This window comes from Lacerta agilis, chromosome 8 (genome assembly GCF_009819535.1).
Source record: "Lacerta agilis isolate rLacAgi1 chromosome 8, rLacAgi1.pri, whole genome shotgun sequence".
Taxonomy (NCBI): Eukaryota; Metazoa; Chordata; class Lepidosauria; order Squamata; family Lacertidae; genus Lacerta; species Lacerta agilis.
The window spans coordinates 64,244,749-64,821,464 of NC_046319.1; the positions used below are offsets into that span (position 1 = coordinate 64,244,749).

At 44.6% G+C, this 576,716-nt stretch overlaps 1 protein-coding gene across 4 annotated transcripts; it reads left to right on the forward strand.

The window, feature by feature from the left end:
* The first annotated feature begins 43,661 nt into the window (after nucleotides 1–43,661).
* Nucleotides 43,662–384,182, forward strand: PTPRU (protein tyrosine phosphatase receptor type U). Of its 4 annotated transcripts, none has more exons than XM_033157989.1 (31): nucleotides 43,662–43,842; nucleotides 177,676–177,804; nucleotides 208,053–208,324; nucleotides 209,985–210,066; nucleotides 211,368–211,483; nucleotides 213,067–213,241; nucleotides 214,498–214,791; nucleotides 239,432–239,740; nucleotides 261,555–261,664; nucleotides 265,292–265,493; nucleotides 277,582–277,684; nucleotides 280,085–280,358; nucleotides 287,230–287,266; nucleotides 297,359–297,497; nucleotides 308,074–308,103; nucleotides 312,960–313,117; nucleotides 321,049–321,239; nucleotides 324,739–324,811; nucleotides 328,816–328,892; nucleotides 333,264–333,300; nucleotides 334,351–334,448; nucleotides 334,580–334,696; nucleotides 341,774–341,928; nucleotides 348,382–348,517; nucleotides 349,775–349,924; nucleotides 350,948–351,124; nucleotides 359,395–359,535; nucleotides 366,094–366,219; nucleotides 372,777–372,934; nucleotides 376,462–376,597; nucleotides 383,473–384,182. In XM_033157989.1, the coding sequence occupies exons 1-31, from the start codon at nucleotides 43,770–43,772 to the stop codon at nucleotides 383,533–383,535; spliced, it is 4,338 nt and encodes a 1,445-aa protein (XP_033013880.1). In that variant the 5' UTR covers nucleotides 43,662–43,769; the 3' UTR covers nucleotides 383,536–384,182. The 4 variants fall into 4 exon arrangements, with proteins under 4 accessions (XP_033013880.1, XP_033013881.1, XP_033013882.1 ...); XM_033157990.1 differs by having other exon boundaries at nucleotides 350,951–351,124; XM_033157991.1 differs by lacking the exon at nucleotides 308,074–308,103.
* The last annotated feature ends 192,534 nt before the right edge of the window (nucleotides 384,183–576,716 follow it).

Consider the following 576,716-nt stretch of genomic DNA (forward strand, 5'->3'; position numbering starts at 1 on the left):
TAAAGAACAGAACGCTCATCTAGCAGTTAATAGAAGCACCAGTTGTTATGTAAGGAGGATCCTGATTGATTGGCAGCTGTGCCAGGTGAATGGTTATCTACTGCCTATTCTGGGCAGACCCTGTTAATCACCATGGTGTCAAAGGAACCTCTCAGACGTTAATGAATTTATCTCTGCAGAACTATAGGAGTAAAGAAAGCATTGCCCCATGCAATGAAGTGGGATGCCAAGGCACACAAAAGGAAGGTGAGCAAACTCTTGAGGACAGTTGTAGCAGACCCAGAACTCTTCTCATGGATTCTTATCTCATTATACACGACAAAGCTATTTTTAACCTTGTCACCCCTTGCTTTTTCCTGTAAGACCAATTGCAGTCGTTAACAGTCATCAACAGGTCTACCACAGCTATCAGCCTATCACCCATTCCCACCACCCTTCTGAGTCATACCCCTCCCCACCCTCTATATATAAGGGTCTGGTGACTTCTGTTTCAGTGTATCTGAAGAAGTGTGCATGCACATGAAAGCTCATACCAGGAACAAACTTAGTTGGTCTCTAAGGTGCTGCTGGAAGGATTTTTATTTTTTATTTTTTATCTTCTTATCTTCTTATGGAGGAATGTGTCCATTGTGAATGGCATCACAGGGTGAGCAGTGGATTTGCTCATAGGTCAAAAACCAGGAATGGGATATACCTCAGAGTATACAGATGGCCATAGCTAAGCAGTAAAGAACTTGCTTTGCACCCAGAAGCTCCCAGGTTCAATCCCTTGCGTCTCAGACACTGCCCTACCAACCTCAGTCTACCCACAGTCAGTGCCTACCTTCCTGATTTCTTACAACCAGGCCAGGGGGAGGTAATGCCTGCCAGCTCCCTCTTTCTTCGTCTGTGTTGCTCTTATAGAGCTCAGCACTTTGCTTGTCATTGGTTCTGCCTATCGGTAGGTCTGGCACCACCTAGTGTTGGCCTCCCTTCTTTCTGCCCTATCAGTCCCATGGGCACTAGCCACATGCAGAGGCCAGCTGGGCAACTTAAGGGCTTGGGTTCCTTACCTTACATTGCACACACACTGGAGAATAGCACTGCATAGCATAGAATCCCAACCAGGCAATTATTGGATTGTTATAACCAGATCCAGCGGTCATTTGTGCAGATTTTATATTGTAAGCACTTTTGGGAGCCAATCTTGGCCAAGAAAACAAGTCAATAAATATATTTAATTGCACAAACACACACTTCTTGCATTGCAACATTCCACAAGGCATCCTGATGCAAAAGCAAAACAAAACAAAACACACCTCACCTTTCCTGTTTTCCCTTTCCTGGAAGGAATTATGTATACTGAGTGGAGACTGGTCTGTTCGGGTGAATGGGGCCCTGCCCCACCAACTGCGATCTTAGCCAGTCCCCTCTACCTGCTGTCAGGAGCCCCACAGTACTGTCAGGATTGTGTTTGGATTGGCAGGATCTGACACAGGAGGAGGAAGTAATGGGAGGCAGGGATAGGCTTGACAGCCATCTGTTAGGAATGCTTTGATGGTGTTTCCTGCTTGGCAGGGGGTTGGACTGGATGACCCTTGTGGTCTCTTCCAACTCTATGATTCTATGATTCTATGAATGCTGAGAACATCTGGGTTGCAGGATGGGAGATTTCCCCCTTTCTTCCCTGACTTCAACCACTTTGGAAGTGGCAGCAGGGATATTGGCTGTCACCCCATGACTTACCTGTGGAGTGAAGAGCCTCAGCAGAGGCTCGGGAGGGCTTGGATCAGCCAATAGGGGAAGGCAAAACTGGAGGCTGTAACTACTGAACAGGAATCTGGGTGCCGCCTTGTCACCCAGAACCAAGCACTTCCTTTGCTGATGGGAGCAGGCCCACCCACCCCATAGGAGCACACATTTGCAATTCCGACATTCCAGCAAGGCAAGCAAGTCTCATCTTTCAAAGCTTGGTGGGCAGGGTGTGGAACCTTGTTGCGACACTTGCATTGTCTCTGTCCAGTTCTGAACATCTTGCCCTGTTCTTGAGCTGCTGAACCATGACTTCTGAGTCCTATGTTTGCAGCACAGCCCGCACCATTACTTATCTGAAGAAATATGATTTTTCTTACTTACCAGTAAGAGACTAGGCTTGTGTGTTTTGGGGCAAGAACTGGGATACCTGCCTCCTTATAGCTAGTCCGGGGGCAGCCCTGGCTGCCCACTCCATCCTCTTTAGCAGGGGTTGGCAAGGTTTACCTCACCTGGGCCGGTTCACTCCAGTGGAGATCCCTCCGTGGGCCAGATCATGTGCCCGCCTGCGATTTCCGGCGTCTGCGCAGACACGATTTCAAGGCGACGCGGAAGCGAGTCCCCGCGCCACGCTGGTTTAGCGTAGCATGCAGGGACTCACCAAGCGGGCGTCTCAGTTCGGGGGCAGATTGTGGGCCAGTTAAACGACCCCCCGTGGACCACTTGTGGCCCATGGGCCTTAGGTTGCCGACCCCTGCTCTTTAGTCTCAGGTGCTTAGTCTCAATGCTGTTGTAGAACCTAGCAGAGAGGAAGATGGAGACAAAACTAGAAGTGGTTGGTTCTACCTGCCATTGGCTCTGGCTCCACATAACCTCGGCCTTTAGCCCTACCAGCTCCCGTGGGCACCAGCCATTGCTGCCTGTATTTGCTTTCACTAATTTACTCACTACGCTGCTTCTTGAAGTCTTCGGGCACTTCCAGAAAATATATGGCTTGCCTTAGCAATATTCTAGAATGTTATGTTACGTCGCTCTTTAATTTGAAATATTATGCTGCTTGCCTGGGAGAATTTTCTTGTCAATTTCAGAGCCTTGACTGGTATTGAAATTGATGAGACACACGGCAGGCATCATGGAATTGCGATTTCAATCTTGGATGGCACCTTGGCTAAAGGCTTCCGATGCATCATGTCATGAAGTCGGAGGATGAACCCTTTGGACTCCTTGCAGGCTTACTTTTTTAATGATTATTTTTTGGCTTCAACCTATTTTTTAAAAAGCCTGTTATTGCATAGGGAGTGGTAGGACAGGAATCCATTCATTCCCCTCTTTACTTGAGAAACTCTATTCAGCTTGTCACAGGCATTGCAATTTCTTCATGAGCTTTTCGGGTTTGAAATCTGCAGTCTCGGTGAACCTAAGACCCCTGCTGGATCAGGCCAAATGCCCACAAAGTCCCGCATCCTATTTGACTATTTATTTATTTACTTATTTAATATGATTTATACAACCACTTAATCATCACAAGACAATCAGTTGTAAAAATAAGTTGACCCAAACACTTCCAAAATGTAAGTAAAAGCAGCAGGTGGTGTTTTTTTTTAATAAAATAAAAATTGCATAATAAAAAAGATTGCATGTTAATATATATATATCAAAATCATGTTCTTGGGTAGGCTCGCCTAAACAAAGAATTTTTTAGCAGGCACAAGAAATGATACAGCGAAGATCCCTGCATAATATCAATGGGCATAAAGATGCAGAGTGTAGATGCTACCATCATCACCATCACCATTTTTTTATTTGTATGCCGCCTTTCCACAGTTAAAAACAACGCTCAAGGCGGCTTACAACATGACAAGATTTACATAATTACAAAAGTCATAAATAAATAAACCACATCAAAAATAAAATACACAACGAAATGAAATTTTTTCCCACATAAATCTAAATCTAAAACTAAGAATACAGCATTAATATCAGAGTTTAAAATTACATAGGTAAAAAATAACAGCAATTTAAACAAAAAACAAAACAAAACGGAGCCATCTCTGCCCAACAGCAGCAGCAGCAGCAGCAGCAGCAGTCCTTTATAGAGCCCATCATGGGCCAGGTGGTGAGTGGCAGGACTGGGGCCTTCAGGCGCTGAGCAGGGGAGTCCTCTGAAGGGTTGATTCCTTGCAAGAGCAAAATTAACACTATGTGGCATTCGTAGAAATACCAGCTCCATAGACTGAAGTGGTCAAATTGGCATAGATCCTTGGTCCCAAGCTCTTGGGCAGTCCATGATCATGGCTGGAAGGCAATTGCCTCCCTCTGCTGTTTCCACCTAGCAGCCGATATGTGCCAGAGATAACGTGCCACTCAACCTGGAGATTCTATCCAGCTATCATCACTAATAAGTCTTAGATAGAGCAAAACGGGGATGCCTGGCAGGCTAAATCAGACCTGCGGGCCAGGGTTTCCCCACCCCTGCCCTAGCATATACCCAGGGGCATAGCAAGGTAAATTGGTACCCGGGGGCAAAAAAAAAATAAATGCCCCCCCAGGCATGGGAAGGTCAGGTGGTACCCAGTGCGGAAAATTTCGTGTCAACCCCCCCACTGATTCCCCCCCTGCAAAAATTGTTTTACGTTATTTCATATTTTCTTACAGAGGAATAATAACAAGTAATAATAATAATAAAACTTTTATTTATATCCCACCCTCCCTGGCCAAAGTCGGGCTCAGGGTGGCTAACATCAGATACATAACATTGGTAGAAAATCAAACAATAATTAAATTACCTCCTAAAAACATCTCAAAATCAAATTAAAGTCCAATTATATGGCTTTCCACAGGGTTAGGGTTGGGAACAGTAAGTGTTCTCTGAACTGAAATTTCAGCCTTCATGACATTGGAAAACAGCGAAGTGAACAGCTATTTTGGTGGAGGAGGGTCAAGATATTAACTGATATGCATGAAATTTCATATATAGCTATATAATCCCTAGTATAGTAGGATAAGACCTTCGGAGCAGACATTTTTTTTAAAAAAAAAATAAATTCAATTTTTTTTCAAAAAAAAATTGTTCCTTGATAATTTGTCACCCCCTCCATTATGGAACACTGGGCGGCCCGCCCCCCGCCCCCCTTGCTATGCCCCTGCATATACCTTGTCCTGAAGACCTGGTATGTGTGGCTCCTAGGCTTCAAACAGAAACACACTGATTACGCATCCTGTCCTCATCAAAATAAAAGATCCCATATGGAATCAGCTTCAGCGTTTATTTGCTTGTATAAAATATTGTTATCCCACCTCTCCTCCATTCTTCCGAAGCAGCCCACAACAGCATAAACACAACACAAACTGTCACATTAGAGCAGATCAACATCTGTTAATAACATGACAGCTCGTGACAAATCCATGGCAGCAATAGGAATTGGCGTATCTTAGCGACTGAGAGATGGAGCAGGGAAATCCCTTGCTCAGATTTCACCTCAGCCAAGGCTGGCCCAAGACTTTTTGCTGCGTGCGGCAAAGGACAAGATGGCACCTCCTGCCCTCGCAGTGCCTGGTCCGCTTACAGAAGCTGACTGGACTGGCAGATGAACCTAGAACCTTACTTCAACAGCACAACGTGCCTGAGAGGAGAAAGTGGCCTTAGAGGACACAGGAGAGCTCTCTCCTCCAACACCTTTCTGCTGCTCTTCACCTGCGAGCATCTGTTACATGAGGCAGCTGTCTCATTCAGCCTGATGGTCAGACTGATCCTGGTCCATCGTCACCATAAAACACTCCAGGGCAGCCGCCAGGGCCCCAACATCCTGCCTGGTCCCCCATTTAATTGGTTCTGTGTTCGGTATTATGTTGCTTATCCTGATTATAATGCCTCATTTTCTATCTTCCCTTTCACACTGCAATACCTGTTGCATTAAGGAACTGTGGCCTTTTGACCAATATACTGCCATGTTCTGCTAAATTCCATTCACATCAGTGGGCGTGGCATGGCACAACAGACATCACTGGATCATTTCCACACCTGTGCCTCTGTTCTCCCACAATTCCCTCATGAAAACAGCAGGAAAAAACTGTAGGCCAGTATATTACCCAAAGTCCATCACTTTACTCTGTCAGTTTCTGGGTTAAGGGGGCTGCAAATGGATTCCCCCCCCCCAGAATCAAAATATGGAAATCAATGCTAAAGATGCAATATATTCCTTTAGTTTCCTGGAAGTGGTTGTTGCATTGTGTGGAAGCTCAAATACCGTGTGGAAATTTTCAGTTAAGGCAACACTGGAGAAATGGAACAAACTGTTGTGTGAATGCAGTCTGAAGACTAATCTACACTGGTGAGTTATAATGTTATAAATGTGCTATAAAATGTGACACTGGGGGGTGCTGTCAATTGAAAATTGCATTGCGACATTTTTCTTTTCTTAGCATTTTTTTAGATCAGTGTAGATCCAGCCTAAGTAATCCCAATCGCTGATGTACAAGAGGTCTTTCCAGAATGTACTTTGTCAAGGATTCCCCTGAACTCTAGAGCCAACCCTGGCCAAGAGGATCTCAATAAGGGGAAGATGAGATGTGATGGTGGCCAAAAGGGATAAATTTGGTTTCCTTCAATGCAAACCTACCCAATTTTCTATGCAATAATAAACAACATTAAAGACAGCAGCAAGCAGCATCAGCAAAAATATTCGAGAAACTGAAGGTCTCTGAAGTCTTCTATTGGGTTGGTACATCATTTAGAGGAGAGATATAGAAGAAGTGCAGTTACCAAATAGAAATGCTCTATCGCACTGAGTCTTTCCAAAGGTTTGCTTGCATTTCTGTGAAGCTTGGCCTTCTCCCAGGCATGCTTGATACCTCCCCTCTTATGTGTGTGGGTGGTGCAATTTTGTCTCATAAATGCCAGCACTCACCTTCTCAGAACCAGACGGGACACTGATTGCAGTGGCGGTGACAGACTGGAATAGGTGGCAGCCAGCATCTCGGTGGACAGACAGGTGAATCGAACGGCCGGATATGGAGATCTCTGCTGTCAGTTATAAAGAAAGACAGGGGCTTTTTGGCTTGATCAAGAGGCAGGTGGTTTGGAGAAAAGAGCAGAGCCTGATTATAGATAAAGATCTGGACGGCGCTATCGCAGAGTATAAAAATATACAGTGAGGAAGATAAGGAGCCCAGAATAAAAAGGTCTCTTCAGAAGATAAAGATTATGGAGCTAAAATTGCTTAAATTCCTCTAAAGCAATGGAAGCAATGCTCAGTGGGGTAATTTTTGCATGGCTTTGTCAAGATCTCATTGAGATTAGATAAAGCAACCAAATAGCTGCGAGAAGAGCAATATATATTGGCTCTGGAGAGGAAGTATAAACAAAGTAGAAGAGATTCTGTCTTTTACCAGGATTGAAGGGACACCCTAGAAAGTCTGTCCTTTTGCTATGGTGGCATAATTCACTCAGAGCCTCTCCAGACTAGAGGTGCAGGAGAATTCTGTTGGAAACAGAAACAGGGCTGGAAGTTGTCAATGTTCACTTACTCATTTCATGTCCAAAACAGAAATCAATCAAGATACAGTGGTACCTCTGGTTACGAACTTAATTCGTTCCTGAGGTCCGTTCTTAACCTGAAACCATTCTTAATCTGAGGTACCACTTTAGCTAATGGGGCCACCCGCTGCTGCCACTCCGCCACCATGCAATTTCTGTTCTCATCCTGAGGTAAAGTTCTTAACCTGAGGTACTACTTCTGGGTTAGCAGAGTCTGTAACCCGAAGTGTTTGTAACCCAAGGTGTTTGTAACCCGAGGTACCACTGTACAGTGGTACCCTGTGTTACAAACGCCTCAGGTTACAAACTCCGCTAACCTGGAAGAGTTACCTCGAGTTGAGAACTTTGCCCCAGGATGAGAATGGAAATCATGTGCCGGCGGCGCAGCGGCAGCAAGAGGCCCCATTAGCGAAAGCACGCCCCTAGTTAAGAACAGTTTCAGGTTAAGAATGGACCTCCCGAATGAATCAAGTTTGTAACTAGAGGTACCACTGTAATATGATCAGTATTCACTGTTGTTGTTTGCAGTCCACAAACAATGCAAAATTGATGGCTCCCTGCACATTTGCACAGCATTTCCTTTGCACTGAAAAGAAGGATATGAAATAATGCAATTATTACGTAATTAATTATGTAAAATTCTGCCACAGTAGACCGTGAAATGTATAACATGGGTTGGAACCCAATCTGCAGCCGAACGGAAACAGCACTGCGTGTGATAAACATGGGGGCAAACAGAAATCAATGCCTTTTTAAATTCCTACTCCAAACACCCCTTTTATTGCTCATTTGTGATGATTTGTACTCATAACACCATTGGGGCAGTCATATGTGACCCCACTTTCAATGTACCTGCCAAAGTTGTGGGGCAGTCATACTGCTGCATTTCCAACCAGCGCATAACTTCCTGCTGAAACCACGTGATTTTTCAACCCACAAATGTTCTGGATGTCGCGCTTCTGCCCCAAAGCACGCTGATAGCAACTCTTACTTTGAGAGTAAGGAAGAGAGCTTTATTCAGGCTGACAACAGCACTGGCTCAGCAGCAAGCACTGGGTGCAGATGTCAAGATTCCAAGGCACACAAGCAAGGCAAGAGACGCAGAAGAGATCAGAAGCAATAAAGATGTCCCAATTGTTGTACCGCAGCTGCCAAGCTTTTAGAGAAGAGGTGGGCCGAGTTCACTCGCAAAACTCCCTCGTTGTCATGGGACTGCCACGTGCAAACGCACATTCTGCCTGCGTGGATTTGTCTGATTGCACCTATGAAAGTGGTTCCTGGTTCTTGGTGAAAAGATGGTGTCCGATTCCAGTTCCTCTATGTGGCGTTTGCCTTTCTAGGGAATACATATAGGAGAAGGAGTAAGTAAGGGGTTAAATGGCTGGCCCTAGGCTGTCCAATAAACAGAGGGGGGGAGGAGCTAGGGGCAGCTGAGGGAGTCAGTTAGAGTTAGAGAGCGGGGAGTTAAGGAGTTGTTGAAGAGCAGTTGATCGAGGGAGTTGGTTGGTGGGTGGTGGTTGATTGTGAGGGTTGGTGGTGAGGTATAGTGGTGAGCGTAGGCAGGGTTGTAACCAATATCTTAAGTTGTTGAAGTTTTTAAATAAACACTTATTATTTTGTTTAAAATTGCACCCTGACTGTGAAAGTTATTACCAGGGAGGGGATCCTGGTTGGTGGCAGCGAAGCGCGTGGTGGCACAGGGATCAATAGTCCGTCAAACGACCGGGGACCCTGTGTGATCGCCACAAAACTGGTGGCAGCGGCGGGATAAGATCAATACGCCGGCAGGAGACATCAATAAGCCCATGGAGGGATATTGAGATCGTTGTGCCTGTTCACCACAAAATTGGCAGAAGCAGCTGGGGTTAAACAATACACCTGGAAGGGGAAGGGTAAATCTGTGAAGTGATAACCTAGCCCGGGGGTGTAGTTGTGGGTACCCAAGGACGCTGCAAGGCTAAGATAACAAAAGGAGAAAAGAGAGCTCACAAATCTGTTCTGGCAGAGGGTTTTGACTTGGGGTCCGAGGAAGTAAGCTTAACGGGTAGAGAGAAGACCCATAGCAGAACTTTGAGACCCGAGTCTGGAGAAACCTAGCCAGGGGGAACAGTGCTGAGAGGAGATTTCTCTTATTTTGTTAATATAACTGTCAATCCTCAATCACACAATATGCCACCTAAAAAGACAAAGAACCCTGTGAGGGAACCAGCTCAAGATAGCTCTGAAGGGGAGGAAAATGGGAATCCTCTGAGGGAAGAGCAGAGCTTAGAAGATGCCACTAATATTGTACCTGAGGCGAGAGAGCCACAAGTTTCTATAGAATTAGAAAAGTGGAAACTAGAACAACAATATAAATTTGAATTAGAAAAAGTTAAGGCTGAACAAGAATTAGAAAAAGAAAGAATTCGAGCTGAGAGGGAAAGTGAGAGCGAAAGAATGCAATTTCAGTTGGAAATGAAGAAACTAGAATTAGCAGCCATGGAGAATCAAAATAACAGTAATAACACCAGTAGTCAAACAACAGGGAAGGTAGATTTAAAGCGATTCCCTGAGTTCAAGGGGAAAGATAGCCCAGAGGCTTTTCTGATATCATTTGAGAGAGCCTGTAAAGATTTCCAAGTGAAGGATGAGGAGAAAATGGTGATCTTAAGGGCTAGAATTAGTGGGGTACTGGCAGAAATATACGCCCAAATGACAGAAGAACAGTCAACAGATTTTGAGATGTTTAAACAATTAATTTATACGAGGTTTGGAATTACCTCAGAACAACTAAGAAAAAAATTCAGGAGTGTGACAAAGTTGAGAGAAGAAACGTATGCTCAGTTGGGGGCAAAAATTACAAATTACCTCAAAAAATGGTTAGAGCAGGAGGGTGCGGATTCAATTCAAAAAATCAGAGAGGTTATTGCGTTGGAGCAATTTTATGCCACCATAACTGGGGAGCTGAAATATCTTGTAAAGGAAAGAAGTCCTAAAACCATTCAGGAGGCAGCAACCATAGCTGACCAAATTAATGAAATTAGGGACCATGGATTTGATAGTCCAAAATTTGGCGGGAAATTGTGGGGGAACCCCAGAAACCAATTTCAATATGCTAAAGGAAGCTCTTCTCCGATAATAAAAAAGGGAAACATACCACAGTCAAAAAGCCCAAGTGACGTGGGCCAAACTAACACCCATACCTCTGAGGTAAAAGAAAATAAATCTAATTATACTGGGGGAAGAGATATGAGGTGCTGGTCGTGCAATAAACTGGGCCACAGAAGCTTTGAATGTAAGACTGGTGAACAAGTTAAATCTGGGAGCACAAACACTCAAAAACACTCTTATTGTATCCACTCAGTAGGGCAGGGTGAGGCTAAGCAGGTTGCCACGGAAACCGAAGCTCTAGCTAGGCCTGAGACAGAGGAGATTCCTGAGGCCTCAGTAATACACTGTTACTTGATTAAACAGAATGATGTGCTCTTGAGAAAGTCAGGAGAAAATATTTGGATTGAAAACAAAAAATATCTAGGGTTAAAAGATACCGGATCCCAAATCACAATTGTTCATCCTGAGATAATCAATCCCGAGAGAATAATTCCAGGAAAAACTATAGAATTAAAAGGAATCGCCAAGGAGCCAGTTAGACTCCAAATGGCTGAGGTAAACATTAAGTTACATGACTGGAGTGGCAAGTGGCAAGTGGCCATTTCAGAGGAAATCCCCACTGCGGTGCTTATCGGTTGGGATCTCCTGGAGCATGTGCAGAGTGCGTTTGTTATTACCCGCTCCAAGGGGGGCCAACTGTCAACTGATACTGAGGGAAGCGAAACAGTTGCCAATGAGGGCAGGACTCAGAGTCCTCAAGTTGAAACTTTGAGTGAGCCAGGCTTCCTAATACCTTTTAAAAATACTCAAAAGACTAGTTTCTCTCAGGAACAAAAGAATGACATGGGACTAAACGGCTGTTTTGAGGCAGCAAAATCTACTGTTCCATTAACCCCTGATTGCCCAGAGAGGTTCTGCCTAGAGGAGGGGCTGTTATATCGTGAAGCCCTTAGCACACCTTATAAAGGGGGAGGAGGAAACTGCAGGCAACTAGTGGTTCCTCACATGTACCGAGAAACTATCATAAAGCAAGCCCATAATAGTATTTTTGGGGCACATATGGGGATAACTCGGACCAAACGAAGAGTGGCACAAAATTTCTATTGGCCAGGAATGGGGAAGCAAATTAGAATGTATTGCCAAGCCTGTGACATTTGCCAAAGGCAGGGATCAGGTCAGGACAAAACCAAGGCAAAACTGTGTCCTTTACCTGTAATCTCCACACCATTCCAGAGGTTAGGACCCTTGCCTAGAGCGACCAAAAAGGGGAATGAAATGCAACTAGCCTGGGAGGAACCATCCCAAATCGTGTCCAAAATAAATAATGTAAACTACCTTATCCAGCAGGGGGATGAGGGGCGCAAGGTAGTTCACGTAAACATGATTAAGCCTTACCAGAGAACTGAAAGCTGGGCTCCCTATGCTATCCGGGATGACCCAGAGGAAGCAGAAATACCATGCTGGGAAGGGAGAGGGGAGCAAGAATGTAATATACAAGAAGTTAAGCTAGCCCCTACCTTAACCCATTCACAGCAGGAAGAAATAAGAAACATCCTACAAAAATTTAAAACGATTTTCAGTAATACTCCAAGACTAGCAAAAGGGGTAGTCCAACACATTGACACCGGGATTGCAGAGTCTTGTGATTTCATATTTGTTATGACGTACGATGAACAGAGTCATGTGTGGTTGCAATGCAAAGCCAGAGCCAATGCTCCATATAACCACACCATAATGGAATATGAAAAATACATTCACATGGGCATTAATCCAAAGAAGATTGTGATAGGTGTTCCATGGTACGGCTATGATTATACCTGTCTAGGTTCAATTAAGGCCCGTGTTTGTTCAATTGCAAAAGTTCCTTTCCAAGGGGCTCCATGCAGTGATATGGCAGGACGTCAGCGCCCATATAAAGTAAACATTGATCTAGTAAACAGTTTTATTTCCGGGATCCTGTGGGATGAGGAACAGAAAGCCCCATATTTAGAATACAAGGTCTTTATATTTGACATTGGGGGGCAGGCCTGGAAAGCTTATGACTGGTCACATATTACCACAGTGGCGATTTGTGAAAAATATGACCCTGAGCTTATGGGTTACGCCCATTCAAGAGGAGTCAGAGTTGTTTTAAAAAGTGACCTATCTGTGAGATCAGTTAGAACAACTATTCAAAGTTATGATAAAACATTCATCAGTTGGAAATATAGAAAGAAAAACATACTGAAAGTTATAGTTGCCAGGGTGTCCCATCAACTTTCTATGAAAGTGAAAGTGTTTCCTACACTAGAGATTGTGTGGTGGGAAGATGGGTACTCTGCTGCTCATGCAACACAAATAAACGCCCAAGATGAACGTGGTTACACAGCATTAACGTGGCCACCACATCAAAGACATAAAAAAGTCGTCTTCAAATTGCTTGAAGTGGGAACTGATAATTCAATACAGATCAAAGATGGACTGACAGCAAGGGAGATTGCTAACAGCAATAGGCAATCAGAGCTTTTTAGTCTACTTTCATTAAGTAAACCTGATTGTCCAAAAAGCTTCAGCAAGCTGACTAAAAAAACAGCTATCCACGAACTTCTGAAAGCAGTTCCCAATGAATTAAAAAGCCAGACAACTAGTTCTAATGCAGTTTTGGATGACTTGGAGACGTTTGTACAAGGCATCGAGCTTCAACACTTAACAGAGATCCTGAAGGAGAGAAAGGGTGATCCAAGAGAGCTTTTGACCCTGAGAAACAAAGACTCTACACAGCTTGGAATCCACAATCGTTACAGACGCATCGACTGCAGGGATCGGTGTGGGACTGTGTCATATGGCGGAGGAAGACAACTCGCATCCCATCACGTGTGGCAGAGAAAAGACTGGTGCCCAGAGAAAGACACTTCTTGTGGCGGTTAAGGACAATAAGGAGCGTGAAAGGATCCTGGACATCGTTGCAGATGCCTTATCACGAAGACCCGAAGGCAAAGATTAAAATGGACAGTTACAAATTTTCTTGCAGTTAACTAAAGGTTTAATATTGCATGATCTATTGTATATAATGTGAAAAAAAACAATTATTAAGCCAGTATAAGATGAAGAGTTAAGGTTAGTAAACATAGAAAATGTTTGTTTGAATTAAGGTGTCACGCAGTTTGATCAGGAGTATAACTCTGTCCAGTTATCCCTCCTGAATCAAACTTATTTAAGGGGGGAGGTATGTGGCGTTTGCCTTTCTAGGGAATACATATAGGAGAAGGAGTAAGTAAGGGGTTAAATGGCTGGCCCTAGGCTGTCCAATAAACAGAGGGGGGGAGGAGCTAGGGGCAGCTGAGGGAGTCAGTTAGAGTTAGAGAGCGGGGAGTTAAGGAGTTGTTGAAGAGCAGTTGATCGAGGGAGTTGGTTGGTGGGTGGTGGTTGATTGTGAGGGTTGGTGGTGAGGTATAGTGGTGAGCGTAGGCAGGGTTGTAACCAATATCTTAAGTTGTTGAAGTTTTTAAATAAACACTTATTATTTTGTTTAAAATTGCACCCTGACTGTGAAAGTTATTACCAGGGAGGGGATCCTGGTTGGTGACAGCAAAGCGCGTGGTGGCACAGGGATCAATAGTCCGTCAAACGACCGGGGACCCTGTGTGATCGCCACACTCCTTCTCCTCCTGCTGCTGCTCAGCCCCTCTCACTGGCTGGTCAAAGCCCTCCCTGCTCCCCAATGAAGCTCTGTGCTCCACAGGAGCAGCACTGGTGACAACCAGCGTTATCTGTTTCCCTTTCTTTCTCTCACGGTTCCCAGGGTGGTTTCACAATCAATCCCTCCTCCCAGAGAACCCTGGGAACTATAGTTCTGTGAGGGGAACAGGGGTCTCCTAAGGCTACTTAGCACCCTTAGCAAACTGCAGTCCCCATGATCCTTTGGGGGGAAGTCAGACTGTTTAAAGTGGTATGATGCTGCTTTGAATATATAGTGCAGATGGGACCTGAAATTGACATGGTTGCCTACCCCCTATTCCTGAGAGATATGGATTGCCATTCCTTGACCAGAAGAGTGAACCAAGAACAGTCAGTTGCCGGGCTGAGCTGGCTGCCCTTTGAATTCTGCGGTTTGCATGACAGAAAGGGACCGCTCTCAAAACGACAGCCTGGGGACATGAGCGACACACACTGACCTGTCCAAACTGGGGCAGCATATTCACCCAAGCAGAATTGCTGTCATCACAACAAGGTCAGCTATTAAGATACAATTGGGCTCCTTGCCAGGCAGCCTGTAATCACACACTTTGCTTTTGAAAACATTTATCCTTGGAATGGAAGTGACAGTCTTGGGAGTCCGGAGCGTTTGCAATCACCGAGAAGCCTATATTTTCCTTCCAAATGACTGTACTTGTAGAAAGATTACTTCATTTCAACCTGAGTGTTTTTTCCCTTGTGTCAAGTGTCCAGAGTGTTGATCCTGGTTGGGGGAATAGCCAGGTGTGTGGGAGAAGAGGCACTGGGGGAACCGGATTCTCCACGCTCAATCAAAGGGAACCTCAGAAGTCATTTAGTCCACCCGCTGGGCAATGTAGGAAATCCCCTACTACAGCGACCCTGATAGGGGTCAATCAGCCTCTGCTTAAAGAACCCTATGAAGGAGAGCCTCCAAGGCAGTCCCTTCCACTGTCAAACACCTCATACCACCAGGATGTTCTTCCTAATGTTTTGTTGAAATCCCCTTTGTTGCATTTGGGAACCCTCTGGTTTTGGTCCTGCCTGACCTACCCCAGCCAGCGTAATCCTCATCAGAGGAGGCCCAGGAGGCCCCAGCCTTACCCCAAGCCCTGGGACAGGCTCCATTTTGGGGTGAAGAGCTGGGATCCTGTGACGGGACTAAGGAGGGGCCATCTGCATCCGGGATGAGTTTGGCCTCTGCAATCAAAGCCAAATGGGTCCCAAGCCTGAGGGAAAAGTGGGACCTTAAATGCTAGAGGGAAACCAGGTCCATCCATTGTGAGTCAATATCTCCTCGGGAGTTAAGACCCTCCTCTCATAGAGGCCTCTGGAGAAAGGGAAGTTGATAAGAGAAGGAGAAGTTGGTGTATGGTTCCAGCAGCTGTAGCTCAAGCCCCCCAGTATGGGACTGGAAGAGCTGTGGGAACAATGCTTTCATACTAGATCTGGGCCCTGCATGCAAGTGGATCTCCTGCCTATGGCAATTCTGACTATGGACGGCTCTGACTTCACCTGACCTTTCATTGCGACTTGCTTTAATTATTTAATTTCTATCCAGCTTAATATATTAACATATTTCCAAGCAGCGCACACAAAAAACTATGAAGCAACAGCAGACAACTTAAACAAAATACTACAAAAACACACACAGTTACACATAAGAAAGTTACGTTAATGCAAAGTTACAGTACAAATATATAAGAATCAACATCAATTCATTTTCCTTGTGACACAACCTCCCTCCCTCTGGGTTCCCACACTGTTTGGTGGATTCGAGTAGCCCATTAGCACTCTCTCCCTTCTCTCCCCTCAGCAGTCGCCTCCTGCCCCACCAACATATGGGCAAAGGTGTTTGCTGAATAAGTTGGAGCAGTTGCTGGTGGATGGCCTGTGGGGCAGTGAGAGTGTCCTAAGCATGGAGGTGCCGTTGGACCTCCTGGTCAACCTCTACACCAAATGTGGCCAAGACTCACTGCTCCAGAGGGACAGGATCATCTTGGAGTTCCTTGAGTGGCAATGGTTCCCCCCGATTATTGAGAGTGATGTGGACGAGTTCCTCATGAACAGTGCCTGGGTAGGTTACCTGGAGTCAACACCCACCTTGCCATTGGTGGTAGGCCCAAGAGCTCCACTGTCTCCACCATGGCCCCACAACTCAAGGGCCCCAAGCCAGCACAGATTCTGGTTGAGTTGGCTTAACAATGGGTGTCATCTGTATTTTACAGAAGGTTTATGAGTCACGGGGGCATGAAGAGTGTAGTATGAACTTAAAAAGCGCTTAGCTTGTTTTTTTAATTGTTATTTTGTTAATGCTGTTAACATTGTTTTATAGATTATAAATGCCATATTCATTTGCTAATCATAATTACATTTGCTGTAATTGTGATGTTTAGCTTATTTTTTAGTTGCTGCTTTGTAAAGAGTGTTTTATAGATCACAATTGCTTACTGATAATTTGTTAATTATTCTATTTTATTTATTTTGTATTTATGATGTTCTGTTACATTTTATTATGTTATTGTTGTTTATTGTTTGCAAGCCACTTTGGGATTCATTTGAATGGAAAGCAGCAGAGAAGTACAATCAATCAATCAAAACTGGGGCTCCAGTTTGAAGGGGTTTCAGGCAACATTTGGCACTGGGCAATAAATGTTGCAGAGCGGGTTACTTGTAATGCTCAGCCGTGTGTGTGTGTGTGTGTGTGTGTGTGTGTGTAGCCAGCAGGGCACTCTCCAGCATTTCCAAGCGATCACACAGAGGCTCAACAGGCCTTCAGCTTCCCACCCTGCTTCATTACAGTTCGGGTTAATAAAAATGTTCATCTCGACAGGCCCACCGAGGGGGAAAAAATACAATTAAAAAAGCCCAGCACTTCATTAAATTGCATCCCAGCAGGAATTGCAGGAGAAATATGACACGTCGCTACTGTTCCCGCTGCCTTCTCCAGAATCGTTATAAATGGGCCAGAGACCTGTTATGTAGGCCTTTCCTCCCCACCCACTAAACTCACAAGCTGCATGCAAAGTTGAAGTCAGGACGTGAGCCCTGCTTGCTTCTGTATGAACTTTGGAAGCGTCACTTGTCAATGTGATTGCTGTTCATGGTCTGGAATGAATGGGAGGCGCCCAAGGCAGCCGTGCTGTCCAACGTGTAACTTGAGAAAAATCAAGATGTGCTGGTAGCTCCCCTTTCCCCAAAGCAAGGAGCACTCTTTGTGTTCCCTGTTCCCTATGTCATCAGGGGTGGAGAACATGCCTTTCCAAGGACCATATGTCACTGGTGGGCGGAGCCAGAGGCAAAAGTAGGTGGAGCAACAAACACAAATGTTACCTTTGTACAGTAGGCTGGTTTCTATGCATGGTGCTGCTTCAGAGGAAGGAAGGGGGCGAGGCCTGGTGGGAAAGGCACACATCCATCTCATCTTCTCCCACAAAGGTCCACCTGCCCAGTAGTTCCCTCTTTTTTGCAGTTTCTTTACCCTTCCCCTTGCTGCTTCCTGCCACACCCTCTGGCCACACCCTCTGCAGTGATTGGCAGCTGTTTCAACCTAACTTAAATGACCCCCAGATCCTGCCAAACAGGCTTGATACAGTCGAATACAGTGCATAGCCCTGTGTATATGCTAAACATTCTTGTGGGAGATTGCGGTCAAATATAGCCATAGCATGTGTAATGCTAGTTAATACATGAAGGGGTTAAGACCATAGATTTGTACCGCTAGACTCAGCTAGGTCATGGTCACACTCCCCACCTGGAAGGAAGTTGGTTAAATTTCTTCCCTTTGTTTACCTCTCTTTCGCATCATGTAACCAGTGAGGAAGGGCATCTGCAGAGATTGCTCCCAGCCCAGATGGCCACATGGCTCCTAACAAAGCCATCTTAGTGTTTCTACACAATTAATTTAGAAACGCTCTCTCTCTCTCTTAGCCTACCATGTGAACTCTGTAAGGAATAGAGGTCTGACTCTAGGCTCAGACCATGTGATTAACTCACTAATAACTTTTGTGTTTCTAGACCAACTATTTTGAATTACTTTGTCACATTGTGAAACCAAGATTTTTGTACCTGTGTTTTACCTACTGCTACTGGTTTTCCCAGTAGTAATGGATGGAAGTGAGAGCTGGACCATAAAGAAGACTGATCGCTGAAGAATTGATGCTTTTGAATTATGGTGCTGGAGGAGAGTCTTGAGAGTCACATGGACTGCAAAAAGATCAAACTTATCCATCCTTAAAGAAATGAGCCCTGAGTACTCACTGGAAGGACAGATCCTGAAGTTGAGGCTCCAGTACTTTGGCCACCTCATGAGAAGAGAATCATAGAATCATAGAATAGAATCATAGAATCATAGAGTTGGAAGAGACCACAAGGGCCATCCAGTCCAACCCCCTGCCAAGCAGGAAACACCATCAAAGCATTCCTAACAGATGGCTGTCAAGCCTCTGCTTAAAGACCTCCAAAGAAGGAGACTCCACCACACTCCTTGGTAGCAAATTCTACTGCCGAACAGCTCTCACTGTCAGGAAGTTCTTCCTAATGTTTAGGTGGAATCTTCTTTCTTGTAGTTTGAATCCATTGCTCTGTGTCCGCTTCTCTGGAACAGCAGAAAACAACCTTTCACCCTCCTCTATATGACATCCTTTTATATATTTGAACATGGCTATCATATCACCCCTTAACCTTCTCTTCTCCAGGCTAAACATACCCAGCTCCCTAAGCCATTCCTCATAAGGCATTGTTTCCAGGCCTTTGACCATTTTAGTTGCCCTCTTCTGGACATGTTCCAGCTTGTCAGTATCCTTCTTGAACTGTGGTGCCCAGAACTGGACACAGTATTCCAGGTGAGGTCTGACCAGAGCAGAATATAGTGGTACTATTACTTCCCTTGATCTAGACGCTATACTCCTATTGATGCAGCCCAGAATTGCATTGGCTTTTTTAGCTGCTGCATCACACTGTTGACTCATGTCAAGTTTGTGGTCTACCAAGACTCCTAGATCCTTTTCACATGCACTGCTCTGAAGCCAGGTGTCACCCATCCTGTATTTGTGCCTTTCATTTTTTTTGCCCAAGTGTAGTACTTTACATTTCTCCCTGTTAAAATTCATCTTGTTTGCTTTGGCCCAGTTGTCTAATCTGTTAAGGCCATTTTGAAGTGTGATCCTGTCCTCTGGGGTATTAGCCACCCCTCCCAATTTGGTGTCATCTGCAAACTTGATCAGGATGCCCTCAAGCCCATCATCCAAGTCATTGATGAAGATGTTGAATAAGACTGGGCCCAAGACAGAACCCTGTGGCACCCCATTAGTCACTTCTCTCCAGGATGAAGAGGAGCCATTGATGAGCACCCTTTGGGTTTGGTCAGTCAGCTAGTTACAAATCCACTGAATGGTAGCATTGTCTAGCCCACATTTTACCAGCTTCTTTACAAGAATATCATGGGGCACCTTGTCGAAGGCCTTGCTGAAATCAAGATAGGCTATATCCACAGCATTCCCTTCATCTACCAGGCTTGTAATTCTGTCAAAAAATGAGATCAGGTTAGTCTGACATGACTTATTTTTCAGAAACCCATGGTGACTTTTAGTTATCACAGCGTTCCTTTCTAGGTGCTCACAGACCGTTTGCTTAATGATCTGCTCTAGAATCTTTCCTGGTATTGATGTCAAGCTGACTGGGCGGTAATTGTTTGGGTCCTCTCTTTCCCCCTTTTTGAAAATAGGGACAACATTTGCCCTCCTCCAGTCTGCTGGCACTTCGCCTGTTCTCCAGGAATTCTCAAAGATTACTGCCAGTGGTTCGGAAATCACCTCTGCCAGTTCTTTTAATACTCTTGGATGTAGTTCATCTGGCCCCGGAGACTTGAATACATCTAAATTAGCCAAGTATTCCTGTACTACCTCCTTACTTATTCTGGGCTGTGTTTCCCCTGCTGAATCATCTGCTCCATATTCTTCAGGTCGGGCATTGTTTTCTTTCTTGGAGAAGACTGAGGCAACAAAGGCATTGAGGAGTTCTGCCCTTTCTCTGTCCCCTGTTCGCATTTCACCATCTTCTCCTCTAAGTGACCCCACTGTTTCCTTGTTCTTCCTTTTGCTACGGACATAAAAGCCCTTTTTGTTGCTTTTAACCTCTCTAGCAAGCCTGAGTTCATTCTGTGCTTTAGCTTTTCTGACTTTGTCTCTACACGTGCTGGCTATTTGTTTGAATTCCTCTCTGGTGGTTTCCCCCTTTTTCCATTTTTTGTACATATCCCTTTTAAACCTTAACTCAGTTAAAAGTTCTTTAGATAGCCACCCTGGCTTCTTTAGGCACCTTCCATGTTTCCGTCTCACTGGTATTGCCTGAAGTTGTGCTTTTAATATTTCCCTTTTAACAAACACCCAACTTTAAGAAGACTCCCTGGAAAAGACCCTGATGTTGGGAAAGATGGAGGGCACAAGGAGAAGGGGACGACAGAGGATGAGATGGTTGGACAGTGTTCATGAAGCGACTAGCATGAGTTTAGCCAAACTGCGGGAGGCAGTGGAAGACAGGAGTGCCTGGCGTGCTCTGGTCCATGGGGTCACAAAGAGTCGGACACGACTGAACGACAACAACAACAACATGGATAAATGCAAGGATACAACCTGCGAAGTTTTGTAAGTAAAAGCCATTTAAATTATGGGTCTGTTCACTGCTAGAGGGGTAGAGCAAGGGAGAGTGCTGGAAGCATTTTTAAATAGGATATTTAAAAGAGTCTAACAACCGATATTTCCCATGCTTCACTGTGCTGCTAGCTCTTGTTCATTTTAAAAACTCTGCTGAGATTCTCTTACTCAGAAGAACCTATTCAGTCCTGTTTTTCTGGATATAGGTATCCAGAGCTTTCTTTTCAAACCAACAAATGGGGGTTAATTGAAACTAAGAACTATACTATCTCATCCCTCCCAGTTCTTTCCTGACACAGAACACAATCTGAGTCAGTGTACCTCCTTCCCTCTATTGCACTTTGAATAATACAACAGTAACACCTGAAGTGCCAGGGACCCTGAAAAATGTAATTTTCCCAGGGCACCTGCATCCTATTTATTTATTTAGAAAACCTTATTTACTGCCTTACATCCAGGAATTCCAAAGCAGGGTACAAATGGAGTAAATTCAAAGAATAACAATAAATGGTATAAAACAATACAGTTGAACGCATTTCCTACAGTTTCCACAGTGACCAACAATGTACACCCGCCAGTACCAAAAGTATGGAATAGATGGCACATGCCATTTCACATACTGTCTGTCCTTGGCATGGATCAAGCACTCTGAACATCATGTGTCTCAGGCTCCCGTGACACTGTTCATACCTTGAATTGGGCTTTCATTGTCCTCTGCAGCTCAAAGGACACCGAAATCAGCTTTTAATAAGCGCTGGAACCGATTCTAACAGTATTTTTTTTGTGTGTGTTCAATTATTTATTGAGCATCTGTAGTGATCTAGACATTTAGAAGAGAGGAATCAAGAGTTGGGCCCTGCCCATGGGCTGCCAACAGCCTATAATAAGCCACTCTTGCGATGGAAATAGCTGTCCTCAGTTGTGTCATTCATCGATGCAGGGCATGCCCCTTGCTTCTGTTAGATCAGCTGTTGTTGAAGGGAGCTCTGACAGGTCTCTGGGCTCAACCTTGCAGTCAGCTTGTGTCACCATTCTTCTCTACCCAGACCTCCCTGTTTACTTCCCCAATTGCGGCAGGCAGCAGATACAACCATAGCTGTCAACTTTCCCCTTTTTTAAAGGGAAATTCCCTTATTCCGAATAGGATTCCTTGCAAGAAAAGGGAAAACTTGACAGCTATGGATACAACGCTTCTTGCCTGCAATGAACAGAGACTGAAAATTGCAGCCTTTGTCAATTGGGGTGATTTTCTCATGAAAGGAAGCCATTTTCTTTCCTTGTGGTGGAATTGCTTGGTGACATTTTTTGGTGTCTCGTGGATGGTCCTTGGCTTCCTTTCTCTATGGCTGCGTACACACCACACATTAAAAGCACATCACCCCCCCAACAAACCCGGGAACTGTAGTTTGTTAAGGGTGCTGGGAATTATAGATCTCCAAGGGAATTAAATACAGTACTCAGAATTCTTGGGGGGGGGGATAATGTATGTTCAATGTGCTTTCAGTGTATGGTGTGTACATGGCTCATATAAGTGGAGGCAACCTCTTGTTTGGCTTGGCATCCTTTTGCAAAGAAGTGAGGAACCTCGGCTCTCCAGGCCAATCTACCTGACCCTTATAACTCTCCCCAGGTGACGCCCTTCTTCCCAGGACACACCCATCACAGACCCTGAGCGCAAGAGCACTTTTCCATCCCGTGGTCTCCAGCAACTTTTATTCAAAAGCATATTGCCTCTGACAGTACAGGTAGACTGTAGCCATTGATAGCCTTTGTCTGCATGAATCTGTCCAATCCACTTTTAAATCCATCCATGTTTGGGGTCACCACCGATTACTGTGGGAGGAAACTGAAGAAGTCATTTCTTACGTCTGTCTCAAATCTTCCAACATTTGACTTCACTGCATGTCCACGAGTTCTAGGCTTATGAGAGAGGGAGGAAAACTTTTCTCTGCTCACTTCCTCCACACCATGCATAATCTTACAGGCTTATGTCATGTCAGCTCTTCCTCACTTTTTCTCTAAACTAAAACAAAACAAAGCCAAATATTCTAGCCTTTCCTCATTGGGGAGTTATATAGACGCAGTAGATTTATAGACAGGTTTATAGAGAAACATAGTCCAGGATGGTCAACCTGCAGCCCTCCAAATGTTGCTGAACTCCAATTTGCTCACAGTCCCCAGGATTCATAACAAGGAGACATGTAGCAGGGCCTTTTTTTGGGTGGGTCCTTGGATCTGGAAGAATCTCCCCCAGAAGCTGGTCTCTGTCCCCTTTGTTGCTGGAATTCCAATCTCAGCTAAGGACACTGGGTTGTAGCCTACCTACTTTTACTCAGAATGCACCCAAGTTACTTACTCATGCCCATTATTTTAATGGGTCTACTCTGAGGAGGACTACCATTTCTGTTCACCCTAACCCAGGCATAGGTAAACTCGGCCCTCCAGATGTTTTGGGACTACAACTCCCACCATCCCTAGCTAACAGGACCAGTGGTCAGGGATGATGGGAGTTGTAGTCCCACAACATCTGGAGGGCCGAGTTTGCCTATGCCTGCCCTAACCCTTCTCCATTTGACATGGTGCTGTTTTCCTGAATGGTAGTAAGTGCCAATTTCTATTTTTCTAATGACTGTTACTTTAGGAATATATCTATCTATCTATCTATCTATCTATCTATCTATCTATCTTAGTTTTGTTTTTTCATCACGGACGTCGCTTCGCTGCAATCCTTTCTTGTGCATTGACCTGGGCTCCGTTGGAGGAAAGGGAACACAACATTCAGCTTCACTGGATTTCCACCATTTCCAGTATCATGAGAGACAGAGAAAACCTTTTCTCTAGTCACTTTCTCCATGCTACGCATAATTTTACAAACTTCCCTCATGTCTCCTCTCACTTACCGGTACCTTCTGTCAACTAAAAAGCTACCTTTACTCCTAGGGGAATCGCTCCAACCACTTGATCATCTCGGTTGCCCTTTCCTGAACCCCATTCCAGCTCTACAATATTATTTTTGAGTCGAGGTGACCAGAACCGCAGCTGCTATTACAAACGGAACAGCTGAGGGGTACACATAAGAGTCTGGTTTCAGCTACGAAACCCTGTGAGACTTGTCTCCGAGGCAGCAGCTGAATCTCCCACAAGGAAATATCCTTATTAAATAGCACCAGGCCATTTTTGCAGTCCTTAAAAGCAGCGACCGCAGCCCCCCTAAACAATTGTGGTTCTGCTGTCAGGATTATAGCCTGAAGCGACGCTGCTGTTATCTGTGATCTCGTCAGGTTTGACAACCTGTAGAGGGCAGCGTGTGTCACTGCTTGGCTCCAGATACCTCAAAGGGGAATCAAGGAAAGAAAACTGTGACACATTGTTCAATCCACAACTCAGTTAAGGCAAAGCAGTTGGGCTTTTAGCCTGTGGGGATCCCGCTGAAGCCAACGTAACCTGACAGATTTAAACTCCAAATAGTTCTGACTTCACAGGGTTGTGTCATGGCATTTTCTTGGCGGTGGAGGTTGGTCCATTGGGGCAAATGGGGCACTGCCCTGCCAGCTGCACTCTGCCCACATCCAGCTCCCACTTGCATGCCTTCTTACATCCAGTACATGGGGAGGCCCTAGTCAGGGCCTGCGCATCCATTTAGGCGAACTAGGCAATTGCCTAGGGTGCCAAAATGGAGGGGGCGCTGGCCAGGCTTGGGCGGGACAGGCTAGCAGCAGCTTCTCCGCTGTAGCCACCTTCCTCCTCCTTAGTCTTAGGCCACATTCACACCATACCTTTAAAGCACCATGATACCACTTTAAACAGTCATGGCCTCCCACAAAGAATTCTTGGAGCTGTTGCTTGTTAAGGGTGCTGAGAGTTGTAAGGAGGCTCCCAATTTGCTCACAGAGCCTTAGCGATTAAACCAATCCCTCTTCCTAGGGAACTCTGGGCACTGTAGCTCCGGAAGTCATCACTGCTAGATATATTGTGTATAATTTAACCTTCCAGATGTTGCAGAACTGCAGCTTCCATCAGCATCAGCAAGCGTAGCCAATGGCTAGGGGTTATGAGAAACATCTGGCGGGCCAAAGTTCCCCCACATCTGATTTATATGGCTCATGGGCTCACGACATTAACACCCCAGGAGATCTTGCCTCCCCATTAGGTTCCCTCCATGCCATAGCTTTGGGTCCATCGCAGAGCAAGAAAAGATTCTGAGCTTCCAGCATCAGCCAAAACTCACTCACAAACTCCAGCTGTTGTCTTTCTATCTTACAAGGTGATGCTGCTTCAAACTTGGTGAGGGTGTGAAGGAAGGTTCCCTCCCCCACTGTTTGTCTCTATGGCAACATAGCAACCTCTTTGGACATGTAAATGGATTCCATTCTTACAAATAAGCCAATCTGGCCAGTTCAGCAGGTTTGCTCTTATGGATCCTAACCCCGCAGATAACAAACAAACAAACAAACAAACAAACAAACAAACTATGGCAAACAGTTCCAGAAATAAGTTTAGAGATTCTGTGAGTTAAACAAGGAGCAATCCAAGTGGATTGCAGGGCGGAATGTGTAAGAGAAGCAGAATGCAAGGCAGAATGAACCTAAGAGTAGCCAGGAGATGGAGTGGGGAAGCAAGAGATGGAGTGCGGTGTATCCTCTCATCCCCAAGATGGAGTGTCTGCAATATCTTATCTTGATGGTTGGGCTTTCTTATTATTGGAGCCTGTCCTGCTGCGGCAAATGCCTCCACTTTCTCCTGCCTGCTCTTCAACTTCTCTTTCCTTAAAGGGAATAACTCAGCACAGGAGCAAGATTGCTGCAGCCAGGACCATCTTTCAGTTTTTGTCAAGCCTGCCTGGAAATACACTCTTATGGATCGCATCTCTCTATTAATAGCCCCAGCTTTTAGACAGCCTTGGGGAGAGAAAGGCATGAAACTTATGGAATGTGTCAGAAAATGCTGCATGGGGGTAAGAACTGAAGAAGAAGCAAAAAATCTCATCTGGCCCTGGGAAGAGCAGCTACTCTCTCAATTCTCCCATCCTTTAGCAGCCAGTGTTATTAATACCTTTAACGAAAATGTGATTGTACCTGGCTGGAGAAAGATGGAAGAAGGGAGCAGCCTGCCATCTAGCCAAAATATTTTTTTAAAAAGAGGAAAGTTTACATTATAGTTTCCCCCTGTGACTTCGATTCCGCTGCAAGAACTTTGCTTGCTCTGAGAAATTCTTTCACTCTTACAGATAGATGTTTTCCACCGAAAAAGATAGCAAGAGGTTCCATTCATGCATAGAGCCTCCCACAGAGTAGGCAAATTGCAATGAATTCGTGTTGGTGTAGGTTGGAGATCCACACAGGGCAAGTTGCTTTGCTCTGTCCTATGTGGCTTAGGTACCAACTGCATTCGTACTACTGAAAATCTTATTTTGGGGAAATGGGAACGCGTATATATATATATATATATATATATATATATATATATATATATAATCTATTAAGCAATTGTAATGCTGGTAGGGCTAGTATGACAAAGCAATGCATCAGACTCATTCATGATCTATGGGGTGGGAAGCAAAGCTTCATGCTGGTTTCTGTGCGACAATAGCGTTGTACCTTGGATCCCAAACACCTTGGTACTCGGATGTTTTGGCTCCCAAATGCCCCAAACCCGAAAGTGGGTGTCCCGGTTTGTGAACTTTCTTTATAACCTGAACATCCAACGGGGCTTCTGCAGCTTCCGATTGGCTGCAGGAGCTTCCTGCAGCCAATCAGAAGCCGTACTTTGGTTTCCAAACTTTTTGGAAGTCAAATGGACTTCCGGAACGGATTCCATTCAACTTCCAAGTTACACTACACCAAACTGCCCTACAAAGAACTTCACTCCCCTTTCCCCAGTGAACACCCTGCTTCTCCCTCTCATAGAATCATAGTGTTAGAAGGGATCTCAGGTTCATCTATTCCAACCTCCTGCAATGGAGGAATCACAGCTAAAGAATCCCTGACAGATGTACACCCAACCTCTGTTTTAGAACCTCAAACAAAGAACACAGTCCACCACCTTCTCAGCTAGTCCATTCCCGTCTCTCCCTCTCCTCACCTCTCATTCTGATAGTAGTTTCAGAATTTTTCAGGCTTCATCTCAGCTCAGACTGGACCCAAAGCATAAGACAAGGTTTCTGGATCTTGCCAAGGGCCCATCTATTGCAGCATCCTGTTCTCACAGTGTCCAACCTGTGAGACTCCTGTAAGCTGGATATGAGAGCAGAGCACTATGCCTACCTTTGATTCCCCGAAACTGGTATTCAGAGGCATAATGCCTCTGAGAGTGGAGGTAGATCATTGTCATCAGTGGCTGTTGACAGGGCCTTTGTAGACAGAGTCATGATCAGCCAAATGGCAAGGCACAGAATTAGCTTGGAGATGGCGACTGTAGCAGTAGCTTAGGGGCAAATCATTTGCCTTGCATGCAGAATGTTTCAGGTTCTGGTTCAGTCCCTGGCACCTCTAGGTAGGGCTGAACATTTCCCTTCCCTCACCTGCTGGAGAGTTGCTGCTGGCCAGTGTCGGTGATACTGAGTTAGATGGACCAATGGTCCAACTCAGTAGAAGGCAGTTTCCTGTGTCCCCGGGTTGCTATTGTTCTCCTGAAAGGACACGTTGACGTCACTGCTAGAAACTGAGCCATATAGCTGCTGGCTTTGCATTCCCCCACCTTCCCAAAGGGAAAACAGCCCTTGTTTCTTTAACCCAACATGCCTTAATGCAACTTGAGATCTTGTGTGTGTGTGTGTGTGTGTGTGTGTACACGAAGCACAGTCAAATTGAGTTATGTCTGCCAAGCGCTTCCTCCATCTCATTTCAAGAACCAAACTAGACAGCACGTGAAATGTGTGAATGCATTTTTCATGTATCTGGTTTTTTTTTAAGTGCATGATGGGGAGGAGCAATGAATCAAGACTGGGATAGCACTGAACAAAAAGGGGAGATTAAATTGATGTACGTGAATGGGAACCTCCAAACCCTTTCCTCCCATGCCCCTGATGGAAATTGGCCCTCCCCAAAGCTGTATTTTTACACTCCAGACGTACCCACTCATGATCACTTCTCCAAGCCTTCACGGTTGCTAATTCATAGAATCAGAGTTGTAGGCAGCCGTTGAAGGCCATTTGTTCCAACTGCTTGGTTGATGGAGGAAATCCAGAGCAAGAACATCCACAACACATAGCTGTGCAACCTTGGTGGGGTGGGGAAGAGCTGACCACCCCACTTAGTGAATTGGTTCCACTGCTGAACTGCTTTTACTCTCAATAAGTTAAGAACATAAGAAAGGCCCTGGTGGAAGTTGGAGCCCAACATCTGGAGGGCCTCAGGTTCCCTATCCTTAAGACAGACAGAGAAAAAAACCCAAGTTTTTATTGAATTCAGTGGGACTAATTTTTGAGCAGGGAGAAGGCTAGACAGCAGCTTGAGCAGGAGGATACTATCTTGTCACGTGGAGCCAGGCACCACAGAACACGCACTTGCAACCCCGATAGTCTCACAAGATGAGTCTTGCAAGTGCAAACACCATGCTTCACAATTAAAAGCTTGGGGTGAAGGGTGGAGAAACTTGTTGGGACATCGTTGTCCCTTCAGTCCACTTCTGAACTTCTCCTCCTCCTTCTGAATTGTGACATTTAGGCTGTTGCTGCACCTGTACTATTGTTTGAGAAAGGCTCTCTTTCTTACTTCCAACTAAGAGCCTCTGTCTGCTTGCGTTGAGTGGAAGCCAGGACAGAGCCCTATGTGTAATGCCTTGGCTTGAACCTGGGACCATCTGCATGCAAAGCAGAACACTCCTTCACTGCATGCTCTCCCACTGAGCTATGGTCCATCCATTGATGCGATGACCTACATAACTACAACTCCCATTATCCCTGACCATAGGCCACACTGCCTGCTGTTGTGTGTTGTAATCTACAATACCTGGAGGGTGCCACATTGACTATCCCTGCTCTACTCAAATAAACAGCATTTTTCTACTTTTGCTTCATCCTCTTGCCTTCCTTTGGTCAGAGCCATCTGAAAGCCACAAGTTTTTCCTTTCCCTCTTCTTTTTTCTCATTTCAAAAGGAATAAAGAAAAAAACTAGTTAATAATTAAAACACAGAGAGAGTATGGCAAAAAGCACCAAATGTACCATAGTGATGTCAAAACTTAAAGCAGACATCAATGCTTTGATTCTCCGAGATGTGTGCTTATTGTATAAGCATGTGCGGATATGTGGGGGGAAGAGTTAGTGGGGAGTTGTTTGCAGACTGGAAATATTTCCTTCTGTGTTTTGACGGATTCCCACTCCTCCCACTGCTTGAGACAGCTGAAGTTGAAACGGAAAGAAGAAAAATATCGTGCTATGAGAGATGCATCTACAGGTGTAATAAACCAAGACTGAAAAGCACAAAAGTACCCTTATTCGGTGCTGTCCCACCAAGAAAAATAGAAACTCACCATGAAGTTGTTACAGTAAGTTGCTGGGTGACCCGGGACAGCCCTGAACAAGATGGTGGTTTGACAACAGCCTTGTTCAGCACTTGCAGAGGTGCTTAAAAATACGGCAAGCTGTCTTCCTAGCTGGTTTTGGGGTTGCCCCTGGTTCTGGTGCAGGTCAGATAAATGCACCCCCATCTCCCTCATTCTCTTATATTCAGGTGGATGGCTGAGACCGCTCTGAAGGGCCTTTGTGCAAACATATGCATAGACAGTGGTAGAGGCCTGGCTGGGAAAGCTTAAAGCCTTCTACTGCTACATGGGAGACAGATTGAAGAAAAGGAAATACAAATTCTGGCCGGTCCTACGTTTTCTCTTGCCCCATTCATGGCTCACCTCAGACTTCTCTCTACTGCCCAGCCCTGATAATGTGTACACAGTGACCTGTGAGTAGGCCCCATTGAGCATAGTGGGAGTTATGTTTGAGTAAACATGCATTGGTTCACGCCACTGAAACATGCAACCCCTGTAGTTTTTCACAGGCATGGCACATCTCCCCTCTAATGAAGAGAAGGTTGGCTGAGCGTAAACCCATCTTTTTCAGCATGGCCTATTTAGACTGGCAGCTATCTTGGCCCTGGACATGCAGAGTTCTCTGACAGCAGGAATAAGCTGTAGCAGAGCGACAGAGCATCTGCATTGCATGCAGAAAATCCCTGGTTCAATCCTGGGTATCTCCAGGTATGTCTGGAAGAGAACCAGAAACCTTTGCCTCCTCTTCTCCCTGAACTGCATCTACCTGAGCTAGTCATTAGAAGCAGTATTTTCCCACTTTAAGCAGTCATGGTTTCCTCCAAAGAATCCTGGGAACTGTAGCTTGTTATGAGTGCCAAGAATTGCTAGGAGACTCCTGTTCCCCTCATGGGGCTACAATTTTCAGAGCTCTCTTTCAAGAGGGATTTATTGTTAATTCACTCTGGAAATTGTAGCTCTCTGAGGGGAGTGGGGTGTCCTAGCAGCTCTCAGCATCTTAAACAAACTACAGTTCCCAGAATTCTTTGGGGAAGCCATGGCGGGTTAAGGTGGTGTGATACTGCTTTAAATGTGTAATTCAGATGGACCCTAAGAACTAGTGCCTGAGTGCCCTTCCTCCCGTCCAATCCCCTTTCCTTTTGTGCTGTGTCTTTTACATTGTGAGGCTGAGGGCAGAGAATTGACTATCTTATTTATTGCTGTAAGCAACTCTGGGAACCTTTCTGAACTGAAGAGCTGGATAAAAATGCTTTAAATAGAATAAGATTTTTTTTTTTTGGTTAAATGTCTAATCCCTTTCAAAAAGTCCATCACTGAATCTTGTATTAGTAGATTCCCTAAACCTTTTCCCTTTTCTTTTAGCTGGTCCTGTCTATGCCAACCAGTTTCCTTGGATGACCCTTGAGTTATGGTATAATGGGATAGGGGCTGGATCTCTCTACCACATTCACTTTCTCCTTTCAATGCTTTAAAAGCAAATCAAAACACCGTTTTCCTCACACGGGCCTCTTTCTCTGCCCCCCTCCCCACATATGGAAAATGGCATAGCCCTTTCTTTTCTAGGGAAGATGCTCCAAAACCCTTGATCATCTGGGTTGCCCTGCCTTTTACTCCACCTTTCCGAGCTCTATGAACGGCAAGCAAGGCTGCCACAGACCTCCCTTTGCTATCAGACGACAGGCAGAGCAATCAAGAGGGAGGGATAGCCTGCCACTTACATAAGAGCATATTTGACTTCATGGAACATTTGACAATATTTGGCCGCCATCTAATAATAGGCAGTCAATTGACAATGTCTCACCGGTCAATTGACTGGCGTGCTCAGCACAATTTAAATCCGCCTGCAGCCATGTACTTGCTGAGGGGGCCTTTCCAAACCATTTCCCCCCCTCCTCCCCCATGCAGGGAACTGCGTCATGCTTCATCAGCTGCTGTGTGCAATCTGGATAACCTTCTCCCAACTATAATGATCGCGATTGGGAAAGAAATCACATTTCCCTGGCCCCTCGCCAACCAATCCCCACCTGCCCACCCCTAAGATCATGAAACCATTGTGATTGCAAATGGGGGAACTGTCAGGAAACGGCCTACTCACAAGTAGGACCCTGGCAGAGACACATGCCCGACTGGCATGTTCCCTTCCTCCTGGAAGATGGTTCGGGAGCATCATAAGCATTCTTCAGCCCGAACACAACTGCGACTGATGTTAGAAGACATCAGCACGCTCTTAGGGATCCGCAGAGTGTGCACAGCTGTGTAACAGACCACAGCAACTCAGCATGTGGGCTAATCTACTTTATTTACATATAAAACACACACGGAGGACTCCATCATGGGTCCCTCTCTCTCTAGCATCAGACAGCAAAGAGAAAGAACAAAGAACAACAGTCCCACTTCAGGGAACACAGTAAGACAAACATCCTGTCTTCCGGCACTTCCCACTCCTGCTCTGTGGAATGAAAACACTGTCATGTGAAAGACAACAATCCCATGACTGCACACGGGGAATGAATCTCCAACAGGAACATGGTCACGTTTGCATGGTGTGGGCCATTGAGATGTCTGCATCGTCCAGCATCTGTTGTGTCCATACCTGAATAGGGGGACCACTGATGATCTCAGTAGCCACTGGGCCCTGTCTTTTTTCTTCTGCTTCTCCTCCTTGTTCATCTGTCCTCTCCAAGTGAGTGAGCAGTGAGGGGAGCAAGGAGATTGGGCAGGAAGCCAAGGCTGTTTCTAAGGGAGTAGAGCTGCTGTCCATCCTCTGCAGGAATGGGGGAAACTTTCTCAGCCTTAAAAATGAACCAAGGAATTCCCTCTCCAAACAATGAGTTTAGAAGCTAGCCTACTACACAAAGCTAAACACACACCCTTCTTTATCCTCCAGTTAGACAAACCAGAGGCATGGGAGAGTATGGAGTACCACAGGAGTCACCAACCTTTTGGTGCCAGTTTTGAAATTTTGGGGGAGTTCCCTGGGCACCAGTCACAACATGGCTACCGCAGTGGTCGTAGCATAACACAACATGGCAGCCACATCTGAAAGAGTGAGGAAAGAGACACAAGAGCACAAAACGATGCTGTCTCCACCTAAATGGGAAGAAAATTTGAGGAACTGTGGGCATGTGTTTAATGTAGGTGGGGTCACTCCAGTTTAAAGGGGAACTGAATAGGAAGAGCAAACAGCCTCATTGTAGATCTTCGGTGGGCTATTTAGTGAGACCTTTAATGGCTGCCCCAGGTGGTACTGGGAGACATGCTGGCGCTTGTGGGGGCCATATCGATGATGACTCAGGTAGCATTAAGACGGACCACAATATGGCCACAGGTTGGTTTCCAAAGACGTTCTTAGTTGTCTTAATTAAAATGGACATTTCTGTTCAGACTGAATATTGACGTGCTCGGTGACGGCAAGAGCCAGTAACAGAGTTTGGCACCAGTGTGTATATCTATTTTTTCCCCTATTACACGTTGTTAAATATACCCTTCATTCAACCCAGTCTATTGATTTCAAAGCAACGAGAGTTAATAAAACAGGCGGCAGGAGGTAAAAGGAGGGGAGGGTTATGCAGTCACAGACAGCTAGAATGAACTGCTTTCATTCACCCAGCTAGACATCTGCCTTGTTAGTTAAATGTTTAAAGTTTCCTTCTCCCCTCTCACTCTTCCTTTTTCTTTTTCACAAAAAGAGCCCCATCAGCAAAGAACGAGTGGAAGTTAGGACGATCACGTATGGTGTTGCTGTGTGTGCTGTTTCTTTGGCTGAATACTCGTATTTGTTGATTACCTTCCCTGCTTGAGATGAGAGGTCTGCTTCGTACATCAACTTTATATATGTTAGGGGTAATATAAGCTGAGAGGTTAATGTGTACAAACTGCTGTTGAAATATGCACCTTCCCCAAGGGCTGTTTGAGATCGCACAAATTGACAGGGAAGCGTGCACGGTTCCCTCCCCATGGATTGATTATGTGCATATCCTCCATGAGGCCTGGTGAATGTGCACAATCGCCAGCTACTCTGCACATGAACTAGTCAACTTACATGTCAGGTAACAGGGTAGCTTTCACCAACCTGGTGCCCCCCCAGATGTTTGAGATGACAACTCCCACCAGTCCCAGCCAGCACGGCTGGTGGGAGTTGTTGTCCAAAACATCTGGAGAGCATCAGGTTGGTGAAGGTTGTTCTTTCAAGTCCTTATCTCAGCTCTCCTGGTACCTCTCTTGCCCCTGCCCAGAATCCCAGGAGGAATTAAACTCCAAGAAGAATTCCAGGAGTCTTTGTGAATGGAGTGATGTGTCTGTTCTATGTTGGCCAACAACCTCAATCCTAGTAGTAGTAGTAGTAGTAGTGTAGTAGTAATAATAATAATAATAATAATAATAATAATAATAATATCACATGGGACAGAAGGTGAGGCTCAGTGAGAGGGTGGGCTATGAAGATAATGATCCCACAGAGTAAAAGAGAGGGAAGCCAACCTGCCCTTGAAACAAGAGCCTTCAAGGTAGCTTGATATACCTGCTCTCAATATTAATCTATGGTTGGGCTTGCCAAATGGTGGGAGCTCCAGACTAGACAAAAGGAAGCTCTTCTGCACATAGCCCATAGTTAAACTATGGGATTTGCTGCTACAATGTATTATTATTATTATTATTACTTCTCACCCTTCACCTTAAAATTGGAGGGCGGGTTGCAATGTTAAAACAAATTAAAAACAGTTGAAAACAACAAAAGTATCAAAAGCCAGAGTAAAGAGGTGCATCTTGAGCATCCTTCGGAACCTGTATAATGAAGGTGCCACAGATACACCTCTGTGGGGAGGGACTTCCACAGCTTAGGGGCCGCTGCAGAGAAGGCCCTCTCCTGGGCCGCCACCCCCGAAGCTTCTGAGGACAGAGGGACTTCCAAGATGACCCCCTCTGCTGATCTCAGCACCTGAGAGGTTTTGTAGGGAAGGAGGTAGTCTTTCAGATATTTGGGGCCTGGGTCATTTAGGGCTTTAAACCCTAACACGAGCAGCGTAACCCGGAGATGAATTGGCAACCAGTGCAGCCATTTTAAAACGGGGGTTATACGAGTTCTAAATGGACCCCAGACAGCATTTTGGACCAACTGAAGTGTCAGGCTTCAGGGAATCCGATCACTCCCACAGTGGCAGTCAAGAAGCAGATAACAAAAAGAGTTCTTACCAAGTCTTTATTATTCAATATTCACAGAGAGAGGACATAGAGATGCCGCCCCTCTCCTATTATATCCCTGTATCGGCTGATCTGAGCTTTCTGCCTCTGAGCTTTCTGTTCTCCTACTCACATGGACCTGGAAGGGGCGGGTCAGAAATGCTTTCTAAAGACACTGAGTCTGTCACCTGTCTCTCCCCTGGTGCTTCCTCTTCCTGCTGCTCTTCTCCAAATATCTCCCAGCTTCTCCCCTCTGCAGCCTCTGAACTATGCCCTTCTGCGAACCACTGTTGTAAATCTATACTGTCCTCCTCTTCTCGGTAAGGTTCAGGAGGAGAGGGGGGTGGTCCTCACCATTCCTCCCCAGCCCAGTCCCTGACATGAAGTTTCTGATTCAGCTTCAAGGGCAGCCCCACATAGAGCGCGTTGAAATCCAGCCTGGAAGTCGCCAGAGCATGGAGTACAGTGGACGTGCCATCTTCGTCCAAAAAGCGGCTGTAGCTGGCAAATCAGACGGAGCTGAATAAAGGCACTGCTATAGCATGTCATGATGGCTATCCAACTTGGATGGCTTTAAAATGAGATTAGGCAAATTCTTGGCAGACAAGGCTATCAATGGCTACTAGTCACAATGGAGATATGTTACCTCTAGGATTGGATGAAACATGGACTTTGGGAATCACAAGCAGGAGAGGGCTATTTTGCTCGTGTCTTGCTTGGCAGCAATTCCACAGAGGCATCTGGCTGGCTACTGCAGAAACAGAAGGCTGGATTGGAAAGGCCTTTGGTCTAACCCAGCAGGGTTGTTGTAATGCCTTGTTCCTGGGATCTCCCCGTGGCTTTTTCTTTTTTGGGGTGTGTGAAATGGACTGTTATTTTTTAGAGCCGATTCAGCTGGTTTTTACGACTTGGATTTCCCCCATGAATAAGTGAAGATTGCTTAGTGCTCCAAGTATCATTTGATTTAGTTAGGGGAGTTCCTTCACTTCCCAAGTGGAAAAAGAAAAGAAAGGACTTTGTTTTTGAAAGGAAGTCTGGAAAGATAAAGAGAGTGGCAAGAATAGACACTACATTGGAGACCGTTGCAGGCTGGTAAGGATGGGCAAATCTGTTAATTGTGGTTTCTCATGGTTTCTCATTTTTCAAATCTTCATTTCTCCACATCAGAGATAGTTTTTTTAAGTCCTCATGAAAATTCAGCCTCACTTTGGTGCAAACATCTCCTAATATTCACATATATGTATGTCATTTTGCCTAAAACACCTTTTTGCATAGTGGTCCCCCCCCCTGAATATAAGGCCTGCTTGCATGTCATTCTTATCAGTATATCGCCTAGCAGATGCATTTTTGCTCCCATTACTTGGCTGGAGAACTTAATTGCAAAATTCAAAGAAGTGTGAAGGATGATGGTGTTTCGGTTCACTTATTGTTTCAGAAAGTGCAAATTAGGTAGGTTTGCCTTTAAATGCAATATGAATTTCTCCTACATTTCTATGGGATGGTGAGGTTAACCCTCAAGCCAACAACTGTGTCTGAGCAGGGCCAGTGCAAGACATTTTGCTGCCTGAGGCAGAGCAGCAAATTCCAGCCCCTGCTCAAGTCCTGGTGCATAGTGGATGGTCAAATAATTTTTGCACCCAAATCTTACATGCATCCCTCCCTCTCCCTGTCATGACAAATACAATGGTAATATGTTAAACATCAAACAATTTGCTGCCCTTTCATGGCATCCAAATTCAGCTGCATGAAATGGTCATCTCACTCTGCCTAATGATAGGGCCGGCCCCACCAGAGACACTTTCGCCTTCCTTGACATCTCAGTAAATGCACAGAGTGGGCATAAGTCCTGCTTCCCATAAGCGGCAAATAAGAAGTAACAGAAGAACCCCCGAAGGCTCAGAAAGGTGGAACTTATTAAGACCAGCTCTGTGGTTAGAGCCACACATCACATGCGTAGTTCAGGTGAGAGGTGAAGCCGAGTGCAGGATTCCCTTCCTGGACATGCCAGTGGTGGTGGGGGGGGGGCAGAGACAAAAATGGGAGGAGCAAGAAGGTAGTCTTTGCCTTGGTACAATTCCACACACTCCCACACACTTGCATTCAGGCAAGCAGGAAGCATGATCAGAGTTCAAGGATACTTTCCAGCTGGGCAAAAGCACCCAAGGAGGGAGCAAAGCAAGGGCAGGGAGGGGGGGATGGCGGCCTGGGGAGAGTCCCAAGGGCACAGCAGAGAGTCACGGAGGGCCACATCTGGGCAGGTGGTCCCCGATCACTGGTGTAGTGATTCAATCCTTTTGCTGGCCTTTCTCTACAATGCAGCTACCGAGACTATAATCCAAAATGGAAGATGGGCAGGGAGAAAGGCTTATTCACTCCTTTCCCCTTCTCGGCTGAAAATCCTCACTTTTATCCCTTGCGGGGAAAGGTCCCTGCAGCATATTTTATACAGCCTCCACCCCCCCCCCCCACATACATCTGAGCCAGGATCTTTCACCAGCTCCACTTCTCCCCCAAGCACCCCTGCTTGAGTCTGAGGTGTCTGTTTTCTACCTGCTTTCCTGGGTTTATCTGTATAATTTAGATAATTCTCTGCACAATTTCTCATCGGAGCCATTGACGAGGAGATCGAGCTGGCAGGGTGGGGTGCGGTGGGGGTGGGAAAAGAAGAAGAGGTAGCTGTGGTTGTGTGTGTGTGCGCGTGTGTGTGTATGAGTGTGTATGATAGCATCTTTTGCACAAGAGATGAGAGAACCTCCCCGGCCACCCCAGCCCATAAATGGACTGATCCTGCCTTTGAAAGTGGCTCTCTGCATCCAGGACTCTCTGCCAGGCTGGATAAGATACTGCCTGTCGTCTGGGTGTGCAGGGTGCCTCTGTAGAGCTGGCTGGTTGCCTTTTTCTTTTGCTCGCTCCCTTTCTCTCCCTCCCTCCCTCCCTCTCTCTTTCATTTCAAGGCGACGGGGAGCTCCCTGTTTTATCACTCCTTCCTTTCCCTTTGCCAGCTCCTAGTTATCTTGGCTCCCCTGCATCTGTATCTAATGAACACCACTCACATATCTGCGCCACAGCTGGTTTGATTTCATGTGCCGGCTTGTCACACTGTTGGTTTGCGCATTACACAATTGCCGCGCGCCTTCCTTGAAGACTTGCCCACTCGGCTCGCCCTCCTCCGCCTCCTCTCTGTTTTCTTCTCCTTCCAGCTATTTCTTTCTTCGGTATGTGTAAATAGACTGTGTCCTCTACCTTCTTAACACCACATTGAAAGTCTGGACAAGCATCATTACTTGGAGAGAGAGAGGAGGGGAAAAAAAGAAACATTAACAATAATGGGCTGTTCTGTTTCTTCCCCTTATCCTTGTCTATAAGGAAGAAAAGCTTGGAAAACTAGCCTTGCACAGCCAAATGTACTCCTGCCTATCAATCACAGTATCGGGGCCTTTCTGTCTCCAGTAACCGTCTGGTAGCTTTCCCCAACCTGGTGCTCTCTGGTAGTTATTGGATTCCAACTCCCATCATCCATGACCTTTGGTCATGCTGGCTGGGGCTGATGGGAGCTGGAATCCAACAACATCTGGAGGTCATCAGGATATTGAAAGCTGGTGTATACTGTCTGATGGGGCCTCGCCAAGCTTTCCGGCAGGGCTTAGCAACTTTCCTGCCCTACTGGGAGATGAAGAGGAAGCCTATAGCTTGTGCATGTCAGATGTGGACTGACTGGGGAATGTGCCGGGACAGGGGCTAGCAAATAGAAGACAAGCCTGACCAGCCCTCTTGCACCTCAGCAACAGCATGGCCATAAAGCATGAGGATGGTCATTTTAGGGTCCAGGTGTAGAAAGCAAGAACCCAAACAGATCATACTAAGCTGCCTTATACTGGGCATATAATTTGTTCATCTAGCCCAGGGCTGGGGAACCTGTGACCTTCCCGATGCTGTAGGACTAAAACTCCCATCATCCCTAAGTATTGGCCATGATGGGAATTGGAGTCCAACAGCATTTGGATGGGCCACAACTCTGATCTAGCTCAAGATTGTCTACTCCATCTGGTAGGGCCTCAGGCAGAGCTATTTCCCCATCACCTGCTGCTACCTGGCCCCTTTAACTCAGGGGTAGGGAACCTGTGGCCCGCCAGGTATTGTTGAACTCCATCTCCCACCAGACCCAGTCAGCATGGCCAGTGGCCAAGGATGTTGGGTGTCCTAGTCTGCTAACACAGGTTCCCCAGCCCTGTTTGAACTGCACATGCTCAGGGATTGAACCTGGGGCCTTGGCATGCAAAGCAGGTGTTCTACCACTGAGCTGCGGCCCTTCCCAAATCATGAGAACTCATGGATGTCCCATGAAGCTGAATGTTGGCAGATAAAAGAAAGGACTTCTTCACACAGTGCATACTTATATGGAACTTGTTTGCACAGGAGGCAGTGATAACCAGCGACTTACCGGGTATATGGCTGTCAAAGAGGACTGGACAAATTCACGAAGAGGGTTGTCAAGCCATGACAGCTCTGCCCTGCCTTCACAGTTGGAGGCAGGAATGCTTCTGAAAACCAGTTGCTGAAACCACACACAGGGAGAGTACTATTGCGCTCGGTTCCTGCTTATGGTTTTTCCACAGGCATCTGGTGGGCCAGTGTGAGAACAGGATGCTGGACTAGATGGGCCTGATCCTGCAGGGTCATATTATGTTCATAAATCATAAGACACCAGGTGAGATTTTTGCTTCCAGATTACGTTAAGAACCTCTTTAAGTCTCCGAGGGCTCACAACTGACTTCCATAGCATGAATGCTAAAATCAGCCAGTTTCCAAGTGACCATACATTATGGCTAGGGACATAGTCCCCAAGTGTCTCTATTTTCCAGGGACTGTCCTGGAGTTAAGAAAGGCATCCTGGCTTCCAATTTGATTGTGGAATGCCCCTACTTCCCCCACCAGTGCTGGCGCTGCCAAACTCGGGGAGAAGGATGGCAGTGGTGGCTGCGAGGCAGCATCCCGTTGCCTCTTCATGGCCCCTCCATGGCTGCCACTGCCGACCTCCTCTCTTGGGTGGCTCGTAGCAGCTTCTGGAGAGCGGGTGAGGAAGAGAAGAGGCTGCCTCTGTCAAGGCCCAGACTCACATGACACACGAGCTGTCACGGTCCGGGCTGGCAGCAAAGAACATCAGGACCAGAGGCAAGTGGATAGGGCAGAGGGTCCGGGGAGCTGGGGGCCGGGGAGCACACGGTACAAGTCTCAGTCCGAGGGTCGAGGCACGAAGTTGCAGTCCAAGAGGCAAGGTACGTAGTCATGGTCCAAGGGTCAAGGAGGCATGCAGTGAGGCAGTGAATGCGTTGCTGTGGCAAAGAGCTGAGGGGAAAAGCTGACCTTATATCCCTGCTGGCTCCTGCCACCAGCCACAGTGAGTTATCAAGCAGCCTCACCTAGAGGAGGTGCTGAATAGGCCCTAGTCCTGCCAAGCCCTGCGAGTCCCAGGGCCTGGCTCCAGCACGCACTCCTGACACCGGCTCTGGGGGGCAGGCAGAAGGCAGAGCCACCCTGGGCAGCAAGAAAGGGGGAGCAGAGGGCAATGAGTCTCAATTTATTTATTTATTTGAAATGCTTTGTGCATCTGCATCTAATCTTGCCCCTTTCTAAAATTTATTTACTGGTGCATGTTTTTCTTTTTGTACATCGACCAAAGAATAAATTTAAATAAAATAGGAATTAAGGGTGTGTGTTTTTCAGGACAGTGGAGCTTGTGTGTTTTGCGTCCCTTGGTATAGTGATGGTGGCACTTGCCCTTCTTCTGATAGGAGGAAGCACTCTTTTTTGGGGGGTGGGAGAACAAAAAATGGGGGGGGGGTTCAAGGAGGCTCCGTTGCAGGGGGAATGAGAAGGGGAATGATAAATGTTCCAATTTTAATTTGCGGAATGTTGGATGGTATGTAGGAATGCTTTACGTTTTTAAGCGAACTGATCAGTCAGAGCACCAGGAGATTTTTGGGTGTGGGGGCACAGGAGGGGCAAAGTGTGTTTCTAGGTGGGAGAGTTGTTTCCCACATGTCAAGATCTTTGAAAGAAAAAAAAATAACAGTATATTTTAATGGCAGGAGTCCAGAAACTGGAGTGGGGGGGGGGGAGGGAAGGCTCCTTGTTTGGGAGGCCACTTGCCTCCTTGCCCCTCCTCTGGTGCCAGCCACAGAACTGAGCTCATTTTCACCTTCCAGACAGATACACAGATCAGAATGCAATTAGACTTCAGATATAGCACTTCTCTATTTTTTGCAATACATTCCTCTACTCAAACAACATATCAAAATGTGTAAAAGAAATGTATTTTAGGATAACATATGTTTGAGAAATGCACCATTTGGGACATATAAAAACCTGTATTTTGTGAATTATAGATTATCTCAGTGGTTCCCAACCTCTCCTCCCATGGACCACTGGAAAATTGCCGAGGGTCTCAGCAGACCACTTAATGATTTTCCTGCCTGTTGTAGCAACTGTAATTCCAAAGAATTCAGATTACAGTGGTACTTCGGGTTAAGAACTTAATTCGTTCCGGAGGTCTGTTCTTAACCTGAAACTGTTCTTAACCTGAAGCACCACTTTAGCTAATGGGGCCTCCCGCTGCCGCTGCACCGCCAGAGCACAATTTCTGTTCTTATCCTGAAGTGAAGTTCTTAACCTGAAGCGTTATTTCTGGGTTAGCGGAGCATGTAACCTGAAGCGTATGTAACCTGAGGTACGACTGTATTACAATAAAACACAACATATGAAACAAAAGAAGTAATAAAGATACCATGAAAAATTAATAGGAATAATCAATGTGCTGTCTCCAATCTTCAATCACACCACCGAACAGAGCTTGTGGATCACTGATGGTCCAAGGATCGCTAAAAAAACAAACAAACCAGAATAGTCTATAATTTTTAATAGATTTAAATATATGTTTAAAATGGTGGTGTTTGAAGCTGTATCTGTACTAAGAACCCCACCCTGTGTTCCATTTCCTTCTTGCTCTAATGCAGATTTCTAATTCTGTAGGAATTTACGTGCAGATCCATCACCACCACACAGTTTAACTATGTGCTGTTGGAAGAAATTCCTTTGTTTCCTGGATTAGATGGACTTTTAATGTGACCAAACAGAGCCCTGTTTGTACTTAGCTATACTGTAATATCATTTCTCTACAGCCACCCTTGTCACCCAAGGAGACATCAAGGCAACACTTGCGGGGGTTTTCAGCAGTCTCCCATCCAACAGCTGGCCAGACCTGCACCCGCTCAGCTTCAGCAAGATCACCGCATCCGGGACCTTCAGACCATGCCCCAAGACAACACCTATAGCTCTGCGCTGAAAACCCTGTTTCTCCTCTGCTCCTCTAGCAATGCATCTCCACAGCCTTTTTCATGCTGCAGGGTTTTCCGGTGGTGGCAGAGCAGAAGTGGAACCTGTTGCGCGGCGAGAGCAAAGTCAGACGTCCGCTCTCTTCGCGTGGGGGGAAGTGGTCTAGACGTGTGCAGAGACATTCTTTGTCCTGAAAAAGCCAGTGTTATCAAACGCCGTGGATGTGTGTTGAAACCACCTTCCCCACACTTTTGAATCGATCTCTGACTTCAGCCTAAAATGACTCCAGGATGCATTTTATCCTAGGCGTGACAGAGCAGAGCAGCTATGAGGGAAAGCACTGCTGCATTCAGGCCCTGCTTGCAAGCTTCCCATAGCACTGTGATGGCCAAACTTGGCCCTTCAGCTGTTTTGGGACTAAAATTCCCACCACCCCTAGCTAACAGGACCAGTGGTCAGGGATGATGGGAATTGTAGTCCCAAAGCAGCTGGAGGGCTAAGTTTGGCCATCACTGCAATAACGGGATCTGACAGGCCGCTGTGAGAACAGGATGCTAGATTTTGGCTCAATACATCAGGGCTCATCTTATGTCTGCTCAGAGGTTTGCCCCACTGAATTAAAAACAACAACAACAACAACAACAACTTGTTTCCCCCCCTCTCTCTTAGATAGGGAGGATCTGTGGCCCACCTGATTTTTTTTTTTACTCCAGTGCCCACTGTTTTCGACACAGGCTGGGATTAATCTAAGTCATTTCTCCCCCTTTTATCTAATTATTAAATTTATTGTGCCGCCCTTCACCCAAAGATCTCAGGCTGGTTCTTCCTCTTCTTCCCCGCTTCCGATGTGCTTATGCAATTCCCTCCCTCAAACAGAGCCCAGGGCCATGTACAGAGCAAAGGATAATGGCAAAACGACATTAGCAATGAAAATAAATACATAACTAATCGATTGATAAATTAACAGTCATCGATTGATAAATTAACAGTCATTTAAAAACAACAACCCAAACCCAGAAATCTGCATTCCCATGCCAAATGCAAAGGGGTTAGGGCAGTGGTTCCCAACCTTTTTTTGGCCATGCCCCACCTAAGCATCTCCAAAATCCTGATGCTCCCCCCCCCCGCGTGACATATAATTCTTATTATTCAAAAAGCGAACTCCTATTCACGTGGAGGAAGCCTAAAAGGCCATTCACAGTTCTCGAATTCACTCACTCATTCACTCATTCTCGAATTCCCCCCGCCCCCTTAAAAATCAAATTGCGTGTGCGCCACGTTGGGAAGCACAGGGTGAACAGAGATGAATAAGTGCTGCTGGAAACCATAGTTGGAGGGGGGCGCCCATGTGCTCCAATCCTGCTTATGGGTTTCCTACAGGCAGCTGGTTGGCCACTGTGAGAACAGGATGCTGGACTCGATGGGCTTCTTTTCTTCTGTTCTTAATATAAATTGCTGCCTTCTTCTCTCTCTCTCTCTCTCTCTCTCTCTTACACACGCGGGCGCGCATTATAGATACGTAGATAACAGCGGCTCCGAATGGCATTCCTGCTTTGCGCCCCCCGCCCGTCCTTCCCCACTTCGACCAGCAGGCGGCATCCTCTGCCTTTTCAATCTTGGCTTTCGCCTCCCGTTCGGAGCCGTGGATTCTCTCCTCCTCTCTCTCTCTCTCTCTCTCCCCCCCCTGCACTTTTTTTTTCTTCCCTTCCCTTCCCTGGAAGCCTGACGTCAGTTCGGTGCTGCTCACCCCCCCTTCCTTCTCTCTCTCTCTCTCTCTCTCTCTCTCTTTTGGGGGACGAAGGTTTTCGGTTCCAATCAGGCTCCGCTCCTGCTATTTCAGCTGGAACTGGGGGAATCAATGGCTTCTCTCGGCAACTTTCCGGCGCGCCTCTGAGAAAAAGCTTCTGCTGAGCTTTGGCAGAAGAATTCTTTTCTTTTTCTTTTTTAATTATTTAAAGAGAGGAAGAGGAGCAGGAGAAGAAAAGAGAGAGGGAGTGAGGGACGCCAAGAAGCTTGGAAGAGAGAGGGGAAAAAAGAACTTTTTTGGAGGGTGTCTTTCTGCTCTCGTACAACATGCAGAACACCCGGGCTTTGATCTTCATGTTAACCTTCCAGATCTGCTCTTTGGAGACCGAGACGCCTACAGGTCAGCACCCCGAGACCCACGAATCCTTCCTCCCCGCAGCCCCCTTCTCCGCCCCGCTCGGTCCCTCCGGCCGCCGCTGCATTTCGTAGCTTGTTTTCTTGGAGAGTTTGGCTAGGCGCTTCGCGGGAGCTTTGCGCGCATTACTTGCGTTGCTCAACTTGTGCTTTCGCTCTCTCGCTCTCCTCCCTCGCTGCTTTGCCTGCCTGCCTGCCTGCCTTCCTTCCTTCCTTCTCCCGCTAACTTCGGACGCGTCTCGCAAGGAACGAGCCGCTTGGGAGGCGGCGGCAAACCGGAGTTTGAAACGGACCTGTTTGCCTGGTGGCGCATTTCCTCGTCGGCGTTCGTGGTCCAGGGAAGAGGGTGGCGGGCTGCTGTTGTTTTTGGAGAGCTCGGGAGGGCGGGCGTTGTGTGTGTTTAAATTCCTGCTCGGGAAGAGGCTGTAAAACGAGCCACCGGGAAAACTTCCTCCCCTTTCCCTGCTCTCGCTTTCGGTCCTGCCTAAAGTGATTTAAGGTCCCAGAGAGCTCCGGATTGGGCTGACTAGAGAAGGCACCGGGGCTAAGGGGAGTTCAGTGCAACCCTCAATCTCAGCCCCCTCCTCAAATATCCCGGGCATCTCCCCCAATTCTTTTTTTAAACTGCGGCAGATCTGACGCTTTTCAGATATCCCAGATGATATATTTTGGAGACCTTTGGGGTTTGGCTTGAATCTGCGTTTCCTCGGTCCCCTTTTTCCATTTTTTTGGTCCACTTTCTCGTCGGCGGCGGTGGTTGACCGTGCAACCCTAAGTGCGTCTACTCGGAAGTAAGCCCCATTGAATTCAGCGGGGCTTACTCCCACGGAGGAGCGTGTAGAATCGCAGCCTAAGACTTGTGTGTTGCCGAAGGCTTGCAAACGTGTTTCTGGGGAAATGAGGCGTAAGGACTAGTTAGCTGTCTCCCTCATTTCGCTTCCAAATACATATGTTTGTATGTGCATGATTTGAAAAGAGGATACAAGCCAGAGGACCTTACTCTTTCTCCTGTCCAGTGATGATCTTGAAGATGATGAAGTAGTTTTCGGTTGAAACTGTCTGAAAAGGGTTTTCAGGAGATATTGCCTCTCTCAGTGCCTTGGCTCACAGTTCAAGAGGGGCGCCCATTTACCCATCTCCTTGCAATAAGTCCCGGGATGCCCCCTTTAGAGGACTGTGTGGCACGGTTTCACCGGGACCCCTTTAAAGTATCGCCACCTTAAGGGATCTCCTGGGGTGTCCAACATACCCCGGGGGTCTTGTGCCTTTTGGGGGTGGTGCTCTCTCCCCCTGACCCTGCATGTTGCCCTGACTGTACTTTCCAAGGAGAGAGGTTCCAGGGGCGAGAGGAAGGTAGCCGGATAATATGCTTGCTCGATTTGCCTTTATCCCGAAGGGAGAACGGTTTCCTTAGAATAAAACACCAGCAAATGGGCCAACTTTTGACTTTCCCCAACCACTGCTTTTACTGCAAAGCTTGTAAAAGGCAGTAGAAAGTGTGACTCTCTCTCTGTGTGTTGGGTTGAGAAAGCAAAGGCTGGCTTTGATTTGGCATTTTTTAAAAAAAAGTAGCTGGAGAAATGCCTTTGACACATCAGACTTACCTAGCATGGACTAGGAGTAGATCTGGGTTCAGCACAGATGACTTCCTGTGCTGTTGACCTGTGAGCAACCACTTCAAACTTGCCTTTATTTGCTAGGAATAGATCTGTGTTCTGCATAGACGACTTGCTGTGTTATTGACCTGTGAGCATCCACAATGTCTCCCCCCCCCCCATGAGAGTCACAGAAGGGAACAAAAGAGGCCACTAAGCATTTTTCCTAAAATGTCGAACAGTTAATATTTTTAATGGCACCTCTACTTTTTTTTTTTAATTCCCACCCCAATATTGCCATCTCAACACCTGACTTGCATACCGCCTTTGAAAATATATTGCTTGCAATGAAACCTTTATGAGACCAAGAGCTGTAGGTTGTGAAGAGTTGTTTTTCCTTTCCCCAAAGTGCTACATTCTAAGCCTAGTGTTGTGGTTTCTTTTTAATTTCACTTTGCAGTTTTGGCGACGGTTCACCGACTGAGGTTTCTGTTTTGCTTGACGATCCAGTGCATTTGTGAACCATTTCTGGAAACCTTACAAACGTCAGTTGACCTGATCGTGGGTGTCACTGGGGGAGCAACCTGCCCCCCACCCCCATAGCAACAACCCCCTGCTTGCTGTGTTCTGGAAACGCTTCCTAAGTCGTATCTGGTTTGGCTGTTCGTCGACCCCCCCTCTGCGCCAACTGCTTGTATAAATGCACAATGCTCAGCATCTGCTTTCAAGCATTCTTAAAGTTTAAAAAGCTGCCCCTGCAATTTGAAACCAACACTGGTTCTAGTGACAGATGACTGAAGGGTTGATAGGCTACGTGCAAAAGTCTTCAATGGGTTTAATGTGCAACCGGTCCTTCGGGCATCAAGGGACGTTGAGAAGGTGGGACGCCGGGTGGAGGTTTCTCCAGGGTCCTTTCTGCTTCTCATTACCGGCAGTAGCAGGGAGGAGAGTTCCTCCAGAGGGAATGAATGGCTCTGGAATGCTCTTGGGGGTTGGGGATGGGGGGCACACATGCCTTATTATTATTGCCTAGCCTTTTCCCAGCTGTGGCATGTGGGGTACAAGAGAAGTGAGCTTTTTGCCATCAAGGTGGGAGTTGGTGCATGCATGGAAGACCTCAGGATCCTCCAGATCTTAGCCCCTCACCCACTGCTTAGAGTGGAAGTGCCCTGGCCGTGTGGATTTCTCTTCGCAGAGCACTACTTACACCAACGTAACATAATAAGCACGGTGTTCCTTCTAGCACAGTTGCTAAAGTGGGGTGGTGGGTGGGATGGTTGACACTGCAAGTTTGAAATCAGTTCTCTTGGGGCAGTGCTGTTGGGAACTTGCCTCTCTAAGTTAAGGCACAGCTATGGGGCTGGGGCATGCCTTGTGTAGGGAACACCCCCGCCGCTCCCCCCAGCAGTATCTAAAGCAAGGGCTTGGAACCTGTGTGCTGCCCCCTCCCCTCGATTTCTTGGAATCCCATCGGCATGGCCAGTAGTCAGAGATGTGATGGGAGTCGTAAACCCTCCCCCCCCCAAATATTGTTACGGGATGATATGTCTTGACATGGGAGATGGCTCCTGCTGTCCGAGAGGAAGAGAAAGCAATGTTTTCGCAGATCTCCATGCTGAAAAACCTGTCTCCCAGTTCTTGCATCACCGGGCAACTCAGCATTCTACTTTATTTTCCTGCTGATAGTCTGCAGTCCTTGAGCAGTTTGCCTGGATCTTCTTGGGGCTTTAAACTAAGTTGTTAAAGGGCCATAATAGCTCAGTGGTGGAGCCACTTCTAAGGTCCCAGGTTCAGTCTCCAGCATCTCCAGGTAGGGCTAGTGGAGACTCCCTGTCTGTAACCCCAGAGAGCTGCTGCAAGTCAGTGTAGACAGTAACAGGGTAGATGGACCAATGGTCTGACTTGACACAAAGCAGCAGCCTCCTATGTCCCTGCATTGTATAGTATAAGCATATTTTTTATCTGTCATTTCCTTGCGTGCGTGTGCCTATGAATTTTCGGGTTTTCTCAGTGGTGATTTTTTTCCTTCAACTGCAATGTCCTTTCTCAAACAGAGGAAAGCTTCTCCCTGCATAAACCGAAGCATTCATTACACCGGTAATGTTAGGAGTATCGAAAGCTGCCTTCCACAGACAATTGTCCCATCTAACTCAGTACTGTCTGCACTGACTGGCAGCAGCTCTCCAGGGCTTCAGGCAGGTCATGGCTTCTCTCCCAGCCCGACCTAGAGATGTCAGGGATTGAACCCGGGACCTTCTGCATGCAAATCTGATGCTGACCCCTGAGCTACATTGGAGAGCCACATTCCTCTTACATGAGCCTTGATCATTGGAAATGCCTGATACTCCAGGTGATACAAATTTGTAGCGAGTCCCCCCCCCCCCCACCTGCCACTCACACCAGCAGAAACTCTACCAGTACTGTTGCTCTGAATGCCCTGCAGGCTGTCTGGCTGAAACAGATGCGGTTATATGGCAACAGTCTTTCCTTGTGCGATTTAGATAAGTTGCATGAAATAAGCCACCCATACTCATTAGCAGATTCTGCAAACTTGTTACTGATTAAAAGCTTGTTCCATCAAGCCCTGAACATCACAGGCAAGGGGAGTTTGTCCTTTTTTTGGAGGCTGTTCTTGATATATATATATATATTCCATATATATATGGAATGAGCAGAGTTCCCTCCTTGAATCTCACGCAGGTCACTGCTTGTGCATTGGTCACTTGATGGCTGCAGTGTCAAGTGACGACTTCTGTGCACCAATCCATGCACCAATCATGGATTAAATCTGCCTGCCCCAATTTGGTGCCCTCCATATGTTTTGGATTATGAAACCCTCTTAGGGCGTTTCCCTCAAATATTTCTCTCATAACTTCTTCTAGCCTCGGGGTGGCCTGACACCTCGCCTGTGGATGGCTGGTGCTGTTTTGGCCCCATCAGCAATGGGGATCCCAGCCTGAACATTGGAAACAGAGGGAATGATTTGTTGTCAAGTCCTGGTAGTCGAAGAGTGGCTACGTCCGCCGGTTGTGCCTTCTGCTTGTTGACGTGCATATGCAGATCAATTTCCAGTCACACGCTGCAGACAACGTTTAGGTGCTGACCTTTGGATTGGTCTGCAGAGGCTGCAGTGGTAGAACATGCATTTATTTCAGCTGCACATATTTAGGCTGCAAACACCTCTTAGCCAGTGCCATTGGACTCAGTTGATCTTCCCTGGGGCTGCCAGCCAGATCCCCAGAGCTGATATGAAGTCTCCAGGTGTGCCTGGCCACTCACTCCAAGTCACAGGGTGTTATGTATTGGGTTTATCACGTTATGATTCTAACCAATTGCAGAGCGTAGGTGGATGAAAGTTCTAATGGCAAGCTCTGTCAACTGTCAACTGCCAACTGGCAGTTCTTCTTGTTGGGCTTTCAGAGTGTGTTCTTGTTTTAATATGGAAGTGAGCTGTTGAATAAACGAAGTTATATTGGGCTTCTGACTGTTCCTGAATATTTAATACTGGCGACGAGGATGGGATGCTGGCCCTCCCGGTTTTGAGGCCTGCCACTCACAGTGAGCTTGAGTTGGAGGCCTGGATTTGAGGCCTGAGTTGGCACTGCAGCACCGCCCTGCCACTCATAGTGAGTGCGACATCAAGTCACGCTGGACTCTGCGGAGAACTCCGGTAGTGAGGAAGGGCCAGCAGCGCCTTCACAATCAACCAGCACAACACAAGCGACAGCTGAAGGTACGAAAATGGCCACTGGGCAGACTAGGCCACCACCAGACTTCGACTTGAGCCACCCCGAGCAATGGCCACAATGGCTCCGCCGAATAAAGAGCTATGTTCGGCTTCAAGGGTTTACTAGGGAAATTGATAAAGTAGATGTACTTCTCACTGTGCTGGGAAGTTCCGCCATCACTCTACTGGAAGGTCTGATGGCACCCAGGGACATAGAGGCCTGCACTTTCGATGAGCTGACACAGGCTATGACAAGACACCTCGCGCCTCAGCCAACTAAGAACCACTGCCGCTACGACTTGGCGCACAGAGTGCAACAAGCGCAAGAGTCAGCGAGTGAATACATCACCGCGCTCCGGGCAATTGCGATGTATTGCCAATTCACGGACATCGAGGAACGACTTCTCGAAAGATTCATCACTGGCGTGCGAGACAGCCGTCTCCGCCGCAAGCTGCTGGCAAAAGATGACATCACAATGATGGAAGCAATTAATATGGCCACAGCCTTTGAGAAGGATAACGCCCATGAGGCGGCCTACAGCCTACATGCCGAAGTGAGAACTCACCGCATACAGCGAGACCGGTCACCTTCAGTAGATTCCCACAATGGGGATGTCCACCGAGCTTCGGACAGATCCGACCGACACCACAGCTCTCAAGCTACGAGCACATTGTCGAACCAGCGATCATCTGACGCACCTCAAGGGACCTGCGCCAGCTGCGGAGAAAACCACGAGCGGCGGACATGCAGGTTTCGGAATGCCACATGTCGCCGCTGTGGGAAAACTGGGCACATTGGTCGAGTCTGCCGCTCCAAGACCTTCGGAGCACGACCCAAGCAACGTGTCCATGAGGCCTACATAGAGGAGGAGTTACAGTCCACCTCTTCAGCCAGGGTACTGCAACTTCCGTCCCCGGGGCCCAATAAGCTTAGGGTGCGACTCAAGATAGAGGGATCCCCGTGTACTATGGAGTTGGATACCGGCTCATCCTACTCCATAATATCTGCTAAGACTCTGAAAGAGCTTTGTCCTGACGGCGGTCCTCCTCTCCGCCCGGCCCCCATAGTTCTGCGGGACTTCCAGAGGAAAAGAATACAGCTAAAGGGTATGGGCACCTTCAAGGTCCAGTTTAAGAAGTACACCAAGAATTTGAACCTCATCATAACTAAAGGCCCATTCACTAGCCTTCTAGGCCTAGCATGGTTCGGGCCATTAGGCTTAAGCATTTCAGGGCTTAATCAGATTTCCCCAGGGGCAGAATTCGAATCAATCTGCCAGGAGTTTCCATCAGTCTTTGATGGAACCCTGGGCCTGTACAACGGACCCCCGATTTCCCTACGGCTGAACCCCACAGTGCAACCCATCCGGGTCAAGGCCCGTAGAGTCCCATTTGCGCTGAAACCCAGGATCGATGAGGAGCTTGATCGCTTAGTCGCACAAGGGGTCTTAGAGCCGGTAGATTCGGGAACCTGGGAAACCCCAATTGTCACACCGGTTAAGCCAGATGGCTCAGTCCGTATTTGTGGTGATTACAAATGCACCCTGAACCGGGCCTTACAGGACCACGCATACCCGGTTCCAGTAGTGAACCACGTGTTAGCGACCCTGGCTGAGGCCAAGATTTTCGGGAAGTTAGATTTAGCGCAAGCTTATCAGCAGCTGCCCGTTGATGAGGCTACCGCAGACGCCCAGACAATCGTGACTCACAGGGGTGCTTTCAGGGTCAAACGCCTACAGTTTGGAGTTTGCGTGGCCCCAGGGTTATTTCAGAGCCTAATGGATCGTCTCCTTAAAGGCATTCCCGGAGTCACACCGTTTTTCGATGATGTGCTGATTGCCGCATCATCAAAAGAGGACTTTACCGCCAGATTACGGACAGTGCTCCAACGCTTCCAGGCAGCAGGACTTAAAGTAAAGCAGAAAAAGTGCCTGTTGGGAGTTAGCAGTGTGGATTTCCTGGGGTTCCGGGTTGACGCGGATGGCCTGCATCCAGCAGAGGACAAAGTGCGCGCCATTTGCGATGCCCCAGACCCAAAGAACAAGGCAGAGTTACAAGCTTTCTTGGGACTTCTTAATTTTTATCATGCATTCCTGCCACACAAGGCAGCCGTAGCTGAGCCTTTGCACAGGCTCCTGGACAAAAAAGCACCATGGATCTGGGGCCCTCGACAGGCCAAGGCTTTCCGAGGGGTCAAAGACTTGCTTGTGTCCAACTCAGTGTTGGCACACTTCGACGAAAAGCTTCCGGTGGTGTTGGCTTGCGATGCTTCCCCTTATGGAGTGGGCGCAGTACTGGGCCACCAGCTCCCAGATGGGAGGGAAGTTCCAGTGGCTTACTTCTCCCAAACTCTCACGTCGGCAGAGCGCAACTACTCCCAGATCGACAAGGAGGGTTTGGCAATAGTTAAAGGAGTCAAAAAGTTTAATGACTTCCTTTATGGTCGGCCTTTCACAATCATTACAGACCACAAGCCACTCCTGGGACTCTTTGCGCCCGACCGCCAGACACCCCAGATGCTTTCGCCACGAGTATTGCGCTGGTCCATTTTCCTGGCCGGGTACCAATACTCACTACAGCACCGACCTGGGAAAGCCATGGGTCACGCAGACGCGCTCAGCCGCTTGCCACTGCCGGAGAGCGGCCCTGACCCTGCTCCTGCCCACCAGATCCTGCGCTTGGAAGACTTACCTGACCAGCCCCTGCATGTGAAGGACATTGCTGCCGCAACCGCGAAGGACAGACTATTGGCCCGTGTTTCGGACTGGGTGGGGAGGGGGTGGCCCGGGAAGCCGGGTCCAGAATTTTCATGTTACACAGCCCGCAAAGACGAGCTGTCTACTCACCGAGGATGCGTGTTATGGGGTAGCCGTGTTATAGTCCCCACCCCGTTAAGAAAAAAAGTCTTAGAAGGGCTGCATGTGTCTCACCCGGGAATTGTCCGGATGAAGGCATTGGCCCGTAGCTATGTGTGGTGGCCAGGCATAGATGCGGAGATAGAGGGTTGGGTGAAACGTTGCGAGCCCTGCCAGGTCTCCCGGCCGGATCCACCCAAGGCTCCAGTACAGTCCTGGGAGTCCACACAGTCCCCATGGTCCCGGGTGCACGTGGACTTCGCGGGGCCTTTTCAGGGCCAACTCTTCCTAATAGTGGTCGACTCTCAGTCCAAGTGGCTAGAGGTGGTGCCTACCTCAACCGTGTCCACGAGAGCAACTATAAACGCACTTAGGAAGCTATTTGCAACACATGGCTTGCCAGACACACTGGTGAGTGATAATGGGACTGCTTTTACTTCGGCGGAATTCAAAGAATTTGTAACAAAGAATGGAATCCGCCACATTCGTTCCGCTCCTTTTCACCCAGCCACTAATGGCCAAGCTGAACGCATGGTCCGTACTACCAAAGACGCACTGAGGCGCATAGTGCATGGTGACTGGACTCTCCGGTTAGCGGAGTTCTTATTGGCCCAACACACCACTCCAAGCGCAGTGACTGGCCGGAGCCCAGCGGAGTTGCTTATGGGAAGGAGGCTCACTACCCTCCTTGATCGTATGCACCCCGACCGGGCTCTTGAGCAACGGCCATCGACTGTGGTGCGGGGGGCTCCTAGAGGGTTCTTCCCTGGGGACACTGTGTACGTCCGGAACTATGGGCCCGGACAGGGTTGGGTCCCAGGTACCATTGACCGCTGTACAGGTCCGGTCTCCTACGAGGTAGGGCTGGAGGGGGGTCTGGTTTGGAAGAGACACCTTGACCAGATCAGAACCAGGACACCTCCGAACAGGGAACTTCAAGCGGAACCAGAGTACAGAGAAATGGGTACTTTGGGAGAATCTGTGCCCAGGCCAGGGTGGGAACCAGATGGGTTGCCGGTGACCGAGTTACCCCAGCAAGGTGACTTCAGGCCGGAGTCCTCAATGGTGCCATTGGCCATTACCCCTTCAGAGCTGGCCTCCCCACTTAGACCGCAGGTACCGGAGGAACCTCCTGGGTCACCCATTCGGGCACAGGAACCACGACGGTCCCAGCGGGAGCGGAAAAGGCCAGCACACTTTGATGACTATGTTTGTTCCTTTTGTTAGGAAGTTGGGGGGAGGAGTGTTATGTATTGGGTTTATCACGTTATGATTCTAACCAATTGCAGAGCGTAGGTGGATGAAAGTTCTAATGGCAAGCTCTGTCAACTGTCAACTGCCAACTGGCAGTTCTTCTTGTTGGGCTTTCAGAGTGTGTTCTTGTTTTAATATGGAAGTGAGCTGTTGAATAAACGAAGTTATATTGGGCTTCTGACTGTTCCTGAATATTTAATACAGGGAGAGGGACTGAATCTCCAGGTGGATGAGAGAGCCTTTAATTTTTATTATTAAGAAGACTAGAATATCCTTGGGGTCCCTTACAATTCTATGGCTGTGTGTGCAGCTTGCAAGCTTCAGCTTGGCAGGAGCCAGCTACAAATTATTGCACAGGCCCGTGTGTGTGTGTGTGTGTGTGTGTGTGTGTCTGCCTGTCTTTCTCCATTCCCTCCCCCCTCTCCCAATTAACTTCTGTCTCCAGGGCTCAGTGATGGGAGGGAGCATAAAGAGAGAATGACCATGGCCCTATGCTCATGACATCACCAGGGGTCGCCCCAGTGGCTCAGGTTTGGAGCCTGAAGTCTCAGTGGCTGGGATGTTGCAGACCTGGTAACCCTCAACCCCCCCCAATAAACCTGAGTGTATAGGATTGTTCTGCACATCACCGTGAGGTATGGGGACTAAGAGGTCACAGTTAGGTCTACCAAAATGATGGTACTTTCATAGGCGCCTGCAGGTTCCCAGCCACTGGGCAGTGGTGAAGGAAAAAATGAATTCCATTGAAAAAATGGAGGAAGCTTTGGGTTCAAAGGGTGAACAACCACAAAGGAAGAGCATAAGCAAATTCTGTATGGAGGTGGCCATCCTTTGGGATGCCCCCTCCCTGCTTCTATTATGGGACAAATCCAATGAAAGCACTGAATGAGTACCATGTCTCCCATACTTGTGCAGCAGAAATTCCTCCTGGCTGTGTGCCCTTGCACCCTTCCAGATCAGCTATAGATAGTTGGAAGAGCCCCCCTGGAGCAGATTCCATGGAGTAAAACATAATGACTGCTGAATGCGACCTGATGTGACCCTTTGCCAAATGGTCCTAGGGTGAATTGTAAGAAATAAATAAATAAAACTAACAGTTAAGGCAAGGGCAGTGTGCAATTTAAAATAAAAGCCAAGAAAATAGTGAATATCAGACTAATAGTGTTCAGAGAGAGAACATTGGTGTTGCATGCGGAAGGTCCCAGATTCCATCTCCGACATCTTCAGATAGGGCTGAGAATGGCTTCTGCCTGAAACCCTGGAGTTCTGGTCAGAGTAAACAAAAAGAACACAAGAGGAGCTTGCTGGATCAGGCCATCTAGTCCAGCATCCTGTTCTCACAGTGGCCGGCCAGATGCAAGAGCGCTGTCCCCTCCTGTGGTTTCCAGCAACTGCTATTCAGAAGCACTGCTCCCCCTCCAGCGGTGGAGGCAGAGCATAGCTATCATGGCCAGCTGCCTTCAGTAGCCGCCATCTCCTCCAGGAATTGGTCCACTCCTCTAAGTCAGTGTCTTTCACTGCCCCTGGTGCCAGATTACCAAACAGGCAGAGTAGGCACCAGCCTATGGGACCCATGTCACTTAGGGGCCATGCGACAATGGGTCAAAATAACATTGATTTGATCTTGAAAGAAAATTACAATCAAGCTTTCTTAGTTCAATGTTATCCCACTAGAGCAGGGGTGGGGGGTGGGGGGCTGCCTAGGGGCCTCCACAGGGTTTAATCCGGCACTGACTGCCTCCTGTGGGGGTGAGGTCCACAGCTTAACTATGTGGTGTGTAAAGAAGTGCTTTGTCTTATCCCAAACCTCCCAACATTCACAAGTTCTAGTGTTATGAGGGAGGGAGCAAAATATTTCGCTATCTACCTTATCCATACTGAGCTAGATGGAGCAATGGTCTGACATGGGGTAAGGCAGCTCCCAATGTTTTGCTACCTGCAGTCCTCAGCAATGGGTTTTGTGTGTGTGTGTGTGTGTGTGTGTGTGTAAGGAACTCCTGCCATTGCACGCAGCAACATTACCGTGGCAGCGCAACAAATATGCACTGTACTCAGGGCGCATGTGTGCCACTGTAGCTCCGAGCAACTGTGTGGTATTGCTGAGCACCTCTGCAACAGAAACAGGAAATGAAATACTGTTCTGTGCATGGATGTGTTCCTTGCCTACAAGGAGGGGGCAGTGTGGAAAGCCAGCCAAGTTCCAAATGCTCCCGGATATGATGGATGCGCTAGAATAAACAATCCCATATTTCTGCAGTGACGTTCCTTGGGCTCCTGCTGTGTGTGTGTTGGGGGGGGGGGCGTTGGCCAGGTCTTCTCTGGCTAATGTTACTTGGATGCGAGTTATAAATTCAGTGGGTGGGGGGGGGGTTGACTTTGGACCGGATTCAGGATTCAGAGGAAATGTCTGTTGGAGGCGATGAGGTTTGCTGTAATTATTCTTTGCCAAGTTGTCGTCCAGGATCTGGCAGTTGCCTCTACATTTCCACATGGGGACTCCAAGATACCCACCCCCCCCCAATGGGAAATGGCTGTAGCTCAGTGGTAGGGCATCTGCCTTGCATACAGAATGTCCCGGGTTCAATCCCCAGCATCTTCAAGCAGGGCTTGGAGAGGCCCCCACTCCCTTCCTGGAAGAGCCACTGTCTATCAGTGTTGTGACAGGAGCAGCTGACTATGGATATTTGTTGCTAGTTCAGACGGAAATCCCTGAATACAGTGCTAGGAGAGGAAAGGAGTGCGTGCTTTTGAGTTGCTTTGTGTTGCCTGTTAATAAAATGCTTCTAGTCCTCATGCACTTCACAATGTCATTTGTGTCTGCTGAGGTTTTGGAAACAAGAATGCATGTTTTAAAAATAGACTCGATTTACTATATTGCTCAGAATTTATGGGGCCTAAACTGTTACCCTTCAACTTTTCACAGATGAAATAAGGGGTTTGCTTGTAACAGTAGTCCGCTCTAAAACAGGGGTGATACAGGGTTTTCACGTACCACAGAGCAGTGTCCAGAAAATTGGAGCAGCTGGCATGTAATTTCTGTAGTATTGATTCAGTTTTTGGTTGCAAAGCAAGCATGTACCAGAATATGCCTGCTTACCGTTAATCCTTCATGTTTGCACAAAAGACTGTCTTGCTTTTGGCCTGGAGTAAGCCTGCATATACCCCCCACCCCATAAATCCTCACAACTGTAAGTTGTTAAGGGCGCTGGGAATTGTAGCTCTCTGAGGGAGTAAACTACAGTTCCCAGAATTCTTTGTGTGCGAGCTTTCAGTGTTTGACATCTACACAGCCAATTTAATTATTAGTTTCACACTTCTGTGTAAAACAGGAATAGCAGAGCCCTACATGGCAGGGTTGTTGTGAGGAACCAACAAGGTGCAGATTGCAAAGCACTCTGCAGATGCATTTTTTTTTAAAAAAACACCATGTATTTTAAAGATAACAGGGCATTTTTTATGTGAACGACGTTCAACTAAACCTTAAGATCAGCAGGTGGCCCTTGCTCCCTCTTGGCTGCGTTTCCAAGGTTGTCTCCAACTGTTGCATCCCTGGTGATGGAAGCCGTGTTGTTCCTGTTTGAATGAACTTCCCTTGATCCTTTGGTCCTAATTGGACCATCACTGGAGAATACAAGGAGGCTTCTTCTTTGTTCCTTAAATAATGTGGGTGAGGAGAGAGAATCTGCCACCCCCTCTGCTAGGAAGGCATTCTCAGACAGAGAGCCTCATGCAAAGAGCCAAGCGACCTCACCGGAGAGACGGAATGGAAGGAGAAAGCTCCGGGATGGAGGGAGGGAGGGTTAAGTGTCAGGGTCTCCTCAAGCATCCTAAGGCAACCTGAGTGGGCTGTGGAGCATTGGCAGCAGCTTGAATATTAATCGGGTCAGCCACCTTTCCAGATGTAGCCAGAATGGTGGGTGCTGTAATTAGGAAGCCTGCTGAGATTTCATTCATGTATTAATTATGATCGTCTCTGTGAATAGAATAACGGCTTCTTCGCCTTTCTTCTTCTTCTTCTTCTGGTCTGTTGCTTTTAAAATGCACTTAGTCAAGTGAGCAGGGAATGCAGAAGTCTTGTTTCGAACCCATGCAAACGAAGTCCGCAGGGGGTCGGTGTGGAGAAGGGAGCGCCCCGATCAACTCTCTACTCCTCTGCCAAGCCTAACAGCCTGAAGTTGTTTTCGCTCCCTACTGCTCCTCAAAATGACCCGCCGGAGTCTTCCAGAGAGTGAATAAATTCCAGCAGAATAAGCAGCCGCCGCGTTGTTGTGGGCGAGTTTTCTACTCACCTTCCTCTTTTTCGGATCCAGGAATCTGGATGGGTACCAGCACTTGGTATACTGCTCTGCTGAGACCTGTCCTGGATTAACTGTGTCAGCTGGCTGGGAAATGCCTTTTGAATTTCCCACAATGCCCCAGGACAATGGTGTGCTGCAGGCATTGTGGCCGTCCCAATCTGACTTGCACTGATTGCTGGGCTGCCAGCCACCCCTGCTTCCTGAAGCCCTTCGAGACAGAAGAGGATGCTTCTGCAGAGGAGTCCAGAACTTGCCCTTCAATGGAAAATCCTCCATATGAGACCCTCTTCAAATTATTATTGAATCCATAGGCTTCAGTTTTTCACAGATGGATGTAAGCAGTGCTTTTTTCGTGTGTGTGTGTGTGTGTGTGTGTGTGTGTGCGTGCGTGCGTGCAGGCAGGGGTACGCATACCCCAAAACATTTTGCAAATCTAAGTTTCGCCTCATTGAGGGGCAGTATTTCAATATGGGTAGGAAAATAAGAGTACCCCTAAACTTTTTTTAATAGAAAAAAGCACTGGATGTAAGGACCTGCTTGTAACATCAGTGGTGGCTATTGCCCATTGGGACAGGTGGGGCAAAAACAGAGAGCACAGCAGTAGGGGCAGCCAGCTAGTTTTGTCCTGCTCCTCCTCCATACTACATTCTACAAAGGCAACAATGGGACTAAGGAGAAAGAAGCTGATAGGTTGTCCCACCCCTCTGGACTGGTTGTAAGTCAGAAGGCAGGCAGGCAGACAGGCAGATGTTGGTTGCTTAGTGGGGCAGTGTCCCACTTAGCCTAATAGAGGTGTCTCCACTGTGGACTAATCTATACAGATCAGTTAAAACATTATAAATACATTATAAACATGTGACACCAGAGGGCACTGTAGAGCAGTATAAAATCATCAATGTAAAATTGCATTGAGAACTATATAACAGGTTTTTCTTTTTAGTGTTTTTACAGTCAGTATAGATCCAGCCTATGCAACACCCACATCATCACATCAAGGGCAGGATAGAAAAATGCTTTGCTGGATCAAACTTGGGGCACATCCAATCCAGCAAATTGTCTCCAGCTAGCCAGGCACTTTTGGAAGCTCACAAGCAGCGTTTGAAATTTAGGACCTGGCTATCGGCCACCTGTGGCGAAGTGAAGATGCTGGGGCACCAGGATGGTGCCTGACATCTCCATCATCTGGAGGTGCCTTGGATCTTGACTGTTTTCAAACACTAGCAACACACCCTGCATAATTCTATCTGTTGAATTTTATCTGCACAATCAGAATGAATTTCAGGAACCAAAAAGTCGTATTGAAAAATGCGTCTTCAGAGCCGCCTAGCCCCAAAATGTCAACTAGACATTCTGCTTTTGGCGACTGTAAGCCTGGTTTAAGGAGCCATTTGGCACCTAGCTTATATGGGTGTCTAACACTGCTCACAAGTAGTCAAGCTAGAGCACTGTAATGCTAAGCTTTGCTTGGCTTCATCATATCTCCATTCCACCCCCAAACTCACCTGGTGTTAGGAAAGCTTAGGGATGGACCGTAATTCAGTGGGAGAGCACCTGCTTTGTACGCAGAAGTCTCTGGCATCTCTGGGTAGGGCTGGGAATGTCCCCTGCTTGAAACCCTGGAGAGCTGCTGCAAGTCTGTGCAGACAGTACTGAGCTTGATGGACCAGTGGGTCTGACTCAGTATAGGGGAGCTTCGCATGTTTCTAGTCCTTTGGAGAGGGACAGGAGCTTATTTTGCTTTTAGGGCAAAGCAGCTTCTGCCCCTGATCTCAGCCCACCTTCTTGCTGCAACTTGTAGCTTTAATTGGTTTCAACAGCAGGCTAACCGTGACCTGTTAAAATTTATGAATGGGGACCTGGTAGCAATCTAAATAAATAAATAACCCATAATACCAAAGTGTGCTGCTGGGGAATGATGGATTGGTGTAAAATGAAATAGCCAGGCCTTCCAGCAATAGACAACCTGATATTCAACTAGAGAGGAGGGAGACAGAGATAGATGATAGATAGATAGATAGATAGATAGATAGATAGATAGATAGATAGATGGATAGATAAGAGTTAGTGTTAGTGAGGGAGACAGAGATGACCAATGTAACAGAGTTAAAAGTTGGACACTTCCCACCAGAAAGTTGTAATATGGCAGCTGGAGGGTTGGTTGGATAATTATGGGATGGGGAATGGTGCTTGCAGTCAGGTTCATTGGCTTTATGTGGGTCTCTTAATTTTACTTGTTCATCTCTTACTGTTTATTTTATTTTATTTTTGTATATAAACCACCCGTGGGGATAGGGCTGGATTAGCTATTAAGCAACACCAGCACATGCTTAGGGCATCAAGGGAAGGGGGCCACCACAGGAATTTTCCATTGCCAGGTTTTTAACATTAATGGTCACAAATTGCTCAGCTGAGCATTCATTTTCTCAGCTGAAGTGTATTAAAAAATCCCAATAGAACAACTATGCAACAAGGCAGGCTGGATGCCTCATCTCTGCTAAGTATAGAAGCAGACATGTTACATAATATTATTTTCGAGGATCTGATCAAAGACTTTTTAATTAGAAAAAAGTAGGAGAATTTCCCCCAAATATAAATCAAGTTGAATTACAGTACACAAAAAGAAACATTGTTTTCCATCATACAGTAAGTTTTGTTTCATTTAAAAATTTATTTTATTTTATTTTATGGCTTATTATTATTTATATTTTGAATTAGATACATATGGGGGCACTAAAATCTTTTAAGTGCTTAGGTATGCCTAAGCCCTAAGCAGCCTTCCTATTTGGCCTGCCAGGCCTTTTCAGTCTAGCCATGCCCACTTGACATTGTGTACAGTGTGAGGCACCTCTGTGGGGAGGGAGTTCCATAACTGAGGGGGCCACAACCGAGAAGGATCTGTCCCGGGCCAGCCCCTCCCCACTACCTCTGAGGGCCAAGGAACTACCATGAGGGCCCTGCCTGCTTCTATTTGTACCTGAGAGGGTCTGTAGGGCAGTCATTTAGACATTTGGGGACTTAAAAACACTAATGTGAGCACATTGAATTAGGCCCACAAATGACTACAATTCCATTCCATTCCTGCCCATCAGCCGTGCTACCTAAGGCTCCAAAGTCCTTCATATAGAAAGGACATAGGAAGGATATAAGAAGTTGCCTCATAGCAGGTCAGACCATTGTTCAATGTTTAGGGTTGCCACATTTCAAAAAGTGAAAATCCAGACACAAAAGATGTTGAGCATTTAGGACATTTAGGTGGTTTCTGCCCGGATACTGTTTCCGGCGGCTGAATCCCAGCTATGTCCAGGAAATTCTGGACGTATGGCAACCCTAATGTAGCTCAGTATTGTCTACACTGGCCAGCAACTGATTTCAAGCAGGAGTCTCTCCCAGCCCCACCTGGAGATGCTTGGGATTGAACCTGGGGCCTTCTGCTTGCAAAGCAGATGCTCTGCCACTGAGCCATGGTCCTTCCCCATATGAGCACCTCATGGTGGTCACGTTGAGGACCCCAGCTCCAGTGCTTACACTGACCGACTCAACAAGGCTACACAGCAGCCCGAGCAGTTCCAGGAGCAGGAGTAGTTCTGCATGCTGCAAGGGCTTTGAGAATAAACTAGCACGGGCAATCACAACAGCTCAAAGTTGGCTTCATTAATCCTAGATTCAAAAAACAAAAATCCCAAGCTACTGCTTTGTGTTCAAAGTTCAAGGAATGAAGATGGTCTGTCAAGGGCACGTATGTCACCTTCCAGCCAAAGAAACCAGACAAGATCAGCTGCATTACTTGCTCCTTTTCTTTGCACCAGAGAGGGGAAGTGCAGCTCAGCAGAGGCCAACAGCACCCAACACCCACCCACCCACCCACCCAAGGATTCAGGCCAGCCTCCACATCTGTTTTCCCTTACATGGATGGAACAGGGCAGGTGGGTCAGTGTTGGGTTTGCAATTCAGCAGCTTATGGAGCTAGAGTTGAGCATGGTAGAGGGACTGCTTATTTCTCTCTCTCTCACAGCTTCTGCCATGGTAGCCGGGGGGAAGAGGGGCTCTCCACTGGATCTAGATCCAGGCATGATTGAAAAATATTCATGAGCAGCCCTGAGGATGGAGCTGCAGTTGACATTCCTCCGCTCGGTGTCTGTGCCTCTCCCCGCCTCAACGCTTTCCTGAGTTAGTGACTTGGAGTTCATTTCTCTGAATGTATATTTCTATTTTCCCAGGTTACTAAACTCTGATAATCACGTCTATAATCCACAATAGTCTGTTTATAATGGGCTCATAAAAAGACGAGGATGAAAAGGATTTGCATCCTTGCCGTTGTTCGGAGGGTGGCCAAGGCAGCAGCACGAGGCAGGTATATCCCACCCTTCCTGAAAGAGCTCAAGGGCACGTACACAGCTATTTCATCTCCCATCCCCATAGCAGCCCTTTTGAGGTAGGTTAGGCTATGAGGCCGTGACTGGGACCACCCAGTGAGATGTGTTGACCAATGGGGATCTGACCCTGGTCTTCTAGGTCCTAGTTCAACACTCTAATCACTCTTTGTGAATTCCTTCAGGTTTTGGTGGCCCACGTCAGGACTGCAAGCTGCCAGCCTTGGTGGAAAATGCCATGTTTGGTGCAACAAGTCAGAAGCCTCTCAACTGTCTGGTTTACCTGCATTAAGCTGGAGCATTTAAGGGGATACCCTCCATGTCATTTTATTTGCAAATGGACCCCCCCCATCCTCCTCTCCTGCTTCTTCTGATTATTGTGTTCCTTGAATGATGCTTGTTACCTCTTGGAACGAGCCGGAGCTGTTTCCCACCTGAGGGGAGAACCTTTTTACGCAGTGAGTGGGAAGATTCATGTAGGGCAAAACTGCTTCCGTTCCACAGTATGTTGCAAGGGCTGAACAGATCAAGAATCCATGGCCAGCTCTGCCCTGTGCAAACATTGCCTTTTCTGGGCACCCATGGCAGGGAAACAGCAAGCAGTGAGCTATGGGGCACAAGCCCGGGACCACACAGTCAAGGTGGGGGTCTCTAAATGTCTGCGACTTACTTTAAGCCCCATATCTTTACAGAACAGGAACACTGCTGCTGTTAGAGTGAAGCTCTAGACCAGTTCCGGGAGACCTCAGACCTGAGTGCGAAAGGTGCCCACCCAAGCTTTCTATCAGGCACTTCCATGGGCCAGCCCCCCCTACTTGCCCTGCTTTACACGATCATTGATGCCTTTGCTTGGCTGAAATGCGTCCCTTGAAGCCTCTTGCTTCCCTGGTTAGAGAGCAGTGCGTGTAGCTAGACTACTGTACAAAGATAACATGCATGCATTGCTCCGCCCACCACCAGCATGTGGCCCCTGGAAGGTTGCTCAGAAGGCAGTGTGCCCCTTGAGCTGGAAAAGGTTCATTGGTCCTGCTCCAGACAGTGACAAAAGCCTTCTTTGCTATGCCCCAGAGAGGGATAGCTTGGTGCAGGGATGAGGAACCTGTGGCCTTCCAGCTGCTGCTGGACTTCAACTCCCATCACCCCTGATCACTGGCTGTAATGGCTGGGGCTGATGGGAGCTGGAGTCAGTGACATCTGGAGGGCACCTGTTCCCCCACCCCTAGTGTTAGTACACTGAGTGGCACCAGTTCCCCATCTTCAGATATCTGAAGGGCTGTCACATGGAAGATGGAGCAAGCTTGTTTTCTGCTGCTCCAGAGAGTAGGACCCAAACCAGTGGATTCAAATCACAGGAAAGGGGATTACAACTAAACATTAGAAATAACTTTCTGTGGGTAAGAGCTGTTTGACAGTGGAACAGACACCCTCGGAAGGTGGGGGACTATCCTTTCTTGGAGGTTTGTAAACAGAGGATGGACGGCCTTCTGTCAAGGATTATTGATTACGGCATTGTGGGGGCAAGGGGTTGGACTAGAGGACTCTTGGGTTCTCTTCCAACTCTACAGTGTTATGATTTTAGGACTTTGGACAGGGGATGTTTCCAGCTTGACCTGGAGAAGTTGAGGATGGGACCGGGGTCCTTCTGCATGCAAAGGAGGTTCTGCGCCACACTGAGCCACAGCCCTTCCCCGTTTGGCAGCCATTGATCAATAAGTGATGTGTAAACGTAGGTTGGAAGATCAAAGCTGGGCTGCAGCCGGCTGAGAGCAAAAGATGCCATGGGGTGTGTGTTGTGGGGAGGGGGAAATGCTGATAGCTTGAGCCACCACCCTTTCTCAAAGTTCCAGCCTGTTTGTGGTAATGTATTCTGGAGAGCCATGGTTAATTCATCCTCTTCCCTGGCCTCCACGTTAGCTCTGCCTCTCTCCTGCTGAGAGCGCTATTGTCTGGAATACTGAGCAGGCATGTTCTCTCTTTGAACGCTTGTTTGGGATTGGGGTCAGGGATTGGAACGAATCGGCTTGGCTTCCGTCCGCCAGATGCGTCTTCCCCAACTGTTGCCCTGTGCGTCTTCATCAGGGCAATGGAGTGTGAGGGATGGAAGAGGTTTTTTTTTTTTTAAGGGGGGGAGACAGAAGAAGAAGAAGGGTGTGCTGCCATGAGGGGACTTGCTCATTGCTCAGGAAAATAAACCTGTGTGTGTAGGACACAATGTTTCAGCATTACAGACTACCTTCTCTGATTTTTTTTTTAAAGAAAATTTTCAACTGTGGCCCTGGCCTGGTGGAAGGCTCTGTCACAAGAGATCAGGGCTCTGCAGGATTTGACATCTTTCCGCAGGGCCTGCAAGACGGAGCTGTTCCTCCAGGCCTTTGGTTGGAGTTCAGTCTGACTCCCCCTTCCCTTTCATAAGAACTTCCATGAAAGTGGCCTCCCAATTTTTCTCACAGGCCCATATAAGTTCAGCACAAACAGTTGGGCCTGGTGAGCATTCAAGGTCCCCAACCCTAATCTGCGGGTTGCCATCCGATTGGATTTTACTCTGACCATGATCTGATTTTATGAAGTATTTTAATTGATTGTCTGATTTTATGTTAATGTGTTATACATTTGATGTTAGCCGCTCTGGGCCCAGTTTTGGCTGGGGAGGGCGGGGTATAAATAAAAGTTATTAAAATAAAATAAAAAAATATTATTGCTGGTGTCCACAGGAGGGGAGAGTGCTCTTCTGCTTGAATCCTGCTCTCAGGTTTCCCCACAGGCATATGATTGGCAGGGCTGGCCTGCCCATAAGGTGGGTTGAGGCAGCTGCCTCTGGTGGTGGGTTCCTGGGAGGCAGCTCCTCTGTGGGTCTCCTGCTTGCCCCTGCTGCTGCTGCCAGAGAAGCAAGGAGAAGCGGCGGCAGCAGCAGCTTCCAGTAAAATCTCACGAGAGTTCCATGAGATCTCACCAGAAGCTGCCGCCGGGAGACCCCAGTAAGTGAGGCTTTGGTGGGCAGGCAGGTGGGGCTGCAATGGAAGAGGAAGTGGCACCTTCCTGTTTTGCCTCAGGCGGCGAAATCAGACGGGTTCCTTCTGCTGGCTGGCAACTTCAAGAACAGGACGCAGGATTATATGGACCATTGGCCTGATCCAACAGGCTCTTCTTACGAGAGAACATTGGGAGAACTCCCTCTCAAGCAATATTTTCTCTTTCAGAATGAAGAAGTATTTTCTCTTTCACAACGAGGGATATTTTCTTCTTCAAAGCAGTGCTTAAAGAAAAAAAAAACCCTCTGAAAAATGGCTGGAACCAAGGTTCAAAGGTGGTCATTTGAGACTTGCCCTGAGATATTTATTTACCCTTGAGGGGCACTGAAGCGTTGAGAATTGGGGGGGGGGGCATAACCCAAGTCTTGGTGCTGAACCCTGGGGCCTGCCAACCCTATCCAAGCTTCTGAAGACAGAATAAGGGAAGGAAGGAGGAATGTGAGGAAAACACTGGCCAAAATCATCTTTGAGAGAGAGAAAAAAATCAATGCCCCGTTCACTTCTTTCTCTCCTACTCCTCTGGAAAGATTTGGCCCTTGGGGCAATGGCAGCCTTGGGGGTGGTTTCAGGCAAGGGCAGGGAGTGCCGGTTCCCTTGGGAGCTATTGCAATGCAGAGGCCACCACCTCTGCTGCTTTCCAGGTCACTAAAGCATCACTAATGCCCATTGATTGGGGATCATGTCGTGTTTTCCCCTTGACTGCCTCCTGGGCCAGTGGGAGAGAGTTCAGTTGCAAACTGTTATTCCCTCCCTGCGGGCTGAGCCCCCAAGCGCTTAAAAGCTAGCATGGCAAATTGAATGAGCAAAGGGCAGGCCCTGAAACGTAAGGGAGGTCCCTGTTTGCAAAGGATTTGGGATGAGGGGAGAGGTTGAGTTTTGGGGGTGGTCCGGAGCAGGGATAGGAGATTTATCTATCTATCTATCTATCTATCTATCTATCTATCTATCTATCTATCTATCATCTATCTATCTATTAGCTTTTTAAGGCGAACCTGCCTTATTCACAACCAAAATGGCCTTTGGAAGAGCCAACTTTCCAAATTCGTACCCCCCTGAATTTTGCATTGCACTTCTGCAACCAAGTAACATAAGCAGAAATACACATGCTAGGGTAAAGCAGGCATTTTAATACAAACGTGAGTGAAAATGACATACAAAATGCATCCTATTGCTTTGCAAAAATGTGCATGTCAGGCAAAATTGCACCAACAAATGTGTATATTAGGAGAGATTTGCTGATGAGTTTTCAGGTCCTTAAATTTTTTTAATTGCAAACTGATGTGGAAATGAGAAGAACTGACAAATGGAAAAAATGAGAAACTGAAATTGGCAGATCTGCTCATCCTCTAGGCCAGAGATCAGTAGTAGAGACCATGCTTTGCTCCAGGTCTGCAGAATAGATCTGGTTAGCCTATAAAGCACCACAAGACTCTTTTGTAGTGCAGAAGGAGCACAGTTAGCTTGGTTGGTTGGAGCCTGGTGCTGATAATGCCAAGGTCATGGGTTTGATCCCCACATGAGCCACCTGCATATTCCTCCATTGCCAGGGGGTTGGACTACAATTCTATGATGCCAAAAGTTGGTGTCTCTGTCAAATCTGAGTTTGAAACCACACCCAGTGAGGAAAGCAGAACAAGCAGCAAGAGCCAGAGACTCAACATTGGGACAGTTTATAGAGACGTGATGCTCAAGAGGGAACCAGCGGACAAATAAATAATGGGACCACATAATAAAACAAAAGAGGGGACCTAATGTGACCAAAAGGGATAATAATACCACTATTAAAAACAAATAGACTATAAGAACAGAAACCTCCATGTTAAGTTCTCTAGCAATTGTGCATTAGAAAGCATTGTATGTTTTCAAAAGAATAAGGAACCCATAAAAATAGGACAAGAAAAATGAACATAATGATCCTCAGTACAAGAACAGAAATAATAAAGCAATAAAGCCACAATCATCATAATGCAATGTGGGAAATAAAAGCCAAGCTCTTTTGCGTGTTAAACTCCCTCCAGATCAGCTACTGTATTATTATTATTTCACTTGTGTTTATATCCCACCTTTTCCTCCAAGAAGCTCAAGGTAGAGTGCATAGGTTTCCCCCCTTCCTCATTTAATTCCTGCAACAACCCTGTGAAGTAGGCTAGGCTGAGAGGCAATGATGGGCCCAAGGCCACCCACTTCTCAGCCAAGCGAAGCAATAAATTAACAAGATAAACCACTTAGAAGCTTTTTTTAAAAAAATCAATAAAATTTGCTAATAAAAAATGGTATGGGGTAGGATCCAAGCTCTAACCATTCTGTTTGCTTCATATCTTTTAGGGGAACTTGTAGGTTTCTCACCATTTCCCACTTGTCTTGTAAGTGCATTCTGTTTAGTTTTTTTTTAAAAAAAGATGAAGCAAACCTTTTACAAGCAAGTGTCCTTGCTGCATGTTGCTGCCAGCTTATCAGTATGGCTTCACCTGCTAAAATTTCTAGTTAAAGTTTCCTTTATTGGCAAACGAGATCTCATCATCATCCAGGGATGCCTTTCTCCTTTACTAGCAACCATGTGCCAAGATCGCTCACAGAAGCATTTTTTTAAAAATCCCTTCTAAAGTCACTCTGACCCCGTAGTCAGCTTCTTTGTTGACAGAGGTTAGCGCAAGAGCCAAACTTCTCTGTGGCTGTCGTCCAGTTTGGTTCCTCGTCATTGCACTTGGTTTGCTGAGTCTAGTGGTTCTTTGGACCTGGAAGGGTTGGATTAACAGCGTGCAGGGTTCTCTTGTCTGTGTGACCAATGTTGACTTTAGGTACCAGGTACCCAAACGCTTTCCTTAAGGGACACAACTGATGCCAGGTCCCTCTCCGCAACCCATGCAACTTTGCAAAACAGGGGAGAGAATTGAAGTTGGGGAAAACTTTGCAAGAAGGAGTTAATTCCCTTCCCCCAGTCCCATCAGTCGTGGCCCAGATCTCTCCCCCACCCCCACCCTGCCTCACTGCATGGCTGCTTTTGGCTGGCATTGCAATCCTATGCATCTGATTAGAGTTGCAGTCCAATAACATTTGATCTAAGCAAACCTTGTGCCCTCCTGTTGCTGTGGACTACGAGTACCATCAGCCCAGAGGGGCCAACTTGAATAAAATATGGGGGGGGGGGTTAAGTCATGCCCCACATTATCAATTACAAGACACAGTGGATGCACACCATTTGACGGGCAATGCCCATCACCTTTGTCCCCACCCCCGTCCCCATCAAATATTTTATTGGCAGGACCTTGGCCCTTAGGAGTTGGCTCCTATGTACCTACCCCAACCAGAACGGTGTGCACTAGCTTGATCTAAGCAACTCACAAACTGAAACAAACTCTGCTGACTTGGGCTGATGGAGGTTATAGTCGGAAACATCGAGGAAGGCTCATCTGAGTGAGCCGCAGACTGGAGAAGAGTTCAAGGACTGTCACTCAAATATAACACATTTCCTGATCAGGAAGCTTAGGCTTTTGGTTTGATCATGCTGTTCCTTGTTTGACCAGGAGCCACCTCAGAAGACCAGCTTCCTTCCTGAGGTTCTTTGATGACACTAATCTCCCTTCTTCCATGCTATAAGCGCTTTATTATTTTTACATCTCATTACAGCAGACATTGCTAATGGCTTCAATTAGTCTAATCCTTAGGACTTGCCAGTGCTTAGACTCCTGTAACTTCAAAATATGGATGCTTACGCTGCATACGGAATGTGGCTTCCTGAGAAATATCAGCCGTCCTTAAAAACAAAGCAAAGCCATGCTAGGGGAGGAGTGGGTGGGTGGGGGATTTGGATCAGCACCATGGCATTGGGGGAGAAGATTTAATTCTCCCCCTCCCTGCAGTTTTCATGACTCAAAGTATCCAATCTAGCTACCATTACCTCTCTCTCTCTGTGTGTGTCTGGAATGACTCCTACCTGCCTTCCTGCCCCTAACAGTAGTGTTCGAGAGGGAAAGGGTTAACCCCCACTTCTCCCACTGTGACTCCTTGATCTAGGCCACACCCACACTGTACATTTAGAGCACTATGACAAAAGTTTAAACTGTCATGGCTTCCACCAAAGAATTCTGGGAGCTGTAATTTCCAGAGTTCCCTGTGAAGAGGGACTGGTTGTTAAACCACTTTGGGAACTCTCAGCACCCTTAGTAAACTACAGCTCCCAGAAATATTTGGGGAAAGGCATAAAGTGATAGCATGGTGCTTTAAATGTATGGTGTGAATGTATGGGGGGGCACTGGGGAGGGGGAGTAGAATAGGGCAGCTTCCATCCTGAACACTTTCATGCTGCAACATTTTGTTGCACGTATCACTTGTTACTTAGCTAGTGTGATGGGCTGGCTGGATGCAGAGGAGGCACCAAGGGAACCCCCGAAGGGGATTGGTGGTGGTGGGATGATGATGGAGAAGAGGGAGGAGGAGGTGTTTGAAGCTGAAGAGGCAACAGGCTTAAGTGAGCAGGAAGAGTCTGTGGCACAGAGAAGTCCAGAATCAGAGGCAAAAGCAGAGGCTGGAGAAGGGGGGGGGCAAGAGGAAAGATGAGTTAGGCTGATGAAGAAGCCAGGGAGACTCCCTCTCCTGTTATGACCAGCTCCCTTCCTGCTTGGTCTCCCAGAACCAGAAGAGGTATGAAGAGGGAGGAGCAAAGACAGGCATGGCAACAGAGTCTCAGATTGCTTGAGAAGTACCCAGGAGAGGAGGAGACCTAGGCAACTGTGGGAAGGTGTGGACCTTCATCCCCCACAACTGCCTCATATGGGCAAGTTTTACCTGCTCTTTATCATAGGTACTCGAAGCTCCCGTTGGCCTTTCTGGAGGCAGGTGGGCAGGAGGTGAAGGCTGTTAAATTGGTAGCAAGCTGACCGCCGTGTTACACACTTAATACCATGTAGCACATTTGCTTGAGCCGTGGCTGCTTAAGCCCCTGTAAACACACTTTCTAATAATCCTTTATTAACACACACTGCATAATGGTCTTGTTAGATGTGTCTGGCAACCTTTCATTTGATTAAATGTCAGGTTCCAAATTTAACATCTGCTATGAGAGCTTTGCTGTTTGCTTTTGCCTTTTTGCCTGGTCACTGCTTTTAATTTTTATCTAATCGGCACGGCAGTTTCTCGCTCTGTTGACTTGGGTGTGAAAGAATCCCTCACGCTCTTTGGCTTTCTGGTCTGGAACAAATTCCCTCAGGTTGTGTTAGGATCTGAGCACCTGTCTGGCGTGGTTGTAGGAGTGGGCAGACAAAGCCCCACTCTTTTCCTTAGGGGTTCTCCAGAGAAGTCATCTTGAGTTTCTTGCCCAAAGCTTGCATGGATCTTAAACAATGCTTGGCTTTTATTGAGCATTTGTTTGTGAGGCAGTTATGCAACAGCAAGCATTCATCCTGATTTGCTTGTGGGGTGTTAAATGCTGTACATCTTCCCCGTTAAGTCTTCCTTCATTCCACACTTTTCGATGCATTTCCCTGTCTTGTGCAAAAACTCAAATTTCTTTTAAAAAGTGGATTTGTTCCACTTGTGTGAGAGAGCACTCTAGTCCATTTTAATTGTTTACCTAAACTGGTATGCACTGGAATCCCTCCTCCAAAGTACCATATATTCTGGCATATAAGACTACTTTTTAATCCAGGAAAATCTTCTCAAAAGTCGGGGGTCGTCTTATACGCCGGGTGGAGAATCTGCGGTCGAGTATATCTCAAACTCTATATTTTAACTGGAAAAGTTGGGGGTCGTATTATACGCCCAGTCGTCTTATACGCCGGAATATACGGTACTAATAGTCTGGAGCAGTGTTAGAAACTCAGATATATAAGCTAGGCTCCAAATGGCAACTTAAACTAGGTTATGGTCATGACAATGGAATGTCTATCTGCCATGGGGGTTCCCTTCAATGCTACGATTCTCTGATCTCAACTACATTGCTTGACTGAGCTTGCTCTTACAAAATAATAATAATAATAAATTGTCTAGTAGCACCTTAGAGACCAACTAAGTTTGTTCTTGGCATAAGCTTTTGTGTGCATGCACATTTCTTCAGATACATGAAAGCTTATACCAAGAACAAACTTAGTTGGCCTCTAAGGTGCTACTGGACATTTTTATTTTATATATATATATATATATATATATATATAGAGAGAGAGAGAGAGAGAGAGACTGCATCAGACCAACACGGCTACCTACCTGAATCTTGCTCTTAGAACAGTTCATTTGTCCCCGTATGCAAAAATTAGAAACACACACAGTGAAAATGGTTCCAGACCAGTTACAGGTAGGTAGCCATGTTGGTCTGCCATAGTAAAAAAATAATAATAATAAAAAATAAAAAATAATAAATCCTTCCAGTAGCACCTTAGAGACCAACTAAGTTTGTTCTTGGTATGAGCTTTCATGTTGCACGCACACTAAGGCAGAAGATTTTAAGCTATGGTCACCAAACTGGCAGTCAGAAATCTCCATGTGGTCGCAATTGGACCTGTGCCAGTAGTAAAATATTCCTGGCACCTGGCTAATTTCAAACACTGGTCTGTAGGCATCTGAAATGCCCTGAGTGCTTTGGGGGTGTGTGTGTAACAAATCTGGGGACAGCTGAATTCAGGAGTGATCAGGATCATTGAGTAGTATATCAGTTTTGGAGACTGAGTAAATTCAGGATTACTTTATCGAGAGAGGATTGGGGTAACTGAATAGTTTTGGAGCAGGATCTCTTGGGAAATTAATAGGGGTTAAATGAATTGGAAGAGGAACAGATCTGAGGTGAACTGGGTTGCATAATAATTCAATAACTTATCTGGAGTGCATTGGGTGGGAAATGAGTTGACTTGTGACATTTTAAATTCTAAATTTACACCTATACATGTAAATTAGTATATGCAAATGCTATGCAGATGTGTGCTGATGATCCCACACCTCTAATAAGTACACAGCAGTGCTCCTGCATTGTTGTATTTAAGATCTGAATGTCTTCCTCAACTGTGACATTGGAGAACGTTGCCCTCCTTCCGGAAACTCTTCGCTTAGGTCGCCAAGCTAATTTAGCCAGAAGTGTGTGGCAACTTGGATCAACGTGGTACTTAATCAATAAACTTGCCCTTCCAGTTGCAATCAGAAATTCTGTCCTCCATTTCAGTGATTGCAGCATTGATTTGCCAGTAGCAGATTTCTCTGTGTTGTGCAGAATTTGCTTATAAAAATTATTACTATTTTTTAAAAAGAGTCTTAGGCTGCTTACGAAGGATTGAGCGAGGCGGTCTGGAAGATAAAAGTGTTGGATTGGGTTCAAGTTCTAGCTGGGTCATTCCCAGGATTCTCTGGGGAAAGCCATGTGCTTAAATTTAGTGTTACATGCCATCCCCCCCCCCCAATCTGTGCAAGATTCCAGGGCGTCCCAGGCACTCACCCAAGGCTGTGTTTACATTGGGAAATCAAGGCAGAGCGGAGACTAGTGTAATCCAAGTTGGTGACTGGTGACCATTATTACTTCTTGTGGGAGCAAATCCCATAATTTCACTATGTGAAGAAGCATTTCCTTTCGTCTTATCCTGTGACAGTCTGCTTCACTGGATCCCCCTCACCCCCCGTTCTTCTGAGATGGAGAGAAAAAAACTTTTCTGTCCGTTTCCTTCACACCATGTATCATTTTGCCCACCTGTGTCATGTCCCTTTCTTCGTCACCTTTTCTCTAAACTAAGGAAACCCCTGGAAAGGAAGGGTGCCCTTGCAGGGGCCTGTCCTCAAGCCACATCTCGTGACTGTTCTGACCCATCCCCAAAGCAGAATCAACATTCAAAGGAGTTCATTCGCTTTGCCGAGCCAGTGTTTCTGGGAATCGGCTTTTGATGTGAGCCAAAGGTTGGGGTGAGGGAGGAGCGGGGAATCATTTCTTCCTGTCGCTGTTATTTCCTCCCGTACTGTCTTGTTTAGGAGGTGAGGATATTCTCATGCTTCTCTTGAACATAAGAGAGGTGTGTGACTGGTTTTCTTTCTTTTTCTTTTTAAATAACATCACCAACAGATGGGTGATTAGATAGGGAGCTGGTCAATTTTGCAGCGACGCGGAAACAGTACAGCTGGGAGCTGATGATCAAAGGCAGCCGGTTTATGCCTGAGAGCTGTACACACCAAAGGCCTGTTTCTCATGACCCAAAGATAGCCCAAAGACACGTTCTCTGTACAGGTAAATGCCGCCGGGAGGAGCCGAAGTTGATTGAGAGATGTCTTGCACAGGTTCCTATGTCAAATCAAGTGCTTTAGGGTAGACTTTTTATATTATACGTGTGTGTTTAAATCATACCCTCCAACATTCCTCCGATAAAAATAGGAATGTTCTATTCAACAGTAATAATAACAATAATGATTTTATTATATACTAGGGCAGGCATAGGCAACCTTCGGCTCTCCAGATGTTTTGGCCTACAACTCCCATGATCCCTAGCTAACAGGACCAGTGGTCAGGGATGATGGGAATTGTAGTCCGAAACATCTGGAGAGCCGAAGGTTGCTGACCCCTGTACTAGGGCGTTTAAACCCGTTAAATTGACGGGCGCTAGAACATATGTGGTGAAACATTTTTAAAAACAGACTGCTCGCCCACCGCCACTTGTAACGGCCGCTGCCGCTTAGAAGTATGTCCACGCGAGCGCGCACCCGCCGCTTCAACAGTTTCGCCCGGCCGCCCGAAGTCTCTGCGCTCCAAGTCCCAACGGCTGTCCGTGGGGCACATGCGCAGTAGCGCAATCCCATGGACACAGGGACTGGACGCAGAGACACTTGCACTTTATTATTGTAGATACCCCACCCATCTGACTAGGTTGCCCCAAGGTTGGACATCTGCTACAGAAGGATACCATGAATTAACACAGACACATTTCTCCTGTCTCTCTCCTGACAAAGGTCATCATACAGGGTGACCAGAGCAGTTTCTGTGCCAAAACTGGGCCTGAACACCAATGGAAATGGATCCAAAAATATCAGTTTCCTCCAAGAGCAATGGAGGCAGCAAAGTAAGCCTTCTCTGCTGCCTTCACTGCCATTAGGTAGGCTCCTTCCAGTAGCACCTTAGAGACCAAGTTTGTTTCTTGCATGCACACGAAAGCTCATACCAAGAACAAACTTCGTTGGTCTCTAAGGTGCTACTGGAAGGATTTATTTTTTTTAAATTTTGTTTCAGCTACAGCAGACCAATTTGGCTACCTACCTGTAACTGGAACTAGGTAGGCTCATTGATGAGCCCTCTCCAGTGTTTGGTTGCATTCAACTTGAGTTTTTCTCCACTTGTGTTTGAGCTATCTCCCAGTTTGTTTCCTTGCTCTAAGCTTTGGAATATACCAGGGAGTCAAATAGGCTCCGTGGTGGTAGAGGGCACTCAATGTTTCTTGTAAGAGGCAATCTCAATGACCCATTGAGTCCAGAATCCTGTCCTCAAAGTGGCCTGAGAGGACCTGAGAGCAACAACACCTCTCCCCGCTTGGGATTCCCAGCAACTGGCCTTCAGATTGCCTCTGACAGCGGAGGTGGATAAAGTATAAATGGGTTTATGCAAGACCCAAGGCAGTGATTCAGCTTACAGCGTTTATTGAGGCCTCAGGAACAGATTTGGGGAACAGGGGAAAGGGTCTGATTTATATACGCTTCAGCCAGCCCCTGGCAACACCCACCTAATGCCTGATTGGCTGCTTTGCACCAGGCAGCGAATCACAATGCAGGCTTCAGAAGCCTGGCCTGCGTTGCGATGTGGACTCAAGCTCAGAGCAGGAGACACTAAGGAACATACACAACAGTAGAACATAGCCATTGTGGCTAGTAGCCATTGAAAGCTCCATCTACCATTCTAATCATCTTTTAAAGCTATCAAGTGGCAATAATATTTTTATTCTGTTTATTGATTTCATAAAATTTATATGCCACTTGATTGAAAAAAGAAATCCCTCAAAGCGGTTTACGAAAAAGAATAAAACAATGGCATTATCAAGAATAAATAATAATAATAATAATGCAATGATAGCCAGTCTGGACTGGCCATCTGTTCAAAATGCTTTGAAGAGAATTTTCACCCTGCAGAGGTGGCCCGTCCCGTTTTGCGGCCTGAAGCGAAATGGGAGTTTGCTGCCCCCATGCCTTGCTCACTTGCGGTTGTGCAGCAGCAACAGCAGTGGTGGCAGTGGCAGCTTCTGGGGAGATCTAGTGAGACCTCGTTGGAAGCCTCTGCCGCTTCTCCTTGCTTCCCTGGTGGCAGCGGGCAAGGCACCCACGGGGACACTGCCCTGTGGGATTCTGCCACCTGAGGCAGCTTCCTCAATCTGCCTCATGGATGGACCGGCCCATGTCCTCTGTAAAGCAGGACGTGTGGCCTCTTCAGAAAGTGCTGTTGCCGATGCCTTAAAGAGCTCAGCCATTGATTTCCTTTGCACAGCTGCTGTTCTTCAGCGCCAGCACCAGGTGATGCAATAAAAGCAGGAGATCAACGCAGAGCCTGTGCATGTCTCCAGGGAGGGCCGGCCTTAGTAATTAAGGACATTTGAGGAGCTGCAGTGGGCCTGACTTCCATGCCAAATTAACAGCCAACAGCAAGGCCTTCTCTGATTAATATTTAAACAGTGTTTTTAATGTTTATAAAGTGACTTCTCTTCTTGACACTTGAAATGGGCCCCTTTCAGGCTCGGCTGCAGAAGGAGATTTTTTTTTATTATTATTTTATTTACTATCAACGCCTTCTTGCTGGGACAGCAGCACAGAACTGCAAATCTATACCAAATGACCCAGCCTGAAAACAATTCTTTATCCGAAAACAGGTTTCAAGAGACACTGCGAAAGCAGACGTCACGAAAAGGGCGACTGCCTGCCAGACTCCTTATTTTATCATAGCTGAATTTGGAGCTGGTGCTTAGCCAATTGGCACCACAGAACAGCAGTATCTCCGACCCTGTCTCTGCTCCTTATGTGTCCTCAGTTACCAGGACCATCCATCCCTTGAGATATACATCGGCTCTGGGTCCATCAGCAGTAGGGTAGACAGGTCAGGCACACCCCAGACCTTGAGATTTTGGGGCCCAAACCTGATGCCTGGGGGACGCCCCTGGTGATGTCACTGGGTTAGCCCCTGGAGATGGAGGTTAATTGGGAGATTGGAGTGGAGGAGGGTAGATCCCCTCCTCAGTGTATATGCTATAATTTGCAGCCCACGCTTGCTGGGCTGAAGCTTCTTACCTGCATGCACAGTTTTCTCGTTTTATTAAAGGCGCTGTTGTCCAACTGGAAATTCAAGCCCTCTACCTGCCACCTGCAGAAAGCCAGGCAAACCTGGAGACATCAGGTCAGACTCTGGAGGTCTGGCATCGCTAATCCCCTTCTTTTATTGCACTGTGTGGTGGTGGCACTGGAAGAAAGCAGCAGCTCAAAGGAAATCAATGACTGAGCTTTAAGACATCGGCAACTGTGCTATGCCTTCATTCTCTTCTTTGGGTTTGGCTGCCTTAACTCACTGAAAGGAACTGCGAAAACAGGAGCTTAAATCTGGCACTAGAAGATTGATTTTTGGAATACCCTTTGAAAAATATTTTTGAATTTGCATTTGTGGCCCTTTTCATGACTCTGACGCGTGATTTGCATGCACAATTTATCTGTGTCGTGTCAGATGATAAATTCTGCACACAAGGATCTGATTGCGTTTGTTCAGAGGCATACCATTTTTGCAACCGATGCCCCTGACTTTCCAGTATGCTGAGGGAGGGAGAGGGAGAGAGAGAGAGAAAGAGAGAGAGAGAGAGAGAGAGAGAGAGAGAGAGAGAGATAGAGATAGAGAGAGAAACAAACACCTCTACCCAATTTCTCAACACCATGCATAATCTTGGACGCCTCTTCCATGTCCTTCTTTACTCTTTCTATGTTGCGAACCACCCTGAGATCTAAGGATGAAGGGCAGTATACAAATTTAATAAATAAAATAAACAGCCTTTTAAACGAAAGATCCCAGACTAATATCTAGGGTAGATACTAGTCTGGGCGCCCCACAATCCTGTTGTGGTAAGCAGTCTCTGGGGTTGCCTGCCCATAAATCAAGGCCTGGCTGAACTTGCCTGGGGTTGGAGGCAATTGTTCTTTGCTTGTTCGACTCCTGTAATCTCAGCGGCTCTGGCAACTGCTTAGCAAATGGGGCAGCTTCTCCCTTAACAGCTGAGGATCATCTTTCGCCCGGAGGCCCATGGAATTGATGGCCTCCATAATTTTTATCTCTGCTGTTCGAACTACAGGTGTTTCTCTCCACCGCAGAAGTGTCTGATCCTCCTCCTGATATTTACAAGCTGTTTGCTCCCCTTTGCACCCCGAGGTCTTGGGTTCCACAGGTGGCTAAGCTTTGGTTTTCAGCCTTTTCTATTTCTAAAGTTGTGCCGCCTGCAGGACTGACGACTTGGCTCCTCCGTGCTTTCCAGCGTGATTCCAGATCTGGTTAGGGTCGTAAATTGGGTTGGGGAGAGCGATGCTGCCACCTCGGCACAGCTGCTTGAGGGCAGTGCTGTGCAGAAATTCCAGGGAGAATGGAGCTCATGTTGTGGGCCGCTGAAAAAAAACACAGGCTTGCATTTGTTTACATAGGGTTGGGAATGTGTTAGGTATTTGGCACAGGTGCAATAAGACCAGCAATGGAGAAATGTGACTCTCATCTGTTGTGTGGGTTAGAGAGCTTTTAATCAGTACCCGTGATTCTGGATTACAGTTCTCTGCACTTCATCTGTTGAATGCAAGCTGATTCCATGGGGTAGTGGAAAAAACTGGGTGGGGTGACTGGCAGTAACGGGTTGCATCCAGCTAAATTTTACCCAGAGTAAGCCCACTGAAATTAATGGACCCAAATTAGTTACGTCCATAAATCCAAACGGATCTACTCTTGTCATACTCGTACTCTCCAACATTTCTCTGATGAAAATAGAGACGTCCCATTCCATAATGATAATTTTACTATTTTTACCTCACACATCTTACTGGACTGTCCCAGCCACTCTGAGTGGCTTCCAACATAATAATAATAATAATAATAATAATAATAATAATAATAATAATAATAATTTATTTATACCCCGCCCATCTGGCTGGGTTTCCCCAGCCACTATGGGTGGCTTCCAACAAAATATTAAAATACAATAGTCTGTTAAACATTAAAAGCTTCCCTAAACAGGGCTGCCTTCAGATGTCTTCTAAAAGTCTAGTAGTTGTTCTCTCTTTGACATCTGGTGGGAGGGTGTTCCATAGGGCGGGTGCCACTACCGAGAAGGCCCTCTGCCTGGTTCCCTGTAACTTGGCTTCTCGCAGCAAGGGAACCGCCAGAAGGCCCTCAGTGTCCGGGCTGAACGATGGGGGTGGAGCTGCTCCTTCAGGTATACTGGACCGAGGCCATTTAGGGCATTAAACATAAAAAAACCTTCCCTATACAGGATTGCCTTCAGGGGTCAGATAACTCCATACCCACCAACATTTCTCCAATGAAAATAGGACATCTTAAAGAAAAGTGGGACATTCCGGGATCAAATCAGAAACCAGGATGGCTTCTCTAAACCAGGGACACCCCTGGAAGATAGGAACACTTGGAGGGTCTGCATACTCAGTCATGGTACCTCCCACCACTCTTCTTTGTCCAGCCAGTCCCTGACAGTGTTTCACAGAACCCCCCCCCCCCCGCCCCTCTTTGGAATGCAGTGCAAAAACTGAGCCCTCTGCTCTTCCCTGCTAGGACTTTGAGGGTGTTTCATTAAACCGTTGATTCTCTTTCGGTGTGCAGACAATTTCTGATGGAAGTGTTCCCCTTCTGATCCCCCCCCCCTTGTGCGGAGGAGAGCCTCGTTCAGCGACCTTTCAGAGAGCTCTCAGAATGAGAAAACAAACAAGGCTTTAGCCTTGACTGGCAGTTCCAATTAGGGAAGAGGCAGGAGGGTGGCGGTTCTGCGCAGAGGAGGCCTCACCTGACGCATCTGCTGTGATGACTGGCAGGTGCCCCTAGCCTGGAAACGGGACTGGATCGGCCCACCTGCCATGCTAGCAGCTGGTAGGATTTTGCCCTTATTAGATCCTATGTTTGTGTGGGGGGTGGGAGGGAGGAAACAGCTGCTGCTTCTGGGCGTGGGGTGTGTGTGAGGATCACGGGTGACGTTCCCCCCCTTCTTTGCTTTCCCCTTGGAGATTCTGTGATCTACTTCTGTTTGTGCAACGGACAGAAAAGCTTTTGATCTTTGTGAGTTCAGAAGCTGATGATAATGATTCCAATCGATGGCAGGAGAGTGCAGGGGAAAATGTGCCTTTAAAGGCATCAAGGGGGTGGAGGAGGGTTATACTGGAAACGGAGAGCTGCTCTAATGTAGCAGTGGTCTTGCGGATGTGATAGTATGCGTTGGTCCTAGGATGAGGATGGCTGAATCCTTGCCTTTCTCTAGTATAGGGATGTGGGAGATTTGATGTGTCTTTGTCTTCGGCCAGACTGAATGGAAATCAGGCCAGCAAATACGATCAGTATTTGTTGATACAATGGCTGTTTTTGAGTCTGCAGACAACACATAATTACTTTTTAAAGGTTGTTTTGATGTTTCCTTCACATTGAAATGAATGTAAGTTCCTTATGTTATGTAAATAGATGTGCAAGTTATGTAGTTTACATAAAATAGCAGGCAGTGAGATAAGTAATATACTGTAGTATTTGGGAGAAACTGAACTGTAGGGGAATGGAAACAGTTCTATTTCTGAGAAATGGAGGTTGGAACAAAAACCACTGCTTTCTTACATCCCTACTTTTGTTCCTCAAATTCATGGCCTACTCTGAGTAAGATACAGCCCCTGGAAAAGTGGCTAAAGGGTAGCCCCCCGACCTTGTTCACCCACTTGCCCATGGGCTGATCTGGTGGCTTTCTATGAAACCATTGAATAGGCTATGAGTAAGAAATAAGTTAATTTTCATAATTCCACCCATAGCTATTTTCCACCGTTTTATTTTCCCAGAATGCCTCAGGCACTGTGTCGTTCCAGGGCATTCTGGGGGGGGGGGAAACCTGGTGGCTGCCAGTGGAGGCCGTCATTTTTCCCAATCAGAATGAAGTCACATTTGGGGCATTCTGGGAAAATAAAATGGTGGCTGCCTGGAAGTGGTTGCAGCAAGAAGAGAAGAGAGAAAAGGCCATGAAAATGAATCTGACAAAAACAAAACAAAACACCAATCTAAACTAAATGAATAATGAAACGTGTGTATGTTGAAAAAATAATTTGGAATACAGTGGTACCTCGGGTTACAGACGCTTCAGGTTACAGACTCCGCTAACTCAGAAACTTGATTCATGAACAAAGGGGGCATCCCCAGTAGCCCAAATAGCTTCTTTGCAACCATGGCTGCCATTTCCATAGCTTCTAAACTGAGAGGGCTGAACGTCCCCCTTTGCTCTGGCCTGAACCACAGAAGTCTTTTTTCCTCCTTAGGAACTCCCATTCATATCTGACTCCACTTTTGTGTATATTTCTATCTGTGGTGAAGTGGTTGTGGGTTTGTTTGATTGTTTGTTTGGAGTGAGGAGGGGTAACTGCTCATGATAGCCGGTAGTGCCTTTGGCCCCACAGGCACCCAAGAGCGTATGTTCACTATCAGCACACCCATACTCTTGAGATGGGGGGAGAATACCTGTGAATGGGGAAGGATTTCCCCTCTTTCTCTTTCTCTTCAAAGTGACTTGCTACTGAAAGGAGAGGTCTGGTGGGCTCCATACAGTCCTGGTGTTTTGTCTGTGGAATGTGGTTTGTGGTTTTTATCTCCGCATAGCCAGCGGTATCGGATAGTGCATCTTCGCCGAGCACAGCACATGCCCTTGTGTTTATGTGCAACTCAATCCAAACCAAGATCAGTGAAGCCATATCCAGCAATTTGTGGCTTGCTTGGCGAGCGCGACAGGGCGGAGGTTTTTTCTGTTTCCTTGTCAGTATTATCTGTTTCTTCTTCACTGATTTCTTCACAGGAGAAGCCTGTCTGTGTGGCATTTGCGGGGAGAAGTATTTGTCTGTCTGTGTGTTCCCCAGTGGAAAAACTTCTGCTTGCCTTGGGAGATGGTCACGTGGTGCTCTCTGTTAGCCAGAAATCGCAGCCTGCTACACAACAACTTCACCCGCTCTCCGTGATAGGCATGGGGGAGAAATCTGATTCAGTTAACACTTAAAGGTGACTTACTTTGCTTAATCTGGATTTTCTGAAACAATCTGTGAAGCAAAACACAGCCATCCTCCAATAGTTGAAATGCTACAGATTTTGCAGTACAGTTCTCTGGCCAGGTAATGTGCACACAAAAAAATGCACATGCTCAGTTAAAGTGTACATAAAAATGCAGAAGTTGGCAAAAATGTATGTTAAGGGAAATTGCTTTGCAAAAATGGGCATATCGGGTGAAATTGCATACAAACTTGTGCCTATTAGGAGAAATTCACACTAAAACAGAGTAATTTTCATGAGGACTTAAAATTCCCCTCTTGCAAATGGATGTGGAAATATGAAGCACTGGAAGACTGGAAAAATGAGAAAGTTAGAGAAGCCAAAGCTGACACATTCACCCATCCTTATCTGTGCATATCTTTAACTATGGAATAGGCTCTTTGGGGAAGGGTAGTTTTTTCAACATCAAAAAAACTAAGATCATGGCCACTGGTCCCATCACCTCCTGGCAAATAGAAGGGGAAGAAATGGAGGCAGTGAGAGATTTCACTTTCTTGGGTTCCATGATCACTGCAGATGGTGACAGCAGTCACGAAATCAGAAGACGCCTGCTTCTTGGGAGAAAAGCAATGACAAACCTAGACAGCATCTTAAAAAGCAAAGACATCACCTTGCCGACAAAGGTCCGTATAGTTAAAGCTATGGTTTTCCCAGTAGTAATGTACGGAAGTGAGAGCTGGACCATCAAGAAGGCTGATCGCCGTAGAATTGATGCTTTTGAATTATGGTGCTGGAGGAGACTCTTGAGAGTCCCGTGGACTGCAAGAAGATCAAACCTATCCATTCTCAAAGAAATCAGCCCTGAGTACTCACTAGAAGGACACATCCTGAAGTTGAGGCTCCAGTACTTTGGCCACCTCATGAGAAGAGAAGACTCCCTAGAAAAGACCCTGATGTTGGGAAAGATGGAGGGCACAAGGAGAAGGGGACGACAGAGGATGAGATGGTTGGACAGTGTTCTTGAAGCTACTAACATGAGTTTGGCCAAACTGCGAGAGGCAGTGAAGGATAGGCGTGCCTGGCGTACTCTGGTCCATGGGGTCACGAAGAGTCGGACACGACTGAACGACTGAACAACAACAACAACACCCGGGTGAGGTGAGCTTTCGCTGTGGGGGGCTTACAGATGAAATGTTCATTGAGCATCCATTCTGATCTGTTTGCAGGAACGTTAAACAACATTGGCTATTGAATGGCTATTCATCCCAATTTGTTTTGCACGGAAGTTAGATAGCATTGGCTACTTAATGGGCATTCATTGCGATTTGTTTTGCAGGGAGATGAGCCAATGCTGGCTGTTTAATGAGCATTCATTCCGATTTGCTTGCGGGGAGACTCAAATATGTTGGCTATTTAATGGCCATTAATTCCGATTTTGCTTGCAGGGTGGCTCAACAATGCTGGCTATTTAATGAGCATTCATTCTGATTTGCTTGCAAGGAGACTAGACTATGTTGGCTATTAAATGAGCATTGATTCCAAATTGCTCGCGGGGAGGTTAGATTACATCAAAGTGCATGACATCCCAAACTTTCCAGTGCCTTTCTCCATCACAGCCTTATCACCAGAAGTCTGATCTTTTGAAGGAAGTGGGTTTGTAGCTCAGTACACTGACTGGCAGTAACTATCCAGGATTTTTCTTCCCCAGCCTTACTTGGAGATGATGGCGATTCGACCTACTAGCATCTTCTGCCACTGGGCTAAGGCCCTTCCCCATTTTCCTAATATAAATGTTCATGCATTTATACGAGCCTTTCCCCCCATCCTGGAATCCCTGGTGGCATTGTGTGACTCCCAGGCAGTCTCCCATCCAGGCAGTGACCCAGACCCATGCCTGCTTAGCTTCAGCAAAGTGGTGGCCACGCCTGCCTTCAGATCTCACCCTGGACTTGAAAAGCCAAGTGCTGCAGCTGGAATGGTTTTTGGCATTTATATACCACCCAATTAACCATGCCCTCTGGGCATTGCTCAAGTCCAATCAATAACATACAGATACAATTAAGAACAATGAGAAGTCGATAAAATACAGATGTAGCGAAACAATAATGAAAAGCGATCGATAGGAAAGTGGCACCAGCAGAAAATTAGTGCAAAACTGTATGGAGTGGCATAAGATCAATAAAGCAGCACGAAGACTCAACAAGAAGGATGATAGGTTGCTTTTTTCTTTTTTATGGTTTGTCTAGGAAAGAGGCTGCAAAAAAAATGTGTTTGTAGCACCCTTGCTTCTTAGCTTTGCTGGGGCAAAGCTTGGACTTAGGTTGCCTTTGTGTATTAGATGTTTTGCATGCTGTCCCTAACATTAGCTTTAATCTGTATATGGGCAGAGCAGCATTATTATACTTACCAGTGTGATGAGACCATTGAAGCCTACAGGCATGAGCTTTGAGCAATACAAACAACTACCAGCTTGTGGCGGGTGAGGGGAAATGTCATCTCGGGGGCTTAGTGATTAGCAGGGCTGTGTGTGTCCTGCGAGTCTACAGTTAGAGGAATTGGGCAGATCATGCAGCACCTTGAGGCACCTGGCACTTATCTGAAATTCATTTTGACTGTGCAGATAAAGTATCACAGATAGAATTCTACAGGATGTGGGATTAGTGTGTGAAAACAGTCCCAACCAATGATCATGCACCTCCAGATGGGGAAGATGTCAAGTGGTATCCTGGCACTCAGGCATCTTCACTTGGTTGCAAGATAGTCAGCTGCAAAATGCACCTGGCTAATTTCGAACTCTGCAGGTGACCCTGTCATGGTTGATGGGTGGGTGAGTGGCACCTGCAGGGTTGGGCAATCATTGGCCATTTTCAGTCGACGCCAGCCTGAAAGGTGGCCAGGCTTGACTTGGAATGGGTCCACACGTTGTGTGTGTGTTGGGAGCAAAGTTCATGCATGAGTGCCGCCCTCTTTGCCCCCCCCCCCGATGACGTTCACTAGCAGGGAAGGGTCATGTTGCATTAGCCCGAGAGCAAGCAACTTGGGGCCTCGCAACATGCTTCTATTTCAGAGAGCTGTGCCTGCTTTCAGGGATGGGGGCGGGTGGGATGGATGGAGGATCAGCTGCATCTCTGTTCCCAAAAGAGGCTGCAACTTCCTGCGTAATTACCTGAATAAATGCTCTTGACATAATAAGTAGGTACTGCTTGCAAAGCCGAGTGCTGCGGTTGGGATAATTGAATTAGTCGATGTGGGTGGCTTTCAAAAGAGAGTGTGGACACGAATATACGTGTGTATGTGTGTGTGTATGTGAAATATATATATATATATAAGGAAGAAAGGAAGGAAGGAAGGAAGGAAGGAAGGAAGGAAGGAAGGAAGGAAGGAAGGAAGGAATAATTTATTGGCCAAATGTTGCAGACCTAAAATGGCCTATCTTCTGAGTTACATCAATAAAATTCAGAGACTAGAGGAGCTAGGAGTCCATTGTTAATTATTGCAAAGCAATAAGGTTGCAGTCAAATCTTTTCGCAAGCCTGCAACCCCACCCAAAGGTCCAGGCAGGGGTATTTATAACATTTCAAACAAAGGATTTCAATTTACCCAATCAAGTTTGATCTTCCTGCCATAGGCACATAAACACTTGCCTTATAGCAGTGCAGGTTGCTTTGGTCACCAGACGGAGGATTGTCTACTCTGACAGGAAGCGGCTCTGCAGGACCTCAGTGTGAGAAAGGTCTTCCCCATCGCCTGCTCTGCTTCTTTAACTGGAGGACCTGGGACCTCTCCACTTGCAAAAGCAGGTGCTCTGCCCCAGAACAACACCCCCTCCCAAAACATGCCGGCTTCTCTGCCCTCCTTCAGGGCCCCTGTCACAGAACTGTGCCACAGGCCTTGAGGTCAAATGCATCCATCTGCCTGCTGCCAACAGACATGGCCTCCCCTCTCCCGTCCGTCTGTGAGCATCAGTCGGGGGGGCACTGTGGGTGGAAATCTAAACACTTAGCTCCATCCCTATTCTCACACCACCACCCCAGGCGTTCCTTCCACAGGATTAGGCTTTGCCAGAGGCGTTTTCCACTGGCTGCACACAGCATTGATTTACACTGCAATATCCCCCTAACTTGAGTAAATGAAAGCATGGTACAGCCTGTTGAGAAAAGTCACTGATGTGAAACAGGAATAGCCAACATGATGCCCTCCGACTACCGCACGAGATTATTGGCCATACTGGTTGGGGCTGATGGGAGTTGGAGCCCAACAACATTGAGTAGGGGGCACCATGTTGACTGGTTTAATAGCCAGCCATAACCTTCTACCTGCCCCTGTTTTCTGGGCTTTGTTTATGGTAAATATGAAGCCCCCTTTGGGTTTTTGTAGTTATGAAGGGGGCACATTGAGGAGGAAATATTTCTGGGGCCCTTGTAGGCTTAACCTCATCCCCCTCATTATTCAGCCCAGTCATGTGGAATGTTCTTCATAGAGTCACAGAATTATAGAGCTGGAAGAGACCCTTAGGGGCATCTATTCCAACCCTATTTCAACGCAGGAATCTTAATTAAAGAATCCATGACAGATGACCACCCAATCCCTTCTTTAAAAGCTCCAAGGAAGGAGAGTCCACAACCTCCCAAGGGAATCTGTTCCACTGCTTAACAGCTCTTACCACCAGAAAATTCTTCCTGATGTTTAGTCAAAATCTCCTTTCTTGTAACTTGAATCCATTGGTTTGGGTCCTAGCCTCCAAGGCAGGAGAAAACAAGCTTGCTCCCCCTCCATGTGATAGCCCTTTAGATATTTGAATATTTAGATATTTAAATATTCTTCCAAAAGAGATTCAGCAAGCATCTTTCAACCTTTTAACACCTGCTGAAAACTTTCCTAGTCTTCCAGGTTTATGCATGGCAATTAAGAGCACGTCTTTCCAACAATAGTTAGTTGACTGACTTTCATTTTAAATTGTTTAATGTGTTGTTATTATATATAGATGTTATTGTAAACTGTCTTGATATTAAAATATATGGGGAAATAGCTTGCAAAAATATAAGGCAAAACTGGCATCCAAACATGTGGAGACTGGGAGAAACGTACCCTAAAAAAATGATGACAAATTATTCATGATGACTCTATTTCTAAAATCACATGGAAATGGGGCAAACTCAATTTAAGACTAGGGAAAGGGGGAAACTGAAACTGACAGGTCTGTCCATTACTAGTTTTAGGCACCAGTGAGGGAAAAAAAGGCTCTGGGAAGTTGTCTCATATATATATGAAGACGAGAGAAAGAATATGTTGTAAAGAAAAGAGGGAACATCTGTTTACAAAAGCCCAGGAGAGAAAGACAAGAAGCAATGTGTTTGGAGCTGTGGCAGAGCAGAATTTGGCTGGATACCAGGAGATGCTACCTAAGCATAAGGATGCACATTGTTCAAAGGAATGGTGGGATCTTCTTCCCTGGAGGCTTAAAGAAACAGTTGGACCTCTCATTGAATGGGTCTAGGAATTTGTGCTCCCCTAGAGGCCAGCCTAGGACACCCAAGATGGGTTTGTCATTCCTGCCATTCTCAGGGCTTGCTGAGACAGCTCAGGTCTGCACCATGCTGGGCTTTGTGGGACAAATCCTAAGAAGATGCTCCTGGCCACGATGGCTATTTATCCCTCCACTGTCAGAGGCAGTAGATGCCTCTGAAAACTGGTCGCTGGGAATCTGTGGACTTCCCAGAGGCATCTGGTTGGCCATGGTGAGAACAGGACGGTCTTTGGCTGGATCCAGCCTGGCTGTGCTATTGAAAAAAACAATAGCATAGTATCCAGTCCACAGAGAATGGGAATAGGGATTGTTGGAGGGATGATTGCTGTGCTGCTGTTCTGTCCCAGATGTTTGCTCCAGCAGAAGAAGAAGAGGGAGCTGATGGTCATGGCATGACACCATGTCTCTTAATGGTTTGGGGGAAGGGCCATAACTCAGTAGTAGGCAGCTGCCTTGCATGCAGAAGTTCCCTGGTTCAATCCTGGGCATCTCCAGGTAGGGCTAGAAAAAGACTCCTTTCTGAAACCCTGGAGAGCCACTGCCAGTCAGTGCAGGCAATAGTGAGTTTAGATGGACCAGTTGGTCTGACTCAGTATAAGCCAGCATCCTATGCCCTTACAATTACAGCTTTGGTAACCCCTGAAGAAGACTATCATCTGACCTGTCCTAAGGCAGCTCCCCCTGTTCCTGATTTTCCAAGCGGCCTTGTAAGGCAGTCTTCATATGAAATACATTGCAATAACCTTACCTAGATCTTGCCAGCATATGGATAAACTGTGGCACCATCAGGGAAGTGTCAATATCGACAACTTGTTCCTGGTGCAAGAAATGAGCTACTGCTGCACGACGTGTTGTGCTAGAAAGATGCAAATTCTGTCCTTGCGGAAATCTGTTCTGAGGAGGAAGAGGCTGGTTGTGGCTTCCACTCACTGGTGCTTAGACTCTGGCAGTGTGTGTGTGTGTGGGGGGGGGGCCTCCTGGGGACTCGCTTGGGTCCAATTATGTTAGATGAGCACATTACCAGCACTCGTTTTGCTTTTGGCTTGCTTGAAGTTGCTTCACTGACACACGTCAGCGTTGCATGGTGTTCCTGTGACAGAATATGGCAGCTTACCTTGTTTTTGCACTTTCCCCCTGCAGCCTAGCCTCAGGGTTGCAGCAGGTATAGCGGGAAGCTGGAGATACTGATGATGCTGGAACGGCAGGAGCATCTGCTAGTGCAGCTATAGGAATAGGAAGGAGATGTTGCCCAGGGCTGTCTCTCCCCCGTCTTGTAAATATGGTGTCTAAGGAAGGAGTGATTCACCCTCCCAGGAAAGGAGAGCCCCCCCCCCCAAAAAAAACCATGATCCCTCGTGCTTGAAAGAAGCCTTGCAAGCCAATTTCAGGCTGTGTTCACACTCCTCTTTACTGTGTGCTCACTGACTTCCCAGCGCTGGATTTTTAATCGGTGTTCATGTGATGATATCAAAATGCATACTCTACCTATCTTGCATGGTATGAAAAATGTTTGATGCTGCCATTTCTCAAACTAGCTCCAGCTATTCCTAACTGGTCTCTATCCAAGGTATGAACACCTTTGCATAGGGTAACGAATGGCAATTCCTATGTAGAAAAAAAAAGATGTTATTTTTGCCTCTTTCTCTTGCACATCCTCCAATTCAGTGGTGGCCTGTGGTCACTGGTGCAGGTGGCACAGAAGGCAGGGAGGCCAACTGTAGGTGGCGCTGGAGCCAATGACAGGCCGAGCCAATTCTAGCTTTGCCCTCATTCTCCTCCCAGACGAATTCTGCAAGGGAAAAACTGGGACAAAGCAGGAGGAAGCTGACAGCCCGTGCCATGGCGCCACCCCAGGGGCTGGTTTTAAGTAAGAAGACAGGCAGGTGGGCCTAATGGACCAGCCTCCTCTGCTCAGATTGTACTTATTCCTGACCTCTCATTTTACCTTGGTGCAAACGGTGATTTAATAAGCTAGTCTGATTGGTTGATGGAGCAACCTTTAAGTCCCGGGTGGGGTGCAGGAGGTCAGAAATGCTTCTTGCTTTTCTCCTCACAAAGTTATTCAGAATCTTTTGGCATCACACATTTTATCCTATTGCAAAAAGCCGCTGGGAGTCTAGCAGCAGCTTCCATTTATTTGTGCTGGCTGCTGTTCAGCTGCTGTTTTGCACTAACAATGATGTAGTGGCATGTTGCCCATTAAAGGAGGTGAGGTGAGGGAGATCACAGAACTAATAAAGTCCCTACCCTACCACGGCCCAAGGCTTATTCTATTCTCTAGCCCCTGCAAAAGAATTGCTGGATAGTAGCCCGGCTGGGGGCAGTGATTGTGTTCAAGCAACTAACCGATCTGTGGCTGTGCATCTCCAATCCAAAGGCGCCACTCTGTGTTTCAAAGAAACTAGCAGGTTGAAGGGTTGTGCTTTCAATAGCCTTTTGTGCACAAGGCAAACCTTGATTTGTACCCATGTCAGACTATAAATATGAGCGAGCACAGATGAGAGAGTTGACTTAGCATAAAAATATTAACTCCATCAGGCTCTGCATGACATTCTTGAGGACTGGAAGCATAGGTTGTCTTAATACAAGTGTGGGGAACCTTTGGCTCTCCAGACATTGCTGAACTACAACTCTAATCTCTAACCAGCCCCAGAAAGCATGGCCAATGGGCAGGGATGATGGGAGTTGTAGTTCATCTAGAGGGCTGAAGGTTCCCCATACCTGCCTTAATAGTTGTTGTTTTTTGCCATTTTTAAAAGGCAGGTTTTGAGTCTATTTGCTGTATAAAAAGAGCTGTTTAAAAAAAAAGATATATCCAGAATTTCAGTCCAACAAAAGGATCACTCAAATGATCTTCAATGTATCTTATGACTGTAATAGCACATGCATATGCAAACCCCAAACCCACATAACTCAGCAGCCTTCAGTCTTCCTTGGCCAATGTATGGGGTCAGAGTGAGCCTTCCTTCTGCTCTGCAATCCCAGGGTAGCTGGCAGTCAGAGTTGCATATTCTTTCTGGCAGGGAGGAAGAGGAGAAAGCAAGCTCACTGCCCCTGCTCCTTCTCTAGCTGATGGATGAGGCCAGGCTGCTTCCTCCCTCCCCCTCCCTCTCTCTTTCTCTCTTTCTTTCCTTCTCTCCCTTCCACCTACAACCCACTTACAATAATTTTCTTCCTGGGGTGCAATTTGGGATGTTGGAGAATTCCGACAAAAGCAGAAATGGGAGGAGAAATTGTTGCTGTTTGTTTATTCACCCCATGTCCAGAAAGGAAATCAATCTGTTGGATAAGATCAGCATTCGCTGATGCTGTTGCTTTTAGACCACAAACGATATGCAATGGATTACATTCCCTGGGTGCCCATTTGCATTGTGTTTACTTTGCATTGAAATGATCGGGGTTGAATAACAGAAGGACCATGTTATTTGCCATAGCAGACAGTGGTGGAAGATGAACTGCAGCAGAATGGAAACAGTTCCGTATGCGATGAATATGAGTGGGTGGGTGTGCAATGGAAAATAATGCCTTCCTACAACCCTAGGTGCAACCTCCCAATAGTCTTGAATCCTCTGGCTTGTAGCAGAGACCAAGGTGTGGTTCCCTGCAAACTAATGCCCAAGGCCAAAACAACCCAATCAAATAATGATAATGATAAACAACCCTAGCTAATACATGGTTCTTCATCAATCACAACAATTACAGAGTTAGTTTAATCATGAGACACTTATCACAAGCAAACAATTCTAATGGTAATCAAAGCCCCCATTACTCATTGTCCATAAGGCATGAGCTATTTAATAATCCATTCTAATTCTACTTGAATTAACTGGCAAATGATTAAAACTCAAGGACCAGGAGAGCAGCCATATTTCTGGCCCATTCCAGCATCTTACAACATGTGACCATCTTTGAGCACATCTCTCTCTCTTTCACTCTCCCTATATATCAGTTGCTGTCGAGCTTATATAGAAATTGTTGAACATTTATTTTTTAAAACCCACAAAATAAATCCCAATTAATGGACCTTTTTATGCCATTCTTCTCTAAAATTCTCAGGATGACTCACAACCATCATAAAAAAAACCAGAAACAAGACTAAAAGCTCAGTTGCAAGAAATAGATAAATTCTCTAGGCAGAAGCAGTGAAACACCATCTTCTGCAAACATTAAGCTCTGGGCGGTTTAAACAGATAGGGCAAGTGCATGTGACAGAGGTTCCTTGAAGGGGCCCAGCAAGCTTGGCTTGCTCAAGCTGTGCCCCCCATATCAGAGCTGGCACTGATTGCTGCCCCAGACCTCCCCATAGCACCTGTATACATTGTTCAAAGCTGTATCTCTACCTTGAGGATTCTGTGGCCTTCTAGACATGACTTCCCATCATCAGCTATATATAGGGGAGAAACCCTATTCATTGTGCACTTAAAGTCAAGTTCACACATCACGAAACAATATGGGGACCAAAACAGGGCCATCCTTTGAAATTTGTCTTGAACTGAATTTTGCGATGCAATTCTCCAATTAAGCAGTGTTTGAAAAAAATGCATATTTTAGGGGGGAGTGTGCAGGAACATGAATGTATTATGGAAATAATTTAGAAATATGCATTACATTACAGAAGATTGCTTGAAAAAACGTGCATTAGTCAAAGTTGCATTATAGAAATGTGTTAAGAAAAATTCACTCTGAAATGCTGATGAATTTTCAGTATTATTATTATTATTATTTAAAGCAAATTGCTACTAAATGTGGGGACCAGAACTTATGATTTGAAAAATGTGAAGTGGAGAGAACTGAAATTAGCAGATCCTTCCATCCCTAAATGCCCTGCCCTCTTCTACTGATGTAAAATCCAGTACATAGAATTGTATTTTGGATTACAGGTACATACAAGGAAATGCCACAACATAGAATTTATCCTGGTATGGCACTATGGCAAGATATTAGCTTTGCCCTGGGGGGCATTCTGGCAGTGGAGGGGTGTGAAATGACCCCTGTCCACCTATTGAGTCACAGTGACCCTCCTGTTCTCTTGACAGGTGAATAGGGCTTCAAAAATGGGGTGAGGATAGTTTTGGTTCCGCATTCGTTTGCAGTGTATGCATGGCTTTGTTTATGTCTTCTGGCTGTTCCTGAAAGTGAGTTTTTGCTTTGGTCTTTTGTCTTTGTTTTATAGCAAATTATTATCTGGATCATCTAGACTCCTTGCTTAGGTGTGTGTTTCTGAATTTTTTGTTTTGGCAGCAGATGTTCTTGTAGCAAGAACTGAATTGGGAGACCCTCAAATCTCCTACATATTTGGGGAACTGTAGACCTGGGGTGCACACTGCATGTGGCCCTTGAAGCATCTCTATTTGGCCCTCAAGACCCTCCGCAGGCCACACCCCTTGCTGGCCTTGCATTACACCTTTCTTGAGCATTGCTGCCTAGCTGGAAAGTATTTTTTGAACTTCCTCGGATAGAAAGGTGTGTGTGTGGGGGGGGAAGTAGCTGTACAAAGGTAAAATTTACATTTTTGGCCCTGCCCACTTTTTCCTCTGGCCCCACCCATCACTTGCACGAGGCCCTAGGAAGGTTGCCTAGAGCGGAATATGGCCCTCAGACTGAAAAATGTTCTCCCCACTCCTGTACTGCAGCCTTTCCAATGCTGTGATTTTTTTTTAAAAAAGGAATAAAATCCTGCTCCAATATTTGATGGAGAGGAAAAAATCTCTGAAATTAGCAAAAGGGAGGGAGAATGATCAAGTGCTCCCCCAGTTCAGTATATTAAATCAGAAACCCCCTCGTGTTCGCTGGAAAACAGGTCCCAGCAAGGCCTCTATTCTTGCTTTAACTCTCCTTCCTCCTACTGGCATTTAACTTCCCCTATAATTTCCCTGCTCTCACTTGTCAGCAATATTTACCAAACACGGCGCTCACAGGGTCGTTCAGTGGATTAATGCTCAAAGCCGAATTCCACCTCTTGGTCCAATGCAGCAGGAAAAGTGTTTCCTTTCTAGGGGGGAAAAAAGGCTTAAAAGCTCAGAGGCTTGGAGTTTGCACTCAAGGGTTTCTCAATGAGATTATTTAAAGATGCTGCCGCAGGATTCTGAGGGCTGTGCAGCGTGCTTTTATGGCTGTTGATGCTGCCGCGCATAATTGCCAGGTGCGGGCGCTTCCTTGGGTCCTTATATGAGCAACCACAGTTGTTTGGATTAATGGACCAGCAAACTGCCTGTTGTTATCGTGGGTGGGGTGTGTGCAGGTGGAGGATTTCCACAGTTCAGGGTGTTCTAGAGTGGGATAGCCAACATGGTGCCCTCCAGATGTTGTTAGACTCCCAACTTCCAGCACCGGTTAGCAGAGGCAACAGTGAGGAACCCTGCAGGGTTGTAGTTTGGCAACAGCTGGAACAGAAGCGCAAAGCCTCCAGACCGTCTGCTGAATTAGATCCTTGTTCTATCTGGCTCAGCATGACTGACTGGCATCGGCCCTCCAGAGTTTCAGGAAAGGGTCTCACCAGGGATTGAACCTGAGACTTTCTGTATGCAAAGCAGATGTGCTTCCACTGAGCTGTGGCCCTCTTAGTTGTTGCTGGACTCCAACTCCCATCTGCCTCAGTCAGCTTGGCCAGTGTTCAGCTATGATGGGAGAAGTGCTAGAAATTCCCCAGGCGCAAGGCACGTTTTGAGACTGGAGCAGGGCCGGTTGCAACCATGTGGATGCCAGGTTGGTGAGTGAGTGACATCTCCATCTGGCTGGCCCCTCCAGCTTTCTTAAGCAGGTAAGCAGAAGAGCTTATTTACTGCATTTATATCACACCTTTTTCTCCACCATGTTTCTCGTACCATGGTTCTCGAACAGAATGCTCCCGGAACCATTCGAAAACCAAGGTGCGGCTTCCGATTGGCTGCAGCCAGCCGGAAGCCATGGAAGCTGCACCGGAAGTTCGGCTTCTGAAAATGGTTCGAAAACCAGAGCACTCACTTCCGGGTTTCCATCGTTTGGGAGCCAATTGGTTTGGGAGCCAAGGCGTTTGAGATCCAAGGTACGACTGTATATGGTTCACTCCCATCTCAGTGAATCCCTAAAATGACCTTGCGAGGCAGTTACAGGTGGGTAGCAGTGTTGGTCTGCCATAGTCAAAACAAAACAAAACAAAAAATTCTTTCCAGTAGCACCTTAGAGACCAACTAAGTTTGTTCTTGGTATGAGCTTTCGTGTGCATGCACACTTCTTCAGATACACTGAAACGGATACCCTGGAAATAATTTTTTATTTTATTTTGTTTTGACTTGTGAGGCAGGTTAAGAGACTGTGACTAGTCCCAGGTCAATCAGTAAGCTTCTTGACTGAGTGAGGAATTGAACCCTGATCTTCTAGGCACTCTAGGCACTCTAACCACTACACCACACTGGCTTCCTAGCGTACTTCTGCTATAGGACAGCTATATAACAATTAGAATTTTTTTTTTATTTGTACGCCACCCATCTGACTGGGTTGCCCCAGCCAACTCTTTAAATTAAGTAGGTAAATAAATATGGGTAAAACAAAATGTCACTTAGAGAAGGATCTGAAATATTTTCCTGGAAGCTTGATTTTGTTTCATTCTGGATTGTTTTATTCAATGTTTTAATGTGTTGTAAACCACTTTGAAATATATTATTTTAAATATAAGGTGGTATAGAATCAAATTATTACTATTATTATTATTATTATTATTAATCTCACTGTAAAAAGAAAAGCGTCTAGACATTCTGTTGTGGAGACCTAGGTTTAAGGTGCCATTTGGCGATTAGCTTATAGATCTGAATTTCTAACAATGGGCTTGGGAGTTGTAGTAGGGTTACCATATGTATGGAATTTCCCAGACGTACCTGGAATACTATAGTCGTAAGCAGTGTCCGGGTGGAAATTGGCAAAAATGTCTGGGGAAATAGCAACCCATGTTGGCAGTGTCATTTTTTCTTCTGATTTTCCTTAAAGATAGCTAAAAAAAGTCTGAGGTTTTTTTTGGCGATTTTGCCAAAACAGCTCAACAACTTTGCTCCCCCCTCCCCAGAAAGCTCAACAACTTTGCCAAAACTTGTCTCCAGATTTTCACTTTTTGAAATATGGCAACCCTAATTGTAGTAAAATGAGACCTGGGAATCCAAAGGCTCCCCATTTATCATCTAGAAGCTGCTACTATGGCTGAGCCAACGTAATGATCCAGGTTGCTTTGTCGTCTCAAGACCAGCTGAAGGAAAATAAAACAGCATTTGCTGTGGAAGATTTGCTAAAGACATAGGTGAGAGGTTGATCAGACAGGGTGTCAGAGAAGCATGTTGCTAAATCTGCATCTTACCCATCATCTTGCCTCCTTGATTCTAGAGCTGGGGTGGGAACCTGTGGTCCTCAATGTGTTTTTAAACTGTGGCTCCCGTCGACCCTGACCATTGGCAGTGCTGGTTGTGGCTGGTGCAGTCCAGCAACATATGCAGGACTGCAGAACAATTTTTTGCTTGACTGTCTGTTTGGTTGTGAATGTAGGGAAGGATAAGAGCATCGCTGGCTGCGGTGGCTGCTCTGGCAGCTAGCAAAAAGAGCTCAGGCTAAGAAGCCTAGCGATAGCAGTTTTTTTGCCTTTCCTATTGGAAAGCGCAAAATGAGACACAAACACAAAATGCTTGTTAAATATTGAGAGCTTGTAACTTGAGCTGCGGTGCCCCAGGAGAACATTGCTAATAGGCAAAGCATAATTGCTGAGTCGGAGTGTAGGTGCAAGGAAGGGGGGGGGGAGGAATCAATTTATTCTTATTCAATTTATAAATCCCCATTGAAAGCAGCTCTAAGAACTCACGATGGCAAAAAATGCAGTCACACACAAAAAATATGGTGGGTCCTGAAAATAGTGTCAAGTAAAGGGGTACACCTTTAGCGTTCACTGCAAGCTGTATAATGACATCTCCAGACATACCCCTGTGGTGAGGGGGTGTTTTTTCCACAACTTTGGGGCTGTCGCAAAGAATGGCCTCTCCCAAGCCGCCACCCACCCCGAGCTTCTGAGGAAGAAGGAACCACCAAGAGGTAGAGCTGGCCCACTCATGGGGCAAAGTGAGGCGACTTCTTCAGCCGGCAGAATCCACAGAGGCAGCAGATGGTTGCCTCCAAGGAATGCATTGGCCCAGGGCCGTCTTTACCTGGGGGTGCAAGGGGTGTGGTGCACCCAGACGCCGAATTCTGGGGGGGGGGGCACCAGGCATCCGCCGCTGAAGCTGCCTAAGCTCTTAACTATCTACCTCTGGGATGTCCAACCGGTTGACCGCGATCGCTGGGTCATTTCCGTACTCTTTTGTGGAAGAGCTGCAGAATCAATGTATCCGGTTCCGCTCCCTAGTGGTGTCTTTCAATTTCGCATGATCTCAAAAATGGAAGACTGTGAGCTGTGCCTCCTCAAAAAACTCAACAACTTTGACCTACCCCCCCCCCCCGGTGGTGTGCTGGGTGGATCTCTGCACCCCAGCAGTGCATATGCTAAAGACAGCCCTGAATTGCCCGCTGCTGATGCTGTGGCCGCACACTCCTTAGAGGGCCGATTTGCCACCACTTCAGCAGCCCCCCTCTCATGCCACCCCTACACTGGCCTCCTAGAGCTGCTGGTCTCCTTCCACTATTGTTCCTAATGTAGATCTTCACTCCCTCGCTCTTCCCTGGCAGGGAGAGGCACCATTTTGTGGTTCACCCCAGGTGCCAAAATGTATTGTGCCGGCCTTGCCAAGAGATACCATATTTGTCCATCACAGTGTCTGGAAGGGCAGCAGGCAGCATTTCAGATAGTACAGGCATGAGTCTTTAGGGCTTTAAACACTGATGTGAACACCTTATATTGGGCCTGGAAACAAACTGGCAACTTATTGGGAGCCCCGTTGACTCCCAAAGTCCCCATGTCCCTATTTTATTTGCATGGAAGGCATGTGCTCCCTGCCCTTGAACTCTGGTTCAGTCCAATCCTCCTGCAGCCATTCTTTATTACTCCTGCTGCCATACCAGCTTCCCTCTCTTTTATTTTTATTTTTTTCATCCCATCTGTTTTCTTCCAGCCTGCCCTTGCTCCTGCCTCCCTGCCTTAGCGGCTCAATCTCAAATACCTGGTGGCCGTATTTGAGAAAACAATAGCATATGGTGTTTTGCTGATCAACCGCACGCCATTGCCCCACTGTGAGCCTCGCAGCTTCAGGTTTGCTCCCCGCGAATGCTTGCCCTTCAAAGGTTATTTCCTCTTCCTGAGGGCAGGCAGGTGTCTGTTCATGCATCTACGCAGAGCAAGAGGATGGCATGGCTTTCCAGACTCTGTGTGCGTGTGTGTCCTGCCCCGCTCTCTGGTGCCCAGATTTCTGAGCTCCGGGGTAGCACTGTTAGCTCCAGCTGAGAGATTTTGGGAGCAGGGTGTGTGTGGAAGCCTCTGGGATTAGCATCAGCATTTTTTTTTGAGCCTTAAAACAATAGTGGCATTAATGAATGCTAATTAGCATGCCTGGCAGCCTCGTCTGAGTGGCACAATCATTTCCTCTGTGATGCTCTTGCTTGATGGCATGTGCTGTGCCACAGAGCGAAGGGTGGATGACTGACGCTCAGGAGGCTTGAGACGGGCATGCTTGTTTCAGCAAGACAGAGTTGGTGAACTTTTGCTGCCAGTTCTCGCAGCAGTAGCTGCTCATCCGGAGTGCCAGAGTCCTGTTGGGCAATGCTTGGAGAGTTTTTAGGTGCTGTGGACAGCATTGGAAACAGCACTAAACACCCGACCAGGGCCCACAGCTGATGCCACCTATTCCCCACCCCAGTCTGATAGAGAGGATGGTGCTAAACTACATCTCCCATCACCCCTGGCTATTGGCTGCACTTGCTGGTGGGTCAAAGATACCCCACACCTAAGAACTACTAATAGTGGTCTCAGTTCTCCAAACACTGGTCCTCGTGTAGCCAGAACGGCACCAACCACATTTAAGAGGGAGATATCAGCAGGCTTGGGGTGTACATACCAAAATTTGCAGAACTACAAAAACAAAAAAACAAGCAAAACTAAATGATGGGACCCCCCAAAACACCTCAGTGAGAACTGAGCATGCCCAGTGACTCTGTAATAATGACTGACTGATTGGGAGATGAATGAACAGGAAATGGAATGGAAGAGGCAGAGGGTGATTTAGGGGAGCACGCCTGGTTCAGTCATGCTGGGCTTGGAACCTTGGGGGTGATGCTGCGGACCCCACAGCTATTATTTGCAGTGGAGCACGAGAGGTGGAGGGGCATCGAATTTGTGTGCTGCACAGGGCACCGCTGAAATTAAAGACCCCAAGATCTGCCACTGGAAGAGGGAATGGCATGTTCCATCAGGAGGCGACTGTTTACATCTAAGGATAGTGTTCTGTTTACTAGATGGGGTTTCACAGTGCGATGTGCAGTTATTACCATGGGTGGGTAGGAAACGAGACAGTGCTAATTACTCATCCAAGGTGTGACAGAATTGTGCATCCACCTCCTAGCTTTCAAATGAGAATAACAGTGACCAGTCCCTTTTGAGACTCAAAGTGGCTGTTGACTTTGCAGTCTGCTCTCTTCCAGATTTTTTTTTTTTTTTTTTGTGTGTGTGTGTGTGTGTCCCTCCAGGTTTTCCTCTCTCTGTATTTACAACTCTTTGTAGCAGACAGTTTTCTGGCACTGTTTGGTTGAGCGATAATGTCCTATTGATTTTTACACCGGGTGATAATCCTAGTTGACTTTCCTTTGTTATGACAATATCAAGCAAGGATGGTCTGAGCTGGGGTGGACTTGATGTGTCAGGAAAGGTTTTTTATTTTTTATTTTTATTAAAGTCAATTTTTTAAATAACATATTGTGAGTGCAAAATTACTCCTTTCTGTTGATGGTGGCCATTTCTCCTGCCAAGTTATGATGGGCTGAACCCAGAGAATAAATGGCAAAATCCATGGCCTCCAGTTGCAAATTATTCCCAGGGCATCTTTAAGCTTTGGAGAGTAACTGATCAAGTTGATGGTTTGCGCAAATCATATAGCCTTTAAAAAGTGAAAAAGTAGAAAGAAACATGGAAAAATGGAAGCCCTTTTTGGAATATCAGAAAAAATACCATAATCGCATGAAATCATGAGCAGGATTTGAAATATGAGCAGCAGTAGAAGATTGATAACCTATGAAATAGAAGAATATGTCTTAGTTGAAATGTTTATTGGAATGCAGTATGTAAATGGGATGGGATTAAGTACAGCATGGAGGTAAAGGCAGGAAGTCAAAGAGAAATGCACAACAAATTTGGAATCTGGAATATATATGTAAAGATTTCAAAGTTTAATAAAAAAAATTGACCCCAAAAAGTGAAAAGGTGAGATTACACAGAAATGAGCAGGAAATGGTAGGGTGGAAAGCAGGGACACTGGTCCACCTATTTTTAGGATTATCTGCACTGACCGTCAGCAGCTTCAGGCAGGGTTAGACATTCCCAACCATGGCTGGAGACTGAACCTGGGATTTTTCTGCATGCAAAGGAAGTAGCCCCTCTCTCTTCTCACTCTGTCTCTCATAGCAAGCTGTCTTTTATCAAGTCAGATCATTAGTTTGTCTAGCTCAGTTATGTCTACTCTGACCTGCAGCAGCTCTCCAGGGTATTAGACGGGGGGCTCTCTCCCAGCCCTGCTTGGAGATGGTGGGGATCGAACCGGGGACCTTCTACATTCAAAGCAGATGCTCTGCCGCTGAGCTACAGCCCTTTCCTTCCTCCCTGTCTGTTATGTATGTATGTGTTTAGCTGGCTGTCTCTTCTCCCTCACTCCCACAGGTATCTTTCATTAAATATCAAGGGAAAGGGCACCAGGCAAGCAGTTATTGTTCCGGTATTATTCAGTTGAAAGTTTGCTAGGTTCAATTTCCTGCTCTTGGCTTGATGTGGACCATTTCGGCGTGAAGTGGCAATAAAAGGGAAGCATTTAGGATTGCGGCAGACGGACCGCACTTGAATTACAAAATCGAGGGGCTTGAACACAAGTGGGGTGCCTTGTCTGAGTAACCACTTGGCATGAATTGGTGCTTGCGGCCGTGCAGACAGTTGTCCTTGAACAGGGATTGTGGAACGCCTCAGCGCCACAAGCGGAAAATGGGTTTGGCTTGGTGTGTCATAGGATAGCGAATGGTTCTTCTCATGCGAGCCCACCCACACTTTTTGATCGGCGCTGCTTAAAAACCCTTTCCTTTGCAAGGCATAACGAAAAGGGAGAGACCAGGAGGACCCCCCCCCGCCAGTTCTCTAAAATTCTCCTTAATGATTCACATGCATGCGTGTTTATCCTTAAGCCCTACACAGCTTAGGCTTCGGGTATCTGAGGGACTGTGTTCTTTCGTAGGATAGCTCAGCTGGATAGCCCCGTTGGTTACAGCGTGGTGCTGATAATGCCAAGGTTGATCTCCGCATAGCTGTATATTCCTGCATTGCAGGAGATTGGACTAGAATCAGTGCTGTCCAAATTTTTTTCAAAGAGGGCCAGATTTGATGAAGTGAATGGCCATGGGGGCCGACCAAAGTTGTTGACCTTTTCTAAGGATTGAAGTTGTTGAGGTGTTTTTTTTTTAGGATTTTACCCTAGGAGATAAACACTGCCACGGGAGGCAGATTAAACCAATTGGCGTGCCATATTAGGCCCCTGAAATGGACTTCGGACATGCCTGGACTACATGATTCTGTCAGTTTGCATTCTTAGCGGGGCGGAAGAACAGGGTGTGGTGGGGGCTGGCCACCCCAGGTGTCACCACTGAGGGGGGTGGCAAAATGCCGGGCGGCACTCATTGCGGGGACTGCAGCGCGCCTAAGCCATGCGTCTCTCCTGGGAGTGACGCGGTGGCTTGGGTGTCCGCAGGCTCTGCACTGCCTTAAACAGTCCTCCCACCACCTCCCTCCCCAGCTGTAGGGTGGCTGAGTGGGAGGAGGCAGGCAGACTCTTTGGAGGACCCATGGAGCATCCTGCCCTGGCTGGCCCTGCCCCACGGGTGGCTGGCCCCGCCCCTGGGCTCAGGGCATGTGCACCGCCGCAGGCGTCCGATTGGCTTGCTCCATCACTGTTTCTTAGTGCAGAAAGTATTGATCTGATGTGTAGAGATATTTGCTATTCTAATTAATTCAAGAAGGCTCTGGAAGCTTCTCTGTGTGAAAGAAACAAACAGAAGGTTCATGATGTTTGGGTTATTCCTTCAGAGAAGCTGAGTACAGCGGGCTTAAACTGATTCTGTTATCTTTTCTGTCAAGGTCATGCTGACTATAAAAGTAAAGCCAGAAGGAACCTGGGATTCACTTTCTCTTTCTCTTTTCCTCCTGGTGTGGTATTCTGTACATAGTATGCTTAGTGTTAAGATTTAGTCTTATTATAAGTTATTGTAAGTTTAAGTTAAGTCTGCTGCAACCGGATTTCTTATGGACAGTGCCAATCCTGAATGTATTGGATTTGTGACCATTATGCTCAGTTGCCTTCAGCAGCAGTAAAGCTCTGCTGGATGAAATATTAATTGCCACTGGTCTATTTTTGGGAATCCCGCAACGTGTTTAAGTTTTTACTCTGCTTACTATACGTTGGAATCTGCTCTGGAACAATATTGAGTAGAATTTCATGACAGATCCTCAGGGTCCCTTCCAACTCTACAATTCTGTGATTCTAGGAGCTACACAGGCTCTGAGTTCTTTTGGAGAGGCCCTTTTCTCGGTCACACCAGCACGTTTGGAGGCGACACAAGAGAGGACCTTCTTGGCGGTTGCACCCAGGCAATGGAGCTCACTTCCTTGTGAAGCCAGATGGGCTCCCTCCTTGTTGCCCTTCTGCCAGCAAGTGAAGGCTGTCCTATTCTTGCCAGGTTTTGGGGGAACTGACTGCTTTTAAGGAAAGGACTTCTAATAGTGCTGTGCTATTTTTACTCTGTGCGGTTTAACAAAATAAAAAAATCCTTCCAGTAGCACCTTAGAGACCAACTAAGTTTGTTCTTGGTATGAGCTTTCGTGTGCATGCACACTAGTGTATCTGAAGAAGTGTGCATGCACACGAAAGCTCATATCAAGAACAAACTTAGTTGGTCTCTAAGGTGCTACTGGAAGGATTTATTTTATTTTATTTTTTGCTTTGACTATGGCAGACCAACACGGCTACCTACCTATAACTGCAGTTTAACAGATTTGTTTTTTTAATTGTTTTTCTAAAACCCTATTGCAATTTAATTACCCTTTAACTGTTGATCTTTTATATGCTTTTATCTATCTTTGTTTTATCCATGTTTGTTTCAATTTTTGTGAGCTTTTGAGTCCAAGTTGGCTCCTGCTGCAATGCTGCCGCTGTATGAATTGGTCCTACATTGTGTGTCATCAGGGGCTGAATTGGACCATGTGAATGAGCCTTAGATTAGAGAGACTTGCCTGCCGGTATTCAGGATCAGGGCACGTGGCTAGGTTTTCTTGTTTGAAGAATTTTTAAACAGGAAGGCCTGTTTTTAAAATCTCAGCCTCGATCCCCTCCAAGGGTAACTCGTCACCTCATGTGGATGGAGAGAAGCCAGTCCAGGAAGAGTGGATATTAAAACCATGAACTGAGAAGCCAAGTGGGGAAGGTGGGAAAACAAAGAGAGAATATTATATTCCTCTGGGATCTCTGTGGTTGTGACCTGTCCCATCTCAGCTGCTGTGTGTCCTCTTATGTCTGGCAGAGGGCTGCTTGTTTTGAGCATGCTCCACCAGCCGGTTTGTAGCGAGAATTTCCAAAATCGGATTGAAAGCATTGTTTTGTTTTTGCACCTGGAGAAGAGTGAACTTTTGATGGCCGCAGTGCACATCACTCTCCCCAATTAATAAGATGTTCGGGATCTCCAAATTCAGCACACGTCGACAGCATGGAGATGGACCATTTCACAAGTACGACTGGCATTCGTTTGTCAGGAAAACCAAGTACAGCTGACAAGCAGCAGCAGGACTATGGGAGGAAAACTGTGGCCATTATTTTCACTCCAGATGTCACATGTGAACTGCGCGATTGAGTTATTCATGTGTTAACTGCAGCGTATTTTCACTACAGACTTGATTGCGCTGCGCCAATGTTATTGTTGTGTCTTCTCCTAATGTGTCCTGGGAATTGTAGTTAGCGAGGGGCTGTTGGAGAACTACACTTCCTAAGGTGCCTCCGAAAGCATGAGTATTAAACTAGTTTAAGGCTGTAGTGTAGATGCAGACTTCGAGAATCACAACTGGCACAGAATGCATTGAGGCAGGCACGTCCAGGAGATATAAAGTCCGACAAATCCCAATTACTAGACTGCCTTAGCCAGTTCTTATGCTCATACTGCTTTTTTGTCTTTTTTGTGAGAAAAATGTTCCTCCCTGCTACAAATTACTTGGGAAATATTTTCCTTTCTGGTGTTTCAGTTTGTGACTTCTAAATGTGCCCAATACTGGCTTCCAGCTGCTTTCTTGCCCATAATAGATTGCAATGGTATATTGCTAATATGCAGCAAGGCTGGCTTATCACATACCTTTCCCCCCCAGAAATGAAGACATCCTTCCATCCTTGCTATTTTGTATTGCCCCTTGGATGCTCAGCATTACAGGGGTAGCAAGTGTGTGTCTATGAGTGTGTAGTTTTTATTATTATTTACTGCCTTCATATTTGTTCCCTTTTTGCTCAGTTTTCTTCATGGAAGAAATACAAGGTGCTGAGACTTAGAAGAATGGGGGGGGGGGAGCTGGCAGAAATACCCCATAGCTCCTTAAGAATCTACCAAACACTGGGCCACGAGCGCCCCCTGGCGGTTGCACTCGAACAATTAATTTCAGCCTCTTCAAGAATTGTGATGGTTTCAGTGCGAAGCAGGGCGTGAACAAAAGAGTCTCGTTAATATTCAGAGTGGGAAGGAAAATCAATTGTTGACAAATGGCAAAAGCAATCAAAGCATATGCAAGCAAAACCTAATTTCTCTGTTATTGCTGGGAGCAAGGGAGCTCTTTTTTTTTTTTTAAACACACACCAAATTTTACCATTACATGTTCCCTCCAATTTGGGGAATAACAAAATTAGTTTCTCAAATGGTCTTTTAAAACGTATGACATCTGGATGTGAGAATCAGTGCCTTGGGGGGGGGGGTTGGGGACTCTGAGAAATGATCTGCCTATTTTGGAAAGAAATGTGCAACAAAAAGAGACACACATTCCCATTCGGGTCTCTCTCTCTCTCTCTCTCTCTCTCTCCTCTCTAACTGCAACCTTTCCCTTCCTATATTTATTTAAACCATTTTAAAACCACCTTATATTAACAATTCCAAGACAGTTTCCAATACATAACTATGAAAAAAGCAAGAGAAGTCACATAATACGTTTTATTGGACAATTACCAGTGGCTTAGCAGTCCCATCGGCACCATACATTTAGAGCGCTGTCACACCACTTTAAACAATCAAGGCTCCCCCAATAGAATTCCGGGAGCTGAAGTTTGTTAAAGGTGCTGGGAGTGGTTAGGAATCTCCTGTCCACCCCCCCCTACAGAGCTACAATTCCCAGAGTTACCTGGGAAGAAGGCTTGACTGTTAAACCACTCTGGGTTCTTTAGGGGGAGCCACAACTGGTAGTTTATAAATGTATGGCTCAGACGGGGTCTCTATCATAAGAAGAGCCTGTTGGATCAGGGCAATGGCCCATCTAGTCCAAATATCCTGTTCTCACAGTGACCCACCAGATGCCTGTGGGAAACCAGCAAGCACTCTCCCCTCCTGTGGTTTCCAGAAACTTGTATTCGGAAGCATTGCTGCCTCCAACTGTGGAGGTTGTGCAGAGGCATCATGGCTAGTAGCCATTGTTAGCCCTCTCCTCCATGATTCCTCCATGATTTGTTCCTCTGCTCCTTTGAGCTCCTAGGAGGAAAGGCAGAACAGGCTCAGGCTGTGCAGAAAAGCACCCTGTCTCCAGAGCTATCACCAAGCCAGTGATCTAGAATTTAGGAGGCAGAGCATAGCCACAATGTCTAATAGCCACCAATAGCCTTCTCCTCCGTGCATTTGTTTAATCCACTTTTAAAGCCATCTAACTTAGTGGCCATCACTGCCTCCTGTCAATAGTCCAGTTTAAAGATAACCCTAAGAAGAAAGAGCAGAGACCTTGAAGTTGTCCATCAGCAGAGCAACACCTGGATAGCAGATTGAATAGGTTCATGGCCCGCCTAGTCACAGCCGTCCCCAGTATGTTTTCTATTTAAACCGCAGTATTAATTTCTAGGCGGCATCTGGCCGTGCAAATTAGCATATGGAAATTTAATGCAAATCTCTGCCCTCTTCCCCCCTCTTTCTCTCTGTGTGTGATGCATAAGTAGCCATGTTGGACCCTTCTCTGAACTGTGGCTAGCTTGGGGATTGCAACAGATATTAGGCATGCACCTTCTGCTGCGAAAATTAAAACACACCAACGGCTCGGAATGCCAGATGTCACCCCCTGGAAGACAACTCTTTAGACCTGGTTATTTAGCTTTATGGTTTGTTTATTTGCAAATAAAGTGCTAAAGTTTTCTCGGCGCTGCATAAAGATGACAAAGAATGCATATTCCCTGCCTGCAAGCTTGCAGTTGTTAAAGATGGGATCTTATGGGAAAAGAGGAGGGGATGCCATTTGGAGAGGACCAGGTGGGGACCCATATGTAGAGGGAGATGGGGGGTGTGGCGTGTAGACGCCAGTTGCATCAGCGCACGGGGGTGGTTCTGACTATGGGATCTAAGCCAGCTCTGACGTTTGTCTGCAGGCAGTTTTTCCGGGTCATGTGGCCAGCATGACTAACCCGCTTCTGGCGAAACCAGAGCAGCACACGGAAATGCCGTTTACCTTCCCGCCGGAGTGGTACCTATTTATCTACTTGCACTTTGGGGTGTGCTTTCGAACTGCTAGGTTGGCAGGAGCTGGGACCGAGCAATGGGAGCTCACCCCATCGTGGGGATTTGAACTGCTGACCTTCTGATCGGCAAGCCCAGGAGGCTCAGTGGTTTAGACCACAGTGCCACCCACGTCCCTATGCTATACTATACTATACTATACTATACTATACTATACTATACTATACTATACTATACTATACTATACTATACTATAGAATACTGGCTGTTATTTCTGAGCGGTGCTGTGATGGCTTCCATTTGGGAGGTCAAGTTCTCTGTTTCCTGACCAATGTACTTGCTATGAGCTGATAGTTATGATCATGGTCTGGATAGCAGAACTGGACTTCTGGGCTGCACTCCTTAGATCCCCGAGAAGCCCAGTACTGTTTTTCATAGCTAGCGGCTAGTTCTCATGATTCTGGCAAACTTTTCCAAAGCTGCATGCTTTTGTTTCTGCTAGAGGCAAACAGGACTGCAGGCTTCATGGCTCACAGCTCCCCAGGCCCTGGTTGCTACTTGGCGAACCTTTGCACCCAAACGGTTCAAAAGTTATTTGCTAAAACGCAACTCAGATGTCATGTCATCAAGGGCCACCATTGGCAGGTAGAGCAGGTTCCTTGTGTGCAGAAGACATCGTTTGTTCCACAACATCTGTACGTAGAGCTGGGAAACATTCCTGACTGCAAGTTTGGGGAGATGCTTCTAGTCACTGAGCTTGATGGACCAATGGCCTGATATCAGTATAAGTCAGCTTCCAATGTCCCTTCTCCTTTCGAGAAGGCCCATCACTTAGTGGTAGAGCATTTCTGTTGGCTGCGGAAGGTGCCAGTCAGTTTAGGGACAATACTGAGTTAGATGGACCAACGGTTTGACAGCGTAAGTCAGCTTCTTGCGATAATTCCAAAGAAACAATTTATTTGAGGAAGAATCTGACAAGTACATATCAGACAAATATGTTCCTTCCCCATGGCTACATAATTTCTTTAAGCCTGACGAACTGGAGTGCCTTGCAGCTTTCTAGAGCAAATGTTCAAGCTGTGCATTCGTCTTCTCCCCCTCCCACTCAAGGCTGAATTATTTCTTTGGCTATTGGAAATTGACTAAGGCTGGTCCCTTCCTGTCAAGTTTCATTGTGTGGACCCTTCATTTCCAGTGACAGGCCTGCCCTCTGATTTGATCAAGAAATTGACAGGCAGCCCCCTTAAAAGCTTGATTTTTTTTTTTTAAAAAAAACCCGAATTTATTTCCTCCCCCTTCTCTAGGCAGCTTAGTTTTGCTTTCCTGCAGAAAACTAATAAATGACGCTCTATGGTCCTTGCACAAAAGTTCAATTATTAACTATTGGGACTTTGCCGGGAAGCTTTCGCAGGGTGTTTTGAGAGAGGAAGATGAGACGAGAGTTAAGAGAAAGAGGACAAATGCTCAGTGCTTGATTTATTCTTCATGCTTGGCTGTTAAATTCAGCACTGACAACCTACACTAATGGGCGACACGGGGAATTCTTCCTTGTAAAGCCAGACATGCCCATGACTTTGCTGAAACGAGATGTTGTAGGATTCTCTCTGTTCCCCACACTTGTTTGTTTGCTTCACATGCGTATAAATGGATGCAACCCCCTGCCCTCTCTCTGTGACCTGGAATTACTTCTGGTGTATGACAAAAACCCTTCACTTCTTTTCTTGGTTCTTCAACTTACCATGTTTTTCCGTGTATAACACGCCTCCGTGTATAAGACACCCCCTATTTTGGGGGACTCAAAATTAAGAAAATGGGGGGGGGAGATCCCCCAAAATTCTTGAGCTTTTTTGGGGGGGAGGATTGCCCATAGTTGTTGAGCTTTTTTAAAGAGGGAATTGCCGAAAATCGCTCATCCACCAGACCGACAATGCCACTCACGCTCATCGCAAAAGCCAACTATCCTCTGTCCCCTCGCTGAAAGAAGCAGCAAATCGCCCCCCCCCCCAATTGCCACAGTGGCAGCCAATCAACACCAGCCCTTGCCGCAGCCACCAATAACAATCTCCGGCTCGTGGCAGCAACCAATCCCATGTCCCCACAATGCATTATCCATGTGTATAAGACGAACCCCCAATTTTTAACATGATTTCTGAATAAAAAAAACCCTAGTCTTATACATGGAAAAGTATGGTACTTGCAAGGAATCCCAGGGCTGTGATGCTTCAGTTAGTGTTGTACATATCCTGCTATTGTGGTTCAAAGGGTTTTGACCATGTTTGGACATGAAGATCTTCCAAGATTTCCCCCTCCCTGTTTTGATATTGAAGCGAACAATCACAATATGTCCAGAACACTACAGGGGAGAGGCTCTTAAAAAGTCTAGTGTGAATTTCAGTGTCAATAGGCTGGGAGTTCCAAAGTTCTGCTACACTTAAAGATCATTTTCTCACAAGTGCAGGCCAGGTATTATGTCGCAGCTGTAACTGTGCCAGTTCTTCAGATCAAAGCAGTCAAGTGAACATACACAGCATAGAGTGATCTTGCCAATAAACCGGCTCTTGCCTGTAGTGGCAACTGGGAAGGCATTGGCTTTTAAGTCCCCTGTACTTCATAGGGCTTCGGTTTCTAGGATCTGTCCCTGGATGCAAAAAATAATAATCTATGTACCAGCCTTTGAAGATGCCAGAGAGCCATAAACGGATGGCTTTGCGTTCAGCTGGAAACCAGCACAGGAGCCTGTCATAGCGAAACAAAGAGAGCAAGTGTTCTCTTTCTCTATTAACCTCCAAATGAAATGCCTCTGTGAAATCTCTTTGAACCTGACCAGGAAGCAGGCCTGGCCTTTGCCCAGCCTTCCCATTGTGGTCTCTTATTTCACCCAAACTGGTTTGACCGGCCCTGAGAGTTAACAAGGCATTCCGTTCTGAAATTCTCCTTCCCTGTCCAATGGTGGAGGGGTATCACTTTCCCCAGATGGCTGCCCCCCAACAACTCAGCCGTAGTTTTCATCAGAAGGGGCAGTGTCCCTTGTGGTAATGGAGCATGGAGAGCTGTCTACTTTGATTAGGAAGGGACAAATCTGTCGGATTCAGTTTCTGTCAGGTCACTTTCACACCAGACAGTATGATACCTCTTTAAACATCCACTTAAAGCATTATTAATACTGTTTAAACAGTCCTGGCTGCCACAACCCCCACCTGCAAAAAACGAATCCTGAGAGCTGTGGTTTGTCAAGGGTGCTGAGAGTTGTTAGGAGACTCCCACTTCCCCTCACAGAGCTACATTTCCCGGAGTGGTTTAACAACTCTCAGCACCCTTAAACAAACTACTGTTCCCAGAACTCTTTGGGTGAAGCAGCGGCTGTTTGAAGTGGCATCATCATGGTTTAAATGCATGGTGTGAACGTGGCTTTAGTTCCTTATTTTTCCAATATTATGTTCATTTCCTCATGTTTTGACATCAGCTTGCGGATTTCCTCATGATGAATCACCAGCATTTAAGTGTGAATTTCTGTTTGTATGCAATTTTGCCTAATATGCACATTTTTTTGCAAAGCAATTTATTTCATAAAATGTATACACCGCTTGATTTTTTTTAAAAAGCCTCAAAGCTCTTTACAAGAAAGTTAAAACAAGAAAATCAAGAAAAGATTATGACCCTACTTTAAAACATACCAAAGTTTAGAATACTAAAACAGAATAAAATTTCCTGAACTTTCTAAGTTCCAGGGTCTGAACTGGCAATGTTCTATGTGCAAAGCAATATACTCTCCTAATGAGTGTTGCTTCCACGGGTGGAGTCCTGCAATGAAGTTTGCATCCAACTAAGTTGCACTCAGAGGAGGACCATGAACCTAAGTTAGTTGCGTTGATGAACTTTAATGCATCTGCTCTGCGTCAGAATAGCATGGGATGCAGTCCTGAGTTTTGCAACCCTGAACGCTCAAGTCAGGAGGTGAGCTCAAGAAGATCCCTGCTTTTGTATGGGGAAAGAAAGGGTAGGTTGACAATTACTATTTTGGTTTGAAACATCGATATCCCTGTCCTTTGCATGCTAGCTCCGGTAAGAAGCAGTTAGAATAAGCTTAGCCTAATTAGCTAACAATAAGAAACATTAAAATCCAATAAAATATGCAGCCCAAACAATGGGATGAGATAAACACACACGATAAATAAAGCAGCAGATAAAAGCTACAGTAGATTTTTTAAAAAGGGAAAGACAGTTGCAAGAGGAAGCCCAAAGAAAAAAAGCAGAAGGCAATTAAAAGGGGGCAAATACTATGCACAGGCACTATGGCACAAGGAAAGGGCAGGGGGCACCTCCTTTCTGGTTGTAAGTGAGAAATCATGCAAGTGGGTGCTGGCTGAGGCTGTTGGGGCAGTGCCCCATTTCCCCTAATGGACCAGATTCCAGAGCCTTGGTACCTAACAGAAGCACAGGAGGCTCCAGCTATGTGTGTCTAAGGAGAGGGTTGCATAATTTAGGCGCCACTGCAGAAAAGTTCCTCTCTCCGGTAGCCACCTAGGAACATAGGAAGCTCTTATACTGAGTCAGACGAGTGGTCTGTCTAGCTCAATATTGTCTACACGAGCCTTTCTCAACCTTGGGTCCCCACTTGTTGTTGGACTACAACTCCCATCATCCCTGACCACTGGTCCTGCCAACCAGGGATGAATGGAATTGTAGCCCAACAACAACTGGGGACCAAGGGTTGAGAAAGGCTGGTCTACACCAACTGGCAGCTGTTCTCCATGGTTTCAGATGGATGTATTTCCCAGTCCTGTGGCTTGAACCCGGGAACTCCTGAATGGAAAAACAGGTGCTCGATCCCTGAATTGCAGCCCTTCCCATAAACCTTATGGGGTTGATATTCTTTTTATATGTATATAATATTTTAAATTAAATTTTCAATTTTACATTTCCCTTTCCATGGTTCATTTTGCATATCACACATCCCTGCATATTTTACTATAACCATTTGAAGCAGTTTCCCACTTTTACACCCATCAAAAATTATTTACTCTGTTGAATTTACCTTAATGCTGCCAGCGTGTTTTCAGCTGTATACTGTTATTTTCCATATACTTAACAAATGTTTTCCAGTCTTCTTTAAATGTATGTTCTTCTTGCTCTCTTATTTTGTATGTTAAATCAGCAAGTTCTGCATATTCTGTCAACTTAAGTTGCCAATCCTTTTTAGCTGGGATTTCCATTTTGGGGCTAACAAAACATGGTTCGCAGTTGTTACAAACATAAATAACCTTTTCTGATACCTAGGAATTTCATTCTGGGTTATCCTCAACAAAAAGGACTTTTTTGGGGGGGGGATTAGTTTTAAACATTTTTTTTTAAAATTCATTATAAATCATTTCCCAATATACCTTTACCTTTTTACATGTCTGCCACATGTGAAAAAACGTGGTTGATATTCTTGACCTGTTACTTTAATAAATTGTAAGCCTTTTATGTAGCATAGCTGTACTTAACCTCCATTTTGTGGAGGCATCTGTGTATGTGTAGAATTATTATTTTTTAATATTGAGATTTACAAGTCCAACTTGGATGAAAGCCGGCCTACATTCTGAGCTTTCAAATTGTACCTGTGGGTCACTGAAGTGCATCTTGGGATCACAGCCTATTTAGTGCAATGCTCTGTATTCACACCTGTGAATCGTGACATCCTGTGTCACAATGGGCCATTCTCTGACTGGCCATTGTTGGGGGACACAGCTCAGTGGCAAAGCCACTGCTTTGCATGCCAAAGGTCATGGGTTTAATCCCCAGCATCTCTGGGTAGCACTGGGAATTCTCCCCTGTCTGAAATCCCAGAGAGCTGCTGCCAGTCAGTGTAGACCAGGGGTCCCCAAACTAAGGCCCGGGGGCTGGATGCGGCTCAATCACCTTCTAAATCTGGCCCATGGACGGTCCGGGAATCAGCTTGTTTTTACATGAGTAGAATGTGTCCTTTTATTTAATATGCATCTCTGTGTTATTTGTGGGGCATAGGAATTCGTTCATTTTTTCCCCCCTTCAAAATATAGTCCGCCCCCTCACAAGGTCTGAGGGACAGTGGACCGGCCCCCTGCTGAAAAAGTTTGCTCACCACTGGTGTAGACAATACTGAAATAGATGGCTCAATGGTCTGACGCTGCAGCAGCTTCCTATTATCACATTTGTGAGTTCTGACACAGTGTAACTGAAGGGTCAAAAATAAGCAACATCAGAATGGTACATAGAATTATTTCCTGTTACAAATAAGCAAATAACAGATTCAGTGCCCACATTTCTCCTTTCTGGTCAAAGGCCTTGGAAGATGATACTTTTGCTTTAATTGCAATTTGCATCCCAGGTTTTTGTCTTTTGCAGTATATGGTATTTTAAATACCCCCCTTGCATTAACAGTAGCTTGCATTTTAAACAAGCATAGGTTTTAAATGCTTATGTTTTATTCCGTTATTACTTTGTTTCAGTGGGCGTGTGATGGTATCATAAATGACTGATTGATTGGTGGAGGTGAGCAACATCTGAGCAGGCTTCACCATGCCAACCACACACACTGAACAGGTGCAAAGAAAAGAGATTAGCTCTTAATAAGCCCTGGTTTTAATTATGAACGTATTACGGTGCGGGCATATCAGAGTCAGAGCTCATTATACATATGGGAATTATGAACAGGCAAGATTCGTAATGTGGATCAACTAATTAGAGGTTTCAGCAGCATCTCTTAGATTCCCCCAACCATGAGACACTGGGGGAATATAGCACCCCACAATCAGTCCAGTGTTAGCAGGTGGTAAAAGGAGAACAGTGAAGGCGCCAGCCAATCCGGGATCCTGTTGCAAGCATGTTGTTGCCCTGATGCTACACAGCCAAGCAGAGCCAAAAGCAGCCAGGTATGATGGGGGTTGAAGTCCAGCAACATTGGTGTGTGTGTGTGTGTGTGCGTGCATGCGCTCATCCATGTAGCTAAGCACACTTTCAGTCTAAATCCCCTTCCTTCTTGGTACTGCTAGACCTCTAGAAGTACAGGCCTGTTCTCTAATGGAAGAAAAACGTCTCAAACTGAAAAATGCTGTAATGCTATTGCGACTGCCTTTGCCAGCCTCAAAGGACTGGGAGATGTAGTATGCACATCTGTGAGATGCTTTCCTGCCTGGGGCTCTGTAGATCAAATTTTAAAGAACTGGAAGAAGCAGATACAATAGCAAAGCAGCCTCCTTTGCAATCCTAGAAAAGAGAATTGCTGCAGTCAGGTGGCTGCTCCATTTATCCTGCTTGCTCCTTCCTTCCTTCCTTCCTTCCTTCCTTCCTTCCTTCCTTCCTTCCTTCCTGAAAGGCAGAGCATTTCCTATCAGAAGAAGGGCAAGATTTGCCACTACTACACCAAAAGGACTTGGCACACACGCCATCCTGAGAAAACCCCTTGATCCCGATTTGATTTGATTATTTGATAGATTTACAAAAAGAAAAGCACACACCAATAAATAAATTTTAGAAAGGGGCAAAATGAGACATGGATGCACAAAGCATTTTTTTTTTTTAAAATCAAGACTCCTTGCGCCCCCCCCCCCCGCTCTCCCTTCCTTCCTGTCCAGGGTGGCCCTGCCCCTAACTGCACCTCAGAGCCAGCACTCCATGCAGGGTTGGGCCTCGTCAGCAGTAGTCTCATTGCCTCCTTCTCTCCAGCAGCTGCTATGAGCTGCCCAAGGGAGGAGGCCAGCAGCAGTGGTCATGGAGAACCCTGGAGAGGCAATGGGATGCTCCCTCGAGGCCATCATTGCCAACTCCCCTCCTACTCAGGACAAGCACTGGCTCATCCTGCTCCCTGAGCTCGGCACTGGTGGGGGGGGGGAGAGAGACATTCCAGGATCAAATAAGAAACTGGGATGCTATTCATAATTCTGGAACTGTCAATGAAACATCAGGACACTTGGAGGGTATGCAGTATCAGGAGGGCCACTAGTTTTCCAACCTCGCTATGAAGCCACATAATTGTGGGAGAATCTCAAACTTTTTTTGTCTTAAAAAGTTTGGATCATGTGTTGCAGCATAATGTGTGTGAGAGAGAGGCAGAGAGACACAAAGACAGACAGAGAGCGCATGCGCATTTAAAGAACATTTATTGAAGCTTCCCGGTATTGTTTTTATTTTTGTTAATAATTGTCGCACCTTTTAGCAGACCTTGTCAGTCATTACTTTGAAAGCCCAAAGCCTTTCCGTTCTATAATTAGTAACTGCCACAATGCCTTCCGTTTACTTAGAGCTCCTTATCCAAGAAATGTTAAAAAATATATCACAAGTGTTAATTAAAGTCTTACAATATCCAGGTCTGGGTGATAAAGATAATTGCTTCGTATTCAGAGTGAAAAGCCTTAGGCTCAGAGGGTGTGGAACACAGGGACTGGGAGATGGGTTTGTGTGTGTGTCTGACTGACTGTACATCGGAGTGAAGGCCAAGTTGGTCCAAACCTCAGAGAGCAAAACTCAGAAGTTTGATCTTCAGTGCCCTTGCTTCATTTTCTTTTGACTTTCTTGTACAGTGGTACCTCGGGTTACATATGCTTCGGGTTACATACGCTTCAGTTACATACTCCGCTAACCCAGAAATAACGCTTCAGGTTTAGAACTTTGCTTCAGGATAAGAACAGAAATTGTGCTCTGGCGGTGCATTGGCAGCGGGAGGCCCCATTAGCTAAAGTGGTGCTTCAGGTTAAGAACAGTTTGAGGTTAAGAATTTTTGTTCTCCCATTGGGGATGCAAGACCTCTAAATAGGAAGAGCACAGGAAGCTGCCGTTGGTCCATCTATCTCAGTATTGTCCACACTGACTGGCAGTAGCTCTCCAGGATTTCAGACAGTTTTTCCAGCTCTGTGTGGAGATGCCAGGGATCGAACCTGGAACCTCCTGCTTGCAAAGCAGTGGCTCTAACCACTGGGGTACAGCCCTTCCCTAAATGACCGCTTTGTGGGTCCTTATTGCATGCCCCTTCTAGCTATTACTCCCTCTCTCTTGGAATAAGAACAGACCCAAAATCTACTCCTATGTCTGTAGGGCTGGGAGAACAGAAAGGTTGCATTGCTGGAGTAGTGTGTACATTTTTCCCCATCGGGAAAACGAAAAGGGCATCTCAGTGGAGTTGCCCTTAGGCCTGGTTCAGAAGTTCCGTCAGTTACAGAATGTGGCGGCCAGATTGAAGATAGGAGCATCTGCCCAACAACATGTGACACCATTGCTCAAGCATCTGTTCTAGGTGCCCATCTACTACTGAGCTAGGTTCAAGGTCCTTGTATTTATTCACAAAGCCTTGACCAACTTAGGTCCAGGGTACCTCAGGGACCTCTTGAACCATTACATCCCAGCTTCATCACTGAGATCATCTGTTGGAGCATCACTGGTCATTCCCTAAGTTGGCGAGACTCATTTGATGGCAGCAAGAAAAAGAGACTGGAGTGTCACTGGCCTAGTCCTGTGGAACAATTTGCCAATAGAGCTTTTTTCCTGTGCGGGGTTTTGAGCGTCCACTGAAAACTTCTCTATTTCCTTGGGATTGTGCAGGCAAATAAGGATACATCTTTGCAAAATAGTTGCCTGCTTTCTGATTTCAACTTTTTGTTGCACGTTCTCTCTTCCTGTGGTCTCCAGCAACTGGTACAGGCAGCTCCCCATGTTTGTGCATTTCAGGAACGCACAACTGCACACAGCTATGGAGGCAGTGCTTAGCCATCATAGCGAGTAGACATTGATAGCCTTCTCATCCATGCAAATGTTTTCTTTCCAATGTAGAATATTTTGAAAACATGATCCTCAATCCCTATTGTCCTTACGACTTACTTCTACTGTAAGGATGGGCAAATCTGTCAGTTTCAGGTTATTTGTTTCCCATTTTTCTCATCTCAAGTTCTGTTCTCCACACTTCCACATTTGACGTGAATTTATTTGTGTTTCTCAAAAATACTCAGTAGTATTCAGTAGCATTTTGGTGCAAGTTTCTCACATTTTGGTATTTAATTTTGCCCACTATGTGCATTTCTGCATAGTACATCCCCCCAAAAGCGTGCATTTTTCTATGTGACTTTCCACCAATGTATGCAATTATATGCTATGCACATTTTACCCCTGTATATGCATTTTTTGACACTGCTCGGCAGGAGAACTGAATTGCAAAATTCAGTGAAGTGCAAATTTCAAAGGATGGCTGCCTTTCGGTTTCCATCTTGTTTTTGGAAAGGGCAAATTTGGTAGGTTCGCTTTTAAATGCAAACAAAATTAAATGTCTCCCCCATCCCTAGTGGACAGGTGCCGGTTTTGAAATAATTCCTTCAACTTAAATAGAAACAGTCATTCAATTTAAATAGATATTTCAAAGGATAACTGCATTTCAGTTCTCATACGTGATCTGAGAAGTGTGAATGAGGGATGGTGCAAATGATTTTTGAAAGATGCATTTTGCTACACCTATTGTTTCAGAAAGTATGACTTAGGTGGGTTTGCCTTCAACCATGACCTGAGTCAACCCCCCCCCCCCCGTTCTAACATTACCCTTTTTTAACCAGCTCAACCTCCTCATTGTAGCTTCATTCAACTGGAGCAGGCTTCAACCTGTTCAGACCCCAAACCCAGGACCCACCTCTAACCCAGACATGCATTTGGGCAACCCATTTCTCAACCGTTCACCTTATATTTGTCTGACTCCTCTTACAACCCACCTTGAATCAGGCAGTGGCCTAATAGTGGTCCTGATCCACCAGTTGAAGAACAGTGTTCTACTGTACATATAGACCAGGCTTCGGAGAAGTACATATTGGGAAGCACCTTCAAGTGAAACACCTTTTCCTAGGAAATTTCTGCACTGGGAACATAACTTCTCCGCTTTTTGTAATGAGTTTTGCTGATAAAAGGAAGAATCCCCCCCTCTCTCCCCACCCCCATCTCTCTCTGTTCCATGCCCGTCTTTTTGGCCCCCCTCTCTGGCCCCCTCCCCAGCCCCTTTGTTCCAGGGATATGTTACTTTTCTCTTTGCTGCCGCTGGGTGCGACTGAGTTTCCCCCGCTGCGCCGTCTGAAGCGACTGCATCAAACGAGCGCTCTTCTTTTAATTGCCTCGACAACCTGCAAACCAATAAAGCGTCCTGTGTTCTCGGGCCTTGTGAAAAACACAAAGACGTCAATACAATGTCACTTCACTCCAGCGTGGTTTTGTCTTGTAATTTATTGACACAAGCTCAGCGTGGAGCCACAGGGACACAGAAAGAGTCTGTGCGGCATGCTCTCACCTCTCCTCCGCCCCCTCCTTTGTATTTCTTTCTTAAAAAACAGGGACCCTGGATCCAAGACTCAGGCGAGGTGAACCTGGGGATCAAAGGTCAGGGAAAACCCTGCTGGTTTGTCTTTGCCCTAAACCTCCAGGGCCGGAAAAGGGAGATGACAAATTATAAATGAGGCAACCCTTCCCCTTCATCCTATTCCACCCTGTTGCGCATCTGTGCAGGAGAAGGAGCTGCAGGAGAAGGGTGTGAAAATAACTATGGAAAGGGCTGGGAAAGCTTCCTAGGAATGTGCATTTGACATTTGTAGGTTTTCTGATTTACGGTCATGGGGGCTGGCCCATTAGGGCAAAGGGGGTGCTGCCCCACCAACTTCTGTCTGCCCTCATCCAGAGCCCAACTGCCCTGCCTTCTGACTTCCAGTTTGTCTAGGGCAGTGTCGCTCAACCTTGGGTCCCCAGATGTTGTTGGACTACAACTCCCATCATCCCTGACCACTGGTCCTGCTACCTAGGGATGATGGGTGTTGTAGTCCAACAACATCTGGGGACCCAAGGTTGAGAAAGGCTGGTCTAAGGGGTCGCAGTGACTGTCAGCTTCCTCTCCTCCTCCTTAGTCTCAATGTTGCCTTTGTAGGACTTGGCAGGTTAGAGTAGGGTAGGGGCTTGAATGAGTTGTCAACTGCCTAATATTGGCCTCCATGCCTTCCAACCTACCAGTCCAAACAGGCATCATTCTGGGAAGCCAGGATGAGTTCTGTAGCCTTTTTGAGATGTGCCCACACTGGGTTAGTTCATGCAACGCCCAGCCCATAGTTCTGCACTACATGAATGACTGCTGTGGTTATGATTGCCTTGCTTTTCTTTCTGCAGGTTGATTTCCACCCTCACTGCCTATTTAGTGGCAAACCACACTTTGCTACCACGTTTGGGCAAACTGTGCTTGCACAAACCATACCCCACCCTTCAAAAGTGGACTTCAGCTGGGTTCCACATTGGTCAAAAGGCAATACGGTATGTTTTGTACAAATCATAGTTTGCCAGGTTTGTCACAACAAACCATGGTTTGGCTCTAAATAGGAAAGAAATTGGATGTGCTCTGTGTGCGCTAAAGCCCATGCATTTCCAAGTGAGAGGATTAGAGTGCATCAGACAGAAAAGGCATTTGCTTGAGACTTTGGAGAGCTGCTGCTGGTTAGAGTAACAGTTCTGAGCCAGAATTGATTCAGCGTGGTATAAGGCAGCTTCCTATATGGCTGACAGTGGTTGGAATTAATGCAGCCCATGGTTTGAAGACTCTCAGGTGGTAGTAGCAAACGGTCCTAGTGGTTAATAGCCCTAAGCCAAAATGGGTAGCCCCTCCCCTGTACCAAAGACACCCCCTATGTCTTGAGGGACAATCAATCTGTGCCAAAAACAACAACAACCTACATTAACCTTATCTATAGAGTTATGTGAAGCTAAATTATTGTCCAGAAGATAGTGATAGAAGACAGCTTCTATTTCCTTAAATAGTACAATTTGCTGTAGGAAATAAATTGCATGAATTTTCAGCTCAGTGCAATATAGATTGATGTTTTGGAAATGGCACCATTTCAGCAACTGTATCGTGACCGATCGTTATTATTATCATTAATTGATTCCATTGAATTTTATCCAAACACCTATTAGTCTCATAAACTCTGTATGGCTGAGATGTGTTTACAATAGTGCAAAAACCATCACACACATGTATATTATAAGAAAACAAGAAGAGCCTGTTGAGTCAGGCCAGTGGCCCATCTCGTCTAACATCCTGTTCTCGCAGTGGCCAACCAGATGCCTGTGGGAAGATCCCAAGCAGGGCCTGAGTGAAACAGCCCTCTCCTCTCCTCTCCTGCAGCTTCCAGCAACTGGAATTCAGAACCTTTCATGCCTCTGGCCATGGAGAACATAGCATTGCCTTCGTGGCTAGCAGCCCTTGATAGCCTTAACCTTCATGAATTTCTCTAATCTTCTATTAAAGCCACCCAAGTTGGATTTTTATCATTCCAGAACATAATGAAAAGTGACTGTCATTGAAAACCTTTATTTGATTGCCCATTAGATGCTCTTTTAACTACGTCATATTACTATAATAGACCAGATTATATCAAACTGTTCTGTTACTGTTAGAGGGTTACTTTTCCTCCAGTTCTTAGCTAGGGAGTTTTATTTATTTTTTATTTTTTATTTTTTTGCAGCTAACTATTATTTCCAAGCCTATTTCTAATGCTAAAAGCAAAGTCTTGGAGTCCAGGGATAATGAGTAACCTCTTATCTCATTGTGTTGCAAATTAAATTCCACAATGTCTGTATTTATTTATTTTTAGCATTTCCAGAATATGTGCAAAAAAACCCCTCTGTCCTTGGAGTGGGACAGGCCTTTTTATCGGCAGCAAGACTCACTTGCTTTCCACACCATTTAGATAAGGGACTGGGAAGCTTCGGCCTTCCAGATGTTTTGGGGGCTACAACATCCACCATCCTTAATTGTTGGCCATGCTGACTGGGGGAGCTGCAGCTTCCCTGCCTCTGATTTAGAGCAGGGAGCTACCTCAATAGGTTTGGCAGCAAGCTTGGAGCAAACATGAGAGAGCCATTCTTCAAGGTTCAGTTGAGGGACTTGGGTACCATTTTCATCCCATCTTCTCTATAAGGGGACAATTTGGGGGTCAATTTCCCAGTAGTAATGTACGGAAGTGAGAGCTGGACCATCAAGAAGGCTGATCGCCGAAGAATTGATGCTTTTGAATTATGGTGCTGGAGGAGACTCTTGAGAGTCCCATGGACTGCAAGAAGATCAAACCTATCCATTCTCAAAGAAATCAGCCCTGAGTGCTCACTAGAAGGACAGATCCTGAAGTTGAGGCTCCAGTACTTTGGCCACCTCATGAGAAGAGAAGACTCCCTAGAAAAGACCCTGATGTTGGGAAAGATGGAGGGCACAAGGAGAAGGGGACGACAGAGGATGAGATGGTTGGACAGTGTTCTCGAAGCTACTAACATGAGTTTGGCCAAACTGCGAGAGGCAGTGAAGGATAGGCGTGCCTGGCGTGCTCTGGTCCATGGGGTCACGAAGAGTCGGACACGACTGAACGACTGAACAACAACAACAACAATCCTTAAGAGGGAAATTGTAGAGTTGGAAAAGTTTCAGAAATGGGCAACCAAATTGATCAAGAGGATCGAGTGACACCCTCATGAGGAAATGTTGCAGCCCTGGGGATTTTCAAGTTTAGAGAAAAGTTGAGTAAGGGGCAACATGATGGATGCTTTTAAAATTATGCAAGGCATGGAGAAAGTGGACAAAGGAGTTTTCTTTTTTCTCCCTTAACAAATAGAACTCACTTTGACAGGGTTCTGTGGTCTATTCGGAGATGACTCTCTGATTGTATGTAGTTGTTTTATCTTTGTTAAATAAAATAAAATTTAAAAAAAAACACTCCCAAGTAGCTGAGTGTTGGAAGATTCAGGACAGATTTTTTTTAAAGTATTTTTTCATGCAGTCCATGGTTGAACTATGACCACCAACGTGGATGGCTTTAAAAGACAAGTGGACAACTTCGTGGAGAAGGCTTCTGAGGACACAGTAATGCCTCCAGTTGCTGGAAGCTACAGGAAGGGATAGTTCTCTTGTGCTTGGGTCTTATAAGGGTTTCCATAGATGGCCACTTTGAAAACAGGATGTTGGACAAGATGGGCCATTGGCCTGATCCAAAAAGCTCTTCTTGCATTTCTTATCAGGCTTGTGGATGGCTATGGCAATAGGCAGAGCTGTTTGCATTCTGCTTTCCTTTTCTTCAAGACTCTCTGGATCTAGTTATTAGGGAATCAATAGCTTACTCCCCACCTGGCAGCTGGTGCGCCAGTGTGATTGATTTGCTGGCTTCAGCTAAATTGCCACCTTGTACCTCCTTGTCAATCTTCTAATGTTTTTTAGTTTGTTTGTTTGCACAGCTCTTCCCCCTCCCTCCCCCCATGCTATTCGCCAGACCCCCCCCATCACAATGAAGATGTTTAATTTTAGGATGCGTTAGACTCACGCGCCGTTCCGTACCAACCGCCTTCAACCTTCTTAAGGGGGGGGGGGAGGGAGAGTTACAGAGAATAAATATTGAAGTCTTCATTGTTCGTTGTGCATAATGAGAGCACATGCAATACCAATCTCAACAGGATCAGACGTGCTTCTGAACGCCCACCACCTTTGTCTGCAGGCACAGCTTTAAGAAAGGAGGGGGACGATGGGGAAATACTGGAATTTAATAACTGAGACACGTGGTGGCTGGGCGGTTTCAGTACATGCTGCAAAACAGAGGATGAACCTTAGTACCCAGAACCCCTGCTAGAAAACCGTAGAGGTTCTCTGCGCATTTGGGGAGGAAGAAAATATTACGTGGTGCTGGGACAGTGTTACTTCAGTGCATAGGATGGGGTCGGACAAGGTTTTCAAGACTGGCAATTTCACCTCCCTTTTTCTAGAGAGCTCAAGTGTAGTCTTCTCCCTGACCTGCCAGCTTCATATTTTTAAAAACATAAAACAACCCCCTCAGCAACCCCCAAGAACTGGTGCTTCATCATTATTATTATTCTAAAAAGTAAAGTAGATAAGAATGGATCAGGCCCATCTAGTCCAACATCCTGTTCTCACTATGGCCAACCAGATGCCTGTGGGAAGCTCGCAAGCAGGATTCAAGTGCAGGAGCACTCTGCCTACCTGTGGGGTGCAGGTGGCCCTGTGGTCTAAACCACTGAGTCTCTTGAGCTTGCCAATCTTAAGGTCGGCAGTTTGAATCCGTGCGATGGGGTGAGTTCCTGTTGCTCTGTCCCAGCTCCTGCCAACCTGGCAGCTCGAAAGCAAAACAGAGTGAGCAGATAAATAGGTACCTCTGCGGCGGGAAGGTAAACAGCATTTCCGTGCGCTCTGGCTTCTGTCATGGTGTCCATTTGCGCCGGAAGTGGTTTAGTCATGCTGGCCACATGACCTGGAAAGCTGTCTGTGGACAAACGCTGGCTCCCTCCGCCTGAAAGTGGGGGTGAGTGCCGCACCCCATGGGGTCATGAAGAGTCAGACACGACTAAATGACTAAACAACAAAACAACAACAAAACTGTCCAGGGGTCCTTTACCTTACTTTTCCCTTTACCTACCCATGGCTCAGTGGTGGAGGAATTGCTGCTTTCCAATCCTTGCAGGGTTCAATGGTTTTTTGCTTGCTAACACACCCACCCACCCACACCACACCCCTCATTGGTTCAGTGGGTGAGAGGAAATCAGCATGCCAATTTTGGAGCTGGTAAAATTCCTTACTCTCATTCCAGAGGTGAATATTTGGGGGATGGGTGTGGGGAAGAGGCTGGATTTGGTGGATCCAAATTCTTCTGCCCCCATCAGCCCCTCACATGCCTCCATAATGTCTGCTTCGTGGCCTCAAAGATCTCCAAACGCTGAGGGGGAATTTAGCTGTGGAGGTAGAGCTTTTCATTGCTGCACCAGGTTGGCTTCCAACCTTCTAACCTCCGTCTTTGAGCCCAGAAAGAGGGAGAGAGACCCACTGTATCCAATGGTTTCTACCACTCTTCCTGGAAGTTTAGGATTGCTCCCTAAAGACCATCACATCTTGAATTGCTGTGGTCAGCATACAAAGTGGGCTACTGTATTGTAAGTTAAGGAATGCCTGATCATGGGTATGCAGGAGCTGCTTCTTGGTGCCTTGGTTCACCAGGGAAGACATTACCCAAATACTCTTGGATAGTGCTGTGTTGTGGGTGTGGAGGAGAGAAAGCTACTTCTAGTAACAATTCCCTCCCCCCTGTGATTTTTAACCTAGAATGTCTGGTGATAAATTCAGCTGCTTTTCTTTTCAGGGATGGGATGGGATGGCAATCCAGAGCGGGGAGGGGAACTGTCAAGGCTGCTATGGCAACAGCCCCAAATTATGATGCTTGATCAGAATTGCGGTTCAAACTGTTACGAGAGGTGGCACCGCAGATGGGCTAGGTCTTGTAAGGAAAACTTGTTGTGAATAAGAGCTTTGTGATTTTCAGATGGTGGGTGCATGGGAGACAGGCACCGCACACTCAGAAGTGGTCACAGCAGGTTCTTCACCCACCAGGTGAACCCAGCTTCGCGGCTTGCCTCGTGCAAATGCATGTATGCGAGCTGAACTCAGGGAGGGTCGGCTTTCGAAGAAACGCCCCCTCCTCTTCTGCCTTAGGCAGGCTAGCTGCATTTTTTTTAAAAAAGTATATTTTAAAGTGCCATGTATGCTATCATCTGGACTGTAAAAACTATTCACAGGATTGCTGATGGGAGAGCCCTTCTGACCGGCGATGGCTTTTCCATGTTTGCACTTAGCAGGTATTTCCCAGCCCTACTCGGAGATGCTGACCCTGGGACCTTCTGTAAGCAACAAGGAGCTATAACCATTTAGCTCTTCCTGAGAACCAGGGCTGGATTTGGGGCAGTGCGGGTGGTTCCCCTGCACAGGGCTCTCAGGGACAAAATTGAGAAGAGCTGTCACTGAGAAGATTCATTTGGGGGTGCCAAATTCTGGCCTCACTCAGGGGTCTATACAGGGCCATCTTAAGCATATCCGTGGAGCACAGCTCCTTCCGGCACACCCCCCCCCCCGTTTCCCAGAGTTGTCAACCTTTTTTTTAGGGAGGATGGCATTGCTGGTGGGGCTGTGGAGGCAGGCAGCGGCTGGAGGGCGATTCCTCTGGCGGGGAAGAGACGGAGGTTGGACGCGGCACCTCCCAGCTCAGCTGGCCACTTCGTGCTGCAGTGGCCACGGCAGATGGAGGCTCCGGGCGCGGCGCTGCTTCGCTCTGGGCGGCATGGTGGGCGCATGCGGCAAGCTGATGCCGGGAGGTGCCACGTCCAGCCTCCACCTCTTCCCTGGCGCCCTCCAGAACTTGGCGCCCTGGCACCCCACGCCACTAGCCTCTATGGGTAAGACGCCCCTGGGTCTATACTGGCAAGGATTACCAAAGGCCACCCCTGCTGAGAACAGACCTCCCAGCTGTTGACTCAAGGACCATGCCTAGGGGCAAAACATGGGAGAGAGGGTTGCAGAGAGTCAGTATCTGTCATCTACACACCACCCACAGACAGCAAACACGGTTTTGGTTTTGCCTTGCAGCTGGTAGGGATGAAGTGGGTTTTTTGTTTTGTTTTTTAAAGAGAAGTAGGAATCATCTCTTCCATGTTGATGATTGGCAGTCCAAGGGTTGCTCAATGGAAGAGTTAGAATGGAGCAGAAGAGGGCTGACTCACCCCCCACCCCCTTTGGAGATCTGCCACCCAAGTACAATGCTCTACTTTTAATATTAAACATGGCACAAAACTCCATTATTTCCTACATCTCCGAAGCACACATAAATATCCAGCCAATCCATTTTATATGGGCTTGAACTTATGCACTGCTGTCCTCTAGTGGATGGAGTTGGAACATCTCAACAGTGCCTTCAGCCCCTGAGTCAGACTTGCCCTGGAATTTCTCCCAGAGTCGATCTTGGCTGTGGATTTGGGATCTCTCCCATGAACATGGGGTGGGATTTCAGTGAAGGCTCTCTGGGACATGCAAAGTTGCAATAGAAATTTGGACGCAGAGGACCCGTGAAGTTAGGCAAGTCTCTGGACCAGCCTGAGACTTTAGGAAACCTTGCGAGTTGGTGTTTGGAAATATTCTGTGGATATCATTGTTATTATGATGATCATTTTATTTTTTCATTATTGAAAACATGTGTTTATGATTCTGAACAACAATACAAGGGAAACACACCAAAGGTTGGTGAAGGATACAGGAAGGCAGGGAAGAAAGGAAATGAAGGGAAAAAATAGAGAGAGAAAGCAAGCTTTAAATTAGCAGTACATGTTATGTATTTAGAAAACTGGAAAGGCAGTGTGGTGTAGTGGTAAGAGCTATCTCTTTCTGGCTCATGGGTCATATTTTAATTTGGGGCTCCATGTTATTGTTGGATCTGGTCAAAGGTGGGTATTGCCACTCCACTCTCTGCCCAGCCCTTTCTGCTTGCACATTTTCGATAGCTATACCTACCTACCTACCTACCTGGGAGGGCCACAGTTTCTCCATCACTGACTTGGAGCCTCTCGTGTCCTCAGTGGCCCTTTCCCCAAGATAGGGACCTTTTGTTCTCCTCAGGAAAGTGGCAAGAAAGGTCCGTAAGTGGTATGCAAGCCCCAGGTTGAATTCAGCTTAATACAAATGTGGCTGAACTGGAAATGGGACAGTTATGTTCAGATGGAGGTGCATTTTCATGCATTTCATTCTGAATCTTTATTCCATTCTGAGAAATAAGATAGTTGACAGAAGATGAAGGAAGAAGAGACCCATCTGCATGGAGGATGAATTTGGCTGCAATCCAGTTTGGCATGTTGGGCTGTGTTCAGGAATGGGAATCAGTCAAGTGAATAGGATGGTATTAATTCACATAGTTGCTGCTGTTTTGTTTTTAAGTCCGCAAATGATATGCAATTAATGAAATGTAATTACATCTCCCCCACATTGTTTTGACATTTCCTTTGCATTGCAATGAATGTCAACATACATACTTTGCCTTAAATTTGTCGGCAGCAAGACAAATAAAGGAGCATTTTGAGGAAGCCAAACTGCGGTTTGGGTTTTGCATGTCGTTTACGTAAGCTATGTTAAATAAAACACAGAGAGACGAGTAACATAGTATTTGGAAGAAACGGAACGGCAGTGGAACAGAAACAGTGGATTGTGAGGAATACAGGTTAGAACAGAATTGGTGCCTTTTAATGTCCCTAGCTTCACGACTGAGTGGGGATTTGAACCCTGGTCTCACAGGTCCTAGTCCAGCACTCTTAACCGCAACACCACACTGGCGCTCATTCTGCACTGGCTGCCAATCAGGGCAGGAGAATGAGGCACACAGATCACAAGCACCTGTGGTTCAGCTGATCAGTGAAAGCCCATTTCTGCCAAAGCAGCAGCATCTGGATTTAATTCCCATGGCGGTCCTGCAGCAGGTGCGAGGCTGCATCCTCTCACTGGCTTGCTAGAGGCGCTCAGCCCGTTGTTCCCTGGGGTCACCTGTTAGAATCTGATCTGTTTCGGAGGATCTAGGAAGCCCAGAATTTGCGCTTCTAGCTGGCCTTCCTGCAGATCATCTTTCCCACAGCAGCAGGTGCACTCCTATGATGCCAGAGATTTTCATAACTGCAGGATGCCTGGGGAGCCGGAAGAGAAATGGGCATCGTTTGGAAATGCAAACGGCGCTGCTTTACATATTAGAGGAGCATAAATATGCCCTGCCAGCTTGGCTTTTATAAGCTCAGAGAGGGCCCCGGCAGATCTAGCACATGTTCGATCATGGGGAATTTAGGCCTGCCACGCGGGGTGTGTTTTCTTTTTAATGGCTTCTTTGAGCACACCCCATCACTCACACACCCTGGGCCCAAATTAGCCGAGCCGCTTACTTCTTCCTTGGCTGCTTTTGTCACTGTTGCAAATGCAGCAGCAGCAGCAGCCGCCTCAATTATTTAGAAAAGCTCTGCTCTCAGCCTTCACCACTCTCCAATTAAGTTCAGGTTCTTAATTCTTTAAGCCAGGCTCCCTGCTGGATGTAGGGTAAATTATGGAGGGAGGGGGGATGTTTATGATATTCAGAATGAACTCCCCTTTCAAAGGGAAACATTTAAAATTTTTCTTCTTCTCCTGTACAGTGGGAGCAATACTCTTGCCCTGATTTTTTTTAAGCACACAAACCAGGTCTGGGGAAACTTTGGGCCTCCAGGCATTGTTGGACTCCAACTCCCATTAGCTCTCAACTGACTAGGGCTAATAGGAGCTGGAGTACAGAATTACCTAGAGCGCCATCCCTGTTTTTGGTTGCCTCCAGCTTGCCAGTCTTTATAGGGAAGAAATACCAGCAATTTATCAGTTGAAGTGGATTAAAGAACTCTCTCACAACAAATCCGCCTTAAAAACAAAACAAGGACTTTGCAGGGTTTAGAAGGTGTGTGTGTGTGTGTGTGTGTGTGTGTGTATTGAATAGTATGGGAGAAATGATTGATTAATAGGAAGATGTGCAAATGACCTGCAATTCATGTTGTAAGAAGGAGTCAATGTCTCTTTCACCTTTCACACACAGTGCTGTTTCTGTTCCACTGCAGTTCAGCTTCTGACAAAAACTAATGACGCTAGCATTATGCTGGCTCACAACGTTCATTTCAGTGCAAAGGAAACATAGTGCAAATAGTAACTCTGTGTCTGTGCATGTGAGTAATCAATTACATATTGTTAACGTATCATTTGTGGATTGAAAACAATCACATTCACAGGATTGATTTCTGTTCCAGGCATGGGACAAATAAGCAATTAGTGGCAACACCAGTTCCCATTTCTGTTTTTGCCCAAATCCATCGACATCCCTACGCTGCAAACAAACCCAGAAGATTGCTCCTTGTTGTATAACTGCCCTGTAAACAAATTAGAGTGAATGCCCCCAAAAGACCAGACATAGTTTAACCCCTGTGTAAGCTTTGTGCCGGCAGATGAATCCCGAAAGATGAATTCAGGATGAATCCCGAAAGAACAATCCATCTGGAGGAGCCTTTAGAGAGTGTATCCAATTAGGGCCAATCTCAGTGTCTCAGAGCAGCCAAGTTCAAGTTTCTCATGATTGCCCATCCACATGTAAGGCAGAAGTTGAGCATTACCATTGTAACTACAGTGGTACCTCGGGTTAAGTACTCTTCAGGTTACATACACTTCAGTTTACAGACTCCGCTAACCCAGAAATAACACTTCAGGTTAAGAACTTTGCTTCAGGATAAGAACAGAAATCGTGCTCTGGCGGTGCAGCAGCAGCGGGAGGCCCCATTAGCTAAAGCAGTGCTTCAGGTTAAGAACAGTTTCAGGTTAAGAACGGACCTCCGGAACGAATTAAGTACTTAACCTGAGGTACCACTGTACATTAATTGTCACTCCATTTGTTTCTGTTTGTGGATCAGCTGAAGAAAAAAAGTTCCGGATCATTAATATTTATTTTACCTTAAACTGGGCTTGCGAGCGAGAGGGACTAAATGTACCCCCACCTTCCAAGCCCTGCTGTGGCACCCTCTAGAGGTTGTTGGGCAGCAACTCTCCTCTTCCATAATAATTGGGTGGGGCTGAGGGAAGATGGGAATCCAGAAACACCTTCGTGGTCCCTTCCAACTCTACAATTCTATGAACACCTGGAGGGCACTGTGTTGGCTTTCCCTGCCCTAAGTGAAAAAGTGAGGCAGGCTGGGGAGCTAGAGGTCACAGAGCTCTGGGAATCAGGCGCAGGGGGAAGTTCATCTCCCCTTACCAATTTGATCTCCCCATCAAGGGGTTCAGGGCCCTCTCCATGTTCCACTTTATACACCAGAAGGGCATATGCATGAAAGACGAACACGGCTCGCCCTCCCCCATCACACCTTGCTTGACCTTTAGAAAAGTGGGAGCTGTCTCTCTTGGCAGGCATGAAAGTATATATTGTATATGCGCATGCATGCTTCTGGGAAACTTGCCCAGGTTTTCCAGAGGTAGGTACACAGGTGTTTAAAATTTCATGCACATGCATATTTGCTGTCATGTTTTATGCACGGCATCTAGGAAAAGAAACCTATAGTGCTGCTTCCTGGAGCAATTCCATCATCATCATCATCATCATCATCATTAACTTGGATTTATTAATTTCCTTCTAAACCATTGCCTCAAGGCAATTTACAGATAAGATAATTAAAAACAGCTGAGAACATCATGCTGTGTTCACCTTAGTTGCCCAGCACCCCCACCTGTGTATTGCATTTGTATTGTGAAGGACTGCACCTCAGTGTTCCTCTTCAAACCTGCCCTTTATTTAGATTTTTTTTTAAATTTAAATTTAAAAATAACCTTTATTATACAACAATTTACATATGACATATACAATACATAGACAATACACATAACCGCATCAACAACAACATGGACACTAACCTTTGTTTAGAATTATGAAGTCTGGAACTTTGGTTTATTTTGAGAAGAAAGATCATAGCTCAGCAGCTGAGTCTGTGCCAAGTTATTTATTTTATTTATCTCTTTCATATGAATGTATGAAAAACACTTGACTGTAAACACACACGCCCCGACTTCAAAACTTCCCTGTACATGGCTGCCTTCAGATGTCTTCCAAAGGTTGTCTCCTTGGCTTGGGGGGGGGGGCTGCATCACTCCATACCCTCCAATATTTCTCTGATGAAAATAGGGGTGTCCTAGGGAAAAGCGGGACATTCTGGGATCAAATCTGGAACCAGGGTGGCTTCTGTAAATCTGGGACTGTCCCTGGAAAATAGGGGCGCTTGGAGGGTCTCCCAAAGGGGCCTTTGGGAGGTCTTCTTATGTTCTGCTAGTTCTTCTCATTACAGGAAGGTAGCTGTGTTGGTCTGCCATAGTCAAAACAAAACAAAATAAAATAATAAAAAATTCCTTCCAGTAGCAGCTTAGAGACCAACTAAGTTTGTTCTTGGTATGAGCTTTCGTGTGCATGCACACTTCTTCAGATCTGCTCATACCAAGAACAAACTTAGTTGGTCTCTAAGGTGCTACTGGAAGGATTTTGTTTTAGTTCTTCTCATGTTATTCCTAATTATTTTTGGGAATCAATGTAAGGTCTTTCATACGCGGAGTGGACTAGGAAGGGGAGCTTTTGTCCTTTACCTTGTGGAAGAATACTGATTAGCATTTCAAACCGATTAGCACGTGGCCTGGTTTGAAACGCAAACCTTCCGCCTCCTCCCTCAAGTGCTTTCAAAATTGCAACGAGTATTTCAACACTTGCATGGTAAATAATCAGAGCCTATGTATGCTTGAGGTAGTAAAGAACTGTGGGAAGCTAGGCAGTTATTGCATGCTAATGAATTGGAAGTTAATTATTAATGCAGCTTTATTGCCAGTTAGTAGCTGGGTAACAGCTCAGTGCATGGAGTAGCATGGCTGGCGATTGCTGAACAAACAGCACATTCCCCCCCCCCCAGCATGAGTGCAGTGACCAACAAGCATTGCACAGAGGGGAAAATCACTCTTGCAGCTGGGTATGGCGCCCAGAGCAGGAGCCAGAGGGACAGTGACAGTGGTGTAGGGCTGGGCGATACAGGTATCTGGTTTTCAACATCGTGATATATTACCAGCTAAACATCGCAATATACTGATATGTCACAATGTCTGAAATAAGGATGGAGCTATGTAGAGGTGAACAGTACGGCTGCACAATATATGGTTTTCAACATTGTGATATATCACCAGCTAAGTATCTTGATACAGTGGTACCTCGGGTTACAAACACATCGGGTTACAGACTCCACTAACCCAGAAGTAGTACCTCGGGTTAAGAACTTTACCTCAGGATGAGAACAGAAATCGCACGGCGGCAGCAGGAGGCCCCATTAGCTAAAGTGGTACCTCAGGTTAAGAACGGTTTCAGGTTAAGAATGGACCTCTGGGAGGAATTAAGTACGTAACCAGAGGTACCACTGTATACTGATGCATCATGATGTCAGAAATAAGGATGGAGCTATGTAGAGGCATTGGCTGGCTTTACAGTTTTCCCAACATTGTGATTTTTGCATAGCACACACACCACCACCACCACCACCACCACCTATTATTTATACCCCACCCCAGCCACTCTGGGCAGCCCCCAACACAATATTAAAAACATGATAAAACATCAAACATTAAAAACTTCCCTAAACAGGGCTGCCTTCAGATGTCTTCTAAGTCAGATAGTTGTTTATTTCCTTGACATCTGATGGGAGGGCGTTCCACAGGGTGGGTGCCACTACTGAGAAGGCCCTCTGCCTGGTTCCCCGTAACCTCACTTCTTGCAGTGAGGGAACCGCCAGGCCTTCCGCGCTGGACTTCAGTGTCCAGGCTGAACGATGGGGGTGGAGATGATCCTTCAGGTATACTGAGCCGAGGCCGTTTAGGGCTTTAAAGGTCAGCACCAACACACACATCATGATTCACGAGTCAAAAATTATGAAACCGATATCATGACATGGACTTCAAACTGGATTTGGACAATATATACGGTGGAGTGGGAGGGAGTTTTGAACCCCAGACCACACCCCATATTGGATGTCCCATTTTCCCCAGGTTACTTGTGGTGTAAGCGTTAGCTGTGGCAATGTACTTCCTGCTTCTGAACGATGCCAGAATGAGGAACGGGGGTTCCTGTCCCCCTGTAGTAATATAGAAAGAGCTGCAGTCTTTTTCCAGGTCTCCCCAACCTGTTGGCAGTCCAGTAACAAGGAATTAAGAGTTGAGGAAGCCACTGAACTGCATTTGATCCATTAAGACGGTTGTTGGCCTAGCAGAATCCAAGGTGAAACAAGTTGCCCTTTATCCCACTTCCTGTCCAGGAGGGCCCAATGGCGGGATCGGTACACCTTCAGAATCAACAGTTCTATGACTTCTTGACCAGCCAGGAAGATGGACCAAACTGCAGTTCTGGTGCCTCACCACACGGGGCAGCTGCACGCAATGCTGGCATACCTGTTGGATCATGGCGGCAGGTCTCAGTGGTGTGAGAGGCAAACAAAAGTGTGGTAACTCCATTGTATTTATTTTTTTCAACTGGTGGGCTTCTATTGACCCTCTTGTGTTTGCATCTTCAAATGGCAAGTTTATCCAGGATAAGTGACATATTATGTAAATCCTTTTGTCTTTAATATCTGGCTGTTTCTCGAGACTGGAATCAAATTGGCATAACCCCCTGCATTTACTGGAACTGCTAATGTTTACACATTAGCTTCTTTTGGTTTAATATACGAGCCTTCAAGTTGCAAATTGATGTTTCTTAGAGCTGAGCAAATTATTTTTCTATTAAATGCAATATTTAAAATGGCTTAGAAAAAGGAAAACAAATGACTGGCAAGAATTTTAATATAGCCACTTCCCACGGACCCCTAATCAGCTTATATCAGCTGCTGAAAACCGGTAATGGCTTTTTAAACATTTTTATTTTACCAGGAAGGGGGGTGGGGAGGTAGGAAGGGAGCACTTATTGCAACTGGCGCCGCGCATAAATGTCAGGTTTCGTGTTTGAAATAATTTTCATTAACCTGGCACCTTTTCAATCCGGCAGTGTGTGTTACAAATACTAAGTTAATTAAAACTAGCTAAAGACCTGCAGCCAAAGATTTTGCTGGTTAGCTCAGAGCAAAGGAATACGTGGAATTCAACCAGTGGCCCCTGCCCAACCGTCCCCTTGGGTAAATCAGATTATTTATTTAATTAGTTGACCCTCTGTCTCTTCCTTCCAAAGGAGCCCAGGGTGGCTAACACATAAGCGATAGATCAAAGCATAACTAAAACACTTCCAAAAGAGATGCAAACCAGGAAAGATCTCTACTTGAAAAGACTTGAAAGGATTTCAGTCGGTGCCAAAAAGACATAAGAGGTGGCACCTATATGGTATTCAATGGGAGGAGATTCCAAAGGGTAGGTGCCAGAGGTGCCAGCTTGCGAGGGCGATGTGTGTGTGTGTGTGTGTGTGTGTGTGTGTGTGAAGGCAGTGTTGCTTGTATGATGTCCCAACAACCTGATATCCTGTGCACGACGTCAGGACATTGGGAGGAGCCAGGGCTGGAGCCAAATGCAGCAGCCACATGGCTTCAATGGCGATCTGCTCCTTCTCCGCCTCCACTTGGCGCCGCCACTGGTGGGAGGCTGCTTCAACCCTCCTTCTGCACAGGAGGAAGAGCTGGCCACTGGAGCTGTGCTGTGGTTGGCTTCATGCTTTGCCTCCGCAATTTCTGGACATGGGTGTGTGTGTGCGCGTGCCAAAAATAAAGCCCCCCCCCAAAAGGGCTCAGCCCCCTGGAGCTTGTAGGTGCCATGACACTGAAGGCCTGATTCCTATATTGTTTGGAGTAGACTTCCTGATGTGATGCATTTGCACATCAGTGTCCCACCACCAACCTCCGGGCTCTAAGCCTCCATCCTCTGGGATTTCCCTTGAGGATTCCCTCTGGCACCTCCCACCACTCTTCATTGTCCAGCCAGTCCCTGACATCTGAGCAACTTTGGATTCTTACTCACTCACTCCAGCCTTTCTCTAGAGTCTGAGCCATCGGATTTCCATGACCTGAGGACAGGGGCGGTGCTTCTCAGTCCAAAGGGTCCCGAGGCAGGGCCATCATCCAAGGCTCTGCTTTTCAGAGTTGGCGACAAGGATCAGATGGGGCTATAGGTTGGTGCCGAGTCAAAGTCAGGCAGAGGTCTAGATCCAAGCATGAAAGAGGAGCATTTGCTCAGAGTGGAAATTATAAAATGCAAAACCATAAAGTACAACCCATAATAAAAGAAAAGAAAATGGAGAGGGGTATAAAACAACAGAGATCAAATTAGGAGAATGCTTGCTGGAATAATATCTCGAAGGTGCCATAAAGCCATCTCTGTTGTCCTTGCTATATTGGGCTAAAAATGTGACTAACCCATGGGGATTTGTTAGTTCTAATGCTGTAGGCATCCATTTTTGTCCTACCCCAGAGATCGAGGACAATCTTGTTGTTCTAACCCAGGATCTTCTTGGATGTGGCCCCAAGAGACTGGCCAAGTTGACACTTAAGAGGACACAGCAGTGAGTTGCAGCTAGATCTAAAGCCAAGAGTTTGAAGGAAAAGATGTTATGAAATTTGTATTGGGGGTGTGGAGGGAATGGAGAAAGCTCACTCATTATTGAGGCAGGATAGGGCAAGGACACATAGGATAGTGGCTAAAGCAAAAAGCTGGCAAGAGAGGGTGTATTGGGGGGTCTGGTGATGACTAACCAGGTAATGTCTGCTTCTACCAACAGTACCCTGGTTTGCATGTAGTGCTAAGCCAAACCATCGTTTAGCACAAATGAGCAAACAGTGTGGATTGCTGGAGAAAAGATCATAGCTGTCTTCAGGGCTGCCCCAAGACATTTCGGCACCTGAGAAGAACCACAGAATGACACCCTTATTCCAATTTACTGAGGTCATGGCATGGAAGAAATCTTGCTTTCTCTGAAAAAAAAAAGTACAAAACCAGACTTATAAGCACAACTCCAATACACACCACTGTAGCCCTCACGCAACGAAGCACAGAAAAATTGAGTTGTAGTGCTTTGTGGCCTCTGGAACTTTCAAGAGGTTACCTGCTTGTAGCATTCCAGCTCTGATACCAAAGATTATTGTGTGAGCTCTGCTTTGCCCCCACCTGCCCAACGCACATAGTAACACACTCAGATACCAGGTTCAAATCCCAGCTTCCCTGTAAAGCTCACAGGGTCACCTTGAGCCAATTATAACCTCTCAGCCTAACCCACCTCACAGGGTTGTTGTGAGGGAAAAATGTGTAGGGGAAGGGATCATGCATCACACTTTTATCTCCGTTAGATAAATGGAATGAAATAGAAATTACAATAGATATAGTTGGGGGGGAAATCATTGTCATACAATGCATAATTCAAAACAAGCTATTCTACCCTAGCCTGCAAAATGACATCCTTTGCATTGCATGGTGCCTTGCAGTGTCCACACATCAACTTACACAAAGAGAGAGATAAGTTACATGCAATATCTAATATTGAGATTAATTCTAGAGACCCCAGGAGGCAGCTAAATCTGCAGTCCTATGCATACTCACCTGTGAGTGAGCCCAATTGAACAGCGAGACTGACTTCTGTGTTGGTTTCTGCTGTGAATACTAAAGACTGAGTGACATAAGTAAGTATTCAAAGGATACTAATAATTTAACAGTTGAACAAGACATTGTTTTGCTCCTTATTTGCTACACCCACATGCCTGCATGTTCTGCACGATTATCAAGAACTGAAATAAAATTGGCTGCTCCCCTCCCCCTGCAAGCTAGCTCTGGCCGTGTAATACTGTCTGGGGGATTGTCAATTATAAGTTGAGAAAGCAGAGGGTTTAAGGGTTATCCAGTAATAAGAGGTTACAGGTAGGTAGCCGTGTTGGTCTGCCGTAGTCAAAACAAAATAAAAAATAAAAAAAATCCTTCCAGTAGCACCTTAGAGACCAACTAAGTTACATACCTGCTAAGCAGAACAGACACGGAAAGGGAAAATTAAAAATTAACTGCAAACAATCAAAATCAAGTTTTAAAAATGAAGCCAAAATGCTTTTGCCATGGTCACTCCACCATGATTTCTCCTCTTTAAATTAAATTAAATTACATTTGCAGCCCAACCCACAACTAATACATGGGGTAATCCCCCCCTTTTTTGTAAAATCTTTTTTAAATTCAATTTTACACTATACATTTGAATTCAAACATTAATCATCATCATCATCATCATCATCATCATCATCATCATCATTTAGGATTCCCTGAATCCTTAGACTTCCCTCCGCCCCTCCATGGTTTTCATTACCAAACTTTTTCTGCTGCATCATATATTTTCTCTATTTTTCTTAAAACAGTCCATTTTCACCTTAGTTTTTAGTACATTACAAATTCTGCCAATGTTTTTACTTGTTTACAGTGTTCTCTTAAATAAATTATATCCCCCCCATTATTAAAGTTTCTATCTTCTTGGTTTCTGACTTTCCCGGTCACTTTCGCCATTTTGACGTAGTCCATCATCTTCATCAACCATTTGTCAGGACTTTATCTTCTTCCCAACTCTGGGCCAGTAGTGTCCGCACTGCTGTCGTCACATACGTAAATAATCGTTTCTGCTCCTTTGGTATCTCTGCATCTAAAATTCTTAATAAGAAAGCTTCTGGTAATACTTGGGGCAATCCTGCTCGGAAGTAGAGAACCAGTATGGCATAGCAGTTAGAATGTCTGACTAGGAGCTTTGAGCCCATGGTTAGAATCCCTACTCTGCCATGAAGCTCACTGGGTGCTTTTCAGCCTAACCTACCTTACCCTCGGACCACGGCACAAAGATGATTTTCTTCAAAACAAAATAAAAAATTAAAAAATCCTTCCAGTAGCACCTTAGAGACCAACTAAGTTTTTTCTTGGTTTTTCTTCAGTGTGTTTATGCCAATAACAGCTGCTTGCCAAGGGCACAAGGGACCCTGAGTATGGGTATGATTCCAGCACCATCCCCTTCCTGCAGGCACTAGGACAGGGGTAGGCAACCAAAGGCCCGGGGGCCCGGATGTGGCCCAATTGCCTTCTCAATCTGACCCGCGGACGGTCCAGGAATCAGCATGTTTTTACATGAGTAGAATGTGTCCTTTAATTTAAAATGCACCTCTGGGTTATTTGTGGTGCATAGGAATTCATTCATACAGTGGTACCTTGGGTTACAGATGCTTCAGGTTACATATGCTTCAGGTTACAGACTCCGTTAACCTGGAATTAGTACCTTGGGTTAAGAACTTTGCTTCAGGATGAGAACAGAAATCATGCGGCGGTAGCGGGAGACCCCATTAGCTAAAGTGGTACCTCAGGTTAAGAACAGTTTCAAGTTATGAACTGACCTCCAGAACGAATTAAGTTCGTAACCAGAGGTACCACTGTATTTCCCCCCAAAATATAGTCCGGCCCACCACATGGTCTGAGGGACGGTGGACTGGCCCACTGCTGAAAAAGGTTGCTGACCCCTGCACTAGGAAGACAAACTGCTTTATCTTCCTTCTGCTCTTCCCCCTTATTGGTTTATCTGCTACAATTTCCCTGTCTTCTGAGGCTAGAGGTCTTGATGTTATATATGATAATTTCACTTTTGTTCATAGCTCGGTTATTTTCCATTGCCAAAACATCGCTGACCTTGTTGTTTCTGCCGATACTCCCCACACTGTGGTTCATTGTTCTTTTAAAAATTCTGTCTCTTTGAGATTATCACAACACTCTTCTACTCAGCCTTCCATGTTTCCGTTTCAAGCCTCTTGTGGCTTATCTTGCATTCTCATGCCCATCTTATTTTTGTTGTTATTTAAATGTGCAAATGAGATTGTGGCCTCCGCTTTTTCATTTCTTTGCACTAGTTACCTTTCCTGGTTACCATTACATTGAATATTCCTATTTGCGGGCCCTGTTTGTGGGTGGGGCCAGACACGAAAGTGGGTGGAGCAATTGCTGGGGCACTTACCTTTGATCCTATTCTTTGCGTTCCTTTGAAAGAGGATTAGACAAATGAGACTATCAACGGCTTCTAGCCACAATGGCTGTGTTCTACCTCCACTAGGGTTGCCATATTTTAAAAAGTGAAAATCTGGACACAAAACTTGTACAGCTTATTTTTGGACCCAAGTCTTGCCTTTATGCACAGTTTATTGGGGAAATCCAGTCACATGGGTGGCATATTAATTAATTTACATGTATCTTGGGTATTAAGCTCCCTTACGATCTGGAGAAGTGCCTATTTCAAAGGATGACTGTGTTTTGCATGTTGTTTCAGAAATGTGAGTTAGGTAGATTTGCCTTTAAATGAACGGAGTTTCTCCCACTCCCCTAGTCCAAACTGTGGATTCTTGAATAAGAGATTGGTGAAGAGGCTCCCCAATGGAGCGTGGATGGTCCCAGAAGCTGAGAGAGAAAAGCCATATCTGGCTAATAAGGCAGCTAATGATGTCTTACTGAATGGTGAATATCCGTGGGACGCCAAATGTGCTTTCGTCTACACAATACATTGGACTTTGCCTGCAATTTGCCTAATTAGGTCCTGTACTATTCAAAATGGACCAATTTTCCCTCCCAGGCTCCCCAAATCCCACTTAATTATTGGAGGGGAAGACTTGATAAAAGCTTTTAGAGATGAGAAAATTGCAGCGCCCTGTCATTGCTAGATCACGAAGGGTACAGCCATGCATTGTGAGCTGATGTAGCTCATCTTGTGTGGGGGCTTTGTACACTAGAGAATCCAATTTCCATGCTCACATCAATGCTTCAGAAAAAATGAATGCGACGTTTGTATGAACAGGCCATGGGAGGGGAGCTGGGGTGCTGCTCACCATCCATGTTTGTGAATATTGTGATAGTGGTCAGTGCCTGGAATGGGTGGGCTTTAGGTGTTTGCCAGAGCCCTGACACTTTATAGAGGCTCTCACACCCTCCAACATTTCTCTGGTGAAAATAGGGATGTTCTGTTCCATAACAACAACAACAATTTTATTATTTATAACCCACCCACCTGACTGGGTTCCCCCAGCCACTCTGGGCAGCTCCCAACAAATATAAAAACATAATAAAACAATACAGGGCTGCCTTCAGATGTCTTCTAAAGGTTGAATAGTTACTTATCTTCTTGACTCAGGTTGTCACATAACTCCACACTCTCCAACATTTCTCTGGTGAAATAGGGATGTCCTAACATACTGCTTAGAACTGCATTCTATTAAGGGAAATTGCTTTGCTGAAATGTGTACAGGCAACTCACTTGCATGAATTCAAGGCATGCCTGACCGCATGCATTGCCACAAACCTGGAAGTGTCACAAAAAGGGGCAAAAATGGCCCTGTAAGAATGTGAATATGGCAAAATGGCATGAAAATAGTGCCGCACAACCCCCATGAGCCTTTGCAATTGCAATCCCAGGATCTTTTGCACTGACCTTTGAGGCCTGTGGAGAGTTGGAGTTTGAACAAGGAGCTTTGAAGCGAGTGATTGAGGTGGAGATTGGTGATTTTTTTTGTTTTATTTAAGGGGTTTCCAAGGGTTTCCAGAGGTTTAAATTTCACTTAAACACACAGTCCATTGGAACGTAACCCCCGCGTAAATGGGTAGTTGCCTGTATATTAGGCAAAACTGCATACAAGAATGTCTGTTTGGGAAGAATTTGCATGAAAACACGTATGGATTTTGATGGGGACAATTTTTAATTAAAAGAAAGAAAAGAAAAATTATGTGGAAATGTGGAGAACCAAAACATGTGGAGAACTGGAAAATTGAGAAACCAGAAAAAAAAAACTGGAAATGACAGATGCCTCTGTTCCTAGGCACAGTTGATCTGCCCAGACTAAAACTTGGAAGCTTGGCAAGCCCAAACTCTTTTCAGAGATCAAAAGCAGGTGAGGAATGTGTTGCCTGTGATCTGCGGTGTCTCCAGATTGCCTCAAGGTTTTCTTCTGCTCTTCTTTTTGTGGGCCTCAACCTTTGGAATTGCATTCTGTCTGGCTGAGAACATCTCCAAGCAATGCTGCTAAATATGAGATCAACAGATGCAATTGCTTTTTCTGGCTTTCTGTCACCTGAGAACAGACCGCTGACTGTACCCTCTCCATCACGTTCATGCTGCACACCAACTATTTGGGGCCCCGTCACAACCAGCAATGATGTCTGGGTAACCACTGTTATCTTCTTTAGTGGGGTTGTTCCATTAAAGATCGCCACTTTTTTTTTTTAATAGCTACTACATTTCAGATTTTGGTTAAAATTGCTGTACAGGCAACTCCTGTTTTAGGTGTGACCGATATGTGCACAATTGCACACGCAGTGCTGAACCCAAAAGTGACCCAGAAATGTAATAAAAGATGCAGTGCTTTTTTATATAAAAAATGTTTAGGGGTACTCTCATTTTGACTCAAGAAAATTACCATTTTATATTTCAAATGGGGAAAAATAAATACAGTACAGTAAATGCACAAAAGTACACAGATTCACAAAACGTTTAGGGGTATGAATACCCCTGCGTACCCCCAGAAAAATGCCCTAAAAAGATGTCACTAAAAGGTTGGAATGGGGGCAGAGCAGGGGTGGGATGGGACAGGGCAGGGTGGGGGCAGAATGGAGTGCTTCAAATTAGGGAAATGTTATATGCAGTTTTTAAGGCAATTGTTTTATGCAATGTGGACTTAAGTCACTTCTGGGGGCCCTCCAGGATTAGGGGCCCTGAAACTTAAGCTTCATTAGTTTCATAGTAGATCTGCCCCTGGGCAGGAGAGATGTGGAAGTGAGGAACAGGTGGTAGAGATATGGGAGTTATTGGTCCGTGAGGTTTTCGCATGTCTTGGTGTCGCACTCAGGGGCTTTCCTAATTGCAGACACGATAAACTTGTTTCGTCTCTGCACGGAAACAATTAGAGAGCTGGTGTCGGCTGCACTTGGCTTCCCTTGTGAGCAGGAAGCCTTGTCTCTTATTAAGCTGGAAATGTCCATGGGGAATGTCGGAAGAGCTGCTGGCAGCAAGACTCGTGTGCTAAGAGGAGGCAGTCCCATATTTTGTTGCCCGCCTGTGTTTTCCCTCCCGGAGCCATCTGATATGTAATGAACAGTTGCAGGGTTAAACAAGGTGGAAATTGGCAATGGATGCTGCTAGCTTGGCTGCCCGAGGCTGTGACAAAGCGGAGACATTTGGTGCCCCGTTCTTAGTTTACCAGCAGTCTCTGGCGGCACTGAATTCCTCTGCAGCTTGGATACCCTGTGGTTTTGGCTGAGAGGTCTGTAACTATAGAGCAGGGGTCAGCAACCTTCTTTAGCCATGGGCCGGTCCACTGTCCCTCAGACCATGTGGTGGGCTGGACTATATTTTTTTTTTTTTGGGGGGGGAAATGAACGAATTCCTATGTCCCACAAATAACCCAGAGATGCATTTTAAATAAAAGGACACATTCTACTCATGTAAAAACACGCTGATTCCCAGACCGTCCGTGGGCCAGATTGAGAAGGCGATTGGGCTGCATCTGGCCCCTGGGCCTTAGGTTTCCTACCCCTGCTATAGAGCGTGGGCTGAGAGCTCAGACCTGCAAAGTGTGACTTGTCTGGCCAAAGCAGATTGGACCAAATGATGGCACAATACAAGTCAGAGTTATAGGCAGTGGTGGGAAACCTCTTTAAGTCTCTTTGGGGCAACTTTCCAGGGGCGACATCCTCATAGTGGGCAGGGCCAAGAGCGAAACTGTGAAGAGCATCAAATATAAATGGTAGGCTAGTTTCTTTCTGTACTCCCCTCATCTCTATCGCCCATCTATGCAAAGTTCACATTTCAGCCAGGCAAAAACTCTTGATGGAAATCATATTCTTCATTCTAACTGCAAGAGAACAGATGTATCATTTATGTTTGTGTGCAGGTGTATGAACATCTGTATGAACCTGCTCAGGCTCTAAGATTGGCACACATCCATCCTCTTCTCTTTTGCTCTATCTCTAACCTTCACCAGGGCTGGGCCATATATTGATATATTGTCCATAAACGATTTGAAGCCCATATTATGATATTGGTTTCATAATTTTTGACCGGGCAATATATCGTGAATCATGATGTGTGTGTGCGTGTGTGTGTGTGCGCGTGCTCTGCAAAAATCACAGTGTGGGGAAAACTCTGGAGCCAGCCAGTGCCTCTACATAGCTCCACCCTTATTTCAGACATCATAATATATCAGTATAGTGTGATGTTTAGCTCGTGATATATCACAATGTTGAAAACCAGATATCGCTCAGCCATAATCCTCACCCAGCCTTGATGGGTGCTAATGTTCCCTTAAGTATGTGATGGATTTTCTGCTGGGTTTCTTCTGGGTATGGAGCTTACTGGGTGCATCCGGGGGGGGGGGGGTTCAAAAAATATTTTTTTGCCCCCGGGTACCGATTTACCTTGCTACGCCCCTGCATCCAGATGACTTGATTGCATTAGGGAACAGGTGGGAAGGAAGCCCCACTCTTCTAAGGTTTCATGCATCTTGCACAGCGGGCGAGAACCACTCAGCGGTTCCCAACCTTTTTGATACAGCAACCCAGAAGTCCAAATTTACTCGTATGGCAACCCATCAATTTGCTGTCCCATGAACTTTGGACCTTAGGCCTTCGGCAGCTGTCAGTTTAACTGAAAAAGTGCCTATTTTATCACCGTCACTTGAGGCATCTGAGCAAAAATTTACATAATGCCCCTATTCATTGTGAGATTTGTTGGTACTTAAACATTCTTCACGGTTTTGTTTATGGGGACGCAAGAACACCAATCATCTGATTGCAGGGTATTCAGAGGGAAGCTGTAATAGTCATTCAGATCAGCTCCCTATATGAACAACTTATGGTGGACCATCAGTCAGCAGCATGAGAGCTGATCCCAAGTGTTAAAACCTAAGACCTTAGCCTTTCCGATGTTTGGTGTGCAAATTGTAAGAGGTTTGCATACAAGCTGTAAGTGGTATTCATATTACTTGTTAAGGATGAAAAGCAATTATTTTGGGTTTACTTATAAAGCCTGTGACTCACTTGCACAGCTGTTGTAGCCTACCTAGAATCATAGAATCATGTTGGAAGAGTTGGAAGAGACCACAAGGGCCATCCAGTCCAACCCCCTTGCCAAGCAGGAAACACCATCAAAGCATTCCTGACAGATGGCTGTCAAGCCTCCGCTTAAAGACCTCCAAAGACCTGTAGATCATGACCCAGAGATTGGGAAATGCCCAAGTGTACTCACTGCTTTTTTGCCCCGAGTTTCTAAGAATGATTTTTAATATACCTCTGCTAACAGCATAGAGATTCTGGAATCAAGATGTTAGAGAAATACTCAAAATGGCCATGAGGCCAAGCCTTTTGTTAATAATTTAACTTCCATAGGAGGGATATGAGTTGGCTCTCAAAATTAGAACCACCTACCTCAATTCAATAAAAGATGCATGCAACAATAAAATAAAAATCCAAACAAATGAGCAAAATCAAATAGCAACAGGGGAATAGTTAAAAAGTCCATATAAACTCTTCCCCCATGTTTGGAATGTTGGATTAATTTATTCTGCAGTCCCTGTTCTCCACCGATTTAAAAGTTAAGAGGATGTTTGTGCTTTGGGCTAAAGATAGACTAGAAAATCATCATTGTCCTACCGTGTTATTAATAGTGCAAGATATACCTCAGCAGCTGCTGTGTGTGAAGTGGCGTGTGCACCGCGTGGTGTCTTGGTGTTCAAATGCATGTGTTGACACCAGAGAAGATACATCCGCTCCCCACTTGGAAATTTAATTGCTAGAGAAGGGGAGGGGAGCTTTGAATGCTATGAAATGGCAACACAAGCAGCTCATGCTAACAATGTTTGAACAGAACCTCCCTAGAGATGGGTGAGGTCTGTGATGATTACTCTGCTTTATACGGAGTCAGGCCATTGGTCTGCATTAGCTCAGGGCTTTCTACCCTGACCGGCACATCCTCTCCAGGTCTCAGGCAGGAATATTTCCCTGGAAACAACTGGGATTAAAACTGGGACATTTTGCATGCAAGGCATGCAGTCTACCACTGAGCTGTGGTCCTTCTCCAGTAGGAAACTGCCTTAAACTGAGTCCATCTTGCTCAGTATAATCTACACCAGCCTTCCCCAACCTGTTGCTATCGGGATGTTGTTGCACTTCAAGTCCTGTAACCCTCAACCACTGGGCATACTCTCTGGGGCTGATGGGAGTTGGAGTCCAATAACAACTGGAGGGGCACAGATTAGGGAAGCCTGGTCTACATATACTGGCAGCGGCTCAGATGTGAGTTTTCCCTTCAGCTCTAACTGAAGAAGCCATGGATTGAACTTGGCATCTTCTGCAGGCAAATCATGTGCTCTGTTGATGAGCTGTGGCACATTCTTCCAAACGAAATCAGAACTTGAGTAAGTTTTCTGAGCCCGTCTGAGGGCTTAGAAAACTTTTCGCCTGCCCATCTCTTCCAGCACTCACCTACCCCCTAAATTCATCCTGCCGCCCCACTATCACATTCCCATTCCATTTTGTAGGGATAAAAGAAGAGGGAAGTTTCCCCCCTCTTCCTCTTTTTCTCACCCCAGTGTACTGGATAACAGCAGACCAAGGCACAGGAAGAGACTGTGGAATATGTAGTTCTCCCAACTGTTACTACAGTTGGTTTTGATCCCAGCTGGAGAAGAATCTGGGGGCTTTAAAAGCCCACCTATTATCTCAGGGAACCTGTGGCCCTGCAGATGTTCCTGAACCACACCTCCCATCAGCCCCAGCAAGCATGGCCAATGTGTGAGGATGATGGGAGATGTAGCAACATCTGGAAGGCCTAATGTTCCACACAGATGGCTCATTTAAAGTCGGCTTTTAAAAAACAACACAACCATGATAAGTGCGTTTACAAGCCTGGCTCCAGAGGACTTTGGCGGCAACTGCAGTGATCCCCCAAAGGTAAAATTAGAGATTGAAGTGAAGGAGTGATTCACCATGAAAAAGGAAGTGTTCCCATTAATAAGGGACAGTTGGAGCACTTCTGCTTCTTATTGAAAGGTGGATCCTCCTGTCTTTTAAACACGAGAGCTACAGTTGCACAGCTTCACTTCCTTCTGTCTAATGTTAGCCAAGTGTGGGAGGGAAGGAGCATGGCCTTGCATGGAGCAAAAATCTAATCTACTCACAGATTACTGTATCTCTTCTTGGCTCTGCCAAAGGTGTATGTTAGCCAGGCTCATTAATGGATGTTTTACACTGCAAATAGCCCATATGTGCTTCCTTGGCCCACACCTTAGTCTCCCTCCCTCCCTCCCTCCCCTCTCTCACGAGCTAAACAACTGAAATTGGATGCGGTGGGCTAACCAGCCAAGGCCTGCTGGAGCAGTAGCAATACAACACCGATCTGTTCTCTGTTCCAGATGTACAAGGATGCTATTCATCAGGGGTGGGGAAGAAATGAAAGCAGAAGCAAGAGTTCCATCCCCAGCTGGGGCCCTTGATTAGGGTGGCTCTGTTTCCTCCTTTACAGTTAGAGTTGCCAGACCTCCAGGTCTGACCTAAAGTCTCCAAGTGGCAGGTGTCAAGCTTAAATCTCCAGGTGACCAAGAGTACCTTAAAAAATATGAAGAAGTATGGGCATGCAGCTTGAATTGGCTGCAAATTATAGCATAGACACTTGACGGGGGAGGTATGCCTTCCTCTGCTTCCTTCTCCCAATTAACCTCCGTCTCCTGGGCCCACCTGGTGATTTCCCCTCACAACATCACGAAAGGCAGTCCCCAGGGCTCATGTTTGGGTCTTGAAATATCAGGGTCTGGGATGTTCCTGACTTAGCAACCTTAAGGACAGTCCTCTATTTGAAGGGCTGTCCAGTCCATGGCTACATATGAGGTACAAATTAAAAACATTATTATATTCCTTTAAACTGTCACGGGTTCCCCCAAAGAATCCTGGAAACGTAATTTGTTAAGGCTGCTGAGAGTTGTTAGGAGATCCCCTATTCCCCTCACAGAGCTCACTATCAGAGGAAGACAATTTCATCCTCAGTGCAGTTAGCAGCTGGAGGTTAGGCAAGAGGGATGCCAGGCTACCTCCTTTCTGTATATCCCCGAACCCCTAAAAGCAGGTCTTTCCTTTTCCTCTGCAGAGCTGTTGGCAGCCATTTTGAGAAGCCTGTTTTGGTACTGTTGCAAGTGGAACAAAAGGAACTTTTCCACACTGTGGCCAGCAAGACCAAACTGCAAAAGGGAATTTTTGGAATTGGGAGTGAACCCGCTAGAAGAGATTCTGTTGCAAGAGAGATAACGTTTAAGAGGACAGTAACATTTGAGTGTGGCATTTGTGTAGAATCTATCTATAATCATATGATCAAGACAGGATATTGCTTGGCGCGTGTGTGCTACATGCCATTTGCTTTCGCATCAGTCCTTTGCTGTGAGTCCCTCCAGGGACCCTGAATAAAGAACCTTGATTTGAAAATATATAGAAGCAGAGCAATGTTTTGTAAAGGGTTACACAAGCTGCTTGGGACTTTTACTGGAGAGAAGTGACAGCCAAGCGAGGCCTTGGCTCCTGGACTGATGATAAGGATGTGAAAAGCATTACTGATAAGAAGCAGAGAAGATCATCTTCAGCTGTCAGAGCAGATGGTGAATCCATAACATACGTGGGTGCTTTTGCAAAGATGCTGATATGAAATGTGTCTGAATGTGCTGTGTAGACAGACGTGTTGGTCACAGGCGATGGCAAATTGTAGGGACACCACCTGGGCTGGATTAAGACCTTTAGAGCCCTATGCACTGATGAGATTATGGTGTGCAACCCCCATGTATTTTAAAACAAAAACTAAACTGTTTTTTTTAATTAAAAAAAATCATTATTTGTTAATCTATGTTAGTAGGATGCCCCCTAGATCAGGTCAGGATGTAGGAGCCAACTCCTAGGGGCCAAGGTCCCCCTGGTGGGGGGGATAATAAAAAGAACAGAAAAATGGGGGAAAGAGTGTGTAGTGGAACGTAAGGAACTGTAACAAAGTTCTAATTTTTTTCAATGGTGACTACATTGATTGCTTTTAAAAATACCTCTGGACTGGATGTGAGTAAGACAGCAAGCAGATGGGGGGGGCATGACTGAGGGCAGACCAAGGTTGGTAGGGCAGTGACTCATTTCCCCTAATGCACCAGCTTCTGATTATTATTATTATTATTATTATTATTATTATTATTATTCCCCTCCCATCTGACTAGGTTCCCCCAGCCACTCTGGGCAGCTTCCAGCAAACATGAATGCATAATAGAACATCAAACATGAAAAACTTCTAGAATGTTGAGTGTCTACATATGGGACAACCAGAATAACTCTTAAGTGGTGGTCATATATGCTGTGCATAAATGTGTTGACAACAGAACACACAGGAATCCCATGTATGTGTATGCCATTGGCCTGGTTCGCACATTATGGTAAGCCAAGCTATGTCTTATCGGGATAGTGTGAACATGCTTGCTCCTAAAGAGGAGCTGTCACCCACTTTGCAGTACAGCAGTTAAACCAAGGTTTGGCTTAATGTTTTGTCCAAAACTGAGGATTGTGGTTAAGCTCTTTTCTCCTTAACCACAGCCTGTAGCCAGTAACAATCTTGGCTACAGCTCATGCTTTATTTTATTTTCTTTAATGGCGCAAGCTCTGAGACAATCATTTTTGAAAAAACAACAACAGACTGCTTTAGAAAACATGAGGCATGAGGCTTTCTGAGTAGCAATCAAAGGAGAGAAGCCACAAAAATAGATGCTCTGCGTAACAATAGAAAAATGCAATAAGAAGGGACTACAAATCAAAGCAGAATCAATAATCAAGTACACATCTGACATACATCACAGCACTGAAAACAAATGGGGTGCAGAAGAAATAACTGAAGTTCCTCAAGAATATGTCCATGAAATACTGAAGGAGGTGTGCTTTGCTTTACCATTTGAGGCCTTAAATTGAAGATTCCCATGCATTTCCTTCTGACAGCAAGGTAGCAAATTCATTAAACTGGAGAACTGAGTCCTTAAATGGGAGATTTCCATGCATTTTCTTCTGACAGTAGGCAAAGTAGTCTTCTGCTCGAATGGAGCAGGGTCACACTCTGGTCTCACTGAGGCTTCTGTGGTGGAGTCCATACCCTCCAACATTTCTCCAAGGAAAATAGAGCCATCCCTTCCAATATTTCTCCAATGAAAATGGGGGTGTCCCCTAAAATAGGGGCGTCCTAAGGAAAAGTGGAACATTCTGGAATCAAATCAGAAATAGTGATGGCTTCTGTAAATCCAGGACTGTCCCTGGGGAAAGGGGGCTTTTGGAGGGTCTGGGAGTCCTCTGAGTCAGAGGAAAGCAGTGAGACATCATCAGGCTGAGTGACACCCGGTCCCAGAGGCTTGTTTTGTGAAGTGTTCTGGAGCTGGACATGTGCCCCTCATGATTCAGAGTCCTTGACTCCATGGTCACAACTAAGGAGAATTCCAATGAAAACAGAAGTGGAAATTGCCAATGTTCACTTATTTGTCCCACATCCATCAAATATGACTGGCATTCGCTTCTGCTTCTGCTTTTGCTTTCAGTTTGCACACGATACATAATTGTTATATCCCTCCATTTGCAATGAAATGAATGGGGTAGTATAATATAGAGACATTGTAATTTGTCATTTATGGAATTAATTCAGTAAGTTACATACGTTATATAATTTTTGCCACAGCAGACATTGAGCCGAATAGTATAGTTTTTGACGGAAGATGGAACTGCAGCAGAGTAGAAACATTTCTGCATGCGACGGATACAGGAAGAAATGTGTAACAATGCCTTCTTATACCTGCAGCTCTGTAGAATCCCTGGGTCCCACACCTTTTACAATAGCAGTCTTGGGGAGTCTGACTTGGTACATTGCATCCGCTTGGACCCAGCATTTACTGGGTGACCCACAGTGGGGCACAGGCTACTCCTATGTGTGTGCTTATGTATTTTTCTGTATATATTAGGACTGCTATATTCCATTGCTTTAGTAGGCCAGAGTGATCTATTTAAAAAAACTCTTTGAATCACCTTTAAATGTGCCCCAATGAATCATGCAGCTGATATTTTCTAAACAATATATTTTTTAATTAAAGTGTTTATAAAAACTGCAGCTGGGAAGCACCACTTTAAAAGAATTGCTGACGCAAAGGAAGGAAAGCCTCTTCTAAGCTGATGCCTGCGATGGCATATTTGTATGTCATCTGAAAACAAAGAAATGCTTCTTGCTTTGGAAATACTTTTCCCCATCTGCAAACTTAAATCAACAATTGAATGGATTAAGTGGCAAGCAGAACAATCCTATATATGTCTGCTCGGAAATAAATCCCATTGATTATAATGGTGCTTACTCGTGGGTAAATTAATACAAGATTACAGCCTTAAATTTGTATGATCAATTTGCACCGTTTTAAAAAGTTACGTTGCAGATTCTCTTTCTCAGGGCAGAAAGAGAGAGAAAGAGATTCTGCAACTTACAAAATAACCATACAAGTTACGCTCATCTGTTTTTTATTTTTATTTATTAAATTTGAATACCGCCCTATACCTGTAGATCTCAGGGTGGTTCACAGCATAAAATCACAATATAAAAAAACCCAGAAAATACATAATAAAAATAAAGCAAACTCAACATTCCCCACTTCCACAACACATTTTAAAAGGGCATTGGATGTCAATCAGCCAAAGGCCTGGTTAAAGTGGAACATTTTCACCTGGCGCCTAAAGGTGTATGATGAAGGCACCAGGTGGGGAGAGCATCCCACAAACAGGGAGCCACCACAGAAAAGGCCTGTTCTCATGTTACTGCCCTGAGAACTTGTCGTGGAGGAGGCACGCAAAGAAGTTTTCAATGCTGCAAAGCATATCATGTATGTATTTGGTTAATGAATTGGCTTTGATTCATTCTTCTATTTCAGACATGTGGTACAAACTGTCAATCGAGGTCGACAGGTAGACTGGCGTGGTGTTCCTGGTAGATTGTGGGATTAAATAAAGTGTTCATTGAATGTTGCTGCCCCACCGCCCCCGTCGTTATTTTCCTGAAACCACAAGCAGTGTCGCCATTTACTGCGTTCCAGTGTGGTGTAGTGGTTAAGAGTGGTGGACTCGTTATCTGGTGAACCGGGTTCGCGTCTCCGCTCCTCCACATGCAGCTGCTGGGTGACCTTGGGCTAGTCACACTTCTCTGAAGTCTCTCAGCCCCACTCACCTCACAGAGTGTTTGTTGTGGGGGAGGAAGGGAAAGGAGGATGTTAGCCGCTTTGAGATTCCTTTGGGTAGTGATAAAGCGGGATATCAAATCCAAACTCTTCTTCTTCTTCTTCTTCTTCTTCTTCTTCTTCTTCTTCTTCTTCTTCTTCTTCTTCTTCTTCCCTTCTGCGGTGTTATTTAGTGCCCCCCCCACAATCCTCCTGAAAAAAAGCTCAACAACTCTTGCACTGCCCCCCGAAAAGAATCTGAACAACTCTGGTAAACGCCGCCCTAAAAAAACCTCAACAACTTTGGGCAATTCTCCTCTCGCTTCCAGCTAGCCTCCACCTTCCACCCATCCACTCCACGCATGCTCCTCTTCCCATTTCTTACTGGGTAGATCACTGCCAGTTTTTTTTTAATATACAGTGGTACCTCGGGTTGCAGACATGTTCCGTTCTGGGGTGCCGTTTGCACCCCGAAAAGTCTGCATCCCGAGCGGCGATATCGCACATGCACAAAATCGCACATGCGTTCGCGACCCGCAAAAATGCAACCCGCAGCAGACGTAACCAGAGGTATGACTGTACTGGGAGTAAATCGCAGTCTCTTGGGAGTTGGACGTGTCTGTTCTATTTCATTTTGTCCTTTCCTGGATACTGAATTGTAAAATCAACTGTAGCTTTCCTTGTTGTTGTTGTTTAGTCATTTAGTCATGTCTGACTCTTCGTGACCCCATGGACCAGAGCATGCCAGGCACTCCTGTCTTCCACTGCCTCCTGCAGTTTGGTCAAACTCATGTTAGTAGCTTCGAGAACTGTCCAACCATCTCGTCCTCTGTCGTCCCCTTCTCCTTCTGCCCTCAATCTTTCCCAACATCAGGGTCTTTTCCAGGGAGTCTTCTCTTCTCATGAGGTGGCCAAAGTACTGGAGCCTCAGCTTCAGGATCTGTCCTTCCAGTGAACACTCAGGGCTGATTTCCTTCAGAATGGATAGGTTTGATCTTCTTGCAGTCCATGGGACTCTCAAGAGTCTCCTCCAGCACCATAATTCAAAAGCATCAATTCTTCGGTGATCAGCCTTCTTGATGGTCCAGTTCTCACTTCAATACATCACTACTGGGAAAACCATAGCTTTAACTATATGGATTTTTGCTGGCTAGGTGATGTCTCTGCTTTTTAAGATGCTGTCTAGGTTTGTCGTTGCTTTTTCTCTCAAGAAGCAGGCGTCTTTTAATTTTGTGACTGCTGTCACAATCTGCAGTGATCATGGAACCCAAGAAAGTAAAATCTCTCACTGTCTCAATTTCTTCCCCTTCTATTTGCCAGGAGGTGATGGGACCTGTGGCTATGATCTTAGTTTTTTTTATGTTGAGCTTCCTTTAGTAATATACAAAACCCTTCATCCAGAGTTTCAGGCAGCCCTACCTGGCAATGCAGGGCATTGAGTAGCTTTTTCCTTTGGCTGTTTTATGCACAAGCCTCTCTGGCATCATTTTAAAGAAATTATCTGCACGCTAGAGCTCTATCTACACACATGGAGACTGAATTACTTTGTTGTTATTACTGCTGTTGTTATTCTTGCCCCCTCCCTTTAAATCAGACATCATCACTGCTTCCTTTGTTAAAAGTCTTAACGATTTCTGCTGACCATCCCTTCCCATCTTTCCCAAGCTATGGGCCTCCAAGTGGTTACTGCCTTGTATAAGTACCCCAAAGTGATACTGTGACTGTGATACAAGGGACACAACTACACTCCCTGAGGAATGTCAAGGGGCCGGGCGCTGCTGTCAGATACGCCACTGCAATGTCTCCTTCAATTGTATTCAAATTTATAGAAGTTAATGGAGCCGAGCTTTGAGAGGCCATGGCTACACTCAAAATGAAGCTGGAATAGCCAGAGCAATTTGTTCAAAATCAATATCTCGGATTGAAAAAGGGCACAAGGCTGAATTTCCTCATTCATAAGAGGAAGCAAATACAGTACTGTATATGAAGCTGAATCTCAAATGGGGGAAAATCATTCTGCATCTCAAACGCTTTTGTGCTTTTGGGGGGGGGGAAGAAACACTTTTACTTGAAGAAGACATGTCTATACTAGAGCTTCCTGTCTTTCTGGAAACAAAGATCTCTTAAAATTGCTTCCCCCATATTTAGTTTGCACAACTTGTTCCATCCAAGCAAAGGAGCAGATGATTCGGGGATAGAGGGACCAATGGTCTGGACGTGGTATATGGCAGCTTCCCGTGTTCCTATATAACTGCTCCATAAACAACTCTAATAGGGAGGAAAGGCATTTAGCTTGGTGGGGGTCCTATCTAGGTGTTGCCCAGCACTGATGGGCAACTTCAAGGTCCCCAATTTCCCTTCTTAGGGGTCTTTGTTTTTAAACTGGATTTGGACCAGATAACCCTTCAAACAGAGCACTTGTCTTCAGCTGGTGGGTTGGGACCCACTTCTGGGTTCTAGCCTGATCCAGGGTGGGTTGCAACAGGAGCACTACCAATAAGTGGTAAAAGATTAATGAATTATTCTTATATATTTATTTATAAGATTCAAGGCGGCTTATGAGATTAAAAAACAACAACACAGCCTGTTGTTCTTAGCTGCTGCTGGAAGGACAGCAAGGAGGGAGCCAGTTGACCTTCTTTGGAGAGGGAGTTACCTGATGGGTCCCCCAATGCATTTTTGATTTAAGGGTGTGTTCTAGGTCTGAAAAAGTCAAAGACTACTGAAATAGAGGTTGTCCTCTAAAGCAAGACACAGCGGCACCCTAAAAATAGCAGGAGGGCAGAGGAAACTGCTGTGGAAAGGTGGTGAACTGAATTTAAGATTGGAAAAATGAGAAGCTGAGGCGGACCAATTTGTCCATCCCCAATAGTGGACCTGACTTGGCCACATTATTCATCTCTAATTGTGCAGTCTGTGCGGGCCTCTCCATTTTCTCTGTACAGTATGTGCTTGCATTCAACTTTCATTCTCCTAATCAGAGAGGATACAGCAGAGATTTTATGATCACTTTTTGTTACTTTTATTGTCTCATTTCCTGTGTGTTTTTTAAAATACACATGGCTTAGAAATGTGAATAATTAAGTGGCATATAAATGTCCTAAATAAAATAAACACATCAATGTGGGGAAGGAGATGGCGCAGAGCAGCGTGGAACGTTCCAGTAAAGACAAGGGAAGTTTCAGGTGGCAAAGAGGCATTACAGTTTGTTGACTCTGTGGTTGTCTTGCTCTGTTATTAAGATACTTCTTTGTTGCAGTTATCTTCTCTGGAACATGATCTGAGCAAGCAGAAGGAGCCCCAAACAAACAAACAAGCAAACAATGCACTTCCTACGTTTGCAGAATGAATATATGATCACTTTTCAGAGTTCTGTGTTAGCATTTTTAGGAAAGTGGGGAAAAGAATATAGATGAAAAACCTGGAACATAATGAAAGTTGTGTTTGTAAGGTGATTTAGCAAGTAACGCCACCTCCAAATATACCAGTACTTTCTGTCTTAGTTCATTAGTTCGTTTGCTATTTGTGCCTCAGGCACATAAAGAGGGTGATTCTTACCTTTCATAATATAATGGCTTCCAGTATTATTAACTGTCATTACACAGCTGCGATCATGTCATATAAATTGGGACAATGGCTTATTGTATCGAGGGTTGCCAAGTCAGGAGCATCCGAGACTCTCAGAAACCTGAGACATAGGGGCAGCCCTTGCCTGTGTCACAGGGGAGGCCCCTAGTAATGTTAATGGGGCATTGAGTATTGATTGACTGATCACTTAATTTCTATACCACTTAATATATTTAGGTGCTGTATACAAAAGAAGCAACAACAGACAACTTAAAACAAAATATTATAAAACCACACAGTTACAGATAAGGTCACATTAATACAAATTTACTAATCTATATAAATCAACATCAGTTTCTTTTCCTTCTGACACACCTTCCCCGGTCTTCACCCACGTTCCAAACAAACTCTCAGCTCACCTACAAAAATCTCACACCAAATAGTGGGTATCACCCTAGTCTCTCAATCTAAGCTTGGTTTGTATGGGTAGGCTCAAGGTGGCTGGTACTTCCACACCTGTGTCCCATTTAGCTGCAGTCTCTGCACCCAGTTCCAGGTGCAGCATGTTTGTTGGGAATGTCCAGGAGATGGAGGTTAATTGGGAGAGGAGAAGATAGCATGGCACAACCCCTGCACCCCCACCAAGAGTGTTTATGCTATAATTTGCAACCAACTCCTGCTGGGCTAAAGGTTGTCTTATTATTTTTAATATTATTAAAGGCACTCTCAAACACTTGGAAATTCAAGCCTTCCACCTGACACCTAGAGGGAGTCAGGAAAACCTGGAGAGTTCAGGTCAGACTTGGAGGTATGGCAACCCTAACTGCACTAGCTCGGACAGCCATATGTGACTATGCTGGTGTGGATGCCAGTGGCTGTGTGACTTGCTTACAAGATTGAACAAGAAAGAAAATACAGAGTAGGCAGTGCCAAAAGTAGCCAAGAGGAGTTCTTTCCCCCCAACATTAATTGTACTTTAGAGGTTTATTTGCATCAAGATCACAGCTGCAAAGGGAAGGGCTAAACGTCGCCTCCCATACTGTGGTCCCAGTAAAAAATCTGCATTCCCCCCCCATGCCTATTTAAAAACCCAGATGTGGCTACTCATTGCAGTATTAAGGTAACATCTGCCTTGGCCCTGGGAAAGAGCTGAACCCTAGAACAAGGATTGTCCTCAAAGAGCTGTTCTGTGTGGTGGCTTTAAATTAACACGATAAGTTTCTTTCTCTCACTCACTGTGTACACATCAAGACTCCTGGGAACTATAGTTTACCCCCATGGGGCTACAGTTTACAGCACCCTTAATGAACTACAGTGGTACCTCGGGTTACATACGCTTCAGGTTACATACTTCACTAACCCAGAAATAACGCTTCAGGTTAAGAACTTTGCTTCAGGATAAGAACAGAAATCGTGCTCTGGCGGCACAGCGGCAGCGGGAGGCCCCATTAGCTAAAGTGGTGCTTCAGGTTAAGAACAGTTTCAGGTTAAGAACGGACCTCCGGAATGAATTAAGTACGTAACCAGAGGTACCACTGTACAGTTTGCAGGATTCTTTGGGGAAAGTTATATGCTTTATATGTCTAGTGCATATGCAGCTTCTTTCTCTTTGCGTTGATAGTTGGCTTTGTTTTGTTTTGTTGTTGTAATATACAGTGAAGGGCAGGTAAGATACCTAACAGCAGATGCTGTGGTCCAGTTACGGATCACATGGCCAGATCCTGCAGCATACAGGTGGGAGATGCATACAGGTGTGAAATCATGTGTTTGAATACTGACCATACTTTAAAAAGTCGCTGCATATAGCATGCCAGGAAGAGGGTGAGGTTAGAACCACATTGTTTCACGCTGTTCCATCTGCAAGGTGTTTTAGGATACTGAGGTATGCTCAGTTGGAATTTCCCTTACCTTCATATGGAAACGGTACAGTTCCAAGAGGGCTATATAAGGTCATTCATCTGTAATTCTCTTTTGGCTCAAAGTGATGCAGCTACAAGCTCTGCAATTCCTGGCAACACCTTTTAGCAGCTTGGTTAGTTCAGTGTTTGGTTCGCTGGGCCAAATACCCCCTCCACCGCCGAGGTGCATTAGGAGTAGGCCAAAGCCTTCTTTTATTGGTAGAGGATGATTGTCTGAGCTTTTGTGAAAGGCCAGGAATGAAAATTTAATCACTGTTGTGAAAGGTTACCTGGATTTGCTTTAGTGGGTTGTCATTTATGTGGAGCTGTTCAGTCTATCAGCTGGGGGGGGGGAGAGACACACAGCAAAGAGAGGGGAAGTGATGACAGGACGTCTAGGATGCTTATGAAGCTGGCAGCCATCTTGGAGACCTAGTGGGGCTGAATGTGTTTAAAAGGGGTAGAAATCAAATAGAGTTGCTCCTCCTCCTCCTCCTCCTTCAAAAACTAGCCCTGTTTCCACGACAAACAAAAATCAAACTCAGAGGCACAGAATTTTTGTAACCGCCAACCATTTCACAAAAAAGTAGGGATCTATTTGCAATAGCTTCGAACATTCGTATTATGTTACTAGCACGGAGACCACTTATGCATCCATCCCACCAATACACAGATTTGTGTAAGATTTACAGGTGCTAATTTGTATGTCTTGCTGCAAATTCATAAGTAATTACTATAAATTAGATAATTACCATAACTTAATTGCTCAAGAGTACTCTCTGACAGATAGGGTGACCACTTACAGATCGCCAAAATAAAAAGGAGCAAATGTGGCCACGTATGCATATGCTAATACACACAGAGAACTGCCAATTAGAAACAGCTCACCGTAGCAGGGAAGTCTGACACCAGGTGACTTGTGTGTTTGAATGCTAACTTTTGATGGGCCCCTTGTGATATCCCTTCTTAGGATTATTTATCTTAAACTGGGCTTCGTCTCATCTGCACTATACATTTGAAGCAGTCTCATAATACTAGAGTTGCCATATTTGAAAAAGTGAAAAAAGTTGAGGTTTTTATTTGGCAAAGTTGTTGAACTTTGTTGAACTTTTTTTTTTTTGCAAGATCTAAAAAAAGAAATTTTTGAGCTGTTTTTAAGGATATTTGCCAAAAGCTACACTTCCATCATGGGTTGCCATACACCCGGATTTTCCTGGGCATTTAAGCAATTTCTTCTCGGACACTGTTTCCGATGGCTGAATCTTGGCAATGTCTGGGAAATTCCAGATGTATGGCAACCCTACATAACACTTTAAACATTCATGGCACCCCCCAAAGAATCCTGGGAATGGTAGCTTGTTAATGGGTCCTCACACAGCTACAATGCCCAGTGTGGTTTAACAATCTTTCCCTTTCTGCAGGGGACCCTCGGAATTGCTAGTTTACACAAACCACAGTTTTCAGTTCTGGTTTGCGGACAAAACATTCGCCTGGTTCTTATGTAACAGCAAACCACAGTTTGCTGTAAAAAATGGAGCCAAGGAGGGAATTGGAGCGCAAGAGGAAGGGGAGGGGGGATGCCATTGCAATGTTTGCTTGTGTTGTGTCAAAGTCCAGGGGTCAGCAGACTTTTTCAGCAGGGGGCCAGTCCACTGTCCCTCAGACCTTGTGGGGGGCCGGACTATATTTTGGAAAAAAAAATGAATTCCTATGCCCCACAAATAACCCAGAGATGCATTTTAACTAAAAGCACATACAGTATTCTACTCATATAAAAACACCAGGCAGGCCCCACAAGTAACCCAGAGATGCATTTTAAATAAAAGACACATTCTACTCATGTAAAAACACGCTGATTCCTGGACAGCCCGCGGGCCGGATTTAGAAGGCGATTGGGCCGCATCCGGCCCCTGGGCCTTAGTTTGGGGACCCCCGTGCCAAACCATGCCAGTTAGTTCATTCACATTGGTTTTTCCTATTGTTAAGTGTTGTTAGAGATCTTTGAGTTGTATCCAGCTAACTGCAATCCTTACCATGTCCTATTGAATTCAGTGGGGCTTACTCCCAAGTAAGTGTGTGTGGGAGGGTAGGAGTGGAGCCTAAGCCATACTTAGACTCATCGATATTAATGAAAATGACTAACTTAAATTCATTCATTTCATTGGGTCTTTGCTGAGGATGATTCAGTTGAATCTTACACATTTGCAGCTGTTTTTCTGGAAATGCCAATATTCAGCAGTGGTCAAGAAAACCAATTATGTCAGGGGAGGTAGTACACAAAATGTTGCCAACACCCCTGTGTAGTGAAAATGGTTGTTTATAATTGTACCTTCTGTATTGGTGGCTTGGAACATTTTCTATACATGAAGCTTAAATTGGCTGTGAGCCTCTCTGCTATCATTTGTTAACTTCCAAACAATGTAGAAGAAGAGAAAGCAAAAATGATATTTCTGGTCACTGTAGGTGTTAAATTCATGTTGCAAAGCAGATGAAAACAAGAGCGCCTCTTTGTAAAAATGCCTTTTGATTTGTTTCTTCTCCTTTAACCTTTGTACTACCCTGATCTGGGGAGGAGTCAGTGGCAGAGAATCTGCTTTGAATGCAGACCAGCCCAGATCTAATCCCAGGCATCTCCAGTTAGGATAATTAGATAGCAGGTGACGGAGAAAGCCCCGGGGAATTGCTACCAGCCAGAATAGAATAGGCTAAATGGAGAAATATTTTGATCTAGCACAGGACAGCTGCCTGTGTTCTTATGACCACCAGTGGTGTCATGGCTGGGCAGTGGGCAACAGACTAAGGTGAGCCAGAAACCAGGAACTGTGGGACAATCAGAGGCAAAGAGCAAGTCCAAAACTAAGTACAAGCCAGGAGGCAGGCTTCAGGAAGAAGCCTAAAGGTCAGGGCCAAAGAATAACAGTAGCTCTCTGCTTTGCATGCAGAAGGTCCCAGGTTCAGTCCCTGGCATCTACAGGAAGGGATGGGAATGCCCCCTGTCTGAAACCCTGACAGACCATTGTTGGTACTGCAATGCTGGACTACTGCAGTGTGCTTTGTTTGGGTCTGCCCTTAAAGCTGGTTTGGAAACTGCAGCTTGAGCAGAATGTGGTGGTTAGGCTGCTGAGTGTGGCAGCCTATCCTGAATATATTTCACCAGTCCTGAAGGAACTTGGTTGACGAATTGGTGCAACATTGAGGACTAATTTTTTACAGGGTCTAATTGCCCAGGTTATCTTATTGGAAACTGCCCCATTATCTGCCTCCCTGCTGCCCCACTGCCTCACGCTATCATTTATCCTGGCCGGCTCCTGCTGCATCCCAACATTTGCAATTTTTTACACTTTCCAAGAAAGCACGAGAAGGCTTGCACGGAGAGACTTGCTTGCTCAAGGCCATTTTGGAAGGCGCTCTTGCCTGCGAGGCAGTGCGGCCTGCCGCATCCCAGCAAACAAAGCCCTTTTCAGAGTAAAGAGGTTCACGTGGTCCAATTAACGAGGGCATTGAGCTTCCCTCAAGCATGGGAGCACTTTAAAAGGATGCTCAATACAAAGAGAAGGAGAAGAAAACTAAAAAAGCCCATGGAACATTTCCCATGGTGCATTAGCTTAAACAGAAAGGGTTTAAGTGTGTAATTAACTCTGAAGCAAGAGGCCCACAGACTAAACAGATCAAAAAGCACCAGGCAGACTCCTGGGCAGCCATCCATATTCCCGAGTTACTGTGGAGTATTTAATTAGGCCTCTCTGGCACCACTGGGTCATTTTGTGTGTGTTCCTTTCTCCTCCTATTTCTCCTTCTTTTTCCATCCTGCACCATCCCAGAGGGCTTAGCAAGAGTCTCCTTTCTTCTGCGCTAAGCGTGCAACATTTTGGACTGGATTGGAAAATGAATATACCCAGAACGCTCCATTATGCGTGTTGGAGGGGGAGCACACCTCCACCTGTCAAAACAAGCAGCTGCCCACGCTCTACCAGGCAGATTCAAGTTTCTTGTATTTGTTTACAAGGCCTTTAACAATATGGGTCCAGGATACTGCCTGATCCCTTCTATCTCTGCCTGATCACTGAGGTCTTATGGCCTTTTGGGTGGAAGGTTCCCAGGTCTGGGAACTAGGCAGGGTAGCCCATTCGGGTTGAGTTGCCTTCCCTCTGAAGGTGCAGGTATGCAATCTGGAGGTCACTGTGAGTGGTCCTCCATAGATGGGCAGCTTATATCTACTGGGAGCCATGCATCTGGAATTGTGGGCCAAATTTGATGGAACTTCCTTCCAGTTGAGGTCATCCCTGCTGAACTTCTGTTGCTCACTGAATCCTTTGTTGTTGTTGTTGTTGTTGTTGTTGTTGTTGTTGTTGTTGTTCCTCCTCCTTCCTTCCTTCCTTCCTTCCTTCCTTCCTTCCTTCCTTCCTTCCTTCCTTCTCTTCCAGCAGGCATTATAATGGAATTCTGATTTTATAGATTTAACTCATTTAAATTTTCATTGCATCGAGTTTCTTGTGCACTGCTTACAGGCGATTATAATTACCGGTAAGCAGTGTATAAAATTGTTGCAACAAACAAACAAACAAACAAACAAACAAACAAATACATATCTGAGAGCACCTCTAGACTGTCAGAGTTTTATAGAAGGGATTCAAATGCATGCTGGCTAATGTAGGTTTGTGCAATTAAAGAAAGGGACTTTTGTGGTTAAGAAAGTGATGGAAAAATGCATTGAAAAATGTCTGATGATTAATGGGAAGATTAATGGGAGCACACTACAATAAATCAGAATGAATGCTGCTTAGATGGCTTTAAAAGAGGACTGGATAAACTTGAGAAGAAGGCTGTTGATGGCTACAGGCCACGAGGGCTATGTTCTGCCTCCACAACTGGAGGCAGCAGTTTTTTCAAATAGCAGTTGCTACCCATAGGCATCTGGTTGACCCTTGTGAGAATAGGATGCTGGAACTAGATAGGCAGTTGGCCTGATTCAGCAGGCTCGTCTTACGTTCTCAATGTCATATAATAATGTACCACATAATTCAGAGACATCTGACTTTTGAAGGATTGCTGCCTTTCGGTTCGCGAATTGTTTCAGGAAGTTTGAATTTGAGAGTTTGGAACTTAAAGGGCTTCTATGATGCAACGTGGGACCCAAAAGACAATGGCAAGCGTAGCATAGGCCATGTGAGAGCACTTTGGACAGGAATGGAATTGAATTGCCTATTGCTTTCCTAACTCAGCAGTTCAGTTCCATGCTTCCCTCGCTCAGGTTGATCACACAGAAGCCATTAGCACCCCTGCTTGCCTAACTGCTTGCCAAAGGTAGCTGCTGGTTGACAGTGTCATTTTTTCAGCCTCCTCCCCACTCTATTTAAAGCACAGTTTAGTCCTTGGAGTGTCCTAGAGCGGATTAGCACTCCTATAGCAGTTCCTAACTATGTATGTAGCAGCAACCCACAGTGCATTGCAAAACTGCCTTCTGTGCAGGGCCTGCTTAGAGACTGGCATTAGCAGCCTGCCATGCTAGGCTGAGACGTGGGCCATTAGTCTTTGCTTCTGAAAATACGCTCGTCCTTGTACACTAGCCTGGTTCCTTTTGATCAAGAGGATGTTTCTGGCTTGGAAAAGAGATGTGGTGGGCAGCTGTGGGGACAGTCTTCTGGTACTCACCCAAGGTGGCACTCAAGACAGAAAAGTTCATTTCTACTTGCTACTCATGTGACCTCTGGCATGTTGCTTTTTCCTGTTCCATGCTGGGTCTTGCCAGGGGCAGCCTGGAAATGGACAAGATCAAGGTAGCTGGTCAGGATGTGAGCTGGATGCACGATGAGGCTGGAAACCAGACTCACTGATAGGCAAGGAATGTTGCTTTGGCACTGGTCTAGGAAATGACTGATGGTTTAAGTCAGGGATGGGAAACCTATTTGCCTTTCAAAGCCTTGGTTGTGTGTGTTGATCACCATGGATGGCTTCAGAAGATGATTAAACAAATTCATGGAGGATAAGGCTATGATTGCCAGCTTACCATGGTGGCTATTCTCTGCTTTCATGGCTGGAGGCAGTCATACTTTCGAATAACAGTTGCTGTAAAACCACAGGAGGGGGGAGTGCTCTTGTGCTCAGATCCTGCTTGTGGGCTTCCCACAGGCATCTGGTTGGCCGCTGTGAGATCAGGATGCTGCACTAGATGAGCCACAGGCCTGATTCAGTGAGCACAAATTTCTGGCCATGCCCTCCATGCGCTTTGTGCAATAGTACTCTGCATATTCGCTACACCCATCTGACAAAGGAGCGGTTTTCAAAGCTGTTTTTATTGGGGGGGGGCAGGGACGGGGTATACAGATGACGGTCAAATTTGTCATTAAGATGAAGCAGCCTACGCAGAGCTTGGATCCTCTTTCGGAAACCGACGGCAGAGCGAGAAAAGACCAAAGGCCTTGTGCATAAAAAGCAATAACACTAAACCTGTCCAGAGGGAGGAGATGGATTGGCTCAGACAGCTGTGTCTGTGGGGCGATGAAATAACCCCTTCCACGTAATTGCATTTTAAGCTTCTGCTGGTCACCAGTCAAAATTGTTTTATTATGGCAGAATATTAGGACAAATGGCAGGCTTTGGTAAATTTTTGAAATGGGGGTGGTAGACTTTCCCTCTTCTCCTTCTTCACTGAAGGTGGCTTGGGAGGCAAGGAAGAGAGATGATTACCTTCCTGGAAAAACTTTTTTAGACAATGAGGTGCTTGTGCCCCTATCTCAGAAAGACTGCACTTTAGACTTAAGGGTATTTGTGGATGTGTGTGTGTGTGTGTGTGTGTGAGAGAGAGAGAGAGAGAGAGAGAGAGAGAGAGAGAGAGAGAGAATTAGCTCTTATTTCAGCTGAGCATAGGTGTAAAGCACAGGGGATTAACCTGTGGCCCCAGGGATGCATGCATCCCTCAGTCAAATTTCATTTAGCCCTTGGCTAGGGGTGTAAGAGAGCATCATTTTCCATTCCACTTTGTATTCATCACTTGCAGGGCTGTTTCTGTTCCACTGCACTTCATCTTCCTGCCATGGTGAAGTTAATTTGTTACATAAATTGCATGAGTTACATTGTCATTACATTATCCCAGCCCATTCATTTTGGTGCAAAGGAAACAAAATACAGATGGGAGCAAAGCAATTCGGTTGGGTATCTTTTGTGCGCAGAAAGCTGCAACAACCATGAATACGGATAACATCTGCTGCATTGATTTCCGTTCCAGACATGGGATGAAGAAATGAACACCAGAAATTTCAGCTCTCGTGTCTGTTTTTGCCAGAATTCTCCAATACTACTGGTGTAGTGGTTAAGAGCAGTAGACTCGTAATCTGGTGAACCGGGTTCGCGTTTCTGCTCCTCCACATGCAGCTGCTGGGTGACCTTGGGCTAGTCACACTTCTCTGAAGTCTCTCAGCCCCACTCACCTCACAGAGTGTTTGTTGTTGGGGAGGAAGGGAAAGGAGAATGTTAGCTACTTTGAGACTCCTTTGGGTAGTGATAAAGCGGCATATCAAATCCAGAAGGACACAAGGGTGGAGGGGCTAGCATAAAAAAGTGAGGAGAGGACACTAAGAAAAAAGGGGTTGCCCACCCACCCTTGCCTCTAACTCTACCACCACCTTCAACTGGTATGTACCCCCTGACATATACATTCCCCGAGGGGATGGTGCTCTCAACAGAAAACAGGTTGATATAAATAGTTCTCGGGACAGCTGTCTTTGCATTTTGTTCTCCTGTTAGAAATGTCAGGAGCTTTAAGAACATAAGAACTATACTACATCATTTTACTGATCCATGTAGCCCAGAATTGTCTACTAGTACTGGCAGTGGGTCTCCAGGGTATTAAACAGGTTCCCCCCACCCACCCAACAACACCTGTATACCTTCCAAGTGCCCCAGAAGTTTTTGGGTGTTGCGTGAGATCTCCCCACCCCAAGTGCTTTTGGGGGGCAAAAGTGAGGCACGGGTCACATGACTCACCTGGGAGCAGGTCCTGGAAGATGCACATCCTGGTTTTGCATCAGAAAAAGTTGGAAAGGGATACACATGATCAGGGGTGTACAAAGTGGGGGGCTGAGGGGGCGGACCGACCCGGGTGCCACTCTGGGGTGTGTGTGACAATATGGCCCCTGCCTCCCCCAGCTGTAGAACGGCCAAGGGCATGCACAGTCAGTATGGGCACCGCACGTGCACCACTGGGCGGTTTGCCCCACCCCTCGGCTTCCCACCCCGCGTGCCGGAGAGGGTTCCTCCACCACTGCACATGATGCCTCATCCTTTTAACCTGAGACATCTGGGATTAATTCCTGTTGACCTTCTCCAGGCAAGACATCTGCTCAGCTGAGCCAGTCACCCATGGAACTTGCTCTTCGATGTGTTAGAAAAGAGAGGCTAAGTATGAGGATCTGATGGAGAGAGGTCCAGAAGAGAGACCAAAGTGGGTCTTTGTGGGAATCAAAGCTTTGCAGGCCCATGCAGCCTCCTTCCCTCCCAAGCTTCAGAAACACTGTTAACATTGTTTTGTTCAATGTGAAGCTGACCTTGTCTGTAGTTGGGAAGGGCTGTAGCTCAATGGTAGAAGGACCCACATTCAATCCCTGGAATCTCCAAGTAAGGCTGGGGGAAAACCCCTGTCCAGAACCCCAGACTAGATTAACCAAAGGACCAACTCTCTATAAATCAGCTCTGTGTTTTCCTATGGGTGGGCTGAATTATGGGTGTCCAATGGAACATGGGAGCTGGATGCAATTTAGCAATGGGCTCAGTCTAGCCTGCAGCCCAGGGGTTACTAATCTCTGTGGCAAAATAATTGCTTAAGATCTGCCACAGGGCAACAAAGGCTTAACCACCTTATTATGCTGTCAGCAGAATGTGAGCTTGCTTGGCAGATCTTTTTTTGACAATTTAAAGAACAGCATCACCAGAATGAAAGCAAGGAAGAAGTAGTTCAAGTCGGCTCTCTGTTTAAGTATCTGATGATTCATTAATTACTTTAATAAAAGACATTTTGTTGAGAGTATGTGAATGATAATTTCTGTTCTTCATTTTTAATAACCATAAATAATGTTTATAGATACTATGATGGTTTGCAATTTCCTGAGATTGTAGGTGATTCTTCTTGCATGCCAGTAAAGTAGGTTAGATAAAGTAGATAAATCCATTAAAAGCCATAGACAAACCATTTGCTTATCTAGTGAATTGGTATTCATGGTTATGAATGAATTTATCATCATTAAATACTACATGTTAAACTATGACATACATTTATTATAATGATGGTTCCTAGACTTGCTTCCTGCTGACCACACTGATGGGGGGGTGGTCTAAGGGGAAGACCCCATGCTTTGCCCCTGGTGCCAGGTTATCTCTCTGTCATCCTGAGCAGATTCAGAAATTCCAGAAATTCTGGGACACATGGATTTCACTGCCTAAATTCTGGGTCACATGTAATTTACTGTAAGGGGAAAACCATAACTCAGGTTGTCCAGATTACTCCATGTGCAGACATAAAACAGAACCACACATAGGAACAAAGAAAGCTGTCTTTTCACCAGTCAGACCATTGGCTCATCTGCAATGGTACTCTCTCCCAAAGTGCACTGTCTGCCATCAGCCTTTGGTCCAATTCCCATCAAACCTTGGGACTCCCCCCCCCATGGGGTCTCATTTTAAACCTCTACAACTGCATATTCATCCATACTCTAGTTTTTCTATCAAACCATATTATCCATAGTGATTTGACTCGGCATAGTCCACCAGCTTGGTTTGCCATTCCTCTCTGGTAGGGACTTCGTTTTCTTTCCATCTCTGGGCTAGTAGCATTTGGGTGGCTGTTGTTCCATACATGAAGAGTTTGGTATGATGGTACCTGTAATTCCTAATAAAAATGCTTCTGGGTTCTTAACAAAAGTTATTTTAAGCATTTTTTCCCATTTCATTATATATCATATCCCAGAAAGCTTTTATTACCTTACAAGTTTATTACAAGTTTTTATTACCTTACAAAAGGTACCTTCCTTTTATTTACTTTCCCAGCAGATATTTAAACTTGTCTTATACATTTTTGCTAACCTAGTAGGAGTCAAATACCACCGGTACGTCATTTTCATATAATTTTGTTTCAGTGTACAACATGCTGTAAATTTCAAATCCGATTTCCATAACCTTTCCCAATCTTCCATCTGAATACTATGTCCCAGTTTATCCAGTGGTCATTGGTGATCTCATCATCTGGGGATCCCACCACAGTTGAAGAACCCTGATTTACACAGACTCGCAGTGGCTCTCCAGGGTTCCAAACTGGGTTCTCTTCAAAGCTAAGGATGGACAAATCAGTCATTTTTGGTTCCCTACATTTCTCACCTTTCCAGTCTTAAATTCAGGGTTCCATGCTTCTATTGCGATTTGTCATGAAAATTCACCAACGTTTTAGTGTGGATTTCTCCTAATAAACAGATTTCTGATTTGGTATAAATGTCATTGTGAAATAAATGAGAGTATGAATTTTGAAAGATGGCTGCATTTTGGCTTGTATCTATGAACCACCCTGAGATCTTATGATGAAGGGCGGTAAATAAATCATATATAGTTTTTGAGAGGGCAAATTAGATGAGTTCACCTTTAAATGCAAACTGAGTTTAATTTTTCTTACATCTCTACTCTGGGAGTAATTCGGCACTCCTGTCTGACTTGAGAATGCAGTTTTCTGCTCAGAGCTCCTACAGTACTGGTGGAAGAGTGCTGTGTTTCTGTAGACTCAGCTTCAAAGCAAATGAGTGGATAGTCCTGTTGGCTCTCTGTAAAATTACTCACAGCGTTTTAAACTTTCTTCCGTTAATATCGGCAAGAATTTCCCGACAGCTGCAATCTATTGAAATCTGCCTTTTGCCACTCAGTTGGAATAAAGTCTTGTGTCACACAAGCTCAGCATCTTCTGCTTCTTACAGTGGCCAATATTTTAAAATAATAATAATGGTCTTCAGCATTGACAGAATGAGGTTGTGTCCCTTGATAATCTTGTCCAGTAGCTACAGGCAGAGCTGAACAACGTGCATTGTTAAAACTAGGGAAGCATTTATTTTTGTATTTTTTGCTTTTAATGGTGACTCTACTTCAAGGCGAGCAAGGTGCCAGAATGTTGTGGAGCATTCACGATGTAGCAGAAGTAGATCCAGTACCTAGTAGAGGACAGAGCTTGCAAAGGGGCTGTGTTAGTGGAGGTTGGTCCATTAGGACTAATGGACCACCAAATTCAGTCTGCCCCCCTCAGACAGCCTTCTCCTGCTTGCCTTCTTACATATTAACCAGTCAAGGGGGTGGCTCCATCTGTCATTGGTTCTGGCTCCACCTGCTCTTGGTCACCTTGCTTGTTGCCCTACCAGTTCCAATGGGCACCAGTCACCACTGGGCTGTGAATGTGGGCTGCTGACCACAGGTTGAACTTAGTCCTCAGATGAAAGCTCTCAAACCCTTGACTCGAAAGTCCCTGTGTATATGTTTGTGCATGAGAGATAATGTACCCCTTGAAACTGTCCTTGGCTTGAAGAAGCCTCCCAATTCTCCTAATAGTTGAGTGGTGAGTCGGCATCAGTGCCTGGCATCCTGGGGCAGCTGCATTCCACCATGTATGTTTCCTCAAATGCCTTGCAGTGGTTTTTTTTTTTTGCGCGTGCGTGCGTGCGTGCACACACACACGCACATTCCCTGCAAGTCTGCTTAGACAATCAGTTTTAGCACATTATTTTAGCAAGTACAGTACAAGTGTTTTAAAATTTGTGATCTTATATTTTATTTTTTCATGTAACTTGTTGAAATATTTTTTTATTTGTGGTTTTAATGAATATGTTGGACTATCTACTATAACCTGCGGATAAGTCTTTTCTTCTAGTGAGCAGTATATACATGGTGTTACTAAATAAATGTGCTTTGCTGTCTGGGGAATTGCAAGACATTAAAATACCCCCCCCCAGCCAAATCACTGCCTTTTTACATCCTACACTCAAGTATACCTAGCAGTGATTTCTGTCCCAGCCTATATTAATCACAGTCAGTGCTGTTTCCCTTCTGCTGCAGTTCAGTCACATACTACGTTATTCATCTTGTTGTCTGCTATTTTACGTAACTATTTACATAACTGACACAACTATTTATGCAACTTTGTAACTCAGGTTCATTCATTTCAATGTAAAGGAAACATCAACAATGTAAGAAAACCAAAGAAACCAAAATCGAAAATTCTTTCTAGTAGCACCTTAGAGACCAACTGGGTTTGTTCCTGGTATGAACAAACCCAGTTGGTCTCTAAGGTGCTACTAGAAAGAATTTTCGATTTTGTTTTGACTATGGCAGACCAACACGGCTACCCACCTGTAACTGAAACAAAGAAACCAAATCATGTGTCATTTGTGGTCTTAGCTACAACCATGTGATTGAATACTGATCATATTTGCTTGACTAATTTCTGTTCCTGAGCACAGATGAATGCGGCCTGCAGCATTCATCCGTTGCTTCGTTTACCTGAAGGAGCTGTTGGACTTTTTTGTTGTTGCCTAGAACCCTGTTGAACCAGGACCTAATTCTGCTTCGGTGAGTGTGAATTCACCTAATCTAAACGGCAGTGGGATTATTTAGCCCCTGTTGTTTTGCCTCTATCTGGGGAATAGGCATTGTGACACCCCACAAAGACATTCTAATACCTTTCACACATGTGGAATGTTAACAGCAGATTCCGAAGGCTTTCTCTTCCTTCTTTTTCTGTTCTTTTTTTTCTTGGTAAAAGCCTTGCTAGCACTTCATGGGGCATGTAGCAGTCTGGCAGCATTCATATACAGAATACTCCACTTGGGAATGGCAACAATACATCATAAATTGCCCTGTGAATTGGGAGGTTATTCAGCCCAACATTAGTTAAAACCGTACTGTCTTTCTGGTTCCCTTCTGGACCCTCAAAGGACTGATAAATGGGAAGGATTTGATGGCAATGAATCTGTTTTGCTTGTACATGGTACCAAGTTGAATCCTTGGCATCTCCTGGGAATGTCCCTCACCTAAAACCCTGGAGAGCCATTGCCACTCAGCATAGACCAGTGTTCTTCATCTGGTTTCCCAGATGTGGGTGGACTATAACTCCCATCATCCTTGACCATCGAGCTAAGCTGGCTGTGGATGATGGGAGTTGCTGTTCACCCACATCTGGACAACCAAGGTTGAAGAATGCTGGTGTAGACAATATTGAGGTAGATTGACCAATGGTTTGACTTGGTTTAAGGCAGTTTCCTATGTTTCTAACCACAATAAACCACCTATTTCCCTCAAACAGCAGCAGTTTCTGCCATGTTTCACTTGAGGTGGCAGGTGGGCCTCACACAACCATAAGTATGTATGTTTTTATTTTGAAAATAACTAACTCTGCCTTTCAAACAAATTCCCAAGACAGCCTAACAGGGAACAACACCTATGATAAAAGCAGGTTAAAAGCACTTAAAACATACAAACATACTAAAAGCAGTAGAACTCTTCAAAGCCATTTAGGGATAATGGAGGAAATGAGGGGAGAATGAGGGGAGAATTTCATTTGGTCCTCATTTTTAAGTGAAACTGACAATTATCCTCTGGATTTTGCACAGCCCTTTCTTCCTCCAAAGGGGGGAAAGTGCCAAAATGTATAAATACATATAAATAATACACACTTCAGTATAAAGTGCATTTCTAAATGCATTTGATGAGGTAATAATAATAATAATTTATTATTTATACCCCGCTCATCTGGCTGGGTTTCCCCAGCTACTCTGGGCAGCTTCCAACAGAATATTAAAATACAATAATCTATTAAACATTAAAAGCTTCGCTAAACAGGGCTGCTTTCAGATGTCTTCTAAAAGTCTGGCAGTTGTTTTTCTCTTTGACATCTGGTGGGAGGGCGTTCCACAGGGTGGGTGCCATTACCGAGAAGGCCCTCTGCCTGGTTCCCTGTAACTTGGCTTCTCGCAGCGAGGGAACCGCCAGAAGGCCCTCGGCACTGGCCCTCAGTGTCCAGGCAGAACGATGGGGGTGGAGACGCTCCTTCAGGTATCCTGGACTGAGGCCATTTAGAGCTTTAAAGGTCAGCACCAACACTTTGAATTGTGCTCGGAAACATACTGGGAGCCAATGTAGGTCTTTCAAGACTGGTGTTATGTGGTCTCGGCAGCCGCTCCCAGTAACCTGTCTAGCTAGCTGCCGCATTCTGGATTACTTGTAGTTTCCGGGACACCTTCAAAGGTAGCCCCACACAGAGTGCATTGCAGTAATCCAAGCAAGAGGTAAAATACTTTATCACAGACTACATATTTACACATGTATTTTAGCTCAACAAATGCATTTAGAAATGCACTTTATCCTAAAGTGTGTGGTATACAGGTACATATTTCCATCCATTTGTAAATATGAATTTTTGTACCATTTCACTGATGAATGTGGAGGCAATGGAGGGTGAGGATGGCAGATCAAAAGTGCATGGGACCACAACCAATGCCAGGCAGAACCAATTAATTCCAGTTTTGTCCACATCCCCCTCTCTGCTGAGTTTTACAGGAGCAAGGGGGAGGAAGTTGATTGCTGCCATGATACTCTTTGGCCTGGCTGAAGGAAATAAGACAGGCTGTTCAGGAGTTGGCTGAGAACAGACTGAGCTTGGTGGGGTAGCGACGCATAGCCTCCTTAACAAATGGGTACCGGCTGCAGGGGACAGTTCCAATTGGTGTGGCCCTTTCCCCCTTCTACTACATCCCAACCATCTGTGGTATAGTGGTTAAGAGCAGTGGACTCATAATCTGGTGAACCGGGTTCGCGTCTCCGCTCCTCCACATGCAGCTGCTGGGTGACCTTGGGCTAGTCACACTTCTCTGAAGTCTCTCAGCCCCACTCACCTCACAGAGTGTTTGTTGTGGGGGAGGAAGGGAAAGGAGAATGTTAGCCGCTTTGAGACTCCTTTGGGTAGTGATAAAGTGGGATATCAAATCCAAACTCTTCTTCTTCTTCATATGGAATTCAATGGGGCTTGCTCCCCGATTTAAGCCGAGGACAAAAATGCAACCAAAGTCATAGAGGCAACATTGTCAGTTGGACTTATCACCCGGGCATGGTGCTTCTTTCCAGGTAACCTGGACGGGCTTGCGTGCTACAGCTTAAGGTTATTCATTTTTCATTCCTGAAGCCTAAAAACGAGTACTTTCTAAGTCACGGTGCTTCACAAATTTCACCAAAGGTGGCGTCCAGCTGGCAGGGGGCCTTGTTTAGGAAGATTGAGGCCTGAGTAGCTTTGCTCAGCATGTGGCTGTTAGTCATGTTAATATTCCTGACAGACGTTCCCGCCTCTAATCCTATCCGGAACGCTGAAAGAGGGAGGAGGAAGGCTTTACGCTTAGCTAGACAAAGTCCTTTCAAAGACTGTGCCTTGCATTGTGCTACCGTGCATTTAACAATTCCGATTTCCGCTTTCATGCTTCTTCTTGCAAGCTAGCTGGGCTCCGTGGGTAAGAGGCGAACTTCTTGCTGATGGCGAGACTACTGTTAGAGTGCAATGGTTTGTTATGCAAAAGGTCCCATGTTCGATGGGAGTTGTAGTCCAACAACAGCTGGAGACCCAAGTTTCAGAAACCCTGCACTACATAAAGAATTACGTTGTTTTCTGCATACTGCCTAACAAAATGTTCCAGTGTGGAGTGCTCCTGTTTAGGCTTTCAGCCAGCCAGTCCCTTTTCCCAGCATACAACAGGAGGTTAGAAATAAAGAGGAAAGGGGCGACACACCCATTTTTGGCTCTGGCGCCACCCATTGCTGGTTTAAACTCCACCCATTTTTTGCCTGAGCCTCACTCCCCCCAACAGATTATCCCTGAGGGAATGTGGCCCTTATTTTAGCATGGGAGCAGGAATCCAATTCAGTTTGTAGTTAAAGGTGCATGTACCTAATTTGTACTATCTGAAACAATATGCAAACAAACACAGCTGGAATTTATGCTTCTCTTATTTTTTAAATGCAGCTCTTCAGCCATCAAGCAGTGTCTTAGGAAATGCATCTACTAGGCTAAAGTGCACACATAAATACATGCATTAGTGAGAATGACATACAAAACGCATTATGTTACGAAAATTTGCTTTGAGAAAATGCCTGCATTAGGCAAAAATGCATGCAAAAATGTGCCTATCAGGAGAAATCCATACTAAAAAAGCTGACCAATTTTCATGAGGACATTTTTCTAAATAAATATAAATATAAAATAACTGACCTGGAAATGTAGAGAACTGAATTTAAGACTGGAGTAACAAAAAAATTAAAAACAAACCAAAATTGCCAGAATTATCCATCCCTATACTCAACCGACAAGATGTTGGTCACCCTTGATGCAGAATTTATTTGGTTGTGTGTGCATTCTTTGTGCGTGTGTGTATTAAATGAGGTCTGCCTTCATGAGTCTATGGCTTCGCTTGTGGAACAGAATAATTCTAATTTTAGGGGGATGGAAACCTGAACTGCTCGCTCTGCTGTGTCAAATATTCAGTCCTCTGTTTCACTTCCCATAGTCAGCCACCCCCCCCACCCCCAAAAGTGCTTTTACTGGGTTTGAAATAAATTGTGGCTGCTTCCCCCAACACACACACAACCCCAGCCATTGTATTAATAGCCCTAGCTCTATTAGAATAAGTTGTGAAATGACAAATGGCCTGGCATTTGAGATGACTGCATCGTACTGTTTGCCTGAACTTGCTTGGCTCCTTTATCCCAAATCACTTGAGAGGTGGAAATAAATATTCTCGGTTTTGCATCAAGCAAGCAAATGACTTGCAACATAGGGGTGAGAAGGAGGAAGAGAGGGAGCTGCTTCCTAGGGGAATGAGCGGTTATCCATTCCAAGAATGTGAAATATTTTGCCAAGCTGCATGGAGAGAGAGAGATGGCTTTTGCATGCCATTCTCTTCAGCAGGTGTGGAAGAAATAAAATTTGAGTTCCTGCTTGCTAAAGTTGGTATTTATGTATGTGTGGAATGGAATAGAATGAAGGAGCAGGGGCTCAGAGACACTATTCCTGTTGCAGCAATTCCATACCTTGCCCTGGTGTTAAGCTTTGTTCCTCTACTGACTGTAGCAAGATCTCTTCACTGCCATTGGGGATGGAAACTAAGCCTCATGAGGAATGGTTGAGGTAATTTGGTATGATTGGCCTGGAGAAGAGAAGACTGAGTGGTGATAGGACAGCCATCATCAAATATCTGAAGGGCTGTCCCGTGGAAGATGGAGCAAGCTTGTTTTCCCTTTCTCCGGAGGGCAGGATCTGAACCAATGGATTCAAATTATAAGCAAGGAGATTCTAACTAAACATTAGGAAGAGCTTTCTGATGGTAAGAGCTGTTTGACAGCTGAACGAACTACCTCAGAAGGTGGTGGACTCTCTCCTTCATTGAAGGTTTTTTAACAGAAGGTGGATGGCCGATTCTTTAGCTGTGTTCCCTGCATTGCAGGGGGTGGGACTAGATGACCCTTGGGATCCCATCCTTCTATGATTCGAAGCACTGCCTACTCCTCCCATGAGTGAATGTGCTTATGCACTTCCATTCTGCCTTACTTCAAGCTGTCCCTTCTTGCAAGCCGTTTAGGGCATAAGGGTACTTTGCATGGATATGTGTGTTTTCAAAATAGCTGCCTGACGCACAGAGCAACAGAAGCCAATAAGTAATTAATAGACTGTTGGCTGGAACATACCCAGTTGCCTGCGCCATCCTCTCCGCAGGGCTAGGTCGCTTTGATTGGGGCCGTCTGGAGCAAAGTCGCAGCTCCCAGCTCTGCAGACTTGGCAGATGGACAGAACTGAACGTTGAATACATTGCTGGGTCAGCTGTTCTTGCGGTGTGTATGTGAAGAGTCTAGTAAAGAAGAATAGCACCAGCTGGCCTCACCTTTGTGTTACCTTTGCTCAAGAAAGCAGCTCCCAGTACATTTCTAAGCCCTAAACAGCCTCGGCCCAGTATACTTGAAGGAGCGTCTCCACCCCCATTGTTCAGCCCGGACACTGAGGTCTAGCACCGAAGGCCTTCTGGCAGTTCCCTCACTGTGAGAAGTGAGGTGACAGGGAACCAGGCAGAGGGCCTCTTCAGTAGTGGCACCCACCCTGTGGAACGCCCTCCCACCAGATGTCAAGGAAATAAACAACTATCTGACTTTTAGAAGACATCTGAAGGCAACCCTGTTTAGGGAGGTTTTTAAAGTTTGATGTTTTGTTGTGTTTTTAATATTCTGTTGGGAGCCGCCCAGAGTGATTGGGGAAACCCAGCCACATGGGTGAGGTATAAATAAATATAATAATAATAATAGCATTCAGAAGGTGACCTCTAGATCAGGGGTGGGCCCAGTGCTTCTAGAGAACAGACCCTAGAGAGAGATGGTATCTTAGATCAGAATTTGACCTTGGAAACGCACCTTGAAGCTCTTCCTTCTTCAGAATTTTGATCACCAGAAAGAACAGACCATCCAAACCCAGCACACTCTACAGTTGCTTCCCCATGGCTGCAGACAAAAGTTTCTAGAGCAAGTGGCTCCCCTTTTAGAGTGAAAGCCTAATTCATTGTGAGGGTGGAGCCAACAGGTTGAAGGAAGCACAAACCCTATTTAAGGCTTTGTGTATGCAGTTTGCTGGAGCAACATGAGAGTTCTCTTTGCATGTGGGTGGGGCATCATGAGGGATGGCTCCCTTTCCTGACCCATCCTGTTGTACCTTGGAATTTGCCTCTTTGCTGGCCTGCCTTTGAGGAATTTGATTCTGGGCTGACCTAACTCTGCTCAGCAGATCCTGCATATTGACTTGATCAGTATTTTGCTCCAGGGATCCAGCTGGGACAGGCCTGGGCCTAGACCCCTTTCCCCAGCAGGGACCGCTGTCCGAAACAGAACAGCTGGCCAGGGCTGATGGGAGTTGCACAACATATTGCGAGCGACTAATTCCCCACTGCTGCTCTTAATTGTCTCTGAAAATAACACAGAAATAAGCGCTAAGCACGCAGTATTGTAGCTTTACTTGGCTTTTCTGTTAGGTGAAAGCTTGAATATAGGGCATAAACTAACAGGTAGGGCAACATTGGGGAGATGGAATAACCTGCCATGTGAATGCAGCTTAGGACCAAACAACTCAGATTGAGAACTACCCTCTTTTAAGGTTGGGACACTTGGCCACCCAATTCTTGATTTCTTGCTGCTTCTTTTTAGCTGCAAAGCTGCATCGGGGCTGGAGAGCAGCCTGCTAATTGCCTTGTGGAGATATGGAACTGGTGTTGCGTCTTTTAAAAACTCCAGCGGAGGACCTTGGGGGGAGCAGAGCTGACCGGTGTGACTTGGGGATGGGAAGGGGGAAAGATATTGTTAAACAAGTAACGAAATAATAAATAGGTTCAGGGGCCATTTGCCTTTGCTCATTCTGCTTGCTCAGAGCTTTCTTAATATGCCTGCTCCCATTGGCTCAGGGGGCCAGCATTAATTATTGCTGAAGCACTGCCCTGCTTGTAATCTGTGGCTTTAATGGAACAATAGGTCAGCACTCAACAAGCTGGGCTGTGCCAGTTAACAGGCTGTGTACACACACACACACACACACACACACACACACACTGAACCCCAGAGCCTTCAAGGCTTGGCATCCTGAGGTCTCAGGCAATAGAAGATTGTGTGTGTGTGTGTGTGTGTGTGTGTGTGTGTGTACACACAATATGATCACTGCATGGAACAGCATAGCCCGGCTGCTGAACTCCGACAGCTTGTGGGAAGAGGGCTTTGATGGATTTGGGAATGACTTTATTCTGCAAGGCTGAGGCTGAGCCATAAAGCCTTCCACCTTGCAGATTGCTACAGGCATTATCCCCCTCCTTAAAAAAATGTTGCAGACATTTCTTTATTGGTGATGTTCTTAAATGCATTTTTTAAAAATCCCCTTGCAAGGAAGCTTCCCGTTGCAGTGAGCAGCACTCAGCAGCATCTCATGGTATGGGGGATCTTTTCTGATTTTATGTTTTACATTTTCTATGAAAAGCCCAAACAGCAATTACCTATGCCAGAGTTCATTGAGAGTCATAGCTAATTAGAGTAGATCAGTCTTCCCCAACTTGCTACCCTCCAGTTGTCTTAGACTACAGCTGCCACCTTACCTGATGGTTGACCACAGTGGGAGGGTCTGATGTGAGTTGTAGCCCAACAATAAAATATAATAATAATAATAAATTTTTATTTATACCCCGCCCTTCCCTGCGAAACCGGGCTCAGTGCGGCTAACACCAATAAAATCACAACAAAAACATAAAACAGTTCATTAAATCTGCAGGGTGCATGGAGTAGATAGACCAAAGGCAGCTTCCTAGGTCTAGTAGCCATTGATAGACAGCCTCCATGAAGTTGTATGCTCTATTTGAAAACTGGTGGCCATCGCCACGCCTTTTGGCACCTCCTTCCTCCAATTTGAATTTGAGAGCTCCCAGATATGCAGCGTGCACCCTCTCAAAACATGCTCTGATTTACTGAAATGCATTAGAAAATGACCACCATCACCTCTGGGAGGGGTGGGGAGATAACACTAGGCTTCCATGCAGAGAGATAAGCACACATTCTCAAACACTGTAAAGCTCATTGCAAATTTAAAGCTCTGCATCGATGCTTAGTAGTGCCCCCCTAGCCTCATTTCACCAAAGTGCTAGAATGCAGCAACATTGTCTTCTCTTAGCTCGTTTTCTTTTGGGTTTGGTCCAGCTCTCTAGGTGAGTCAGATCAAAAAGATGCTCTCAAATAAGTCACCTCGTCTGTGTTGCCTGAGCAGCCTGGGGGCAGGGGATGGGGAGGTGAGAATCAGGAAGGCAGTCTGTAATGTTCTGTAGAGATGAAACTTTCTGGAATAAAATTCAGTCCCCTAAAATATGAGACATCTGTCAGCCCTACCTTCATCCATTAAAGGCTCTGTATCCCATTTAACAAGACCTTTGGGTGGATGGTGCTTTCAGCCCATTAAATGTCGTCCTGTCCTGTAAAATTCTCCAGATGGAGCACCATTGAAATGATCCTAGTAGAAGTGAGACCAGTCAATATGCATGGATTTCAGTGGCTGGCTAGCATGTTGATTGTTGTTGTTGTTGAGTCGTTTATAGGTGTGGGCTATCAGTTGGGGCAGGGAAGGGAAATGTGCTTAAAAACAACAATGCCTGCCTGCTAATATCAGGTGCTGCTTTGCATGGTGCAAAACCATATAATTACAGAATGGCTGAGGCAGCATTGCTGCATAGTGATGTAGCAACAAGTGGACCAGGCTGGCAGAAGTGGAGAACTGCACAGTTCTCTGTGCAAACTTATGTCTTGCTAGTTCCATTTGCGTGCAGTGCTTAGCTAAAGCATGGCTAAGCATGCATGAAATAACAGGCAGGTATTTACAGCAAAAAAATAAATAAAAATAAAAATAAATCACCACTTCTTTGCTCTTCCCTGGTCAGCCTGCTGCTGTGCTGTCTGGATCTAAGCTGTGTTTTGAGCTAGCTTTATGTCTGAACCTGGCCTTGTGATTTCTCACCCCTGGACATGCTACAAGAGGTAACCCAAGGCCACATCCATACTATAAAGCAGTGCCATTTCCCTTTAAGCAGACATAGCTTGCCCCAAAGAATCCATGGATCTGTTGTAGTGTGTTAAAGTGCTCAGAGTTGTTAGGAGACCACTTTTTCTCTCACAGAGCTCTGTGAGGGGAATAGGAATCTCCTAAAGCAGGCATAGGCAAACTCAGCCCTCCAGACGTTTTGGGACTACAACTCCCATCATTCCTGACCACTGGTCCTGTTAGCTAGGGATGATGGGAGTTGTAGTCCCCAAACATCTGGAGGGCCAAGTTTGCCTATGCCTGTCCTAAAGACGCCCCACAGCCTTACAACAACGGCAGTTCCCAGGACTCTTTGGGGGAAGCCATGACTGTTAAAATTGCACCATAGTGCTTTAAATATACTATGCAGGTAAGGCCCAAGAACAAACATTTTCTGTAGCTTGTGGTTTATACCTAACCATGCTTTGGCTTAGTGTTATGGGGGAGCCGGGCCACTATGTTCAGTGGGACTTATTCCATATCAAGTGTCCTTTGCATAGCAGTCCAAACAATTCGGATTATATATGTGCCAGATGTAGACTATTTTACTCTCCCCTGCTTCCCCCACCCCACATCTTTGTGGCCCTACAATACCTACCCCTTTAATCAGTGTTTAGCCGTGCTGAATCCTGATTTGATTTTAAATAACTTGATGCGTCTAGAACCTGATGGGGAAACAGGGTGGGAGAGCATTTGCAAATTCCCTTTTGTCCAAGTTGTTATTTTCTGTTCTGTCAGTGGTGACAGGTGAGGTGGCTTTGCTAATTGAAGTGATAGAAGAAGTTGGGATGAGCCATGCAAGGAAATAATTATGAAGTGCTGGCATCACACTGAGATGCCCTTAACTTGCATGCTGATGGCGCTGACACTCTCCACTGCCACTGCCACCTCCCTGTGTCCCCGTGTAAAGGCAACAGTTCTCCACATCGGCACGTAAGGGGTTTGCTGGATCAGGCCAAAGGCCCATTTAGTCCAGCATCCTGCTTTCACAGTGGCAACCCAGATGCCTTTGGGAAGCCCACAAGCCGGGAGTGTGTACAACAGCACTCTTCCCATTTGTAGTTCCTTACAACCGGTATTCAGAGCCACACAGCTTCCGGCTGTAGATCTCAGGTGGAGAATGGGCAGCCATCTGTTGGCAGTGCTCTAAATCTGGATTCCCTGCATTGAGCTAGGTGACCTACAAGTTCTCCTTCAGCTCTTTGAAACGAGAGCTGTAAAGCAGGATGGATTTCAATGGTGGAAATACCTATCGATTGTGTCCTTTGTGTGCTTTCTCTGATGTTTTCTGTGTCCTCTTAAGATTTGTTTTGTGTCTCTCTTTCTGGGGAAAATACGCTGTCTTTCATCCCGATGTTTCTTTTTGTCTCTATCCCACAGCTGGCTGTACTTTTGAAGAAGACGGGGACTTAAACCAGTGTGAATATAGCCAAGGGGTTGAGGATGACTTTGACTGGGAGCTGACCCGGAGCTACCTCATGCCCCACCTGACATCTGATCTTCCTCATGGTGAGTTGGAACAAGGAAGAGTCTTGTGGCATTTTATAGACTAAGAAATGCATTTGGCACCAGCTTTCATGAACCATAGTCCATTTCTTCAGTTACATGAGATGGTCAACTAAATGTGTATGTGTTAACATCAACATTATTCTTATTTATACCCTGCCTATCTGACTGGGTTGCTCTAGCTACTCTGGGCGGCTTTCAACAGAAAATAAAATTTAAAAAAAACAATGAAATGTATATATACATTCACCTGAATACAAAGGGAAGAAGAGGGAAAGTATTATTGTACAAAGTGAGGTCAAGGGATTCTCCAATAAGTATGACTAGGTCTATCACAGCAAACAAACACACACGAAGATGCCTTATTCTGAGTCGGACTCTGTTGGCAGTTGTTTTCCAAAATATCTGAAGGGCACCGGGGTGGGGAAGACTGAATCATAACCTGGTTAGAAGGAACAGGTCTTATGCTCTATTCTAATATACATATATAGTTTTTGACAAGCATCTGGAGCAATTTGCTGCTGCATTAAAGTTTGCAGATGATGTAAAGATATGAGAGATTGGTGATGAATAATGAAGAGGACTTGGCAGTCATGTGCAAAACTCCATGGATTGCTTGGTAAGCTTAGATCGTTCCAACAATACATGCATTAAGGTTTGAAAAACACCAAGGTCATACATCTAGGAATGACAATGCAGGTAATTTCTGGGGGTGGATGGAAACTGTGTCTTAAAAAGCAGAGCTGCTCTGGAAGCGACTTAATGGTCATCAGGATTTGACCTTTACACAGTTGGGTATTTTAACATCACACCAAGCAATTATTCTCCCCAGCTAGCAATTAGTTTCTTCTCTACATGAAATGCCTTGTTCTATTCCATAATGGCTGTATTTGGAGAATAACCTTTGTAGTCTTCTGCATAAGGAGCAAAGGATGTTGTCATATACTGTGGCTGGGCCAGATTATTTGTCCATCTAGCCTAGCATGGTCTACTTTTCTTGTCTACATTTTCAGAAGTTCTACAGGGACTTAGGCAGAAGTGGGATCTTTAAGTGAATCTGTTCAGCCAGACTTAAGGGATGAACAGGCTTATTTTGGGTGGTGATGCTCCTTTGGTCATATAAGTCTTGACCATTAATTGCAGCATGGACATTTGTAGCTAGTTTTTAAAATGATTTACAAGGCATCTCTTTATTGAAATTGTACAGTAAAATATGGGAAATGGTCTTCACAGAGAATCTAATCCAACAACCTCATATGAGTAAAGGCCAAAATAAGAAATATGTATTCACAGCAGACTTAATGCAGCACATGGTTAGACTATGGAACTCACACCCACAAGAGGCAGTGAACACCACCAACCTAGTTGTCTTTAAGAGAGGATTAGGCAAGTTCATGGAGGTGAGGGCTATTGATGGTGAGTAGCCATGATGGTTATGATCCAAACTCTTCTTCTTATGATCTGCCTCCGCAGCTAGAGGTAGTAATGATTCTGAAAACCAGTTGCTGGAAACCATAGAAGGGGAGAAAGTGCTATTGTGCCCAAGTCCTGTTTGCAGGTTTCCCATGTGTATCTGGTTGGCCATTGTGAGAATGGGATGCTGGACTGGATGGATCGTTGGGCTGATCTAGCAGGCTCTCCTTATGTTCTTAGGTCCTTACAACTGATGAAGTTTTGTAACGTATACAGACAAAACAGAAATTTCGAAACCTGTGCTGAAAGTCTTGAAGAACTTATGGATTGTGTAATACTGTGTTAAATTTGAATAGTATGTGTGAACTTAACTCTCTTCTCTAATATTGAATAATTTCGTTTCTCAGTGAGAAACAATCTGCAGTTTATTGTTGCAATGGTTTGTCTTCATTGTTATTTTATTTTCTGACCCTGGCACTGTTGCTTGAATGTTACCTTATTTATTAATAGTCTTTATATGCTGCTCTCATCCCTAAATCCACCCACTTGAAAGCTTACCTGACAGCCCAGAACAGCTGACATAAGCCAGACTTTATTGTATTGAGTTGAGGGTTGGACTGGATGACCTATAAGGGACTTTCCTACTCTAAAATCCTGTGCTTCTTATGTGTGTGTTCCCATCTCCCAAGATCTATAAGGAGATGGTGAGCTGCTTTCTGCATCAATTTATCTTCAGGAGTGGTCCCATGTAGAGAGTGTGCTAGCCATCAGTCTTGAGGGTTAACGAAAGCATATATCAGCATAGTAGAATAGCACACTAAATAACACAACGGAAATGTTGAGTACACCGTGCTCACTGCCATTGTCATGTGGATTTGGCACTCACGAGCTATTGTAGGGGAAAGCAAAATGACAGTCCAAAGTAAGCAAATGAGTAATTTTCAGCAAAGGGGCTCCAGTCATTGTGCGATGGATGGTTTCCCTAGCTGTAAATCCTGCAGCCTTATACTTTCTCCATTATTTTCATGAGATAAGACATCTGACCCAAGAAATGGAACCAAGGACAGCCGAGAATGATAAATTGCATCTCCAGTGATATACCTTTATCACTATAGAAGGCTTTTAACCTGCCTTTTATCTGGGGGGTTCAGACCATGCTAAATGTGCCATTTACAGAAACTTCTGCTCATCCATAGCTGCTAAGTGCCTGTCTAGATACAAAGGTTTTGCTTTCACCGAAGAAGTGATATTAGGCGATACATAAATGACAACAAATGGGTGATGTCACCAATCTGCATTTTACGGAAAGTCCGCATTGCAGAATTTTCTTGCTTGTGATTAGCCACGGGTGGCTTCCCTCCCAAGCTTAATTTGGAGTTGGCTCGACCATTAACAGCATCACTGGAAAACTCTTGCATGGGGGCAGGACACACACACACCACTTTTCTACCATTCTCTAAATGGACTTGCAGTGTTGGCATCCAAGTTGGCATTGTTGGGCAACTGCTGAGGCCTATACCCCTGCAGGGAGCCAAGTGCCAGCCCTCCGGCTCTGCTGCTTGTGAACCTGCCCCTCTTTAGGTGAGTGAGCAGGAACAGGGGCAAATAGAAGGAAGAGCAGCAGCAGCCTCTGCTCATCTTGCCCTCTCCTTTTGGGTGGTGTCATGTCCTTTGCCTCAGGGTCCCTGTGTTGGCCTGTGGAGGACTCTTGATTCAGATGGTGCCTCAGCCACACCAGTCGAGAGGGAGTCCCTGGCTGCACCTTCTACACTGCTTTGGCCTAAGGTTGTGACTTTCCTGTCTGTTTGAAGAGGACTTTCCTGTGGGCTTTCTTGTTCCACAACCACACGGAAGCATGAAACTGCACAATAGCCTACAAGCCCTTTAAAGAAGGACTGCAGCTCTCCCAAAGGCGTGGAACAACTTGAACTGAGCCTCCCTGCCAGCATTCTTAAGCCCTCATATGAGTCTAGTCCCTGATCTAGACAGTCAGAAATACTGCTTTTGGAAACCGGTTGCTTGAAACTGCCAGAGGGGTCCCGTGCTTGGGTCCTGCTTGTGGGCTTCCCACAGGCATCTAATTCAGTGTTTTTCAACCTTTTTTGGGCAAAGGCACACTTGTTTCATGAAAAAAATCACGAGGCACACCACCATTAGAAAATGTTTAAAAAAATTAACTCTGCGCCTATATTGATTATATATAAAGTAATTCTCTTGAATAGGAATCAAATAAACACAAAGAAAGTATTTTATAATTACTTTATTATGAAATAGTAAGTAAACAGAAATATGAAAAATTATAAAATACTTTATTCAGTGCGCAACCAGGGCCTGTTTGGCTGAACACAAAGCTGATATTCTGGCTGGAATTTTTCCCACGGCACACCAGGCAACATCTGCGGCACACTAGTGTGCCGCGGAACAGTGGTTGAAAAACACTGATCTAATTGGCCCTGTGAGAATAGAATGCTGGACCAGAGGGGCCACTGGCTTCTTATGTCCCTTTCCTCCCTATTTCAGCCAGCAGGGTTCACTGGGAGCTGTCCAAGGTGCTGATTTGCCTCATCTTGCCTCTGACCCAGAAGAAGCTCTAGTAATGATGACTGCTTCCCATGATGACGAAAGCCCCAGTCTAATAAGATAGGTGGCAGTGTGGCTAGGGTACAGATAGACAGGGTAAGTGAATGGGTGTCAGCTGCAGCGATGAGGAGGCGATGAGGCTATTCAGGGAGGCCTCCTCCAGGCAATCTTGCCCAACACCCCTTTAAAACATAACACTGGCACTGACAAGGCTGCTTGAACATTACTTTATTTAATAACAGCCTTGATATGCCACTCAGTATCACTGCTCTCTGGGCAGCTTACATTAAAACAGCAATATTCAGAAAACAACCAAAAAGGGAATATTAATTGCTGGATTAAAGTAAGAATCAGCCTAGTATTTTTTTATATTTTTTTTAGTGACAGTGTAAAACATCACAGAAAAAGCACCCAGCACCAGTAAAAATATACAGTCCATCTAACATTCAGTGAATTGAGAAGTTCTCACTTTAAAGGTCTTAAAGCAGATCTTAACCTGTTGCGGAAACAAAGAAGGTGATAAGCGAGTCTTTCTAGAGAGGGAATTCTATAACAGAGGTCCCATCTGAGCCATACATTTAAAGTTACATACTATTTCAAACAGCCATGGCAGAATTTGGGCAGCTGTAGTCCAGCAACATCATTATATTCCCATGATATTCTCGCGAGGAAGCTGGTAAAATGTGGGTTGAACGAGGTAACTGTTAGGTGAGTTTGTAGATGATTGACTGATCAAACCCAAAGAGTACTCATTAATGGTTCCTCGTCATCCTGTTAAAAAGTGACAAGGGTTCTGTTCTGGGCCTGTTTTTGTTTAACATCTTTATAAATGACTTGTATGAAAGAATTGAGGGGATGCTCATCAAATTTGCAGATAACACCAAACTGGGAGGGTAGCTAATGCTGCAGAAGACAGAATCAGAATTCAAAATAACCTTAACAGATTGGAGAACTGGGCACAAGCTAACAAAATGAATTTCAATAGGGACAAATGTAAGGTTCTGCACTTAGGCAGGAAGAACCAGATACACAAATATAGGATGGGGGACAATGGGCTTACTAGCAGTACATGTGAACAGGATCTAGGGGTCTTGGTGGACCACAAGCTTAACATGAGTTAACAGTGTGTTGCAGCAGCAAAAAAAAGTAATGCTATTCTAGGCTGCATCAACGGAAGTATAGTGTCCAGATCAAAGGTAGAATAGTACCATTCTATTCTGCCTTAGCCAGACCACACTTGGAATACTGTGTCCAGTTCTGGGAACCACAATTTAAGAAGGTTGTTGACAAGCTGGAAGGTGTGCAGAGGAGGGCAACCAAGATGATCAAGGGCCTGGAAACTAAACCTTATGGGGAGAGCTTGAAGGAGCTGGGTATGTTTTGCCTCTGGAAAAGAGGAGACTGAGAGGAGATATGATAGCCATCTTCAGATATCTTAAGGGCTGTCACATGGAGGAGGGAGCATGCTTGTTTTCTCCTGCTCTGGAGGGTAGGACTCAAACCAATGGCTTCAAGTTGCAAGAAAGGAGATTCCGACTAAACTTTCTCACAGTAAGAGCTGTTTGGCAGTGGAACAGACTTTCACAAGAGGTGGTGGACTCTCCTTCCTTGGAGGTTTTTAAACAGAGGTTGGATGGCCATGTGTCATGGATGCTTTAGCTCAGATTCCTGCATTGCAAGGGCTTGGACTAGATAACCCTTGGGGTCCCTTCCAACTCTTAAGATTCTATGATTACCCTCCCAGAGCCACAATTTTTGGAGCAGTTTAATAATTATCCCTTTTTCCCAAGCAACTCTAGGAATTGTAGCTTTGTAGCTGATGGGAGCTGTAGTCCAGCAACGTCATTCAAATAAAGATATTCTAAGAGACAAGGCAATATCCTCCCCACCACAAAACACGCCAAATCCCTTGCAGTGAAAAGGATGCTTGATTTGTAATGCATCCAAGCATTACCAGTGGGGCAGATTTCACATTCAAAGCTGGGTAATTGTCAACCTTGGGCAACATAAGTGCTTGAATATGTTGAGATGAACTGGTTACAACACCTGCTTCCTAGCTCAGCCCAGCAGCAGAGCAGTGCTTTCTCTGCTTCTCCCTGAGGCTGCCCACCTGATGCTTCTGCAAGTCAGCTGACTTGTGCTACATGAAAGGATGCTTTGGCAAAGCAGCCGCCCATGTGGCTGTGTTTACTCAAGAACAGGGGAACAGAAAGCAACTCCCCAAGCATTCAATAGGTTCAGATTCATTCGTTTCTAGCATTCGACCATTACAAAACAGAATTTATGAAAGTGTAAGGCAACAGCAGATACAGACATCCTCCTGGACATAAACTGCAACACAAACAAATTTATAATGCTGAGTTTCCCTTGCAGATCGTAACTTGCCCCTTAAAAAAAATAGGAGATTATTACCCGTAACAAATATGAAAATGATTAAAATGAAATAAAATATGTTATGCAAGTTTAAAAATAAATTATGTAAAACCAGAATAAACTAAAAATTCAGACTCTCCCTGGCAAAACACAGCATTTTATCACTGAGCATTAAATATGAATTCATATCTATTATCCAGCTGGGTCCCAAATGAATATAAAATGAACCTCAATACACATGTCAGATTGCAGATATTCAGAAGTGTCACATCAGAGACCCAGTGTTAATGTAACTTCACTTGTGAACACCTCCTCAGAAACTCCATGTCTAGGTTTCTGTCTAGGCTGGGACTTTGCCTTAGAAACAATGTTTTTTGCTGGCTCTGGGTATCAGTTTGTTCTCTGCCCCCGAGCTTGTCTTCCTAGTTTCAACTCTCAGCTCTGACTCCTGTTTGGTTGCTGTGTACCACTCAGTGATCTCTCAGCAAGCAACCACAGTACTCCAAAGCACAGAATCCAAGTGGACTTATTTTTTTAAATAAGGTCGACCTTTCATTTTGGTCCCTGAAATAAAAATATACACGGAGCAAAAGCTTGTAGTAAAATAGCTGTTTATCCCCATCTGAATTGTTGACAAGATAATTGTTTTTGGTTCTTCTCTCCCCCCCCTCGTGTTTTAAAGTAATTATGGAGCACCATGGGAATTTGAATTTCACATGCAAAAAATGGCCAATCTTTCTTAAAGAGATGCTGGCAGGATCTAAATATTGGCTTCTAGATGATATCTAGCACTGTTTATAATGCAAGGCGTGAGTGCCTTGAGATAGTGCCAACTGGAATCATTGCCACAAAATACCTTAAACATATTTTCTCCGTGTTAACATCTTAATAACTTTGTAAGCAGGTGGAAAGGGCACTTTGGCTCAAAAACCAGTAAATAAATACTCCTCCTCCTAATAATTTTAAAAGACAGGTCTTGATTGAAATGACTACAGATTTTGGCTTTTGGAGTTCCAGACAAAAGGCCACACAACCTAGTTGTGTTAATATGCTTAGAAATTGAAAAGAGAATGGGAATTCTATCGTTAGCACATTTCTGGCTCTGGGCTGGAGCCCATAGAAGTAAATATTCTGTCTAGGTGTAACAAGCTTCTGGTTCAGCACCAGTTAGTCAGGACCACGGAGAGCTCCTTCCAAAGCAAGCTTCAGATTGCAGGTAGGTAGCCGTGTTGGTCTGCCATAGTCAAAACGAAACAAAATAAAAAATTCCTTCCAGTAGCACCTTGGTCACTAAGGTGCTACTGGAAGAATTTTTTTATTTTATTTGGTTTAAACTTCAGATTGTTTTTATTGATTTTATTGTCTTATCGTTTTGGAAACCACTTTGAGGTTCTTAAAATATATATACAATCAAGTGGTGTATAATTTTTACTAAACAAACAAACAAACAAACAAACAGCTCCCTGGCCAGAAATATCACCAGTCTGAAACTTCAGAGATCTGTTGTTAGTCAGTATGGATGATAGTCAGCTGCACAGACCAATGCTTTGATTTAGTATAGAGCAGCTTTCTGTGCTTCTGCCTTAAGATTAATTGCCTGTGGATGTTTACACAAATAACTGTGGCACACCTGGACTTCACCTGTGCTTTATGTATCCTGTACAAAGACAATGAAATAAAGGTTTTTGGAAAGTAACCAGATGCCCATTGTAGCCAGTGCACATTTTGTGTTCCATTTTGGAGACCATTTCAGATAAAGCTGATCCGGACCTCATGGGTGAAACCTCCTTCCATCTCTTCCTTCTGTGAGTGTTTTTGGCTTGCCATAATATCCCTCTCCTTATGACTCTCCCCTCCTTGGTGGTCATGCTCAGCTGCAATGTCTGCATTTTACAAGCATTTCATTCCAGGCAACGGAAGTCACCCTCATTTCCCCTCTCAAACTTTGAGAACTAGGGAAGAAAAACAAAACATAAAACCTGGGGTGTTGTGTCATTGAAGATCCTTGGGGTTTTGTTGGTGTTTGTGCAAAATGCTCCATCGGTATCATGCAGTCAGCTTTTCCATCGCTTGGAGAGACCATGGATTTCTGTGGTTTGTTTTTGGGGTTTATCCTCATTTCCCACCTCTTGGCTTGTTTGCTGAGAGTGGACAAGGAAGGTTGGAGGCCACTGCTGCAGCTTTATCAGTTCTCTCCAGTCTATCTCAGTCATTAGGTAGATGAATAATATTTCACATTGCTGTGGCCTCTCTCGGGAGCGCTTTGCATCGGAGACTCGTGGTCTTAGATTAAAATGAGTTTTTATTGGATATCTGCCAATTCCAGAGAGCACTGAATTTATTTGAACAGAGATTGGCTGCTAGCCATCACTCCTACAGCTTCCTTTCACATATTGTTTTATTTTTTCACAGGGTAGTGTGGTGGGGTGTGTGTGAGAGGGAGGTTCTGTTCAGTTTGTGTTACCTTCTCTCCCTTCACTTCATAGAGATAATTTCTCTTTCTGGCTTTAACTCTTGCTCATTCACTTTACTTTAAAGGGGTGATTTATAAGAGGCTACATTTTCATATGCAGAACATAAAGCAGGCCTTTGTATCGAGAGAAACCCCTCAGCCCTCAACCCATGTGTGTTGTAAGCCAAAAGTTCTTACAGGGAACAGAGAAGGGAAGGGAAAAGTGAGCAGACCAGTTCAGGTCTGATGTAAATGAGATGTTGGACATGTGTGAAGCACATTCCAGTACTTCCACACTGCCAATAATTCCAATTAAAGAGCTCCCAATCCATGGGCTGGCTTTGGGATTTCTGGCATGAGCACAACATAGCCTGGATGGCAGCCAGGTTGGCATGCAAAAGATGCACATAAAGAGGATGACAAGAATGGCGCCAGCCCCCTGGCAGCCCCCTAGTAAGCTTACCAGGTGGTGGTAGGGAGCTATTTTATTTTATCCTGGCAGACACACTCTGAACCACACCTTAAAGCCCTGTAAGAACACAGGAAGCTACTGCATACTGAGCCATCTCAGTATCCCCGAGGCTGGCCACAAGCAGCTCCCTTAGATGGGATCTCACATCACTGCCCTACCTGAAGGACCTGAACCTGGGACCTTTTCTTACTTACATACATTATTTTATTTGCATGCCGCCATTCTCCATAGTCAAAACCATGCTCAAGGTGGCTCATAACATGAACAAATTGCATAATGGCAAACATAACCAAAGTAGTCATAAGCAGTAAATAAAATTGGCATGACCCCTCCTGGGGCCTGTGGAAACCCAACAATTCCCAATTATGCTGGGAGGTGATGTACGGCTTAAGAAACCACCGTGTAGGTTATGTGTTGTCATGGATTATGTGTTCTTACATATCATCTGAACTGCACCCCAGGTCCAACTTGTCCCATGTCTTTATATTTATTTCCAACCTTCCCGCCAGAATCGGGATTCAAAGCAGCTCACAAAAATTAAAACCAATACATATAAAATGTTATTGTTAAATAGTAATTAAACTATCTATGGCATCACAACTGCATGCATACCTATACCTATACCTATACCTATACCTATACCTATACCTATACCTATATCTATATGCATGGAGATAGTAAAAAGAAAACCCCCAGTGTGGCACACTATTCAGGGCCCTTTCCTTAAAAACAGCAAGTTCCCAAAAGCCTGTTGAAATAAAATGGTCTTCACCTGCTGGCAGTAGGGGACAGCAAGGAGGGAGCCAGTCTAGACTTTCTGGAAAGTTCTGGGAGCATCCGCTGAGAAGGTCCTCCCTTGCATCTCTGCCAAATGTACCTGTGAGGGTGGTGGGCCCTTGGAGAAGGACCTCCCCAGAAGAACTCGGAGCCTGGATAGGATCACATGGGAGAATATTAAAACCAAACACTCTTGCTCTGTTGCAGAGAACCAGGATACAGGTATGGAAAAACGAGGCATTATTTAGTTAGAAGTGTTCATTATGGCAAACTGATCAAAATCACAGCCACAATAACACCAATTATTGTTATTTTTTAAAATGGGAAGCTGACAGCTAACATTCATAGCAGCTCTAAGTGATATCAACAACATTCAGATATCTTACCACCTATTAAAAACCAAGTTTTTAATGTGTGACATTTTAATGAACTTTAATCTTTGTTGGAAGCCACCCAGAGTGGCTGGGGAAACCCAGCCGGATGGGCGGGGTACAAATTATTATTATTATTATTATTATTATTATTATTATTATTATTATTATTATTTTAATAAATGTATTCCCCCCCCCCAAGGAAGATGCTCAGGAGGGTCTCTAAAGATTGACAAAGAAGCCACCTCATAATAGGGTGAATTATGTCTTCTTTAGGACCCCTAATAAAAACTACACTAAAATAACTCATGAGAGCCTGTTTCAATCTCTGAGTAGTTACACAGGGGGATCAGTCTTGACAGGGTGTTTCAAGACTAGAAAATGGAGAGTGGAAATACGAAGAATGGAGAAGTCCTATTATTCCTCATTACTGCTCCACTCTCCATTGGTAGTCCAGGGATGGGAAACCTAAAGGTGATGCTGTTCTACTGCTCCCATCATCCAACATCCCAGAGGTCCATGTGTTTCCCTTTCCCTACTTTTGGCATTTGATTGTGGCCTCTGTTGGGTACAGTGTACTGGATCCAGGCATTAGGAAAGCACATCACTAGTAGCGAATCCAAATGTGCTTTGTGCAGCTTAGAAATTGCTGAGTAATTATTTCTATTTAATGGCACTTCCTTTGCACACATAAGGTTGTTTCTTGGATCGCTTCAACATATCTCGATAGCAAGAATGAGATTGAATATGAAGAGTCTGACAACCCCCCAAACTGCAGTGCTTTCAGCAAGCTGTGCACATTCATCTGGGGGTTTCAACAGTCCCCACCACCACCCCATCCTGCTGCAATTCTAATTCTTTAGTGTTACAATATTTGTCATTTGGCACCACTTTGTTTAAAGGATTGTTTCCACTGAACCTCTAAGCTTCATTTCCAAATCCTGCAACTTGTCCACATTTAGCCCTCTGTTGGGTGAGGAACGTCAATGCTGCAAACCTGGTTAGCAAATGGCCTACCTTTCATTGCCACGGCGGTGGAGCATCCATCTCCAAGCTCATTTTGCAAGGGCAAGACAATCTGGATTCAGGGCAGCATGTGGAATGAAAACAGCATTACTAGCACTTGATGGATGGCTCGCAGGCTCCATGATTTATGCTGCTTGACCCCTTTACATTATGAAGCAGAATCAATGACATGATTCCAGTGTTTCGAGAGAGAAATGTCAGAGCTTTATTGATTCAATACTTTTAATTTTCTGAAGTGACTCGAACCCGAGGGCCACATCTCTCTTCTTTAAAATAAAATAAAAACACCTAACGAAGATCGGTCCTCTCTATCTTCTTCAGTGGTTAGATGCAATTATAGCTTAGATGCCATCACTCCCTATAAACAAGAACTGGCACAGTCAGTGCAGACAGAAATGGATCCAAAATGAGACCGCTGAGAAACAAGAGAGAGATACAGAATGCTGGTAGAACCATCAACATTTGCAGTAGTACGAATATAAATACAGTACACCTACCCCTCAAAAAAAAAATATGCAGCCCAATAAGGGTTGAACATGCTTGGTATGAAATATTGAATGTTACTGGAAAAGATGAAATGGAAAACAGTTTGGGTGGAGCAGATGGAATGGAATATCCCGAAGGAGGGCATGGCTGGCTGAGGCCCTGAGGAGGAGCACTCCTGTTAGAATGTGCAACATTTTGTTGCAGGTCTCACTTGCTCCAAGGACCTGATTGACCAGACAGATCCATGAATTGACAGCTTCTTTGAGTTCAAATAACAATATGAAATGTTTGTGAGGCAGGAAAGAGTGTGTGACTTTGAGACCCTGGGAGATTTTTATTATTATTATTGCTTGATATTCTCTGTGTGTTGACTGTGCCCTAGTAGTCCTGGGGGACACGCCCTTTATGCCTAGCTGTGCTTTGAAGTCATGATAGCCAAGTGCCCACCCGCCTGTTAAATTTGACCCTCTGGGGTTGGGAGATAGGTTTCTGACCCACCCATTGGTTCCCAGCCATTGAGGTTGGCAAATGGAGCTTGGCAAGGAAAGATCAGACATCCCAGTTTGCTTAATTAGAAACCCTTGAATGAACACGGTCATCTTACTATTTGCTACTGAGCCTTGGATCTCATAGGATCAAAATGTTATCCAGCTTTTTGCAATGACATTATTGTAGCGTATTGGATATAGAATGAGCAAATCTTTCTCTCCCTCCCCCCTAATCCATGTCACCTTCTCATTCCTGCTCTCCACATAATCTCATTTCATTCAGTTTCCACATTAATGTGTGAATTTAGAGCCCCCTAAAAATTCATTTCAAAATTCATTTCAAAATACACACTGGTATTTTCTGAGAAGTATAAACTGCTTAGAGCTGTGTCTCAACATCTAGAGACAGAGGGAGGCCAGTAGTTAGCAAAATTCTTATCTGCACATGAATCTGGAAGGTGTGGATCAGGTCATTTGGAACAGAAATTCTTGATGGTCAAATTCCTCAAGCATTCTAAAATCCTCGGGGCTGTGAATCTATGGAGGACTGTGAAGAGGTTTCCCACTAACCCATATTTTCTTTATTGTAAAATGTTTCTTAAGCACAGCTTTGTAGAGTCTGCAGGAGCTTCCTTGTATGTTTGCTCATCCATCTGTGAATTTTCTTCTTCAGTTGGCAGCTGCAAGACTAGATTCCTAGATAGATAAATGGCCATGGGGGAAAAATGACTTGTCTCTGGAGAGAAAGGCATTAGCTAATTGAGTGACAAGGTGCAGGTGCTGGGCTGTAGGGGGGCAGGCAAAGTTCCTCCCAAGGGCAGAGGGAGAGAGAGAACGAAAGAATAAAAGAGTTAGAGAAAGAAAGAGAGATGTCTGAACATGGGGAACTCCATGTTGTACAACCCACCCATTGGGGCATTATATTCTCTGTGGGGCCTTCTACCACAATGCAATTATTTTATCCCCCTCAACATCGTAACAGAATTCTGATGCCACCGGAGAGGCTCAGTTTTCTCAATTATATCTTTGCATGTGTTTTAAGTGGCCAGTAGTTAAATCTAGAAACTCGTGGAACTTTAAGTTTAGGGAAATAATCAACTGAGGTTACAGTCACACTATGCATTTTAAACACCATTATACCACTTTAAACAGTTGTGACTACCCCTAAAGAAATGTGGCTCTGAAAGACCACTTCCTGCCCTACAGACCCACTTGGGTGCTGAGATTGGCAGAGGGGCCCCTTTTGGTAGTTTCTCCACCCTCAGACACATTTAGGGGTGGCCTATGAGAGGCAGTGGCATAGGAAGGTGGGGGCGATGGGGACGGGGTGCCCTGGATTCCAGGGGAGGGGGGGTGACACTTGGTGGCCCCTCCCGCCACTCCCCAAGCCAAGCCCCGCCGCCCGACACTCCATCCGTGCGTCGGTGGCTCGTAAGGTTGCTGCGGGAGCAGCAGCGCAGGCCCGGAGTGCGCCTGTGCGGAATGTCGTACATGTGCACTCCATCTGGGCTGGCGCTGCTGCTCCCACGGTGACCTTGCGAGCCGCCAATTGCGAAAAGCAGCACAGACAGGGCAGCCCCACGAGCCACCGATTCAAGGTTGCTGCGGGAGCAGCAGCGCCAGCCTGGACAGAGTGCGCATGTGCGGAATGTCGCACATGCACACTCCATCCGGACCAGTGCTGCTGCAAGGTCACTGCGGGAGCAGCAGTGCCAGCATGGAGGACTGTGCATGCACAGTCCGTCCTGACATGCGTCGTGATGTCACGACACAAGCGTCAGGACACCCTGCCCCCAGGGGGTGCCTTCGTTTGCCCCCCTGGGTGGCCAAGCGGCTTCCTCTGCCACTGATGAGAGGGCAAATACATGCATACATACATGCACACATATATCTCTATGGGGGAGGCTGGGTTAAAGGATTATCTGATATCTTGGCAGGCCACACTGTTTTGAGTTTTCTCATAAATCAGAGCTGTAGAATGACATCATCATCTCTGATTGGCTGCTACAAGCCTGCGAGTTGTGGTTGACAGAGATTGGCCTATGCCCAAGAGTAATTTGTTCTTCCTTCTTGTGTGGAACATTTTTGTGTATTAAAGCCGGGGCTGAGAGGGTTGTTTTCTTTTTTTAAATGAAAACTTTTCTTCATTTTTCCTTTGCCAAAGTGAGAACATCCTCTTAAGTTGTTGTGAAAATATCATGTTGTGCCTCTGGAGAAACATCATCGTCATTGATTGACTTCCACCCCCACCCCCCTGCACTGTGGACTTGTTTCTTCTCCAGTAGCTCTTCCCTGGCTTGCCACAAGGAGCAGCATCACCAGGATCATTCATGCATCTGCCCAGGACTAGTTTTCATTTGGACTATGGTCTGCAACACATCCTTGCAACTACAGTCTAGGAGTTGGTTGTTGCCTAAGAAACTGCAGTTTGTGCTAACCATAGTTTAGCCATGCTTTTTTTTGTTCTGCACTATACAAGCAAACCGTGGTTTGCCTCTTTTCCGTGTCTTCGCTCAGAAAAACCACAGGATGCTGTACCCAAACAGGCAGAGCAACAAAGGGCATTTGCTTCTCGAGGTGAAGGATAGGATAGTCACCATCCCATTCCACATACAGGTGCCTTCCAGGCTGGCATTGAACCTTGCTTCAAAAGTGTTGGTGGGACCATATGCTGCTCATTTGGGGGCACCAGGCTACAGTAGGGGGTTCAAGGCCAGCGACGCAACACATGGGGCTCTGCCATCTAGTACCTTGGTGCCACTTTGCCCCTTGACCTGAGACAGTAACCTCATGGATATTAGAGGAAGATGGGTTCATTTCTTCCCCAGAAGCACCTTTTGCTTTCCTGAACTTTGCAAAATTATTGTAGGGTAAATTGCTTGCCTCATAATTATTGCCCATTTATTTGCAGCAGAATGTTGAAGCATGCAAAGATCAACTTATTCTCATCTTAAGCTGCATTGATTCAGATTATTATTATTATTATTATTATTATTATTATTATTATTATTATTAAATTGCTGGGAAATATTACATCCAGATCACAGCTGTGCATTTTGGTAAAATAAAAAGCTAAAGAATGCTGAACTTCATTCCATCCTTTGTGAACTGTTATTCACTGTATAAGCTCTTTAGAAATCTGCATCTTCCCAACAAAACCTCCCTAACTCTGGTGTCAGGAAAGCTCCTTACTAGGCTTCTTGGCTTGCATATGCGCCATACATTCATGAGTGGCATTGGGGGAGGCAAGCACCCCCTCAAGGAGCTCACCCCCACCCCTGTTAACATTTATTTTTCTTTCAGAGACCTTAAGAAGGGGGACACAGGTCACCCACTTAGAAATATACTTTGCTCCATTTGTGCTCCCCCACTTTTTTTTCCTGCTGCTGCTGCCACTGAATACATTTAAAGCACACTTAAAACACTAAGCATATGCCCCCCCCCAAATAAAAGAATATCGGGAACTGTAGTTTACCCTCCAGAAAGCTACAAATTCTAAGCACCCTTCACAAACTATAGTTCCCAGGGGCAAGTCATACACTTTTAATGCGTGATGGCATGCATACAACTCTTTTCTTTTCCACTTGGGCAGCTATGAAGAATCCTTTTGGGTGAAATCTTTTAAAGCAAGGCAAGCTCTTTAAGACTCTTAAGCAAGTTTTCAAAATTTGTTTTTGGTACATCTGTATCTGTATATTTTTTAAAGTGCATCCACACCGTATCTTGTTATTATGTAAATACTGTTTGATAGCTTGAAGCATGTTACTTTTTATGATGACAATTTCTCAAGTCCTTTTTGACTGAAGTATTCTATGTCAGGGAAAATCCCATCAGAACGAAGCACAGACAGGCACACTCTCTTCATGGGAAAGTTTTGCTAGTTAGCTACTTCAGCTTATCTAAAGGCTAGGGGCGTGGGACTCTCCTAGGGTGGGCAGACACTGTATGTGACAGCTCTGCCTAACGGTAGGGCCAGCCCTGCAGAGCAACATCCCAAGCCATTGCAGAGAGTTGAACTTAGATGACCCTTGGGGTGCCTTCCAGCTCTAAATTCTATGGTTTGTTGGCTGAGGCAGAATTTTTTTTAAAAAATATTTTTTATTAATTTGCTTTCTCATAACAAATATTCAATAGCATAATTTAACATCCATTTTCTAAATTCCCCCCTCCCTGTTGACTTCCTCCAACTTCCATTTCTGGTTTGTTACACCAAATGTTACATTCTGCTGTATGTTATCCCAGTTATATTTCTTGTTCTCTGTAAATAAACTTGTAAATGTTTATTTAAATCCTGCCAACAAGTCCATGATTTTTTTTGTTCTTTCTGCAAATAAGTTGTAAAAGTTTCCTATTCTTTTTCGAAACCACTATTGTCCTTTTCACGCAGTTTGTCCGTTAACTTTGCCAGTTCTGCGGTTCATCAATTTTTCTTGCCATTGTTCTTTAGATGGTATTTCTCCAGTCTTCCAATTTTGTGCTATTAGGGTTCTCTTGCTGCTGTAGTAGCATACATAAATAATGTCCAATTTTTCTTTGGCATTTCTTGTCCTAAAATACGTAACGAAAAGGCTTCTGGTGGCTGAGGCAGAATTTTAAATCCATCTCCAATCATAGTTTCGGATCCTAATTTGGTAACTACTTGCAGACCATGATTTGGCAGGTAGCGATAATTTACCCATTGCACAACCAAATATAGATTTGCTTTAGGTTAGAACAATCCACCAATCCATGCCTGAGTGCTTTGTTTTTAAAGGGACCTTGCAATGAGATATGACACTACACATGCGATGGGAGGGGGCAGCCTTTCCCCTTTCGTAATTCAAGTGGCGAGCTTTGCATGAAAGAGCGATGGAGCACGCTTGGCTCCCTTTCTGCAAAGCTTGTCAGCCAGCTCCAAACCCTTGTTCTCCATGCCTGCTGTGTGCCCTCACCCCCATTGTCCACTGGCCTCGTCATTGGAACCTGCTGCTCCTCTGGCCCACTTGCTCTCGAGCTTTGGTGACATCGCCAGTAGCGCTTGCAAACTCCCCGTTGCCAGAAACCCGACCCTTTTCAAGCTGCTTGCTGTGGGAGCGGAGACCTTGCTAATGGGCTCAGTAGAGGATTTTCACAGCAGCACATTCTGTGGCATTGAAAGAGATTTGCTACGCAGCAGATTTCTGGCAATGTGCATGTGGGGGGGGGGAAGAAGCACGTATTCCTTACACAGGGCGTGACTCACACTGGCATTACAATTTGACTGAAGTCTGAGCTTCCTTCACCCCTTCTGTTTTTGTGTCTAAGTGGCTTTGGCTGTGGTGAAATGTCCTAGTTAATTTCCTTTCGTTCGGAGCCCTCTTCTTTTGCCCCCCCCCAACAAAAATACTAGAGATGAGATCCTCTGCACACATTTCTCCTCTGTTATGAATGACACTTTTGATATTGCTTTTTGCTGTAGCGTTTTCATGGGAAACACTCTCCTGATAGAAGTGGCAATATCTGAAGGTAAGAGCTGTTTGACAGTGGAAGGACTACCTCAGAAGGTGGTGGGTTCTCCTTCATTGGAGGTTTTTAATCAGAAGTTAGATGGCCATTAGTCAGGGATTTTTATTTTTTTTAGCTGTGGTTCCTGCATTACAGTGGGATTGACTAGATGACCCTTGGGATACCAACTCTACACAGATGCAAGTCGTAAAACTCTGGGATGTTGATGACAAATTCTGTACTGCTTAATGTGAACTTAATGGATAATGTGCAGAGGACGGTGAACAAGATGATAAAGGGTCTGGAAACCAAGCCTTATTAGGAATGGTTGAGGGAGTTGGTTGCATGTGTGTGCCGGGCAGGTGTGTGTGTGTGTGTGTGTGTGTGTGTGTGTGTGTGTGTGTGTGTGCATGCACGCACACACGCACGCACGCACGCCAGCCCAGCCCCTACTCCCACCAGAGCAAAGCAGGGATGCACTGAGCTGCCTGCCTGCCCACACAGGGAGGAGCCCAGACAGTCAACATGGCCATTGGCAGGTGGAGAGGAACACTGGGCTGCGGGTGCCTGTGGGGTGTGTGTGCCTGGTTCATGCTCCCTCCAAAATTAAGTGCCTGGCCCCCTGGCCCCCTGGCATGCTTGATTCTACACCCCTGTTCTGACTTACTCTGTACCAGGTATGGGGAACCTTTGGCTATCTTGTCTGAAGTAGAACACCCATCATCCTTCAGGCACAGTGGGGCTGGTGGGAGTTGTAGTTTGGCAACATTGGGAGAGCCAATGATTCTCTGTACCTGCTCTCTACTACCTTGCTTCAAACAAAACCAAAAGCCTCCTTATCACCTCTTTCACTTTCCAGAGGGTCAGTCAGTCCCCATGGTGCTCCAGTAGAGGACACCAACCCTCCTGATCTGAAAAAAGACCTCAATCTGTGTTTAAGTGGCAGGATACTGGTGCTCAGTGAGTGGCACTGGTAAACACATGCACGGCACCCCTCCCCTCACCCCGAGCAAATGGAGCACAGGGAACAGAGAGTGACTGATCCCTGTTGTTGAGTGTCAATTAAAACTGCCCTCAAATTGTATTGAGCTGGGTGAACACTCTGGAACAAAGGAAGCAGTGTATTGATTTGGCTATTAATGAACTCTCTTCACAGCCAGAGATGGCAGAAGTGCCACTGCTTCTTTCCAACACCGTTCTCCCAGTGTGGAGTTAGAGGGAAGAACTAGTTATCTGCAAGATCAGTCCCTTTTCCCATTTGTGGGATGTGCAGGACCAGGGGAACGCCTTTGTCAGATAAGAAGCGAACTAGATGTGATGTGAAAGGCCGGCGATTAGATCTACTGACATATTTTTCTTTGATTTGAGCTGGGGATGTGGAACTGAAATTTTGTGTGTGTGTGTGTGTGTGTGTGTGTGTGTGTAAGGTATTAACTCTCTCCCTGTGCCATGTTCCCAATTTAAGCCACCTCCCTGAAGCTGCTAACAGCCCTAACTGGGAGAAGGAGAAGGAGAAGAAAAAGAAAAGAGGAATGCAATGCAGGCACCTGCCATTTCGCCCCTAGCAGCTTGGGAATGGGCTTGCTTTAAATCAATTAAACCCTTCCTCCGTCATAGCCATGGCCCCAATCCGATCGCCCACCCCCTGTAGCTGCTGATCCAATCATGGGAGATCATCGTGGATTTCCCATGTCAGATCTTGTTTAGCCCTGACTGCGACAATGAAGGACAATTCAAATGCACACAAAGGGCACAGGATGCAGTGCTTTTTGGGTTGCAAGTGGAATGTTGCAATATGTTTGGATGCTCCTCCCTTTTAAATGCACATGTGCGCATGCGTGCACACTGCAAGTGAGAGCTAGTGTGGCAGGAGAAGGACTGTCACCTTGCCTTCTCTTTGATGTGCTAGATATGGGACTTCAAACAACCCCAGAAAGTCCCAGGTTCAATCCTCAGTATCTCTGGGTAGGGCTGAGAGAGCCTTCCTGACCCAAAGCCCTGGAGAGCCATTCAGTGCAGACAATTCTGAGCTAGATGGACCAATGGTCTGACTCAGAATAAGGCAGCTTGCTAGGTTTCTGTGAGTGTTTGATGCAAGATTGCATCAAGGTCACAGTGATGGTAGGAATCCACCGAGGAGCTGCATGGCCTTCCAGCATCTCCTGCTGGGGAAATAGGCCTCTAGGCCCTGATTGGCCAAAGGAAAATTGCCCTTCTGTATCCAGGCCTTTATGTATAAAAACTAGTCTCTGACCTGGGTCTAATGGCCTCCGTTTGGATGAAGGATCATGAATTGCAGGCAGCATGTGTGTCTTGATGCAGTTCCTGGTGGGTTCCACGACTCTAATGGTTGGTTGCCGCACCCTAATTGCTGGGTGAGGCAAGCTAGCTTTGTTATTTTGTTCTGCACTTGAAGCTCCAAAGGTGTTTTTACTCTGTTAGCCTTTCTTAACTGCCTTTTATTGGTAAAAGGTTCTTATTCTATGTTTATCGCCTCCTTCATATAGTGTTGCGTTTATTCCTTATGTGGCTTTTTGTAGCGAGCTTGGCTCTGAATCTGATACCTGGCTGCTTGGCCATACACTACTAAGTAATTTAGAATCACTGAATCATAGCATTGTAGAGTTGGAAGGGACCCTCGCGGTCATCTAGCCCAAATTTGTGGGTTTGGAGCTCCAAAAACAGCGAGTGGACTTTCTGACTCTTGCCTTTGTAGTTCCCAAGGACATCTAGAAACAACCTGAGTTTTCCCTGGCTCGGGACTGGGGGACTACAGGGGTGGTGGCAGTATGACTGGGCAGGGTTGGACTTTTTCCTGGTCTATCTCACATGGTCTGCAGCCTTGGAAGATAGCACAAAGTTCTTTACATGCTGGCAGTGGTGAGGCAAAAAACAACAACTTCAAACTTCTCTACATAGTGGCATCTGTGGGATGTAGAACCTGTACATGGTTGCTGCAGAGGGTACAATTTACTTATAATGAGTGTGTTCACATTACCCCCTTAGAGCTCAGTGAAAGAGTGTTTTCCCTGTGCATTTATTTCTGTTTGTGTTCGCTCCAGGTGGCATTGAGAGGGCAGGGATGCCTTTGCTCTGTGCGAAGGTGTTCATAGCTAGAACTGAGTTAGGGAGAGCTTACAGACTCTTGTGGAGATGGATGGAGAAATAACACATCAAAACCAAAGCATTATGTAACAAAGTGCAAGATGCATATGCATTTTGGATAGGGCTACCGGACTTACAGGGCTGACCTGCAACCTCCAGGTTTGCCTGGACCCCTCCAGGTGGCCAGTGGTGGGCTTAAATCTCCAGGTGATTATTACTATTACTACCTTTAATAGTAATAATCATACAATTATTAAGATGACTGTGCATGTGGCTTGTAAATTCCAGCCTAGCGGGAGCTGTCTGCAAATTATAGCAATGACACTATGAGGGGCTGCTCCCCAATTATCCTCCATCTCCAGCCTGTTCCCATTGATGAATGGAGCCTGCCCCCGTGATGTAATGGGGGGCTGTCCCTAGGTCTGAGTCCTGAAATCTCAGGGTCTGGAATGCTCCTGATGTGGGAACCCTAATTCCAGATAATGTTGTATGTGAACACAGATTAAAATCCCACCACTGGAAATCCAGTTTACAGTAAACAGCCCATACCACAGGTTGCTCATTTTTCAATGGCTGCTGAGTTCAGCGAGACTTATCCATAGCACAAATGCCTAGGATTGCAAACATAATGAAGAATTCAGTGGCACAGATTGAGAGCTTCACTTCAATGTTTTGGACCCCCAACATTGTTTTTTGTTTTTGGCGGGGGGTGGGACAGTCCCAGACTGTCCTTTCTGATGCTTTTGGCCGCTACTTTCTTGTCTTCAGACAGAAAAAAAGCGGAGAAATGCCTCCTGTTTGGAATCTCTTCATTAAAATGGCGAAGAAGTCAGTAGCGGAATAAGTGAGGTATCGGTGAGCACAGCGTGTGTGCAGCTCCTGAAATGAATGCAATGTGACTGTCTGGCACACTGGAAGTCCTTGAAGGGATGTTGAAGGCAAGACACACAATTCTGAATGTTGCTTGCTTTGAACATGCCTCAGTCTCCTGTATTGTTCTGATTTTGCACAGCAGGCCAATGGGCCAGCTTGATTGGAAGCAGCAGCAAAGATTCCCCCCCCAGGGAAGTTTGGGAGGGTTTTTATTTTATTTTATTTTATTTTATTTTATTTATTTTGGCCTGTGCTGGACTGCTAAAAAGCATTAGCACTTCCTTGTGATGCTTCACAGCCAAGCTAGAAGTCTTTTCAGTTTTTCTCACCAGGGAGCTGCAGTATAACAGCAATTGCTTTGGAGTGACACTCATTTGCCCCTTCTGGGCCTCCATCCCTCAGCCTATGAAGTCTGTTAACACTCTGAAGTTGGATTTCATCCTGACGCAGCTCAGCCACCACTTTCTACTTTTTTATTAGGTTTTCCCTCCTGTTGCTGTATTGATTGCTGTCATGGATAGAGATAGATAGGTGCACATCCTTTATGCCTTGGAATGTCTTTCTTCCTTTCGGTTTGGTGGTCCCTTAAGAACTAAATTAGTGATGGGGCAAACAAACCAGTGCTACCCTCAGAACTGGACTTGGAAAACTGAACTACTTCCATCCAAAACTAAAACTGAAGTACTCTACCCCCCCTGGTGACTCTGCAACCCTCCCTTCCCTTCTTTTTGGCATGCCCCTGAATTCATCATGTGAAAGGCTGAACTGGGTGAATCCCAAAACGGAATTAAGATTGCCGGAAGAAATATCAACAACCCCAGATATGCAGATAACACAGCTTTGATGGCAGAAAGTGAGGAGGAATTAAAGAACCTCTTAATGAGGGTGAAAGAGGAGAGCGCAAAATATGGCCTGAAACTCCACGTCAAAATGGGGCCAGGGGTCAATGTGAAGTAGAGGGTCCATTTTCTATATCCTCCTCATGACACTTTTATTGCACACTTTGCCACTAAGAAAAGGCTGGTTCATAGTCTTGGCACATGGAGGTGGTCAAAATTCTCTTCCACTGTGCTGCAGGAGGTCATATTTTCATTGGGCTTTCTGTGCGAGGTGGCCAAATATTGTGAGGCATGTCATTTTCTGCCAGGTGCATTTATTTATTATGGCAAAACATAAAATACCTCTTGACTGTAGTAAAACCTCTAAGCGGATTGCAAGAAATATTAAAGCTGCTAATGAAAAGAGCTAAAAACACTTTAAAACAATTGAAACTGACAGTAAAAGTGATGCAAACATGCCTGCGTCGATGTGTCTGGGCAGGCTTGTCTAATGAAAATGTTTTAAGCAGGGCCAAAAAGAGCACAGTGATGTCAATAGTTATGCTGTTAGCTTTTGAGATAGCCTACTGGCATTGAGCCCCTGACTGCCCACTTCTGGCTAAATATGACAAAAAAGGCTGACCAACCCTATCCTATATTGCCGGATTATGTCACACAACAAGCCCAGTGGAAATGTCTGATGACCTCCGCATGGGGTGAATAATTGTGTGTGAAACCACTTTGCTGTGATCTCTTAACAACCCAATTGGGCAGGTGGAATTTGATAATTAAGGCCCCGAGGTCTTTTTTTCTTTTTTCTTTTTTCCAGGCCACCCCTTTGAGAAATATCCTGATGAAGACTTTATGCCTTTAATTAGATTCCTGACAAGTAGAAACCCAACGGGTGCCACATTCCCCATTAGGATAACCGAAGAAGTATAGGGGTTCTGTACCCTTAATAGGTGTGCACTAGCTGAAATTGCTTGTAGAAGCCGAAAGAGGACAAGTGAGGGAAAAAACCTGTATCAACTGAAATTCCAGCTACAAGATAATTAGGCTACACCGCATGCGGCTTCATCATTACACCTCCATGATGGGGAAGGGAACACTCTCTTGGCAAAATCTGGAGTGCTTTGAAACACTTAAAGTTGCAGCGTGCGTCACTGACTGCAGCTTTCCCGCTCTTTTCTGGCTGTTTTTATACTTTTCACCCCTGTTTGCAATTTAAATCTATCTATTTATTTCCCAGCCCCTTGTTGTGCGTGAGTCTAAGATGCATAAGTGGGGAGACGCCTATATTTACCAGCAACAACAATTTATTACCTACCCTTAACCCTCAGGTCTCAGGGCGGGTTGCAGCAGTTAAAATGCAATATTAACACAATATGGAAACAGTTTAAAACAATTTAAAATGGCAGAAATAAGGTGGGTTCTAGGAATATGCAGCTCAAGCATTAAAAGCAAGGGTTATGTCTTCAGCATTCGCTGAAAGCTGTCTAATGAAGGAGCCAGATGAAGTTCCACAAGATGACGATGAATTAAATTTATATCCTAACTTTCCTCCCAAAGGAGCCCAGGGAGGCAAACAACAAGTGGTTAAACAATAAAAAACAACGAAGACACCTTAAAAACTATTCAAACAGAGATGCAGATGCCACTGAACTCCCACCATCCCTGGCCATTGGCCATGCTTGTTGGGGCTGATGGGAGTTGTAGTTTAGCAACACCTGAGGGGTCAAAGGTTCCCCACCCTTAAGGTATTTCTTTTAAAAAGCCCTGTGGATTTGAGAGAACTGAAAGGTACCTGCCATCCAGAGAATTTCATTCTCCCCGCTCCACTGGCTGAGGCAGGATATCATCACTGTGAGGTCCCCTGCAGCAGTTTAATTTTTGTCTCATCCTTGGCTGGCACTGCGAGGAGGAAATATTCGTCATTAATAAATGAGGCCCTAGGAGATTGGACTGTGCAAAGGATGGCTTTCTAAAGACAGCTCTTGGCTGCAGTTCAGATGAAGGAGCAAACTCAAAGTGGTGTGTGTTGGGAACGGCGTTTCCTGGGCCAAGTGGACCCAACCTCATTAGCACATTAATAATTTCACACAAGGGGAGAAGAATTGGAGGCGAAAAGGGAATCGACATGTCAGTCAGCATGTGGCTGGGTTCCACTGAATGAGTGCCTTTTCTCTTTAAAATATTAGAAGGATGTCGGCTCTGAGGCAGCGATGCTTGGTGGGGAGTGAGAATGCGGAAGATGGCAATGAATAAATAGACAAGAGCCTTTCCTCAGCAGTGGGAACCACTGTATGGTCCAATGGATATAGGGTTGAAGTTGGAGCTGGACCATCCAGAATCAGACTCCCATAAATGTGTAAGACCAGAGGCCTATATAGTCCAGCATCCTATTATTCACAGCAGCCAACCAGATGCCAGTGGGGAGCCCCAAAGCAGGACGTGAGGGCAATCATCAGGGCTGCCCAGTCTATGGGCTGAAGCAGGGTGGTGGAATATTGCAGAGTGGTGCCCTGCCCAGCCCTGCTGCCACCAGAGTTGTGCTGTTGCACAACCTCAGTAACCAAGGCTTACAGCAGGGTCAGGTGAGTGGCAGCCCCTTCTCATTTCTCCTCAGGTGGCAAATGGGGTGCCCATTTCACCACCATCTGAAGTTCACCTGGTGAATACATGGGAAAGGGCCTGCTTGGTGGTGGTGCATAGGATCTGGAAACTCCCTCTCTTGGGAAACTCCTTTTGCTTCCTCTCTCCCAGCCTTCAGAAAAGGAAAGTTGTTTCCACATGTGCTTTGGATAGTCTCTGATCCTGACAAGTCTCTGCTAATGTTGCTGCTGCTTTTAGTCCCCAATATGAGGTGTAAATAAATTAAAGGATATGCAAGAAGAAAGATGGGAGCAGGGCTGCAGCAGCTCCAGCTAGGGCTCAGAATGTCCTGTGCACAAAACCTGGAGAATTTCTGCCTCTCAATTAAGACACTACTGAGCTAGATAGACTAATGATATGACTCAGTATAATGCAGCTTCCGAAGCATCTAGCATGAGTTTGGCCAAACTGTGGGAGACAGTGAAAGATAGGGATGCCTGGTGTGCTCTGGTCCATGGGGTCATGAAGAGTCGGACACGACTGAACAACTGAACAACAACAACAACACCTCCCTATGTTTTTACCAAAATCCATCAGGAACTTCCTTGGCTGTTTTCTCCTCATCTGCCCCCCTCTCTGCCATGAATTAAAGGACATCTTCCCTTGGGCTTTGGATTTAATGCATTGAGTTGAGAAACGGGCAAAAATAATAATATCTAGCCTCTTCCTCTCATCTCTGTTCCCGCTATTTCTCTCGCCTTCTGGGCTTTTCTGTGCTGGCTTCTGCTACCCTCCCCACCTCCATCAGCCCTTGGAAGAGAGAGAAGCTGATGAAATTGCCAGGATGAGTGGCACAGCATGAACCTGGCCCAACAGCAAATAAGTATGAAAGCAGATGCTGGTTCAGGAATGATGCAAGGTTTTCTTCCCAGCTGTTATTCTATCCTAGGACTACATTTGGACTCTGAATGTGGAGCCTCTGAACAGAAGTTCAAGACATGTCACTTCTTGTGCCACCAGCTTAGAACGGGAACGTCTTGGAAGGACGGGGGCCTGGCTGGCAGAATTTGTGCCACAATAGCCAGCAATTCTTCCCTCATCCAGTAGAAGGCAGGGATGGAGCATGTCTTCGTTGGCCTGCATTTGATCACACTGGTTTAATTGCTCTGTTTTCATTCAGCCAAAACTGGAATTTGTCCAGTGAATGACTCTTTAAAAAACAAAACAAAAACCTGCGTCCGTGTGGCTTCATGGAAATTAAACGAATCAAATGAGTAAATGCGATTAAGATTTAAAAGGGTACTGTCAAGAAAGCAATTCTAGATTTGTATAAATCGGATCATTTTACTTAACTTAAAGAATCCAGGGCTTACATTGGTTGGTTGGTTGGCTGGTTGATTGATTGTCTATTGCATTTTCAGGTTATTCCTGCCATGTGTGTCTGAGTAAGGTGCCTTTAAAGGCCCCATCTGCATTAAACACTCAAAGCAGTATCATACTTCTTTAAACAGTCATGGCTTCCCCTGTGCTGGGAAGCGTAGTTTGTGAAGAGTTATGAGAGGAGACCTCTAGTCTCCTCACAGAGCTACAATTCCCAGGAGTTTGACTGTTATGCTACTCTGGGAAGTGGTGCTTTGTGGGGGGAATAGGGGGTCTCCTAAAATCTCCCAGCACCCTTAACAAACTGCATCCCAGGCTTCTTTCAGGGAAGCCATGACTGATATGATACCATGTACTGCAGATGGGGCCTAAGATGGCTTCCATTTCTGAGAAAGTCACATGTGATTTTTTAATCCACAGGACACATTTGGTGTGTTGTGTTCAAGTTACAATTAGATACAAATACTTTCCTTTTCCTTTTTCCTTTTCTTGCAATTTATTCCCCATCCAGTGATGGGGGGATGATTTAGAGCAGTGGTTCCCCATCAGCTAAGTACTGCAGACCCCCCTTACTTCTGAAAAGGTCGATATCTCTGCGGTCATTTTCATTATGAGAATGGTGCCACCAAACCCTCCAATGTGTCCCAGTGCAAAAATGGGATGCACGTCTTCCAGGCCATGCTCTTGTGTGAGTCATGTGACCTAAATGAGAGCACAACCCCCCTCCCATTGGGAATGTCCTGGACTGTTGAGGGGTATGTGCCACAGACCCTCTGATAGGCAAGGCATACCCCGCAACTGTCCTTTATTTATATATTTATTTATTGTGAAATACATTTTTATTTGATTTTCCAAAATATAAATATACAACAAAAACAATTCCAAATCTAATTATCGAGATTACTCTGAATCTCCTGACTTCCCCCCATCCCTTCCATGGGTTCCATTGATTCTATTTTCAACTGCATATTAATACTTCTCCAATTTTTCATCTTCCCAGATTATCTATACATTCTGTTAAATTACAAGTGTGTTTAAAATCCTGCTAATGTTTTGACCTGCTTACAATGATATTGTATATACATTATAAACATTTCCCATTTTTTTTCTTTTTCTTTTTGAATTTCTTGTCTTATTGATTCCTAGTTAGTTTTGCCATTTTGGCATAGTGCATCAACTTGATTTGCCATTCTTCTCTAGTCGGGGTTGTTTCTTCCTTCCATCTCGACAACTGTCCTGTTTTAAGTAGGACATCCTCAAATCACAGAAGCCCATCCTGGCTTCAGTTTGCATCATGGAATGTCCCTTTTTTGGCCTGGCGCTCTGGCATGAGTCCTTGCACCAGAGAGCCAGACCAAAAGATGCTCACTCTGGTGCGAGTCAGCAGGGTTGCGCCAGAGCACCTTCTTATCCCTTTTGACTCACGCCAGAGCGACAGACTGGAATGCGCTTTGGCGCAACCCTTCTGATGTCCCAGTTTTGGGGACGAAAACATTGGAGGGTATGCCGTGGAGGTCCCAAAGTGAATGGAAGAGTGGAATGGGGGGAAACCCTCTGCAGATACTTAAATGGTGTGATGGGAGAAGCCGAATCCCTGTCCTCGGCTATCCCCCAAGCTGAGCATCAGAGATGAGATGGAATTTGTTATGCTAATGGCCTCTGAACTGCATAACAGCCTGCTGAGCACTGCTTAAAGTCAGAAACAGCTATGTGTTAAATGAGTCGAAGAGGCGGAACTCAAAATTAAATGGCTTAAATCCAGGTGGAGATAGGAGTGTCAAGGCAATAAAAGCTGAAGGGAAGCAGCTAGCGAGTTTCCAGGCAAGTTGTAAATAGTTATCATGGTCTATTTGGCTACAATTCAAGTGGCAATAATATTGATAAGGTGGGACTCTCTCTCTCTCTCTCTCTCTCTCTCTCTCTCTCTCTCTCTCTCTCTCTCTCTCTCTGTGTGTGTGTGTGAGAGAGAGAGAGAGATCTACATGGAGGCCTCCAAAAATCCAGATGGCCTAGATGTTTGAGCCCTTTATGCAAAAGATACAAATTAAATTATAGCTGCCATCAAAGACATTGCTATAATTTCATAAACACCTAATCTTCCAATTTTGGGCTGTAAGGGAGAGACTGATATTAATAGGATGCATTTATAAGAGATTATACTCAAAATCATTTTCAGAACATAAAAAGGAGACCCAATTTGTTCATATGATAGCATCTATCACCAACTTGCTTTGCTTTACATCTGTTTTATTGGTTGTTTTTATACTAGGTTTTTTTCCTTGTATGGTGATTTTGCATGACAATTTCTGGCCCCATTGTGATTGATAATACAGATTTAGGATTATGGTGTTGTTAATAATGGCTTTGCCACAAAGTGGGGGGGGGGGGAAGCCATCTGTTCTGGATTCCAAAATTACCTTCTTCCATTGCCCTCATCTTCCTGTAAGCCATCCCTTCCTGTCAGCCAGGATTCAACTGCTGTGCAGTTGCAGATTTCTAAGGACTCAATAGACTGACTAAAGTCACATTCACACTGTACATTTAAACCACTATTATACTACTTCAAACAGTATTGGTTTCCCCCACAGAATCCTGGGAACTATAGTTTAATAAGAGTGCTGAGAGTTGTTCGGAGCCCCTTATTCCCCTTGCACAGCTGCAATTTAATGTGGTTTTAAAAGCCCTCTTTACAGGGAACTCTGGGAGTTGTTCTCTGGTTGTAATTTACTTGCAACAGAAGTGGGACTAGTGCTACATTTCCAAAAAGAGAGAAGAGCTGTTAAGGCTCTGATCTGTGCTGTCCATGCTCTCTCTCTCTCTCTCTCTCTCTCTCTCTCTCTCTCCTCTCTCTCTCTCTCTCTCTCTCTCTCTCTCTCTCTCTGAACTCCGTGGTAGCTTAGTGGTTGGAGAAAAATCCTCTGTATATGCTCCAAGGTGCTGTCTTTGTGATTGTTATTTCTGCTTAAGTATTCTGTTCCCTGGCTTCACTAACTGATCTCAGGCTAGACATTTATTGCTGTCATCTTCGTGTTCCTCAGGTAAAAAAAATGGACCAATGTCTTCTACGTTCTATAAATGAGGGGTGGGGAACCTCTGGCCCTCCAGATGTTGTTTTGACAAATATAGACATTTTTGCAAGCAATTTCCCCTAATATGATGCATTTTTGTATGTTATTTTCACAAATATAAAGCATTTTGATGCACATTTCCCACTTAATATATGCATTTTTGTACATATTGTTTGGCTGCATCCCAAAATTTGGAGGAACATGCATTTCTTGGGATAGCGTTTTGGTTTGTGAATCGGTTCGAAAAGTGAGAATTAAGTAGTTTCTCATTGAAACTTAAACAGATTCAAATTTCTCCTCCAACCCTAATCCTGTAAAAAAAACTAGCCTTGATTCATGAGACAAGGCAAAGGTGTTTATCAAATGGGCAACGTACCTGGTGGTGTTTGAAGTGGAACGAGCAGGCAAAAGTGATGGGGAACCCACATGAACCACTTGTTATCACAAACCTAGTCTCTGATGCATGCGCTGCTGAAGGAACGCTCAATATTCTCCTTCTCTCTTTTTGTTGCAGGGTCCTACCTGATGGTCAACTCCTCTCAACATGCTCAGGGCCAGAAAGCTCACATCCTCTTCCAGACACTCAGTGAGAACGACACCCACTGCCTCCAGTTCAGCTACTTCATGTACAGCCGGGACGGCCACAGCCCAGGGACCCTGAACGTCTACGTGAAGGTGAACGGGGGTCCGCTGGGCAGTGTGGTGTGGAATGTCTCTGGCTCCCATGGGCGGCAGTGGCACCAAGTGGAACTATCCGTCAGCATGTTTTGGCCCAATGAGTACCAGGTGAGTGGAGAAATACTTTTCAGGAGAAAGCTTGGGTTCGGATTTCTCTGCTACGCAGGCACAAGGAGGCTAAGAACAAAACAAATCATGCACTCTGTAATTATTTTTTTTTAAATTGTACTTGATCACCACCACCACCATTTATTTATTTATTTAATGTATGAATCTCTTCCATTGAGACACCCTGAAGTGATTTACAGTGGTTTAACATATGTAAAATAGATTTCTGCTTTTCTTTCTGGGGAGAACAGGACTGCACAGAATATCCTTCCCCAAAAGGATCCTCATAGGGCCCCAACATTTTATTCCTTTAGACCGGGAATTGAGAGCCAGTGTGGTGTAGTGGTTAAGAGCGGTAGACTCGTAATCTGGGGAACCGGGTTCGCGTCCCCGCTCCACCACATGCAGCTGCTGGGTGACCTTGGGCTAGTCACACTTCTTTGAAGTCTCTCAGCCCCACTCACCTCACAGAGTGTTTGTTGTGGGGGAGGAAGGGAAAGGAGAATGTTAGCCGCTTTGAGACTCCTTCGAGAAGTGATAAAGCGGGATATCAAATCCAAACTCTTCTTCTTCTTCTTCTTCTTCTTCTTCTTCTTCTTCTTCTTCTTCTTCTTCTTCTTCTTCTTCTTCTTCTTCTTCCTTCAGATGTTGCAGAATGCCACCTCCCATCATCCCAAGTCAGCATAGTCATTGGTCAGGGATGATGAGCATTGGCGTTCAGCAATATCTGGAGGGTCACAGGTTTCCTGTCCCTCCTTCAGGCGATTGGCCACAGACTTTCTTTCAGAAAGCGTTTGGTTGGCTTTTGCTCTGCTTTTAGATTTTTAAGCTGATATTTTGCTGCTGGATATAGTAATCTGCTGCAGGTTTTTGCTGCTATGATAAGGCATTTTCTATTCCAATTGTTCTATTCCAATTGTTATTCCTGTTTTTTTTTTCCTGGTGTGTATTAATTCTATGGTGATCTTTAATTGGATTTTAACTTGTGGACTTTAGGTATGGACTAAGTAGGTTATAGATAGGCAAATCAACCAATCAATTAAATAATGGGTGATAGCTCAAGTTCCTTAAAGGAAGCATGGGATAAAATGGTATTCTTACTGTAATATTATTATTATTATTTGCTTGATACAAACCCAGAGATGATGCTTGTGGAGTTTTGAAATGTTCTGTTTAACTTAAAAATAAATAAATCAACCCTACTTCCACCTCCACGGAAGTAAGCCATGTTGATTTCAGTAGAAGCGGAAATGTATTGGATTTTGCTGTCCCAGGGCTATAGCATTTCCATGAAGAGTGCAGAATGTATGGTCCACCAGTTGTTTCTGGATTCCATCTCCCATCATTCCTGACCATTGGTCATGCTGAGCTGGAGCCAATGGAAATTGGAGTCCAACACCCTCCGGAGGGCCCTAGGTTTCCCAGTCCAACTCTATTAGAATTCTCTGGGAGGGACTGTGGCTCAGAGGTAGAGCATCTACTTTGCAGGTTCGATTCCTGGCATCTTCAGGTAGTGCTGGAAGAGAACCTTGTCTTCAGCACTGGAGAACCATTGCCAGTCAGTGTAGACAGTACTGATGGACTAATGGACTGGCTCAGAATAAAGCAGCTTCCAATATTCCTGACAGGGTTTATCTATATGTATCTGATTCCTTCTCAGGTCCTGTTTGAGGCAGTAGTCTCCAGTGAGCACAGAGGGTACCTAGGTTTGGATGACATCCTGCTCTTGAACTATCCCTGCTGTAAGTATTGCTATAACCTAGGCCTGGAGATAGGATTCATCTGCTTAATTTCTACATCCAAACTCTCTGGTTGGTTTGCGAGCTACTCCCTTATTTCCTTTCTTTCTCACATTGAGTCCTTATGAATTCTTATGTGTTGTTCCTCCTTTTTCTCTCCTCTTGCCTGAATTTCAATTTCAAAACCAAATAGAATTCCATGTGATAGTAATGCTCGCTGTTTCTTCGGTAATGCCTTTCATAAGTGCTTGAAGCGCTTTATATTATATTATCTCGGGGCTAAACAGTTGGAACAAAATTACAACACTCATGGTTTTCTCGGCTAAGTGCTTCTCAGAATAGACCCGCTGACATTAAGTTAGTCATGTCCATCAATTTCAGTGGTCTACACTGAGTAGAACTAATGCTGGGTACAACTCTGAATAATTACGTCATGCTTTGTTGTAAGTGCTTTATGTTTTCTGTCTTAGGGATAAACATGTGAACTTTGGCTCAAAATTGGGACTAGGGCTGGGCGATATATCAATATATTGTCCAAAACTGGTTTGAAGTCCATATAGTGATATCAGTTTCAGATTTTTTGACCTGGCAATATATTTACAAATCATGATGTGTGTTAGGACTCAGTGATATATCATCCAAAACTGGTTTGAAGTCCATATCATGATGTTGATTTCATAACTTCTGACCTGGCAATATAATGTGTGTGTGTGTGTGTGTGTGTGTGTGTGTGTGTGATGCAAAAATCACAACATGGGAAAATCTGTGAAACCAGGCAATGCCTCTAACAGAGCCCCATCCTTATTTGCGACATCATGATATGTCATTTGGTGAGGCAATATTATCTCATCTCTGCCAGTGCTCTCCACATTCCTCACCACAGCCCTGTAAATTTGGCCAAGATAGCTATGTCCATATTACAGAGGAAGACTGAGAAGGCCCAGCTCAAGACATTTTGCTGCCTGAGCTGAAGGGCAAGATAGGATCCTCTCCAAATTCCATGCACTGTAAGCTGAATGGACTGCGGCTGGATCTAAGGAACATAGGAAGGCGGCTTCTACTGAGTCACATTATTGGTCCATTTAGCTCAGTACTGTCCACACCGACTGGCAGCAACTCCCTAGGATTCCAGGCAGGAGTCTCCCCCAAGTGCTACTTTGTAATTCTGTGGGTTCAACTTGGGACCTTCTACATAGCATTCAGCTATATAATGTGCGTATGAGAGGAGGGGAGGGGAAGAAGAGAGAAGGATATTCAGTTCTAGGGATTTCTATGGGTTTATTTCTCTCTGCATATTTTGGCAGCTAAAGCACCTCATTTTTCCCGCCTGGGTGATGTGGAGGTGAATGCCGGTCAGAACGCCACCTTCCAGTGTGTTGCTTCCGGCAAGGCTTCTGAAGCAGAGAGGTTCCTTATGCAGGTAAGTGGGGTTGGAGGTTACCAAGATTACTGCCCAAAGAACAATCTGTAATTTTTCTGTCTTGTTAGTTCCTGATGCTATTTGGTTGATATAACTACAGAAGTACAGCATGTGCCCATTAATCCTGGGAGAGAATCGGAGTTAGGTAAGAATTTGGCTTGCTATCCAGTTAGTTGTACTTCAATGGCAAACTTCTTCCTATCATCTGTGAGCTGACCATCTTTCAGCTTGGACAGAAGGGTGGCTGTTAGGTAAACAATTTCCTGAAGCCCAAACAACCCGTTTTAGGCATGCGGAAAAATGTTATTTGCTTGAGAGGAAGAGAGATGCTTCTTTTTATCTTGCCCAGACACCCTTTGCCTCCATGTTTAGCTTGTACCATTCCACAAAGAAATAAGCATTGTAGTGCAATGAACAATATGTCATAAAGTGAGGGACCATGAAAGACTAGGATTGCGATAGGACTGAAAGTGAAAGGAGTGTGTGTGTCTTGAGTGTGTGAAATTCACTCCACTTCCGGGTGGGGAGGAGTTGATGGCATGCATCTTTCTGACTGGGGAAATGATGTTTGGTTGGCTGATATTACAGAGGGCATAAAAGGTTGGTTGCAGGTGTGAGGGTATTGGCGGTGAGCCTTTGGCGTGAGTGGCAGTTAGACATTAGTAGAACTTAGTTTGGGGGAGGGGAGCTGTGGCCACCACCTGCCCCTCCAATCTTAAGGGTGTTGCGATAAAGGAATCCGGGGGTGTGGATCTTACCTGAAGCCTGGGGAGGGGCTAGGGCCATGCCACGACCCCATCAGAAACCCTGGGGGAGCTCGAATTGGTTTGCATCAATGGGACTCCCCCTATTAGTGGTTGAGCCTTACAGGACTCCCTGCATGGCGGGCAGGAGTCAGATATAGTCGGGTCAATTCCAGTGCCTAAGCCAATACCGCTCACATTCTGTAACCAATAAAGTTTTGGCCCAATAACCATTAACCTAATATACGGTGTCCTTGTGGCTTATTCATCAAGGAAGGTGGCCTCGGGGTCTTGACACGCAAATATATCCCTCTGTTTGGGTGATAGTTTGGTGGAGTTTGAGAATGAAGAGCCTATTCGGAGTGAGAGGAGAAAGCATTGCCCCCATTCTGGTTTGGCTTTGTGACAAATTTGATTGGCAGTGTTCAGATCAGTATATTCCCTGCATGATCCCCAACTGGTTATCATGCATCCACCAAGAATAACTCACTTTTAAAGGGTGGGGAAATGAGAGAAATTGCACAAACAGGAGGGGGGGGAGGAAAAAGCTTGAGGAGGAGATTGGAGAAGACTTTGATACCACCCTCCAAAACTCCCCTATTCATGCTGAAAGTGATCACCCATGAAAATGTTGTAGATTAAGATGTACTTCTCATGTGCGACGTTTTAGGCAAGTAGAGAAATCACAGCATTGGGCACATAATAGGAAGGCATGGGATGCACATGGAGTAAAAGGAACTGTGTGTGAGAGCCAATGAGATCTTAGCTCCACAAGAAACATAAGAGAATCCAATGACTTCTTCCTGATGAAGCCATTTATTCTTGTTTTTTGGATGGCAGAGGCAGAATGGAGCAATTGTCCCGGCAGCTTCCGTGAAACACATCAGCCACCGGAGATTCCTGGCTTCCTTTCAACTGGATAAAGTTTCCAACGGAGACCAGGACTTTTACCGTTGCGTTACCCAGTCTGGCAGGGGCTCTGGCGTCTCCAACTTTGCAGAACTGATTGTGAAAGGTATGCAGCAATGAGTGTCAGGAGGGTTGACTTTGGCTTAGGGCTATACCGGTAGAAGACAGACCTGGAAAGCAAAGAACTAGGGGAGGATTTAACTGCAATTCAGCAGCGGATGCTGGTTTTGCCAAGCCCTGCAACTCATGTCTTGTGTCACTGAACCAAAGCTCTGAGGAAAGTGCTTTGAAGCTGGGAACAGACAGGCGTGACACTGCAGAGTCTTGGCTGCTGTGCACACATAGCAAAGAAACCCTCCCAAACTCTCAGTGATGGGTGGATTTTGCAAGCCAGTGAACACAAACTATTAGAGGAGGGGGAGGGAAAGCAAATAATCTACCTTTGCCGCATGTCCTTTGTTCATTTATTTTGACAGGTGCAGCTGAGTGTCAATTATTTTAGATGGAACACTGCAGCACCTTTAATGTACCCACTTGCTCTGACGTTGCTGAACTTTTTTGGGAGGGTGGGGGGTGGGGCGCAGAGGGCAGCAGAAGAGGTATACAATGAATTCCATGCCACCTTGATTCTGCTTAGACTGAGCCATTATGGGGAGCATAGAATCTTCTATTTGGAAGAGACCTCAAAAGCCATCTTGTCCAACCACTGGTACATTATTGAATATGGAATCATAGAAGGCCAGGGGTCAATGGCTCAAGTGTAGAACCACACAAACGTTGAGATTTCACCACCATTGCTGCTTTTAAGAAGATAAGGAACACTGGGAACCTCTTTCCAACCACCAGGGGAGACTCCTGCTGTTTCTTACCACATGCAAAGTTGTGGTCCGTTGTCTTTATTGTTATTTATTAATTAATTTTTTTATACTGCCCTTTACCTGAGGATCACGAGGCAGTTTAGAATATCAAAACACAAACACACATGCCATAGTAGCAAACAGAAAGAATACCCCATCTCCCCGGTTCCAAAAGGCCATAGATTATTTAATTATCCAAAGGCCTGGGAGAAGAGGAATGTTTTTGTCTGCCTGAATATATGTAACAAAGGCACCAGGCGAACCTCCCAGGGGACAGCATTCCACAATTGAGGACCCACCGCAGAAAAGGCCCTGTTCTCCTTTTGCCGCCCTCCAAGCCCTTCATGGAGGAGGCACACAAAGAAGTGTCTCAGATGATGATTGTAGTGTCCGGGACAGTTCATATGGGGACAGGCAGTCCTAGCAAGCCACTTTCTTATTGATAACCATCTGAAGCTGGTGTGATGATCTCTTCTAGTAACAACTTGTCTCTCCTTTTGGACAGAGCCCCCTACACCCATTGCACCCCCACAGCTGCTGAGAGCAGGCTCGACGTACCTAATCATCCAGCTCAACACCAATTCCATTATTGGAGATGGCCCCATTGTAAGGAAGGAAATTGAGTACCGAATGACCTCTGGGCCATGGTCGGAGGTTCATGCTGTGAACATGCAGACCTACAAGTTGTGGCACTTGGACCCAGACACGGAATATGAGATCAGTGTGCTGCTTACCCGGCCAGGGGATGGAGGGACCGGCAAACCTGGGCCTCCCCTCATCAGCAGGACAAAGTGTGCAGGTAGGAGCTTTCATTATCATGGTTTTCAGTGAGCTTCTTTGTACCATGAAAACCAGTTGCCATGCCACCCCAAATGCATCTTCTGCAACAGAGCAGTGATGAGTTGCCTACAGGGTAGTAGTATTCATTCTTGCCCACAGGATCAGAACATAGGAAGCTACTACATACAGAGTTAGGCTGTTGTTCTGTGTCACTTGCTATAGTCTACCTGGAAATGCTGTGGGTTGAAACCTGGACCTTCCTCAGGGACTTCCGGTTGGCCGCGGCGCCATTAGGATGAGGGAATCTTCATCTGAAGAGCCCCATGTGTTTTGAAGCAAGGGCAAGCCACAGAAGCGCTGTGGACCCCCATAAAAACCCCAGATCAAGCGTTCTGGGGGCTTGGAGATCCGGTGTGTGCTTGAATGACTCCCTCCTCCCCAGCAAAGCTCTTTTAAGAGCCTCATGCAAATCAGATGCCTTGTCACTGAACTATGGCCCTTCCCTCAAAACACAGACACATTAGAAGCTGTCTTATACTGAGTCAGACAACTGGTTCATCTATCTACCTGAGTAGTGCCGATCTGACCGGCAGCATCTCTCCAGGGTTTCAGATAGAGGAGATTCTCCATCCTTCCTGAAGATGCTGTGGGTTGAACCTGAGACCTCCAGAATACAAGGCAGATGCTCTACTGCTGAACTAGAGTCCTTCACCTGCACAAAATATTGTAATTCCAAACCTCATGCCTACTAGTTGATTTCTATTTTCTGTGTGGCTCTGCTTTCTGTGCTCTTAGCAGCATTTAGGTGCTAAAATCAGCAACTTGCAAAGCTGCCAGCCTGATGCAGCCTGAAGAAAAGGAGGAGCAGGTCTGCAGCTTTGTTTTAGGTGTTTGTGGCTGAGACCATAGCAAAAGCAAAAGGCTTGAGGCAATAGCAGTTTGTACATTGATCTAGCAATGCTAAGCATAAGCATCAAACATTATCCACCCAAAAGCCCGTGTCCATGGAAAATTTCCAAAATGGCTTTGGTGATGTGCACTTAACAAGTGATCACTGGAAAGCCCAAGGCATGTCACCAACACCTGCGCAGTTTAGTTTAATGAAGATAATAATAATAATAATTAATAATAATAATAATAATAATAATGATTTATTTATACCCCGCTCATCTGGCTGGGTTTTCCCAGCCACTCTGGGCGGCTTCCAACAGAATGTTTAAATACAATAATCTATTAAACATTAAAAGCTTCCCTAAATAGGGCTGCTTTCAGATGTCTCCTAAAAGTCTGGTAGTTGGTTTCCTCTTTGACATCTGGTAGGAGGGTGTTCCACAGGGCGGGTGCCACTACCGAGAAGGCCCTCTGCCTGGTTCCCTGTAACTTGGCTTCTCGTAGTGAGGGAACTGCCAGAAGGCCCTCGGCACTGGACCTTCAAACTGAGGGGAGTGGGGACAGTAATTCAGTGGTAATGCACCTGAGTTTGATCCCCCACATCTCTAGTTAAACAGGTCAGGTAATAGGTAAAGATACTTGCTGTGCTCTGCTCTTGGCAAGCTGCTGCCAGTCAGAGTAGACATTAATATGCTAGATGAACAAATAGCTTTACCTGTTAGGAGGCAGCTGCCTTTGTACCTAAATTGGAATTCTAAGATCTTTAAACTTAGCATAGCTACCTGAATTTGGATTGCTCCAAATAATGGCTACGAGGGTCTACCAGAGCATGGCATCAAGAGAGGTGGGACAGGCAGAGAGAAGACTGGAAGAGTAAAGGGGTCAGGATGAGAAAGGGAGTTTGTACAGTCCATCATATCTTATGGCTCATTCACAGATAATATCATAGAATTGTAGAGTTGGAAGGGATCCTGATGGGCATCTAGTCCAACCCCTTGCAATGCAGAAATCTCAATACATGGTCCCCCATCCAATTTGCAACCATACCGGACGCTGCTTAGCTTTTCAAATGTGCTAGCAGGTTTTTGTTGTTGTTGTTATTGCTGCAGTCCCCTATGTTGCACTGAATAGGCATGTCTGTGGCTAGCTACTATTCAGTCTGCTGGCCTAGTCAAGAGACGGCTCAGACAGCAGCTTGTGTGTTCTTCCTCCTTGGCACTTTGAGAATCAATAGCTGAGTCACTTTGCATTTTACAAGAGTTGTGGTTCACAAAAGTGGCTTAGTCTGGAAGCTGACAGTAGGGATGTTCTTTGTTTGAGGCTCAAGGAAGCTATTTAAGTACCTGTCCGTCTGTCTACCTGGGATGGTATTATGAAGTTCCTTAAGTCCTTGGCTGTCTCCAAGGTGGATGTGTTTACTGTCACTGATGCCTGCAATTAGACAAGTGTTAATGACTAACCTGAGACAGCAAAGGGAAAGAGAGAGAATCTTTCCGACAGAAGCCGGCTCTTGTGATCCAGATTTACGGTTGTGTTCACCAACAGGGGCCACGTTAAACTGATAAATGATCATTGCTTCAGAAACCGAGTAAAGGAACAGTCACAGCTTGTTGGCAGCAGGTTGGATTAATAAAAGGCTGGGGATGAAGTGGTTTAGCAGCCACTGGTGCCCATGGTCTATAATTCATGGCCCAGGTTATTCATGTTTAAATCTGAATGGGTTTTGAGAAGATGGGTAAGGCTGCCCCAGGCAGAAAGGGCAAGGGAGGGAGCTTCAGAAATAATACACTTTCCTCCCAAGAACTAGTACCTGCTAAAGGGTTGCTCCATTTAGTGGGGAGACCCTCATCATCCCTGTCTTGCTCTAAGGACATAGGTCCCCCAATTTCTTCCGAGTAGGAGGATGAACCTCTGATAATATTCCCATCTCTTTCACAGCATAGAAGTCAGTGCCTACAGAACTATACAGAACTGAGCTGTCTTTTATACTGGCATTTCCACCTCCTCAAGTAGATGGAGCCAAGTGCAGTTTAGGCTTTGCCAGGCTGCATTAGGCCTCAGATGCCTCCAGCTTTTGGCTCCTAAAACTCAGTCTGTAAGGCATGCCGAGAGCTATCCAGGGTCCTGATCTGTTTAGAGATACCTGCCTGGACTTGTTGATCTTTGCCTGACCTAATTTTTCCCCTGCCTTTTGCTCTGATCTGCTTATCTGCACTGACTTGGCCTGTTTATTACTACCACCGCCCTGTGAGTCCCAGGGCCACAGCATAATAGGATAGTACTTCGTTCTATATGCTGAGAGTACAAGGACGTGAAGAATCTTCTAATAGGCTTGAATCAAAAGAGCAGCATTGGTTGCTTAAACACAGGCATTACATCAATGGAAAGACAAAACTCAACCAGACATTAGATTACCTGGATCTTAGATTTAGTGGACCTGGAAGACAAGGAGAGAGTAGCATATAAAAAGCTAGGTGTGGAAGAGAGGTGTAAAGAAATATGGGCACATTTTGTGCAAATATATGCAGCATTAAAAGAAAGCATTATTACAGACCATCTGGTATGTTTTCTTTGTCCTTCCCTCTCCCTCTCCTGTGCTTTCTTCATCTCTATTTTCCCCTCCCTTTCTCTACCCTCTTCCCTTATTATTCCTTATTTAATTATCTGTCTTTGGGGAAATAAGGTGGCATGTAGGGATGTTTAAAAGGCTTTTAAACTACTAATAATACTCTAGGATTGTAGGAGCATGTGGGGCTGCCCTGAGGAAGCTACCTTATACCAAAATGGACCATTGATCCATCCAGCTCAGTATTGTCTGTGGCGCTTGGCTACAACTCTCCAGAGTTTTAGACAACCTGGAGAGGCCAGGGGTTGAACCTGGGACCTTCTATTTGCAAAGAAGATGCCCTACCACTGCACTACTACTTTCCCTGCATCCTTTGTTTGTCAGTTGGTCCTGAACTTTGTTTGAGCTTGTTCCTCAAGCCTGGCTCCTGGCTTGTCCTTTGCTTTGGACTTGCTCTTTGCCCCTGACTACTTTGTTGTCCCATGGCTCCTGGTTTCTGGCTCACCTTAGACTGTTGCCCACTGCCCAGCCTTGACACCAATGAAGGACATAAGAACACAGAAAGCTGCCTTATGCTGGATCATACTTCTCCATTTAACCCAGAATTATCTATTCTTGCTGGTAGCAATTCCCCGGGGGGCTTTGTCCATCATCTGCTATCTAATTATCCTAACAGGAGATACCAAGGATTGGATCTGGGCTGTTTTGCATTCAAAGCAGGTTTTCTGCTACTGAGTTATGGCCCTTCCTGAAATTGCTGCTGGATGGTATCAATTCCTCCTCCTCCTCCTCCTCCTCCTCCTCTGTGCTGCTACTACTACTTGTTCCCTTACCTGCTCTCTCCATTATTTGGGAACTGCTGGATTTTTATGCAGCGCCTCCATCTGGGTAACCTCCAAACTGCAGGTTGCAGCTTTTCAGTGTTCTCAGACCCTGGTCTGACTCTATCCACTAGGCTGGCCATTGTATCCTTCTGGACAGGAAGGGGTATAGATGGGCTTCCTTACTTCTTTACTTGCACAACAATGTCTTCTTAAACTCTGGTGTTTTCGTGTGTGTGTGTGTGTGTGTGTGTGTGTGTATGTGTGTTATATTCTATGAATCTGACTTCTGATTTCCTTCTCTGCTTCCTGATTTTCTCTATGGTTCTGACTTATTCCTCAATCCTGACTACTGGTTTTGCCTCAGAGCTCATGGCACTTCACCCAGGTGCCTATGGTCCACCTCTGACATCATCTTCTCCCTCTGATCCCAGTCGAGTGATGCCTGTTGCTTGCCATACAGCAGGTGTGGGGAACCTTTGGCCCTTTGCATGTTGCTGAACTAAAACTGCCGTCAGCCCCAGCAAGCATGCCCAACGTGGTGGAACAAAGGATCCCCATATCTGCCATGCTGAAAACCTGCAGAACTGTTTCCCTCTTCCCCAAGTTCTCATCGGAACAGGAAAAAAGAGAAGAAAGTCTGTGCTTGGAAGGCAGCAACAGTGCAAGGTGTCTGACCTCCTTTACCTCTCTTAAAATGCTACACCAATCTTCAGCCTTGGGTGAGAAACTTGTCAGTGACAAAGATGGGAAATGGAACTAATTTCCACCATTGGAAAAAAAAGAAAGGAAAGGAAACCTTTGCGCTCTTCTAACCTAGACACTGAATTTGCAACTCGCAGATGTCTGAGTCTCTGCAGCTACAGGAAGTGTGTGCTCTGGTGGTTAATAAAAGTGTCTCTTGAGTTGATTATGATAGGCACGCTCTCTTGTCTCCCTGGGCTGTGCATTATGATTCCTTTTAAGAGAAAAGTGCCCTCAGTAGGGGAAGCCATGTCAGCGGGAACTTGGGGAAACTGTTTGCTGCACGCAATGGGAAAAAATGGGCAAAGGGGGCTCTGGAACATTAACTGCCGCAAACAGTGCCAGTTGAAGTGCACAGCTCTGCCTCTGATTGACTTTTCCCTTTTCTTTTTCGGCAACGGCCTCCTGCAGCATTTGCTCTGCTGTATTGTTCCCTAAGCCTTTCAAGCAGGCTGCTGGCTCTGTTGATGCAAATCCTCTCTCTCTCTCTCTCTCTCCCTCTCTCTCTCTCTCTCTCTCTCTCTCTCTGACTCGAGGCACCGCTAACTGGATTGCCATAGTGAAGGCATGACCCGAATTGTTCCCGGTGTCTCAGCTGGGAATTCCCAAGTGGAGCTTGTTAGTGATTCAGGCTTCATTAGCAAGTGCTTTCTGCTCTTGATCTCTGTCCCTTTGTTCCAAATTCAGATCCAGGCCACTGCCTCCCCTCAACGCTCCCTAGTTAGCAAACATGACCCAGACCTAGTAAAGTTTCTCTAGCAAAGCTTGTGCCCCAATGGCTGGGGATGTAGCTCAAGTGTAGAACATCTGTGTTGCATGCACAAAGTCCCATGTTCAATCTCTTGCATCTCCATGTAGGACAGGGCTTGCCTGAAACCCTGTAGATCTGCTGCCAGCCAGTGTAGACAGGACTGAACTAGATGAACCAGTGGTCTGATTTAGTATTGGGCAGGTTCCTAAGGTTCTTCAACTTGGTCTCCCTACCCAGTGCTTTGGACTACAACTCCCATCAGCCACTTCAGCATGGCCAATGGTCAGGGATGGTGGGAATTTGGAATCCACAACATCTGGAAGGCACCAGCTTCAGGAAGTCTGCATTGAGAGAACAAATGTTCTGCCTGCCTGCTTAGTTTAGACTCTTGGGTCATATTTGGAGCAGTCAATAATAATAATAATTTTATTATTTATACCCCGCCCATCTGGCTGGGTTTTCCCAGCTACTCTGGGCGGCTTCCAGCACATAAAAACATAATAAAACATCAAACATTAAAAACCTCATGATACAGGGCTGCCTTCAGATGTCTTCTAAAAGTTGTTTAGTGCTTTATCTCCTTGAGATCTGATGGGAGGGCGCCCCACAGGGAGGGCGCCACTGCCAAGAATGCCAATTGATGAGAATGATGGCCAAATGTCATGGCTTGGGATTCCCTGCTCTCTTCTATAGGAGGAGAGGGGCTAGGTAGAGCTGGCTTCATTTCCAGAGTGGCTTAACAACAGGGGCACCAAGTAGAGGGTTTCATTCGGATGAAAGGGCCAACCCCCCCCCCCAGTGTGAAGTAACTGTATAGCTCTTTACTAAGTCAGAGTATTGGTCCACCTTGTGCTGTATTGCCTACACTGACTGGCAGCAGCTCTCCAGCTTTAAGACAGGTGGCACTTTCAGCCCTACCTGGAGATGCCAAGGGATTGCAGCAGGGACCTTCTGCATGGAAAGTAGCTGTTCTGCAACTGAGATACCCCCCCCCCCATGGGAATATAAAATGCTGCCTTATTCTGAATCAGACCACACATCCATCTAGCACAGTACTGTATGCACTGGCTGGCAGACTTTCAGACAAGGGACATTCTCAGTCCTACCTGAATCTTCCAGGGGATTGAATCTGCTTGCAAAGAAGATGCTCTACCTCTGAGCTATGCCCCTTCCACTTTAAGGATCTAGGCACACACCTGTCTTTCCTTTTTCTGTATTCTTGTCTGGGCCTTTGTCTGTGCTCATGGAAGTCCCCTCCCACCATTGCCTGTCTCTCCGCACCTCCTTTCTTCATCTCCCCTTTGCTCTCCCTGTCTGTCTCTTTCATTTCATTTCTGGTCAGTCCCCTGTCACATGTTCACTGATCCCAACATAGTTCATGGAGTGCCGGCACCTTGCTGTCTCTCTCTCTCTCTCTCCCCCCCCCCACTCCCACCTTCAGTGGAAGTGCAGATTTGCATTTGGATCAGCAAAGGAAGAGATGATTGCTGTGGGATTATTTTCTGCACTCCCCTCATGACAACTGCTGGGCTGCTGCTGCTGCAGGGACAGAACGAGAGGCACCCAGGAATTGAATCATTCTACCGAGGGTGCCTGGCATTGTCCCCTTGCCTTGCAGGGACATCTCATTCTCTTTGGGTATCCCAAAGGGAGGCCGAAGATGCAAAGGCTTGTGAGAGGAGGATGCTGGGAGCAGAGTTGGCTTGCCCTGTTCCTGTCACTTTGCTCTTCTTCTCTTGGGGCACTGTGTGTGCGAGAGAGGAGGAGGCTGGGGAAATCTCTCTGAGGTTCCTGACTGAACTGCCATGACCTTGTGGACAGCGCAGGGCATCACTTGACATGACATGTTGCCTTGCAGCTCCGGTGCTGCATAAAGGAAGCAAGCTCTACACTGACAGCATCCAGCATCCCAAGGTCGCCCTAATTGGCTCTTTGGAGGTCAAGGATACTGCCTTTTTATCTATTTGTTTTCTTGTGCTGGGAGTGGGGTGGTTCGAGGCGGTTAAGAATGCTGTCTCATCCATCTGCAAAGTCACGGGGTGTGTTGTGTCCCACCCACGCTCTGTCGGGACCATCCTGCAGTCAGAAGTGTCTGAGATCCTGTAGAGGGGAGATCCCACTGCTGGACCCAGTGCATTCCAGGTTCATGGCAAGGCAGTGGACTCAGACAGAACACCCATCCCCAGATCCAACACCCTGGTACAGTAGTTCCCAAACTTTTTCAGGGCACCACTCATTTGTTCCATAATTTCATCTCTAATGCCCCCTACCCTATAGAAAGCATTCAGAATAGCAGTTTGCAAGACCTACTAAGGAAGATTAAAGGTATAGGGACCCCTGACCGTTAAGTCCAGTCACGGACGACTCTGGGGTTGCTCGCTCATCTCGCTTTGTAGGCCGAGGAAGCCAGCATTTGTCTGCAGACAGCTTCTGGGTCATGTGGCCAGCATGACTAAGCCGCTTCTGATGAACCAGAGCAGTGGATGGAAACACCGTTTACCTTCTCGCCAGAGAGATACCTATTTATGCACTTGATGTGCTTTCGAACTGCTAGGTTGGCAGGAGCAGGGACCGAGCAATGGGAGCTCACCCCGTCATGGGGATTTGAACTGCCGACCTTCTGATCAGCAAGCTCTAGGCTCTGTGGTTTAAACCACAGCGCCACCCTTATTTATTTATTTATTTATTTATTTATTTATTTATTTATTATCTTTATTAGAACACAATAAAATTCAAAACAGTAAGAATTAATTCCATGTTTATTCAAAATTCAATTAAAATTATTTAGGTTTATTAATTCAGCAAAACCAATGACCTTGATCCAGTGACACCAGCTTTTCAAAGTCTGATAGCTATTTACCCCTCCAGTGTCCCCATGCCTATTAGTGCTCTCTTGGGTAATACACCCCCTAAGGGGGTGGTAGAGCACACTGCGCTGGAAGGTGTCCCACCTGTGATGTTACTGTCATCACATCACCTGTAGTGTTTGCAGACTTAGGGGACCAGATTTCCTCTTGAGTTCTTATGCCTACTGGTTGCTGAGCTTCACACATGCCTGTGGGATGCAGTGGATTATAGTTCAAGAGAAGAGCACATGCTGTGCATGCAGAAGTTCCCTTCTTCAGTTCTTGGCATCTCCAGCTAAAAAGTGGACCAGGTTAGCAAGTGACTGGAAAGTCAGAGGTCTTTGAGAGCTGCTGAGAGTCATGAGTAGGCAACACTGATCCCGGGAGACAAATCATTTGACTGCATGAAGCATTTTTCTGTGTTCCAATGGCAATGAGTCAGGTCCAAGGCTACCATCAGAAGGTGCAGTGCATACCTGCCAACACAAGACCTTCCTTTTCTGAGCCCTCCATGGGATGATAAATCATGAAGTGAGATGGTAAGGAACACCAGGTGTCTCCCACTGATGTGCCAGAAAGAGGTGGGGGCAGCAAGGTCAGCTATAAAACCCTTCAGCTGCTCCCAGGCTGTTGAGGGGTGCAATGCCTCATTCAACACATCTCCTAGTCCCACATGCTAGTTCTGGGTCTTTGGTTGGATAGCTCCCATGCTAGAACAGCTCCTGCCCTGCTGGACAGCTCCCCAGCCTTACAAAGAGCATGAGGAAGCTGAGCACCACAGCAGTATGGCTCTTGTGTCTCTGGTTACTAACCTCTCTATGTCTCAGAAAAGTAGTACAGCTGCTGGAAGAATCATTGGGCATTGACAAGTGGTGCATGATATGAAAAGTTCCTCCATCATATGATTTGTTGACACTACATAGTAGCCTCATGTGCTCTCTTGTGGGATTCATGAAAACATCTGGCTGGCCACAGTAGGAAACAGAATGGATTGCATTGCATTGCACTGAGAGGGAAACCTAAAATTTCCCAGTTTGAGTCATTTCCAAGTTTTAACAGTCATGGCTCCCCACAAAGAATTGTGGGAACTGTCATTTGTTAAGGGTGCTAAGAGTTGTTAGGTGACCCTATTCTCCTCTCAGAACTATAATTTCCAGAATAGTTTAACAATCAATTCCTCTTCCCAGGGAACTCTGGGATTTCAGGGAAGGACTGTAGCTCAGTAGTAGAGCATCTGCTTTGCATGCAGAAGGTACCTGATTCAATCCCCGGCATCTCCAGGTATGGTTGTGAATGCCACCTGTCTGAAACTCTGGAGTGCTGCCGATGGTCAGTGCTGACACCACTGGACCAATGGTCTAACTCGGTGCAAAGCAGTTTCTTATTATGTTAATTGTAGTTCTCAAATCGGGGGACTCCTAACAACAACTCAGTCAGCACCCTTCAATGAATACAGTTTCCTGGATTTTTGGTGGAAGCCATGACTGGTTAAAGTGGTGTGATGCTGCTTTAAATGTATAGTGCAGATGGGCCTTAATTGGAGGGGAGCTAGGGTAGAGTTTGGCCATCTCTACAGGTAGCCATTCATAACTCTTGATTTTCAGGAGCTGAACATATTCAGATTAAAAAAAAATCAGAATGTAACCCTACTTTCTTGTCTTCTAGTGGAGAGCAGTACCCCTCAAAAAACTTTCCATAGTGGCAGAAATTCCTTCTGTACAGTAATAGCACCATTGCCTGTGCCAGCCTTTTTCAGATGTGAACAGTTGCCAGCCTTTACTGGAAGCAGCCCTTGAGCACAGGGAGATTCCCCCTGCGCAGTGCCATGTTGCCGGCAGTGATTGACACGGATTGAGTTGCTGCACCAGGGTGTACTACAGCTGTATCGGCTGCTATAAGCACAGGCAACTTTTGTAGTGGCGCTAATTGTATGGATATATTCAGCAATATTAATGCTTTCAGACATCCTTGTTAGCTGATCTTTGACTGAAGTACTTGCGAGGCTGCTTGCATTGGCCCAGGGGTGCCAGGCTGTCTGTTTGCCACTGATCATTTAAATAACACTGAACTTTAGAAAGGAGATTGAAGCTTCAAGACTGGCACTCTCTCAGCTCTGACTTGTGCTGTTCCTGAGAAACCATCCAAGTGCATTGGCCACGAGTTGAGGATTTGGGGTGGGGTCCTTCTACCCATGTCAGATGTGGACCAGAAATTCCTCTTATGTGGTATTGATCTCCTTCCATCAATTTAATTTAGGCCCATAATCTCTTCCCACGACATCCAGAGGCAGGGAAATCTGTAGTTGGGCTGACTCTTCTTTGTGCCCAATATAAGATCCTAAGAAAAGGCATGCTGGATCAGGCCCAACACCCATCTAGTCCAGCATCTTGATCTCTCCCAGCAAACATGGAAATTATTCTGAGACACCTGCTGCCATCACATGATGGCAATAGGCCCAGTCTCAGTTGCTGCAGAGCTAGGATAGTGAAAATGTGGACCCTGGACAACACAAGCAACAAGGCTGGGGATGCTGCATCTTTCTATTAATCCTTGCATCTTCTAGTCAGGGGTTTGGATTGCTCTAATAGTCCCACCTCTTAATCTAACTGGCTCTGGATGTAGCTACTACTTGGTTAGGAGACTGTGTGCCCCATATATACCACCCTGAACATTATGCAGGATGAGCGGGACACCCATGTAATGCTCAGCACCACAGATGAGATATGTCCCTCATTAGATTGGTATGTAAATTGCAGAGCCAGCAGTTGTATCATCTCACGTAGGTCTGCCAATTATGGAGCAAACTTCTTGCGATGTTTTTTTGAGTCGAAAAGTGCCCTGGGATTGATATGTATGTGTTTTATTAGTTTATAGGACAATCCATTGATAAATACTCCCTGGGTGGCTTACAAACAAGACGGTATTAAAAATACAATGTGCTGTAATTAAAATGGACAATATGCAATTATAGTCGGGATGAGCAAGGTGGATTAATTTGCTTCCACAATTGTTCTGGGATTCTTGTAATTCAGATGCAAGAAAAGCTGCTGGATCAGGCCAAAGATCCACGCAGTCCAGCATCCTGTTCCCACAGTGGCTAATTAGATGCTCATGAGAAGTCAGTCCTGAGTGCAACAGTGACCTTCCCACTTGTGATAGGCATACTGCCTCTGGCTGACAGTGGGAGTGGTCCATTGCCAGTGTTGATGGTAGCCATTGCTAGTCTGATTCTCCAATGAATTTTTCTAATCCTCTCTTTAAAGTATCCATGGAGGTGATCATCATGGTTAATTCTATCCCAGTCTTAATCTGGTCAGTAATTCTATTTCTAGAATGTAGCTAGCAGAATTCTTCATAATGTACCATTTAAGTGTTAGTAAGTTTTTAATTTCAGTTTAAAAATGCAATTGTGCAGTCATGTCCCTCTGTCATTTTGGCTTTCGTCATAGTTTTAGTTTGGTGGTGGTGGTGGTGAAAGCTTTGCATGGAGGGGCATAGCTTTCCATGAAATCGGAAATAAATAAAAGTTTTGAAAGAACAGCATCTTCTATTACTTCAATTTTAATTTGAAAATCCCCGCTGTCACCGTTGCACTCCTTTGCAAATTAAAACAACAACAAGAAACAGATGTGGAAAATACTTGTGGTGAGAATGAACTGCTAGGTTTAAAACACAGACCAAAAAAAAACACCTCTTCTTTCAAAATTTAGCTGTTCAGTTTTCCTCCAGAATAATGCTTCTCCAGAATCCCAGCTGTATCCCACCTCACCAAGATCTAATCATGCACATAAACACTAAACTGTGGTTTGGTGCAGGGGAAGCTAGCGTGGGGCTAGATGCGGTTGGACCCCAACTGATCTAGACAGCATTTTTGAAGCAGGAAACTGAAAACAAACAAACAAACAAACATCCCCCCCTCTCATAACACTAGAACTTGTGGACATACACTGATGTTGAATGTTGGAAGGTTCAGGACAAATGAAAGAAAAGTACTTCTGCATTCAATGCATAGTTAAACTATGGAACTTGCTTGCACAGTGACGGCCAACACCCTAGATGGAGTTTAAAAGAGAATTCAACTAACTCATGGAGGAGAGGGCTACCAATGGCTACTAGCTGTGAAGGCTGTGTTCTGTCTCCACAGCTAGAGGTAGCAATACTTCCAGATACCAGTTGATGAGAACCACAGTAGAGGGAGCTTTTGTGCTCACCTCCTGCTTGTGGATTTTCCACAGGCATCTGGTTGGCCACGTTGAGAACAAAATGCTGGACCTTTGGCCTGAACCAGCAGGGTCTTCCTATGTTCTTAATCTCAGGTAGAATCCAGTTACTTCTTTGTAGTCACAGCTGCTGCAATAACGGAGGGACGATGCCTTCTTGGGAGCTTCTGCACCTCCCCCCAAATCCTCCTATCACAAGAAAACTTCTAGAAACAAAATAAAAAATAAAAATATCCCTTCTAGTAGCACCTTAGAGACCAACTAAGTTTGTTCTTGGTATGAACATTCGTGTGCATGCACACTTCTTCAGATACATATACAGATACAGTTCTGATGCATATAGGGCAGTTAAACAGATGGTCAGAGGTGGTGGTGGTGGGTCATGGTTGGAATTGAGCAAGCAAGATGGAAGGACAAGCATATTATTACCATTGATGTTTATAGTCGGCCAGAGATGCAGAGAACACTCAATAACTTGTATTGATGAGGTCATAGACTCAGGTCCTCTGTGCTCATGTCCTGCAGCACTTCCATACCTCAGCCTTGTTCCTGTGTGGTGCTTTGACCTTGCTTTTGACCTTTGGTATTTTCTAAACATTTGCTATAATACCTTTAGCTTATCCCAGAGCAGAACAGGCATTGATCCTGTCCTGCTATCTCACCTGCTTTGGGCAACTGCTCACCTCTGCTCCACCGACCATGACCTCAGCTGGCTGTCAGCAGCTTCCTTGATCAGGCGCCCTGGAATAAAAACCCCATGCTTGATATTCATCTCACTATTCAGTTTTGAGAACAGTTTAGGGTCATGTTGCCCTCCTCATGCTGGATCCTGCCCAAAGGGCCTTAGCACAGCTTTCTGATCACCATATGCAAATCAATATGGGCTCCCTTCTGAAATGTGATAGTCGGAATGCCTTCGGATACATCTTGAGAGTTCGAACCAAGTTCAGTTCCCAGTTTCCGCATGTGCCACTCTGATTAGTTAATGCTTGTTAGGCTGTGTCTCCATTTCCCACACTTCAGCGTTTGTGCAAGTGTTTGCGGAGGCGTGCTTCCAAAGTATCTGTGATTCACAACAATTGAAAGTGATCACGTTGATAACATCTTCCAAAGTGATAGTATTCATTATTCCCATTAATATTCTCATTAACGATTCTTGTGAATAATAACAGGGAGTTGACTCAGCAAGCTCATCCCCCCCCCATGCGGGTTTTTGTATGCATATTTTTCATTATCTTTCTTTCCCTCATTCCCCATGTTTTACCCTATTTCTTTCACCCATTCCCAATTAAAGCAGAATGCTTGAGGAAGTCAATCTTTGTGATGCAGTCTTTGAGATGCAGGCTAACCTTCTGGGCTAGAGAGTGGTTGAGAATTTAGTTATCCACCGGCTTTCACACTTCTTGAGTATCTCACTACAGTTCTTGGCTAACCCCTCCCTCCCACACAACTAAAGTTTCTTTTATAACAACAACAACAACAACAACAACAACAACAACAACAACAACAACAACTTTCCTGCCCTTCAGTTTAAGGTCCTGGGACAGGTTACAACAATTAAAACAGGAAATCTGTTGTGCTAGTGGAGCAACAGTGTTGCATGTAGCTCTAGGACTTGCTTTCACCAATTCCTGGTTTGTCATTATGTGTAAAACAGGAGTTATGGTTCAAAATAAACTCTGGTCCAAGGGTGGGGAACCTCTGGCCCGCAGGCCAATCTTCACCCCACAGGGGGTCCACTTTGCCTTTCAAAGCCATTTCCCTCAAACCACACCCAGCTGTCAATCAGCAGACATCACTTAGAATGTCTAGGCAAAAAAAGACAATCACGGGAATATCCAAATAACAAGAAAAAAATCCACACCGTGAAAGATCCCTGTAATGAGATGAGCGTATATTTATATAGTAATACTTAAATAACCAATGTATACGAGAGCAGAATAGCTCAAAAAAACACTTCAAAAAGTTATAAACTAATCCAAAGGAAAATAATAACTTAACAAACTTAACAAATAACTCTGAATGCCAAAAATAACTACTAAACCACCTTGACGAGTTGCCAGATAAAAAATCTCGTTTTACTGTTATGATCTATCCATTTCCTCAGAAGGGGAAAAAAAGAAATTATATTTATTATAACTCAAGATAGCTCAGTTGCTGTTGAATATAGGGGGAGGATAAGAAACTTCAAACAAAAAGAACACTTCCAGATAGTGAGTGGTAATATTCCAACTCGTGATTCTAATTAAGCTTCATTCCAAAGGTAGAAACCTAAATTTAAGTTCAAAAACAAGCTCCATAGCTTGTGAAATACATCGACAGGGGGCTGATGGGCTGGGAGGGTGGGACTCAATTCCCTAATATTGTTGGTTCTCAGCAGGATTTAACCCCTGCATAACAGCTGACAGTGGCTGGTTAGATCTTGTTTTTTTTTTTAAGATTTTATTATTTTCTACATTAAACAACAAATACACAATACATCATACAAATACAATTGACAAAAAACAAAAAAGCACAACAAACACATTAAAACAACAAAAAATAACAAAAGAAAACTTATACATACCTACACAGGAACACTAAATAGATAAATAATAATTGTTTAATTTCTAATTTCAAATCTTATCTGGGGACTTCCCCCGTTCTCTCGACTGCGTTCAGTACTAATATACTTTAGTAACTTTGTAACTATTTTCTTATCATTCACCATTATTCTTAATAAACTTTCAAAATACTAACTAATCATATATATCTCATTACTTAAACAACATAACCTTAACCATTTCTAAACCATTCATAACATTACTTCTAGTAGACTATTTTTGTCTAACATCATCTAGCTAAAGCCACTTAAACAAACTGATTCTGCTTCAAATATCTAATTTTTCACGATTTTTTAAATAGTCCTTAAATTTCTTCCATTCATCTTGCACCTTCTCTGTGGCTGGTTAGATCTTGATCTGTTTAGCTGAGCATGCCTGTTCCCTCTTTGGAACAGAGATGCAGAGAAAAAAGTAAGCTGCAGAAAAACAGGGGGTCTTCTTGCTTTCGCTGCATGCTTCTCCTCCATTGGAATAGGTGCCTGCAACAAAAACAATCAGATCCAGTTTTTTTCCTGCATCGGTGCATAAAGAAGGCATACCTCCCAGAGGGAGGGAGAAAAGACCCGGGGAAGGTGCTCTTTTAGATACTCAGGTTCCAAGCCATTTATGGCTTTATAGGCTAAGATCTTGGATTGGATCTAGTAACTCGCTGCCAGCCAAGGTGGTGCTTTCAGGACTGGTGGCACACGGTCCCATTGGGCTTTCTTGCTTGCCAGCCTAGTAGTCACTTTCTGCACTAGCATCAAGGGCAGCTGATCTACTGAAGGGCTTGGATGCAGAGCATCACTGTCTCACCGTCTCTTTATCTGCTTCTCTGTATCCACCCGCCTGCCTACAAGTGCTTCTCTTTATATCTCAGGATGTTAGCTTCTTGGAACTTGGATGGCGCCTTTGATTCCTAGGAACATTATTCAGCTCCAGGCTGCCTTGGTCTGTTGCGCACCAGCAGGCATAGCAACGTGCCCCTCTAAATCTTACTTTATTTGCTAATTTATGCCTTTCCAGAGCACCTACATTAACTAGGTGCAGTACACAAACAAAAACAAGACAACAGGCCCTGCCCGCCAGGCTTGCACTCTAAACGGCAAGACCGGGAAGTGAGAGGAGCGAGCATAAAGCAGTGAATTGTTCACAAACATCACAGCTGGTGCAATACATTCTGCTGCCTGAGGCAGGACATCAAAAGAGTGTTCCCACCCACAGACACATTCCAAGTTGAAGTGCATAATACATAAGACCAAGCAAGTTATTTTAGCACCTGAGGGGGAAAACCCCACAAGAGCCTCTACCTAGGAGTGAAAATCCCACAAGTGACAGGCACTAGGAGTCAGATTCCTCTTCCGCAGGTGATGGAGGCAACGACTGCAATTCTGAATGGATGGGTATGCAAAAGCATGGCTACAAGATGAACTTGTGTGGTCGGTGCCCCCCCCCAATCCCCACAACTCAAGGGTGTGACACCGCCATCCCATGGCTTAAAGGACTCTGCTGTTCAAGATCCTGGAAGATCTTAGGCTGCACTGTTCTGTTGCAGTAGGAGATTGCTACAGACTGCTGGGCCCCTTCAAGGACAGCAGCATTTTGCAGCATGGGTGGTGTTAAGAATTAGGCTGCACCTGGTAATGCTACTATAAAAGGGCTTTATTGCAGCTTACTTGTTCCTGGAACAACTTCAGATCTTAGTGTTTTTCAGAGCACAGCTTGTATCCAGCCTGGTGTTGTGTTCAGTCTGAACCTCATCTTACATTCCAGTTGAGCCTCCCCAAACCTCATAGCAGGACAACAAATGGCAATTGTAACATAATACAGTTGCAAGGGACCCTAAGAGTCATCTAGCACAACTCCTGCAACACAGGAATAACAGCCATATTAACGAACGAATGAATGAATGAACGAACGAACGAATGAACTAACTAACTCCTGAGTAGCCAAACTAAGGCCTGGGGGCCAGATCCGGCCCAATTGCCTTCTAAATCCGGCCCATGGATGGTTCAGGAATCAGTGTGTTTACATGAGTAGAATGTGTCCTTTTATTTAAAATGCATCTCTGGGTTATTTGTGTGGCATTGGAATTCATTCTCTCTCCCCCCCCCCCCAAAAAAAAGTCTGGCTACCCACAAGGTCTGAGGGACAGTGGACCGGCCCCCTGCTGAAAACGTTTGCTGACCCCTGAAATTTGTATAAGGAATCCCTGTGAGATGGCCATTCAACCTCTGTTGAAAGAAGAGTCCACCACCTTCTGAGGCAGTCCATTCCACCATTGAACAGCTCTTGCAGTCAAAAAGTGTTCCCCCCCTCCTAACACTTAGTTGGAATTTCCTTTCTTGCCATTTGAATCCACTGTTTGGGTCCTATCTTCTGAAGCAGCAGAAGGCAAGCTTGTTCCATCTTCCATGTGACAGTACTTCAGATATTTGGGTGGAGAAGAATCAGCTTTAGTTGTATGTATACATGGAATTTAGTGGTTCCAACCCAACTGAGCTTCATTTGCCAGTTCAGTTGCTGCTGCTGATACTCTTTGCAATAATGGGGGGGGCGGCATTAGAAAAAGAAAGAAAGAAGCTGTGTGCCTGTCATGGCTAAAGGTGAGCCCCACCCTCTCAGAAATTGTTGAGGTGTTAATCTTCACTGCCATTTGTGCACAATTCTGCCAAAAACAGCTCGGTCAGAACTAGGCATGCTCAGTGAGACACAGGACTTGCTTAGGAAAGAGGAAGAGACAAAGGGAATGGAATGGAGCAGCCTGAAAAGGGGCATGGCTGGCTGGCTGGAATGCTAAACAGGAGCATTAGGAGAGAAATTACATTTAGTTTGCATTGGGAGGCTAAGTTTTCTAATTTGCACTTTCAGAGACACTATATGAGCTGAAACACAGCCATCCTTCAAATTTCAGTTCTCTGAATTTTGCAGTGCAGTTTCCCAGCCAAGTAATTTGTGTAAAACTGCTTCTGCTAGGGTAAAGTGTTCATATAAATGCCCATTTTAGTGCAGATAGCACACAGAAATGCATTGTGTTCGGCAACATTGCTTTACAAAACTGCATACAATAGGCACAATTGCAGACAGAACTATGTATATCAGGGGAAATTTGCATTATAATTTTGATTATTTTCACGAAGACATTTTTAAAAAATTCTTAAACTGATATGGAAATTTGGAGAATGGAACTTAAGAATAGAAAAATTAAAAATCGAGAGAAACTGAAGTTGACTGATTCACCCATCTCTGAGTACAATGTTTGTTCTGGGTTCCACTTGGGTTCCCTGCTTTGATGCCAGGAATCTGAACTTATCCTTCGTTATTGAGATAAACAATCTTTGTATTTGACAGTGGCAGTGAAGCCAGACTCCTTATGAAAGCAGACAACTGCTATTGATGTCAGTTATGATAACTAATTGAGCCTCTCCTCAATGACTCTGTCAAGTGTGCGTCCCTTTCAAGAGCCTGATGCTGAACTCGTTGAAAAGGCAAGGGCTTCTGTCCTTATTACGTTTGTTATTTGGAGCTTGCTGGAAAGCCCCCTTCTCCTTGCAGAGCAGAGCTAATCAATTTTCACTCCGTGCCGTTGCCTAATGAGTCCACATCAAAGGCAAAAGTCTGATGAGGAATGAGAAAAACAGAAGACTGCTGAGAGGATTTATGGATCCCAGGGAGAACATGATTCATGCCCCTTCTGCTAATTCTGAATCAATCAGTGTTGTTCCTAGTCATCTATCCTAGCTCTAGGAACCTAGAAACACAAGCGGCTGCTTTTTACTGAGTTATGTCATTGGTCCATCTAGCTGAACATTGTCTACTCCAAGAATGGGGAACCTGTGGCCCTCCAGATGTTGACAGACTACAACTGCCATCATTCCTGACCATTGGCTGTGCTGGCTGGGACTGATGGGAGTTGGAGTTCAACAGCATCTGGAGAGGTACGGGTTCCCCATCCCTCATCTTCAATAACTGGTAACGAGTAATTTCTACTGGAGAACAAATGGGCAAATTTCCCTCTGGACCTCAATCTCTGCAGTCCTAGGTGCATTGGCAGGTCTTGTAATGTGTTGTTGCTATGATCTGTCTAATCTGTCTAATCAGTGGTGACTGGTGTCCATTGTGACTTGTAGGGTGGAAGACTGGGAGCCCAACAGTAGGGGGAGCCAGAGCCAATGAGTGACAGAGACAACAATGCCTACTTTTGTCCCCATTTTCCTCTCTTCTGTTGTGGTCGGCATTTGGCACTGAGGTCTGGTCAGGGGGATGGGGTGCGCTCAGCTGAATGTTTCCCCAATAGCATTCACAGTTCAAAAACCCCAGCCCCTGGTTTGACCTGGCTGCTTGCAGCCTTTCCCTTCCCTCCTCTTGACTCAGTGCTACTCCCACTCCTGACCCCTCCCTGCCCTTGACTCGGCATCACTCCTACACTTGACTTTGACGTCTACTGATCCTCCCTCCAACATGGCTCCACCGCCCTCCTCCTCTGACAAGGCTCCACCACCTCCTGTCGCTCCTCAGTCCTTACACAACCCCTCTGTGAAACACCCACCCAAGGAAGTTGGGTTGACAAGGGTGCCCAGCTTTTCTACACCTTAAGTTGCCCTCCCAATATTGGGCACATATTGTGCTTAATGGATTACAGTTGTGGGGGTAACGCGTCTGTTGCTTGTCTGCCCACCTGTGGGCGGCTGTAAAGAGCGGAGTCAGGATTTCCCCACCTGCATTCAGCTGTCAGTGGAGTTGCGCTGTTGCCCACATGCTGCCAGACCCTCAACTGGCGTTGCTCCTCTCTCCTTGCCTGCTGATGTGCTTGAGGTCACAGTGGTGGTGGGGAAGGAGGCACTGGGGGCTCTCCTCTGATCTGATCAGCTTCTGCTGGTGGCCACTCTTTCTGCTCAGGGTTAGCTCTCCAGCCTCCACTAACCTTCTCCAATCATCGTGAGACACTGTGATTCCAGTGCTGAGTGCTCCTCCTTGTTCCTCTTGCTCACCTCTGTGTCCATCCTTCCCTTATTGATCAGGGGGCCACCCCATAGTCCCCCAGCTCCTGCTGAGGACCTCCCAACATCCTCCTCCTTGGACCAGGCATGGGGCATGGGGTGCCCCCTGACACCTGCTGAAATCTAACAGGCAGGGTCACCCCTTGAAAAAGCAAGAAGATAGGCAGGTGGGAGCTGGCTGAGGGCTGAGTAAGGTTGCTGTGGGCAGTGTCCCACCTGCCCTAATAAATCAGACTCCACTGTTTCTAACATATTGGCAGACTTGTATTGCGTGTGATTTCCTTATTCAAAATATTTTAATTCCATATTTTGTCATAAGGTCCTTGATGTTCAGGGACAGATTAAAGGACGCCGAAGCCCTAAGCTGTCATGTTAAAATGCTGCACAGCGTTACCCCCAACCCCCCAAAAAAACAAAACGTGTAGTATTCCAACAGAAAGGACAACAAAAAATAGAAATGATTGTATTTCATATTTGCATATATACTGGCACATAGGCAATGATGCAATTAAAAACTAACAATCCAACTAAAAAAGAGAATGCTTGTCTCAGAGTCTCCCTGTTTCCTTTTTTAAAAAAAACCAATTATGTAAAACTTGCAATTTATTTTTCTTTAACATGCATTTAGAGGCCCCACAAAATTTGAGGCCCTAAGCTGTAACATACTTAGCTTGTGCATAAATCAGGCAGTGCTGAGGAGGTTTATGAAGTAATGGTTACTGGCTGGAATCCCAGTTAGAACTCACATCGCGTATGTTGCTAAACACCTGCACTGCTTGCCAGCAGGGTTGCCAAGTCAAGAGTATCCCAGACCCTGAGATTTCAGGGCCCAAGCCAGAGACCGAGAGGCAGCCCCTGGTGGTGACATGGGATGCCCCCCCCCTGTAGTGTAGTGCTGGAGCTTTCAATGCCGCCACACTCTTCTGTTTTGCCAATCTGCATGTGGACTCTGCTGGCAAAATACACTCTTGGTACTTGTATTGAGAATGTTGTTTACCGAAGCTCTGGTGTGCTTGTGTGCAATGATTGAAACAGCCACTCGAAAGCAAACCTGATGTATATGACTGCACCAAGATTCATTTGTGGTTTTTTACCAGCATGCAGGGTATCTTAGTGGCTGGACATACACTTTTCACGGAGAAGACTTCTAGTTAAAAAGCAAATGTCAGGGCTCAGTTGCTAGAAAAGGATGCAGTGTGGGGTGGTTGTTGTTAGTGTTGAACTAGGACTTGGGAAGGCCAGGTTGAAATCCTCACTTGGGCCATGTCAGTACATTTACAGCAGCACTGTAGCACTATGAACAGTCATGGCTGCCACCAAACAATCCTGGGAATTGTAGTTAAGTGTGCTGAGAGTTGTTAGGAGACCCTTATTCCCCCACAGAGAGCTACAATTTCCAGAGTGGTTTAATAGTGAATCCCTCCTCACAGGGAACATTAAAGTACATTAAAAATTAAAAAGCTCAACAACTTTGGGCAATTTTTGTTGAGGTCCCAAAAAATAGGGGTTGTCTTATACATGGGGGTGTTTCATACACGGAAAAATGTGGTACGTACCAAAGCCTGAAAGAGAATAGCTTGGGGGACCACCAGATATCCACGGGGAGGGAATTCTGCAACTGGGTTGCTGCCACCGAGAAGACCCTGCTTTGTGCCATCACCTTGTAGGCCATGCTCATTTGACGGGACCATGGACAGGGCCTCTCCTGCTGATCTCAAAGCCTGATCCAGTAGATATTAGGGAAGGCACTCCTTTTAGTACTTGGGTCCCAAGCCATTCAGGGCTTGCCGATCAGAAGGTTGGCGGTTCGAATCCCCGTGATGGGGTGAGCTCCCATTGCTCGGTCCCAGCTCCTGCCCACCTAGCAGTTCAAAAGCACGTCAAAGTGCAAGTAGGTAAATAGGTACTGCTCCGGCGGGAAGGTAAAGGGCGTTTCCATGTGCTGCTCTGGTTCGCCAGAAGCGGCTTAGTCATGCTGGCCACATGACCCGGAAGCTGTACGCCAGCTCCCTTGGCCATTAACACGAGATGAGCGCCGCAACCCCAGAGTCGGACACGACTGGACCTAATGGTCAGGGGTCCCTTTACCTTTACCTTACTATCACCTTGAAATGGACCCAGTAACTTTCAGGCGAACAGTGCAGTACTTTATGGATTGGTGGCGCATCTCATCGCTGCACATAAGAACCTGGCAGCGGCATTCTGCAGCAGCTGTGGCTTCTGGACCATCTCCAAGGGAAGCCCCATGCAGAACACTTTGCAGTAGTCCATTTGGGAGGTTATCAGAGAATGGATCACTGAAGTCAGGCTGTCTCAGTGTATCTGTAGCTGGCAAATCAATTCTCACCACTGAGGTCTTTTAGGCCTCAAGTGATAGTTTGGGAATGAGAGGTAACTTCAGAGTACATACCTGTTTCTTCAAGGGGAGTACTACCATATTCAGAACAGGCCATCTACCAAATGTACAGACCTCGGAGCTACCTGCCCAGTTTCTCCGTCTCTTTTTAAAGTCTTGCTGGGCAGCAAGTCATTATCTTTAAAGTCCCTGTCAAAAACCTTTATTTCCCCCAGGTCATTTAGACTTCTGTTCTTAGCTTGGATTTTAGCTGGGCATGTTATTGTTGTTGTGTTTGGTTTATAAGCCTTGTGAATTCAAAGGTGTGGGGTTTTTTGTTTTTTTAATCTGCCTTGGAAGCTGCTCTTTAGAATGGCTTTAAACAAAAACCAAAAGCGGGCCATCAAATCCTTAAACCAACAAACAAAACATCATACGCACCACAAAGATGGCATTTAAATCAACAAGAGAGGCTTGTAAATCACCATCTAAAGAGCTCAAGAGGTTCTCTTGGATTTTCAGAGCACATTCAGACACATTCCGATTCCAACAAAACAACTTCGGAATGCAGAGATAAAATCCAGTGGGACACCATTTCCATTTTAACAACTGCTACAACAACCCAAAATCATGATAGAAATGGTAATTTTATTGAAATGTATCCCCACTTATATGTTGCCACCGCAGTGTAAATTCAGGCTCTATGTGGACAACTAAAATACCTTTAAAATAACAGCTATAGAAAAACAACCCTCATAAAATTGATAGATTTTTATCATTATAGGAGAGAAAAGAGACAGAGCGGTTAGATTGATTGGTCCGGGTAAGCTGCCAAAGACCTGAGAGGGATGCTATTGCTGCATTTTGCTTCGTCTGGTATTTTACCTCGTGCTGTCTCTTCCAATGATGTTTATGAAAAATTCCAAATATTTAACCAGAAGGAAGTGCCCTGCAGACACAGGGGAGCTGTCGTTGCCTGAAATACTGGGAGAGTTTGCTCGCCCGGTGTTGCTTTCATTCTGTCCCAGACACTGCTGAAAGCCAACAGCTTGAAATGGCTATGAAATAGCAGAGGTGATTTAGGGGACACTGGGTGCAAAGCCTTGGGGACACTGCAGGGGGCGCCACAACAATGATGTAGAATGGAATGGTGAGAGGCGGGGGCACAGCTGAATTTTGCCATCACACAGGGCACTGCTGAAATTGGAGGCCCCAAGGTCGGCCACTGGGAATAGAGATGGTCACAGGCATTGAAACGATATGTGCTTCCGCAGTTGGTGTGGGTTGTGTTCTTACTGGAGCCACGTTTGCTTTCTCATTCACAGAGTCCTGTGCATACAGGCCAGGCCCAACCGTGAGGCAAGGTGAAGCAGCTGCCTCAGGAAGCAGGCCCCTGAGGAGGTACACAAGTAGGCACCCTGCCTGCGCTGCCTCCTATACCGCTGGCAGAGAATTGGCGCTAGTGACACCTCACCCAAAATCAGCACGGATGCTGGTGCTAATTCTCAGCTAGTGATGGGGGCAGTGGGGCAGGCAGACGGGCTGGCTGCCACTCTGTGGATAAGACACCTCCCTAGATTGAAGGGTCTCTCCAAAGCACTCTGGCTATTTCACAGGAGCAGCCTTTGCCACAGAAAATCCTGTCAGGAGGCTCTATGCCAACAATTAAAAACCATCAGAAAACAATGCCTATAGAGATGGGGAAAGATGTCTACTAAAAAGAGAAGGTTTTGGAATTAGAAATGTGAGGGATTGAGCCTGAGACTCCATTCATGCAAAGCAGACATTCTGTTCCTGGGCTTCGGCCCTGCCTCTGTTGTCCACCAGTGACTGGCTTTCCAGCATCTGTGGTGTTTTCTCGTGCCATTGATTCATTCACTTCTCTCTCTGTTTTCTCCGGCAGAACCCATGAGGGCTCCCAAGGGCCTCGCGTTTGCCGAGATCCAGTCCAGGCAGCTGACCCTTCAGTGGGAACCTCTGGGCTACAACCTGACGCGATGTCACACTTACACTGTCACGCTCTGCTATCGCTATGCCGTGGGCACTGGCCACAACCAGACGTTCCGGGAGTGCGTGAAGATGGAGCGCAACGCCAACCGCTACACCATCAAGAACCTCCTCCCCTACAAAAATGTCCATGTCAAGCTCATCCTCTCCAACCCCGAGGGGCGGAAAGAAGGGAAAGAGATGATATTTCAGACGGATGAAGATGGTGAGTCTTTTGTCTTCTGTGGGTGGGCAGGAGAGAGAGATTTGCCCTCCGGGATCCAGAAACTGTTGTCAGTAAGGGACACAAAGGAGAACAGCTTATCAGAACCCCATCCAAGCAGAGTTATGTCCCCCTAGATTAAAGATGCTGATTTATTGGGAATAATGCATCACGGTGCAAACATGGGTGCAGCGGATGGGATCTTTTAGCCACGCAGACTTAAGGAGTGTTCAGGTATTCGGATAAACGTGCAAAGGGTTAAACTGGAATGGGGCTCTCTATCTTTGGCTCTCTAGATGTTGTTTCCGATTCCCATCAGCCAGTGATCAAGGATGGAACGAGCTGTGGTCCTAGAATATCTGAATGACTACAGTTCCCCTCCATCCTTTAGTTAAAGCATGGGAAGGGGAATTAGCATAAGACCCACCCAACAACACCTACAGGCACATCAGCTTTGCCTACTCAGTTCCTGACCTTCCCATGTTGAGCAGAGAAGACCCACGGGGTGGGGTGGGACTTTTACCCAAGTTTCCTCAAATGCATGCAGAACTCACCCTTTAAATCTCCTCTGAGAGACATGGGAAGGTTGGGGACTGAGTGGGTGTGACCATGGATGTTGGGGGCAGGGCTATATTGGAGGAGATTTCCTGTTCAGGAATGATGCCCAAGTAGAGCTTTAATGAAGAGAGAGCTGGACAGAAGCATTCCTGGAGGTGTTTACAGCTCCTGAAGCAACCTCAATGCCATCAGATGGATAAACATGAGTTTATTGCTCAGTAGGAGGCTCATCCCTCTCAAACTTTCTTATGGCAAGAGCAACTTCTCCATCATCTTGGGAAAGTAATGTTTCAGCACCAGTCTCCTAACTGATGGATGGCATTAAGATGTGTGGAGATGTTTGTGTGAACATGTGAACGCTGTAGCAAAGGATGGGAGATGGAGGTGTGCACACAAGCTCTTTCACAGCCCTCTGTTGAGCTGGGATGGCCTGTATAGGACTTTATCTGAGTCCTCATTTATGCAGAGGGTTATTCTCATGAGTAAAGCCCACCCTTCCCACCCACCCACAAATAATAAAGAGTGTGTGTTTAGACAAGCACCTGGACATGCTTATAGTCTTTATGTGATGGTGAGATGCATGATTCATTTGCAGGATTGTGGCATGTGTGATAGAACCTTTGTCCTAGCAATATTGTCCTACAACCTCTCATGGATAACTGGCACATATGTGTTTGTGTACACACACACATACACACACACGATGGTGTTGTGAGCCACCTCTAACATAGTAGATGGAGCATGGTATAAATATTTTGAAGGAAGGGAAAATGGCTGGGAGAGAGGAAGGGAGGAAAGGAAGAAAGGAAAAGGTATGCAAGAGGTAATGCAAAGCAAATGGGAATTTTGGTATGTTCAGTTTTCAGAGTTGGGTGGTTTTTGTCCAAGTCTCAGACCTGTATGTGAAGTTTAAACTAGGGATGAAGAACCTGAGGCCCTCCCAGATGTTCCTGGACCCCAACTCCCATCAGCTCCAGTCAGCATGGCCTGGGATGATGGGAGTTGTAGTCAACCTCCGGAGAGCCACAGAGCCTTCATCCCTAGTTTAAAACATCAGCTCTGTATTGCATGTGTCTGCATTTAGCAAATTCAAGGAGAGCTCATTGATAAGAAACTGTACAAATATGGGATGCTGCTGTGGTGCAGGACAGCAATTCTGTACTGTTACCATGGTTACCAATGGGACTTATTTATACATGCATGAGACCAGCCAATCGGTGTTCTTTTCTCCTTCCTGTCCTGCTTTTCTTTCATATCTTAGGTTTATTGTAGCGTCTAAAGGGAAGAATGGGGCTGGGATGCAAGAATGCTTGTGGGGATTTCATTAATTTAAAGCATTTTCACCCTGCATGTTAGCCAAAATGGCTCCCAGAGCAGCTTACAAGATCAGTAGCTAGTCAGTTCCTGCTCCCATGTTTACTGTTGAAAATCCATGGCATGCAAGGAAAAGGGGATGTGGAGGGCAGAGGGTAAAAGCAAGCTCAAGGCCCAGTACTTAAAGTTGCAGTTTTGGTAATGACCATCTGGGACAGTTCAGTTAAAACGATTAAATGCCTGTCTCAATGTGACAGCTGGTCTGAGGGAGAGGAGAGAAAGGAAAGGATAGGAATGGTGTGGAATGCTTGGAGGAAATGGCATCCCCTTGGTTGTCTTCTGATAATTCACATCCTGACTTAAATTCAGTAGTGCGGCATGGTATTTTTAGACTTTGGGCTTATGCCTGTTACTTTGCTTTGCTCAAAATGTGGTAAGTCAGGTGTGTTGTATTTGGGAGCCCATTTGCTCATTCTTCCAAGTGGGTCTGTGGACCTCTGCTCCCAGACATGGAAATAAAGAAAGTAGAAGAGGTAGCAAATGCTGGAAAGCGGCAGATAGGCCCAGTTTGTCTTCTTTTCCAAAGCTCACTGAGGCCTGATCCATACAGGCAGCAGAATGAGGAGGGAATGAGGTGCTGGAATCCCAGCAAAGGAAGAACAGACTGCACCACGTTGAATTATGGAACAAGTGGAGCTGCAGTGTTATTGATTTACTTTATTTTATTCATTTATATACTGTTTAACTACAATCATCTCTGGTGTACAAGAAATAAAATACCAAAAAAGAAAAAGAAGAAGGTAAAAATATGTTAAAACTTTAAAATCGGAGTTCGTTTAAAGTGTCTGCTGGAATTTTTAAAAGAAGTGTTCTTTAGGTGCTGGAAGCTCAACAAAGAAGAAGCCTATCTGACCTCCGCTGGAAGGGAGTTAGGTTAAATACTGAATCTGGTGGAGAAGAGCCACGCATTTTAGAGAATAATAATAAATGAGACAGATGGAGGGAGGGGAGAACCACCCTCTTTGCAAGTTGAAAGCCAGTATAGTAGGGTATAGTTAATTTCCTCAATAGGAGCTAGATTTTTTAAAATTCTACTTAACAATTAGTTTTGTCATGAGTAGTGTTGAGGAAAGGGCACTCTTCACCTGCAGACTGAAGTGATACAGTCCACTCTTCAAGAGACTGCCATTTCCTCTTGCTCCTGTGTGCAGATCAGGCTTGAGAATAAAAATGTAAGGCAGTAGTGGGTGTTAAATTCCCCCCTTCAGCTTTTCTATTTTTGGAGAATTTCATTACTGGGGCTTCCTTTCAGAACAGACCATTTTCCTTTCATCTTTTTTTGTGTAAGCATATCAAAGCTTAATAACAATAACAACAATTACCCTAATTACTACCTTGTTCTCAGTCAGCACCTTTCATCTGTGGATCTCAAACACCAATTAATTAAGGCTCACAACACCTCCGTGAGGTAGATATTAATGGTGACAAAGGGCCGAGGGGGCAGTCTGCCTCTGATGTCTGCTCTCTGTAGTTGTCTCAGTAAGTATCTGACCTGAATAAATGCTGTTTCGTATCAGGAAGAATAATTTCTCAGTTCTTCTGATGCTAAATGGGTCGTGGCACTTGATTGGCAGGCATTTTTTTAAAAAATAAGTTTTTATGAGTTACTTGTGTGCACACATGCAGATCAGTACGTGTCAAGGGTCATCAAGGCATCAGATTTAGATGATACTTGTCTACCAGGAGGTTAGGCCACATGTAGCGATAGCCAAAATCTGTCCCTTTCAGCTTCTCATTTTTCCAATCTGAGGTTCAGTTCTTCAGCTTCCCACGCCTTCCCATTCCTGCATCATTTTGCTATTTCCCTCCAAGTAAATTCATCAGTCAATTTATCCTAATATAAACGACTACTTGAAAGGTATTAATTTAACTGTTGTTTCTTCATCACTGCTGCTGTTGTTAAAAATATTAAAATCCTGGGCATTATGCCAGGCCAGGCCACTGTGAAAGGTCCATTTAACTTATAATGTTTTCCGGAAGAATTACTTGTAAAGGGTGATTCAGAGACACTTATAGGGACAGCACCCCTAGAAACCTTACTATGCCGATAGCTGAGAGCTGGATAGGAATGCGAGGTTAACCCATTCTATAAAAATGTTAGCTATTAAACATTGTACTCTTTGTACAAGGACTGAAAAAGCCACTTCCATCAAAGATTAGGCCTGGAGAACAAAGCTTTTCATCACATTCATGCCACATCTTATCACCTGATAGCAGAATTTGGGCCTTTTAATACAGTGCATCATTTCTAGAACCTGAAATGTAAGTCTCCTCGGTACTAACATGTCATTGTATTTGAGTACATGACTGAAGTGAGAATGAATTTGGTCTCTATGGAGCATTTAACTCTAAGCCGGGGATGGGGAACCTGTGGCTCTCCAGATGTTTCAAAGTACAACATCCATCATCGCTGACTGTTGGCTGCGCTTGCTGCGACTGATGGGAGTTGGAGTCCAACAACATCTGGAGGCTCACAGTTTCCTCATCCTTGCTTTAAGCCTTTTGTGTGTGTGTGTGTTTGTGTGTGCGCGCACTTTTGTGTAAGAAGGATGTGTGTGAAATACTTGTGTCAAGGCCATAACCACATGAGTGTGAAGCTCTTCCTTAACCCCATTTAGCCATTCTGCCTTTTCATAATTATAATCTCACAAAGGAGAGAGGAAGAACACATTCACTGGCCCTATTCTTACGGTCATTTAACAACCAATTTCTTCTCACTGGGAACTCTGGGAATTGTATCTCTAGGAGAGGAATAGAGGCCTCTTAACAGCTTTCAGCACCCTTAACAAACTGCAGCTTCCAGAATTCTTTGGGGAAGCCCATAACTGTTTCAAGTAGTGTCCTGGTGCTTTTAATGTATAGTGTACATGTGGTCTCTGGTTACTGGAACTCTGGTGTTGGAAATTCACTGTTGACGCTGGGAAGTCTTTGGGGCTTAAGGAGTGTGGGAGAAGCAACTTCTCCCTGTCACCTCTCCCCACCTCTGTCATGGTTTTGGGGGAAAGAGAAGCAGATGCCTTGCAAAAGGAGAGGAAGAGGAAACCAGCTATACTTAGAAAAGTCTGCAGAAAATGGAGGCCAGTGGAAAGTGGAGAAACATTTGGAACGGGCACTTCTACTGAGTCAGACCCATTGGCCCATCCAGCTCAGTATTGTCTATACCAATGTTTTCCAAACTTGGGCCTCCAGCTGTTTTAGGACTACAGTTCCCATCATCCATGACCACTGGTCCTGATAGATAGGGATGGTGGGAGTTGTAGTCCAAAAACAGCTGGAGGCCCATGTTTGGAAAACACTGATCTACACTGACTGTCAATGGCTGTCTAGGATTTCAGGCGGGTCCTTTTTCTAGCCCTACCTGAAGATACCAGGGATTGAAACTGGGACCATCTCTGCAATGCAATGCAAGGCAGATGTTCTACAACTGATGAACATCTCCACAAAGCTAGAGAACTCTTTGGAAACACCTTGAGTTTTCCCTGAGAATTATCTGAAAAAGCTGGAAAAGAACAAGTCTATTCTGAATCAAGATGATGGGGGATTTAACTGATCTCTAACTCATGCCCTCCTGTCAGCTCTCTTTCGTTCTCTCCCTCTATATGTGACAAAAAGGGGATTTATCCCTGACCACATAAAAAAGATATACGCATTAGTAAAACAATGTGAAGAAGGACATGCATCAGATAAATTCATTGAAAAGAATGAACGCATTTATAAACCATTTATGACTTACTGGAATACAAAATATCAAGATGGTGTACAACTTTATGTATGATCTTCACCCATATAATTACGTAGTTGAAAATGAAATTTGCTTTCTATTATTTGTGTTTCCCCCCCATTTTTATTTGAAATACTGACATCAGAGAAGCATTAAATCTGCCTAGCATCATGCTCCTAACTGGCCACAGAGCTAGGAAACATACCAACCAACAAAGACCTGGTGATGACAGTGACATCAACAAGAAAGATGCTAGCAATAAAATGAGCTGTATTCTGGATAAAGCCGGCCACATTATGCCTCTCCACTTTCAAATAAGCCAGGAGATGGGAGATGGATGCACAGAAGCCTGACAGGAAGAGTCAATTGGAGGTTACACAAATTTAGTGCCAGAACACAAAGGTTCAGTTTACTTGGAAAGAGGACTGTGAGAAAATAGAGTGGGCTAGAGGGAAGAGAGAAAAGTCAGGCACAAGATCTACAAGCAAGCTTTTCCTGGGATATATTGGGGATTGAAATGTAGAGAAAAAGAAGTGAAACTGAACGACAACGCAGAACAAAGGTGGAATTCTTGCTGCTATTTTGTCCCATTCTCTGGAAAGGAGGAGAAAAACCTGGTTAGAAGACCAGAGACTTGCTACCGAACGTGGCTTGACCAAGCCAGCTGATTGAATCAAAGTTTAGTAAGATTTGAAGGGCCAGAGGTTCACCCCTTCACCACGCCAATGGTGTCTCTGGAAAATATCCTGCTTGGGTGCTGTAGGAATTCAGAATAATGCTAAGCATATTGCTCTATTTGTGTAAGCATTTTTGCTTGACTGATGCAACCGTCTGTCCCCCCACCTCCCCTTGTGTACTGTTCCACGGGTTCTCAGAATCTCACAAGCCAGTTTGTGGGGCTCAAGGTGTGGGGAGAGGAGGAAAAAAACCCCATTGTGCTAGCAGAAGTCCTTGTGTGGGCTTCTTCTGGTAGGACTTACTAGTTGAATCTGGCACTTCTTCTGGGTCCTTGGCAGAACATACCTATCGATCTTTCCCACACCGGCAACCTGATCCTTTGCAGACTGGATATTGAAGGGATTTAATCAGGAAAGTTCTGCATGCAGAGTGTGTATTCTGTCCCCAGTGTGATGCGTTCCCTCCTCCAATGCTGTACTTTGGTGATATCACTGCAACAGGGGAGGCTTCTTCTTTCCACTGTTGAGGTTGGGAAGGTTCTGGCTTACAGCCAAAACAACATAAGAAGAGCCCTGCTGGATCAGACCAATGACCCATCTTTTTATAATCTTTTTTATTGAGTTTTACATTGCACATTTAAATTCAAACAATAAACATCATCATCATTTAGGATTCCCCGAATCCTCAGACTCCCCTCCACCCTTCCATGGTTACCATTTTCAATCTTTTTCAACTGCTTCACATATTTTCTCTATTTTCCCCTTAGTTTTTAGTACATTACAAGCATTACTCAAATCTTGCCAAAGCTGATTCCCCTTGCAGGGAGTCAACGTTATGGCCAGATCATGAGCCCGACCCGTGCACGCAGGGCTTAGGTAGCTCCATGTCACAGGGCATATGTCTTTCCATATCGGCCAGTCCGATCAGCCAAATGGGGCATGGCTTAGCCCATTTAAACAAGTCCTGGCCAGGCTCGCACCCTCTTTTACCTCGCTCCCACCATCCCTCCCTAAGGTTAGGTCCTTATCCTTTGACCTTGCTATGGATTTTGATTGGTCACCTTGGTTGTCCAGGGGGCCTGGTAGGATTTTTTTCCACGTGGCAAATTGGCACCAGCCACTTGTTTTTTCACCTACCTCATAGCAAATCGTCACAACTTTGTAAGGTTTGGCGGTTAGGCATTGGAGTATTTGGTTGGAGGTGAGGGGAGGTGGTGGCCATCACCTACCCCTCCTATTTCAAGGGTATTCCGTTAAAGGAATCCAGGGGGCGTGTCCTCTGTCCGAAGCCCAGACGGGGGCCAGGGCCATAGCACGACCCCTATCAGTGACCCTCGGGGAATTCCTAGTTGATGTGCATCAACAGGGCTCCCGCTGTCGGCGGTTAACCCTTACTAGACTCCCGGCAGCTGGCAGGAGTCAGATATAGTCATTGGTTCCAATGCCTAAGCCAGTGATGGCGAACCCGTGGCACGCGTGCCACAGCTGGCACGCAGAGCTCTCTCTGCTGGCACGCCAGGGGCGGGGAAATGGCGCCGCCGCGCTGCTCTGCTCATGCGTCCTGCCAGCGCAGGCGCAGCAGCAGACAGCAGCAATTTCCCTCCTTGGCGCCTGTGGTGTTTGGCTGCTGCTGCGGAGGAGGATTCGACGCGAGGCAACGACGACGGCGAGGTAACAGCAGCGGGGGCTGGGCCAGGGGCGGCGGGTGAGGGGGAAGCCCTCCTTTTGAGCGCTGCGAGCGGGGGGGGGGAGCCGTGCGGCCCCGCCGGCGATGCCATCCCTAAGTAAAACGGCAGTGCTATGTATGTTCGGGTGGAAGGAAGGATGGAAGGAGGCAAATGTGGAGCTCTTTACTTAAACATGTGCACACAGGGTTGGTGCATTGGAGGAGTAGGCGGCCACCTCCCCTTCCATCCGAGCGGTGTTTGGGATGGCGCGAAGAAAAGTCTCGCTAAGACCCAAGCCGCCAAGGGGCGCGCGCCCCCGCGCAGGGGTAGGCGGAGCTGTGCAGGAGCTGAGCGGCGTTTGCTTCCCGCCTCGCACTGCCGGGTGGGCTTTTCTTCCCAACCGCCTTCACAGTCCGGGAGGCGCCGTTGCTGTGGTGGCGGCTCTCACATGTCTTTAGCTACCTCCTCTGACTGCCCGAGCGCTCTCCGGTAAGGAGGAAGTCAAACCTCGTAGAAAGGGCAGGAGCTGCATTTGGGAAGGTTTGGGATGCAACCTCTATGGTTCCTCCCTTTGCCCAGTTTTTGCAAAACAAAAACAAAACCCCCACACATAATAAATAAAAAACCCACTGGCCCTTTCCTGCGTTCCGTTTTCTGGGAACGGTCTGTCTCCTCCCTCTGCAAAGTTGTATGCAGATGCGGAGAGGAGGGCTGCGAATAACACTGGAGTTCATGCAGGGAGAACTAACTCTCAAAAGTCTTTCTCTCTCTTCTCTTCCCTTCCTCCCCCCCCTCTACTTCCTTAAAGGTAAATTACATGCATCAAGGCAGCTTCGCCTGTATCACATTCCGCGGATTGATTGCTTATGTATTTACACACACCCGCACAGTCGTGGGCGAAATTTTATTCAGTGTACCCAAAATAAAATAACTCTTTGAACCTGCTGCCCATAACCTTCTATCGATCTGGCTATGAATAATAGGTTGAGAAAGATTCAAAGAACAAATGAAGGGTTGTACTGGAATGTATATTATTTCCTCAGAGCAACCCCAGTGAAATAAGTGAACTTAAGGCCATTTAATTGCAGTGTTGGCACTTTGAAATAAAAAAGTTGGTTTTCCACTGCAGTTTGGGCACTCGGGCTCAAAAAGGTTCGCCATCACTGGCCTAAGCCAATGCCACTCACCTTCTGTAATCAATAAAGTTGTGGCCCTTTTCAGCCCATTAACCTAAATCCTGGTGTCAAGTGTCTTTATTCTACAATGGGGGGGGGGTTTCAGGACCTTGCCACGCAAATTGTTTAGTTGTTTACAGTGTTCTCTTAAGTACATTGTGAATTTTTTCCATTCCTTCTTAAAGTTCCTGTCTTCCTGGTTTCTGATTTTCCTGGTCATTTTTGCCATTTCAGAGTTGTCCATCATCTCCATCAGCCATTCGTCTCTGGTCAGGAATTTATCTTCTTTCCATCTCGGGGCCAGTAATATCTGTGCTGCTGTTGTCGCATTCATAAATAATAGTTTCTGCTCCTTTGGTATCTCTGCACCTAAAATTCCTAATTAAAAAGCCCCTGTTTCCCCCCATAAATGTTATTTCAAACATTTTTTTCAATTAATTATATATCATCTCCCAGAATGCTTTTGTTATCTTGCACATCCACCAGACCAATGACCCATCTTGTCCAGCATCCTGAACTTACAGTGGCCAGCCAAGTGCCCATGGGAGACCTGCAAACAAGACCTGACCACAAGAGCACTCTCCCCTCCTGCTGTGTCCACAACCAGTATCCAACAACTGATAGAACATAGCCCTCATGCCCAGTAGCTGTTGATAGAGAACCCAAGCACAGCGCCTCTCTCTCTCTCTCTCTCTCTCTCTCTCTCTCTCTCTCTCTCTCTCTCCCACTGCTCATCATAATGATGTGCATTTTGCTAGGACTGAATATTCAAGCACTGCTCTGAATAGGAAGACCAAATGCTCACTATGTAAAGACGCTTCCGCAGGGAAGTACATGGACCTTGTGTGTTCCACCCATAATTTGCAATTAACTCCACTTTACAAGTTCAGAGTAAATACCAACATTAATCAAGAGGAAATTGTTTAGTTTCTCATCCAGAGTTTTATCATAAGACTTTACAGCTCCGGGTTACATTGTAATTAATCTCCCCAATTTTGTCGTCATTTTTTTCCTTCTCTTAAGCTTTAAGTATTTGCAATTAACCTGAAGGAGCTTGTTCCTGTTGAAGACTCAATTGGGTGGAGGATATTAGTGGGCTTAATTTCAGTGCCACCAAATCCCTGTGTAACAGCCCTGGCTCTGTGGATAGCTCATGCACCAGCAGAGTGTACAGGCAGCCTTGAAAGTTAGCCGTGAACATTGTCAAAGATTGTTCTAGAACAACGGTGGGGGAGGGAATAAAGGTTGCATAGGAGACTTTAATAGTTGTATAAATGAAGGCAAGATTCAACAGACAATTTAAGAACAGTTGTTTTCTTTACAGGCAAACTTTTCAAATTTAACCCATTACTTTTACAATTAATTGACTGGGGAAAAAACCAATTAATTAGCTAAAATTAGGGTGGATATTTAGTCTTCATGCATGTACAGCAAACCATTGCAACATCATTAAGGAAAACCTGATTTATATATTAGTTATAATATTCTGTTTAGTTGAAATTGTTTTTTTCTATTTTTGTTTGTTAAAATATTTATCTCCTGTTATGTGAGCACCTCCAGGTGAATTGCAATGTTAATATATATAAAAATGCAAACAAACACCAAATATTCATAGAATCAGAGTTGGAAGGGGCCCAAGCATCATCTAGTCCAACCCTCTGCAGTACAGGAATCTGAGCTAAAGCATCCATGACAGCTGGCCATCCAACCCCTGCTTGAAAAGCTCCAAGGATGGAAAGTCCACAACCTCTCATGGGAGTCTGTTCTACTGCTGAACAGCTCTTACTGTCAGAAAGTTTTTCCAAATGTTTAGTTGGAATCTCCTTTCTTGTAACTTGAAGCCATTGTCTTGAGTCCTCCCTTCAAGAGCAGGAGAAAACAAGCATGCTCCCTCCTCCATGCAACAACACTTAAGCTATTTGAAGATGGCTATCATATCTCCTCCCAGTCTCCTCTTTTCCAGGCTAAACACACCCAGTTCCTTCAAGCGTTCATTGTAAGACTTGGTTTCCAGACCCTTGATCATCTTGGTTGCCCTCCTCTGCACACGCTCCAGCTTGTCAACATCCTTCTTAAAATTGTGGCACCCAGAATTGGACACTGTATTCCAGGTGTGGTCTGACCAGGGCAGAACAGAGTGGTACTATTAGTTCTCTTAGTCGGGACACTATACTCCTGTTGATGATTCACTGTAATTCAAATCAGAATATGACCAGGTAGTCCAAATATGCTTAAAAGCTACAATGGGGCTTTGTTCAGAAACAAAAAAAAGTTAAGGTAAATGAAAAGGTTTTCGGCATACTTGAGAATTGTGAGGATGTTAGTGTATGAAGTGCATTATTTTGGAAGGAGGCTATTCCAAAGTGTGGGTCACCACCACAGAAAAGGCCCTCTTATTGGTTGTTGCCAGTCGGACATTGCCAAGTGATAGTATAACCAAGATGTTCTCTGAAGATGATCACAGTGACTAGATGGTTCAATATGGAAGAAGGTGGTCTTTCAGGTGGCCTTCTCCCAAACCACTTACAAAATAATGATAAATCCTCAAACCTGGCAAATTGGCAGCCAGTGGAGGTCCTTCTTCAAAGGTGCTGCACATCCAGGGCTAGGTGTACCACTCAACAACAACCTAGTTGCAGCATTGTGCACTGGCTCCTGGACCAACAATAACAGCAGCTCCATCTAGAGTATGTTACAGTAACCAATGTGTGAGGTTACCAATGCATAGGTAACCATGGCTAGGCTATCCCTGTCCAGGAATGACTGTAGAGAGAACCAATTGTTCACCTGATAGTCCTAACTAATATCAAAGTAGGTGTTAACAATTAGCCTTTCTTCATTTCCAAAGGAAAGAGAACAACCCCTCCTTCAAAGGCAAAGGCTGAGTCTCTCCAATTTCCCTGTGTCCAGCTCTGCATTCCTAACCTATTTTTCTCAACTTGCAATTTCCCCTGCTGCTTTTAACCACACGATAATTGCTCCAGCTGTTTTCTTCTTGTACCCGCATACAGTTGCTCCAGCTGTGCTTTTTGCTGTACTGTGAGCGCTCCAGCTGCTTTTCTGATTAGCAAGACTTTCTTCTTATCCTTTGAGTTGAATATGATGTCTAATATAGTGTGCTGTCTATGCTTCTCGGGGGATCGATACATCTTTGTCTGAGCAGGGTGATACTGAAAATTGTACATGTCTGTTTCAATTATTTGCCTATCCAATTTATCTAATGTGGCTATCTGAATCTGCCCAGGACTGCTTTATGAAGCTCTTTCTCTGATATATTGCTTTTGTTCTGGAGTGTTCATTAGAAATTCATGTTTTTGTAGGTTGGTTAAATCTTTTTCATGTTAAAAACAATCAGATGGAAAAGTAGTTTTGATCTGAAGGTGTGTGTGTGTGGGGGGGGAGACTATTAAAACACCCCTGTTTTGTTGATATATATATATAATTAGGACTGCTAAAGTGCAGGCAAAGTGATGTACTCTGTTGTCATTTTTTTCAGTCTTTAGATTCTGTGATTATGACTCCAGCAACCAAATTAGGCTGGTTGCTATTTCTCTTCCTTCTGCACAATTGTGCCTACACAGAAGGCTCTTTGACACCTTACAGCAGAATATGCATTTGCATCGTTCTGCCATAAGTTGACCTCATCTGTTCTGTAACATTTGAAGGACATTTGCTTGTCTGAATATGTGGCAATCAAGTGCTCAGGAACCTCAGCCACTTTCAGCTCCCAGGAGTGTCCTTACTGCAGGCGGTTGGACATACAAATGGTTTCAAATGTTTCAGAAGCAGCACCGTCTACTCAGAGTATGCCAATACGGTGTGAGCTTCTGTAGAAAAACATCAACAACTATATCAGATGAACTGGAACGGTGGAGCTGGTGTTTATTGCATACACAGAAATGTGACCTGCAAAAACATATTGCACTGTGAAGTGCTCCTGTTCAGGAATTTGTCCTTTCCCAGAATATTCCATTCCCCTCTCAGGTTTTTGTCCCAACCCCCAACATTCAGTTAGCATTCCATGGGCAGTGAGGAAGCTTAGTCGTTATTGGGCTACCCTGGGGTTTTGTGTTGGAGTTGAATTTTTGCCCCCCTTTCTCCCTCTCACAAATAGTTTTTGTTCCTTTTCAAAGACCTCCGTCTTAATTCCAAATTTTGGTCAAAATTCTTCTGGTACCACCTGTGGTCACTTTTAGATGGAATAATAGGCGATGGCAATGGTGGTGTCGAGGCTGGTGACACAATCTTCTCTTGTAGATTATACCCTATTGGCAGTGATATGTATTGAAAGAAAACCACCTCATTCCTTAGCTTCTAAGGATCAAATTGGGCATTATTTTCAATCCATGGGTGTATTTCACTTTAAAATATATATATATATATATTAAAGGTGGGTGTGTTCAGGGGGAGAGTATCAGAAACAGGACAGCGGCATGCAAGGAAGGGTTTTTAACCTACCCAACATTGCTCCCCTCCAAGGTGGCAATGACAGGTTTTATCCATAGACAGCAGTTTGGGAAACATTTTAGTTTTCTGAGGGGGTGGGGAGAAAAACTCTCCTCTATCCATTTTCTCCATACCATGCATAATTAATTATTATTGTTATTATTATTTATAAAATTTCTATACCAAGCTTCACCTGAAGATCACAGAGTGGTTCACAATACAAAAACACAAAAAACCCACATAAACCACCTGATCCTCAAGTGACAGCAATGGATCCAGAAGTAGCATCAAGCTGTGTACTCCTTTCATGCCCCCTCTTGCTTGCCTTGTCTCTCAACTAAAAAGTCCCAAATTCTGTAACTTTTCTTCATAGGGGATCCATATAACCCCAATGGGGTGTTGGGGAGTGGAAGATGTCAGTTGTGTAGGGTCTCCTCCTTCTCTGGGGGCTGTGTATGTATTGGCAAAGGAGCATTCCTCCATCATCATCATCATCATCATCATCATCATTTTTTATTCCACTGTCAGTCAGAAAACAGTCCTCCATCAGTAATTGCAAAGCAAAACCAGAGACAAAGAGGAAGCTCCCCCCCCAAGAGTCTGTGGGGTGCCCTCTGGGTAAGGCTCTTCTGAGCTTCCTTCCCTGTAAGATTGACCCTTTCATCATCAAACTGGCTGCCAGCTGTGGGAAACTTTGTAAAGTTTTTTTGTGTGTGCCAGCAGGGCAGCTCAAAAGCTTGAGCTGCTCTCAGCCCAGCCCCTTTCCAAGTTATTCGCTTCCTACAGAGATCAATGATACGGATAAAAAAAGAGGCAGCGCTGCTGTCATTTGAGCCCTCAAAGGTTGTTCCAAAACATTAAATAATGGAAGCATTTCCCATTAGGAGATGGAGCGGTTCATTAACAGGCAGGCCTCTGCTGCCCAGACCGATCCTTACATGCAGATGGGAGCTTTCTAGGGGCGAGTGGCTCTTCTTCAATTGAGTTTACCATTCTGACACTGCAGACGGTCCCAGCCTACATCCGTTTGCAGGCCCTGCATCTTTCTTAGTGTTTACAGTTGGAAGGTGGCGGGTTGGGGGTGTGTGTGGATTTTCCAGGCACCTTTAAGGAAGACAACAGAGATCTGCATGCAGTGATGAGAGGTGGAATTGCTTTTTGTTGGCATTCTGTGACCAAGGGTGGAGGAAGGGGGTGCGGTAGGGGTGGTCTGCCTCAAGTGTCACCACTGAGGGGGGTGACAAAATGCCAGACAGCACTCACCACGGGGCCTGCAGCGCATCCAAGCCATGCGTCTCTCCCGGGAGTGACGTGGTGGCTTGGGTGCCTGCAGGCTCCGCGCTGCCCCAAACGTTCCACCCACCATCTCCCCCTCAGCTGTAGGGCGGCTGAGTGGGAGGAGGCAGGCAGACTCCTCAGAGACCCCGCAGAGTGTCCTGCCCCATCTTGCCCCATCCCATGGGCGGCGGGCGCTGCCCCTGGTTCCCAATCGGCTTGCTCCGCCACAGTCTGTGACATCACAGCAGCTCAGCTGATTAGAGACTTCACTGCCGCAAGCAGAGTACAATGTCGATTACTCATTTAGTCCAAACTCAGCACATGCTAAAACTGTTTTCTCCTCCCTACCTTGCACCTTCCAGGTCCCAAGTACAGGGGTCAAATACAGAAGCGAATGAAGAATGGCAATGGAATCTTATTTCACTGCTCCTGAGGACAGCAGGCTAGTTAGGGGTGTGGGGGGCAGGCTGCATGGCACACACAAATCTGTTTTCCAGCTGAAGGATACAACCAGGGGGATGCTGCCATAACAGCCCCCCCCCCCCAGTATCTGCTGCATGAGTCAAGGCCAGCTCTGATTACAGGTCATACCCACAGCATACATTTGAAGCACATTCCATCTCCCGAAGAATCCTGGGTAATGTAGTTTACCCCTCACAGAGCGACAATCCCCAGCATTTTAACAAACTACAGTTCCCAGGATTCTTGGGTGTGAACATAATCTTATGTTGTGTAATTGGAAGCAATTCTCATGGAGATGTTCAGTTATATTTGCATTTGTTGAAAGTCTCATTGACCCCAAAATAAGCACCGATGAATCAACAAACTGAATTAGTGTAATAAAGTCTGTTTTGGGGGGTGGGGTGGGGTGAGGATTTCATGAAAGTGTTTATCTGGATCAATTGCATGAATTTTTGGTTGAATCACTGTTTTGCACAAACTCTAGAATCCAGACATAGTTGCCAAGTATTATTTTTATTAATATTTCTCAGATGCCTTTTACAAGCCAGTCTCAGGGTGACCTACAAACAATACTAAAGATACAAAAGGCTTTAAGCATAAGAGCAGCAAACAATGGTTTATCTGTACAATACTAAAACCACCCCAACGAAGTGCCTAAATCATCACCCACACAGTAGCAGATGCCACTCAAAAATTAGTGAGCATCCTATCACATACCATGGCATTGCTTTCCTAGAATGCAAGGTGATTGGGAACTCCCTTTTTGTTTAAAGGGGGGAAGTCTTCTATTTCCACTTACCGGTAAAAGATGCCAAAGTGCAGCAGTATTTGTAGTGCATCATGCCAACCTCTACAGGTAATGCAAACAAGGTGGAATATCCTGAAAATTGGTTCCTTTGTGCCTTCTTGTTTTTGATTCCTCAGGTGCATCCCAAACACTTGTAATAAAATGGAGCATTTGCATAGTGCTGAGCACAGATGAAGACTGCACATCTGTTTACATGCGCAAATACATATATCTGCCCCAAAGGTTTCCATAATTTAATAAGTGCTTTGTGTAGGGCACCTCACCTCGGATTAAATTAGCTTGTAAATCAGGTGGAAATGCTTTATTTGCATGGTGGGCTTTTGGTTTTTATTCCCCCCCCCTACTTGTTTTGCAGTGAATCAGCTTGTCCTCCTTACCTTGCCAAATAATACAATCTTTGAGACCACTGCAGAAATTAGCAATTGATATTTAGAGTGCCGTTATCAAGTGGAAAGTAGGCGGTGCCTATCTGTAGTACCTAAGGCAGGGCAGATTAAAGAAACAAAGCTAAAGAATATATAAAAGGTTATAGTTAAAAATCCATTAAACTATCTATAGAATTAAAATGTATCAATTAGAATGCAGATAGTGAACAACAACACCAACAACACACACACACACACACACACACACACACACAATTAAGAGCCCTTTCTTTAAAAACCCGCCAGTGGAAGAAGGAGGGAGCCGGTCTAGCCTCTCTAGGAAGGGAGTAACAAAGCCTGGGAGCAGCCACCGAGAAGGTCCAATCCTGCATCCCCAACATATGTGCCTGTAAGAGTGGCAGGACTAAGAGAAGAGCCTCCCCAAAAGATCTCAGAGCCCAGGAAGTCCATGCGAGAGAATACAGTCCTTCTGAATGCCTGGGTTCTACACAAAGTTCTTCATCCCAGCTTGCTACTGTCTCAACAGTTTCAATGAACTGTTCCAAACCATTGGATTGTTTCTGACTTCATCTTTTTTTAATGTAGGGAAACATTTACAACTTCCCAATTCTCACATCAAATATCACTTTCAGAGTCCCACCCTGTGTTTATGCCTTGTTAAAGGTGTGATTCTACCTTCTCCATATTTGCATTCATTAATTTTGCAACCAGCTGACATCCATTGATGAAAAACCAATTTAATTAGAGATAGCCTAGAAAAGTGTCATTGTACTGTAGGTATCAACAGTTCAAAATGCACCTCAGCAGGTGCATTGTGTGCCAGTGCACTGCATGATGCTTTAGGGAAAGGCTCATTGGTGGAGCATCGTCCCAGGTTCAATCCCTGGCATCTCCAGGTAGGACTAAGAAAGACCTCTACTCTGACACCTAGGAGAACTGCCAGTCAGTGCAGACAATACAGAGCTACTGTATATAGTCCAATGGCCTATATATTTCCCACTTGGTAGAAAGCAACTTCCTAATGTTTCTATATTTAGGAATATTCTATATTTAGTATTCAGGCACATGCATTTAGGTGCTTCAGTGATCCATTGTGTTCAGATGCACGCATGCCCTAGAGGCAAAATGAATTACTCACTCATTTGAGACACCCAGGTTCTGGGGATCCTACTGCAAGCAGGGACCTTGTATAATGATGTTGCTGTCCAAGCTGTCTGCACATTGCAGACAAGATCCATCCACACCCTGTTCACAAGATTTCAGATCCAGAGGAGATAGCAGGACCTGCCATCCCATTGATTGCCAGGTTTGATTCTGATGATCTGATTGGCTCCCTCACTGTTCCATGTGATTCCCTCCCAAAGTTGCGTGCTTGGTGGAAGAGAATGGTACTGTTCTTTGGACTAGAAATGTAACAATGAATTCAAAATAACAAATAAATAAATGGGGATGGTTGGCCAGCCTCTTTCACTAGCCTGTCTGTGCAAATTCACCTATTCCTTTGACTTGTTCTTATGCATGGCTTTCAAAGTGGATTATACAAACTTGTGGAAGACATTGCTCTTGACAGCTACTAGCCACAATGGCTACATTTTGCCTCCACTGTCAGAGGTGTTATACTTTTGAACACCTATTGCTGGGAATCCATCTCAGGAGGGCAGAGACCTGTTGACACTCAGGCCCAGTTTGCATTCCTCTGCTGGGCATCTGGTTGGCTACTGTGAGAACAGGGTGCTGGACTAGATGGGCAACTGAACCGATCCAGCAGAGCTCTTGTTATGCTCTTATGCTTTAAACTGGAATATTTAAGACTGGACCAAAGAACACACAACCCTAACATTTTTTTTAAATATAAAATTAAGAATAATATTTCATTTCCAGGGACTGTTCAGCTTGCCTCTGGCAGACAGATTACAGACCTCCAGCCTTTGCAATCCAACCGCAGAGTCTGACAAAGCCCCGATGATCACAATAAAGTGAATTATAGCTTTAATGCAAGCAGTATGATTCACATAACCCCTAAAGCCTGTTTCTGCCGAGGAGGTTTTGGAAAGGTGCTGCTAATGGTTTTGAACAATGCCTTTGGACTTCCGCATCCTGCTGTTTGTACCTTGCCCCTGCCCTTGTCTGTGGAGTCAAAGGGCCTTGCTTCTCTCTCCCCCCTTCTGCTTTTTTTTCTTCTAAAGAGAATATAATCGCTCGATTCTGCCTAAAATTAGAGGGTGCTGTAAAGCTTGTGTGGCAGATGATACTGTTTGTGAATAGTGATCTTTGCAAAGCAATTGCCTGGTCTGTTCCTCCTTAATGACATCCTTGAGAAAGGGGAATGAAAGGCGGGCAGGGGGAATCTGTGCTAAATCAGTGAATATTGATCCTAGTTATGGCTCTTTTTCTTGTTGTTTGTCATTGTTATTATTGTGGGTTGTTGATAATTAGAGGGAATGACAGGGCTCCACTAATTCAGCCAAATTGCCTGGAGATTAGAGATTTACACAAGGCCCCCATCAGTGGGCGTTGGAGCAGCTGGTTACAAAAGCTCCAGGCCTGTGTAAATGGCAGACACTTCTTCCTGGCAGAGTATGGTGTGTTTGCAGAAGCCTAATGCCAGGTGCTAGTGTGAGCCATCAGGACTGGGTTCACAAGGGGGAATAACAAATTGATTAATATGGATTGAGGCCCATGTCAAAAAACATCTGAGAGAAGGTACAGTGAGCGCTAGCTCCATGTGAAGCCCCCTTCCCACCATCTTTCACCATCGCTGACCCCTGAAGGATTGCTAGCTGCGGATAGAAACACTACAAATGACAGAGGGCGATAGCAATCTGCTTGCCATTTTACATTTCCCACAATGCATTTGTGGGAAAGGCCATAGCTCAGTGCTAGAACACCCATCTTGCATGTAGAAGGTCCCAGGTTCAATTCCTGGCATCTCCAGGTAGCACTGGGAACATCTCGCTGCCTGAAAACCTGGAGAGCCATCTTGGTCAGTGTAGACAATACTGAACTTGATGAGCTCAGTGTAAGGCAGTTTCCTCTCTGTTTGCATGTTGGTGTTGTGTCCCTCCAGATCACTGTCAGAAATTCACAGTGGCAGCTTGTCTTCTGAGGCTCAGTCACCACTCTTAGTTGTCTCTAGCAGGGCCAGAGAAATGGGTGATGGACAATATCCATGTAATTGGCATTGCCCAGAGCACATGGACTTTCAAAGCTGTTCAAGGGTGCTGGGTTTTGGTGGTGGCCCTGGCTACAGGACCTGGGGGCCCTTGGGCAAGAGACACACTGCAGGAACCCTTCTAGAGATCACCCAGCTTTTCCTTGTTGCTGGCACTGCTGCCTGTTCCATCACCTTCTTCCTTTAGGTCAAGGTTGTGGAGACTTTTTCAGCCTGAGGGCTACATTCTCTCTTAGGCATCCTTCTGTGGGGGGCGGTGCCAGGGACTGATAGAAACTGGAGTCCCGAAACATCTGGGTGGCAGCACAGGTCCCTCATTCCCAGTCTAGATCATGCTAGGAAGCTACCTCCTGCCAAACCAGAAAATGGGTCCATCTAGCTCAGTATTGTCTACACTGACTGGCAGGGGACACTCTCAGCCCTATCCAAAGATGCCAGGAACTGAACATTCAAGGCAGATGCTCTCGCACAGAGCTATGCAGCTCACTGTCTGACCTAATTGGTGTAGCAGGACAAAACTGAGCGCTGGGATCCAACTGGGGGTTGCGTGCATCAGACTCTTCCTGACACTGCTCAGATATGCAGCCTCCTCCTTCTCATCTCTCCTCATCCTCTCCTGTCTTGCCTTTAGTTAGTGGGTTGACTGCCTTGGCTCAGCAAAAGGCAATTAAGCCGTCCCCATAAAATAAACATGAGTGAGAGTCGCCTGCCGATTCACCAGGCATGTATTTGCCTGAGTGCTAATTTGTGGAGGATTGAGGGCTCAGTCTGCAGTGATCAACTCAGAGTGCTCTGGATTATGCAAACGCAGTCTGGTAATGGTGTGATTTCTCCCTCCTCTGGCTGTTGAAATTTATGTTCGCAACCTGTTCTTTCTAAGTTTACAGGGAAGCTTCATTTTTTGGATCAAGATGACTTTCCCACAGCCTGTGTGATGTAATGGGTAGAGCAGTACTAGTCAATGTGGTTACCTTCAAATGTTGGACTACAACTCCAATCATCCCTGGCCACTGGGTGTGATTGCTGGTGTTGATGGGGCTTGTAGTCCTACAATGTATGGAGGACACCGTGTTGGGTTATCCTGGGTTAGTGTCTGACTAGGAGTGGTGAGACTTGGGTTCAAATGCCTGCTCAACTCCACAGCTCACTGGGTGACTTTGAGGTGACCATCTCTCAGCCTAATCTACTTGCCAAGGTTGTTGAGTCAATAAATTCCAGGGGCAAAGGGAGAACCTGTCTGTTGCACTTGGAAGATGGTGTGTGTGTGTGTGTTGGAAACATGGTCAATTGCTTATGGATAGTAGAATCTCAAGTGTCTCTGTAGAGTCTTCTCTCCTGCTCTCATGAGGTTTCAGAGTCATGTTGCTTCTGGGTCCTATCTTTGCCACAGGATGTTGCAACAACCCTTTCAAAGAATGTCAAGCTCTGCATGCCAAGACAAGTTATTGGAGGATATGCCTATCATTTCCCAGTAGCCACAATGGTTATGTTCTACCTTCACTGTCAAGGACAGTATGCCATCGAATACCAGTTGACCACTGTGAGAACAGGATGCTGGACTAGATGAGTCTTTGATGTGATCAAGCAGGGCTCTTCTTAGGTCCTGAAGCAACTTTGTGCATGTGGAATCTTGCCATCATTCCATGACTCCCTTTGGTGTTCTGACTGCTGGATTCCAATGCTGGGGAAGATCCATGGTAAATTCCTCCCAGGAACATACAGACTCAGCAAACAGATGGTGTGCATGTATGCTTGGGTGGACTGGGGGGGGGGGCTGTGTATTTAAATACTGCCTCATTAATATATAATGCCCAACATATGGAAAGCTTAACAGAGCGCTGGGATGGAACTCGGAATGGAACATTGCCCATTTGGGGGGTGCAGTTATGCCCCATGATATTCCTTGATGTAGTTGTTAGGCTGTGAAAACAGTACATCTGTGGGGAGCAATGTTAAACATTGCCAGTTTGGGGAAATGTTTGTGTTCATGATATTCCCTTGTTGTAGTTAAGGAGCTGTAAGAAAAGCTGTCTTAACAAGACTGTATTTTGACACCCACCCACTTTTCTTCCTGAAACCCTTCCTTGTTCCAGTCCCTGGAGGCATTGCTTCGGAGTCCCTCACATTCACCCCCTTGGAGGACATGATTTTTCTGAAATGGGAGGAACCAGTGGAGCCCAATGGCCTCATCACACAGTACGAGGTATGTTGTAAAGCCCTTTTGGGGATTCCTTGACTTTTTACCAGTATTAAAGAGATCTCATTTATTTTATGTATTTGCCATTGCATTCTGCTTTATCTTTCTGAATAAACACAAAAGTCACTGCTAAAAAAAGCACAGAAACAGGAACACGTCAAATGCAGGAAACAGTACAGTTAAAAAACAACAACAAAAAATGAAAAAAACAAACCAAGGCTGAGCTGGCAACGGATCCACCGAATCCACAGCAGCTGGAGATAAGCACCAGCTAAAAAAAAAATCAAATGGAAACAGATATGCTTGCTGAAGCAAAATTAAACAGCAAAAAAGAATTTCAGTAGAATCTGAATGCTTATTGCAGAGTCAACACTTTATTTGGTGTCTGAAGGTGCACAGCATCATGGATAGGTGGTCCCTCTGGAGGAGGGGCTAGTCTGTGCACTGAGAAATTCCTCCACCTGATAGATATCCTCCAATCTTCAGCCAGAGTGAGCACCCAAACAGGACCTCAGCTGTCGATCAGAATGCAAGAAGTTCTATGCATGGTGGAGTGTGATCTTTCAATATATGTCATGGCCCTTTGAAAGCAACAGCTCTCCCCTGTCACTTCTGTCCAGCAACTATCAATCAACAGTAGGGTTGCCAGACCTCCAGGTCAGACCTGAAGTCTCCAGGTTTGCCTGACCTCCTCCAGGTGGCAGGTGAAGAGCTTGAAGGAGAAGAGCTTGGATTTGATATCCCGCTTTATAACTACCTGAAGGAGTCTCAGAGCGGCTAACATTCTCCTTTCCCTTCCTCCCCCACAACAAACACTCTGTGAGGTGAGTGGGGCTGAGAGACTTCAGAGAAGTGTGACTAGCCCAAGGTCACCCAGCAGCTGCATGTGGAGGAGCAGGGAATCGAACCCGGTTCACCAGATTAGAAGTCCACCGCTCTTAACCAGTATACCATGCTGGCTCATGCTGGTTTAGTCGTATGACCCAGAAAGCTGTCTGTGGACAAACATTAGCTCCCTGGGCCTGAAAAGCAGAGATGAGCACCCCACCCCATGGTCAGATTCAACTGGACTTAACCATCCAGGGGTCTTTTACCTTTACCTTTTACCTATTAACTGCATGATATTTACTCCATTAACTTATCAATGAAACATCCATATGAAGAAAAACAATATTTTTTGAAGCAATAGGCAAACTTTAGATGATGTGCTTGTGTGTCGCAGCAGGCATCATCTTGTGGAAGAAGGATTCTCTCCTGTGTGAGACAGAAGGGAGGCTTCCTCTTTTAAGATGGTGCTTTTCTGCAGGTTTTTAAAGAAGTGCCTGTTTGTTTGTTTGTTACATTTCCACATCACCCCAAAGCCAACATTCTCAGGGTGGTTTGCAATAAAGCTTAAAATACATAAAATAGAATGAGACCTTAAATCTAGGGCAGAAGAAAACCAGAACTATCCAAAACCACGATAAAACCAGCAAGATAGGGATCATGGCAGCTTAAGAGATCTATCGAACTCTAAAACACTTCCTGAAAAGCCAGGGACAGGAGGGGGGGTGGGATTAGTAACCAATGTTAGTCCTACTCAGAGTAGACCCCTTGAAATTCATGGGCATTGCTAACATGGGTGACTTAATTTTAATGGCTCTGCTCTGCACAGAACTTAGTTGGAAACAACTCAGTGTTTTTACCTGGTGCCAGAAAGATCCCAAAGTGGATGGTAGGAGAGCTGGGAAGGCATTCCGTAACCAAGGTGCCACCACTGAAAAGGCCCTCTCTTTGGGATCCACTTGCCACCTGCCAGGTGTCATTGGGTGGGTGGGTGGTAGTCTCAAAGTATCACCATGTAGGTATTTGTGTGAGATTAGGCAATCCGCCAGGTAACCTAATGCTAAGCTGTTTAAGTCTGTCTAGTTTATTACCAGTAGTTAGAACTGAGTCTGGAAATAGACTGGAAACCAGTGCAGTAGAGTATAGCAAGGTCACACCTACCACATCCATTATTAGTTTGTTGTTGTTCTTGTTTTATTATTAGGCATTGTGTGGTTTTTATATTGTAATTGTATGTTGTGAACCTTCTTGAGATCTATGAATGAAGGGCGATATACAAATTTAAATACATTGTCATAGTCATCACTCTTATACCTCCTTAACTGCCATGGCTTCCCAAAATAATTATGGGAGCTGTAGTTTGTTGAGATTCCCTTAACAGCTCTCAGCACACTTAACAAACTACAGTCCCCAGAATTCCTTGGGGGAAGCAGGCTCCCCAACCACCTCAACTGTGTATAGGGTTGGGTGTTGGTGTGGAGCCAGTTGACAATAAGCTTGAACTGCAGAGCATGACATGGATGCTGAGCTCCAGAAGTTCTGCAAGCTGTCATGCCAGGGCAGACATCTTGGGCAACAGCACACCTGGTGATGGGCCTTTGCATGTCAGGCTAGGCTTAAGCAATGGATAGAGGTTGCTTTTTTTTTTCTCAGGAAGGCATTGTCGTCTCCATTCAAAGTGGAGAGAAAAGGGATACATTGTCTTTTGATAGTTTCTTGAATGAGGCTAGCTGTGTGGTGGGCTTTTTTGGGGTGTGTGAGTGAATTCTTCCACATTCCCTCCCAAATGCAGCCAGGCAAAAAAAAAAAACAAACCCTCTCTTATCTCTTTTTTTCCTGCTTTTCTGCCCTCTCTGGCATCAACAAAAATTATTAGAGCGCAGAAACAGCGGCGTGAAGAAAGCTGATTCTTATCTCTGTGCTGCTCTGACTGCCCTGCCTTGGGCTGAATGCTGCCTCCCGGAGAATTGACACAGGCTCCATTGTAATTCCAGAGACATGTTTTACAGTCTCTGAGATTAAGGACAACTTTATAGTTCCTTCCAAACCCCATTGTTTAGAATGCAGAATTCAAGCAGCTTTTCATTCCCCTTTCTAAAAGTTTTCAGGCTGGCCCCATTCTCACCGTGGTGATAAATTTTGTTTCTGGGCATACCACTTGAGATTCCAGGCAGGGGATCACAATTGATTGAGTGCTCCTCTATACCAAAAGCATATAGAGATGGAGTCAGGGTGGGGGGAGAGGGCAGGAGAGGAAAAAGGAATCTGACTGACTGCCCTCCTGATCATCCTCACTGGATGTGCTGATTAACACCAGGTGAAAGGGTCAGAGTAATATCACAGCTACCCACTTTGGCCTCTGGCCACACAAATTTCTGTCTCTGGCCAAATAAACTTTTGCCTCTGTCCTTGCTGGCAGCTGGCATGTGACCCTTGGAAAGTGGCTCATGCAGGAATGTGGCCCAAGGTTCCCTACCACTGGTACATTGGTCATCTGAAAGGGATTCCCACAAGGCAGGGTTAATGTTGCCAGCCTTCACGTCATGTTTGCAGACATCTTTAAAATGCAGAGTTGGCCTGCCAACAGGCCTGGCGCCTGAAGCACCAAATTACATGCAAATAGAACCAGCTGTGTGTGTGTGTGTGTGTGTGTGTGTGTGTGTGTGTTTGATTGTTGTAACCCGCCTTGGGACCCTGTGATGAAGGGCAGGTAATAATTGCAACAACAACAACAATTCTCCACCAGATTTGTTTCTGTATTCTGATACTGACATTGTCTTAAAGTACCGGTATATCCATTTCTCCTAGATCAGCTACCAGAGCATTGAATCCTCTGACCCAGCGGTCAATGTCCCTGGCCCACGACGTACCGTCTCCAAGCTCCGAAATGAAACTTACCATGTTTTCTCCAACCTGCATCCCGGGACAACCTACCTCTTCTCAGTGCGGGCACGGACTGGCAAGGGATTTGGCCAAACGGCTCTGACCGAGATCACTACTAACATCTCAGGTTGGTGGCAGGAAGAGGGAAAAGGCTGTTCTTTTTTTTTTTTTTTCATCTAGGCTTTGCTCAAAGTTACAACTTGTCCTGGAGTTCTTTGGGTGTCTGCCATTGCAAATTGATGGGACATGGTTTGGATGTAGTGACATCTGGCAAGCCAGTGGAAGTCATTCTTTTCCCCCCTTTTCTTTCTTTCTTTCTTTTCTTTTTTTAGAAAAAATGATGCGTGTGATGAGCTGGCTTTCTGCTGACAAGCATGCCCATATGTGATCATGGCACTGTTGTAAGGCTTCACGCCAGCTGCTAATGCAAAGGGATTGTATTAACAATTCTAGCTTTCTAGTTCACTCTCTCCCCCCACCCTACCCCTGCTTCTTTTCCAGATTTTCCCTATCTTTTCTGCACACTTCTATTCCTTCTTCTTTTGTAGTTGACATGGCCTTATTTTAATTGTTCCCTTTGCAGCAATTCCAGCAGGATATTCCCTGCCCTCACCCCCCACCTCACAGCTTTGGCATTGCAGTCCTAAATAGTGATCCTGCTGAAGCTTGTAATTACTTAGTTAGCAACAGAAACTTCCTTTGTGGACTAAGGCACCCCAGGAACATTACATTTCCCAAGTTCCCTGGTAACTGGTATGCTGCTGTTGGAGTTACAAGTGGGAGTGAGGAAAGTCATATGTAAAGGTCTGCAGTGAGATTGGTGGTGGTGGTGGTGGTTTGCTGCCACTGTCAAATATATATGAAGAGTTTCCTATGGTGAGCATATGCAGGGTTACAGGAGGAGTGCGAAGGCTTATGTTCTCTGTCTTGATCCCAGTAATGGGATCAGAAGTCCAGCGTGTTCTAAATTTAGAACTGGGCTCATGGAATAAGAAAAGAAAGCAGTAGTCCTACAGCCTACCACAGATTCAGGCCAAGCAAACCTTATATAGTCCTTGTTCGAGTCTTGTAAGAAGTGGCCAAGTCTTGCCAAACGTCACAACAGGCTTGGCATTCTCATGGGATTTGGGGGAAGTATTGTGGGAATTGGGTGCTTCTGGGGCCAATCTGTCCAGCTAGATGCAGCCATGGAGTGTGGCTGGGTGGTAGCTGCCTCAGCCTTTTCTCCTTGGTGCAGTGGCACCTGGCCAGCTGAGAGCCAACAGCAGTGTGGTGGAAGAATGGCATTGTGGTGTATATGTACCACTTGCTCCTCCACCTCAGGCAAAAATTGTTTTGTTTTAAAAAATTCTCTCTTTCTCACTAAATCAGTCATGCAGAACCAAGCCCTTAGTCATTAATGGTGTGATCAGAAGATCCTGTTCACACCAGTCTCCAGGGCAAACAGGTGGAGGTTTGAGCAACGATGTGGCATGGAAAACTTTCTGAGTAAAACGCTTCCAGCGCTTAATTTTTCTGCAGAAAATTTCTCTCGTTTCTTCAGTTCATTAGGCACCACAATTGCAAGCGAATTGCAAATACAGTTTGAGGCCAGCTTAACAGTTTCTAAGTTCTGAGCTTTATTTATTAACTGCAAGCAATGCTAAATTAAACATGCTAATTTAGAACATTCTCCAGGGCATCAGAAAATTTCCCAGTGCTAAGTGAAAATTTCTCAATGCAAATTAGGTTAATTTCCATAGGGTTATTTTCTGGAAAATTTTCTGATCCAACATTTTCTGGGAAACCCCGGTCAATGGTTCCAAGCAGGTTTTCAAACAAAATCAGTCAGTGCCAAAGTGGGAGTACAAAATTATGCTATGTGGATTTTCTTTGGTTTTCGTCATTTGTTTTTGGCCCGAGGAGATTGCAGACATTGGTAGAACGTGGACATCTTGGTGGTGATGCTGAGTCAGGTTCTGGCATCAGTGATGGGACTGACGCCACAGCTGTGCAACCAAAGAGCATTTTCATCACACCAAAGAAAAGGCGTGTGAAGTTGCTGTACATATTTTGTTACTTGGAAATGCACACACACACAGAGAGTATAACTCAGTCTTCAAAGCCTCTTTGCTTATTGGCCCATCCAAGAAATGTCCAGAGAAGTACAGCTAGTTAGTTGCCGAGGGGCATCGGTCTGATACCTGGCAGCCTACTGAGAACTGTGCTGAGAGCCAGGATTTTCTCACCATAGCCTGTATCACACATAGATTGCTTGGTATGCAACAAGCAGGAGGCAGTAGACTTGGTATGCAAAAGCATTCTGCAATCCGAGTCCTAGAAATCCTCCTTTTGCAGGGGATTGGGGTCCCTTGTGGTCTCATCCAGCTCCACCATTCTGTGATTACTGCCTCTCCAACAGCCACTGAATGCTAACATTTTGTGCTCCAACACTGACTGCTGCTGAATTTAAACCAGCGAAATGCCTCCAAGTAGTGCTCTCAGAAAGCTTTCCAGGCCCAAAGCTGGCTTCTTGTTATAGTGCAGCTTAAAACATTCACAAGTAATGAAAGCAAACCCAGTTTCCCCTTCCCATTTTATATGATGGTCACACACTTACTCTGACCAGGGACCTGCAGTTAAATAATTGTATCCCTGCATTGCAGAGCAGGGGTGGAGGTGATGAACTTTTGAACCTTTGGATTATTGTAGTCATGTTTGCTGTTTTTTCCCAGTTGCTGCAGCAGGAGCTTCTTGGCTGGGAGCCCAGGGTTCCTGCTAGGAACCTTTGACTCCATCTGTGAGTCTCCAGAACTGTAGTTTGGAACATATCTATGGGAAGAAAAATATTCTTAGGCTGTGGACTGTCTCTACTAAAACCTATTGACCGTTGAATCCTTCTAGGCTGGGGACAGTCTGTTTGGGCTGGGACTTTGCCTAGATAAGAATGGCTTTCCTAGGTGTGGTGTGTTTCAGTATGCCCTTTGGATTGGACTCCTGGCTTTGTTCATTGGCATTGACTCTTGTCTCTCAGCTTTGGTTCTTTGCTAAACTTTCCCTCTGGCACAACGTGTGATTTCTGGTTCCTGGAGCTTCACTATGATAACTGCCTACAACTCAGCCCTTACACAACTGCATCCCTCACAACTGCTAGGGCGTGTAGTGGAGGTCCTCCTGAACAGCTAAGAAGGCAGGGTCCACAGGCCTTTGCGACTCAGCCAGGCCAGGCTCTGGTTGGTGGGTCATGACCTTTAATGGATGCAGCCCATGTTGAGGACTGTATTTCCCCAGCAACAAACCATTGTGATTTGGAGAGGTGCTGCTTTGTTCTGTGGGTGCTTGAGGCTCTCCTGGGAAGCAGACAGTGCTCAGTCATGAGCTGAGAGCATATAGGACCTTGGACAGCTCCATGTGCCCCTGCTAAGACAATGGCAAGAGAAGTTGCCTCTGCAGGAAGCTATAGCCACTGAAACCTCAAGTAGACTGACAAGATCTGAAGTGTAATTGGAGAAGCTGATCTTCTGTGAGGCTGGGGAGACACACATACAGCTTGTGACCCGTCATCTTAGAGAGGATGGTGGAAGGGTTGTGTCTTTCAGCCAGTAGGACCCTGAATATAGTACTAGTGGTATTCCCCCTGAGGAAGTAGCCTCTACCTTATCTTCAGCCAAGTCTTCTGTACACAGCAAGGTCATTGGGTCATGGGTAATGCAGTGGGGAAAATAGAGTGCATCTGCTGCACAAGTGCTTTCTGAAGGGAAGACGTTGGGTTTCTCTGGAGCAACGAATACCAACTGAGCAATTGTTGCACAAATGCACCAGTCGTCTAGAAAGGCTCTTGCTCTTTCCAGATGATGTTTCCTTTGTACCTCACAGCTGTGACATGTGTTAGGACAGGATAGTCTGGTATAGGATGTGTTGCAAGAGAGAGATGTCACAGCTCCAGCCGTTCTTTGGCAATCGGGATGAGTGGCAACTCAGTGCAGCTGAACCATCAGGGTAACCACACATCCCACTGCTCTGATTCCTTTAAATATGCTTCCCCTTGAAATGGATTCTTCATGCTCCAGAGGCCCCCTCCTCCTTTCCCAGCTACCCTGCAGTCAGAATTCAAATGGGGGGGGGAAACAGTATGCATTACATTTTACAACCCTGCTGGATAATTTACTTGCATGACAACCCAAAAGCTGCCTTGTTTACATTACGGGGGCTTTTGCGCTGGAACACATTTCCTAACTCAGTGGAGCGGCTTTGATGGGATCTATTAGTGGAGGTGGTCTGGGAAAGGAGAAATTGAATGCTGCCAGCCCTGTGTCTTGCTAGAAACAGTCTCAGAGAAATGATATTATCTGCATGAGTGGGAAATGTTGTCTGAGGTAGAATAGATAAGGTGGCATCGCTGAGCGAGGAGGGTTTGTGTTTTTTATTAAACAGCACAGGACCTTGAGTGTGCTTTTTCTGCACTGAAGTTGACGATTTAGGGAGATAGATCTTGTGTAGGTCAGATGGATGCTGATGCCACAGACACCAAGATTTGATTTTGTTTGCTTTTAACGTGATAAGCATGTGGGTGTGAGTGTGTGCATGCAGATTATAGGAAGCTTAGATGGATAATTGGTCTATATGATCCAGTGTTGTATACTCTGATTGACAGTGGCTCTCCAGGGCCTCTTGCTGAGTTCTTTCCTCAGTTTGGCTCAGTTACTAAGCCACTTGCATCAAGGCTCCCCACACTTCACAAGGAGACAATTATAAAACCTAGTATTAGGTGAATATGGTTATAATAATGTTGTTCTCAGTTAAGAAAACCACACAAATGTGTAAAACAGGTAAACATACAATGGAAAAAATGGTTAATAGTCTGTTTTGATTTTTTAAGCTCAGATTTGTCCAAGGTATTCTAATTCCTTGTGAATATAGTTTTCAGGTTGATCTTTAAAGGACAATGTTGGCCGGATATTCCTCCCACTTATTGGTGAATGGTAAACCACCTTTCACCCTCCTTGTAAGAGTCTCTGGTGTGCACATTGCTGCTTACACAAGTACCAGCCTATACATTAATCATTTCTATTTGTGACCTTACTTGATACTATTTCCCCCCAAAGTGAAATGCACTTTTTAGGTAGGTTTGGTTAGTTCACTTTTTGCTTTTTCATAGTATCAGGAGTATCCCCCACCCAAATACAGTGGTACCTTGGTTTGCAACCACTTTGGATTACAACCGTTTTGGATTACAACCACGCCAAACCCGGAAGTGTGTGTCACTTTTTTCGGATTACAACCATTTTTTTTGGGGGGGGGGGAGACCCCATTGGCCAAAGTGCGCCTTGGGTTACAACCTGTTTTGGTTTACCACCAGACCTTCGGAACGGATTATGATTGTAAACCAAGGTACCACTGTATATGATTCTGGTTTCACTGGTCATTTGATCACACACCTCTGATCAGTAGGCCACTCTGCCACTGATATGGTCTGGTCCAGAGCCTACTGTACATCAAGAATTTGTGGAGCAGTACCACCATATAGAACTTTTCTAATTCTGTGTAATGACAGCTCTTTTGGTCCCATATGAGTTTTGTCTTCTTCAAACAGAGAACACAACATTAGTTTTTGAGTTTTCATTTGCCCTGTAATTTTAGACATTTCGTATAGTACTCTGTTTTGGAGCCTCTCTACCCTTGGACACAAGAACAAAAACAGAGCCTTCTGGATCAGGCCAGTGGGCCATCTAGTCCGACATCCTGTTCTCACAGTGGCCACCCAGATGCCTGTGGGAAACCTGCAAGCAGGACTAGAGCCCAGGAACACTCTCCCTTCCTGTGGTTTCCAGCAACTGGTACTCAAATTCCTGGTTGCCTCTGACCTTGGAGGTGCAGTGCATAGCTATTGTGACTAGCAGCCGTCATTGGCACCATTCCACGTGAATTTATCCAACCCACTTTCAAAGCCTTCCAAGTTGGTGGCCATCACTGCCCCCTGTGGGAGGGAGTTCTAGATTTTATGCGCTGCATGAAGAAGGACTTTCTTTTATCTGTTACGTGTCTTCCAATACTCAGCTTCGTCGGATGTCCAAAGGTTCTAGTGTCTGTACCCGCTTTCTCCATGTCATGCATAATTGTGTAAGCCTCATTCATGTCATCTTTTACTCACCTTTTCTCAAAGCTAAAAAGTCCCAAGTGCTCACAGAGCAGTCACTCCATCCTCATCATTCCGGCTGCACTTTGCCGAACCCTTTCCAGCTCTGCAGTATCCTCTCTGAAGTGAGGTGACCAGAACTGTACACAGTATTCCAAATGTAGTTGTGCCATAGATTCGTACAACAGCATCAGAACATTTGCAGTTTTATTTCCAGTTCCTTTCCTAATGACCTCTAGTCTAACATAGAGTTCGCCTTTTCACAGCTGTCATACATGGGCTCAATATCTCCACTGAGCTGTTCTCTGATAGAATAGAGAATTCTAGAGTTGAAAGGGACCCCAAGGATCCTCTCGTACAACTTTCTGCAATGCAGGAATTCTGCCCAAAGCCATCCGTAGGGGCACTCGAAACACCAGCCTTCTAGTTAACAGCCAGACACACTGTCCCATTCCTAAGGTCTTATTCCTGGTCAGTCGCCATCAGTTCATTGGACATTCCCATCAAAGGTATGTCCCCTTTCCCTCACATCTTTCACAAATTTTGGAGAGTAATTTCTTGCTGTTGTTTCTTACCTACTCAAAAGCTGCAGTGAAAATGACCTTTCACGGGAATGGATCTGTGGAGTGCTGGGTGCCCTGCTCACTGGAGGACCGGATGCACTCACCTCTGACAAGCTGACAAGTGGATTTGTGGCTTCCTGCCCTTTCCTATCAGCTGCTCCACAACATCTTTTTTTAAGTAGAAATGCCAGAGATTAAATTTGGGGCTTTCTGCATGCAAAAGATGTTCTCTAGTCACTGAGCCGTGGAAGAGCAATTGTTTTTGCTGGCACAAACTTGTCAGAGGAAAGTCACCTGCCCCACAAATAAATAGATGTTCCATCTCTGGGACATAGGATTAACATTGCCTGAAGATGGAGAGATTAGCTTTCAGTTTTGATCATTTTTTTAAAAAAAGGAAGCAGCAATACCATAGTTCTTAAAATCTTGGATCTCTTTGCACTGATAGAACCAGTGAAGTCATTGAAATCACTGAAATTCTACAGCGATGCATTTTGCGTTACTATCCTATTCCATGGTATCCAACACAGTTTACTCCCTAGTTTAGGAGTGCAGCCTGAAAGTGTTGAGAGTGACTACAGCACAACATAAAGCGATGATCACCAACTTGGATGGTTTTAAAAGAGGATAAGGCAAATTCATGGAGGATAAGGTAATCAATGGCTGCTAGCTATGATGGCCATGTTCTCTCTCTCTCTCTCTCTCCGCCCCCCCCCCCCCTCGTCAGAGGCAGTTGTTGGGAATGGCAAGAGCTGCTGAGCTCAGGTCCTGGATTTCCCACTGAGGCATCTGGTTGGCCACTGTGATAACAGACTGCTGGGCTAGATGGACTTCTGGCCTGATTGATCAGGCCTCTTCTTTCGTTTGCATTTCTTGTATCAGAAGAGCACCAAGTCTCCCATTTCTTTGTGTATTAGGGATTTGAGTTACACACGAGTGTGCACATGTTACAAAATGCATGCTTTTGCCATTACGACAATGAACCTTTGTTTCTGGAAAAGAAATAAATCTTATATCCCAGGCACAGGACATTTTTTTTTCTGGATGGTGCCCACATTAGGGTATGCGAATCATCTTTGAAGAGAAAAACAACCACCGCAACAACATGAAAACGTGCATTTGAATACATATTTAAGGATTTTCTCCTAAAATACATACTTCTAAATGCTTCCCAAACCTCAAAATATGAACTTTAAGCCTATTTTAGGGCTGCAGTATTTTGAAGAGTAAAAAAGAGAACACACAACTAAGAGCAAGCGTTTAAAAGGCCATGGATACAACACACAAATGCTATTCATCACAGGCACCCATGCTCTTCCCCATATTGCACAAAGGAAGAAGAGGAAGAAGAGTTTGGATTTGATATCCCACTTTTCACTACCCGAAGGAGTCTCAAAGCGGCTAACATTCTCCTTTCCCTTCCTCCCCCACAACAAACACTCTGTGAGGTGAGTGGGGCTGAGAGACTTCAGAGAAGTGTGACTAGCCCAAGGTCACCCAGCAGCTGCATGTGGAGGAGCGGGGACGCGAAGACGGTTCCCCAGATTATGGGTCTACCGCTCTTAACCACTACACCACACTGGCGTAGTGGTGAATCATTTCCAGACCCCACCAAACCCTACCAACATGGGGAGGTAGGGGCAGGTAACAGCAGTAACAGCAGCTGGTCCGCTTCACCCCATGGAGAACGGGGTTGCCCGTGGCAGCGATTTCCAAGCCCAATCTTCTGCAAACATGGGAGTGAGAGGGGGGAGTAGGAGAGAAACATGTTTGTGCTCCCCTCTCCTTCCCTACGTGGGAAGTAGGTGGCACTAATGGAAGAATTGGAGGAGGGAGAGACTGAGCAAAGGAGCTTTGAGGGAGCTGGTGGGCAAGGAATGCCAATAGCTGACTGACTGGAAGGGACCAACGCAGGAAGCAAACAAGCAGGAAGAGCTTGTGTGTTTGCAACGTCACCCCCACCCTCCCCCTCCTGCACCAGTGGAACTGGGAGTTTCTCCTAATGGTTGCAGAGGGTGGCGTGAGGCTTGTTTTCCTTTTCTCCAGAGGAAGGATGCATATGATATGTGTGCAAGGAAAAGAAGCCTCTGCCTCCGCTTCCACTTCCTGACCTCTCAGAGACAGTTGAGCAGGCATGCAGGGAGAGGGGTACCTGTCCAGGGGTGGCTGCATTCCGCGTTGCCATGAGTCACCTGTCCTCAGGCGATCAACCAACAGCCTGTCCTCCTTCACCGCCTCCAAAACTCCATTCAAATGTGCCACCTCTGCCTACTGTTGATTGAGATGGATGGTGAGGACACACGCAGTCCCAGGAGAGAAGCTGGAGCAGCGAGGCTGCTTGCAACATCTGTGGCTCCCAACTGAGCCATGGCTATGTGAGGGGTAACCGCTGCACAGGAGAAGGCAGGGTGCCGTTGTCATTTGGTGAAAACCCCAGACATTTTACCCAATTTTAAAAATCTGCCCAGACAGAAATTTTGCCTGTGAAAAAGAGGACATGTCCAGGAAAAAGACAATGTATGGCAACCCTAGTGCCCTATTTTGATGCTTTTTTGATATTGAGTGCTGCATCAGAGCATGAAGGAAGCATGGAAATCAGTGAATGGACAAATTCTAATCCATGCATTTGTCCAGGAGATATAGAGCAGGTTCATATGTGTTGGAAATAGCAAAGATTGCACCCAAAAGCATGTCATTCCAATTAGAAGGTGCAGTGGGATCCCAGAACTTGAAATAGTGACAGATATCAGAGTCTTTTTTTTTTTTTTTTGCCTAATGAGTAGACTATTCCTGATCCCATCAATTGTCCTTTCTTTTTCTCTCTGTTTCAAGTTTTGGCAGTGTAGCTAGTCACATCAATGCCCCCAGTTTGCCATATGAGCTTCTAGTTGTGCCAAGGCTGGAGAGCTGGGAGGGAAGTTTGGGTCTGTAGTCATACAGCCAGGCATTCTGGGAGACAGAGAGGAGGCCAGGCTGGCTCTCAGGAGGAGGCAAAGCTGGCATTCTTTAGAAGATTGTCTACTGCAGAGATAACAGAACCCCCTGCCGCCGCCACCCCATAATATATGCCAAGGGGAAGATTACAGAGAGGAAACAAAATACCCTGCCTTTCAGAGGCACAAACAAGGGATTAATTGGGCTTCATTAACAAGCCATACAGTACTTAGGGCTGTTTGCTAATGTCTGTGGTGTAGCTATTAACAGTGCTGAATTGGCTGAGATGTTTTTTAATAGGGACACAGGAATTAAGAGGCAGCAGGAGGTGGACCTGAGTGACTGCTGATTAATCAGGATCTGCAGGCTGTAAGCAAAGGGAGAGTGAGGGGCAGGGGGTTTCTGCAAGGGAATTGTGGTAAGGTTTTGCTGCATTGGCTGAAGGGACGGCATTGGACCAAGCAAGGTCTGCAGAGGTACATTTTCACTTTCCGGCAAACTAATGATTCAGTTAGCTCCTTTTCCAGTGACACTCCAGGGTTTCAGGCAGGGAACATTCCCAGCTGTACCTGGAGATGCCGGCAATTGAACCTGCGTCTTTCTACATGCAAAGCAGCTGCTCAACCCTTCACCATTCTTTCATATTTCTGCAAAGAACTTCATCCAAATTTTTGCTTTCAGTCAGCATGTTGGCCCTCCCCTTGTTTTTCACTCATCTGGCTCTGTCAGAAGCAGAGCCAATTAATATGTCCTTCCCCTTCCTTTCTTCCCTTTCTATTGTCAGAGCAAAAAGAATTGTGGGATAACCACGGCTTTCCGAATAATCAGTGTGCAATGTGGATGGAAATGAGGTGCAGCGTTTTATGTTGGCATAAGCTGGGGACATTATTCAAAAGGAGAGAACTAGTCAAGGAAAAGAGAGCCGAGGTTTCTCAGTTCCAAACAGCTAAGGCTGTCAGACCTCTAGGTCTGATCTGAAGTCCCCAGGCTTGCCTGGTCCCCTCCAGGTGGCAAGTGGAGGGCTTGAATCTTTAGGTGGGCAAGAGTGACTTTAATAATAATAATAATAATTAAGAAAATTGTGCATACAGCTTGCAGGCTTCAGTCTGGCAGTACCTGGCTGAAAATGATAACATAGACACTTGAGGGAGGGCTGCCTTCCTCCCCTCCCCTCTCTCAATTAACTCCCATCTCCAGGGCCCACACAGGACAACATTGTGGCATCACCAGAAGCCTTCCCTCCATGACACTACCAGATTTGGGCCCTGAAATCTCAGGGTCTGGGATGCTCCTGACTTGGCAGCCCTATACACAACACACATTCCCCCCTCCAAAGAGCAACCTCTAGTCCCCCAAACATTCATGACTTTGCCTCCCTCTGAAATGCTGTCACATCTTGAATCCAAGAACTGATTCAGATGCACATCAAAGAATGCTAACAGGCTCAGTTTACCACGTGGGAAGTAGGCAGTTGCTGGCGCTCGTAGTTCATCCCCCCAAAAAGTGCCATGGGAGTTTTGGTGAAGGCCGGTTATTTAAAATGAACCAATTGGATTTGTCTTTCTGATTCATTGTGCTCATGACTTGGAGAGGAGGCTGCCTAACTGCTCTGTCAAGATGCTGTTCTAGGCAGCGGCAAACAGCTACACCTAGGCTTCTTGAGGAATATGATCTTTGCAAATTCCCATTCAGCCTAATCTGATCTGCACCTTCCAGTTTAGTGTGCAGATTGGAATCAAGTTTATCTGTGGGCTTTCACATTTCTCAAACGTTGAGAAGCAGTTCTCAGCTCAAGAACCCAGGAGCAGAAGAAAATGTGCCTTGCAATGATGGTGGTGGGGATAAAGATGTGCCCCCCCATCCCCATTCTACTGGTATTTCCTGTTCATGGCAGTACCATCTGGAGAGGGCTTAACTGATGTACCCAGGGACTGGGGGTGGGAGGACCAGATGGAATGGCATCTGATGGAGGCAGTTTTGAGAAGGGAAGAGCCAAATGACATGCGGTCTTTGCCATGGTTGATGGGGGACGGACCTCACTGTCTTATACCATTCTCTGATATACATCTGGATGGCTTGAAGGAGTGTCTCCATCCCCATCGTTCAGCCCAGACACTGGTGGTCTCCTCCATGCAAGAAGTGAGGTTATAGGGAACCAGGCAGAGGGCCTTCTCAGTAGTGGCACCCGCCCTGTGGAACGCCCTCCCATCAGATGTCAAAGAAGGCAGCTCTGATTAGGGAAGTTTTTAATGTTTGATGTTTTATCTTGTTTTTAATATTCTGTTGGGAGCCACCCAGAGTGACTGGGGAAATCCAGCCAGATGGACGGGGTATAAATAATAAATGATGATGATGATGATGATGATGATGTCTGGTGATGGAGACAATTCTGGTAAAGAAGGAACCAAATGGCTGTTGCTCCCAACCAGAGCATCTATGGGAGGACTTGCACTGTCTTAAATAAGTTTAAACCAATGTAAATGCACAACCTCTCTGGGTTCAATACATGGCTTGCAATTTCCGATGAAACATCACTATGCTTGGAAGTCACAACAGCCCCAGGATTGTCCTTTCTGATCACTGTCTTTTGGTTTCCTTTTTAGCTCCTAGCTTCGATTATGGGGACATGCCCTCCCCTCTGGGAGAGTCGGAGAGCACCATCACCATTCTGCTGAGGCCGGCACAGGGCAGAGGTGCCCCTATCAGGTACAGGAAAGCCCATCTACTCAAGGGACGCATGCATACCACCTTTCAGTTTTGAGACAACAAAACTTCATTTATGAAATGGAAGGGGGGTTGTCCTTTTCCTGCTGCTGCTTTCTCTCTCCCCTCCTCCTTGCTTTTAAAAAATATTAATTGCAGTTCCAGAGGTGGGTTGGATTTGGATCATGACTGTGGTACTAGCAAAGGTCTTAATCCTTCCCATCCCCCCATGTCATTTCCACAATTTGGAGTGCTCTCGTATCTTCTTTCAAGGTGACTCAACTTCTGTTTTCCTTGAAGTTCTATTGTATGTAACAGAAAAGGAGCTTTTTAGCCTCTAGGGAGGAATCTCCTCACACTTATTGGCTTATAGGAGCCAATCATAGTGAAGGGAGGTGAGTCAGTAACTGAGGATTGGCTCCCAGAGTTACTCTGAAGAAGGCAGCTGAGAGGAACACCAAGGAGGAGATGTTCTGTATGCTCCATTTAGGAATACTGAAACCACAAGGTTCTTCACTTTCCAGGGACCATGCAGCAGAAATAGTAAAAAGTCTTTGACCCCCTGCAACCCCAGACTACTACACATCTGACTGAGAGCCATCCACTACCAGAGCAAGAACGGAAATGTGAGGGATATGGCTGACAGCATTCCTCTTTGCCATCTTTGTAATTCGATTTTAATGCTAATAATTGGTGAGCAAGACTTGATTCACCCACTGAATGAACACACACACACACACACACACACACACACACACACAGGTGAAACTCAAAAAATTAGAATATTGTGGAAAAGTCCATTTATGTAAGCAATTATTTTCATTAGCTACTGGAGTTTAATATATGAGATAGACTCAGGACATGCAAAGCGAGATATGTCAAGCCTTTGTTCGTTATAATTGTGATGATTATGGCGTACGGCTGATGAAAACCCCAAAGTTGAAATTGTTAATTTGGGGTTCTCATCAGCTGTACACCATAATCATCACAATTATAACAAATAAAGGCTTGGCATATCTCGCTTTGCATGTCATGAGTCTATCTCATATATTAGTTTCACCTTTTAAGTTGAATTACTGAAAGAAATGAACCTTTCCACAATATTCTAATTTTTTGAGTTTCACCTGTACATACACACATCCCTCCCTAACCCTAAGCACCTGTCTTTTCCAGAGATGGTGAAGGTTTGCTTGTTAATATAATGCATCCCTTTTTAAAAGAGCTGGTTTTAACACGGTCTGTGCCACAGTACGAAACCTGCCTGTGAATGCTTTGGGGCATTTAAACAGTCCCTTCTGACACACTGCTATTTGCCTTTCTGCTCTTGGCTGAAGGGTAGAGAAAGTTACAAATAGTGCCTCTGACTTGGCATCTTTAATTATAGATAACCTACAGACAGCCAGGCCTGATGTGTGTGTGTGAGATCAGCCGCGCTTGGCCTGCAGGTCACAGCCATCGAGTCTGGAGAAAGGCAGAGAGAGAGAGAGAGAGAGAGAGAGAGAGAGAGAGAGAGAGAGAGAGAGAGAGAGAGAGAGAAACCCTTCCCTCTGTGGATTTCCTGGGGCTCTTGCTTGAATGTCTTGAGCAGGTGTCTTTGCATCCCATGTGCACCTGCTGGACGGAATCCTCTTTCCTTGACTTTGGCAGCAAGGAAATGCAAGAGTATCATCCTCAAAGCTCTGTGCCTTAAGTCTGGCAGCCTCCTCTTCTAAGACTCCTTAGCCAAGCCATGCATCTTCTCCCTTTGCTAGCTATTCCTGTTTCTTACAAAATCGGGCAGCATAGAAATGTTGTTAAATAAATGATCATCATGCGGGGGAAAGGGATGGCAGCACCTCTGCTTCCACGAGTTATTGAAACCCGCTGGATCTTCTGCCAGTAAGGCTGAACATTTGTGATCCAGTGTCTGCAGGACGATGGTATGACCAGTAGACTCCAGCGTAGACAGGCATTGGCAAGCCACAAACCCCCAGGACGGTACATTTGAAGCACATGGCTCCCCCCAAGGAATCCTGGGAATTGTGGTTTACCCCTCACAGAGCTATGACTCCCAGCCCCCTCAACAAGACTACAGTTCCTGGAATTCTTTGGTTGGATTATTCTCCAAGGGTTTGAAAAGGCAGCTGTAGTGCAAGTGGCCCCTCCCCTTAATCTCAAAGCATTCTGATTTTTTTTCAGCCTGGATGCCTCAGTTGGTTAGAGCCTTCGTGCTGATAATGCCAAGGTTCCAAGTTCGATCCCCGTATGGGACAGCTGCATATTCCTGCATTGCAGGGGGTTGGGCTAGATGATCCTCAGGGTCCCTTCCAACTGTACAGTTCTATGATTCTGTGAGACCATCTGATTTCACCCCTTTCTGTTCTCTTTCTCTCTCCATCCCGCTTCCTCGGACTGTGTCCCCAGCACATACCAAGTCGTTGTGGAAGAAGACAGGCCTAGGAAGGTCAAGCGGGAGGTGGGGGGCCAGGAATGCTTTCCGGTGCCCCTAACCTTTGACGACGCCATGTCCCGTGGCTCAGTTCACTACTTTGGAGCAGAGCTGCCCCCCAGCAGCCTCACAGAAGCCAAGCCCTTCACGGTAGGGGACAACCAAACCTACAGCGGCTACTGGAATCCACCGCTGGAGCCCAAGAAGGCCTATCTCATCTACTTCCAGGCCATGAGCCATCTCAAAGGGGTGAGTAGCAATGTGTTGGATTAAAATGTGATCAGCTGATAGCGTTCCATAACCTCTGGAAGTTTTGGAGCTCTGGGACTACCACCAAGAAGGCACTGCTGCTTCCAGATCAGCTGGAACTTAAAGTGGGGAGCTTACACTGACTGATCTTAACCCGATTTGCAGCCATAGTCCGGGGCCAGCTCAGCCCCCTGGGATTTTTTTTTAAAAAACCCCCAATGATGCTTAGGATTGGACCTTGCATTTCACAAGGGCAAAGCTAGTGCATCATCACTGCAATGGTGGCTGGTGGTGTAGTGTCCCATTCGCCTAATAGACTAGCCTGCACTGCACCACTGAGCTACACCCCCCTTTCCTTAGTCTGTGTGTCATTAATGTCCGTTCTCAGCTACTTCTGCCTCTTCCTGCCTTCCTTGCCTTTTCTAGCAAGGAAATGAGCAGCAGTGCCATCAGAGCAGGACTTGGGGGCAGCAGAATCAGCAGGAGACCTTCTGATGCTCAGCTGTGGTCCTTCCCCCTTTGCCATCTTTGGAACGGTGGTGGTGATGGGGTAGAGAGTATGTAAGACCGTTAAGTCCAAAGTCTAAAAATGATCAGCGCCATTGGAAATGAGATCACATGGATTTTCTTCAGCCTGTCAACAGAGAGAGAAGGGTGGGGATCTTGCTCAGGCATCTCAGCAAGAGACAATTCATTTGACACCCTTTCTTGCAGCGACTCATTGCATCTGCTAACATTAGGAGATGTCCTCTAAGTACTCCAGGCCTGTCCCCTGCAGCTGCCCCAGCGGGCTGTTCTGTCCTAATGTGCAAGATGATCAGGCTTGGCCTGGCTTCAACAGCCCAGCTTTCATTGCAGAGACAAATCTGATCTGACTAACCCGAGGTTCTGTTCCACGTCTGGGCAAATCTCTTTCAAGGTGACTGCTGGAACAACAGGGGGCATCCTCCAGAGGATCCTCGATGCCTTGACTTGACACATTTCTGCGGCTTCCATCTGACCCACTGGGGATGCAGAAGTGGGCAGGCAATGTATTGCCGCACCCATAGAAGTAGAAGGCTGCAGAGCCACACAAAGGAGTGTGTGCTGCCAGAGAGAGCTGGCAAAGAAGCGGGGAGGGTTGCCATTACATGTAGATCCATTGAGTCAAATAAGGAACACAGGAAGCTGCCTTTGACCAGGTCAGATTATTTGTCCATGGAGCCCAGGGTTGTCTGCTTTGATGAACAGCAGCTCTCAAGGGTCTCAGCCTGAGACTGTTTCCCACTACCTGCTTGCTAACTGATCATTTCAATGAGAGGTGCCATGGATTGAACCCAGGACATTCTGCAGGTGTCATGTTCTGGAAGCAAGGATATTCAAATGTTACAGGACCACAGACAGCTCCAAAAGAGCTACTTGCTACAACCAATGTTGGGAGCAGATTGAGGACTTTTATGCCTCCTCCAGGCTACACCCACTTGAGAAAACGTCAGTGTCTTAAAGGGCCAGTCTCCTGGCCTGAAGAAGGGCACTCCTCTTTCCTTCCATAGCTTCCCTCCTGGTGCGCTCCTGGTGCTACCAGACTGGTTATGTGCAGTGGAAGGTATCTGGCTATTCAGGCTCAGATGAATCATAGAATCTTTGAATCTTTGAGTTGGAAGGGTCCCAAGGATCATCTAGTCCAACCCCTTGCAATGCAGGAATCTCAGCTAAAGCATCCATGACAGATGACTATCCAACCTCTGCTTAAAAACCTCCAAGGAAGGAGAGTCCATAACCTCTCATGGAAGTAATAGTACCACTGTATTCTGCTCTGGTCAGACCTCACCTGGAATACTGTGCCCAGTTCTGGGCACCACAGTTCAAGAAGGATACTGACAAGCTGGAACGTGTCCAGAGGAGGGCAACCAAAATGGTCAAAGGCCTGGAAACAATGCCTTATGAGGAACGGCTTAGGGAGTTGGGTATGATTAGCCTGGAGAAGAGAAGGTTAAGGGGTGATATGAGAGCCATGTTCAAATATATAAAAGGATGTCATATAGAGGAGGGAGAAAGGTTGTTTTCTGCTGCTCCAGAGAAGTGGACACGGGGCAATGGATTCAAACTACAAGAAAGAAGATTCCACCTTCATTAGGAAGAACATTAGGAAGAACTTCCTGACAGTAAGAGCTGTTCGACAGTGGAATTTGCTGCCAAGGAGTGTGGTGGAGTCTCCTTCTTTGGAGGTCTTTAAGCAGAGGCTTGACAGCCATCTGTCAGGAATGCTTTGATGGTGTCTCCTGCTTGGCAGGGGGTTGGACTGGATGGCCCTTGTGGTCTCTTCCAACTCTATATTCTAAGTCTGTTTCCACTGCCAAACAGCTCTTACTGTCAGAAAGTTTTTCCAAATGTTTAGTCAGAATCTCCTTTATTGTAACTTGAAGTCATTGGTTCAAGTCCTACCCTCCAGAGCAGGAGAAAACAAGGATGCTCCCTCTTCCATGTGACAGCCCTTAAGATATTTGAAGGTGGCTATCATATCTCCTCTCAGTCTCCTCTTTTCCAGGCTAAACATACCCAGCTCCTTCAAGCGTTCCTCATAAGGCTTAGTTTCCAGACGCTTCATCATCTTGGTTGCCCTCCTCTGCACATGTTCCAGTTTGTTAACATCCTTCTTAAATTGTGGTGCTCAGAATTGGACACAGTATTCCAGGTGTGGTCTGACCAAGGCAGAATAGAGTGGTACTATTACTTTCCTTAATGGGATGCAGGTAGCACTGTGGTCTAAACCACTGAGCCTCTTGGATTTGCCGATCGGAAGGTTGGCGGTTCGAATCCCCGCGACAGGGTGAGCTCCCATTGCTCGGTCCCAGCTCCTGCCCACCTAGCAGTTTGAAAGCACATCAAAGTGCAAGTAGATAAATAGGTACCACTCCAGCGGGAAGCTGAACGGCGTTTCCGTGCACTGCTCTGGTTTTGCCACAAGCGGCTTAGTCATGCTGGCCACATGACCTGGAAAAACTCTGTGGACAAACGTCGGCTCCCTCGTCCTGTAAAGCAAGATGAGCGCCTCAACCCCAGAGTCGTTCGTGACTGGACTTAACCATCAGGTGTCCTTTACCTTTACCTTTTTACATGTGTGACATCAGGTGTGGAGGAAGTGACCATGCTTTGGGATAAAGGTAAGGGACCCTTGGATGGTTAAGTCCAGTCAAAGGCAACTATGGGGTTGCGGCACTCATTTCGCTTCAGGCCAAGGGAGCCGCCGTTTGTCCACAGACAGCTTTCCGGGTCATGTGGCCAACATGACTAAACCGCTTCTGCCACAATGGGACACCGTGACAGAAACCAGGGCTCATGGAAATGCCGTTTACTTTACTACCGCAGCGGTACCTATTTATCTAATTGCACTGGTGTGCTTCCAAACTGCTAGGTTGGCAGAAGCTGGGACATAGCAATGGGAGCTCACCCCATCGCGGATTCAATCTGCCAACCTTCTGTTTGGCAAGCTCAAGAGGCTCAGTGGTTTAGACCACAGCTCCACCCACATCTCTGGTTTGGGATAAACAGCCTTGTGACTCCTGTGCTGGGCTAAATTAGGCTGGAGGGTCTGTGATTCCTGGTGTACACAGTACTGAGCTAGATGGACCAATGGTTTGACTCAGTGTAAATGCAGCTTCCTGGGTCCCTATACCCCCTGGTGCAGCCTAAAGCAAGTCTTCAGCCTCTTCTATGGGACAGCCCTTATTTCTAAGCCGCTACTGCCAGACTGATGATGTCGTCTTTTAAAGCTGTGCTGTGACCATCGGTTGGCTGTGAATACCAAGTACAGTTTGGATTCCCCTAGCCCATTCCATAAATAGTATACCCTAGAGCTGGGAAAGGGGAAGGAAATGGCAAAGCCAAGTGATCATGTAATGGAAGCATTTTCTCTTTGAGGAAAAATCTAAAAGCATTTGAGTGTTGTTGTTTTTTAGTTTTGGGAAGGGAAAGATCACTGGGGGCATACATGATAGAGGTTTCTAAAATTATGCACTGTGGACGAGAAAGTGGACGAGAAAAAAGTCTCTCTCCCGTCCCTCCACCTTATCCATAATACAAGAACTCAGGGTCGTCCAATTAAATTGATGAGAGCAGTTTTCAGAGCAGACCAGAGAAAGTGCTTCTATGAACAATGCATAATTATCAGTGCTACAGATGTGATGGTGTAAAAACAGGGTTAGACAAATTCATGGAGAATGAAGCAGCATACACACCATAAATTTAAAATACCTCTCCCCTATTTTTTTTAAAAAATCTGGGAATTGTAGTTTGTTGAGGGTGCTGGGAATTATAGCTCTTTGAGGGGTAAATACAGCTCCCAGGATTCTTTCAAGGTGTCTCTCTGTGTTTTAAATGTATGCTACCTAAGTCCATTGGAGGCTGTTAGCTAGGTAAATGAAACCTCCAGGTTGAGAACCAGGTTTCAGTTCCTCTAACTGCAAACTTGGGTAGTAAGTGCCAATAAGAATGGAGCCAAATGGGGCCACTGAGAATCATAAGAACAAAGGGATCTGTCTCATACCAAGTCAGACTATCTATCTAGCTCAGTACTGTCTACACTGATTGGCAGCAGCTCTCCGGGATTTCAGGTAGGAGTTTTTTCTGAACTCTACCTGGAGATGCTGGGAATTGAACCTGGGGCCTTCTGCTTGCAAGGCAGATGATTCAGCACTGAGCTATAACCCTTACCCAGAAACTAGACGGACATATTGACATGCCCCAAAATGTCTTGAAATATATATATTTTTTTTAAAAAATGCTCTCTGAACAAAGAAACAAAGATGGGGGGGGGCAGGGAGATAATATGGATCGAGTGTGCTCAGTAGCCACTAAAACCTTGGAATGGCCTCCATGAACTCCTTAGTCCTAGAGAAGGGTGTGGTTAGCTGCCTGCACTTCTGAACAGGAACACTGTTGTGCTACTGAGCACTACAGTGGAACCTCAAGTTACGTACCGTCCTTCTTGCGAACACTAACCCGGAAGTAGATACTCCTGGTTGCGAACTTTGCCCCGGGATGCGAGTGGATGTCGCGCGACGGCATGGTGGCAGCGGGAGGCCCCATTAGTGAAAGCACACCTCATGTTAAGAAGGGTTTCGGGTTAAGAAAGGACCCCCGGGACCAATTAAGTTCGTAACCGGAGGTACCACTGCAATTGCTTGGGAGCATCCCATAGGCATCTGACTAGTCACTGTGGGAAGCATGATACTGGTATATGTGGAGCGCCGGTCGAAATCTTAGAACTGTAATGACCCAGCTGAGGTTGGTAATGATTGGCAAAAGCTGTTAATTTCACAGTCCAGCTGCAGGGAGAATAGAATAGCTGCCTGTGTGGGCAGGCAGGGGAGGGTGTCTTGGAAAGCTTTATGCCCCAGCCGAGGTTCTTTCCAGCCTCCTCCTTATTGCTGCAGTCTGGTTCTCATGCACCCGGCATCCAAATATCCCAAATGGCACAACAAGGAATCCTAACATAATGAGTAGATATAGATTATGCACATTAAGGAAAATGATGCCCATTTGTTTCATTTTCATTCTTCCATCTGCAGTGATTGTGTTATTAGCATGGCGTTTTGGCAGGCGGGCGGACAATGCAGGGGGGTGCTTGAGGAATCCCACCGGGCAGGCGAGATAGAGAGGGAGGAGACAGGCAGTTCAGGAAAGAAAAGAAAAGAAAAGAAAAGAAAAGAAAAGAAAAGTGAGGAACAAAATGGTTTCTCAGCTGGGCAAGTGAGATGGCTCTCTATCAGCCTGAGAGGTTGCCATATTTTTTAGTGTATAACATGCCCCCTTGTATAAGACACCCCCTATTTGGGGAGACTCCAAATTAAGAAAATGGGGGGAGCTTGCCCAGAGTTGTTGAGCTTTTTTGGGGGAGGAGTAGCCCAGAGTAGCAACAGCCAATCAACACCAGCCCTGGCCACAGCAACAAATAACACACCAAAAAGCCACTGACTATCTCCAGCTCATGACCCCTAATTTTTAATATAATTTTTAAGGAAAAAAAGGTCGCCTTATACATGGAAAAGTACAGTATATTCATTTCTATCCACAGGCCTTAAATCTAAAGGAATTCACTGCCATGGAGCAAATTCCTCGGCAATCTTTGCCAGTCACTACAAATGGCATCATTACAATTTAAGAACCAGCTTTTAAATCAGGGATGGGGAACCTTTTGCCCTACAGATATTGTAGGGCTTCAGCCCCCCCTTAAGCCATAACCAGCATCATTGGGCCCATTGGGGATGCGGGTGGGCAGGGACCCAGGGGCCCCCCAGATTTTCAATGAGGGGGCTGGGGGGGCATGACGACCTTGCACACGCCATGTCGTGTGGTGTGTGTGAGTATGTTAGTTGTAAATTGGGGTTTTTCATGTTCATGTTGCTATTTATTTAAAAGAATGCATATACAGTGGTACCTTGGTTCGCAACCGCTTTGGATTGCAACCACGTCAAACCCAGAAGTGTGTGTTCCTTTTTTTGGATTATGACCCATTTTTGGGGGGGGGGCGAGGCCCCATTGGTGAAAGCGCACCTTGGGTTACAACCTGTTTTGGTTTACAACCGGACCTCCGGAACGGATTATGGTTGTAAACCAAGGTACCACTGTATTGCTTTATATTTCAAAAATATCAAAGTGGTATGAAGCCTTGATGTCTGGATATACCTATTTCTGGTGTGTCCTGGAATAACTGATGGGATGCAAGCAGGCAGAACAATATTCATTGTAAAAATACAGAGTAAGTTCACATAAAGCTTTGACTGAGTGTTGTTTTCCTTTCCCTCTTTTGAAGTGGAGTTGTTAAAAGAAAATAGAAAAAAAACAGGCTTCATGGACCAGTAAAACCTGACTCTCTTTTCTTCCCTGTTAGGAAACAAGGCTGAATTGCATCCGAATAGCCCGGAAAGGTAATAATTCTTCTTAGTGTGTTTTCTTAGTGTGTCTATTGTCAAATGGGCTTTCTGATTTGCGCTCTCTTGCTGAGTGACATGCACTAGTTTTACTTCCATAGGTTAGTGGTTTCCAACAAAGTGGCTGCCGGTGAGCCAGACAAGAGTTGCAGATCCAGCCCATGATATTTTGCTGCCTGAAATGTCCACCCCATCCTCCCTTAAGGCAGATGCAGTTATGTTGTCATCTGAGCCAGGAAATACCCAGGGATGTTGTTAGGGGATGGCTCAGGTAGGGATGGACAAATCTGTAAACTTTGGTTTATCTCACTTTCTCATTTCTACAATCTTAAGTTCAGTTCTGCACATTTGACATTCAGGGCTGGATTTAGGTTTGACAAGGCCCTAAACTACTGAAGGTAATGGGGCCCTTTATATGTCCAGCTGAGCTTTGTCAACAACAAATTGCCGCTGTTTTGTGTTGAATATATGCTATATGGTAATTTATGGACCTAATAGGTATCATAGGAGCCTACAGAACACAAAATACGGTTACTGTATGTAGCTTTAATTTTTTTAATCTTATATTTTGGAAATGTACATCCAGTTTTTTTTCTTTCATTTTTTTTGGGGGGGGGGGCTCCCAAGAGAGTAGGACCGTAAGCTATAGCTTGTTTAGCTTATACATTAATCCAGCACTGTCTACATCAATTTTCCATAACACCAAAGGCACGATTCCTACATTGTGCAGAAAGGACCACCTGTGGGCTTGTCCTCTCAAGCGATGGGTTGTAGCATAAATAATTTCCCCTTAAGCAAAATTTGGGATATAATTTTCAGAAATGGAGTGGAGGCGGAGCTTGTGCCATCATGCTTTGCATCTGTAATTTTATTAAGCATGCACGCATAGTTTATAGGCTGCAGTCCTTAATACACATACTTGGGAGCAAGTCTCATTGAACTCAATAGTACTTACTTCTGAGTAGACATTGGTTGTCGTATGTTTTCTTTTTTTCCAGGACACATCCTCTTTTTCATGAGTATGTAAAATGAGAGTCATCATAGCGATCCATAGCTAAAACCAGAAGTCGGCTGATGTGCCCTCTTTTTTGCTCTTCAAAATATGGCAGCCCATAGGAATGTGGCGTAAATCAAAGTTTCACTGCACCATGGCATTTGTAGTCTTTAACTGCTGCATACACAGCCAGTGTAGGTCATGCACACCTGCAGCATGAAACATAAACAGTGAGAATCCATTTGGATTCTCTGCCAAAGTTCATGGCAAAACATTCAGATAACAGATTTCACTGCAAAGTTCCTCCACAGGAATTCTAAAGAATCACTCTGTGGATTTTCTCACACATCCCCCATCTAAGCCTAAATCACGTTTTCTCTAAAACAAATAGAGATGTAGATGCGCAGCAAATTGAGTCATTTGTGTAGATGGTTTTTTCCCCTCCTCCCATAGCAACATGTTCAGGTTCTAAATAGGAAATGAATTTTCTCCCAGACATCTGGATAATCCATTGTCCTCAGCTGCTGCACAACTGAAACATTTGTTTTGGGTTAAAAACAACAAGACTGAGTAAAGAATAACGGATCTTGCAGGAGAGCAAATTTGTTGTGCCCTGGGTTGGGGGCCTTTTCAATGTTGCTGACATATTTTCAAAGCTAGGAACATGAACAATTGATTTGGTCTGCTGCCATGTGTTCTGGACACGTTTGGTATTTTATACTGGTGGCTGGCAATATTATCCAGAAAAAAAATTGTGTAGCTGGTGGTCACTGTGAGTGACTCTTCTGAAATTGATCAAGGAGATATTTCTGGGTTGTTCTCTTTCTATCTCTCTCTGGGTCCTGGAATTTCAGTAAATAGCCAAATGCTCAGCCTTTCACTGAGATTGAACTTCATGGCCTCCCATGTGTTTAATAAAATTCCTTGTGCTTGGCTAATATATTTTGCTCCCTTTTGGATTCAGGGGCAGAGAGGGGATGGGAGGACTAAGCCCTTAATAAAGCAGGTTAAAAATTGCGGTACAGTAAGAAATGAAAAACGGACATAGCTATATGTGCACAAATGCAACAACCATGTATTGGTGAAAAGAAGTTACAACAAAATAGGCAGCGTATTATCACAATTGCAAAATGTGCATTTCTGCAAGGCTTACAAAGAACCACATAGCACAAGAATCATATTAAAGAACGCTCTAAGCAACTGACAAGTATCATTACACTTGCAAAGAGTATGTTTCAGCAAGGCTTACAAAAAGCAAATTATTATTATCGTATTGAAGGGTGCTCTAAGCAGCTGACAATAGGCTTCTGGATAAGGTCATGGATTGCCAAATCTTCTTTGGATGATAACACCTCAAAAGGGTTTCAGGGCCCTGATTGCAGTTTTCCAAATGGATAATACCACTGCAAAGGTCCAAAATCATAGGCAGGAATAAATCCACAATAAAGCAAGTTAAAAATTGTGTCTCAGTGGGAAGTGAAAAATGGCCACAACTATGTGTGTACAACTGTCTGGTGCAGAATATTGAAGGACAACAGGGATGATTCTCTAGGACCGGGGTCCCCAAACTGTGGTCCATCAACCTCCAGGGGTAGGCAAGCTTTATTCAAGTGGGTTCGCTGCACAGCCCACATTAGATACCCATATCGATATTTTTCAGTTGTATTTCATTGCTGATTTTATTTCTTGTGTTTTACTGCATTGCAAGTTGTGTTCTATGGAGTGCAAGTTGTAATGCAATGCAATGCAGTGTGAGGAATAAAAGAAGCAATAAAAATACAATTAAAAATCATACAGCATCTAGCACAGCAAGGGGCGATGGCTACGACAGGCAGAAAAATCATTAAGTGGTCTGCCAAGAGCACCAACAATTTTGAAGTCTTGTGGGTGGGAGTTTGGGAACCATTGGTTCAGGGAAAGGGTGGAGGCTCTGTTTGGGATCAAGGGCCCCATTCCCATCTGGGGGCCAGTTGCCAACAACAAAAGGTTCCCCCCCCTTATAAATTATGATGCTGAGATGAAAATAGCTGCTGCTGGTGGTGGAGGAGGAGGAGGAACAGGAGTGGACTGTGCCTATAGTTCTGTAAAGAGGTATTGACTATTAAACCACTCTGAGAATTGTAGCTTTGTAAAAGGAACAGGGGCTTCTTAACAACTCCCAGCACTCTTAACAAACTACAGCTCCCAGGATTATTATTTTTTTTTTTGGGGGGGGGGAGCCATGACTGTTTGTAGTGGTCTAATGCTGCTTTAATACATGGTGTGAATGTGGCCAGTGTTTGAGTGCTTCTCCTTGATTAGCTGAGAGTGCTTCTCCAAGCCTCCTTTGTTATTATGATTAATGAAAAGTGGTCCAGGAAATCTTTCTTATAGTCATTTGTAATAATACAAAAATTGTTTTATTCAATATAGCTTCCTTCGAAAATTTTAAAAGAAGCTCCTTCTCAACCCCCACCCGCAAATGCAGAATAAATTTCCAGCAGCGTACAATTTGGGATTGTTAAGATTGCTGGATGAGGATAATGGGAATAATTTTCTTGGGGGAATTGTAACTTTGGGTTGCATGCAGTGTTAGCCCTACTCAGAATAGACCCACTGAAATGAATAGACACGACTATCTTACATCCATTGATTTAAATGGGTTTACTCTGAGTAGAATTTAGCTGGCCATGGCCCTTAGTCTTGGGACATTTCCCTGCTTCTGTTGCAGGTGTTTTATTGCATTTGGCAACTTTTTATCCTGCATTTTAAATCAATCTGTTGTCAATGACAGTTCACATTGGTACTTAGAAGTGTGCACAGGGTGGTGCTTCAAGGCTGGAGCCCTCTTGTTAATTTCTCTTTATGGTTCACAACACAGCAATGGGGCAGATGGAAGTTCCTCTGCAGGATTGGAGGAGAGGGAGGCCTTCCACGCCTCTTTCTGTGTTTGTCTGTAATCATGGCATGTCCTGTCCATTGATCTGTTAAACTGAGATAGCAGAGCATCTTTTTTTTAAACCAAGTAAATGATATGTGTGTGGAGCACAGAATGGCATTTTCTGGAATGCAGAACCAGAGCTATCTGGAGTTATGCACATGAATCAAACTGGCAGAGGCTTGCTGGGAGCAAATGTTCTGTGGAAGTCACACGAGCATACACACAGTATTAGTTTCAGCTTAGTTTATTGGTCAACCAAGAAAGCTTTACTCCTTCCTTCATCTACAAGCATGGGAAAAACAATACCAGGATACAAAATACAATATAAAGCAACGGTAAATCCAGAGACCGATCATTATCAGCCTGTCTGTTGAAGGCTTGAATCTCTATGAAAAATCCCTCTTGTAAATTTCTGGGCCTGGACAACATATCACCATGGGATCACCCAGACTGGTTTCCATTGATTCCACAGAGTCAAAGAAGGGACTTGTGCCAAGGGTCAACACTGATGCAGCTGAACTTGCTTCAAGGGCGCTTTGGACATTATGAAGCGTGCTTCATAATGTTCGCCACAATGCATGAGCAGTACCATGACCTCCAAATGTTTGCCCCTTCTTTAGATTGCAATTCCCTTTCATCTTGCCTCTGGACCACCCACTTCTGACCTTCAGGCCCCTTTTTATCACCTTTCATGCTAGTCCAAAGAACGGAGGAATGTCGTCCCCCCACTCTCATCTCTGATGCTTGGCATGCTGCCATGGCTGCGTGTCGGGTGCAAGGAGCAGGGGCATTTCCAGGCACATAAAGTAGGGGAGACATAGAGCACTCACACATATTTGAATATACTAATTCAGGCTGCTTTGGGGGGGGGGGCAAATTCCAGCTACCAGGATTTACTCCACCCCACCCACAATCAACTGTTGGTTATGTGCATATTAAAACTCAAAGAAGTGCTTCTGGGCACTTGAAGATTGTGGGCGGTTAGTTTTTCACCAGCACTGTGCCAATGGCCCACCAAGTCCAGCATGCTGTTCTCACAGTGGCTGAATTCAAGCACAAGAGCAATCTCCACGTCCTGTGGTTTTCAGATTTGGGAACATATTTCTTCCTATTATTGCTGCTTCTCCTTCCTACTACTAACATAAGGGGAAGGGACAAAACACTTTGCACTCCAACCCTCATGGCTATCCCTGTACAATGACCCTAGCCAGGAGCCAGGTGCGCCATGTGGTGGGGACCGAGGGGTCTTCAGCCTCCCCCAATTTTTCAAGGAGGGGCATGGGCTCCCCACAAATCATGTGGCCCTGCCCAATGTCGCGCAGGGAGGAGGTCAAGTGCTGGCCTTGCGGCAGCAGCATACCTGCGTGTCCTGGCTCAGTGGTGTGTGTGTGGGGAACGTGACATGTGACATGTAACATGATGCGTCATGTGATGTGCCCCTGCAATATGAGGGGCAAGTCAGCGCCCTTGCCAGGAGGAACTGGGAACTGTAACCTTCCCAGTGCTACTGTCGTTTGTTAATAGAAAGCCACAACACTTAGTGTTCCTTGGACACAGCATGCCAGCATAACAAAAGCAGCAAGAGAGGCATGTGTGGCTCTTTGGGAGGAGGCAAGTGAGTGGGTGAAAGTGAGGGCTGTTGGGACTTTCAAAGACAGGTTATAGGAGGGATTGGACGACACCATGCTCTCAATGAAATCTTAGGGGGAACAGCAGTATCTAAAACAGCTTTGAATTGGCTTTCAGGTTGTGGGGGAGAATGAGCTACTTTCTGATTTCAGGGTGAATATTCTTGTGCTCCTCTCCCCTCAAGCCTGACTAGGGGAAGGTCACCCATCGCTGAAGTTAAAGCCATAGCACTGGAGGAGGGTAAGCAGGAGTGACAGGGTTTTAATGAAGAGCTGAAAACTGCCAAGGTCCACAAATGCAACAGCACAGACAGATCACCAGGGAATGGAATGAGCCCTGTCAGGACCCAAAGCATGTTCTGCAGTGCTTTTTGCATGCCATTATTGCTTGACTCTTAAAAATGCAGGGGAGCTTCAAGCCAAGGGGCCTAACACATCTCTCTGGACCTCTCTATCCAGCTGTTGGGCCTTCTTCTCTTGAGACTTCACCTCTCACCAGCCTTGTTCTGCATAAGGAATGCCAGGAGGCAGCGAATTCCGTCCTGTCAACGCTGCTTCCATTCAGCTGCAGTTCAGTTTCTTTCCACTGAAACTTAGATAACTCATTGTCCTATCTGCTATGGTTGAAACAAACACAAATTAATTACGTAATTAGTTACAATGCATTTCAATGGGGGAGGAAATGTTAAAAGACAGTTCAGAAAACAACGTAATTATTTATGTGAAGTTTGAGGATTAAAAAACCAACAATAGTGAATACTGCTCATATTTGCTTGTGTGATTTGCATAGCTGAAAGATAGACTTTTGTGCAAAACTAAGAATCACATATGTGACCCCACCCACTTTATTCCTCTGTCCCCAGCCTCTACTGGCCCCCAGAGGTTTACACATAAAGGAATGTGGCCCTCAGGCTGAAAAATGCCCCCCCCCTGTTTTAAAACAACTTTTGCTTTCTTCATTTGATGTCTCACCCATGTGAATGTGCTTTGGGGCAGCTGGATTCCTATTTGATCATGAAAGAATCTCTAAAAATTTGTGTGACAGAGCTAACAGGGGAAATTTGTCCCAACTACAGCTTGGTCCATTATTTGGGTAGGCGGGATTGATTGATTGATTGATTGATTGATGGAGGAAGGGAGTACATGGCATGGTATGTCTTGTATATGTTTGATTGGATTATCTTTCTTTAAATCAAGTCACTAAGCAAAATCATTTTGGTGTTGTTTTTAAAAAACCCACACGAAACAAAACACCATGTGGGATTAGATTGGATTGTTTGCTAGAACATTAAACAGGCATTGTGCATGCTTCGCTGAAGATGTGCCTTGAGCGGCCATGAAACTCTGCCCAGAGCCATAGGAAGGACACCCACGCCTCTTTGTGGCTTGGTCTCGGTCATGTTCCACTCAGTTGGGTAACCAGCATACTGCAGGGCGTGGCTGGCCTCACATGTGCCCAGGGGGGCGGAATAGTTCTCACTTTTAATTGTAGAGGCCACAAAGACAGACGGGACTCTCAGCTTTCCACAAGGGCAGCTCAAGGTGCCAAGGATCTGTTCCCGACTATTGAGCCATGATGTCAGCCTCTTTGTTATAAAGCAGCTTTCTGGTGGTCTCAAGGAGATCATTGCTTATCAGTGCATTTGCAGATTCTTATCAGGGCAATACTTATTTACTTATTTTTTTCACCAATTTTCTCTCCTGCCCAAAGGGGCGCAGGATGACAAACAGCCAAAACCAAAGGCATTGCATTGAAAACCATTTTAAAACCAACTAAAACATTTCAAAACAGTTTAAGGACATATCAAAACATTTAAGACATTTAAAATAGTGAGCAATATTGGGGGGGGGGTTGAAGAATAATAAAATCATAGAATCACAGAATCATAGATTTGGAAGGCATCTGAAGGTCTAGTCCAACCCCCCTGGAATGCATGAAACTCAATTAAAGCATCCCCTCTGCTTAATGAAGGAGAGTCTACAAGCTTTGTGGAGATGAGAAAAGCTCCTGCCTGAAACCCTGGAGTGATGCTGCCAGTCATTGTTGACAGTACTAATCTAGATGGACCAATGGTCTGATTCAGTACAGTATAAGACAGTTCCCTCTGTTCCTTATGCACCATATGTACCAGAATGTACCAGAACTATCCCTCTGCACCATATGTACCAGAACTATCAGTCAATGAATTGTCAAAGTGTTTCAAGTACCTTGGCCTTCATGGTACATGGAAACCTGCTGGATCAAACCAAAAGCCCCCAATCCTCTTTCCTGCACCATCTGCCCACATGTTTCCAGGAAATCCACAAATCTGATGGCTTATCCATCTAGCTCATTGCTGCCTACTTTGACAGGCAGCAGCTCTCCAAAATTTTAGGAAGGAGGTTTTTCTCATCACATACTAGGATGACAGGAATGGGGGAGAGGGCCTTTTCTATAATGACTCCATGCCTCTGGAATTCATTGGCGGTGGGGATCATTACAGGGCTTTAAGAGTGCCTTAAATACTCTTTTGCTTCGCTGTTTTTCCATGAGTTTGGTTTTCTGTTGTTGCTTTGCAGTATAGCTGATGGCTCCATATTGTATTTTGTACTGGGCTTTCTGTAGTCTTGGTACTGGAGGGACATTTTAAAACTGCACGCCTTTAGAATTCCCTGTTCCACGTAATACCAAGTATTTATACTATATAAGAATACTAAATAACTGACTGGACAATTATTTAGAAGTTATTTAGAAGTGTGCATGCACTTCTAGTTGGTCTCTAAGGTGCTACTGGAAGTTTTTTTTGTTTGTTTTGACTGGACAGAATATTTAGCAGCCCTTTCCAAATACTGAAACATATGTACAACCACTTTCCATTTGAGATCTTCCAATTCTATAAATATATGCAGCCTATTCCTTAACCTGAGCTTTTTTTGTTCCTTCTTCACAAACTCTGTCTGTCAATCTCTTCCCTGGCCCGTTCTTTCTTCTTAAATAAAGCTGTTCTTTTGACAGTATTGAATTGCTCTCATAATTTCCTTAAAAATCCATTCTCTTTGGCCTTTGGGTACCCCCCCCCCCAAGCTCTCATGTACATTATCCTGGAGATTGTTATAATATAAAATACTTGAGTTGGATTCATTGGTTTCATATGACCTTTTATACATCTCAATAAAAAGAACAAAAGATCCAGTGGAAACTGATACACAGAAATATCTTTCAGTAGGGGTACCACCATCCATCCTCCTGCCCACCTAGCAGTTCGAAAGCACGTCAAAGTGCAAGTAGATAAATAGGGACCGCTCCAGCGGGAAGGTAAACGGCGTTTCCGTGCGCTGCTCTGGTTCACCAGAAGCAGCTTAGTCATGCTGGCCACATGACCCGGAAGCTGTCTGCGGACAAACGCCGGCTCCCTCGGCCTATAGAGCGAGATGAGCGCCACAACCCCAGAGTCGGACACGACTGGACCTGATGGTCAGGGGTCCCTTTACCCTTTACCTTACCACCATCCATCAGGAGTTTTAATTATTGCAGGAGTTTACTGTGTATTTTGAGATTGTGACTGCATTGTATTTTGTCTTGTAAGTTTTCTTGGGAGGGCATAAAATGCTGAAAAAGAATTTTAAATAAATAAATAAAACCATCTCAGATGCCTGTCCTGGGCCATCCACAGGCAGACCCTCCAAGTGCCCCTATTTTACAGGGATGGCTCTGATTTAGAGATGCCGTCCCGGTTTCTGATTTGATCCTAGAATGCCCCTCTTTTCCTTAGCACGTCCCTATTTTCACTGGAGAAATGTTGGAGGGCATGGGGTTATCCAACCCCTGAGCTGTCTGAAGGCAGCCCTGCATAGTGAAGTTTTTATTGTTTGATGTTTTATCACTTATTATTATTATTATTATTAATCTGTTGGGAGCCACCCAGAGTGGCTGGAGAAACTGAGCCAGATGGGTGGGATAATAATAATAATAATAATAATAATAATAATAATAATAATAATAATGTTTTTTATATGTTGGAAACTACCAAGAGTGGCTGGGGCAACCCAGTAAGATATGTGAGGTATAAACAGTAAAATTATCATTATGGAATGGGATTTCCCTATTTTCATTGGAGAAATGTTGGAGGGTATGCACTAGTGCCATGAATTCTATAAGTAAATTGCACGTAGCGTGGAACATTTCCCTTTTGTCAGTCTCAAATCTCCCTCTAGTCAGCTTCTTTGGGCGATTGGCTCCTGGTTTTAGTGCTGTGGCAGGAGTGGAGAACCTTTGACCTTCCAGGTGATGCTAAACTACAACTCCCATCAGCCCTCGCAAGTATGGTCAGTGGTCATGAATGAATGAGAGCCAAAGGTTCCCCATACCTGTGTTTGGAATTCTCTTTTGCAATTCAATGCCATTTTGTTCAGCCACTTTAAAAAATATTTTGTGGGAAGGGGTTGAGCAGAAACCTCATCAGCTAAAGAATGGAGCTTCCACACACATTTCATATTCAGGAGAAAGGAGATGGTTCTAAATATACCACTACAACAGGCCAGAGCTATTTTCTTTTTATCCCCTCCAGCTGCCTGCAAAGAGAGCAAGCGTCCCCTGGAAGTGTCCCAGCACTCGGAGGAAATGGGCCTCATCCTGGGCATTTGCGCCGGAGGACTGGTGGTGTTGATCATCCTCCTGGGGGCCATCATTGTCGTCATACGGAAAGGGTAAGGAAACGTTTCCCCCTTCTGCCTTCAGCCATCGCTGCTCGCTGTGTTGTGAACCCTGCCACAGGCTCCCTTCTCTGGTCACAAAGCTCAATTCACCTGGTTCGGAGCCCAGCAGCCTTGCTCCGGCGGATGAAGAGAAAAGTCTTGGAGGAAGGAGAGGCAGGGAGGGCACCAGCAGTAGCCAGCCAGAGTCTCAGGCCACTCACCTGTTCCCCTCCCTCCCTTATCTTAGTGAGCCTTTGTTCTAACCTAGAAGAATCTTCCTCCTTCCTCTAGGTCCCATAACCAGGGATCTTTTGGTGAGCGGGCACAAAACAAGCAGGGGATCATGGCAGATCAGACAGGACAGACATACAAGAAGCCTAATAGCAGGTGTGGACAGTCACACCTCAGATTAATTTCAAAGGCCCCCTGCAAACGATCACTTCTGAAAAGGGCAAATTATCTTTCCCCAACAGCCCACCCACTGCCAGCATTCTGCACCCATCAGAATTGCACTAAGGAAATGCAGCCCTGGAAAGAAAAAAGAGGTCCCCCCACCCACCATAAGTCTTTTAGGGTGTCATGGGTCCTATGTTCATTTTGCTAGGCAGGACTCAGTCAGTAGAGCATGAGACTCTTGATCTCGGGGTCATGGGTTCGAGCCCCACATTGGGCAAAAGATTTCTGCATTGCAGGGGACATGATGACTCTTGGGGTCCCCTCCAATTCTATGTTTCTAAACTGGTTTCAGCAGGGACTGCATGCAATAACCAAAAGACAAACATTAAACATCCAATGGCTAGAAGCTGGGCATTAATGTTTAACAACAACAACAACAACAACAACAACAACAACAACAACAGGCAACTATTTATATTAAAAGCATTTCAAACTGCTTTATATTTTTTTAAAAATGTCTCAGCAGTGCACAGTCTAAAACGATCTATTTTATTTAAAGTTGCACATCGCCCTGGTATATGATATGGCAGTATAGAAATACCGTTACGAATGAGCTGAAACAAAAACACAAGCTATAAACAGTAAAGCAGCGGGATGGAACATAAAAGCATCTAAAAGTGAATAAAACAGAAAACCAAAGGATTCAAAAACATAAAGCAGGATCCAGTCTGATGGGTCGGGAAATCTGGGTGGAAAGACAAGGACTGAAGCAACCAATGGTTACTGCTTCATGTATGGCAGAGGAGGGTGTGGCAAGGATCACCAGCCTTAATATTCTGTAGGGTGCAGAGGTGCAAGTAAAATTTCCCCTTGTCACACACCTGATATTTTTCACCTTCATTGTTATCATTATATATTTTATTTGTTATTCATATTTTATTTTGGGGGCGGGATAAAGAGGAAAGGTGAACACAAATAGAATCTCCCCATACATTCTTTGCAATTTTAGAGGTGTGTAGAGGGACAGGTAATCTTTCAGGTAACCTAGTCCATAATGGTTCATTGTGTATTATGTTAACAAGGCCAAGGTCTGAATCCCAACTTGCCTATTCAGAGGAATCTAGGTCTTTTTCAAGCTGGGTTCAGGTAGCCCCAGATCACTACAGGTTGGGTTGAGGGCCCAGAGCTATCTGAGGTTGTCAAGGGTGGATCTTTGGGCAGTGAGGAGAGGCTGGTGCGAGGGAGTTGCTGAGAAACTGGGTGGCTGCATCTTTGTGGGAGAAGGTGGGGGTGGCTTTCCCACCTGGCTTTTCATTCTCCCCACTGCCAGGCCTCGGCTCTTTCCAGTTCCTTCCTGGTCCATGCAGGTTCTCATCCTGCGTGATTCTGTTCCTTCCTGAGTGCCTTCCCTTGCATGTAGGGAAGCTGTTCTCTCTCTCTCAAAAATATTTTATTGGTTTTTTCACATTTTTATACATTTTAACTTAACCATTGGTTCCTAAAGTGGCATACTGGCAATAACCACAATATGGTATGCTTATCTTATGATGTTCCACGTATTGCTGCTTTGAGGATTTTAACGTTCCTTGTATGTAGATATTGGATCAGATGGAAAACTTGAAGCTAAGGCACGACAAGGATTCCGGGATAATATCTTGTCTTGCCCATCCGGGCTTCGTCAGCATTGCATACTCTAAATTAAACAAACACGATGTAACACGATCCTTATACAAACTAAGTAACATAACATACAAATTTAACAACAACTGGGCAAGGAGGTTGGCTCCTTGTTTGGCACAGGGTGACTAGGCCACAGTGTGGGATCTCGTGGTGGAGGCTGGGCGCCAAATGCCAGTCAATCAATCGCTTAACCCAGAAGTTTAGAACTGTGTGCAGCCGAGAGAGAGACCCGTGTGAGCTCTTCTTGCCTGGACCCAGCAGAGCGGCCCTCGGCATGGCTTCCAGTGGCAACACCATGCCGCTGTCATTGCTACAACCCAGGTTGCTAATGGGCTGGACAGCTCCTCAGCACAGATCCCGCAGAGTCCTCTGAGCTTCAGAGCTAAGGCTGGCAGGGGGCAAGGAAGCAGGTCAGCAATGCCTGCTTTGTGTTCCGTCTATATTTCATGAGTACCCATTCTGCCTGGATAGGCACGATCCCTCTGCCCTTTCAGGAACATTAAGTCCCCGACAAAGGAGCTGGTTTCCCCCCCCCCCCCCAAGCAGCCCACTGGGGAATGACAGGAGTCAGCAAGGCGCAACAGGTCAGGCCAGCAGGAATCGCAGAGGTTGGACAAAGTCACACGCTCATGAGTCTCTGGTGTATTGGCCGCATGCTACCCACCTCACGCAACTTCTGCCTTTGCACTACATGCTGCCCACTGCCTGACAGTCCGTGGCTTAGAAGCCGATCGAATTGGGGGCCACCGTGAAACTTTCTGCCTTCAAAACAAAATGGGCATCTTCCAGGGAGAGAAAGAAAAAGTGGTGGTGGTGCTGGGAATGGGAATCCGGATTGGAGTCCAGAGCTAAAGATCATATGAATGCCCAAAGGCAGGATTTGTGATATTCTCACAACCTTCATCCTTCTGTATAAACATACATGCTGGCTTGAATCAACCCATAGCTGCTTCTTTATGTTACACTTTCCCCATCCAGACTGGTGTTTTATCGCAGGTATATTCTGCAACATGTTATTGATGCAATAATAGTGCATTATTAGTGCAATAGTGGAATAGTGTTAGATCTATTCTGCTCTAGTTTTTAGTTTTTGTTTTTTAAAAATACAAATTTTCCAAATTAATAATAATAATAATAATAATAATATTTTTGTGCCCCACCCTCCCCGGCTGGAGCTGGGCTCATTGCAGCTAACATCATATAAATAATGCAATATGCATAAAAACAAGCAATCAATTTATTAAATGCATCCCAAAATTAAGTCAAACAAATTAAAGTTAAAACTGGACAAATGACAATCCTCAGGTTAAAATATTATACACATCTTACAGTTCTTTTTTTAATCACCTCATTTAGTCCCCCCCCCCCTCCGTGATGCTTCCCCAATGATACCACATTATTGCTGTCCAACAGCAACAACCACAAAATAAATAAACCAGAACATTTGTGGTATAAGATATAACAGCATGTGCACTGACTGGAAAGAATTCTGGGAACTCTAGTGTGCTGAGGCCCATATTCCCCGCACAGAGCTACAATTCCCAAAGTTTCCTGTCAAGAGGGATTGATTGTTCAACCACATTAGAATTTGTAGCTCTGGCAGGGGAATGGGGTCTCCTAACAACTCCCAGCATCCTTAACAAACTACACTTCCCAGGGTGCTTTGGGAGAAGCCATGATTGTTTTAAGTGGTATTCTAGTGCTTTCAATGTATGATGTGAATGTAGCCTAGGTCTTTGGCATAGGAATGTCTTGAGAAAAATGGGGGTGGAGACAGAGTTACATGTTGGTAGTTGGTGTTGAAGGTGGCTTCTGACTAATGCTGCCATCAGATTATAGTCTTACAGGAGGGCACAAACCTGGATGTCCTTTAATTTGTCCTGGCCAAGAACAAGCAAGTACTGTTAATGTGCTGGGATGTTCTGCCAACTTGTTGTTAAACATTTTTCTGCGCCCATCTTTCAGATTCCAGAACCGTGCTGCTATTTGACTGTAACATAAATGGCTCCGCAAAGGATGACATGCCAAGCAGCTTTGAGCTTAAAGAATCCAGTGTCTGAAGTGGATTTGTTTAACCTTGTGCGGCAGGGAGGGGGAAGAGGAGGGAGGTCTCTCTTCTTTCACCTGGGCTCTGTGCCGTGCCAGCTCATGCAGCGTCTTGGCAGACATGAAATGCCAGCTCCATAGGGGTCCTCGTATCCATTGAGGGGCCCTCATATCAACCGAGAAGAGCTTCAGTTCATTTTAGGATTTCTTTTTAATATTAGTTATGTAAGGCTGTGCACACATTAGCGGCTTAAAGCACAGTTTCCCTGCTGCTGCTGCTGCTATTCAAGTTGCATTTGCACATTGCAGTACACGCCAGAGAGTGAGTCTTCATCAAATGTGCATCATGTCTTGGGTCTCCCTGCACCTGTAACTCCCCACACAACTACTATTCATAAAGTTGTTGTCTGTGCGTATACACAATGGCTGTCTCAAATGTACATACCTCAGCTTAATGGCGAAGTGAACGTGCCTTACGTTTTCAATTCAGGTAGATGCTGGCTTGGGGAAAAACTTATCAAATGGCAGTCTTTCTAAAAACAACAACAAACAAACTACAGGGTATGGATTGTGGCTAACCTCCCGTGCCCATGGATTCAAACAACGGCAGTGGGTATGCACTGGCGCCAGAGTAAATGGTAGTGCGTACACAGCTGAATACAGTGTTCTCCAACTTTGGTTTCCCAAATGCTCTTGGTCTACAGCTCCCATCACCCCTCATCTTTGGCTAAGCTGGCTGAGGATGATGGGAGTTGTAATCCAGCAACGCCTGAGGAACCAAGGTTGAAAGACACAGATCAAATAGTGACAAGCTAGGTATCAGTGCTCAGTGCCTTTAGGCAGCTACTGAGACCACAATTAATTGGCAGAGCTTACTGGTGCTGGTGTCTGCCCAGTCATAGGTCTATCTAATGGCAGCAGAGGTGGGCAGCCACTTAAATTTCCCACAGCGCCCAGGAACAGCACTCATCAGACATTATGGATGATGGTTTGAAATGAAAAGTCAGCCAATGCTGCCCTTGTTGGGTGAACCCATGGCTACAGTCCACCAATGGAGAAGGGGACCTAACAGAGGGCATTTGTCAGGGCCCATGCTGAGGAGGGCTGCACTGAGGAGGAATGGTGGGAGCCTCCCCCTCCCCTTCTCCCTGCTCCTGATCAGGAACCTGAATCTTCCCAGGAGAGGAGAACAGTATAGATTTGGAACAGTGGTTTGCAGAGGGACATAGTTCAGAAGGCAGAAGCTGGGAAGTACTGGGTGGGGAACAGCTAGGAGGATGAGAACTGGGAGAGAGAGAGTTAACAGACTCACTGTCGCTGGAAAGTGTCCATCTGCTCAGGCCAAGGTTAAGAAGAGCACAGTGGTTGAGAGATCAGGTTGCAAGAGGTGGTAGTGATGTGCATGACTAGGGAGGAAGTAGGGGGGGTCCCTTAATTGGGAGCACCTTCATTCCTAGAAATGGAATCTTTGTTCTCTCGCTGTGATCATTAAAAATTCTAATCGGTAAAAGACTCCTTTCTCTTTGTTCTGCTTATCTATGGCCAAAGGGTGGGAGGAGGAAGCTGAGTCCCTGAAGCCTGTCAAGTGCTGATCTTCCCCATGCCAGTCCTAATTTGGGTGCAACACTTCACTCTTGATCTTTCATTCTGCATGCAACATCCCCCCCCTCCAAAAAACACCCAACAGCAATTGAAAAGACATATGTGGATATATAATACAAAGAGTGGCAGGATTCTTATTAATAGCTGTGGATCCAGGGGATTCCTACCTCAGCTTTTCAGTGAAACCCATTGAGTAGTATAAAGCTCAAAGATTCAGGCAGTCAGAACAGACGGCAATGTTATAAACCCTGCATTACAGGGCTCCCTTTTATATTTATTTTTTGTTACATTGCTACAGAGATATGGGGCAAGCTGTCTTCACTGCTGCCTTCACTTCCTAGCAAATGATCCTGCCATGCTGCATAATTTAAGAAGCTAGCCATCGGTTCATTATGTTATCTGTGCTGTTTTTAATAGTTGCTTTAATTTTGGGAACCAGAATTGCTAGCAACCTTCTGGCTTGTACAGTGGTACCTCTGGTTAAGTACTTAATTCGTTCCGGAGGTCTGTTCTTAACCTGAAACCGTTCTTAACCTAAAGCACCACTTTAGCTAATGGGACCTCCTGCTGCCACTGTGCCACCAGAGCACAATTTCTGTTCTTATCCTGAAGCAAAATTCTTAACCTGAAGTGTTATTTCTGGGTTAGCGGAGTATGTAACCTGAAGCGTATGTAACCCGAGGTACCACTGTATTGAGTTATTTGAGTCAGAACATTTGTCCATCTAGCTCAGCCCAGGCAGGGATAGTCAACTGGTCAACATCTAAATGTTGTTGGACTAAAGTTCCCATCATCCCTGCCAGCATGGCCAATGGTCAGGGGTAATGGGAGTTGAAGCCCAACAACTTATGGAGCCTACCACTTTGGGTACTCACGGTCTAAGCTGACCGGCAGCAGGTTTGAGACAGGGGACATTCACAACCCTACTTGGAGATAGTGGGAATTGAACTTGGGACCTTCTGTATACAAAGCAGATGTTCTACCACTAAGCTATGACCACGTGGGTTACTGGAGAGGAATAAGATTACAAAGCCTTGTGTCTTGTGAAGAGGAGAACTCTGTGTGTTCTGGAGAAATCGGAAATGGTTTATTTCTTCAATTATCAGCTTCATAAAGGATTAAAATGCTAGAACATTTGCAGGTGGTTGGTGGGAGGGAATCAAGCCTTTAAAAAGACTCCTGGGAGATTCTTAGATTGGGTAGATTTCCTCAAAAGATTAAAGACACTCCTGTAGAGCCCTTATTCACATTCCTTAGTCTCTGCACAGAGCAGATCTGCTGTCAGTGTTACTTTGTCTGTTACAGCCTTTCCTCAACAGGTTAAGAATCCATCCAGACATCCATCTCTTCGCTTGAATCAGGGTGTTTGGCTGATCCCATTTTAAACGTCGCAGTTGATTAAATCATTTCAGTTGGAGTTCCTTGCAAAACCATGGCCAGCCGCTCCTTGGATTCAGAGTGCAAATAGACAACAGATGGCTGCTGTTTGTGCTAAAGGAATGTCCTGATACCCAAAGCGGTGTCTCTTTCCTACCTGACAATTCCATATTTGGTGTGTTATTGGGCTGGTTTCAGGGTTGGCACCAGGTGTGATGGCCCCTCAGCAAGGAGCTCCTTGGTGACCTTCCTATTTGGTCCCCTCCCACCTCCAAACTGTGGGCTTGGTAGCACTGGCTGGGTCTGGGAAGATGCTTGCTACTTTCACTTTCCCACAGGAGCGATGGTGTGACAGACACTGCAGGGCATTACAGGAAATGCATGGTACATGGCTTCCTGTTTGGGATCAAAGAAGGCATCGTTTTCCATTTGGCCCTGCATGCAGAACTGTTTCCATTCCACCACAGTTCACTTTCTGCCCAAAACTACATTTTCCACCATTTTCCATTGTAGTAAAATTATGTCACTTAAGTAGTGTAATTCCTTTTGTAATTTATGCCATCCCTACATTATTCTACCCCATTCATTTTGTCGCGAAGGAACCACAATGCAAAATGAGGGGGGAATTAACAATTATTTGTGGACTGAAAGCAACAACTACTGTACAGTGAATACTTATGGCATTTGCTGGAGGAATAACATGGGAGTGTGGTAGTAATGTACAGGCTTCCCCAACCTGGTGCCCGCCAGATGCTTTGGACTACAACACCCATCAGCTCTAGACAACATGGGCTGGTGGCCAGGGATGATGGAAGGGTTGATGGAGGCTGTGGGAGTAGATTCTTAAGATTCCTAAGGTGTTGGAACAGATTTGACAATGTGATCTCAGCCTGCAGCCTGCATGTTGAGATCACGTTGTTGGGTGTTCCTGCAAGTTCTCGCTAAATTCATTCATTGCTGAGCTAAGTTTTTGCTTGCAGGGTTTTATATATGTGGGGGAGCATTTGAAAAACAGTATTGTTCCACCTGCAGTCTGAAATGGTACAATTCACTCTGCTGCTATGGGATCTTAGCACCTCACTCTGCTAAGAGTCCCTTTTGCCTCTAGTTCTCAGTGCTTCTGCAGATAGTCTAAAACAGGACATTTGAAACATAAAGATGTGAAATGATATTGGACATCACTACCTTAAAATTCAGTCTGGGAACTGAGACCGAGGTACAGTGGCTTTAATGTTGAGCATTTCAGCTCACTGCAGCTTTTCCTTCCTCTGCAACACAAGGAGGTGACCATAAGCTGCACCTGCAGAAACTACGCCCTCTAATAGTGAATTTGGGTGGTGAGTGACAACAGGTCCCCATGAGAAACATGGGGGAGATACTGGATTCCTCAGAGAAACCTCAAGCCACAGATTGCTGTGTTTTTGAGGGGAGTTGAGGAAATGGAATGGAGTATCATGTGAGAGGGCATGACTGGCTGTCTGCCTGGATCACAAATAGGCACCCTGGACCCTGCAGCTTTTTTTGTTGCAAGCTCCACATATGTCCCTTGTACACAACTCTATAAAAAAGTCCAGGAGCCCCATTGCTGGAGTATGTGCTGGACTCAGGAAGACAATTGTGCAATGCTTTGCTATACCTCGCATGTGGTGAAGTTGACCATGGGAAGCTAATGGAAGCAAAGAAATTGCCTGGGAAACAGCCAGGCCTCCAGCTTATTAGCAGATATGATAGGGAAGGATTTACGGAGCTATTTCTGGCTGGGACTAAAGGACGCTTCTTCCCAGACTGATGAGCAATACCTGTTGCCTCCCTGCAGGTTTAGCTGTGACAGGAAGAATGGAACTGTTAGGAAGAATATTAGAAAACACATTGGCTGTGAGAAGTGGAAGATTCAGTCTGCTGGCTAGGAGATGTATTGGCCTTCGCCAGCAGTGTGCATTTCAGATCTTTTGGACTACAAATCCCATCAGCCCCAGGCAGCATGGCTGGGGCTGAGGGAGATGTAGTGCAAAACACCTGAGCTCTGAAGTCTGTGAGATATATATACACACACACACACACACACACACACACACACCCCATTAATATATTTGACACTCAGAAACACCAAGACAACTAATAACAGCATTAAAACTACAGGTAGGTAGCCGTGTTGGTCTGCCATAGTCAAAACAAAATAAAAAATAAAAAAATCCTTCCAGTAGCACCTTAGAGACCAACTAAGTTTGTTCTTGGTATGAGCTTTCGTGTGCATTCACACTTCTTCAGATACTTCTGTTTCAGTGTATAAGATACTTCTGTTTCAGTGTTTCTGAAGAAGTGTGCATGCACACGAAAGCTCATACCAAGAACAAACTTAGTTGGTCTCTAAGGTGCTACTGGAAGAATTTTGTTTGTTTGTTTTAATTGAAGGCTTCAGGTAGCCCTGGGATTCTCCATCTGGGACCCATGACTACCACAATAATGTCACACACCATCTTGGCACTCCCAATTTTTAATTATTTTTTTTAAAAAAAATTAAGTTGGGTGTTGGTTGAGTTTTATTGTTTTATTATTTGAGGGGGTGGCTATTGCCTGCTTTTTTGTCTGTGTTTTATTCATTGGGGTATAGGTGTTTCTGTTTTGGGGGAGGAGGGGGTTCTGAGCATCCCCCGTTTTTCTTACATGAAATGATTATTTTGTAGTGCCTGTGACAGTTCCTTAGATGTCCAAAAGTGCCCCCTCCCCAAGTCCCAAAAAGTTGGGGACCCCTAATCTAGCCTCTGCATTGCTCAGAGAAATAAAGAGGTCTCTTGTTTTTATATTTGCAGCATTAGCATTCAGGGAGCACATGAAGTTTGGCAGAATTTGAATCACAAAGCCTTGTGAAGTTCAGAATGAGACATAGGGTGGTGTCTTCGGAAACAAAGGGTGGGGCATGGTGGGGCGGGGTGACTATATACTTCTGTTATGGGTAGCGCCGTAGCTGCTCAACAAAGCAAGTGCTCTGTTTTAAACCTGACGAGAACAAATTTGTAGCAAAGGAACTGCCCTGCATCACCATCCCAAGCACTAAATCTGCAGCAGTCCAGATTATCTGTTCCTCGGTTACCAGCATACAATTTCAAGGACACCTGGAATTAGATGTGCTGTTTGCAAAGTACGTGTGTTTGCAGGTGTGGGGAAGCGAGTTACTTGGCGTCTTTGCCTCTAAACCTTTTTGGCAGGTGACCTTGCTTGCCCTCAGGGCAGCAGCAAGCATGTCCGAAAACTGCTTCCCATTTCCAGCTGATTGCTTTCTCTGTCTCCCTGCACTTCCTTCCTTCCTCCTTCCTTCCCCCCCCCCTCTATCTCCGGCTCCCTCCCCCCTCCCTTTGCATGGACAATGGCTCAGTCTCTGGTCTGTTGTCATTTTAGGCTCCAAATATCCCATCTTCTCCTTCATTATTTGCTGAGAAAAGCTGCTTATGCAATCTCTGCTGTTTCTCTTTGTTTGCACGCTTGCCAGGAGGAACTACTATTCCTATTCCTATTACCCGTAAGTAATTCTCATTCACTCGCGCTCGCTCCGCTGCTCGCTGCTCCCAACTGGTTCCCTTTCCTTGTCACATAAATGTTAAAGTACCATTTTGGGGGCTTCAGGGGTGGGGGGTGGGGGGAAACGGCTGCTGAAATAAAATGTAGAGACTCCAGAGGGAGGTGGGCAAGGGGTTTGACGCTGGAGGGGATCAAGACCTGGAATGCCTTTTAGCGAGGCGATATACACCTCAAGAGAATACAACTCACCCAGCTCCCACCATGTTTCTTTCATTTAATGGTGTTTTTTGCCCATCTGGAAATCAAACCTCTGCAACTGCTTATGTTGGATTCATCCAAAGCCTGTTTCATGGAGATTAGGAGTGGGTAATATTTTCCAGCCCCATAGGCAACCTCATTTGGGGGAGCAGTGTCACATGTTGGGGTTAGCTGGGGCCAGAGGCAAAAGTGGATGGAGCAGCAAATATAGATTTTCCTTTCGTACATCAGGGTTGTTTTTACACACCCTCTACGCTCCACCCAGGCAAGCAAAAGGCATTCTCAGAGTCTAGAGTTCAAGGGCACATTGCAGCCAGACAAAAACACCCAAGGGAGAGTGGAACAAAGCAGGGTAGATGAGGGGTGTGGCTAGGGATGAGGGGTTGTGGCTAGGGAAGAGTTGTGGTTTGAAGAGAGTCTCAAGGGCCACACAGACAGGCCTAAAGGGCTGGATTCGGGGGTCCCACACCTGACATTCCCCACCCCTAAAGTATAGATATTGGTGAACTGTCTCAAGGTTGCCTTGGACTACCTCAGAAATTATTTCTAAAAGCAGAAGGAATTATTTTTCAAGCCAATCTAAAGCAAGTGCATAAGCCCTCGAGGGAACAATGTCTCCCCTGGTCCCTTGGGCCACTACTGCAGGGATGGGGAACCTGTGGCTCTCTAGATACTGTTGGTCTCCAACTCCAACCAGCCCCGGCCATTATGGACACTATTCCTCCTCTCTCCTAACTGTACACTCTGTTACTTCTGCTGCTCCCAGTGCTGCTTTTTGCCAGGGAAAAGAAAGGCAAAGGTCCTTTGAGGTGCTGGCAGCGAGGGCAGGCAAGGATGGGTGGTGGTGGTGAGAAGCCTGCTGTTCTTTTCCAACTTGGATTTTATTCCAAGCCAGATAAGTTTTTCAGGGACTTGCCTCTCCTTTCACGGAATCAAAGAAACAGCAGGCTTTGTTACTGCTAAATATTTCCTTCTGATAGTGAATCCTTTTTTAAGCTTACACAGAAATGAATAAATCACTTGTTAGTAAACACACACGCTTATATATTTCTGTTTACTTATTAATCCCTAATTTAGGACCATGTTGAGATGCTTTTCACACCAGACCAGTCCCAGGGACATAATGATGCAGTGCTAGAAGAATTAAGACTACTACGTTTTATTTCAATTTTCTTCTGAATAGAAATGGGTTATTTAAAATTGTATTCTTATTTCTATAGATGGTTAATATATTGCATACAGTTTAATAAATGGAAATTAATAGCAATGCATTTTTTATACAGTGGAACCATTTCAAAGCCATTTGGGAATTCCTGCTCTACACAATGATTTAACCAGTATTGAAATGTGTCCCAGTTTTAGGGAGGAGCTTTTGAAATCTGTGGCCTAGAAGCTTTATAAATAAAAAGTTAAAAGCAAGGTGCACAGAACTAGATTCATTTTTCTCATTTATTTGTTACAGTGTTTCTAAACTGCTTTTTAAAGTTGCTCAGTATGGTGGACCACAAAATCAGATTATAAGGAAAGGGATTTCGTTAAGTGTTAAGAAGAACATCATGTGGCACAGGTTGTTCACAGCAGTGTAGCAGATCACCTTGAAAGGTCCGTTTCAATTTTTCATCTCTCCATTTATAAGCAGAAGCTAGATGGCTACCCATCAGGGATGCTGTAGCTTCAGATTTCCTACATCTAGATGACTTTTGAGCTCACCCCAGTTCCATGATTCTAGAATTGAATATCATGAAACCAAAGAACAGAAGTGCATCACTTGTATCCAGATCGCTTCAGTGCAAGCAAAAGACATTTTCTTCTGCATGAGTTTCTGCCAACCTTCTTCCTCTCAAGATGAGCATCTTGTTGCAATCATACTATGATTGCTTTTCTTCTTCTTTGGGGTTTCACACTGGTAACAAGGAAGGGGTAGTGAAGATGCAAATAAACAAAATGAAAGGTGCAGAATTTAATTTGAGGAATTATCAAAGCTAAACCTGAATTCATGAGGTATAGAATGAAGAGCGGACAGAGAACCAGGGATCCAAAACAGGGAAGGACTGGGGAAATTTCTCTAACCCTTGGCATGAATCTCCAGATACCTTTTCTCAGGATGCACCTTGGCATCCTCAGTCTGAAATGCCTTGTCAGAAGAACTGGAACTGAAAGCCCTCCTTGGGAGTGCCATTATTGTTAGGCGCAATGAAAGGCAAATTATGAGGCATTGTCTCTGTGTTGGTACAGAACTGAGCAACTTGCCTGATGTTAAAAGTCCTACACTTAAAATCACATCGGGGGACTGATCAATAGTATTGATCTGACGTAAGTGGAGCATCACAAGGATAGACAACGCCACAGATTCTGCTTTGTTTTACAAGGAGGTGTCTGTGGGCTAAGTGTATTTAAAAGGGCCATGGGAATATAAGCGGGCATTGCAGTAATTTTCCTGCACTGCCTGGGAGAGATGCTGAAAAGAAATTGGGGAAGGAGCTTCAGACCCACATCCTTCTTCACTGGAGTTGTGCTAAAATGCCAGTTAAGAGCAGAGAGGGGGTGGCACTTCATTAGAAGTTCTCTATTCAAGAAAGGGCACTGTCAGTATACTAATATTAGATTTTTCTAAAAGTTGTGTAGTTCTTAATCTCCTTGACATCTGATGGGAGGGTGTTCCACAGGTAGGGCACTATTGCTGAGAAGGCTCTCTGCTTAGTTCCCTGTAACTTTACTTCTCACAGTGAGGGAACTTCCAGAAGACCCTCAGAGCTGGACCTCAGTGTCCGTGCTGATTGATGGGGGTGGAGATGCTCCTTCAGGTATACTGGGCTCAGGCCATTTAGGGCTTTAAAAGTCAGCACCAACACTTTGAATTGTGCTCAGAAACACACTGGGGTCCTTTAGGACTGGTGTTATATGGTCTCAGCAGCCACTCTCAGTCACCAGTCTAGCTGCCACATTCTGGTTTAGTTGTAGTTTCTGAGTAGCCCCACGTAGAACACATTGCAGTAGTCCAAGCGGGAGATAACCAGAGCATGCACCACTCTGGCAAGAGAGTCTGCGGGGAGGTAGGGTCTCAGCCAGCATATTCCATGGGGGAGCTTTCACTTTTAACTGATCTACACCAAGGAGAATAATGGCTTATAGATCTGCTGGAGGATGAATAGTGTAAGTCTGCCTATCTAATAATCTCAAAATAGCTTCATTCTCTGTGGAACAGAAACATTTTTGAGTGGTCCCACATACTGGCTGCTTAGGATGAAAAGCAGGGCAGGAGGCAGAAATTTTGTAGTGGTGGAAATTAAGGGGTGTGAAAACATGCAGAGGAATGTGTGTTTGTGTGAGTATGTATGTATGTGTATGTATATGTATATCTATAATAAAATTAAAACTTAGCGCTCTCTCTCTCTCTCTCTCTCTCTCTCTCTCTCTCTCTCTCACACACACACACGCACAGGAGAATACTTACAGCAATTCTGCTAGGTGGCCTTTTTCTAGTGGGATGGGGGGGGAGACAAATCTCAAAACTTTTATCAGGAGAAATTTGGGCTTAGTTCTAATTACAAGGATGCAATACTTGACCAACCAGGGAGTTTGATGCATCAATTGCTGTGTGATGCCTACCCATGACAACGTGAGAAGGTTGAGGTTGAATTCTGACAAGATAGAAGTACTGTTTTTGGGAGACAGGGGGCAGGCGGGTGTGGAGGACTCCCTGGTTATGAATGGGGCAACTGTCCCCCTGAAGGACTAGGTGCGCAGCCTGGGAGTCATTTTGGACTCACAGCTGTCCATGGCGGTGCAGGTTAATTCTGTGTCCAGGGCGGCTGTCTACCAGCTCCATTTGGTATGCAGGCTGAGACCCTACCTGCCTGTAGACTGTCTCGCCAGAGTGGTGTATGCTCTAGTTATCTCCTGCTAGGACTACTGCAATGCGCTGTACGTGGGGCTACCTTTGAAGGTGTCCCAGAAACTGCAATTAATCCAGAATGCGGCAGCTAGACTGGTGACTGGGAGTGACCGCCAGGACCACATAACACCGGTCCTGAGAGATCTGCATTGGCTCCCAGTACATTTCCGAGCACAATTCAAAGTGTTGGTGCTGACCTTTAAAGCCCTAAACAGCCTCGGTCCTGTATACCTGAAGGAGCGTCTCCACTGCCATCGTTCATCCTGGACACTGAGATTCAGTGCCAAGGGCCTTCTGGCGGTTCCCTCATTGTGAGAAGTGAGATTACAGGGAACCAGACAGACTGCCTTCTCGGTAGTGGTGCCCACCCTGTGGAACACCCTTCCATCAAGGGTCAAGGAAATAAGCAGCTATCCTATTTTTAAGAGACATCTGAAGGCAGCCCTGTTTAGGGATGTTTTTAATATTTAATGCTGTATTGTTTTAACACTTGATTGGGAGCCGCCCAGAATGGCTGGGGAAACTCAGCCAGATGGGCGGGGTACAAATAATCAATTATTATTATAAATTATTATTCCCCTGCAACAGATGTACATGAGCCCTCCTAGCTGTAGAAGTTTGAAAAATGTACATAACGGGAAGCACCAGAGTGGACCCCTTTGTCTGATGTGTGCCTGCTTTCCTCCTTTGTGATTTTGTGCCAGGAAACCGGTCAACATGGCCAAAGCGACGATCAACTACCGCAATGAGAAGACACACATGATGAGTGCAATTGATCGAAGTTTTACGGATCAAAGTACCCTGCAGGAAGATGAGAGGCTGGGCCTGTCCTTCATGGACACACACAACTACAGTAACAGAGGTAAGTTCCAAGCAAGCAGCTACAGGGAGTGACTTGGCTTTTACGCTCTGTGCTGAACCAAATAGACCAATGGCATTGGTGCTCAAAAGCAACGTGGGTTTTGCTGGACCATGCAGCCACACAGAGGAGGCAGCCACATCGTGCGGGGGGGGGGGAGAGGGGACATGAGGGACACTTGATTCCCCTTGTCTGAATCCCAGCAAAGGGGTATGGTGTCCCTTCCTGCCATTTTGGAAAGTCCACTGTTGTTCAACGAACTCTGAAGAGGAAGATAGAATGTCAAGTTGCATGCATCCCATAACTGATATGTGCAGGGTGACTGAAGGACTGTTACGTTGTTGCCCAGCCAGGTGTATCTGGTTGGAAATTATGTGTTGTACCGCTCTTCATCCAAAGATCAGTGGGTCGTTAAACATGCACATGTTTGTGTGGTTGTTTCAAACTGCTTTCTATGTTGTAACCTGCCCTGTGTCCTTTTTAATTAAAGTAAAGGGCAGGTAATTAATCTGATGTTGAGTAGGAGGAATAGGAGGACCTTTGTCTCGTCTATCAGGGCTCTTCTTATTCAGGCTCTCTCTGACCTCTTTAAGGCTGTAGCAAACCCATACTGAGTTTATTTAAAATAAGAGAGATGGTGGGAGAGAGAGTATCTGCAACACAGGGGCTATAGCCACATGAGTCATGTGGATACTTGTCCCCCTCTGGGATATTCCCAGAATAGGAGGAAGTGTTTAAGCCCCTGGCTCATTTGCAGTCCTCCAAATTATGGTTTCGAGGTGTGCCTGAAGGCACCAAGTGAGTTTCATTTTGTTATAGCAGATTCTATCACCCTGGAGCTCTGTGGCTTCATGCTCTGGACTTTGCCACAGGATACATAATCCTAAACACAGTATGCCCCACGGTATCATGATTTAACCTTCACAGTCAAGTACTCCAAGGCAGGCTGTAAGTGCTTTGAGATTCCAGGCAAGCCCTCCTAGCCACCTCTGGATTTTGGTTTCTGTCTGGATCCTGTGGAAGTTCCAGAATTATATTCCCAAAATGCTGTGGGGCTGGAAGGAAGAAAACATGAATGCTTATACGATGGACATTTATTTCCCCTATAGTTATTTTCTGTCAAAGCATAAACACTAAGAAAATGAGTGTTTGTTGTTTGAAGGCATGTTATGTTAAAGCATTTGTGGTGTGGATTGTATGTAGGTTTCAAACTGGGCTTGAATGGTAGTGTTTAGTTCTCAAAACGAATCCACAGAAGTACTGGTTTCAAAGTGCTCTATCCAGACAACTGTATTCCAGTGTCTTGCTTTACAGTCTTCGGGTCAAATAATGGATTGGCCTAATGGGATTAAGAACAGCCACTGCTGCAATTTTATTCTTTTTCTGATGCAACTTTCATTGGGTACATCTTTGCTAAAAATAGAGCTACATGCTCTCTGTCCTTTGAATGTGCTTGGTGCTGGTTTGACTCTGACCCACCCGATTTCCATTTGTTTGATTTGACCGTGACTGAATGTTTAAAAATCACAGGCAGTAATCTTCAGTTACAGGTAGGTAGCCGTGTTGGTCTGCCATAGTAAATTTTTTCCCAAGGTTCTGTATTATGCAAAAACCTCCAGGAGCACAGGGAGCTCCCTCACCTTAGCTGCCCTTTGCCTTGTGGCAGACAGGAATGGCACAAGGGGCATGGAGCTAGCCTGCTCGTCCCTGTGCCAACCATCACCCTCCATATGTGAGCATGGCACACGCTATATATAAACCCAAGAGCAAAGTGATCTGGCCGGAAACCAGTATATAAATGTAGCAACTAACAAACTAAAATGGATATACTTTTATTTTCCTGGGGCTGTTTTTTTGTTGATTTCTGATTTGTGGCCAAGCTGTTGTGAACATTCAAGAGTTAACGCGGCAGAGCCTCCACGTTAGACCGAGACTGATAATTTCACACCGGTGAATGCATTTCTGTGCTGATTTAGTTGTAAAGTAATTCTTTCTGTGCCCCAGTTTCAGCCATATGCTAATAACACCTGCTATTGGAACTTCAAGATGCTGCCTTGCTCACATCTTTCCTCTGCAGACTACAAGATTAATATGGTTTGTACCATTGTCTCGCAGACAATAGAAGCCCAGAGGGCAAGAGTTTCCCTGTTTTATACATCTCCGCAGGACTATTATTTTATTTTAGTTACTGCACCATTTCAGTTTCTTAGAATGCTCTTAACAAGACCAGTTTGTATGAACAATTTGTCTTCTGCGAGCATCTGAAAGAGCTTTCGGCCCAAATTTGCTGCTATTGCTTTACATCTATTGAAGGCAATGGAATGGCACCTGCTTTGACTGGCAGTGGGTTTAACCTTGTTCTCGGGAGGCCCTGCAGAAAACGGAGTTTTCCAAAGCAATTGCCAGGGGGCTGCAGCCTCTTTCTACATGTGCCCACAGAAAACAAGAGCCCTGCCCTGACTCCGACACCAGCATTAAACTTAGAAGCTACTGACATCTGCTGATCGGGGTGGACTTTGGTAATATGGTGCCTTGAACAAGGGTGGAATTTGCCCCCCCCCCCAATACAAACCAGTATTTCCACAATAATTCATTCTGATACAGTTGCTTTATATGGATTTTCTCCGTAGGTTGACTGTTAGCACCTGTCTGTGTTGAGAGACAAAAGAATGCTGGGGTGAAGTCAAATCACTGCATTAGCAGGACTGAAATGATTTCCCCTGGGATCAAGCCTTGGAAATGTATTTGGAGGTCCTGGGCTACCCGGATGACAAGATCCCCCTCTCAGCCTCATTGATGTGGTCCAAGGGAAAGCAGAGCAATATGTTTGGCACCAGCTTGGCTGCTGGAGTTGCCAGAAGGAAGTGTACAAGGCACCATCCAACCATCTTAGGGTCTCCACTCTGGATTTTTGTTGGGTTTACTCCTTAGCCTTTTTTCCTCCTGAAGATATCCCACAAGGCAGCAGAGCTTTAGGACCAGTTTTCCTTCTCCTAGATGGGCTCCCTTCCCAGGTTGACGAACCCCACCTGCCCCTCACTTCCCCCTGCAACATGTGCAGAAACCGCATTCTTGGTGGTTGTACCCACTGTTGGTCTCACCTGCTCAATCTGCAAGAGCCTGGCTTTGCATGCAGAGGAAGTCCCAAACCTGCCAAGGGTTTGAGACCCATCGACTGCCCTCACCTGGTTTAGCTGACCAGTTGAAGCCATTTCCCCTAGGTTTGGCAGGGGAATCACCTGCACCATCCTAAATCTGGTGATGTGACTTTAAGGCAGCAATGAAGATTTGGCACATGGTGGCACCAAGGCAATCATTTGCCCACAGACTGCCTGGTTTTTTTTTTGGAATATTGGCATCTGTTCCCATTTGAAAGAACAAGCAATGATTTGGCCTGAAGAAGTCCTTACTCTGAGTGGCCATTCAGACTGGGCCTAGAGCAAGGGTGGGGAGGATGTGTCCTCCAATTTCTGCTGGAGTACAAATCCCATCATTCCTGACCATTGGCCATCTTGGGTGGGGCTGATGGGAGTTGGAGTCCAACAACATTAGGAGGGCTGTGTCTTTCCCACCACTGCCCCAGAGGCCAAGAAAATCAGCAGTGACAGTAGTAGCAGGAGAGAAATGGAGCCACTCAAGAAAAGGTGTCCAGGAGTAGCACAGGCCTATATGCCAGTGGTGGGGGACCTGTGGCCCTCCAGATGTTGTTCCACTCCAATTCCTGCCAGTCCCGACCAGTAAGAGAAGATGGGAGATGTACTCCAGCACTCTCTGGGGGGCCAGAGCTTCTCCACCTCTATTCTATGTGTCCACTCAGAAGCAAGTCACATTTAGTTCAGTGGGGCTCCTACCCAGGTAAATGTTGTATAGGATTTCAACCCAAAAACACCCTGTCCAGCCTTGCTCCCCCTCAAAATGGAGCTTGTGGTGTTTTTAATCAGCAGTGAACAACTACTCCTAACTAGGTTTGTTTAAAGCCCATGATTTATTTATTTGTTTGCCTGGGAAAGCACATGCAAGCTAAGATACACGCATAACGCTGTGTTCTTACCCCAGGGAAGCTCTGAATGGCTCATTTCCCAGAGATCGGGAAAGGCTAATTTTCCCGGGGAATAAGACATTTGCCTCTTCTGTTGTTGCGGTAATGGTTTCTGCATGCTATCTGAGCCCCCTTGTGCACATCACTCTCGTACAATTTCCTTTACATGCTTGCCCGATACATCTCTGTGGGCTTTTAATTACCAAATGCACATGTTGCCTTTTGGAAACCACAAGCAAAAGGGCAAGGAGGGAGGCTATGTGGTGACATTTGCCCAGAAGATGAATAGATGCTGGAGTTGTAGGATTGAGCCCGAAAGGATTATTATGATGAAATGTTGTTAGGGCAACTACTTCAAGAACTCTGCCATGCAGGGGAATTGCGACTTGAGCAGAGCTCACCATACAGGATAATGCTCTGAAAGAGAGGGGGGGGGCAGGCACTAAGTGAGATGAAGAAAACTTCAGGATACAAGAGGTGTGCAAGAATCAGGAGAGTTTAGCAACATTAAGATGTATTCCCAGAATTACTTAGTGCACATTTGCTTTCTTGAACATTGCTTAACTACCCTGCCCAACTTTAAATGAGGGTGAATTTCCAGGGGAAATGGAGGAAACTAGGATTCTAAGCAGCGATGCCACTGAAGATTAAAAGTATCAGACTCCAAATATGGATTTATGTTTTGGGGGGATTCTGAATACAAAAGTGCGCAATACAAAACATCAACTGCCTCTCTCAAAATGGCCTATGGCTCATGTTCAAATAAAGCCTAATGACCAAACATTTGTATCCACCAGCAGCTATGCATTTAGTACTGTGGGCCCAATTATACTGAACTTTCTTCCAGTTGAGGACAGGCAACTGGAAGCTCCCTACTGAGCTTCTGTTGTCTACTAAATACCCCTTTTCTCTATTATTCCCACCAACATTGTGATTGAAGTCTGAGTTCATAGTTTTAACAGATTTTTATCCTGAGAGATCTACATTGGCTCCCAGTACATTTCCGAGCACAATTCAAAATGTTGGTGCTGACCTTTAAAGCCCTAAACGGCCTCAGTCCTATATACCTGAAGGAGCGTCTCCACCCCCACCGTTCAGCCCGGACACTGAGATCCAGCACTGAGGGCCTTCTGGCGGTTCCCTCACTGCGAGAAGCAAAGCTACAGGGAACCAGGCAGAGGGCCTTCTCGGTAGTGGCGCCCGCCTGTGGAACACCCTCCCATCATGAGTCAGAGAGATAAACAACCACCTGACATTTAGAAAATACCTGAAGGCAGCCCTGTTTAGGAAAGTTTTTAATCTGTGACTTTGTATTGTATTTTAGTATTTGTTGGAAGCCGCCCAGAGTGGCCGGGGAGACCCAGCCAGATGGGCGGGGTACAAATAAATTATTATTATTATTATTATTATTATTATTATTATTATTATTATTATTATTAATTTTATAAACTGCATAAAGACTATGGTTAAGCAGTATGTAAGTAGTTTAAATAAATAAAATAATCACATGTTCTTCAAGAAGAGGGCATGCACAATGTAAGTGTAAACACCCTGAGCCGTACCATTTTGGGATTGGGAAGCCCTGCGTTGTTTACAACAGTGCCTTATCTTGCTACTGAGCTATACTTTTCAAGAGGCAGAGTGCTTGCATACTGGAAAGCAGCTGCACATGTGCAATAACTGCACATTTAGAACTCTCAACAAATAACCCCCCTTTTTCAGTGTTTTCCAATTCGACTCAAAATTCCTGCGTCGTTTCTGAATACTGCTGAAGGCAGTTTGCCCTTCTCTAATTCTAATTTGGGTTAATGAATGTGAATACAGAACCAGGAAGGGTCCCTGTGTGGCCTAGGGAGAGCTTCATCCCTAGGGTGGTCCCTTTGCTTTGTAATTGGCTTAAAAGCCCTGGTCTACCTCGTTGAGAGATATGTTGAGTTAATTCCACTCAAGATGAGTGGACTTCATTGACGTCAGTAGCATCATATTCATGCCATTACCAGAGAGATCAGTACTTGATCCCAGAGAAGAAATTGCATTTATGAACATCTCCATTAATTTTCTATTTTTTTTTTATAAAAAACAAACAAACACCACTTTTTAAAAATGATATTTTACCAACACAAACATTTGTACAAGTCATTTTTAACCAGTCACTGAAGAAAAGAGACAAAATGGCTGAAGTACATTCAGGGCTGTCTCTTTTTTAAAATGATTTTTATTTGATTTTACAAATTCATTCACACACAAAATCGCAAATTATAAAAATTACACAAGATTCTTCCGAATCTCTAGACTTCCCTCCTCCCCTTCATGGGTTCTTTAATTAACCTTTCCAACTACATACTATAAATCTTCCCAATTTTCCAGTCCTCCATTGTATCCAAAGTGTCTGTAACATTATAAGAGTTATTTAAGACCTGCCAAAGAGTTCATGTTTATAGTGGTCTGTCAAATATAGTATAAATCTCTCTCATTCTTTGTTGTAGTTTTGATCCTCCTGATTTCTGATTTTCCCAGTCATTCTTGCCATCTCTGCATAGGCCATTAATTTAATCTGCCAGTCTACTCTGGTAGGGACTTTTTTGTCTTTTCAACTTTGGGCAAGCAGCATTTATTCAGGGTTTTCTTGTCCTCACATGCTTTAAATCAGTACTTTTCAAAACCTATCCAGTAGCATGTGCACCATAAGCAGAACAGCACTGGTTTAAAGTCATCAGTTTGTAGTAGAGTTGGACCAACTTCTAAGCTGAACCATGCTCACGAGCAATCAGGTCTTCCTTCCTCTTCCCAGTAGAAGCTGGCTTTGCAGAATTCTGATTAGCTGTCTCTTGCGACAATCATGAATCTGTTTCAATCCCAACTCCATGTTTGGCTGTGGAGAGTGATGATTGGTTGGCCCTTGTAGAAAATCATAAAGCACAACTCCTCCTGTCCTTCCCTTAACAGGATTATTTCAAGTTAAAAGAAAATAAGCTTCTATGTGTGTGTGTGTGGAATTCACCAAGTAGGGATAGGGGAGAAATTCAATTCAGTTCGCATTGAAAGGTGAACCTACCAAATTCACATTATCTGAAACAATATGTGAACTTGGTTGTCCTTCAAAATTTGAACTTTTCTGAATTTTGCAGACCCAGAAAAGAACCTTAGGGGCATAACAGGTCATCTGAATGTGGTGCAATTGAGCAGGTACAGTAAGATTTTCAGGACCTTGGACAGCCCCACACAAGCAACTTGCTCCAAGTTCTGCAGTCCCCAGTGAAAGCTTTGTGTTCTCAGTCTGTGCTATCATTCTCAAGCCTCACCTTTGTTTTCCCCCCCCCCCCCTGGAGACTAAGTAGCTTAAATTATTATCTAGCACTCCAACTCATTTCCCACAGTTTATTTCCTAGCTTGTTGTTTGTATCAGTGATCCAGCGGCAAGGAGCACAGAGTTCCAGTGGGGAAGATGGTTGCTTGTTTGGGAACCTCAGTCTATGGGGATACCTGTTCAGGGGAACATGGAAAGGATCTGGCTCAGAACCAGTGTGGGGACCAGCTCTTCTGTGATCTTTGCCACTGGCTTTTAAGATCTGGCTGTGCCCTTGTCTAAGTTGAAGTGTGAGCTACTGCCTAGGGTGGGGTGTCATAGCAGTCTGGAGCAAAAGATCCGAATGCAGCAGGAGTGTTAGACTCCTTAGGTCAACTGTGTGGAACCTGCAGCCCTCCAGACATTGCTGAATGACAACCCCTATCATCCCTTGCCATTGGCCATGCTGGCTAGAGCTGATGGGAGTTCTCATTCAGCACTGACTGTACCCAGACCTGCATAGCTTTATAGAGGGACTTGTGTTGGTTCCTGTTGTTCTCTGGATTCCCTTTTCCACCTCTCTGTCACATCTTGTTCTATCATTCCCAGGTGACCAGCGCAGCAGTGTTGTCAATGAGTCCAGCAGCTTGTTAGGGGGTTCCCCTCGACGGCAGTGTGGGCGCAAAGGTTCCCCCTACCACACCGGGCAGCTCCATCCTGCTGTCCGAGTGGCTGATCTTCTCCAGCACATCAACCAGATGAAGACTGCAGAAGGCTATGGCTTCAAACAGGAGTATGAGGTGAGAATTTGGTCCCAGGCTCTACCTAATTCAAAATCCCTGATAGTGATATCAGCCCACTGAACTTGAACATGAGAAAGTGAGAGAAACAGCCCTCTTTTGAACCCTGATCCTCCAGAATTCTGTACAGGGTGCCTACATGAGTAGATTAACCCCCTCCTCTCTGATCCAGATATTTGCCTACAGTTCACAGAGGGCAGTGAGGAGGTTAGGGACTAGCACACTGGTTCCCTCTCTCCCTTATGCCATTCTAATAATGTGGGGGTGATGGACAGGGAGATTAGACCACCCAAACTGAGCTCTAGATCTCTGGAATTCCTGTGTTGCTATGGCATGGTATCCAAGATGCTGGCTTAGCCCGGGGGATTCATGGGGAGATTCTGTCTCCTGGCTCCTTTCTTCTTTTTTTCTGAAAGGACACTGTGTCCCTAAACCACAACATCACCTCTTAAGCCATATCAAAATGAAACATGTGCAGCCCCCTCTGCTTTGCAACACTGTCAGAACAATATGGTTTATGTTTCCCGTGGGACATGCTTATTGAAGGTCCCTCCATTCTCCCTGCCAAAAAATATTACTGTCTCGTGTTCAATTGTTTTGGATGTCTGAGACACTCTCTCCTCTCCAATATTATGAATTTGACAAACCTGGGCTAGTCACAATAATTAGGGCACCTTGAAAAGCTGTTGTATATGTTCCAAACCAGTCATTTGAAAGGCACTTGGATATTAGGAACAAGGAAGGCAACATGTCATTTTCTTCCACTTTCTCTCTTTTGCTCATAGCAGCGGGGCTGCGATTATTTTACGTGCGCACAAGAGGCTTGCAAGTGCGTGCGCACGCGCGCACACACACACACACAAGCTCTGTGTAATAACAGGAAATAAAGAACCCTGGGAAACAGAAGATTCTATAATTGGGGGTGGGGGGATGAGTCATTTCTACAGGGAGGGAGAATACAGATGTAGTGGAATGAATCCCCTTTAAAAGTGCCCCCTTGGGGAATCCCTTTAATGAAAATAAACTTCAATGAAAATATATTTCCACCCTAGCCGTGTTCTCTCTCTCTCTCTCTCTCTCTCTCTCTCTCTCTCTCTCTCTCTATATATATATATATATATATATATATATATATATATATATATATATTTCCCCTTCAAAATATTTATTCCAGGGTAGTTTACAATGTAATTTAAAGCAAAACAACAATTAACTATACACTAAGCCAATTAAAAGTAATAAACACGCCACATAATCAGCGCAGTGTAGACATTAAACTCACAATTAAGGCAGCAAAGTAAAAACTTCAGTTCAAGAGTTTGTAAATGTAACATCCTCTTGACACAATGGCTGCTGCTGCTACCTGAGGGATGCAGTTTGGAAGCTAGCAGTTCTGGTCTTGAAGTGTGTATTCCATAGGGTCTTGGCTTTTGAAAATGTAGATCTTCCTCCCTAAGTTGACTTTAGAGCAGAAAGCACACTAAGAATGTCTGCTACACAATTTAGGGTGAATTCCTATGCAAATTTAACTGGCAGTAAGTCTCAGACTGTGCACACATTGCACTTTTCCTGCATGCATACACACAAAAAACACAAATCCTGGGAACTGTAGTTTGTTAAGGGGGTGGGAATTGTAGCTCTGTAAGGGGTAAACTACAGTTCTCAGGATTCTTTTGGGTGGGATGTGCTTTAAATATATAGCGTGTCTGGAGTCCCATTTAACTCAATAGTGCTTGCTCCTGAAAATACAAGGAAAAGATTGTACTGGAAAAACAACAAAACCTAACAGTGAAATCCTACAGATTTGTATGCAAAAGTAAGCCTTTTCCATGGAGCTTACTTCCAGGTAAGTAGACATAGGGCTGGAACCTTAGTCAATTTATCATATGTGTTTTAGTTGATCGATTAGTTAAATCCCAATTTTTCTGTCATTGATTAACCAACTATTTTTGCTGTTTTTGTGGCAATTTATAATCCAAAAGGATGCAAACCCACCAGACACATATCAGTGGGAAACCACAAGGGAAAAAGGATACTTACTTTGTTTTTAAGATGATTTTCCTATGCGCTGCATCAGGCATTATCTACAAGAGGCATTCACCTTTCTAGCACAGGAGAAAATGCCTATAAGAACATAAGGATCAGACCCAAATTCCTATCTAGTCCAGCTTCCACAATGGCCAATCAGATTTTGCCTCTTCTAAGATGGTACTTGCCATCTGTAGTTTTCCTAGCACCTGTCTTAAAGAAAGAAATGATAGATAGATGATAGATAGATAGATAGATAGATAGATAGATAGATAGATAGATAATCTTCATCTCAAACCCTTGGTGAGTTAGGCTCTGGCAGGTTGAGCAGACAAGACCAAGAGTGGCCCCAACGGTCAAGAGGGTGGTTTCTGAGGATGTATCTCCCTTGATTCTGAGATCTGTGGGTGACTCCCCTGTAGCTTCTCCTGCTCTACCACCATGCTGGAGCATGCAACTACAGAACCAGTTACGGGCCCTTTAAGGATTGCATACAGATTTCCCAAATGGGCAGAGACACTGCAAGGGGATGGCCTTGCCAGCCTCCTCAAAAAGAGCCCTGCTGGATCAGGCCAAAGGCCCATCTATCCATTGTCATGTTCTCACAGTGGCCAGTCATAGAATCATAGCATTGCAGAGTTGGAAGGGTCCTGGTGGCCATCTAGTCCAACCCCCTGCAATGCAGGAATATGTCCCATATGGGGATCGGACCTGCAACGTTAGCATTATCAGCGCCATGCTCTAATCCTACGAGCTCAGGTGCCCTTCTAGAGGCATTTCCCCCCCTGCTGAGGGCCACATTTCTTCAAAGGTAATCTGTTGGGGTCCACATTCCAACTGTGGATGGGGCCAAAGCCAAGAGTGGATGGGACCACTTCTTTCTCTGCCTCTCTCCACCCCTTCATTTCTCTCTACCTCCCTACCCCCAACATGCAGGTAACTGGAGTTGGGATAGAGATCCCTCTTGCCATGAGTCTGAACTGATCACTTATGCAGAAATTAATTTTAGGGCCACATGTGTTGCAGGGGGTTGGACTAGATGACCCTCAGGGCCCCTCCCAACTCTATGATTCTATGAAATTAGGCAGAGTGCTGCCACAAATTACTTACCTCTGCTGCAGATGCTGTACTTGAATGCTCTGAATATGGATTCAGCTTCCTTGACCCTCTGTGTATTCTCTGCTTTGTGTGCATGGATTAATAATAATAATAATAATAATAATAATAATAATAATAATAATAAATGTGGATTATCTAATATTTTAATGCAGATCATCTTGATCTTCCCAAAAGTTACATGTCCCTCCTTCTGTCCCGTTCATTCATTGGGCAAGCCACTGTGAGCACCTCACCTAGGCAGTGAGTCTTGAGGCCCTAGGGGAGCATCCGGGATCTGTGCTGTCAAAGGAAATTATGTGTGCTTGTTCTCCAAGTATTCTTTATGCAGATAATAGATTTCTGTTCCTCCTAGAGTTTCTTTGAAGGCTGGGATGCTTCAAAGAAGAAAGACAAGACCAAAGGGAGACAGGATCACATGCCAACCTGTAAGTGTCAGAGACAAAAGTGTTTTGTGTTTTTTTTTTAAACCCACAAAGAAGGGAAAAATCAATCTCTTTCTTTCATTTCGGATGTTTGAACGCCCCAAAACTCTCCAGCGTCTGGAAAGTATGCATTTGGGTTGTGGTTTGCAGGCATCTGAGGACTGTCAAATGCACAGCTGAGGTTGCATTTTGCTCCAATCTGGGTTCAGTTTGCAAATGCAACCACTTCATTATAGCCTGCAGACTTCAGATCTTTGCACCTTGGGGGGATTCCATTTAGTTTGAGATGTGTCATTCCTTTGCCTGGAATTAAATATGTCACACATGTCACTAGTGGAGGCTTTGTGGGCTGGAAATTCAGTTGCAGCAGGATAAAATTCTGCCTGGCAGGAGGAGAGGGCTGGGAGCGTGATGTGACCTCAAAACTTTGAAGGGAATAAGTGCAGGTGCTCGGCTAGCATTTATTTATTGAGAGCAGTGTTGCATAGTGGTTAGAGTGCCAAACCCATGAGCCTAGGATTCAAGTTCACATTCAGCCAGGAACCTTTGGCCAGTTAGTCTCTCTCAGTGCAACCTAACCTCGGACAGGGTTGTTGTGCAGGGGGAAATAACCCTAGAGATGAAGTTTCAGTTAGTGCGGAATAATTTGGTAGCGTGGGCCACCCATTTGATTCTGTACCAAATATGGGCTGTAAGGAACAAAGGAAGCTTCTTCATATTGAGCCATCGGTCCATGTAGCCAGGGGGTTCCGAAGTGTATATGCTGTCATGCTAAAATATCTATTTTGTACAAAGGCAGAGCAGGGATATTATAGCACCTGTGACACTTGCCAGTTCTGCAGATCAAAGCAGTCAACTAGGCATATATAGGGTTAGGTGATCTCACAGGTAAACTGGTGCCAGGCTTTATTTTATTTATAACTGGTGTGCTCTGTGGTGTGATGAGGGTCAGCACTGGCAAAATGTTCCTAGTGTGGTGTTGTTCAGGATGTGCTGAAACTGTCCATTGTTGCTTGCTGCCACCACTGAGTGGGCCCATCAATGGAGAAAAGGCTGTATCAAAAGGGTCTTTCCCTCCCCCCCCCTTAAACCTTAAACCTGAGTGTGATAGCATTCCACTGCCACATTTCAAGTACTTTTCAACTGTACAAGAAGTCCGACACATGGTTTCATGGTGTGTCTGTCTGTCTGTCCATCGGAGAATCTAGAGTTTGGTGGTTGGGAGAGTTTTGGAAAGAGTTGAATGAGAAACCAGGGACATCCTCCTCCATAAAACAGAGGGGGAAGCTGCAATTCACTTGGAATCCATGCTGTAAAATAACTCCACTAAAGACTGGTTTGCCTCTGCAACACCATCCTAGCCAGCTATTTTTACCGCTTCTAATTATAGCCTCCCGTTCTCTGTGTTTTGCAAATTGAAATTTCATGTGAACATGATGGCAAAAACAAGAGCTAATTGTTCAAAACAGCTTAGTGGGAGCCAAACTCGGATTCCACCCCATTCCCCAACCAAACGTCACAATAAGGTGGCAGGCAGGGCCAACCCACCCATGAGGCAAGGTGAGGTGACTGCCTCAGGTAGCAGAATTCACTGGGACAGCAGACCTGATGTAGATCTTTAATATCCCATTGTTCCTGATACAGATCTTCACTGACCCCTTCTTCCCTGGCGGAGAGGGAGGGCGCCATTTTGTGGTCTGCCTCAGGTGCCCAAATGTCTTGGGCTGGATCTGATCACTGAGAAAGTTCTAAATAAGAAGCTCTGGGAAGTGAGCTACCCATTGACTGCACTCTGCATTGAGGCAGTTTCATCTTTCTGCCCTGCATGGAGCAAAGCTGTCTGTCTCATCCTAATGTTGCCCTTTCCTCAACTCTGCTACCATCATGCTGCCAGTTGGTATGCAGCAGATGTCTTCTTTGGGTGGTGACATGCGTTCTGGGTCAGTGGTCTTTAACTGGTGGGTGAGGACCCAAAACTACATCAAGGCCTGATCTAAGGTGGGTCACAACAGCAGCACTACCATCATACAAATAGAAGGTAAAAGTTAATAAGAGGGTCCCCAAAATGCATATGTGGTTAAAGGTGAGTCTCAGGTCTGAAATGGTTGAAGACTAGTACTCTAGGTAACATCTGATCCACCATATCTCAGGTAACCATGATCTTACAGTCAAATGCATAAATTTTGCAGAGTTTATAAATGTAGAGACAAGAGATTTATTCCGGATCAGTGTAGCTGGCTGGAGGTGTAAGAACTGAGGCTGCCAGTTGATCCATGAATTCATAAACAAATGAATGCATGAATATGAATATAGAACAGCCATTTTGAAGGGGGAAATGCATTCTTCATTTTAAAAAAAAATCAATTTTATTTGATTTTACAAATATAAGGCATTCTTCATTTTTAGATGAAGTATTCATACATCTTGAGTAGATACATTTCCTCTATTCCCAATGTTCAGGCTGTGAGTGCTGCTGTTTGTAGCATCAAAATGGCACCTCCCACCCCTAAGGTAAGACAGCCCTGCCCTAACTTCTGCTGGAGGTTGCAATGCATGGTGCTCCTGTTGAGAAATCCAGCAGGGCAACCGGGTGCTGGGCTCTTGGGGTACCAGGACGAGAGTCCAGGGCCCGAGAGTTGAGTCCAAGGAAGGGCCTGCCTGTCGGGCAGAGTGCCGCAGTGGGCTCTTCTGCTGCAGGTGGCTCTGTGCCACGAGTTTGGGGGCGACCAAGCCAGGGAGAAATTGAGGTGGCTGGCTGGCTCCGACCTCCTGTGCACCTGGGACTGGGCAACCTGGGGGGGGCAGGTAAATCTTTGTACCCTGGTGTCGCATATGCTTAAGACAGCCCTGGTTGGTGCCATGAGGTGGGGGGGGGTAGCATTGCTCACCTGGTTTCCCAACACAGAGCATCCATTCGAGTTGCTGAGAGTGAGAGGAGCGAGGGGGCAAGGAGCTTGGCATGGTGCAAGCTCAGCAGTGAAGCCAACCCAATGCTCCTGCCACTGTGCCTACACTGCACTCCCTGCTACCTCCTCTTCTCAGTAACTAGCAGTGACTCTGGGCATTGGAAAGCAGGTGAGCATCACCACCTCAGCTGCAGCGCCCCACAGACTGCTTCTGCAATATCTTGCTGCAGATCCCACTTTTTATGTCAGAAGAGGCATTCCCTCCTTTGTGAGAGATAGGAGAAAGGAAATGATGCTTCTAAAGAGGCATCTGCTGCCCCAAAATTTGCAAGTACATCCCTTAAAAATAATAATGGGGTTTTTGTGGGTTTTTTTTAAAAATAATAATAGAAAAACTGCTGCCTGATTAATTGGAGAAGCCTTTTTCATTGCTTGAACAATTGTTTAAGCATTGCAGCCCTGGTATGCCTGTTCTTTAAATCTACCTTAGAGCAAAGCCTTGATCTCGGCTACATTGTGGCAAACCTTGAGGAACCTATTGTGGCTTTTGCATGGAGACTGGAGAATTCAATCAGTAAAGCTTTTGACGTTGTTCTCTGTGGCTAGGGAGCCAAAAGGCCTTGGATTTAAAAAGAAAAGAGCAAAATAATGTAAAGCTTGAGGATCCTGGCCAAACCCCACAGGCAGGCTGAGAGGTGGAGTAGCCCAATAATGGCTACAAATTAGAAGAGAAGGACACCTTTTCTGGAGTTCTGTGCCTGAGGATCAGAGCTCGATTAGCACCATGGCAAATTGCAATTGTGGGTCACTGAAGTCATGTGACTGTTCAAGACTGCAGGAACTCAGTTGTAATGTACATCCTGCAGGAACTCTCTGTGCTGTACAACCAGGTTTCAGAGTCCTGGTAGAATGACACCAGGGCTTGTAGCCCGATTTGGAGTTGCACTGTTGGAGCCTGATGTACCCACTGTCCAGTAAGTGACTGGAAATTTAAAAGGAAAAGCACCTTGAACTTATGAAATGGGGAGTCAAGAGATTAAGGTCATTCAGTGGCTATTCTGCCTGTCCTGGACTGATAGTCCTATCTGATTTTGTTTCCAGATGATCGGCATCGAGTTAAGCTCCATCCACTTCTTGGGGACCCCAACTCGGACTATATCAATGCCAACTACATTGATGTAAGTGCATCAGCGCCCCTGACCTGTTTCCATTGCCTTACCAGCAACCTTCTCTTCAGCAATACCTCAGTCTTGAGTTTTTTTTTGTCTCATAGAAACCTTCTTGGCTATGTGATCTAGAATTCTCTTTGTCTTCCATGTTTTCCCTGTGTCTCTCTCACACATGCACCCTTAGGAACGCCACACTTCACACAGCCTGATGTTAGATCTGCCCCTGCTGTCTTTAAGAATGCTCTAAATTTCCTGAGGAAAATGCTACCTTTCCCTTTCCCTTTTGCTCCAAGAATGGAACATGATGGTACAGCAGTAGATCAGGATAGGGTTAGATATATGTGAGGGACCATATGCACTCTCCTTCAAGAATGGGGAGCCTATATCTCTCCAGATGTTGTTGCACTACAGCTTCCATCAGCCTCAGTGACTATGGCCAATGGTCAGGGATGATGGGAGTTGTATTCCCCCCCCCCACACACCAACACATACCAAATAAGGACAAACATAAATTCCCCATCCTTTAACGATCCATGTTATGTCTAGAGATGGGCATGTTTCCTAAAAATTATTCAAGACAAACTAGAATGCAGCACAGACCAAATTCATGGAACAATAAAGGAACAGAACAAGAGAAATCCATTTGTTCCCCCAACTGTGAATAAATGGTATAAGATGTACACTGAAATAAATGCAAGATTGTGTGTGATGAGTCAATAAGTGTAAAACTATAAAGTGAGGATACACACAATACGTGAAATATAATGCTGTCTGTCCACTGATAGAAGGAACCCATCAACAGAATGAGGGAAGGAGGTGATTTTTAATTATTTCACCCCACTGCTACCTCCATACTCCCTAATAAATCTGCTCTGGAGGGTTTCCCAGCCCTCCAGTCAGGCTCCCGTGATGAGGAAGAATTGCCAACAATGGTCTCCCTCTTCTGTTCCAATGACACACAACCTAGATACCCCACAATACAGAGCAACTATGAGCAACTAAAACTTTTATTTAGCATGTGTTACAATGGTCTGCGTGGTGGCAATATGAATTTCATCAAATGCTTGTTGGAGGCTCATGCCTGAACTGTTACAAATACAGTCTATGTCCATATTATGGCCATCCACTAACACATGATTTCAAAAACAGAATAGGGACAATATAATATTATAAGTGATCTCTAAATCCCTCCAGAAGTGTAAAGCCTCTGAAACAATCTTTCCTAGAGCTGAAACGAATTTCCTTCCAAAACGTCTCAGAAGTTTTCTTCTGCAAATTTTGACATCAAACATGCACTGAATAGTTGAAGACTTGCCAGAAGTTTATGATACTTATAGCTGACATTGAGTCACATTTGGTTTCAGTATTGGATATTTGACTTGATATTTTCCTTTGGTAATTAATATGTGATGGTATTTGATAGCTGACAAGCAATGACATGTACCGCATTTGCCAATTGATGGCTTATCTAATTTTTGGACACCTGCCTAAATCAAAAGATGCCAGAATGCTGAAAACACTCAAATCTCAAATGCCACATTCAAAATTGAAATTAGAATTTCAGATTCAAAATTTGGCAAACCAACCAACGGGGAATTTCTGTCAAATTTCTAATATTTGTGAATCTTTATTTCAGCTCTAGACTGTTCATGGCTGTCTAGATTGTTTAAGTGAGGCAAAAGAAACCAGATCCAATCCCAGTGTCCTTTGCTGCTGCTCCTTCTCTGCTCATCTATGTTGCTGTCTAATGTACTCCCTCTACTAAACAGTCTGGTCTTCCTCAGATTGTGTCTCACTAATCTGTCTGTCTCTGATCTCTTTTTCTCTTGAACCTGTGTCCGATTGGGCTTGCTAAGATTCGGATAAATCGAGAAGTAAGTATATGTTGAGTCCCTCTCCTCTATTCCATCTTTCCTCCATTTAGGAGTCCCTTAAATATTTGTCCAGGGGTGGAGAATGTGGTTGGGGCACACAAGGTGGTTCCCTCTACTCCAGGTGTGTGGAACCTTTGCCTCTCCCCCAGATGTTGCCTAAAAACAACTCCCATCATCCCTGCCCATTGACTACACTTGCTGGGACTGATGGGAGTTACCGTATTAATCAGCAACATCTACAGGACCAAAGAAGTATTGTCACATGTATTATAATGGGTTGCATGGTGGCACAGATGATGTGAACTTCATCAATGCTTGCTGAGGGCTCATGCTTGAACTCTAAGCATCCAGAGAATATTTGCAGGGAGGGAGCTTTTCCAAGCTGGAGAACCTTCTGGTTAGATGATTGAACATGGGTGTATATTAGGTCCTTTGCAGAACTGATGACTTCACATAGAAAATGCAAAATGAGAGCGTAGGTAGCCACACAGGGGGCCTCATGTTTAGCTTTCAAGCCAAGCTGCTGTGTTATTGGTTACTGGCACTGTTACATCTTTCTCTGCTCTTTGGGCCTCTGCTTCCCCATTAGGAGTTACTAATGTGTGCAGTAAGTGGCTTGGATGAATGAAGGTATTCACAATCATTACTCAGGACCACATGACTTCTGCGAACAGCAAGGCTGCAAACAGGGCTCTTGTGCTGCTCTCAGTTCCTTGCTGCTTCTGGACATTAATCAAGGCTGCCTTCATGTACTGGGAAGCACTTGTAGGCTGCTGTTACCCTCAAGGTGACCCATGCTCAGGCTGAATCCCAGTCTCCTGTGTTTGGCCTTGTGTGCACTGTATGATGGTGATGGGGGTAGGGGGGAAACCAGTTATGTTCAGACAACTGGATTGAAATGAGGGGTAGTTGGGTTCACACATGCAAGCTCCACTTCAGACCAGCCTGTATTGAGTGGGAAGGTCTGAATGAGGATCTAAGCATGTTCCGGCTAACATGCACATAATCCTCTCCGTGTGTTGGGGAATAACTGTAGCTCAGGTAGAACGTCTGCTTTGCATGCCAAAGGTCCCAGGTTCCGTACCTGGCATCTCCAGGTAGGGCTGGGAGAGAACCATAGTTGACACCCTGGAGGGCCTCTGTCAGTCAGTGTAGACGGTAATTATTATTATTATTATTATTATTATTATTATTATTATTATTATTTGTACCCCGCCCATCTGGCTGGATTTCCCCAGCCACTCTGGGCGGCTTCCAACAAAAATCAGATACAAAAATATCACACATTAAAAACTTCCCTAAAAAGGGCTGCCTTCAGGTATTTTCTGAATGTCAGGTAGTTGTTTATCTCATTGACCTGTGATGGGAGGGCGTTCCACAGGGCGGGCGCCACTATCGAGAAGGTCCTCTGCCTGGTTCCCTGTAGACGGTACTAAACTAGATGGTCCGATGGTCTGGCTTAGAATTACGTGGCTTCCTGTGGTCCTGTGCATGTTTTCCTTTGATCAGGAACTGTGCCTTATCAGGGTTCCAGATGGCAAGGAGAATTATAAATGTGTTCAGCTGATTGTGTTTAGAATCCCCCCCTTCAGACCTTCCAGATGCCCATGGGAAGCCTGCAAACAGGGCATGAATGCAACAGCACACTTTCCCAGCCACTGACACCCAGAGGCATATTGACTCTTACACTGGAGATAGAACATAGCTATCATGGCTTATAGTTATTGATAGATTTACCCTTCACAAATTTGTATAATCCTCTGTTAAAGCCATCCAATTTGGTGACCATCGCTACCTGTTATGGTAGTGAGTTCCTGAGTTTAACTGTACACTGTGGGAAGAAGTGCTTTTTTTTTTTTGTCTGTCCTGAATCCTCCAAACACTCAGCTTTCTTCGATAGCCCTGGGTTCCAGTATTACAAGAGAGAAGAAAGAGACCTCTCTCTGTCCACTTTCTCCACATCACCCCTAATACCATGCCATGTATCTTGCTCTGCCTTACTAGCCTTGTTTCTAAACTAACATGCCCCAAATGGCATGACCTTTTCTTGAAGAAGAAATGCATCCTTGTTGCCTTAGCAACAGCATCTCACTGCCCATTTGGAGTGAGGACAGTGAGAGATCTGTATTTGCCCTCAGTGGCATCATAGTACTTTAAATGTGTGGTTTGAACGTGGTATTGGTCCAAAGCATGCAGGATCTGGACAGGAAACTGGGATGTAGGCACTGTGGAAGGGCTTTAGTGGATATTTTGGTTGAGTGACTTTGCTTTCAGAGGGACCCTGGCTGAGGATCCATTTGGACATCCTCTAACCAACTTTGGAAGCATGTTGGGGCTTTGGTATGTGTGGTGTAAGGGATAGCAAAAGGGGATTGCTTAAGTCAGCTTTAAGAGCAGCAGATCTTGGGACCAATGTTGCTGGTGGCGTTCCATGCGAATGCAAGAAGTATCTCCACCGTTCCCTCCCTACTATAGGAACATAACACATTGTCTTATTCCTTCACAGGGTTACCACAGATCCAACCACTTCATAGCCACTCAAGGTAAATCATTCTTATCATCTTCTTCCTCTTTCACATTCCAATATTCTTGCCTCCTCGTTCATGCACAACTTGGGCTTGTTTTGGAGAATAATGATGGTGATGCTAATAATAATAATAGTGGTAGTAAGATTTGAGCATGTAAAGTTTTTCTCCAGGGAGAAAACTGAAGGTCAGAAGACCTAAGCCTGTCTCCCACACATGCACACACACAATGTCCCAAGCACAATCAGAATCGCTCCTTTATCCATGATTGCTATTATTAAAAAATAATAATCACAGGAGATCATTATAAATGATGGATCTCCTATGACATCTTTTTTAATGGTCCTGAGCATGTGGGCAGCAGGGACCCAGAAAAAAGCAACAGTACAGTGCAAAACTTAGTGGGGGTTGACATATTCAATCCCTGGACCACCCTTGGTTTAATTATGGTGATGATTAATTAAAATTATATCCTGTTTTTCCTCCCAAAGGAGCCCAGATGCTGTGTATATGTCCATCATTGGTGGACTCGTGGGGATTAGCAGATCCTCCTTCATCTTGAAGGTGATGGAGTGTGTGGATTCAGCCAGCCCAACACATTAATTTATGCCAGTTCAAGATGTTCATTTTACTAAACAATTTAGACCCCAAATATCTGAAAGCGGACACTCTTGGTAGTCCTCAGAAGTTTGGGATGGAGGTGTCTTGGGAGAGGGCTTCCTCTGTGGCATTCCACTGTGGAATTCCCACCCCCCAAAGAGGCATCTGGGACCACCATTGTATCGCTCTCCCCATTCATTGAAGACACACCTCTTTACTTGGCTTTTGAAAGATGAGACTTATTTTTAAGTTCCACTACTCCCTGGTGCAATTTTTCATGTACGGTACATTGTTCCAACTGCTTTTTAATACTGTATTATTGTACTGCTGTAACTCACCCCTGAGATTTTTGTGGTAGAGGGTGGCCAGGAAATACCTGAAACAAATCAATAGCCACCTTATTTCTGCACATGACGTCCTTTAGCAGTCTTTGTGGTTGCTTAGTTCTCTTCCACCTCAATATTTCAGGCCCCAAACAGGAGATGATCTATGATTTCTGGCGGATGGTGTGGCAGGAGCACTGTTCTAGCATAGTGATGATAACCAAACTGGTTGAAGTGGGAAGGGTAAGAGACTCCTTCTGTTCTCCTCTCTCCACCCTGTGGGTTCCAGAGCTTTATTGGCCCTGAACACCCACCCCACCCCACCCCACCCCACCCTTAGACACACAGATGACGATCTTATTTTGCTATTGCAGGTCAAGTGCTCCAAATACTGGCCAGATGACTCAGAGATGTATGGCGACATCAAAATTACCCAGGTGAAGTCGGAGACATTGGCGGAATATGTCGTGAGGACGTTCACGTTGGAGAGGGTAAGCTCTTCACGCTTCAAAGCTCAGCACAGTCCTGTCTGTGGAAGCATTGCTCTTAATCCAAAAGCTGGCACATTGGCCATAATCTTCCAGCAGCAACGGGTGGCAGAGATGTGTTTCAATGAGGTCTCCTCACTGGCAAAAAGGTCTGCAGGCCAGGAAGACTGCAGAAGGGCTCCTATAGAACTAAACAATAGCAAACACTGAGCACTGAGAAGGCATTTTCACTATCAGGACTCCTTCCGGGAGGCTATGTGTGTTTGTGTGTGTGGGGGGGGGTCATCTTTCTCTTCTCAGCTTACACACTCTCAGACCTTGCTATTCTGCCCACCCATACTGGTCCCTGGAGTAATGTGCAATTGTTGTTGTTGTTGTTGTTTAGTCATTTAGTCATGTCCGACTCTTTGTCACCCCGTGGACAAGAGCACTCCAGGCACTACTGTCTTCCACTGCCTCCCGCAGTTTGGTCAGACTCAAGTTGGTAGCTTCGAGAACACTGTCCAACCACCTCATCCTCTGTCATGCCCTCAATCTTTCCCAACATCAGGATCTTTTCCAGGGAGTCTTCTCTTCTCATGAGGTCATGCAATGAGGTCATCATGTGACACATGTGCAATGCTCATGTGCAAAGCCTATGGTTAGGGTGAGGAACTTGTGGCCCTTCAGATGCTGTGGACTCCAACTGCTACACCCCCACCTTCAGCATTGCCAATAGCCATGAATGATGAGTATTGTAGCCCCATGACATCTATGTCTAAAGCAGTCTCCCCCAACCTGTTGCCCTCCATGTGTTTGGTACTGGAACTCCCATCAGCCTCAGCCAGCATTGCCAATGGTCGGTGCTGATGGTGTCCCAATATCATGCAGGGTTGCAGGCCCCCCAATTTCTGGCCTACCGTATAATTTTGATGGATAGTTTAGGGCTGGGCAAAAACAGACCTTCTGAAATGCTTCATTCTATTTGCAGACCATAAAATTGGAATGGCCGATTCACTGAATATTCTGGGATGGGAAAGGATTTTCTAACAGTCTGGAGGGGTTTGCTTTAAAAAATCACAACCCATTTTCTTCTTATTTTGGCTATGAATACTGAAATAAAAGATATTGATAGTTTGTGCTGGCTGATGAAGGGAGCAGTGGGTTAAAAGAAGAGGGAGCAAAATCACTGCTTCCTAGGCTAAACTATGTAGAAATCTAGAGGTAAGCCAACAGAAGGAAGGAAGGAAGGAAGGAAGGAAGGAAGGAAGGAAGGAAGGAAGGAAGGAAGGAAGGAAATTTCTTTTTCCCATCTCCACTCAAATTGCTCCACCCATTTTGCCGCCTGTGAGTAGAGTAGAAGAATTTCTATCTATCTATCTATCTATCTATCTATCTATCTATCTATCTATCTATCATCTATATCCTCACAGTTGAGCTTGAAATTCTTCTACTCTACTCACAGGCGGCAAAATGGGTGGAGCAATTTGAGTGGAGATGGGAAAAAGAAATTTCCTTCCTTCCTTCCTTCCTTCCTTCCTTCCTTCCTTCCTTCCTTCCTTCCTTCTGTTGGCTTACCTCTAGATTTCTACATAGTTTTAAAGCATCATGTTTAGGCTATTAATCCACAAAAGCAAATGGTATCCCCCCCCCCAAAAGCAGGGGCACCAACTAAAAGGGGTGGAAGCGGCTTCAGCCCCCTCAATATTTGTGGGGGCGAGCCCCACTTCCAATATTGAGGGGGCCACCACCCCCCACTGCTGCTGTGTGAGCGCTCACACACTGGGCAGGACACATCATGTGATGACCGGCCCCCCTCAATGTGGGAGGCAAGTCGGTGTCCCAAAGATAGGGCTTTCCTGATGTATTAGTTCAGATCCTAAGATTATTGGGCATTGTTGTCCTCACTGATTTGACACACAACATCAATTTCTCTAGCAATCAGTCATAGGCACACTTCTTGTGTACACAATTTTTTCTCCCCACCCTGTTTTCTTTCTTTCTTTCTTTTTAAATGCTATTTCAAAGTAGCAGGGAATGGCATTAGGTACACATCGTTCTCCATCATTACACATTATTACGAAGTGCTGACCTTCTTCCCAGGTCATAGATCAAAGTGCTGATCAGCTTCTTGTGCCCCAGCCTGGTGCCTTCCAGAGATTGTTGGTCTGCATCTCCCACCACCCCTGATCCTTGGCCATGCTGCCTGAGACTAAAGAGACTTACAGTTCAAAACATCTGGAGGCACCAGTTTGGGAAATGCGGATGTAAAGAATCCAGGTTGTTTTTTTGTTTTTTTTTTAACGGCTCAACAGACCAGGCTTAACATGAAAGAACTTGTTCATCACCAAATGGCTTTCTCTCTCTGCCTCTCCCTTTTGCAATCTGCCATAACTCTTTGGCACAATGTTGCTATATTTGGGACACTTGTTTGCAGCTGCAGCTCTGTGATTTTCACTCCCCAAAATGAGAATCGGGGATGTGCATCATATCCTTAGACACTGAGGGTAGGAAGAACCTAGAAGGAAGAGTAGTTTCTTTATTGACTTTATATCCTGCCCCTCCTTCTGCTGGAGCCTGGCACAGCAAACCGCAAAAGAGGACCACTTAAAAGAAAAGAAAAGCTTCTTTAAGACATTTCAAAACCATTTTTTTCTAAATGTACAATGTTTAGAAATAACCACATACCCTCACAGTTATTAATGTATTAGTTACTTATGAGCCCCATCAAATGCCTAGGTAAAAAGGAATATTTCAACATTTCTTCTGAAAGTCAATAATTAAGGAGGCATATGCACCTTGCCAGGAAGGGAATTCCACAAACAGGGAACCACCACCAAGAAGGCACTGTCACAGGTCAACATCAAGTTGGCTTAAAGACTCCTTGAAAGTTCACTTTCATATTGTGGTGCACGTGTGATGCGAACAAGCAAATAGATGGTTTCCTTTGACGAAGAAGATGGAAACATGGTGACATTATCTGGAAATGTTTTCTTTGAGGAAGAAAATTGCAACCTGGGCCTGGAGATGCTACTGCTTGATGCACTTTCCTTTATAGACTCTGTGTTGTGTGCAATTTTGACTTTAGAATACAAGGTGTTAAAATCTGGAACTGGATTTCAGGGGAATGGGAGCAAAGTTACTGGAATGTTTCAGGGTGGACTTACCTTTTAAATTATTTCTTTCTGTTTTGTTTTTAACTGTTTTCTGCTGCTACCATCACGGCAGCCAGCTGCCTCTTCTGGCAGTGAAAATAGTGTCTGGTAGGTAGGTAGGTAGGTTTTTTTGATATCTAAAGCCACAGAACCACAGAGAGCCTTAGGGAGTTCATGATTCACCTCAACATATCTTGTTATGCTGTGATCCAAATTCAGGATTTTCTTATTCATAAGAATATTTATAAGGTGACAACTAATAAAAAAATACCAAGGTAGAGCACAATGAAGTCAGGAAAACATATTAGAGCTATAAAATCATAACATTATAAAACCACAAAGAACAGAACAAATGGCCAACACTGCATCAAATAAATTCTCTAAAAACACTTGGCGAAGCAAGTACCTTCCCAGAAGGTGGGAACCGTCCCGAAATTGCTTTGTAATTCAGAGTACGCACAGAACCAGTGCACACCCCCTAGTATTTGTGTGTAACCATTTCCTAGCCTGAGAGACTTCTGTCTGTTTTCAAGTGTTCTCTTTTGGAACCCAAACCCTCTGCTCCTTTCTTTTAAAGTTCACCCTCTCGCAAACCACGCTTGGTGCTCAGAATTCCTCCATCTGAATCTTCCTTGTTTATATGCACTCTTTAGGTACTCCATTGAAGGACGTTCTCTCAGTAAATAATGCCGCAGAACAGCCCTTTATTTACGTGGTCATTCTTGATGGTTTAATTTCAGGCTAAGCGCCTTGTAATTGCACAGGGAATGGACAATTATTTCCGTCTTCTAGACAGGAGCTGAAAGCTTCGTGGCAATTATTGAGCAGTTCTACTGTATCTCGAGACACCCGCAAACTGTAATTCACCCCCTCACCCTGTAATCTAGAGGAACGTTAAATCACAACCTTGTTACAAGTAAAGTACCTGAGTTCCACCGGGATCCAGTTGCCTTGTAATCGTTCCAAGGCATTCGCCGCAGCTCCAGTTTCAGGGAGAAGGACCACTTAATCAGTGGCCTGGGATTTCTCCACCAAAAAAAGAGGACAAAACCTCCGAGCCAGTGTATTAAATCATGATACCAGCTCAGCCAAGCTTAACAGAGATGCAATATCACACACAGATGAGTGATTTAGGGTGAAAGGAGATGTATCCTCAAAAGGAGAGCAGACAGCATGACCTTCAGTCATGAGGTAATCCTGTGAATAAGCGATAAATTAATCTGTCAATGTTGGTTTCTCTACGTTTCTCATTTTTCAAAGCGTAAATTCAGTTCGCAATATTTGCACCTCAGCCTGCAGTTATTATTTGCTTTTTAAAATGATCTCACTTCATCAGTCTTTTAGTGCTCCTTGTTCCTACTTTTTCATGCCGTTTTGCCCAGTCTACATATTTCTGCAAAGCGATTCCTCCCTAGCGATCTTTGCATGCTATTTCCACTCATATAGGTATTTTTGTATGCCGTGTACACATGCAACATTTCTTGGGCTGGAGAACTGCATCACAAAAATTCAGAGAAGTATCCATGCTGAAGGATAGATGCATTTCAGTCTGCGTGTTTGTGGGGGAGGAAAGTGTGTCTTAACAGGGGTTTGCATGAAAATTTTGAACTGAATCAAAGCTTCCTGGTTCCGCTGGGAGGGCAGCAGCATGGGAAATACACAAACCTTTTCTGAGATGAATCTGCCAAAGTGAAGTTGCGGCACCTGGGTGGAAATTTTGATCAGGCGGCATTCCTGCCGTCAGAGCTGTTTCATGTCAGAAACTATTGTGTTTATGCTCTTATCTCACGCTGCCTGTAATCGTGAGCAAAATCTAGCACCTGTAATTGCTTTCCACTTGGCATCACGCCACACCTGAAGCCAGAGAATTCCCAACAGCTTCTCCTACATCAATGCTTAGATGTTCTGGGTATGTAGCAAGAGTTCTGGTAAATACAAGAGGTACCCATCGGTGTTGGCATTCTGCCAGCTGTTGAAGATGCACCTGTTTAGACAAGTATTCCCCCGAACTTGAACTTTCCTGATTTGATTGTTTAAATTGCTCTTCAAATTGGTTTAATCATTATGCTTTTTAACAGGATTGTTTTGTTTTGCTTTTTTAAATTATGGATGATTTTAACACGTTGATGGAATTGTTTTGTTTTAGTTATGTATGAATCACATCATTGATTATTAACTTGTAAGCAGCTTAGAAACCACTCAGGTGTGTAAGCAGTATATTAATGAATGAATTAATATTAAGTGAGCATCCAAGGCCAACTTAATTTTGAGTGTGATAACTGCTTGTTGCAGTGGTTAACATCTTTCATGGTGAACTTTATTATTTCCTCCAATTTTGAGAAAATTCAAATTCCACGCTGCCAGATCCTGTTAAATAACCTTCTGTTTAATTGCAAAAAAAATATCCCTCTATAATTGAGGAACCCTTTTTCCTTATGTGTTCATAAACTGTAACCAAGTCTTGCTTCTGCAGAAAACCACACATAAATGATGTTCATGTTTGGAATTTGTTTTAAAGGATTTGATTTTAATATTTGTATTTTACCTACTTATTTATTTCATTTATATGGAAGAGCTCAAGACAGTATACATGGTTCTTTCCCTCCTCATTTTGTCGTCACAGCAATCTTGTGTGGTAGGTTAGGTTGAAAGTGATTTTCGCTGGTCACCCAGTGAACTTCATGGCTGAGTAGGGATTTGAACCCTAGTTTCCCAGGTTCTAGTCCACCACTCTAATCATTATACCATACTGCCACTTTTCTAACAACAAATTTGAGCTCAAAGCAGCTAATAATAATAAAAATAAACCTTGGCAAAAATTAATAATAATCAATCAATATAATCAAATAAATAAACACCGTGGTAAAAAAGCAAAGCAAGAACAAACAACTCAGGGAACAACACAGTTCAACGAAAACCCACAATAATGTTAAAAATAATTATTCCTAATGGTTAATTAGAGGTGGAATTGGGTGACCTGCCCTCACAAGATGTGCTCACCCCATATTACTGTTGTGATTTTATGCGATATTGGCTGGTTTTATTGAGCAGGATATTTTTTATTGCGGCCCACTTTGAGATTTATTTTTAAATGAAGAGCAGGCTATAAATTTCTCTAAGGAATAATGTAATGCATTGATTCCACTTTTAAACACAAGGCCAGTCAGCTGGGGACTCTGGAATGCAGCAAAGAAATTGGGATGATGAGAATTTTGGAAGCACCTTTAATGTTAACTTCCACCTTCCTGGGGAAACGTCCAGTGCCTGATTTAGAGGGTGAGTCTTTTAAAAGACGTCCCATTGAACATGTGTACTCTGTATCTACGGGGCCTCTTTTAAAGGACTCACCCTGTACATATAAGCTATACAAGCTATAGCTTAGGGCCCCACACTCTTGGGCCCCTAAAAATATTAAAGGGAAAAAAACCTGGATGTACATTTCCAAAATATAAGATAAAAAACAAATAAAATGAAACCTACATACAGCAATAGTGTTTTGTGTTTTGTAGGCTCCTTTCATGTAAGTAATGGGCCCTGCCTGCTCCCTAAAATAACACTGATTTGCTCATTTCTATATTATTATTAATTATTATTATTATTATTATTAGTAGTAGTAGTAGTAGTAGTACGCCGCCCATCTGGCTGGATTTCCCCAGCCACTCTGGGCGGCTTCCAACAAAAATCAAATACATTAAAATATCCCACATTAAAAGCTTCCCTAAACATATATAGGGTGCCTACATTCTGCATGGACTGGTTGCATAAATTACCACATAGCATATATTCAACACAAAAAACATTTGTTGTTGACAAAGGACAGCTGGACATATAAAGGGCCCCATTACCTTCAGTAGCTTAGGGCCTCATCAAACCTAAATCTGGCCCTGGAAACGTCTGTAGGGCTAACCCTACTTTCTCTCTCCCTGCCCTTACCTCCTCCTTACAGAGGGGCTACTCAGCAAGGCATGAAGTAAAGCAGTTCCACTTCACATCATGGCCAGAACATGGGGTGCCTTACCATGCAACTGGGCTCCTGGCATTCATCCGCAGAGTGAAGGCCTCCACGCCTCCCGATGCAGGACCCATCGTTATTCATTGCAGGTAAGTTCAAGACTAGGGATGCAAGAAGGCATTATTCTCCATGTCACATGCAGGACTCTTTCTCTTCCTCTGTGGTTCATCTTCTGCCCTAAACCACATTGTTCATATTGATGTCCACTGTGGCAAATTTGCATGCCTTATGTCAGGGGTGGCCAACTCCCAAGAGACTGTGATCTACTCACAGAGTTAAAAACTGGCAGTGATCTACCCCCCCTTTTTTGGGTTCAGGTCAAAGTTGTTGAGTTTTTTTTCCAGGGAAGAGGTAAAATGTTGAGCTTTTTTAAGGGGAGCCACAGTTGTTCAGCTTCTTTGATCTACCAGTGATCTACCACAGATGTCCAGTGATCTACCGGTAATCTACCTGTTGGACATGCCTGCATTATGTCATTTTACATACTTAATCGCATAAATTGCATGCACTACATTGCCATTATGTTAATACACCCAATTCATTTCAATTTAATGGGAACCCAATGGGGTGGGAAGCCATAATCAATTCCGTATTGTTTGTGGACTGAAAGCAACAACAGCAAGTACTGATCGTATTCACTGGATTGATTTTCGCTCTAGACGTGGAATGAATAAGTATTTTCCTCATCCGTTGCTGTTTTTTGTTGGAATTCCCCAGCGTTCCCGATCAAGACAATTAGGAGCAACCATTAGTTTTTGCCTAACGCACATAGAGCCTTTTGTAATGTAACTTGCAAAAATATACATTACGTTCAATAATGAGAGCATGAGGAGAGAATAATGATCCTTATTATGAACAGGGTCCTCAGCTCATGGTTGAAAAAAGTCAGCAAAGAATTGGGGCATTATCTGCAAATTAGTAGTAAGGAGATATCACAGAAAATGATGACTTTTGTGTTAGAAGCAGTGAAATGCCATCACAATTAATAAAATGCCCAGCTCTGTGATTTTATGGATAATTGTGGGAGTTTTGATATAGAGTCCTTTGCTTAGATCACATCCAGTTTCTGTATTATACTTTAAACATCAGTGAAATACAAAATTGGCTTTATTGCTGGGAGTGGTGGTGGAGACAGCGGAGGCAGGTAAAGAAACCAGTGCTTTATGGCTTGGGCTTTGGAGCTTAATGTCACAGTAATCATTATCAAAGGTTAGCCCAGACACTGAGGTCCTCCTCTGATGGTCTTCTGGTGGTTCCCTCACTGCGAGAAGCGAAGTTACAGGGAACCAGGCAGAGGGCCTTCTCAGTATAGGCACCCTCCCTGTGAAACAACCTCCCTTCAGGTGTCAAGGAGATAAAGAACTACAGTGGTACCTCTGGTTATGAACGGGATCTGTTCCGGAGCCCCGTTCATAACCTGCGACATCCATATCATGAAGTGCCACGTTTGCGCATGTGCGCGACGTGATTCGGCGCTTCTGCGCGTGGCGTCACCGCATGTTTCTGCACATGCAGGACACACCAAACCCGGAAGTAACCCGCTCCATTACTTCTGGGTGGCTGCGGTGCGTATCCCAAACGTACACATCCTGCAGCGTACGTAACACGAGGTATGACTGTATACAACTTATAGAAGACATCTGAAGGCAGCCCTGTATCAGGAAGTTTTTAATGTTTGATGTTTTATTATGTTTTATATATTCTGTAAGCTACCAAGAGTTGCTGGGGAAACCCAACCAGATAGGCAGAGTATAAATATTATTTATTATTAATTATTATTATTATTATTACTAATACTAATACTAATACTATTACATAGGAAGCTGGTCCACTATTTGTCCACTAGCTCAATATTGCATTTACAGGTGGGTAGCCGTGTTGGTCTGCCATAGTCAAAACAAAATCGAAAATTCTTTCTAGTAGCACCTTAGAGACCAACTGAGTTTGTTCCTGGTATGAGCTTTCGTGTGCATGCACACTTCTTCAGAAGAAGTGTGCATGCACACGAAAGCTCATACCAGGAACAAACTCAGTTGGTCTCTAAGGTGCTACTAGAAAGAATTTTCAATATTGCATGTTTTGGACTGGCAGTGGCTTCCCAGTACAGTGGTACCTCTAGTTACAAACTTAATTCATTCCGGAGGTCCGTTCTTAACCTGAAACTGTTCTTAACTAGAGGCGTGCTTTCGCTAATGGGGCCTCTTGCTGCTGCTGCGCCACTGGCACATGATTTCTATTCTCCTTCTGGAGCAAAGTACTCAACTCGAGGTAATTCTTCCAGGTTAGCGTAGTCTGTAACCTGAGGCATTTGTAACAAGAGGTACCACTGTATCTCAGATTGAGGTCTTTCCTATCGCATGCTACCTGGCCCCAAATCACACAGTGACTGGCCCCAAATCACACGCAACGAGCATCATGGATAAGTGGGGGACTCAAACCCCAGTCTTCCAGGTCCTAATCTGGCACTAATCCAACTGCTAGACCATGCTGCCATCCTCACAGTTACATGGCTTGGATGGCTACATTGGCTGTTCTGCTGAGATGTTGGAAGACCATGAATGTTGCACTCCTGGTCTTACACCTGGTCTTCTTCTTATTTTGCTTGCAAAGCAGCCTCATGCTAGCACAGAACACAGCAGCGCTGTTCCTCTCCTCTCTTACAGCCGTTCTTTATAACTTCTGCATTCTGTGCTCCTTCTGTGCTAGATAAACAAGAAAGGACTGATGAATGAAAGCTGGGGAATTTCTCCTCATCACCACTTCTCTCTCTCTCTCGTCAATTGCTTCATCAGTATTCATTCATCAGGGACAACCAGTATAATTAGTTTCCCCAGCCTGTAATCATTGATAATCACAGCAAGTGATTCATCTGCCCCAGAAATTAGTATATGTACTAAGAAGGTCCAATGGAAAGGAGAAGTGGCTTCCCTTTGCGGCATTTAGAATTTTGCTAGGGCTTGGATGGGTGAATCTTCGTTCAGGAGGGGATCTGTGGGGTCAGCTCTGTGCTACAGGCAAGCTTTCCCTAAGAAATGACAATCTGTAATGAATCTGCTTCTCTTGGCATGTGTGTGAGCAAGCTGGTTTTGTCTAAAGCAGGCCTGGGAAGGGACCTTCTGGCTGCCATTGCAGGAATATATTGATGAATGAGATGTTGGCTGTGTTCACACATAGTGCTAAACCATAGTTGAACATTATATTCTCGTGTGCTTTCCCTTCCTCTCTCTTCCTCTGGTGTAGCTGTGAAGAAGGGATTTGGTTAGGTTTATTATTACTATTACTATTATTATTATTCAACTTATACACCGCCCTATACCCGGAGGTCTCAGGGTGGTTCGCAACAAAACCACAACATATAAAATCCAACCAAAAGCAGTAACCCAATAACCCCCCCCCCACAAAAAGCCACATTCTAAAAGGGTGTTGGATGTCAATAAGATAAACCAAAGGCCTGGTTAAAAAGAAATGTTTTTGCCTGGTGCCTAAAGGTGTATGGATCACTGCCTTGTCGTGGCAAAGGGGCTTGAATTACTCAGGGAAGCTATGAGCTATGCCGTGCAGGGCCATCCAAGATGGACAGGTCATAGTGGAGAGTTTGGACCAAACGTGATCCACCTGGAGGAGGAACTGGCAACCCACTCCAGTATCCCTGCCAAGAAAACTCCATGGACAAAGACAACAGGCATATAAAAGTTATGACGCTGGAAGATGAGCCCCTCAGGTCGGAAGGCGTCCAACATGCTACTGGGGAAGAGCGGAGGACAAGTACAAGTAGATCCAGAGCTGATGAAGCGGCTGGGCCAAAGCCGAAAGGACGCTCAGTTGCGGATATGCCTGGAAGCCAAAGGAAAGTCCAATGCTGTAAAGAAAAGTATTGCATAGGAACCTGGAATGTAAGAACCATGAACCTTGGTAAGCTGGATGTGGTCAAAAATGAGATGGCAAGAATAGTCCCTGGAAAAGACCCTGATGTTGGGAAAGATGGAGGGCACAAGGAGGAGGGGACAACAGAGGATGAGATGGTTGGACAGTGTTCTCGAAGCGACTGGCATGAGTTTGGCCAAACTGCGGGAGGCAGTGAAGGATAGGCGTGCCTGGCGTGCTCTGGTCCATGGGGTCACGAAGAGTCGGACACGACTGAACGACTGAACAACAACAACAAAGGTGTATAATGAAGGCGCCAGGCGAACTTCCCTGGGGAGAGCATTCCATAGACAGGGAGCCAGTGCAGAGAAGGCCCGTTCTTGCGTTGCCACCCTTCGGACCTCTCAAGGATGAGGCACATGGTTTGTCTTAATCAACCACCTTCAGCTAGTGCTTAATGGACATGTCACATCTAGATAATAATAGCAATAGTTAACGATAGATCCTAGCTGGGAGACAATGGTAAACTGTGGTTAGTTGAAAATGGAACCAAATGCCCCCCCCCAGTCTCCCTTTGGAGGAGGAGAGTGAGATGGGGGGGGTCTTGTGCAGCCCACACTAACCTGGTTTAGCTGCCCATATCCTTAAAATATGGTTTAGCTGATTTTGCACTTCATGTGAACCTAACCTTTGCCCTGCATTTCAGAAACCCCAGGTTGCATAGGATTACGATCGGCAAATGATCAAGGTTAAAAACACAACTAATAACAGACCCCACTCTCATGCATTTAAGCCAACGTTTGACCCATGAATTAAAATGGGGGTGAGGATTGAAACCCAGTTGTCTCCTGTACTATTCAACACTCTAACCACCACACCACACTGGTCTCTCTCTCAGACACTCATGTGATTTACACTGATCACAATAGTCCTGCTAAAGCAGCTGAGGATACTTAAAATTTAACACTCAGCACTACTCTCTCTCTCTCTCTCTCTCTCTCTCTCTCTCTCTCTCTCTCTCTCACACACACACACACACACACACCATAAAAAAGCTACAAAGAAGGGTTGGAAAGCTTGGTTGAATTCTATTTGTCTGGCACATTCTTCACGGTTGTATAAAGAAAAGTAGGTATTGATTAAAAACAAAACAAGACCCACAACATTAAAATATATTCACATCCAAGAACTAAAATACATTTTAAGAAACCCACATTTCAGGTGGCTTAGCCTTGACTCCCCAAAGCCTGCTGTAGCAAATGGGTCTTTCAATAAAAGATGTGCTCAGGCTTGGACTTGTTTGAATTTCCAAAGGCCAAGACTTCTATCACGGGGAGACAGCCATCAAGAATGCATCTCTGCCTTCAGCATTCTAATTCATTGGAGGGGTGAAGGAACCTATGGGAGAAGTTAGGCCAGCCTTTACCAACATTGTATATTAGGAACAGAGGAAGATGCCTCATACTGAGTCAGACACATTGGTCCATCTGGCTCAGTATTGTCTGCATTGACTGGCAGCAAGTCTCCAGGGTTTCAGATTGGGTATCTCTCCCACCTCTATCTGGAGATATTGGGAACTGGGTGTGGGCCTTTCTGCATACTCTACCACTGTGCTGCTCCCCTTCCCCAGTATTTGCTTGGACAATTTATTTGCCACTTACATTTAAGCAATTTTACAGCATAGATTGACACATCATAAATAAAGAAGTACAAAAAAGACCAGCAAATTTCCACATTCTGGAAGGCACAGCCAACAACTAAATGGAGCATCCTCTTTAGCATAAAAATAAACATTACACATAAAAATCAGCTGCAAAATTACAAGGAAAATTCCAGATAGTGAAACACAGCGGACAGCTAAACAATATATCCCCAGAATATCAGGAAATAGAATATTACAAATGAAAATCAGCTAAGAAGTATGAATTCCACATTTTTAAATAACATGATTAAAATAAAAACCAGCTCACTCTTCCCACTCCTCGATATGCTAAATCGATTGTACAATCAAACAGACCAATCCAACTGAATTTCCTAACCCCTTATGTAGCAGTAAACAAAACGTATTCCAAATGCAGCTAAAAATTACATCCCAGTCAGTCTCGCTCAAGTATACCCTTAACATGATGAACACACATCAAACACATTAACTCTTTCAATCAGTGGTTCCCAAAACAGTCAGTAGAATTGTTGGAGGTGGGGTGGGGTGCTGGAAGTGTAAATGACTATCAGATGTTTAAAAGCTGGTGTCACTGGATCAAGTTCATCAATTTAAACTAAATAGTTTTATTTGGATTTTGAATAAATGTGAAATTCACCATTACTGTTTCGAATGTTGTGTTATTATCCTCCTTTTGTGAGTAATGATCTTTATAGGGTATGGTAGGGGGCCCAGGGGAAGAATTTATGGAGCCAAGGGTGTGGAGCCTGAAAAAGTTTGGGAACCACAGCTCTAAACCAACATACTCAAACTTACTATTCTATCACACACACCCCAAGCCACATTGCCCCAACCAACATGGTGCCCTCCATCATCCTTGACCATTGGCCAGGCTGGGTGGGGTTGATGGGAGTTCAGAAAAATAGGAAGAGAACATACCAGGTTGGAGAAAGCTGTGTTATGCTCAGGCACTTAAGAGTCTACCATCCTCTCCTCCCACATCCACAACTCTCTGCAGTGCCGGCACAGGGAGGACAGGCTGTTACATCGTCTTGGACGTGATGCTGGATATGGCTGAGTGTGAGGGCGTTGTAGACATTTACAACTGTGTGAAGACACTGTGCTCACGGAGGATCAACATGATCCAGACTGAGGTGAGATTTGGATTCGGGGAGGGGGGGATATGGTCCCAGTCGGGACAGGGATGGACTGTGGGTTATCATAAAGGCATGTTTAGCATGCAAAGCAGCACCCCGTGGGTTCATAAAATGAGAATCTACTGCTTTTCATCTGCCTTGCGCCAACTGGATCTTCTTATTTCTTTTGCTGCATAATTCCCATGTTCTCCTATTGGGGACCCCAAATTATTATCACTCTTCAAGACCTGCCATAAAGCCTTCTGAATCCTCTGTCCCAACAATTCATTGCTATAACATGCTATGACATCCTGGCCATGTTCAGGCATCACACTAAGTTGTAGTTTAACCTAGTTATAGCCAACATGGCAGATGTTGTTGGACTACAATTCCCATCATCCATGACCACAAGTCATGCTGGGGCTGATGGGAGGGCAGCACATCAGCTACCACTGGTTTAGTGTGACATGAAAATCCTTAGGCCTCAAGTTCCCTTGTTTCAAACAAACCAAAGCTAACAATACCTACAGTGTGCCACTTCAGGCAAAATGGCAAAGCTACAGTTCAGCAAATGAAAGGGACCCAGCCTTATTTGTTGGAGATCTGTCCAGCTTTAAGGATGCTTTAAACCACCTCAAAAAATATTGTAGTCTGGCAGCATATAAATATAAGGGCTGTGCACTGTCCATCTTACATCCATTCTGTGGCCCTGATCCATGGCTCCCCAATCAGGAAGACCACCTACCCCACCCTGGATCTGGGTCTGAATTAGTGCATGGGGGAGGGGCTAATGTTTAGGTGTGTTTCCCCACCTAAAGCTTGACTTAAACACACAGCTGGGAGGAGACGGAGATGTTGCATTTTCCTCCCACAGTCAATTCTTCGGGGCTTCTCCAAGAAGCTGCTTTTGCAAATGAGCACCCTGCACCACACCGAATCAGGGCATAGTGCTCATTTGCAAAATGCAGTAAAGCTGCTTGAAAAGGAGGCTCCTATACCATGCAGTATCAATGCCATTAATCCTGCATGGTGCTGCTTCAGGGATGGGCCTCAGACATGAAGGAGAATCAGATGGCGGACTCCCACCTTCTCCTGGGAAAATGCAGCCAGTGGTCAGGGTTTTCACAGGGTTCTCCTGCCCAATGCCTGCCTTTCATTTCTATCCGATGCCTTGCCACCCTCCTAATATTCCTGATATGGCTGAGGCCTTGGACCGCAGACAAATCTGGTGAATTAAATCGATAACCATTTAACTTTCATTCCCTTCTACTCAAGGAGCAATACGTCTTCATCCATGACGCCATCTTGGAAGCCTGCCTGTGTGGAGAGACCAGTATCCCTGTCAGTGAATTCAGGCCCACATACAAAGAGATGGTCAGGATAGATCCTCAGAGCAACTCGTCACAGCTGCGGGAGGAGTTCCAGGTGAGTCCATAAAAGCTGAAGGCTTCCTTGAAGCAAAGAGACTTTCTTCAAGCGCACATTTACGATGAGTCTTTGGACCCAGGATTGCCAACAGCAAGGACCCAGTATAGCCTAGGCGTTCATCTTTTGTGATAACCAGGAACATAGAGATGGAAGAGACTGTGAGGGTCTTCTAGTCCAACCCCCTGCAGTGCAGGAATCCTTTGGTCAACCTGGGCCTTGAACCCACAACCCCGAGAGTAAGAGTCTCTAGTTGAGGATATCACCTTATTTCCAGGCAAGGACACAGAACTATGTTACTAGAAAATGTTCAAAGCTTTTCCCAGGGCGGAGGTGCCAGGATGGGACAAAAGCTTTCACTTTTTGAATTTCTGCTTGCTATGCAGTTGTTGAAGGTGTAGGTGTAGCTCCTGGAAGCCTAGCAGTTTGAAATCATGCCAGTGCAAGCAGGTAAATAGGTACCGCTGCAGCAGGAAGGTAAACGGTCATTCCGTGCGCTCTGGTTTCTGTCATGGTGTTCCATTGCGCCAAAAGCAGTTTAGTCATGCTGGTCACATGACCCAGAAAGATGTCTGTGGACAAATGCCGGCTCCCTTGGCCTGAAAAGCAAGATGAGTGCCACAACCCCATAGTTGCCTTTGACTGGAGTTAACCGTCCAGGGGTCCTTAACCTTCACCTTTACCTGAAGGCATAGGAGCTTAGGAAGGAAAAAGAGAAAAATGACACTTCTGTTTTTTGGAGGCCTCTTCTTCCCTGGGTGGAGGATGGAGAGGAGTGTGTGTGTTTAAAATCAGTCTATGGTACAAAGGCAGAATTTGCATTCATTGCTCCACCCACTTTTGCCTCTGCTCCCACCCACCATTGTCACGTGAGAATGTTGACAAGAAGGGAATGCAGCCCTGGGGCTAAACGATGTTCCCTGCTCCTGATGTAAAAGAAGGGTGCCTGTTTACTGTGCCTCTTAAATTTCTCCTGCCTCTGAGATAATGAAATGCTGCCTGACCTGGTTTCCTTGTGTCCAGCAGACTCTGAATTCTGTAACACCCCACCTGGATGTGGAGGAGTGCAGCATCGCCCTTCTGCCGCGCAACCGGGAGAAGAATCGCAGTATGGACGTGCTGCCTCCAGACCGGTGCCTCCCCTTCTTGATCTCCATGGACGGAGACAGCAACAACTACATCAACGCGGCCTTAACCGATGTAAGTGCATTGCCGGGGTGTTAGGGGTGGGGAGCGGAAACAGAGGAGGCCAAGCCCCTCTCTATCCTGCACCTGATAAGGTTCAAGCTGCCACATTCAGGTTCCAAAGTCGTTGAATGGGAACATGGAATCAGGACCCGCCTTTCAAAGACTGAAAAGAAAGTTCAAAATGCAAAGTTTTCTAAGTAAGCAAATAGATAAAGGTCTAGAGCAGGCACCCGCAAACTGCGGCCCTCCAAATGTTTTGCCTACAACTTCCATGATCCCTAGCTAACAGGACCAGTGGTCAGGGATGATGGGAATTGTAATCCAAAACATCTGGAGGCCCGAAGTTTGGGGATGCCTGGTCTAGAGATACTTTCGGGAAATGCACAGTTGTTGCCTCATCCAGGCTGGAGTTGCTATAATTAAAATGAGTTATATTTTAATCGACCTTTGGCTGATTAATATTTTGTGGTCTTTGAATTGTGTTTGGGAGGGGTATTGTTTTGTTTCTGTTCTAACTATTGATTTGTGCTTTTATCCTGTATTTTTATATTGTGAACTGCTCTGAAATCTTCGGATGAAGTGTGGTATTAACATAGCATAGCACAGCACAGCACAGCACAACACAACACAACATAACATAACATAACACAACATAACATAACATATTTACAGCAGAGATGAAATGAAAGTTTTTCATTCAAAATGGCAGCTGTGATGGAGTGAAAACTGTCCCCTACAAATTTCAGGGGACTGGAAAAATTCTAGATTTTTTTTGGAGCTAGGAGCTTTTCCAGACAAGTAGCTGCTTTCCGCTCCTTTTCTTCTTCTTCCCAAATGTAGTTTCGAACTCCTCCAACAATGCCTCCCATAATAACTCACTATGATTATAATTTAGTGTCTAATATACTGTTTTTTTCTTGCTGTGAACTGAAACCTATTCAGCATGCACCCGTATTTCCCAGGAAGGATATATGCTCCTTTAGAGCCTGTCGATTGATTTGGAATCAAACATCCTCTAATCAAAAGGGGTATAACTCAGTGGCAGAGCAAGTGCTTTGCACACACAAGTTCTTAGCTATAATCCTCGGCATCTCCAGGTAGGGCTGAGAGATACTGTAGACAACGCTGAGCTAGATGGAACAGTGGCCAGACTTGATATAAGGCTATGCTCTTTAGAGAGTTTTGGCTAAACATTAGGAAGAACTTATTGATCGCTCCATCTTTCCGACAATATAACAGAAGCCAGTACAAAGATACTAAACACTGGTCAGTTAAATGGCTGAGACACCATATTTTCTTCTACTTTTGGAGCACTGATCAGAGAGGGGCTGTAGCTTTGCATATGAAATGACCCAGGTTCAATCTCTGCCATCTTCTCAAGTTAACAGGATCAGGGAGACCTTTATTTCTCCCAAAAGCTTCTGTCAGTCAGAATTGACAACACATGCTTAGATGGACGGATAGTCTGATAATGGGCAGCTGCCTATGATCTTCTTTGCTCTTCCTAGGCATTTCTGTGTTGTGTGATTTGATTTTTCAGCTTCAGTTCTTTTGGCTCACTTTGTCTTTTCACCTGTGCTTAAAAAAGAGACACAAAGCACATTCTAGTCTTCTCTCTCTCTCTCTCTCTCTCTCTCTCTCTCTCTCCAAGAGAAGACAGTGATGTAAATTCAGCAACCACTCCTTGAAGAATTCTTTCTCTCTCTTCTCTCTCCTCCCCCACTGTCCCCTTTTCTTTCCAAGCCAGGGGAAATAAAATCCATTATACACAGAAGTTCCGTTGCGAGTGCACGGGCTGAACTGACACGCCGTGTTATTGTAAATATGTCTAACAAAGAGCAGGGAGAAGAGGGAGTCAGGAGCATCTGAGCTGAATGCTGCCACTGTGCTCCCATCTCAGGAGCGTGTCGCAAAACCGAGAGTTAAGTGGTAGCAAGGCAGAGGGGGCAGATAAGCTTTTTATTCGCTCCCACCACACAGGTGTTGGGATGTGGGGGAGGGAGTGGTGTCAGTCCACATTTTAATTCCCATCTCCATAATTGCACTTCCAGGAGCAATGTGCAAAAGAGGAGAGCCGTTACCCTTCGAAATTCGCACATCTATGAATTTTGCAATGCAGTTTTGTGAGAAAACAAAACATAGATTAGGGGAAAGTGCACATTTGTATGAGCACATTAACATGCATTCTGGGGGCAGAAAATTGCTTGCAGAAATGTGCATATTAGGCAAAAGTTCGCACAAGCCATTGCCTATTAGGATAAATTCACATTAAAAATGCATATGAATTTTCATGCGGACTCTCTTTTTTTTTAAAAAAAAAAAAAACAACAACAACTGATGAGGAAATGTGGAGAAACTAAGTGAAATTAGAACTTGAAAAGTGGGGAAATGAGAGAATTAGAAATGGACAGATTTGTCTGCCCATAGCATAGGTTAAACAAGTGGGCATGGGAATCATGCCAGCTCAGTCTGCCCATGGTTTTGCTGTACCCCACTGGCTTCACCCCAAATTTCCATATGCCTAACAGGAAGTCCATAATATATGTACACCAGTAACCCCCAAGGTCAGGGACTTCAGTCAGACAGGGTTTCCAACTCTGTGGACTGCCTGTGTATGTTCTGTGCTCTCAGGTCATGATTATTCATGTATTTCTATCCCTGCATTTCCCAAGTTGGGTTTCAAGGAGGCTCAGAATCCCCCCCCCCAGCATAATTTAAAATAAAAAGAAACTACAGTGGTACCCCGCTAGACGAATGCTTCGCTAGACGAAAAACTCGCTAGACGAAAGCATTCGTCTAGCGGGAGGCTGCCCCGCTAGACGAAAAAGTCTATGGGGCTGCCTCGCAAGACGAAAAAATTTCGTCTTTTTTTTTTTTTCGTTTTGCGGAGCGCGGCTCCCATTGCCGCTCCGCAAGACGAAAACCCCGCTAGACGAAAATTTTCGCGGGACGAATTATTTTCGTCTAGCGGGGCACCACTGTAGTTGAAAACAATAGATAAACTCCAATGAAACACTTTCAGGACCAGCATTAAAATACCAATTGCCTTGATAGCAGCCCATTTGTCAACATCATCTGCACCTAGTTTTCAAATACAGTGAACCCTCTAGTTACATAACCCTCTGGATACGTAACTTTTGGGTTGCGAACGCAGCAACCCCGGAACTGTATACTTCCAGGTTTCGCCCCGTGCGCATGTGCAGAAGTGCTCAATCACGCCGTATGTGTGCACAGAAGTGGCGCCTCTGCCTATGGACTTTTTGGGTTGCGGATGGACCCCCAGAATGAATTTAATTCATATCTGGATGGTCCACTGTAAAGGCCTTTCTGAATAGGAAACTCTTAACTTGATGGGGGGAAGATAATCCAGGTAGATTTCTCTCAGGGCCAGACTACATGGTCATACCTGCACAGTTTTTATTGCAGACAAAAAGATAGTAAGTTTATTGGAAGATGGAGTCTGCTGTCTTGTAGGACTCCGTAGATTCATATTCTTTACCTGGGGGTACTATAGAAATGTACATGTGTGTGATTGGATTGGATTGGATTATTTGAGTATTTGACAAAAGGTTTTTAGGGACTCAGCTATAGAGCTGCAAATAAAAAGTTTAAGTGTGTTGTAAAGTGCAATATACAAATGTGACACTAGATGGCGACAGTGAGCTATGGAAAATTCAATATATTTTTCAAAACTTTTTTTTTAAAAGCATTTTCACAGCATTTTTTTATGTGTGTGTAGATTCCACCTAGATGCACATAGGTAGATAGATATGAAATTTTTAATTAGATACCAGTATCTGTATCTTAATATTTCAATTCCTCGAACTATCTTTATATTCACTATACAGAATTTTGAAAATAATAAAAAGTGTTTAAACTAGCCACTTTTGTTTTGAAGAAAGAGCCACAGATTGAGGGCCCTGATCTGAAACATACCTGCAATATGGATTGAAGCCTTTCCACAGTTTTCTGCTGTCAATCACCTCCCTGCCATTTCCCCAGCTCCTATTTCCCCTCTAAGCTGCTGGGTTCTGCCAAATTTCCTTCAGGCTTATAATAGCATAGCTAAGCCAAGACTCCAAAACACTAAAAGCCAATTGTGGACTCAGGGCTGGCCCAAGACATCTTGCTGTCTGAGACAATAGTGACCCACCCCATTCCAGACATTAAGTAGAATACTGTAATGATTCTTTCTTTGACATTAGTGATGGGATATTGTCTTCCACCATGACTCAAGGAAGCAGGGTGTGGAGTGCTAGACAGACTGCATGGCACCCACAGCTCTGTCCTTGGAATGTCTCATCACCATATCCATCCCATCAGTATCTATCGCCTGAGGCGGCTGCCTCACTCTGCCTAATGGTAGGGCCGGCTTTGTCTGAACCTGTGCTCTTGGCAGGCCTGCTCATGAGATAAAAATGTGCCTGTTCAGGCTTTCAGATCACATCTTCCCATACAATGGAGCCCATCTAGAATGAGCACATTTATTCACAATCCTTTTATCCATATGATATGACCAGCTGCAGCACTTTATGCAAACGAGTAAAATTCACAAGGCCGGTTTTCAGGTAAAAGGGAAAATAAAAGTAGATGGGCTAAATTAATCAGTGACCTGCTTCAATTAGCCAGAGAGGTCAGTTTGGTTGGGGGGAGGGAGAGCCTTCTGAAAGCCAACATTGACGTAAAGCTTCCTAGGAAATGGAATAATCAAGGGTAAAGGGCTTCCTCTGTAGGTTTGTCTCTTGCCATCAAAGCATGAAAGGATTTGATTAGATCATGATGTGCTGTATGCTTATTCACTTTCCAAAATCATCAGGGGCCACCTTTCAAATCAACCCTTTCTTTTACTTGTGTGCCCTATGGCGTTTTTGTAAATAACTTGGGTGCAACAGGTAGTTGACCATTTGATTCATGGCCACTTTTAACTGGGCACTATTGTAAATCTTGGCCTAGGCCTGGAACAAAAGTTCCAGTCAAACTGTGGCTTCAGAGTTCTTAGATCCTTGCCTCAGGCTCATTTGCTCCATCCTTTCTTGCATTTCCTTTTCATTGGGATGGTTTTCGTTGCTGCCTCTTATATAATGTTACAAACCTCCATCCGTAGGTCTTCAGGCACTCTGTCCACCAAATCTAAACCCTTAAACCTGTTCCTCACTTCCATTGATTATCGCAAACCAATAAGTGATGGTGGGACATGGGGTACATTGGAGGAGGAGGGAGGACATTGGCCCAAGACAAAATGGACCAAATTTGATTTTGCTGTGAAATTTGAACCGTGCCCAAAGGAAGAAACCAGAACATCACTTAAAATTCAGGTGTGACAGCAAATGCAGGGAAGATAAGATGGGCTAATTCGATCCTGGGTCTTGTGCTGAGTCTGGCCATTGGTCCATCTAGCTTAGTATTGCCTACACTGCTTGGCAGTGGTTCACCAGCATTCCAGATAGAGTTCTCTCGCAGCCCTACAAGGAGATTCCAGGGACTGAACTTAGTACTTTGTGCATGCAAAGCAGATGCTCTATCTTTGAGCTGTGGCCCTTTTCCTGGGGTTGCCTGTTGAAGGAGAGAGCCCTAATAGCTGACTTGCACCAATTAATCACTTAACACCATCAGCTTTCCTGAACAGATCCCACCTCTCTTGGTTTCCTGCATTCCCAGTTCTCCTTTCTGTTCTGATCAGGTAGCAAATTGCTGTAATTATTTTTATGAAAGCACCAGAGCTGAAGCATGAAAAAAAAACCTGATGCTTCTCTCTCCATTAAGCAGCAGCCTGTGGAACTCAACAATACTCTTTCATCATTTGTATCCCACTTTGCTGCCTATTTTCTTTAAGCAATAGGGGTTGGGTTTTTTTTGGGGGGGGGGAGGCTCTGTAAAATAACAAATTCATCCTGAGATCCCCTTTGTCCAACTTCACCCCTTTGGAGAGAAGCTGATCCAAATCACCCGGCTGATGGGAGAAAAGAACTCAAGATTGAGATTATGCACTCTGTAACAGAGTTTGAAAGAAACTGAGAAAGCTGGGAGATGTTTTCTAAGTGCAGGGAACTTGTCACTTGAGCTCATAAGTGTTGTTTCAAGGGCTCTTTAGGAAGGCAAAGAGCTGAAGAAGAAAAGCTCTGCAACCCTGGATTGTCTGCTCCATCTCTGCAGGTGCCCCTAAAAGCCCTTGCTTCTTTTGAAGTGCTAACAAGCCTTGCAAAGTCATTACCTTGAGGTTAAGGGTCTTTTCTTTCCTTCCCCTCCTTCCCTCCTCCCAAGAAAATGTTTGTTAGAAGTCAGGCTTAGAGGAGCCTTCCTGGCTTTTCTGTGTCTTACCATTTCCCTCCCTCCGCCCATTTCGAAACCCCAATAAATATTACCAGGCATTGTTGGCTGTGTGATAGTTTAGATCCGAGAGCTGCTTTCTTTGCTCTTATTATCCAGAAGGTATAACTTCCGGGGGGGGGGGGCACGGACAAGGGGATGATCCACTGGGTAGACATTTTTCACACTGGTTCTTAGATCAAAGGAGACGGAATTCTGTTGTTGATGTTTTTTTAAAAAGAGATCTGGGTGCTTTTTTCCCATCGAGCAATATCAATGGGCTCATTCTTTTTAAAACATTGTGTTTGCTGGGAATGAGGTCCTAAGCGGGAATGAGGCTTCATCATATCTCTGTCCTTCAGCCTTCAATTTAGTCTGATCCAAAATGGGCCTCTGCCCTGACTCCCAGTGATATGTATATGTGTGATTTTTCCTCACCAGATGGTTATTTGTTACAGGCCTCAAATTATAAGGCAGACAAATGGTATCAGATTAGAGTTTCTGCCTCCTGAGATTGAAAGAGGATCCAGCATGTTCCAAGATCCCCAGTAGAATTACTTATATATATGGCACAGAGTGTGTGTGAGAAAAGTATGCTCATAAATTTCCAGGCTTGATTTAACGTGAGGGCATTGACTTCTGAAGTCCTGTATGGCTTGGAACCAAAGTCTCTCTAGAGCTACCTGCTCCTTTATGAGTCTCTTCGAGGCCTTTCTTCAGGGATTCCTCGCCCCCTAAGATCAAGAGGGTGGGGGCTGAGGATCAGACCTTGTGAGAAACAGTTGAGGGAGTTGGGTGTGTTTATTTGAAGGGCCATCACATGGAAGATGGAGCAATCTTGTTTTCTGCTGCTCCAGAGGGTAGGACCTGAACCAATGCATCCAAATTGCACAAAAGGAGATTCTGACTAAACATCAGGAAGCATTGAACTAGGACTAGGAAGGCCCAGGTTGCAATTCCACTTAGCCAAGAAATACACAGGGTGACTTTGGGTCAGTCAGTATCTCTCAGTTTAACTTAGCTCACAACAGGGATGTCATCTGGGGGTGGGCAGGGGTCAGAGCCACCCCAATATTTTCAAGAAGGGGGCAACCCCCCCACAAAAAAATCTGCAGTGATCCTCAAAAGGACGTGCCAGGATGAAGATGCTCGGTCCTTTGAGGATCGCCAGAGTGCCTTCTGACCCCCCCCTCCAAATGGGGGCACAACTCGGCACACCTGCCTCGCAAGGTTTTTATATGAATAAAAGGGGATGGAGAAGCATGCACATTGCCTTGAGCTCCTAGGAGGATAGAGAAGTTATAAATGTGATAAAATAAATGTGATAAAATAAATACAAAGATTTGTCTCACCTCTGAGCCAAACCCAGAGGATTCAAATGGCAGACTGAGGGTGCCATCGCTCAGCCAGGATTTCTCTGGGAACAGTGGGTGATACTCAGTGTAAGTCATACTCAGAGTAGACCCCTTAATTAATGGGGTCTGCTCTGGGTATGACTTACACTGGATATCACCGACTAGAAGCACATTTAGGCAGTTCAGCTTCCATCTTTTAAAAGCTCACATTTATTGTTGATCAGTGGAGTTCCTTAAATAATGCACGGGGATCTGAAAGTTGTATGGCATTTGATCAGTCAGAAATGGCTATTTTACACATGGTAACCGTCACATGAAGTTTCAAATTACTAGTGAGCAATCATATTGCCTGTTTTAATGAGATATGTGCTTTAGTAGGCAGAAGGTGGATGATGGTAAGGAAGAGACGATCCTTCTGCAACCTTTAAGTTTCCCTTGTGATAACCAGTCCAAATGGAATTGGATTAATCCTGCACACAACCCTTTGCTTTAGAATCTCAAAACCCAGATTTCCATCTTCCTCCCAGTCAACCTTGGAGATTAGGGCTGCGATTTGCTCAATCTCTTGCCTCTAATATGTTGCTCTGCTTTTATCCCGTGACTCTTTTCTCTCTCCTTTAGAGCTACACAAAGAGTGCTGCCTTCATTGTGACCTTACACCCACTACAGAACACAACCACAGACTTCTGGAGGCTGGTGTATGACTATGGCTGCACCTCCATTGTCATGCTGAACCAGCTCAATCAGTCCAACTCTGCCTGGGTGAGTAACAGAGAAACACCTGTCACTCAGTGCTGTTGCTTCTTTGAGTGTTCTGTTTGCTCCACTTTGCATTTATGTATGTTGTGGTCATCGAGAAGGGAGCCAGATCTACTTGCATTCAACTAATATCTCCAGGGTTTGTGTGTGTGTGTGTAGATCAGTGGAATTAAGAATGTAAGTACTATATGAAACTTGAACACAGTTAAATAGTCTAATGCACAGGCTGGTTCTGAAACACAAAATAGCCATGTTAAAACAATTCTGGTTAATTTAATTTCAGCAAAATAATGACATAGTCTGCAAATCTGTTGAAGGCCAAAGTGATCTGAAGCAGAGGCCAGTTTGATCTGGATTTACTAAAGGCTGGACTGATGGAATTGGCAACCAGACACTAATTCTGTTTCCACAGAATCATCACCAGAGCCACATGCATGACAAACATTTAAAGCGCTATGATACCACCTTGAACAGTCATTACTTCCCCCCAAGATTTCTGGGAACTGTTCTTTGTTAAGGGTGCTAAGAGTTGTTAAGAGACACAGAGCTATACCCCTCACAGAGCTACAATTCTTAAGAGTGGTTTAGCAATCAATATCTGTTCCCAGGGAACTCTGGAAGCTGTAGCTTTGTAAGGAGATGATGATGAAAAGAGAGCTGAGTTGAAATTCTTCCCCTGCAAAAGTCAGGGGGATTCTTCTCATTACAGAGGAGCAGGAGAAATTGTGTGTGTGTTTGGCTTCCCTTACTGTCTTAAACAGGTTTTTTGGCTGTTCTTTTAAAGTGTGAAACAACTGAGCCCATAGCTTACATTCACATTCATGGAGCTACTACTTGGGGGATTTTGACTGGAAATGATTGTGCAGCCCAGAGATGATTGCAATAGATAACAATTACTTTGGAAACACAAACAACCCTTTGCTTATTCTGGATGAATTTGGAAGAAGCAATACATGCCAATAACATCTTGCTTGCTTAAATGAAGAGAGCCACACAATTAAACTCAAAACTGCTGCCTCCCGTGTTGTTTTTGCTGCATTTGCAGAGAGACCTCTCTGGGGTGCAAGCCTGGGCAGTGTATATGGAGGTCCTGGGCTGTCCAGACAAGAAGACCCCCCTCTTGGCCTCAGTGATGTGGTCCAAGGGAAAGGAAAGCAATACATTTGGCACCAGCTTGGTTGCAGGAGCTGCCAGAAAGACACAGCCTTGACAGCACAATCCAAGGACACTCTACAGAGACTCATAAACCGTTTTGCCCAAGCATGCAGGGAGTTTGGCCTCACCACCTGACAAATATCCTGGGTTAGGATGTTGCCAGCACTCCACACATCAGCATTGGTGACCACATGCTTGAAGTGCTAGACAATTTTGTCTACCTGGGTTCCACCATACCCAGCAACCTCTCCATCGATGCCTAGCTGGACAAGTTTATAGGCAAGGCTTGCCTCTTCAAAAGGGTATGGGAGAATGTGATGCTACTGTCCAATACCAAGACGAAGGTCTACCAGGCTTGTGCTGTATGGAAGTGAGTTGTAGGCAGCTTACAACCACCAGAAGCAATGCCTCAATGCCTTCCACATCAGGAAGATTTTGGGCATCACTTGGCAGTGTCAGGAGGTCCTACACATGTGTAGAAGGCTGGCAGAGACACATGCCCGACTGGCATGTTCTCTCCCTCCTGGTCGTTCATTCAGGAGATTCAAAATCTTTCTCCAGCCTGAACATCACAGCGACTGATACCTTAGAGGCATCAGCACACTTCAGGATCAGCAGAGTATAGGCAGTCAGTGTACAGACTCAGTAGCTCAGCATTTGGCTAAACTACATTTATTTACATATACACACTCAGAGTATCATAACTCAGCTCTTTCCTCTTCAGCATCAGAGAGCAAAGACAAAGAAAAAGGACAAACATCCTACATCACAGAAACACAGTAATACAAACATCCTGTCTCTGTGACTTCCCACAATGTGGAATGAAAACAAACATACACCGTCATGTGATAAAAAACAATCCCATGACTGCAGCATGGGAAAAGAATCCTAACAGGCAGGACAGAGTCTCAAAGAAAGATGTGCTCTCCCAAGCCCACATTCCCAGCATGTTCACACTCTTGCCTCAGTGATGTCTACACTGGCTCGGTCATGTTCACAGAATGGAAGGTGGCAGGATCCCCAAGAACGTGCTCCATGGGGAGCTGGCTTCAGGAACAGGACCAACTCTGCATTACAAAGATGTCTGAAAATGTGTCATGAAGGCTGGCTACATCAACCTCACTGTGTGGTAATCCCTTGCAGACGACCACAGTGTCTGGAGACAATCAGTCAGTTGTGTATCCACAGCAGTGACCAGAAGAGGAATAACCATTGGGAGTAGTGCAGAGAAAAGAAACACCATGGTACACCTGCATGAGCAGAACCGGACACCTCCATCTACAGAATCTCTGCTGCAACAAACCATGTCTCCCCCACATCAGTCTCTACAGCCACAGCAGGCACTGTAACCTTCCAACAGTTTGACTTACCTACCAAGGTGCACTCCTCCATTGTCACCCAAGACAGCTGGATGCCAACCAACAAAGTTTAGCAACACCACACTCTGGCCATCAAAAATCCTCTGTATGGAAGGGAAGTCTATGATGGATAGTAAGGAATGGAAACCAGGAAGGGCATGGGACTTCGAGTCTCCCCTCTCTGGATTCTTAAAGCCTCCTTGTCAAGTTCATGGCAGTTTTAAGAGCCCATTACAAGTCCGTAATGCTAATTTGCCTGAAAAACGCATTGGTTTCTTCTTCTTAGCATAAAATTGGTATTACAGAGTCTTAATGGATGTCTGGAGAAGACTTCATTAACTGGATGATTTTATGAGTCAAGATCAGGCACTTTAGTGCAAATGACCCAAACCTACAGTTGCATTGCTGACAGGGAAAGTAAGCAGAGGAATGAATTAAAGGCCCACCTCGGATGAAGCAGAGCCTTCCTTCGTCAGCTGCACTTGCTGAGCCGAGGAGGACCGCTGCGTCCTTAAATAACAAAACGAGGAAATAAACATTATCCCTGGCGCTCCCGTACCTAGGAAGCCCAGCAATTCTGCAAGGCCAGAGGGAGCCTATTCAGGAGTGAAATTAACGCTGGAAGCGATTGACACAGAGGGAAATCCGAGCCGGTAACTCTGCTACACCAGGGCAGAGCTAGAGTTTGGAAAGCTTAAACATAAAAGGAGTCAGGAGCAAAAAGGCTTTTTGGTGGTGGATAAGGTGCTCTGCCTTTCCCAGCTTCTTTTCATGTCCTTAGAGCAGCATTCTGAATTCTCTTCATCCAAGGGATGGAGGCCCACTGGGACTGGTAGGACATAAAGAGGGGAGGCTAACGACAGGCAGAACCAAAGCCAATGAGAGGAAGGTCCAACTACTGTAATTCCCTCCCCCTGTCAATCATTTTCCCTTCAAGGTCAGCACTCTGAGACTGAGCACAGACCCTCTAGGTGTACCTATTTCCCAGAGACATCCCTGATTTAGAGAAGCCGTCCCGGTTTCTGATTTGATCCCAGAGGAGAAATGTTGGAGGGAATTGAGTTATCCAACCCCCGAGCTGTCTGAAGGCAATCCTGTATAAGGAAGTTGTTTTTTTTAAAATGTCTAATGTTTATTATGTTTTTATATATGTGGGAAGCTGCACAGAGTGACTGGGGCAACCCAGTAAGATGTGTGGGGTATAAATAGTAAAATTACCATTATGGAATGGGATGTCCCTATTTTCATCGGAGAATTGTTGGAGGGTATGGAAGCAGAAGGAAACTGACAACCGGTCAAAACTCCTAGACTGGTTACAGCAAAGAAGGCAGGCTGTTGAGGTCTGCCTGAAGGCTGCCTGAAGTTGTCAGGGTCGTGTCCCATTTGCTTGTAATGGACAAGCCTCCACTGGAAGAAGGAATCTGCAGATTGAGGTTTCTCTCACTTTATCATTTTTCCAGTCTTAAGTTCAGTTCACTACATTTCCACCTCACCTTTTATTTTTTAAAATCGCATGAAAATTCATCATTTTAGTGCACATTCCTAATAGGAACATTTTCAATGCGTTTTTTTAAAACAACAACAACAACAAATGTACACTTTTTTGCAAGGTGTTTACCCCTAACCCCTTGCACTCTATCAATATGCAACTCTCTTCTTACAATTTTTCCACCACTACCTTGTTCTGCCAGCCCCACTGGGCATCATATTTTTTGGGGGGATGTCTGAATAGTGCTGTTTAGCCAGGTCTTAAATGTTTACCAGCTTAACACAGCTAATAAATCAACCTTTACAGTGAAACAGCTACAAAAAAGGTGACTTAGAGGGTATATCCCTTGCTTGAACCATGCCTTGCCGGAGGAAGTTTTAATATCCAAATTATAGCTCTGAGTCTGGAAGGCATCGAGATCACAGAGATTTATAGCCCCTATTAATAACCAATTATTTCTCAAACACATTTGCCATGCGGTAAGGCCTGAGCTGCCGGATGGCCCCAAATGCTAAATGTTCTGTTAAAGTGCAATGACAAACATCATATATTTTGTATTGACGCTGCCTTCCTGGCTGTCACGCACAAAAACAATCGCATTGGTGACCCTTGAATGGAACAATACATCAGCTGTGCTGCTGGATGGGAGATAGCAAGAGCAGGATCCCTTCCTATCAGTGATCTTCCTGTGGCATGTCTAATGCTCGGGAATATTAAAGCTCTTGTTGATATAAACCTCCTGTTGATATTTCCAAGCAGGAATTGGTTCAGTCAGGTGACACCTCTGGTTGATGGGGAGTCAGATAGCTTTGAATTGCTTCCCTACTAAAGAATATGGGTCTTCTTAGTTTAGAAAAAAAATACAGTTTAAGGGGGTGGAGTGTTAGAGACCACTTGTGGGCTATCAGATGCAGATTCATCACAGGTGTAATGTTTTGTCTTTGTCTTGTGAGTAGGGGAAAGTGGGGCACGTTGAGCCATGGGGCACATTGATCCTTTCCATTTTAAAGCCGTACTTTAGCTTTTATACAAAGTTTGTGGCAACACAAAAACAACAGCAGTGATGCTACATACTGTCATTGTGTTTGGGTTTGGGTTTTCAAAGAAGTTTTTTTTAAAAAATCCAGATTTGTTAAATTAGGTAAGCTTTAGTAAAAAATTGTATATGTATTGTGAACCATGTACAGTGGTACCCCGCTAGACGAATGCTTCGCTAGACGAAAAACTCGCTAGACGAAAGCATTCGTCTAGCGGGAGGCTGCCCCGCTAGACGAAAAAGTCTATGGGGCTGCCTCGCAAGACGAAAAAATTTCGTCTTTTTTTTTTTTCGTTTTGCGGAGCGCGGCTCCCATTGCCGCTCCGCAAGACGAAAACCCCGCTAGACGAAAATTTTCGCGGGACGAATTATTTTCGTCTAGCGGGGCACCACTGTAGCTCTAAAAGTTGTAAAGGTAGCTGAAATATATTTTCATTTATGTGATCATAGTTAACATTTGTCATGGCTGCCAGCCTGTTTTGCGTAAAATAGATGTATGTCTGAAATGGTGATGTGGGGCACATTGATCCAATTGGGAATGGGGTACATTGAGCCTGGAAAAGCTGTGTCAAAAATTATGAAAGAAAAGTTGAATGCAAACCAGCTGCTTGAAAGTGACTTGTCTGATTTTGAAACCTTTTCTAAAGATGAAGTAGAGGAAAAAGAAAATATAGAATTCAACAAGACTGTTGTGAAAGAGGGAAACTTTGTTATCGTGAAGATTTTAGGAAAAACCACAATTTCCCATTATGTTGCTGAAGTTACCGGAACTGATGAATATGGGGGCTTCATAGTAAAATTTCTAAAACGTGTTCTGTCCAAAGTGAATGACCAGCCCAAGTTCACTCCCTCTTCTGAACCAGAAGCTTTGATTCCTTTTGAGGATATTGTAAAATTGTTGCCTAAACCACTCTGCTTCGGAGGAACTGCTCCTGCTTCTAAGATGGTAACATTTCCATGTTCACTTAATGAGTACAAGTTGAAGTGATGCTGACTCTTAAGAACTTTGAGATACTTTTGAAACTCTTTTGGAAGTTTATACTGTGTAGTAAAAATGCCTTCTTTGCTCTTAAATTGGAATGGCTCAATGTGCCCCAAATGAAGGATCAATGTGCCCCACTACTGGGGCACATTGATCCATTATTTTGAAAAACTTAAATGTGATTTTTTGTCATTTTATTCCATCAAATGTGAAACATTAACCCTTTGATTTTGTTTGGAATAGTACCTAATAAATATTAAATGCAAAAGTTTTCTGTTATGTGCATTATTTTGAGGTGTGTAGAGCTTAAAGTAAAAAATGGCTCAACGTGCCCCACTTTCCCCTATTTCTTAGCAATGCATTGGGGCCTGAATGGATGCAGTCCAGTACATAATTGCCTAGTATTAAGTCCATCTGAACTCAGCAGGGCTTTCTGTTGAGTAAACATGTGGGGAACTCCACGGCAAGGCCAGTAGCATCAGCAGTTGGATGTATTCCAAAGCCACACTTTCATGACTCTGTGCTCTTTATTTCTCTCTAGCCTTGTTTACAATATTGGCCTGAGCCAGGACTCCAGCAGTATGGACCAATGGAAGTGGAATATGTTTCTAGGTCAGCTGATGAGGATGTTGTCGCTCGTCTTTTCCGGGTTCAGAATGTAACACGGGTGAGAAGCTCAACAATATCATGCTGTTTTGAGATTATGTTGGTCTTGGGTGTAGAATTCTTTTTTCTTAGACTGAACATGCCTAAGTTGCCTTATATCATATCAAACCATTGGTCCATCTAATTCCGTATTATCTACACTGACTGAGAGCAGCTCTACAGGTTTCCAGCAGGAGTGTCTCCCAGTTCTGCAAGTAAACTGGCCCCAAATTCTTACAGGCTTTATATACCAATAGTAACACATTGAACTTGGCCCGGTAAGAAAAATCATCAATCTGTGCAGATATCTGTTATATTTACTGACAGGTTCTCACTCCTATTAGAAACCATGCTGCTGCATTCTCAGCTAACTGCAGCTTCTGGATCAAGCACAAATGAAGCCCCACATAGTGTGCATTGCAGTAATCCAGCCTTGAAGTCACCAGTGCCTGAACTACTGTGGTCAAGTTCTCCCATTCCAGGAATGGTCAAAGCTATGGTACAATAATAGTGGGGCATGACAGCTATGTTCTACCCCCACGATTGGAGGCAGTATGCTCCCAGTTGCTAGGACTAGCAGGTGGGGAGAATGTTCTTGCCCTCAGGTCCTGCTTGTGAACCTTTTATGAACATCCAATTGGCCATTCTGAGAATAGGATGCTGGACTAGACATGCTACTGGTCTGATCCAGCAGAGCTCTTAAAACACCTATTTTTCAGAAATCTCTAGACTTTGAGAAAACTTCATATTCAGGTTTGCAAGTGATGGAGTGCTCTCCATCCCACGTTTGGCAGAATGATACAAAATCTCCCTCCCTCTGCCTTTCCCCAAGTCTGTTCAGAGAGCCCAGTCCTTTAAAGCATTCCTCTTTTTTTTTTTTTTTTGCTTTTGATTCCTCATCTCGTCTTGCATAATTGGTTTGGCATGGAGATGACACAGGTCTTTCTTGTCTCATTCCCATGCTGAAGCTGCAGGGGCTGTTTTTAATAAGTATCAGATGCCACCACATTCTCCAGCTCCTGCCAACACTTGTCTTGCAGGTAACTTTGTGAATAATTTGCAGGCAGCCACTATGGTAATGGGAGGCTCAGGGAACTAAATGTCAACAACAGCAGATCCTCTCTCTGTCTCCCAAGAAACTCAGCAGTGAGCGGAATCATCTTGGCTTGCCAAAAGAAAGAGAAAATTAACATGGGGACAGATAATAACTCAATGGCAGGGGCACATGCTTTGCATAGGCAGTCCCAGATTCAATCCTTGCATGTCCCATTAAAAGGATATTAACCTTGCTTGTTAACAGGTGATAGGAAAGATGTATTCCTAAAATCCTGGAGAGCCCAGCCAGTCAGAGTAGATAGCAATGAGCTGGAAAGACAAATCACCTGACCCAGTGAAAGGCAGCTTCCTCTTTCCCTCTCTCCCATTCAATTTCCTCAGTTGTGTTCCTTGACAGACAGGAGTACCAGTGAAAGTTGCCAAGTTTACAGTCAAGGGTTAGAGATTCCCAAAAGTGTGACTCGCAACAGCTTCATTAATGTGTAATGCAGAAATTTCGGATCCCCTCCAAACTGTTGCCAAAGTTTTGTGCTCGTGCTGTGCCGCAAACACTGTATTTTGTGCCACCCCCCAAACTGAATCTGAGCAGAACCCTACTGGGATCTCTAAAAGGGAAGAAGTGGATTAGGAGCCCTTGACTTCTGGAGTCCCAATGGAGAAAAGCTTAACCAGCTGGATTTCTGTCTCATCTAGCCCAGCATTCTGTTGCCAGAAGCAGCCCTTCAGTAAAATCTGGCTGAGTATCCCCAAAGATGGGATGTGGGTGGCGCTGTGGATTAAACCACAGAGCCTAGGGCTTGCTGATCAGAAGGTCAGTGGTTCGAATCCCTGTGACGAGGTGAGCTCCCATTGCTCGGTCCCAGCTCCTGCCCACCTAGCAGTTCGAAAGCATGTCAAAAAGTGCAAGTAGATAAATAGGTACCACTCCGGTGGGAAGGTACACGGCATTTCCGTGCACTGCTCTGGTTCACCAGAAGTGGCTTTGTCATGCTGGCCACATGACCCGGAAGCTGTACGCTGGCTCCCATGGCCAGTAACGCGAGATGAGCGCCGCAACCCCAGAGTTGGACACGGCTGGACCTAATGGTCAGGGGTCACTTTAGCTTTATCCCCAAAGATGCTATTTATATCATTTATTGTCAGCATATTTATTTTTAGCTACACAGAGTGGCTAGGGTATGTATGTATCATCATCAACAACAACCCTAATCTTCAACAAAACCAAAACTAAACTCCCAGTGGCTTACATGATTTACAAGCAACCCACAGTCCCTATCTACAAACTTACAATCTAAAAGACACGACATGAAAGGGGAGAGGGGAACAAACAAGCAGTCAGGCACCATTTATTTCATATAGCAACCTGCTGAGATGAAGACAGTTCAGGAAGAGGAGGAGACAAAGGCAGCTGGACTCTTGGTGCAGCCCTTGCTGTGAGCCCTGCTTCCTTTCTCTCCCATTGCTACAGACAGGAGGAAAGGTTGCTCCTAGCTGACAGCTTGGGAGGAAGGAGGAGCCAATGTTTCTAGGCTGGAGGTGAGAATGGAGAACAGAATATATACTCAACAAGGCTCAATAGATTTGTAACAACACATTCCATGGCAGGGCTGTCCCAACACAAAATGGCACTCCCCACCCATTTCATGCACCAAAGCTGACTAGCAGCTGACTCTTACTTCAACTTGGTGCCCACCAGCACATCTGAGGGCAGCAGCCTAGCTTTGGGAGCACAGAGCAGGCCACAGACACAGTTCTGTTCTGCAACACCTCTTTGCCCGTTGCCAGTCCCCACAATGCCTGCTTCCTGTGGCAGCTGCCTCAATATGCCATAAGGGGTGCTTATGAGGTTGCAAGAAATCCAGTACTTCCCAATGGTTGGGGCTCCCTTCCAACTCTTAAAATTCCATACTTCTATGAAAGACCACATGTTTCCCAACCCAGAAAGAAGAAGCTGATGTTTGACTCTTGCATTTTTAAGTAGCCTTTAAACTTTTCAGACCTGGGACCCACCTTTGGTCCACTTCAGAACCTATAATTTACTCCCCCCCCGAAAAAACCCCATACATTTTTAAGGTGCTAGTGCTGCTGTTTCAACCCAACTTAGATCAGGCTGTGACCCAGTTGTTAGTCCCATCCTACCAGCTAAAGACCAACAGAACCAACCGATTTTAACCAATGTTTTTAACCATTTCTCTTACAGTTTTAATATTTCATATTTAAACTATACAAGTTTTGAATGGAATAAAGGGAAATATTTTCTTCTCTCTTTGTGAGTGGCCAAATATTTGTTTATTATTGTGTACAAAGACTTCAGGCTTCTGGTTCATTGTTTTATTTTGCCTTTTCTTCCGTCTTCCGTTTTTGTACCTCTAATATCTTTGATTAATATTTTATCTGTTTCAGTATTTTTCTACTTTCTGAAAATAAAGGAAAGGGGAGGGGAAGGCAACACGGGGTGGGGGGGAGAATGATATTAAAGTCTTAAAGCAAAACATTTTGACTTTGGGTGACTGAGGAGGAAAGGGAACCTTTCCATTGCTGAGACAACTCTGAGGTGTGTCAGTGCCTGGGAATGTGTACACACAAACAGATGCACAATTTTCAAAGCATCGATCAGCATTTTAGAAAAATTTGCTCTGGATCCCAGAAGGATGCAGTTAATCACTAAAACCATATATTTCTTGCAGTGATTAGCAAAACAAAGATATTAAAGTCTTTAAGCAAAAGAAAAAAAGAAAAGAAAAAGAAATGTTTTGGCTTCTGCCTTCCTCAGCTGCTCTGAGGTAAATTAAAATTCCAGAGCCAGAGAACTCTGATAAAAATGGAAACTGAAGGAGAAAATGTTTGCATTCTCTTATTTGTCCCATATACAGAACTGAAATCAACCCAGAGAATAGGTAACAATATGTCACTGAAGACTGACTCTCCATCCCCCCCCCCCACACAAAAATGCATTCTGTTTTGTGGGAGAAAATCCCCCTTTGTGGGTTCAGTATGGAGGCGCAAACCAATTAGACTTTATTCAGTAATGCATTATAAGACAGAGTCCAAAGAAATTTGTGAGAGCTTTCCATTATGTTACATGCTATATAGGGTGGGCAGGGGGAGGGGCATCATCTAGGCAATTCCATCTTTTCTCCAAGCATCTTCTGCCACTCCACCATCTCTCATCCAACCACGGTCCTTGAAAACACTTTTCCAACCCACTTTTTTCTCTGTACTCACAGAGCCCTCCTTATATCTTATTTGGGGGCCATATCATGCCCCCCCCAAAAAAACTGAGCACGAGAACAGCCAACCTCAAATTGTAGGGGCGGTGAATGGAATGTGGCCATTTTAGCTCTAGCCCTAGTTTAAACTTGAGCAAAACATGTCAATTATATCATCATCATCACCATCAATCATCATCATGTATCGAGATCTGATTGGCTACCCAGTGCCAGGACATCATTACATTGCCCATGTAATTGGAGAAACCAGTCCCTGCTAGGGGCACAGGCTGTGTGTGTGTGTGTGTGTGTGTGTGTGTGAAACAAAAATCACCTATCGGACTATGGAGGGTACAATGTATATGTGTGTGACGGCATGTGAGAGAAGTTTCCTGTCCTTCCTGCAGTGTGGTAAAGTGATTTTTTTTTTAGGGGTTGAGTGGGGTGGGGCCACTGATACAGCTCCTTGCCAGGGATGCAAGGAACCCTGGGTATGCCTCTGCAAGCAAACAGTGGTACCAGAGTGAAAATCTGAACAAACAAAACAGGAGCTTCAAATTTCTGTGAAAAGAGACCACAGCAGGGTTTTAGGGGTCTTTTGTCCCCATTTCACCTTGAAAATTTGGCTAAACTCATCCAAGTGCATAAGTCCTAATGGATGGGTAAATACATCCAGTCTTCTTTGCTGATGGCTCAGAAATCTGTCATTGATTGCCTTCTCTCCAGTTCTGTGCCTCTCCTGCCCCAGCCCATTAATAAAGCATTAATGACAGCTTTAGTACCAGTCCCAGAGATTCATCTCATAAGCCACTCTTGATTCTCATAGTATTTTCATTCTTCCCTCCCAAGCCTCTGATTTGGTACTGAGCTCTGCATCCACCTGCTTAAACCCTGGGCTCACTTAGCTGTGTGCACATAATCCCTCTCCTTCCAGAGCCCCCTAACCACATTAGATTGCAAAGCTAACCAGATTACCAGAGTATTAAAGAGCATCCCTTTCCTCTCACAGCCTCCCTTCCCTTTCGAGATTTTTTTATTTGTTTGCAGAGAGTACCAAATGTATAAAAACAGGTGCTTCTGACAGCCATCATTGCCAGGATTGTCATTGTCACTTTTGGTGTTGTGTATTCATGTGTGTTTGTGAGAGAATGGGTGGGGGGCAATACCCAAGAATAAGCTCATTATTATGACAAATCTGAACTGTGGGTGAGTGGATACCGTTGCTTCCATTCCACTGTTGTTCCACTAGGTCACAAGGCCCAGTGTTGCATCCTGCCCTTCTTTTGATTTAACACAAATAATTTCTAAAATTAATTCTGCAACTAGCACATTGTACGGGAGCATTTTCCATTCCATCCTGTATTTGTCACATGCGGCAATGTCTTCATTCCACTGCAGTTCAACTTCCGCCAAAAACAATATTACTCACCTCACAGTTCACGGTGCTGAAATTTCACACCTTAATAGTTTACATCATTCATTATGGTGTCATTGTGTTACTTTCTCCACCCTCTCTCATTTAAATGCAAAGGAAACACAATGCAAATGAGAAAGAGGGAACATAATCAAGTACATATCATCTGTTGATTGAAAGCAACAACAATAACAACAGTGAATGCTGGTTATATTCTGTGGATTGATTGCCATTCCCATCATGGGATAAATAGCGCTGGCGATTTCCACTCCCATTTCCATTTTTGTCAGAATTTTCCAGCATCCCCATCAGCTTAACATGGGTTTGACAATACAGCATATTTCCTCATGCTGGTGCCCTCCCCCCATTATTTTGGACTACCAACCCCTGCCAGCATGACCAGTGGACATGGGAGTTGTAGTCCAGAACCAGTGGTGGCTGGTGCCCTTTGCAACTGATAGGGCAGAAGGCAGGGAGACCAACAGTAGATGGCGCCAGAGCCAACGACGGGCAGAGCCAACTAATTCTACAAATTTCCCCATCCTTCTCCCTTCTAAGTTCTACAAGGGGCAACACTGGGACTAAGGAGGAGGAAGCTAACAGCCGGTGCTACCCGCTGGACTGGTTGTAAGTAAGAAGGCAGGCGAATGAGGACTGGTTGGTGGCAGGCTGTGGTTGGTGGGGTGGTGCCCCATTTGCCCAAGTGGACCAGCCCCCTGTCCAAAACATATGGGTGGCACCAGCGTAAGGAAGGCTGCCTTAGAGAGAAAAGGTCTGTTTGTGTGCACGCACACACACATTGTAGGTTATAGTTCAAGATGGGTCGTGTGTCTAAAAAGCCTGAAAACATCTCACCTAAGCATGCTACCATAAAGGGGAGAAATGATGTGCTTTCTCTAGTTACAGGAAGGGCACCTGATGGTTCGACACTTTCAGTACCTGCGGTGGTCAGCTTACCGAGACACCCCTGATTCAAAGAAATCCTTCCTGCATTTATTAGCCCAAGTGGATAAATGGCAGGGGGAGAGCGGCGATGGAAGGACAATCGTCCATTGTTTGTAAGTGTCACCTTGTGGGGTGGGGAGGGGGACAAGGGCCCCTCCTTCTCAGTAGGAAGGAGGGGGTGTTCACTTTACCAAGCCACCTCCAGTTCTATTACCTCTCGGTTTAATTGTCAAGAAGAATTTGTGATGCTGGTGTAATGTTGTGTTACAGCAGAATGGTTCTTTTTGTAGCATAGCCTTTGCCAACCTGGTGCTCTCCAGGCTTTTGAAAGGGTGTTCATAATGGCCAACTGTTTTATCATTAACAGGATTTAACTGTATGTAGGTTCTGAGGAAGTGCTGAAAAAGTCTATTGATCCTCATATGTTGATGGTTTCAACCCCCACCCCCCGCGCGCGCAAAGGTATAATATATATGAGGCAACTTTTACGTTTCCAAATTGATAGGGGCACCCAGAAAGCTTTTAATCAAAAATGAATTACCATCTTGTCTGTCTTCGTTAGCCGAAGGATAATTTGGCAGTGTATTTGCAACATCCAGAGCTTTCCAGAGGGCAAAGTTGAGACGACAGAGAGACAGGAGAGAGAGAGAGAGAGAAGAGAGAAGAGAGAGGGAGGGAGAGAGGGAGAGAGAGAGAGAGAGAGAGAGAGAGAGAGAGAGAGAGAGAGAGAGAGAGAGAGAGAAGCAACTTCTGGCTTACAAACAGGAATCTTGCATGTGTCTGGCTAATTTGATTATATCAGGTGTAAAGGATTTATTAGCTCTGATGGGAATCCATGCCCTGCAGAATATACAGTGTAAACTGGCAACATGCCTGAAATAATAGGGGAGTGTGTGGCGCAGGTGGGGGGGGGGGAGGGGAGGAAAGTCTGAGCTTCCCTGGGTCTCATCACTTTGCACAAAATGAAACAGGTGCTTGAGAAGGAATAAATAAAGTTGCTCGGATTTGCTCTGGGAGCTTGAGATAGTGTTGATGTCACTTGCAGCTGTTTAGTTTGGCTAATGTGGAACTGTTAAAGCCTAAACTGTAACTTTAAAGAAGGGGTGGGGAACCTCAGCCCCAGGGGACGAGTGCATCCCTCTTTATTTGGCCCACCCCAAGCCTTACTTGCAGATACTGAGGCTTGAACCTTATACTTCCTGCATGCAATCGTATTTTCTACCACTGAGCCATGACCTCATTCTTTTTTATTCCGACATCCTTGAAAATTGCCACAGTGCAGGAAAGTCTGGCTCTTCACCTCCTTGTTGCGGGCTCTTAGCATTTCAGATTTCTCCACAGTAGGAAGAAAGACAATGCTCCACAGGCACTGCTGTGTTCTGAGTGGGGAAGATGAGATTAAGGAGATTCTCTGCAAAAATTGTGTCGGCATTTGTTGGTCTCTTCTGGAGTCACAATGTAGTGTCATTCCTGGGTGGGAACATTCCGGGGAGCGAGAAGAAATGATGGCTGCCTCTGTTGGCCAACGGGGTAGACAATTTTTTCTCTCCCAGAAAATGCAATATGTCATTCCCACCAGGCCATGTTGCAGCAAATGCATCTGGGCTGTTCAGAAGGCGGTACCACTACACCACTTGAAAGATTGCAAAGCTTTGGTGTTTTTTAATGAAAAATAAAATAACAACAGAAGACAGAATGAAAATATCGAAGCAGAGACAAAAAGGGTCTTTGATTATTTTTGTTATACAAAAACAGAACATCCTCCGGCGCCTCATTTTAAATAATGGTAAGACTCAGAGCCCATTCAAATTTTTTATAGATTTCAGACCACGCTGGGAGATGATTCCTATCTCTGTATGTTATTTTTGCCCCAGCAATTCTTATGTCTGTGAGTTATTTTTTCCCCAAGCAGTCCTCAAACTGACTTGCCCAAATACTGGATCCCTGCACTAATACAAATAATGTAATGCTGAGTATTTATATAATACTTTGCTTAAGAGTTTGAATTGCTGCATTACCACAATCATATAATAATGCTGGTATTATCCCCATTAGCAAAGTGCTCAGACTTTTGGTGGGATGAGGGTTTTCCCTGCCCTCTCCCTCTCTCCCCCCCCCCACTATCTTTGGATTCCCATCTGTATTTGCATAGGAGCAAAACAGCCCTTCTGAGTCTGCTCAACAATTTAATCTCATAGCAAGGATTATTTCTCAATCATTGCCACAAGCCTATATTTAATTATACCCAAGAGACAGCAAACCCCTTGATCCAGAGCCTTAAAAGTGGCTATTCTGGAAAGCCCAGGGTAATTATGCAACATGGGGAGGTGAGCGCATTCTGAGCTTAAGACCCTTTTCTAAGGAAGCAAGCAAATCTTCAGCAGCCTCTTGCATAAACCATGGCTGAAAACTTTGAAATCCTTTAGACAAAACTCAAATTAATCATTTCAACAGTTTTTACAGGGGAGCGGGGTGGGGAACAGTGATGAAGCCTAAAACTTGGCATAACTTACTGCAATGGCTTCTGCTCTGCACTTCTTGACCCAGTTGGAATTACTAAACCAGACTTTGAGAATTTACAGATTCTTAAGAGTCCTCCGTTCAAGACTTCCAAAAGCACAAAATGGCACTGAGCTTTGGCTTTGAGCTTTGGATCCAGCTGAACTTAGGTCTTATTGGAATCAATGGGGCAATCGAGTCATGGCTTAAGTATCATTGCTTTCAATGGGAATGGAGTTCAACAAACTTAGCCTCAGTCTAGTCCCCCGATTCCAGTTCTGCCATCTATATATTTGGCTTCTGTCTATTCATGTGCCTTATGCAAGTATTGGCTAGAATCTAGAGAAGCCACTGTTCCTGCGTCTTCCCCCCCCCCCAACGCAAAAGACTTAAAGATTGGGCTCAAGGTGACCATCAAGACCATTTACTTACTTACTTACTTACTTACTTACTTACTTACTTAATTTTTGCATTGCTTCCCATAAAAATATCCTGAAGCGATTCACGATAAAAAAACACAAACAATGAAAAATATACATAAAAAACAATTTCAAGTCCAAATCCCTTATGATTTGTGGACCTTACTTATTGAATGTAGGAAGTCTGTCTAATTTCAACTCTCCAAAGTTATCCTTTGGGTTGGGTACCTGCAGTGCTTTTTTTTCCCTGGGGGGACAAAGGGATATGCATACCCCTAAACATTTTGTGAATCATTGTGCTTTTGTCCATTTACTGTATTTATTTTTCCTGATTTGAACTATAAAATGGTGATTTTCTTGAATCAAAATGAGAGTATCCCTAAAAAAAAAAGCACTGGATACATTACTTTGGCTTGTTCCCCCCTCCCCCCACTGCTGGATTTAAAAGCAGTTCACCATTTTGTTGCTGTTGGTACATTTATATTGTATCTTCCCTTTGAGTTGCTTAAGGTGGTATACATGGCTGTCCTCCTATTTTTTCATTGCAACAGCCCTGTGAGGTAGGCTAGGCTGAGGGTTAGTGACAGACCCACTGTCACCCAGTGAGCTTCATGGCTGGGTAGGGATTTGAACTCTCGAATCCAAGGTCCTACTCTCAATACTGTAACCACTGGGCTGTTTTAATATGCTGACTGTCCCCATGCATTCAATTTCTCCTGCAGAAATGGGGGAGGCCGGAGTGGCACCTTCTGTGCCTGCACCATGATCTTGGAGATGATCAAGTGTCACAAGCTGGTGGATGTTTTCTTCGCTGCAAAGACCCTCCGCAACTACAAGCCAAATATGGTCGAGACCTTTGTAAGTAACAAAAGCACAGTTTCCTTTGCCTACACCTTTTGAAAACTTTGCAGCTCTGTGGAATTGGCAGGAAATGACAGAATTTTCTGCCTCAAACTGTGATCATGACATTTAGCTTGTACCACTTTTGTAAGATATGTTGGTAAATGGCTATCAACCATGGTACCTCAAGAGAACTTCAATATTCATAGAATTATAGAGTTGGAAGGCACCTCTGATGATCATCTAGTCCAACTTGTTGCAATGCAAGAATATGCAGCTGTCCCATATGGGGATCGAACCTGCATCCTTTAACCAACTGAGCTATCCAGAATCAGCAGCACTATGTCAATGAATACTAGTTGCTGCAGAGGGCTGTTAGCTTCATGCCCTGTGGCTGGGCATCCCCAGTTGGCCACTTTGAGAAACAGGATTCTGAACTTCTGCTATGATCTTGCAGGGTCATTTTTTACTAGTGGTTGGCATCATAGTCCTGTCCAGGAATGAAAGAAAGCCTCGCTGTTTTCTTTAACTGGCAGGAGGTTAGTGTGACCATAGATGCTAGAGGAGGCTTCCATTTGAAGGGAGCTTCAGCTGGGCATGGAAGGCCCTAGGTGGACATTCAAGGACCCCCAAGCATAAAGATAGCAGATAGGATTGGTGGCTAAGGGCTGACCAGTTCTCTTCCAAATATTTTCTAAGCTCACCTTCCAAACTTTCCTCTCTCTCTAGCTCAATACATGCTTGCCAGGAGTCACGGGGTTTAGAATCCAGGACTTTTATCTCTCTGTGAGATGGCCCTGCATGGTGAGCCACCAGGACTGCTGCTGTTTACTGTCCCTAATTTGGCACATTATATATTGGGAAGAGCAGATTGTGGAGGGCAATTCAACATGATGCTAAGTCATGCTGTAGATCTGAGGTGGGATCTGTTGTCAACTTGAGAGCTGCATTCCATCAAGAGATACCTAAGGGACACATGCCACTGGTGGGTGGGACCAAAGGCAAAATGTGGATGGAACATGGGATATGACTTTGATCAGCAGGCTACATTCCAGACAGACAAAAGTCATTGAGATCCAAGCAGGCAAGCAAGAGAGGAAAAGGCAAGATCACAGTTCAAGGCACTTGAGGAGGGTATTTAGCAGGGCCAGTGAGAGGCGTGGCCTAGGGAGATGGGTGTGGCCTGGGGAGAGTTCCAAAGGTCACATAGAGATGTCTAGAAGGCCTTCTTGGCTGCAAGGAATTACCTGAGGGCACACGATGCAGCTAGCTTGCAAAAGCTAAACAAATCTAAGTTGCTTCCATGCCTGCATTGGACGCCACCTGTGTGCTGCTATGACTTCCATAATGGAAGGAACCACAAGGATCATCTAGTTCCACCTGCTGCAGTGCAGGAAAGTTTTGCCCAACATGGGGCTTGAACCCACAACCCTGAGATTAAGAGTCTTTTGCTCTGCCAACTGAGCTATTGAGATCAAGCCAAATCAAAATGAGGATGAGGGCAATGGATTGTACACAGTGTTAATCCTACTCAGAGTTGGCCCACTGCAATGAATGGGCATGACTAAATTAGGCCAATTCATTCCAATGCTTCTACTCTGAGTGGAACCTAGGATACAGCCTGTCTTGTGTGAGTAAAAGTAAAATAAAAAAATAGTGCAAATATAGCACCCAGCTGTAAATGGGTGTGGGGCTGTGTTGGTGCCGTAATTGAAAGGTATGTTCCTACCCCATTCACAGTCCATGCACTCAAAAACTTGCTAAACGCTTGCAAACAGGGCAGTGGATTTGGAAGGGGTGCATTTTGGTGCAGTTCTAGAGCCAAACCCTAAGGATGAACATTTCGGTTTTCTAAGCACACCCATCTGCAATGCCGGAATCTTATTTTCTTGCTTTAAGTAGCGAGTCATGCCAGGAACAGAACTGGACTGGTGGCCGGGGGGGGGGGGATATGACATTTGCAAAGTCTGGATTATCAAATTTCTACCTTGCAAAATGAAATGTCTTTTGGGGTGGATGTGATTGCATTAGGAATTAAAACCACAATTGGAGCAGGGGGACCGGGGGGGGGGGAGAGGATAGGAATTAAGCAAAAGCAATAAAAAAAAATTGCAAGAACTGGCACAGAGTCGGACAACCTATTGGGCTGAATTGCAAGGTATTAGCAGATGCAAACTAGTGTTTTCATCCGGAACACAATCTTTCCCCAACCTCAGTTGAACCTGCAAAGGCTGTTTCGTGAAGACTCAATTTAATGATCCACCACAGGAGTAAATGAGATCTTGTCTGTTTTGCTATTAGTAGAGTTTCACTGATTTGCACCCACAGAGGATCTGGCCCCTGTGTGCATCCTTTCTGCTACAGAACTTTGATGTTTCAATGCTGCCATCAAGGAAAGCAGCTCTCCTCTTCTTTTTAATCCAAAAGCATTAGATAGTTGTTTAATCTCTTGCATAGTTGCCTTCACTGTTTGATTCTTTTCCCTTCTGGAGACCACTGTCACCTGAGGCTCTGGGCTCAGGTTTCCCCAACCCACAAGAAACTAATTGATTTCTTGAAAAGTTGGCTGCTGCTTTCATTGAAGGAATTGTGCTTAAAAGTTTGGATGGAATGCCTTCTCTAGCAGCCAGCCAAACTTCTGTTGTTGCCCATATCTTAACTGCTCCTTCCAAATGTCAGGTTAAGGGCCAAGTCAGAATGATTGGGAGGGCATAGTCCATTGCATGAACCCCTGTCTGCAGTCTGAAGTACAGGCGGCAACATTTTGCTCGCTTCCAATTGACATGCGACCGCCTACGTGCGGATCCTTTTGGACCTGGAAGAGGGCAGGACGGGGTGGTGGTGGGGTGGAATGGGGCATAACCGGGGGCCAGGAACGGAACCCCCATTCAAAAGGGTTGCCACCTGTAGTGCAACCCAGACACAGACCGACCATCTCAGTGAAAAAGTAAAAGGAGCAACCAAAATGATGAAGCAGATGGAGCAACTCTCATATGAGAAAAGATTGCTGTGTTTGGGACTTCTTGGTTTACAGATTTTAGTTTAGAGAAAAGGCAGGGAAGAGGTGGTGTGATAGGCATTCATAAGGTTTTTTTTCTCCCTCTCTCATAATGCTCATGGACCTCCAATGAAGCTGAATGTTGGAAGATTCAGGAAAGATGAAAGAAAGTGTTCCTTCAAAGCAGTGCCTAGTTATGGAACTTGCTCCCACAGAGGCTGTGTTAGCCACCAATTTGGGTGGGTTTAAAAGAGGACTGGATAAACTCACGGATGATATTGCTATTGATGGCTGCTAGTCATGGTGGCTATGCTCTGCCTCCACAGTCAGAGGTAGCAAAGCTTCTGAATAGCAATTCCTGGAAACCATGGAGGTGGGGTGGGGAGAGTTCTAATGTGCTTGGGTTTTGCTTGCAGGTTTCCCATACACATCTTGTTGGCCACTGTGGGAACAGGGTGCTGGACTAGATGGGGGGGGGTACAACCACAGACACATCCTGAGCCCCTCTTCCAGCTGAGCTGGGATGAGAGAGAATTTCTTTTTCTTTTTTCTTTTTCTTTTGCATTTAATGAGAAACTACCTAGTTTGAGGATGAGATGGTTGGACAGTGTTCTCGAAGCTACTAACATGAGTTTGGCCAAACTGCGAGAGGCAGTAAAGGATAGGCGTGCCTGGCATGCTCTGGTTCGTGGGGTCACGACTGAACGACTGAACAACAACAACCTAGTTTGCATTTTTCAAACTAACACACAAACCAAAACAGATATCTTTTGAAATTTGCACTTCTCTGAAATTTGTGGTGCAGCTCTTCCACCGCCTAGCAGAGGGACGCCTCTGCCCGATTCAGACCCCCTCCAGCATGGCAAATCAGGGTTTGGGGTAGTTCTGCCCCGCGCTTTGGGTGGCTCGGGATGTAGCTAACTTCATGCCACAGCTATTGCTGGGCCACAGTATGCCATGTGGTACAATATACAGAGCAGGTCCTTCAGGGAGTGTTTATTTCTCACCAAATGGTTGCAAAATGATTGGCATTGCTGTGTCCGGTCCATTGCCTTCAGACCTAACACTGACACCAGATCATTTTCTCCAGAATATCAATCACGAGCCTTATTCTTCTCGCTTTTAAGGTGGCCAGTTCACACAGCCCCCGACTGTGGCATAAATGTATGATAGTCTCAAACCAACCCAGTAGGAAACTCATATAATACAAAAGAATTATCCATCATATCAGCTGCAGGATATAGATAAAAGAAGAGCACTCTGCTGCATAGACGACCTCTTAAAAGGAGCTGTCGTTTTTCTACTTCAGAGAACACCCTTTCAAAATGTGGTCTTGGCTCCTCTTTCATCTCTTTCCCAGGCTGTTGCGGACTCCACTGATGCCTAAATCCTCCCCCTTCCTTCCTACTCTCCTGACATCCTAATAGCAGATCATTCTTTTGCACTCTGGCTTTCATGAGAGTTTGTTGTCTCTTTCTTTATATAGCAACGTTCCTTCCCATTTTGAAATTTGCTTTTGGACAACGAAGGTACGCAGAGAAATCTTAGCACATGTTCCCCAGTGGACCTGAAATTTCCCAGCTGGATTCAATAGCGCTTACTTCCAGGCAAGTGAGCGTAGGATTGCAGCTACTGCAGAGTGGAAAAATGCCACCCCCTTCCACAGAGACTTTTGTGGCCCTGTTCGCAGGCACCAAAGGTGGGAAGAGATCAATAGCCTCCCATTGCTTAGAAAAGTTATGGTTATTATTATTAATTGTTAAATTTGTATACTGCCATGTACCCGCAGATCTCAGGGCAGTTCATAACATAAAATCACAATATATAAAAAACCCTACAAAGTACGTAATAAAAACAAAAATAAAGACAACTTAATAACCGTCCCCTTCCACAATGCATTTTAAAGGTGCATTGGATGTCAATCAGCCAAAGGCCTGGTTAAAGAGTGGCATGTCTGGTTCTATTCCTCATGCCCATCTTGCCTTAACAACCCTGTGTGGTAGGTTTCGTTAAGAGATAACCATTTATCTGCTATGTGTGCAGATAAAGAGCTGTCAGGTTACCATTGCAAGCCCTCAGTACAGGAAGATCTGAAGAGGGTTACTTCTTATTTGGATGGTATTTTTTAAAAAAATTATGTGTTCATTGTAAAATTACATATTAATGGACAAAGCAATTAATATATTCCTCATGTATTTTAGGTTGTTTTATTCTCGTTTTTAATGTTTGTGTTGGTGAGAGATTCAGATATTCTTGACACTACAGCTCCCGTCATGCCTCATTGCAGCATGTGGAGGATAGGGGACGTGGGGGATGCTGTGGTCCAAACCACTGAACCTCTTGGGCATGATGATCAGAAGGTTGGCGGTTTGAATCCCCACGACAGAGTGAGCTCCCATTGCTCTGTCCCAGCTCCTGCCAACCTAGCAGTACGAAAGCTCACCAGTGCAAGTAGATAAATAGGTACCGCTGTGGCAGGAGGGTAAAGGGTGTTTCTGTGCGCTCTGGTTTCCGTCATGGTGTTCCGTTGCGCCAGAAGCGGTTTAGTCATGCTGGCCACATGACCTGGAAAGCTGTCTGTGGACAAACACCAGTTCCCTCAGCCTGAAAGTGAGATGAGCAGCACAACCCCATAGTCACCTTTGACTGGACTTAACCATCCAGGGTCCTTTACCTTACCTTATGTGGAGGATGCTACATTGCCTAGTCACTGACAATAAGGAGCTACATGGACCAGTGGTCTGATTCAGTATCAGTCACCTTGCTGTGTTCCAGAGCAAATGCCCGTCTAATTGAGCATCCTGTTTCCCTCAGCAGCCAGCCATGGGGCCCACAAGCAGCACAAGAGGGTCATAACCCACACCCCATGTTTTTAGTGAATAGTGTTCTTCAGTGAAAAGTGTTTCTCAGAGATGCAGTATTGTAGCCAACTAAATTTTCATCACAGTAAGCCCACTGAAACGAACAACAAGAAGAAAAAATAGTGGGTCTGCTCTGAGAAGGCCTAGCATGGGTGGGTTACATACAACCCATATTGTCTGTGACCCTATAACTGATCGCTGATCCTGACCTGGCGCCAGTCACCATCTCTTAGCCCAACTTCTCTCACAGGGTTGTTGGGGAGAAACAGAAATATGTACATCATCTTGATCTCCTTGGAGGAAACGTGAGATACCAATATAAAAATAAATAAACTGATAAAGAATTAAATCAAATTGTAGTGAATTTCTCCAGCAGGAGGTGTTTTCAGGGCCGGATTTAGGTTTGATGAGGCCCTAAGCTACTGAAGGTAATGGGGCCCTTTATATGTCCAGCTGTCATTTGTCAACAACAAATTGTCACTGTTTTTTTTGTGTCGAATATATGCTATATGGTAATTTATGGACCTAATAGGTATCTAAAGACATTTGCACATTTTGTTAAATATGTACATCATAGGAGCCTACACAACACAAACACTGTTGTTGTATGTAGGTTTTATTTTATTTGTTTTTATCTTATATTTTGGAAATGTACATCCAGTTTTTTTTTCCTTTAATTTTTTTGGGGGCCCCAAGAGAGTGGGACCCTAAGCTATAGTTTCTTTAGCTTATACATAAATCCTGCACTGGATGTTTTCCAGCACTTTTCGCAAGGCTGGACCAGAGACAGAGGAGAAACTTGTTTGGTATGCTTTTTGCAGTGGACTGAGCTGATCTGACACTCCTGAACTCGCCTTCACTCCCAGTCAAGTTGTGCACTTTTATGATGCCGTTTTGGTGAACAAAATGTGCCCATAAGAACGTGTACCTTAGGTATGCTTATTTTATGGGGAAATGCACTGCAAAGCATTGGTGAATGTGCATTTCGCCCGTTCTTAACAATCCTTCTTTTCTCCTCTCCCTCCCCCTTAAAGGAACAGTACCACTTCTGCTATGACATAGCCCTGGAATACCTGGAGTCACTGGAGACCAGATAGCACCTTGCCAGAAGCACGCAGGCAAGTGTTTGTTTTGGGTTTGTGCCAAACATGCATTTTGCATCCAGACTTTTGAGTAAGAGCAAGAAGGAGGAGAAGAGAAGAGAATACAAGGAAAAGAACGAAAACTAAAAAGGCAAGATATGGGGCCATGTTGTCCATCCCCTACCTTCATCTTTCCTCCTAAGCTTCTGCTCCCACTCCTCCAGCTGCTGGCAGAGCAGAGCCTACACAAACTCATCCCATCTACAAAACGGTTGTGTATGTGCCAGCCTGGAGTTTGGCACCTGTGTGTTGTTTGTGCATGTATGGACACCGGTGTGCTGGAAGAGCATCAGGCTTAATCTCCTTGTGACTGCACCAATCAAAGGATCCATGCCACCGAGACTGGGAGGAGAGCTGAAGTCCAGCATCTTTCACAACGACCACAGGATATTCGAAGAAACAGAGGTGTTCTGAAAGCTTATAAGAAGCTCTTTGAAGGCGATCATGCAAAATCTTGGCAACCATCCTTCTGTGGGAAAGTGTGCGCCATCTTGGACTGACAGTGAAAATTGGGACATGTACAGTTTTTCGCTCTTTGTTTATAACCCTACGTTTATTGTTTCCAGACTAATGCCTGCCTCCAAAGAGTGTTTCTGAATTTATCCCTGGTCTAACCTTACCTGTAGGAAAACACAGTGAATGAATTCTGGGGGTTATCTAAGAGAAAGAAAGCACACAGGCTACTTGCTCCAAGACTAAGGTAGCCAGACCAGATTTTGTAACAACCACCATGTCTTTGTGCCTGGATACTGCACTCCAAACAGCAGAAGCTTTAGAAGGGGCTTCCTTTTTAGAGCGTCAATCCTCCAGCCCTTTCAAGGCATTTTCAAGAGGGCTACCCCAACACTGAATCACCCCAGATATCACACCATTCTTCAGAATGTCAGCCACTAGAATTAACTCTGTCTCTGTCTCAGACACACACATACAGTGGTTTCGGACACCACCAGCAACTGATTCAGCAGAGAAGTCTATCCTCCAAATGGGTTTGACCATATTTCTGAGGACTGGTCGACAAGTGGGGACAAACAGGGATGAGACAGATGCCAATGGCAATGCAGATTCCCCCCCCCTTTTTTAAGGGTCAGGCGTGAACTTCAGGTTGTGGGCTGGCTGCGGCTTTGAGATGGAAGGAGGTCACTTGTAAATTATTTCAGCACATAGGACTAATGTGGTTCAGATTCATTTTACCTGGAAAGGTAAGCCTGTTCTCCCGACACACAAGGACAGACACTTCCACGTTTATTTTCTGTAGCTTGGTTCAGTGAATCAGAACTTTGAAAGCATAAACTGTGGTGGTTACCGGCAGAAGCATAAGAGAGTTGGGTGGGTGGCATTTCTTCAATCTGTGCCCTTAGCTGTGAAGTTGGGCCTGCAGCTGGGGTGGGTGGGTGGGTGTCAGAATCTGTGGCGCCACTTTCATTCCCTTTCCTCCATCAGCCACCTCCCACTCTGGGTAGCAGACTTTTCATAGATAATTAGCAGAAGGGTGTCTTCCTGCAAAGACTCTCCTCATCTCACCACTGAAGGACCCCAGTTGCAGTCTCAGTTGCTCCCATAAAATCCTGTTTGGCCAAGACACTGACTGCACTAGCAAAGAAAGAAGAGAACTCTTGGTGGCTATGGGTATGCATTCATCAACCAATGCAAAGGGGAACAGATGGGAGTCCTATCCAGAACCGCTTTTGTGCACATTTAGGAGGCTTACCTTATTTGTCAGCCATTCCTGGCAGTCCCCAAATATCTGCATCATTCCAGTGTGGTGATGTCGGCCAAATTGGGAGCTACCAGATTATGTGGGGATCACTGTTTGTTCCATAGTGCCCTGAAATGGCACAATGTTCAGGGCAATCTGGGCATAAAATAAAATAAAATATAGCCTGGTTGCTGCCAGGAGGAATTAATCTTTGCTCAGCTGCAGCAGCACCAAAGCTGGGGGCAAAAAGTAGTGGATTTTAAAACTGGGAATAAAACCCCCAACATCAACATCTGAAAATGAATGCGAATACCAAGATGGATGAAATGCTAAGGAATATGAAGCAAAGAGTTTTCAGTAGCAAAGGCAAAAGATATTCTGAAATTGGGGGGGGGGGGGGACGACAAGCCTCGCAGACCCCTAATGAGTACAGATTTCTAGTCATGTGATGGAAACCGGCCCTCTTTTGTATTCAGCCACTGGCTTTTGCATCCAGATTACCAATGGTGCCTCCAAGAAGATTTAGGACACCACTTTCCTATAGCGGTTAAATACAGTTCAATAGGCCACTGTGCAAAAAATGGAAACCAAAATTGTTCCTCCTAGCTAAGAGGAAGCCAAACAAGGCCTAGGGTATAATATGGCACTTATGCTGGATATCAATGCCAGAGTAGTGTGGTGGGGAATTATTTGAGGGTGGAACTGATGGAAACCATAAGCTGAAATTAAAGGGCTTCTCTACACCTTTCTGAACATAAGAGATTCATACTGAGAAATGCTACTTTTGTGAATAGCAACATATGGCTTCCTGTGTTCAAAGTAAAGGCAACCACCATTCATTTTTCTACAAACTTTTTACTGGAGTATTTAAAAGGCTGTGCCAATGGCACTATTTCACAAGGGTGTAGAATGTGGCACTGAATTCAGCTTGCTGAGACCTTTCATCTTAGTTTTTCTTTTTCTTTTTTTTTTAAACAACAACAACACATGACTGAGTTCCAGTCTTCAAGACCGCAGATGCATTCTTGAAATGCCTGATGAACTCTCTAAGACAGAGGTTTTGCTGAGTTGGATTTTCAGGGACTGGAGGTGGCATTTCAGTGCTCTGCACAGCTCCTGGCCACCTCCTGTGACTTCAAAAATCGGAACAGATTATACAAAATGGTAAAAATTTTGGAATCCTGCAAAATTAAGAGGCATTGTGCAGATTGGGTTTATTTGCATTCTTTATATTGGTTGCCAAACCCAGCCTTTCTTAGTGCAGGATTCTATTTCAGAGTACACATAGTGTGATATGGTAAGTCTCCTTGATGAAAAGTAACACGGGATGTGTCCCAAATACCAGAAAAGTGTCCTCCCTGGGGGAAAAAAAAGTTTTATGGAAGTAGTGCTCAGAAATCTTCACCTTGCACATCTAGCAAGCAAGATATAAGTCAAACAATTATTTTGAGGATGCTTGCTAATATCCATTGTTTTCATTACTGAGCAGTGCGGCCCTATTCATGGAGAAATAAACAGCTACTACCATGTGCATCTCCTCTGGATCAGACACCCCGACAGTTAACGCCCATCCAAATGGAAAAGTCTGTTCACATGGCAAATAAATAAATAAATAAATAGCAAATAAGCATATTTTGTTTATCAAGGTGTATGCACATATTGCATCAAGCATAATCATAGAAACATAATTCCCCCCTCTCTCACACACAGTGGGGATACCAATTTTGATACATAATTGTATTTAAAAAAAAACTTAGCAAAAAGTTTAAATCTGCCCGAATAATGGGGCAACACTTTTTAGGCTACCAGAATGGTCTGAATCTATTAACGGCAAAGCATTGCAGCCCTGATAGCTAGCTATGCATGTCTAAAGCTTAACTGGGGCATCCATCCCTCAGATATTTTGGATCAAGGAGACTGTGCCAATGCAATCCTATGCACATTGAAGTCACTCCCACTGCATTCAAGCTCTGGTGTCATGCAAATGTGCACAGGATTGCAATTCAGTTTTTTTTATTTTATTTTAAAGGGATGCTGGATGTTCAGGTCTGGATGGAAAGAATATTTCCCAACCTGTATGATGAAAAAAGCAGCAGTGGTTAATAAATGAACCACCCAGATCTCTTTGCTCTGAAGATGCGATGACACAATGGGACTTGGGGGCCTCTTTTGATATTCTCGTTCCTTACTTTCCACTGTATGTTTGTTTGATACTTTGTGGGAAATAACATTCTGCAGTCCCACCTGCTCTGTCCATCAACCCCTGGCTGTTTTGCTGATGCTCGGAAGCTTTAACTCTGCGTGTGGACTCCTGATCGCCCAAGCAGGGCTGCTTCATTCATCCCATTGGAGAAACACAAATTTGTATGAAAAATGCTCTAATGCCTTCAATAAAGACAAGACAGTTCGTACAAAATGAATATACATATATATAAATAAATAACCTCAGTAGAGGCAGATTGTGAGGTTTTGAATGGCAACAAATGTATTGAATTACTTTAACTGGATCTTCAAATGGGTAAGGCTGCTATGTGAAACAGTTAGGCTATCAGAATGGTCTGAATCTATTAATCTCTCGAAATCTGAGTGATAGGAATGTGATCCCTCAGTCTCAGATTTGTTGGATGAGCTTCCATGGCTCCATGAGGGAATTCTGAACTCTTCCCACACCCCTCTAGCCATGAGGCTTTGAGTGGTTGAGCAGGGTTCCTGTCCCTACCCTCTAGCCATGAAGCATTGATGGACAGGTCTGATGAAGCTTCATCTCCTAGAACCTGCTTCAAGGTGCTCACCAATTATTTCTACTTCTGTCCCAGTTTACCTAACCCGACACTGTAACTTCCCCCTACAATGGAGAACCACCTGGTGACCTACGCCAGTATGGGCAAACGATCCCCACAAGAAATCCAAAGCAAAGTGGGACCTCTTGGGTGGGGGACTCTCTATATGGCTCCAAGTAAACGGCAAACAAAACAAGTCCTATACTAACAAAGGTTGAGTAGGAGAGTGCCTGCCAAGTTGCAACCAAGCACAGGGAGAGCTCGTGTTAGATAAAACAGACTTGAGACTGTTTCTTCTCAGCTAATTAATTCCAGCTGGTGCCAAAGGTCATCTCAGGATTTAGTGGGCTGGGTATAAAAGCTGATCCACCCAGCTGTGCCAGGAAACCCTCCTGCCCTAAAGAATGATAAATGGGACCCGCACTGTAGTGGAGTCTTGTTTTGGTAGTGGAAATAGAAAAGAGCAGATGTTGAGAGGCGATAAAACATGCTAGATTTCCACAGTGGGGTAGGGGTAGGGAGAATCATGTCATACAAGTGCATTGCTCAGATCAGTGTTCCAGAAAACATGCAGCACCAACAGAAAAGTACTGGTAATACCATCCTAGTAACGCTGCTTCAACAGAGGTATAGTGTCCAGAGAGGAAGCAACTGTACCACTCTATTCCACCTTAGTCAGACCCAACCTGGAATAATGTGTCTAGTTCCAGGCACCACAATTAAAGTAGGATATTGACAAGCTGCAGCAGAAGGGTGACTTAAGATGATAAAGGATCTGGAAATCAAGCCTTACGAGGAATGGTTGAAGGAGTTGGGTATGTTTCGCCTGGAGTAGACTGAGAGATGACGCACATTTATTTATTGAAAGGACTTTCATGGCACACTGAAAAATGCAGAAAAACGCAGGAAACATTTTTGGTTTTTTTATGTATTTTGATATTCAGGTTTTCTCAGCATTTTTACTTTTTGATGCCATAACGAACTGTATATTAAAAAACAAATATCCGAAACAAGGCAATTTAACCATTCGTTAAAGCCATCTGCATGTGCGGCCATTTCCCCAAATGTAGCCCCAAAGCAGACTGAAAGAAAGACGTTTTCAGAGTTCTGTTATAACCCAGTGGTGACATTAGAGAGAAATGTGATTCAGTTTGCATTTAAAGGCAAATCAATGAGACTTGCATTTTCCAAAACAATGTGCAAACCAAAACAGAGCCCTCCTTCAAATTCACATGTAACTGAATTTTGTGATGTAGTTCTTCAACCACACAATATTTACCAAAAATGCCATTAAAAATCAATATATTAGAGGAAAAATAACATACAAAAATGTCTACATTAGTCAAAACTGTACACGCACAAAAATGTACTTATTAGGAAAAATCAGCACTAAAATGTTGGTTGTTTTTACGAGTTTTTTTTTTTTTTTTTTACAAAATTGCAAAATAGAGAGAACTGAATTTAAGATTGGAAAAAATCTTTCCAACCCTATATTGTCACGTATTCCCCCCCCAGGAAGTGCCAAATCACCATCTTCATCCCCATCCAGCTTCGTTATTTTTCCACTTTAAGATATGCTTAAAATGCTCCATTCTCTTGCAGCTTAGGAATTCGTCCTTTCTGAATTTCTACATTGAATGCCTTGATCTGCACCTTTCAGACTCATACGTGCATGAGAATTTAGCTGTTCACTGGCTTTAGCACTCCTCCAGTTATTACAATAGCCATCAGTTTATATTATCAAAATAATATAATATCTAAAAATTAGATTAAATATGCAATTAAATATCTAAAAAAATATGTTGGAGAGAAAATATGTATTTAAAAACTGTTTGGAAGGATTTTTTTTTTTTTTACTGTAGAAAAAAATAAATTATTCATTTCATTTCTATACAGCTTTACATTTTTAGGAAAAATTCTCAGAGCAGTTTACAACACATTAAAAGACCAAACAATCCAGAATGAAACATTACCGAAGAAAATGGAAGGGGATTGTGGATTTTAAAAACCACAAAAGTGAGAGAGAAGAGAAATAGACACATTCATCCATTCCAATCTTGTCAATAGCTTTTGCTGCAAAACATAGCAGGCTGGGGGGGGGGGGAGTAATACACCCAGTTCTACAGTCTTATTCCTCTGTTTATTTCCTGTAACTCAGCAGTCGAATAAAATGGATGTATGTAGTATGGATCTGCTGATAGGTGGGGGATTGGATGGTTAATTGATTCTGATAGGCTGGTGTGACCTAACAGAATAGATACTAAGGATTTGCAGGGGATGCTGAGGTTAATGAAATGTAGACCTGGTTTCATTTGTGGAAATTAACATCAAATGTCTGCATTCTCAATGAGCCCGATGTCACATCTCATTTTTGAGATGAGCTGCATTTGCTAAGGGGTACCACTTGGTCCATGTGCTGTGTCTTGTTGGTGTATCAGCCAGCTGCCAAATGATTCTGACCAGAGCATAGGTGAGCCAGAGACCTACAGAGTTATTTTCTACTGATCCATACGGAAGCTCAGAGCTGATTCGCCATTCAAATGACGTGCGAAGGGAAGGGAAGGGGGAAAGGCAACTCACACAATGATTCTTTCAATCTCAAGGGAAAATTCAGAGTTTGAGAAGAACTCCATATGGCCAGATGTTTAATATCTTCACTCTTATCTCTCAACAAGGGCAAGCATTAAAAAAAAATCAAAAAATAAAATAAAATCCAAGTGCTATAAAGGGTAACAACTTTCCAACTCTCTTTGAGATTTTCATCCAAGGTAACACAAAAATCCTGTTTATGGGCATATGTACATAGAGACCTATGTATATAGAGGCATATGTGTAAATATATATAGACACTGTTGTTCATATGGATAATGTTTATCGGTATTACAAAATCAGTGGTGCTCTTTCTCCCTTCCTTTTTAATAAAATTCAAAACAAAAAAACGAAGCCAATGAAATAAAACATTTTCAAATGGCAAAAAGAAAGTTCCAAAATTGTATTCTTGTCCTTGGGGGAGGGGGGGAGGTTCTTGGCTTAATAATAATAATAATAATAATAATAATAATAATAATAATAGAAACTTGCACTGGTTCCCTTGCAGCTCTGTCATGGGAATCATGCCGACTGACATTTTCTATCTCTGCGGAAGGCAACATCTTCACAAATCTCCCCCCTCCATCCAGTTAAGCCAGATGAATTCTCGGAGTTCAATGGGACATTTCAGCTAGGCTGTAACATTCAAAGATGGTAGGAAGTAGGACCAGTGAGGAGTGTGGCCTGAAGAGAGGCGGGGTGTGACTTTGAGAGGGCTAGATAAGCTGCGGGGGCACATTTGACCCATAGGCTGGAGATTCCCCTCTCCTGGCTTATATAACCCGGTCTGTGAAACGTCTGTTGCAGTGATGGAAAGATGTTTGCCATTAAACAGCACACCTATTCAGGTATGGCCAGACCACTTTGCCTTTCTGTTCTCCATGGCCATTCAGCATCTGCATGACAGACAGTAATTCAGCAGGTCTTGGAGTTTGCTCATATCACCAACACCATCTGTTTACTTGTATGCCAGTTCTCCACAAAATGGCACCCAAAGTAGCGATCAATTCAAAAAACGGATGAAGAAATAATTAATAGCAAGAAGTAAATACAAAACTTCTTGGGGGGAAAGCAATGACAAACCTAGACAGCATCTTAAAAAGCAGAGACATCACCTTGCCGAAAAAGGTCCATATAGTTAAAGCTATGGTTTTCCCAGCTACTAACATGAGTTTGGCCAAACTGCGAGAGGCAGTGAAGGATAGGCGTGCCTGGCGTGCTCTGGTCCATGGGGTCACGAAGAGTCGGACACGACTGAACGACTGAACAACAACAAAAATGGTTTTCCCAGTAGTGATGTATGGAAGTGAGAGCTGGAGCATAAAGAAGGCTGATCGCCGAAGAATTGATGCTTTTGAATTATGGTGCTGGAGGAGACTCTTGAGAGTCCCATGGACTGCAAAAAGATCAAACATATCCATCCTTAAAGAAATCAGCCCCGAGTGCTGACTGGAAGGGCAGATCCTGAAGTTGAGGCTCCAATGCTTTGGCTACTTCATGAGAAGAGAAGACTCCCTGGAAAAGAGAGTTTGGATTGGTTACCCTGGCTTCAAATATTCAAGAGTGAGACTAACCTGTTAACTGGCTATAAAGCAATAAATCAGATGGCTGTCCCAGAACCCAAGTCCTAAGCATTCATTCATTACCTGCATAAACCAGAAGTACTCAGGACCTGGGAGACTAGGGTTCAAATCCCCACTTGGTCATGAAACTTACTGGGTGACCTTGCACCAGTCACTGCCTCTCAGCCTAACCCAGAGTTGTTGTACGTGTTAAATGAGGAAGGGGAAAGTATGCCACCTTCAGCTCCTGGGAGAAAAAGGTGGAATATAAATGCAAGAAAGAAAGAAATGGTCCCTATTTCCCTCCAGACTTAACAATTCTCAGAGTTTCCTTGATTGTTAAACCTGTTGGCGATATATATGAGAGAGAGAATTCCTGGATGCCAAGATCCAAGTTTGGAGCAAGTACTCTTTGGTGAGAGAAACTCAGCAGAGATTTAAAATCACAAAACATGCAACAAAGTAAAGCGTGGAAATATACAGCGTTGTCTTTAGCATATGCGCCGCCGGGGTACAAAGATCCGCCCAGCGCCCCCAAATTTAGTTTACCAGTCTTGTTAAAATCTATTTTGGAATGTATTTCTAATTACTCCAAAATGTGTTTCTCGCTTAGCATTCGTTGTAAAATGAAGAAAAAAAATGCATCTCACGGAATTAATAGTGTGTGCTCTAGGCACATTTTTGCGGAAATGGAAAACTAAAATCACGTGCTGAATGCATGTGTAGTAGAGCCCTAATTAGTAAGTAGTTAGTCAAAGAAAATGCCAACAATTAGCAAAAATAAACATTTTTTAATGGTTTCCCTAAATGAATTTGAACTGTAAGTGATGAAATTAAAATGCGCCATTGTGAATGACAAGCACCACTGCTAGCGCACCGCATCTTTGGTAAATGAGGGCACAAAGTCGAAAGTCCTTTAGTGAAACACTAGGCATACATTTCAGTAATACCTAGGTATATATGTATTTTGTTTTTCTAGCTTGATCAAAATTATTTATTATTTCTTAACAGGTAGATAGTTAAGAGCCTAGGCGGCTTCAGCGGAGGGCACCCGGCGCCCCCCAGAGTTTGGTGCCCGGGTGCCCTGCACCCCTTGCACCCCTGGGTAAAGACAGCCCTGGAAATATAGGCTGTTATACCTCCAGGTGAGTTCCAAAATGTCCCCTTAACAAGTTTATTTCCAAGTTTCCCTCTTCCCCCAGCATAGGAAAAGACCACGTTTAACGTTAAAAAATGGTTTACTTACAAATTCTCTGAAGGTCAGATTCATGTGCTTCAGTAAAGTCGCACAGGCAGTAAAATTCAGCTTAGTTGTAAAATGGTGAAAGTTCCTCAATTATTGGTATGGGAACTCAAAAGTGGCTTTTGAGAGTCGTGCAATTGAGCTGGAGCAATCCGCTCAACCTTCTTCACATACTGATCTTCTCTGGTCGACTGGGGAGGGAACAAAGACTTGATTACCCATTTCCCCCCAAGGTAAGGGGGCGTGACCTAGACTAAACCCATCAGGGCATCTTTCTTCATGTTATTAACCCATTCATGCATTCATTAGACAAGTATGTTGGTTATATGAGGCTGGTTATTCTCCAAAGCCACTCTGGGAATTGTGGTTGCTTAAAATGGTATAATGGTGCATTAAATGCATGGTGTGAATGTAGCCTGAAGTTCTTTCATGACCCCTAAGGGACCATGTCAAAATGACTAAACTTTGAAGTTTAAGCAATACCCCCAAATTCCCAAATGCTAGCAAGAAAAATATATCACGATATAGCAGACCACTTAGGAATTAATGGGGGTTTGCTGGGTAAAATTAACCATTGTTCGCTTTACAACAAAAAGGAAGAGGAAGGGACTCCCTTATGCCATGCCTGACTGCAAAATAAAATTACATTGTGACCAGGGATTTCTGAGTAAGAGCTTGCCAGCTTTTGTCTGGGGTGATTTATACATAACAAAGCAAGCCGTTGGTTTAATGCGTTGCGATATTAAAGACTTCCAGTAAAAGTTGAACCTTAATTTAATGGAGGCGCACACCAAAATAAAACTTTTAAAAGACCCTAATTGAGTCGTCAAGCCTGTTTTGAATCTTTAATTACGGATGGTGAAGGATGTGGTAATTAAATGTTGCCAATAAATAATAAAAAGAGAATAATGTAAATTAAACTCGAGAGCTCTGTTTATAGTGGAATGTAATTACGGCGGTTGTCCTTTCTGCCTGTGAGTACTGGCAGAGAAGGGTGTTGCTGTTCTCCCACTCATTGAGAAGTCATGTGCCCACAAGTGTTGGTAACGACTGGCGGAGGGGGGAAAAAGTCATTTCTGTTGGCTCACTTCCAGATCTGATAGACAATCAACATCTCTCCCCTCCCCTGCTTCACTTGCAGAAAGCTGCTGTGGTACTAAAAGACACAACTGACCTTTATTCATATCTCTCATGTAAGAGTGATGAATGCAGTAATTTCATGTGGAGCTTTTGAGTGTGGCCTCAGTCTTCACTGACCTGTAAAATGGGCATAATAATACTGGGCTATCTCATAGCAGGGTGGGGAAACTCAGTCCCAGGGTCTGAATGCAGCCCTCACTATCAGGCCCTTTGGACTCTCCCCAGGCCACCCTGTCATGCAGCGGTAAATTAATCACAAAGTTGTTCATAAACAGCATAGTTAAAGAGCATACACAGAGTGCTCATAGCAGCTATCTGACTCTTCACAGAGGCACAGTCTTAGTTACTGATTAGAGTCCTGGAGCCACTCTGTCTGCAACAACACAACACTGGCTGAGACACACACAGAGGCCCACAGAGAGGCTGGCTACTTTTATAGGGAGAATGACCACTCCCTACTTCAAATGGATGCTTTTTGCGTGGTCGGGTGCAGCCTCCTGATCCTACATGATCCCTGGCAATTCAGCCCGGCTTCGCCTCCGCAAGCTGGATACCTGGAGGTTCCCGCCTAACCTCAGTTAACCAATCCCAGCTGGGGAGGTGTCACTAGGGGAGTTGACCAGGTAGGGTTAAGACTGCCCTGCACACACGATAGAGGGTGGAATTTACCTGGGAGTTCTCAGTCGGCTCCAGACCTTCTCCCACCCTTCCCTCTCTCAGTTTATGCCTTCCTTTTGCAGGTTAACCTCTTCTTTACAGGCATGCGGGCGCTGCTACAATCATTGATGGTTGCTGTTGAAGGACCGGGAAGGAATTTCCCGGCATTGGCAGGTTTTGCCTTCCCCGTAGCAAAACGTCACAACTTTGGCAGTTTCAGGCCTTGGGCGGAATTCTTTAGTCTATCTTCCCTAAATGGGTGTGGGTGTGGGTATGAAGCCGTGACCCACGCCCCCCCCCTGCAGTGGCGATCCCAGGGTTCCCTGTTAAAGGGGTTGTGTTGAGGGGAGTCACTGGCCATATGCCATTAGGTTGTCAGTGCTCTCCCCTGCTTTGCCACAAAATGTGGGGCGGACTCTCTGCTTAAACATACATTTTCCAGAGCCAGCTCAATCCCCACATATTCTGGATAACCCTGATGTTCCCCAGATCCCCAGCCAGGGACTGGGAGGGATAAACGCCCAATGCGTAAACCAAGGTCTCCCTACATCTGAATGTTTCATAACGTTGTGGCCAATTTTAATCCCATAACACTTTGTCATAAGTCATTATTCCTCCCGGGGGTCGCCTGGGGTCAGGGGGGGTCTCCGCCTGGCCATACAATGAGTCATCACTCAAGTTGAGTCACAAGTCACAGTGACTTAGCAGTTTGCTGTTAATGGTTAGCAGGCTTGAATGATGGTGTAGGCCTTGTAGGTCTTACTGCTTCTGCTCTCAATAACCTTTGTCTCATGACACACACCCCAATTGCTCTACTTCACACCCCTCATGAGTGCTTTTGGTTGGCTGAACTCTGATAATCTCTTTCCTGTTTGGATGGAAGACTGCCTGTGTGTAAACATGTGCAGAAATGGGCCTGCTTTACAAAGGTAACATTTGCATTCATCGCTCCACCCATTTTTGCCCAGCACATGGTCCTTTGAAGGTTGCCCCAAAGGGAATACATTTCTCATTACCCTTCACTTCTTAATTTGCCACTGGACTCCTGCACATGTATGGTGTATCCAGGCAGGTTGGATGGCATACTCCACATAGGCCCAATAGCATCTCCCTGACCTTGAAACCTGTGAGACCTTCACAGGGTGAATACGGTCACCCAGTCGAACTGTCTGCCTCTGATAAGTCATGTTCCATCTGTAAATCAACTGATCAATTAGATGAATTGATTTTTTTTGTTTTTTTAAAAAACCACACCACAATTTGAGCAACTAAAAAGACATTCTCAATTAATCTAGCCAGACACTTTTAATTACTTTTATATAAGTACCTAGGAATAGAGGAATCTGCCTTGCACTGAGTCAGATCATTGGTTTAGCCAGCTCAGTATTTTCTGCACTGATTGGCAATGGCTCTCCAGGAATGCAAGCAGGGGTCTCTCCCAGGCCTATCTGGACTTGTCAGGGAATGAACCTTGGTTGTTCTGTATGCAAAAGTAGGCACTCTGCCACTGAGCTATGACCCTGTGGTACTTCTAGAACTGGTGGGTAGCTTCTTAGGCGAGACATCCCCCCCTCTCCACTCTCACACAGATGGAAGCACCAGAGGGGGCCTGCTGTGACATATGCACACACTATTTCAATAAAAAAAGAAGCGCATATGTTATTTTTTTCTTTAAAAGCTGTTGTTTTAATCATAAGCATTTTTTCAGAATTAATTGATTAAAGCATGTATAATTTCTTGAGTGGCCATAATTAAATGTATGCAAAAGAGGAGGGTGGCATCCAGGAGCATTCAGTTCATTTTGTTAATCCTCAGTTTGCTCTAATGTAAGGAACAGAATCTGAAATAGATATATGAATGAATCTGAAATAGATACGATATATGAATGAATCTGAAATAGATATATGAATGAATCTGAAATAGATATATAGAAATAGATAGATGATAGATAGATAGATAGATAGATAGATAGATAGATAGATAGATAGATAGAAATAGATAGAAATAGATAGAAATATATATAAATGGATCGTCATTATCTGGCAGCAAACAACAACACCTGACCATCTGCTAACCTCAAACTCTTGCGGGACCTGTTTAAAGGATTGGCATATTCAAAAGTCTCCCAAAGCCCACATCCCAAATGCATATCTGCTTCTTCCACCTAGGAACATATGAAGCTACAGCTCTCCTTCTTGGTGCCTCTCTTTGTTCAACTGCTATGATGGGTGCAAAGAAGAGGAGCAATGCAACAATGGTCAGACTTGGTATAAGGCAGCTTCCTCTGAGGCTGGTATATTAGGTTGAATGGGGTACTGTTCCACCAATGTCAGTCTACTTACAACCAGCCCAGGGGGTGGTACTGGCTGTCAGCTCCCTCCTCCTCCAGCGCTGCCATAATAAAACCCACAGTGAGGAGGATGGGGGTCAACCTAGAATTAGTTGGTTCTCCCTGTCATTATTAGTTCTGGATCTATTTACTCAGCCACTCTGTCTTCTGCTTCATTACTCCCAATGAGCACCGACCAACACGGGGTAGCTTCCTTTGTTCCCGTGCCCCCCCCCCCCAAAAAAAAACACAGCACCCCAGAGTCAGCACAAATCTCTGTTCTTGGTTTCAAATCATAACACTGACCTGGGGCAAATTGCTATGCCACATTCTCAGCCTAGGAAGGCCGTTCCACCGAACAACCAAGATTAGAACCCTTGTCTGTAGTTGCTGGGAATCCAGCAGCTGCGATTATTAATTGTGTGCCGAGACCCCGCGGCCGCCCCCTCAAGGATGAAATAAAACACAAGGACACAGGATATAAGGTTAATGTTATTGGGCAAAATTTGGCCACAACTTTATTGGTTACAGAATGTGAGTGGTATTGGCTTAGGCATTGAGTGGACCTGACTATATCTGACTCCTGACCGCAGAGCAGGAAGTCAAGTAAGGGTAAACCACTGGTAGGGGGAGCTCCGTCGATTCAGACCAACTCGAGCTCCCCCTGGGTTCCCAAGGGGTTGCGGCATGGCCCTAGCCCCGCCCCGGGCTTCGGACAAGATCCGCACCCCCGGATTCCTTTAACGGAATAGCCTTAAGCTTGGAGGGGCAGGCAATGGCCAGGCCTCCCCTCCCCCATCATAAGGTCACCCAATGCCTAACCGCAACACCTTACAAAGCTGTGACAGTTGCAAAGCGGTAGGCGAAAACCACATGGCCAAGCCAATCTGCCAAGTGGAAAAATTCCTACCAGGCCCCTGACAAGGGCAGGTGACCAACCGAAGTCCAGAGCAAGGCCATTGAAGAAAAACCTGCAAATAGGGAGGGAGGGTGGGAGATTGAGGAAGCGAGCCGAAAGGAAGCCCTCCGGCTCCCACTTCTGCCTTTAAAGGGGAGTCCCAGCCATGCCCCCCCCCCCAGCCGACCAGTTGGCCAGCTGTTTGCTGACGTGGCCGGGAATCCTCTGGGCAGCCCACCCGGAAGTGAGAGGGCGACCACGCGGTCCACTGCAACTCCTCCCCACAGGTAAGTGGAACGGATTTCCAGAGCCGCAGAGAGAAATAAAGGTGCTAGATTTTAGCGGAGGTTAATTCTGGTCTTGCCAACATTTTGAAATCAGCAGATTTCCTAGAACAACAATGGTGCAATGGTGGAGAAATTAGCATCTCATTAAAAAATAAAATGAGCAACCAAAAAATCTAGCTGAAAGCAATGCAAAGAGTTGCTGCTGACTCCCAATTTCAGAGTCATCAACTTTTTAGACCTTTTGTAAGCCCAGATTTTCCACCTTGTTACAGATGTGGTCATTTAGCCATTGCCCATATTTGTCTTTCGAAATGCCTCTTTAACCGCTGAGTTATTTATTTATCCATTTATTTGTTTAAAAATTGTTTTGTTTATGATATTAATTAGCAGTTATTCAGCTCGCAGAGTGGCTTACAAAAATTGAGCAATAAAATCACAGCAAAACAGATAAAAACCAGCACAAACACCCATAAACTGAACATCTTAAAGGCCTGTACAAATAATAATAATGAGAAACATGTTTACCTACCCCCCGCAAACGTATTGATTGTGCCTTCTGGTTTTCCCTTTGGTCCTGAATGGTTTCAGGGAAGAACCAAAGCTCAGTGGTAGAAAATCTACTTTGAATGCTGAAGATCCCAGGTTCAATTCCAAGCATCTCCAATCCTGGAGAATCTCTCGCAGTCAGTGTGGAAAATACTAAACTAGATGGACCAGTGGTCTGCCTTGGAATAAGACAGCATCTTATGTCTCTTTGGTCTTGACTACGCCTTAAGCTATGGTTTCCCCAGTAGTAATGTATGGAAGTGAGAGCTGGACCATAAAGAAGACTGATCGGCGAAGAATTGATGCTTTTGAATTATGATGCTGGAGGAGACACTTGAGAGTCCCATGGACTGCAAAAAGATCAAACTTATCCATCCTTAAAGAAATCTGCCCTGAGTGCTCACTGGAAGGACAGATCCCGAAATAGAGTCTCCAGTACTCTGGCTACCTCATGAGAAGAGAAGACTCCCTGGAAAAGACCCTGATGTTGGGAAAGATGGTGGGCACAAGGAGAAGGGGACAACAGAGGATGAAATGGTTGTACAGTGTTCTCAAAGCGACTAGCATGAGTTTGGCCAAACTGTGGGAGGCAGTGAAAGATAGGCGTGCCTGGCGTGCTCTGGTTCATGGGGTCACGAAGAGTCGGACACGACTGAACGACTGAACAACAACAACAACACGCCTTAAGTCTGTAATCCTAACCCCAATTTTCCTACTGTCTAATAATCATAGCTGTCAACCCTCCCTGCTGTTCCCCACTGCTATATACATAGCTGTCAACCCTCCCTGCTGTTTCCCAATGCTATAATAAGGGAATTTCCCGCAAAAAAAGGGAAAGGTTGACAGTATGCTAATAATGCATCTGAGGAGATGTATTATTAGATAGTGGAAGAGACTGTCTCAGGAAGTTGTGGACTTTCCTTCCTTGGAGGTTTTTAAACAGAGGTTGGATGTCCATCTTTCATGAATGCTTTAGCTGAGATTCCTGCATTGCAGGGGGTTGGACTAGATGACCCGGGGGATCTCTTCCAACTCAACAATTCTATGGTTCTATGTTTCTGAGTAGACATGTATAGAACCAAACTCTCCGACTGAAAACAACCGGGCATTTCCCAGTAAACACGGATAAATTTCCTTAGTATTGTTGCCTCTGTATTCAATTTCAAACAAATATGTTGCATCTCTGATGAAATCCAGTTTTATAAATAGCAGAAAGCTTTATCTTCACTTTAACCAGCCTAGCAACCTCAACTTAAAGCTAAATGCATAATTTGCCACAAATTAAGCATAATGGGACTTGAATAATTATGTTGACTTTTAGAAGTACTTACGGATAAATACATGATTAGATATTTTGTATACTCCAAAGGAATATTTGTTTTGTGATGTGATATATATATATATATATATATATATATATATATATATATATATGGAAAGACCTTCCTGTTGAGAATTTAGATGGGAGAGTTTTGATGGTTATGTTAGCCATTAAGACTAGCACTTGATGAAAATTACTGCCTTACATTTGTCAGAGAGGAAAGTAAACAGGAGTCTGCCTGTGTTTTCAGCTGCCGTTAGAGAAGGATGCTGAATATGTGGCACCCCTGAAAGTCTTCACTCTGGTCCCACTGCTTATTTTTGAAGTCTCTCTTGACTATCCTTCTGCTGTCATTGATTGCTTATTGGACCATAGTGAGGATACAGAGTAGCATCCTTTGTTTCCATTGCACCTTTCCTGTGGGTAGTTGTATGGCAAAGGTAAAGGGGCCCCTGACCATTAGGTCCAGTCGCGGACAACTCTGAGGTTGTGGCGCTCATCTCGCTTTGCTGGCTGAGGGAGCTGGCATACAGCTTCCGGGTCATGTGGCCAGCATGACTAAGCCGCTTCTGGCGAACCAGAGCAGCCCACGGAAATGCCGTTTACCTTCCCACCAGAGTGGTACCTATTTATCTACTTGCACTTTGATGTGCTTTCAAACTGCTAGTTTGGCAGGAGCAGGGACCGAGCAACAGGAGCTCACCCCATCACGGGGATTCGAACTGCCGACCTTCTGCTCGGCAAGCCCTAGGCTCTGTGGTTTAGACCACAGTGCCACTCGCATCCCTATGGGTAGTTGTACATGTTATAATAATAATAAATAACAAACTTTATTTATATCCTCCCTTCCCCGGCTGAAGCCAGGCTCAGGGAGGCTAACATCAGATATGTTACATTAGTATAAAATCAAACAATAATTAAATTACCTCATAAAAACAGGTCAAAATCAAATTAAAGTCTAATTAGATGGCAATTAGTTGGGCAATTGAATTGGGTTTTCAGGAACAGGAGGAGGAGGAGCAACAACAGGTCCGCTCAAGGCATCTTACCCAAGGACCCTTTGAAACCCCCAAATTGACACCGACTTCAGCATAAGGACACATAAATCAGTCAATACTGTACTCTAACTCAACTAACTGTACTTATTGGGTTATTTCTATTGCTGTATACTTTTATTTATTTTACTGTGAAAATATGCTTATGAATAAAAAAATCAAAAAGGGTAAAAACAAACAGCTGTCAAGCTGTTCTTCCAGGGAAACCTAGACAAAGATGTCATACAGTTTTCAGAAGGCATGGACCACCTGGGAGTGCTGCATAATTACTGTGCTTTTAGTTTTTTTCTCCTTACCGCCATCACAGGCAGCAGTGCTTGCAGAGCTCCTCCTGGTGGCTAATAATAATAATAATAATAATAATAATAATAATAATCATTAATCCACCCTTCACACTAAGGTCCCAGGGCAGATCACAACAATTTTAAATACAACATTAAACACAGTTTAAAACAAATTACAAGCCGGAGAATTAGGGTGGGTCTCAAAAATATACATCTCGAATGTGTTGTGATGGTTAGAATGTTGGACTAGGATTTGATAGACCAGGGTTCAAATCCCCACTCTGCCAAGAAGCTCACTGGGTGACTTTGGGCCAGTCACTGCCTCTCCGCTTAGCCTACCTCACAGAACTGCCGCGGAGATTAAATGAGGCAAGAGAAAAGCATGTACTGTATGACACATTGACCTCCTTGGAGAAAAAGGTGGGGTGTAAACTGTTTAGTGAATGGGGAAGGAATTCCACAGCTTATGGTCTGCCACGTATAATTCCCTCTCCCAGTCTGGCCTCCCTCCCTCTGAGGGCAGTGCATTGCAAAAATTCAGTGTCATTGTTCCCCCTCATAAATATCGGATGTTGCAGTCAAACATAACTATGCACAACTGCTAGTAAGTGCATGAAGAGGTTAAGATCATAGTGTAAGTCCTCCCAAGCTATCACCCCCTTCCTGATTGGCCTCTGAGGCATCATATGCCAACCCTAGCTGCTCCCTTGGGCAATACCACCTTGACTCTTCTTTCTGGGGGCGTTGAGCTGTGGCAAATTCACCCCCACTCAAGGGTGCAGTTTTGCATGCAGTTTTGTATGCTGTACACATTTTTGCCAAGCAGATTCAGCATTGTAATTATTATTATCAGTGGTTTATTAATCTCCTTCTAAACGACCATTTCAAGGTCATTTATGCTAAAGATAACATACAAGATTGCAAGGGTGTGTTGTTATTTGCACTAAGATGTGCAATTAAATGCATGCTTTACGTCAGTGCACATTATTTGGTTGGAGAACTGCACTGTGAAATTCTAAGAGGTGTGGATTTTGAAGGATGGCTGCATTTAGGTTCACATGTTGTTTTAAAAAGTGCAGATTAAGTTAATTACCCCCCACCCCCACCCATTCATACCAGTAGCATGTCTCCTGATTTCCAGGCAGGGGGCACCCTTAGCCCTACCTGCAGATGCCATGGATTGAACCTGTAACCTTTCCTCTCAACTCCAGGGAGATCCTGGCTGGGGTGGGTAGGTGTCGGGAGTCGGAGCATATATGCTCTGTGCTGTGTGTCAACAAGGATTAGAAGAAGGATCCATGAATAGAGGAGGACAAGGCAGGTCACTTCTAACAATACCGTGACATTGGCTTTGCAAAATCATTAGCAGTCTTTTTGGGGCATGTTTGCCACAGATAACGGCATAAGGAAGGAGGTTTTGCACATCATTCCCAAGGGCTTCCGAAGTTGGAGCTTGGATTAATCATTGAAATGCAAAACATTCCTTTCTCTAAGCAGCATCAATCCATCAGGAGGGATTGAGCATTGCAGCATCCCCCGGGGAATCGGAACCCCAAATAACCATCTCATAACCAGTGCCGGCTCACCTCAACTAACCTCCTCTGCAACATTCTCTCTGGGCTCAGCAGTGCTGGTGAGGAGGCAAGTGGAGGAAGTATGGAATAGCAATGAGCCTTGGTTACCACTGAGTAGGAGTCAAGCGCCGGTGTTCAATGTTCTCATGCAATGATGGGGAACGTATGCCCTATAGATGTTGTTAGAGTTCAGCTCTATCATTCATGAGCCATCACATTGATTGAGGCTGAGTTGGAATCCAGCATCACCTCGAAGGCCACAGGTACCCCATCCACATATTTCCGGGAAAAGATGGCAATGCCAAACCTTCCAGACAGAGCCCAGCTATGTAAGTCAGGATTTACAAATGAGGCATCTGGAATTTTCTGAAAACCACAGCAAAATAACCACAGACATTAATTACTCTAATGGGTTGTAGGAGAGAGGAAAAGATTGTTCTGCCTGTCTTAGAGGTCAGTCCTTGATAAATTGCAGCTGTTTCACTCTTTGGTGCTGGGAGAAGGTTTGCTTTCATAAAGCAAGGGTGAAATGTTTGGGGCTTTCCCCCCATCCTTACTACCTGGCAAGTGTTACTGACTAATGAACCCTAGTTGAAACCCTTCTGGGCTAGCTCCATGCGCATCATTCAGAGGGGATATCCCTGGGACATGCTGCAGGTTGGGAAAGCAAACTCCCCAAAAGCCAATTCTCTACAAGCTGCCATAACAAAACAGAAGGCAGTGTGTGAGGTGGCGGGGAACCAATATTCATGCTTTGATCACTGTTCTGACAAAAATTTGGGTGCCTTTCCTTGGTGACCAGTGGGTAACAGTGCTATTTAAGTTTTTTTCTTTAATTTTTATCTCTTCTAATAATGTCTCTTTATGTTTTTCCCTTTTCTTTCTGATTATGGCATTTTGTTGGATAAAATACCCTCTTGCCACCGCTTTCCCCGTATCCCACACTATTTTCGAGTCCACCTCTCCATTATCGTTAAGCACAAAAAAATTCCTTCATAAGGTCTTGGGCTCCTTTTTTAATCTCGTCGTTATTCAATAGAAACACATTTAATCTCCATTTCCTGTTTATCTCTTGTTTCCCTTCTTCTAATACTATTGTTACCGGGTTATGATCAGAAAAGGTCTGAGGTCCAATCTCTACTTTTTGTATGTGTAGAGTCAATTCCTTGGGTATCCAAATACTATCTATCCTACTTGCAGTTTGATGTCTATTTGAGAAGAAAGTGAATTCTTTTTTTATGGGAAATTTATGTCTCCAGGCATCTACCATGTCCAGATTACTCATCATTTCTACAAATAGTTTCGGTAGTTTATTTTCTCTCTTTTTCCCTACATTTGTCGTTCTGTCCAACTCAGGGTTGATGACTCCATTTAAGTCTCCCATAATTATTACCCTCTCTTCCACATAGTTCATTAATTGTTTTTCTAGATTTTTAAAGAAAGTCACTTTACTTCCATTGGGTGCATACACCCCAACCCAAAACCACCTTTTCCCCTCTATTAATGTCTTAACTATTATGATTCTTCCCTCTTTATCCTTCCATACTAGTTCTGGTTCCCATTTATTTTTTACGTATATTACTACTCCTCTTTTTTTCTTTTGGTGTGAGGATATAAATTCTGACCCTAGTTTTTCATTTTTTAAAACTCTTTCATGTTTTTTATTTACATGTGTTTCCTGGAGGCAGATGATATCCCAACCTTGTTTTTTTAGTGTGTGAGTTATCCTGTTTCTCTTCTTTTTATTATTCAGGCCATTTACTTATATAAATCAGGAAAAAAGGAAATAGAAAATGAAATAAAAATTTTGAGATTACAATATCAAAAAATCATAGAACAAGAAATGGAATATCAAATCCAACTATGGAAATATAGAAATTTTGAGTGGGCAAATAAACCTAGTAAATTACTCAGTTGGAAAATAAAAAAAAGGAAAAATGAAAGATTAATAAATAAAATTAAAGCAGAAGGAAAGATTACAAATAACATTAATGAGATCATGAAAGTTTTTGAAAATTATTATAAAACCTTATATCAAAATGAAGAAGCACCGAAGAAAGATATAGAGGAATACATTACTAAACACAAACTCCCAAGATTATCCCAAGAAAAAACCGATATGCTAAATAAAGAAATTACTATACTAGAAATAAAGGAAACAATCAAAGGCATGAAAAAAGGGAAAACACCGGGCCCAGATGGATTACCAATAGAATATTATAAACACCTGGAGGAGGTGACATTACCACCACTGAAGGAATTAATGAATAATATTCTGAGGAATGGGACAATACCAAAGTCATGGGAAGAGGCAGTGATATCATTAATCCCAAAACAGGAAACAGACTTAGAATCACCGCATAATTATAGACCAATATCACTTCTAAATTGTGATTACAAAATTTTCACCAAAGTATTAGCTAATAGACTAAATAATATATTGGCGGATATAATACACAAAGACCAAGTAGGCTTTGTGAAAGGCAGACAGGCCAAAGAAAATATAAGAAACATCATAAATATAATGGAATGCCTAGAAAATAATAGAGGCAAAAAAGCGGCAATAATAGCCCTTGATGCGGAAAAGGCTTTCGACAGGGTTTCCTGGCAATTTACGAAAGAAATACTAAAGGAAATAAATATTGGAGAAAAATTTGAGAGAGCAATAGGAGCTATATATGGGAATCAAAATGCGAGATTACTGATTAACAATAAATTAACAGAAAGTATAAATATTACAAGAGGAACGCGACAAGGTTGTCCCCTATCACCATCCCTTTTTATAATGGTCTTGGAAATGCTATTAAAAACGATAAGAGAGGATGAGAAAATAAAGGGGGTGGTGATAGGGAAAACGAAACATAAAATCAAAGCCTTCGCGGATGATATACTTATAACATCAGAAGATCCCATAGATAGCATCCCGAATGCTTTACAGGTTATAAAAGAATACGGCAGCCTAGCAGGCTTAAAAATAAATTACGAGAAAACAAAGATGATGGTAAAAAATTTGGAAAATAAAGAAAAAGAAAAACTACAGGAACTCACAGGACTAAAAATATCAAAAAAGATAAAGTATCTAGGCATTTCAATAACAACAAATAGTTTAGACCTGTTAAAAGAAAACTATGGAGAAAAATGGAGACAAATTAAAGGAAAATTGGAAATATGGTCCAAATTAAAAATATCACTACTTGGAAAAATCTCACTGGTGAAAATGGGCGTACTATCTAAAATGAACTATCTGTTTCTGAACTTACCATTAATAGGGGGGACAGACTACTTTAAAGAATGGAAAAAAGACATCGCAAAGTTTATCTGGAACGGGAAAACCCCCCGAATAAAACACAAAAATTTAATAGACAGTAGAGAAAGAGGGGGTTTCGGTTTACCAGACTTAAGATTGTACCACGATGCAGCAGCACTATACTGGATCAAGGACTGGATAGAACTGAAAAATAACGATTTGTTAGACTTGGAGGGAGAAGGACTGGGGTTTGGCTGGCATTGGTACCTAATGAAAGAGAAAATAAACAAACAAAACATCTTTATGAACAACATAATTAGGAGATCGTTATTTGGAATTTGGTTAAAATACAAAAGATATTTTGAGACAAAGGTTCCTTGGTGGTTATCCCCCCTAGAGATGGTGGCAGTGAAGAGAAGGAATATGGGCTCCAATTGGCCTACCTATAGAGATTTATTAGAAGAAAAAGAAGGAGAATTAAAACTAAAGGCATATGATGATTTGAAAGACTACTTAACTAGCTGGCTCCAATATTTCCAAATAAACCAAAAATTCCAACAAGATAAAAAAATTGGATTTGCAAATGGGAAATCAAAATTAGAGGAAATTTTATTGGATTCGCAAAAAAGCCATACAAAAAATTTATACAAAATTTTATTGCAATGGGAGACAGAGGAGGAACAAATCAAAGAAGCCATGATAAGATGGGGCCGAGACTTAGGCCGGCCAATAATGTTAGAGAAATGGGAAAGATTATGGAGGAGGGATAACCACCTAACCCCAAATTACGACATCAAGGAAAATTTATTGAAGATGCAATACAGATGGTACCTCACACCGGTCAAACTGGCAAAAATTTATAAGAACGAAGACAACAAATGCTGGCGATGTAAAAAAGAAATAGGTACATTCATGCACATGTGGTGGTCTTGTAAAGAAATTAAAGTGTTTTGGGAAATGATATATAAGGAGATAAAGAAAATGGTTAAATATTCTTTTAGAAAAAGTGTGGAGTTATTTCTTTTAGGAATGATGGAAAATGAAATACAGGCTAAAGATAGACACCTATTACTATATGCCACGGTCTCGGCGAGATTGTTGGTAGCGCAAAACTGGAAGACTCAAAGAGTACCGGAAAAAGAGGAATGGCAATTAAAATTATTGAATTACTATAATTGGGCAGTAAAATATGAAGAATTACAAGGGAAAGGTAAATTGGAGATAGAAAAGAATTGGGAAACGCTTAAAAATTATTTTAAATTATATGTTAAGAGAGCCAACCTCTTGGCAGAATGGTAAAGATCTAAACGAACAAGTTGTAAAAGAAAATTGGATAGATAAAAGGACGTGCGGATAGATTAACAGACATTAAGGACAACATGTAAGGTAAACTGTGAAGGAGAGGGGAGGGGAGGGGAGGAAAGAATGGAGGGAGGGGGGTGGGATCGAATTGGAAATAAGCTGTAATAAGATGTAATGACGTGGTAATTTATGTGATGCATATTTTTTTTTGTTATGATAAATCTTTGTTTGTCTGTGGTTTGTGTAAAATTTGAAAGAAATAAAGTTTATAATTCTAAAAAAAAAAAAAAAAAAAAACAGTGCTATTTAAAACAACTCATATTGCCTCAGATGTCTTGTTGTTCCAGGACATTATGTATGAAACATGGTGCCCTCACCCTAGTGCCATATTGAGTTGTTGTTGTGTTGTTGTTGTTTTTTTGTGTGTAAACTGCTTTGAGGTTCTAGCATATAAAAAATGTTAAATAAGTTCATTTGCTGTGTGTAGCATCTGTCATCCACCCCGCCCCCAAGATTGCTCATGCCACCGCCCCTATGTGCCTCAGCACTTCTGCCCACAGCCCTGCATCGATGCTCATTGTGTCCTCTCTGCTGTTGGCAGAGAAGCAGCGGCAGGATCAGTGCCAGTTTCCAGGGAGATCTCAGCACTGATTTCAGCCTGAGGCTGCTGCTTCACCCTGTCTCATGGGTGGGTCGGCCCTGTTTAGGGGTGTTTTCTGCAGCCCTGGCTGATGGGTTGTTAAACCACGGCAAATGATTAAAGGGAGAAAAGGGACAGAGTCATTTTATTGGAAAGCAGACTGCTTGGGCTGGACTAACCCTGATGCGTGAACATTGAAAATCCTGTGTTCCGTACAGAGGCAGCACACTCTCTTTTTCTGTTGAGTAGTTGGGACTGATCTGGGGAAGAGGGAGAACAGTGACCAAAGAGGGTGGGACTCCTGGCACTCAGTCAAAAACCCCAAATGTGCCTGCAGGGTTAAAAACACTGGCAGCCCCTGTCCCAATGCACAGCTCCTGGAAATTGCCCTTCTCCCCAAGGCACAAATTTGCATTTTGTGTGTTGCTCCTGGTTTTGGTTGGTGAACCTTATCATTTACAGGTGGAGTGGTAGAGGAGATGTTAGATCCAGCAAGCCTGAAGTCTCTCCATGCTTAATGTATGGACATTTTAATAAGGCATTTCTTCTCCAACTGACATATGAAGGCTGATTGCTAGCACGTTAAATGCATTATTCATTTATTTGCCACACAACTAACGGAAGACATAATCAGACCCTGGCCAGGCAGCAGCAACAGAGTTTCTTCAAGAGTTTCTTAAAATGTATGGAATGTACGATATTCATTCCTGTGTATAGTGTAGCAGCAAGCTGAATATTTTCTCCTGCGTAAACAAAATTTCCATGCCCGTGATTGGCTTTGATACGGTTCAACTGAAGCTCCACTTGAAATGGGGAAAAAGAACCTGTGCAGTGATTGGAGGGAAATGTACCCACAATTAGATCTATCAAAATGAATTTCATCATAGGTAGGATTAATTAACTTGCAATTGACACTTAGGGCAATTTCACGGCATACGTCCAAGGCAAAGTTCTACACCGGAAACATATGATATGGGAAATGATTTATTTATTTTTTAAGGAGTGCAAATCATCTCACTTTTATTGTGATGAAAAACCTGTAAATTATCGAATTTCTGTTCTTGCTTTTGGATGACGGAGATGTGTCGCTTCCATAACACTAGAAGTCAAAGACATCCAATGAAGCTGTTCTCTCTCAGTGGCCGACCAGATGCCCCAACAGGAAGCTCCAAAGCATGATTAAAGTTTAAATGCACAGAAAAGCTGCTTTTTTCGGGGGGGGGGGGGGCGCAGGGGTACGCATACCCCTAAACATTTTGTGAATGTTTAGTTTCTTCTTTAGCACGTTGAATCATCAGTTCCATTGCTACCCCCCATGGCAGCCTCATTTTCTGTGTCATTGTGTTTCCTGAGTCTCAGACGGAAGCAGGCATTTAATGTGTGAAGTAGGAATTGGAATCTAGCACGGTGATTGGTCCGTTTCATTGTTACCCCCTCCAATGGTGGCTTCCTTTCCATTCCCAGTGTAATGCCTGTTCTTTGTACTTTTGTCTATTGACTGTATTTATTTTTCCCAATTTGAAGTATAAAATGGTGATTTTCTTGAGTCAAAATGAGAGTAGCCCTACTGTACAAAACAACTACCAGATTTTTAGAAGACATCTGAAAGCAGCCCTGTTTAGGGAAGCTTTTAATGTTTAATAGATTATTGTATTTTAACATTCTGTTGGAAGCCACCCAGAGTGGCTGGGGAAACCCAGCCAGACAGATGGGCGGGGTATAAATAAATTATTATTATTATTATTATTATTATTATTATTATTATTATTATTATTAAGCACTGTCTGTGCATAAACAAGTAATATTTCTTAATGCTTCAAAATTGCCTATTATACATATTGCAGAAACACAAGCAGGTGAACACAGCAGGGTGTCAAATCTGTGATCTCCTGTTGCTATAATGGTAAGCTCCAAAATGTCTTAAGTTCAGGTGGTGGAAGGTATCTGAAGCAGTGAGAAAGAATAGCGTGGGGCAGGGGGATGAAAAGCAAAAAGGGAGGATAAAGGCAATACATGGTGGTTTCTTGTATCACTACTTTGGGAAGAAGGGCGAGGCATAAATTCACTGAAATAAATAAATGGTTGTAGCTTTTCATTCTCCTTCATGGATCACTGCCTTGTCGTGGCGAAGGGGCTTGAATAGCTCAGAGAAGCTATGAGCTATGCCATGCAAGGCCACCCAAGACGGACAGATCGTATTGGACAATTTTGACAAACGTGATCCACCCGAAGAAGGAACCAGCAAGCTGCTCCAGTATCCCTGCCAAGAAAACTCCATGGACAAAGACAACAGGTCAACGTGAGTTTGAGCTACCAACATGAGTTTGACCAAACTGCGGGAAGCAGTGGAAGACAGGAGTGCCTGGCATGCTCTGGTCCATGGGGTCACAAAGAGCCGGACATGACTAAACGACTAAACAACAACAACAGCTTTTCATTCCCTAATGGGAAGGGGAATGTACTGGCCAAAAGTCTGCAGCTGCAGCCAAGTAGTAGAGCATCTGCTTTGCAAGCAGAAAGTCCCAGGTTCAAAATCAAACAGAGGAGAGGATCATGCCAAAATGGGGAAACTGTTTGCAAAAGCGTGTAAATTAGGCTCAATTGCATACAAAATGTGTATATTAAAAATGCACTAAAATGCAGAAAATTCTGAAGGGGAAACACTTTTCTTAAAAGAGAGAGAGAGAGAGAAATGTGGTGAACTGACCTATCAAGACATAGAAACTGAAGCAATTGCTCCACCCTGGCATCCACAGGCAAAGTGTTTGACATGACATTTTGGAATTTGGGTGTTTTCTCAGGTTTCCCAGGGAAGTTATAATATACCAGGGTGAGGATCCAGAATCAAGAGATGTCCAGGCCTGAGCCATGGTTAGTTAGTGTAAGGTTAGTTAGTGTAGTGTAACAGTCACAACCAAGAAGCCAAGCCTGATATCAGAGCCAGGAAACCTGCTATTAGGGAAAGGACCATCACTCAGTGGGAGAGCATCTGCCTTGCAGGAAGAAGGCCCCAGGTTCAATCCCCCCATATCCAGGTAGGACTAGGAAATATTTTCTGTCAGAAACCCTGGAGAGCTGCTGCCAGTCAACGTAGACACTATTGAGCTAGATTGAACATTTGTCTGCTTGGTGTAAGGCAACTTGTACTGCTCACGCAAATTCCCGGGCCAAACAGGAAGCCCATTTATGACCCTTCTTGTCTAGAAGGGTTCAATTGCCATCCTGGGTGGCCAGTCCAAGTTCCAAGAGAGACCCCAGGCAGGCAAATGCTTCAGTCTGCAGAGTTGGATTTCACTAGGCAGGGCAGCTGCTAGGACTCTAATGTTCCGGACTGAAATGTGCCTTCTGCTAATTATTTCTGATGAGATTTTCTATTTAATTAAACAAAGAAAAAACGGCTATTTACGGGGTGGTGTGGAATTAATACTGAGCAAATTGTGCTTGATTAAAACTTGTGGTGCTCACATTTGTTAATGGATTGCTATTTCAAATGATTTTGTTCTTGTTGACTGCCCTGAGATCATAGGATATAAAGGACAGGCATTCCATTCCATTAGTGCAAAGATGTCTGCTTGCTCAATGGAACTCCCTTTCCCCTGCCACATATCCCCTAAAAATCTTTCTGGGTTTCCCCACAACTTTCTGGAGGAGATTTGGGGAGGGTGTGGGGTATGCATGTGGGGAGGAGAGGGGAAGATTCTGCTGTGCAAGTGTATATCCTTCTGCTAATGGACCAAGTGCATTGGATAACACCATGAAGTGTGTGTGTGTGGGGGGGGGCTTGACATAGTTGTCACATACCACTCCAATCTCCAAGCAGTGTGGGAATCCAGGTGTCTTGGTGCTCACCCAGGGTTTGTGGTTCCTTTGTGTCGGGGACCATGCTGAGGAGGGCTGCACTGAGGAAGAATGGTGGGAGTCACCTCCTCCTCCCGATTCTGAATCTTCCTAAGAGCAGGAGGACAGTATAAATTTGGAACAGTGGTTTGCAGAGGGGCATGGTTCAGAAGGGAAAAGCTGGGAAATTTTGGATGGGGAACAGCTAGCAGAAGAAACATGAGAAGAGAGAGAGTCAACAGATTCACTGTCTCTGGATAGGCCCCACCCAGCCACCCCAAAGTCACAGAGGGCTCAGAAAGTGTCAGAACAGGAAACGCAGAGGTTACAAACTCAGATTACAAGACGTAGGAGTGGCATAGATTAATCAGGATGGGGGTGACCTTAATTGGGAGCACCACCATTCTGCTTAGAGGCTTTCTTTTGTCCTTCACTGTGTTTATTAAAGAAACTAACTGGTAAGAATTCCCTTTCATTTGATCTGCTCATTTATGGCCATGGGGGAGGAAGTCAATTCCCCGAAGCCTGACACTTTGGAACTATTAGAGTCCAAGTTCATTTTAAAATAAGTAATCATCCTTGCCAGCCCCTTTCTCCCTTTTTGGTAATGCCACACACCTTTCAGAAGGTGGAGAATGGCAACCAGCCATCGGAAGTGCTCACAGCAGTGTTCTTTGACTTTGCCCTGAGCTTGAAAATAAATTTCTGAGCATGCTCAAGATGCAAATTTCACCCTCTCAAAAAAATGGGCCTTCAAGTTGGGCTAAGTGTGTGGGCTGATTCAAAATCAGGGTTCATCGACCACCCCTGACATCCCTCCCCCACTTGGCAAACACCCCAGGGTACATACATGATTACACAGGAATACAGGGAAGTGCCTTATACATTTAGACATTTGGTCAACATAGCCTAGTAACTGTCAGGCTTCAGGGAATCTGATCCCCCTCCCTCACAGCAAGCTTCTAGTAATGGAAAAAAAACAAGAAGTTCTTACCAAGGTATTTTATTCAATATTCACAGAGAGAGAGATGGGATGTCACCTCTTGGATAATGGCGTTGCGCCGAGTAAAGTCCCCTCTGTCTCTCCTATTATGCGTCACCCCTCTTGTCAGCTGATCTGTGCTTTCTGCCTCTACTACTCTCAATGCACACCTGGTCCTGAGAGGGGTGGGGTCTGGAATGCTTTCTAAAGACACCGAGTCAGTCAGCTGTCTCTCCGCTGGTGCTTCTTCTTCCTGCTGCTCCTCTCCCAATATTTCCCAGCTTCTCCCCTCTGCAGCCTCTGAACTATGACCTTCTGCAAACCACCATTGTAAATCTATACTGCCTCCCTCTTCTCTGGGAAGTGCAGGAGAAGAGGGGGTGCGATCTCCACCATTCTTCCTCTGATGTCTCCAACAGTATCATACACATTGACTGGTAGAGGCTCCCCAGTATTGCAGGCAGGATCCCCTCCCAGCCCTAACTGGAGATGCCAGAGACTGAACCTGTGATCTTCTTTATGCATTTATTCATTTATTTTTGCAAAGTATGTGACAGTTCTATAAAAGGCCTCCTGACTATTTGGCAGGAATGGCTGCAAAACACTGTGATAGGGGGCGGCAGATGTGGTGAGGGCAATTAACTCCCCTCCCCAGTGAAGGTATAATATTTGCAAGCATCCATAAGAGCAACACACATTTTTAGAAGATGCTGCAGAAAGTATGGGCGGTGTGTGGTTTTGAACACAGTTTCCTCAAAAGGGGTTTTGAGAAAATTATTTACGGTTGGTGATTTATCTTACATACAATGCCAGCTTCTGCTGGGTCATCTAGTCTCGGTTCATATAGAAACTGAAATTGGAACGGTACATGGCTGCATTTGGATTTTGCTAGCGGAAGCACCCTAGATGGTCCAATTTTGCATGGGCATTTTAAGGGCTGTGGCTGTATTTCTTGCTGAAGGTCTTTTCAAATTAAAACAGAACAGGAGGAAATATAATAAAATTGTGTTTGTTCATTGCTTTACTAATAATTCTAGCAGGAATGTGGCTTATTTGATAATATGCAAATGTAATGTTTTATGTGGGCAAAACACAGCTTTCGCTCTTGAGATTAGAATTTAAGAAGCAAAATCTACTCTTAGAAGCCCTTTAGTTTTATGAACAGTAAACGTTTGGAAGCAGATCTCAGATATTTTAGTCCTGGAAATCCTACAGATGTATTTGAGCTATAGAACAAATTCTGATAAGCGGTGGCTGAAGCCTGACGATTTTTGAGTTTTCACATTGAGCAATGCGGATCACAATGAAAAGCTTGATTTCAAAGCTTTTTTTCAAGAAGTCATTCTGGTCAGTAATGATGTTGTGTTTCTCATGGCTCAGCTAAGAAGCTTGATCAGAAGAAAAGTATCCTTGTAGTGTAATCCTGCTCACAGCTGTATAGCTCTGTGAGATCACTTAGAACATCTGGGGAGATTCTACTCTCACATTGCAGAAGATCATAGGGTGTTTCCTGATACTGCCCCTTTCTATGGAATAACTCCCCCCCCCGCCATATGTGAAGCCGGAACCACCAATTCCTTCAGCCCTCACCTGAAGTCCTGTGTACAGTTCAGGGCACCACAGTTTCAAAAGAATGTTGGCAAGCTGGAGCATGTGTGGAGGAGGTTGACCAAGACAACCAATGGTCTGGAAACCAAGCTTTGTGAGGAACGGTTGAGGGAGCTGGGTACATTTTGGAGAAGACTGAGAAGTGATAGGACAGCCATCTTCAAATATCTGAAGAGCTGTCACATGGATGATGGAGCAAGCTTGTTTTCTGCTTCTCCAGAGGATAGGACCCGAACTGATGGTTCTAACCAACTGATAATTTTAATAATCTTGATAATCTTAAACGTTTTGATAATCTTAATCTCAGGGTCATGCGTTTGAGCCCCAGATCGGGCAAAAAGATTCCTGCATTACAGGAGTTTGGACGAGGTGATTCTTTCCAACTCTACAGTTCTGTGATTCTATGGTCTCTCCCCCCCCCCCCCCCAATAGCAAACTCAGGTAGTGAGTGCCAACAGGATTGGTGCCAAAATAATGATAGTGAAAAAAGAGAGCATCAGCATGCTCAAGAGAACCTCAATTTACAGGAGAGAGAGAGAGAGAGAGAGAGAGAGAACCCTAAAGAGAGGGAGAGAGAAAAACCCCTCAACAACTTAATAAGGAATGAGCATGCTGAGTAGCCATGAAATGGAAATTGTGTGGGTGGGTGGAATGGCAAATGCTAAAGGAAGGCATGGCTGTCTGGTTGGAATCCTGAAGAGGAGCACTCCTGTCAGAAGGCAAATTTGCACAGCAACATTTTGTCACAGGTCTCATTTCTTCTGAATTGATTCGTTTTATTTATTTACAGCCTTTGTAAGCTGTCCCATAACATCAAGTTCACTGCAAGGTATGCAAACTGATTTCATTGGGTGACACTCAGCTCTAATATCACGTGGATATTATGTAATTCTGGATATAAGCTTCTGCAATATCAGCTTTTCATTAAAATACATCGGTACAAAAAAAAAACTGGCAATTTCCTTGCGTTTTGTAAATCTGTTGCAGACTGTTGTAGGGATAAGACGGATCCTTGAAATTGAAGGCAGCTACTCATTCATTCCGGTATAAACCTTACAAAGTTAACTTTGAATAGAGTAAGTGCCTAGAGAGGCTCAGAGTGAGCGGGTCTTTATTTGATTATCCGCATATTATCTAGTATTTTTTTATGCCTATGATTGCAGGCTTTCATTGGGATACAATTGATTCTTTTGAGTTAACAGGCATCCCACGGAGCTTATATGGATTCCCACCCCCACGGAAAAGCTTCATTTGGAGTTTTCATCTCATTGTATTTTTGTTTTATAGTGACTATCAATAAAGTAATTATGCATTTGAACACAGAGACAACGTGTTTTGACTTGCTGGTTATTCTTAACCCCTGGGAATCCCATTCTTTAAAGGAAGGGTGCTACTCAGATGTTGGGACTACACTTCCCACCCCACCCCCCCTTGTTCTTGGGCTGCACTGGATTGGAGTTCGAATCCAGTTCCACACTGGCTACATCTGCCTCCAATACATACAGAAAATGTTGTTTTGTTTTCACCCACAACTGGACCATCATATGGTGGCTGTATCTTTCCTTTGCTGTGTTTCCTATGAAAAAAGTTTCTGAACAAGTCAATCTGAAGCAGACCAATGGGAAACTCACAAGCAACAACTGAGCACAGGAGCGCTCTCCTCTCCTGCAGTTTCTGGCAACTAGCATTCAGAAGCATCGCTGCCTCCAACTGTGGAGGTACAGCATAACCCTCATGGCTAGTAGCCACTGGCAGCCTTATCTTTCATGAATTTGTCTAATCCTCTTTGACAGCCATCCAAGTTGGTGGCTATCACTGCTTCCTGTGGCAGTGAATTCCATAGTTTAACTAGGTGCTGCATGAAGAACTTTCTTTTATCTGGTCCTGCTTCATAGCTCCGAATGATTTTGTCTGACAGGGATGTGCCCTTGAGCTCTGATAATGCCTCTTGCTTGCCTGAATGATCAAGAAGGCTGTGTGTGTGGAGGGGAAAAAATCTGTTGTTGTTGTTCAGTCGTTCAGCCGTGTCCGACTCTTCGTGACCCCATGGACCAGAGCACGCCAGGCACGCCTATCCTTCACTGCCTCTCGCAGTTTGGCCAAACTCATGTTAGTAGCTTCGAGAACACTGTCCAACCATCTCGTCCTCTGTCGTCCCCTTCTCCTTGTGCCCTCCATCTTTCCCAACATCAGGGTCTTTTCTAGGGAGTCTTCTCTTCTCATGAGGTGGCCAAAGTACTGGAGCCTCAGCTTCAGGATCTGTCCTTCTAGTGAGCACTCAGGGCTGATTTCTTTGAGAATGGATAGGTTTGATCTTCTTGCAGTCCATGGGACTCTCAAGAGTCTCCTCCAGCACCATAATTCAAAAGCATCAATTCTTCAGCGATCAGCCTTCTTGATGGTCCAGCTCTCACTTCCATACATTACTACTGGGAAAACCATAGCTTTAACTATATGGACCTTTGTCGGCAAGGTGATGTCTTTGCTTTTTAAGATGCTGTCTAGGTTTGTCATTGCTTTTCTCCCAAGAAGCAGGCGTCTTCTAATTTTGTGACTGCTGTCACCATCTGCAGTGATCATGGAACCCAAGAAAGTGAAATCTCTCACCCATAGGCTACAACTCCTAGGGGGAAAATCTAGTCTACTATAAAAAGCACCCATTGCTTTGTACGATTTTGCCTCTGGCCCTGTCCATAGTTGACATGTGGCTCTTAGAATGTGGCCTTCAAGCTGAAAAAGGACTCCCACCTCTGCTTTACATGAAAGCTAGTGTTTCTCAAGGACCCTGGAGAAATGTGCAAGCGCCTTATTTCTCCACTCACCCTCTTTCTTATAATCTGTCTGTGTTTCTCAACCTGTTTTAATTATGCTCCTCTTTTTAAAGAAAGACTAGTCTGAACTAGTCTTGAGAGTCCCATGGACTGCAAGAAGATCAAACCTATCCATTCTTAAAGAAATCAGCCCAGAGTGCTCACTAGAAGGGCAGATCCTGAAGTTGAGGCTCCAGTACTTTGTCCACCTCATGAGAAGAGAAGACTCCCTAGAAAAGACCCTGATGTTGGGAAAGATGGAGGGCACAAGGAGAAGGGGACGACAGAGGATGAGATGGTTGGACAGTGTTCTCGAAGCTACTAAAATGAGTTTGGCCAAACTGCGAAAGGCAGTGAAGGATAGGCGTGCCTTGCGTGCTCTTGTCCATGGGGTCACGAAGAGTCGGACACGACTGAACAACTGAACAACAACAGTCTGAACAAGTGAGGGCTGCAACAAAATGTTGCCGTATAAAGTTCTACTATTTGGAATGCTCCATTCTGTTTTAACTCCCACCCATAGGCTACAACTCCTAGGGGTTCAGCTCTTCTGGGACCCCCAATTTTTTTGGGGGGGGCATGCTTTTAAAAATATAGGGGCAGAGGAGGCCGAGCACAGAGCTGAGTGTGGTATGGCTTCAATGAGTGTCTCCTTTTCCTCCTCCTCCTGCCACTGAGGTGAAAGGGAGAAAGCAGCCCCCAGCCTGTGGTGGCAGCAACAGGAGGAAGCTGAGCCCCAGAGAGGAGATGCTGACAGCCATTGAAGTCGTACTACCATCACATTCAGCTCCACCCCCTGGCTCCCCCCAACACCCTTCCATCATCAGCCCTTCAAACTCCCTCACAAGTTGGTGTCTTTGGCCCCACCCATTTCCCCTGTGGCTATTGAGCATGCTCAGCTTTCTTTGGGCTATGACTTCCTCTCGCTGATATATTTTCTAAAGGTTGTTTGTATTTCTGCAAAGCCTGTCCCCCCACCCCATGCCAAGACTAGTGATACCACAATCTTGTTTAAAAAAAAAATGTGCCTTTTAAGCTATGCAAACCCTGCCACTCAGACAACTGAGTTGGTATATGATGATGTGTGCATATATAGAAAAATGGAAGCGGTTACCTATGTAAACTCTCCGTATTTAATTCAGGCAGCCGTATCCGTTTTTCTATATTACACCACATGCAACATTGACTCAAACACCCATGCAAGGTTTTTAGGCTTGCAAAACGCAGAGACCAGGGAAATTTATTCAGGGAGATGTAATGATTTCAGGCACAAAATAGTATTCTATTTAAAACTGTCACAAAACAGCATTCTATCTAATAGACCAGTATTAAATTCCATCAGTCAGGGTGCCATGCTTAAGAGTTATGGAGGCAATCTGTAGCTTCTAGCCAATTTTCAGAGAGCCAAAGAAAACCTCTCATTTCAGGCTCTGCTCAGATTTGCATAAGATGCTTTAGTCCTCTTTGGCTGTTATGAGTTAAGCAAAGACATGAAGGAGGGCAGTGTTTGCGACAGCCTCATCTCCGAAAGCGTTCCTGCTACTCTCCAACTTGTGGAAGATGGTATTTTGAGGCAGCATGCTTTCTGCACTTGTGAAGCTTCCCATGCACCTTAGAACCCCAAATTTCCAAGGTTCTAAGCCATGGCAGACCTATACACACACACAGTGGCGGAGAAAGCCTCCACGCAGCCCAGGGTGGCGGCACGGAGTCACCCCCTGGGGGCGGGGCACCACAGCACGTGTGCTGTGACGCCACGATGCATCGGATGCACTGCGCATGCCCAGAATTCTGGGCATGCATAGTGCATCCGAGCGGCGGGTCAGGCAGCCCCACGACCCACCACTCACTTGCTGGCTCACCGCAGGAGCAGCAGCGTCAGCCGGATGCATCCGGCTGGCGCTGCTGCAAGGCAATGAGCGAGCGGTGGGTCGGGCAGCCCCACGACCTGCCGCTTGCTCACCAGTTCCCCGCGGGAGCAACGGACAGGGTGCCGGGCAGCAGGGGAGGGGCCAGGGAGTGTCACCCCCCTGGCCTGGAACCCGGGGCGGAGCGCCCCCTACACCCCGCCCTTCCTACGCCACTGCACACACACACACACACACACACACACACACACACACACACATGGGGGATAGGGGTTTTGGCACAGCAGGCAAAGAAAATCTGAGGGTGACACAAACCACCTCAGGGGCATCAGTGTGTTTGTGTAAAATGCATATTGTGTGATCTTCACCAGCAGGACATAGATGACTTCCCAAGGTAAACACAAGGTTGTTGACAATAGCTGTCTCTCTAATTTTGTGTCATGACAACCTCTTCTACCGGCAGCTATTTTGTGACTGGTGCCCCAGCACTGTCTCAAAATTTGATCTGTATCCACAGGTCCAAAAAAAAGGCTGGTGAACTGTGCTGTTGGGTATATGCAAAATGCTGTGAAAAATCTTCATGTTGCAGAATTAATTGTTTCTGCTAAGACTATGTGCAACAATCACTGTTGAATCTTTTGGGAGGATTCTTTTGGATGCTACTCTGATGTTCACACTCCGGCAAACAGGAAATGCAGGCTGCCTCCACCCAGAGGAACGCTGATTATGCTGTAAAATGTTTCAACATATGGTCACCTGGAAGGCTTAGTAGCACATATCGCAGGCTTGAAGTGTCCCACACTCACTGCAGTAATTTCAGAACAGATGATTAAATGTTGATAGAACTGTGGATTTGCCAGAAGCAAAAACCAGGGTTCCCTCCACTACAGCCAGCTGGTGATCTGAAGTCAGCGTTGCCTTTGGGCATCGGCATAGATGGCAAATAAAATGAAATAAAGGCTTTGTGGAGAAATAGCATTCTTGCCATTAGAGAGGCACACATGTCAAGGAGAGACAGATGGAGTCATTCTCCAGGCTGGGCTCTGGACTGTTACAGTGTCAATGTGACAAGGGACTACCAAGTCAGTATGCAGAAGGCTTAGGTGAAAATCCTTCCTAAAAGGAAGGTCTTAGACTTGTGCAAATTACCCCCATTACATTTTTAATAAGAAAGTGGGGATGTTTCTTTTCCGGGGGGGGGGGGATTCATGACAACCCCCAGTAACTCAATCATGCATTGATCATTACCTGAGTTCAACTGTTGCTTTCTTTGAGCAAGAGATTGCATAAGGTAAATGATGGTGATGGATAGATGATAGAAAGATAGATAGATAGATAGATAGATAGATAGATAGTTTTTGTTGTTGTTCAGTCGTTCAGTCGTGTCCGACTCTTCATGACCCCATGGACCAGAGCACGCCAGGCACGCCTATCCTTCACTGCCTCTCGCAGTTTGGCCAGACTCATGTTAGTAGCTTCGAGAACACTGTCCAACCATCTCATCCTCTGTCGTCCCCTTCTCCTTGTGCCCTCCATCTTTCCCAACATCAGGGTCTTTTCTAGGGAGTCTTCTCTTCTCATGAGGTGGCCAAAGTACTGGAGCCTCAACTTCAGGATCTGTCCTTCTAGTGAGCACTCAGGGCTGATTTCCTTCAGAATGGATAGGTTTGATCTTCTTGCAGTCCATGGGACTCTCAAGAGTCTCCTCCAGCACCATAATTCAAAAGCATCAATTCTTCGGTGATCAGCCTTCTTTATGGTGGAATTATTTTCCCCATTGATCTCCCATCTCCTTCTTCCCCTTGTCTTCCTGAACATATTTGGAGTCAGCACAGAGCATTGTCAGGAGAGGAAGATTTGGGGGAATTCCCCTTGTTCAAGTGCAAAAATTGTAGTGGAATACCACCCAATAATCAACCGAGGTATAGTGTCCAGATCATGGGAAGACTTAATAGTATCACTCTATTCTTCCTTGATCAGACCCTCACCTGGAGTGCTGTGTTCAGCTCTGGGCACCAGTTTAGGAAGGATATTAACAAGCTGAAATGTGTGTAGAGGAGCTTGACCAGGATGAAAAAATGGTCTGGAAACCAAGCCTTATGAGGATTTTTGAGGAGAAGAGAAGCCTGAGAAGCCTGGAGAAGAGAAGACTGAGAAGTGATATGATGAGCATCTTCAAACATACGAATCGTTATTACATGGAAGATGGAGCAAGCAGGTTCACTGCTGCTTCGGAGGATAGGACCCAAACCAATGGGTTCAAATTACAACAAAGAAGATTCCAACTAAACATCAGGAGGAACTTTAATTCTCCCCCAGAAGATTTCATTAGAGCTTTTTTTATAATGCAATGAAATAAAAGAATCAAATCTTTTTTATTAAAAAAAAAAACAGAAAAAGAAAAGCAAAACAAAATGTAGAGTCCTCTCTCAAAGGCAGCTCTTAATCCTTGTCTCACATAGAAAGACCCTCCCAGCTCTCACCTGGGAGCTTTCCTTTATTCGCCCAGTCTCTCCCCTGGGAAGATCTTAATATTAGGAAGAACTTTCTGATGGTAAGAGCTGTTCCACTGAACAGACTGCCTCAGAAGCTGGTGGACTCTCTTTCAATGGCAGTTTTTAAACAGAAGATAGGTGGTTGTCTGACAGGGGTTCTTTAGCTGTGATTCCTGCACTGCAGGGAGTTGTACTATAAGACCCGACATTTCAGTGATTCTAACTCACATCAGTCCTGACCGTTGGCCAAACGGGCAGGCACTGGTGAGAATTGGAGTCAAACAACATCGGGAAGGTCACAGTTTTCTCATCCCGGACCTACTGGGCTTAATTCAACCTTAGCCGATCACAGAATGCCTATACAAACCTTATTCATATCCCTTTCCTACTTGGCAAGCCTATGTACTCGGCTGGCATCCCATTCCCTAGCAAAAATCACCTTGGGCCCATAGCGCTAGCAAACGAGGTTACCTTCACATTGAAAATTGTGTCCTGGAGCAGTTCCCCACTTTTGTTTCTTATTTATTATAGTGAACATCTGGTACATTTTTCAGGCTCAGGTCCCATGTGATTTCTCAGTGGAAAGCGTCCTGCAATAGCAGTCCCAGATACAGCTAACCTCTGGGGTTCCTGGGGCGAACAACCTGCCAGAAAATGAAACAAATCTTTGACGTTAGTCGGGGATTAAATCGGAAGCAGTGTGAGGGCTGCAGCAGCCTCCTATTTAATTTGGGCCTCTTAAATTGCATTCCACTTCCCCCCGTGAAGAGTTCTTTGCTGCCGCAGCTGTAAATTGCTGTGAACCTTTTATGATAAGTTGAGGCACAGAGTATCTTAACCTTGCAAACACCTTTGTTTCATTCGACGCCCTCTAAAGCTTCACAGAAATCAGAGTCTTTTTTTTGGGGGGGGGGGGGAAGAAGCAGGAAAAGGAAACAAGAAGGTCTCTGAGTTCAGACAGCTCCCTGGGTAATGGAACAGGAGACCTAGTGGGAGATGACCTAGCTTAAGGGTTCTCAAAAATTTTGCTTAAAAGATGCTCAAAATAATTCTGGTTTTCTGGGGGGGGGGCACTGATCCACTTTTGGCATGGAAATCAATCTTAGATTCCCTGGGAAGCAGATCATCACCAACACAACAACCTGGGACAACTTGGAACCAGGTTGCCTATGGGAGAACCGTCAGCCATACTCCCAGCATAATTATTGTATTCATCTGCTGAGCCCCCACTTGATAGTATCGCAGCCAAGGGAGGTTCAATTGGCTGCGACCAGAGAGTAGCGATGGGAGAGAAAATCACTTCTGTTCACAATCAAAGGAACCAAAACAAATCCTCTGAAATGTGCACCTCTCTGCATTTTCCAAAGCCCACAAATGTGTAAAAAGAAGAATATACTAGGGTAAAGTTTGTATAAAAATGCATATAAGTGAAAGTAGCATACAAAAATGCATGAGATTAGAGGAGACTGCAAAAATGTGTACGTTGGGCAAAATTGCATACAAAAATGAGTACATTGGGAGACATTTGCACTAAAATGCAGATAGATTTTCATGAGGACTTTAAAGAATAATAATTGCAAACTGAAATGTGGAACTCTGGATAACTAAACTTAAGAATGGAAAAAAATGAGAAATGGGGACAAACAGATATTGACAGATTTACCCATCCTTCCGAAAGGGAGAACCTTTTCCATTGTGGCACACCTTCCCATTGAACTAGCAGGTGCCTTCACAGATAACATTTCAGCACCTCCTGCCCTTGCTGGTGCTTATTTACAATATCTGCTCAGTTTATTTCCTGCTTGTTTTCCACTACACTTATTACATTGTGATGTTATACACACACACACACACACACACACACACACACACACCACCACCACCACCACCACACCTTGAGAATGTTGTGGAAGGCAGTGCAAAAATCTCTTAATAAATAGATAATATACAAACCTAGACCTAACACAGAGATTTTGCCCCAATGGCTCTGCTGTTACTCTGCTGTTACTGGGTGTCCATCGGATTAAGTGAACTGTGAGTTCTGCCCATGTAGTAACGAATGCTGTGGCATTGTGGATGCGCTTCAAGAGCAACATGTGCAAAGTTTCTTGTTGTTTCCATGGCCCTCTGGGTTACTGCACATGTGTGCATGATTGGTGCTAAAACATTTGACCTTGCTCAATGAATTAGAGGCAGGATTGTTCTGTAGAATATGCTTATATGAAGGTTTGGAAGTGATGAGCACCACTCAGGGCCTTTCGTGGTGTAGCACACTCAAAATGTGGAGCTGCTGCATTTCAATGATTCTGATATCTGCAGTTTTGATTATGTAACACTTACAGGTATTGGCAATTCCAATTTTAGATGCTCTGCTCCTTCTGCAGTTTCCCCTCTTGCTCTAGGATCATTTTTAGCACTAACATTGGGACCATAGCTTAGCATTACAGGTGAAGCTTTATGTGACAGAAATTAATGTGCTCATTTTATTTCATATAAACTTTCCATTTTTAGCCTCTATGAAACATTTTATACACTTTTTACTTTTCGTACCATTCGGTATAGTACTGCTACGCATGGACTGCTGGTTATATTATTCTTGACATGTTACTGCATTGAAATGTTTGTATTATTTGCCATTAGCTGATATATTGTAATGATTGATAATTTGTTTTATAATGACACTAAAACGCTCTAATGTTCAGATCATCAAACTGAGCTATTTGTTGGATTGCCATGCTACGTTTTAAAACCATTTAGTATTTGTTGCTGCGATGAAGGCATTGGTTTTTATTTTTGCTTTGTTGTGAGCTGCTTTGAGCTTATTTATGTTGGGGAAGCGGCATGCAAATTCAAATAAAAAATGACAGTAAACTCTCTGTCCCTGAAAGGAAGCTTGGTTGAAATATCTGAAGTAAATTGGCCAGACAGATTTGGACTGAGCTGAAACAGAGCAAGTTTTATTTGGGAGTGGGGGCAGGAATTTGTAAACACATACAACAAGATTTGCAGCTGAGGGACCGTGAAATGGGTAGGAAGTTTTAGGGAATTTTTGAGTGAGAGAAAGAACCACAGTCCCCTCACTCTGATTTGTGACTTCAGTTATCATGTGGCAGAATCTGATTAACTCTGTGGTGCTATGATGTCAAAATAGTGCCCATTTGATTCCTGATTGGATGGGATTGCCTCAGGAAGAAGCTCTATCTATCTATCTATCTATCTATCTATCTATCTATCTATGAAGTGAGAGCTGGACCATCAAGAAGGCTGATCGCCGAAGAATTGATGCTTTTGAATTATGGTGCTGGAGGAGACTCTTGAGAGTCCCATGGACTGCAGGAAGATCAAACCTATCCATTCTCAAAGAAATCAGCCCTGAGTGCTCACTGGAAGGACTGATCCTGAAGCTGAGACTCCAAAATTTTGGCCACCTCATGAGAAGAGAAGACTCCCTGGAAAAGACCCTGATGTTGGGAAAGATGGAGGGCACAAGAAGAAGGGGGCAACCGAGGACGAGATAGTTGGACAGTGTTCTCGAAGTGACTGGCATGAGTTTGGCCAAACTGCGGGAGGCAGTGAAAGATTGAGGGCACAAGGGGATGACAGAAGACGAGATGGTTGGACGGTGTTCTCGAGGCTACCAACATGAGTCTGACCAAACTGCAGGAGGCAGTGAAAGACAGGCATGCCTGGCATACTCTGGTCCATGGGGTCACGAAGAGTCGGACACGACTGAATGACTGAACAACAACAATTCCACCCCTGTACCAGTGCTTAGTATATGATGATGTGATATGTATCATGGGGTATTTTAAACATTTCTGATAATCCTAAACTCCTAGATCAGATCTAGAAGGTGGCATTCATGTTGCATTCTGTGTTTATTGTAGAAAAGCGGTTCCATTTGGAAACTTGCCTTGAGAGAATCGCTAGCTGAAGTAAAGGCATGTCCTAGAATTAGACATGACTGCCTTTAATTTTGCTCTGATATATGATGGTCTATGCAAACAGACCAATGGATTTAATGTCACTTCTGCAATGGATCTGATCTTGTAAACTGTGGAGAGATGTTGATTTCCACTGACTGTAGATAATACTATTTGAAGTGTTCTGTGCCTTCCAGAAAGAGGGGGGGGGGAGCAGTAACAGCTCTCCTCCCATATCGTTATATCGATCTCAAGGTCAATCTGGAGGGCATAGAAAAAGGCATGCATAGAAAACAGTTTGGGGTGTGTTTGTGAGATTTCTACATGTTTCTACACATACTCTCACACACCTCTCTATCCATCCTCCATTCAGGCAAGCAAAAGGCATCATCAGAGTGCAAGGACACATTCCAGCCAGGCAGAAACACTCATGGAGGGTGCAAAGCAAGGCCAGTAAGAAATGTGGCTGGGGAAAGGGTTACCCCACCTGCTGTAGCTTCCCCACCTGCTGTAAAGTAGCCGAGTATTATGATGATGATGACCATTTTGCAGGTAGGTGAAAGCTGAAGCCGCTCTTTGAAAATCCTGAGGGCCGGATGGAGTGGTTTGGGGGGGGGGGGGCAAATTCATTTCAGCTCTAGGCCTGAGTTTCACAACCACTTTTTATTCGATTGGATTTATCTTTCCATCTTCTTTTTAAAAGAGTGTTCATGATGCCTTTGTCCCCATTAGGTGATGCATCTCACCTTATAGGAATAAACAGAGTTGTGCCATTGCAGATGTCTTCTGGTGCTAAACTGTACAGAGATCTGTTAATATTTCCCCTGCTAAATATCTGAAGAGGCCAGAACGAACTTGGCACTCTGTGCTATTGGCTAAATTAAAATGTCAATTTGGTGTCCTTTTGATTTAGATGGGGGAAAGGGGAAACATATGAGCAGAGGGAGGGGAAGAGAGAGAACCAACAGCCCACCCTCCCTTTGAGGACTTGGCGCAATGAAGAGGCACAGATTAAAAATGAACCCACAGGGCACCTACAATACATTTCCCTCCTGGTGCCTTCTCTTTTCATTCCCCGCAGCTCTGAACACCATTTCTGCCGGCTTTGAAAAATGTCACCGTGTCTATTGACTGTTTTTCCTTTCACCTGCCGGCTGGCGGGAAATGATAAAAGGAGTGTATTGAAGGGGGCATTGCCTTTATATTCCACCCCCCCCCTTTGGTGAGTTCATTGCTTTGCTGATGAACTGTTGCTTTTACATCTGGATGCTTTTTTCTTCTCTCCAAATGCCACATAATTATTTATTAGTTCAGCACATGCCGTCTTTATATTACAATTGCCTGGGAAAGTTTCCAAAATATAGAGGAAACCCTCCGATGCAGGCAAAGACAAGAGTGCCAGGGTGGAATGCAGGTGTGGAAGCGGGACAGAAGTAGTCTTGGAAACAGCAACAAAACTAAAACCATCCATCAACAGAGAAAACAAAGCCCACAGATAGGAGAAGCAGAGACAAGGACCCAGTTCTTCTTGGAAGTTTGGGTGCAACTCAGCTTGCTGAAAGGGGTTTGCATGGGTCAAGACAGATAAAGTACGGGACCTCCAGCTTCCCAGACTATCCTTGTCCCTTTCTCTCTATGCTGACATCTCTCTATCTCTTTGATGTTTAGAGTGATGTGTCTCAGGTTGCAGCCTGTTTACAACACCCTGCTCCTCCTCACATTCTTTCCCTGGACTTCAAGGTCATCTTGGATCTATCTTCTGAGAACAAAGGGGCAAGCACGGCTTCTCTGTTTCTCCAAATAGATAACTAGGGTTATAGAACTCCTTCATAACCAGAATGTGCTTCCTTTAATAAACATAACTTTCCTTATTTTATACCAGTCTGAATACCTTTCAACTAAAGGTGTGCTCAAGCAAGGATTTTTTTTTTACTACACTTGACTTCTGCTGCTGCAGATAAACTCTATATACTAACAGTTCCCTTGGCAAAGTCTTGCATTTAACTGCTATTGCTGGTGAGTGAATGAGCTGGTGGAGGACCTGCATATTGCTCTGTCCCTCCATCACTAGCCCACTTTCTTTCCACACTGCTCACAGAGGAAGGGAAGTATCTTCTCCCATAACCAACATGGACAATCAACTGGATAATGGAGATGGGGAAAGGGTGGTTCATCCCTCTTTCATCAGCTTGCTTGGGACAACCCCTTCTGATGTAACTTGAGAGGCTAGTAGTCTTTGTTTCCATGGCGGACACACAGGAGGGAGCACAGCCACCATGGAAATGCAGGCTACTAGAATCATAGTAATTCTTTGGAGACACTTGGTGCTTTGAGTGTGTTTGGTATGTGGATGTGATCTTCATATATGATTACTATTGCAACAATTTATTGACTTTCATTTTTTTTTCTTTTGTGAGTCACTATATTCATATGGAAAAGTGACATACAAATTTTAATAATAATAATAATAATAATAATAATAATAATAATAATAATAATAAATGGAACTATGGAGTTGGAAGGCACATCCTTGAGAGTATGTAGCTACAACATCCTTGACAGATGAATCCAGCCTTTGCTTAAATATCTCCATTGAAGGAGAGCCTACCACTCGATCCCATTGCTAAATGGCTCTTAACATTCCAATGTTTCTCCTAGTATTCCATGGTCAGTTGCTTCCCTGTAATTCCCATGCTACCGGTTCTAGATCTTATCTCTTTCTAGTGCTGAGCCTACTGAATACGGAATGCATTTCTGTACATTTGGAAATTTAGGGCTCTTATCCAGTTTGAAGTGTGTTCTCAAGAGAGGAGAAGCTTTTGTTGAAAAGTTTGACTCTCTCTCTCTCTCTTTGTGTGTGTGTGTGTGTGTGTGTGTGAGAGAGAGAGAGAGAGAGAGAGAGAGAGAGAGAGAGAGAGTACAAAAACTACGAAACTGACTTATGTGGGGTATATGCCCAGCATTTGGAAACTACAATCAAACTATGTTCTTGACTTCACAAATAGTAGCTGTGAGCGGGAGTGTTGACTTAGCCTTGTGTTGGCAAAGGCTTTGAGCATCTGGCCCATGGAAGGTCCTGCTGCCTGCTAGCATGACAGGGCTGGACAGGGAGCCTTTGCAGCTTCTTCCTGACTCTGTGTTTCTAAGGCCAGAAACATCTTTTAAAGTTTCTATCAAAGCGGCAACAATTTGCTACATGCCTGTCCTTTCTGCAGGGTGCCCCGTGCCCCTGCTGCTGCCTCCTCCTCCACTTGCGCTCTAATCAGGCCACATTTTCATTCCGTTGGTCACACTGTGTTGCACTTATCTGAGCCAGCTGGGTTAGTCAGCAGCACTGGAGGATTTTAGCCTACAAAACGGCAGGTTTGATTTAGCCGTCGGGTCAATGCCTTCGCACCGCTGAGCTCCATGGAGAGGTTTCAAATCTTGGAGTGAAAAGAAAACTCAGCAGGACAAGTCAGATGATGTTGTTGCCAGCCCTCCAGCTAGCTGTGGTGCATGTAACCAAAGCCTGACCTGCCGGGCTCCCGCTGAGTGTGCTGCTTGCATCCATGAATTACCACTCGCAAGCATCGTGCTAGACAAACTTTGTGTGGCATTGGGAACATTCTTTGGCTGGCCTCCAGTCTCTCTTTCAGTGGCTGAGAAGCAAATTAGTAAGACAGGGGGGTTGGCACTCTTTTGATTTTGTTGTTGTTGGAAAGAAGTCAGATAATTTCTGGATTAATCCAAGGTGTGCTGGGGAGAGAACAAGTAAGAGAAAACACAAGCCTTTTAGAAACCAATTCTTATGCTAGGTCAGGAATAGGGAACCAGCTACAGCCAGATTACACCTATAATCCTTGGTCACTGGCCATGCTTGCTGGGTTGATGGTAGTTGATGGAAGCTGGTGTCTAACAGCATTTAGAGGGTCACAGGTTCCCCACCCTTGCCCCAATAACTATCAGCTGACAGTGCCAGGACTGAACTATGAATTGGGTTCAAGTTCTAATATGTTGGAAAAATTAGTCTCAAAATATCTATTCATTGAGGCTTCTTGCACCAGGATGATTTTTAACTGAAATAAAAACATGGGCAGATGTAGGTATTAAGAAGATAGGAAGGGCCTCCTGGATCAGATCAGTAGCCCATCTAGTCGTCGTCATCATCATCATTGTTTTATTTGTGTGCTGCCTTTCCATAATTAAAACTATGCTCAAGGCGGCTTACAACATGACAAGATTTACATAATTACAAACATAACAGAAGTCATAAACAATAAATAAAACACATCAAAAAGTACACAACCAAATGGAAACATAAGATCTAAAACTAAAGATACAACAATAATATCAATAACAGCAACAAGCTCTCTCAACCCCCTGTAAACAATATTCCAGCCCAAGAATCTGTTCAACAGTTTCAGCTTTTGTAGTTGGAGTCAGTCAGCACTCCTCTCTCCCAGGCCAGATGGGAAAGGGCCAGCAAGGCAGGGTGCAGGTCTTCCCGGGCTCACAGCCAAGATGGTCTCATTTAAAACAACACAGATAAATATTAAAAACAATTTAAAAGCAGCCGCAGGCCTTGTGAAGCCTGTCAAGCCCCACCCCAAGCCAGGTGGAAAGAGGCAAGGGCAGGGTCCTTCAGGCCCCCAACAGGCAGTCCTCCTCCCATTCTCACAGCAGCCAATGAAATGCTTGTAGGAAACCCTTAAGATTTGAGCACGGGGACACTCTTTCTTGCTTTGGTTTCCAGAAGATGATATTCAGAACTGTCACTGCTTCTGACTGTGGAGGCAGAACATAGCCATCATGGCTAGCAGCCATTGCTAACCTCCTGCAAGTGGGTAGGGCTACCAGTTTTCTTTGGGGAAGTCATGTGCTTTAAATGTGGTGTGTGTGTGTGTGTGTGTGTGTGTGTGTGTGTGTATTTGTGTGGAGGATAAAACTATCAATGACTACTAACCCACAATAGCTATGTTCTATCTTCATGGTCAAAGACAATAAGCCTCTGAATACCAGATGCTGGAAACTGCTGGAGGGGAGAGTGCATTTGTGCTCAAATCCTGCTTGCAGGTTTCCCACAGGCATCTGGATGGTCACTGTGAAGCACAGGATGCTGGACTGGGTAGACCATTGTCCTGATTCACCATTTCGGAATGCACGCTTTGTGGGATGTGATAGTGGAGAATTTGCCCTGCGATATCTTCAGAAAGTGAGCTCTGCTCTGAAATGCTGAATCCCCTCCGGTAAAAAAGGGGAGCGCAGAACATTCATTGGCGATACCACCCAGAATGCAGTGCAGCCTCCCAGCTGTTTGCAGGATGTCCTAGGATGCAGGGTAGGCGAAAAACAATTTGAGGAGGGTAATAGCTCTGTGGTAGAGTAATTCCCAGCATCTCTAGGTAGAGCTGGGAATGCTCTCTGTCTGAAACCCTGATGAGCTGCTGCCAATCACTGTAGACTGAGCTAGAAAGAAAAATGTCCTTAGTGCAAGGCATCCTACTTTCCTGTGATGCAGACCCACACTTGGATGGAAGGCTCTAAATAAGAAAGACTTCACTGGGTGAGTTGGTACATACATTTGTTAGGGTGTGTGTGTGTGTGTGTGTGTGCTGAACAAGCTAAAATTTTCTTCTGCATGGTATGATAGATGGAAACCTTCCAATCTTTTACTTATGTATTTTATATATATATATAAAGGCCCTGGGCTGCCTTCCATTCCAAAGGTTTCTTTTCACAGTTGGTTGCCAACAGCTACATGGCTTCCCTGCTGCCTTAACTATCAAGGAAAGCTACTTTGCAAAAGAAGGCATTAAACACTTTATTTCAAAGCATCACATGTTCCACCATCCTCCAGATCACCAAGCTGCTATTATGGCAGGAGAGAAGATGCCTCCCGTGAACTTCTCTGTCAGAAGCTATAACTTCCCTTTCCGACAAGAAGGCCACCAACCACAAGAGATAGCATCTACAGGGGAGAAAACATTTATTTGCTTTCTCTCTCTCTCTCTCTCTCTCTCTCTCTCTCTCTCTCTCTCTCTCTCTCTGTGTGTGTGTGTGTGTGTCTCTGTGTGTTAATAATGAAAAGTCTCTGTTGCATCAAATTATTTTCTCTCTTAGCAAAGAGCACCGTGTGAAGTGTCTCTCACTGTGAAGTGTGCAGGCAGGACGGTGGTGTCAGGTGAGATAATTAACTTCTGCCCGCCAATCTCTCAGCCAAACACACATGCACACAAAACAAAGACTCAGAGGGAATAAACAGGAGTCTGAAAAACAAAGCCCCACCTATTTGGCTTCTACATACAGAGTTGCTCTGCCCTGGTTGACTTTTAGAAGAGATGATGCAATCAGAAGCCGGCTTGTTCTAAGCATTGCAAACTTCAGTTGATTGTGTGACTGAAGAGTGCCCTCGCCGAACAGCTTGGTTTTCGAGATGCCTGCTCCCTGTCGTCAAGAGATTACAGGTGCAAGATGATGTGATGTTTTCTGATTGCATCTGTGTTAGCAGGTACATTCCAGGGTTGCTATGCTTAGATAAGAGCAGAGTAAAGGACTGGTGAGAAGGGAAAAGGCATCCAAGAGTTTTGATGCTATGGAAGTTCACACAGGGTAAGTTGCAGTAGCCTGGCATGGAAATAAACACCCACGATTCTTCAAAATGGTACCTTGAAACAGAGACGAGCTTTTCAGCCAAAACCTTTCTCTGTTCCAGATCCTTATCTCAGCCAGAGAAGCTTTCCTGGCTTCCTTCTGCCCCCGTGCCCACCAGCCGTCTCGGTGCCCCACCTTCTCCTCGCTTCTCTTTGCTTGAGAACATAAGAAAAACCTACTGGATCAGGCCAGAGGCCCATCTAGTCCAGCATCCTGTTCTCATGGTGGCCAACCAGATATTTGTGGGAAACCCACAAGTAGGACCTGAGCACAAGCACTCTCCCCCTCTGCAGTATCCAGCAACTAGTTTTCAGAAGCATTGCTGCCTTGGACCATGGAAGCAGAACATAGCCAGCATGGCTGGCATCAGCATGGTGGCTGTAGCAGTTGGACTAGATAAGTCTTTGGTCTGTGGTGGCAAGTTGTTTTTTTATTTTCTTGTTATGCACATGGAAACAAGACAAACTCACACTCCACACTGTGCCTACAGAGAGATTTGGGTAAAGGTCTCATCTAATATGATTCTTCAAACCCTGTGATCTAGTCTCCTTCAGTTCAGACTAGGGGATGAAGCTCCTGCACCTTTCATAGCTGAAAAGAATAGAAGATCTCAGTGGGTGTAGCTTGCCAGAGTCCTGCCAGAAAAGGACAAATGTCCACTTGGTGCAGCATCGTATAGAAGAACAGAAGCCATTTGGGCATGAGCAGTATACAAATTAATAAATAATTGCAATAGCCCAACAGACGCCTCTGGAAAGCCCACAAGCAGTGCTTGAGTGAAACAACAACTCTCCCCACTTGAGATTCCCATCAACTGGCATTCAGAGCCATTTCAACCTCCAGCACTAGAGAGGGGAAATGGCAACTGTGGCTAGTAGCCATTGATCGCTTTGTTATCCATGAATTTGCCTAGCCCAAGTTGGGGGCCATCATTACATCTCCTGGGAACAAATCCCTACAACCACATTTTTAAAGCAGATTGCTCACCCCAAAGGAACCAGGGAACTATAGCTTGTTAAGGGTGCTGGGAAATGTAGCTTCGTGGGGATTCCCAGGATTCGGTGTGGGGAAGCCCTGTGCTTTAAATGCATGGTATGGATATGACCTTTGTTTAACTCTGTGCTGTGTGAAGAAGTGCCTCTTTTGTCTGTCCTGAATCTTGCAACGTGCAGCTTCATTGGGTGGCCCAGGTTCGACTATTATTACCTGTATATTAATGAGAAGAGTTCTACATAACTACTTGAGGTCCAGGAGTCTCATCCTCCTGACCTCAGTGGTTCAGATCTGCTGACATTCCTGTTCATCTTCCCCAGCAGTGAGCATAGCCATCTTTGGACCGGGAAAGGAACTACCTTTTTGAGCAGGAGAGTAATTAGATCCTCATTTCCACTATCGTTTAGAAGCTCCATGGAGGCCCTGTGGGGCAAACATTTTCTTTGTTAATGACACTGTAATAGATTAAGACAGGGCCTGTCTCCCAGCAAACATTAAGCAAAAAGAAATAGATTACCTCAGGGAGTAGAAGGGCTGGCACTCGATCTCACGGCTTGCATCTGAAAGCAGGCACAGCAGCCATGCTAACACTTGTGCCAAGCTGACATATGTAGGTTAAGGAAGATCGCAGATATACTTTATAGTTATCATGTCTAAAACAGCTACCCTGTATGTCAGGACAGACATCCTGTGGGTGCCAGGGTGTTTGCCAGTACCACCTAGGGTCCCTGCGAAAGTCTCATTACAATTGAATGTAACTGATCAGTAGAAATGACTCTATGACCTGAAAAAGAGAGGCAATGCCTGTACTTTTGTAACCCAAGTATGTGTGTGTGTGTGTGTGTGTGTGTGTGTGTGTAAAGGACCCCAGGACAGTTAAGTCCAGTCAAAGGCGACTATAGGGTTGCGGTGCTCATCTTGCTTTCAGACCGAGGGAGCCAGTGTTTGTCCACAGACAGCTTTCTGGGTCATGTGGCCAGCATAACTAAACCACTTCTGGCACAACAGAACACCGTGACAGAAACCAGAGCACATGGAAATGCCGTTTACCTTCCTGCCACAGTGGAACTTATTTATCTACTTGCACTGGCGTGTTTTCGAACTGCTAGGTTGGCAGGAGCTGGGACAGAGCAACGGGAGCTCACTCATTGCGGGGATTCAAACCACCGACCTTCCAATTGGCAAGCCCAAAAGGCTCAGTGGTTTAGACCATAGCGCCACCCACGTCCCTGCATATATGTATTTTTTTGTATACACCCACTCTTCCAACTCCGCTGCTGTCTGCACTGACTTGGTCTCCCCTACCTACACTGAACTTGCTTCCTCAGACATAACCGTATCCCTCTGGATGTCACGACTTGATAAGTGGAGATAGCTTCTCTCAGTGAGCCAGAGTGATGGTCGATGATGTAGGTTTCTTGTGGTGTAGCAGCCATGTTTTTGTTGTCACTATTCATTCAAAGATCTTACCTGTGTACAATATAATGAAGGGCAAGTATATTTTCTCCAGCAAATGGCACAAATGGATAAGGGGAGCGGAACCCTTCCCCTTTCTTACCTCCCTTTGGTCCTTTGCTTCTGGTATTTTTCTCCCAGGCTCAGTAAATTTCCAGGATCAAAGATGGGCTGGGGAAAGGATGGGTTGCACAGGGGAAAGATTCAGCAGGAAGATTCACCATTCTTTCTGAGTGCTTGGGGACAAGGGTAAACCCAACACCTTCTGCTTTCCAGGCAAGTCTGAGAAATGGGCCTCCCCCTACCTCACTTTGCCTTAAAACCTAGTACTGAGTAAGAACGTTGCTCCTTTAAGAGAAAAGTAGATTTATGTTACAGCACAGAGCCAATTTCAGTTGATCTTAGGAGGTAGAGCTATTAGGTGGGTTTGTGGAAAGACAAGTTATTGCGTACTAGTAATACAAGCAGTTTAATTTGAAGACTGTCTCCACTCTAATCAATCAGGGTGTTGTGGCACATGGCATGGTTTCAGAAGGGAGTGCCTAAAAGGAAAATTAAAGGGGGGCACCTTGATTAAAAGAGAAAGTGGATCTGAAAAGTACCCAAAGAAATGAAGTTTGCAAGTCGTGCTGCAGAATTTGACAACGTTGTAATGGAGACAGCAGGTTAAGAACAAAAAGTGGGTCCTGAATATTGTGGGACCAGCAAACAGTTGATTATTTTTCATTGCATGTGACTAATCTCAGCTGAGAAGGCAAGCTGTTGCAGATACAATTATGGGAAAGAGTTTTGGGTTCTCGAGGAAAGCAAAACACGTGAGAGATGTAACATTTCACAAAGAGGTGTGTGTGTGTGTGTGTGTGTGTGTGTGTGTGGAGTTTATCTGAAGAATTTTTAGCAGGTTAAGTCAAGGACCACAATCTGGCATCATGGGCAGTTTTCACAGCCTCCAGTATCAGGGATCAGATTGCAATCAGACTTGAAGAACTGGATCTCAATTTAGACAAGACAGTCAGTAGATGTGCCAAGTATGGAAGATTACCTGTACCAGGCTAAAAATAACAGGATGCAGGAAAAGATGGACAAGGGGAAGGGAAAGGGAGGAAATCTGTTCCCCTTAATCACTTAATTATTAAATCTGTTATAAATTTTCCCTTATGTTGCTTATGAAAGATAACAATTACAAACCCCTCTTACAGTTCTCCTCCTTCCACCAGCCAAAATGGAACTAACTTGTTATGCAGTGTGAGCTTCTATTTGTTTACTATGAAGTAAGCATGTGTCACATCCCCCAGGACAGGAGTGGAGAATCTCAGGCCCAGGAGCCAAATGTGAAACCTATGTGACTCTCTCTCTCTCTCTCTCTCTCTCTCTCTCTCTCTCTCTCTCCCCATGGATTTTCCTTAGGTCACAGCACTCACCTGCCATGCTAGAAATCATCGGTGAGTGATTTTGTCTGGTTGGAATCATAGCTGTCAACTTTTCCCTTTTCTTGTGATGAATCCTATTTGGAATAAGGGAATTTCCCTTAAAAAAGGAAAAAGTTGACAGCTATGGTTGGAATAGACCTTTGAAATGTGAAAAATGAAAAAAAATAATGTGTAAGGTTATCACCCACTCTCTTCCCTCCACTCTCCACCCCCTACCCCAAGGCCCAAAGCTACTGAAGGTAATGGGGCCCATTATATGTCCAGCTTTGTCAACAACAGTCACTTTTTTGTGTTGAATATATGCTATTTGGTAATTTGTGGACCTAATAGGGATCTAAAGCCATTTGCACATAAAAATATGTATTTTATAAAAGTAATTGTTGAACTGAAATACAATTAAGAAGTAGCATATTAATAGTGAAATACAATTAAGAAGAAGTATATTAATAGTGAAATAATTGCCAGTGATATTTTAGGGAGAAGGCTAGCAGGCGGGGCCCATTACTTACATCACAGGAGCCTACACAACACAAAACACTGTTGCTGTATGTAGGTTTTATTTTATTTGCTTTTTATCTTATATTTTGGAAATGTACCGGTATGTCCAGGTTTTTTTCCTTTAATTTTTTTGGGGGCCCCAAGACAGTGGGGCCCAAAGCTATAGCTTGTTTAGCTTATACATAAATCTGGCACTGCCTGAAAGTAACCAAAAGACTTTATAATGTGAACCAAAAAAAAGGGAGGGGGAGAAGACATTGCACATTCTTTTGTATTTCATGAAAATCTTTAATAAAAAATATACTGTGTGAGTGCAAATTTGCTCACATCTAAAAATAATGTAAACATTTAACTTCCCAGTAAAAAAGTTAAAACCAGCTATCTGAAAGCATTCAAAATATGACTAACATTAACAGTACATATAAAGGAGACAGCCACCAACAAAAGCTTGGATGACTTTAAAAGAAGATTAGACAAATTCATGGACGACAAGGCTACCAGTGGCTACCAATGGCTACTAGCTTTAATGGCTATGTTTTACGTTCACTCTCAGAGGTAACAAACAAACAAACAAACAAACACAACCATACAAAAATTCACATATTTGTGTGGATTTCTAAAAACAACCCCCCCACACACAGTTTTGATAAATGTACACATTTTTGCAAGCAAATTGCTCTAATGATTTTGTATGTTGTTTTCACTAACAGATGCCTTTAAATGCACAGTAGCCTGTAAAATATGCATTATTGTTCATGTTGCTTGGCTGGCGGATGGCTTTGCAAAATTCAGGAAAGTGTCAATTTCAAAGGCTGGCTGTATTTTGGCTCACCTATTGTTTTGGAAGGATGTGGGTGGCACTGTGGTCTAAACCAGAGAGCCTAGGGCTTGCCGATCAGAAGGTCAGTGGTTCAAATCCCCGTGATGGTGTGAGTTCCCATTGCTCGATCCTTGCTCCTGCCAACCTAGCAGTTCAAAAGCATGTCAAAGTGCAAGTAGATAAATAGGTACCGCTCCAGTGGAAAGGTAAACGGCATTTCCATGTGCTGCTCTGGTTCGCCAGAAGCGGCTTAATCATGCTGGCCACATGACCCGGAAGCTGATGAGTGCCGCAACCTCAGAGTCGTCCGCAACTGGACCTAGCAGTCAGGAGTCCCTTTACCTACTGTTTTGGAAAGTGTGAATTTGATATATGCCCATTTAAATATAAACTGAATCAAATCTCTGCTACAACCCTAACTCCAGTCCAGTAATATTTGTAGGGCCAGAGACTTCCCCACCTCTGTAATACTGAGACATGCACATCAGTAATGAACTTCTACTTTTGTACAATGTTGTTTTCTTGCTCTGATTCTGAGATATTTGATCCTTGATCTTTGATCCCATATGACGGGTTAGCGGGTGCCACTCTTTGCAATCTCATAGTTGTAGTCCAGCAACATTGGGAGGTTCTATGCATTTTCCTCCTTACACAACTGGATAGCTCAGTCGGTTAGATAATGGTAACACCAAGGTTGCAGGTTCAATCTCACTTGGGACAGCTGCATATTCTTGCATTTTAGGGGGTTGGACAAGATGACCCTCAGGGTCCCTTCCAACTATATGATTTTATGCTTTCTATGCATTTACAGGCTCGTCATTCCTTTTTTAAAGTGGGATGGAAATATTCACATCAACAACAAGGAAGGTTCTCCATCCAAGCACTAACCAGGCATGTTACATTGGAAGGCCGGTCAACAGTGTCCAATTAAACTTTCAGCAATCAAATGGTGTGGGGTTTGGCACTGATATAAAACATCGCACAGAAGATAAATTTAATAAGGAAAACCAGACTCTTTTTACAGTAGGGTCTTATGGATGTTTACTTAGAAATAGGGGGTATTTAGGAAAATAAAAGTTGCTCCATCTACCTGTAGCTCAGGATTATTTTCACTGACTGCCAGCAGCTCACCACCATTTGAGACAGGGAATCTCTCCCAGTCCTATCTGGAGATGCCAAGGATTGAACCGGTGGCCTTTTGCATTCAAAACAAATGCTCTAACCACTGAGCCAAGGTCCTTCCACTTTTGTTCAATGAGGCATATATCTAGATAAGTCCAGGGTTGCAGCCTTAGGGTGATTTTCAACTAAGTTTTACTCAGAAGAGACCCATTTAAATTATTGAACCTAATTTAGTCTTGTTTATTAATTTCAGTGGTCTTCTCTGTACAAAACACAGTTGAATACAATTTTTATTCTACCTAGCGCATTTTCATTGGTTTTGTGACTCAAAATAGATAGGATAAACAACATCTACTTTAATAGCATTTCCCCCAGAAAAAGATTAACTTCCTTGAAATATGGTTAAATATCTGCTACATGCAAAAGACTTCTTTCCATTATCACTTTCTGAGACTGCATTAACTAATTTTGTCATTTGTTAAAAACTTGTTTAGCTGTGATGCCCTTTCCTCTCACTTTATATTGCAGTGATAGTTCACAGTTTGTAAACTGGGTGGTTATGGCTTAAAAACAACAACTAGCAGGGGAAAGGGGAAGGGGAAGGGGAAGGTAGGCTCCACACATCCTTGCTGTTTGTTTGGCAACAGCTGTATAAGCATGGACTACCCCTACTATCAATATTTTATTTCATATTTATTTAATTATATTTATATCCCACCTTTTCCTCTGGGTTACTCCAGGTGGCATAACATGGTTTCCCCACTCTTCATTCAATCCTCATAATAACCCCGCAAGGTAGAAATACTGCATTGCCTGCAATGTCAACTTGGAGGCAGCTAGGGATGGAAGGATCTGTCTATTTCATCTCTCTCATTTTCCCCATCTTAAATTCAGTTCTCCACATTTCTGCAGCCTAATTGTGATTTTTTTAAAAAACAAAACAAAACACAAATAGTGCAAATTTCTCCCAATAAACACATTTTTGCAAGCAATTTCTCCTGATGTCATGCACTTTGTAATGTGTTCATTTTTATGCACATTTTCCCCCAAGAGGTGCATTTTCATTTATTTATTTATTTATTTATTTTGTAAACATGGTTTGGCTGGAAATCCACATTACGAAATTGGGATAATTGTGCATTTCGAAGGATGGCTGTGTTTTGCTTCTTACATTATTCCAGCAAGTGCCTTCATATGTGAATGGAACTTAATTTCTCTTCCATTTTCTAGAATCAGCCCATTTGAACTAGCAGAGTATAGCAGTGTTGTTGCTCTTTTTCTCAAACCCCTCCTACACTCAAAATATAAGGAAATTGCTGAGCATCAGATACCAGTTTATAATATAAGATTCAGTCCTTGGTGTCTCGTTTGCTGGCTTCCATAAACATAGTTTCTTGGCAGACAAATGGGGTTGTTATCTGGGGGTTGTACTTCTCCCTGCCTCCTTCAGCTCTTTATTAACTGTTTAGAAGGTCTCTTAGGATGTCTTGCATTTCCTTTTCTTTACTCTTCAATTCTATTAGCTCAGCAGAGATCATGTTTAGCATTTGATTTCAGTGGGATTTAAAATCCTTCTGTTTACTCTATTCACATTTAAGCATCTTTGTAATTGCCCTGCTTTTCATGATATTCCTGGCATGGCTGGGAGTTTCCCTGAACTGAAGGGCCAAACGTACATAGTACACACTGGCATCTAAAAACTTTGACAGCTGCATCTTTTAGAGAAAAGCTTTGGGACTGGGCGATGCATTTATTTATTTATTCAAATGAAACGGTGTGTTTTCCATTGTAACACCCCACCCCACCCTATGCTTATCTTTATTTCATGAGATTCCAGACACATGATATCAACAGCTTACCCCGAAACACAGCAGCTATAAAGGTTATGAAGCACGTGTTTGCATGTAATATTACACATGCTTTGGCTGCAGTTCCGAACACATTTACTTAGGAGTATGTACCATTTTGGATTATGGTGCTGGAGGAGACTCTTGAGGGTCCCATGGATTGCAAGAAGATCAGACCTATCCATTCTTAAGGAAAACAGCCCTGAGTGCTCACTAGGAGGACAGATCCTGAAGATGAAGCTCCAATACTTTGGCCACCTCATGAGAAGCGAAGACTCCCTGGAAAAGACCCTGGTGTTGGGAAAGATTGAGGGCACAAAGAGAAAGGGGATGACAGAGGACAAGATGGTTGGACAGTGTTCTCGAAGCTACCAACATGAGTCTGACCAAACTGCGGGAGGCAGTGTCTGGCGTGCTCTGGTCCATGGGGTCACGAAGAGTTGGACACGACTAAACAACTAAACAACAACAACAACAATGTCCCATTGAACTTGATGGGCCTTCCTTCTGAGTAGGCATGGACAGGTCTGTACTGAAAGTAGGAATGGGTGAATCTGACCATTTCAGTTTCTTGTGTCTCAAACTTTAAGTTCAGTTCTGCGCATTTCCATCTCAGTTCGAAAATTTTGATTTTTAAATAGTCCTCACGAAAATTCAGCAGAATTTTTACAAGAAATTCATTTGGTTAGAATGTGGTTCTGATAATGCCAAGGTTGTGGGTTTGATCACCATATGGGACGGCTGTATATTCCTGCATGGTAGGGGGTTGGACTAGATGATCCTCAAGGTCCCTTGCAACTCTGAAATTATGTGGTCCTATGGACTCCAACAGCAGGCAGAGTTGGCACAAAGCCAGATTAAGATAAAAAAATAAAAAAGTCCAGTAGCACCTTAGAGACCAACGTATAAGCTTTCGTGTGCATGCACACTTCTTCAGATACACTGAAACAGAAGTCACCAGTCAGTGTATCTGAAGAAGTGTGCATGCACACAAAAGCTTATACCAAGAACAAACTTAGTTAGTCTCTAAGGTGCTATTGGACATTATATATATATATTTATTTTGACTGCGTCAGACCAACATGGCTAGTTATCTGAATCCAGATTAATATGTACATTTTAATGCACATTTTGTCTAATATAGATGTCTTTGCAAAGATAAGCAAGCTGGTAGTCACAGGTACACATAATGCCCTCCAAAGCAAGGGCCAAAATCCAGGGGGGAAGGAAATATTTCTGTCTGGCACCTAAATATAGATCATGATGGTGCCAGGTGTGCATCACTAGAGGGAGTTTTCTGCAACAAGAGAGCCATCACTGAGGAAATGGAAAAGACTTGGTGTGTGGAGCCCACAGAAGAGAAGACTGATTGGCAATATGATAACACTCCCTAAATAACTGAAGTGTTGTCACATAGAGGAGGGCAGAGAAGTGTTCTGGGCTGCCCCAGAGGGCAGGATTAGGTCTAAAGGGGTTAAGTTACAGTAGAGCAGATTTTGATGACACATTAGGAGAAATGTCCTGATGGTAGGAGCCAACTATTACATTAAGGATTTATAGTATAATCAAACCTGGTCCATAGCTATGACTGGAAAAATTAACTCAAAAATTTAAGTATGCTGGAGGACAAAAAAAGATATTAATTTTCAGCTACATTACATGGCAAAGATTATTTATATAGAAATGATGATAACAGGAGGAGCGTCTCCACCCCCATTGTTGAGCCCGGACACTGAGGTCCAGCACCAAGGGCCTTCTGGTAGTTCCCTCACTGCAAGAAGTGAAGTTACAGGGAACCAAGCAGAGGGCCTTCTCGGTGGTGGCACCCGACCTGTGGAACGCCCTCTCATCAGAGGTCAAGGAAATAAACAACTATCTGACTTCTAGAAGACATCTAAAGGCAGCATGCACACGAAAGCTCCTACCAAGAACAAACTTAGTTGGTCTCTAAGGTGCTACTGGAAGGAATTTTTTTATTTTTTATTTTGTTTTTACTATGGCAGACCAACACGGCTACCTGCCAATATTTGATGAATTATTGTATTTTAATATTTTGCTGGAAGACACCCAGAGTGACTGGGGAAACCCAGCTAGATGGGCGGGGTATAAATAAATGATGATGATGATGATGATGATAATGATGTTCAAATACAGCCTGTGAAATATGTGACTGAAATTCTTAGTTAGTTTGTAGCTTAAAGTGAGAATATCGTAAGGCCCCGAGGACAACGTCCTAATATTGGTAAACAAAGTGTGTGTGTGTGTGTTTTTTAAGGACAATATCAACTCTTCTTCTTCCTCCCTCCCCACTTCAAATACTGAATGTTTTGTGTGTATATGCGTGTTCCATCTCACATCATCGGGCAGCAGCCAGCATTTCCCAGCAAACTGCTATGTTGCATAGTTAATGGCTGCACAACTGTTCTAGACAGACTCTAACAGCAGCAAAGATTTACCAGTGGTCTCACAATTAGTGTCAAAAGTGCTTGGTTAGATAAGGCCAAGCGGACCACCCCCTCCAATCATACAGGGTGTGTGTGTTTGAGGGTGGGGGGAGCATTCCCTGGGCTCCATGTGCAGCAGAGGAGGGTGATTAGTGCTAATAGAATCTGAGATTGATCGATGCTTCAGCAAATCTGTTTTTAGCAGCTGCCTGGAAAAGGTGAAAGGGCTCATCCCAGGGATTAATAAAGCAGGTAAGTATGTCCTTCTTGCAGAGGTAGCTGTCAGAGAGGAAGCACAGGGAAACCAAGGCAAGGATAATCACAACAGGAAGGTGTGTGTGTGTGTCCGGACCAGTGGTCAGGGATGATGGGAGTTGTAGCCCCAAAACATCCGGAGGGCCGAGTTTGCCTATGCCTGGCCTAATACAGTGGTACCTTGGGTTACAAACGCTTCGGGTTACAAACTCTGCTAACCCAGAAGTAGTACCTCAGATTGAGAACTTTGCCCCAGGATGAGAACGGAAATCATGCAGTGGCGGCGTGGCGGCAGCAGGAGGCCCCATTAGCTAAAGTGGTACCTCAGGTTAAGAAAGTTTTCAGGTTAAGAACGGACCTGCAGAACGAATTAAGTTCCTAACCCGAGGTACCACTGTATATACTGCATTTCTGTATGCCGTTTTCACTAATATGTGCATCTTATACACGCTATACTGTAGTATATGCCCTTTGGAACACATTACATGGCTGGTGAACTGCATTGCGAAATTCGGAGCTGTGCCAATTTAGGAGGGTGACTGTGTTCCAGATTGGGTATCGTTTCGGAAACTGTGAAATATGTAGGTTCACCTTTAACTGAAAACTAAATCAAATTCCTCCCCTCCTCCAAATCCATGGAAATGAAGGGAACAAGACATGGCCTAAAAAGAAGTGTGTATGTGTGTGTGGTGCTGGGGAAGCTGCCCAAGTCTTTGACATGTGTGATCATCACTCCTGTTATTCACAGTTAAATACCACGGCCTTTTGGATCAGATTATCATTTTCAAGAGAACTCTTTTTTAAAAAAAAAACCCAAAAAACCTTCTGCTCTCAGCCCACAGAGAATAGAACAATTTGTTCTCAATCAAAGCTAAGAGCAGAAGTGATTTTTAAATATTAATAATAATAATAATAATAATAATAATAATGTTTTTTAAAAAAATAAAAAATAAAGTAGTAGTAATAATAATAATAATAATAATAATAATAATAATGTAATTTGCAGCATGTTGTGAGTGTATTTCATATTTTGAATAAATCTTGCAGTGATTAACGCCCAATGAATTGTAAAAGGGTGGAGTGAAAGCATGTGCCTGAAGGCACATCATTTGATTTGGGACCAGAGCCAAGAATAAAGAGGTAAGTCACGTGTTGGTGGATTGAATGAGGTCTGTGTTTTACAAAAACTTTCAGAGGAAAAAACATATGCCCAGATTTGCAACTGAATATTAAACTATGTTGGGGGCTGAGTTAATTCCTCAGCCCATTGGATATGCAAGATGTCTAGATGAGTCTGACTGTAACCTGGGAAAGAGACAGGAACTATGCCAAAAAACCTCTTCCCTAGCCTAGACCTCCTCAGATGAGACCTTCCTGTGGGCCAGAGCCCCACAATTCCATATGGGTTATAGGGATGAACCAGTCTATCCCAGTCTGTCCCATTCTGTTTTGGCCTGTGGGCATCTTAAAATATGACGTGTGTGTGTTGGATTTTAGAGAAATCCTAAAAAAATTTTTTTTATAAGAACAGTCATGAAAACCAAACCAAAACAACCAAAACAGAGGAGTGCTTGTGAGATAAACTGTACCCTCTCCATCTGCATTGCTATTAACAGTGGGAAGCTGCTTGGAGTACTATCAATGGATGCCATCTCACTTCCTGTCCAAAAAAATGTTGCAGTGTGGAATGCTGCAGTTCAGTATATTCCAGCCACTCTACCCCACCCCCAGTTTCCTGTTCTTCCCACAACAGTCAACCATATTCTGTACCCACTAAGCATTTGGCTTTCTTCATGGGGAAGTTCCCCTTTCTTGACCCCGCTTTGTGATTCTGAAAACTCTGCAGTTCCCCCAGGCCTCCTGATCCCTCCCACTTCTGCATGGGTGATGCAGCCTTCATGACAACATTCAGAGCCTGAGCATCGGAAGCATATGGAGCAATAACCACGTTGTTCTGTAGGCTGCAGCTAGGTGACATCATGCTTTGCGGTGGTCTATTGCAGTCAATCGTCTTGGGTGTGGGTGGTGCTGTTTGGGCTGCCTAAGCAATGGGTGCTCACAGCCTGAAAACTGGAAACAGCAGGAACCACTTGTTTGCAAAAATATTAAATTTTGGAGTCAAGTTATTTGTCCTAGAATTTCAAGCTGGGGTGAGAAGTGTCCTCAAACAAAGAGCTGGAGAAATCCTAGCAGTTTTGCATTCTCTCACGATTGCTGCTGTGTAGGCTTTGGTGCAGAGAGGCTGAAAGAAGAGGAGATCCTCATGTACCATCTCTGGATGGTGGCCCAAGCCATCATCCCTGCCAAGTGCAGCTGAGTGATTAATTTCCCTGCCTGAGCATGAACAGCTGTGCTAAAACAAATGTCCAGGAACAGAAATTTCCTCTCTGGCTTGCAGCTTGGGGAGAGAGCGGGAGAGACAGAGAGAGGAGGGCGGCGGAACATTTCATTCTAGAACACTGTCATTGCAAAGCTTTCTCAACCTTTAATGCCACCCCTCCTTTGTAAATGCTATTTAAACAAATCTGAAGGAGGATCCAAACCTTCCTTTCTTCAATATGCTGTATCCTGTTATGAAGATGTACAGGGGAGTTGTGTTTTTTTTTTTTATTAAACCCAACAACAACCACACACTCAACATGCCAAAGTGTTTTAAGAAGGTGGAATCAGAAAGGCAGACACAGAAATGTGAAACATAGCACAGCCCTAATGGCTCATGGTTTCAGGAAGGGCTACAGTTCAATGGTAGACCATCTACTTTGCATGCAGACAGCCCCAGGTTCAATCCTGGCATCTCCAAGCAGGGCAGGGGGAGAACAATGGAAAGTCACTGCCACTCAGAAACACAATATTGATCTAGATGCACCAGTGACCTGACTTGGTGTGAGGCAGGCTCCTGTGTTGCTATAGTTAAACGGTAGAACACATTCTTTTAACATGGAATGTCCCAGGTTCAATTCCTGAAATCTCCAGATAGGGATGAAGATTCAGTAGTGGAGCCTATGATTTGGATGCACAAGGCCTGGATTGAATAAAAGCCTGCATGAAAACCCTGGAGAGTCACTTCCACTCAGTGTAGACAATTCTGAGCTAAATGGATCCATTGCCCAACTCTGTATAAGACATGTTCCTACAGAAAGACAGCCTGGCTGAGGGATTATTATTTTTTAATAACCTGAGACAGGCCCATGGTTGTCATGGCAGACATGAAATCTTGAGCCACGCAGGACAAAGCAGCCCCAGTAGGAATGCTGATGTTTCCTAGGACTATAAGCCTGGAGATCTCAAGCAAATCTTCTAGATAACCTGTCAGCTCAAGCAGGGAGATTTATTAAGCAGTAGGGTGGGCAATCTAGTGATGAAATGACCGTCTTGTCTTACAGCTCAACTTCAAAATTGGCAGATTGTTGGACGGGGACTCCCGTCTCCCTGAGTGTAGGTTAATGCTACAGTGAAAAATATGTGAAGGACAGATTCAGACCAGGGATTGAGAATATCATGCCCAGGGGTCAATTAGGGCCATTCCAGGCCTGTCCGGACCTTCATACTCTCCCCAGGACACACCTCTTCCCAGCCACATCCACTGACAGCTTTGTATCCTCCTTAAAGTCCCCCCCACCTTACTAGAATGTGCCCCTAAGCTTTGCTTGCCTGGATGGAGGACAGAGACAGATGTGTATGTGCGCAGAAACCAGCCTATTGTACCAATCAATATTTGTTGCCTCACCCACTTCTGCTTCTGGTCCTGAGCACCACTGTCAGGAAATGTGAAAAACCTTCCTATCCCATTATTCAGCCAGTCGAATGGATTCAGGGGGGAACAGCAATGGTAGTCAGCAATATAGAAAACAGGTCCCATGAGGAACTGAATAGTCTGGAGAAGAGCAGGATGCAGCAGATGGGTGTGATGCCTGAAGGACTATCATGTAACAAAGGTAGATTGAATTGGCCTATGCTACAAGAGGGTAGATTTGGGTTGCATATCAAGAGAAATCTGTTAACCAACTAGAGAGGATCAACAATGGAAGCAATCACTTCTGAAAAGGGTGGGTGGTGGGGGTCTTTTTCAGTATATGTCTTCAAGAAGAGGTTGCAGGGCTCTCTGTTGTGAGTCCTGAAGCTCTGGGTTTTTGCATTCAGCAGGGGGCTGGATTAGAATGTTGAATGGACAATGATAAGGGAGGCACAAATGACTATTGTCTTCAATCATAAAGAAGCCATTTGCTCAAATTAAAATGCATTAGTCTGCATGTGGTCAGAACCAGAAATGTCAGAGCACCAGCAAGGGGGGATCCTGATGGGTAAGCTGACCAGACGCATCAAATGTTTTCTTTCTATTAATGCCAGTGGCAGGAAGACAAGGCAGGGATGGGGGTGGGGGGGATCCAATTGGATGACAAACCTTTAGAAGTAAATTAAGCTCGGTCCTCTTCAGTAACATGCAGCCTATAAAGGTGAATAAATTGAAGCCCTGACAAAAGGGGTCTAAAATTCATTTCGCAGAGCGGGGCTGCTATTGATAATATCATTAACCATGATGGGAAGAGCAAGTGAAATGGTTTGGGCCCTTCAGACAACCAATATGGAGCATTAGCTACTTGAATTGCCTTCGAAAGGCAACATCCTGCTACTGCAGAAAAGGAGTTGTTATCCCTTCCTAAAATAGACATACACAAATGAGATGAAGAAATTCAGCAGGTGGTGATTATCCTATCGCTTTATGTCCATGCTAGAGAAAGAGGAAGTTGTAGCAATTAATGGGCTCAGGACCATGGCAAGAAAAAAAGTGGGCAAATCTACATGCTTTGCTGCCTGTACGACTTTTCTGACCGATGTAGGGAAAAGCACATGAACCAGACCTTTGAAGAGTTTGCATCCCCATTGCTGGATATGAAGTATTCTAACCTGTTCTAGCCTGGTGGACTTAACTAGCCATCCCATTGCTTCCCTTGTTGGGCCAGGTGTGGCTGGAGAAGCTAGAGTGGCTGGTGGTGGATGAGCCATGGCGCAGTGAGAGCGTACTCAGCATAGAAGTGCTGATGAACTTCCTGGTCATCACTCTACACCAGGCACCCCCAAACTTGGCCATCCAGATGTTTTGGGACTACAACTCCCTAGCTAACAGGACCAGTGGTCAGGGATGATGGGAATTGTAGTCCCAAAACATCTGGAGGGCCAAGTTTGGGGGTGCCTGCTCTATACTGAGTGCAGCCAAGTCTCGCCTCTCTGGAGGGGCAGGATCATACTGAAGTTCCTCGAGTGGGAATGGACCTCCTGATTATAGAGAGTGATGTGGATGAATTCTTCATCCACAGCTGCTGGGCAGGCTACCTGGAGTCAACATCCACCTTATCACTGGTGGTAGGCACAAGAAGCCCACTGTCTCCACCATGGCCCACTACATGAGGACCCCTGGCTGGTGCAGCATCTGGCTGAGCTGGCTTCACAACGAGCATTATGTGTATTTAATGTATTTTAATGGGGGTGTGGAGAGTGTGCATGTGAACTTTACAGTGCTTAGCTTATTTTCTTAGTTGCTATTTTGTTAATGTTGTTAATATTGTTTTATAGATTATAAATGCTGTATAGATTCATTAATCATATAGTATGTTGTTGGCATCCGTTTGTCTCAAGAGATGATGGAGTGCACCTCCGGGGGTGAATAATATGACTTCTGCTGTAATTGTGACGTTTAGTTTATTTTTTAGTTGCTCCTTTGTTGATAGTGTTTTATAGGTTGTAATTGGTTTTTGATTATTTCTTAATTATTTTATATGATTTATGCTGTATCTCTGATGTTCTCTTCTGATTTATTATGTTATTGTTATTTACTATTTGTAAGCCGCTTTGGGATTCATTTGAATGAAAAGCGGTATAGAAATGCAATAAATCAAGTCAAGTCATCTGTTTCCCACTATACCTGTCTCAAAGCAGCTTACAGAGTGGGGGTTATTTTTTTTAACCTTCACCAAGGTTAGCAGCAGAGTCAGCTGAAGTGGCTGCCTTCTGGCAGCTGCCATTTTCTTTTCCCAGAATGCCCTGGGCATTCACTGGGATGTTGCAAATATAAAATGGTCCTTATGAGGCAAGCACAATCCCGTTCCCTTTCCGCACATTAGGAACACCAGAAACTGTGGTTTTTGTTCAGTCGTTCAGTCGTGTCCGACTCTTCGTGACCCCATGGACCAGAGCACGCCAGGCACGCCTATCCTTCACTGCCTCCCGCAGTTTGGCCAAACTCATGTTAGTAGCTTCGAGAATACTGTCCAACCATCTCATCCTCTGTCGTCCCCTTCTCCTTGTGCCCTCAATCTTTCCCAACATCAGGGTCTTTTCCAGGGAGTCTTCTCTTCTCATGAGGTGGCCAAAGTACTGGAGCCTCAACTTCAGGATCTGTCCTTCTAGTGAGCACTCAGGGCCGATTTCCTTGAGAATGGATAGGTTTGATCTTCTTGCAGTCCATGGGACTCTCAAGAGTCTCCTCCAGCACCATAATTCAAAAGCATCAATTCTTCGGCGATCAGCCTTCTTGATGGTCCAGCTCTCACTTCCGTACATTACTACTGGAAAAACCATAGCTTTAACTATACGGACCTTTGTCGGCAAGGTGATGTCTCTGCTTTTTAAGATGCTGTCTAGGTTTGTCATTGCTTTTCTCCCAAGAAGCAGGCGTCTTCTAATTTCGTGACTGCTGTCACCATCTGCAGTGATCATGGAACCCAAGAAAGTGAAATCTCTCACTGCCTCCATTTCTTCCCCTTCTATTTGCCAGGAGGTGATGGGACCAGTGGCCATGATCTTAGTTTTTTTGATGTTGAGCTTCAGACCATATTTTGCGCTTTCCTCTTTCACCCTCATTAAAAGGTTCTTCAATTCCTCCTCACTTTCTGCCATCAAGGTTGTATCATCAGCATATCTGAGGTTGTTGATATTTTTTCCGGCAATCTTAATTCCGGTTTGGGATTCATCCAGCCCAGCCTTTCGCATGATGAATTCTGCATATAAGTTAAATAAGCAGGGGGACAATATACAGCCTTGTCGTACTCCTTTCCCAATTTTGAACCAATCAGTTATTCCATATCCAGTTCTAACTGTAGCTTCTTGTCCCACATACAGATTTCTCAGGAGACGGATGAGGTGATCAGGCACTCCCATTTCTTTAAGAACTTGCCATAGTTTGCTGTGGTCGACACAGTCAAATGCTTTTGCGTAGTCAATGAAGCAGAAGTAGATGTTTTTCTGGAACTCTCTAGCTTTCTCCATAATCCAGCGCATGTTTGCAATTTGGTCTCTGGTTCCTCTGCCCCTTCGAAATCCAGCTTGCACTTCTGGGAGTTCTCGGTCCACGTACTGCTTAAGCCTGCCTTGTAGAATTTTAAGCATAACCTTGCTAGCGTGTGAAATGAGTGCAATTGTGCGGTAGTTAGAGCATTCTTTGGCACTGCCCTTCTTTGGGATTGGGATGTAAACTGATCTTCTCCAATCCTCTGGCCACTGCTGAGTTTTCCAAACTTGTTGGCATATTGAGTGTAGCACCTTAACAGCATCATCTTTTAGGATTTTAAATAGTTCAGCTGGAATATCATCACTTCCACTGGCCTTGTTGTTAGCAAGGCTTTCTAAGGCCCATTTGACTTCACTCTCCAGGATGTCTGGCTCAAGGTCAGCAACCACACTACCTGGGGTGTATGAGACCTCTATATCTTTCTGGTATAGTTCCTCTGTGTATTCTTGCCACCTCTTCTTGATGTCTTCTGCTTCTGTTAGGTCCTTTCCACTTTTGTCCTTAATTGTGGTAATCTTTGTACGAAATGTTCCTTTCATATCTCCAATTTTCTTGAACAGATCTCTGGTTTTTCCCATTCTGTTATTTTCCTCTATTTCTTTGCATTGTTCGTTTAGAAAGGCCCTCTTGTCTCTCCTTGCTATTCTTTGGAAATCTGCATTCAATTTCCTGTATCTTTCACTATCTCCCTCGCATTTTGCTTGCCTTCTCTCCCCCGCTATTTTTAAGGCCTCATTGGACAGCCACTTTGCTTTCTTGCATTTCTTTTTCATTGGGATGGTTTTCGTTGCTGCCTCCTGTATAATGTTACGAGCCTCCATCCACAGTTCTTCAGGCACTCTATCCACCAAATCTAAGTCCTTAAACCTGTTTTTCACTTCAACTGTGTATTCATAAGGAATTTGATTTAGATTGTATCTTACTGGCCCAGTGGTTTTTCCTACTTTCTTCAGTTTAAGCTGGAATTTTGCTATAAGAAGCTGATGATCAGAGCCACAGTCAGCTCCAGGTCTTGTTTTTGCTGAGTGTATAGAGCTTCTCCATCTTTGGCTGCAGAGAATATAATCAATCTGATTTCGATGTTGCCCATCTGGTGATGTCCATGTGTAGAGTCGTCTCTTGTGTTGTTGGAAAAGAGTGTTTGTGATGACCAGCTTGTTCTCTTGACAGAACTCTATTAGCCTTTGCCCTGCTTCATTTTGAACTCCAAACTGTGGTATACCGAGTCAAACTACTGGGTTCATCTTGCCCAGTATTGTACACACTGACTGGTAGCAGCTCTCCAGAGTTTCAGAATGGGGGCATTCCCAGCCCTACCTGGACATGCTGGGGACTGAACCTGGAATTGCTCTCTTCCTCCACCCAGGTGCCCAAGGGGCATCATCATAGTTCAAGGTAACATCCAGGGTAAGAGAGAGAGAGAGGAGCTATGAAATAGGGCTGGTGAGGCACATGGTCTGGAGAGAGTCCCAAGGGCAAGTTACAGAGGTCTGGAGGCATTAATCAAGCACAATACAATTGGGTTACAATTTAGACCAGGGATAGCTAAAGTGGTGGCATCCAGATGTTGCTGAAATTCATCCCATTATATACCGATTAACCATATTGGCTGGGCCTCATGGGAGTGCAGTAACTTGTAGGGGACAGATCATAGAATTGTAGAGTTGGAAGGGAATCTAGTCCAACCCCCTGCAATGCAGGAATCTCAGCTAAAGCATCCATGACCGAAGGCCATCCAACCTGTGCTTAAAAACCTCCAGATGAAAGAACAGATGAAAGAAACAGATAAAAAGTACTGATAATGGAAAATGCTTTACATACTATGGAACTCCCTCCCACAGGAGACAGGGATGGCCACCAACTTTGGTGGCTTCAAAAGAGGCTTGGACAAATTTGCGGAGGATAAGGCTACAGGCCAGGATGGCTGGGCACCCCCTGCATGGTTAGAGGAAGTAATGCTTCTGAATGCTGGAAAGCACAGGAGGGAAGAGTGTTCATGTGCTGTGGTCTTGCCTGAGTGTTTCCTAAGGGCATCTGGGTGGCCATTGCTGGAACAGGATGCTGGACTGCACTGGCCAGGCCACTGGCGTGATCCAGCAGGGCTCTTATGTTGGCTGCCCCTGGTTTGGACGTCACTCTGAAATGATGAGAGTTAGAAACCTATTTCCATTCCAAGGATTTCTCTTTCCCCCTCCTTCCATGATTTCAAAAAATGGTGGGGGGGAGAGAGAGACTTTTAAGAAATGCGCTGATACTGTGAGATCCGTCAGAAAACAATTATCAGGAGCATTATAGTGGAGGTGGGCGGGGGGGGGGGTTCCCGTGGGCGGTGGACGAATGACAGCATTTGCAACAGTAGAAATGGAAGGTCAGGGAGGATTTCAACTGGCTGCAGTGAACAATTTTAGCACAGTAATGCCTGTGGGCGTCTCAAGCCACGAGTGGAGCTCATTGCAATTGGGGGGAGGGAAACGTACATGGAAGAAAGTTCAGGGTGGGTGGAAAATCTGTAGTGTATGATTAATTAAAAGGACCCATCTCCACGCAGAGCTCCTGTTCAGCTGACAACAACATTTGCTTGTGGAAGGTTTAGACGCTGCCAGACTGTGCTAAGTGCAGAGAAGGGCCGCGTGTTCTCCAAGACCCACCTCATTTCATCGCCTCCACCTTGACCTATGAGGCTGATTGAAACAAATAATAATCTTCTAATGGCAGTTATTCAGATTCAAATGGCAGTGACATATTTAACTAGTCGGATGGGCTGAAGGCAAAGACTTACTTCTCCAGCAATGTAAACTCCACACTAGGGATGGGCGAAGCTGCCAATTTCGATTTCTCTCACTTTCTCGTTCTCTCCAATCTCAAGTTCCGTCCCCCACTTTTCCACACCAGCATTTCAGTGCAAATTTATCCCAATAGACACATGTCCGTATGCAATTTTGGCAAATACGTAAAGCAATTTCCTCAAACATAATGCATTTATTTCATGTCATTTTTCAAAAAACACTTTGTGCACACTTTACTGCAGTATATGTGTCAATCTGTCAATTATAGTTTCATCCTGTTTCTCATTTCCCCACTTTGTAATTTCTGTGTTCATATTTCTGCACGAGCCTGCAATTCTTTTCAGTAAGAAAAATTCTTGTGAAAATTCATCAGCACTTCATGTAACTTTTTATGAGTATGCCCATGTGTGGATGCAATTTTTGTGTTCATTTTTGTGCTCGTTTTGTAAAGCGATTTCCCATAATATTATCTATTTTTGTATATCATTTTTACTAGCAGATGCATTTTTTTGCACACTTTATTGTAGCATATGCATTTTTGTCGGGATGCGGGTGGCTCTGTGGTCTAAACCACTGAGCCTAGGGCTTGCCAATCAGACGGTCAGCAGTTTCAAATCCCCGCAATGGGGTGAGCTCCCATTGCTCAGTCCCAGCTCCTGCCAACCTAGTAGTTTGAAAGCACGTTAAAGTGCAAGTAGATAAATAGGTACCACTCTGGTCGGAAAGTAATCGGCATTTCCATGCGCTGCTCTGGTTTCGCTAGAAGCGGCTTAGTCATGCTGGCCACATGACCCAGAAAAACTGTTTGCGGTGGCTTCCGGTTTGGTGCCGGATAATGGCGGAGCGGAGCTGAGTCAGTTCCAGTCCCCGGGGGGTTTTAGGGGTCTCCTTGTCTGCGCCAAGGGCCCCTTAAAGCCACGGGAAGAGCGTCCCGTGGACCGCGGCCTCGTGGGTCCCAGACGTGCCGTCTCTGCTCTTGATTGACCCTCGTAAGGGGGGAAAATCAAGCGAGCGGAGCTACCGACACGGGACTGGAGAGGCGGATGCACCCCCCCCCCGGGAGATCAAAGCAGCAATTCTGCCAGACCTGAGCACCAAGCTTTTCCTGCTAACTTCAAAGAAAAAAGAAGAACCCCGGCTGCTGTAAGTGTGGGACTAATTGGATTTACATTTGAATAATTGGCAACCGGGAGGGATGTTAAAAGGAAGCCCGTCCCTCTCCTTTGTTGTGCAGAGGAGGTAATTAAGCTTCAAGCGGCTGCAGCTGCATTACTAGACACAATGTTGCTACGAAGCACTTTGACAGAGAAGATGGATTAAATCCCAATTTGAGGGATTGAAGATTTTGGAAATATCTCTTCTGTGGCTTTTGGAATTAATTTTGGCACCCTGTCTCAGGGAAAATGGCGCTGGAAAACTAATACGCAGGATGGAAAATTACTGACATTTGACACCCTTTGTTTTCTCCAACCATGCTTGCTTTCGCTTTTAAACTGATTCTAGACCCGGGTATTACCCAGGAACAAAGAACAATCCTTCTGCAATTGGAGTTTGTGAATCGGAAAATGGATTGGTTAGGTCGTAATTTCAAAGAAATTTGTTGTGGAGCAGGAGAGACCAGCCAGATCTGGGAAAATTTTGATAATTTGGAAGTAGACTTCTTCAGGGAACTGGGGCAGGTGCTGGAGAAATGGGACGAATTGATTCAGCAACCCCAGGTAAATGGACGGCCCTGGTGTAGTGAGAAACACAGGGCTGATGTTTTGACTGGAGCTACGAGATTCAGTCTCTGGAGTGGGAGTCCAGAGATGAAGCTGAGAAGATTTTTGAAGACACAAGTGGAAGGAAACCAAAATTGCGAAATGGAGTTGCTGGGAGAGGAGAGCTGGTGCCTCTTGAGGCGCCCAAGGAGGAGATTTATAAATTTTAAGATGATACTGAACAAGGACAACAGAGGGAAATGTAAAGATGAATGGTGGGGGGGCATGGGAGAGAGCAGAAAAATGGTGAGAAGGGGAATAGGGTGAAAATGATAAAAATTGAATTAGGATGGATTTATGGTACCCTGAAGATAGTGTGTTAAGATTTTAGGATTTTGATGTTAAGTTTTAAGATTTTGATGTTACGATTTTGGGAACTTTGAATTAGTGAAGAGATATGTAACTGATTAATAGCAGCAGCTTAAGTGAAAAGAAGTATAAGATTGATTTAAGAATTATTTCATGATACTATAAGATGTTAAGTTTTTATGATATTATAAAAGGTTGGATAATGAATTGTAATGTTAAAAATGGATGTTACCAAAGTATATTAGTATTGAAGGCAGAGGAGGGAAAGCGGGGGAGGTCCCTTTAGAAGATCAGAAACTAGATTTTGTTAAGTAGTAAGAGAAAGATTGGTGTTCCAGTTTAGGTATGTATTGGTTTTGGTTTTGTTTTAATTGTTTTCTTTGTTGATTGTATTTATGTAATGTGTTTTTTATTGTGTTAATGTTGGTGTTTATGTTATGCTATGTGTTTCTCTTGTTTTATTGGAAAATAATAAAAATCTTATAAAAAAAAAAAAAAACTGTTTGCGGACAAACATCGGTTCCCTCGGCCAGTAAAGTGAGATGAGCGCCACAACCCCAGAGTCATTTGCGACTGGACTTAACTGTCAGGGATCCTTTACCTTTTTAAAAAAAGAAATGCATTTTTGTACATGTTACTTGACTGGAGAAGCGCCTTGCAGAATTTGGAGAAGTGTGAATAAATTTCACAGGATGGCTTTGCATTGTTTGCTTATTGTTTCATAAAGTGCCAACAAGGTTGGTTCACTCTTAAAGGCAAACTGCAAAGACTCCCCCCCTCATCCCTATTCCATGTACATGAAAACGTTGCAAGCGTACAGCACTGTGTGTGCAACTTTGCACATGTGACACTATCACAGGTGTTTGGAGTATTTTATTTATTGCATTTTTATCCCACCTTTTTCTCCAAGGATCTCAAAGTGGCGTATATTGTTCTTCTCCTCATTTTATTCCCACAACAACCCCATTAGGTGCATTAGGTTGAGAGGCAGTGACTGGCCCAAAGTCACCCAGTGAACTTCAAGGACAAGTGGGGATTCGAACCCTGGCCTCCCAAGTCCTAGCAGTGCTGAGTTCAGGACAGCATATGTTTGTTTATTTAGAATATTTACACCCTGCCTTTTTGATGTATATATTAAGTTAGATACACAGCTTATGGAGAGGGGAAAACTTGTAAATCAGGAAAGAGAAACCAGGAAAACAGTAAATCACAATAATTACTCAGCAAAGCTACATAAAACAAGACAAAGGCTCAATAAACTTCAGCAACGCAGCAAACATCCTAAGCTTCCATAAAACAGTACTGTTTAATTAAAAGCTCTGAGGGGAAAATAGTGATTTTAACATGGCACCAAAGGGCCAAACTAGACAGGGCCATAACTACACAATCTTTTGTGTCTTCTGCTCAGAAGTACATCCCGAGTAACCGAACACAAATGATTGGTTTGTGTGAAGTATTTTACTGTACTATGAAACGGGTTCCTGGAGTGGCTTACAAATATCAGCAAGATAGTTCCCACTATCGACTTTACACGATCTAGAAGGCATTGCACAAAAGGAAAAGAGATGAGGAGGGAGGAGGAGAGAAAAAAGCAGAGTAATGCACCAGACCTTAATGACAAGCTTCTTATAATGACTACCTGGAATAGAAACAGATCAAGGGTTGAAAGATGCTGGTCTTTTAGCTGAGCTGATGGAGTGGCCTCGTTCTTATCCCTCTGCCACAACCTGATGGAATGTCTGCTGTTAGGTGACAGCTAAGCGAAGGACTGTGATGTGATATGAGGGTCATTCATTAAAGATTTTCCCTGACCCACTTCTGATTATCATAGGAGGATGAAATTGCACATGTATAATGATACATCGTTCCATAGGTAACATGGTAATTTGTAGCTCTGAACTCCTAACAGTTTCTCTGTTATGGGTGCTAATGTGGAGTGACGTCTGATAATGGAACCAGTTGAATGCAGAGCGGTCATCAGGTTCCTGTACTTGAAAGGGCACATACCACGGGAGACGTTAGATGAGATGAAAGGACTTATGGGGAGGATGCCCAATAGTATGACATAGTCAAGCACTGGCATCGTCAGTTCAAGTGTGGTTGCACTTTGGTGGAACAGCTCCCATTCCTGGAGACCACAGTCCACCATTGATGAAGACACTATCCAGCAAGTGGAGGCTGCCATTCTGGAGGATTGCCACATAACCATTCACCAACTAGCTGAAGTTGTCAAGATCAGTGTGAGCTCTGTAGAAAAAAAAATCATCAATGACCATTTGCACATGGGGAAGGTGTCTGCACGGTGGGTTCTCCAGCTGCTGATGCTTTTCTAGAAGCAGGAACAAGTCCCATGCTCATGGGCTCTTTTGGCCAGGTGTCACGAAAATCATGATGACTTCTTTGCCAGACTAATTACTCAGAATGAAACATGGGTCCATCATTATGACCCAGAAACTAAATCCCAGTCCAAACAATGGAAGCACTCTGCTTCACCACCTCCAAAGTAGGCACATGTCCAACCATTAGCAGGCAAGGTCATGCTCAAGGTAGCGATGATGGATTTCCTGGCAAAGGGTACCACAATTACCAGGACATACTATGCTTCACTGCTGCAGAAATTGCAGAAGGCCATCAAAATCGAGAGGCATGGTATGCTTACTAAAGGTGTCCGCCTCCTGCAGGATAATGCCCTGGTTCACAACTCGCATTTTGCTCAGACGGAAGCACGGTCCTGTGGCTATGAAATCCTTCCTCACCCCCTTATTCTCCTGACCTCACACCATTGGACGTCCACATCTTTTCAACCATGAAGTTATTTTTGAAAGGCAAGCTTTTTTCCAGGTGATGAAATGCTGATTTCTGAGGTGAAGTTGTGGCCTCTGATGCAACCTACAGACGAGGTCTCCACAGCTGCATAAAATGATGGGAGAAGTGTTTGACTCTTGCTGGTAGCTATGTAGAGAAGGACTAATAACTGTGCCCAGTTTTGTTTGTCTCAGCCCAAGGGAAGTACATCAGGGGAAATCTTAAATGAACGCCCCTCGTACCATCACACTATCCCTACAGTGGACAGAAAAAGGCTTTTCACCCTCTCTCATAACATTAGAAATGTGGACATCCAATGAAGCAGAATGTTGGAAGATTTGGTACAGACAAAAGAAAGGACATCTTCACAGAGCATAGTTAAAGTATGACACTTGCCTCCCGCAAGGGGCAGTGAAGGCCACCAACTTTGATGACTTTGAAAGAGGATTAGACAAATTCATTGAGAATAAGGGTATCAGTGACCCAGATGTGAATATTCTACCTCCACTGTCAGAAGCAGTGTACTTCTGAATACTTGTTGCTGGACACCATAGGAGGGGAAAGTGTTATTGCTCTCAGGTCCTGCTTGTGGTCTTCCTATAGGCATCTGGTTGGTCCCTGTGGGAACAGGATGCCAAATTGGTTGGGTTTATGGCCTGATCCACAAGGCTCTTCTAACATTCTTATGTTATTTTCCCCTGCCTCAGATCGGCTGTCAGCAATGTACGCAGAGAAATGACTAGCTCAACAATGCCATGTTATTTATGTATTGCCTACTTCTTGGTGTTTACAAGTGTGTCCTGCCTTTCAGTCAAATGGTGCTTGAGCCGTCTAACAACAGTAATAAGAATGCAATAATAAAAAGTAATAAAGAATACAAAGTGAAACTTGAAAAGCCAATTTCAATGAAGCAACTTCCGTGTAAATCTAAAAATGTCTTTGCCTGCCAGGAAAAAAAATTGATCAGAGCCTATAGGACACTTAACCACGAAGAGGCGAGGAGAAAACACAAAATGGCAGCTGTAGTTTTTAAAAATAAAAATAAAATAACACCCAGTTACGTCCTCAGGATGCATCCTTTGATTCTACGTTCAAAGACTGTTTTCATAGCAGTTTCTTTTAATGCCCATTACATTTACATAAATAGTTGGTCGGCTGATAATACAGTTAATGAATTATTCAAGTAAGTACCAAATTACTTCAGTCAATGCCCAATTATAGCATTCCCTCAATATTGACACAGAAATAAGTAATAGTTTGGGGCTTTCTTGTGTTTGAAGCACTCAGTTCACCAGACACTGACATGGTTCCTCTCTTTGGTTTTGCTTGTTTCATATGAACACGTAATGCCAAGTTTCAGGTAACGGAGAGCTGAATCCTGAGGGCTTGCTCCAAAATAAATACAGCACAGGTCCCAGGTTTGATCCCCTGTATCTCGAAGAAGGGCTGGACAGACACTATCTGAAACTTTGGAGAGCCATTGTTATTCACTGTAGACAATGCTGAGCTAGAAGAACCAGTGGTCTAACTCAGCTTCATGTTTTCCTATTCTTAGGTCCTTCTGATTATTAGATGGACCAGGGCAGAGGACAAACAAGAAGGTAGGACTGGGAGAACAAGTGAGTAGCGAGAACGAGAGAAATCCCAGAAACACTACAGCCTAGGTATGTCTTGGTGCTCAAAGCAAAGCACCACTGAGATGAGAAGCCCTTTTATAATCCTTCCTGCCCGGGGGAGCCACTGGTCAATCATGGTGGTTGGGGCCAGGCTAGGTCTGGAACGTTTCCCCCGAGAGACTGCAGTTATGTGGTTCAACACATGGGGCAGGAGTTATGATGTCATATTTCCCCTCCCACACTGCTGTCTGGAGCAGCCATTAGGGATGGGGAAATCTGTTAATTTCAGCTTCTCCCAATTTATCATTTTCCCAATCTTATGTTCAGCATGCTCACAAAAACTAATCAGCATTGTTGTGCATAGTTCTCCTAATAAATACATTTGGGGGGGGGGGTTATCAGTAAGCCGCCTTGAATGCCATCAGGGAAAAGGTGGGATAATAATAATAATAATAATAATAATAATAATAATAATAATAATAATAATAATAATAATAATAATATTTCAAGCAATCTTCCCTAATAGATTATGCTATTTTTGTGGCATATTCATGAATCTGTGCCTGCTTATGTACACTTTCCTATAATATAAACTTTAAAACACATTGTTTGGTTGGAGAACTGTATCACAATATTTAGAAAGATGCTAATTTTGTAGGATACTCGTTGTTTCTGGAACATACAGATTCTGTAGATTCATATTAAAAATGGGAACCAATTTCTTTTCCCCACCCCACTGGATCCAATGTTAGAGCCGGCCCCAAGCCCAGGACAAGCATCCTATCTCCCCAGTGGGCTTGGCCCAGGTGTTTACGTGCATGGTGAAATTGATTGAGCTGTCACTTGTGGTGTTTGGTCTAGCTATGCAGATTCTATAGATATGCCCATGGGATCTGTGCCATGCAGTAGTTTCAGCATTCACCTCTTTCCCTGTTATTCAAACTGAAGACACAGCATCCCCATGTGGAGCATTTGCAGTTAGTAATAAAAGCATATGAATGAACAAGCAGGGAAAAGTCTAGGGAACATCGCTTAGAAATTGCTGGCGGCAGCCATGGAGCTGTTCTGCATGGGAAGTGGCTCTTTACAAGGTGGTGTCCAAGGAGGTATTTTTAGGTGAACATCCATTGGAAACAATCAGACAAGTGTATAGATTACTTTTGCCAATGAATTTAAGGCAAGGCTTTCTAGGTCCATTAATTTTACATACCGCAAATTAAAACATCAAACCCCTTTGGCACACTACGTTATCCAGCTTTGGATATACTCACTTTGGCACTTGTCTAGGAAGAAAAGAAAAGCATAAAACGTTTTACATACTTTTAATTACTTTGCAGGGGTTGTGTGCATGCGTGTGCAGAAGTTTCTTATTTTATTTTACTTATCTCAAAAGATTTGTATACCACATAATTGTTTCAAAGTCACCAGGTTTCAAAGTCACCAGGAACCAATCACTGTCTTTGGGAGGTGCACTAATTTGTTGGATATTTAGCATAATATTTGGCACAATTATTCTGGAAGCTCTATGCAGCTGACAACTCCAAATAGAGAGAGATTCAACATGGGAAGCAGTCTTCTACCAAATAGTTGGTCTGCCTAGAACAGTACTGCCCATGCTATCCTTCCCTAACCTGGTGCCTTCCAGATGTTTTTGACTACATCTCTCATCAGCACCAGGAGGCCAACATCTGGAGGGCATCAGGAGGACTGCTCTGCTCTGGTCAGTGAGAGCTTTCCAAAGTCTCAGAAACAGGCCTTTCCTAACTGTGCTGTCTGAGATCCTTTTGGCAGGGGATGGTGGCACCTGAATGTGAGGGTTCCTGCATGTAAAGTGGGCACCCCCAACCTGATGGCTTCTAGAAACTTTGAACTTCAGTTCTCATCAGCTGTGGCCAGCATGGTGCATGGTCAAGGATAATGGGAGTTCACAATATCTGGTTGCGGGGAAGACTGTTTCTCAATGCATTCAGTCACTGAGCTTCAGCTCCTTTGCATGCAAATGGTTCCAGGTTCAACTCCTGATATTTCCAGGTAGGGCTGGGGTTGACCCCAACCTGAAACCTCAGAGAGCCACTGCCGGTCAGTGTAGACAGCACTGAGTTAGATAAGACCAGTGGTCTGACTCAATATGAAGCAGTATCCTATGTTGCATATGTTGCAGACACATGGTCAACCTAAAACAAAATAAGAGGGAATTTATTGTTATGTTTTGTGCTCTTGGTCTTGAGTTAGTTGCCAGAGAATGAACAACGAATATGGTTTATAAAGGGGAAAAAAGGAAAAGAAAGGAAGAGGAGAGAGTGTTTCATTATAGTTGTCTATATTCTGTAAGATAAGAAATGGAAGATTGATAAGCTGTACCAAAAACTATTGAAAATGTGGTAGATGAAAAGCATTAAAGTGTAATGTATCATTTGTCATGCAGCGGTGTGTTACAACGAGGGTACAGAAACTTCACTGTGTATATTAGGAATTAACAGTTTTAAAACGATGACTCCTCTAGAAAGAAATGTTGATTGGCATCCCTAATATATCAAGGGGATAGAGTGGAACAGAGCAAGATTGTCAAATAGAAGGTTGCTTAATAAGAGCTGTGAATGCCTATGAAAAGTCCACAAGCAGGACATGAGAGCAACAGCATTCTGCCCTCCTGCAGTTCCTCGTAATTGGATTCAGAAGTATACTGCCACCAACGGTGGAGGTAGAAGACAGCCATTGTGGCTATTAGCCATTGATAGATTTCTCCTCCAAGAATATGTCCACCCCTCTTTTAAAGCATTCCAAGTTGGTGAGCATCACTGCCTCTTGTGGGTGTGAATGCCATAGTCCAACAATGGTCTAACAACATGAATAAATACTTCCCTTTGTCCTGAATTTTCCAAGGTTGCATGGAAAGAGGGTGAAGCAATGGAAACAACAACCATGAGCAGGTGTTCTGCTCATGTGTAAAGCCTACACACAAGCAGAGGGAACGTAGATGGGTTCTCTAAGCTCCACCCTGTCACTGTGTCCAGTCCATCACCTTCCAACCTTCCAACTTATGGAAAGAGAAGGTATAAAATGGAGAAGAGTTGTGAAGCTCCCTATGAAATTTATATTCTGATTATCTGGGCTTCTGATTGTGCAGGGACTGCTCACAAATGGAAGAAGCTTCAGAAATGTCCTTCACAAATTGATAGCCAACCCTCTTGGTAAGAACCAACATCAAGAACTCATTGCTCCTCATGGTGTGACTTCAGCCAATAGAGGATCAGTTTATGAGATTGTTCATCACACAGCACCTCATAGCTAATAACAATAACAATTTTATTATTTATACCCTGCCCATCTCCCAGTGGAATAGTAAAAACATGATAAAACATCAAACATTACAAACTTCCCTATACAGGGCTGCCTTATCTGAAGAAGTGTGCATGCACACGAAAGCTCATACCAAGAACAAACTTAGTTGGTCTCTAAGGTGCTACTGGAAGGAATTTTTTATTTTATTTTGTTCTAAAAGTCAGACAGCTGTTTATTTCCTTGACATCTGAAGGGAGGGTCTTCCACAGATAGGGCACCACTACCGAGAAGGCCCTCTGCCTGGTTCCCTGTGACAGTGTACTGTGTGACATCACTGAGGGCCAACAAAGCCCTCTCATTTCCCACTTTGTGAATGGGCAACAAGGGAATGAAACACTGTTGCCAAGGCAACAGGAATACATTCCTTCATGAAGTAAAGGTTACAGCATTTGGACTTTTCAGCTTATAAGAAAAAGTGAGCATGGGGTGATATACAAAATTATCCATGTTCTGGAGAAAGGAGATAGAGAGAAGCTTATTCCCTCTCTCGTAATAGTAGAACAAGGACTATTCAATGACATTGAAGATTCAGGAAAGAGTGTTGTATACAATGTAATGCTAAGTTAAAGGCACTTATATTGGTTCCACTGACTTTTTTTTTCTTTTTGGCAGCAGGAGAACATAGTAGTTCCAGGGACTGCATGAGCAGTTTGCTTGTAACTTGGCAATGAGTTTCTGCTCGTGCAAATGTTGTGTCAAATTCCTCTGTTCTGCAGCATTAAAACTCTCACATCTGTTAGTGTGAGTGCCCCTGGCCTAGCAGACAGAGAATATTGGATGCATCCCAGAGAAAAGAAAATTCTTCTTCACACCCTGCACAATTAAACTATGGAATTTGCTCCCACAAGATGTAATGATGGCCGTCAGCTTGGATGGCTTTAAAAGAAGATTTGTGGAAGATAAGGCTATCAATGGTTATTCGATTTGAGAGTTGTGTACTGTCTCCGCTTATGCTTCTGAAAACCAGTTGCTGAGAATCACAAGTTGGGAGAATGCTGTTGCATTCCAATTCTGCTTGTGGGCTTTTCATATGCATCTGGTTGGCCAATGTGACAACAGGATGCTGGTTTAGATGGATCTGGCAGGGCTCTTCTCATGTTATTATGGTAAATAAGTGTCAGGATGCTGTCAGCGGCTCCTGGCTGGTTGCCCAGGAAAGTATAAAGACAAGGAAAGATTTCTTACCATCCTCTTGGATAATGGCGTTGTCCCGAGTGAATTTCCACCGCCACTCTCTCCCACTTCCTCATTCGTCACTTCTACAGGTGCTGCTACGTGCCCTCTGCCTTTGAGCTCTTTGCTCTCCTACTTTTAAGGCTCTCTGGATTCTGGGAGATGACAGGTTTGGGATGCTTTCTGATGACACCATGTCCTTCAGCTGCTGCTCCACTTCTGCCTCCTTCTCCTCCTCTTCTCCCATTATTTCCCAACTTTCCCCCTCATCGGCTTCTGAACTGTGACTTCCCACAAACCACTGTTGTAAATCTATACTGTCTTCCTCTTCCTCCACCCTGGAAGGGTCAGGATGGGGAGGCGGTCTCCACCATTCCTCCTCTGCCCAGTCCCTGACAATAAGAGACAATTGGAGCAGATGGTATTGTAAATGAGCATGGCATTACAGCTCACCATTTCCTTCTCTTACCACAAATTGTTGCAACTCAATCACACCTTTAAGAACAATCCTCTCATACCATCCAGGGACAGTGATCCAGTAGCTAAGATACATATACTGCGATCCCCAGCGACTTTTCTGTAATGGCAGAATATTTCACCGCCAACAGTGCATCATAGCCAAAGCACAATGTAAGGGGTATGTTAATAGTTGTGACTGTTGCTAGGGGTGAGAGCCCAGTCACACTCCTGCCCTCTTGTGCCTCACCTCCAGACAAAGCCATGAGAATCGACAAGCAGCTGAATCCGTTATTATTTCCAAAGATGGCCTTTCCAAGCTGACAAAGATAAGATAAAACTCAGAGCAGCCTTCTTCCTCTAAGGAGTTGTTTGTTGCAAATTACTGACAATCAGTCTGAAAAAAAGTTTTCCAGCACAATTGATTACATTGTGCGAGGTGGGAGTTGAAACCCTTTGGCTGATTTGGAGTGGGGATGGAAATTGCTTATGATCCCTCTATGTGGATGCCTCATTTACACTAAATACATACAGAAAAATACACCCAGCCAATTCCCTTAAGGCACCGGGAGTCATAAGCTGGAGAGGCTGCCTTGAATTCAGAAATTTCATTCAGCTAGCCTTTAACTCTATGGAAACTGTGGCCAGATATATACGATGTAAATAGCAGGTTTTATGGACCTTGTCCAAAGCACAGAAAAGTCAATGGGTGTCTCTGTGGATTCACTGAGACTCAGATCAGGCCATGTAACATTAAATAGAGATACAGAAGGGGGGAAAGTGAGCAACGGCATCAGTAGGGTTACTGCATGAATACCAAGCTGCATTTGCTTGGCTCAAGACCCTGCCTATTTATATTCCCTTTCCATGAACAACCAAGCAAACACATTTACTGGCAAGAAATGGTGGCGAAAAGAAGGCATTTGACGCAAGTGCCGAAGTCCATTAATGGGAAATGAATGACTAATTTGCAAACTCATGGGTTCACTCAGGAAAATGAATTCTAAGAGCTGCACTCATCTATTCAAGGAACAAAAAATTTAATCGGTATGACATGCATAATGCAATGCAGGCCAGATAATCAGATGTTGAGTGCCATTGTTGCATTGTAGATATACATTCAGAGCGGAATCACCTGGGTTCAAACTCTGCTTCAGAAATCAAAATTTCTGGATGATTTACAAGGCCATTTTGTACTGAATTAAACCATTTGTTTATGCTGCCTAGTATTGCCTCCTCCAATGACCTGTGGCTTTCCAAGACCTCAGGCTCCTTTTCAGCCTTGTGTCAGGGTTAGGCTATGGATATGGATAACAGAGTCAGAAACTGGGTGCTGTGGGACAAACTAGAAGTCAGGACCAAAGAGCAAATCAGGACTCACCAGGAAGCAGGACCAAGAAGCAAGCCAGAGGTCAGGGATGAAGTACAACCAGGAGGGTGGACCAAGGAATAAGATAGAAGCCACGTCTGAAAAACAACAACCAAATATACAGGAATACACCGGAATTTAGGAATACCTTTTTGCTCAAGCACAACCCAACCAGAACAGGAAGCCCTCTTACACCCCTTCCTGTCTAGGAAGCTTTAATAGCTAGTTGGGGAAGGCAAACACAGCACAAGGCTTCAGAAGCTGCTACTTGTAGTTTAGTGGTTCACCAGGCAGACCACTGCACACTTATTCACTGTTCTTCCCTCTCCACATCATATCTACAGTGCCAAGGGTCAAGTCAGCATGGCAAGCCAGTGATTGCAGCACCATGGATAGCTCCCTGAGAGTAGCTTGCTGAAGGGGAACTGTGACCTTATGAGTCACTTTATTTCAGTTCACCCTTATCTATCTCCACCCCCTTGGTCCAAGGACTGCAGGTATTAAGATGAGAGCTTGTTGCTCTTCTGCCATTATGTCATTGGGCAACTTTTTATTTTTAAAAATTGCAAACTGATACAGGACTATGAACTGAATTTACAAAGTGGGGGGTGGGATTTGAGGGAATGAGAAACTGAAAGAAAGCAAAATTGGCAGATCCACCCACTCTGAAGGAATCCTATTAAGCTGTTCGAGGCAGCGACTTTGGGTGGCAAGCACAAACAGAAGTAATTTAATGGGAGCGATTTGTCCAGCTTTCACAAAGTATTAAGTAAGGAATCTTTTTTGCAGCCTATCAACCTATCTACCTATTTCTGACTAACCCAAATCCTGATTTCAAGTGGGCCACTTCAGAGATACTTGTGGCCATTCCAAGGCAAAGTGGGTGTCTTCCTTCAAAATGTCCAAAACCAGATCAGCCAGCATTCCTAATTCCTGAATTGGGGCCCAATCCAAATCTTATATTCAATGCACACCCATAAAATATATTGCATAGCATGATTACTGCAGGGAATCTTCTCCCACTGGTTCCTACCATGTTAGGTTCCACCTCCTTTGCATGCCATGCAGTTATTAATGCATAACTGAGGTCAGCACTGCTCTCCAGAAAGGTCTTTGTTGCTTGAGAATGTAAAGCAAATACATTAATTCTAGGAAGGATGCCAAGGGAGGCATAAACAAGGAAAACCAGTGTTAACTAAACAGAACATGGTGTTGCTGTGCCAGATTTTAAAGAATGTTACTGCTTTTCTTGAAGGGCAGTAAAGCACGTTCTTATGTTTATCCTCTGCAAGGAATAGGATCTGGAAATCACCTGGCTGCCACAGAAGTCACCAGCATGTCACCCATGGATGCATATGTGTCCTCTCTACCCATCCCACTGAAATTAGGTTTGGGAGAATCATTCTTTTGTAGCCAACAGAGCAGGTTGTGATGTGTATTTGACTGAAGTGTGCCTGTGCCAATTAGCTAGTGGGCTAAGGGACAGAGGTGAAAGCTGTTTCCTGGTCCTACTGGATCTCTCAGTGGCCTTTGACATCATTGACTATGACATCCTTCTGGACCGTCTAGAGGAGTTGGGAGCTGAGAACACTGTTATGCAGTGGTTCCATTCCTTCCTCCTTGGGCATGTCCAGAAAGTGGTGTTGGGGGATGAGTGTTCAAACCCCTGGGCTCTCACTTGTGGGGTGCTTCAGGGCTCGGTCCTCTCCCCAATGCTTTTCAACATCTATATGAAGTCACTGGGAGAGATCATCAGGGGGTTTGGGCTGGGTGTTCACCAGTATGCAGATGATACCCAGCTCTACCTCTCCTTCAAATCAGAACCAGTGAAAGCAGTGTAGGTCCTTTGTGAGTGTCTGGACATGGTTGGAGGATGGATGGTGGCTAATGGATTGAGGTTGAATCCTGACAAGACAGAAGTACTGTTTTGTGGGGACAGGGGTGGGCGGGTGTGTGGCATTCCCTGGTCTTGAATGGGGTAACTCTGCCCCTGAGTCATTTGGACTCACAGTTGTCCAAGGAGGCACAAGTCAATTCTGTGTCCAGGGCAGCTGACTACCAGTCCCACCTGGTATGCCGGCTGAGACCCTACCTGCCCACAGACTGTCTAACCAGAGTGGTGCATGCTCTGGTTATCTCCTACTTGGACTACTGTCATGTGCTCTACATGGGGCTACCTTTGAAGGTGACTCAGAAACTACAACTAATCCAGAATGCAGCAGCTAGACTGGTGACCGGGAGTAGCCACCAGGACCATATAACATCCTAATGGATTTTCATTGGCTCCCAGTGTGTTTCTGATCACAATTCAAAGTGTTGGTGCTGACCTTTAAAGCCCTAAACGGCCTTGGTCCAGTATACCTGAAGGAGCGTCTCCACCCCAGAGGTCCTCCTCTGAGGGTCTTTTGCTGGTTTCCTTACTGCAAGAAGTGAAGGGAACCAGGCAGAGGGCTTTCTCAGTAGTGGCACCCTCCCCTTGGAACATGCTCCATATGTCAAGGAAATAAAGAACTATAAAACTTTTGGAAGACATCTGAAGGCAGCCCTGTTTAGGGATGTTTTTAATGTTTGATGTTTTATCATATTTTTAATATTCTGCTGGGAGCTGCCCAGAGTGGCTGGGGAGGCCCAGCCAGATGGGCAGGGTAATAATAATAAAATTATTATTGTTATAATTAGCTATGAGGAAGATTTTAAGATTTGATGCTTCAAGCTGCCCGGAGTGGCTATGGAAACCCAGCCAAATGGGTGGGGTATAAATAATAAAGTAATAATAATAATAATAATAATAATAATAATAATAATTACTAAGTTCAAGGTGCTGATTCTGACATGCAAAGCCCTATGTTACTTTGGACCAGGACACCTAAAAAATAATCTTGCCTCTTATATACCCAACTGAGCTCTGCAGAAGAAGGCATCCAGTAGACACTATCAGGAGGTCCATTTTGCATGTTATAGGAATTGTGTCTTTAGTGTGGTGGCACATGCCCCTTGGAATGTGAGGAAGGTAGCATATAAACATTAACATCAATACCATCATTTGTAGTGCTCATGTCAGTTCCTCTGGCTGGCAATTGTTCCCGGGGCCCCAAAACATTGGCAATTCCTATTATTATACTGGACTTGTTATACGATGGTAGATGGGTGGCATCAGTTGTGTTGTACAGATATGGTCACATTGCTACCTACTTGGATTGTATAAATTGGTATACCCTTGCTTGGGAAGTGTGAATTACATAGCTTTGCATTAAAATGGGAACCAAATTGATTCCCCCCCCCATTTACAATGCACACACCCTTAGGAGATGTGGGCCAACTTCCTAATATCATTTACTCTGTTTCTGAAGTTCTGAGATAAGTGTGGATTCTTACGTAGCCAGAAAGGTGCCACCTACACACAAATAAGAGGTATCTGCAAAGAACCGACTTCTTTGCACTGCACATAGTTAACTTAAGGAATGTTACTGTGGCCAATAGCTTAGACAGCTTTAAAAGGAATGAAACAGATACATGGAAAAGCCTATCAGCAGTTGCATGGCCTATTAGCGCTATATACAGTGTCCAAGTTCAGAGCAATCTTTCACCAACTACCAGTCAGTGGGGAGGCACAGTGGGAGAAGAAGAGAAGAAGAAGAGTTTGGATTTGATAATCCGCTTTATCACGACCCGAAGGAGTCTCAAAGCGGCTAACATTCTCCTTTTCCTTCCTCCCCCACAACAAACACTCTGTGAGGTGAGTGGGGCTGAGAGACTTCAGAGAAGTGTGACTAGCCCAAGGTCACCCAGCAGCTGCATGTGGAGGAGTGGAGACGGGAGAAGGCTATTGGCTTCGTGTCCTGGCTGCAGGCTCCCCAGAGACTTCTGATTTGCTACTGTGCAAAACAGGATGCTGGTCTGATACAGGAGGGCTTTTCCTATGGTTCTTACATGCTTCTCATTCTAAGGGCTTATTTTCATAATCCTTCTGCAGATGATAAAATCACCCCAGAGGATGACCATTGGATAAAAGCCCTTTAAAAGTTATTGCATGTTTGGTGGTTTCCTGTGGGGATGGGTTCAGTCAAATGGCTCTCAGTGAGAAAATGAGGCAGTAAACTCACTGTGTGGGAACTTTTAGCGTGGCAGATGGAAGGTTGCAAACAGGCCCCACATCTCCAGAGATGGCCCCACATGTCCTAGCACAATCTGAAATTCTGTGGCCTTTGGCAATATCCATTTAACATTGCCTGAGCCACTGAAATCTCTAGATACTATTCTTTGCTGGTTTTCATGAAGGTTACAAGAGGCCACAGTGAATAGGAGGTAGCCTCCCCCGTTGCTATAATTGCAGTCAGATCAAAACAATATGTTTCCATGGAAACCACAGTTCATTTCCCACAGCCTACTCAGTCCTTGGCTAAGACTGGATTAACTTAATTGGGAAGGGTTATGCAGAGCCATATTTGGGGGCCCAGGTTGTTTGTGCTGTAAATCCTGTCTTATCCTTTTCAAGGGGTGGGTGGGTGCCATGATAAATACTCTACATATATGCAGCCTGGGATACACAACTTTCTTCCTTCTTGAAACACCTTAATATCCGGCACCCTTAAATCACCATATTCTGAACTTTTCTGTAGCTGGGGCACTAAGCCCTGTCTTGTGGAGAAACTGTTATGCTATGAGTTGCAGAGGATTTTATAAGAGCCCAAGGTATAGGGCAGGGACAGGAAGCCTCAGGCCTGAATGCAGACCTCCAAGTCACTCTATCTGGCCCCCAGGACTCTCCCAGGTCACACGCCCCTCCCTGCAGCTACAACCCTCACTGGTCCTGCTTCACACACCTCGTGGAGTGTTCTCACCTGGCTGGAGTGTGGCCTTGAACTTTGATTATGTCTCTTGCTTTCTAGGATGGAAAACAAGTTTGTGTAGAACATAGCCTACTGTACAATTTTTCATTCATCCAGGGCTAGATTAAGACCTTCAGAGGCCCTAAATACTGAAAACATTACGGAGCCACCCACAGACCGTTAAAAAAATAGTAATACAAGTGAATAGAAAAATAGGGGGAAAGTGTGTAAGGAAGTCTTACAAAGTTCAGATTTTCTCCATGATGACTTTTTAAAAAAATCAAATTATTTGAAAAACAATTCTACATTTTTGGGGGCTGCACCCAAATGTAGACCAATATTTTCAGCTTGTGTTCTGTTTCCAGCATCCTCTTCCTCCTCATGCTTTCCTCGTGGTCTTCAAGATGACAGGTAATCTTTAATTATTCTCTGAGATAACAAAGGAGAAATCATGGGTGTTTTGTTCTTCCCTTAACAAGACTAGAACTAGAAACACCCTACAAAGAATAACTTTATTATTTCATTTCCTACAAGCATCTCTCTCTGTCAGTGTGATGGCAGCAGGTGAAGTCTACTCTCTAACCAAGATTCTCCAGCGTAAAGCAAGACCGCGAAAGTTTCAATATACTTTGGGGGGGCTCCATGAAGAAGCCATATTAATTTACAAACTTATATGCTTCTGCATGCCTTGGGAGTCCCCATAGGCATATTGAAACATTAGCAGTTCTGCTTCATTTCCAAACTGATTGGCACTCAGCCACCCAAGTTTGCTTTTGGTAGGGATGATAATGATTTTGATACACAGTACGTGGACAAACCAATGGCATGTGCTGCTGATTAACATTTATTTATTTAGAGCATTTGTACTCTGCTCTTCAGCCAAAATTCATACCACCAATTAAAACAAGGCAGTCCTTCCCAGCAGGCTTAAAATCTAAAGCAAAAACAGGACATACAAGGGGGAAAGGACAGGGAGGGAATGGGGGGGGGGGACAAGCTCAGGCACTAATTCTTAGACTGTTCTTCTTCTAATGACCAGGTGGCACAGTTCTGAGGCAGGAGGTGCCTGATCGTCTTTCAGCAAAAGCTGATGGAAGGAGTCCTTCTTCCTATCTCCTCCCACTGAGGCAGCTCGATGGAATGGCTTGCCTCTAGATGATGGTTGAGGAAGAGAGAGGAGGGCTGGTAGAGTTGGTCAAAGGGAGCCCTCCTTCCCATGCCTGTGCCTTGTGCCTGAAAATTTATGGGTTGCGTATAAGCCATTATTTGCCAAGTTGGCTCATCGGGAAAGGTGGAGGGAGGAAATGTAGGCATAAATGGATGCATCTATTTTCACAGCCCCATGTCTTCCTATGGTTCCATTTTTTAATTTTTTAATTTTGCTGCATTTACAACCCACAGTGTTCTTTTTTTACTGCCCCCATTCAAAAAAAAAAAGCCAGTGCTTTGTGCCAAGATTGATCTTAGTGCTTCACAAAGTAAGCTCCTTTCCAAAACTTAGTGAAAGACTCTGCGTGTGTACATCAATATGTCACTTTCCTTGTCTCCCCCATGACTGCCCTTTAGAAAGTAAATATGGCATATTTCACTGCCAATCTGCCGGTTCTGTGAACCCCCAAAGACTGTGGCTTGGAGGAGGAGATGAGAGCATATTTTGTCCATGGGTAGATTTCAGTGAAAGCGACAGATTTCTTTCATTAAACCTCCCCAGAACGAGCTGTTCAGGAAGCAATATGTATTCAGGCAATATAAATATTTCATAAAGCCATAATAGATGTTATCATAGATCCTCCGTCCAATATTTATTGCACCCATAATCTCTGATATGTTGTGCCGGGCCATGCACTTCCTCTAGCACAGACACCCAGGTATGTAGGAGATCATATGGAAAACACTGTGAGATCTGCCATAAATTGTTCTTGGAAGCTAATTGTTATTTCCAGTGCTTTGGCTGCCCTGCTGCTGGTGATGGTGGGGTGTCTGAGGATAATGAAACAAATCTGTTTGTTGAAGGCACCTTTTTATGGGGGGTGGTGTTTCAAAGCAGACAGACTTAGCATAAATCTCCATCCTCAGGCCATCAGAAAACATTTAAACTGCAGTTTCATGACCTAAGAAACTTGCATAGCAAATTCCAGAGGATGCAAGTCAGAGAACCTAGGAATACACATGGCTGCAAATTTCTCTATGGCCAGAAAACAAAGGACACATCCCAAACTCTCCTCTGAATTTTGTGTATTAAAGGCTATGCTCTCACAAAAGATACGTTCAAAGAGGAAGGCATGCTTGGCAAATCCACACCGTGATCAACTCCTGCCCGGAAACCAATGTCCCCACTGTGGAAGGACGTGTGGTTCCAGAATTGGTCTCCACAGTCACTTATGGACTCATTGTTAAAAGCATGTTTATGGAAGACAATCTTACTCAGCTATGAGTGATTGCCAAAGAAGAAGAAGCTCTCACAGATTCTCTGGACTCTGTCTGGTAATGCATTACTGGGGGGGGGGAGTCTGAGTAAATTGGGTACAGTGGTACCTCGGGTTAAGAACTTAATTCATTCAGGAGGTCCGTTCTTACCACTTTAGCTAATGGGGCCTCCTACTGCCACCATGCCGTTGGCGTGTGATTTCTGTTCTCATCCTGAAGCAAAATTCTTGACCCGAGGTACTATTTCTGGGTTAGTGAAGTCTGTAACCTGAAGCGTCTGTAACCTAAAGAGTCTGTAACCTGAAGTGTCTGTAACCTGAAGTGTCTGTAAAACCCGAGTTACCACTGTATATGGTTGGAGACTCCTTATTGAACTCAAAATAAATTTTCTCCCTCAGCAATGTCACTATTCTCCCACTCTTTCCACATGTGCATACTTCTGTTCCCACTTGATTCACCCACGAAAACAGCAGGAAAGGACTGCATGCTGGCTTCCTGGCCCCAATTCCATCGCCTTCCTTCCACAATTTTCTAGGTTGGTGGGATCACAAACAGATCATTTCTGGGACCAACTAACACGGAAATGAGCACTAAACTTGCACTAGATTTCCAGAAGTGGCTTTTCCATTATATGGAAGTTCAAATATAATGCGGAAACTAACACTGAGGAATACAGCAAGGAAACAGAATCAAGTGCCATGTGAATGGAGCTTAACTGACAATCACCATTCTCATACTGTTTGTATGTGCAAGTGTGATGAATTTGACAAGCAAAGGACTTCCGGCGGCGACGCCATCGCGGAGAGGTCGTGGGTTGCCTCGGCTGCGAGGCGACCCAGTCCGTCCCGGGGGTTGGAGCCCCGCTACCGCAAAGTGGGGCTCCGGTGGGGTGCGGGAAGAGCGTCCTGCACCCCGGGCTCCCCGGCTGTGCCCATTATGGCTCCGAACCCTTCCCTCGCTCCCCCTGTAAAGGGGGAGTGGGGGTGAAGGGACCACGGAGCCGGGCTATAGGGGAAATGCCCCAACCGGGACGCGGAGCGGCGGTCGCCCCCGCGACGAGCGTCAATGTTCTACCTGTCAAGTTTGGAACTAAAGAAACCTGGTGGTCGTGAGTACCTGTTGGGACTGGTTTTTGCATTTTTCTAGCGACCCGGGTGATATTTGGAAAGGAAGCCTGCCTCCCTCCCTTCGGGGGATACAAAATAACCAGTTTGAGAGACTGCTGTTACATTGATGGCTACAAAGTGTTTGAACTTTGACAAGTGAGACTTCTTTGATCTCCCTCCGGGGAATAAGTTTGTGGAAAATATCTCGTTTCAAAATTTGCGGCTCTTGCACTCTGGATACAGGGAAAATGGCCGTGAAAGATTGTGATTGAGTGGAAAGTTACTGGCATTAAGATGGAGAAGCCTGAAAATCGAAACTGTAATCTGACACCTATGCCCGCTTCTGCCATGCTGGGTTTTGTTTTTGATCTGGTTACGAACTGTGAGATGAGTGATGAACAAAGGATTACTATACTGAGACTGGAACTGCTCAACAGAAAATTGGAGATTTTGAACCGGGACATGTCAGAAAAGATTTATCCCACAGAGGAGACTATTCAGGAAATGGCTGCACTGGAAGAGAGCCTTGACATGGATCTGAAGGGTATGAAGGATATGATAGAAGAACAGGCTGGAATGATCTGGCGACTCTGGAAAAATGAAACGTCCTTCGGGGGTGGCAGACCCAGGACGGGGAAAAAAGAGAAATGGTATGATGAACCAGAGAAGCTGGAAGAAGAGGATACACGTACCCTGATGCTCTATGCAAGGACTGTTTTGGACTTTGTCTGGATCTGTGGACTTGTAAGGAAAAAAGACACTTCGAGGAGCGGCTCTGGAGCAAGAAGATTAAAGAAAATGGACAGAAGGGGGATAGGGTGAACTGTATTAAGGGTAAAGAGGAAAAATGATATATTATGGTAACCTGAAACCGGTGTGTCAAGACTTTAAGCTTTAGTCGAAGAAAAGAGATATTTTAAAATTTTTGTTATTAACAGCAGTTATAGTGAAAGAGGATATGTGTATTGATTTATAATGAGAACAATACGTTAAGAACTAGAATTCTGTGTGGAACTAATTCGAAGATATAATATGATATTTTTTGTTAAGTTAAGAATGTGAAATTATTGCATATTATAAAATAAGATTTGTTAAGAAGAACGTCTAGATGTTAACTTTCTAAAAAAGCAATTGGATTTGTCTTTATTTTTTTTGAGTATATGATGTTATTAAAGTAATATGTGGTATTAGAACCGAAGGTGAAAAGGCAGGGGAAGTCTGTGCCAAGATTCGACCAAGATTTTTTTCTTTATATGGTATAAGAAGAAGAATTATTGGTGTATATGTATTTGTCTATTTTTAGTTAGGTGTTGGGTTAATGTTGGTGTTTTATTTGTTTGTTATAAAATCAATAAATTCTTATTAAAAAAAAAAGAATTTGACAAGCAAGGGAAGTGCTGGACTTCATCTGCAAGTACATTTCCATTAACCAGGAGTGCTGTTGACACACAGGTGTAATTGGTGGTGCCCTGAGCCAATCGTTTCCTCCCTGCTCTATTCGCAGGCAGCAGTAGTGTGTGTGTTTGTCATTTTCCTGGTTTTTTGTTGCTTTAGTCTGACACTACCTGATAAAGATCTGAAACCCTTGAAAACGAAAGCCTGACAAGCCGCGGTCTAATTTGACACATTTACAACAAGGGAGGCATTCATCGCGTTAGACAAGTTGATGCAGCTCTCAAGCCAGGAAAGGAATGGCACAGAGTCCCCTTCCTTTCTATTGTGTTATCTCTCACTAATCATTCCCAGGCACTCCCCAGTAATATTAATCAAAGGCTCAAGCATCACTCCTTCGTGTGCTAATGATTCATTTCTCTGAACGGAGGAACTTTGAAGAGCTTACAATTGAGTGGTAAGCAGGATAGGGAGAATTCACTTGAAATACAGTTTTCATAATATGAATGTCTTTGTTCCTACAGACATTTCCCAGCGATCCTTTCAATAGCCTGGGAGATTGAAATCTTTATTTGCAATCCCATATATGGTTGTGATTGCAAACATCATGTCAGCGATTGACTGTACTGAAGGCCATCTTGGTCTCTGACAGGTCTGGTACCCATTACTGCTTCAGACAAGCATTCTGAACAGTTCTGGATTGCTGGTGTTTTAATATGCTACAGTGCTCCACAGAGATGCTACATCAGGGTCAGTTGGGGGGGGGAGTAAAATGTTAGCTCCTATTAGGTCTACATTACTGTACTCAAGGACAGCTACCTGGTGCTGACTGGGGTGCTAATGGGGTGCTGATGTCCTCTTATTCATCCCATGTCCTGAACACAAATCAATCAAGAGAATGCAATCAGTATTGGCTATTGTTGTTTCTTCAAAGGATACATAAATGATTGTTTCTCTCCCATTCACATTATGTTTCCTTTGCACTGAAATGAATGTAGTGTAATAGCATTAATGACAACAAAAGTTATGTACTCTACACAATTATTTACATAATTTGCATAATTTAACCACAGTGAGACAAATACCATATGGACCCATATGAACTGACCCAGACCCTGCAATCGTCATCTGAAGCCCTTCTTCGTGTGCCACCTCCACGAGAGATCTGGAGAGCGGCAACACAAGAACGGGCTTTTTGTGGTGGCTCCCTGCTTGGGGAATGCTCTGCCTGGTGCATTCGTTACATATCTTTAGGTGCCAGGTAAAAGCATTCCTCTAATCCCAGGCTTTTGGCTAATTAAGCAATCTATGGCCTTTTAAACTGTGGGGTGTGTGCTATTGCTTCTGTTTGTTATTGTGTTATGTTTTTCTATGCTTTTATATTGTAAACAGCCCTGTGACCCTCAGATGAAGGGCTGGATAGAAATTTCAACAACAACAACAACAACAACAACAACAACAACAACAACAACAACAACAATTTTAGCAGAAGACAAACTGCAGCAGAATGGAAACAGTGCTGCATGTGATGAAAACGAGGGCTTCTTACATCCCTTAATGTATCACCATTTATGCATGCATGGGAAGCTTAAAGGTAAAGGTAAAGGGACCCCTGACAGTTAAGTCCAGTTGCGGACGACTGGGGTTACGGTGCCCAACTTGCTTTACTGGCAGAGGGAGCCGGTGTTTGTCCGCCGTTTACCTTCCTGCCAGAGCGGTACCTATTTATCTACTTGCACTTGGACGTGCTTTTGAACTGCTAGGTTAGCAGGAGCAGGGACTGATCAATGGGAGCTCACCCTGTTGTGGGGATTTGAACCACCGACCTTCCGATCAGCAAGCCCTAGGCTCTGTGGTTTAGACCACAGCACCACCTGTGTCCCACCAGCTTATCCACCATCTAAAAGGCTTCTAGGATCATTTTCTACATGAAGGGGCAGGGGGAAATCCACCCTGCCCAAATCCTAACAAGTCTGAATTGATTCACAGACAGGAAATATGGGATGAACCTGATGCTTTCCTTAATTAAACCTTCTGCTTTGAAAGAGTGCTCCCTCTTTGTCCCATCATTTCATTTCATTTCCCTCTGCTTCTAGATAGAGAAGCACCAAGGCAATTGGCTCTTTAAGAAGTTGGATCCTGGCACTTATATGCATAGCATCCCTTAATGTTAAATATAGACTAATGACCTCCAGAGGGAGACTATGCCTGTGTGCTAGAACCTCATTACTCCATCCATGCCTCTGGCAGGCAAGCAGATCCTAGGAACTCAACTCCGATAGAATGAATGAATGAATGAATGAATGAATGAATAAATAAATAAATAAATAAATTTCAAGGTGTACTTTTCTCAAAGGTGTCCAAGCTGCAGAAGAGGTGACCTGGGCTGTCAATATTTGAGAGAAGCTTATAATTAGCTGCTTCATTTCAGTTTGGGGGTCATTTGACTCCTAATCAATCCCTTGTGGTTTTGAATCACATGATCCCACATTCATCTTGTCTAGATGCTTGACAATTCTTACACAGTTGATTCTTATTCCACAAGTCACAGGGCTGCTCATGATTTGCGGCATTATCGTGTTGGAATTGAGATTTGGAATGGTTTCGCTTTTACTAAACCCTCCATTTTCTAATATAATTACAGTTTTGCTTGTTTCATGTTTAGACATTCCTGAAATCATCCCAGTTGTGAAAACCGCTGTCAGGGCCTTGAAATGCTTTTGCGGTGGTGAGTGTTTCGGGGAACATGTAGATGCCTTCCTCAACAACTAATTATGATGGTAGCATGAATGTTTGTCAATTCCTCATGGAGAATGTTCTTTGCAGTTGTCATCCGAAAAAGATTTCCCAAAGCAAGGCCTTTATCTAGAAGTCTGTCTGTAACAGTCGTGCACCCTTCAACATTATTTTGCGGTTGTGTAGGACAAGGACATTTCTGCACACACATCCAATAAAGTGTTTCTGAGGACAAGCGGGACCAACCGGATCCTCTGGGGATTTTGCGAATGAATGCAAATAACGCAGCAGCGGTTGTTGATTCTGCATATCAGAGCGCTGCACTCTCAGAAAGGAAACTAGATTGCTGGAAAGAAAGTTTGCAATCCGTTCCCAAACAAGGAAATAAAACTAGCCACAAACCTTCTCTTCCCATTTGTCTTTTACAAAACATCTGCTCCTTTTCTTGGTGTGGAGGCAGTGGAAAGCTCACACTGGTGCGTAAGTATATTGGCATATGCAAATTAGTGGATTAGGCATCCAGGTTTTACCTCAGACAGGCTTTCTCCTTTAGAAAGCATTGCTTTCACTCTGTTACATTATCAAAGTATGAGAGTCAAATACACACAAAAAAATGACTGAAGGTGTTCGCACACAGAGGGGTAAGTCTGTGGAAATAAACAGTAAGCCTTGCCAGGCAGTGCTCTGTAGAAAATACTGTTAATCAGAGAACAACAAAGAAATTGCTCAGTCCCCGAATTTTTGAACGTAGTAAAAATGAATATAAGAAGAACCCTGCTAGTCCAGCATCCTGATTTTGCAGTGGCCGACCAAATGCCTATAGGAAGTCTAAGGAGCAGAACCCCTAAATAAAGGAAGGGGGGATAACGTATGTTTAGAAATGGAAATGAGATAAAATACTTATTTAGATATTTATTTTTGAATAAAGTGCAGTGGTACTTCTGGTTGTGAATGGGATCTTTTCCAGAGGCCTGTTCACAACATGAAAAGCCCACAAGCTGAAGCGCCTTATCTGCGTAGGTGCGCGGTGCGATTTGGCACTTGTGCACATGCATGAAGTGTGATTTAGCGCTACTGAGCATGTGTGAGTGGCGAAACACGGAAGTAACCCTTTCCAGTACTTCTAGGTCACCGCAGGATGCAACCTGAAAAAACGTAACATGAAGCAAACATAACATGAGATATGACTCTACACATTTAAGTATGGATTCCATAAATTTAAAAACCCCATAGATTAGTGAAGAAAATGGATGGAATGAACACATGCAAAACTGACACTGCTTGGAAATAGACTGATTGCCTATTCCTTGCAATTTGGGATTAGGAGTGATGCTTTGGAAGGTGTCTCTCTCTCTCTCTCTCTCTCTCTCTCTCTCTCTCTCTCTCTCTCTCTCTCTCTCTATATATATATATATATATATATATATATATATATATCCCCAAAATTTATAACTATCTCACAAGTCCACTTCAACATGGCATGTCTGTATGCTTGCATGTGTGTGTGTGTGTGTGTGTGTGTGAATTATGGTTGTTAAGTCAAATCTCATTCCATTAGACATAAAACCACACAAGCCAGGCTATTTATTCACGGGGTCATTAAAATTTCCCCACCTTTTTGTGCTTATATTTATGGGTATGGAAGGGAGGACAATGCATCTCGCTTAGTGGAACAACTTCAGAATGATTCATGGATTATGCTTTACGTCCAGCCTCTCGTGGTACTTTGTTAGCACACATTGATTGCCTTTTGAAGAGTTTATTGCTGCATTAGTAAATCAGGGGAAGATTTACTATGCTTGTTTTAAATACTCACTCTGATTTAGGACCTTCAACATTTGTGATGGGGATAACCCCAGCAAAACACGTAGAATGGGGCAAGGATCAACATGAGGAGGTGAGCACGGGAGGAACATGGGAGTGATTTTCCGCTTCAGAAAGATGCTTTCCACTAACTTTATTTATCTGAGCTTCATTAGCAATGCAGTCATCCATCTAATATCCAGTGGGAATCTGTGTTAATTCCCTTTCCCACTCTGTGGGGCTTAGCAATGATAATAACAGGATTGCTGTGAGATGTTTGGGGAGACATAGCATGGTTATGAAACGCAAAGCATCAGTGAGAAGGATTGCTTAAAGGAAAGGATAGTCTTGGGAATTCTCTGCTCCTCTTCAAAGTCCTAGCTTTTCTAGTTTATTGTAAGATTTGTACTGCACAGCAGATGAGTCCAAGGTACCAAGCTTGGGATCAGGGTTGTAGTGGTGGTAGGGCTAGATGATGCATTGTTAGCCCCAGAGCAGTGGTCCATCCCTCTTAATATTTTGTTTTTGTTGGGGGGATTCTTTTAAATTCATTCCACAATAGTTCCCATTTACTGAACCTCACACACAAGCAGAAGAACATAAGAAGAGTCTGCTGGATCAGTCCAAAGGCCCATCTAGTCCAGCATCCAACCAGATGCTCTCGGAAAGCTCACAAGCAGCATATGAATTTCAATAGACCTCTCTCATAGAATTGTAGAGTTGGAAGGGACCCCAAGGGTCATCTAGTCCAATGACCTGCAATGCAGGAATCTCAGCAAAAGCATCCATTACAGATGGCCATCCAACCTCCTCCTGCTGTTTCCAGCAACTGGCATTCAGAGGCATACTGTCTCTGACAGCGTAGGTAGAATGTAGCCATCAGGATCAGTATCCACTGAGAGCCTTATGCTTAAGCATAGAATCTTAGCATCATAAAATTGGAAGGGACCCAAGGGTCATCTAGTTCAAACCCCTGCTTCTTGTGGGAGGAAATTCTATAGTTTATCTGGTTTGTACTGTGTGATGAAGGACTTTCTTCTGTCTCTTCTGTCCTGGCTAATGCTTCCACAAAGTGGTAGTGCTCTTGTCCATAGAGTATGCTTCTCAGCTGAGGCCAGTTTTCCCCCAAAAAATTCTTTCCCCATGTTTCTCATCTAGGATGGGGGGGGGGAAATCCTCCTTTCACTCCTATGATTCTGTGAGGTTGTTGGCATCCATCTGCCTCAGGAGTGCCTTTGGTGGTGAAATCAACCTGTTGGAAGGTTACAGCGCCTGCTGTGGCTGTAGAGACCATTAAGGAAGAGGCATGGTGCCTGGTGCTTGAAGGAAGTTCCCCAGAGAGCACTTCCTTGGGGATCCAGCCATCTTCCATTCTGCAGACATGACCAAGCCATCATAGACACCACTGAGAATCTGTGATTTCAAGCAGATTTCTTAAAGGGGGCTAGGATAATATGAGAAAGATCATGGCTCATTGGTGGAGCCCATGCCACATTGCTTTCTGGGCAACCACCTGAGGGCCACATGCCAGTGGTGGGCAGGGACTCAAGTTGACTTTGTAGAATAGGCAACTTTTTGCACACTCCCATTTTTGTCCACCCAGGGAAGCAAGAGGAATCATACCTGGATAGCTCACTTGGTTAGAGCAGGCATAGGTCAATTCAGCCCTCCAGGTGTTTTGGGACTACAACTCCCATCATCCCTGACCACTGGTCCTGTTAGCTAGGGATAATGGGAGTTGTAGTCCCAAAACATCTGGAGGGCCAAGTTTGCCTATGCCTGGGTTAGAGTATGGTGCTGATAATGCCAAGGTTGCACTGCAGGGGGTTGGACTAAATCAGTGGTGTGACCCTCCAGCTGTTTTGGGACTACAATTCCCATCATCCCTGATCACTGGTCCTGTTAGCTAGGGATAATGGGAGTTGTAGTCCAAAAACAGGTGGAGGGCCAAGTTGGACTAGATGATGATCCTCAGGTTCCCTTCCAACTCTATGATTCTGTGCAAGTTCAAGCACACATTCCAGCAAGGCGAGAACACTCAAGGAGGGTGCAATGCAAGGCCAGAGCTGGGTTGGGTCCTGGGGAGATCGGCAAGGGCTGGAAAGAGAGGCTTTGAGGGCCACATTTGGCACCTGGGTCTGCGCTTCCACACTCCTGCTCCTTGGGAGTCATTGACTTAGTGCAGGGGTCTGCAACCTTTAAGACACAAAGAGCCACTTGGACCCGTTTCCAAAGGAAAAAAAAAAAACCTGGGAGCCGCAAAACCATTGCGACATTTAAAACAAATATAACGCTGCATATATTGTTTCTTACCTTAATGCAATAATAATAAATAACGTATAGGAGCCAATGCAAAGTATAATTAGTAAAAACAACAAGAATAAGTTCTTACTTTTTTGCATTGACTCAGGGGCGTACCCAGGATCAAAACTGGGGGGGGGGGCAAGCCATGGTCCTTCAGGTTGTGACATTTCAGCACGGAAAGGCGAATGAAACCAAAATTTTAGGGAAATTATATATAATTATAGCAGTGCTTTATTACAGTAGTTATTACAATTATTTGCTTGGTTTTTTAAAATTTTTATTCTAGTTACATGTCTTATACCAGGGGTGGCCAACTCCCAAGAAACTGTGATCTACTTTCAGCAGTGATCTACCCCCGTTTTTTGGGGTTCAGCTCAAAGTTGTTTTGGGGGGGGTGTGGTGGGTGGGAGAGAGGGCTTCCCCCTCTAAGATAGGTTGGCAAGCGAACTAAGAAAGAAAGAAAAAGGGGGGGGTGGGAATGGAAAAGTGGGGTGGAAAAATATAAATTGGGGGTGTGGTGGGTGGGAGAGAGGGCTTCCCCCTCTAAGATAGGTTGGCAAGCGAATTAATAACGAAAGAAAAAGGGGGGTGGGAATGGAAAAGTGGGGTGGAAAAATATAAATTGGGGGTGGGGTGGGTGGGAGAGAGGGATTCCCCCTCTAAGATAGGTTGGCAAGCGAATTAATAAAGAAAGAAAAAGGGGGGTGGGAATGGAAAAGTGGGGTGGAAAAATATAAATTGGGGGTGGGGTGGGGTGGGGAGAATATCTATTAAAAATATGTAGTAGTTTAAAAAATAAAAATAAAGGGGGGAAATCTTTTTCTTCTTTTTCCTTTTTTTGAAAACAAAAACAAAAGGGGAAGAGAAAAGAAAAAGGGGGGATAGAGGGAGAAAAGGGTAATAATAAAAATTCAAATAGAGTGGCTGCAGCAGCTGTGGGGGGTGTTTGTTTATTTTTCGTTTGTTTGTTTGTTTTAAAAATGGGATTTCTCCCCTTGGATTAAAAAAGGAGGGGAGGAAAAAAAAGAGAGGGGGGTGGGAGAGCAAGGCAAAAAGCCAAAAAGCAAAAAACAGGTTTTTTTGGGGGGGAATCGCGCCAGGCTCTGCAGCGCGCCGGCCTCGGGGCTCCGGGCCCCCGAGCCGCCCTTGGGGCCATCGTTGAGCATGTACACCGCCCGCAGCGAGCGCTGGCGAAGCACCGGTTGGCGGAGGTTTCAGAAGCAGCCCGGACGTTTTCGCCGCCGCCGCCCGGCCTTCCTGTTGCACAGCGGCGCAGGAAGGCTCCGAGTCCCAGCCGGGCCCCCGGGCGCCCCCCGGATCCCGCTGCCAAAGAGGCGCCGGACGGCGAGGCGGAGCAGCAAAGCCAGGCGGAGGCGGCAGCAGCACCATCCGGCGACCGACGCCGGGAAGGTCCCCCGCCCGCCCACCTCTCCGGGGAGCGGGGAAGGCGCAACGGAGCCAAGCCCCACAAGGACACCCCAGCCGCCCGCCGGGCCCGACACTCCAAGGAGGGAAGCGGGCAGGCGCGGCGGGTCAGGAGGATGGCGCGGCGGGCGCAGCCCAGGCGGGCCAGGAGCGCAGTGCAGTGCCCCCACCACTCCGCGCCACCTCCGCGCCCCAGGCAGCCGCCCCGGAGCCGAAGGAGGAGCGCCTGTTGCACGCTCACAGTGGCGGGCCACGGCGGGGACGGCCCCGCTCCGCTCCGCCAACTGCGCTGCCGCCGTCGCACCAGGCCCTGCCCCCCGCGCCTCCCCCCGGCTGCCCCCTCCCTCCCTCTCTCTCTGCCCCCTGCAAACCGCCCCTCCATCGCGGGCAGGGCTGGCGCGTCTTCCCTCCGGCCGAGGAGTTCTCAGGCGCAGTGCCCCCACCACTCCGCGCCACCTCCGCGCCCCAGGCAGCCGCCCCGGAGCCGAAGGAGGAGCGCCTGTTGCACGCTCACAGTGGCGGGCCACGGCGGGGACGGCCCCGCTCCGCTCCGCCAACTGCGCTGCCGCCGTCGCACCAGGCCCCGCCCCCCGCGCCTCCCCCCGGCTGCCCCCTCCCTCCCTCCCTCTCCCCCCTGCAAACCGCCCCTCCATCGCGGGCAGGGCTGGCGCGTTTTCCCTCCGGCCGAGGAGTTCTCAGGCGCAGTGCCCCCACCACTCCGCGCCACCTCCGCGCCCCAGGCAGCCGCCCCGGAGCCGCGGCAGGGCCGCGAAAGAGCCGCATGCGGCTCCAGAGCCGCAGGTTCCCTACCCCCGACTTAGTGAGACATCTGAATAAGCATGCATAGGACGAGGTGTTAGCAAATCATGCTCAGCCACTTCCAGATTCACAAAGCCAAGACACACCTGAAGCTCCCAACTAAAGCTTTTCAAATGGAGAGGAGATTGGATGTGATACTATGCCAGAACCATTAATACTAGCCTTGGGAGTTAATGATTCTTAAAAGAAACTGCTGTTTCGCTGTCCATTTGTCAGGGGCAAGCGGTGTCTAGACCTTGGCTGCTGAACATGAGCATATTTTAACAGTAGTCTTTCTTGCTGCTTTCTTTTTGTCCTTAAAAAAAAAAAAACTCACACAGTTAATATTTTATGTGCATCTGTAGGGCAAAGAATTAGTTTCCTTCTCCAGGACAGATTTTAATAACTTCCCCACCACTTTTATCATTCTCTAATTGCTTTACTGGGAAGCACAGGGAATTCTTCTTAAGGTTCCTTTGCTGTCAAGAGTCGGGCTTAAGATGAGTCCAGGGGTCGCCAATGTGGTGTCTACAGACATGCATGCAATTACAGAGAGGCACCCACAGGGTCTCTGGTGCCCACAGGCTGGAGACAGAGCGTAGCCATCCTGGCTAGTAGCCACCTCATCCTCCACAAATTTGTCCATTGTTCTTTTAGAGCCACCCAAGTTGGTCGCTGTTACTGCCTCCTTTGGGAGCAGATGCCACAGTTTAACTACTCATTGCATGAAGAAGTACTTCCTTTTTTTCTATCCTGAATCTTCCAACATCCAACTTCATTGGATGTCCATGAGATCTAAAGTGAGAAGAGAAAACCTTTTCTCGGTCCACTCTCTCCATGCCAAGCATAGTTTTACAAAGTCCCAAATACTGCAACCTTTCCTCATAGCAGAGCCGCTCAATGCCCTTGATCATTTTGCTTGCCCTTTTATGACCCCTTTCCAACTCGACGATATCCTTTTAGAGGTGAGGTGACCAGAACTTTCCACAGCGTGCTGTGGTCTAAACCACTGCCCTTGTGGTCTCTTCCAACTCTAGGATTCTATGATTCTATGATTCTTGAGCTTGCCGATCAGTAGGTTGGTGGTTTGAATCCCCGTGACGGGGTGAGCTCCCATTGCTCTGTCCCAGCTCCTGCCAACATAGCAGTTTGAAAACATGTCAGTTCAAGTAGACAAATAGGTACCACTGCGGTGGGAAGGTAAACAGCATTTCCATGTGCTCTGGTTGCTGTCACGGTGTTCCATTGCATCAGAAGCAATTTATTCCTGCTAGCCACATGACCCAGAAAGCTGTCTGTGGAGAAACGCCAGCTCCCTCAGCCTGAAAGCGAGATGAGCGCTGCAACCCCATAGTTGCCTTTGACTAGACTTAACCATCCAGGGGTCCTTTACCTTTACCTTTTTATATGCAGTTGTACCACAGACTTGTATAACAGCATTATGATACCTGCTGTTATATTTTCAGTCCATTTCTTAACAATCCCAAGCCATAGGATTTGCCTTTTTCATAGCTGCTGCACATTGGGTTGCACAGGAAACAACTACTGGGGACTGAGGTCCCTTTGCCCCCACCCAATAAAATATTTCAGGGGGCTGGGCCTCCTAAAGTTGATGGGCATTGCCGTTCAAATGGTATGTGTGTGCTATGTCTTGCGATCAATAATGCCCACTCTATATTTTATTCAAGTTGGTACCCCTGCTGGGTTGACTATGTCTCTTTCAGTGTACCCATTCCCCAAACAGAAGAGACAGTTTCCCCTCTTTTTCACTGCCACCCTCTACAAAGTTTGGTTTAAATTTTCAACCATTTTCAAATATTGGCCCAGAACTAGGTGAGAAATTCAGCTGCAGATCTCAAGCATGTGATCATATTTGACTCTGAATTGCTTAGAGTATGAATATTTTATTGTGGAGTGGAGCTCATAATACTCCTTATCATTCACATATCCACCAAAGTACAAACTTCATTTTCAATTCTGTGGTTCCCATTCGGTGCATTCTAGCCGTCTGCGCCTCCCATGGTTCCTCGGGACATACACAGGCATGAAATCTTAATTAAGAAGCAGGAACAAATAGTTTCATGCAAGACTGATGTTTTGACTTCCTTGTCCTTTGTGGACAGTTCCTAGGCAAAACCCCCACTGTGACTATCGAGCTGCTAATTTAACAAAAGCTACAGAGCTCTTTGCATTTATGGGCTTGGCATCGGCAAATTTCAGCACGTAGAGAGATTGAAGTGGTGGTTGCTGATCACTTTTCTTAACAACGTTCCTCAACACCCGCTGTTTAAAAATCACCCAAGGGAATGATGTCAGGAGTGGACACCTGTGGTGCAGGCAGAGCTGTCCAACAAAGCGTGAATTTGGAAAAGTGGCATGATTATCCTTATTGCTACAAGTGCTGTGCCAAAAAACAACAACAAAACAAAACTCTTGCATTCCTCTCCACCAAACATTTTTGCATCACTTATTTTTTTTTTAATATACTTTATTATTTACATTTTTTTCAATACTAGGTACAGATATGACATCCAATATCATATACGCTCACAAGTGAGACAGAGTGCATGATGCAAGATAAAATAAAACAGGCATAGGATATGTTCTTATTAAACCATTGTCCAGAACTGCTTAGGAATTATGTCTGACCACAAGGGTCTTTGCGAAATTGGAGGAAGTAATTTACCATCTTGTTTATTAATGTAAACAATGAAGGGGGTACCAGGTAATTGTCAGGCGTCAGGGAATCCGATCCCCCCACTTTAGGCTGCCAGGAATAAATAGACAAGGAAAGCTCTTACCAATGTCTTTTATTCAATATTCACAAAGAGAGGCTTAGAAATGCAGCCTCTTGGCGTAATGGTGTTGCTACAAGGAATCTCCACACCCCCTTCTCTCTTCAGTCGTCAACAGCACCACCCACCTTACAGTGGCCGCTTAGGGCTATTTCCTCCAAGCCCTTTGCTCTCCTACTTACAATGCTCAGCAGGTTCTGGGAGAAGGGGGGTCTGGAATGCTTTCTAGTGATAACGTGTCTGCCAGCTGCTGTGACTCTGCTTCCTCGTCCTCCTCTCCCATTATTTCCCAACTTTGCCCCTCTTCTACCTCTGAGCCATGACCTTCCACTGTTGTAAATATATACAGTCTTCCTCTTCTCTGGAAGGTTCAGGAGCAGGAGGTGGTCTCCACCATTCCTCCTCTGTCCAGTCCCTGAGAGTAATTGAGAAAGATTTCTGCATTTTGGCTCCTCTAGCCTGTTTGTTGCACTCTGTCACTTTCTCCACCATGGTTAGTTCCCAGATCCTACTCCACCAGCCCTGCACATTAAAATGTGTATGGGAGCTCTGTTGCTGAGCAACTTCCAGATTTGCAGCTGCAAGTAAGAAAATAATAAGATTTTATTTAACACATTTGGCCTTATGTCAAGAAATATTGACTCTAAAGCTAGTCCATTGGAATAAGTTGTTGCACTATAGTTGGAGACGTTATGAAATATTGCATCAATTAATGGGAAAAGATATTGTGTTTGAAAATTATCAAAGGGGAGAGAAAATGATGGCAAAGTTAGCAATTTGAAAATGTGTGAAAATCAATTATATTTACAGAAACACAAGACCTTTTGATGAGTGTGTTGAAAAAATGACATTGTATGACTTTGCTTCCAACATAAAATAATTTTGTTCTGGTGTTACACGCACAGTTTCTTCAAAATGTCAAAATGCTACTTCCATCACACATCTATAGCTATAAACCAAATGGTTGTACTAAGAATGTTTTGGAAGAGTTTGCAAAGTTATCATTCAAGTGAAATTCTTGTGGGTTGGGTGTAGATTTATTGTTGCTCTTACTTGACTTCTGAGGTGGTTAAGGTGGGGTTGTGAGTGTCCTTTCTTTCATTCTACAAATCATCTTGTCAGCGGTCCATAGTCTGCAGTCTTCTTGGGTACTCAAACATCAATTAAGCCTAGGGGCAGCCAGGGAGGCTGAGGGTCACTGGTGATTCCCCTGTCCCATACAATCCAGCATTACTCTGCTTTAACAAACATCACCACTACCACGGCTCTTCAGAATTCCACAGGCAGTGTTCTGGACAGCATTACTTTGAAAGGCCTATAATGGAGGGTTTATGGCCTATTGGAGGACAAAGGAAAGATCTGTAAGGTCTATTGGAGAGCATCAAAATTGATAATGGTGTAACCCTGCTAAGTTTTTTTGTTTTTGTTTTTTATATGCACAAGCAAGAATACACACCACTCTTCCACCTCTTAATTATTTCAAGGTAAGAAAGTGCAAGAGAGAAATTCTACACACATACAGTTAAGGGATTATGGAGGAACGTTAATCCCTTTTACTTCTCCCGCATAAAGTCCATGAACTGATTTGTTTGCAGTTTGGCGGTCTTAATCCATGCTTGATTAAGAGTGCCTATAAATTTCAGCCACTTTGGCCAAAAGCAAGGGGAGGAATTGACAGACAATTTCTTCTGGATGGCATGTTAGGGGGTAAACCAGATACTGGTGCTTACTGTGTTTGAATTAATCCTGCTCACTGCACTTTGAGGAGGGATGCTGGCATGGCTAAGAATCCCTGCTTCGGATGAGTACTCCATCCTTAGAAAGGCCTGGCAAGACAGGGGCAAACTTCATGATCCAAGCTGAGAATTAATTGTAGAAGCTTGCTCAGGTAAAGAGAAGTTCAGGAGGAACGGAAGGCATGAATGAGGATACACTGAAAGGATGGAGCAGAATCTGCACATCCATCTACATGGAAACTGTCAATTGATATTGTGGCAGTTGAGTGATGAACTCACAGGCACTAGCTCAGCTGCTGTCACTCATGGCACAGCAAGAAAATCAATTTCATCTTGATTGCACGTTAGGAGGTAAAGTTTGGAGCCATCTCTCTCAGAGTGGTCTGCTGTGAACACCACTAAAACTTATGACAATGACATTTCCTGTGGTCCCTGATGTACCCATAAGCTCCCAACAATGTGAGGTCCCAGGGAATGGCTTGAATGTATATAAGGCCACCAAGTAAAGCAGGTCTGGGCAAATGGATGGATGATCAGTCAGAAACCTCATGTATGGCCCTTTGGGTTTCATAACAGGGAAGATTTGATTGGGTTTGGTTCCAGGGATGGCCAACTTCCAAGAGACTGCGATCTACTCACAGAGTTAAAAACTGGCAGTTGTTGAGCTTTTTTTTTTTTAGGAAAGAAAGCCCTGTTTTTGGTAGTTCAGGTCATTTCAGGGTGCAGGGCAAAGATGTTGGGGTTTTTTTTTAGCTTCTTTGGGGGGAGCCACTGATCTACCAGTGATCTACCACAGGTGTCCAGTGATCTACCGGTAGATCACGATCTACATGTTGGACATGCCTGGTTTATTCTTACATCTCTATCCCGCCTTTCCTCCAAGGAGCTCCAGCAGGCATGCATGGTTCCTTCCTTGTCCTCTTGTCTCTACACCAACCATGTGAGGCCCCAGGTCACCCAGTAAGTTTTGTGGTTGAGTAAACCTGGGTCCAACACTCTGACCACTATACCACACAAAGTCAAAGTATGCTCCCATTGCTGCTGTGTGCTTTTAGCATTGCCGCTGTGATGCCTGGGCCTGGAAGGATAAGTCAGGATAGAAAGAGCAGTAGAAAATCTATTCCCCACCCATGGGAGGAGAAGTCCAGGAGCTCTGCAGGGTGGGGGGATGAAGAGCATTGAGTGATTCCCTTATAAAGAAAGGTTGCGGCATTTGGGAGTTTTTAGTTTAGAGGAAAAGGGAGTAAGAGGCGACATGACAGAATTTTATAAAAATTATACATAGCATGGAGAAAGTGAGTGGGGAAATTTCTCTCTCGCTGCTCACTTGGAATTCTAGAAATTTTAAGCATCCTATGAAGGTGAATGTTGGAAGATTCGGGACAGATAAAAGAAACTACTTCTTCATGAAGTGCTTTATTAAGCCATGGAACTCACTTCCACAGGATGCAGTGATGGCCACCGACTTAGATGACTTGGGCGATTGGACAAATTCATGGAGAAGGTGGTTATTAATGGCTACTATCCATGATGGTTCTGCTCTGCTTCCACAGTCAGAGGAAGTCATGCTTCTGAATGACAGCTGATGTTATTCCCCTCCCTGGGAGGGGAAAGTGCTCTTGTGCTCAAATGCTAGACCAGAGGGGTCGCTTGCCTGCTCCAGCAGGCGCATCGTATGTTCTTATGCAGGATGTGATGGGAAATGGCCAAGTCCTTTCTGTCAACCCTTAAAATGCTACACTAAAGAGAAAAAAATGGGGCTGGGTGGTGCTCTGGCTGGAATTCAGCTATAAAGTACATTAATTACGGGAATTCCAATAAAAATTGTGGCCATGTGACACTCTGCAGACAAGCCAATGAACCCACCCTTGGCTGCGCTCTGCACCAAGTTCATTCATTATCACAGGGCACTTTATATCAAGTGTCACCAAAGCACTGTGGGGCTTGTGAAGCGCTCAGAGGCATCGAGCCCATTATGCGCCTTCAGACGGAGGGAAACAAATGAAGCCAGCTTTTTAAATAATGCTAATAAAAAATTCTCCGAGGCTCTTTTGCAAATTAATTGTCATTTGCTTTCTCGGAGACAGAGCAGGCTGTAACAAAGCAACAGTGCTGCTTATGGGAATCCCTTTGGCTTGATGGGAATCCTGCAGTGGTAGCCCATGCAAACAGGAATCTGTACTGTACCATTGCTGTTCAACTAAACAGAAATATGGAAGTCCATTTTCCATGTGTCCAGTTTGGAAAGCTTTGATCTGTAGGAAATAATGATGGGGTGGTATTTCCTGGTCAGTCACAGGACTGGCTTGGAATCCTAGGGTTGTCTCCAACTAGGTTCAACACAGAATACACATGTTGAAAACAATGGACCTGAGTTCTATGAAGAACTTGCTGGGTCACACCAATGGCCCATTTAGTCCAGCAGACTGCCAAGAGAGGTGGCGGACTCTCCTTCCTTGGAGCTTTTAAAGTAGAGGAAGATCTAGTTGAGATTCCTGTATTGCAGGGGGTTGGATGACCATCAGGCTCCCTGTCAACTCTACAATTCTATGATCCTGTTCTTACAGTGGCCAACCAGATTTCTGTGGGGAAACCTGCAAGCAGGACCTGGGTACAAGAGCACTCTGCCTACCTGCAATTCCCAGCAACTGGTATTTAGAGCTATACTGCCTCTGACAGTGGAGGTAGAACATGGCCATGATGGCTAGTAGCCATTCAGAGCCTTATCCCCCAAGAAGCTATCTAATTCTATATATATATATATATATATATATATATATATATATATATATATAGAGAGAGAGAGAGAGAGAGAGAGAGAGAGAGAGAGAGAGAGTCTTCTGCTTAGTCCTAAACTCCAATGTGAGGATCTGGAACAAAACAGGCATAACAAACCTAGTTCTGTTCCATTGCTGGCATTACACTCTGTCTTGTAACTGAAAATGGTCCTTCCATTGGTCTACAGCTTGGTGGCTTGGTGGGACCTGCTAGTGGTCGTAGCAGTTTTGTAGGTTGCAGCAATGGAGCTGTTGCCTTTTGTTATATTGTGTTGCTTCTAGAAAAAGAGAAAGATAATTCCATCCCATCAGCAGACTGCAGCAGGGAAGCAAGCTTATCCCATCATGACTCTGCTGAGATACCAGCTGCATTTGGTTCTGCTTCATTGTCAACTACTAGCAATGCCATCAGACTATCCTAGCTGCTTCTATCCTAGCTGATTAAAAACTTCAGCTTTAAGAACGGCTGCCTGAGTTTGCTTTCCTTCCTCCTCCTTCCCTTTCCGCATTTCCTTTTGTGTTAAGTCTTTTACACTGTAAACTTGTACAGAGGTGCTTCAAAATAATAATTGATCCGTAAGCTTCTCTGCGAGCCATTTTGACTGAAGAGTGGAACAAAAATGCATTCAATAAATAAATAAAGAATACCAGAAGCAACAGAGGATAAGGGCTCGTACATATCTACAAAGTGTAGCCTAAGTGAGTCAGGATTTAAAGCTTTTGTTCCCCTTGCAAACTCTTCTTGCTGAAAACATCCGCTTTTAAGTAAAGGGCTGTTTCTCCAAATCCTCAATGGCAGTGACAGTATTATCCTTCAACAGGCAAAATAACAACTTAGATTTCCTGTCATTTTTATCCACGGTAATTTCCAGAGAGCATTAACAATTCATGGGTATTCTGTAAAGCCAGTTACATTATTTTATTCTTTTTTTTAAAAGCAATTATTATTATTTACTTGCAACCAAATGTGTGCTTGGCATTGTGTTGCTTTTTGTTATGTCTCAAATACTTTTTAGAGAGGGCTGGGAAATGTGGGTCAGGCTCTGCAATAAGTGCTCAATTAATCAGTATTACAAATCTTCGGCATTTTTCATAATAGCGGATATCATAATAAATTGATTTGGTTTTCAGGGAGATGGCATATGAAAATTTGCTGATCTTTTGTGCAGACAGATTATGTTTCCATTTCAATGGGTTCGGATACTGACTTTCCCACCCCCGTGTCCACTGTGATTATAGTACTATTCTTCTCTTGCATTGGTCTTTAAACAGTCTGTAGGAAAGGAGGCTGGTGCTACACATATAGCATAGAAAGCTACCTTACATCAGGTCAGACTACCTATTCAGGTAGCCCTCTATGGTCTACTCAGACCAAGGTGTTCCTCATCACCTGTTACCTGGCCACTTTTCTTTGCAAGATGTGAAAGATTGATTTAAATAGACCCAGAAAAACTGTCTGCGAACAAATGCTGGCTCCCTCAGCCTGTAAAGCGAGATAAATGTCGCAACCCCTGAGTCGTCTGCGACTGGACTTAACTGTCAGGGGTCCTTTACCTTTTAATATTTTTATAGAACCATGAATGTTTAGAGTTGAAAGGGACCCCGAGGGTCATTACCGAACCCCCTGAAATGCAGGAATCACAGTTAAAAGGTCCTTGACAAACTCTGCTTAAAAACCTCCAGTGGAGGAGAGTCCATCTCCTTCCGAGGTAGTTCATTCTGCTGTTGAATAGCTCTTACAATCAGGAAGTTCTTCGTATCGTTTAGTCAGAATCTTCTTTCTTGTAATTGGAAGTCACGGATTCAGGTCCAACCCTCTGGAGCAGCAGAAAACAAGCTTGCTTCACCTTCAATGTGACACCCCTTTAGATGTTTGGCAGAGATGCCCCCCCCCGTCATTCATTAATTTCTTCAACAGTAACAAAAGACAAAAATCAGTATAGAAGTGTGATAATAACTAACTAACTAAATTTATATCTCTGAATTCCAGTGGCTGGGAATCACAAGTTGGGAGAGCACTTTTGCATCCAGGTCCTGCTTATTGGCATCCCAATAAGTGTTAGCAGGAGCGTCCTACTCTTGTGTAGGACCCTGGCAGAGACACATGCCCAACTGGCATGTTCTCTCCCTCCTGGTCGGTCGGTCGTTCGGTAGCTTCAAAAGCTTTCTTCTGCCCGAGCATCACAGCGACTGATACTAAGAAGCATCAGCACACTTACGGATCTGCAGAGTCTTCACAGCATGCGTAAACAGACCTCAGCAACTCAGCATTTTAGCTAATTTACTTTATTTACATATAAACATACACTGCAGCATGGCTCCCCCTCTCTCTCTAGCATCAGACAGCAAAAAGAAAGAACAAAGGACAATAGTCCCACTTCACGGAACACAGTAACACAAACATCCTGTTGCTGTCACTTCCCATTCTGTGGAATGAAAACATACACCGTCATGTGATAGATAACAATCCCATGACTGCAGACACAGGGAATGAATCTCCAACAATAAGTTGACCACTATGAGAAAGGGATGCTGGACTAGATGGGCATATCAACTCTGACACTGGAGGCAATGTAAAGTCATGGTGACTAGTAGCCACCTGCCAAATGCCCTGTTTTAAGCAGGGCGGCCCTGCTTTCTTTGAAGGCTCTTCAAGCTCTGCCTTTGTCTTGTTGCTCCCCGATTTCCTGCAGCCTGATGATGGGGGCTGCAGAAGCAGCTCCTGAGGTGGCAGCAGCTTTCCCTTCCCCATCAACATGGCACCCTTCTGGGACTACAACTCCCATCAGCCCCTTGAGCAGTGTGGTACCTACTGGTGCTTTTGTTTTGTCTTATTCCAGCAGGCATTTTAACTGAGTTTTGATTTTATAGTTTCATTTCTGTTTAAATTGTTTTAAGTTCCTTGCACACCACATAGAGACAACTGTAACTAAGTGATATATAATTTGTTGAAATAAAAAAAATAAGTTGATGGCCACCCCCACATTCCATGGTTTGATCACATGATGAGTGAGGTAAAAACAACAACCTTCCTTTCAGAATAGTTGCCACACACAGGAAGGACAAGGATATAGTAGGTGTTCCTCACTTGCAGTTTTAAAAATCATGGAATGTGTCAACACAAATAGAAGTTATCAATATTGCAGTTTTGTATAAGGGATTGTTATTATGACCAGAATGTAATGGAAATTAATAAGATTTTGGAATGCAGAAATAAAGCAAACAACCAAGCCATCAATTCTAGCACGTTGGGGGGGGGGCTTATCTAAATTTTATAACTTGGTATTTGAACGATTAGTATTAATAATTGTATTATATATTGGTATTGCTATAATGAGGCTATTATTGGCTTGTAATTGAAACACACACACACACACACACACACACACACACACACACACACACTTCCTTTCACCTGTCCAGAATTTCCTACCATGCAGTTAATCCAATGACCCTATTCCCATATCCTTCAACTGATCAGGACATCTTGGGTTTTTTCGCACAAGAGCACAACACCATAATAATAATAATAATAATAATAATAATAATAATAATAATAATAATAATAATAATAATAATAGATGTGTTGCTGCAATGTCACACCACAATCTCGCTCTGAAAAAGCATTTTTTTTTCAGCACTGTGGTCCCACACAGCACTCAAAATGCATATTTTGGGGGGTGTCATGCTCTCCCACTTACAATTCAGCTTGAAATAAGCCATGGGTAGGCAAACTAAGGCCCGGGGGGCGGATCCAGCCCAATCCCCACGAATGGTCTGGGAATCAGCGTGTTTTTACATGAGTAGAATGTGCCCTTTTATTTAAAATGCATCTCTGGGTTATTTGTGGGGCATAGGAATTCATTCACACACACACCCGAAATATAGTCTGGCCCACCACAAAGTCTGAGGGACAGTGGACCGGCCCCCTGCTGAAAAAGTTTGCTGACCCCTGAAATAAACAGAGTCATTTTCCAAGTTTGCGGGAAATTGCTGCTGTCGTTTTCCACAAGCCCAACTACAAGCCTAAATGGGAGAGATTTCTCCATCATTGCTTCCTCCTCAGCTTTCTACAAAGCTGCATATTATAAACATTATTTCGGGAGGAATAAAACAAACTATAACATATTTAATTAGTGGAAAAATTGAGTATATATCTTGTTTATGAGCTCCTTGCTGTTTGATGGGTGACATAAACCTGAGAAGAGTTTATGAGCCCAAGAGGTATTTGTGCAGGTTTATAGGAAATGGCAGGAAGACATTATGATGATGATTAAGGGGCAGATTGTTAACTATGGGACATAATCGACTGCTACTTTAATTTACTTAGGCTGGGACAGGATGTGGGAAATGTGGCCACAACAAAGGAAAATGCTTGCACTTGGAAAGGAGAGGGAGTGGTCACTACTAGCAAAACAAAGTATCAGTAGAGAAAGTAGTACACTGGTATTTTAAATGTCATATTTTAAATGTATTTTAATGTTTGGTGGAAGCCGCCCAGAGTGGCTGGGGAGACCCAGCCAGATGGGCAGGGTACAAATAATAATAATAATAATAATAATAATAATAATAATAATAATAATAATAATAATTAATATTATTATACCTCTGGTTACGTACGTAATTCGTTCCGGAGGTCTGTTCTTAACCTGAAGCACCACTTTAGCTAATGGGGTCTCCCACAGCTGTCGCGCCGCCACTGCCCAATTTCCTGAAGCAAAGTTCTTAACCCAAGGTACTATTTCTGGGTTAGTGGAGTCTGTAACCTGAAGCGTCTGTAACCCAAGGTACCACTGTAAATCCATTTTAAAAAATAACAGAAGTGAAAAACACAAAATGTAAAGTTACAGGTAGGTAGCCGTGTTGGTCTGCCATAGTCAAAACAAAATAAAAAATAAAAAAATTCCTTCCAGTAGCACCTTAGACACCAACTAAGTTTGTTTTTGGTATGAGCTTTGTAGACCACAAGCTTAAGATGAGTCAGCAGTGTCATGCAGCAACAAAAAAAAATGCTAATACAATTCTAGGCTGCATCAACAGAAGTATAGTGTCCCAGTGAAGAGAAGCAATAGTCTTATTGTATTCTGCCTTGGTCAGATCACACCAGGAATACTGTGTCCAGTTCTGGGCTCCACAATTTAAGAATGATATTGAGAAACTGGAACACGTGCAGAGGGCAAACAAAACTATCAAGGGTCTGAAAACCAAGCCTTATGAGGAACGGTCAAGGGAGATGGGTTTGTTTAGCTTGGAAAAGAGGAGTCTGAGAGGAGATATGATAGTCATCTTATACCAGGGGTGTCTGTTCCCCACCCCTGTTATAAGGACAGGCAAAAACTCCTAGATATCCTTCCCATTCAGTACTAGCTATGCTTTGCAAATTATCATCAGTTGATGGAAAGGCCACGTAATCCTGTGTTCTCTTGGAGCAGTAGAATGCATGAGTTCTCTCTTTCTCTTAGAGTGTATCTGAAGAAGTGTGCATGCACACGAAAGCTCATACCAGGAACAAACTCAGTTGGTCTCTAAGGTGCTACTAGAAAGAATTTTCGATTTTGTTTTGACTATGGCAGACCAACACGGCTACCCACCTGTAACTGCAACTATGGAAGGCACCACATTGAGCCGCGTGTATCTGAAGAAGTGTGCATGCACACGAAAGCTCATACCAGGAACAAATTCAGTTGGTCTCTAAGGTGCTACTAGAAAGAATTTTCGATTTTGTTTTGACTCTTAGAGTTTTGTCTGCCTACTTGGTAATTGAGCATTGCAGTAAATGTATCTTGAGTATCAGTCAGCCTCCCCAGTTCCTCACACTACTTCCTGATCTGAAAAGGCTCCATGGTTGACATGTGGGGCACCCGGGGAGGCTGCACAGTGCAGAGCACTTGTGAGACAATTTGTAGAATCAAAGGAAGGACCACCTTCAAAGTAGCACGAGCAGTAAAGCAGCAAAAGTAAACATAGCAAAATTCCTGCGCACCACCTGAGAGAATTTCACAATTCCACCCCCCTCTAATTATAACTCTGTAAACTCTTTCAAAAGATTATTTGCAGACCATTTGGTTTATAGCTATCTGCGTGATGCGAGCAGTGTTTTGACATCTGGAAGATGCTTGCAGCACCAGGAGAAAATACTTTTATTTCAAAAGAAAGTAACGCAATCTCATTTTCAATCCCAACATCACAAGGTCTCGAGTTTCTGCAAATGAAATTGATTTCACACATTTTCAAATTGCAGACTATTAAATTCCCCTCACTTAAGATGCCTGCTCTCACTATTAATAATTCCTGTTACTAATAAATTAGATGGCACCTTCTGCCTGAAAAGCTCCCTCCCTCCAGGTCTCACAATGTTCTTCCTAACAACCAACTTGCGTGGTATGTTAACAGGTAACAAATAGCACAAAGTTCAGCAGAAATAACGTAATTTATAAGTATAAATAAATACGGGTTTGAGCTTTTAAAAAAGCCCACACCACCCTCCCTGCTATGTGCCCACACCACCCTCCCTGCTATGTTGCCTCTCTCCCTCTTGGTAACCAATGGTGACACTGGTGCTGTTAAACCAGGTAAGCAGGGCAACCCCACTCTGACATGCCCAGCAGACTGCTGTTGCATCTAAAGTTGGGTGAAAATGGCCTCCCTCAGTTCTGCACCCTGTTTGTGTATGCAAATATCCCCAGTGGTTGGTGACTTTGCCGTCTGTTAAAAAAGAAGAATCTGATCAGATAGATCATGGCTCAATTAATACCGAATGAATCTACATTGCTATTTTACACCAAACATGAAGCAAGCAATAAAGCTAAGAGAACAGGATTGGAAGGGATGGTGGTCAAGCCTATTGAATAATATTACCTGCATAGGCTTGGCTCCACAACTGCACCATCATATTCACATGATGTGAATGTGTGTGTTGGGTGGCGAGTGGGTGTGGGCGGCAGGGAGTGTTCAACAAATATATGTTACTCTTCCTGCAAATCTGCATCTACTTTGGTGGAGCCCGACAAGGCAAATTCTTAGCAAACTCTGCAGCAAATTTCTTTTCTGATAAATTTCAGCTCAGTTCTAGTTTCATGGCCATACACCCTTGCTAAGGAAGGAAAGAAAGAAAGATCTGGTGCACATAAGTCCCGAGAAAGAAGACAATTGTGTCCAACCTCTCCCATACAAATAATACCTTAACCATTTGTGTTTTTGGCTTATTGTGTCACCTATAATCACTCAGAGAGCAGCAGAGCAAATGAGGCACTGTCCCAACCAACCTCAATCCAGATTCCTCCCAGTCCAGGTCCTGGCCCTGGCCCTCAGCTTCTCCTCCATACTTTAGTCTCAATGTTGCCCTTGTAGAACTCAGCAGAGAGGAGAGTGGGGACAAAACCAGGATAAGTTGGCTCTGCCTATCATTGGCTATGGCTCCACCTATGGTTGGGCTCTTTGCTTCCTACCCTACCACTCCCAATGGGCACCACTCTCTACTGGCTGTTGTGTGGTGGCATAAGAATCATTATAGGCACAATCAATGTGCCAGTTGTAGGATGGCACAACAATTTTTCTGCCCCTCATCCAACCACCATGGGCTGCACATGTTGTGGTGATCCCACTGCTATGGAAAAAAACAAAACAAATACCCTGCCAGTGTGGGGTATCTTTACATTGCATCCTAAGCCCTTCAAGTTATGGGATATAGACCTAATTCCTTTAATAGAGCTCTTAGCTATTAAATTAAGTACTTGCTTTGGCTTTGGTAGACCACTGTCATTATTCCTGTGGATTATGTCTTCCTGGTGGCCCATCATCCTTATCCAAATACTTTCTCATATTTCAACCTCTGGAGCTCACTTAACATTCAAAGTGAACTATCCGTACGGCATGCAAAGCCATTGAACTAGCAAGGCATAAATCTGCCACAATTCCCCCAGTGAAATAAATTGCTGCAAGTTAGAATAAAGCACACAAGATACTATCATTTAGCACTGATGATCTGAAATACAGCTGTGGATCAGCACACTTTGCTTCTTTGCTGGGTATTGTGATAGATACGTGGGTTTTTCCCCTCCTCAACGGTCTTGTAACTCACCGGGGATTGGAATAATTCTGACCATAAAATGGCTGTAATGTATATAGTCACTTTTGTTCTCCTTAGCTGGACTGCTGAAGGTTAAATATTTAAGGAAAAACATAGCAGGTAGGTTTTAAACTTCACAAGGCAGTAATTGTAGTGTCCAATTCTCTCTACAGGTGAATGACACCCATCAATAGTGAGCTTCTAGTTGTTCCAAGTAGTGTTGATAGTGTCATCCATAGCCTACAATGGGTAGCCAACGTCGTGCCTTCCACGTGTGGTTGGAAAACAACCCACATCATCCCTGACCATTGGGCCATGTTGGCAGGGGTTGATGAGAGGCAAGGTCCAACAATCTCTGGAGGGCACCTCGTTGACTACTTCTGGACTAGAAGAATCAGTGGGGAAATTCTGTCAATGGACTATTGTGGTTCTATCATTCCCAACCTTAAATCTGTGTTTTCAATTAAATTCATTCATATAAGAAAAGGAAGAGTTGTTCCATTGTCTGGAGAGGTCACTTCCTGATTTGCATGGAGAAGCCATTTTCAACAGAGCCCAGAGACAGAAGTGCACAGCTGTATTGAGGCAGCACTGGGTGTTGAAATGTTGCGCCCCTAATAATTTCACACCCAGGGCAAGCGCCCTTGTGCTGCCCCCATGCTGTGCCACTGGTTATTTCTAAATTTCCATCTGTGCATAGCATCTGTCCTGCTTCCGATGGGCATCTCGTTGGCCACTGTGAAAACAGAGAGCTGGACTAGATGGGCCTGATTTAGCAGGGCACCTTTTTAGGAGGAAGGGCTGGTCATGTGACTCCTCTCTCTAGAGCTGATGTAATACCCTCTTTCTGCAAGTAATACAGGGAGCCTTCTCTTGGCTTTTAAACCATAGGAGGTTGGGTTAATGGAGAGCAAATGAATATGAAATAGAGCCTTCAGCAATGTGGAATGGTGGTGACAGGCAGACCTCAGGGAGCGATTCTTGGTGTGAGGCTAGAAGCGTGCTCCTATTTGCATCTGTGAATTGTTAGAGGATCATATGAAGTTATGCATATACGTATAATTGTGAACAGGTACATGAACATTAAATATTAGTCTTCCTGCCCCAGTGAAGGGAAGGTTGACCTGGCTCTGCATACATTTGCTTTTTGGAAGAGGTAACTAATGACCATTAGTATTCAAGCCAAAGTCTTTGAAAGATTATATGGCTCAATCTTTTTTTGGCCCTCTAACAAAGGCAATCTATTTCCAATGCACTCTGGAGGCTCCTGACCTTTTTGTTACTGGAGTTTCTTAAATTTTTATCTCAGAAATCAATGAAGGAATTGGAATTCCACATCTCATTTTAAGGACAAAGGCAGAGAACTGGAGGGGGAGAAAATGATTACAGCTGGGCCGGGAGCGCGGGAGGCAGGACAAATCCAAGCTCATCCACTTTGCCTTGTAAATTCTTTAACAATTTAATTACTGTGCATTTTGTGGTTGAGTTTTAAAGGTTTGGATGCGATTCGTTCTTTTCCATTCCCACCCCTTTCTTCTTCTTTTATTTCCTGGCATTTATAGAGCTGCTTGCCTTCTGCAGTTGATCTTCCTCGTGAAAGAAATTATTCTCCATCCAATTAATCTAATTAGAATGTAATCAAGTTGTAGAGATCTGTGCAGCAGTGTGAGTGATTAGGAAAAATTACCTCCCCGTGAAGAGTTTAAATTTAATTTTGGTTCTATAATCTAAAGACCAAATAAAGAGGACATACAATTTCTGCTGCAAATTCCACATTGTGCAAGACATTATATTCCAGGGGTGCTGGTGGAGGAAAGGGGAGTGGATGGAAAGACAGCAGTTTCCAAACATTTGCAGCTAGGACAAAATGGATAAAGAGTGGCAAAGAGGGATGTTTTGAGATCCAAGTGGCACTTCAAATCACCCTGCCAGGTAGCTGAATTTCCTGTGTCACACTTACCTTCTTTCTGATCAAATGCAGCCTGCCCCTGGCAATTTGGGTTCCCGCGTGGTAGAGTGGTTAGAGCCAACAAATAGGATCCAGGAGATCAGGGTTCTGGCCCCCACTCAGCCATGAAGATCAGTTACTGTTTCCCAGCCTATACTCTACATCACAGAGTTGCTGTGAGCATAAAAAAGAGGGGGTGGGGCCATGTATGCTACCTTGAGCTGTTTGAAGCAGGGGTAATGCATAGTTTGCCATGATGTAACTTCTGGCTTTGAGCCTGGATCTGGACTGTTGTTTCTTTCACCCCTCATGAAGGCACAGCTTCCAGCACCCTTAACAAACTACAGTTCCCAGAGTTCTTTGGGGAAAGCAATGTGCTTTAAATGTATTTTGTGTACGCAGCCTAGTTGCAAGTGGAATGAGGAAAAGGAGAGCCAGATCCACCTTTCCCAGACTAGGACTGCTTTTGGTTTATACATGTTAGGAAGTAATTTTCCTCCTGGCTAGGCACATTCTGTGCTCTCTGTTGAAGCTTGACTATCAGTTCAGGCTCAACACATGTGCTGACAATTCAACAGGTTTATTAAGAGGGTTTAGATAGAGGTTCCTGGCAAAACTGCAGCAGTTCTCTTAGACTAAGGGAAGAGAAAGCAGGAGAGGGTGTTCCGGAGGTTTTGTTGCTTTGCTTTGCTGAATATAACACGTGTTTGAGCAATATTGCATGATCATGATCTAACTCCAGGACATGTTTGCAGGAAAGACCCTTTAATGGGTTGCATTGTCAAATGATGCAGATGAAACTGCCTTGCCCCTGTCACCACTGCAAGGCTCTCTGTATAAGGCAAGGCCTAGCCTCCATCATACATTCAGCAGGGAACTGAGGAGGTATAGCATGATGGACTAGTTCACCATGTAGAGAAACATCCGGCTGCCGCAGAGGGAAGACAGGAGAACCAAAGGCCCTCCTCCATCCTCTTAGCCAAGAGATCAGCTGGGTTGATCCCTCTCCATAAAATGCTATCTATTGTCCATCCCTAGGGTGAAGTCAACAGAAGGAGGTGGCCTTTAAATGTTTCACTAGCATTGTAGGAGGCCCTTCCCTGTGGGATTCATCACATGGTTCTTGTGTGGCTGTCCTTCCGCTTCAGATGTCACACAGGGAGGGCATCTGGAAGGTAACAGGGGTGGTCCCAGAAACAGAGTCTTGCAGCAGTTGAAATGGAAGAGAAACACAATAATTAAGATCAAGACACATTCAGAAATCTAATCACAGGAGTGCTGTGAGAAGCATGGTCAAAGTAGCCATCCAAAGTCAAAGCACAGATCAGGTAACCAGCAGGACAGCAGGTACCCACTAGTCAAGGAACTATTACAAGGATGTTGCTCCAATATTTTGTGTCTGCAACTAAAGCTTTTTAATCTTGAGTCTTCATAGCCCCCATGCAGAACGCAACTGCATGCCATATGGGTTGCCCAATGATTTGCTTTACTTGTGAGGAGTAGCTAACTTATGAGTATCCCTTTACTCCTGTCTTGAGGAGTCCATGTTCTTCAGGGAGGGACTCCTGTGTCTGGGAGTTGACTGAGCCCATACTTTTAGATGCTGGTATTCCTTAAGACCCAATGGCCACTTGACGTTTGCCTCTGATTACATGAAGGGGCTATCCATATATTGAGGAGCAGGTTGGATTGCTTTAACCCCTGAAGGCCCTGTGTCGTCGTCGTCCCCCCCCCCCGCTCTTCTTCAGTGTCACTTGGCATGGATTTCTTCTCTGCACTTGCCTTGGGGAGTTCATACTCTAAAGAGGATTCTTCAAGTAGGGTCATGGCAGTAATGTTTAAAAGCACAAATCTCTCTCTCTCTCTATCTCTCTCTCTGTGTGTGTGTGCACGCACCTGTGTCTTCAGGTCTTTCTCCAAATACTGACACCCAGTGACTTCTACAAGACTTTCAGCATGACAGTTAAGAAGGGTTGCCATGTTTCAAAAAGTAAAATTCCTGACACCTGCAGAGTCGCTGAGCTTTTTATAGGAAACCACCAAAATTGTTGAGTTTTTTTTGGGGGGGGACCTACCCCCCATAGTGACATGATTTTAAGCTCCTTGAGCTGTTTCTGCTGCTTTTGCTATCGTGTTGCCATAGATCTGTGTTTTCCCTGACGTTTTGTCCGTTCGGCACAATTCCTCCCTGACGCCATTTTTACACCTGAAAACCTGACAATTTTCCTGACGTATGGCAAGCCTACAGTTAAGCCATAGCATGAACCCATGGAGATGTTCTTCCTGGTGGTGGGTGGTGCCCATTGGGACTGATAGGAAGGTAGAGATGCCAAACACTGGCCAGAGCTAAGGACAGGAAGAGCCAACTAAGTCAACTTTTGTCCCCATCCTCTCCCTGCTGAGTTTAACAAGGACAGCATTGAGTTTAAGGAGGAGGAGGAGAAAGCTGATGGACAGGACTAACTCCTGGATTGATTGATTGATTGATTGATTGATTGATTGATTGTAGGTAGGAAGGCAGGCAGCTGGGGACTGATTAAAGGCAGGCTAAGGTTGTTGGGACAGTGCCCTTTTTGCCCTAAAATGGACCAGCCTCCACTAACAATTCCCACAGTGCTCCTATAATGTATAAAGGGCATCTTACACAGTTCGCTCGAAAGCAGAGGCTGTGCAGTGAAGCTTCGTACTTTCCCCCTTCCCTCCCTCAGACTGAGACAAATCTCCAGGAAAATTCATTACGCGGTTTAAGTGACAGTATTTATCATTCCATTCGAATGTTCAGACTCACAGCTCTCCTCGCTCTCACACAGGCATGGCCATTATAATTTGTTTCGTTCATATTTCCCCCCTGAAGTTAGGCTTCAAGAGTGATGGGTTGAAAACAAAGAACAAAGTGAGGAGGAGCTTGGGGCTAAAAGCACAACAATGAGCTAATTTATGGCCCGTTGCTTTTTTTTCATTGGGGGGTGGCAGACAACAGTAAACAATGGTTCCTTTACAAACAAACAAACAAACAAAAAAACCTGCCATTCTGTCACATGACAGGGAAGAAAGCAAAACAACTCCTTGCCTCCCAAAAGCAATTTGTTAGTGGCTCCAATTTATATTATTTTAAATCTTGTTCCAACTACATGATATCCCAAAAATTCATAAAAACATCATAAGAGCGCTGCTGCATCAGGCAATGGATCCATCTAGTTCATCATCCTATTCTCACAATGGACTAAGAGATGCCTATGGGAAGCCTGCAAGCAGGAGTTGGGTATAACCGTGCTCCCCCAACTTGCAATTTCCAGCAACTGTTTGGGGTATGCTGCCTCTGACAGTGGAGATGAACATAGTCATCATGGCTTGTAGTCTTTATTTTCCATGAAATTGTCTAATTCTCCTTTAAAACCAGCCATCCTTACATCTTGTGGTTGGCAAATTCTGTAGCTTGCTATGCATTGTGTGAAGAAGTATTTTCATTCTTTATCCATGGTTTATTAGGGCTTTCACATTATTACAACAGAACTGTACCAAACCTTAGCCTTCCCCACTCTCCGCTCCCTGCTTCTCTCTCCCCTTCCAACCTTGTGCCCTGCTTTTAATAGTGTATTTTCATCTCTGTTACTTGGTTTATTTTGGCTGTCCTGGTCTTCCAAAACTCAGCTTCATTGGATGTACTGGAATTCTAGTATAATGTGTGAGAGAGAATAAGTAATCTCTATCCACTTTTTCTACACCATGCCTAAATTAAGACACCTCTATCAGGTCCCCTCCGGAATTACATACTTTGATGCTGTCCTCTCTAGTCCTTCCAATCCCTTGCTTCATCTATGTCCTTTTCTCCTCTCTTTTCTTGTGCCTTTTGTGTGCTCTTCTTTTGTGTGGATTAAAAAATATACTCTGGGGTAGTCAATGTTGTTGGGCGACAACTGGCAATCACCCCTGATTATTGGCCTTGCAAGCTGATGCAGGTTGTTGTCTAATAATGTCTGGATGTTACCACATTGACTACCCCAATATACATCAGCAATGGCAGTAATGATGGAAGAAATAGTACAAAGATAGATGAATTACCTGGACATAATAGACTGTAGCCAACAAAAATCTACTTAGCGTTGACACATTTTAATCAATTGCCTTGTTAGTTATGTCCATTGATTTCAATGGGGCTGCTCTGAGTATGAATAATATTGGATAAAACCCATGGATACAGTAAAACACTGCAAATTTGTATGTTACAAGACTAGAATGGAGCTGAGACAAATCCCCTTATTTGCAAGCTGTTTGCTAGCTTCTCGACTAGTTGCTTCTTCTTAAACCTTATCATGTTTCCACTAGCCACACCTTCTGTCTGGCTTTTTCCTTCCTCAATCCCCACAGGGAATTTTCCCAGCAGATCTTCCACTTTCAAAACCTTTGGGTTGCATATGTAAATTTTATATGCTTTGGCAATTGGATCTTCATTACATTGGAAGGCCACCCATTAATTCTTATACAAAGACAAATTTTCATTGAGTCTTTGGTCATCATGAGGCCCTGGGAACCCATTAATTCCCATCAGTGCTATCATCTGTCACCATCAGATAGTTTAAGAGACCTAAATCTTGCAGACCCTTAAAAACCTCTTGATAGAATAGCTTTTAAGATAAAAATCTGAGTTATTCCTTTCTTCTTTTTATTAAGCTAGTAAGTTATTTATAGGGGATAATATCAGTGGTTTGTTTATTTTTCTTTAAAAAGTGCCTCTAAAGTGAATCCATAAAATATTAATTCCCCCCATGCTTGTATGTAAATTCTAAACATGTACTGGAGTGAACAAAATAGTCTAGAAATAGGAATAAGGTACTGGGATCCAGCAATCTGTTCTAGTTCCAAAAGCTCCAGTGTGTGGATGGAGCCATCCTCACCCAGTCATTTCAGTGAGGAGAGCTGCTCTGCATCCATATCATTGTCTGCACCCTAATCTCCAAGGGATGAGAGACTTCAAGGATGCTAGCACCTCTCCAGAGTTCGGTTTCCTAGGAGTGAAGGTCAATGGAGACTGAAGTGTCTTTAGGATATAGGGTTTTATTGACAAATATATACAAACTGAACACAGGATGAAAGGACTCACAACGTTAACACTCCAAGAGACCCCCATTATGTTTCCGGGGAGGTTACCTTTGGGTCCACCACAGATCAAGGACAGTTTCTGTGTCTCCAGCTTCCAACTCACACACAAACTCTGGCTATTGTTCTTTCATCTTACAAAGTGATGTTGTTTCCAGCTCAGTGAAGCGGGGAGTAGGTTTCCCCCTGTTTGTCTCTATGGCAGCAGGGCAACCTGGTTGGTCATAGAAATGGTGGTACTCAGCTGGCCAGTTAAGGCCATAATCTTACAAATCTTACAAAGCAGATTCTGACTGGTTCAGCAGCAGCTTCTACTACTGTAGATTCTAAGCCTCACTGGATACAGAATCAGAGGCCTGGAAGGCACCCATAAATATAATCCATACTGACACCCCAAAAAACACTTATAATAATATATTTTGTGGTTCTAGGTTAGTGGGTCCTTCTTTGAAATTGTGTAGGAGGGGTCTGCATCCATATGAAATTCATCTTTACATCAAGGTCTTTCTACTTTCCATACAAGTCATTTATTATGTAATAAGTGCACATCAGGGCCATAGAAAACTTCCTTTTACTGGCTCAGATCATGGCTCCATCTGGCTCATAATAGCTCCAGGGTTTCAGTCAAGGGACATTCCAAGCCCTACTTGGAAGTTGAACCCAGGATTTCCTGCCTGCAAAACCCTTCCCCACTCTTGCACAATCTGCATGTCTTGCCTCAAGCAAGCATACTCAAAGCCATGGGGATGCTGCATGTTCCTTTCCCCTGTACCGCCAGAAAATGCAATCCTTTTCTCAGAGAGCATGTTGATCACCACAGTGATTGCTATATGGAAGGAGACTGGCTGTGCAAGTGTCAGGGACACTTACTGTTTGTGACAGGAAGATGCCAGTCTCCAGCTTATGAACTTTGATCATTACATTACTGGAATTTGCATGGATGGAATGCAGTTGGAGTTGCAGATGGGCAAACACTGCCCATCTTAATTTGGAACAGATTCAGGGAAATCTTGGGCACCCCCCCTCCCAATAAAATCTCTAAAAGACCTCGCTCAAATGTTTCCATACCAACTCCTATACTGTCCTCATCCTCCAGCCGATTTCTGTCCTCCCATCCTTTTTCTGGCCACAATGACAGGGGAGGAGTGCGAGGTGGAGGGCTGAAGGCCCTTACTAACAGGAAGTTCCTAGCACAAAGGTTTCTCTAGGAATTATATTTTGCCACAATTTACTGATCCTTGGTCAGAGCCCATGAGCTCTGGAAAATTCCCATTGATTTTTACACTAGTCCTGTCCTGTCTGTAAGACTTTCAGGCTTAATGAAGGCCCAGTCAGCATCCTCCAACTTTCCTCACTCCTATCACTGTTGATGGAAAGTAAATTTGAAGGAAAGTTAAAAAGGAAGTGGCAAGAGCAGGACATTGTATAAGGATGGCCAGACCAGCCTTAGCCTTTTTCTTTCTTTCTTTTCGTTAGTTTTGCTACTGCTCAATCACATGGCCAGTCTGTTGTCTCTCTCTCTCTCTCTCTCTCTCTCTCTCTCTCTCTCTCTCTCTCTCTCTCCTAACTTTATGAAAGAACTTGTGGAAAATCCATGTGTAATTTCTGCATATTTTGTATGTGCTTTTCAGTGCATCTCATGCTCTAAACATGTATTTTGTAGACATTTTCAAAATGCCCAGTATATATTTTTGTGCATACTGTTTCAGACTGATAGTGCAATGCAAAATCCAGGGAAGAGTGAAATCTGAACAATAACTGAGTTCCAATGCTCAAGTAAGTTTGGTAATGTTGAACTGTGTTGGTCTGCTGCAAAAGCAGACCAATCTAATGCCGCTCCCATTTCTATCTCAGAATGGGTCAAGATGCTTCACAAGGTAAACTGGAATTCAGAAGGACTTTGACATGGATTACGACTGGAGGAATTCAATTCCACCCACTTCTCAATTCTGAAACTCACCAACATTACTAGTTGAAGCATGAACATACAAAGAGATTCTCAGATCCAGCACAGAATTCTGGATTAGGCTTGAGGAAATTAGTGGTAACACCTTGATCCCCATCTCTGCTTTAGGGCAAGTCCACAAATTGCTAATTTCTACAGAACAGTCATTTAGCATCCCAAATGAGCAAATGTGGTACATTTTCATCTGAGAGCATGCTCCGGCAAATCACTTCTATTTGGGAAGAGGAAGAAGAAAAAGGAAGCTGGATCTCAAGGAGGTCTCAATATCAGCCAGATCTTGGAGTTCCCTCCCCACAATGCATAATCTACAAGCTGATAATTAAACCATGAGTTCATCTGAGCACACACAGAGAGTTGTCCCCACCATCACCTCCAAACATAATATTCAGGCATATTAGAGGTCTGAGAGTATGACTTTCAGACTAGTTGAAGCCTTTATCAGAGCTGTGAAAATCTGCTTCCGAATAAGGCTTTTCAAGGAGAAACACTTGTGGATAGCTGCTTTTTCATTCCATCCTTGTGCTTGACTCTTTTAGAATGATAGGGATGTGGGCACTCCCTGTAGTGTGTGTTGGGCGGCGGGGATGGGGGGGGGGAGTCTTTTGGATTGCTTGTCAATTTCCCAAGAGAGAGGGTGAAGATCCTGTTCTGTCTAAAGCTGCCTAAGTGGAAGGCACCCTCTGATGTGTCGTTGTAGTACATTACCTTCCTCCCTGTAAATCTCACTAATATTATAAACTGGAGCCGTGGAAAGGTCAAGTCGGTGAAATGTTTCTTTTGAGTTCCTTAGACGGAACAGTAGGCAATAGTTTTCAATTATTAACACTCAACTTGCAAAATTGGGGCTCCTGCAGGCTCCTACAGCAATCATAGCTCTGTGCAAGCCCTGCTCGCTCTGGAACTGCCTCATCAGCATTCTGCCTGTTCTGTGCTACTCTCCGCTAAGGTCACCATGCGGTTTTCCTGACTGCTCTCAGTAGGAATGGACCCATTGGTCTATTTCCAGGCCGTATCAATTTTACACATCCATTCTGACTTGTCTTGGCATTAATCTGAGCAGGTAATTCACATTTTACATGTTCTTGGCCATTGTGTGTATAAGCAAAATTGTGTAGAGCCAGAATGACCCCTAGATAACCATTTAAAAACTTTTTAAAAAATCACTGCACTTTCTGATGAATGACAAATGCAGCTCTTAGTCCTTCTCTCTCTTGCTGGGTGCTACTGTGGATGATATGAGAACTAGCAGGGTTGACCAGTAGCCAGAATAAGTGCTTGGCTGTGGTTCAGATCCAGAGGTGGGGTGTATGGGTAAATCTGCTGCTGGTGGTGATTCTTTGTGTGTTGGGAACATGGTAATTGGCAGCTGCTGCTGCCTCTTGAGCTCATCAAACATTTCCTAGTTCCTTGGCACTTCCTTCAGAGTGTCTTTAATCCCACAGATGATCTTGAGGCTGTGTTCCACAGTGGGGTCGAACTCTGCAATCAGATCATTTGAATGCCTTTATGACTTAGAAGAGTTTAGAAAAATTCTGAAGGTTCCAGCTTACTGACTCATGCTCACCATCCTCCTCTTTGCATTCTGAACTTGATCTGTCCAATTCCCCCTCCTCTTCAAGAGTCAACAGCTGCTGGCCCTCAATCAGCTCTTCCATGTCTTCCTAGATGAGGTCAACAAAGCCATCACCACCCACTTGCCTGGTCATCTGCACAATGTTCTTCACCTCAGTGGCAATGCTTGGAAATTCCTTGAAATTGTGCACACATTCCTTCCACAAGTTCTGCCAGCGTCCACTCATTGTTTTGGGCTTGATTGCATCCACTGCCTGTTTGGCGTAGGTGACGTAATGGGCAAAGCTGAAGGACTTCCAGAATGCCATGAGGTCAAGATCCTGATCAGTATCCATTACGTTGATCATCCAGGAAGTGAGCTTTGTGTAAGCAAGTTTGAGGCAGCAAATCACACCTTGATCCAGAGGCGGGATGAGTTCCCTTCCAACTCTATAGTTATATGATCTCTTCACCACTTGGCAGAGATCATAACATGTGCTTACATATATGTACAACATGATAAGATGCCTCTAGGTGTTAGGAGAAGCCAGCATCTGCACATAAGAGCTTAGGAAGTTGTCTTTAACTGAGTTAGGCCATTGATCCAACTAGCTCAGAATTGTCTATAGTGACTGACAGAAGCTCTCCAGAGTTTCAGATCGAGAGCCTCTCTCCCAGCCCTTCTGCATGCAAAGCAAATGCTCTGCCACTGAACTATGATGCTTTCCTCAACTTACACACAGTGATGGGGGCTTAAGATCTTATTTAGTGTCAGGGAAAGAGTGCCTCCTCATGAGGAGGAGGGGGAGAGAGGGCAACAGCCCAGAGATGGGGGGAGAAAAAGTGACTCATCAAGGGAAGAGGGTTCACTGTGTTATAGGGAACCACAGCCAATAATCTCCACAGACACTTCATCCTCACCCAGCCCCCATAATGAGATATCTCCTGAGGAAAGGGAGGGGCCAGAGCTTGAGAGGGAAGGACAGAGACCCAGCACCATCAGCCACAGACAGGCGGAGGGTGAGATGCCAGTTCCGGAGAGAGGGGGAAGAAGGCGATGCAGACGTCATCTAAGAATGCCAAGGCTGTGGTGCTGGCGGGCGAACAGACGCCTCCCAGTTCCGGAAACTGATACCGATTGAGCAGACATGTTTTGCAGAGCTCTTGCTGTAAATAGCTAAGGCACAATAAATAGTTATAGTTAATGCAGGTATCGGTGGTTACTCATGAGCAACACACTACAAAGGGAACGAGACCGTGACATTTAGCAGTGGCTGAACTGCCCTGATTTGCTGCCCTGCCCCATCAGACATACTTTCTTGTGCTCCCAAACCACATCATTCTTCTATTTTCTGTGGTGAGATGCTGCGAGGCGACCCTGGCTTCCCCGGAGGTTAGGAGCTCCGCTACTGCGCAGCGGTCTCCGTTAAGCCGTGGGTCGAGCGTCCCGCGGTGTGGACTCTCCAGCGGGCCCCATTGGGCTGACCCTTTCTCCGGTTCCCCTTGTAAAAGGGGCGCCGGAGTGAAAGGGCAACGGCGCGGGGCTGAGGAGGTTAGCCCTAGCCGGGGAAGCTAAGTGGCGGCTGCCGCCGTGGATGAGCGCCTCGTTCTTACTTAATTGAAGAAAGAAAAAAGAAGAAGAAGAACCCCGTAAGCTGTAAGTACAGAGTTTAATTGGCTACTAAATTGGCTTAATTGGCTTTTGGGGAGGAACGTTAAAAAGGAAGTCCGTTCCTCTCCCTGTGGATAAACGAGAAAGTAACAGTGTATCTGGCTGTTGCTGCACTTGGCTGACACAATGTTTCTATTGGAGTTTTTCTGATTAGTTTGATCTGTCAAAACCCCTGTTAGGGGAGGACTGAGACTTTTAAAGCATTTCTTCTCAAAGCCGGTGGAATATAAAGAGAGAATTTTTTGCACCCTGATTAGGGGGAAATGGCGGCTGCAACTTGAGACTTGAAGATGGAAAAGTACTGAACTTTGTTATTTCCTGCCTACTTCTGCCTTTTTTGGTTTCGCTTTTAAAATGATTTTAGATCCGGGAATGACCCAAGGAAAAAGGACAATTCTTTTGAAGTTAGAACTGTTGAATCAGAAACTAGAACTGTTGAATCAGAATGCAGATGAATTTTTTGGGGGGATTGGTAAGGTTTCGGAGAATCTTGCTAAGGAACTTGAGGAAATATCTAGAGAACAACATACAGTGACTACGCAACTCCAAGAAGAAGAAAAACCCTGTCGGTGTGAGAGGCCCAGGGTTGGATTCAGACATATTATAACGGCTTTCTGGGGTGGGAGCCCAGAAATGCAGGAACAACAATCTTGGGAATTACAATTAAAATCTGATTTGAAGATTGAAATGGAGAAGCCAGATGGTGATGCATTATATTTCCTGAAGAGCTTTGCAAGGATGTTTTGGGACAAGGTTTTGACTTTTAGATATAAGGAAAAAGAGGACATTCTGGACAATGGTTTTGGAAAGGGTTGGGGGGAAGTTTGGTGGGTGATTCCGCGGGGGGGGGGGAAATGGTAAGAAGAGGGGTAGGGTGAAAAACTTTAGATGTGTAATCAGGAAGGCTTATCACGGTACCCCGAAGTCAGAGTGTTAAAAATTGATTTGGAATAGAGAAGAGATACTTGGATTGTTTTTAAAGAAGGATAGTTTCATATTCTATAAGGTATGAATTAGAGATATCAGCAGCAGTTTTAGTGAAATAAGAGATAGATAAGGTTATAAGAAGTTAAGATTTGTATTAAGAAGTTGTATTTTGATATTTTGATGTTAAATGACATAAGTTTTAGAGAGGAAGATTATGAATTTAGGAGAATGAATTGTTAAAATAGATAGAAAGTTACTAATGTATATTAGAATTCAAAGCAGAGGAGAGAACGGGGGAAGTCCCCCTAATTAGATTGGAAACAAGAGTATAATTAAATTTATGGAGTGTTGGTGTTCCAGTGTAGGTATGTATTTTCTTTTATTTCTGCTTTTTTTCTTGTTGTTGTAGTATTTGTGGTTTTTTCTTTTGTTGTATTTGTATTTGTTTTGATGTGGAAAACCAATAAATTCTTGTTAAAAAAAAAAGGAAATCTGTGAGAAGCTCAGTGGAAGAGGAGAGGGGGGAAAGGGATTTTGATACCAATCCATTTCTCGCTGCTGGGAAAAGGGATAGTTCATTGGTTGTCAATATTCTCCCACTGTGATAAAAGCTTAAGAAGCTGCCTTTTTAGATGCCTGCTGTTGAGCACAGGTTGTAATAAATAAATAAATAAATAAATAATAAAATTATAAAAACCCAGAATGCTGCTAGTGAAAGCACATAATCATTTGGTACAGCTTCAGCAGTCCAGGATCCTGGTTCCTGCAGTTTCTCTGAGGAGCACCCTTATGAGAGGCAATCTTCACCCTGCTGCACAAAATCAAGTTCATGCTGTTAGCTAGCAAAACTGACAGATGCAACTGATCGAATCAGGCCAGCACCATAGTGGGCCTGCAACTCTCAGGCCACACTCACACCATACGTTTAAAGCACTTCCTTTAACAGTCATGGCTTCCCTCAAAGAATTATGGGAACTGTGGCTCATTAAGTTTGCTGAGCACCATAAGGAGACCCCTGTTCCCCTCACAGAACTACAATTCCCAGAGCTCCATGGGAAGAGGGGTTATGGATCTGAATTTGGAAACAACTGCTGTATTTCAAATGGAAATGTGGTGGGGGAGATTGCAATCAGGTGACCGTTGTGCCCATTCAGCCTGCTTTCCAGCAGTTAAGATCATAAGGACCTGTATATAAGAAGAGTCTCCTGGACCAGCACAGTGTCACACCCTCTAACATTCCTCAGATGGAAATAGGGACATTTCTCACTCCCCCACAACTAACCCTCCTCAACCCCCCCCCCACAGACACCCAGAGCCTTTCCACCACCAGTACACCAATAGGACACAGCACACACACACCCTCGAGTGTCCTGGAAAAGCCCTTAATCCTGATTTTCTTTTATTCTTTGGTAGATTTACAAAATCTACTTTATTCTTTGGTAGATTTACAAAACTCAGCAGTGGCCAAAGAGAAACACACACACCAATAAATAATTTTTAGAAAGGGGCAAGATCAGATGCTGATACACAAAGTACTTAAAAAATCAAGACCTCTGGCACTCTGTTCCGTTGCCCCTTTCTACCCACCCAGGGCAGCCTTGCCCTCTGCTTGTACCTTAGGGCTGGTGCATCACTCAAGGTTAGGCCTTGGCAGTGGCAGCCTCTCCTCTCCTCACCCACTCTCCAGCAGCTGCTATGAGTTGCGCAAGGGAGGCCAGTGGCAGCAGCCATGGAGAGGCCATGGAGAGGAGTGCTCTCTCACAGCCACTACTGCCACCACCGCTGTTCAATGCAAGTGCCGGCTCATCCTTCTTCCTGAACTCAGCAGCAGTGGCACTGGTGGGGGAAATAGGGACATTCTGGGATCAAATCAGAAAATGGGATGGCTCTTGTAATTCTGGGAATGTCAGGGACTCAGCAGAGGAGGATTGGCAGAGACCGCCTCTCCAGCCTGACCCTTCCAGAGAAGAAGAAGATAGTTCAGAATTACAACAGGGGTTTGAGGGAGGTCACAGCTCAGAGGAAGATGAGGGGAAAAGCTGGGAAATAATGGAAGAGGAGGAAGAGGCAAAGCTGGAGCAGTTGGCTGACACGTTATCAATAGAAAGCATTCCAGACCCACCATCTCCCAGAACCTGGTGAACTTTAAAAGTAGGAGAGCAAAGGGCTTGAAAGCAGATGGCCCTAAGCAGCAACCATAGGGGGGGTGAATGAGGAAGTGGGAGAGAAGGAGGCATGGAGGTTTCCTTGGGACAACACCATTATTCCAAGAGGCTGCATTCTCAAGCCTCTCAGTTACCATCAGAATAAAAGCAGACGATAAGGACCTTTCCATATCTTACTCATTCCTGGCAACTTGCTATGGGGTTTGTTCCTCTGTCGCCTGACAGGGACTGTCCCTGGAATATTTGTTTAGTCTTCATGACCCCATGGACCAGAGCACGCCAGGCACTCCTGTCTTCCACTGCCTCCTGCAGTTTGGTCAAACTCATGTTGGTAGCTTCAAGAACACTGTCCAACCATATTGTCCTCTGTCGTCCCCTTCTCCTTGTGGCCTCCATCTTTCCCACATCAGAGTCTTTTCCAGGGAGTCTTCTCTTCTCATGAGGTGGCCAAAGTACTGGAGCCTCAGCTTCAGGATCTGTCCTTCCAGTGAGCACTCAGGGCTGATTTCCTTAAGAATGGATAGGTTTGATCTTCTTGCAGTCCCTGGAATATAGGGACACTTAACCTCTCACAGTGGACAAACAGCTTCCTGTATCTCAAGCAGGACCTGAGCACATGGGCAGTGTCCCCTCCTGTGGTTTCCAACAACTGATAATCAGATGCACGACTGCCTCCGACTGTGGAGGCAGAACATAGCCATCATGACTAGTAGCCACTGGTAGCCTGGTAGCTTTTCACAGGCTGCAACGGGGATGTACAATGCAACCCGGCACCTGTAGGCAGGACTTGGCAATGAGCACCAGGCAAACAGTTTAAACAAAATACAGTTTTACAGTTCATTTCAGTTAATCACAGTGTCTATGTTCCGAGCTGATCTCCCCAGAATTGCCTATAGAACAAAGCAATGGCTGATTGGCATTCCATTATGACCCTGCTCAACCATTCATAAGGCAAAGAGAGTGGGGGGAAAGATTTGATGGAAAGATTTGATTCCGTTTTCAAGCTAGACTAATTCAAAGCCGCGTGCATTATAAATCATAGCAAATGTTCTTTATAAAAAATGCATGCTTCCAGCCCATGTGCTCTAGTATCAGATCTGTGATTTATGTCTGTACCTTATTAAGTTGAAAAACAAGCCAGGGGAGAGGGGGCCACCACTACCCACCAAGGAACATCTTCCTACCCATTAAGGGAGCAAAATCACACCCTGTAGAACATCTAGAATAAGTATGATCAGTGCTTTTTTTGGGGGGGGTATGCAGGGGTACGCATACCCCTAAACATTTTGTGAATCTAAGTTTGGCCTAATTGAGGGGCAGTATTTTAATACGAGTAGGAAAATGAGAGTACCCATGAACCTTAATATTTTTAGGGGGGAAAGCACTGAGTAGAACATATATGATTTCTGGGTGGAATAATAGACTAATCTTTTCAGCTTGCCAGGAGAAATCCCAAAGCAGAGAACAAAGGAGGGGGAAGAATCCATGTTCTGTGTTTGGAAGGGGAGACTCCTTGGACCAGCTAGCAGCAAGTACTCCCCCCCCCCCCAACTGAGAAACAACTCCTGCCAAAGCTCTTGGCTGAGAGGGGAGGCTAGTGGCCACAGCCATTGGAGAGAAAGTTACCCAGAGCTAGGATGGCATAGAGTGGTGAAATGCTTGCCTGATTGCCTAGGGCTGCTGTGACTCTCCCCAGGAGCCTAAGAGGTTTGACACACATATGTAGATTGCTAGGGGTAGGGAATAAATTCATTTGGTTTGCATTTTAATGCAAGCCTACTAAATGTGTCTTTCCTGAAACACTGCTTGGACCGAAAGAAACCTGCCCTTTGAAATTTTGCACTTCTCCTAATTGTATAGGATGCATATGCATTTTTATATGGATTTTTTATTATTATTAATGCAAACTAGTGTCAAAATAGTGCAAACTGAAGATTGGAATAACAAGAAATTGAAGTCTTGGGCAGCTTTAAAAGAAGCTTAGACTGTTGGAAATATAAGGAGAATGAGGGCACCTTTTACCATATGTGGGACGCGGGTGGCACTTTGGTCTAAACCACTGAGCCTAGGGTTTACCGATCGGAAGGTTGCCGGATTGAATCCCCGCGACGGGATGAGCTCCCTTTGCTCGGTCCCTGCACCTGCCAACCTACCACTTTGAAATCCATGCACTGCTCTGGTTTCTCCAGAAGTAGCTTAGTCATGCTGGCCACATGACCTGGAAAAACTGTCTGCGGACAAACGATGGCTCCCGAGGCCAGTAAAGCGAGATGAGCACCGCAACCCCAGAGTCATTCATGATTGGACTTAACTGTCAGGGGTCCTTTACCTTTACCTTTTTTTTACCATATGTGGTAGAATTGTAAAGCGATAAAGGAATTCTGGTAAATGGTATATAATGAGTTGGGAAAAAATGGTTAAATAACATTTGTTAAAAAAACCAGAAGCCTTTTTGTTAGGAATTGTAGGTGCAGAGATACCGAAAGAACTGAAAAGACTGTTTATGTATGCTACAACAGCTGCAAGGATGCTGCTTGCCCAGAGCTGGAAAGATGATAAGATACCTACTAGGGCAGACTGGCAGATGAAATTATTGGAATATGCAGAGATGGCAAAATTAACCGGGAAAATCAGAAATCAAAACTTCAACAAAGAATGGGACAAATATAGATTGTATTTGAAAGACCACTGTAAACACTTGAACTCTTTGGCAGGTTTTAAATAACTCTTGCAATGATACATAGATTACGGATACAATGGAGAACTGTAAACTAGATGGACTTATAACAGGCAAAACAAAATAAAAAATCCCTTCCAGTAGCACTTTAGAGACCAACAAAGTTTGTTATTGGTATAACAGGCAGTTTAAAAAGTTACCTAAAGAACCCATGGAGGGGACAAGGGAAGTCCTATGTTTCGGAAGAATCTCGTGTAAAATTCAAATATTTGCAAGAATATTATTTCTGTGAATGAACTTGTAAAATCAAATAAAAAACTTTAAGTAAAAACAAAAAACAAAATAAGCTTAGACAAATTCCTGATGGATAAGACTATCAGTGGCAACTAGCCATGATGGCTAAGTTCTACCACCACAGCCATGGGTAGTGTTTTTTTCCCTGAATTCCAGTTGTTCTACCACCACAGCCATGGGTAGTATTTTTTTTCTGATTTCCAGTTGCTGGGAATCACAAATGTGGAGAGTGGTGTTGCACTCAGGTCTTGCTTGCAGGTTTCCCATAGGCAGAGTAAATCAACAGAACACCAGGTAATAATTCAGGGGTGGGAGTAGTCAGGTGACTCCCTGGCTTGGGACCAGAGGTGTTTTAAGCATATCTGCATTCCCATCCCTATTTGTGAAGGGAGTATTTTGTTGGGTATCATAGGATAATAGAATAATAGAACTGTAGAGCTGGAAGAGACCCCAAGGGTCATTTAGTCCCACCCCCTGCAGTTTAGTTAAAAGCCAGACACACTGACTGATACTGGTGGTTAAATTCTCCAACCAATTTGATCAGAAAACACTCTCCTGAGAAATTTGAGCTCACTTAACATGGGATGAAATCAATCCGTACTTTGTTTTGGTGGGTGAAGGAAACAATGGGCAAAGTGAGTGTGGCTGGAAAAAGTAGGGGCCAAGCCCATTGCTTCCTGCAACAATATTTAAATTGTATTAAACTATTTTAGAACTGGATCTGCAGTCACACAAAACCCATGGATGGCAAGAACGGGAGTGGCTATTTCACTGAATATTCCACAGAGGAGGCCTGACATTCTCCAACAGGTCAGGAGGAACTTGGGATGGGGGGGGGGATCAAAGAATTTTGAGTATTTTCTGTTTGTTCCCTAGTGTGAATGTTGCACTCAGTGACTTATAAACATTAATGTATGGACACATTCTTATTCACAGCACAATGGTCAATTTGGGTGACCTGAGAACCATTTGCTCTTCACTCTCAAGCTCTGTGGCAAACACAAAAATATTAGAAGCTCCTTCTGCTCTTTTGCTGTCTGTGCTCCAGATCTATAGCTTTAATAAAACAAGACCTTTTAAATATAAAAAGAGTATTAAGGTTTCCAGTAAATCTCAGCAGTGGCTGCAGGCTGCTGAAGGACTATGATGCTTGTATCCTGTCCCCCACCTATTTAAAATTACTTTGCCCACCTCAAAACTACTTTATTGACATTTGAAGATGCTTGTCCTGAGTTAGATGACTGATAGTTCAGCACTGACTATTCTGGCTAGCAGTGGTTCTCCAATGGAGGTCTTTCTCATCACTTGCTTGACTTTTTGCCTGCCTGCCTTCCAAGTTATCTGTGTTTTGGCACTGGGCTGCTTCTGGACCTTGCCTCTGGTGCTGCCCCTGTGTTTTAACTTTGTTAATAATAATAATAATAATAATAATAATAATAATAATAATAATTTTATACCCCACCCATCTGGCTGAGTTTGCCCAGCCACTCTGGGCAGCTCCCAACAGAATATTAAAAACATGATAAAACATCAAACATTAAAAACTTAGGCAGATCTTTTTAGGAAGATCCTTCTTTTTGGGTTGCCCCTGCGAGTAACCCAAATTTTGCATGATGGTTCTTAGATCAAAAAGAAGGGTGGTTGTTGTTTTTTGTATACAATTGGATGCCATTTTGCATCAAGATGGTGGCCTGAATCTTTCAAAACTGCACTAATTTTAACCAAATTTGGCAGGAAACTAGTAGACTGAAATATCTGTTTATAAATCTCAGTGTTTTTTCCTTAGAATTCCTGAGCTGCTAGCCAAGTATATTAATCATTTGTATGTATTGTTGCACACCACACTATTCTCCAAGTGGTGTGAGATTCCTGGGTTTCCAGGCACTGACTCAGGGTTCGATTTCCTTGCAATGACGGACAACGGAGACTGTGGTGTCTTTATGATATATGGTTTATTTACACATATATGCAATCTTAACTTACGTACAATGGAGGGGCTCATAGCATTGCTTTTTTCATAGCCATGGCCTTGGATTCAAGCAGAGATCAGGCATGGCTCTATCTCACAAGCTTCAGCCTCCAGCCTTGCTTCCTGATTCTTTCTCTCTCACACCTCAACTCCCAACTCTATCCTTCGTATTTCTAACTACAGGTGAGTTGAGGAAGGGAGGGCACCCATTTGTCATCTGGCACAAAATCACTTCATTTGCTCCCTTAATGGCCCATACTTAGAGGGCCATAACCAAGAAAGTTGTCTGGCTATTAGAACCATTTGAATCCTTGGATCTAGGAATTAGAAGGGACTCGGGAAAACAGCCCCCACTCCTCCAAGCTCACAACAATTTGGGAACAACTGGATTTGTTTTGGAAAGAGTCCACAGCTGAGCAAAAGAGCCCATGCTTTTTATTCCGAAGGTTCCAAGTTCAGTTCCTGGTGTCTAAAGTCACAGAGGATCACAGAACAGAGAACTGTCCAAGGTCCTGAAAAGACACCAGCACCAAGAATATACAGTGCAGTGCAGAGCCTGATGGAGCAATTGTAGGATTCAGTATAATGTAGCTTCAGTTGGTTGCAGTATCCCCCCCCCCCCCCGCAGATACTTGCTGTGAACAGCTGAATGAAAAACAGAAATACAACTGGTGAAGCTTTTCCTGGCATGGGTATGCAACAAAGGAAAACAGTCTCTTCTTTGTTTTCTGCATAGCTATGCATATTGAGTTAATGTCGGTTTCTATTAAGCAGAGACTTGATAGCCACCTGTCAGGGATGCTGTGATGGCAGGATTCCAGCAGCAGCAGCAGCAGCAGCAACAGCAGCAGGGACTAGATATTTGAGTTCCCATCACTCTATATTTCTGCAACATTTTGTTATGCTCAGGAAACAGGTGGCAACCCCAAGGAGATTTGACTGGCAGCCTCTTTACACCTTCCCCTCAATGTTTAATTTAAGACTGTGATCATGAAATTGGAAAGCAGTGTTGATTAATGAATTGACAACATTCATCACTATTTTATATATGTATCTGTATGACACGGAAGGTGAAGATGGGTTGTTTGTAGCAGCACTTGGTAATATTAAGCTTGCACACACACACACACACACACACACACACACACACACCCTTCAGGAGCCATTAGTGACACCTTAAAAGCTGCCTTTAATATCCCTGAGCATTTACAAAGCAACTCACCCCCATCTCCACACACTCACATTTCCTTGCTCTCTAAAGCATTTATGCATTGCAGTCACAAGCCAAGATGTACATGTTGATCCTGACAGGGAAAACTACGATTAATGAATAATGGAGCACTGACAATATATTTCTGCCAGTCTGAGCTGCCGTAATTCAATCCACATAGGTGGGTCCTTGCTTAGAGGATCTAAAAAGCAATGCAATATTAAGCAAAATAAAGATGATAGTTTATTATTATCTTGCTGCAGTTCCCAGTCTCTTGTGCTTGAAGAACGAAACTGCCTTGGCAATGCAAGGATAAGTTTAAATACAAATTAATCTGTACATTAGTTATTGCTCTGGAGGTTGATGGTGAGATTTTTCCTGCATGCTGAAAGCATGAGAGTTAGTCTTGCAAGCAAACTCACAGAACCTCTTTGTTTTCATCTGCTGTGAACATGCTGCAATTCAGTGGTAGATCCCTGGCATCTCCCAGTCAGTTAGAAAAGACTTGTGTCTGAAACTTTGGAGAATCACTGCTGGGCAGCATACACTGGGGGTAGTCACCCACCAGATATTTGGACTACAATGTCCATCAGCCCCAGCCAGCATGGGCCATGGCCAGGGATGATGGGAACTGTAGTCCAACAGTGCCTCGGCTACCCCAGCATAGGTAATACTGAACGAGATAGACAAATATTCTAACTCTTTATTTGAGCAAAGAACAGGTACAGGTTCATTGCCATGGTAGCCATTGCTATATCTATCCTCCATGAATTTGTCCAATCACCTTCTTAGAAATGCTGTGTGAAGAAGTATTTGATGAGATAGTGGGGGCGGGGGAGGAGGAGGATCTCTTTATCCATGATCTCTGTACCATTATGCAAGAAAGTTTGCACAAATTCTTGCATGAGCTGTTTCACAAATGTGCTGTTTTCCTCCTGCTCTGGGTTCTTCAGATTCAACCTGTTGTATTTTGGGGGGGGGGGTATGGCTGAGATATATCTGCCTGCCTGCCTGCCCTATCTACCTGTCTATCCATCTATCATTTCAAAGTAAATAAATTTAAATAAAAGTCAAATTAAGAATAACCCTCAGGGGAAGGCATACATTTACATCTGCAAACCACATAAACAATCAATCCATCAGTATGAACTAGAGTGAAACATTAGCGGTACCATTCATCATTCATGTCCCATAAACAAACACATTTATAATTAGTCACCGAGCTCAACAAGCAGTAAAAACAAGTGAGGACATGCACAATTTATTGTGTTTGACACAGGAAGAGAGCAAGGTCAGGGCCTAGAGATGGAGATTATTTCTCTCTCTCCTGCTTTTCCTTTTCACTGCCACATGCATTTTCTTTTTCTGGCTCCAGAAGGCCCAGAATGAGTAAAGGGGATGTGGCAGATCTACCTGTGCTCTGCACCATGAAACCATCTTTGGAGACACCTGTCTCACCTGCCTTATCTCAAGTCAGACTATTGGTCCTATCAGTACTACCTACGGCTCCTGGCGGTGACTCTTCAGTCTCAGACAGATGTCCTATGTATTGTAGTTATTAATATTGCACATTTGAAAGCAATATGTTGAATAGAAACCGACTCTTTTTGAAATAAAAAAATGTCCCATACAAAAATATGTTTCAAAAGCTTTACTAACAGAACTTGCTTCAAAACCAGACTTAAAACAATAATGTTACATCCAGATAGTTGCATATGATAATGCACTCATCCCAGCACTGGTAAAAGATCTTAGAAATATGAAGTAACTTTATCCAGAGCTGAAAACAAAGCTCTGCCTCTCCTGCAAATAGGTAAAGGTAAAGGTACCCCTGACCGTTAGGTCCAGTTGTGGACAACTCTGGGGTTGCGCACTCATCTCACTCTATAGGCCGAGGGAGCCGACGTTTGTCCGCAGACAGCTTCCGGGTCATGTGGCCAGCATGACTAAGCTGCTTCTGGCAAACCAGAGCAGCACAAGGAAATGGTGTTTACCTTCCTGCCACAGCGGTACCTATTCATCTACTTGCACTTGACGTGCTTTTGAACTGATAGGTGGGCAGGAGCTGGGACTGAAAAACGGGTGCTCATCCCGTCGCGGGGATTCGAACTGCCAACCTTCCGATCCGGCAAGCCCTAGGCTCTTTGGTTTAGACCATAGCATCACCTGCGTCCCTTGCCTCTCCTGCAAACAGCCTCCATTAGCCTTTCTGCTATTTTCCTGGAGAGAATCATTGGCATAGCCTTTCTTCTTGGGTGTTTCAGAACAAAGACTACTAAGACACCCAAAATGGAGACCTGCAATTGAATACCTCAAGTGATCTAAGCTAAACATCTTGTGACAGAGTAGCAGAGATGCATTAACAGTCAACCATTAACTGTCAGATTCTCCAATGAGCTTTCCTTTAGCTCAGTGGAATTTTCCATACCATACTTTCAGCAGTATACATACAAACACATTTCCATTTCAATGTACAATTATGGACATAAAGCTTGTGTGTGAGGTTCCTCTGTGCCTTGAAGCCCTTGAGGGGACTTGTTTTTAGCTCAGGGGATGAGCATTGCCAGCCACATTAATCCCTGAGCACTAATGTGGCTGGCCATGCTTATCCCTGTGCACATGGTGCTCTATTCTTCATGATGACTTCAAGTAATGAAAGGAAGGAAGACAGGATTAGCATTAAAAGATGGTGTCCTTGGGCAGCTAATGAGGCACTGATACCTGCAGTTAGCAAAAAGGATATTATTTGCAAATCATGTCATGATTGATTACTGACAGGCTAGAATTTGAACTAAATTATGGAACATCCTGCAGAGTTGGCAGAATTTGAAAGGAAAAAGAAGAGCTGCTAAGTCTGGGGGAGCAGGGAGGCAAAGAAAACAATGGAGGACATAGAAGCTGAATAGTCCTGGGGTATTAGGAAAGTAGGGTTAAGAGAATGGCTTAGGTCCATTTTGAGGGGGGAGACTCCCTTTAACCCAGACAGTCACAAGGAAATTTTACAACATAATCCTAACCATGGCCACATTCGCGCCATAAACTTAAAACATGACTATACTACTTTAAACAGCATGGCTTCCATAAAAAAAATAAAAATCTGGGAGCTGTAGTTTGTTAAGGGGGCTGAGAGGAGATCCCTATTCACTGCACAGAGTTACAATTCCCAGAGTGGTTTAATAACCAATCCCTCTTCGCATGGAATTCTGGGAATTGGAGCTGATATAATACCTTTGCATATGCATGCCTTCTAACGTTTCTCCGGGGATAACAGAGAAATTCCATAATGATAATTTTACTATTTATACCCCACACATCTTACCGGGTTGCCCCACCCACGCTGAGCAGCTTCCAACATATATAAAAACGTAATAAAAAATAAGCAATTAAAAAAACCAAAAAACAGTTCCCTATACAGGATTGCCTTCAGATGGCCTGGGGGGGGGGGGTCAGATAAATCCATACCATCCAACATTTCTCCAATGAAAATAGGGACATTGTAAGGAAAAGTGGGACATTCTGGGATCAAATCCAGAAACCGGGCCAGCTTCTCTAAATCAGGGATGTCCTTGGAAAATAGAAGAAGAAGAGGAGGAGGAGGAGTTTGGATTTGATATCCCGCCTTTCACGCCCCTTAAGGAGTCTCAAAGTGGCTAACAATCTCTTTCCCCTTCCTTCCCCACAACCACAACAAAGACTCTGTGAGGTGAGTGGGGCTGAGAGACTTCAGAGAAGTGTGACTAGCCCAAGGTCACCCAGCAGCTGCACGTGGAGGAGTGGGGACGTGAACCCGGTTCACCAGATTACGAGTCCACTGCTCTTAACCACGACACCACGCTGGGACATTTGGAGGGTCTGCATATGTTATTTTCAACCATCTATGCATTTTCATGCACACTTTACCCTGGTATGTGCATTTTTGCACACATTACTTGGATGGATAACTGAATTTCAAAATTCAGAGAAGTGTACATTTTGAAAGATGGCCGTGTCCCAGTTTGTGCTTTGTTTCGGAAAGTGCGAATTAGGTAGATTCATATTTAAATGTAAACAGAATCAAGTTCCCCCCCTTCGTATTTGCCCATTCTGATGTCATTTTAATTCTTTGCACCTTTGTTTTCAGCAGAAAAGTTGACTGAAAAGGAGCTGCATGGGGGGAGGGGGGAGTGAAGCTGTGCCAGAGCTTTGCGGTAGGCCAAAGGGATAAGTGTCGGAGTCAACCACAGAGAGTTTATGGGCAAACCTTTTAAGAGGTTTTTCTGCAAGTTGTAAGTCTTCAAGCTTTGACTGTTCGTGTATTTTCCTTTTTTTAAAAAAAAAAAAAAAAAAAGCCCATTTGTTCAGAATATTCTTTCTAATTCCATTGAGACAAAATTTATGTTAAACTCCCAGGAAAATATATTTGGTGCTATCTTGCTCCTCAGCCATGGGCTTTTCTCTCTTTTTCATTCCGTCCTGCTAATGGAATTATTGAGATACTTTTGAAAAACAACACACATACCAGAATAGGGCCTTATCTTAACCTTTGCTCCCCTATTGTAAGTGATTTAGTGCTACTGTTTTATCTGGACAGAATTAAAGGTCGCTCATCTTCTCCTTTTCTCCCTTTTACCCCTTCACTCACACATCCCCTCCATAAAAAAACAACACATCTGTACAGTCTAATCGTTAGAGAGAGAAAAGAGAGGAGGAAAGAAAAACACCTTTCATTTTGAAAGCAGAGGTTATTCCTGAGAAAAGCTGATTGGCAAAATACTGTCCTTTTTGTGTGTGCAAAGGGGGCTTGTCAACTTAACAAATGTCCCTGAGATGGCTGGCAATGAAATAAAAAAGAGTGATGGTGGGTGCTGCTGCCTGGAAAAGTGTCACAGAGAGAGAGAGAGAGAGAGACAGAGACAGAGACAGAGACAGAGACAGAGAGAGAGAGTTGCAGATTGCAGATTTATTCCAACCCTATTGAGGGGATTCAAATCTGCCCAACTATATTTCTGTGGGGCAGGAGAGCAGAACTTCATATGCTAAGCATGCACACATGCATGTCCCATGTCACCTCTTTCTGAATTCTGTCCACATATTGGGCTCACATCTCCAAGGAGGAAAACTTGCCCAACATGCAGGAGCTGTCCCCATGAAGTTCTCGGTGGTCCCTATGCGGGATCATAGAATAATAGAATTGTAATTTTAGAAGGGATCATGAGGGTCATGTAGCCCTTCCCCTGCAGGGCTTTGGGTAAGGGCCTTTTCAGTGGTGGCTCTTCCCATGTGGAGCTTCCTCTCTTCCTTCTGAGGTATCCCTGGTCCCATCTCTTTATAGTTTCAGGCAGTTGGTTAAGACACACCTTTTTTTTAGCAGGCCTCTGGAGGAGGAGAACAGTGTTAGTTGCTGCTGCCACTGTTAAAAGTAATTTCTATATAGTGCTTTTTCATGAGTGCTGTTATTCGTTTAAAGAATTGTGCCATTTTATGGATCCTTTTTGCCACAACTGATTTTGCTGTAAATCACCCTGTAGCTTGTGTGATGAGTGGCATATGGTGGTAGCTGCAAGGAACAGCCAACAAGTGGATGCTAGTCCATGATTAGAGCAAAGCGATCCGGTACCACCAACCTCAGTCTGGGAGAGGAGAGGAAAGCAGATCCCCCACCCCACCCAAATGTCTACACTATAGTTGAAGCCAGCTCCTGCTGGGCTGAAACTTGCAAGCTGCATGCCCAGTCTTGTTAATAGTTTAAATCAGGGGTCAGCAAACTTTTTCAGCAGGAGGCCAGTCCACTGTCCCTCAGAACTTGTGGGGGGCCGGACTATATTTTTTTTAGGGGGGAAATGAATGAATTTCTATGCCCCACAAATTACCCAGAGATGCATTTTAAATAAAAGGACACATTCTACTCATGTAAAGACACGCTGTTTCCCAGAAACATCTACGGGCTGGATTTAGAAGGCGATTGGGCCAGATCTGGCCCCCAGGCCTTAGTTTGCCTACCCATGGTTTCATTATTATTATTACAACCATCAGGAGTGACTCCTCAATGCCTTCCACATGTGCTTCATCAGGAAGTTTCAGGTATCACATGGCAGGATAGCATTCCAAACAAAGATGTGCTCTACCAAGCTGACATTCCCAGCATGTTTGCACTCCTGTATTAGTGACGTCCAGTGGTTTGGTCATGTCCACAGAATGGAAGATGGCAGGATCCTCAAGGACATACTCTACAGGGAGCTGGCTTCTGGCACCAGGCCAATTGGCAGACCTACTCTGTGTTACAAAGATGTCTTCAAAAGTGACATTAAGGTTGGTAACAGCAACCCCACCATGTGGTAATCGCTTGCTGAAGACCACAGTGCCTGGAGGAGGCAGTCAAGTCGTGTATCCATAGCAGTGACTGGAGGGGGAATGACCGCTGGGAGGAGCACAGAGAGAAGAAACGCCCTAGTGCATCTGCAGCAGCACAACTGGACACTTTCATCTGCCCCACCTGCAACAAAACATGTCTCTCCCACATCAGTCTCTACAGCCACAGCAGGAGCTGCAGCCGTCCAGCAACTTGACCTCACCTCCCAAAGACACACTCCTCCATTGGCTCCCAAGACAGGTGGATACCAGCCTATTATTATTAAAGGTACTGTAGCCCACTTGGAGAATCAGTCCCTCCACTTGCCTCCCAGAGCCTGAAGATCTGACAACCCTATTAAAAGCAGTTAAAACAATGTGCAATCAAAAGAATAGGGTGGGTTCTAATATGTAATATAATATAAGATGGGTCCTAATATCTTAGTAGTTCCTCTGCCCTCAGATGCTCGGGGGGGGGGGATGGCCTGGGAGAAAGCATTCTCTGTGGCAAACCCTAAGTTGTGGAACTCCCTCCCCACACAGATGTGTATATTTTCATTGTACAGCTTCTGGCAAATCTTGAACACAACTCCTTACCCTGGCTTTTGATACTTGATGCGATTATTTCTAGGACTCTTATTTTTGTGATTGTAAGTTGTTTTAAACTGTTTTTAATATTGTGTTTTGATGTTGTGATGCCCCTTGGGACCTTGGGAACAACAACAACAACAACAACAACAACAACAACAACAACAGGTGTTGCAGGCCAGAATAAAGAGCTGTGTTTTCAGTGTATATTATGAAGCACCAGATGCAATATACGAAATCCCAATGTGATTCTTCTGAAATCTTGGCTTTAAGAATGGAAGCTGCCTTATACTATGTCAGGCTATTTCTCTAGTGGCTCTCAGTCCTTCTTTAGCAGAACATTCTGTCGATTGAATCTGGGACTTTCTGCAAGTGGAACATGTAGCCTACCACTAAGCGTGGACCTCTTCCAAAGACTGCATAGCATAAACTCTGCAAACTCATGGATTTTATTCAATCACGTCTCCTGACATTTGGAGCAATTACAAAAAGGAGTCTTATGTCTTGCCTGCTTTCATTTGAAAACAGTTAGGGACTCGCAATTAGTGATGTTTTGTTTGTGCTTTTCCCCTCTGCCGTCAGCATGCAACTGCTTATTTCTAACTCTTGAAAGCATTAATCAATTAATCCCTACAATACATGGGTTAATGGCTCGATGATAGATAGATGAAAAGTGGAGTTCAGATTAATCACAATGAGCCATCTGGGCTCTCTCACTGCTGCTGCCAGAGATTGACTGCCCCCCCCTCCCTTGACTGCCTTCCTCTCTTTCATGCTTCTCTGAATCTAGAGGTGGTTACAGGACATAGAATATGCAGCAGTGTTGCAGTCCACTACCATGGAGCGGGGAGGATGGACATTGAGGAAAGAAGGACACTGGCTCTACTCCAGCCACCGCCCCATTCTAAGCATGATCTACAATGTAGGATGCAACTGCAACAGTGTCAGGGAAACTGTGACTTTCCCGATGTTGCTGGACAACAACCTTCATCACCCCTGATCACTAATGGGCTGATGGGAGTTGGAATCGATCAGAGATGAGACCATTGCACACTACCTCTTTTGGCTATTCCATTATGTAACCTTAGCCCACAACCCAAGCATCTCCCACAATACCAGTTCCCAGTTGCTCTTCTATCTGGCTTATAGCAGGGGGGAAATCAGTTGTCCTTAATCACTGAACCACTCGCCATTTTTGTTTGTTTTGGTCATTCCACCCCGTCCCTCTCCAGAATTTTGGCTGATAAACTTTCTCAAGGTGATTAGCAGATTTGGAAACCCTATAGAACCTGTAGAGTACATGGTTTTCCATTGTGTTCTCTGAATTATGGGCAAGCTCTGCTTGGCAGGAAGAAAGGAGGAGTGAATGACTAGAGAGTGAAGGAAGCTAATGTTCATTAAACGCAAAGTCCCCCTCCAGGAGAGAGGCTTTCTCCCTTTACATAACCAATAATCAAACGAACAAACACACACGAAAGGCCCTAGAGCTATCCTCTATTAGCTGTCATCTACAAGCAGATCCAGAGCAACAGCAATCTACGTTAAAGCCCTGCAGATCGCATCCTGACAGCTCCCGAGCTGTTAGTAGGGACTGCATTAGCCCAATCTGTCATCTCTCTGTCTCGACTTGTGGCGCTGTAACTCACTGCGACAGTTTCCCCTGTCATCTCCAAGAAGGATGTAGGTTGTGGAAGGAAACTTATTACTTATGGGAGCACGGTGGCAAGTGGGACTAGCACTGCATAATGAAATCTCTGCTTGCCATCCACATCATGTATCACCGCTATAATAAAGAAAAAGAGGGTGTGTGGAGCGACTTTCTAACATAGCATTTATTTATGTAATGGGAAAGGGCCCCTGGAGCTGAAAAGGGTGATGGGGCCTGATGCACAGGTGATCTCTTGGGGTGCTTTCACATTCCCCATGGAGATCAGGCTAGGAATGAAGGAGATATTGGATTGGTCTGTGTTTTGAAATGAACTCAGCTAATTTGTCAGTCCTGGGTTTCTGCGTGGATCAGAAAACAGCTATCAGTTGGTTGTTGATGATAGGTTCAAAGAATTGTAGAGTGCGTAGGGACCTCAGGGCTCATCTAGTCCAAGTCCCCGCAACTCTGCATTTTCTATGATTCTGTTATTATCAGCTCTTTACCTGGTATATGACATGTTTGTTGTCAGGACCCACCCTATTCCTGTAACTGTAGTTTGTTTTAACTTGTTTTAATACTTATTTTTTAATCATTGTAACCTACCCTGACACCTGCTAGTGAAGAATGGGTAATAAATTTAACAACAGCAATGACCTCTGTGTGTGGCAGATAGTCCCTGATGTGGTGCTATTTTGCAGGCTCGAGATGAACCTGGTCCAGAAGCCTGTATGTTTCTGAATACCAGTTGCTGGAAACTGCAAGTGCAACCTCTGCTTGGGGGCTTCACTGTGAGAGCAGGATGTTAGTCTGGATGGGCAATCAACCTGGCCCAGCAGGCTCCTCTTACATTCTTAAATAGAAACAGGATGTACCTGGTGTTCTGGGCAAATAATTGTTGGGGTCACAGAGTGAGAGGTAGCCTTCAGGTATTAGCTGCTATGTCCCCTCCTTTAGTCTTCTCTTCTGCAAAGAAACACACACCAAAAGGGTAGAGTTTCAAGTGGATCTACAATGCATCCTGCATGACTGTTACATTGGCAAGAGGACTGGTTAAAAGAAGCTAAGACCCTCCATTGATGCTGAAGCACTCCGAGACATCACCATGCTGGAGAGACATGTCAGCTTGTGGAAAGGGGACATTCAGAACATGTCAGCTTGGAGGGGAAGAGCTTGGGAACCCTCTTGAACTAGTCTGCCTCATTGACTCAAAATGTATTGAAGCAGTAGCCCCCAGAGGTTGTTATCATGCAACCCCCATCAGTTATAACCAGCATGGCTGATGGTCAGGAATCATGAGAGCTATAATCAAGAACACCTCAAGGGCACCATGTTGGCTCTCCCTGGCCTACCAGCATGGGGTGGTGCAGGCTGGAAGAAGTGGGGAGTAGTACCCATTAATGTCTCAAAGTTCTGATTCAGATTGTGGTTCCCCAGAGAAAACAACTGATGCAACCTTCCATACCTTACCTAAGAAGACAATAGTGGCCTGCACAGGATATTAATAAATATGACTGTCAAACCCATCACAAATCCTTGCATTCAATAAAGTTGTGGTATTAACTTATCCTAATCTTTGCTGTCATGTCTTTCCTCCAGCACTGGGGGCCAATAAGCAAATATCTTGACAGCTAACATGAATAAATGAATTATGGCACTGGAATACAACAGGGTGATGTTTTATGCTCCTTTGCCATACCAGATTGGACATGAGATTAGAAAGCACCTGAAGAGATTAGCTCCGCATCTGAGTCAGAGGTGTTACAGATGCTGATTTGACCAGAGTGCAATACTTATTTGTGGTCATTTGGAGATATAATGAAAGAAATATTGAGAGGAGGTCACAGGAAACATTGCTTGGGGTTCTATCCAACTGAGTTCCACTAAGAGCCAACCTAGTGAAATTAATGAACCTTAGTTAGTCATGTCCACTAACATCAATGGGAACTCCTCTGATTTGGGTTAGCATGTGTAGACCACCCCCATGCTCCAGGAAGCGTACTCATCCTTCACAGACACGTCAAGCCACATCAGAACCATTTTAACATTTTTGTACATTTATTTGTCATCCTCACAACAAGGATTTTCTGGGTAATGAACAATTAAAGCAAATTAAATCCATGAAGTCAATAAAATGCCAGCACAAAATAATATAAAACAGAAGCAACCAATTTTAGAGCAGACAGCAGTCACAAAAATAGTAACAAAAGAATCACAGATTCATCCATAGCGTGAGGACAAGAGAAACCTGTGGCCCCCCAGATGTTGGACTTAAACTCTTATCAGCTCCAGCCAGTACAGGGATGATGAGAGTTGAGGTTCAGCAGCATCTAGAGGGCACAAACAATGCCCAACAGCTTGGGAAAGAAAAAAGACTTCAAACAATATCCTCAGATGTGGTGTGGCAAGCGAAGTAAAGGCAAGGAAGTAGCACTCTGGACAGCTCCATGTAGGGCTAAGGCTGGAGACTCTATAGGAGCAGAGCTCAAATGTTGTTTCAGCAGCAGTCACCTTCCGGCTGAGCGTTAAATAGGAGCTGCTGCAGCTCCATTACTGTTGCTAGTTCTGCCTTTGCTGAGAGGTCTTAGTTCAAGGAACCCACCCTACATTATCAGTTGATCCACTAGGGCTTCTGAGCTGAAGCCCTCAGAGTCAGAGGAGCAGAAAATGATGTTTCCAGGTTTAAGAGAGTGATGTAATGGATTCCTCTTTTTTTTTTTTTTTATAAGAATTTATTGACATTTTTACTTATAACCACATACAACCTTAACCACACCTACATTTATACACATACTAAACAAATACAATTACACATCTAATACAAAAATTGCCATGATTTTCCTTCTTAATTAAACATCTCCAAAAAAAAAAAAAAAAAATTTCTTTTTCCAATCTTGACAATTGACTTCCCCTGCCTTTTCACCTTCGAGTTTATATCCATAATCTACTTTTTAACCTCTTCATTTAAAAAATTGAACTTAATTATATATATAAAGAAAAACATTCATCTTAATCTTCATCTTAATCTTAATCGTCTTAATCTATAAACTTAAACCACTTAAATCGACTTTATTTATACTACATCCTCATAAATCCTCACAGATCATCCTCATCAAATCTATCTCTTCTGTCCTTTGAACTGCTGCTAATAACATAAAAACTTAAAATATCTCTTTTCATGTTCAAACAGATAATAAAACAAACTATTGTTGACAATGTTCACCCTCCAATTTCAAAGTACCATAACAGATTACTTTTAGATTTTGCTTAATACATCACCCCACACCCCCTCTGTCCATTCCTCTTCTCCTGATGGCATCAGCACTGAACTTCCATGCATCTTCCCTCTCCAAACGTCCACAGATCCAGGCATAGTCCAAAGCTCTCCTTGCCACGAGCTCCGAGGTGTCCAACTCTCCCTCTCTCAGCTTCTCCGGTTCTTTGTACCATTCCTTTTCTTCTTGTAAATACCTTAATTCTCTGTCCCTGGCCCCCGAGCTCACACCTCGGGGACTGGATATAGCAAATCTTGACATCGCCTTGGGGCTGCCACCCCCAACAAGCGAATTTCTTCTCCGAAGTAGCTCACTCATTTCTTTCCATCTTTCCATCCATCCTCTCAGCTCTTTGACAAGATTTTCTTCCAAAGTGTCAAAAGTTTTGTTAGCCTCCTCTGTGGGCAGTTGGTTCCATTTCAGACCCCCACACAAGACTTTAACTTTTCTGTAAAGTAGTTCCACCTTCAAGGCAGTGAGCCTTTGTTCATCTGTTAGTCCAGAGTTCAATACCAGTTCAAGGACGAAACCCAGCATACTGGCAGAGGAGGAGGAAGTGGGTATCATATTTCTTCTCCTGTCTCTTTGTTCGTCGCCATTTTCCTGAGCTGGAGCGCAAACACCGCAACTTTAAATAGAGATATTTTCCGCTAGTTAGCTTCCCAAGAAAAAAGTTTGCCAGTCTCATGTATCGATTTTAAATACTTTATAACCAGTTCTGTGGCAGCAATCCCTCAAATTGGTTAATTTCTTAGGCTCGAAGGGAGGGAGGCAGGCTGCCTTTCTCCTTCCCCCCGGATCGTTCCAAAAACACGATTTCTGCCAAGATTATTTACTCACGACCACCGGGTTCCTTTAGCTCCATTCTTCACAGGTAGAACTTAGACGCTCACCGCGGGCTTTGCCGCCGCATTTGCATCCCGGTTGGGGCATATCCCCGTAAGCCCGGCTCCGTTGTCCCTTCACCCCCACTCCCCCTTTACAGGGGGGCAGGGGAAGGGTTCGGAGCCTCCGCGGGCGCAGCCGGGGAGCCCAGGGTGCGGGACGCTCTTCCCGCACCCCAACCGGAGCCGCGCGCTGCGGTAGCGCGGCTCCTAACCCCCGGGATGGACAAGGCGCTTCGGACCCGAAGCAGCCTTCGACCACCCGGCGATGGCGTCGCCGCCGGAAGTCCGTAATGGATTCCTCTTTTTGAATCCAGGTCATTATGACCTCCTCTAAGAAGGGTTTAATGGTATTTCATAATGCAATTGCTTTAAAAATGAGAAAAAGACAGGGATGGAAATTGGACCCAACTACCATACATGTGACACCATAAAATGCTCCACAAAAGCAAATAAGTGGCTAATTGGGACTTTGGATCCCATGCAGAGGAGGCAAGAATTTCAGACCAGGATTAGTGCTCTGAAGTAGACTAGTGTCCTCACCAGGAGGGTAGCAGAATAGCCTGTCCTTGTGGCATAGAAAGAAGCTCTCATTTTGCTTGTGCTAAGGAATAACTTAAATCCAGTGTTATACAAAGAATCTTGACATTGTAGAGAAGAAGGCCATGCTTACAGTTTTGTCTTGAGTGAACAACCATCCTATGCTTATTGATCAAGTGAGTTGTAGAACAGTCTGAGAAAGCTTTGCATCCCAGAAGCCTAGATTGATATCTTTTGGTCGTTTTCCTCTAGAAGAAGTCACCTTTGGGGCAAAGTGTGCTTTGTGCCAACATTACAGCTACTAGATGAGGATGTGTTAAAGCAACAGCTACTTGTGCACACCAAGATGGAGTCTGTTGTAGAAAGAGGAAATTGAGAAGCTAGGCCCAGAGTCTTAGTATTGAAGCCAAGCCATGATGGTGTCTGGAAGTCATAACAGAGGGTAGGTTTTTATTCCTGAATAGGGTAATGGTGGTGAAAATATTGGGGATATTCAGGGAAACAAATTCATAGACTTTCAGGTGGGTATGCAATAGTAGTTTCAAACAACATTTAGAGATGGTTTAAGAGCTCCCCTCCTCCACTTCTCTCCCAGAAATTGAAGCTATGTTCAGTGTAGTCGCTGCATGCTTTTAAAATGGCGCTGCTAATGCCCCTGGGAAATTAATGCCTCTGAGAAATGATGCTTGGAGTATCCATTTTCAAAGCACATGGCAGCTACACTGCTTATGTGCTCAGCTGAACTGCAGCTTTACTTTTAATGGGTGGGGGGTTGGGGGGGGGAGGAAGACACAGAGGAATCCATCAGATCACCTTGTAGCATTATTTGTAAGAACTACCTCTCACAAAAATATCAGAACCCAGCAAAGATCCTCTTCTGCTAAATCTTCGAGAAGTTTTTGCCCCCAACCCCAGAAACTGCTCTCAAGTGTGAAGAGAACATTCATCTGCAACACCAGGGGCATTAGGTATTAGGAGAGGCAGGATTTTTTCTTCTTAGTGTGCTGTTGGACAATCATTTTATAGTTGTACCCAACTCTACTACAGGTAGGGTTAGAACCATTTAAATTAATGGGCGCGATTAACTTAGGTCCATTAATTTCAATGGGTCTACTTGGAGTAGAAATTTGTATTGTGCATTGCTTTACCCTTTCCCGGTTTTTAATTATTTTTATGTGTTTGTATTTTGCCTTGTTAACTTGTTTTGAGACCTTTTTTTAAAAATATATAAAGCAACTAGCAAATAAGATCAATAAGAACATTAGGGGTGACCATAACTGAGGGATTGCACAAAAAATACACCAGAGTCATGAAGTCATTTTTGCTTAGTCATGGTCCTGGCCCAAGCAAACATTTACCATCCTGGAGGACCCAGTGGGCAGTCTGTATGGGCAGGGCCAGTACAGAGCCCGAGAGTCCTTCAATGCTGTTCCAAGCTGCAGTTCTGATAGCTCAGCACATAGCTCAGCCACACAAACATAAGACACTCAGTAAACCTCCACACAGGTCCTCCACACAAGCCAACAATGTTGGCTTACTGTGAATTCTGTGCCCTTGCCCATCATATAACCCATGTGCTTAAGCAATATACTATGATACCATTGCTTCCTAGCGTTTAATGTCCTCATTGTTAATCATCACATTTTGATGTGTGCCAGTAAAGCTTGCCAAAAAAACCAAAAAAACCAACAAAAAAAAAAACCATGAGAATCTATTGATGGCAACGGTCCCATCCTGAGTCCCTTTTAAAGTTGCCCTCTGACCAGCCACATCTCACTTAGCCGTGTCAGGGACATAGGGCGGCACAGAAATGATATTTGCGAACGTGCCTCGCTACATTAGGGGAGAAATGTGGTGACAGAGGAGCCAGAAGGTTCATTAAGAAAATCCTTAAAGAGTGAGTGATGATTGGATAAGACAGCCAGACAGCATGCCAAGGGAGCACGGGGGTGAGGGTGGGGCAGGAGTCAGGAGAAATGTGTGGGGAGCACAGGAAGAAGAAAGTCAAACAGATGGAAGAGGCAGATGAACTGACAACAGCAAGGATCATTTATTGCACTGGGTTAACCCACTCACTACATCAGTGACACTTAGAAACAGGAATTCATACATGTACTTTCCCATACCAGGAAATGTTGCTATTGCTTAAAGGTTGATGCTTGACATGAGATGGATTTTAGTTATAGGGGCATCATTTGTTTGTTTTTAACATCCTCTCTCCATAGTCAGATTAGGACGTGCAATTTAAGAACTGCACCAGTTATATTGTCAATACAGTCAATGAAGGCAGGGCTATCTTAAGCATATGAGGTGCCGGGGTGCAAAGATTGGCCTGGCAGCCCACCCCACCCCCGGTTGCCCAGTCCCAGGCACACAGGAGGGCAGAGCCAGCCAACCGCCTCAGCATCTTGCTGGCTTGGTCGCCCCCGAACTCGTGGCAGCAGAAGAGCCCGCCATGGCGCTCCAACTGATTGGCGGGCTCTTCCCCAGACTCTCGGCGTGGCGCCCCTGAGAGCCCGGCGCCTGGGTGCCCCGCACCCCTAGCACCTATGGGTAAGACGGCCCTGAATGAAGGGAATCTGTCACTCTTTGCAGCAGCACATTGCAGCAGTAGATCAGCCTGGAGCATGGGTTGCTCTAAGGAAGCTTGGCAGTTCAGAGAGCGGCCTCCCTCCTCCAACAATGAATCCATCTCCCCTCTGATGGTGTTGAGAGCTTGGAGTCTATCACATCAGCTTAATGGAGCATCATCAACTTACCCCAATGAGGCACTTAATCGAAGGAACATTTATACCACTTGGGTTGCCAGGCACACTTTTATGACTGCTCTTTGTGCAGGAGATGTCTTTGTGCACTTAGCTCTTTCTTGGGATAGACTGACACGAGGGGGCTTGATGAACCCTCCCATTCGGGGGAGATCTGTGCACTTTCTTTATGGGGAGAAATAAAGAGGTGGATGGATAAAGAGAGAAATGCAACACATACTTGCTTGGAGGAAATAACACATTCAGCTCCAGAGTTCTCCAATGAAAGCATCCAACTGATGATGATTGAAGAGCCATTGCCAGTTAGAGTAGGCATGAAATTGATCAAGAGCAGTCAGTGTGATGCCTCTCCAGATGTCTTCTTCTTCTCCCATCCCACCCAGTGCTTCCAAAGGGCAATTTAAGCTTCTGAGCTTCAGGTGCTTATAAGTATGGGGTTCAGGGGGTGCAGCTGGTCCTTGTCCAAGCCCTGCTCTCTAGGCTGAGGAGGAAGAAAGCCCTCCCTTGTCTGTCCTTGTCCTATACAACATGGCTCCCTGCTGAGTGGCAGGAGCCCTTTGGTGGGTGGATCAGGGCTGCTTTAAAGGGGTAAGCAGGTTGGACTCAACAGCAGCGTGGGTGAGTCCTGATGGCTCCTTACATGGTGTGAAAAACACAAGAATACACTGAAGATACGACAAACTACTCGGGTAGAAATCTGATTTTTTTTATTCTAGTTTGGAAACAAAACGAGCTCATTTGGAAGTTTTCAGGGAAAAATCTGGACGAAAATACAGTGGTGCTTCAGGTTACATACTCCGCTAACCCAGAAATAACGCTTCAGGTTAAGAATTTTGCTGCAGGATAAGAACAGAAATTGTGCTCTGGCGGCGCAGCAGCAGCAGGAGATCCCATTAGCTAAAGTGGTGCTTCAGGTTAAGAACAGTTTCAGGTTAAGAACGGACCTCCAGAACGAATTAAGTTCTTAACCCGAGGTACCACTGTAATTTTGTTTTAGCAAAGAAGTTCATGTGCATGAGAGAGAGAGATTGAGGGTCTCTGTATTCAAGGCATCACTTTTCCATACCATAAGGTTTTTACTCCCACAATTCCTCCTACAGTTTCAGCTTTTTCTTTCTTTCGCCAGTGCCCAAGTTTCTTGCAGTATTACTGATCTCAAATAGCATTAGCTTTGTCAGAGTAGAATTCAGATTTTATCTCATTTGACAGAGGCATTTATGATGTAAATACTGAGTGGGGGCAGCGTATGAGAGCGGAACCCTTGTTTAATTTGTGAGTTCTGCTGTTTTGTCACAGCAGTTAAGACTGTGCTAATAGATTCTGACTTCATGAAAATTATACATTTTAAGAAATGGGATTTTTAACAGACACGATCCTCCTGATAATAATGCAATAAATATAGCATACTGAATTGTTCCTGGGAGCAATTTTTGCTTGTGATATACAGGCTGAACATCACATATACCAACCAGATATATGCAGATATCAGGACACGTTTCTTAAAAGGATTATTATGTCTGATCAGTGTCTGATGAATATCAAATTGCTTGATCAGTGACAGGGAAAGAAACAGGACAGGGGACAGGAACCTGGTTCTTCTCTTATTTCCTTGAGGTAAATGACCTCATGGCACATTATTGCAAAGATGTTGGTGTTAATTCAATAGTTCTTACCAGAGCCATTCTCTGTTTTGGTTCATTTCACATGGAAGCCTCTTTCACAGAATGGTGGAATTGCATCCTGCTAGTTTGGTTGATGATGATGATGATGATGATAATAATAATAATAATAATAATAATAATAATAATAATAATAATATATTTATACCCCACACATCTGGCTGTGTTTCCCCAGCCACTCTGGGCAGCTCCCAACAGAACGTTAAAAACACGATAAAACATCAAACATTAAAAACTTCCCTAAACAGGGCTGCCTTCAGATGTCTTCTAAAAGTCAGATAGTTGTTTATTTCCTTGACATCTGATGGGAGGGCGTTCCACAGGGTAGACACCACTACCGAGAAGACCCTCTGCCTGGTTCCCTGTAACCTCCCTTCTCACAGTGAGGGAACAACCAGAAGGCCCTCAGTGCTGGACCGCAGTGTCTGGGCTGAACAATGGGTGTTGCTATTCCCCATTCCTTACATCCCAACATTGTGCAGGATGGCTGAAAAGAGACCCTGCCTTCATCCGTGTGTGGATTAGGGTGGACTGATAATGCAGAGATCCCAAAGGCATAGACTTGGGTCAGCTCAAGACATTTTGGCATCTGAGGCAAAGCACAAAATGGCATGCCACACAAACCCCACTAAACAGGAAGAGGGTTATGAAGATCTACATCAGAAACAAAGGGGTGATAAAGATCAGGACTGGGGACAGAGAGTGAGAGGGGACCAGTGGTGTCTCCTATTCATGGAGAGGCCACTATGGAGGCAGTAAGGGGGCAGTGGGGCAGGTAGCAGAGCTGGCTTCCAAGGAGTGCGCTGAAGCTGCTTCTGGCATCACAGCAGCACCAGTGGGTGATGCACGCCTTGGAGGCCAGATTTGACACCCCTTGCTGTTCTCTTTTTCAGAAGTAGTGCACAGATATTGGGGGCAGGGCACAGCAACATTAGGACCGACACAGTGGGTCATGGTCCTGCCCCCTTAGTGCATGTGGACATGGACTAAATGTTCTTGATTTTGTCACTGGACAGAGCTGCAAGTGGAAATCGAAGGCAGTAATTGCACTCTTTATGTATTATCTATCTATCTATCTATGTATCATCTATCTATCTATCTATCTATCTATCTATCTATCTATCTATCTATTTCATTTATATACCACTTTATATTTTTAAGAAAAATCGCAAAGTGGTTTACAGAAGATTAAAACATCAATAAAACACCAATAAAACAATCTGAAGATAGTCAAATATAGAATATACAGTCAAAGCAAGATAATTAACGGAAAACTAAAATATTATCTTAAAGATTTCAAAATAAAACATTACAAAGAAAGTCAACTACAGAATACAGATTTAACACAAACAAAGTTAACAAAAAATCTTAAACTTTTTTTAAAAAAAATTGCTAAATGAAATCAAATATAAAATGCACATTTAAAACAGCACAATTAACAACAGAATAAGAGAATATTATCATAAGCATGACACGGCTGTTTGGCAGGCACAAAAAGATGGGGCAAAATAATTCAATAGTTAGGGTCATGAGGCATAGCGATGTCCCTCTGGTCTCACCTGGAGCCTCTTTAGTAGAGCTGGTGAGTGTGGGCCCCGCACCCTAGGGCAGGTGGAAAGGGCCTTGCAGGGAGCGGACTTCACTACTCGCAGCCAGGCGATGTAGCACTTTCCTCAAGCATTCAAACATTACGTTTCGCATAAAGCAAATTGGTATTATTGTCCCACATTCCTTGTGGGCAACAGCTGAGAGATAACACTTTGCCAAAGGCCACGGCCCCTAGATTATGCTTTTTGCACTGTACAAGTTCAGTGTGGTAAGCTCTTAAACAATGGAAGAATTCCTGCTGACATGGATAAATTGTTTAGTGAGCCTGCTCTGTCTCCACAATGACCCTACGCTTTACACACCGGAATTGAAATATTGTTTTATTTACCTGTCACCTAATACAAAATATCTCTTGGCAACTTACATGCAAAATTCTTGCGTTGCAAGAGGTTGAACTCGTGGTCTCTTACAACTCTAGAATTCTATGATGCTGTGATAATAGCTCTCACAATCGAAAACAGCACAAAGCATAATTCAACAGGTACAATTAATTTTAAACCTATCAAAAGTTGAAGTGAACATAAAACTAGTAGAACCAAGTTAGTCGGGCCCAATCATTTTGGTAGGTCTCCTTCGAATATGAATAACACAGAAGCATAGCTGTCAACTTTCCTTTTTTTGCGGGAAATTCCCTTATTCCAGCGCCGTTTCCTACTGCAAAAAAGGGAAGGTTGACAGCTATGCACAGAGTTTATTTGATCTAAGCACACTAGGGGGGGGGGGAAGAGTTTCACATCCACACAGATTTCTCCAGCTCGCAAACTGTTAACAGCAGAATGTTCTGCACTGAAAGGATATCTTTCAAGTCTGGATTTGGCAAGTTCTTTCAGCTTAATGGTTCCCTCCCATGAAAGATAAGCTCCACTGGTGAAAACAGTTGCTCAAATGGCCTTGTTAGCATGTGTAATATTTTACTTCGTTGAAGCTGATTAATTCTTATCACCAATGCCAGCTCTTTCCATCCATTTGCTAGATAAATATTACTCCCCATTAACACTTGGATCCCATGGGAGTGCGGCAGAGTTGTGGCACGTTGGTTTGATCTGAGATAGGTTTACCTTGGCTGGTAGCCAGTTCTTATGGCTAGGAAGATACTGGGTGTCTCTCTGCATGCCTTTAGCATTCCAAACAGGTGAGGTGGGTAGTGCTTGTCTGACTTTAAACATCCTCCCTCTCTCCATCATATTCCGTTGAGTGAGTGTATGTGGGGGGGGGGACGGGGACGGGACGACAAAGACAGAAGCAACTGCCCATGACTGCATTTTATCAAATGAGGATACAAGAGCGAATTATGAATGCATCACTCCAGCAAAATGCCAGAAGTTAAGCACGTGCAAACTGCATGCAAGAATGGGAGACTCACCTCTGTAAGAAGACACAAGGATACATTTTCTTTCTGGCTATCACTAAGTGGCAGTTTATCAATTAGAAATGCTGTATGAGCAAGAGATTCTGCCCCCTGCTCCACTTCGGGGCTTACAGAGTGCTCAACGCTTCAGGAATATAAATGCTTTCTGGGGTGAACATAAGGACCACCCCTCATCTCTAATCCTAATGGAAACATTTCCCAAAGCTTCAAAAGAAAAGTCTTTTGTTTCAACAGTGTTTTGAAATTGCATGTTATTTCTTTTTTCAAGCTGATTGGATAGCCCAGGTTCCACATATTGCATTAGGGGGCTCTGCTTCAACTTATGCAGCCTTGCAGCCAGTTTTTCCTCAGAATCCCACCTTGTTAAATCTCTCCAAAGCACCCCACCTTAACTAGGGATTTGTCCCAATCTGAGGTACACTGGTAAAATAATAATAATAAATGCTAGTAAACAGTTCTATTTTTTTTTCTAGGAAAAGAGGTGCTAGAACTCACCATGAACACCTCCCTCATTCTCTTAGAATGGCAATGGCGCCCACTTGAGAGGTGCTGGAACTGAGTTCCGGTGAGTTCCTGCTGGAAAAAAGCCCTGCCGGTAAATAGTTTTCTGTACGCCTCTTGAGACAAAGTCTTATTGGTTCTGTAGATCTTCAGCATTTCCTCAGGAGTAGCTGCTGGAAAAAAAGCTGTACATAGTTGCAGCTTAGGGAACAGTATGTATTACATGGCAATGTGTAATATTGTTAGACAACCACTGGTGCTGAAGAAATTGCATTAGACTTCAAGCTGTTCTCTTGGGATGATGAAATGTCTATTACTTGGGACACTGAGAGCTTGTTTGGATGTGGAGTGAAATGGTGTCTACTGTTTTTTATATTGCTTTAGAATACTGGCTCTCAAGCCATGGTCTTATTATCCACAGTGGCACTTGAAAAATTTGCCAGAGGGTAATTGAGAAAAATCCTGTAATGGCTCCTCACTTTCCCCCTGCTCTGTTTCTGCTACATATATGACTACAATCTCCTTTAATCTTCCAAAGACACCTTTGGGAAAGTTCTACATCGTATGGATCTATTCAGTTCTGCAGACACTCTCTCACATGAATACTTGGCCAAAATTCCCATTGCATCAACAGAGCACCCTTCCCTATCTTGGTGACTTCCAGTTGCTGCTAGACTACAACTCTCATCATCCCTGACCTTTGGATGGGGTTGATGGGAGTTGGAATCCAACAAGTTTTGGAGGACACCAGGTTGGGGACAGCTGCGTTAGAACTCTACCCATTCCTCTTCAGCTTTTATGGTTTTGAATTCTGCCTCTGGGAAGAGGGATTGGCTATGAAACCATTCTGGGAACTGCAGTTATCTGAAGGGAATAAGAGTTTCCTAACCACACTCATCGCTTTAACGAACTGCAAATCCCAAGATTCTGACCTGGGCCGAGCATGCTTTATAACCATAACCCATACTTGTAGGAGTTGAATATGAATCTATTTGGCATTTATTCAGTAGAAAATAGCAGAATGTCTGGTAAAACATGAGAAACAACATGCCAAGTGGGATGATCAGAGGCTAGAACTAGCTGACTTGTTAGCTTTCATAGAAAATCTGGGAGTTTGACTCACACTGTTGCTTTTAGTTCAAAGACCTGAGAATATCTACAGTAGACCTCTCTAATGCGAAAGGAATGTGACAGCCAGTTTTGGATGGCATGAATACACCTGTCAGCATAGTGCAACACTATGTAATCAAAGAGGAAGGGAGGAACATCTCAGACCCTGCTCAGACCCTGACAGATTTTGAACCCTGGCTATGAGAGAATTTCCATCGTTGTCTATGAATCTAAACAACTGAAGGGACCTACAGGTAAGCAGTAAGGTCTTGCCTGAAAGCCTTCTGCTTGGCTATTAAATGTGCAGTTTCATGCCTTAAGCTTTTAAAAAGCCAGATCTAGAAACTGGACTTCCTACAGGCTAGCTTTGCCTGGCATTCCATGAGCTGGCACTGGCCACATTGACAAGACCAGAGATCTCCAGCTGGAAGGCTTGGCTTTACCCTATTAGTCTTTATGTTTCTTGCTGAGCTGATAAGTATGCATATCTGCAGACGGTAAGCAGACTCAGCTAATTAGGCTCTATGCAGGCTTATTGTGCAATTTATGCTTCAATATGCTGTGTGCAGCCTAGTCCTGTGCTTTAAGCTCAGATGCAGGCCAGCTACATGCATTGCATACAAATTTTTGCTGTACAAGAGTTAAAAGTGTGGTCTTCGCTCCCAAAGTGTGCGGTTTGCCTCCAAATCACAAAGAACAGCTGTCTTTTGGGCAGAACAAAGGGCAGGGTATCTATTCCAAAACGGTAGCATTTGGTTTTGTTATTCACCTGCAATCTCAGAGACTCACTTTGAGATAGTGTTCTGCACATTTTCGCTTTCTTTTTTCCACCTGTATGGCCAGATGCAAAGAGGCTTCTGCATCTTCAGTGCTTGCATGGAAAGGGGGATTTCAACAGCACAGCTTGCCATTCGGGCTGGGAAAAGGCTGCACACCACCTGTCATCACCTCTGCCACACCAGTGTTAAAGACACAGGAAGCTGTCTCCTTTTTGGCCTCTTAACATTCTCTTTCTCTCCTTCTGTTTCTTTTCAAAACACCCATGCACATCAATTGTTGTTGTCAGGAGAAAACCTATCTGTGGGTCATGATCTCCTCAATGCAAACCAGCATTCTATTGAATTTGGGGACAACTGGCTTACAGAAAAAGTATCTGCAGCTTTCCATCCCTTAAAAGAATAAAATACAGTCAGTCAAACCTCAGTTGTTGAACGTAATCCGTTCCGGAAGACCATTCGACTTCTGAAACGTTCGACAACCGAAAACTGGAAGCAAAAACCTCAATACAATAGGGAAACTCAAAACGGAAACCACGTGGCACGTTCAGCTTCCAAAAATTGTTCAGAAACCGGAGCATTTACTTCTGGGTTTTCAGCGTTCGGGAGCCGAAACGTATAATAACGGAGGTGTCCGGGAACCAAGGTTTGACTGTTGTGAGTCCTGTTAGATTGGTAAGTAGTATAGTTTCTTTTCTGCAACAGACTTCCTCTTGCTGCTGCAAACTTTTTGGATTTTCCTCTGGTCTTCTTGAGCTACAAGGAGTGCCCATAGCTCAGTGGTTCACCGCATATTTTGTCTGTGTAGAAGGCCCCAGCCTGCATCTCTGGGTTTGTTTGTTTTTTAATAGACTCAGGTAGCAGGTGAGGGGGAAACTCTGTGCCTGGATTAAAACAATTAGGCAGGAAAGAAGCAACTTTCCTGCCAATGTTTTGTTGCTGCTGCAATGGCTTGTTCAACCACCAAGCAAATGTGTGAAGCACATTTTCCATGAATGTGTTTGGACTTTCAAGTGCCGATCATCATTGAGCATCAGCTGAACTGGAGACCTCGTTTTTGACTCCTGCTTTTCTGAACTCGTACCACCCGCACCACCTCAAATAATCCTTTTGACCTTTTTAAAAGGCTGCACTTGGCATTTGCTTCAATGGCACATCACTTCTCATTCCACGGCTATTCTGTTGCTGATCCACAGCTGAGGTAGTTCACATATTTCATTTCCCCCCTTCTTCTTTTGAGGATGATGCTTCGAGGAGTGACCTTCAAGGAGACACCTCTGGGGGGCTCAGGAATCAAACCACCTCAGGCTCCAGGTGGCCTTTGACATGTTGTTTCTGAAACCAACTTTAATCAGGTTGCTGCAGTCCTTGTATTTTCTGGGTATGTATCACAGCACAGGCACAGAAGGGAGACTTTGTACTGTCGAGGTAAGAGCTGCAAATGTTGCCAGCTGTCCCTGGAGGATAACTTTTCATTATTGATGCGGAAAGTGGAAAATAAAATAGACTATTATGCTTTTTATCTTCAGGGAACATTTTTCTCTCTCCTCTCTCCCCTCCCCCCAAGATATGAAAGCATTTGAATTCAGAGAATCATTTCCAGCACAATGAAGAAGAAGTCAATTCAGAGAGTAGCAGGCACATTTATTTACAGTGCGGGTGACTTGTGACGGGTGTCTCATCCATGCCCACTTTCATTGTCCTCAGCCAAGTTGTGAGAGGGGTATCTCAGACCTCCAGTGCCACAGCTGTGTTTTGTTTTTGTTTTGTTTTGCTTTGCTTTACATCCATTGAAAACTCCCTTCTGTTCAAAGAGACTTTTTTCTATTAGAAATAACTCACAAGGAAATAGTTTTATTTGTTTAGTACAAGAAGGTGTGTTGCTTCTGAAAGGTGTTTTGCATGCATACCCATGTGTCTTGTATCCATTGTGATGAGGTGAGGAAACTTCGCCCAACTGCAACCTTCCAGGCTTTTATGTACGGTATACAGTGGAAGCTCGGTTTTCGAACGTAATCCGTTTCAGAAGACTGTTCGACTTCCGAAAATTTCAAAAACCAAGGAGCAATGGATGGTCAGCAAAATCGATTGAGAAAAAAGAAAAACACACAGTGGAAGCCGTCTCACTTCTGAGGCGTGTTCGAAAACGGAAGCAAACACTTTCGGCGTTCAGCTTCCAAAACGTTCGGCTTCTGAGACGCTTGAAAACCGAGGTTCCATTGTAGTCTTCAAGACTCTTTATCAGGCCACACCCCTCTCTGTATGTGTGAGCCGACATTTTGTTTCCAAGTTGTTTAGGGCTTTGTGAATTGACAACCAGAGCAAGATCTACTTCATTACAGCGGTGGGACCTTCCGTCCCTGCAGACATGAACATGCTTCCTTCTCTACTCAGTAAAATCTGATGATATGCTTTTAGAAGCAATGGTTGTGTTGCCATTGAATGTATCTCTGGTCCATGGTTGCTGGATACCTGTAACGTGTTCACCCAAACCCAATTAAATGTTGCACTTCCAATTTGAACATGGGGAAACACGTGAATGAATGCAGGCAACCATACATATACATACGCATGTGTATTTTGCTAGTGGGCCTTTGGCGCCATTCAGCCGAATCTCCTTCAGCAGCAAGTTTCACATTTAATTGCAAATGAGGAGGCCATCACATGCTGAACTAGGAGATGAGAATGTTAATGAATGCTCTTTCGGGCTTTAAGGAAAAGATATTGCCCAATGCTGTGGAAAATTAAAATTTGCTAGTAATATGCATGGTAAATTTAATGCTAAAGACTAAAAGACAAATGGGAAGCAAACTTAATCTGAGTTGACCCCATTTTGCTAGAATGTTATTTGTATATATTTCACCTCCCTACAGGAAATGGGGGGGGGAGGCTAATTAGTTCTGGCATGCTGAATATAAATTATTGTTGTTGGAAACATTTTTTTTTTTTTAAGAAGGGAAATCTATCTGGAGATCTCTAGTGGGTATTAAGCAGTGAGGGGTGCTCTGAGACATTTTAATGCTTTAGGGTGGGAAATAAAGAAGAAGAAGAAGAAGCCACCCCCCCCCCCCGAAAACAAAATAGAGCACTAGATTAAATAACTGATAATTAGATAGCCTTTAATGGGGCTCAAAATCTGCTGACTGGAGCAGCCTGTCTCCATTTGCTTAATGATAGGTCCAGGCCTGTGCTGATCTGAAGTTTTCCTTTGGGAGGGGACAGAATTATATGAAAGAAATGGTGCCAGAAGGCGTAATCTGTGAGTGGTTAAATGGTGTCGCTGTTGGAATAAACCACATTGATTTCTCAACTCCGTCATAAGGTGCACCAAGTGACCTGGGTCCAGACACTCTCCCTCCAACCTCCATCACCAGGTATTCATGCAGATTATGGGGACATTATGTGTGGTGTCCTGATACCTTCTTTTTTTTAAGCCATAATTAATTAATTGCACGATTCTGTTTTTGCTAAGGCAGGGGTGTGGAACCAGTGATGGGTTGCTGGCACCGAAGGCCATGCAGAGTGAGGCACCAAGGTACCAGAGGGTAGGTAGAAAGAGCCACAGAACCCCATTTTAGATGCAGCTTCACTCTGATTCCATTTCAGAAGATGCAGTTTTGCTCACTCTAGCTAAAGCTTAACACTGCAGCTTTTTTAGACATATCAGCAGTTTCAGCAGTTCAGCAGTTCAGCAGAATGTCAGTAAACGGCCGACCACAGACTTCCTCTTTTCCACACTATGTCTGGTTTCAGGGGAAGAGCTAACCACAACTCACCCCCATGACCGAGCCATTTCCTGTGAACATCAGCAGAAGCCAAAATAAGGTCCCAGGTGCAGTTGGGGGTCAACGGCTAGGCATTTAGGCACTGAAATAATAGCATATAGCACCTCCTGGCGGCTAAAGCAGCTTGAAACAGACAAAGGCAGCCGGACAAAGGAAATGTTCTGATTTGCTAACGCAGTATTATAATATTAGTTCTGATAGGCCAGGAGGAGGGATTTAGGAGGAGCTTTACTATGTCATAGAGAGTACTTAAGCTTGCCCCACAGGAGGTGGGGTGTGCATTTTTGCCTTTTGCTTACTGAATGCACCTTATTGCAATAAAGAGACTTTTTTCTGAAAACTTTGCTGCCTGAAATATTTTCGTCTGGTCTTATTGGGTCAAGGCATACAGGCGTAACAAGAGAAGAGTGTGGAAGGGAGGGCAAACAGATGGAGTACCCATGCACATTCAACTGCCTAATGACATCTGCATCACCCAGAAGATTGCAACCACAGAGATAAGTAAAGAAAGAGTCATTCCATTGTCTGCAGAGGTCACTTCCTGGTTTACATGGAGAAGCCGTTTTCAAGTAAATCCAGAGATAGAAGTCCACAGCTGTATGGAGGCAGCACTGGGTGTTGAAATTTTGTGCCCCTAACAAAATTGCACCCGGGGCAACTGCCCCTGTGGGTCCCCTCCCAAACTACAGTGGTACCTTGGTTTATGAACTTAATCTGTTCCAGAAGTCCGTTCTTAAACCAAAGCGTTCTTAAACCAAGGCGTGCTTTCCCATAGCAGCAGGGGACTCAATTTACAAATGGAACACACTCAACAGGAAGCGAAACATGTTCTGCTTCCGAGGCAAAGTTCACAAACCAAAACGCCTACTTCCGGGTTTGCAGTGTTCTTAATCTAAGTTGTTCATAAACTAAGCTGTTCTTAAACCAAGATACCACTGTATACCACTGTGGAGAACCTTTGGTTAACTAGGACTGCCAGCACTCCTTATTTAGCCTCTGAGGTCATTTTGGCCAAGCCATGTCCACTTGCCCTCAGCCTGACATCATATATGGCTGGGTGAACATCAAAGCTGAGTCAAAAGGGAGTTTGTAGGCACAGCTGATCACCTGATTGCTGCCACCTTCTCAAGGCCCTTTGAAGTCCCTACTGAGGACTCAGTTATACAGCTGCAAATATAATGTTTTAAGTGTGTTTTAAGTGCATTATTTAAAGGTGACACTAGATAGCGATGGTGAACTTATGGCAAATTCAATATATTTTCCAAAACTTTTTTAAAAAAAACATTTTCACAGCTTTTTTTTTTTTTTGTCAGGGCAGCAAAGGACAGTGCAGGCACCTCCACAACCACCGAGGAGCCACACAAAAGTGACCGTCACATGACACCATTATGCTGCCAGGTGATTAACAGGTGAGTCATCCCCACCTGCCTATGGCGTGGAGATAGCAGCAAGTACGTGTGAAACGCTCTCTATTCTGACACTAAAATGGTGGTGTGTACATGGCAAATGGGGTCTACGGCCTGTTTTTTTTTTTTTTTAGAATCTGTCAATTGCCAGAACCTGCAACTCTTTTGCAAGCTGCAGACAGTGCTTTAATGCTCTATCAGCAGCCAAGACTTCCCCCACTCCTCCATGCAAACACACCCTAGATCAGTGATGGTGAACCTTTTAGAGACCGAGTGCCCAAACTGCAACCCAAAACCCGCTTATTGATCGCCAAGTGCCAAAGCGGCAATTTAACCTGAATACTGAGGCTTTCGTTTAGAAAAAAACAACTCATCCATTGACATCTTTTGCCTTCAAAGAAAAGCACGATGACAGAGCTTTCCATGATACAAACCACTTTCTATCGGAAGGGGAAAGTTTGCATTTGTCATGCTTTGGAACAATTAATCTGGTTTTTGCTGTCGTCTGCATGATGATCATTTGTCTAACCTTGGCTCATACTTGGTAAGCTGTCAGATGATCTCTTCTAGAAAGAGAGTTGCAAAAACGAAGATACCGGGAATGATATTTCCCCAATTTCCCTTCGAGAAACTCTTTTCTTTCCGTTTCACCAAGCTAGGCAACGCTTTTGTGGTTGGTGTCAAAGTGCCATCGGACCCTTGATGTGCGACACACAACACTTTCATTGCACAGAAGACAGAATGCTTTCCCATTGCGTTCAATGATCTTCCACTATCTGTTCTTGCTCCACCCACCCCCCACCTGCTGTATTCCTTTTTGGGTGTTCCAGACTTGGAGTCTACAAAAACGCATTTTTTTTTATTTTTTTTTAATGAACCACCCAATACAAATCTATCACTTGGTCTGCATCACGACAGCGAGCCTTGATTCCTCTGGCTTTCTAGTAACGAACTCTGGCGAATTTTGTGCTGGGGTGATGGCACGTGTGCCCAACTGTGTGAGGCATTTTCATTAATATGAAAAGATAACAAAAAATATCTTACTGCATGACATGGGTCAGATGCCAAGTGAGGAGGAAATTGGTTTAGAATGAAATGCTCTTGCCAAATGCCACCTCAAACAAACTGAGAGAAACACATTGCACTGGAATTAAAGTGAAGAAATGAATGGATGTGGCAGGATGGTCACCCACCTCTCAGTGATGCTGCATCTGCAGTGGGTTAATAGTCTTCAAGGTCCTTTATGGATCAATGACTCTAAAGAGATGATTCGGAATAGAACTTAAAAAAAAACATGCAGGGGGAGTATAGCACAAATGTAACACATAACCAGCCGGCAAACAGATGCTCTCCGAGAAGTGAACTGACACAGGATGTAATAACTCTGTTTTGTATCCTTCCACTTCCTCGCCACCACTTGTCAGTGACAGAAAGGTTCTAGGTGAAAACAAGCCCACTCACATGCTGTCACACATGTGTATGCTACAAAGCCATATGGCAAATATCAAGTAAAGTAAGCAGGCTATTAGGCCCGATTCTGTGTCTACAACATGTCTTGCTTTGTCTCATAGGACCCCTTTTCCCAAGCATCATACATTAGCTCCCCCTCAGGTAAAGCCAGCGTCATTACAGGGGAATTCAATGCAAGCTACCTAGGCATAATGTCCCAGTTTCAGCAAAAAAAAAAAAATGTACTGACAGAGTCACCTCCAATTCATACAGTGTCTGTGCCTCTGTTTCCCTTGGCTGAGATTTGTGACCAGAACTAGCAAACCTAGTTCTTCAGCTTAAGCCAATAAAAAGTTTTCTTCCTGAATTTGTATATGTATTCAAGTCTTGAGAACTACTGAAGAAGCCTGTAATTTTTCGTGGGAGTGTGCTATCTGCAAGCCCCAATCAAAGGGCCCCATTGGGGGCGAATAACGGCCTCCTAAACTACAGGATTGCCTGGGCGAAACAGGTGAAAAACGCCGGCACCCTGTCTCTTCATCTTTATGTACATCTTTATTAACGTCGGTTTGTAATATCATCAACACCTCACGCTTTTGGAAACCACAGTGAACTTACCTTTGTTGATATCTTCAGGAATTTATTTAAAGGAAATCTATAGACTGAGTTTAACATCTGGAAGACATACTAGAATTGGATGTTTAGATGGTATCAAACTTTTTTTGGGGGGGAAACACATTGTAATTAGATATCAACAGTCTGTTTTCAGATTTGTCAGGTTATAAGTCCTTGTGGCTTTTGTATAAGACTTTATATATTCTTCTCAGAACTTTGATGACTTGTTGTTGTTGTTGTTCAGTCGTTCAGTCGTGTCCGACTCTTCGTGACCCCATGGACCAGAGCACGCCAGGCACGCCTATCCTTCACTGCCTCTCGCAGTTTGGCCAAACTCATGTTCATGAGTTGATGACTAATATATGATAAAGAATGTATAATTGACTTGGAGACCTCTCTGTTGGAGGGCAGAGCCCTGTGTGCTAAGCAGCCTGTCAGAGGAGTGAAGGATGCTGTCACATTGCCAGTGTTGAAGAAAGATCCAGCCAGTAGTTCAGTTTGCTTCTATACATGGAATAAGGAGAGGGTGCCTCCATATCCTTTGTCTCAGGCAATAAAATGTATTGGGCCAGCCAGGACCAGATTTAGGTTTGATGATGCCCTAATCTACTGAAGGTAATGGGGCCCTTTATATGTCCAGCTGTCCTTTGTCAACAACAAATTGCCGCTGGTTTTTTGTGTTGAATATATGCTATATGATAATTTATGGACCTAATAGGCATCTAAAGCCATTTGCACATAACAAAATACTGTATGTATTTTATCAAAGTAATTATTGAACTGAAATACAATTAAGAAGAAGTATATTAATAGTGAAATACAATTGAGAAGAAGTATATTAATAGTGAAATAATTATTAAGCTCTAACTGTATGTAAGTTTTATTTTATTAGTTTTTTATCTTATATTTTGGAAATGTACATCCAGTTGTTTTTTCCTTTATTTTTTTTTGGGGGGGGGCAAGAGAGTAGGGCCCTAAGCTATAGCTTGTTTAGCTTATACGTAAATCTGGCACTGGGGCCAGCCCTGTTTGTGACAATGTGTCAGACCTGAGTTTTAAGGACTGGGAATGTAGCCACAGCTCATGGGGACCTCAGCAACAGACTTGAGTTTCAATTTCACCATCCCTCTTGATTTTCAGGAAGTTCAATGGCAGGGATAGGGAGCCTATGGCCCTCCAGATGATGCTGGGCTACAACTCACATCATTTCTGACCATTGGCCATGCTGTCTGGGGGTGGAGTCTAATGGGAGTTTAAATCCAAGAACAACCAGAGGACCAAACGTTCCCCACCCCTGTTCTGTGGTTATGTCCTACTAGAGAGGAGATGTGGAATTAATATCCAAAGTCCTCAGTAATCATGCTGAATTAAACTCACAGCCCAGAATAAAGAGCCCAAAAAGAGGTCACACCCACACAATTCATTTAAAGCACTCTTACACCATATTAACAGTCATGGCTTCACCTGAAGTGTCCTAGTTTGAACTCTAGTTTGTTAAAGGTGCTGGGAATTGTAGCTTCAGGAAGGGGGTCTCCTAACACCTCTCAGCACCCTTCAGAATAGGCTGGATGCTCACCTCTGAAAAGAGCACAGATGAGTGGCAGAGCAGCTGCCTTGCATGCACAATGTCTCGGGTTCAATCCCCAGCATCTCTAGGTAGGGCTGGAAGAGAATACTGCCTGACTCCTGGAGAGTCCGTGTAGACAATACTGAGCTAGAGGTACCAGCATTCTGACCCAGTGTATGGCAGATTCTTATGTTCCTCTGAACAAGGGCACCCAAGAGGCTCAGAGGAAAGGCAGATGCTAGCTGTACATTACAGATGCAGACGGAGAGAAAACAGCGCAGAGAATATGGAAATGTCTCTTTCTCGACGCTTGCTGTTGGCTTGGTCTTGATGGACCAGTTGACTCTGAAAAGAGTTTTGACACCCCCTGCCATTGACTTAGCAGTATCTCAGGTCTGTTGGGTAGACACCGCCTTAGAGAATGGAAATAAGCTTGCCTTTAAGCTTGGCAGGAGCTCAAGAGAAACTCATCAGCTGATGATCAAAGTTGGGAGTTCAGATGAAAGGGCCTTAAAACTTGTCTCGGGGAAGCGGCGGTCCCGTCATGCCCCATTGACAGAATTTCATTAGCTTGTAAATGTGACAGGTTATAATCAACCTGTCCTGTTTTAATCTCCACTGCAGCAGCGCTGCTTCAGAGTTTTAATATACAGATATATATTTAAAATTACTTATTTGAATTGTGAATATGCCTTTTTAAAGCAGAATGTTCCCAAGCAAAATTCTCCACGCTCAGGCTGGGGAGAAAACACACACATACCTATTCCAATATATGATGCAGTTTATGCATGTGTTAGCACATACCTAGCAAGAATAGACAAAAAGTTAATGAGTGTGGTGACTCATTGTTACAATCAATTAGCAGCTGCTAATGGAGTGTCCAAAGTGGTAGGACTATTAGAACAAATTATGGTTAGCAAATTGAAACCTGAGTGAAATTTCAAGGATTTTTTGGGGTGGGGTGGGGGATTCCTTTTTCAAAAACTGCCAATGCTTGCTCTCTCAATTATTATTATTATTATTATTATTATTATTATTATTATTATTATTGGCAGGATGTAGCTCCAGAGAGGGAGGAAGCAAGCAATTTCAGGGGGGAGGAGAGAAGCCTAGCGAGGGCATCTCTCCCAAAGGCCCCCCTGGATCTGGATCTGGCATCGTTTCAGAAAAACCTTCCCCAATCTGGTGCCCTGTAGAAGTTTTAGATTCCAGATCTGGTCAGCCCCAGCTACAACGGACAAGTGTCATGGATGATGGGAGTTGTAGACTAGTTGGTAATGGATCAGTTCTGTGGCTACACAGCTGATGAGAAAAGGTCACCGTAATGTCCCAAATTAAAGTCTGTGGGTGATATCTAAGGCATAGTCAGAGCTGTGAGGCAAGGTGAGGAGATCATCTCAGGCAGCAGGATCCACAAGACCAGCAGACCTTGGTGTAGATCTTTATTCAGAGCCAGCCCATCCATGAGGCAAGGAGAGGTGACAGCCTCAGGAAGCAGGATCCACAGGGGCAGAAGATCCTGATGTAGATGAATCCCCAGAGCATCTTAGAGCATCTTCTGAACCTGATTGGCACTTGGTTGCAGTTTTTTTTTTGCCTTGCCTTCAGTAAAAAATATGGCTTTCTTTCGTTAGGTGGTAGAAAGTTGTCTCTGAATAGTCTGAGGGATCTAAATAAATAAATGATAATGACGATGACAATGATACAATCAATGTCTATAATTCCTGAATGTGATTTCCAAGATGAAACAAATAAGGGCCATTCTGAGAAATCACCATAGAATGTGACAGCAAAGCCTTCTCAACTCTTGCTTGACATTCTGTGCTGTTGCCCATTATTTTGCTTCTTCTAGGAATCTCATCTGAGGCCTTTTGTTTCTTACAAAAGTTGGGATCTGTGAAATCCAGGCCAAAGCTTGTGAACTCTCCTCCCCTAAATGCCAGTCTCCGGCCTAACTATGGAAATCTCTATAAGGAACTTTTAAATATATAAATTTTTATGCTTTAATGAATATCCTTAGAGGGCCTTGTTAGTTGCGGAGCATTTTGCAGTAGATGTTGTCATCATTAGCAGGGGGTTCTCATGCTCAGTTCCACTATCTCGGCTCTCACCCTCTAGCCCTGCATAATACCTCTGTCTCCTGGCACAAAAGATTGAAGAGAAAGCATTTGCAAGCCATCCAGCTTCACTGAAACCCTTAAATACGAGACACCTGAAGCAAAATTACCCTGCTAACTTTTATCGCCCAATGGAGGGAGTCCAAGCAGCTCTGAATTGCAAAGTAGAAATAACACCAAGCAAATTGATTGCCGTTGTTTATTACACGCAAGATGCCTGTGACCTTTGCAACAAGCCATTTGGCCAGGCATGGTTTTTACCAATTAAGCTATGAAATTAATAGCCCAATCCAGAACGCTGTGTAATGCTCGTTCAGGGAACCCTTTAGCTGGCATGAGGCACATCTCATCATGCTGTGTCACTATTATACACTTCTTCAAGAATCACTTTTGGCATTCTGGGGTCCCTGGGTATTGCAATCATGGCCCTGTTTCCATCTGTGAACTCTGGAGGGCATACATTGCAGCAGTGGGTCTCAAACGGTGGCATTTGCTCCCCCTGAGACAGTACAACATGCTTAGGAATGTAAACGGCTGCCTTATATCAAGTCAGATCGTTCATCTAACTAGTTCAGTATTGTCTGTGTTTACCGGAAGAGGCCCTCTAGAGTTTCAGGCTAGAGTCCCAGCCCTGCCTGGCAATGTTGAGGATTGAGCCTGGGACCTTCAGCATACAAAGCAGATGCTGTACCACTGAGCTACAGCCTTTCCCCAAGTGGAGCATGAAGTTTCATGGAGAGGGGTGATCCTGCATCACAGACAGAACCTTCTTCTGCAGCCCCTCTATTGATATTGGCTGACCAAAACACAGAAGCAAACTAGTCAACCTCCAATGAGGTACCAGTATGTGAGAAAGATGCTGCTTTTTCATTGCTTTCCAGAATAAAGGATGCTTTTAGTAATTGCTTTCTCATAAAGGTAGAAAGTCCTCAAAAACAGGTGTCTTAGAATAATAGTGTGCACCGCTTTTTTCTAATGTGTGGTGCTTTTGACAAGGGTTGCAAATGCTGAGAACACTGTAACTGATAGGGGACCACAAACAACTCTAAGATGACAGAAATACACATTTAGCAGAAATCGTAGTTAAAATGCTCGTAACTTGTGGTTGGGACCCAGATATGAAGGCTGCTTCTACCTGTGACTAGTGGTCAAATTGTAGTGTTTGCCTTTTTAGCTTTGCGAGATATGAAACTCGCTTATGCTTGCAGTTGGAACAAATAGTGGTTAACACGTGTGAGTAGGACAACTTGTGGTAAGAATGTATATACTGCTTGCGTTAACAGGTAAATGTGGGGGCTTTTGACCATTTTTGTACATGGCAAGTGGGCTGGTAATATTTTAATTAAGGTGGACACGATACGCTGTACACTTTGCAACCCCCTTCCTGGTGGGCTAGCAAAGGAGGGACATTCAGCTTTATAAATTGTGTCTTTCCTGATTTGGGGCGTGCCTGCATCAGCCACCCATCCTTGCAACGGTGTTTTTATTTCAATAAAACATTTTGCTGTTTCAACAATTTGCTCACCAATTTATTTTAAAAGGGTCCTCGGACTTGCTCAGCAACGGCAGTGCTGGAAGGGGAAAGCGCAACATTCTGGGATGAAATCAGAAGCCGAGATGACTTCTGTAATTCCAGGATGTCCCAGGAAAATTAGGACACATGAAAGGTATGTAAAGCCAGCTCTTCAGGTCTTGCTTCTTCCTGAGAATAGGGCACATTCCTGACTCTACCATCCTGGCCAAGGACTTCTAATAGTGTGGAGCCCAAAGTGAGTCTTTCTGAATCCCAAGCATGGCAACCACACACTGATTTTGGTAGCCTAATGGTGTAACTTTTATTATAAATTAAAGGTAGTGGGAAATCATGCAACAGGTCAAACAGAATACACAAGTAAGCCATGTCTCTCTTCCTTACACTCTTTTGTATTTTAATCAGACAGAAGGGAGGTACGTGACAGTCTGGCTTAGAGAAAAGGTGAGGCCAGGATACCAGGGTCCTGTGTGATAGGAGGATGGTGGGAGTTGTAGACTGGCAACTAGAGCATCATGTTGGGGAAGGCAGGCACAGACCTAAACCCCCAATTTTCATGCCTTTCGTTGCATGGGTGAATAAAACACTCCAAGAAAGGGCAATCTTGACATGGTTATATGATCAGTTGTATCAACAGCCTTTTCGTGCTGTATTTTATTGATACCTATGGGTGCTTGTGTGCATCAATAAAACAGAATCCAATCTTCCTTGTCCTCCATTATTGCTTGAATCCACCATAAGGGTTAAAGCGGAAATAGTGCTTGATTGTGGCACGATGAATATTAGGCGAGCAAATGAGCCAAAGTGTGTTGAGTAGCTATAAAACGAGTTAAATGCAAGCCATGCATCTGATTGTTTTGGCATCATGTTGAATGATACTTCTCCCCCTCCCTCCCTCCCTCCCTCTCTCCAACTCGTGGACTGTTCCAAATTAATTTCACAACATTGCCCCACCACAATTTACACTAAGTATCTCTTAAGGCTGTCCTTGGTCCTTTCCACCTTGAGCCAATGGGGGGGGTTTATACCAGAAGACTGCCTGGCAGTTAACTGTGCCGTATGTATATCATCATCTCAATGACTCGGAAAGCTTTTCTGCAAGAAGTTAGTTACAGCTCACAGGGATAGCATTTCTTTATTTTATTTTTTGCTTCGTGGGGACAACGTGAAGCTGTCCGTCATCATTAGGGCACTTTGCTTTAAAAGGCGAGTCTGACAGAAGCGTTTTGTTCAGAGGAGCAGGAGATGAAGTGAGAGGATGTTTCGCGAGAGTCCCTGGGGGATCCCGGAGCCTCTTCCCTTGATCCGCGGCATGCTGTGGCTGCAGCTGGGGAAAATTCGTGTTATGCAAATACCAGAGTTAATAATTTATCACCTTCCCTGTTTCTTCATAGGAAGATGGCTTTGGGATACATGTGTCTGGCAGCTGAGAGATCAGAGGCATGCTGGGTATGCCAGGCCATCGTCTTTACAATAGCAGGACAGAGATGGGGAAATGGGATGTATGGGTATTTGAAGTCTGCCCGTGCAATTCAAGCCAGAACTTCTGAACTGCATTTTTTTTGCTTGTATGGGCTGGCAGAGTTGACGCAGTGATGTGAACCAGGAGGATTCGAGAAGCAAGGGTTGCTGCAGCTGAACTCTAGCGACGAACCTTAAGCACTTCCATGGTTTGTCAGTGATGATACAGTTTCTCAAAGGCTACTTTGCGACTTCAGGAAGTGTCAGTGCACCAGCACACCTGCCTCAGAAAGAGGTGCTCCATTTTCCAAGGTGTGTGAACATTTCATAATGGAAGCAGTGGTACATTTCTATCCTCCCCTCCCTCCCAAACAAGCTGAAGGAGGCAATATGTACACATAAATAAAAAGCGCATTTAAATCCCAATGCAATTACACCCTCTAAAAGCATTTAGAGCAGCAGTTATACCATAAGGGGTGAGGGAAAGAGCTTGGATTCCTTGGAAAGATTTGGTTGGGGGAAATGCTACCCCTAGCATGTGTAGCTTTTCTCTCCCAAACATGTCTCTTCTCTGGGAGAAAGATCTCTCCATGTATTTGCATAGACAAAGGGGCTGGGAGGGAAAACATGGATCCTCAGGAAAGGCTGGGGTGGATAAATGTCACCCTTCTAGGCAGGGGCAGCACATCCTGTTTCACCCCCTGAGGCAAAATAGGACTTTGCCTCCGGTGGCAGATGATGGGCCATGAAGGGCAGGGGCAATAGTGGCAGCTTTCCTTGCCATTCATCCCAAACATGATGGTATAATGCATGGGTAGGCAAACTAAGGCACAGGGGCCAGATTTGGCCCAATCGCCTTCTTAATCTGGCCAGTGGACTGTCTGGGAATCAGCGTGTTTTTACATGAGTAGAATGTGTCCTTTTATTTAAAATGCATCTCTGGGTTATTTGTGGGACATAGGAATTGGTTCATCCCTCCCCCCCCCAAAAAAAAATAGTCTGGCCCACCACATGGTCTGAGGGACGATGGACTGGCCCTCGGCTGAAAAAGGTTGCTGACTCCTGGTATAGACTAAAATGTACCTAGTAACTCAATGCCGCTATTACTCAATGCCAGCGGTTCAAGCCTACGATGATCTGCCAAGCAAGAAATTTACACTTACAGTCTTTAGTTTGTTTCTTTTAATTAATGATCCTTGGATGCTCCACTAAGAATGATTCCACACTGCATTCAGCTAAGCAGCAAGAGGTCCTGGAGCTCACAAACAATTCTCTTCTTATCAGATCATGAGCTCCTAGGAACTGGAATTAAATGTACTGCTTCCTAGCCTTGGAACAATGGCTCCAAATGATGTGAAATTTTCGAGATATAAAAGACACAGGCTGCATTCAGGTTTATTGCTGGTTATAATGCTGCCTCAATTTCTAATGTTCTTTTTAAACTGCAGCACCTTCTGGTGTTAAGGAACTGTGGCTTTTTGATCAATATACCAGCATGTCAGCTAAAATTTAAATGGTGGGAAAGAAATGCACAGCACCCCAAATTTCATCAGTGCAGAACTGCTGTGATTTTCTGCATTACGGGGGCTGAAAATTATTATTTTCTTTTTTGGGGGAAAGCAAATAACACAGAAGTGAGTGCTAAACTTCCAGTCTATTCTTCCAGGTTTCCAGAAGTGGCCTTTCATTGTGGGAAATATCAAATAAAATGCACAAATTAACAGGTAGGGAGACACTGGGAAGATGGAATAAACTCCCATGGGAACGCAGCTACATTTTAAATAGCAGGGATTTTTTTTTAATCAAAGTCAAAACTATGGGAGAACGGAATGTAAGAAGAGCCCTCTTAGATCAGACCCAATTGCCATATGTGTTCTTTTTTTTTCCATTTCGTACTAGCAGGGAGTGTGCTGAGGTCGCCTGAGCTGCCTGAGGTAGCTTCTTCACTTTGCCAAACCTTGGTGTTATGTACTGAGTTGAATAGGATCCAAAAGGGAGCATTCTGATTGGTCCTAGAACAATAGGGTTGAGATTGCAGCAGTCTGATTGGTCCGCAGGAGCCACCCAATCCAGCTCCAGGTGGAAGTGAATCTGCACTCTGATTGGCATACAGGAGTATCCCGGAATTAGCCAATCACATGGGGCCCATTGTGTAAATAGTGTATATAAAGCAAATGTTTTGGGGGAACTGCATTCCTCACTACTATGAGCTGAATAAAGAGCATGAAATTCACACTTTACTCCGAGTATATTTCACTTGGAAATAAGAATGGGCTTTCACACATGAACCTGAGGCCTTTTGTATTTGGCACATGTTTGTGATTTAGCACAAAATTGCAGCCATTGGCTGTCATTCCAAAGTGAGCCATACAATTTAGTCAGATCCACATACCCCACACTTCTATAACCATGCACTCAAATTGCAGCCAGGATTCATGCCACACTCTTTATGGTGCCTTTTTCTTAGTCATCGTAGGAAATATGTTAGTGTTAAGCAACCTTAGGAAACTTGTTAATGTGTTTGCTTGAAATCTACTCCCCCCCTTTTCTCTCTCCCTTCCGTCTCCCCCAAAGACAGTAAAAACGTCTAGAAATATTATTGCTCACTGAAAAGAGATTCCTCTTCTCAAAATCTTTATTTATCAAAGGGTCGATGGTTTGAACAGCCTCTTGTTTCTCTCAACAGACAAAGGAAGCGCTTAATTATTTACCGGTTTAACTGTTTTGTCAATTGCTCATTTTCAGTTTGTCAGGGCTTTTCAGGAACCATAATGATGTATCTGAGAAACTGCAGCTCTCCCAAACATTTTTTCACAGTAACCAATTTGATCACGTTACTCACCAGAGGCTTTTCTCTCCCCCCCCCCTATTATGCACAAGACCCACCCATAATAATATTTCAGATGCCGGGATAAAAGCCAAAGCCATTTCTGGGACATGCCCCCCCCCAAAAAAAAATGGGTTCAGAAAGGGCCAACCACAATGATAATTGGATAATTGATCAAGGGGTTGTAGCAACTCCCCTCAGACGTTTGAGGCTTTTTGGTTTAGAGAAAAGGAGGGTAAGGGGGCATGAGGAGAACATGACACAGGAGAGGCTTGGCACAGACCAAGTGGCTAGGGAAAAGTTCTTCTTGCTTTCTCACAATACTGGAGCCAGGGGCCAGACAATGAAAGCTGAATGTTGGAAGATTGAGGGGAGACTGGGGAAACACAGCATATAGTTCACACAGCATATAAACTATGGACTTGGCTGTTGGGGCCACGAAGGGATTTTTCCACTTGGCAAATTGGCACTGGCCATTTGGTTTTCACCTACCTAGTAGCAATCGTCACAACTTTGTAAGGTTAGGATTTGGGTAAGCCTTTGTTTGGATGGAGGGGAGGTTGTAGCCTTTGCCTGCCCCTCTTCAGTAAGGGTATCCTGTTAAAGGGATCTGGGTGTGTGGATTGTGTCCAATGCCCGGATGTGGGCTAGGGCCATGTCACAGCCCCTGTGGGGGATCTCTCGAGGTGCCCCTATTTGATGTAAGTCATAGGGCACCCCCTATCAGTGCTTTACCCTTAAGTGGACTCCCTGCAGACGGGCAGGATTCAAGCTATAGCCTAGCTTCACCCCAATGCCTAAGTCAAACCACTCACACCTGTAACCAATAAAAGTTATGGCCTATTTGAACCCATTAAACAAAATACTTTGTGTCTGGGTGTTTATTGTTCTCCTGCGAACTGTGGGGCATGGGGGCCTTGGCACACAATATTAATTCCAGCTGCATCAGGCTCCTCCCTCAAATGTTAGCAGCCATCCCACCAGGCTATAGGCAAGGGGAGATGGACAGGACTACACTGCAGGGTTTTTCTGGTTGCAAGGCATGTGCTCTACCAATGAGTTTTGGTCTTATACTTTTCTTGTTGCCTTTGGGCAGTCACTTGGCTTGGGAATGTTACATACTATATGTGCTTGACAAGGTTTGGGAGGCAGGTTTTCCTGAGTAAGGAGAAATACGGTTCGGTTTGCATTTAAAGGTACTGAAAATGATTGCCCCAAGGTGGCTGAATTTAGGTTGTCGTAACTAAATGAGCTATTATTCCATCTTCCCACCTGTCATTTTTGAACCTGTATATAATAACGGACTGGGACTTGAAAAGTGAAAAACTTATTTCTTAATAGGGGTGTTCCATTGTCAAATCCTGGAAGACCTTCAATCTTAACAATTTTGATTGCTGGTACTCTAAGGCTTGGCAAATTGCCCTCCTTGAAAAGATATCTCATAAACTGGAAGTATCTAAAGGGCAGAGCTCAAATTAGTGTTTTTCTTTCTTTCTTTCCCCACTATGGCATGATTTTATTTCTCATATGAATATTGAGGCATACAGTTGCTCAGTGTCACCAGTATATGCAGATGTCTAGCTCACTTAAGGCTTTATAGAACTTTTAGTTTTAGTAGCAATGGAACTCACAAGTGGAAAATACTTTCGTTTTTACTTAGCTTTGTTATTTGTAAAAGGAATCCTTGTATCAGTCAATACTGTATTATTCTTTAAGAGCTGTGCTTTTGTCCTTTCAGAATATGATGTTTTATGGTTTACTCTTTCGATGGTTTTCTTACTCTTTGTTGTGTTTTTACTGCTTAACAAATCGATTTAAAAATATTAAAACTAAGAATAACAACTGAATTTTCACTTAGGCTCGGGTAGTTATCTTCCTCTCTTGCCAATGTCAGTGGCAACTCTGGGTGCCTCTTGCGCCTCTCGGAAAATTCAGGGGCAATTCCACCTCACCACTCAAATAAATAGAGAGGTGGGGGAAGAACATATGCTGATATGCATATTCAGGGTTTTCTCAGCAATCAAGCTTTCCCACCCCTTCTCTACACTGAGAAATGAATTATAGGCCGCAATGAAATATTTCCTAGTGCTCATCTGGCTCAGATGGGGGGCGGGGGACTGGGCTGCATTCCACAGCCCTGGATGCTCATTAAATCTAGGAGGATGTAATGGGCTACTTTTATTACAATTGCAATCCCTACCTATCGCATTTTGGTAATTATTCATGGAAGGTGGAGGAAAGCGGGAGGATGCTGGACAGCAGAAGCTGCTGCACTGGATGGCATTTAAGGAAGACAAGGAGGTGCCAAGGAGGTCTCACTTTGCAAAGGGGGGCAGAGAGCTCAGGTCCAAGTTACTGCAAACCAATTTGTGTCGGGTGAAAGGAATTCTTTGCGTCCATTTGCACCTTGGATCAATCAGCAGACTGTGATGTTGTTTTAATAATTAAATCCTGGTTGAAATGACAGAAGCGGCAGCTGGATGGTTTTGCATTCACAACATCGTTCCTCCTTCCCCGGCACCCAACGGCCCTGGCCTTGGCAGGCAGAAGTTGGAGCCGTCACCAGACTCTGAGCTTCAGGTTTCCGTTGCCAGCTGCACCGTGAAATTTCTCTGGCACCTTGCTACGTGAGAGAGGCAGCATTTTGAAGGCTTTAAAATATTGGCTTCTTTTTTAAAAAAAAAAAAATGTACGGAGGACAGTGATTGAACATGGATCCTGTGGCTCTGTCAACCGGAGTTCGAGTCACACACTTTCCAATAAACTGATGAGCTTGATCTGCAGCTGCCCAACAGTAAAGCGATTGGCTTCCATCCCCATCATCTTGTGCTCAGACATCTCGCTTTTCCTGGAGAAGGAATTGCGGTCTGTCACTTCTTCAGAAATGCCCATGTGAGAGAAACAAGCATCTCGGTTTCACTTTCACAGCATGGATCTCTTATGGGACCTGCTGGCCAATCCTGAGCCAAGATGGACCAGCAACTGGAGGCAGTTCTCAGTTAAATTGTTGTTGTCAATTCACTATTTGATCTGCTTGGGCTTTTCTAAATAAGAATGCTTAGTTGAGTTATTATAAGTCCACACCCTTCAACATTTCTTCAGTGAAATTATTATTATTATTATTATTATTATTATTACTGAAGAAGTGTGCATGCACACAAAAGCTTATACCAAGAGCAAACTTAGTTGGACTCTAAGGTGCTGGCTGTGGGCTAAACCACTGAGCCTAGGGCTTGCTGACCAGAAGGTCGGTGGTTTGAATCCCCGCGACGGGGTGAGCTCCCATTGCTCGGTCCCAGCTCCTGCCCACCTAGCAGTTTGAAAGCACATGAAAGTGCAAGTAGATAAATAGGTACCGCTCTGGCGGGAAGGTAAATGGCATTTCTGTGCGCTGCTCTGGTTCTCCAGAAGCGGCTTAGTCATGCTGGCCACATGACCCAGAAGCTGTCTGTACACCAGTTCCCTCGGCCAGTAACGCGAAATGAGCGCCGCAACCCCAGAGTCGGACATGACTGGACCTAATGGTCAGGGGTCCCTTTACCTTTACCTTTAAGGTGCTACTGGATAATTTATTTATTTCTTATATATATATTGACTGTGTCAGACCAACACGGCTACCTATCTGAATTATTATTATTATTACTACTATTACTATTACTATTATTTTATTATTTATACCCCACCCATCTAGCTGAGTTGTTCCAGCCACTCTGGGTGGCTTCCAACATATATAAAAACATAATAAAATGTAGTAAATCATTAAACATAATAAAACATTAAACACAGAAAACTTCTCTATACAGGGCTGTCTTCAGATGTCTTCTAAAGGTTGTATAGTTACTTAACTCCTTGGCTTGGGGGGTCACATAACTCCATACCCTCAAACATTTCTCTGATCAAAGTAGGGATGTCCTAAGGAAAAGCGGGACATTCCGGGATCAAATCAAAAACCGGTACAGCTTCTGAAAATCCAGGACTGTCCCTGAGAAAATAGAGACACTTGGAAAGTCTGGAAGACTGGCATGTACTGCTTTTTCCATATGTAAGATGGAGGTGGAGAACCTTATGACCAGGGGACAAATGCAGCCTTCAGGTCTCTTTGTGTGACCCTTGAGACTCTCACTAGACCACACCCCTCACAACACCTGCTTTGTGCTCCCTTGGGGTGTTTTTGCCTGGCTCGAATGTGCCTTTGAACTGGGACAGTGGCTCTTGCTTGCCTGGATGGAGAGATGTGGGTGTGTGAGTCTAGAAGCCTCCTTGATATATATATATATGGTTGGAATGTAGCCTGTTGTGCAAAAGCAAGACTTGCCTCTGTTTCTCCACCCACTTTCATGTTCCAACCACTACTTTATCCCAAGGTTAACTAAGTCAGAGGCTGAGAACTCTGGAGCAGCCTCCTTTGCACCCTGAAATGGCTTAGCAGCAAAATGTCTGTTAGACCACCTTCTCCTGCATCCATCCACTGAGATTGTCATCTGCAGTCTTTCTTCAGATTTCCCCACCATCTACAGTAGGGTGGGTGGTGATGAAAAGGAGGGAGAAAGAGAGAGGGGGGGAGGGGAATAAAATTTGCTGTGGTGGCTTCTCCTTTTTTAAACTTAAAGCAGTTTTGATTTTATGTTTTATTTGAATAGATTGGTGCTAATTTTGTGTGTGTGTGTGTGTGCGTTTCATATTCATTTGCTTGCTTTATTATTGCCTCCTCACTGTGTGTGTGTGTTTATTGTTTCTTACTAGTACATTATTAGTCATCCCGGGAACATAAATTTATGTTGAAGGTACATGATTTAAATTGTGCAAATAAATAAATTAAGAAATAAATTCTTCCCCTCTCATTGGGGATTTGGAAATAAACAAAAGATCTCATGAAATGCCTTTTCCCACATTCAAAATTTTCAGAGCTCAGATAATGAGGGCACTGAAATAATTTATATGTATCTTCATATCGAATAATTGTAGAGTTGGAAGGGACCCTGGAGGTCAACGATGACAACCCTCTGCGATGCAGTAATCCCAACTAAAACATTCATGACAGGTGGCCATCCAACCTCTGCTTAAAATCTCCAAGGAAGGAGAGTCCATCACATTCTGAGCGAGTCTGTTCTACTGTCGAACAGCTCTTACCATCAGAAAGCTCTTCCTGATGTTGAGTCAGAATCTCCTTTCCTATAACTTCAGGCCATTGGTTCAGATACCACTCTCCAGTACAGGAGAAAGCGACTTTGCTCTTTCTTCCAGGTGACAGCTCTTTGGATATTTGAAGAAGGCGATCACATCTCCCCTCAGCTTCCTCTTTTCCAGGTTAAACATACCCAGCTCCCTCAACCATTTCTCATAAGACTTGGTTTCAAGACCCTTGATCATCTTGGCTGCCCTCCTCTGTACACGTTCCAGCTTGTCAGTATCCTATCTCCTCTCAGTCTCCTCCTTTTCATGGGGAAAGGGTTTCCCTAGTTTATTTATTAGTTTTAAGTGAAAGCTGTGGGTTTGCAAATAAAACATATTTAACATTTCCATTTAACTGTCATTATGTTAACCTGTCAGTTCTGGAGGGGTTGTTAATAATCTTGCAACCAGCTGCTCAAAAATGGTGTTTACTGTTTAGAAATTAATTGTGAAGCCTGTCTTCTTCGCACTTCCTGAAACAATATGCAGACTGGAACACAGCTATCCTTTCAAATCAACCTTTCTTCAAAATCTGTGATGCAGGTTTCCAAGCTAAAAAGGGGGGCATATTGGGGGAGAGTGTGCATAAAATTGCTTAGGTTTGTGAAAACAGCAAAAAATAAAATAAAAAACAATACAAAACCCATTGTGTAATTATGATTTATTATTTATATTCCCATGGACTGCAAAAAGATCAAACTCATCCATCCTTAAAGAAATCAGCCCTGAGTGCTCACTGGAAGGACAGATCCTGAAGTTGAGGCTCCAGTACTTTGGCCACCTCATGAGAAGAGAAGACTCCCTGGAAAAGACCCTGTTGGAAAAGATGGGGGGCACAAGGAGAAGGGGACGACAGAGGAAGAGATGGTTGGACAGTGTTCTCGAAGCGACTAGCATGAGTTTGGCCAAACTGCAGGAGGCAGTGGAGGATAGGGGTGCCTGGCATGCTCTGGTCCATGGGGTCACGAAGAGTCGGACATGACTGGATGACTGAACAACAACAAATTTCTATTCTGTCCTTCATCCGAGGATCACGGGGAGGGTTACAATATAAAAACACAAAAATACATAACAGAGTAACAAACAAAAACAATAACCCAGCCCCCACATTATGGAAAGGTGCTTACAAGTGTGTTTTAAGCAAATTTGCCTGAGTGTGGGTATTTTTGGGGGGGTGGGGGGGATGCACTTAAATACTGACAATATGGAGGATGGCTTTTAAAAAACAACAACACCCTGCTCGAATTGATTTGGAAATATGATGAACTGAACTGAGGTCAGAAAAATGGGAAACCAAGAGATTGCCACTCAAAGAGGAGGAGGAGGAGTTTGGATTTGATATCCCACTTTATCACTACCCAAAGGAGTCTCAAAGCAGCTAACATTCTCCTTTCCCTTCCTCCCCCACAACAAACACTCTGTGAGGTGAGTGGGGCTGAGACACTTCAGAGAAGTGTGACTAGCCCAAGGTCACCCAGCAGCTGCATGTGGAGGAGCAGAGACACAAACCTGGTTCACCAGATTATGAGTCTACCGTTCTTAACCACTACACCACACTGGCTCTCTAGAAGGGAGACTCTATGGGTTTCTCCGTGGGCAGGAGCTGGGACAAGCCCATGTGAGTGGATGAGCCAATTGGAAGAGTGAGATGAGCAGGATTTTTAAGTCCTGCTCCTCCCCAAATGTGTCTCTTCAGAGCACCCTCCTTCTTTCTTTACACAGCATGGGCTTTTCACGTTGACCATTTGAGAGCTGGGTAGGAATTTTAAGGGGAGCCCCTTGGGGCTCCTCTTTTTTTGGAGGGATGTGTTTGGAATGGCAATGAGTTTTGATTGGTGTAATTGGGCTGGACTGTAGCATTAACATGGAGTTTCAAATCAGTTTGGAGGCTCCTGAAAGGCCCTGGTTCTTTCTGTGGACAAGTGTTCAAAAATGCTGCATTTTGTACTTAAAAATACGGTGGCCACTACATTTTTTTTTTAAAAAAAAGTCAGCTACCTTTAAAAAAATGAAAAGAAAAACCAAGTTGACTATAGCAGTGTTTTTCAACCTTTTTTGGGCAAAGGCACACTTGTTTCATGAAAAAAATCACGAGGCACACCACCATTAGAAAATGTTAAAAAAATTAACTCTGTGCCTATATTGACTATATATAAAGTAATTTTCCCACGGCACACCAGGCAACATCTCGCGGCACACTAGTGTGCCGCGGAACAGTGGTTGAAAAACACTGGACTATAGAAATACCCTGAGTCTATGTGGGGAATTGGTAGGGAGGAGTTGTTTTGACGGACAAATCAAAGTTTAAATCATAGTGTTTATTTTCCCAACCCCCCTGAACCACAGTGATTGGGGGAGTGATATTGGCATATTTCATAAATATTTTCTGTACTCTAACAGTAAATCTTTTAATCAACTTTTCTTTCAGTCCGCTGTCAATGGGCAATCTCATTAAAAGCCAATCATAGACAATCCTCTATACCAATAGCAAACTCATTATCTGTGTACCACTCTTTATGTGTTTTTTTTTAAAAGAACCCTAAAAAACCTATCCAGTAAGGACTGAACAGTGGACTCAAAATGCTGACCACCTGTTCGGGGAAAACACTGGAAAATGTGGGGCGATGGATGGAATGGAATATATGGGAAGAGGGCATGACTGAGTGGCTGGAACCCTGAACAGGAGCATATCACACTGCAGGTCTCACTTGGACCACCTATATGCTGCTGGTACCTAGATTTACCTCTCGACCTTTCCTCCATGATCCTCTCCCACATTTTCAACTGTCCACCTGGCATTTCTGCTTGCCTGTCTTACTTTTCCAGGAATGACATACTCATCTTTCCTATCAAACTTTCCTCCTCTAATTGCTTACCCATTGTCAGCTAGTGACGGGTGGACTTCCTTTGGTTCCATTTGGAATGGTGTCAGCCGTTACAAGCATCAATTGAGAATGCTAAAAGCAAATGCCTAGTTTTGAGAGAAACTCATTGACTTGTAATTCTCCACACACACATTTCCATCTGGGATGCACCCATTTTCTTTCAATGGCAAGCTTTGGTGAGATCTTGAGAGATCTGAGCAAAAGCTTACAAATGTGGGGCTGAATCCATATCAAGCCAAGGATCTCTCCCCCATGTAAGAATGTAAGAAGAGCCCTGCTGGATCAAGCCAAAGTCCCATCTAATCCAGCTGTCAGGCTTCGTGGAATCAGATGCCTCTTCCAGTGGCAGCAAGGAAGCAGATAATCTACGTCAGTCTTGCGTTGGCTAATCTGAGCCTTCTGCCGCTGAGCTCTCTGTTCTATTATCCTCAGAGAAGGCGGGTTAGGAATGCTTTCCAAGGACACTGAGTCTGTCGGCTGTCTCTCCCCTGGTGCTTCTTCTTCTTCTTCTTGCTGTTCCCCTTCCAATATTTCCCAGCTTCTGCCCTCTGCAGCCTCTGAACTATGCCCTTCTGCAAACCACTGATCTAAATCTATACTGTCCTCCTGTTCTTGGGAAGGTTCAGGAGAAGAGGGGCAGTCCCCACCATTCCTCCTCAGTCCAGCCCCTGACACCAATATCCTGTTCTAACAGTGGCCAACCAGATGCCAACAAGAAGACCACATGCAGGCTCACCACCACCATGAGCAACACATGGGAACTAGAACTCCACTGGACAATTCTCCAAGATAACCTCTTTCATCGAAGGCGTGTGTGTGTGTGTGTGTGTTGTGTCCCTAACCTTGTACAAGACACAGAAGAGCTCATTATGGTTCTGGTTCTCAAGGACTCATCTTCCAGCTGAGTTGGTGCAGATCATCCAGCCAATCACTTTGCAGGCTGCATCATCAGTATGCTAAGTCAATGTACTAGTTAGGATAATAGATTTCACTCCTTTATCTTTGTAGGGCCAGGCATATTTTTATAGCCCTGTGATATCTGGCTCTTGTGCAGTTCAGTCGCGCTCCATGCAAGCTTGAAATAGGTCAGGGATCGTCATTCCACGGGGCTTTTTAATCAAACAATGATTTTGCTGCCTGCCGTGTATGTGTCAGAATGTGGGCCCCGGTGTCAAGGGACAGCCACAAAGAGCAAATAAAGAAGACCGAGTGATATGTGGTAATTAAGTTATTCTTCATTTCCAGGATTGCTGCCGAGGATGAGATTGTAACAATGAGCCCCAGGCGTTTCTCCCTGATTAGTTGTCTGCATTTCGATGCCTTATGACATGCAAGATGAATATGCAGCATTTTCTATTTGTGCTACTAAACCGCCCATTAACTGCCAGCGGGGGAAAGTGATATATAAAAACACCAGAATTCCTCTACCCTCACTGTCTCTCTTAGAGCAAAGGAAACGGCCTGGCTCCATCATTTGGAAAGCATACCACTCAGCTGGCACTAGCACTGAGTCACAGAGCTATGAGCATCTGGAAAGGGCATCCATAAGGCCACCCCACTTACACTGTTCATTCAGCAGGCTTTAATGTACATCCACACCATCTCTGCCATTGAGGAATAAGATTCCATATTTAACCAGTCTCCTGCAGCCTGGTGACCTCCAGATGTTGTTAGTCTATATCTCCCCATTATCCCTGACCATGCTGGATGAAGTTGAGAGTTGTAGTCTAGAACATCTGGAGGGCACAAGGTTATGAAAGATGCCCTCTCCAGCTTGTTCCAACACCCAAAACATGGGGATGGGTGCATCAGTCTAGCATCCATTTTTTTTGCAGGTGTTTGTTGATAAGTCCATTCCACCCTATTTCTGCAATAATTTTTTGTGTGTATGTTTAAACCTGCATGGAATTCTCATTTCAGTACACATTTCAAGAGACCAGCCTTCATGACCAGCCATGGCTCATATTGATCCCTGCCCTTGGCATGCAATGGCTTGTGCAATGTACAACAGCCTTCTTGATCCCCGAGACCAGGTTCCTATACAAAATGGTGAGGGACCTGTGACCCTCCAAGTGTTGTTGAATTCCGATCAGCCCCAGTCAGCACAGCCAATAGTCAGGGGTGATTGGAGCTGTAGTTCCAAAAACAGCTGGAGGGTCACAAGTCTCCCATGGCAAAAAAGGGGAGCTTCCCGAGCCCTTAAACATAAATCTGCTCTGGATCAAGCAATTTTAATCTTGTCTCTTTAATCCATCCTTAGAATAACATATCACAGAAGCAAGAACAAAGGAAGCTGTGCTAATTGGCTCCACCTGATCCTCCATTGTCTACTCTTGCTGGCAGTAGCACTTTAGCATCTGAGGCCCTTCTTTGTGTGCCTCCTCCATGTGAAAGTCTGGAGGGAGACAACACGAGAACGGGCCTTTTCTGCAGTAGCTCCCTATTTGTGGAATGCTCGCCTCAGGGCAGCTCGCCTGGTGCCTTCATTATATATCCTTAGGTGCCAGGCGAAAACGTTTCTCTTCAACCAGGCCTTTGGCTCATTAATAGTCTACAGCCTTTTAAACGTGTTTGTGGGAGGGGGTATTATTATTTTTAACTATTTACTTGTGCTTTTACCCTGTGAACCACTCTGGGATCATGTGATGAAGGACATTATTATTATTATTATTATTATTATTATTATTATTATTATTCAACAGAGCCATTGCAAGCCCTGCTACTTGAGATACTTTTAGCTGGAGATGCTAGAGATTGAACCTTCTGCATTTAAAGCATGTTTGCTACCACAGAGCTTAAAAAAAACAAAAAAACCCTTTAGAAATAGGTCATAGAACAGTGGTAAAGCTGCTTTGGATACAAAAGGTTCAATCCCTGACATCTCCAGGCTGGGCTGGAAATACTTCCTGCCTGAAACTCTGGGCAGTCATTGCCAGTCAGTGTAAACAATACTGAGCCAAATGGACCATTGGTCTGACTCAGAGTAAGGCACTTTCCTATGTTCCTTTCTTAACCCTGAACTATGCCCTTCCCTCAAAATGTAGGGCACTAAACCACTGAGCCTAGGGCTTGCTGATCAGAAGGTCAACGGTTCAAATCCCCGCAACAGGGTGAGCTCCCGTTGCTCAGTCCTTGCTCCTGCTCACCTAGCAGATCAAAAGCACATTAAAGTACAAATAGATAAATAGGTACCACTCCAGTGGGAAGGGAAACAGTGTTTCCATGCGCTGCTCTGGTTTGTCAGAAGCAGCTTAGTCTTGCTGGCCACATGACCCGGAAGCTGTCTGTGGACAATCACCGGCTCCCTCAGCCTATAGAGCAAGATGAGCACGCAACCCCAGAGTCGTTCGCGACTGGACTAAACTGTCAGGGGTACCTTTACCTTTACCTTTACCTTTCTTCCATTACCCCAAAATATTTTTATGCCAATATTGGCATCTTCTTCATTTCCATCATTTCATGCATAATACCAGTCTTTTAGTTCCTTAGATGCTAGGAATGCCCAGCACCAATTTGAATATCTCCCTTCTAACACCTTGCAGGTAATACTGTTTTGCCAGCCAAGTCTCATTATTATCTGTGTAATCGTGGCATCATCTCAATGCTAAGCGCCAATGGTGAGAACCACCGAGGCAAGCAACTAGATAAGGTGGAGTCATGTAGTGCTAGGCTTCAAGCAACGGGGAGATTAGCTTCATCTCATTTAATCGGCTGTTTTCTAATTCCAGGAAATAGCCAAATGCAGGCAATGCAAGACGAGGCTGTCACAAAATCATGTTGCAAGTCTGCCAACTTCAGGCCCCTAGCTGCCAGCTGATCACTTACCCTTCCACCCCCAACAGCCTGGAGTCTCAGGACAGTGAGTGGTCAGCCTCTGCAATATTTACTGCAAGTAAGTACAGTACAGTTGGAACCATCATATTCCTATATACATGACTTTTTGTGTTTGTGCATTTACACAGTTGTGAATGTGCTCATTGGGAAGGGTGGGGCAGAAGGCAGGGAGACCAACAGTAGCTGGAGCCAGAGCTAGTAAAAGGTAAATTCTATGTATTTAGACATTTCGAGCAGGCAAGTGTATGCCTGTGTAGTATAGATAGGTGCACCAGCTGGTATCTAAATAGATGCATAGCCTTGACCTCTCAACCTGAATCTCCTGCTTTAATTGCTGTGTTGTTTTAATGGGATCTTTATATTTCAATCTTTTAACGGGAATGCTTTGCTTTGCATTTTAATTAAGGATGTTTCTATTTTGATGCTTGTGCCACTGGTTTGTAAACTTTGTAAACCACTTATAAGTCTATTTTAGAAGAAGAGGAGGAAGAGGAGGAGGAGGAGGAGTTTGGATTTGATATCCCGCTTTATCACTACCCGAAGGAGTCTCAAAGTGGCTAACATTCTCCTTTCCCTTCCTCCCCCACAACAAACACTCTGTGAGGTGAGAGACTTCACTCTGGGGCTGAGAGACTTCAAAGAAGTGTGACTAGCCCAAGGTCACCCAGCAGCTGCATGTGGAGGAGCAGGGACGTGAACCCAGTTCACCAGATTACGAGTCCACCGCTCTTAACCACGACACCACACTGGCAACACATGCAAGTCCTGCTTTCCAAAATAGCATTGTGTTCCCTGGAAACTCTTCGTTAGGTGAGTGTTTGCATAAGGAGTCAGTGATTTTCATTGATTCCTACTGGAAAAATTGTATTTTGCAGATCACGATCTGGATTTGGACCTAAGGCAGGTCAGATTGGGTCTGGATTGGTTTGGACCAAGTCTTGTCTGATTAGAATTTACAAATCAGGGCCATGAATGGGGTTGTGCTGTTATATGCATTTTAATGCACACTTTGCCTTAGTTAATGGGTTTCTGTGCACATTACTTCAATGGGAAACTGCACTGCAAAATTCAGAGAAGTGCAAATTTTGAAGAATGACTACATTTTGTTTCATGTATTGTTTTGGAAAGTGTGAATTGGGTAGATTCAAATGCAAACTGAATTGGTTTTCTCCCCCATGCCTTACCATTATAAATAAAATAGCCACAAAAATGACACATTTGAATATCTTTCTTTTCCTTCTTGGTTAGGCCAAAGGCTGATATTACACAGCCTGCAAGTAACAAAAGAGCAGTAGGTTAAGCTCTCCGGTTTTTAAATGCTGAAATCCCCCTCCCCCGCAACATGACATTTCCTATTCCCTGACAAAACAAACATTTCCATCAATACAAAATGCACCCTACTAAAAAGCCAAACATACTGAAAAATATTTACATTTTAAACCTGTACCATCATTGCAGAGGGACCAGCAACCTGGCCGATGGCTCCTGCTGTACATCATATAGACAAAGCCATCCAGTCACAAAAGGGAACATGTGTAGCTGCACCTGCCTAGCGAAGCACCTGTACAAACAAGAAGAAGATAGCAGCACTTTTCAAAGCAACAGGGGAATAAAAGCAGGCAGCTTAGATTGTCCTTGAAACGATGGCTACCATTTGCGTCCATGCAAAGAGACATTTGGTGGCTGAAAGATACTGTCCCTGGCAACCTTGAAAGGGATTGTTTATATATATAAATATATAGGGACGTGGGTGACACTGTGGTGTAAACCACAGAGCCTAGGGCTTGCCGATCAGAAGGTCAGCGGTTCAAATCCCTGCGATGGGGGGAGCTCCCATTGCTCAGTCCCAGCTCCTGCCAAACCTAGTAGTTTGAAAGCACATCAAAGTGTGAGTAGATAAATAGGTACCGCTCTGGCGGGAAGGTAAACGGCGTTTCCTTGTGCTGTTCTGGTTCGCCAGAAGCGGCTTAGTCATGCTGGCCACATGATCTGGAAGGTGTCTGTGGACAAACGCCGGCTCCCTCAGCCTATAGAGCGAGATGAGCGCGCAACCCCAGAGTCGTCCACGACTGGACCTAATGGTCAGGGGTCCCTTTACACACACACACACACACACACGGTTTTAAAACAAAAAAACAAAAAGTGCTTTAGGTGCATATGTGTGTGTGTGTGTTTCATTGCATTGCTGTATTCCATTTGCTGCCCTGGGGCCCTTTGAGAGGAAGGGCTGTACAGGGCCGTCTTAGGCAGATCGGCCGCCGTGGCACAGCGATCTCTCCGGTGCCCCTCCGCCTCTCCGCCTCTGGGGCCACCTCCCTCCCATGCTGGCCGCCCCTCGGGAGGGGGGGGTGGGTGAGCGGGGGATGAGGGGCGGGTTGGGGAGAGGGCGCACGGTATGCCGGCGGGCTCGCGGGGGTGCCCGGGGGGGCGGCGCCCTGGCGCACTGCGCCAGTAGCCCCTATGGATAAGACAGGGCTGGGGCTGTATATAAGTTCAAATGAACTATCATGCTGTTGAAAGTGACCACAAAGCAGCAACCGTCTGTGTTTGGGGTGGGCAGAGCAGTGGTTCCCTTCCTGGCAGTGCTGGGTTTGCTGTGAAATGGGGGAATCGGGGAGATCAGGGAGGTGCGTCAGCAACCCACTGCAGGATAAGGATGCTGTCAGTCCACAGCATC

Bases quoted from the DNA above. Each gene is read 5' to 3' on its own strand.
- PTPRU (XM_033157989.1), top strand. From the start codon at position 43,770: ATGCAGAACACCCGGGCTTTGATCTTCATGTTAACCTTCCAGATCTGC. The intron at 287,267-297,358 runs GTAATAATTCTT...TATCCCCTCCAG, and splicing joins CATCCGAATAGCCCGGAAAG to CTGCCTGCAAAGAGAGCAAG. The intron at 328,893-333,263 runs GTAAGTGCATCA...ATTCCTTCACAG, and splicing joins TCAATGCCAACTACATTGAT to GGTTACCACAGATCCAACCA.